General features: G+C 58.3%; 2 protein-coding genes and 1 long non-coding RNA gene across 8 annotated transcripts; 1 reads left to right on the forward strand and 2 right to left on the reverse strand.

Moving 5' to 3' along the window:
- Positions 1-52996: 52996 nt before the first annotated feature.
- Positions 52997-53275, reverse strand: LOC129493846 (reactive oxygen species modulator 1-like). Its single transcript, XM_055300431.1, has one exon. The coding sequence runs from the start codon at positions 53249-53251 to the stop codon at positions 53012-53014; it is 240 nt and encodes a 79-aa protein (XP_055156406.1). The 5' UTR covers positions 53252-53275; the 3' UTR covers positions 52997-53011.
- A 125257-nt stretch (positions 53276-178532) lies between these two features.
- On the forward strand, positions 178533-455122 carry HDAC4 (histone deacetylase 4). 6 transcript variants are annotated; one of them, XM_055300503.1, is made up of 27 exons: positions 178533-178553; positions 212021-212261; positions 315121-315192; positions 349334-349578; positions 365032-365182; positions 374782-374902; positions 380109-380230; positions 391026-391157; positions 394193-394305; positions 399082-399198; positions 399283-399481; positions 405171-405391; positions 407953-408210; positions 410156-410342; positions 411473-411606; positions 415020-415140; positions 421580-421626; positions 425277-425384; positions 427377-427432; positions 429263-429350; positions 431108-431227; positions 432376-432473; positions 440675-440793; positions 442325-442458; positions 449179-449263; positions 449731-449872; positions 450659-455122. In XM_055300503.1, the coding sequence occupies exons 2-27, from the start codon at positions 212240-212242 to the stop codon at positions 450696-450698; spliced, it is 3252 nt and encodes a 1083-aa protein (XP_055156478.1). In that variant the 5' UTR covers positions 178533-178553; positions 212021-212239; the 3' UTR covers positions 450699-455122. The 6 variants fall into 6 exon arrangements, with proteins under 6 accessions (XP_055156478.1, XP_055156474.1, XP_055156480.1 ...); XM_055300499.1 differs by lacking the exon at positions 178533-178553 and adding an exon at positions 179136-179228; XM_055300505.1 differs by lacking the exon at positions 178533-178553 and adding an exon at positions 179136-179228 and having other exon boundaries at positions 415020-415125.
- LOC129493867 (uncharacterized) lies at positions 240059-244915 on the reverse strand. The gene is made up of 4 exons (XR_008661221.1): positions 244630-244915; positions 243261-243661; positions 240406-240533; positions 240059-240316 (listed from the first exon to the last, which is right to left on the reverse strand). It is a non-coding gene; the product is annotated as an uncharacterized LOC129493867 (long non-coding RNA).
- Positions 455123-550047: the final 94925 nt, after the last annotated feature.

Genomic DNA, 550047 nt, shown 5'->3' on the forward strand with positions numbered 1-550047 from the left:
TGCTTCTGAGATGCAGGGTGGGGAGGGCAGGGCCGGGATGGAAGAGCCAAGTGCCCCTTGCTCAGCTGCACCTGGAGGAAGCCCTGTGTGCACATGCTCACTTGGTGCTGGATTGGAGCAGCGCAGGGGTTCCCAAAACAGTTTGCTGCTACCGAGATGCTCTTTGGCCAGAGCAACACACTGCTCTCAAAGCCTTTTTTTGTCTGTGTCTGCTGTCAGTTTAGGGCTGGAGGCAACAAGGAAGCCCAGGGACTCCCTGCGAGTCCGTTCTCCTGAGTGAGTCCTGAGTGCCCCTGGCCGCCCACCTCCTTCCCTCACATTCCCTTCTTCCTGTGCCCGTGTGTTGTGTGCATCAGAGATTTTTGCTGTAAGGGAGGGAGGAATGAGGCTACTTCATGTGGGTGGAACAGGAGGTCTCTACTGTTTGGATTTTGAAAGCCACTCTACAAAATTCAATATCCATTCTGGCTTCAAGTGCTTAATAAAAATAAGAGAGATGCTTGGATAATTCCTTAGAAGCATCAGAATATTTATCTCAAAGAAAAAGCCAGAATCACTCTTAAGAGTAAGAGAAAAATAAATGCCCTCTTGAATGTTGAGAGCAAGCAAGGCTATCCCAAAGTACTGCATCACTTTTCTAGAAGTGCTTTCAACACAATAGAAAATGCGATTAAATGAGAAAAGAAACAGTGTCTGATTATTTACTTTCCACTTCCAAACTGTGCTGAAAATGTAATGGAAAATAGTGAGAAACTTTGAACACGCAGCACAGTGCTGGTCCCAAAATTAATATACCCAGCTCTTACACAAATAATAATCTGTTAAAAAAAATGAAGGAAAAAAAGACCAAAAAAAGGGGGGGGGGACACCCAGGAACAAATTTGACAAGAAATTTGCAAAACTGTATTAAGAAAAGCTTAACATCCTACTGAGGTACAAGAAAAAAAAAAAGACTCAAATACATGGTGAGGTAGATCTTAACATCCCACAATTCTTGGGCAAGAACTCAATTTTCAGAAGAATTGGTGCATTAGTGACTTTCACAAACCTTAATGGGATCCTAATAAAATACCAGCAGGAACTTGACAAGCTAATTCTAGAGTTTATTTGGAAAAATAAACAGGATGACAGCCACGGAGGGTCGTGGAGCACAGGGCCAAGAAGGGTTAACTGCCCTTCCCACCGCCCGGGGGTAGCAGGTTCATCCTCCCGACCTCACTAACCACCTGGACAAAGTGTGTGAAACGGTACTGGTAGGTTAGGCAGGTGAGCGCTCCCTGGGGGCAGAGGCCAAGGGGGTGATCCCGGCAGGACAGAGTGCAGAGGGGGACGCTGCACACAGAGAACATTCTGGAGAATATGCAAACATGCAGAGCTCCCCCCCCCTCCGAGCTGTGAGCTAAGAAACCACAAAGGCATGTGCACCTGCTGCACAGAGCGGGAGGGAGGGTTCCGTTCCCACCAGCTGGGTGCAGCCCCTCCTCGTTCCTGGGCACCCAGTAGAATCCTGGCCACGGTTTGCCCGAGATTAGATGCTGCACAGACCCCACCCTACCCCCCGGACCCAGACCTGAAGGACCAGACTTGCCTCATAGCTCACCTGCACCCCAGAAAAGAGCTCAGGAGAGGCCGTAATGGTCACACGACCCCAGTCATCCGGTAGTGCTTGTGGAATCAGGCCCCTTTCGGTATGATCATTTTTAAGTTAAAAAAAATAGAGTATATGCTGCGTTTCCATTATGGACATTTCCAGAAAACAAAGTGGATAGTGAAGGCACAGCAGAGGGCTCCCAAGGGGCACCAGGAAAATCCGGGCTTGATCCTGGTGACGGGTTCAAGTGTGTGCACACGTGTGTGGACCTGCATGTGCCCAATGCATCAAAGTGTACTCTTCAAACTGTGCAAACTGTGCGTGTCTCTGCGGTAAAGCTGTTAACGTCGTCCCAGACGGGTGGCCCTCCCGGCCTGTTATAGAGCCGCGGGCCCGCAGGGCGGTGAGGAGACACTCGGCGGGACGGCAGCTTCCCTGTGCTCCGAGGCCCCTCGGCTGAGGGCGCAGAGCTGGGCACGGGCCTGAGAACGGGACCTGCCCCACCGACGTGCACACCCCCGCCACGCGCCACACCGCCACCACGTGCATGACACACACAACACCTACGCACCACACGTGTGCACCACACCACAGCACACTGCACACTCGCGCACACCACGTACTCCCCCCACGCGACGTCAGCACCCTTATCGCTGCCCGTGTCGCCCAGCGGGCCTCGCCTTGCCTCCCAGACACAGGCCCCGGGACAGGGTGCAGGGCTCCCCCCGCCCAGCAGGGCCAGGGTGCTGCCTGGGTGCTGGGGGAGGGAAGAGCCCGAGAGCGACATGGGGAGGATGGGGAGGATGGGAGGACGAGGGCTGTAGGCCTGCGGCTCCCAGGGCAGTGGTGGTGGGAGGCCAGGGCCACTCGGGCGGGTCGAGGCCCCCGGGGCCGCCTGTCCTGCGGGGGGGACCCAGAGCCCTCCGCCACCCGCGCCCGGGCACATCGATATCCCGACGATCCTTTTAAACAAACAAACAAAAATGAACGAGACTCGTATTTTACGTGGCAAACCCGGCTCCGGCGAGGGTCTGAAGTGTTTGTTTTCCTGCTTCTGTTGAGCGGGGAGGTGAGAGTACCCTCCTCTAATTGACTCCTCACTGGAGAGCCGTTAACCTCGGAACCGTCTACCCGGGGAGCCGCAGCATCTCTTGCATATCATAATTTGAAGGATGGGTGTATGTTAGATTAAAAATCTTTCTGAGTTTGCTATTACCCTCTCTAAACACAGGAAGGCCCTATATTGAGGATCTCAGATTTGGTATAATTAACTTTTAAGGGCTTGAACCTGTCTGGATGTGTAATTTCTTCCCAGAACATTTGGGAGCTATTATGTAGCCCATGATATCATTAACATAATTATTGTCAGCATTTCACGGTGCAGTTTCTTCCGCGGATAGCCGAAGTTGCATGCATAATCATTCTCTCCTCTGCTGGCCACTCCCTGTACCCTGTTCTGCAGAAACTGCACGGCTCCCCACCTCCTGCACACGGGGCCGCTCTGGGGCGTGCAGGGCGCTCCGGCCACTCGGGGCATCGGGCCCCACGCCCCCACCTCCGAGACATGGCGTGTCCACGATCCGCGCTCTGGCTGACGCTGCACCTCACGGCTGAGTTGCAAGGTCCCCTCCACCCCCTGCCTGCATAAAGTCCTCCGGGGTCCCCACACCATGGTTCACACACGAAAGGAGGGCTAGAACACGGCCGCCCTGACCCCAGATTCCTGCACGTTCCCAGCGGAGCATCAGGATGACGGTTGTGTCTGGCCTGCGAAGAGCCGGGTTAAAGCCCAAGGTCAAAGTTCTGCAGGGTCTGGTTGTCCGTCTCCAGGAAAGGGAAGGGCCCTGTTGGCCAGGAAGGGCTGGACCCAGCTCCCACTTCCTCGGGGTCGTGGTTGGTGCCCAGACCACAAGCTCCTGAAACGAGCACCAGGCTCCACGGTCATGTTGGGAATCAGTCAGAGGAATGCGCTTGCAAAACTGGCAAAGGGGACAGAGCTGGGGGCCTATTTGCCAGGTGTTGTGCTAGGAATCGAGCTTATGTTTGGCCCTATTTGTGGATAGAAAATAAAAATCAGGGCAGCTCGGGTGGCTCAGCGGCTTAGCGCCGCCTTCGGCCCAAGGTCTGATCCTGGGGACCCAGGATCGAGTCCTGCGTCAGGTTGCACACATGGAGCCTGCTTCTCCCTCTGCCTGTGTCTCTGCCTCTCTCTCTCTCTGTGTCTCTCATGAATAAATAAATAAAATCTTTAAAAAAAGAAAAGAAAAGAAAAATCATGTGATTACTTGCTCTTTGGAACATTTTCTATGACCCACTAGTCTTTCTCCAATTTGCAGTTTTGGAGATTCCTCCCCAGCAGGAAGGAAAAGCTGCTGTTAAGTACCCTGGAGGGTGTCTGGGAGTGTTGGGTGACAAACACTTATAAGGTAAATGAGGGGCACACAGGAGGAAGACGGACCACGTGGACAAAACATTGCAGCCCAGAGTGAAATCCAGGGCAACAGGTGCTATGGGTTTGCCACCAACATGCCCCATCCCCCATTTGCTGGCTTGGGGGCACCTGCCTGGACTCCTGGCTGCACCCAGGCCCTGGGCAGTGCCTGTCTGGGTGCTTACACAGTGGTCAGCCCATGACTGCCTGGGGTGGGGTTACAGAGTCCCGACTCTGAGGACTCCCTCGGGTACAGTCACCCTCCAGACCCCCTGCAGGATCGACGCAGGCTGGGCCTCCACCTGAAAACCCCGCTTGCCCCCCACTCCCTGCCCTGCCCCACAAGTTACGGGCTTCTCTAGAAAGCATTTGCTTAGTAAACCCCATGTTCATATGCTGCATCTCAGGGTCTGCTTCTACAGATCTCAGCCTGGGTGTCCTGAAGCCTGCAGGGAACTTCCAGAACCAGGCATGAAGCCCAGAGTGGAGCAGCGGGAGAGGAGGTGCCCGTGACTCTCCATTTCCTGGAACGGGTCTGGGCCCACTTACATTCTGAAGTGGGAGTTATAAGCGGGGAAGTGGCGCTGTGACCAGTTGGAAGCCCGGCACCTGGAGTCTGCGGCCCAGGCCTCCCCTAAGGCCTCTGCTCCCAGGACCCGGTCACCCCGTGTCATCAGCCTCATGCTGCTCGGCTGCACTTTGACCCACAGCCCCCGAGAGGATAGAAGACCACAGTGAAAGTAGACATACCTCCTGCGTAAGGCATTGCAAAATAACAAATTACGACATTTCAGGTGACTACCCTGAGGAGAATGTTTCGGGCTTTATAATTAGGTCTTCAATTTGAGGGAGAGGGAATGGGCCGTGGGTGAGGCATAGGGCGCTCTGCTCGCAGGAGTGGTACCCCCAGGTGCCAGGCTCCCGCGGGCCATGCCGCAGAGGCCGGGACCCTAGCTGCATAGCCAGCCCCCCGCCCCCCGTCCCCCGTCCCTCTATAGGCAGCGGCTCGACCACATCACGCGGTGGCGCAGTGGTGGAAGCTCGAGCTGAGCCGGGGGCACTCCCCCTGCGTGCCGGGTTGTCCGCACCTGTACCAGGCTGAGGGTCTTTTCTTGATAGGGCCTGGGGGTGCACACCTGAGCGCGGAACCATTGTTGCAACGTGGGCAGGGGCCCCCCTCTCTACTGATGGGACAGCCGGGCAAGGGCGCCAACACCTGCCCATGCCCCATGCCTTGCGCTGCGTGTCCTGGCGGCCACAGAGGCAGCGTGACCTGCCAACGCTTCCTGCTTATATTTCAGGTCATTCGGAGTGGCTTGGCCAGCAATCCAGGCAGACAAACATCTCCTCATTTAGCTTTCCCACCCTCTCTCCATGGAGAAAACATTTCGGTTTCCTTTGGGTTGAGCACATTCTAGCGACAGCCTTTCCCACCAGACATTCAGCAATTTTTTCCCAAGGACCGACACTGCTGAGACAGAGGCTCTGAACCGTCCCACTTGCAGTCACTGGTTGGCTGTTGGCTCCTTTGTTTAATGTCCTTAATTTCTGGCTCTACTTCTTTTGTCTTCTTGTTATACCTTGTAATCATGTTTGATTATAGCTCTCGTACCAACTTTTTATATAAGCTCGTCTCTAACGTTTACAGGCAATCTGGTTACTTCCATTGCTTAAAACATGTCATTGCCTCATCCGGCTGCTGGAGGCCCCTCCAGCTCGTGTTCTGGGCATTTAACTTCCAGGAAGGAGGGTGTGGGGCCCCCTGGGATCCCCGAGGGGACAGAGCCATGTTCTTCCTGTCAGCCCTTGTCCTCATCCATTTGGACTTGCTGGCGTCGGCGGCAGAGAAGAGAGCATCCATCTGGGCCCACGAGAGCTGTGAAGCCAGAGCCAGCCAGAGAGCAAGTGGTATTGACCCCGGTCACCTTGCCCCTTACCAGGGCTACCACCTGTCTGCCCCTCCCTGAGCACCCAGATTTCCCTTGAAGGGTCTCAGGCTTCATTCCCACCCCCTAGAAGTGGACCATTCCTCTCCCCGGCAGGCTGCAGATATGCAGGAGGAGGCAGCTCACCGGGCAGGTCCTGAGTGGGTCATTCCTATCTCCCAGGCAATGTCCTAAGCCCTAACTCTCAGATCACTCTTCCCCAAGCCCACAGAGACGGCAGCACTTTTGTGCACATTGTGCAGAGAGGAAAATAAGGCTTCAGAGATGTAGCTGGGGGGCGGGTGTTGGTGCTGCCAGGAAAGAGACAGGCTGTAGGACACGACCCGTGGACCATGACTGTGTTCCTTTATCACTGGGGCCGTGCATCAGTGACCAACTGTGGCCTAGCATATTTCTTGAAAACCGAGCAGGTCGAAACAGCAAATACTTATTACCTCACAGAGTTTCCGTGGGTCAGAAGTCTCGGAGCTGCTGAGCTGGGTGGTTCTGGGTCAGAGGCTCTCATGGGGTTTCAATCAGGCTGCCAGCTGGAGCCGCCGTCTCATCCGAAGGCTCAGCCAAGCCTGACGCTCCCACTGCTGAGCTCATGCTCACGGTCGTCCACAGGGGGGCTCGCTGCCTTGTCCTGCCGGCTTCCTCAGAGCAACAGATCCAAGGAGGTGAGAGAGAACAGAATCGGAACGGAAGCCCCAGTGCCTTAACATCTGACCTTAGAAGTGACGTGCCACCACAGCCAGGCACTCGGACCCACTCTGGTACACGGAGGAGGTGACTGTAGGGGAGGGGGCGAGCACGCAGGGGGCCCTGGGGGAGGCAGACAGCCACAGGCCACCTCCTGCTCAGTTTGGAAAGGGTGGGAATCTCCGAATTCAAAGTATAGCTAAAGATGATCACGTACGGGGCATCGCATCACCTCGCCTGTGGCACGGGCATGGGTCATGCTGACTGCTCGTCCCCCCAGCGAAGTGAAGTGGGCCTCACATTCTACGAGAAGGGCCAGTGTGGTCCAGTGACTCGCCCCCCAGGGAGCCCCGCGTGGCTCAGGATTCTCCGTGACAATCGCAGGCACCTCCCCGTCAGGCAGGCTGTAAACTGGAGGATGGGGCCCCAGCCCAGGTGAGAGGCTGCGCTGGGTGGAGCCTGAGTGGTGACCACGCTCCAGGCCTCTGCATCCTCCTGGCTTCACATGTGGGCTGAGGTCTCGGCGCAGGCATGGGAGTTGCTGTGCCTGAGAAAGAGAAGGACCAGGGTCCCACGCCAGAGGAAATACGCCCAGCCTTGGTGGGATCCCCAAAGAGAAGCTCCCATCCCAGACCCCAGGAGCACATGGCTTCAGGGGCTGACTGGTTCCCAGGAAGGCCCCTGGGTGAGGAAGAGGGCTGCCGCCGCCGGCCTCCCCGGAATTACAGATCCGTAGGTGTTTGTGGGCAGGGATCTCCCCGTCAGGCTGCCCAGCCCTCCATCAACAGATAAAGAGGCCGTGCTCCAGAAGTTTGAGGAGATGCTCTGGCCCCATGAACGGTGAGGACAGATCTTCGTGAAGACCAGGCAAAGGTAAGGGGGCCGTGGCTGACCTCACGCCCTTGCACGCGGCGTCCACTCATCCCCGGAGCCTCTAGGATGGGCACTGACATCGCCTGCATTCCACGTTGTGGGAACTCAGTCTCAGAGGTGAGCAAATTGCCTTCAGCCTGCGCAGCCCTACACCACCCGCCCCCGGAGGGTTTTCCCACATCCCAGCTCCATCTCCCAGGCTGGCTCTCTCAGAGGAGAAATCTGCTCTGCCAACGTGACCAGTAGAGATTCTTTCCCTGGGTTTATTTTCCCTTGACCTACAGCGTCAATGAAGCGCATTTTGAAAATTGCCAGCCTGTTTCCACTGGATTCACAGGAAAGAGAGGCCCTGGGAGAGAGCGTTAGGGGGCCAGGGGGTCCCATCCATCGTGCGGGAGACTCACCTGCATCTTGGGTACCGAAGTCGTGGGGAGGTGAGGCCCACCTTGGCCGAGGCTGGGAGGGTCTTCACTGCCCTCCTGGACTGAGGACAAGGAGAGGACGGGCCCCTGAATCGGTTTGGACAAGCTGCAGGACAAGGGAGCATCAGGAGCGGGGGCCCGAGGGCCTTCCAGGCAGGAGTGGGCTCCCCAGGCTACACAGAGGATGGTCCACGACGGGGGCAAAGAAGAGGTTAGAAACTCCTTTAGATGTGAGCTCATGGTTTCCATTCTCCCTCTGTGTCCTGACAACATCACGGTGCACACCGTACGGATTCACCAATTAAAATTAAGATGAAGCATATTTTAAAACTATTTTCTATGGGACGCTGGGGTGGCTCAGTGGTTGAGCATCTGTCTTCGGCTCAGGGCGTGATCCCGGAGTCCTGGGAGCCTGCTTCTCCCTCTGCCTGTGTCCCTGCCTCTCTCTGTGTGTCTCTCGTGAATAAAGAAATAAATTTTTTTTAAAAAAAAACCCTATTTTTTATAAAAATGCAACAGTTTGGAGATCATTTTAGGACCAACCCTGGCCCAGAAGGAGACTGTCATATCTGGCTCTTTACTTCCATTTTAGAGGTGCTCTGAACTTACATTCAGGACAAAGGAAAGCAGCTGGGAAGGTCCAAGATCAGGGTACAAACATTTAAACACTGTCCGGGGGCCGGGCACACTGCCAGGTGCACCCATCTGTCTGCTCACTGACAAAGTGGGTAGTATCATTGCCTCTATTCCGCCCATCAGAAAACTGAGTAACTCTTTCAAGAGACATGGCTCAGTGCTACTAGGGGTGCTGGGTACTTCTAGGGAGTGCTGGGTGCTGCTGGGCATTCTGGGTGCTGCTGCTAAGGGTGCTGGGGTTCTGGGTGCTACTGGAGGGGGTCTGATCACTGGGATCACTCCCAGCATTCAGCTGCACTGAGCAGCTCCCTGAGAAGGATGTTGGGTACTTTGAGGGAGTGCTGGAAGTTTCTGGGTGCTTCTGGAGGATTCTGGGTGCTGCTCAGAGTGGTGCCAGGTGCTGCTGGGCAGTTCTGGGTGCTGCTGAGAGGTAATGCATGCTCCTGGGAGTTCTAGGTGGCATTAGGGATTCTGGGTGCTACTGAAGAGTTCTAAGAGGGGTGCTGGCTACTTCTAGGGAGTGCTAGGTGCTGCTGGAGGTTCTGGGTGTTGCTGGGGGGTTCTGGGTGCTGCTGCAGGATTTTGGGTGCTGCTGGAAGGTTCTGGGTGCTGCTGGCGGTTCTAGGTACTCCTGGAAGGTACTAAGTATTGCTAAGAGGGATGCTGGGTACTTCTAGGGGGTGCTGGGTGCTGCTGGGGGGTTCTGGGTGCTGCTGGAGGGTTCTAGGTGCTGTTGATAGGGGTTCTGGGTACTTCTAGGGAGTGCTGGGTGCTGCTGGAGGGTGCTGGGTGCTGATGGGGGTGCTGCTGGGGGGTTCTCGGTGCTGCTGGAGGGTTCTGGGTGCTGCTGGAAGGTGTGGATCCTGCTGGGGGCTTCTAGGTGCTGCTGGGGTGCTGGGTGCTGCTGGGGGGTGCTGCATGCTGCCTGGCTCCGCGTGTCAGATTTTCTTAGTTTTCAGCCCCGAGGTCTTTGCCAATCCCTGGGGGAGCCACAGAAGGACCGCAGGAGGGAGGGAGGGCAGCACAGAAGGAGGGTCTCCTGGCCTCAGGACTGAGGGGATCAAGTGCAGCCCTCGCCGTCCGGTCCATTCCAGATGAAGCAAGGTGCACAGCACTGATTTCCTGTTTGACTGAAGCGAACCCTCACCTGGACGGCCTGTCTTTTATCTGGCGCCCCTACGGCACCCACAGGTGGGGTGATACCCCAAAGTCAGCGGCGGTGCCCCCGTGTTCCCTCAGAGCCTCGTCCCACGGCCCCTGTGAACCCGACTGCTGCGGACAAACTCCTGGGCCTCCGCCTCGCCAGCTCTGTCCAGTTCAGTGCCCGTGGGAAGCGTCTCCACGTGGCCCAGACGGCGGGGATCACGGACGGACAGGCATGGGGTGGAAATGCACAGCCCCTCAGTTCCTGGTCGGGGCACCTCTGGGTCCCAGGACTCACCACGGGCTTCGGTCCTGTTGCCCCCTGGGCCTTGTGACCCCCCGGAGGGCTGCTGCCCAAGTCCCCGCACCCGCTGGAGGAGCCACCCGCAGCTTTCCCCACTGGGCCCTCCTGGGGGCACCCAGCTAGGCCACGCCCCCCCCCACAGGCAGCCGAGTGCACTCACAGGCATGTCACCTGGGGGCTGGAGGCCTCACAGGTGGGGCAGGGCCGTGCGCCCGTGAGCACGCGTGAGGTGCCAAGCGAGAGCCCCATGACCCAGGCGGTGGGCTTGGCTGTGGGCTCTGCGTGGCTGCCTCCCACCGCTGTTCCCTCCCCGGCTCGCTGCTTCCCTGTTTCGCGGTCACCCGCTGTCACTCCCCCACCCCCCACTCCCCTGAACACTGTGCGGGGGACGCCGCAGGTGACGGGCCTGGTGCTCCTGAGGGTGGCCACTCGGGGTCTCCTGAAACAAATGATTCACACACCTGGTACTTAGACGTCCTTGGCCTTGAAATGGACGGACACTCGTGACCCACCAGCGTCCTGAGCCCGCAGAGGGAGGATGCGGTGTGCCCTGAGCCTCCCTCGTGGCCCTGCATCGGGTCCCCGTGCTGCCGAGGTCGCGGCTCAGGCGGGATGGCAGCCCCTTACAAGTTTAATAGAGCAACTTTAAGGACAGAGGCTCTTCTCCAGGGGTCGCAGCCCGCCAGCCGAGGGGCGGCGCACAGGGACACGAGGACCGCGCGGCCGCGGCGGTGATTGATGTTGCCCTCTGCGGTGCGCGGCGTTGTTGAGCTAATAGGAGAATTACAGCTCTCTACGTCTCCATAACAGGTCTCATTAAACCTAAGCAAACATTTGGTACTTAGGAGCTCCGCATCACAAATCTAATTAAGACTCCATAAAATAAAATAACTCAAGTCTGCATTCAACCATTCCATTATCTCGCACGGTATATGATTGCTGCTTTATTAAACAACAACAAAGAGAGACAAGTTCCAAATGGATCTGTCCGTGTGTTTGGGAGCTGGCGAAACAATGGGGAGCTCAATCACGCCTCACAATGGGCCCCGTCTTCCCGGGGTTCTCAGCTGCTGTGAGCCTTGCGCTCACCACGCGCATCCCACGGGCCGAGGCTGGATTCCGGGTGGGCGCTGGGCTGGGTGGGCTGGGCCGCGGGAATTCCCGGCCCCAAAGGGCTTCACGGATGGGGGAGCAGGGTCATGTGTCCTGCAGAGAGCGCAGGGTGGGGGCCCCGGGAGGACGCCCGAGCACCCTGGAGCGCCGGGGGCCTCAAAGCAGTCACAGGTCATCCAGAGCCCCGGAGGCACCTGAGCGCAAGTCCTTCCTGCCCTCCGCGGGGACGCGGGATGCGTGGAGGCTGCCTGGGCTCCTGCCCCCAGGGCCGGCCTGGCTCACCGCTGCCTCCCCGGCTCCAGGCACCGCTAGCAGGTATTCACTAGGTTCACAAAACAAAATGCGTGAAACCTGAAATCCACTTCACACACGTCTTCACCCGATCCAAGCTGCCCCCCCCCCACCGCTGGCTCCTGCCGCCGGGGCCACGTAAGCTGAGGCCCGTGGCTGGGTGCCCAGCTGTTCCCACGGGGAGTGCGGCCCCGCATGCCGCTGGCTCCGGGTCCTGAAGCACCTGCAGGGAGGGGGCCTCTCCTCGCCGACCCCGTGGGGGACCCCAGCTCTCCTGGGGGAGGGGTGTGACTACACAGGTGGGCTGCGGGGAGAGAGCCGGCGGCGTTCTTTACCGTGAGGACGCACAACCAGGAGCGCCGGTTCCCTCTCCTGGGCTCACGTCCTCACCAGGGGACAGCAAGACAGGTTATGGTGCCTCCGCCAGGCGCCCTGAGGACAAGGCTTTACACCCACCTGCGCCCCTTCCCCACCTCGGGAAGACGGAGGAGCTGTCCCGCAGAAACGGCGTTTTACAAATAAAAGTTTACATTAGGTGGGAAGTGCTTTTCTGTGAAAAGGCAGAATGAAGCCTTAAATGGATAAACAATCGACCAGGAGCTGGGAAGACAGGGGCTCTAACAGCCCGGGCTGGCCCTACCGTCAGCTCAACACAGAGCCATGTTCCCGGAGTTAGGGACTTGATGGGATGAGCACTGGGTGCTACACTAATCTGTTGACAAATTGTATTTAAGGCTTTTTAAAAAATGTAAAGAAAGTAATAAATAAAAACTCACAATTGAGCAAAAAAAATAAAATAAAATAAAATAAAATAAAATAAAATAAAATAAGGCAGCAAGCACGCAGTTTGGTACAGAAAACATCTGCTGATGCCGTGTAGCTGCCTGCGTCAGCCCAGGGGTTCCCTCGTCTGAAAACACAAGGTGAGTCCCGTTTTGAGGGGCTGTGGTTGAGATTAGCAAAGCGGCCAGATTTACCATAGTTCTTTCAGTCGCAGCCCCCGGTGTCCACTCCGGCTGGTTCGAATAAGGTGTCACACTCGGGGAAGCCTGAAATGGAAGGACCCGTTGTACCAGCAGGTCCTGGAGGAGGGAGGAGGGGGCCACAGGGGAGGAGCACCGGGGAGCAGGCTCAGTGGGAGACGGGGACCCCAGAGAGCCCGGGGATGTGGGTGGCCAGTGCCTCCTCAGGGTCAGCGGGGAGGAGGGGGAAGCCCTGGGACATCTCAGGGTGCACTGGAATGTCCCCCGGTCACGGTTAGGGGCTGGGGTGGAGAAGCGGGGAGGCCTTCCACCCTGGCGTGCCTGGCCACTCGGGCGGGGAGCTCACAGCACGTCAGTGGGGAGGGTTGAGGCAGCAGAAAAATATGAAGTCTCAAAAACATGCAATGCAGAAGGAAAATCTGAACTCTGAGCCTCTAGAAGAGGACAGACTTACCTGCCATTCACCGATGTAGCCGCCAGATGTGCAGTCAGTGCCCGTGGTGTTCCAGGAGGGATTGCAAACGCTGGGGGCACGGTACGGATAAAATGAGCAAGATCCTTGGAAAGGATCGTAAAACAGGTGATGGCAAGCTGGGTAGGTAGATAGGCTGATAGGTAGGAAGGCAGGTAGTGATGGATGGATGGATGCATGCACATATACATAGCAGATAGACAGGAGACGGATAGATGGATACGTACATGCCACTTACAGCGTTGGTAGATGGATGGTAGGTGGTAGGTGATGGGCAGGTAGATGACAGATCGGTCGATCGATAGGCGCCTAGAAGAGAGAAGGAGAAGCAGGGGAGAGGTCTGTGAGGAAGCAGCAAGATCGGATAATGCAAATATCGTAGTTCTGCTTAGCTATCGGAGAAAAGATCCGGATAAAACCTCTGGCGAAACAACGGGTGCACCCAGATCTGAGTGATGATGGGAACAGGGCACGCAAAGAGGAAACAGGAGCATCCTGGACGGGGGCTGAGTTAATGCAAAGACCCTGAGGTGGAGAGAAGCAACTCGCGTTCCTAACTCAATACGTAAGACGGCCCTTCCTGCCCAGACCGGCCGGGCCGCAGGGCCAGTGGACACGGAGGGGCCAGCGGACAGGCAGGACCTGAGAAGAGACCCCAGACCCATGGGAGATGTTCCCAGGAAGGCGTCACAGTTCCTGGCGGGGGGGGGGGGCACTGAACATCAGCCTGGAATCAAACCAAATCGTGTCCGTCTTTTACTGCCTGTGGCGGCCTGCTCCCCGGGCGCCGCGGCACAGACACGCTCGTCTCCTCGTAACGTGGTTTCAAGGCCCGCTGGCTCAACGTGGACACAAGACAAGAAGCCCGGCCCTGAGCCGCCTGACCGGGGGCTTCGCCACCGCCGGCGCTCGCAGAAACCCAGCAGACAGTGAAGCCACTCGCCAGCTTGAGTCGTGATCGAAGGATTTTCAGACATTTCGGTAAATGTCACCATTTCCGAGTTAGTTTTCTGTGCCAGGAATGCCCAGTGCCAACATGGGCAGTTCCAAACAGCACAGCCATCTCGGCATTCTTGGGGTGTGCAGTCTCCTCGTGGAAGTGAGCACGAGTGCCCTCCTCACCCACCAGGACCCACCGCTGTGGATTTCCGCAGGCCACGTGACGTGGGTCTGGAGGGCAGAGGCCGGAGCAGGATCTTGAGTTTTCACTCACTGATGGGCACTGGGGCCTCGGCCTGCCTCGCGGGGAAGGCAGCACGTCGGGCTGGGGAGTGAATGGCGTGGATGTCCGTGAGTTGGACAAGCGTCCAAGCAAAGCGCTACGGCAATGCCAGTCTCCGTGGACTCCAGTTTCGGAGCACTGGGGCTGCCCCACTTTGGTGGGAACTAGCCAAGAGTTGCGGGAAGCTTCCTGAACCCAAGAACGACGCACAACGTCCTGACTGGCACCCGGACTATGGCCCAACCACGTAATACCACTCGCCCTCCCCCAAAACCGTGTGCCGTACCAGCCTTCATGTAGACTGCCCATCCCTGCTCTCTCCACCTGCACCCTCTAGGGCCACCCATCATGGTCCTCCCTCAGGCCCTGTCTCCCGGGGGTTGCCCTCTGCCGTGCTGTCTTCCTCAGTTTAAGAGCTTTAAGATGCAGACATCATCACGCAGTGAGCCGCGCAGAGCCCGCTCATACCGGGGCCCAGACCTCATCCTGGGCATGGCCACCGGGCTCCTAGAGCGGGCCCTGGCATGCTGGCTGGCTGTCCACCTCTCTATAAATATCGGCGGTTGACCCCGTTGTCCATCACCGCAGCGTCTCCCAGAGAGCCTCCTTCACGGTGGTTTGCGTTGTCGGCTCCGTAGAAGACTCTGCGGTGGAAACCACAGCCCACTGGGGTCATTTCCTTGAACGTGGACAGGCTGGACAACAGGTCCTTCCTTCTACAAACCGCATGTTGGAAATTCAGAGATGAAGTTCGCTTGAGACTTTTCTCTGCTTCTACTCCGTTGGAGCTGCAGATGCTTCCAGCTGGCAGAGCGCGGCTTGAGGCTCATTCAGCGCGTCCGGGCTGCTGCAACAGGATGGCCCTGGCTGGCGGGCTAAATGGACTTTTAGCTCTCTTCCTAGTTCTCGAGTCTTGGAAATCCACAATCAAGGGGCCAGCATGGTCGGGTTCTGGGAGCCGATGCCTTCCACTGTGCCCTCACACGGTGCAAGGGGCCTGGGATCTCTCCTCTCTGTGACCCTAATCCCTCTCAGGGGGCTCCACCCTCACGCCCCACCCCCCAGCACCAACACCATCACCACCACTCTGGGGACTAGGAGCCAACATATGAATTTGGGAGGACACACTCAGATTACAGCAGGGGCCATGTCGAGAATGTCATCTGGGGACGGCGAGGCCAGGGCGAGACTCTAGACCCAGTGTCCACTGTGTGTGGGTGTGGCTGGTCCCTGGTCTATGGGAACATGAAGACCACCATCACACTAGCACCCCTTCCTATTGGCGACTGTAGGAAGCTGCTGGCTCCCTGCACGTGACCCAGACAACCTTGGCCTTGTCCAACGTTCTGTGCCAGAAAGACAGGAAGTGAGGGAAGGGAAGCTCTGTGTTACATAGCAGGTCCTGGGGAAATAGCTCCAACGCCCAAAAGTGATTCACTTGGAGAATGGGTTAGCTTGTGCCCCAGCCATTGGGGTGTCCTGAGGAAGTGTCCCTCTGTGATGTGAGGGGTCATACACTAATACTTGAGCTACGTGTCACTCTTGACCTGTTGTAGGACTGTGGTTTTGAAGCACAGCCAAGGATCAGTGAGCCAAAGGGTGGCAGGCTGGACCATCTGGCACCTCTGCCCAGGCTGGGGATGCAGGGAGGGAGAAAGGGAGGACAGAGGCCACCTGCAGGGCCTCCCCCACCCCAGGCACAGGTGAACACACACATGCACACACATCCATCCTTGGGGGGCCAGGGGAGACCCAGGCATCAATGCAGTCCCAGGCTATTGCCCAACCCCACCAAAGACTGTGGCCAGTAACTTGGGAAGCCCTTGTACCCATCGGGGAGGGGGCAGGTGAGTTTTTCTTCACACACGGGGTGGGGGGCCCGACTTGCCTGTACTTTAATCCTTGGTTTTGGAGAAAAGCAAGGTGTCCTGAAATAACTGAATTCCTGCCTACCAGCCAAAGCATGGGAGACCCTGAGTGGGGGTGGAGGTGGGCCTGCCAGCCGTCTTGGGGAAATGAGCCAATGTCCCACCTGAACACACACCCTCCTTCTCGTGCAAAGAATCTAGCACTGGGCACACTCTGGTCCTAGAGTGATATTCTTTGGGACCCTGTATTCCTATCATCAAAGTGAGCATAATAATGATAGTTCTCCAAATGCTTATTATAAGAACTGGGCAGACAATTTATATCCCAGAGCTGTGAAAACTATCGAGGACAAATAGCGGTTGTGGTTCACCCCAGAAATTCAATCAATGTTGAGAGGTCATTTATCAAAACACCGGGGAAAACAGCGTGCAGTTGGAGTTTGCCAGGTACCAAGTTCTGGGGAGAGTTAGAGGCATCAGCAGGAGAGTCTCTTCCCTCCAGGAGGGTCTGCACACACCAGAAGTTCTGCACACACCAGGAGAATCTTCACATCCTAGGAGGGTCTGCACACCCCAGAGGGAGGTTTGCACACCCCAGGAAAGTCTCCACATACCAGTAGGATCTTGGGAAGATCTCCATACCCCCAAGAAGGTCTACATACACCAGGAGGGTCTGCACACACTAGAAAGTTGTGCACACTCCAGGAGGGGCTGCACGCACTGGGAAGGTTTCCACACCCCAAGAGGGTCTCCACATACCAGTAGGTTCTGCACACACCAGGCACTGGATTGGAAGAGACCTCAGAGGTCCTGGGTGTTCTTTACTCCTTGATTCAACAGAGATTGCTAAGTGCGTCCACCTGTGTTTGGCAAACAGAGCTGCTAAGACAGGACTCTCTCCCCAGGGATTGTCTCTGTCCCCTGAGGCTACTGTAGCAAGTACCACACACTGGGTGGCTCCAACAACAGAAATTTAGTTTGGTCAGTTCTGGAGGCCAGACGTTGGGGTGCTGACAGGGTTGGTTCCATCTGAAGGTGTCAGAATCTGCTCCAGGCGCCTCTCCTTGACTTGGAGACAGCCATCTTCTCCCAGTGTCCTCACTGCCTCTTCCCATAAGGACACCAGTCGTGTCGGATAGGAACCCACCCCAGTGTCCTCGCTTTAACTGGATTACCTTTGCAAATAATTATCTCCAAATAAGGTCACACTCTGAGGTGTTGGGGGTTAAGACGCCAACATATGGATTGGGGGAGACACAATTCAGCCCATGACAGGGATGCCAAGCCAAGTGTGGAAGACAGAGCCAGGCAGAGGGAAGCCAGGAACTGTGGGGACTCAGAGCGGCTGAGGACAGGCTGGCATCCCCAGAGGAGATGGTCTTTGAGCTGATGGCAAAGAGAAGGTGGACATGGTTACTGGGAAGGAGTACCTGGCAGGGGGAAAGTGTTTGTGTGTGTGTGAGTCCCAGAGACACAAAACGGATGAAATACGGAGAATCAGCCATGCAGACAGGGGTGGAGGGGACCCAGCTCTCTCCCACCACACTCCCCTGCCTGCTCCAAACAAACTCTGACAACTCCTGGGATTCACATACATGAAGGATATACCGTCCAGGCACTGAATGAACCAATACCCAGCAGGTAGGAGGTGGGAACAGATGCCAAGGATTTAAGGGTTGATACACAAGGTCTGGTTCAGAAATGTTTGGAGAGGGTGGTAAGAAAGAGGACCAAGAATGACTCCCATGTTGGAAAGATGTAATGTGAGGTTCAGGAGGGAGTGAAAATGGTGACCACAGTTGAGCCAGGTTGAAGGCATCTGGGGAGTCATATCAGGCTGACACAGAGCAAGGTCAGTTGCACAATGTAGAAAGTGTGTCACCAGCATTTAAAAGCCACTGAAAATCTGAGCTTGGTGAGAGCACCAGGAGATTTGTTTTGTCGTCCACTCATTCCTTGTTCACGCGGTTACTATTCAAAGAGAATCTGTTGCATAGAGAAGTTGGGGAGACCTTGCCTGCCCTCACATGGCATGGAGCTGGTGGGAGAGCCTGGGTTTGACGATGGCCCTTGGAAGGTGTTTTGGTGTCAGAGCTGGCCACTGTAGGTGTGAGGGGAAGAAGCCTCCGCCAGCTATCCCCCAAGACCAAAACATCCAGAATAATGTAAATGTCCCCCCAGTAGAGAAGAGATAAGTTACCTGCGATGAGCTCAAACATCAGAATGCTACCTCGCAGCGCTAATTCCAACTAAACTCACCAATGTGGATGGATCACCAACAAATTGTGGGAAGTCAGAAAGCATATATTCGGTGTGGTTCTATTTATATGAAGTTTTAGAATGCACAAAACTAAACACATGCTGTCCAGGGGCATATAAATAATGTAGTAAAACAAAATGAAACACATAGGGGATTATACGGAATTCAGGGTGACAGTCACCTCTGGGATGGGGGAAGAAAGAGCCCTGCACCTGCACATGGAGGGGCTCCAGGACTTAATCTGGGGGTGGTTCACAGATGTACAACATATTATAATTATTTCTTGCACATAGATGTTAAATATTCTTTCATATCAATTCAATATTAAAACTGAAAAACAAATTGATAAATATTCCCACAAATGCCTACCTAATGACACAGCACGATGGGAGCTACAAAGGAAAAGAATAGGATGTAAGAGAATGACAAGTTGCCATTTTTCCATCCGGGAACAGGAAAGGCTGCTAAGGAGTCACATGGAGCCCAAGAGTTGAAGGAGGAAAGGCACTGACCTTGAGAAAGGCAAAGGAAGGCGCATACCAGGGAGAGGGGACAGTACAGGTCCAATCCTTGGAGTGGAGAATCTGGGGAGCTAGGGCATCATGAAGAGATTGTGGAGATGACACTGGGAAAGGAGGCCATGCCAAGACCCTGAGATTTTATTCTAGGATATGGGGAGCCATTGGCAGATTTTAAATAGGAGGAGGCATGACCCCAACTCATAATTCTGCAAGGTGTAAGCAGTCAGCTGTAGAGGCAAAACAAACTGGTTCCACCATAGAAAACCTAAATATGAGCAAAGAATTGCTTTTGACTGGTCCCAGGAACGTGTATGTTAGCATCCCATATCCAAATGCTAGTATACGACAAAGTGGTGGGGAAATCCTCTCTACCATGTATTCAACAAGAGTGGAACACTTTGGTTATGCAAACATTAAATTGTAATCACATTGCCAATACTTGTCAGGGTGGATGCCAAATCGGGGTGGACACATGCTCTAGCCTTGAGCCAAGAACAGTAAGCCTCGAAAGATCACTTGCTCATGTCCAATGCCTGCATCAAATCAACAATCCCTTTGAGCAGATCCCTCTGCAATGGCTAAGCCAAGATAAAACTAGAATAGAGTGGGTCAAGAAAGTACACCTCAGATACACTAATTCTCCTCCTCACCTTATAGAAGGGGAAACTGAGGCCTACAGAGGCAGTGAGATCTTTCCAGTGTTGCCTGGGGAGATGGCAAGGTGGTGAATTGCAGATTTTAATAGTGAGGAACAAGTACCATAGATGGGAAGCTTTACCTGCTAAGTATAGACATGCAAATAAAACTCATCATTAAACCAAAGGTATCAATGGCGTGAATCTCAGGGGCAGGGATGTTCTGGGTGTCTCCACTGTAAAGTCTCTTTTCATGTCATCTCGCCCCTGGACAGTAAAATATCATATGCTCTGGAGTTGACAAAAAGATAAATGTGCTTTGGGAACAACTGATATTGGTTTTAACAATTTCTTAAGCCAAAAAAACACAGGCCAGCACAGGAAATGTGAATTCAAAAGCCAACTTCTGGCTGTGACAGAGCTGATTTCAGTCTAACCATCCTGATTCATGGAGGCCAACACCTGCCTGAAAGCTGCTATTGGAAGTTCCTGGAGAACAACCAAGGCAGTCAGGGCATCAGGGGTCAAGGTCCTGGAAGGAAGGGAAGTTCATGGAGGTGAGCCCATGGTGAAGCCCCTTCCCTCTCAGGTATGTTTGCTGGGTGGCAGCACAGGCCATGCAGAGGGAAGTGTGGGCTGGAACTTGCAGCAGTTTAGAAATTGAACTGGAGTTTGAGACAACCAAAACAATCACAGCATGAGCACAAGATCCAGAGGAAAAAGAATCACACAGAAGTGAGCTCAGAACGCTGCAATTTTCCTTGAGACCTTTTCCAAAACCCAAGATGCATGACTCAGGTTGAAACCTCAAGAAACCAGTCAGAGAAAGAAAGAAAGAAAGAAAGAAAGAAAGAAAGAAAGAAAGAAAGAAAGAAAGAAAGAAAGAAAGCCAGTCAGAGAGCAGCTTCTATGAGGTTAAAGGATTGAGCTGGGATTATAGAAGTCTCATGGAGCTGAGATGATAAAAATTGTTCAGGTCCACCAGAGGGGAGGGGCTTCAGCAACAACCTAGGCCCTCAGTTGAGGCACTAGAAATAAGGGCAAATTGCAAATAGAGGAGTCTTACGTAGGTAATGGTGATCCTCCTAAACTCATCTGTCTGGAAGAAGAAGAAGAAGAAGAAGAAGAAGAAGAAGAAGAAGAAGAAGAAGAAGAAGAAGAAGGAGGAGGAGGAGGAGGAGGAGGAGGAGGAGGAGGAGGAGGAGGAGAGGAAGAAGAGAAGGAGGAGGAGGGGGATGAGAGGGAGGAGGAGGGGGAGGAGGAAAATAATTTATGGAAAACAATAACATCATTCAATAATTCAATAATGAGTTTATAATTTTTCACAAATAATATTTCACATTCAATCAAAAATTACAAGCATGCCAGGAAATAGGCCCAAATGAGAGAAAAGTAAGGAAAAAATATAGTTCACAGAAACAATGTCACAGATGATCCAGGCATTTGACTTATCTAGAACAGAATTTAAATAAATATGATTAAGATATTCAAGGAAGGGAATCCCTGGGTGGCTCAGTGGTTTAGCGCCTGCCTTTGGCCCAGGGTGTGATCCTGGAGTCCCGGGTTTGAGTCCCATGTCAGGCTCCCTGCCTGGAGCCTGCTTCTCCCTCTGCCTGTGTCTCTGCCTCTCTCTGTGTCTTTCATGAATAAATAAATAAAATGTTTTAAAAAAAGATATTCAAGAAAACGGGTGAAAAAATAATTTCATCAGAGAACTTGAATCAATAAAAAAATACTCAATTGGAAATCTTAGAACTGAAAAAATAATAACATAATAACTGAAATTGAAATTTCATAGATTAATTTAAAAGCAAATTAGATGTAGCAGAAGAGAAGATTAGTAAAATGGAATAGATGCTACTGGAAGATATTTCAGATTGAAGCATAGAAAAAAGAGTGGTTGGAAATGTGAAGGGAGAAAATGAGTCATATGGAACATGGCAGAAAAGTCTACCATACATGTAATTGGATTTCCAGGAGGACCTATGACATGGATATTGGAGCAAGAGAAATATTTGAAGATATACCTACTGAGAATTTTATAAAGTGATAAATAACTCTAAACAGGAAAAAAAACATACAAAAATAAACCTACACACATCATAGTAAAACTGCACAGAAACAAAAACAAAAGAGGAAAAACACTGAGAAAAAAAGATATATTACTGTCATAGAAAGAATAAGACTGGGCAATAAGAATGTCCATAGACATTATTGAAACCAGAATGTGATAGAACAACATCTTTAAAATGCAAAAAGAGGGTCACCTAGGTGGCTAAGCGGTTGGGCATCCGCCTTCGGCTCAGGGCATGATCCCGGCATCCTGGGATCGAGTTCGCATTGGGCTCTCTGCAGGGAGCCTGCTTCTCCCTCTGCCTGTCTCTGCCTCTCTCTGTGTGTCTCTCATAAATAAATAATAAAATCTTTTTAAAAAGATTTTTAATAAAGAAATAAAATGCTAGAAGAAAATTGCTGCCAACAAAAATTCTGTATCTATGGCAAACATCCCTCAAAAAAAAAAGAGGATATATTAAAAACTTTTCAGACAGGCAAAAACAGAGAATTTATTGCCAGTAGACCCTCAAATAAACACTGTAGGAAGTTGTCAAGCAGAAGGACAATAATGCCAGGTGGAAATATGGCAATGCCAGAAGAAACTAGAAAGTGCTTATATTTAGATTAAACCTAAAGGATCATTGGGTATTTAAAACACTAATAGAAATGACCTGTAGGGTTTAAGAATAAGTGTTTAATTAAAGCTCCTTATAACCATAGTGCCAAAGTTGAGAGGAATAAGCAGGATTAAAGTGTTGCAGAGTCTTCACATTGTCCACAAAATGATAAACCTTCTAATTTAAGGTTGAATCTAATAATGATATGTCAAGGATGCATGCTGTAATCTCTAAGGAAACCACTGAAGAAAAATAAAAAGTGTAAGTTACTAAAAAGTTAATTAAGTCAAAAACTAGAATGATAAAAATGATACATCAATTCAAAAGAAGGTAACAAAGAAAAAATGATAAAGAACAAATTGCATTAATAACATTCCAATAGCAAGATGGTAGATTTTTTAAAAAGATGTATTTATTTATCTGAGAAAGAGAAAGCACAGAGTGAGAGAGAGACAGAGAGCCCAAGCTAGAGGGAGAGGCAGAGGGAGAGGGAGAAGCAGACTCCCTGCTGCTTGAGCAAGGAGCCCAGTGCCAGGCTCCATCACAGGACCCTGAGATCATGACTTGAGCTGAAGGCAGAAACTTAACCAGCTGAGCCACCCAGACGCCCCAAAAGATGGTAGATGTAAACCTAACATAGCTGCAGTGACATTAAATGTAAATGGACTATATTCTCTATTTAAAATTCTTTTGTTTTGTTTTTATTTTAATTCCAGCATAGTTAACATCCAGTGCTATACTAGTTCCAGGTTTACAATATAATGATTCAGCACTTCCATAATATACCCAGTGCTCATCGCAACAGGTGCACTCCTTCATCCCCATCCCCTATTTAACCCATCCCCACACCCACCTCCCCTCTGGTAACCATCAGTTTGTTCTCTGAGAGTCTGAAGACGTCAGTTCTTTCCAATAAATCTACAGAGTCCAGGCAATACTCATAAAAATCCCAGCAACCTTTCTTAGTAAAACTTGATAAGCTAATTCTAATATTTACAATAAAATGTGAAGTGTCAAGAAAAGGCAAGATCTTGAAGAAGATTAAAAGTGGATGACCCAGTTCTCTACTGTGGTTCAAAAAACTGATCCCAAATGCAGGGGTTGGAAACAACAATTATTTATTTGGGGACAAGGCCTGATGGGAATCACATACTCTTGTTCCAGTGTCAGGAACCCCATCTGGGATGACTTGAACAGCTGAAGGATAGAGCGGTGGGGACTCATTGTTAGTCTCGGGGCCTCTGAATGTGTCCCTTCTCATGTCCCTCAGGCATGTGGCTTCATTGTAGTTGGACTAATCGTGTGGCTCAGAGTTCAAAAAGCAAAGGACACAAAGACAAGAAGTTGGAGCTAACAGTTTTGAAGGCCTGGGCCTGGAAATCAGCCTGGAATCCCTGCAGCCACTTTGGTCCAGAAGTCGCTGAGCCCACCAGGACTGATGAGAGAAATGTCAGAGCACCTGTGGCACTGCAGCCCCGCCACAGTGAAGACACATGCTATCTGGTAAAAGAATTCATTTTAAGTGTAAATAAATCTAAAAGTTGAAGAAAGGATAGACAAATAGCCAGAATAACAGAATAGAAAGCCCAGAAAAAGATCCACGTGGTTTTGTTTTTTTTTTTTTAGATTTTATTTATTTATTCATGATAGGTATATATATATATAGAGAGAGAGGCAGAGACACAGGCAGAGGGAGAAATAGGCTCCATGCCAGGAGCCCAACGCGGGACTCAATCCCTGGACTCCAGGACTGCGCCCTGGGCCAAAGGCAGGCGCTAAACCGCTGAGCCACTGAGGCATCCCCCTCCACGTGGTTTTTGACAAAGATTCCTGCAATGTAGTAGAGAAAAGCAGCCATTTCAGCACATGGTGGTGTTCTTGACTGATATTCAATATAATAAGAATAAACTTTGATTCCTACCTCACACCATATACAGAATTCAATTCCAGAAACTACAAGTCTTTAAGTGAAAAGTAAAAATAAAATAAAAAACCAAGAAGAAAGTTCCTAAGAAAAAAAAATAAAATATTTTCATGATCTTGGTCTCAGTAAGAATCGCTTAAATAAGACATAAAAGTACCAAGCTAAGAGGAAAAATTTTACTAATTTTGTTTCATTAGGGTGAATAACACTCATTAATCAAAATACACAAAAGCAGAAATGAAGTCGGGCTGTAATGAGGGAGAGGATGTTTGCAATATACCCAACACAGAACTTGTATCCAGAACATGAAAAGAACTTTATCAAGTCAATATAATGATCGCACAAAAAAACTAGAAAAATATTAAAGTTTTTCATAGAAAAAAAAAGTATACACAAAGAGCAATAAACATGTGAACAGTGCACAGTGTAATTAGTTATCAGGGAAATTGAAACCACAGTGAAGGGACACCTGGGGGGCTCAGTGGCTGAGTGTCTCCTTCAGCTTAGGGCATGATCCCGGGATCCTGGGATTGAGTCCTGAATCGGGCTCCCTGCAGGGAGTCTGCTTCTCCCTCTGCCTGTGTCTCCGCCTCTCTCTCCGTGTCTCTCATGAATAAATAAAAATAAAATCTAATAATAAAATAAATAAATAAGTAAATAAATAAATAAATAAATAAATCCACACGGAAGTTCCAGTACACATTCACCAAAATGTCTAAAAGCTCAACTATATATACAGGCTAAGCGTTGGAGAGAACGTGGGGACAAATGGAAGCATGACACTCTGCTATATGAGTGTAAATCGGCACAACCACTTTGGAAAGCCATTTGGCAGTATTTATAAAACCTAAGCATGCACACACTCTATAATCCATGATTTCCTCATGAGCGTGTCCCCGGGGGATAGACAGGTGTGTGTGCCCCAAAGTATTCACAGCAACGGTGTCGTAACAGCCGAGCACTGAAAGCAGCCCAGTGTCCTTCAACAACGGGTTGAACAAATAAACGAGAGCGAACTTCTACAGCGCAATAGTGCACCACGAGTAGAGGAACAAGCCTCTGCTACGTGCAGCAAACGGGCGAATCTCAGAGACACAAATACTATAGAGCAAAAGAGTCGAGATGTAAGGGATCCATACCGTATTGTTCTTTTTTTTTTTTAAATAAAATTCAAAAATGGGCAAATGAATGGATGGTGACGGAAGTCACAATAACGGTTGCCTGTCGAGGGGGCAATGACTGGAATGGGTTCACTGGTTTTAGAAAGTTCTAGATCTCGACTGGGCAGATTTTACATGCGTGTGTTCCCCTGATGAAAACACATCGAGCGGTACATTGAAGATGTGTGCGTGCAGATATGCACATTACATTTCAATTCAAGAAACATCATAAAATCCGATTTTTAAAAAAGCCTGAGCTCTCTTCTCACCAGCCGTGTTGCCTGGTCCTCTGAGAAAGACGGGTGAGCCTGCAGGTATTGAGGGCCAGCACCCGAGGGGGGAGTGCCGCACAGGTGCCGTGAGCCCGCGGAGCCATCCAACCCTGTGCAGGGCCGACCCCAGGGGAGGGAAGGAGTGAGGAAGATTGTCTGCAAGAAGTTAGGCTCGGTTCTAGCAAATTCTAAGGTCGTCCCAAGGAAGGTCAGCAAGGCCCAGACAGCCCAGGTCACCCACCAGAGGAGCCGACGCCCTAGGACAGGCCTGCCTTGCACCCTGTGGGCTCAGCCATCTATGAGGGGCAGCCCCTGGGACACACGGCCTTGGGGTTTCGAGCCAGGTAGCTGGAGGCTCACGGTTGTCCCCGAAGTCAGAGTTTCAAGGACCATGTGGCTGTGGCGGGCAGCGTACCTGCTGCCCCGTATGGATCTTCCCTCGCTGGTGCAGCCGAGGAGAGCACAGCCCATGGACCCGACGGCAGCCCGGTTCACTGTGGCGACATGGGGGCCACAGCACCCCCTGTCCTTCCTCAACCTCCTTCCCGAACCCCCTTCATCCACAGCTCTCCCCAGCAGGTGATGTGGTGTGACTTGGGTCACCCTCTTTCTTGAAAGGTCTGAGCCTTTGGTTGTTGAACCTGCTCGGCCCAGCAGGGCAGCACCGGGGGAGGATGAGGAGCACCCGTTGGTTGTTTCCCCCCCGCTGCTGCAGCCCGAGCTCGCGGGTGTCAGGGGGTTCAACCTTGCAGGGACAGCAGCTCCTCTCTGGCCTCCTGGCCCCGGGGCACAAAGACTCCAAAGAGTTCTGGCTGCAGCCCTAGGTTGTACCCTGGTGGGGTCCTGGGTGTCTCCCCGGGCAAGAGTGCACCCCTACAGCGCCCGGGACCTCCAATCCCATGATTCCAGAGCTGGAGGATGGGAGGCACAAAATGTCCCAGGGAGTCATCAGCGGTGGCAGTCCCCGGGGTTCCTCTGCTCCACTCAGGGCCCAGGGCCCCCCCAGGCTGTGAGCCTCACACAACACACCTGCCCTGGCTGAGCAAGCAAAGCTGTGCCTGCACCCCCGTGCTGAGGTCTGCAGCTGCTGCCGAGCTGAGTCGGCTCTCCCACCACCGGGGACGAGGGCTGCTTGCTCCCAGGCATGGCCACTAGCTCTTACCAGTGGCCCTCCGTCCCCCGTTCCCTGTCTATGGGCCCAGCACCCTCAGGTACACCTGTCAGCTTTGCTCACTGCAGCTTTGTTCACCCCGTCTTGGTTCAGACGCTTACGTCACTGCACCTGCCAGGGCACCTGAGGGACTCCCAGCCCTACACGCGGTGCCGGGGCCTGCCCAGGGCCCACGGAGCACGCCAGTGCCTGCCGAGTAACACATGAGCGGGCCCCAAACCTCCATCTGACCATGTTTTCTCTGCACCACTTGTGTTCATTTGTGTCCTCGGAGAAGCAGCCACCCAGAGGGGAAGGGATGCTGCAGGACAGTGCCCGCGAGAGGGACGGGCCGCCAGACGGGGAGGCGGGCTGATCCCAGCCCGTGAGAGGGAACAGGAGAAGGCGGGAGAAGCATCGCAGCCTCCGTGCATCCCAAGAGGTCAGCAAGGTGGGTGGGAATCCGGCACTGGCAGGGTCGCCCGCCTGCCCGGTCAGCGGGGTAGCCGAGGGCCCGGGGAGCGCAGCGCGGGCGGCATGAGGGGCTGCAGGGCGCAGCCAGGGAGCTCAGGGAAGCACCCCACCCCCGAGGCCTAGGTGGTACCCCATCTGTCTCCGATGTGGGGAGGTCACCTCTGTGGACACGGGCCTGGCCCGTCCCCATCTCCCGGCGTAGATCTCTGTAGCCCGTGGCCGCTCACGTGCTTGTTGCCGTCCATTTATCCTTTTCCACAAAAAAGAGATCCAGCATCTTCCGCACTTAGCCAGTATGGCCTGGCTACGGCCGGGCCCTCCTCCCTGCCCCGGCTGGGAGTCCTAGCTCAGCCAGGGTGTCCAGGCCATCGCACCCCCACCGAAGCACAGAGGGTGAAGCATGAAGCTCTTCTAGCTGAGGCTCGACCACACCCCCGGCGTGAGCCCAGCCTGGACCCCGACAGGTAATTAAACACTCACTACCCCTCAGAGCTCCCAGCCCAGGTGCCCCTGATGGACGGAGTGTCTAGAGACCCGCGGAGCCATCACGACGGACGTCATGTGTGTGCCAATTGCTCTCTCCGAGAGCTTCTGGTCCACACTCGCCGTCTCCCGGTGTTACACGCACATGCGTGACAGGGATCAAGCCGAGCTACCTGAACACCCAGTGGACGGGCGTCACCGAACACAAGAAATCTGAAGTTTTCCCGTCCAGGGAAACTGGAGTCGCGGGCTGGCTCCAGCACCTGCGCGTGGCTCCACGGCGGCAGGACGATCAGGGCCGCTGGCCTACATCGGGGCTCAGGTCAGAGCGAAGTGGGGGTGCTCTTGCCTGGGCAGAGGCTGAGGTGGCTGGTTCTGGGTGTGACAATCTAGGGTGCATGCGATGCCTGGAGGTGCGGTCGGGCCCACGGCCCCTGCTGGGAGGCCCCTGGGAGGGGGACGAGCAGAGCTGGGCTCCGACCCCTGGGCCCTCCTGCAGCTCCTGCTCTCGGCTCCCCTCCCACCGCGCCGCTGCTCCGGGCATCCTGCCTTCCCTCGCCGGGCTTCCAGCCGCACTCCCACCGGGGTGACGCCGGGGCGGGCCCTGGAGCCGTGGCCGTCTCCTCAGACGGACTGCTCGGCTTCCTCTCGTGCCCCCAGTGCCCCGGCGTGGACCCCGAGTCCTGCACAGTGGCCTGGTGGGCGGTAACCGCTCAGTGGCCCGGAGCCCGCAAGTCTCTGAGCTTCTTCGCCAACTACCAGCGCGGTGGGTGAGTGTCAGGTTCAGGTGTGAGAAGCGGGGTGGACGGTGTAGACGGTGTCCTGGCGGGGTGACCCCTGCTGGCCGCTCAGCCAGGCTCTTGCCTCCGCTGGGGGGGGGGGTGCACAGGCCTGCCAGATGCCGCCAACCGGGAGGCCCTGCCCGGAGCCCCAGGCCACCCCCAGGCCTCGGCCGGCCTCTCCGGCTCCCGGAGCCTCCTCTTCCAGGCTGGCCTCATCTCCGGGGTAACGAACGGAGCCTCATCTCGGCTTCGCGGCCCATTTATCACCTCCGCTGATGTATAATTAATATTTCTCCCTCGGCCTATCGGAGCTCTCTGATGCGGCCCGCACATCTCAACACTCCCAACGCTTTTAAATTTCTGATTAAATATAAATGAGGAAATAAAGACTCAAAGGGCAGTTTTTACGGGGCCTGTTTTATTGCGTCCCAAATAACGGGCAGGTGGAAATCTTGCGTATCGGATTTCTAAGGTCATTTTCAAAGAGATGAGGTAGGTAAATTCTCAAATACACATATTTTCATAAGTAATCACTATCTCCCTGTTACCCTCGCTGTTAACATTTACACATTAGCTTGTGTTGTTACTTAATAGCAGAAGCCTTATTAATAGTGACTCATTCATTGCCAGGAGCCATGATGTGAAAACACCATCTGCTGAACTTTGGGGAAAGACACAAAGAGGGGAGGGGAGTGAAGAGGTGGGGGGAGGGGAGAGGGAAGGGGAGAGGGAGGGAAGGGGAGGGGAGTGAAGAGGTGGGGGGAGGGGAGAGGGAAGGGGAGAGGGAGGGAAGGGGAGGGGAGTGAAGAGGTGGGGGGAGGGGAGAGGGAAGGGGAGGGGGAGGGGAGGGGAGTGAAGAGGTGGGGGAGGGGAGAGGGAAGAGGAGGGGGAGGGAAGGGGAGGGGAGTGAAGAGGTGGGGGAGGGGAGAGGGAAGGGGAGGGGGAGGGAAGGGGAGGGGAGTGAAGAGGTGGGGGAGGGGAGAGGGAAGGGGAGGGGGAGGGAAGGGGAGGAGGAGGGAGGGCGAGGGGAGGAGGGTGGCACAGACACACACACACACACACACACACAGGAGCAGCGCCGCCCTGCACAGGAGCTCTGCGGTCTGCAGGCCGTCTCTGCTGCTGACCCTGCGGCCCTCCCATGACCTGGAGGGACACCACCTCCAGGACCCTGAGCTCATCCCTGCCACACACGCCCTGCTCCGTCACAGATTCCCAGCACCTCATTTTCCCTGGTCCCCTCCTGACCCACCTCTGCCCCCTGCCCCCATGCTGACCAGACTCATCCTGGTCTCACTGAGGCAGAGTCCAGGGAGACAGCCACCTTCTCTGTGCCCTCCGCCCTCCGTCCTTCCTCTCTGCCCCAATTACATGTCATGATTCCCCGATCCAGTTCTGACCCCACCGTCCTTCCCACACACCCCCAGAACACCCCCCTCACCCCTACAACATCCCTTCCCCTCACCCCTACAACACCTCTCCCTCACCCCTACAGCACCCCTCACCCTCACCCTTACAGCACCCCTCCCCTCCCCCCTCCAACACCCCTCCCACACCCCTAGACCAGCTCTGTCCAAATACCCCTGCTACATGCAAGCCTGTGTTCATGGGACCCCCCACCGACCAGGTACCGGCCTGGTACCGTGTGCAGTGGCGTCCACGCAGGGTGCTGTGTGGCTGCCGCAGGTACAGTGGCCGCAGGACGACATGTAGTAGTTCAGGGTTAGTTGATCCGTGGTACCCAGAGGTATGTAAAAAAATCTGAGAAAGTATGAGTACGTAATTATTGTTATAATCTGTTGCTTTTACAATTGCTTTAAGTTTTAGTTAGGCCTTTTTTACGATTTTACCCTTTCACACTATTCATACGCTAAATCAGGGAAGTAAAATCTGTGTTATTTTTAACTCTGCCGTAGTGATTGCACAAAGGTACGCTCTTTTGAAATGCAGCAGAAGTGGCGGCCTGAGCGACCCTGAGTGACCCACCGGAGCCGAGTGTTGCCACAAGAATGACATGAGGGCGTGGAGCCCTTTCCCCAGAGCTCGGACCCGCGGACACGGAGCTCGGGTCTCGCAGCCCAGCTGATGGGGAAGGGCCGACACCACCTGCAGTGTTTGTGAAGATGTAGCAAGAGCTAAGGGAGCCATGCAACTGTCAACGTATAAGCAGGGTTTATGTACAAAACATAAAGAATCTGAAAACACCAAAAATGTATTCTTTGAAAGAATAAGTATTGCATTAAAAAGCTGAGAGATGGGCAGCCCCGGTGGCCCAGCAGTTTAGCGCCACCTTCAGCCCAGGGCGTGATCCTGGAGACCCGGGATCGAGTCCCACGTCGGGCTCCCTGCAAGGAGCCTGCTTCTCCCTCTGCCTGTGTCTCTGCCTCTCTCTCTGTGTGTGTCTCTCATGGATAAATAAATAAAATCTTAAAAAAAAAAAAGCTAAGAGAAGGGTGTGCCTGGATGGCTCAGTTGGTGAAGCATCTGCCTTGGGTTCAGGGCGTGATCCCAGGGTCCTGGGATCGAGTCCCGCATCCAGCTCCCTGCTCAGCGAGGAGTCTGCATCTCCCTCTCCCTCTGCTTGTGCTCTCTCTCTCTCCCTTTCTGTCAAATAAATGAATAAAATCCCTTAAATTAAATAAAATAAAAAATAAAAAGTTAAGAGAAGCAGAAGCTCGATATTCTACACAGACCTTAACGTGTCGTGATTTCCTGCAGAGCTGTGCCTGGGGGCTGCTAACCCAGACCGGGTCACGGTGGGGCTGCGGGGCCACTCACCCACCCACTGATGTTTGGGTGGGAACGATGGCAGAGGCCGCGGGGAGGAAGGTAGCAGGTCCCACTCCCCGGTGACACCATAGCTCCATATATTTGGAAACTGGCTTGTGATAGGGAAGACCAACCCTGCAGAACAAAAAAGGCCAAGAAGGTAATTTTTCACTAAGGGTTTACAAAAACACAGATATTTGAGCGCACTTGTGATTCGAACATGATGCAAAGAAAGAAGTCTGTTCGTCTCCACTCCAGGGCACACGACCAGCTCTGAACTGTGTAAAACCGGGAGGGACTGTGTTGTGAACAAACCGGGAGCCGGGACTGAATTTAGGGGCTCACACCAGGATGCAAACTCACCACTTCCTTCATCAATGAAGTCTTGCTTTGGAGAAAAAAAAAAAAAAACTCAAACCAAAAAGCTGAGCATCTGGACCAGATGGTGCTGCGTGGAAGAGCAAACATGAAGCACTTTGTAGCAGGTGGGCCTGCCCGGCCGGCCTGCAGCAGGAGGGATTTCCAAGCAGGTGAGCTGGCTCTGCGATCGGAGGAGGCGGGTCACCAACACCTGTTGGGGCGTCAGCCACCGAAGGGGGAGCCCTGCCCGGAGTGTGGTATGCCTGGGGAGCTCTCCCACTGCCCTGGGGGATAAGAAAGCAGCTTGGTCCCGGCACCTCTAAAGACCAGGTTTGCACAGACTAACTGGTTTACTCCTGCGATGTCCCTGCAAGAGGGGTGCAAGAGGGAAGCGCCCCTGGCCGCAGCGGTCTGCCCTCCACGTGTGGCCGGGAGGGTCCCTGCGGAGCGTTGGCCACACCAAGCTGCGCTCTCTCCATAGCCCGTCTGTCCTGCAACATGGAGCAACGTCCCTACCAGTCTCTGGGGCCTCCTGGGCCCCGTGGCCCGGCCCTGGGTCCAAAGCCTCCCGTCCCTCTCCCCACCGTCCCTCCCCTTCAGCCGCGCTGCCTCTCGTCAAGTTCTGTGGCCCTTGCCACACAGGCATGTCCCTGCCGCATGCGGGGCCTTGGCACCTGCTGTGTCCGAGGCCCAGACAGACCTTCCCAGAGCTCTGGGCGGTTCACGCTGTCACCTCCTTCTGCGGGGGGTGCCCCTTCCCGTCAGCACGTCCGTCGTGCTGCTGTGTGTGAACGAGGGCTCTCGAGCTTGTCATCTCCCCATCTCCATGTTGCTCCGTGTGACCTGAACTGTGCCCCTTTGCCACGTGTATGAAGTTTAGGGGTGTTGTGAGCTGTTGTGCCCCAGGGCCTAGAGCAGGACTGGGGGCTTGGCAGGCGTCCCGTGGACACTTCAGGGTGAAGGAGGGAAGGAAGGATGAGTGAGTCTCTGTGACGGCTTCTTGGGAGGCCCGTCACCCAGACAGCCATCGGGCGGCCACCGAACATGCTGGGCTCCCGCTGAAGGGCATGTGTGTGTGCAAGGTGTGCAAGGTGACCGGCAGCGGGAAGCAGAGGCGGAGTCAACACGCTAATTTAGGAAACAATTCAGGAAGAGTCTCGGGACCTGGGACGGGTAGGCGGAGGGGCCAGCGTCACCGAGCTCGTGGGTGGCCCACCCGTTTTCTCGTCTTCATCTTTCAAACACCCTGGAAAGAGCAGAGAGCGGTCAGGACTCTCCGTCCCCCCCCCCCCCCCCCGCCGGCTGGTTCATCACTCAGCTGGTGTGAGTGGGCGAGCGCCTGAGCATCAGCCCTGGGGAAGCAGCAGCCCACCAGGAAGAGGAAGCATCACGGGGGGGGCGCATGGCCCGGGCACACGGCATGCTGCGGGCAGCCCGGGCCCCACACCCGACCTCGGGGACTCGGGGACGGGCCTCAGAGCCGGGCGTGGAGGAGGGAGCAGTGTCGGGAGGGGGCATCTGCACAGCAGAGTCTCGGGGGCCCGGCCAAGCGGGAGTACTTGGCTTGAAGCAGGAGGCCCCGCTGTCCTGGGCCTCGGACACAGCAAGTGGGGGAGGATGTCGACCGGTCTCGGCGAACCCCGTTGAACCTTTTGGCCGAAGCCCTTGGAAAGACCTGGGTCGACGCAACTGTGCTTGTTTTCTCAGCTGACCCTCAGCAAGGGGGGCTCGAGGCGTCTGGATCCTCCCCAGGATGATCGCCCAAGGGGACCCCGGGACCATGAGAGGAGGCCGGGCAGCTCGTGGGGGCTGGGGGCTCCGATCAGGTGGGGTAACATGGGCTCACCCCGGTCCGTGGGGGCCTCGCTCCCCGGGTCCTGCGTCCGAGCCCGCCCAGCCTTTCCCATCAGCCTCGCAGGGCCCACAGCAGCGGGGGCACCGGACTCGCCTCCAGCTCCTCGAGCAACAGCCTGCTGCGGTCCTGCGCCTCCCCACACCCACAGGCCGGCTCAGGTTTGTCTCCTCAAGGCCTCAGCTTTCCTAAACTTTCTACAGAGCGTAGCAGCCTTCAGTCCGCGAGGGAGAAGCACCGCCACGTAAGGGCTGCCGCCCGCGAGCCTCGGCCACGGGGCAGGACGAGGCGGGAGCTTTGGGGTGAAGCCATCCGTCCGGTCTGGCCCCCTCACCTGCCGGGCAGGGGCTTCCCGGGGCCCCACCTCGAGCCTGCGCCCCGGCCCGGAAGCCCAGCCGGGAAGCAGCTCTGGGAGCGCTGGCGTGGGCTGCTCCCCTCCCGCTCCCGCGGGCTGAGCCCCCATCCTTCCAGCTGAGCCACAGCGCAGGAGATGCCAGGGACGCCCAAGGGGTCACGGCGAAGACCTCCCTGGGCAGAGGCTGGCTCTCCCGAGATCTGGGAGGTCTTCTCCGACGGCCACCTCACTCTCCCCTCCGGGGCCCCTCTAAGGCGGGACCACAGCGGGCGAGCTCGGGCCTGCCGGAACAGAAGGCTCCTACAAGCCGAGCTGCAAGCGCCGCACACAGGACAGGTGCCCAGTACACACTCGCTGACGGATGAATGAATTTCCAGTTCCCAGATGAAGCGAGGCAGAAGGAAGGTGGAGGGGCCGTCCAAGGTCACACGGCGAGTGTCCGAGTCTGTTCAGGACCGGGGGGTTCAAATTACAGACCCTGATGTCTCAAGGTCCCGTGACTGAAGTCCAAGACCGAGGCCCCAGCAGAGGCGGCGTCCGGGGATGCCCGGCCTCCCGAGTGCCCCCGGGGTGGGCGGGGCGGGGGCTCCGTGCCATCTCTTCCGTGCTGATCCCGTCCAGGGGGCTCCACTCCCCTGACCTGCAAGCCCCGAAGGCCCCTCCCAATACCATCACGGGGCCTGGGGATTCCAGTCCGGGAGCTGAGAGGCCCATCCAGTACCTGCGGTGAGTGAGGGGTGGGCCTGTGCTCCCTCCCGGACCCATCGCAGCGTCCTCTGTGTGACCAGGCCTCCAGGCCAGGCGGCCTTGACCCTCAGCGTGTGCCCTTGGCTCTCGTCTCCTCATGTGCACCTGGGCGGGCCTTGCCTTCGGGTACCATGAGGAAGGAATAAACACACACATCCGTAAATAATTCACTCCCTGATACGTGCTATGAATAAAACACGCGGAAATAGCCATAGAAGGGAAATCCACGTGGTGGTCAAGGTGGTGTGCTGAGCTGGGGGGGGGCAGATCTCAGGGCAGATGCCGCAGCCTGTGTGAAGTGTGAGGCCAAAAGCAGCTTGGCTCAAGTGAGGGGTACATGTGTGCATGCGTGTGTACGTGCATACGTGTGCCTACGTATATCTGCATGCGTGTCTGCATGGGTATTATATGTACACACGTGCACAATGTGTGTCTGCATGTGTGTAAGTGTGTGTGCATGCATGTGCACGTGTGTATTGGATGCCGTGTGTATGCATAACGTGTGTGCCTGCAAGTGTGAATGTGGGCATACATATGCTAATGTGTATGTGAGTATGGCTGCATCTGTGTGCATATACATGCACATGAGTGCCTTTGTGTGCATGGCGTATGCTTATGTGTGCACGCACATGCTAATGTGTGCATTCATGTGTGTACGGTTGCATCTCTGTGTGCCTACGTGTGCACGTGTGCCTTCGTGCGTACAGTCATGCTTATGTGTGCACACACATGCTAATGTGTGTATGGCTGCATCTCTGTGTGCATACATGTGCACGTGTGTGCCTTCATGTGCACACTGCATTGCATGTAGGTGTGTGCATACATGTGCATAATCTGCATGCCTGCATGTGTGTATCCTCAGGTGCGCTTATGCTTCTGCACGTGCTTGTGTGCAAGTGTGTGCATACATCTGCATGTGTGTATGCACGTGTGTCTGCAGCATGTCACCAGGCAGTCGCTCCCAGATGAGCGTGGTGTGCTTGGAAGAACCCAGAACAGAGTCAGACCAACCGGACCCAACGTCCAGTCCTCCTGGGGGCTTTGCCTCCGAGTCCCAGCATCCGCGTCTGCCAACAGTGCAACGATGCCATGTTTCCGTCGTCGCCAGGCCACCGTGAGGGCCACGAGAGATGACACACACTCCAGCACTCAGGGCTCAGAGGGAGGCAGACACGCTCAGTCACCCGCCGGCCCACCAGGTAGGACCTGGTGGCGTTCAGGCAGCAGAGAGCCCGGCGGCACGCTCCTGGCCCGGCCTCCACCACCACCATGGGGCTGGCGTTGTGGCGCAGCCTCAGCCCACAGGTCAGCCCTCAGCCTCCCGCCCGCTGACGCCGCCCCTCCTGCCCCTGGTCCCCCCTGCCCTGGGGCGCTGGGTAGCTGCCCCCTCAGGACTGGGTGGGAGGTGGAGAGAGCGCCTACCTGTTGGCGCCTCTGACGCCAAGCTTCCCGGTACCTGTGGCCAACCAGCTCCCGTGGTCCGGGGGTGACCCGCGTGGCTTTCTACAGCGTGTCCTGGGCCTGCGCCTCTCCTGGGAGCATCAGGGCAGGCCTCTCCTCTGCAGCTACACGTGGCCATCACAGCATGGCGCCGAGGACCCCACGGTCAGAAGCCCCCTCACGCCAGCGCCAAACAGAGCCCCCGCGCAGCCTTCCTAGGGTTCAGGGCCACCCAGTCCCCCAGGGTGCAGGCAGTTCCCGCTCAGCCCTGGCTTGGGGCTGCCAGACTCTGGCTACGGTGGGCTCCGCAGGGCTGGGTGCTTGCAGGGGAGGCCCGGGCGGGAGACCTTGTGGCCACGTCCTGGCCCAGGCCTGGGAGCCGCTGCGCCAGGGTGACCTTTGAGACACGTGGCACTCCTGAGGCGCCGCTGAGATGTGATGACTGGGCCTGCCCCGCGGCCGGGGGCGCCCTGCCCGTGCTGCTCAAGGGGGGCTGGAGCGCACAGCCGTGGGGACCCGGCCCCGTCAGCCCCGCGCCTGGGCTGCCGTGGCCACTGCTGCATCGGCCTGGAGAGCGAGGGGCCCCCCTGCCGACTGGCTGCAAGCGGCCGCGCCCCGGGAGGATGCACCAGAGCAGACGGGAACCACCAGGGTGGGGGCCCCACTGCCCTCCGTCTGGGGGGGATGCAGAGATGGGGCGAAACAGGAGGACGGAGACGTTATCACCCCGCGCCTCCTCCTGGGGCTTCCCAGCGCCCGCCTGGATTGCAGCAGGAGCCCGCTGCTGGCTCCCGAGCACACCCACGCGGGTCACCGCAGCCCGGGCACAGCAGACGGCCCCCGGCCCCTCCCGGGCTCTCGCATGCGGTGGCGACTCTGCCTCCCAAGGAAGCGCGGTCACATTTTCCCAGGAAATTCTGGTGTTTGGAGAAATGTGGTTGTTTCTTTTCTAAAAGTGCCCGGGACCTAATTACGGCCCGGGGCGCGCGGCGGGGTCAGTTCCCTGGATGTTATGAAGAAGCTAAATGAACGGCAGGTTTCTTCTCATGGAAAGGAACGGAGCACGTTGCCAGAAAGCGGCGGGGGTGGGTCAGAACACGGGAGAAAAGCCGCGGCCGCCCTGGCCACAGGAGCAGCAGAGAAAGTGCTGGAAAGGGCAGTGGCCACGCCCCTCTGTCCGTGGTCCTGGGGGCCCTGCAGGCTCCAGGCATCAGCCCCACCCCCGAGCACCAGCCTCCGAGCCCAGGGTCCCCTTCGCTCCTCCTGCGGCACCTGCGTGGAGACCCCGGGGCAGGGACGACTCGCTCCCCTGAGCCCCCCCCCCCCCCAGCCGCCCAGAGGGGCCCTTCTAGCCCTTTCTTCACTGGCTCCTTCTCTGGCTGCCCCCAAACCTGCTGTGACCTGGGCCCTGCCCGTGGCACCCACTCCCTGACCCCATGCAGACCCACATTTCACACAGCTCCCCGTCCAGTCCAGCGGGCCCCGAGCCCCCCTCCTGCCTCCCCCAACCCCCTTCTCACGCACCCCATGCCGGTCCCGATGCCCGACTCCCCACCCGGAGCCCCGGGGCCCGCTGCTCAGACAAGGAGCAGGATGGCTCCTGCCGCCCAGCCCCAGCAGAGCGCAGACCGAGGTCCCTCCCCAGGCTCCTGGCCCCGTGACCCGTCCCCAGACTCTGACCTCACCTCTTCCCCTCTCGGCCCCACAGCCTGTGCTGGCGGCCCCCCACCCTCTCTCGCTGCGCGGTCGCGAGGGGCTCTTGCAGCTCCAGGACTGTGTGGCGTCTCCCCAGACACGAGTCCTAAAAGCTGTGCCCTCCGGGGTGTAGGGGTGTAGGAGGAGGCAGCAGGAGTCCCCAAAGACCTGGAGACCCCCTCAGATGTCCAGCAAGACAGGCAGACAGCAAAGAAGGCCACGAAGGGACACCATCGCCCGCTCGGCGGGGTCACACAGCAGGACGCACGTCATCCGGGGCCGACCTCAGCCCGGGTGGACACTGAAGCCCCGGGGCCAGGGGGCCGCGTATAGGACTCGCGTGTTCTCTGCAGTCGTCCTGATGCCCAGGCCCTGGGTGAGACGGAACAAGCTCCCGGGCGTCCCTGGGCTCGGCAGAGGGTCAGGTGGGGCGACACCGAGCCTGCTCCCGAGGGCAGGGCGCCCCGCACCCGCCCAGCCTTCCACCGGAGTGAGACAGGTCAGAGAAATTGGGATCTGGGTGCTTGTGGGAAGTGGGAGCGTTACTAAGGCTTTCCCTTCCGAGAGCTTGGGAAGGCTCTTGTCCTTGTCCTGTTGGATATTTGAAGCCCTGAGACAGGATCAACCGTGTTCAGTTTAGAAATACAGGTTTAAATGTTTACGCGAGGGATGCCTGGGTGGCTCAGGGGTTGAGCGTCTGCCCTCGGCTCAGTCTCGGGGTCCTGGGATCGAATCCCGCGTCGGGCTCCCCGCATGGAGCCTGCTTCTCCCTCTGCCTGCGTCTCCGCCTCTCTCTGTGTCTCTCATGAATAAATATATAAAATCTTTAAAAAAAATGTCCAAGTGAGCTACGTTTGTAAATAAACCCGAGGATTGGACTTGTCCAGCGTGAATTAACCCAACAGTGAGCTTCGTAGACGTGCTCACACCTCGGTGACCTTCGCTGCGCCGATAGCAGGATAAGGCGGGTTTCTAGTCATGCAGCTTCATTACATCAAGGACTCGCGTGAGTTTGACCACAGTGAACCGGTTCTCCCGGCTGGGAAGCTGCCGGAGGCACGGGACTCCCACTCGCCGGACAGCTCAAGGGCTGGTCTCGTGTCCGGGACTTGAGTCGTCCAGCCGGAGGCGGCTGTCACAGTTGTGATCGCAGTGAAAGCCGAACACCCGTGAAGACATAACAAGGTCTCCCCCCCAGGACCCCCCAGACTATGGAAAAACCCCCCAAAGTTCCTGCAGGAGTGGCACAAGCTCCCTCCTGACACGGGGCACCCAAAGGGCTCCTGTCACACCTCGCACCTTGGTTGCACCCCAGCCGCCCTGCTGACCGCGGGTCCCGGGCCCCCCCAGGCCGCTCGCCCCTGCCCCGCGTCAGTCGGCTCCTCCCCGCGGAGACGGACCTCCGCCTGGGCCTCGCCTTCCACGGGCGCCTGCAGCTTGGCGGAAACGTGGCTTGCGCCCTGGCCTGGCTCCGGCGGCGGCGGTGCTGACGGGCCATCACCGTGAGCACAGGGGACCTGGGTCCTTCTCAGGGACCAGCAGGTTCACCTCCTCTGCACTCCAGGGGCCCCACGGGGCCGTTTTCAGTTGGCATCTTAGGGGGCGAGGCGCCCAGGAGAGAGGCTTGCACGGCTGCACGGAACTCGCAGCATCCTGGTTGGTCCCCCTGCTGGTGACCGTCCGAGACGCATTCCCTGAAGTCACAAGTGCACACTCACACAAAGGCACACACACCGCCTCAGGCACGTGGACGCACACGCACACCGGGCTCTCCGTCGCCCCGCCCAGCAGGCCCGGCGAGGAGCCTGCCATGGCTCCGTGGGACCTTGGCTCTCACGCACCCTCCGCTTCACCCAGGAGCCCTTCCTGGTTCCAGAGGAGCTCACACAGCAGCCCGGGGCCTGGGCGCTCACCCGGGTGACTGTCTGGGCACGTGGAGAAGCCCCATTACCAGTCCCACGTCTGGCCCGGCGGGGTCTGCCGAGCTCTGGGGGGGCTCACCGGCCTGCCCTGGGGCCTTGGGTCCCCCAGAGCCACCCCGTGTGCACCGCTGTGCAGCCCACGAGAGCTGGCCCTGGCGCCTCTGCACACCTGCCGCGTGCCAGACCCAGTGCACGCAGGCCCCGTCTCGCCTGCCTGCACGCCGCTCCTCCCACGGGGTCCTTGACGTCACCTCCTTGTCCCCTGCGGCACTATTGCAACACGCCAGGGAACCACAGGAGGCGGATGTGCCCAGACGTGAAGGCCCCCGTCCCAGGAACCTGACCTGACTCACCGCGGTCCGGGGAAGGCACAGACAGGGACTCGGAATCAGCCGCCCAAGGACACCTTCACAGTGACGCTGGTTACTTGGAAAGATCTAGAACAAGCTCAGCTGTCCACTTAGTGCAACGAAATTGCTCCCAGAACTGCTAGGCCACCGGCGCCCCGGGGGTAAGAGGGCCCCACGCGTGCACCTGGGACGTTATTTCCGGAAGATCCCGTGTGAAGAATCCGAGAGGCAAACCGGGGTCCGTGCACCTGGGGTCCATAACACAGGAGCAGCGAACGTGGCTTAGCGGTCCGTCCACCCGGGAGCGCTAAGCCCGTGTGGCGTCCACGGGAACCCACAGACCCCTGTTATGTGGTGTTTTTTTATTCAAATTTTTTAGAGAAGGACAGAGAAAGGGGCAGGGGAGGGACAGAGGGAGAGAGAATCCCAAGCAGGCTCCACGCCCAGCGCGGGGCTCGACCTCACGACCCCGAGCTCATGACCGGAGCCGAAACTGAGAGTCGGACGCTGAGCTCAGCCCCCCCGGGCGCCTCTGCCGTGCGATACTGAAAGGAAGTTTCCGGTGAGGTGGGAAAACCTGCCTGGAGTATTAAAAAAGAAGCTGAAGACCAAGAACCAAATGGCATTTGTATCACGAGCTCAACCGGGGAGAGGAACAGGCTCCCTTATGCCGAGAAAAGGCACAGAAAGGGAAGTATTTTGTGCTAAGGGCGCTTCCGGCCGAAGTCAGGCAGGGGACGATATTTTCCCCGATTTCCCTGATTTTTTTTTTTTCTGGTCAATCTGATCTCGGGGCTGAGATCCCTCGGAGAAGAGTCCGGAGGCAGAGGGCAGCTGTGAACAAGACGGCTTCGGAGGGCGGCACGTGCCCAGCTGGCCCCGCGTCCCCGAGACCCGGAGCAGGGCGCCCCCCCAAGTCTAACCCAGGGCCGGCGAGCCTCCTCGTCATCGGGACAGCAAAGCAGCAGGGGAGTCGTGGGAGCAGCCCCCGGGGAAGCCCGGGACCCTGAGGAGGCCGAGGCTGGCGGGAAGTCACCCGCAGGAACGGTGCCCCGCAGCCCGCGCCTCCAGCCAGGCCGTGGTGCCGGTGGGAGCGGAGCGTCCCGACCCCGACGCGGCCAAGGTGCAGGGAAGGGGAGGGCCCGCCACGCCCCCCACGGGGGCGCCCCACGCCCACGTCCCAGGGCACAGAGAAGACGGTGCCCCGGGTCGCAGGGGCTGGCGGACCCCGTACTGGCCGTGCATCGACCAACCGGTTCTCCTTCAAACCCACCTGATTGTCTCTGATGGCCTCCACTGCTTTCTCTTTTAGTGATTGTGGTTCATTTTATTCTATTTTCTTATTTTAAAGATTTTTATCTATTTATTCACGAGACACAGAGAGAGAGGCAGAGACACAGGCAAAGGGAGAAGCAGGCTCCCTGCGGGGAACCCGATGCGGGATTCGATCCCAGGACCCCGGGGTCACACCCTGAGCTGAAGGCAGACGGTCACCCACTGAGCCACCCAGCGTCCCAGTCGTGGTTCATTTTTAAGGCGTGTGGTGCGTACTTGTGTCAGCCTCCGTCTCTGATCAGGCCAGTTTCTCCAGCCCGTGATGGAACAAACTATTGGCTTTTTGGTTGCTTCCGTTTCTCCCCTACCGACTGCAGCCCCCGTTCGGTCATATCTTTGCGCACCTCCTGGCTGTAGTGACTAGCAGACCCCGATGGAGTGGATCCGTGGGGACCCAGGGCCTAACGGGAGGCTTGTCTCTGGGGGCTCAGCGCCGGGCTGCTGCGTGGACACGTGCCCAGGGCGCCCTCCGCTCCTGCTGCTGCACCGTCCACCCTTCCCGTCTCAGCTCACGGTTGTTTCTTCCCCTTCCCTTACACGCTCGTTTGCTTCCCTGCAATCCCAGCCGTGTTTAAAAAGCATTTATGGGCACTGAGGGGGGCCCTTGACGGGATGAGCACTGGGTGTTATTCTGTATATTGGCAGATTGAACACCAATAAAAAATACATTTATTATTAAAAAAATTTAAAAAAAATAAAAATAAAAATAAAAATAAAAATAAATAAAAAGCATTTAGTGTTGCCAGGACCTCGGGCACTGTCACGGGGCAGCGGGGCAGCCGCACGCCATGTGTTCCTGGGCGTCCGCCCCCACCACGGATGAGGCGCTCCTCACACCCCTGTGATCGGGGGCTCCAACCTCCAGTGGGGCTTGCGCAGCTCAGTCCGGGGTGAACCGCGACCTTCTGGCTGGGGCTCACCCGCAGCCTGGGGACAAGGCTCGAAGGGACCATGGGACTTGAAGGCTGCTCTATCCGCGGCTCCCCACAGGCCTTGGGAGCCCGGGGCTAATTCTGGGCAGTGGCCCCCATGCTGCCTCCGCAGCCCCAGTGCTGAGGCTTTGCTGCAGCCACACCTCCTTGGAAAGAGACCCCTGTGGGTCAGGGAGGCTGCGGGTCGGGGAGGCTGTAGGGGTTGGGGAGGCTGCGGGTCAGGGAGGCTGCCGGTTGGGGAGGCTGTGGGGGGTCAGGGAGGCTGTGGGTTGGGGAGCCTGCGGGGGTCGGGTTGGGGAGATTGAGGACCGGGGAGGCTGCAGGTTGAGGAGGCTCCGGGACTTCGGAGGCCAGCGCAGCCTCCCCCAAGCCCAGCACAGCCGGCCTCCCCCTGCAGAGGCGGGCACGTTGCTGGGTGCCGTCCGGCCCATGGGCCCCACGCACCCGGCTGTGCGCTCCTGCGGGTGAGGTCGAGGCCATTAAGGTCCTCAGGGCCAGGGTCCGCCCGGCCTCAGCTCCAGGCCTCTGCGCAGCTGCGGGGGACCGCGTGTCGCCTCAGAAGCCTAGCAGAGCCTGAAGACGTGCCGTAGTTTGTAACCGGAGGCCGAAGCTGCACATCCGCAGTCTGCCCCTGGGTCACGGGGACGATGGGAGACGCCAGCACCCGGCCCCGGGGCAGGACGGGGGTGTCCTGGGCACAGGGGCCGGTGTCCCCTCGCTGAGCCCGTGACGGAGCCGTAGGCGACATTCCCTGCCCCTCCCATGATTGCGGCCCCCGACCCCCGACTGCGCGACAGCGGCGGTGGGGACGGGGCCCGGAGAGTGAGCGCTTCGCGGTGTGAGCACCCACGGCCACGGCGCGGCGGCAGGCACCCCGAGGGCTGGAGCCCCCGTTCCCGGCTGCGGCTCCGACCTAGGAGTGCCCGGGGAGCCGCACGCTGGCAACCCCGGGAGGCCGGGGGGGACCTGGACACGCTCAGGGGACTCGGCTCTGCGCTCGCAGACACGCACGCAGCGGCGTGCAGGCGGATCCGCTCCTCTGCTGGTGGAGCTGGGGGCCGCTGGGCCGCACCCCTCCTCTGGGGGCCTCGGTGCCGACTGCAGGACGCCCCCCGACACTGGGGTCGCACAGTGGCAGCAGCAATGCGTTCACACTGTCAGCTGACCACAGCCCCAGGTCCGCTCAGCTCACCTCCCAGGGGCATCGAGCGGCCGGTCGTCGGTCACCCGGGTGTGCCTCTCCCGGGGTCCTCGGAGCCTTGCCAGCTATACCATGTCACCTGTGGCCCCAGCCCACCTGGATGTTTCTCCTCCACCACCATGGCCTCTCAGAAGGGGGCTGGGGGCTCCCTCAGTCTCCAGCTCCAAGAGGCCGGGTGCCCCCTAGACATCCTGCTGCTCGGGGTTGGGCCCCTGCACCTCCCTCCTGCTTCCAGCTCTGACGTGGAGGTCTGCACCCTACCTCCACCCCACCACCGTTTGTCTGAGCGTCGCCCCTGGGAGCCCCAGCCCCGCCACCCTGACGTGTGCACCCAGCACCTCTCCCCACCCCGCGGCCCTAACTCACCATTCCTGCTCCAGAGCAGAGCTCGGGCAGGCGGCACAGAACCCCAGGGCCTCCCCAGCCGAGCCCCCTGTCTGTTTTGCAACGTCCAGCTGACGGCTGTGCAGCCAGATGTTGACCAGAGCACCAAGGACACTTCGATGTTTCTTTGTGCATCCCTGGGGAGTCCACAGCGCCCGCTTCCCCGGGAGATAGGAGCTGCACAGGGTCCCCTGGGTCTGCAGAGAAGATGGTGGGTGGGCTTCGCTGTGCCCGCTGCCACCCGCCAGGATGACACAGGGCGGTGGGACATGCAGGATGGGGTGCAGGCTGGAGACGGGGAGGGGGCGGCGTGGGCAGACTGAAGGTGTGCGCCCAGCGGAGGGGTCGAGACCCTGTCCCAGCAGGCCTCTCCTCCATGACCCCACGTGCTCTTGGCACCACCCTGCAGGGATGCGGGAGGGAGCAGGGGTCCAGAGGACCCTGGGGTGCAGATCCCCGAGCTTCCTGGGGCGTTGTTCCTGCCGCTCTCTGGGCTTGCCCAGGATTACCCTAAGGGGGGCGTCCTTGGGTGGTGCTCTGGGCTCCTGGATGCTCCCCGTGCAGGACCCGGCCCTCACCCCTGCTCTCAGCCCGGCAGGCCCCGCTCCCTCGGGGCACCATCGATGCACCTGCACCGGCCCCTCTGCGGCCGTGGGGAGATCCCCTTTCTCACCATCGTGGGGCCGTACAGAAGGGGGGACTCGGCTTGATGCCATAAGCCTCGGTGAGGGTGGGACAGTGTCCAGGTGACACCGCGGTGCGTCCCCAGCTCTGCAGCCCGACTTGGTCATCCAGCTGCCCCATGTCACAGTCGAGAAAGGGGAAGCCGGGTGCACATGAGCTGCTCAGGCTGACTGACCGAGCCTGGGCCTGCGCTCTCCGCCTCCGTCCCCCGAGGGGCAGCTCTCCGCAGATGGTGGGGCCGGGGGCTCCCGGGGACACAGACACCACGGCTTTCCCCTCCCTGCACCCCGTCCTGCCTTGGGGTCCCAGGGCGACGTAGCCAGGGCCGGAGGTCCGAGTGCATCCCGCAGTGAGACCCAGACCTGACGCACGGTCCCCAGACGCCTTGGGAACCAAGCGAGCTGCCTCGATGGAAATTTCAGATTTCTCAAAATACAAGCCAGGGCAGAGAAACCTCCTTTGCCTAAAAAAATACCTCACTTTGGGGTGCCAACCGTGTCCCGTTTTCTATATGAATACTCCCTTCCCAGCGTGTTAAGTCTATAAAAGTCAGGAGCTACACACTTCTATTATCTGCGCTTTTCTGTATTAAATTAGATTTCAATAAAAACACTTAAAAAAAAAAACTACATTTCAAGGCAATTTTCCCTAGAAAGGCCTTCCCAGCAACTGCTTCTGAGCCAATTCAACTCCTTCCTGGAGGCTTCAGGCAGCTAGAGCCTTGGTCCTCATTTACATCAGAAACACAGTATTTAAAGAATAATTTTTCTTTAAAATGATTTCTAAATAACGGGGCGCTATGACAAAGAACGTGACAGCTCTTTATGAACCGACGTAAACAAGTCTTCAAAACACGCTGTTAGGGTGCGGACTCCGGCGTGCCATCGGGGGCCCTGCGTGTTATTTGAGGAAACAAAGGGAAAAAAAGACGTTCGTTGGTGCCTGTGCCTGCATAGATGTGCCCAGGACGCAGAGGCCGATGACCCCGACGCCCCCGGGGAGGGGGACTTCTGGACCGGGAGGGCAGCGCCGGGAGAAAGGGGCTTCTTTCCCTTCTGTCCCATTTATACTTCTGATTTTTGTTCCAACTGAATCACATCACTCACTAAAAATTAATTTCAGTTTAAGAAGGTTATCATCACTTTTTTTAAATATTAAATTTATTTTTTATTGGTGTTCAATTTGCCAACATAGAGCATAACACCCAGTGCTCATTCCGTCAAGTGTCCCCCTCAGTGCCCGTCACCCGTTCACCCCCACCCCCCGCCCTCCTCCCCTTCCACCACCCCTAGTTTGTTTCCCAGAGTTAGGAGTCTTCATGTTCTGTCTCCCTTTCTGACATTTCCTACCCATTTCTTCTCCCTTCCCTTATATTCCCTTTCAATATTATAAGTCATCATCACTTAAACAAAGAGAAGGCCGCGTTGTCATCACCCGTTCGCAAATCCCCTTCTTTTTCATGGGCTTCTCTTCCCTCAAAGGAAGAGTTCAGAAATGATTCCCACCATGGCAAACACCATGACCTCGAGAGGCCAGGCCTTGCTTTTCGATAGCAAATATATATATATAATTATTATTGCATTAAAAATACACAGGGATGCACACACTTAGCGCTCATGCCGATCAAAATTCCCCAAGTGACATCCAATCAGTGTTCCTGCTCCCAGTTTTAAAAAGCATATTTGGGACGCCCGGGGGGGCTCAGTGGTTGAGCATCTTCCTTCAGCTCAGGGCGTGACCCCGAGGTCCCGGGATCAAGTCCCACATCGGGCTCCCCGCAGGGAGCCTGCGTCTCCCTCTGCCTGTGTCTGTGCCTCTCTCTCTGTGTCTCTCATGGGTAAATACATAAAATATTTTAAAAAATAAAATAAATAGAATAAAAAGCGTATTTAAGCTGTGGAAAACAGTATGAAAATCTCTCCAAAAAAATAAACTTTGGAGCCCGCAATTCCACTTCTGGGTATATGTCCAAAAAAAAAACAAAAAAAAAAAACAAAAAAAAAAAGAAAAAAAAACGAAAGCAGAGCATCGAAGGGAGATTTGCACACCCATGTTCAGAGCAGCAGTATTCGCCATAATGAAAACACAGGAACAATCCAGTGCAATCCAGTGTCCACCGATGGATGAACGGACAAGAAAACGTGGTCTGTTCGTACCAGAAAGATGATTCAGCCTTAAAAAGGGAGGAAATTCTGATGTGGATGCGCCTTGAAGACGTGTACACTGAACAAGCCCCATATAAAAGGATGAACACGGGCAGCCCGGGTGGATCAGCGGGTTTAGCACCTGCCTTCAGCCCAGGCCGTGACCCCGGGGTCCCGGGATCGAGTCCCATGTCGGGCTCCCCACAGGGAGCCTGCTTCTCCCTCTTCCTGGGTCTCTGCCTCTCTCTCTCTCTCTCTCTCTCTGTCTCATGAATAAATAAATAAAATCTTTAATAAAAATAAAAGGACGATCACTGTGGGATTCCACTGAACGAGTCCCTAGACCATCAAAGTCACGGAGACAGATGCCGAAAGGCGGGATGGGAGTCGGTGTTCCTCGAGCTCCGGGGCTCAGCTGGGGCAGACAAGGAAGCCCCAGAGGTGGGCGGTGGGGATGCTGCGCGGCCCGTGAACGTGCCTGGTGCTACCAAGCTGTGCACAGAAACGACGACGTGCGGCGCCACCCGTCACCCCGGAGCGCTGGGGCTTGCCAGCACCCGGCCGCAGGAAAACCGCGGGTGGACAACATGTGAGGTGGGTGCGGGGTGACCCATACAACAGCTGTGGAAACTGAGGTCCAGGGATGCAAAGTGGCAGGCAGAGCAGACTCAGAAACGGAATCCGGGGAGGACAGACCGGGGTGCGTTCCCACTCGGTGGCCTTCCCACCGCCCCAGCCACCAGTGGCCCGGAATGAGGGGTCCGCCCGGACATGGAGACCCACCGCTGTGGACGCCCTGGGCCGCCGCCACTGCCAGGAGCCCGGAAGGTCCCACGAGCATTGAGCACCTGCTGTATGCCCCATGCGGTCGCTGGTTCCTAGCGGGAGTGCAGTTACTTCGTGCCCTCTAGAAGAGAAGACAAACTTGAAAACGGAGAAGGTGGAAAAGTCTGGCGGTGTCTTGAGATTTGTCTGGTGCAGGAGGGAACAACCCAAGGGATTAGCAGACAGAGTAGGAAGGGGACATTTCAGAGACTGGGGTCAGCTCGGCCACGGAGCAGCAACATGGGACAGAGCACTGGGGAGCACGACATGTTAGAGGTGTGGGATTTTATTGTTTTGGGCAAAGAACGAGGAAAGGTTTGGCCTGGGAAAGAAACCTGTGGAGAGCCCCGTGTGTCGTGCTGGGTGCATCGGTCAGCTACCACCTTGGGAGAAACATCCCCAAGCCTCGGTGCGTAAACAGCAGCTATTTATCATTTTTTCTTCTTATATTTTTTAAGATTTTATTTATTTATTTGAAAGACAGAGAGAGAGAGAGAGACCATGAGCAGAGGGGGAGAGAGAGGGAGAAGCAGGCTCCCCGCAGAGCAGGGAGCTGGATGCGGGACTCGATGCCAGGACCCCGGGATCATGCCCTGAGCCCGAGGCCAAGGGAGCCCCCTCCTCCCAGGCGCCTGCTCTTTATCATTTCTGACACGTCTGCAGGCCCAGTGGACAGACACCCTGTGCTCTGGGCCTGGGCCTGTCATGGGCACCAGGCTCCCCCCGGGGCCTGCTGGGGGTCTGGCGGTGGTGGGCTGGCTCGGGTGGCTCCACCCCATGCAGGCGGTCCCCCACGCCCCAGGGCTTATTATCATGGTAGAGGCCGAGGCATGCAGAGAGGGGGCTGCAAGGCTCTGGGGCCTCCCTGCGTCCGGCACAACCCCCCTTGCCCTGCGCTCTGCAGGCCCGGGCAACCCCAGGGTCTGCCCCGGGTCAGGGATGGGCACCAGCACCACCCCCTCGTGGCAGAAGCCAGAGGTCACCCTGCAAGCAGGGGTGGGGAACCTCAACCTTGTTCCACACACCCTGCTGCAGAGTTCAGCACCTCCGACGGGGAGAGCCATCGGGGGCCTGTGTTGGTGCAGGACGACATCGGATTCGTTCTCGGGGAAAGAAACCAGCCGGTTGACTTGCATCCCCGGTGTATAGGGGCAACAGCCCTGACCTACTGCGCCGTGTTCCGTCTCGCCCCGGGGCCCGTCACCCGCTCCGTCAGGCAGAGGCCGGACCCGATGAGCCGGGCCGCCTTCTCCTCCAGACGGGGCGGGGGCTGCTCCAGAGCCAGACGTCCCCACGGGAAGGCCGGACAGGATGCTGCGGCCTGGTGGTCTGGGAGACATCAAGAAACTGAAATTCCGGTTGCGGCCTACATTGACCCAATCCGGGGGGTTGGGGCATAGATGCTACAAGAGGAGGAAAAAAAAAATTAAAAAGAAGGAAACTCCTGGATAGAAACTTTTCTAATAAAGCACTCACAGCTTGATACGCAGACACCGCTACCTTGCGCGGAGCGGCCGCCGCCGTCTCCCAGGCCGCTGGTGCGTGTAAACAATGTAATATAGTGATTCAATTTTCTAAGAATCCGTTAGCAATTAAACCGAGAATGTTTGGGAAGAGATATCAAATTCTAAAGAGAATTGCCATTTAAACTTTCACTTTTCTGAGCAACAAAGGGATAATGGGGAACAGCTAGGAAGTTTCTCGTGAATTTCAGTGAGGAAATTATAAAAATTGAGGTCAAATGCCCTTTGGGATTCTTTAAATGAATCCGTGACCTTGATACGCCGGCAGAAAGCGTCAAGGGCATTAGGCCTGCCTTACGGGGCGCGCATCGGCTCTTGTCCCGATTACCGGAGCCGAGGACATCCAGGAATCCGTGGCACGTTGGTGAGGGGTCAGCGGGAGCGCCGTGTGGTCTAGGCAGATGGTTTCAGAAATGCGGACCACGCACCGCAGGGAACTACGCACGAGCATCCGCACCCGGCGATGCCCCGTGTGCCTCATGGTGTGTCTCACACGGGGCGCGTCCGAGGCCCCAGGGAAAGGCGGCGAGCACTGTGTCTGGAGTCACCCGCCAGGTTCAGAATCTTCCAGAAACTGCAACCAGGAGCTACAGGAACATAGTCTCAGGCTCACGGTGGTTGTTGGAGAAGCCCGGGGCCTCTCCCAGCCCGCGTGCACCTTGCCCCGAGTGCCGCACCGTCGGGCTCCGGACCCGAAGCCAGTGTCGGCCTCGCCAGCCCCAGGATTGCCCGCGGTGCCTCAGACCTCAGAACGCCCAGCCCAGCTCGAGCTCCAGGAGCTTCCATAAACCCCTGGGTGCCCTCTCCTTCCGCCAAACCGGCCTGACCGGCTCGTCCAGTTTTTCCAGGTTTTGTGCGCCCATAAACACGATGGGCATCTTGTCAGGCAAGTGCTCCAGAATGTAATTAAGTGCGGTGGAAATTTGCTATTTGAGTGACTGTCAATGACTTAAGCTTGCACACGCCAGAGGTCAACAATTTATTCCGAACCGGGTTGATTGAGGTCAATTCATGGAGCCTTGTGTGTGTGTGTGTGTGTGTGTGTGTGTGTGTGTGTGTGGCCCCCCGCAGGGAGGGCCGTGGCATTGCTAGAAATTCCAGCTGAAGGAGGAAGGCGGACAACATACATTTCTATCAGGAAAAAAAAATTTAATCCGAACATTTAAAATGCTAATAAAAAATTAAAATAAAGAAAAAGGAATAGAGGAAAGTGCAAAGAACAGCTGAGAGGGCCTCGTGGAGAGCGTCTCGGGGTGGACGGCACAGATCGGCGGGGTCCGCTCACACCCCGGCGGCCTGGCAGGAACACGGGGAGCCTGGGGCCGGGGGGCACCCCTGCTTCCAGGCCGCGGGCACAGGCTCCCCCCGGGGAAATGCAATAGCCTCTTGCGGCTTCCCAGGGAAACCCGCTGTTCGCCCCGCGCTCACCCCCGGGCTCTGAGTACGCTCCGTGCTCCCCTCGCAGACCTCTAGGAAGATTCTCCCCGTGTGCTTCCCCCTCCCCTCCTCCTCCTTGCTCCTCAGGGCGGCTCCCCTGACCGCCCAGCAGCCCCCTCACACCTTCCAGCCCCGGGATTCACGCCTTCCTCCTGGAAGCACTCACCTGCCTTCTGTGCCAGGGCCACACAGGAACCAAGCCCCCTCCCCTCTGGCCGCTCCTCGGTCCTCCCCACAAAGCTCCTCCTCCTCCTGCACATGGTGGCCAGCGTCCCCGCGTCGTAGCTCCTCGAAGGTGGGCCCTGCACCCCCTCCTCCCTGCCAAGCAAGCCCCTCCGTCCCGGGGCCTTCGGTCACCACCTACACGCGTGGGATGCGCAGATGTGTACGTCCAGCCAGACGCTCCTCTGCTCTCTGCCCTGCAGCCCCCTCGATCTCGAAACCCGAGTCCGCAAGGCCAGCTTTCCCGCCGCTCCTCACGTGACGGACGGGAGCCTGCCTGACCCGTCCACGGGCTCCGAGGGGTCTCCAGCTGCCCACCCTCCGTTCCGACCCCGTGGCCCTTCTTTGCGTGCCTTCTACAAGCTTCCACACGCCTCTGCCTTCCCAGCCCCGCTGCCACTTGACCTCCCACGGGGGCCTGATCCACGGCGTGCCCACACGTCCTGCGCACGTCCTTCCCTGTGGGCCTGGCCAAGCCCACGGCCTCCTGCGAGCTCTCCCGGCACCGCGCACCCTGTCTTCATCCCCGTCCACCCATTCTCCACCCACAGCCACTGAAGAAGGAGAACCGGACCGGGTCCTCTCTGGTTTAACCCTGGCCCCTGGACCCTGACCTCTACGCAGAAACAGATCCGCGCTGGAGGCTGCCCACGATGCCTCCCCGGCTCCTCCCCAACGTCCCCATGCTTCGGAGCCCTCGCACACCCTGGAACACCAGCTTCAATGTGTAACGAGGGCTGTGCACTTGGGGCTCCGAGCTGGGCCACAGTCCCCAGAGCTCACCCACCTGGCAGCCTGCACACCTGTAACTGAGGACGCCCCCCATTCCTCCTGCCCCCAGCACCCCGGAACCACTGTTTCCTCTGGGTTTCTCCCACTTTGATGATTCTGGGTCCCTCGCGTGGGTAAAACCATACAGCATCTGTCCTCCTGTGACCGGCTTGTTTCGCCCTGCATGGCGTCCTCAAGGGTCATCCGTTCTGTCGCCTACCACAGATCCTCTTTTTTCAAGAGGCCGAATCACGTTGCATAGTGTGTCCACACCGCACCGTCTTCTACGCTGCACTCGGGTTGCCTTCACGTGGCGGCTACGTGAGTGCCGTGGCCGTGCAGCCAGGGTGCACGTTATGTTCCGGAGATCAGGGTTTCAGTTCTCTTCGATGACCACCCAGAAGCAGGACTGCTAGATCATACGGCGATTCTGTTTTTAATTTTCTGAGACGCCTCTGTCGCGTTTTCCATCGAGAAGATGCACCATTTGCATTCCCACCAACAGGGCACGAGGGTCCCGGGAGCTCCGCATCCCCGTCAACACTCATCATCATCAGGTGTTCGAGAAAAGGCATCCTAACAGGTGTGCGCTGTTATCCCGTTTGCATTTTCCAGATGCTCAGTGACGTGGAGCATCTTTTCGTGTACCTGGTGCCTATTTGTACGTCTTCTTGGGCAATATGCCTATTCAAGTTCTTTTAATTGAATTCTCTAGGTTTGTTTTTTTTTTTTTTTTTTGCTATTAAATTGTATGAATTCCCTATGTATTTTGGACATGAACCCTTTATCAGATACACGGTTTGCAAATATCTTCTCCCACTCCGTAGGTGGCCTTCTCACGCTGGTGATGGGTCCCTTTGCCGTGCAGAAGCTTTATAGTTTGATGGAGTCCCATTTACCTATTGCCGCTTTTGGTCTCATATCCAGGAAATCGCGGCCGGAACCAACGACAAAACTTTCCCTTTATGCTTTCTTCCAGGATTTTTACAGTTTCTTTTTTTTTTAATAATTTTTTTAAAATTTTTATTTACTTATGATAGTCACAGAGAGAGAGAGAGAGGGAGGCAGAGACACAGGCAGAGGGAGAAGCAGGCTCCATGCACCGGGAGCCCGATGTGGGATTTGATCCCGGGTCTCCAGGATCGCGCCCTGGGCCAAAGGCAGGCGCTAAACTGCTGCGCCACCCAGGGATCCCAGGATTTTTACAGTTTCAAGTCTTCCACTTCTTAAGTCTCTAGCTCATTTTGAGTTGATTTTCGTGTCTGGTGTAAGGTAGGATCCAACCTCGCTCTTCTGCGAGCGGCCGTCCAGCAGCTTTCCCCGACACCACTTGTTGGAGAGACTGTCCTTTCTCGACTGTGTGTTCCTGGCACCCTTGTCAAAGACCGGGTGGCCTCAGGTGCTTGGGTGCCTCCCTGGATTCTGTTCCGTTCCATCCGTCTCCGTGTCTGTGCTCACACGCTAGCATCACGCTGTTTCAATTACCAGGGCTGCAGGGTTGTGATATATCTTGAAATCAGAAAGCGTGATGCCTCCAGCCTTGTCTTTCTCGAGGTGGTTGCGCTGCTCGTGGCCTTTTGTGCTTCCATACAAATTTTAGGGGGGTTTTCTATTTCCATATAAAAGGCGGTTGGGATTTTGCCTTTGTTTTGTTTTGTTTTATTTTGTTTTGTTTTTCAAAGAATTTTGTTTTATTATAGTACATGAGCTGGACTGATGGGAAAGGGTAGGTGTATGGGCAACCACTGCCCGGATTAGCATCGGATGCCCATCCCGATGGCCATGAATGTGCCAAATGTGCCGCCACCCTGCATCATGGTTTTCCCGATGCCGCCCATCAGCTCCCGACCCCGCATTCCGATCCTGAGACAGGAAAAGGTGCCGAAGAGCGCCCCGGCCGCCATGCCCACTGCGCAACCCATCACAAAGCCCATCTTCACGCGGTCAAAGCAGCTCGGCTGGGACTGTCCGTAGGGCCCCACGGCCACCGGCATCTCGTTCGCGGCTTCGGTCGCTCAGTTCTCGCGGTTGGGATTTTGAAAGGGATCACGTTGAATCTGGAAGACCAGGTTTCAACAACACCAGGTTTTCCAGTCCCGCGAACACAAGATGTGTTTCCGTTTACTTGTTTCTTCTTAAATTTCTCTCACCGGCGTTTTGTGATTCTCAGTGTAGAAGTTTAACCTCCTCAGTTAAGTTTATTCCTGAGTATTTTGTTGTTTTTGTTGCTCCTGCGAATGGGCTTGCCCTCATTGTTGTCTTCTCAGATGGTCCGGGGCCGGTGGACGGAAACAGCAGGTTGTGTTTTTATTTTGTGTCCTGCAACTTTACCGGATTCATTTATTAGCTCTAGCAGGTGCTTGCCCACAGATGACGTCACGCCACCAGCACCAGAGGTGGTTTAATTTCGTCCTTTCCAATTTGGATGCCTTCTACTTCCTTTTCCTCTCCTAACTGCCTCTTCTACATCCTCACCAGAGGGTCACAGTGTCCCTCCCCTGGCCATCCTGCCTGTGGCCTGCCGTCATGCAGCATTCCGTCGTTCCGTAGCACCTGTCCCAGTTAAGCATAATGGCCCTTCAGAGATGTCCACAGCCGCATCCCCAGAGCCTGTAACTGTGTCCTGTTACCGAGCTAGGGAGGATTCCCTACGACAGGGACAGTGTCCTGGGTCACCCAGCGTGGCCTGTGTAATCACAGCATCCTTATAGAGGAGCAGGAGGCAGGAGGGGAGAGCCCAGGGAAATGTGGCTGTGGACGCAGGGCCAGAGGGATGCCGTGCTGCTGGCTTTGCAGACGGAGCAGGGACCCCAGGCCAAGGAGCGCAGGTGCCTGTAGATGCTGGGAAAGGCAGGAAGCGGCCCCAGGGCCTCCGAGGGAAGCATCCCCGCCAGTGCCAGGGCATCAGCCCCAGGATGCCCACCTCAGCCCTCTGACCTCCAGAGCTGTGCCATCGTTAATTCACGCTGTGCAAGCCAGCATGTGTGGCCACTTGTTGTACTGGGAGCAAAAAACACACACCTGTGTGTTCCCTTGCCCTCTCATGGGCAAGCTCTGGGGGGTCAGAACGCCGCCACGTGCCACTGCCCTCACGGAGTCCAGCAGGGTGCCTGGAACTCAACAGGTGCTCAGTCAATGTTGAAAGAATAAATGAATGAAGAATTCCAAAACGACAATTGCTAAGATTAAAAATATATACAAGTGCACGTAGGGATGGCGAAAAAGCATAGGCACTCCAGATTAAAAAAAAAAAAAGAATCAAACTTCTCTTTAAAATGCTTTGTGTATGGGGCACCTTGGTGGCTTGGTGGATTGAGCATCTGCCTTCGGCTCAGGTCATGGTCCCAGGGTCCTGGGCTCGAGCCCCATGTCGGGCTCCTGGAGCTCAGTGGTGCGTCTGTTTCTCCCTCTTCCTCTGCTCCTTCCCCTGCTCATGCTTTCTCTCTCTCTCAAATAAATAAAATCTTTAAAAATAATAAAATAAAATAAAATAAAATAAAATAAAATAAAATAAAATAAAATAAAATAAAATGCTCTGTGTCAGTGAGGTCATTCCCCTTTGTCCCCGGCCCCCATGGCACCTCCTAGGAACGTGGGGCCTCTGAGCCACCCTCTCCACACTCTTCTTCACAAGGGGAACTTCTCGTTCCCACAGAAACAGGCTCACAGGTGCTTTTGTTACTGTGCAAACTGAGCCCCAGCTGCAAGCAGCACCGTGAGCAGGTGTGAGGCAAAGGGAGCCCGCGGCCCGGGAACAGGACGTGCACGATGTGAGCTTGGTGCTATTTTGTCTCTGGCTTCCTCACACGGACAGAAAATCCCAGTGAGGCGTGAGGCGGTGGTTCCTGAACCAGAGACCCCACAGGACTGAGCGGCCCACCGGGAGGAGGCCTTGGGGCCAGGGACAGCTCTGTCCCGGTGCTTCCCCCGCTCACGCCCCTGCTCTCTCCCTCCGTCACCTCCCTCTCTGCCTGCAGGAGACACACACCCCAGGTCCTCGGGGACGACTGGCAAACGCCCTTTGCACAGCCACCGATAGGTGTTTGGCGAACCGTGTAATCAAAAGGCAAGTGCGTAGAAAGTCAGGGGCTGATGGAAAAGCAAAGGAAGTGCAAAAGGGAGACACTTTCAATCCTAAACTCCAGGAAACTCAAGTTAGATGTGTGACTAGATGGACATGACAGAGAAGATTAGACACTGATCTGCTGTGAGGAGCGGGAGAGGGGACACCATGGTGTTTCCAAGGAAACTGGGTGGGGGCCCCGCAGAGACTGCAGGCAGTGGGGGCCCAGGGTGGGCCCTGGGGAAGTGGCGGTTCTGCTGACCTTCAGGATCCCGGGTGACACCTGCCCCAGCTCTCGGGGTGACAAACGGTGACCAAGGGGACATGACAGTCTGTGGACGCTCAGTGCTGTCCCAGGGCAGGGAACAAGGGGCACAGAACAAGGGAGGAAAGATGGTCCCTCGGCGGCCAAAAGGAGGGGGAGACGGACTGCAACATGGACGTGATGCAGCCTTTTGTGGCCGGAGCCAGGCCCGGAGGCCTGTCTAGATGGTGACGGGCTATATGGCCGTCACAGCCCTGGGCTGACCGTTCCCACCTGGGCACTGGCCCTGACGTGTCAGCAGCTTGTGGGAGAGGGACCGGGGCAGGTGCCAGATCGTGACTGCATCTCCTCTCCATGGGTGACACCCCCACCCACCCCCAGACCTTGGGCAAGGCGCCGGGGGAACAGAAGGCCAGGTGCCCGCAGCCCCTCCCCGGCATCCTCAGGCAGCCGTGCACCCCCCCTCCAATGGGGTCGTCATTCTCTGCGGGGCCGTGCAAGCCCGGCCTGGGTTCTGGAGAAGGGGGGTAGAGAGACAGCCCTTGAGAGTACCGTCTCCTTTCACCGGGGAGTCCCCAGGGGTGAAGGGAAGCAAAGCCCAGCCAGCAAATGGTGTCTGGGCGCTCAGCCTGCACCGAGCAGCTCTCAGAAACCGGCAGCGGGTGCGCAGGTGAGGCCGGAGCTCCGAGGCGCTCCCATCCCTCGGCACCTGCTTTCACCCTCGTTGCTTCTCACCTCTGTCGTTAGGTCAAGGCCAACACAGCGGGACAGCGTGGACAGGGCGTGGACCGACGGGGGACATGCGGGGAGGGGCGGGCGAGGGGAAGAATGACCTATGGCCTTGGCATTGGGGAGGGCCATCCTGGATGTTCACAGCCCCGACGGCCACGTGTGCGTCGCAGTAGAGCTGACCTCTTCCATCCTAAGCTCTGGATCTGCCTGCGGGCTGAGTGGGGTGGGACGCGCTTAGTTCTAAAGCCTTCCATCCACCATCCCCCTTCACCCTCTTGTCCCCACCCTCTGGATCCCCCAGCTTCTCCTTAAATGCTGCAGAATTTCCTTAAAATTAGGATTTTCATGTACAGGGCACGACTGTGTTTCTCTGCACTGGATCTAATTCCAGCGCCCACAGACCCTTCGCCAGCCAGCACGGGTCAAGAGCATGTGCCACAAAAAACGCGAGATGGAACGAGGGGCGCCCGGAGCCATCAGCTCCGCCATCAGCTCCGCCATCGTGCAGAATTTGCTCGGTCGGAGCAAGAGGCAGCGAGGCGCCGCACACATCCCGTTACCGTATATGGACAAATCCGCGCTCACTGGGCGAGAGGGCGCTGCTCTCGTTGGAGGAAAGTCTAGAAGAGCACTCAGAGCGCGGGGAGGATGTACAATAAGTAGACCATAATGGGTTGTCCTAATGCTTCAAGGAAATTATTTCAGAGACAACAAGGCTGTAATTTCCAACACAAATCAATGCTCCTTGGGTCAGTCTTAAACACAGTACGCGTGTATAATCTGTCCGAGTGTGGTTTAAAGAAAGACTCTCCCAAAAATAAATGTGTCAGAGATTTATTTAACTCCTTAATGAGAGAACCGCCAAGATGGCTAAGCTGGTACAGAGAGCATTTCGGGAAATGGATGTGTATAAGCAACGGGGAAAGAGTGTTGACACCAGGTTGCCAGGTCAGCGATAAAACTGAAGTGTCCTGCAGGGCAGCGGCACCGTGGGGTTTGCAGTGCCCGTTTCTAAGACTCGGGGGTCACTCGCATCCCCACTGAACAAAAATCTACAAGTTCACGGGAAATTTTGCAAAGTCTTGGCACCGCCCAGCAAATAATGTGTCAAATGTGGATGCGTTCCCTAAAGAATCAGAGAGTCCTCAGTTGGGCCCATTAGGTACTGCTCAAGGATGACGTCAGAAGGACCGTAAGCCGCCTTCGGCTTCATTTACGAGGTTTTCCACAATGAGTTTTCTTAGCAGAATACTGGAAAAGGGAAATAAAGTTACCATTATTTGCAGATGGTATCATTTGCATGTACACAAATCAAGGGAGCCGCAGAGAAACCTTTAGAGCCTGTTGTGGCCTAATTGGTCCCCCTACATTCATCGGTTGACGCTGTGAGCCCCAGTACCTCAGAGAATTGCTGCAAAGAAGTGAGTTGCATGAGGTTGAGTGGGCGGCCACTGATCCATTATGACTGGTGTCCCTGGAGGAGGAGATTAGGACACAGACACAGAGGGACGACCAGGGAGTAGGTGGCCGTCTACACGCCAAAGAGAGGGGCCTCGGGAGGAACCAGCCCTGTCCACACCTTGTGTCCCCAGGATCAAGGGGGCCCCTCACTGCCCTCCCTGGGCTAGTGGCTACGTCCCCCGGGGCCAGCGCCTTCTGCTTTATCCACATAGAGGAGCCGTGCAGGCCCCGGATCAAGGCACCCAGAACGCACACCCCGCTCGGGCACCCCACTAACAAATGCAGAATGCCACAGAGGAGAAGCTGTGCTTATATTTGGAAGGAAAGCCATAAAATATTTGGCAACACGTTTAACAAGAAACATGCACAGTCCTCGTAACAAAAATGATAAAACTTTCCTGACGGACATGGGGGTTTGCTTAAATAAAGATACATCTTGTTTCCGGATGCGAGACGTGCTGGGTAAAGATGTGAAATCTCCCAGGCTAATTATGAAATTCAGCTCAACTCAAATGAACGTGGTAAAGGAATTTTTTTTTTTACTAGAAAAGTGGATTCTAAAATTCTGCTGGAAGTGTACGTCAATATGTAAAAACTGCCAAGAAATTCATGAAAATTAAGACTATCATGGGAGACGTTCCCTGTCTAATAAATCAAACTGTAGAGCGATATTAATCAGAACAATTAGATACTGGTGCAGAAATATAGAAACAGATCAATGGGATGGACAGGCCGCTCAATACACACTCCACAATGGCCGTTTACCATATTATAATATTATATAAAATACAGGTGCACTTCAACTCAATATGGAAACTTCTCGTTTCACAGGGTTGGAAATGCGTTTCCCATCTCAAAACCAGATCTTATTTCTGTTCACCTTGTAGTCAGGCCCAGATTCCTGACAAATAAGATCTCCAAATATTTTTAACTATGAAAGCAAGCAGAAGAAAATATAGGGAAATGCGTGTTTATAATCCTGGGGTAAAGAAGGTCTTCAAAATCAGGCTATGAGATCCAGAATCATAAAGGAACACACAGACAGATTTGGCACCACGTGTGGTTTAAACTCCTGAAAAGTCATCAGAAGGGAAACGACAGATGAGGATGAATGTCACTAACAGTCGTGACAGGGAGGGGTCAATGTCTTTAAACCCCAACTCCTCTCCTGGAAGGCTTGTGCAACTTCAAATTTCTGATTCTGAAATCCTACTCGAAGTAGAAGTATCTAAAAAAAAAAAATGCCAAGAAGATTTTATATCTCAATTTTAAGAAAATTAGAGTCTGTTGGGGAAAGTGCAACATGGGAGATCCACCTGAGGCACTGGAAATACCCTAAGTCAGGTCGGCCGCCCAGGCACCCTCACCCAGGCCACAGATGAGTCAACCCCAGGCAGGGCCGGCCTCGGAGGACAGTCTCCATCGCTTCTCCTGCTGCAGGACGACCTGCCGCTGGGGCTGGAGCCACAGGCCAGGCAGGAACACAGGAGACCAGTCCTCAGCCTGAGCAACCGGACCGCCCAGCTGGGCCGCCTCATGGGGAGGCAGTGCTCCTGGGCCAGCCCCACGGGGACGCCGCAGAGATGACCTAGAGCAGCTCTAGGAGCTCCGGCTGGCTCGGATCCACAAGGCGTTTGGTGGCGGTGATATCACTCCGTGTTGCGTCTCAACTTGTTTTGGACTTTTCTCCATGTGGTTTGGGGCAAGGAGATGTGGCCTGGCCTTTCTCATCTGTAAAATAAAATGACTTCATGTTTCATTGACGCAGAAGCTGTGGGTATCCGATGAACAAGAGACAGAACCCAAGCGAGATGGACAGCCCACGGTGGGGTTCAGCCAACGTGGAAAGTGTTCCCGCCAGAAACTTGTGAACATCATCAAAAACCAAGACTCTAAAATGTGAGATTCTTGCCCAAGAAACACGCAGCAAGTGGAAGATCTGGATGCAAGTAAGGGCTGCTCTGGGCTACTGGGGCCCATATAAGGGGTGGCACCGGAAGTCTCTGGGGAAAAGCCTATTGTGGGGAGGGAGAGTCCAGCTGCCCCTGCACCTGCTGGCCTCCACAGCTGGACCCACCCGAGGGTCGGAGCCATCAGTGCCTTCCCTGGACGCCCCTCGGCCATCCTCAAGGTGGGGCTCCCGGGTGGCTTCCAGGCCACGGTCTCACGGGGTCTCGCAAGATCCCAGCATGGACCAGCCCCAGAGCCCCCCAGGAAGGCACGGGGGCGGGGGGCAGGCGTTATGTCTGCCCGATTTGTGCCTCAGACCCAGGATGCCGGAGCAGCACTCGAAGCCCTGGGGGACTCAGTGCAACATTCTCCTCAAGACACATTGAAATGAATTTCCATGTTTATAAAACCATGAATTATTGAAAAGCACTCAGGAATTTTGTGTTCCATTTATGGGAATCAATGAACAGAGAGCTACATTCAACCTCTGCTTTGCTGCTTATGGCTTATAAAGACAGTGCAAACCAACGATAGCAAATATATACGGAGAGCAATCCTGGTCACAGTTGCAATAAATAAAAAGAACAGGCTTCAAAAGGAAGATGAAGGGCCCATATGAAGCAAATGACGAGGTGAGTAGGCAGGCAGATTTGTTTTTAATTTTCGCAGATAGTCTCAAAGATTCACAAGAGCAGAGAGGACAGGATGGCGAGTTCTCGGGAGCCCATCCCCCAGCGTCCGTACACATCGTTTTGCGCTTCCTCCCGTCCCTAACTGCTCCGCTCTTCTTAAAGCCACAACATATTAAGAAAAATGAACTGAAGACATGAGAAAATGCACACACGTCCTGCAAACGTACATAGATAGAAATGTGCATGTTATAAAAGTGACGATAAGATCTTAAATAAGATCTACTGCGATCTCAGTTGAAAATTCCAAAGGAAATTTTGTTTTTACATTGTCAGAATAGTTCTAGAGTTCAGACAGAAAAAAAAGAAATACATCAAAATTGCCAAAAAGCATTTGAAAAGACGGCAAGCTTGATCAATTGCATATTAAACAATAAAGCCATAAAAAGCACCCTGAGAGAAAGTCGACCAGTGTAAACTATCATAATCCGTAACTGAATTTGGTATAATTGCCTCATATAAAATCAGGATGCAAAGGTCAACTGTATTTCCATGTGAGTAACGCACACAGAATATGAAATTCACAAAAGACAGTATTTATCTGGGGGGAAAAAATTTAACAATAGATGTACAGAAACTTTACACAGAGGCTCCCGGTGGCTCAGTTGATTAAGCATCTGCCTTTGGCTCAGGTCATGATCCCAGGGTCCTGGGATCAAGCCCTGCATTGGGTTCCCTGCTCAACGACAATTCTGCTTCTCTCCCTCCCTCTGTGATCTCTCTCACTCTCATTTTCTCTCAAATGAACAAACAAATTTTTTTTAAAAAAATTAAAAATTAAATATTAAAAAAAACTTTACACAGAAATCCACAAAACATGACTGAGAGAAACGGAAGAAAACTGAAAAAATTCTGTGTAAAGATAGATCCAACCGGGGCTGTACAGAACCTCTCCTCTAGTCACCGAGAGAAATTTGAAGTTTTAAATAAATGGAAAGCTTTGCTTTGATGAGGACAATTCTCCCCAAACTCCTCGATACATTCAAGGGATCGCCAGGGACAATCCTGGCAGATATTTGCAGAAGTTCATAAGCTGACTCAAATGCTCGCAAGCATCCAAGGTAATCTTGAAAAACAAGCATGAGACATTAAGAGCATTAAGATGTTACGATTTATTATAAAGTGCAACGGCTGAGTGGCTCAGCAGTTGAGCATCTGCCTTCGGCCCAGGGCACGGTCCTGGAGTCCCAGGATCCCCAGTCATCGGGCCCCCCACAGGGAGCCTGCTTCTCCCTCTGCCTGTGTTTCTGCCTCTCTGTGTGTCACTCATGAATAAATAAATAAAATCTTAAAAAAAGATTTATTATAAAGGGGTAGTTAGTAACTAAGCAAATGTGATGTTGGCCCAGGGAGGGACGAACTGACCAATGGTACATACGGAGTAGGGTAAGGAAATAGACACATACATACACCATCAATGTGGTGGAGAAAGGACTTTTCATAATCGGAGTTGGGTCCATACCTAAGCAGGCATTTAAAGATGTCGTGTGCATTTGAGGAAACTGCCTCTGAGAAAAGCTGTACAAACGTGTAACTCTCCAGTAGGGGCGAGAGCCTATCACGTTCCTGATCACCAGCCTGTAGGGTCAGTGTTTAAATCTTTCCTAATTTGCCAGCCAATAACGTTTCCATGCTTTGTGAGGCCAAACTGCGCTTTCACCTCTTTGTGGTTACGTTCGTATTGCTTCTTTGATGAATTGCCTGTTCGTGTCTGTTGCCCATTTTTCTCCCGGGATGCCCATGGTTTCTCTTAGTAATTTGTCATGTATTTTTCAATCTTGCCAAGTATCACACGTTTATTTCTTTATCTGGCACGTTTGAAAACGTGGTGTTGGCTAATACTAATGGCGGTGGCAGGTGGCAGGTGCTCTGGGGCTGCCTGGGCCCCTCCTGGCTGAAGCACTGCCGATGGAGAGCCCCCTGCCCCCGCCATGGTGGGCCCTCAGCTGGCATTGCCTCAGTGGCCAGAGACTATCTCTTCCAGGAGGCCCTCCCCTCTTCCTGGCTCATCGGATGACAAGAGCATTTGGAGGGTGGGGGTGGGGATAGGTAGCCCAGCCCCAGCCCCAATGCAGGGTGCTTCTGAAGGGCCACCTGCTTCTGACATCTCTGGGGGCTCCACTGTGGGCTCCACTGAGACTGCATTGGCCTCACCTTCTCCCACTGCCCAGTCCTGCTTCTCTCCCCTCCCTTTCCTGATGTGGAGCCCTCCCAGGTACACCTGCTGCCTGCTTGTCTCCCGCTGGGACGCCCCCGCCCCCGGGCGTCTGCCCCGCAAGCACTTCAGGTATCACAAAAACCTATATGTGGTCAAATCTGTCAGTCTCCTGCTTTATGTCTGCTGAATCCTTAGAAAGTTTTCCCACACTCCTGAGATTATGTGACTGTTAAATATTGAGACTGAGAGAACAAACACACTTGGAATATATGTGGCGTAAAATATAAAGGAAAGTCTCAAACTTCATTTTTCTCCCCAAAGGCCTAGGCAGAGGGTGCAGTAGCACTTACCAAGCAATCAATCCTTGTGCCACTGGCTTGAAATATATCTTTAATAACAGAGTAAATTATTAAGGACACTTGGATTTGTTTCTGGGCTTCCTAGTCTATTAATCCTGCCTGTCGGTCTGTTTCTGGGCCAGCCCCCTGGATTTTAATTCTACAGCTGCCTGCCTGGCCCTGACAGGGGGGCCCCCCGCCGCTCTTGTGTCGCTGTTTTGCCAGCCTGACATGGCCCCACCAGACTTACCTCTCGTCTCTGGGCAGCCCGCCCTGCACAAACTGTGCCCACATGGCTCTCAGCCCTGCCGCGTCCCCCGAGCAAACCCCTGACATCCATCTACTGAGACATGACACAGGGGTGGCTCAGGACACGAGCTCGGCCTCCCAGCAGCCACCCAGGCCAGGGTGCATTGCAGAGAAACCTTCTTCTCTCTGTCCACAAGCGCAGACTTGTCCCCGCTCTGCAGCCTACCTGGAGCGGCCCGGTTCATAATTTCTGAGATCTCAGATTCAAATGTGCATCTCAGGAGGCTCCTCGAGGGCTCACCCGTGACCGCTTCTTACGAGTGTCTTGTCCTGGGGGCCTGTCTCTCCCTCTCTCTCACTTCCTCATGATGCAGAAGAGGGAGGAGACGGGGAGGTGAGCTCCCATGGGGCTGGGAGACCCAGCGCCACCCCACACGTCTCCAGCCTGGTGGATGCCATTGGCTCCGGGGTCCCCTTCACCTGTAGGAATCTAGAGTTTTCTTTTTCCCGCTGTTGCTCAGGCTTCCGTGGACGGCATTGTTTCTCCCTGCTACTGTTGAGTAGTGTGGACGGGCAGGCTTCTATGGCCCTAATCTCGGGAGCTGGGGGGGGGCGGTGGGATGCGCCCCAGAGGGGACTGGCGGCAACCAGGAGAGAAAGGTGCAAGCTCCACAGGCTCTTCAAGGTTAAGGTTCCTCTGCTTCCAATCCCATGAGACCCTCACACCTGACAGGCAGTCACCCGCCTCGCCCCCCGTCAGCAGGACTGAAAGTGGGACAAGTGGGGGCTGTGTTCCTGCACCTGGCATGGGACCTCAGAGACCGTACGACGGGCCAAGAGCCCCAGGATAGCTGGTGACACCCGGGCTTGTCCTGCTCACCTGTTCACCGGAAGCCTCCGCGACCGACACCCCCAGCTCGGCAGTGGGGTCAAGGCGCTGGGGGACCGAGGCAGCAGCTGAAGGTCCTCCCCCTGCTTTGTGGGATGGGCCAGGGCACAAAGGTGGGAGGAGGTTTGGGGGTTTACTGGGATGAGCCGCACTGGTGCAAGTGCTCGCCTGGCTCCGTGGCTGGGAAACCTCCGACACCGGGACGCCCCCAGCACCCGAGAGCCCACGCGCCCTTAGCTCCCCTGGAGGCCACCCTGACTGGTGGGCGCACCTGCCGCCTCCTGGATCTGTGGCCCTGGGCAAGTTGCCTGACTTCCAACGGCAGCTTCCCACGTGCAGAAGCACATCCGTGTGTAAATCCGCTTCCCCAGCTGAGGTAGATGGGGTGACCGATTCCACCAACGTGCCACCCTGAGTCCTTACCACACGCGTCCCCGGGCCCCGCGGCCGGCCCTCCGGTGGCAAAGTGGGGTGGACCGACTGGACAGCTGCCCGCGTGCCCCTCCCATCCTGCCGAGGAGCTGCCAGGCAGAGGAGGGACCCTGGGTGAACCCTGCCACCCCCACCTGGATGCCCTGAGCCACAGTCGCTCCTGGGGCCTCCAGAGGACCGTGTGCAGCCCGGACCGCTCGGCTGCTCCATCCCCTACCTGCTTGTCCCCTCACCGTCACTGCCCGTGGGGCCACTCGCCCTCTGAGGTGACAGCGATTCCACATCCCCGGGGCTGTTTTCCGGGACTGCGCCGGAGCGTGAAGTCGGTGAGGTTAAGCACTGGCCGCTGGGGACGTCCTGGTGGCCCCAAGGGGACGCGCTCTCCTACGGGAAAGGGGAGCCGGGCAGAGGGCGCGTCCCTCCAGCTGGCCCGCCGCCCGCCCGATGGTCCTGCCTCCCGTGGCTCCTGTTTACATGGATGGAGACGCATCCGATGGTGGGGGCGGGGGAGGGACCCTGCAGGAACCCTCGCTCCACTGAGCGCTGCTTGGAGGCAGGTCTCAGGGGGTCCCCGGGGGACGTTGCTGCATGAGGACACCCCAAGGTGATGTTCAGCCTTCCTCCTCTCTGCCGCTGGCCGCTCTCCCCTCAAGGCCAAATCCAAAAGAACCAGGGATGAGAAGGTCGTCCACAGGCAGCAGTTCCCCGGCTGCCCCTTCAGGGGCCTGGGCTGGCAGGCGGCGAGCCCCGAGGAGCTTCGCGGGGTGCTCTGCATGGCCTCCCGGAGGGTCACCCCGGGGCAGCGGGGGCTCCCCGGCCGTTCTCCGTGCCATCAGCTTGCTCCCCGAGGAAGTTGTTAAGCTCTGTGTTGCATAAGGCGTGGGCCAGGCAGAGAGTCACAAAAACAACAATAACAACAGGAATCATAAATAACAGGTGACAGAGGGCTGGAGGCGCCCACGGTCCCACAGCCGGAGTCTCACCTCTGCGGGCTCAGGTGGCCGCTGTGACCCCCGCCCCCACCGAGGAGCGAGGCCCAGCGCCTCCCGGGGCACATGGGTTGGCAGGTGGCGGGTTCCCACTCACGGGATCCCACGTTCCCCTCACGCTAACCTGCCTGGAGGCCTGTTCCCACAGGCAAGGGAGGGTCACATGAGAACTTCCCTTTGTGTCCTAAGTATCAATAACGTGACTTGTTTTTTTAATCTTTCTACCTTGAAATAATTTTAGACTTCCAGAGAGGTTGCGAGGGACGTCTGGGAGGCTCAGTGGTTGAGCATCTGCCTCCAGCTCAGGTCGTGATCCCGGGGTCCCGGGATCAAGTCCCGCGTCGGGCTCCCTGCGTGGAGCCTGCTTCTCCCTCTGCCTGTGTCTCTGCCTCTCTCTGTGTGTCTCTCATGAATAAATAAATAAAATCTAAAAAAAAGAAAGACAGAAAGAAAGAAAAGTCGCAAGCAATGCCCAAAGTTCCCAGACGCCGTCCACCCACTTCCCCCAGCGAGGACGCCCTGCTCGCCCTTGAGAATCAGCACCAGGACGCTAGCACTAGCGTCAGTTAAATTACAGACCTTATTTGGGTTTCATCTGTTTTCCACAAATGTCCTTTTTCTGTTCCAGGATCTCACATTGCATTTAGCTGCTATGCATGACTTCCTCTAGAAAGCCTCCAAGAACTTATTTATTTTTTCGTGGTGTCTCGTTGGGACCTCACACCACCTCTGAGCAAGAAGCGTGGGTGTGGGCGTCATTAGGGGACAGCCAGCTGCACCCTGTGGCAAACGTCCCTGCCTGGTGGAGGCCAAGGGGTGTCCCATCCAGCTTTTGTAAAACAGCTAAGTGGAGCCTGACCAGCACAGGGTGGCCTCGGGTCACTGGCGTCCGTGGGGACAGAGCCAAGTGCCCACTGTCCCTCCTGGCCCGTGCAGATGGCCGACCGCTCAGCCGCAGGTCACACAGCACAGTCATCTGGAAAGGGCCCTCAACCTGCCCTGGGCTCACAAACAAATAGAATCTGGAGCCATTGGGGTACAGAGACACATCGAAGGGCACGTTGGACTCTGCCCCGCGCATCACCAGGATACGCCACCTGCCGCAGGGGCTCAGGGGGCCCTGGAGTCGCCCTGGCATCCAGGGGTGCCACGGAGAGCCCCGGAATCAGGGTCTCCGTGTGAAGCCTCAGAGCAGAAGCCAGCCCCGTGGTGGTCGGCCTCAGCGTGGGGCCGGGTGTCGGCCGAGTGCAGGTGGAGAACTTAGCACTCCAAGGACGCAAAGGGCAGAGCCCCGGTCCCAGAGCCGTGGCCCCAAGGAGGCCATGGGGGCGAGGCAGCCGGTACTCCTGCACAAGCTGCTGCATGAACCCCCAGGGACTCAGCCCCTCCAAGCCGAGAGACCAGGACGGGGCGGCGAGACGAGGCCCAGCTCCCGGCTCCCCGGGCTGCGCACGGCCCTCGGCAGCTGTCCCCTCCTCCGGGGCAGCGAGCTTCCCCGCCTCGGACCTCCTGGCCTGCCGACTCCCAGCCCCAATGTCCTTGCCCATCTCTGCTGCCTCAACAACCCTTCCCATCCTCCCGGGCCCAGAACCCATCAGTCCCGCACAAACGGGGACCCCTCGTGGCTCTGTGCCAGGCCTCCCCAAAGCTCCTCTTGCATTTCACTGAGATTCTGTGTCACCTGTGGGCCTCCCCATGCAACTGGGATTCCAGGCAGGGCCCTGGCCCAGCTCCCGCTCCACGTTCGCGTTCCCAACCCTGGGCACAGCCGGGGATGGAGTGGGTGTCCCCCCCCCCCCCGAAGCTGGTTGGAGGAAGAGAAGGGGGGCGGGGAGGGATGAGGGATGGAGCTGTCTCCCCATGGTAGGAGGTGGCGCGAGGTTGCAGGGCCGCCCACAGCAGACCACAGCCTCTTTGGTAGGACAGCCCAGCCCCCTGCACTCAGGGACCCCCACTGAGGGACCTCAGAAGCTTCTAGAGCAGCTGCCCTGTTGTCAGGTGAGAAAGTGGAGCCCAGAAGTACGCGCTGCACCTGCAGAGGCCTCTCTTCAACAGTGAGGGCCAGGCTCCCCGGAGGTGCCTCCACCCCCTGGGCCTCACCTTGCCTCCAGCACCAACCCCGCGCTCAGGCTCCGTACTGGCCCGACCCTGGGAGCAGGAGGCAGCTCTGCGACATCTCGGCTCAGAAGGAGCCGTCAGCAAGCAGGACAAGCAAGGGCCGAGGAGGAGGGGGCCAGGCCCCAGGGGGGCCATGAGAGGCTGGGTGGCAGCAGGGGAGCTGTCGGCCTCTGCACAGAACAGGGGGCGGGCGGGGAGAGGCCCTGGAGTGTGGGGCCGTGGCTGGAGGGTCGGGGGCCACCACGGCCTCCGCGGAGGCTGGAGGAGAGGCTGTCAGGGCGGAGCTCCTGAGAATCAAGAGGGCACAGCTCCAAGGACGGAGGGAGGTGCGGTTGTCAGGGGCAAGGCTCTGCTGCCCGGACGAGAGTGAAGCTGGCTGGCAGGGCTGTGCATCTGGGAGAGGGGGCATGAGGAGCTTCTGGAAGCTTCCAGGTCCTCTGTGAAAGAGGAGGTGAGTCCCTCTGAAACCGAGGGAGGGGACAGTGTGGGGAGGAAGGAGACAGTATGGAGAGGCAGCCCACAGGTAGAGGGCGAGCAGCAGGGCTCCAGGGCCCGTCTGAGGTTGGCGGTCTGAGCCGCACCCAGCGAAGGGAAGCCTCGGGCTCCCGGGGTTTCAACAGGACTGAGAGCAGGCGAAGCGGGGCTGCGCGCTCGGAGGGGCTGCGACCGGGGCCCACGACCACAGCGGGGCGGCGGCCAGCCCGGGCAACCCGGACCCCCCACGCCCCTACACCCGTGTCCGTGGTGCCGCACAGGGAGGGCGGGAGGCCTCGGGGTGCACACCTGTCCCAGCGCTCGCCACCCGCCCTGGCCGCTCTGCCCTGAGGCCCACCCCTCGCCACCCTGGCCCCCCCGAGCCCATCCGCAGCTACACTGACCTTGCCGGGCTGCAGGCCGGGCCCGCGGAGCAACACCTGCACGGCGACGGTCGCGCGGGTCCCCCCAGCCTTCCCCAAGGAGAGACGGACTGCAGCTGGCAGGGCCGCTGCGAGGTCCGCCGACCGCCAGCTCTGTGCTGATTCGTAATGATGTGTTTAATAGAAATTTCAAGGTCCATTACGGGATGTGGATTAATTAAATTGAGAGGGGAGATAATGAAAGATATTCCCACTGGACGCGTAGCGGAGCAGGCCTGCGGTGGCGGGGGCGGGGGGGTGTGAACCTGTGGACATTCCAGAACCCTCCTCTGAGTTTGCCCACATGCCCGGGAGCTGGCTGCGTCCTCTGAGGCGAAGGTGGTGGCAGAGGCCGCGGGCCGCAGGTCTCCATGGGGAGCCCGGCCTCCTCCGCGTCTCCGTCTCCGCCCGCCCCACATCACTGGCTGCTGGCCCCTTGGGGCGGCCGCTGGCTGCTGCTCCCTGCTTGTTCCTTCCCACGGTTCTGGGGGGCAGGAGGGCGCCGTGGCCGAGCAGCTCAGAGAAGGAGCGGCTGTGGCTCGAGGCTCTGCTGGCCCAGGAGTCCCGAGGATACCCCCCGAGTCTCCCAGGGGTGCTGGGAAAACTGCTGTCGGCCTCCAGACGCACAAGGAGCTGACAGCGAATCCTAGTCTCCGTGGGATCCAGGACTGGGGGTTCGTGCACGCCCGTGGCCATGAGAACAGCAGTGCCGCTCCCTGTGTTTGTGCGCCGCCCCTCCCAGCATGCACACCCGACCTAATCTGACACTCTCGAGAGGCCCCGGGGGACATTGCACCCATTCTACAGAGGTCGCTGAGGGCAAACTACCGCTACACAGGACAGGAATAAATCTCATCAACAAGGTGCTCGGCGAGAAGCACCCACGTTGAGGGAACGCACGCCTGAGGTCACGTACACAAACCCAGAGGAAGTGGGTACGTTTGAGGAGGCCGGACGGGCGGGACTGGGAAGGGGCGCGAGGACCTCGGGGCGCCCAGCCGTGATGTAGACCCTCGTGTGCGCCGAGGCTCGGCAGGGGATCCTGCGGGGAGCTGACACCCGCGGCCCAGCCCTCTCCCTGCAGCTATGAGCACCTGTTGTAAACGGAGTCCAGCGTCCAGGAAGCTGTCCTGCAGACGCCGGTTCATCTACCCTCGCTACCGTTTATCCTTCCCGGTCACCCCAAAACAGGACACTAATGTACCACGAGATAAATGCATTTCCATTGCAAAGTGTTCACAAGTGGATCCAGCCTCGAGAGTGAGTGCCTGGAGCAGGGCCGGCGTGGGTCTCAAATCCAGGTCTCTAGCGGCACGTCCAGGGCCCTTTGCCCCAGAATGAAGCCCTGTGCTCCTAACGTTGGTGCAGGGGGTGCGGGTAGCTGTGGCTGGGCACCCGCTCCCCCAAGAGCTATTCTGAGAGCCGCACTTCTTGTAGCTCAGGAGAACCTCTGAGCAGTCACCGAAATCACAGACACTTGGCCCCAGAGAGTCCCGATAAGGCCAGGGAACACCTCAGTGCTTGACTTCTGGCCCATCGCTGACCGAGCGACTTCCCACGCACCCAACTATCTCTCAGTTCGCCCTCGTCCTCCTGAATCAGCGGGATTCGCCGGGAGGCATAAAGGAGGTGAAAATCCTCTTCCTTATGCAGCAATTATTCACACCAGCCAAACCTCATTCATCACAGTTGAACTTCTTATCCAGTTTATATTCAGTAACTCAACCCTCTTTAAGTAAGAGCAAACGGTAGCGGGCTTCCGGGGGAGGCACTTGCCGTCCTACGGACTCGAACAACCCGAGCCGCTCTTTCATTTTGTACCTGCGTCGTATTTTCTGAAGTCTGCAAGAAGGACAAGGGTGATGGGAACCAGGGTCCAGATCCCGCCGTGGTCTTTCCAACCTGCAAGGAGATGAGGCTTGAGCTCAGGGGGAGGCACAGCCGTGCAGGCCCACAGAGCCCGCTGAGCACCTGTCACCAGCTGCCGGGAGCCCCCCACCTTCCCCCAGGATGGGGTCCAGGGTGACCTGCTTCTTCCTCCTGAAGAGGCCGGTAAGCTCTGCAGGGGAATAGAAATGGAAGGGAGCCCAGAAACCACCAGCGCGCCTCTTCCCTGGACCAGTGAGGCAGGAAGCCTGCAGGATGCACCCTCAGGCACCGGGAGCGGGAAAGGCAAGGCCGGACGTGAGCCCGGGCCCCAGGAGTGTGCCCAGGATGAATGCCCAGAGCTAGTCAGGGAGACCCGGGGGCGAGGCCGACAGCAGGGTGGACACAGTAAGACACCAAGAGGGAAGATCTCAGCTGAGCGCCCTGGGCAGTGGATGTGTGGGATGACCCGACAACAGGCTCTGTGTGCAGCCCCAGGCCCATCACTCAGGGAGGGCAGAGACCGGTACCCAGTGGCCTCCCCGCTGGATGGTCGAGCCCATCTGGAGAATTTGAGGGAAAGAAGACCCATTCATGGTGCATTTAATTGACACTTAGACCATCCTCAGGGGGACAGTCTTTGGGAAGAACATATTGAGTCTCTGCAACTCATCCCGGGGCTCATCACACTACATCACACACCCTGAGCACTAGGATTCATAGGATGCACAGGAGCCGTCTCTCGCAGCCCCATCCCTAGGGGAGCTGCAGGGGAAGTTTTCCGGGGGAAAACAGTCCCAGAACAAAAGTCTCAAGGGACAAAAAAAAAAAAAAAAGAAAAGAAAAACAAGTGAGCAAAGACTGAAAATGCAGATAAATCTAAACAAACACTGACATAGAAATTACAATAATAAATTCCAATTCGGTGAAAGAAAGAAATAAAACCCTAACGGCAATATTACTATTGGCAAGAGGACTAAATTTACGACTGCCTGTAAATCTACAATTATCTCAAAAGTAAGTAACTTTTAAGAAGAAACCGAGTATAGTGTCAAGTCAGAGACAGAGGGGGGCGCAGAGCAATGTTCACCCGCCCGGCAGCCAGCTACGGGGATCGTATTAGTTTCTGGAGCTGCTATAACAAGTGACCGCACGTTTGGAGGCTGAAAACCACAGAAATTCGTCATCGTGTAGTTGGGGAGGCCCGAAGTCTGAGATCTAGGAGACCTAGCGAGCTGCCCTCGCTCCGGGGAGAGTCTGCAGGCACAGAGTCCGACCCGGCCTGTGCGGCCCCCCGCTTCCTCCTCTTCCCCACCTTCTCCCCTCTTCTGCCCTCTTGCCCTCCCACCCCCACCTCGCTTGTCTTATATAAGGACCCGTGTCCTTGGACTGAGGGCTCAGCTGGATAATCCGGGCTGAGCTCATCTCAAGATCCTCGACTTAACTACATCTGCAAAGATCCTTTTCCCAAATAAGATAACATTTACAGGCTCCTGGAACTCGGATGGGAACCTGTCTTCTGCGGGGGGAGCCACCGTTCAACCTGCTGCGTGGTGGAAGCAATCCGTGCCTTTGGTTTGGAGGGTCCCAGGTACAGCAGGGCCCCTGATGTGCAAAACAATCTGTGGGACCGTAGATAAAAGTCCAGACCCGCACCCCACGCCACCCCACCCTGTGTGTTCAGTGCCAGGTCCTCGAGGAGAAGCTAGCGGACAGTGGGCTGTGGGGGCCTGGGCCTGCCTCTCGCCGAATGAGACGGTGCCCCTCTAGATCTTCCAGGAAATCTTGGGAAGGTCCTTGGGGTCCTGTCGCCAGGTCTACGGGGGCAGGAAGATGAAAATCACCTGGCCTTGGGTTGAGGATTCCTCCGATAACCTTCAGCAGGAGGGAACCCGGATCCCGCCTGCCTGCACCCACCCACCTGCTCCCTGCAGGCATTCGTGGATAGAGCCCCCCTGGAACCGCTCTCTACACCGAACGTAGACCCCAAATGAGGAAATTGCAACCATTTGGGATAGTTCAAGTTTTTAATTACTCCAGGAAAAGTTAATTACAACTCAGTGGCTGCTTACTCTGCAGTTTTCTGAGAGCAAACAGACGCTCAGCCGCCAGATGGGGAGCCGGGATCTTCCTGTGTTGGGGCCGCGCTGGAACCCAGGGCGCCCAGGTGCCAGCCGGGCTCGGCCCCCGCTGCCGGGTGACCGGCCCCTTCTCCCCACTGCGGTCAGTTTTCTTTACCTGCTGACGGGCGTGTGGGAGCTGACCACAAGGCTTTCCTGCTCTGTGGCGCTCGTCCGTGGCCCCGTTCCCCTCACATGCACTGAACCGCTCGTGGCTCTCGAACACGCCGCTCCTTGCATTTGCGTGGGGGACGGCAGGCTTGGCGATCGGCCTGCCGGGATTCGAATGCTGAGTCTGCCCCTTAATCTGTGCGGCCCTGGGCAAGCTTCCTAACCCGCCCGGGTCTAGGTGTCCGCATCTGTGGAATGGGAATGGCGACACCATCCTCCTCGTGCGGTTGTCGAAGGGTAGGTGAGATGGCGATGTGGCCCCTAGGATGACGTCCCGGTGGTGATGACGATGGTGAGGTGTGTCCTCATTTGAGGCTGTGGCCCAAATACTACTCTTGGGGCCCTTCTGATGCCCACCCCCTGTCCATCCCCACCTGCTGTCCGATGACCCCATCTTAGTAAGAGAACACGGGAATCCGTCACGTGAAACCAGAAAGGGGCCCGGTCAGCACAGCCGGCTCAGGAAGATGGAAAAGGCACAGCCCTTCCCTCTGCCTCTGCGGCCTGGCTGGACACCAGCCTGCCCCCGACCCCGCCCAGCCTGCACCCCCCGCCCAGCGAACAGGCCACAGTCGGATGGGCCAGGACACGTGCGTGTGGCCACATCGCTTTCTGCAGGTGAGCTGAACCCACCTGCCCCCGTGCTGCTTCCCCCTGGAAACCTCTCTGGGAGGCCAGCTTCCTCTCTGCACCCCGACAGTGGCAGGTTCCGGGGGACCCCCCAAGTCTTCCCTGAAAGTCAAGGCTTATGATCAAGAGTGAGAGTCAAGCTGAATCGGGAAGGCGGGTCACACTGTGGGCATGTGCTTGTGCTCAGGGCAGCGCGGGGGAGCTCGCGAGGCCTTGAACACACCCTCGTCTCTGAGGAAGGGGAGACCAGAGGCACAGGAGCCCGAGGCAGCCCCGCGGTGCAAGATGGAAACCAAGTCAGGGTTAGGACTGAAGTCCCCGGGCGCCCCAGGAGCATTCGGCCTCACGCTCGGCAATGGGCAGGTGCTCAGGGCAGGTGCCCCCGGCACGTAGTGGGGTCACGATGCCCATGTGTGGGCCCTGGAGCACCACCCAGGGGTCCGGCCTGCCCAGGGAAGTCCTCCCCTCCCACATCCCGGCGGCAGGTGCCCCTGAAGGCAGCCTGGGCATCTGCATTTCCGGAGCAGCCCAGAATGGGCCACTCTGGGGCACCAGGAAGGGCTTCTCTGAGTGCCTTTTGGTCTAAAGAGCAAAGGACCTGGCCCAGGGAAAGGGAAACAGGAGCCTCGCGGGGAAGGGCGCAGAGACACAAAAGGGGGAGGGCGGGACCCTCGTTCCTGCTGCCCCGAGCCTGGCGCGTGTCGGTGCCCGGCGGACCCAGGGATGGGTGCCGAGGTGTCCACGGGAGCAGGGAACGACCCTACAGGCAGAGGTCCACGGGGCGCGGGAGCACGGTGCGGGTGGGGGCTGGCGCGGCCCTCAGCGCCTGAGAGGCGCTTCCTCCAGCCGGTGGGGCCAGCAGGCAGGGAGGAGTGACGGGAAACTGAGGCTGGGTTTGTCTGTTTGCAAAATGAGCCGCCTCGTTTCTTCAGCTTACACTTGGCGCGGGTGGTGCTCCCCGGCTACCGGAGGACTCCCTGCCCAGCGGCTCTGTCACGGAGTCGGCGTGTGGGGGCAGCCGCCTCTGCAACGCCGGGCCCGGGGTCCCCTCCTCCAGGCTCTCCCCAGCCAGCTCAGCCCAGCAGGTGCGACCTGGAGCCAGTGTCCCGGACACAGGAAATGGGGCGGCCCTTTCCCACACCTGCGCCCAGAACTGGCCCAGGATCTCCTTACTGGGCAGGTAGAGGCAGGAGGGGGACCCCATCTCTCCCCATCTCTCCCCAGCAGAAGTGCCCGAGAATCTTGGGGCCAAGTGATTCTGGGCCAATCCGTTAACATGTGTATACCCCATTTTGCCATCACTGTTCAAACAATCAGGTTAATACCAGCCAACACGTCCATGTTTATTCCCAGCTGGGTCAGCTGTTGGTTTTTTTTAAAAGATTTTATTTATTTATTCATGAGAGGCACAGAGAGAGAGGGGCAGAGACACAGGCAGAGGGAGAGGCAGGCTCCATGCAGGGAGCCCGATGCGGGACTCGATCCCGGGACCCCGGGGTCATGCCCTGAGCCCAAGGCAGATGCTCAACCGCTGAGCCCCCCGGCATCCCTGGGTCGGTTTAGAAACCTGTATGCACACTCCTGATCCTCACGGCAGCCCTACAAGGCCCTCACACTCGTCACTCAAGAAAACTGAGCCTAAGACATAGGGTCGCCCGCCCGCTGCCGTGCAGCTGCCGTGGGGTCTGAAGCCAGGCAGTGGGGCTCTGGGCTCAAGCTCTGCACACCCCCAGGCTGCTTCTCCTCCCTGTGCACGGAGCTCAGGAATTGTCACCCACCTAACTGGGGCCGACCACACGGTCGGGTGGTTGGATGGGTGAACAATGAACCTACCAGTGCCCAGAGATGAGCAAGGCCGGGGTGAGCTCCACCCAACGAGCCCTTCTACCTGGGGTGGTAAAGAGGTGCAGCCAGAAAGTGGGCGCAGAGCCCTTGGGCAGGAAGGTGAGCAGTCATGGAACCCAGCCCGACAGGAACAGGGCGTCCCCGGGCGTGCATGCTCCTCTGTCCTGCAGGAATAGTCACCAGGGCACGTCCACCACCAGGAGGACCCTGCAGTGTGGCACCCGCGCCTCCACAGTCACCGAGCCTTGGCCCACCATACCGGGTGCCGTGGAGAGGGATGGGACTGGGTGCCCGCAGGCGAGGAGAGGCCTGCTGCAGGAGGACGGGGCGGAGCCACCTGCACGGACTTAGGTGCTGCTGGGGCCGAGGGAGCACGGGTGGAGCCATGTGCCAAGCAAGATGCGAGGCCACATGGCTCACCAGGGAGCGGGAAACATCGCCCCGGGGCCAGAGGCCAGAGGGAAAGGCAGGCAGGGCCCCCCCACAGGACCCCCTGAGCTCACCCATGGAGCCCCAGCACCACCCCCCCCATGCTCCTTCAGGATCTGGGCTGGACCTGGGCTCGCCCGCCGGGAAGCAGCGGCTGAGATCGTGCACCCGCCGGTCTGCACCCTCCCCACGCCCTCCCTGCGCCCTCCTGTGCCCTCCCTGCCTTCCCGCCCCCTCCCCGCCCTCCCTGCACCCTCCCTGCGCCCACCCGTGCCCACCCAGCTCACCAAGAGCACCATTTTCAAGACACGATTTCCCGTACTTCAAAGCGTGTCTGGTACATAGAAGCAGGGGTCAACCCTTCTGTACCTCGGATTCTTCAAGCAGGTCCGTTGGTTGGAAAACCTGAGTAACGTAGCGTAGTCGTGCCGGGGACACAGGCTCGGGGACACAGGCTCGCCGTGCGAGCCGGGAGGGTGACGCGCTGTGGGGGGGACACGAGCACAGCACGCCGGAGGGGAGAACGGAGCGGGGCCTCGGAGAACACGGGCGAGTTTCCCGGGCGGGATGGGGGAGGGTGCTCCAGGCAAAGGCCCTGGGGCCTGTCGCCGGGACACGGTGCCCAGCTTCCAAGTGATGATGCAGCCAGACCTGGATCCCCTGTGGCCCCGGGAATGGAGTTGCAGAGTGAAGGAAACTCCTCAACCCTCCGTGGGTAGGTAAGGGGCTGCTGGGTCAGCTTGATCCAACTGTCCTGATCCCCGTCTCATACCGGACAGGGTCTCGCCTCAGTGCCCGCCACACCACCGCCCCTGCCAGGAGCCAGTGGAAAGAGCCTTACCCTCCAGACACAACCCTGCACGGCTCCCTTCCCGGAAGGGGGGGGCGGCCTGCTGTTTGGGAAGAGCTCCTCGCCCGCCGCAGGGTGGCCCCCGCCCCTCCCAGCCCGCCCCCAGGACGCTGAGCCCCCATGACTGTGGGGACCGTGCGCTCCGCCGTTGGGGGGCCTGTGAAGTGAGATGCTGAGACCAGATCAAGGGGTCCCCAGCCGTCCCCCGGAGATGCCCCAGAGGCCGGGAGTGAGCAGGGCGCAGGCGGCGGCTGCGGCCCCTGAGGAACCCCCGACCGGCCTGGCTCATCGGGGCAGCGCACGGGCGCACATGCACACGGGGACGCAAGAGGGGGTCGCTGCTGGGCCCCCGCTCCCCGCACCCCTCCGGCCTGCTGCTCCGCCCTGCGAGGCGCCCTTCCCATCAGCGAGCCACAGCCCCGCACGAACTGCAGGCAAAAGCGGTTTGGAAAGGTCAATACGAAATGCATAATTCAGGGGGTGCGCCTCCCGGAGGGACCGCTGATGGAGGAGATGTGGTGAGAACAGGAAGTGGGTTCCCACCGCAGGAGACGCCGGGCCTTCCTGCCGCCCTGCACGCTGGCGGGGGCCGGGGGCGCGGCCACGCTCCGTCACCTCTCAGCTCGCGGGCTGGTGGGGCCCGTGGACGGGACGCTGGTGTCGGGGGGCGGACCAGGCTGGCTCCTGCCTCTGGCTGTGCGCCCCGCTGTTGCCTGGCCACCGGAGATGGAGAGACGGGGACGGGATCCGATGGGCATTTGCTTTATTCTGGGTAATGAACCAGCTTAAAAGTCACTGGTGTTGCCTGCATGGGTCAGCCGCGGCTCCCGGGCGCCGCCACCTGCCCTGCGCTGGACCCCAGGGCGCTCTGGGTCCCGGCTGAGCTGGCACAGTGCGTAGGGGCCACAGAGCCCTGTGGGGAGGAGGGGACGCTGGCTGTCACCTCTCGGGAGCCCCGTGGCGCCATCCAGCCGCAGACACGCGGACCGAGACTTTTACCAGTGGGTCGCGCTCCACGTTTTCTCTACAACTTGTGCTCTTCGCTAACAGCAGGCCTCGTGGGTCACTCCGGGGCAGTGTGTGTGTCGAGCTCCATTTCTACAGCCCTGGGCTATCTCAGAGCAGAGACATCACTAAATTCACTCTTATTCTTTGCAGTTCAACCCCCGGAAGGCCTCCTAGGGAGGGTCAGCAGTATGGGGGCACAGCCTCTCCCCGGGGGGGGTCCACACGTCCTCGGGGCCTGAGCCTGTCCTGCTCCGTTGGCTCAGGCCCCGGCTGCACACACTCGGGCTGCTGCATGCGCTCCCTGCACCCTGTGTACCCTCCTTCTGGCCTTTGGGGGAGATGTACCCATGCCTGTGCCACCTGTACCAGCCTCCTCCGGCCCCAGTGGTGGAAATGTGGCCCAGGTGGCACCTGTGTCTTCAGGACACAAGGACATCAGTGGAAAGGCAGGTGGGGTGGCTCCTGCCCTCGCCCACCCTTGCCCACCCAGCAGCCTGCCCCAGAACCAGGCCTCGGAGGTGAAAATAGAAGGAAGGGGAGACACTCCCTAAGTGGCTTCTTTTTTACTTCAATGGAAAATGCCCCCAAGTGAAGTTTGAAAAGAGTCCCCAGGCCTGCATCCAGGGGAGCAGCCCCCTGCAGCCCTGAGCTGGGAAACGTGTGGTCTCGTGCTAGTGGGGCCGTGCAGCTTCCAGCTCCATGAGGCCACAGGCAGGCGCTCCCACTCCTGCCATCTCACCATCTCTCACCATCTCTCACCATCTCTCTCGTGAGCTCAGAGAAGCCCCAGGAAAGCTCTCAGGTGCCCGCATACCCCCGGCCCCCGCCCCACCAGGTCTGCCCATGTGGCCTGCGCAGCACCCTGACCCCACTGGGCGGGCGGGCCACCTCAGTCTTCATCCCCGGAGCACGATGGCCTGGGTCCAGCCCCGCATCAGTGAGGCCCTGGGACCTGCAAGTCAGGAGCCCGCTGCACCCCCCAGTGGGCACGGTCCGTCCATGTGTCCGCTGGTACCTTCGCAGATGTTGACCAGCAACACCCTCGCTGGAGCAGACAGTGAATGCTCGTATCCCTGCATCCTCTCTGCCAGGAGCAAACAGGCTGACCCCCCCCCCCCCGGTGTTCCTGTCTTGCAGCCTCACCGTCCCTCGGACACCAGACCCCACAGAGTAGGTCTGCCCGCAGGACAGGAAGAGGGGACAGGACACTCGCCCTGGTGACGGTGCATCAGAACCAGCTTCCCGCGGCCTCTCCTTTCTGGGCACCCAGCTGTGTGCCGGGGATGCTCCTCCCCTCCCGCATGGACACAGGCCTGGGGCTGATGGCCCAGAGCTGGCCGGAACCCCACTGAGCGTGTTTCAGAGCCGTGCTGACCCAGGGCCCCCCGTGCCGCCCCGAGCTCCTGGGCATGCTCGGCTCCACTCCACCGGGCGAAGCCGTGGAGGATGTGCCATCAGAACGTGCTGTGTCTGGAGGGGGCCCCAGTTTGGCCAGGCCGACCCCTAATTTCACAAGGTGCAGAAATGGAAGCGAGAGAAATGCCCGGATGCTACCACACAACGACACTCGGTGTGTCCATGCTCGGAGGCCCTTGGGTTGCCAGCGGTTGTGTCTCCATCAGGAACGTTCCAGAAGGTCTTCCTGGAAATCCAGAAGTGAAATTCCCGAAGGCCCCAGTGAGATGTCTGTTCTGATAGTCCCTGGGAAAGCACAGCTCCTCGGACTCAGGGAGGTTGTGGGCAGCTCTTCCCGTTCATCCCAACCCCAGACTCTACATTTGAATTTTCCTCCGTGTAGTTCACATTCGTGCATATGAAGGGAAGCAGAGCATGAGACTCGCCCCCTTCCTGTATGCAGACCCCTTTCCGTGGGGCGTGGGGGCTCCACCCGCAGGACACAGCACCCAGCGCCCACTTGCCCGACCCTGCAGCCGGGAGCCCTGCCCCCTGGAGAGGCCCTGCTGCTCCTGACCCGCCAGCGAGGCCCCGGCGCCCAGAGCTGCAGGGAGCCGAGACTCGGAACAGGTGCACGCTGTTTGAAGCCAGGTAGCAGAGCAGCGCGGAGGAAGGCGGGGAAGCCCCGCGCGGCCTGTCCTGAGCGGGATGGCCGGCCGCAGCCCCGTGGGCCAGGCCGTGTGGACTTCTTCACCCCGCGCACAGCGGCCTCAGCCCGGCCAGGCTCGGACTGTCTCCCCGGACCAACAGGAGCGAAGTCAGGCTGCAGCCAGAAGCTGGAGAGGCCCGGGGCTCCCGGCCAGGGGCACACAGCAGCGTACCCCTGAGGGCTGCCCCTCCGGGCACCCCGAGCCCCTTCCCCACATCTCTGCAGAGAGGTCTCTGGAGGGGGCTGCCTCTTGTGGGATCCCATCCAGACCAGGTGCCCCGTGTGGACGCATCAGCTGTGGACGGGGCCGCACCACCCACTCTAGCAGACGATGCCTCTGCTCGGCGCCCCCGAGGACGAGCGCAGGATGGGCTGCAGAGAGCCCCGCCGGGCCAGTCGCCCTCTAGAGCGCCCTCCCAGCCCCAGCCCCACGCTCCTGTGCATGGTCCACGCACAGGTGCCCTGCACTGGGGGGGGGTGCGGAGGTCTGCACAGCTTCGCTGGGAGCTCCTCCCACAGAACCCCCACACTCCCCCCCAGGCTGCCTGTGCACGGCCCCCGTCAGGTGAGTGGGTGACAGGCTTCAGACGGACGGCACGAGGCTGCGTGAAGCCCGCTTGCACCTAGTAAAGGTCCTGAGGCAGGCTCACCCCCACGGAGGTGACGGCAGGGCACACGTGGTGGGACAGTCGGGCCAGCCTCCCACATAGCAGCCCCCAGCGTTCCCTGCGGGAAGACATACGGGCCACCTGCCCCTCCCGGGACGCCAGGCCTGGCATGAGTTACACCAAACCGCTAAAGAAGGGTGCGGTGGTGCCGGACGGCGTGGGAGATGGGTGCACGCAGCCACGGGCCGGGGCTCTGAAGACTCCGGCGCTCCTCTCCCCGGAGCCACGTCCACGCGGCTCCCACGGCACAGGAAGGAGGCCGCCCCGCGCCCCGGAGCACAGCACAGATGTAGGGGCTCAGACCGCAGCCCCCAGTGCAGGGGATGCCAACAGGAGCAGCCTGGGGACCCGCAGCACAGGCCCCAGAGTCCATCTGAGCAGGACAGAGGCAACGTGGGCCTTTTCCAGACCAGGGCTGCCAGCCGGGTCTGCCCCAGGACTGCAGGGTGGACGGAGGCTAGCCCCATCACACCTGTCACTCCCCGGATCCCCATGGCAACTCCGTGAAGGAGGCACCATCATCGCGCCCATTTCACAGACCGGGAAACTGAGGGGCCACAGGGCTGAGCTCACACAGGTCTGCGCAGGAAGTGGTGGAACCGGCGGCCAGGAGGGTCTTGGGCCAGCGCCGGGGCCCGACCAGCCCTGGGAAACAGCTCATGCAGCCACGTGTCGCTCCTGTCTGGCCGGTGGGCAGTCCAGGGCCACCCGGCCTACTGGACACCCTCCGGGGGACAGCAGAGGCCAGGAAGGGCCTGGAGGGACAGAGATGCTGCAGGGAGCAGACAAAATGTCACATCTCAAAAATCCTCAGAAAAATAAAAGATGCCGCACTCCTGGAGCTAAAACGACGGCTGTAAAAAAAAAGACAAATGTGCGGGGAGCAAACTAGACTCGGGGAGTCAGAAAATAGAGCTGGACCGAGAAAGGCTCGACGGAAGGGCTGAAAGAGGAAGCTGAGCTAGGATTGCCGAACGTGGGCTGGGGGACGGGAAGTAGGAGAGAAAAGATGAGGAAACGAGAGAACGTGTTAAAACAGCGGAATCACGGATCAGAGGAAGGGGAAAGAGAACGTGGAGGCGACAGGTTATCAGGGTTTTCGCCCAGGAAGCCTTCCCAAAGCCGAAGGTCCGCGGCGCCTGATGGACAGGCCCCCGAGCCCTGCGACGGGTGCAGGTCGGGACAGAAGAACCCGGGAAACCAGGGGAAACCCGCCCGGGCCCCACGGACAGCATGCAGGGGGCGAGGCTCCGAGCATCCCCCCCCCCCCCCGGGGTAGAGCTGGGAGGCCCCCGAGCGCCCCGGCAGCTCAGTTAAAATAGCCCGTGACGTGCAACCCCACGCTCAGCTTCTGCAAAATCAGACGCAGGAGGAAAACGATCCAGACACAGAAGGTCCCAAGAAGCTAGAATGTTCCCCAAGGCAGAGCCCTAGAGAGGAAGAGGCGGGGTCCAGGGAAGAGGTGCCCCCATGGAGGCTGGCTGTGACGGCTGCGCCAGGCCACCCCAAGGACGAAGGGCCCGGGCCGGGGAGGCCGTCGCGGGAGCTCGCGGGTGGACCGCCGTCCAGGTGGAGCTGGGGAGACGTTACATAGGAACGTGGAAACCCAAGTACATGGGGCAGCGGGGGCCGGGGGTGCAGGGAGGCGCTCATTCGTCAAGGGGGCGGTGCAGGTGCCGGGGAGCGAATGTCACCGCTGGGGCCCGCGCACCGCTCCGCGTTCTGTGAACACTTGTTGTTTAGGATTGTCACATATCTGCGTTCAGAGGACGGCAGGTGACTCCTCCACGACGGGAGCCACGGATAGGGTTTCGCGGCGGAGGCTCACCACTGTCCCCCTGTCTGCTGCAGACGCGCTATGGTTCCCGGCCTCCCTGCACCGAGGCTGGGCACTGCGCGGCTCCAGCCGGCGGGATGGGACGTGCTCCCTGCACTGCGTCCCTCAGTCTTCCAGGCACGTTCTGAGCTGGAAAATGCTGTCGTGCCCACGGCAGAGGAGCAGCAGGAGCACCAGGGCTCCTGGCGGCCCAGCCCCGGTTCTGAGCCTGGCAGTCACAGCCCACGGCGGCTTGGTCACCAGGCACCTTCCCCTGAAGCTCCTCAGGGACCTGGAGGGGGTCTGAGCGCCAGGGGCCGACGGCGTGCCTGTTCCCATCCTGCCCAGGGAGGGGAACGGGGCTCCCTGGGGGCCTGCCGGGCGGGCCTCTGACGCCAGGCGCAGCGGTCGTCCCCAGGGACAAGTGCGGAGTCACAGGGCCCAGAGTGATGCTTTGTCCAGATCTTTCTGGCCTCCGACATCGCCGGTAGCCAGCCGCTAGGGCTGGGATGCCCACGCACGGGAGCCCCTCTGCCTCCGCCCGTCGTCCGGGCCCGACCCCGCAGCCCTCGTTTCAGTTTGAACCACTTGACTTTCAACAAAAGCAAGTAAATAGGGTGAGCTGGCTCCCCCGACTCAGAAGACCCAGAAAGAGCCTCTCCGGGTTTAGGACCTGCCAGGTTAACAGGTTTGTGACTCCCACCGTTGACGGAATGACGCTGAAACCCATGACCCTGTGGCAGGAAATACTAAACCTCCCCGCCCAGATTAGGATGCGGGGCCGTCCTACAGGCAGGTAAACCGTGCTGCCCATTCAAGCACACCTCGACTGCGGGCGGCTGGCGGGGCCGCAGGCTGATTCTCTACGTGCCTACACCCGGGGCTGTGCGTGAGAGTGATGATGCGGGCAGCGCTGGGCGGCCGGCCCCGCGTGGTGGGCAGCAAGCTTCCCATTCCAGGCTGGCCCTCCCGCCTCCTCACGCACGTCCCGCTCACTCTAGCTCTGGAGCAGGACACGGGGTTTGGGAGTCAGGTAGGCAGACGGGGTGGGAAGCACCAGCCACCCACCCAGAATAAAGCACCAGGGTGCCCAGAGCCTCTCTGAACCGCAGGGTCCCGCCAATCAACCAATTACTTGAGGTGGCGAATGAGGGGGTGAGTGGTGTGCGCTGTGCTCAGAGGAGTCCCCAGGCGCGTGCTGTTTCTTGACTGATGCCTGATGGAGGGACGGATGGATTCCCCTCGCTCAATTCACAAAATGATTTAAAGCAGCTTATAAGTTGGAGGTGTGGAAGCAATGGACCAAATCTCCCCAGTCCCCCCCACCCCCACCCCTTGCTGGGGGCAACCCCTGCTCCAGTCTCTGGTTCGATGAGTGGGACTCTTGTAAATTCCCCAAAGAGTGAGATCGTGCAAGGATTTCCTCCTTTGTGGCTAAATAATGCTCCATGGTCCACACAGACCACATCTTCTCCATCCATCCATTATCCGTCCATCTCAGTCCATCCATCCATCCATCCGTCCATCTGTCCATCCATCTGTCCATCCATCCATCCATTCAACCGTCTGTCCATCCATCCGTCCATCCGTCCATCCATCCATCCATCCGTCCGTCCATCCATCCATCCATCCATCCATCTGTCCATCCATCCGTCCATCTGTCCATCCATCCGTCCATCTGTCCATCCATCATCCGTCCATCCATCCGTCCATCCATCCATCCATCCATTCGTCCGTCCATTCATCCATCATCTGTCCATCCATCCATCCATCCATCCGTCCGTCCATCCATCCATCCGTCTGTCCATCCATACGTCCATCCGTGCATCCATCCATCCATCCATCCATCTGTCCGTCCATCCATCCATCTGTCCATCTGTCCATCCAATTGTCCATCCATCCATCCGTCCGTCCGTCCATCCATCCGTCCATCCGTCCATCCAATCGTCCATCCATCCATCCACCCACCCATCAGCAGGCACTCAGGTTGCTTCCACGTCTGGGCTGCTGTGGATAATGCTGCAGTGAACGCCAGGGGTGCACATATCCCTTCAAGGTACCGATGTCATTTTTCTGTGGGATGAACGCCCAGAGTGGGATGCCTGGATCTATTTTTAATTTTTTGAGGACCTTCATGGCGGCTACACCATTTTGCATCCCCCCCCCCCCCGCACAGGGTGCTGGGCAAAGGGTACAAATTTCCCTCGTGCAGGATGAATGCATTCTGGAGATCTCACGCGTGCAGCGTGCTGCCTGTCATAAACAGCACCGTCCCGTACTCTGGAAACTTGCTGGAAAGTAGATCTCAGTGCGTCCACCATACACAAAGATCAATCAGTGGGGCGTGAATTAATGGAGATGTTATCGGCTTGACTGTGGTGATCATCCCACTGCGGGCACATATATGGAAACACCACGTCCTACATCTTAAACAGACACAATTTTATTTTATTTTATTTTTTAGGAGGCAGACCAAGTCTGGATAAAGAGGAAAGAGGAGCAGCCCCAGATGGTGGCCAGAGACAGTGGGCGGCTCGGTTCTGAATTCCACGGCCACCAAGCAAAGCAGGCACAAGTCTGGGGCAGGGGTGACAGGAGGATTACAAAGGAGTGACCTGGACACTCGCAACCTTGATGACTCCGGCCTCCACGCTTGTCCACAGGGTGGGACCCTCGAGTGCCTGGACCCTGGGATTTGGGGTTTCCATTCTCCCTGTGACCCTAGGCCTCCCAGATGGCCAGGCTCACCTCTACAGTTGCAAAGGGCACTGTGACCACCATGAGGCAGGTGACAGAGACGTAGGGGACAGTGGTGGTGGAGGCCTGAGCCCGGTGGCCTCAAGCCACAGCTGCAAAGTGTGGGGCCCACGGGAAGAGGGTGGGACCCTCCGGCAGCACAGACGGAGCCCCGGAGCCCCCCCAGGCCCGGCTCTCCAGCTGGAAGCCAAGGCTAGCTGCCCGCAGAGGCCCTCCCAGATGTGCTAATGCACCTGGCCCTCCTGAGCCCTGGCAGCTCCGTTCAGAAGTGACTGTGGGGCAGGGCACACAGTCGGGAGCTGGTAAGGAAGGAGTCCGGACGTCACAGATGCCTCCTGATCTGCAAGCTCATGTCTCTTTCCTTGTCCCCCCATCGTACAACAAGGTCTGAATCCTTCCAGGATGACTGCGGGACAACCCAGAACCTTCCTGCAGCCCGGACGGCACCAGGGCAACTTGCAGGGGGCTGCAAGGGCTCCGGGGTCCGCGTGGCCCGTGTGAACGCTGGAGGCTCGGCGGCGGCAGCAGGGAGGGCCCAGCAGGACGGCAGGCAGGGGCGCATCCACCTCCGGCAGCGCCCACACCCACAGCCCTCTCTGGCCTCCGCCACCGGCAAGGCCCACTGTGCACACGGAAGGAAGCACGTCGGGCGCCCCGTTCTCCCCGCCGCTGCCCCGGGCCTGCGCCTTCTCTCCTGAGGGGGAGCCGAGGAGGACGCTCGCCGCATACTTTACAGTCAGGAGCTATTAAAGATTGAGCAGAGCCCAGACAGCGGCCATCTCTGGGGGAAGCAGCATCTTAAGTAAAACCATCGTAGATCTTCCCTGTTGACAAGAAGACGGGCAGCGTGGGGCAGAGCAGAATCGATATCTCCTCCCGCTCAGATGGAGCCTGATTCTTATTCCCTTAAAAGATGTCAGATCCCGAACGACAAGATGCACCCCGGACGTGGTCGCCTGAGGGTGTTTGAAGCCGGTTGCAGATGGAGGGAAGTCGGGGTGACAAGAGGGCCCGTGGTTAGCGGGGCTGCACCAGCAGTCGAGCGGGGCTGCCTTTCTGGTTTTCACTTTGTGTGTGTGGGGGCCGCACTGCCCCCCGGTCCTGCACGGTTCCAGGGGTCCCACCTGCCTACACCTGGTGTGGTAACGCACATGATGCAGCTCACGGCTACACTCTGGCCAGGGGACACCTGAGAGTGACTTGGGGATGCATCCGACATCCATCCGACAGGTGACCTGGGCACCTGGGCAGACCACTGAAGTGAGGTCCTGGGTGCACACCCCCAGGTGCACCGGCGGCCACGCTCCCCACTCGCCCCTGCAGGCCTGCCCTGGGGCTCTCCTGGTGGCTATTCCTGGAGCCAGGGGCCATCGCAGGGGGCATCCTGCAGGTGCGTTCTTGGCGGACTCTGGCCCCAGGCCTGGGAGGCATCTCACTCTGCCCCTTGCTGGGAAGAGGTCCTGCTGCCAGGCCAGTGAGCCTCCCGGAGCCAGGCCCCCGCCTGGAGCCGCCTCCCACTCCTAGGCGCTCACCCAAGTTCTCCACTGCGTCGTGCGGCTGCAGCTCGGGGGTCTGTGTCGAACCCCTGACGCTCAGCGTGAGTCGAGAGAGGGCGGTGCCAGCGGGGAGGCCCCAGCCCCTCCGGCCTGGGCCCCAGGGACAACAGCAGGGATCGTCCCCGTCACGGGGCGATTCACGCGGAGTTTCGCTCCACACCCTCAGCGCACACCGCAGACACTTTAAATTCCCAAACTTCCAAGAGGAGGACCAAGTTGAGGACTGACAGCCAGGGTCTGGGGTGCGGGGCGGGGAGCGGGGGGAGCATCTCTGGCCGCATCCCAGATGAGGGCTGTTCCACGGGAGGCCGGCCCCGCGGGAGCCTCCCCACCACTCAGCCGAGCCAAGCAGTCCAGCCCGAAGGAAGAGTCTCGTTCCAAAGGTGGCGGCACCGAGGGGAAAGTTTTGTTAATCCACAACAATTTTAAGAGCTGAAGTAACAGTTTCTCCAGTTTCAAGGCGTCCACCCACTGCCCTAAATGCGAAACAGGAATCCTGAGCTTTGTAAGTTCCTGAGGGTTCGGATGACGGAGCCGGCACCCTGTGATCCCACCCCCGGGCCCAGAGCGTCCAGCAGAGCTGTTGGGCTGAGAGGGCGGGCTCCGGCGGCACCACGCCAGAGAGAAGAGTCTGTGGAAGTTTCCAGAACCGGCTGCCTCCTCCTCTGCCCATCTCCGTGACTGCCTCTGGCGCTGCCTAGTTGGCAGCAGGGTCCTGAGCATCCCACCGAGCACCTCACTGCCCTGCCCGTGCTGTGGGGGCCTCGTGCCGGAAAGGTGGGGAGACGGGCGCCCACTAGAGAGGCCTTCCTATTCCAGCAGGATGTTTGCCCCCAGCACAGCCGTGGGCTCCCCGAGCGCCCCAGGAGGCCAGCACACACCATACCCTTGGCTGGTGAGCCCCTTGCTCCCTTCTTGGAAAAATCGGCCGCACTGATGGGGAGGGTCACTGTCTAAACCCCATTAATCCCTGTGGTGGTTGATCTGATGTGTCAACTTGGCCAAGACATGATGCCCAGTTGTTTGGTCAACCAACCATCTGTCTAGATGTTGCTGAGGTTATTTATTTTTTTTTAAGATGAGATTAACATTTATAATCAGCCGGCCTTACGTAAAGCAGATTTCCCTCCATAATGTGGCTGAGCATCATGCAATCGGCTGGAGATCTTAAAAAAAAAGACTGGACTCTTGCTCCCACGCTGCAAGGGCCACTCTCACCCCGTCTCCCCTGCCGGCCAGCCCCGCGGATTCCGGACTTCCCAGACCTCCAAGCTCAGCATGTCTGTGTGTGTCCTCTGGGTCCCGTTTCTCCAGAGGACGCTGGCTGAGGCAGCCCGTAGGGGAGAAGATGGAGGTGAAGGCATAGATGTGCCGACCCCAGTGCAAGTCGTCTTAGGATTCTCTCTTTTTACTGAAGAGCCTGGGGCGGCCCAGGTGAGAAGGACTCAGAGACCCACCCGTCAGATCTTCCTGGGAAGTTGCCCTGAGGCCCCAGTGACCCTGCTATGGAGGCAGGAGGAGGCCGGGGCGGGGGGCTCTGTGTCGGAGTCGGGGGGCCACAAGGTGCTTTCTCCCTTGAGAGGCTTGGAGCCTCCTGTCCCCGTGCCGGTTAGCAACACCCGGGCAGCCGCCCCCCCCCAGCACCTCAGCGCTCCTATCAGGGATGACACCTGTTCTAGACTGAACAGGTGCCCCCACAAGTTCACGTTGAGGCCCCATCCCCCGGTGGGATGCTGGTCGGAGGCGGGCCTTTGGGAATTATCGCGGTTGGATGAGGTCATGAGAGTGGGGCCCGGGACGAGAGCCCTCGTAAGAAAGGACAGCAGAGAGCTTCCTTTCTCCCCATCGCGTGCGGACATGAAGGGCGGCCGTGCGCAAGCCAGGGAGAGCCTCGCAGGAACCGAGTCTGGGGGCACCTGACCGTGGGCTTCCAGCCTCCAGACTGTGAGGGACGAATGCCTGTTGTGTAGACCAGCGGATCCAGGCCACGTGTCTCAGGGCAGCTGAGAGCAAGCAAAGGGACGAAGACCAGACTCCAGGGTCCCCTGGCTGGTGGCCTCAAGCGAAGAGCACCTTCTCTGGCCCCCCGTCTGCAACTGAACAGAATGAGGCCAGGGCCACCTGTCCCGTAGCCGTTTGTGGATCAGAAGAGGGGAAATGCTGTGTAAACCGTGCTGCACAGATGTTCTTCCCAAGCACTGCCTGGGGCCCAGAATTGACTCTCAAAGGCATAGAGTTTCGTCTACGAGGAAGCCACAAGGAGGCAGATCCTGCTCATCACCAAGGACCACCCTGCGATGAGTGGAGCCCCACCCCACCCCCACTCCCAGCCGTGGGAAAGCTGCCTGGGGGGAGGAGGGCTCGAAAGGGGCATGTCCACTCCGAGGCCAGCATCCTCCCCGCAGGCGTCCTTGCTTCCTGGGGGCTCATGGTGGACCCTGGCCCAAGAAATGGGCCTGCCATGTGATGCCCAGGGCTGTACTGACCAGGGGGCGACTGAGGGACCACCTGACCGAGGCTGCTCTCCGAAAGAAGAAGCCCGGGGATCCCTGGGTGGCGCAGCGGTTTGGCGCCTGCCTTTGGCCCAGGGCGCGATCCTGGAGACCCGGGATCGAATCCCACGTCGGGCTCCCGGTGCATGGAGCCTGCTTCTCCCTCTGCCTGTGTCTCTGCCTCTCTCTCTCTCTCTCTGTGACTATCATAAATAAATAAAAATTAAAAAAAAAAAAAAACGAAAGAAGAAGCCCGGAGGTCATCTCTGGAGCTCATCAGCTCCCCCATTGCCGCCCACCAGCCCCAAGTGCCCCAAGACGCAGGGAAGGCTGGCGGAGCGCGGCCTGGCCCCCCTGCAGCAGGCATGGGCGTAGTTTACTGGAAATGCATGTGCCCTTGGGGGCAGCTGGGTGCAGACATCACAGAGTCAGGCCCCCCAGCCCCTCGTAACTTCAAGCCCACGAGACCTCGCGCCTGTGACCTCACCGCTCATCCTTGTTCATCCAACCTGTCAGGCCGAAGGATCACCAACGCCCTAGGGTCCAACCACTCCGCAAATGCGCCAGCAAAACTCTGACTGCCACGGGGGAGCGGGGGAGTGCAGATTTAAACAATCAGAGCAAGCGTCACCCATACTCATCTCAACCAAACACGGGTATTTGCAAACCAACCACTAAATAAATAAATAATGAATAAGTCTGGGGCAACACTGTGTCATTCGACAAACATTTCTGAGCATCAGAAAGCGTGCGCCAGGCTTACATTCCAAGAAGCTCTAAGAAGATCAAGAAACTCTGAGATGTCCCTGAGCCCTCCGGGGGCCGGGAAGCAGGGGTGCGGAAGGGAGATGTAGAGGGGGCACCGGGGCCACAGGATGGGCACCTCTGAGGAAGTGGAGGGCGGTCCCTTTGGCTTTAGGACACGCGGTCACCAGCCAGGGAGCCAGGAGGGGCAGCCGCCTCTCAGGGCCACCCTGGGTTGAGATCCAGCAAAGAGAATCACGCATCGTCCGCCTTCAGGCCCTGGAGCGGATTCCATAAAGGGCCCTTTCACCGCATCGAGGGGAGTCAAAAAGCTGCCGCCAGCCTCCCGGTATTCCCGCCCGATGCTCCACAAGGGACAGGCCACCCCTGGGGCCCCAGCTGTGCCGCTGCCCGCGCTGGGTGGGACGTCCTAGGAACCACAGGTCTGCTCTGGAGAGAAAGAAAATGTTCTATTTGGATCTAGTAGCATGGCCTCGGGCTGAGAGACCACAACCTTCGGGATAAATCCAAACTCGTAACGTGGCCAGTAAGACTTCGGTTCCGGCCCTGCCTAGACAACTGGAAAAACCAGACTATAGAAACAAGCGTTTTCAAGATACTGGGCATCAGGGTCCAAAGGACAGTGATCCTGGAAAACGGCTTGGGATGGGGGGCCGTGGCGGGCTCCAGGCCATGGGCACAGAGCGGCAGACTTGGCGGATGAGCCCCGGGGGAGCCCCCGTCCCTCCTGCAAAGACGGCCCCTTCTGCAGACGCGCAGAGGCCCCTCCAGTGCCCTGCTGGGCACCAGTAAGGGCAAGCATGTGGAGAAACCACCCAGACGGGAGAGAGAACCCCCTGGGAGAGCCGGAGGGGTCGGCGCCCAGCACCCACACCCACCCAGTCCCGGGGCGTCGGGTGGGGCGCTCAGGGGCTCGGCTCGGCAGGCCGCGCCGCTCAGGCACCAGCAGACTCGAAGGGTCCCAGCGTTTCCTGTAGCTTCACAGCCTCCCGGGGCGGAGCGTGCAGCAGCGTCCCTGGGGGAACAGGGTGCCAGCACCCGCAGGCCCAAGCTGAACAGCACCTGCTTCCGGTCCAAACTCCTCAGACTTGCAGAGAAACAGGAAAATATGACCTGGAATGAGGAGAAAAATCATTTGAGACCAACCCAGAAGTAGCGCAGATGATACAATCGGTTGGAACAGGCAGGGGACAGAGCCTCGGGGGTGTGAGGATACCGGGGAAGCGCGGAGGCCGTGCAGCGGGGAGACGCTCAAGGACCAGCTCTGCCCTGGCCCCTGGGCACCCCCGCACCCATCCTCCCTGGCCCCTGGGCACTCCCGCGCCCATCTGCCTTGGCCCCTGGACACCCCTTGCGCCCATCCATCCTGGCCCCTGGGCACCCCCCGCGCCCATCCCTCCCGGCTCCTGGGCACCTCTTGCGCCCATCCATCCCAGCCCCTGGGCACCCCCGCGTCCATCTGCTCCAGCCCCTGGCCAGCAAACAGGGAGCCAAGAAGCATCTGCAGACCAGGGCAGCTGGGCCAAAGCCGGGAGGGCGTCTCCCCACCTCCCACCCCACTCCCCGAGCTGCAGTCCCGCTGCACACACCTGCACACATCGTGCGTGCCCGCGTCCACATCCACCCACGCAACAGACATGCCCGTGTGCACACGTGCACCCACACCCACCCACCCATGCCCACACTTACACTCACACATACCACACGCGTCCCTCTTGCGCGGGCCAAGTGAAACCCCCGGGAAAGGTCAGAGAGGCTGCTCCAGATGACTAGTCCCCAGTTAACCTGCTCACGCGTGGGTCACACCCACCTCTGGAGGACCCTCTCGCGGTCCGTTGGCCAAGGCCACAAACACCACCCCCCGCCCCGGGTCTGGGCACCTGCTGCGTGGAGCAGCCTGCGAGGTCTGGGAGTCCAGACAGGACCCCGGGCCCGCTTTGGCCCAGGACGTGGAAGACGGGGTTCTGCTGCTGCGCGGGGCGAGGGGCACTGCCGGCCTCCCCGGGCGTCCCTGTCCCTGAGGGAGCAGGTGGGGGGTGCAGCCGGAGCCCCAAGGAGCCACACACGCAGGTCCCGCGCTCCGAGAGCCCCTGGGCCGGGGCACCCCCGCGGGAGGGGAGCCGAGGGAGCGGAGGGGCCGCTGCGATTTCATCTCGGGGAGGAAGGCGGCTGGGGCCGCACTTCCTACCACGAGAGGTGCCGCGCGGCTCCCCGGGAGCGCTGCTCTCAATCATACTTAACACTGTGCCCCGAGACAAAAATAGAATTCATTTCAAATCTCATTTCAAGAGAAACACACAATGTAAATAAAGAGAAAGAAATGAATTGCTAATTAAATCCTCTTTAAATTTAGTGTAAGATTAAACAGAAACTTATAGAATCTGCAAGTTGGCACGCGGTAAATTTTTTTCCCCCGAAAACTGCTAATTTAGAAGTGATGTGCTTATTTAGCCACGACTTGATATTGCTATTCTGAATAACGCGCCCGGGGGGATCCCGAGCGGGCCCCGGGGTGAGTTTTATTCCTGGCACACGTCTGCCTCTCCGGAGGGAACAGGATGCTCGGAGGGCGCCCGGGACCACCTGAAGATCAGGGAGAAGCCCTCTGGGCCCCCGACACAGCTTCCGGAAATATAGCGGAGGGAATGAACCAGGAGGGCAGGCGGCTTCGGCTCCGCGGGGAGGGGGGTTACGGGGGTGCTGGCGGGCCAGGGCATCTGCACCCCAGAACACCCCGCAGCTCTGCGCCCATCCCAAAGGGGGAGCCGGGCACTACCTTACTGCAGCCCATCTCTTAAGGGTTCTGAACACAGAGGCGGAATCACCCCGGGCCCCTTCCCTGGCTTCCCAGCCATCCGCTCCCCTGCTGTCCGGATGCCCCTGCTCTGGGCCCTGCACCCTCCAGCTCCAACCCAGCCCTGCATGGACCCCACCACCACGCCAGGCCCTGCACCCTCCGGCTCTGACCCAGCCCTGCCCAGACCCCCCCTCATCCCAGGCCCTGCACCCTCCGGCTCTGACCCAGCCCTGCCCAGACACCCCCTCATCCCAGGCCCTGCACCCTCCAGCTCTGACCCAGCCCTGCCCACATCCCCCCCCACTCCACCCACCCATCTCAGGCCCTGCACCCTCCAGCTCTGACCCAGTCCTTCCTGGACTTCCCCTACCCCGGGGCCTGCACCCTCCAGCTCTGACCCAGCCCTGCCCATACCTCCCCACCACCCCAGGCCCTGCACCTTCCAGCTCTCACCCAGCCCTGCCCACACCCCCCCACCACCCCCAGCCCTGCACCCTCCAGGTCTGACCCAGCCCTGCCCACACACCACCACCACCCCAGGGCCTGCACCCTCCAGGTCTGACCCAACCCTGCCCAGACTCCCCTCCACCCCGGGCCCTGCACCCTCCAGGTCTGACCCAGCCCTGCCCAGACTCCCCTCCACCCCGGGCCCTGCACCCTCCAGCTCTGACCCAGCCCCGCCCAGACTCCCCTCCACCCCGGGCCCTGTGCCCTCCAGCTCTGTCCCAGTCCTGCCCAGACCCCCCCTCACCCCAAGCCCTGCATCCTCAGGCTCTGACCCATCCTTGCCCAGACCCCCACCCCCACCCCAGGACCTGCACCCTCCAGCTCAGACCCAGCCCTGCCTGGACTCCCTCTCACCCCAGGCCCTGCACCCTCCAGCTCTGACCCACCTCTGCACACAGGCCCCAACCTTTGCCTCCTCCCCTTCACTCCCTCCTCAGACCTGATTCTGCTCCACAGCCATCACGCTCAAGGCTGGCGGAGACACACATGCGTGCACACACACGGCTGTGAGTCTGTGCGTGCATGTGGGTGACCGTGTGTGTCTTGCCTGCACATGTGCCTGCGTGTCCACGGGTCCTGGGCCTGTGCCCGAGTGGCCGCACGCGCACATACACAGACGTACGCACACACATTTTATCAACGGTTTTAATCAAATATGTAAATTAAAGACAAAGATCTTTTAACCTAAAATTCAAAATTATTTATTAAAATCCATGGTAATAAAATAAAATAAATAAAATTGATGGCAAATTCAACCTACAAAATAATACAGAATTTTTTTTTCCTTTTTTAATTGAGGTATGAGGAACCTGCGTTAGTTATGAGTTAGCTTCAGACGAACAGCGTAGTGACTCAACAGGTGTACGCATCACTGGGCTCACGGCAAGGGTTGTCCCCATCCCCGTATCTCTGTCACCTGTCCCCGACCTCCCCTCCGGAGGTGCTCCCCCTGTTTACCTGCCTGTTTTTGTGTTTGTCTCTTTTTCTCTTGTCCGTTTGTTCTGTTTCTTAGCTTCTACCTCCGGGTGAGGTGGCAGGGTGTCTCCCTCTGACCTATTTCACTTAGCCTGACACCCTGGAGCTCCACCCAGGGTGTTGCTAAAGGCAAGATCTCATCCTTCCCAAGGCTGAGCTCCACTCCATTGTGTGTAAACGCCGCCTCTTCTTTGTCTGCTTCCAAATCTGGGAGTAAATAATGCAGCGGCAAACCCGGGGCGGGCGGGTACCTCTCTGAACCAGTGTTTTTCAATATTGAAATTTTAAGTGAAAGTTATGTCAACGATGCTGAACTGTGGTTTAATTTTTTGAAAATTAGATCACCTCTTGGAAACGACACTTTGTTTTGCGGAGATGGCGTCCCCTCGCGCTCCCTGGGAAGGAAGATGGGAGCAGCCGGGTCATCTGTCTCATTTTACCTTTGCACCTGGGCCGCCAGGTCCTCCCTGAGCCCACGGGCAGCAGCTCTCAAACCACACAGCCCTGACCACAGAGCAAAAAACGTGGGGACGTGTCCCTCTAGGGCCCGGATCCCAGGTGCGCTTTGGTGCATTGTGCGTGCACTCGAGTGTGCAAGCATGTGTGCGCGTGCGTGTGTCACACAGCATCTCCACGGTTGTGCGGGGCCCAGGGCAGTGGTCCTGGGGGCTGAGTGTAAGGACCACAACCTGGGTGTGCACCGGACACGGACACACGTGTGAGGACATGGGTGCTTACATACATGCGTGCACAGGGGTGGGTGCACTATGTGCGTGGTGCACACACACGTGAGGGCATGCACGCGTGCACACACATGTCCATGGGCATGTGGATTGTGTACGTAGTGCTTATGTGTTTGTGAGCATGTGTGTGTGCACGCACACGAGCGTGCATGGTGTAGACACGAAGGGGACAGACGCGGAGCCCGCAGGGCCACCCCTAGGTGCACAGGTCTCTCCAGCTGAGGACTTGCGCCCCCAGAGCGTCCCCTTTATCCTGCCATTTCCATCGGCCCTCGAGGGTCCTGGGCCCTCTGACCTGGAAGATGTGGCCCTGACTCCCGCTGCCCGCTGCACGGCGGGGGCAGGCCCGGCAGGCGGGGTGAGCCCCCCACCCCCACCCCCACCCCCAGGGGCGGGGGGGGGGGGGCTGTCTCCAGCCTGGGACCATCCTTCTCCCATATTGGTAATTTCAGCCTCAGGGGATGCTGTGTTTTCTGTTTGGCTTTGTTTTTTAGCTCTCAGTAGTCGTTATTAATGGTTTTCATTTCCTCAAAAATTACAGCTGTTGTGATGTTAATGGAGTTAATTGTTACTATTCAGCAGCTGGAGTGGCAATTTAGCACCTGCTAATAAAGACGCTCCTTGGAAGTTGGGAGAAAATGACCAGATTATCCAGTGTTATCTTGTCACTCGGTGACAAGTGGGAATTATAAAGGCAGAGCGCGGGGTGGGTGTTGGTGTCTGAGAACCCGCGGGGCGTGTGTGGCGCGGCCGCACCGCCATCTGCGTCGCACGGGCAGGACAGGTCTGGTGCAGAGTTAACTACCTTTCGCTGCGACGTTTTCGACGAGTTTCAGTCGGACACGCTGGGGAGTTTCTCTGCGTGTCAAGGGACAGAAATGAAGCCCGATGGCGGAGAGAACCGTGCGTGGGCCTGCTGGGCGGGCAGGGACCCCGGACCCAGGGGCCAGGTCGCCCCGACATCCCAGGCTGGCACCGACGACCTGTCCACGCTGTTGTCTGGGCCGGCGGAGTGGCTGGCAGGTGCAGCACCCCCTGCGGCCCCGGGCCGGCCTCCCCCTCCAGGCCTCCCTGCGGGCTCAGCATCCACCTGCTGGCCTTCCCCTCCTCCTCCTGAGCCTCCAACCTGACTTTTCAGGGAAACAGAGGATTGAAACTCTCTTCTTTGTGTGTGGGTGTCCCCCAAGGCCCCCCCTTGCTCTCCTCCTGCAGAGCCCTGCAGGCTCCGCCTGGACTCACAGGGGCGCTGCGCAAGGAGCCGGCCCCCAGCACGCCCCGCACCTCCTCCCTCACCTCGCGGGGGCAGCAGCGGATGCCGGGGGGCCACGGAGTCCTCCTGGGGCAGAGCTTGTGTGGGAACCTGAATTCGCGCTAAGGAACGACCACAAACAGGGTGGCTTAGACGGATGGGGATTTATTGTCTCACAGGTCTTGAGGCCAGGAGCCGGAGGTCCAGACGCCTCCAGGGTGGTTCCTTATAGAGACTCGGTTCCGTGCCTCTCTCGTGGCTTGTGGGGTCCGTCAGCAACCGCTGGCGTTCCTGGACACTTGTCCCTGGACTTAATGCCCAGTGCGTAATCCAGGTGATCGCATCTAGAAATCCTTCATTACACCTGCAAGCACATCACAGGTCCCAGGTGGACCTTCTCTTCTGTGGCTCCAGCACTCAGCTCCCAACAGAACCCCAAAGATTAGCTGCTGTGGGGTGTGGGTCAGGCCGTGGACCCTCCCAGGCCATGGGACAGAGCAGGAGCCGAACCAGGAGCCAGGACCAGCCCGAGAACAGGGCTTCGCAGGGTGCCGGGAGCTCCGAGCGGGCCTGCACCGTACCTCGGGGAAGCTCTGATCCAGGCCTGCGTCCGGCCATGACCGAGCAAGGATCAGGGATCCAGGGCCAGGGAGGGTCTGGCAGGGGCAGAACCCCAAGGGGCCCAGAGGCAGGCCAGGGAGGAAGGACCGGCCGTTTAGGATGAACGGCCACGGAGAAGTCACTAATGTAAACCTAAACCACATCCACGCCACACTTGGGCCAAGAGATCAGACTTTTTTAGAACAAACTTATGTGTAAGTGCATCTGAACACAAAGCGCTCCGTGCTCTGGGTCCCGGTGCCAAGGGCGCTCATGGCTTCCGGTGCCGTCTGCAGCAGCAGCTGCTGGCCAAGGCTAGGCTTCGGTGACCCGCCATCTGACCTGTGCACGCACACCCGGCCCCACGGGGACAGCCTGCCCTGATCAGAGCCTCTCCCGGGGCTGTGTGCTGGCCTCGTCCTCCTTCCCATGGCAGGCGCGACTCCCACTGGGGCCGGCGCACGTGGCGCGTGAGCACCTGCTACCAGCCTGGGCTCGGCCCCGGGAGCACGGCGGGCGCTTCCCCCAAGCCGGCGGGTGCCCGGCACAAGGCACACGACATCTCTGAGCCTCACTGCTGTCACCTGTGAGACGGGCACATCAAGGACCCAGTTCACAGGCTGGCCTGAGGAGGACTAGTGGCCGCCCGATCCCCGACCTTCTTCCAGCAGCTTCTCACTACAGCGGCCTCCTGAGATCGGAGGTGCTGACCTCGGACCTTACTAACCGCGGCCACTCTGAGGCCTCACGGAGCCTCTTCTGCGGCTGCGCGGCCTCCAGGGCAGGGGCAGGGCATGCTGGCTGAGGTCCTGCACCTCCCCCTACACCCATCGCCTTGGCGCAAGGCCCCCGATGGGAGTGAGCCCTGCACCTGCCCATGTGTCTACTTCCCGTTCGGCATCGGGATGGCTCCCGGGTGAACCACGGAGCCCCTTCCCCTGCTCCAGCCTCTTGCTCACGGTCTCGGTCCCCGCCCGGAGCCACCAGCCACACTGCAGCCCCCCACCCCACCCCACCCCGCCTCCCGGACAGAGGAGGGGAATCCACCATCCAGACCAAATCATCAGCACCCCTGAGCAGACACCCAAGAACTAGGAGAAGAAAAGGAAAAGAAACAGCAGCGCACGGACTCAGCTGCTTTGTTCTCCCTGGGAACCGGGGGCCTTGCCCTGGGGGGCTCGGGGCAGGGGTCCGGGGTCCAGGCCGGGGGGGTGTGCGGTACTGAAGCGCCGGCTGGAGAGCAGCCACGGAGCGAGTCTACACCCCAGGAGCGGGCACAGGCTTTGTGAAGAGCACGAGGCCTGCCCCTCGTGGACGGCGGAGTGTCCACCCACCGGGGCCCTTCTGCGCAGGTGCCTTCCCTGCGGCCGAGGCTGTGGCCTCCCGCTGACTCAAGAGGCAGGAGCAGAACTGGAGGTTTCCGGGAAAACAAAGCCGAACAGGAAAGTCAGCGCGTCAGAGTAGGACATGATCCTCCCCGCAGGGTCGACAAGCGCTGCCCTCGCGTGATCAAGTGCCGAGCGAGCGCTCGAGCTTTCTGGCAGCTTTCTGGACGACCCCTGGCCCCCAAAGTCAGCAGCACTGCGACCCTCAGGACTGGAGTTTCTGTCGCCAGCACGGTTTTTTGAACAATAAAATCTTTGTTTTAAAAAGTTAGAAGAGGGGATCCCTGGGTGGCGCAGCGGTTTGGCGCCTGCCTTTGGCCCAGCACGCGATCCTGGGGTCCCAGGATCGAGTCCCACGTCGGGCTCCCTGCATGGAGCCTGCTTCTCCCTCTGCCTGTGTCTCTGCCTCTCCCTCTCTCTCTCTATGTCCATCATAAATAAATAAAAATAAATCTTTAAAAAAAACAGTCAGAAGATGGGGGCACCTGGGTGGCCTAGCGGCCTTGGGCTCAGGGTGTGACCCCGGGATCCTGGGATCGAGTCCTGCATCGGGCCCTGGCGGGGAGCCTGCTTCTCCCTCTGCCTGGGTCTCTGCCTCTATGTGTGTGTGTCTCATGGATAAATACATAAAATCTTTTTTAAAAAGTTATAAGAGGGAAGGTCTACTTTTAAGGGCCTATGTAATGTATCACCTGTTAAATGCTTTCCATTATTTGCTCCTTGAGGGGGTAAAGATTTAAGACACAGCTCGACAGCCACCGTCTGAGCAGGAGCTGCCGTGTCTGCCAGGGGCGTGCGCCCTGGGTCCACGAGGCATCGCTGCATCCGATCTCCGGGAGCCCGCGTGCAGCGCCGCGGCCGAGAGCAGACCCGGCCGTGTGGTTGAGCCGGGCCGGGCCGGGCTGCTCCCGGGTCCAGCACTGGGCACACCTTGTTTCCGGAGGATAACCCCGCGGCGCTGCACCTTGGCCCCGGGAGAGGCTGCCGGGAGTGGCTTCCTAAGGCAATCGAGGCACGAAAGGCCGGGGAGGAAACTGAACCCACCTGGGCCGAAGCTCAGGCCGGTCCTGGATTTTCTGGGTGCATCAGATCGCTTAGCTCTCCGGGGACACCCCGAAGTGCCCAGCAAGAAACCTAAGCTTTTCAGACACAGAAAATCCCCGCGCTTTGAGGCTCGTGCATGTCAGGGAGTTCCTGAGGGAGACACGATCCCTCCTGCCTGCCTGAGCCTTTCTCCCGCCTGTGACCTCCAGCCCAAACATCCGGGCTTCCTAAGCCTTGAGCCTGCAGCCTCGGGCCTGGGGCTCACATCACGGGCCCTCCCGGGTCTCCAGCTCGCTGACGGCGGGCCTGGGGACTTGTCGGCCTCCGTCATCATGTGAGACCATTCCTTGTAAAAAGTTCCATCTGTCTTCTTAGACACACTCTCCGAGGCAAGGGAAACAAAAGCAAAAATGAACTATTGGGACTTCATCGGGATACAAAGCTTCTGCAGAGAAGGAGACAATCAACAAAACGAATGGGCGGCCTGCGGAATGGGGCCAGGTATTTGCAAATGACACGTCTGACGAAGGGTTCGTATCTGGAATCCGTACAGAACTCACCGAACCCAATGCCCCAAAAGCACGTAATCCAGTTAAGAAATGGGCAGAAAGGGACGCCCGGGTGGCTCAGCGGTTGGGCGCCTGCCTTCAGCTCAGGGCGTGATCCTGGGATCCAGGATCCGGGATCGAGTCCCGCATCGGGCTCCTCCCTCTGCCTGTGTCTCTGCCCCCCCCCCCCCCGCTCAGTCTGTGTCTCTCATGAATAAATAAATAAATCTTTTAAGGAAAAAAAAAAGAAATTGGCAGAAGACATGAATACATACCTTTCCTAAAGGCTTCCAGATGGCCAGTACACCCATGAAAGGATGCTCAGCATCACTGGGCATCAGGAAAGAGAAATCCAAACTACAGTGAGACACCACCTCGCACCAGTGACAATGGCCAAAATTAACAACACAGGAAACAACATATTGGTGAGGACGCGGAGAAAGGGGAACCTTCTTACGCTGTTGGTGGGAATGCAAACTGGTGCATCCCCTCTGAACAGTGTGGAGGTTCCTCAGAAAGTTAAAAATAGAGCCACCCTACGACCAGCAATTGCATTGCTAGGTATTTACCCCCAGATACAAATATAATGATCCCAAGGGGCACCTGCACCCCAATGTTCACAGCAGCAACACCCACAAGAGCCAAACTGTGGAAAGAGCCCAGAGGTCCACTGACAGATGACGGATAAAGACGTGGTCTATACACAGTATGACTCAGCCCCCGGAAAGGACGGGATCCTGGCATCTGCAACGACGTGGATGGAACTAGAGGGTATTAGGCTAAGTGACATAAGTCAGAGAAAGATAAATGTTATATGCTCTCACTCATATATAGAATTTAGGAAACAAAACAGGCGAACATAGGCAAAGGCGGGGAAAGAAGAAAAGGAGAGAGGGAGGAAAACCATTAAAAACATTTCTTAACAGGGGATCCCTGGGTGGCTCAGCGGTTTAGCGCCTGCCTTTGGCCCAGGGCGTGATCCTGGAGTCCCGGGATCGAGTCCCACGTCGGGCTCCCTGCATGGGGCCTGCTTCTCCCTCCTCCTGTGTCTCTGCCTCTCTCTCTCTCTCTCACTATGTCTATCATAAAATAAATAAGTCTTAAAAAAAAAAAAGTCCTAACAGAACAAACGGAGGGTCGATGGAGGGAGATGGGGGGTGGGTTAGCCTGGAGAGGGGGACTGAGGGGGGCACCTGCTGTGAGGAGCACTGGGTGTGGCATGTAAGTGATGAACCGCGGGCTTCTGCTCCAGAAACCAATACTGCACTATGTTAACTCGCAAAATAATGACAATAAATAACTTCCCAGGCACCGACAGCACATGCTATATGCAGGTACACCGTGTATACGGTAGATCTCGCACACAGAGTCCGCGTCTCTGAGAACGCTCACGGACACAGGTGCCCGGTGCCCAGATGTCCCCGCTCACGGGCCCACCACCCCCTGCCTTCCCACGTGGGTGCCCCACTCGGTCCCACCTGCCTCTAGCCCCGCTCCTGCCCCCTCCGGGTGGTGGACCCCTGCCCCTCCCAGGGCCTCCCACAGCTCCTGACCACAGTAGCTGCTGCACAGACACCCAGCCTGGCTGCACCCCCACCCCCCAATGCAGACCCCACCAACTTCCCATGGGCAGGCGCCGGGCCCCCTCCTCAGGGCTGGCCTCCACCCTGGGCGGCATTCCAGCGGCCACATCATCGCCCAGGGCCGGTCCTGCCTGGGATGGGTTGGGGTGACTTCAGAGCCCCCCGCTGGGGATGCACCCATCCCATCCCCCACACCCTGCCCGACACAGGGCCGCAGAAGAACACACTCCCGCCTCCAGGAGGACATGCCTCCCCTAGCATGGGGGAGCGACCACCGGGGTCCCGGCTCTGCCTTCCTGCCCCCAGGGGGCACGTGCCCCAAGGTCCTGCGGGAAATCAGGGTCCTGTCCGTAGATGCCGGTAAGCGTGAACCTTGTGTGCACTTGGAGCTCACCTCGCACGTGGGTCAGGCACACAGACGGGGCACGTGGACCAACCCGGGCGCCCCCTAGGAGCCAGCCCCCAGGCGTCCTAACCTCCCTGGGAAGGTGACTAGTGCAGGTCACACCAGGGCTGCTCCTGCAGTCGCAGAGGACGGGCGAAGACCGTGGCTTCTGTCCCGGGTTAACCGGATCGCCTGAATCCTGGGAAACGTCCCTTGGCTGTGGGCAAGGCCTGGCGGCGTCCTGCGGGCAGCTCTGGGGGCCGGCGGCCCGGACGGAGAAGCACCCACCACCAGGTCCAGGGCTGGGACTACAGAGACCCCTCTCCTCCCGGCTGGAGGGCAAGGGGAGGCTGGCGGGGGGCCGTGGGCCGGGGCACAGTCAGGGCAGGACGACCCACAAAGGACCAGTGTCCTGACAGCTTTCGGCCCGGGAGGAGCGGAGGCCCACCCTACATGAGCCTCCCATCCTCTGTCCCCTCGGGCCTCCGCCCGCCTCTCCCGAAGCCAGTTCCCCTTCCAACCAACACGTGTTGATTAGGATTTGCAGGAACTCCTTCATCCCATTACTCCACAGCACCGCTGCTGCTGGAGTGAGTGAGCTGCCCGTCTAGGGGAGTGTTCAAGCAGCAAGGGGGGGGGATTTCGGCCGGACTGCTCGGCATGGGTCAGGACGGGCGGCCCACTGGCCTGGAAGGGAAATCCAGCTAGGCCGCCTGCGCGCCAGATGAGGACGCTGGCTGGGGGGGCTGCGGAGCCAGTCCACGGGGGCCGCGGCGGCTGAGCCCTGCGTGGGACCTCAGCGGCACCTGCACACCCCTCCCTACTGAGCACAGCGCCCCCTCCCCACCCCTGCGGAGTCCCTCCGCCCCCGGTCCTCAGCTCAGCTGGAAGAGATCTCCACCCAAAAGGGAAATCCAGCAAGGAATCCCCTCTTTCCAGTGCCTTCTCCACCCGAACCCCCCCCCAGAGGTAGGTCTGCTGTCAGGGGCAGGGCAGGGGGCGGCAGTGGACTGCGAGCCCAAGTGCACCCCGCTCGGTCCCGCCTCCTCCCTGCAACGTAGGATTACGAGGAGCTCCTTTTTAAAGAGGTTGAGCAATTTGCCCAAAGTGACCCCAGCAGCCGCAGGGCAGGGGGGGCGCCCGTGCCCACCCACTCACCCTTGCCGAGTCATCACGGGGCTCCGGCCCCACCCTCACCGCTGACCGTTGGGCGAAGTTTCCTCATCCTTGCGCAGGAAGGCTCGAGAGGGAAGTTGAAAGTGCTCCCAGACAGCTCAACGGGTGTGGGTTTTCCTCCGGGGCCACGAAGACGTTCGGGAACCCCACAGAGGCGGCGGCTGCGCATTTCACGCGTGTGCTAAACGCCTGCCGCAATACGCACGTTCTCGGTTGTGTGAACTTCACCTCGGATTTTAAAAAGAGGGGGAAGTGGCTCCAAGTGAAACACTGGTGGGCCTCGCAGCAGGCTGGCGGCCACGTAGGCAGCCACGGATGGGCAGGCCCCGTGTGCCGCATCGCCCCACGCGCACGAGCTGAGCCAACCGTGGGCCCCCCGAGAGCCAGGGCCTGCGGTGGCCCCGGCCACACCTGGGGAAATGGGGTCCAGAGACCCCTGAGGTCAAGTGTCACCCCACCTCCATCCAGCAGTGGCCCAGACCCGGACTCCCGGGAGAGCAGGGACCTCACGAGTCGTCCTCCAGGGGCTGAGGACACGGGCCCCAGTGCTGTGTCTCTTGTGAGGGTCCCCGCACCCCGTGACAGCCGGAGGCGGGAGCACTTGAGTAAATCCACCTGCTTCCTCTTCCTCTCTCATCTCCCCGGGGGCCCCATGGCGAGAGCAGCGCCGTCCCGGCCGGGGGCCCACCTCGGCGCTGATGCCCTGGCCCTGGGAGGGGACAGCGAGGGCCTCAGCATCCAGACAACAGGCGAGACTGAAATACGAAAATTCCTCTCGGTCCAGAATTCTGTGCTGAAGAAATGACTCATTACAAACAGCAGAGCCTTCAAGTTAGACAGATGGGGAAAAACTCTCTGAAATGTGCTTGTCTGCCTAATTTAGAATAATTGCAATCCACTACATTAGGGCATCAGGTTTTCAGCATCTAGCGAGATGCTTGGGGTGAGAAGGGGCGCGCTTTTTGGCAAATTAAGACGGAGCTGAAAAGGCCAGGGTGCTGGCTGGTACCCAGCGCCTGCCACTCTCCCTCCGGCTCCGTGCGGCTGTCTCCGGCTTCTCCTCATACAGCCCGTCGGTCAGAGACAAACTGCCAGGAAATCGAGGACTGGAACCCAGGAAGGACAGAGGAGGGGAGCTGCGGGCGGCCCGGGGCCTGTGGATGCGGGGTGGGGGGCGAGCCCCGCTGCCCGGCGCCCCTCTGCGCCCCTGCGCCCGCGCCTGACCCGGTGCCCCCCTTACGGGCGCTCGGGAGCCCGTCCTGCGTCCCCCTGCAGGCCTCGGCTCGGCCGGCTCTGCTGCACCAGTGTCGTGCAGCCCGAGAGTCACGGGAGGAGAAGGTCGTGGCTGGGACAGAACCTGCGTGCCCCGATGCCGGCAGACGGGGGAGCGGGGCGCCCGCTTCTCCGGGGGAAGGAAGCGGAGTCGAGGCCGCCGGATTCCGGCCGAGCCAGGCTGGCTCCTTGACGCCTCGCTGCCGAGCTCGGCTCTGTGAGCGTCCAGCGGGACCGGGGGCTCCAGTCCCAACCATTCCTTGGTCCCATTTCATTTGTGCAGGTTCCCACCAAACCCCTAGCCACTACACCGGTGCTGCAGAGATAAAACCGACATGGCCCATCAAGCCAGTGGTCGTTCGGGGAGGCCCCGAGCCCTTCCCACACCTAGGGACGCGGGGGCGCTCCCTGAAGGCCCCAAACGAGGAAGTCCCAGCTGTGTCCCCGCAGGGTCGATGCAGGGCCCTGGCCGTTGGCTGGGACACCGACACGGGCAGCTCAGCCCACAGGAGGCGCAGACCACACGGAAGGACAGTCACGGTGTCACTCGGGCCACACTGTGCCGCATCCCGGCGCGTCGGGTGGGAGTTCCGCGGCCCGTGTGCTGGGCACGGAGGCGTGGGCAACGCGGGAGTGAGCAAGGCATTCCTCACGCCCGAACGTCTGTGTTTCTTCAAACCTTGCTCCTAATGACTGGGCAGTCCGGTCCACACGGTCTCAGAACCCCGAGTGGGCACACGCACCACGGGTGTGTTCCGTAAACGCACGCCGGCCTGGACAGCGCCTTCGATGCCTTTATAATCACCGTCCACTCAAATCACCGAGGGGCCCCCTCGAGTCTCATGGTCCCGGTTCCACCAGGAGTAAGCCGAGGCTGCACGGACGTGGTGGGCCCTGCGCGGGGCCGGGCAGGCTGGCTCCGCCCGCAGCCGGTTCTTGGCAAGCTCCGCCACCCTGCAGGCTGTGCCTCCCTGTGCCCCCCTCACAGGTCCCCGCGGGCACGTGGCACTTCAGCCACTGGGCGTGCGTGGGGCCGATCGCTGATCCCAAGGGCTCTGCACGCTCCCCGGCAGACCCTCACCCTGAATTCAGGATGCAGGTGGGGTATCCCCTGGGATGGCTGAGGACCCTGCCAGGGAGGAGGTGCTGGGAGCAGGAGGCTGGGGAGGGGGTGTGAGGCTCAGGTCAGTGGCTCTGGGACTCATTGGCCAGTGATCAAGATGAGAGACCTGTGGAAGGTGACAGGTGAGTAGAGGCCAGTCCGGGGGCCACCGAGGCCTTGCGAGGGGGCCAGGCTCGCAGGAGGTCTGCTGGGATGCCGGACATCTGGCCGCTTCCTGGACTTCAGTCCCAGCGAGACTCCAGTGGGTCACTGTGGCGCCCAGGCCAGGCAACGCCAGCTCTGGTGGTGACAGCATGGACCTGGTCTGGCTTCCCTGGGCCATTCTCCTGGCCGCTTACCGGGCTGAGCCTGGGCCGCGGGCCCTGGGAGCTGGGCCGGCAGGCGCTTCGCACTGTGAACACCAGGAATATCCGTGCATAAGGGGTGAGGGGTTTGCTTTTGGTTCGGGCCTTTATAGCCTGTTCTTTATCATCTGTACTTTATCCCTTGGCCTTATTCGATGAAATTAAAATGTCTGACCTGGTGGATTTCTTTATAAAGCAGGTGCTCAGGAACGTGCTGTCACCACCCTCTCTGGAAGCCATGGGTGCTGGGAAGCAGGAGCTGTCCCTGAGCCCGGCCAGCAGGACGAAGGGCAGGGCCAGGCCCCACATCCTGTCCATGCTGGTCAGAGCTGGTCTCCCTCAGCCCTCAGTCCTCAGGCACACCCTCTGCTCTGGCCATGGGCCTGGGGGCTTCACCTGAGAGCTAGCCCACCTGAGCACCAGCCCACCTGAGCACCAGCCCCATCTGAGCAGCAGCCCATCTGAGCACCAGCCCCATCTGAGCACCAACCCTCCTGAGCACCAGCCCACCCGAGCACCAGCCCACCTGAGCACCAGCCCCCCTGGGTGCCTGCCCCACCTGAGTACCAGCCCCACCTGAGCACCAGCCCACCTGAGCACCAGCCCCACCTGAGCACCAGCCCACCTGAGCACCAGCCCACCTGAGCACCAGCCCCACCTGAGCACCAGCCCACCTGAGTACCAGCCCCACCTGAGCACCAGCCCCACCCCAGTACCAGCCCACCTGAGTGCCAGCCCCACCTGAGCACCAGCCCACCTGAGCACCAGCCCCACCCCAGTACCAGCCCACCTGAGCACCAGCCCACCTGAGTGCCTGCCCCACCTGAGCACCAGCCCCACCTGAGCACCAGCCCCACCTGAGCACCAGCCCACCTGAGTGCCTGCCCCACCTGAGTACCAGCCCACCTGAGCACCAGCCCACCTGGGTGCTGGGCCCCATGGCAAAGCCTGACCTGCCACCTGTGAGGAGGCCTCAGGTGGTGAAGCCAGCGCGTGGCACAGACGCGGTGGGAGGGCCCCTCAGGGTCACAAGGAACACCTGAAGGAAGCAAGGGCGAGCAGGTGACCTCCCTGAAGCTGAGAGCCTGGGTAGGGGCAGCCGGGAGCAGGATGGCCCTCACCTGTGGCATCTCACTTACCTAAGTGACACTGTTCTCCTGGGTTAGGACAGCAGAGCTCGGCTGTTCTGATTGGCCGGCTACCTAGGAGTGGGTGTTCCTGATTGGCGGGCTGGCTAAGAGCTCGGCTGTTCTGATTGGCCGGCTTTTAGAAGGATGGGTCTCTCGCTGATTGGCTGGATGTCAGAAGTCCGGGCCTGTCATTGGCTGCTTGCAGAAAGGTGGCGCTGTCACTGATTGGCTTTCAGAAGCGAGTGTACCAGGGTCAAGTTGTGCATCAACTAGGTTCCCTTGAAATACAGCCTGATGGTTAGTGCTTTATTTTGGCCAAAATACCACAAGGCTTTCCCTGGAGGACAGTCGCTTCTCACACACAGCCCTCCTGCAGGAGCATCCTAAACCGGCTCCCTGGACCAGTAACACGACTGTGTGCCGTCTTGACCCCAACCCTGAGGGTCACGGCAGCCTAGTGCATGACCTGGGTCATTGCTCACCGTGGCCAGGATCAGTTTTCCTTATTGTTGTGGCTGAACACACATGGGCTCTGGGGGGGTTAAAACCTCCCATGAGCTCCAGCCTCCTCCATTGAATCTCGGGAGCTGGGGGTCACGGGTCTGCAGGTGGCTCCCTACTAGGACAGTTACGAGGACCCGATAAGACCACAGGCGTGAGGACTTGGTGGAGGAAGCCAGAGGGAGGCCAGGCACCAAAGTTCGTGTCTCCGGGGAGATGTCCTCACCAAAGAAGCAGATATCCTGGGTCTGGTGGGCCCCATCTGTCAGATGCAAGGGTGCATGGAGGGAATCCTACAGAATCCCAACCGGCTGGCCCTGAGCAGCCATTCTCCCTACAGGACATGCCTAGGAGAGGCGTTGTGTCCCTTTTCGTGGGTGCGCTGGGAAGACTTGTAGCCCTGGAGGGTGATGTGCATGCCAGGGCTCTCCTCCCGACAAAGAGGTCCCCTTGCTTCCCACAAGGCCACCTCTGAATTCCGTGTTTGTGTTGGACGATAAGTAAGGCCGATCACGTTTTGTACCTAACATGGAGTGACATCTTTTGAATCTCTGCATATTGCTGTTTTCACTAAGCCACATGTAACACTTCAGAGTGCCAAATGCTTTTTAAAAAATAGATCTGGCTCCGAGTGAGTGCTACAGAATAACGCGGATGGAATATGGCTTTTATGAAAACACAAAATGTTACCCAAAGAATAAGAATTGAAAGGATTCTTTGGAAAGAGGTGTTGTGCAGAGGCATTTGTTCTGGGTGCATGTTTCAGGGGAGAATGCCCCTGGAGGGGACTCATTCACTTTTCTTCTGCTTCTTTAAAAGCCCCAGAGCTCGGTTCCCCCGACTGAGAGAAACGCAGACCAAACCTCACTTTCCCCAAGATGGGGGCCCCTGATTCTTGTGCGTTGTCCAGATGTGGTCAGGATTAGTGAAAGGAGACGCGACCTCAGAGACCTCACAAGCGGCCCCGCTCCCGGCATCTTGCTCGCTGGAAGCCCCTGACGGACCTCACCTTCCCGCCACCACAGACAGCCGTGACCCCTTTACCCTGTCCTCCTGCCACACCAGCCCAGCAGCCCTGACCCTGCATTTTGGGGGATTTGGTCACTTACAAAGCATGGTCACTGGCCTCATGTGCTCCTTGCCACCCACCTGCTCCCTCTCCCTTCCCTCCCCACCTCCAGTCCCACAGCTGCCATGCAGGAGGCCCCACCTGCTACGCCCCTCGCCCACCAGGACAAAGGGTTCCCTCCTCCATCGCAGGCACACCCACCTCTCCAGGCTCCCCAGGGCCTTGCTCTGCGAGCAGGCCCTGTGCCATGTCTCCTGGCATCCCCACTCTTCTCTCTGGGCACCCCACCCACCGCGATTCCACACACACGATGCATTCTCCCAACCGGGAAAACAAACCAGGCCCGACCACAGAGATGGTGCAAAGACCAGTGGTTTCAGGGCTCAGGGGAGAGGAGGCCGAGTAGGAGGCACACAGGGCATTTGTAGGGATGCAGGCATGTAATGGCAATTGTCAAGACCACAGAACTTTAGGACACAGAGAGGACCCTAAAGTAGAGGACGGACTTCAGTTCATAATAGCGTATCAGTCTGGGTTCATCAGTTGCAACAAACCCACCACACTAATGCCTGATGTCAACAATGGCAGCTGGGGGGGGGGGGCAAGGGAGGGCGTAAGAAAACTGTACTTTCTGTGCAATTTTTCCGAAAACCTATAAATGCTCTAAAAAATAAAATCTATTAAAAAAAAAAAATCCGGGCAGCCCGGGTGGCTCAGCGGTTTAGCGCCGCCTCCAGCCCAGGGCATGATCCTGGGGTCCCGGGATCGAGTTCCACGTTGGACTCCCTGCATGGAGCCTGCTTCTCCCTCTGTCCGTGTCTCTGCCTCTCTCTGTGTCTCTCATGAATAAATAAATAAAATCTTAAAAAAAAAAAAAAACCCTTGCCTTGCTGACTTTCAAGTAAATGGCACGGTAAGAATAGACGCCTAGCTCACAAAGCCCGGCGGCAATGCTAAAGCCGGGGAAGCCGGTGCCCACGGGAAACGAATGCCACCCTCACGGTGGAATTCCCGCGCAGGTGCGGGTAGGGCCCACCCCAGGCCTCCCCTGGACAGCAGCGTGGTTCTGAGCAGCCCGCTGGCCTTGCCCCACGGACAGCCCCGGCCCCAGAGGCACGGGACGGGCGAGGAGGGGCAGCACAGGGCAGAAGGGGCCCGTGACCACCGGGGGCCCGCTCGCCGCTCGGCCAAGGGAGACACCGTGGAGGTGAGAGCGGGCCGTCGAGGCTCTGGCTCTACAGCCTCTGCTGCTGAACTGAAGGAAAGGAAGGGATCCTCACGCGCCCCAAGGACACCCTCAGACACGCCAGCTGTCCCCCAGTACACCCCTGAGATCCTTCCCCAGAAGACTCTTCCCAAGGGACGCCTGGGGGCTCAGTGGCTGAGTGTCCGCCTTCTACTCAGGGTGTGACCCCAGGGTCCCGGGATCGAGTCCTGCGTCGGGCTCCCTGCATGGGGCCTGCTTCTCCCTCTGCCTGTGTCTCTGCCTCTCTCCCTCTCTCTCATGAATAAATAAATAAAAATTTAAAAAGAGGGACAGTCCAACAAGAGGCTGTAACAACAGTAAATATTCATGTACCCAACACGGGAGCACCCAGATATTAAACAATTAGCAACAAAATATGTGGGCCAGCCCTTACCCCTGGAACCTATGAAGCTTCTTGGCCAAGGCTTTGCCGGTGGACTTGCAGGTCCCAAGATGAAGTCACAGGGGCTGAGCTAGGTGACTGCACCTGGTCTATAAGAGACAGAAGAGGGGCCCCAGGAAGACAGGCGCAGAGACCAGAGGTGCCAGAGCCCAGGAACGTCTGCAGCCCCAGAAGCTGGAGGAGGCAGGAAGAGCCTTGCCCAGAGCCTCCGGAGGGGGCTCAGCCCTGCCCACGCCTGCATGGAGGGCCCCCAGCCCCCAGCACTGGGAGAGAGGCGCTTTCTGTTACTGTGAGCGTCCCCGATTGTGGTCATTCATTAGGGCAGCCACAGAACTGACACCACGGGGCTCTGGAACAGGTGAGGGTCCAAGGCTTGATTGTTGGTGTTTCTATCCTGGCAGGTCCCTCCCTGCCCCTCAGACCCTCAAACTCCCACAGAACCGATGGCTTCCTTCTGTCTTGGACGTTTGCCACCGCGGTCGGCTCTCTGGGAAGGTCCTAGGGCGACGCCAAGGCTGCTCTCACCCACACGCAGGGTCCATGTGGGGTCTGTGGGCCATGGGGTCAGTGGCCCTGGGAGCACCAGAAAGGCTTCGTGCACCCCACAAACGCGCTCATGCAGGCTGCCCCCAACTCAACACCAGCTCCTCCTCCGAGGGTGGCCTGCTCATCGCCATTCAGGTGCCTCGGGAGGGACACCCTTGAGCTGTCCGACATGCCCTCTGCTGCTCCTCCCCAGCTGGAGGGGGCTCCGAGCCCACATGGGCAGCTCCAGACGCCCACGGGTGGTGCTCTCAAATCCCCCAGCCATGCCCTGTCCCACCCTGCCCCGCCAGAGGACCCTCACTCTCTGCCAGGCCTTCGGAGGACATGTCTAGCTTCAGTCTTACTATTGACCAACAGGAACACCTGCAACGGGCATACTACTTCACTCATCATGAAACCGACCTCGGGGTGGGGGCAAAGGACAGATGAGTCAAAGTCCCCAGATGATGCTGGGGAAAATTGGCTTACATCTTTGGGGAAAAAAGGAGGTAGACCCAGAGACAACAAAATAAATCCAGACAGAGAGTTTAACACTCAACATGAGATCACACACGAAGCATATAGCACGTAGGTGGATATCGGCCTGTGTGATTGATCTGGGTGAGGGAAAAGCCTTTCTAGTCCCAAAGCCCAAAAAGGAAAACACTACAAACCTGGCTACATGGTAACAAAAAACACTGTTATTTCAAAGGAAACTAAATACAGGGCACCTGGGTGGTTCAGTCGGCGAAGCGTCTGCCTTCGGCTCAGGTCACGATCTTGGGGTCCTGGGATCCAGCCCCACATTGGGCTTCCTGCTCGGTGAAGGGTCGGCTCCTCCTTCTCCCCCCTCCCTGCCTTGCTTGTGCTCTCTCTCTCTCTCTCAAATAAATAAATAAATTTTTTAAAAAAGTAAATTAAAAAGGGAAAGAAAAATTTATCTTCTGTAAACATAACAAATACAGATTTAATATCATTAATTTTGATAGAAATTTCGCACATGAGTCACGTGGTCAGCAGTGTGTAGATGGCACAGGTGACCCCCATCTCCAGGGGTCCACGTCCTCCTGTGATCTCCTCCCCCTGAGTGTGGGCAGGTCCTGCGACCTACTTCTAACCATGACAATACAACAAATGGACGGATGTCACTCCTGTGATTACATTTCATAAGCCTGCAACTCTCCACTTGCTCGCACCCTCTACTTGTCAGCTTGCATGTTTCTTGAAGCAGGTGCCCCATCAGGGCTCACGGAACTGGGGCAGCCTCGGGCCAACGGTCCACAAAGCTGCCAACAAGCTCGTGAGTGGGGAAGCAGATCCGTCCCCAGAGGAGCCCGCAGATGAGACCGCGGCCCAGACCCACACCTCAATCGTAGCTTCATGAGGCCGTGAGCAGAGGACCCACCTGAGCCATGCCCTGGACCCTGACCCACAGAAACAAATGCGTGCTCTTCAAGCCACTCCACCTGTGGTGATTGGTTGCACAGCCATCGATAACTAATACAAATAATAAAAAAGACACATCTAACTAGAGCTGGACCATCTCGTACTTCCAACCAGGATTTCTCCAGTGCTTTGCAAGCAACCTCTCTCCTTTAAGGGAGGGTCCCACAAACCTTGCTTTCCAGAAGCATCTGTGCCCAGCAGGAAAGAGCCTCAGCAGGTCAGGGACCTCTCACCACCACCTCCCATCACGATTATGCTAGAACCACAAGCACCGAAGCGTTGAAAGAGCAAACACGGCCTTTGCAGTGTGGGCTGACCCTCCTCAAACGCATTTTTTTAAACATGTGCTTGGATTGAGATTCTTCTCTAACAGAGGTGGAGCACAGGAGAAAGGTGAGCCCCGGAGAGATCTTGGCCACACCATTAACACCGACATCAACACCAACATTAACATCGAGAAAAGTAATGTCACATTTGAGTGTAATGAGGGCCCCCTAAGTGTCCAATAAAACGGAGTTCATATTTTAGGGGCGCCTGGGTGCCTCAGTCAGGTACAGCATCCCACTCTTAGTTTTGGCTCGGGTCGGGATCTCAGGGTCTTGAGATCGAGGCCCCAGGTAGGGCTCCACGCTCAGTGGGGAGTCTGCTTGAGATTCTCTTCCTCTCTCTGCCCCTCCCCACCACCCTCTCTCCCTTTCTCTAAAAATAAATAAATAAATAAATCTTTTTAAAATTTTTTTAATAGATCTTTTTTTAAAGGCAATTAACATTTCCTATCACATAGTTGTCCCTGATCTTAACAACAAAAAAAAGAAATCCTACTTTGCGTTTGAAATTGTGAAGAGAGATTAATGGTTGACCATCCTACCCACATTTTGAGGGTATAAATCCACTGTCTAGGGAGGAAAGTTTGGGTGGGCGGACGGATGCACAGACAGAGGTTGGGTGGACAGGTCGATCCGCTGACGGTGACGCGCCTTCCTGCACGTTTTGTCTGGACCCCAGCAGGCAGAGTCCCCGGGGCAGGCGGGCCGTGGGCCGCCGTCGGCCTGGAGCAGAGCTGCAGGAGGCTTGAGAAGGGCAGGCTGGAGAGGACGCAGGTCAGACACGGTGAGGAGTGGACACCCAGCTGACGATGGCTCCGGCCCCCGGGGACTCACAGAGAGGGCCTCAGGCCGCAGCTAAACCCCAAAGGGGCGACTTCCCTCGCTCCTCGGTAAGCTGGCCCCAGAGGCACTTCCCAGCGGGGCAGCCCCCTGGCTCCCTGGCCCCGTCCCAGCAGTTGGGCATCACCCAGAGCCACAGGGCCTCAGGGACCTCCCCACCTGCCAGCAGGGCCGGGGCACGTCCCCAGAGCGCATGGCACAGAGGCTCAGGGCAGCATGGCCCGGGCACGTGGGAGAAGGTGTGGGAGCGCCAGGAGCCCGCACGGCCGGGCTGGTGGGCCCGGGGCCCTGCCTCTGCTGCACCCTCCAGCTGCTCCCGTTCTCCTGACCGCCCCGCTCCGATGTTCCACGGTCCCCAGGACCGCGTGGGCCCCTGTCAGCTGGGGCGGGGCTGGACCACAGACACTGGGCGTCCACACGGCGTAGCGCTGGGGGAGGCGGCGAGGGCATGAAATCTGAGCTCATCTTTGCGGGATCTCAGGGTGGAAACACATAATCTTTTAATTAAAATTTTACTGAATTTTAACTTGAATTTCCCCATCTGCTGCCTTAATTATGCCTAACCCTAAACCTAACTCTAAGCCATCTGTGTTCTTCCCTCATTAGGTGGAGTGGCTGCTGCGTCTGTCCGATTCCACGCACAGGAGCCGAGCCGGGCACTTTCTGGGGCTACAGAGGCCCCTGCACGCCTGTCGCACCGGGGGCCTCAGAAAGCCTGTAGGGCTGGATCGGCAGTGAGGGGACAGGGGCACAGAGGCCTGGATCAGAAGCAGCAGTGCCGGGGCCTCACACTCGGAGCCGATGTCCTGCTCCGTGGGGACCGAGCCCCGAGGGGTCGCTGGGCGGCCGGGGGACGCCGACAGGCCGCGGGGTCAGCTGAGCTGGGTGCCCTTATACTTAGACATGTGACACCCACGTGTGCCACTGTGGCCAGGCCTGGGCCGGAGCCCCCTTCCTGCCACCAGATTGACGCCCCCGCAGCGGCTCAGCACCCTCAGAGCGCGCTCCCACACCGGAGGTGCTCCCTGGACGCTCCCCGCGCCCGGCCTGCAGCTGTGGGCTCAAACCCCGGAGCCCGCTCCTCCCCCTCCAGGACGGACGGCACCTGCGGCCTCCGCGCCAGCCTGGGGGGGGAGCGGCAGGGCCCAGCCCCGGGGGCCCTGGGGACCAGGCGCCTTAGGACAGCAGGCAAAGCTCACAGGACGCGCTCAGGGCCGAACCGAGAAGAGCGCGTGTGCTTGCACACAACTGGGCGTCTGACTGGAGCGGAGGGCCATCGGAGACAAGCGCGCACCCTCGGGTGTTGTGACAAGTCGCTCTTGGAAAATAAAAATGCCAGCTAAGAACAGGGAGACATTTCTGGAGATTCTGGAGGGATTGCGAGGGGGCATGGCTTGATTCCAGACAGCAGCAGAGCTCAAGGCTGACGTGTCTACCCGGAGCCGCTGGAGCGTGGGCAGGCGGAGGAAGGGAAGGCGCAGGCGCTCCCCTGTAGCCTCCTCCCCGCGCTGGGGGACGGCGGGGTCCCTGCCTCCACCTCCCCTGGGGCCACGGGATTAGGCACCGGGCAGAAAGCAGTGGCCCTTGTCAGGTGCTCCCCTGCGCCCGGGGCCAGGTGCCAGCGCACACGCGTGACACACGTGCACCTGTGCTGCATGCGGCACTCACCTCGTGTCAGGCCACACAGAGACACAAGCGCGTGTCCTCCTTTCAGGCCGGCCACGCAGGCTCCCCTCGGCTGAGGCCGGCCACGGGCTCGGTGGTGGGCGTGTAGTCCCCCCCAGTCCAAGTCGAAATCCAGCATCCCCCCCGGCTCCCCTCCTGCCCAACTCCCTCTCTCCCCACCCCCCACCATGCACATGAGGACACGCACATGCATGCTGTGAATCCAGAAAACTGACCCAGAACTCTGGGGAGGGGGCAAGAAATCTAGAAATGACTGTTCTTTTTTTTTTTTTAATTTTATTTATTTATTTATTTATGATAGTCACAGAGAGAGAGAGAGAGAGGCAGAGACACAGGCAGAGGGAGATGCAGGCTCCATGCACTGGGAGCCCGACATGGGACTCGATCCTGGGTCTCCAGGATCGCGCCCTGAGCCAAAGGCAGGCGCCAAACCGCTGCGCCACCCAGGGATCCCGAAATGACTGTTCTTAAGTCACAAATGTCCATCAAAATAAAGGGGAAAGGAGAAGAAATGAGTGGGAAATATCAGGGAGGGAGACAGAACATGAAGACTCCTAACTCTGGGAAACGAACTAGGGGTGGTGGAAGGGGAGGGGGGGTGGGGGTGAGTGGGTGACGGGCACTGAGGGGGCACTTGACGGGATGAGCACTGGGTGTTATGCTCTATGTTGGCAAATTGAACACCAATAAAAAATAAATTTATAAAAAAAATGCCCATCAATCCATTAAAAAAGGGTTTACCTCCCTCCAACCCCCCAAAAAGGTAGGAAGCCACCACCCAAGAATAAAGGTCAGAGCTTTAACGTCAACCCTCTTTCTTTTCACTCCGCTCCTTCCAATGTCCTACCTGCCTCCCCCCGCTGCCGGCTCGGGGGGACTCTCGGGGAGGACAGAGGTGGCTGAGGCTCCAGACGGGGCAGCGGCAGGTCAGAGCGCCTAGGAGGTGGCCCTGGACAGGTGGTCGGAGCAAGTGGGGACTGGCCAGCTGGGGGGCGGGGGGGCGGCCAGGGACAGACGGGGTCGGAGAGCCTGCCCTTGCACATGGAGCCCTGGCGAGAGTGGGTTCTGGGGACCAGGGCCGTGGCCAGGGTGGGGATCCTGTGCCCCGAGGCAGGCCTGTGCCCGACCCCCACCCCCACCCCACGGTGGCCCTCGTCAGCCCCGGAGGACACTCAGATCAGAGGCCACGAGGCCCTAAGCCTCGGGCAGATCCCAGTCCTGTGCCATGGCGCCCCTGAGAAACCAAAAGTAATTTCAGGCTTTGGCTGAAGGAAAGCTCACTAATTACGGAAGAGGGAAGACGGCTTCTGCTCTCGGTAGGAGGCATATTTACTTCTTTGCATGAAGGTATTTCTAAACACAGGTAATTATAAAAATCATTACCCCTCGAACCAGCGTGGGAAACCATATGGTTGGTAATACATTCATAAATAATTACCCCGTGCAAGTTCCCTGGGATAATATTTCCTATTTGTCTTACACCTCCTGCAAAAGATAAATCTTCCAGCGTCCCCCCATTTGCAGAACAGGTTGGCAGCGACTCTTCTCTTTATCAGTAGAGAAGGGAAGGAATAGAGTTGGGCCTGGGGTCCACCCACCACACCTGGAGGAGGAGCTATAAGGGGCCCAGGCGGGGAGCCAGAGCCGCAGGCTGCCCCCGAGGACCTGGGGTCCCTTCCCTCCGCCCCGCAGGGGTTAGGGCTGATTAGAGCCTCCGCAGGACCAGCCTGGAGGAGGCTCAGCCCTTCTGCCATCTCAGCAAGGTGCCCTGTCAGTTGTCCTGCGGACGATGATGGTTTTACCCCACAAAGAACCTCGGGCCCAGACCAGCACAGGCCCCCGTGCAGCTGGGCCGCCCCCGCGGTGACAGGGACCCGTCTGAGCATGAGGGAGACGGCCCTGCAGGCTGGCCAGGTCGGGCACAGGTGAGGCTTTGGCCACCACCCCCGCCTCCCGCCCCCTAACCTCCCTGCTTCCTGGAGACCCCTCCACAGGGCAGGGGCCCACTTGGGCTTTCTGGGATCCGTGCTGCACCCTGTCCTGCTTCTCCCTTCCCTTTGTTTTTCCAGGATTTCAACGTCTCCTTTTTTTTTTTTTTGCTCAGACTTAGAGAACAAATCTAATTGCAGCTCTGGGGGTCAGGACTCCGAAGCATTATGCAAACTTTGTTTTTATGACTTTTACGAGTCTTCCAAAGATTTGTTGAGACTTGTTTTGTGGCCTAATGCATGATCTATTCTGGAGAATGTTCCGTGTGCGTTGAAAAGAATGTGTGTTCTGCTGTTTTAGGGTGGCATGTTCCGAATACGTCGGCTAGATCCATCTGGCCGAGTGCGTCATTCAAAGCCACGGTTTCCTTGCTGATTTTCTGATGGACGATCCGCCCCTTGATGTACGCGGGGTGTCAGAGTCCCCTGCTATTACACTGTTATTGATTACTTCCTTTATTTTTGTTGTTAATTGTTTAATATCTGGGTGCTCCTGTGCTGGGTGCATGAATATTTACAGTTGCTGCAGCCTCTTGTTGGACCGTCCCCTCCCTTTTTAAAAATTTATTTATTTGTTCATAAGAGACACAGAGAGAGGCAGAGACACAGGCAGAGGGAGAAGCAGGCTCCCTGGAGGGAGCCCGATGTGGGACTCGATCCCAGGACCCCGGGGTCATACCCTGAGCCCAAGGCAGACGCTCAACCACGGAGCCACCCACGCGTCCCATTTTGTGTGTTTTTTTTTTTTTCCTATAGATTTTCTCTTCTGATCCTTTTTCTCTTGCTCTTTCATGGTTTGTTGGCTCTCTTTAGTGGCCTATCTGCAAACTTTCTTAATTCTCTCTGTAGATAGAGTTTTCTAAGTTAATAAAATCGCCTCCACCTGCTGCTCAGGGGCAACACGTCTGCACCTTTGAGGTCCTCCTGTGCCCCTCGACACCGGCTCCCGGCTTCCCTGCTTTCGCTGGGGCCTCCGTTGGGTTTGGGGTTTTGCTGTTTGTCCAGGGCGGTTGACATCTGCCCGTCGCCTCATCAATGGCAGTGCCCGCTCAGGGATCTGGAGCTCGCCCTCAGAAGAAAGGGACGCGGCGGGTGAGCCCGGGGCCTGGTGGCCACCCTGCCTTTGCATTTGGGCAACGCCCTCCCGGGGCAGAGACCCTCTGGCTCCACACCCTCGCACCGACTTCTGCTCCTGCCTACAGACCTTTCTGATGGGTTCAGTCTTCACCCACAGATATGTGTCGGGTGGTGGGCCGGGCCAGGGGACCCCGCAGGGCCCTGTTCATCACCCCTGGCTTCTGGAAGATTCTCTGTGACGTTAAATGTTTAACAAGGATGCATCCCATCCTGTCAGCTGCTCCTGCCACAGTACGTCAGGGATTCCATGAGCCCTCGTTTTCCAACCTTAAAATTTTCCAATTCCAAAAAAAGTCCCTGAACAGTGGCACCATGATTTCCCAGCTGTCTGTTGTGCGTCTTTTGCAGGCGCTGCTCTTATTTTTGCAGGTTGGCTCTCTGGGTGCCAGTCTCAGAGCACCTCCGAACCCTGCTCCTTTATTTAAATCCATTCTTTTTTTTTTAATTTTTATTTATTGGAGTTCAATTTGCCAACATGTAGCATGACACCCAGTGCTCATCCCGTCAAGTGCCCCCCTCAGTGCCCGTCACCCAGTCACCCCCAACCCCCGCCCACCTCCCCTTCCACCACCCCTAGTTCGTTTCCGAGAGTTAGGGGTCTCTCATGTTTTAAATCCATTCTTATGCCTTTTTGTCCTGGACCCACTTCCGTCTCCATCGCTGACACGTGGTGCTGGCGAGTCTAATGCCGGGCGTGGCGGCTGCAGTTGCTCCGACGAGCCGCCTTCCCACCCCCAACACCCTCCGCTGCTGAGCAGGTGCGAGGCATGCTTACATTTAAGATAAACTCTGCCCATCCTCTGAGAGACTCAGGCCGGAGAAACATCTGAGATTAGGGTTACTGGTTCCAGGTTCCAAGTAACTGCTTTCCTTCTTCCTTAAAATCTAGGGAAAATGTTTTATCCAAAATCCAAAACTCTCTCTCTCTCTCTCTGTTTATTGACACCTCCTCGTGGTTTCCTTATTGATTCGCATCATGGCTCAATGATTTCGGAGACAGGTAGAACACGCAGCACCGTGCCTGATCCGCATTGAGCGCACAGCAGGTGTGAGTGCTAATCACGACGCTGAAGTCGTCACAGAGCGGGTATCGGGCGCTCTAAGGTAAGCGAAGGCCAAGCTCATTCCGCCATCCCCGGGGACCCCGGGCTGACCAGCTAAAATCCGACTCCGAGAAGGCTGTCATGTGCATCCCTGAACTCTGGGCTTCTCTGGACTCGAGGGCCTCAGCTGAAGGTGCTGGAGAGAAGGGGGCCCAGGTGGCTTGGTGCTTGGCCACCCACCCCGGAGCCCCAGGGGCAGACCCCACAGAGGCCACTATTGGACCAGAATCCCGCAATGCCTCCGACTGTCCAGAAGAGCACATAGCACCTGGACCTCGGGACACCGTCCTCTGATGTGCCCGGTTCTAGCAACGGCTCCAGGGCCCGTGGGTCACAGCCTCACCACAGCCGCGCGATGCGGACGCCGTGGCATTGGGACTTTCAGATTTCTGATGCCGCGTGTTTTCTGGGGGACACGCGGCGAGTCTAGCAGAGTGTTGACGCGGGCTCGATGTCGGCGTGCTCTATGTTTCACTGTCCCCTCTCTGCCCTGGTTGCTTCCTGGCAGGCTCGTCTCAGTGTTGAAACTTATGACCAACAAGGGCGTCCACGGCCACGTCCAGAGGCCATGGGCAGCGTCAGTCCACCTGTGGGCCACCTGGAGCATCGTCGCCCAGGCCTTACCTGTGCTTGCCTGCTCCTGCCACGGCCGGCCCTTCCTTCCGGGGGGCCTCTGATGGCGAGATCGAGCGACGCTACTGTTGCTAAGAATATGACTCAGGCCCGTGAAAATGGGGGTCGAAACAGTGCTCATGAGCTATTTTTAATGCCGAATGAACGCAGCGTCTGCCGACACAGAGATTGTCAGGGAAACAGATTTACTTAAAATGCTGCCTAAACTCGCCATAGCTACGACTTGGCACAAATATTAAGTGTTTTCTATCAGTGGGACAAAGGTCAAATAATCACTGTCAGTGTGCATTTGACTGAGACACGTCCACGGAGAATTACCAGACCGATAAAGCAGGTCAGGGGGACTCATTTTCCCCAGAGCGTAGGGATCTAATCGATTCAGAAACTCTCCCTAGAACTGCTTTAGTTCATCCGAGCTCTCTTCCTGCGAACCGGAGGTGACATGACGGATGAAGGCGCGTGTACTGGACGTGTGCGCCGTGAGGCTCGATGCGTGTGCCCACGAGATCCGGCCTGGCCGCTGCGACCAAGCTAATGCCCGTGTCCGTCCCGTCACGCCCTGAACAAGTTATTTTTCTGTCCAAGACGCCTTGTTTTGTGGTGAGGACACCTGCGGCAAATGCCACGTACGCGATCCAGGGCTGTGGCCGCCCGCCAGCATGCTGCACGGTGCCGCCCGGCACCTGGCCCTGGTGACTGTGACTTCTGCGAGGTCAGATCCCGTAGGTCACGGGACAGTCGCAAGGTTTGTCTTGCTGTGCCTGGCTTACTTCACTTAGCAGAACGGCCTCAGGGGCATCCCCTCTGTCGCAATGACAGGAGCTCCTAAAGCTCACGACGTTGCCACCCGCCTGGCGGCTAAAGGACCCTCCGGTGGCTCCCGCGTCCTGGCTGTCGTGGGTAAGGCCCCAGTGAACATGGGTGTGCCCGAGGCTCTTGGAGACCCGCCTTTCACTTCCCTTGGAGAAAGATCCAGAAGCGGGACTGCCGATGGCACGGCACAGATGCGTGCTCTGCTTCCAGGGGCTGCGCCAGCCTGCATCCCGGCACGAGGGTTGTCTTTCCCCCAGGCCCCCGCCGCCCCCGTGAACCTTCTGACCTCCCGACAGTAGCCAGTCGGACAGGTGTGCGGTTCTGATCTCGCTTCCTGAGCAATGTCGAGCACCTTCTCCCGTGTCTGTTGGCCACGCGTGTGTCTTCTTTTGAGAAATGTCTATTCAGGTCCTTTGTCCACGTTTCACTCAGGGTATTTATGGGGATTTTTTTAATTTAATTTAATTTTTTTTTTTTTTTTTTGCTATTTTGCTAATTGAGTTGTAGGAGCTCCTTATCGTTTCGGGGTAGCAACCCCTCATCACATACACAGTTTGCAACTACACTCGCTCACGGCGGCGCTGCATTGCTAACAAGCTCCCGGGTGCTGATGCTGCGGGTCAGGGACCCCACTTGGAGAACCGCTGTGCCGGTACTTACGCTGGGTGCTGGGCTCCCAGGGGCTCAGGTCACCGTTAGGCTTCGCCGTCTGCGTGTTAAGGACACTCTGTGATACGTATTCCCTATTGCAGGTTTTTTTCTTTTTAAATTTCAAGTAGACGGGTGCAGAAGCCGGTCCCCCGAGGGCCCCAAGAGAGGCTGGTGGAGCCGTACAACCCCGCCTGGGAAGCTCCCTCACGGGTGCAGCCTTGTTCCTCTGTCGCCAGCAAAGGGGACAACAGATGCCCTCAACAGCTCTGTGTCCGTCCTGCGTGGTGGGGTGGGACCTGAGTACAGAGCCCCCAGGGACACAGGCCCCCCAGCACCATGTGCACCCCGCTCAGGCCCCACGCTGAAGGTGGAGGGGGATCGGTCTGGCCCCGGGGCTGACTGTGTCCTGAGGGGCAGCAGGGCAGAGGTGGGGGGTGAGGGGGGCAGGGGAGGGGACACGCAGAGCCTGTAGGGGACCCTGTGGTGGCTCAGAACCGGCCAGCGGTCATTAGGACCCCTGCCCACAGCCTCTCCAGCACTGACCCCACAGTCCCGGGGCCCCATGACACCACCAGGTGCCCCAAGCCTGTCCCCGGGGCCCCCACCTCTCCCCTTTCCAAAAGCCCTCAAGGAGCCACGGTTCTAAGCTGGGGTTTGGGTGTTGTGGTTTGTATGGGGTTGGTTTTGGTTTTTTGTAATCGAAGTATAAGTCACACAATGTGAAATTCACCATTTTGTTTGTTTATTTATTTATTTATTTTATTTAAATTCAAGTTAGTTCACATACAACAGATCAGTGGTTTCAGGAGCAGAATCCTGTGATCTGTCACCCGATGCAACACCCAGGGCTGGTCCCACCTGTGCCCATCTCCCTGTTCCCCCTCGGCCTTCCACTGAGGCCCCCTCCTCTCCACCGTGCAACCCAGGGTCTCCCCCACATTCCCTCCACTACTGGGTACCCTCCCTTCTGCCCCTCCAAACCCCAGCCCTAACCCCACTCCAGCACCCGGTCTCTGCAGGGTCCCTCTTCCCAGCACCCACCCACCCAGAGCCCGGCCGTGTGGACCGTCTCCCTGCTGACCCAGGGGCCTCTCCCCTCTGACCCGGGGCCATGAGTCTTGTTTTCTCCAGGCTCCTTTGATCCCATGGCTCAGGCTCACCCTTCTGAGCCCCTAAACCTGCACCCTCGGGGGAACAGTGTGTTTGGGGGACACCTCAGCTCACCGCACCCCTGACCACTGAGCGCGGCACACGGTATTCCGTGAGTCAGTGGCCGTCCTGACCCCGTTGGGTCCACGCAGCGCCCTCCAGTCTCCGTGTCCACGGGGGCCAGTGCCCCAGGTGCGCTGCTCACGGCCGAGGTGGTGCCGTTGCACCCTGAGCACCCTGTCGGCCGTGCCCGCCTCCCGCCCCGTCTTCAGCCCCATCTCCGGAAAAATCCCAGGCCCATCCTGCAGGAGCCCTGGCTGGCCACAAGTCCCATCCAGAGCGTGGGGAGCCGGACCTGCTGTCCAGAGCCTCCCGCCGCTCCTCTGAACACGGGCCGCGGGACGGCGGTGCTTCAGCGGGCTGCGGCCCAGCAGTCCCCCGGGCCTCTCCTCGGTCCACCGCGAGGCCTGCAGGCTCGCCCGCCACTCGGCCGCCGTGTGCCCGGGCCCCAGGGCCGACAGGGGAGCAAGTATGCTGTGCATCCCGTCCAGGGCACAAGCCAAGCAGCCACCAAACAGTCGTGTAGGACTGTGAGCAAGGGAAGGACCTGGTTATAAGAGGCACCCGACGAAGGAACCTGACCCAAACAGGAAGCTTTGTGACGGTCCTCCAAGAAACGAGGCCCGAGCTAAGATCTAGAAGAGGAAGAAGAGTTAAACAGAAGAACTTGAGAGGAAGGAAGAGCAGTCCCTGGAGGGCAGCCTGTGCAAAGGCCCTGAGGTCATGGGCAACACGGTGTGGCCCGGGAAATGAGGAGCTGGGGTGCCCGGAAGAAGGGGGCTGTGCTGGGAGATGGGACGGACGGACGGGTCGTGCACGGCCTTGTGGATCAGGTCAATTAACAGTGTCAACGATTTAAGAGGGAGCCCACAAAGAGAACTAGAAGAACCTTTCTGAACCCCATGGGGAGAGGTCGCATAGGCAGGAAGCTCGGGGAGTGGAAGCCCAGGACCGATACCTGAGCAGGAGCGTGCCGTGCAGGTGGGCAGAGGGCTCGGAAGAGCCGACCCACAGAGACCCTGCCTGGGGCAAGGGAAAGATGCCGCCCGAGCCAGGCCAGACTCCGGCACCCGGCTGTGGGACAGGGGACGGGCCCCCGGGCACACAGAGACGGGGGGCCCAGCTCTCTCCTGCTGGCTGCCACCTGCACCCCCCACGGGGACCCCGCTGCCCCAGGCTCCTTCTGTGGCCCCCACACCAGCCAGAGTCACCCTTGGAAACTGTGGCCCCTCCTTAAAATCCATCCAAAACTCCCCACTGCAGGTGTGATCGCGTCCCAGGTGCTGTACCCTGGTCCCCACGCCCCGAGGGAGCGGCCCCGTGCCGTGCGCCCCTTGCTCTCCGGGTGCCCTGGCCCGGGGGACGGGACGGCGCCTCCGGAGCGCAGTGGAGGTGGCTCCCCCGCCAGCCAGGCCCCCCGGCCGCCTCCCCAGCAGGGCTTTGATGTCGCCCCCTCTCCACGCGGCAGCCCCCGCGTTTGCTTACTGGATCCACGTCACATTCGTCCTTGGTAATTACAGGCCGTGCCTCTGTCTCCCCGCATCTGGAAGGTCCAAAAGCGATTACGGTGCAGCCTCCCCGCGCTCGGAAGACGGCAGCAATCAGGGCTAATGACACGGCACTTACCGTGCGCTCGCCCTGCCGCTGCACCGTAATCACCATGTAATTAAGTGGTCACCAGTTGCCATGTAAACACGGCTCACACTGGACGTGTCTGTGGCTTAAACAGCCCCACACACTCATCTTAATTGCAAAGTGTTGAATGGAGAGCGGCGGCTGGCACACACGGAAGGTCCCGGGTCGGGAAAGCGGGAGGGCCCTCGGGAGGAGGTGGGAGCTGTCGGGGCGCCGGCTTCGCAGGTGTGGGGCCCACCCCAGGCCCGAGGACGCGGCGGGTGACCCGCGGAGCAGGCCGGGCGCCACTTGCGGGCCCTTTGTCAGCCGAGGGTGCCAGCCGCGCACGGGCTGGTCCCGCTGGGCCGTCGGCTTCAAAGAGAACACGCCCCCGACCGTCCAACAAACCGTCCTGAGAGGGGCCCCCGCTTTCCCGAGCTGGGCCGCTCGCGGTCTCCATTCGACATCTCGGGTGTCAGGGCCACAGAACCGCCGAGAAGGGGGGACGTTCTTTCTCCCATCGCAGTGAGGACAGTGGGTACTCCAAGGACAGTGCCCGGGGCGCGGACACTCCTGCCCCGCCACCCTGGGGGCCAGGGTTCTCACCCACTCACCAGGAAGGGGGGATGCGGGATGGAAGCCCTCGCCCCTGCCCAGCCCCAGGGAGTCCTCCAGGCGGAACAGAGCCTCGTTCTCCTCCTGAGACTTCCACACCCCCGTGCGCATCAGAAACTGGGGGGCCTCCTCCGAGGACCTCGAAACGGCAGAGACCAGAAGGGACCCGGGGTGTGGGGGGGCTCAGGTCCTTCACATCCGGCAGGACGTCCTGGGGCCGTGGCAGAAACCAGCCCTGCCCGGTGGTGGGTGAGGCCAAGGTGCAGGTGCCAGTCCTGCCCCTTGCTCCCCCTCCCCTGGGGGTCGCTGGCGACGGCCATCACACGTCCCCCGAGGCTTCCCAGACGCGAGCGCGCCAGAGGGTGGGAGAAGCCCCCGACAGGGATGGGGCCCAGCGACAGGAGCCGGCTCTGAGGCTCAGCGGCCAGGGCGGTGCGGCGACACGCCCACCCAAGTGCACCTCACAGGTCTCGTGGGAAGGAGGCCGCCCCGTCGCCCCCTGGGGTGCCCGCCACCCACTGTCACGGCTGGGCCATCACGCAGGACACGAGGGCTTCCCCCGGGCAAACTGAGGCTGTGCGGTGCAGAGGTCCGGTCCCCGAGCAGCGGCGGCCCACGGTGCCAGCGGCAGGGACAGGAGCCGCCCTCCCCGGGTAATCACCCTGGGTCCTCGGGGGGCAGATGGGGGGACAACAGGGGCGCTGCTCTCACACTTGCAGGCAGGAGATCGCGCGATGCCCGGCGGCGGCTCTGGCTCTTCCCGCCCAACGGCAGATGTCGAGGGCCACCCCCCCAGTCCCCCCACCCACCCCCGGGCCCCAGCCTCCCGGCTCTGCTGCCTCTCGGGCCCACGCGGGGATGCTCGCCCCGGCCCGGCCCTCCCGCTGTCCCCTCCCCCGGGATGCAGAGCCGTCCAGCCGCTCGCCACCACCACCCGCCTCCTTCCCAGGCCTCCCGCTCACGCCCACGCACGCTCACACTCACGCGCTCACACACACACACGCGCCCACCCGCGCTCACTCACACGTACACCACGTGCATCCGTGCACACACCACACTGACTCATACAGGCTCACACGTGCACTCACACCCACACCCTCACACAGTCCCGCACACTCACACCATGACCACATGGCACACACACTCACGCATGCACACCACATTCATATTCACACCACACTCGCACCCACGCAGCCTGTTCCTCCCAGAGCAGCCCGAGTGCACACGTTGGCCCCGAGATCAGGTGCTGGGAACCCTCTGCTGACCCCCCCACCCCCGCGGCCCGTCACCCCTGCAGGAACCCCTGGCCCCTCCCGCCCTTGGGGGACCCTCGCCGCGGGTGACCCGCACCGCCTTCCTCACCCACCTCCTTCCGGGATGGGGACACCCAGGCCGCCCAGGCCTCGGCCGCGAGGCCCGGCTGCGTGCAAACTTGGTGCATACTCACGGCCTTCCTCAGTCAGGCCCCAGGCCCAGCGTCACCACCCCAGAGGCCCCCCCCCCCCCCCCCGCTAACAACACCCCCCACCACCACCGACAACCCTCAGCTCCTGGGGCGCTCTTTTAGTGAATCGGAGACGCAGGCATTTCACACTTCCCCCCCCCCCCCCCCCCCCACCCAGGCAGGCCCCACAGCACCAGCTACGCTAATCGTCGGTGACACCAGGGGATTGTTTTCCCTTTTCTGGCTCACGCCTTGGTACCCAGCTGATCCCTGCTACACATAATTAGCACCTTGACGTTTCCAAGAGAGGGAGAAGTGATCAGTGACACGGGTCCACCCAGAGGCCGCCTGCCCCCAGATCGGGGATGACGCTGGCGGTGGGAGGGACGGGGACCAGAGTCAGGAAGACGGCCACGCCTGCCAGTGCACGTTCCGAAATGAAAACCACACCCACCAGTGGCTCAGGGCCCAGCTCCCCCCCGACCCCCCGCCAGCATCCTTTTAATTAGCTGCTCCCCCCGATTACAGGATCTATAACTGAACAGGACCAAGGAGCCAGGTGGGGAAGAGGCCCGAGAGCCTACGGGACCAAGAGGAAATCGGCCGTGAAAGATTAATTAAAGGGCCACAGGCATTCCGACGCATCACCCTGTGTGGGCTTTCACGAACCTTTGCGAGGAGGCCCAACCCCGAGAGCTGTGGTCCTAATGGGCCCCACGTGGCTTATGCAGCACATAGACTCAAGAACTGTTTGCCTGTCCAGCTCCCCGGCAGTGAAGAGTACTGGGGTGCTCTGGGCGGGGGTCGAGGGGCCAGTGAGATCGGCAGACAGGCCAACCAGGTGCCCAAATGATGCCCAACAGGTGCCCCTCGGCTACACACCACATGCCTGCTAGATGCTCACCAGGTAGGTGCCCGCCAGCTGCCCGCCAGGGCTCTGGGCACAACCTGGCCGAGCTCTTCTGTTCCCAGAACCTGTTACCTCCCCTGCCCCAGGACACAGAGGTGCAGTCCAGAGTCTTCTACCCCAAATGTGGTTCTCGATGACCAGCAGCATCGGTGCCACCTGGGAGCACGTTCAAAATGCCACCTCTCAGGGCATCCTCTCTGGGTGGCTCAGTCGGTTAAGCCTCCAACTCTTGATTTCGGCTCAGGTCATGGTCTCGGGGTCATGAGATGGGGCCCATGTCGGGCTCAGAGCTGGGTGTGGAGCCTGCTTGGGATTCTCTCTTCCTCTCCCTCTGGCCCTCCCTCCTCCCTGCTTGGGAGCTCCCTCCCTCCCCCACCAAAAAAAGAAGAAGAAAGAAAGAAAGGCAGGAAGGCAGGAAGGCAGGCAGGCAGGCAGGCAGGCAGGCTACCTCTACACCTCTACATCCCCCATCTTCCTCCGGCCCCCAGGCTGCTGCTGCGTGGGCTTCTCCCGGCCGCTCAAGGCTGTGTCCAGCTGACCTGGGCCTCAGCCTCAGCTGCGACCTCCCAGCATGGACAACCGCACCAGCCCCTCCGCGGAGGACACTGGACAGCCCTGCAGGGGGGCCCACAGCACCCATGGAGGTGTCCGCCTCCCACACACCTGCTCCTTCTCCAGCCTCCTTCCTCACTAAGGGACAAGTTTAGAGCCCACGCCCAAGCACCAGCCAGGGCAGTCCCCTTGCCGCCCCCTCCACTCCTGGCTCCCCCTGCTGTCACCCCCAGTTATGCTCAGAGCTCCCCACTACCCCCCGTTGCAGGTACTGACCGGGCTCCTCAGGGACCTCAGGAGCAAGGACCCCCAGAGCAGACTGACCTTCTGTCTCTGCGGACATGGCAAATGGGTTTCCGCTTGTCTGCCAATTCTGATTCATTGACCTAGGCGGTTCCTAGGTCATTGTGTTGAGAAGGATTCTGAGGGGGCGTCTGCTAGAGTGGCCATCCTCAGCCTGGGATGGAGAGAGAGGCCTGGGGCTGCCCTGGGATCCAAGCCGTCAAGCTCTTGCAGCCCTAGTGGCCACAGGGCATTCTCACGGTCACGGGCCCCTCGAGGGCCCCTCTCCTGCCTCTCTGTCCAGCCGACCCCCCAGGTGTGTAGCCAGGTGGCCAGGAGGGACCAAGGAGCCACCCCCGCGAGCTCATCCAGCCAGAGCGGTGGCACCAGCCTAAGACCCCAGCTCAGCGTCCACACTGTATCCCAGAAGTCAGGGGCAGGGGTATCCCCTGTAGCCCTGGGAGACAGTCTTTCCTCCGGGGTGGTCTGTGCGCCCCGGGAAACGAGCCACACCATCTCCAAGGAGTGGGTGGGCATCCGTCCTGGCCAGGCAGGTGGGCTCAGGCCCAGAACTGCGGGTCCCAGGCCGGCCCCCTGCACCCAGGACGCGCCTGGACCAGCCCTGCCTCTCCCTGGGAGGTCACTGCCTCTCGGCCTACCCACCCACCTCACTCCGGGCCTCCCTGCCTGCCTGGGACCACAAGCATTTGTTTAAAGGGCACTTCTGAGACACTCAGCACAAACCCCTCATTTTACAAACAGCAAGGGGGAGCCGTGGCGGGCGCAGGTCCCGGGAGCAGAGGCCCCAGAGGCCCGGAGCGTCCCCCCCCGCCCCCGTGCCCAGCTCCCTCCTGGGCCACAGCCCCATCCCCCGAGGGGAGCACGCACCTCAGGCGGGGGTCCCCGGCCGATGCCCTCCGGAACCCACCTCACGCTGCAAACGGCCTCCCCGTGTTCCGTGTTGATAGCCGCGAGCGCCAGCCTGGTGTCAAAGAGCCTATTTAGAACGATGACCTATTTTTAGCTGAATCTTCTGCTGGTTGCTAAATATCTGTTTAAATACATGAATTAACACATCTGTCAACAGTACTTAGAGTGGGAATAAAACACGCTCTCACGGAGGAAGGTAATTTAACACAAAACACGAGGCATAATGAGCAGCTTGGGGCCGAGGCCCCGGGTGAGGCCCCCACATCCACCCCCGGTTCTGCGCTCCTGGGGGCTGTGCCCATGGCAACCCGGGCAGGCCCCCTGCAGACAGGGCCGGGCGCCACCCGGGAGCAGTGGGCCCGTGTCACCCGGGGCCGGGGCCGCGCTGAAGGCAGCCAGTGGCCGTGTGCGGCGGCGGCTGCGGGCTCAGGCTCAGCCTGGCAGCGGGCACGGGGATGGCCTGGAGCCCGCTGTCCGGGGACCCGACAGGAGCCCGCGGGGGGACGGGCCGAGCACTTTCCCAGGACGGGGATTCCCAAAGGAGGGACCCCGGCTCGTGGGGTCTTGTCCTGCTCTGGGTGGGGGTTTCTCCAAGTGCTTCAGAGAACCTGACCTCGCCCAGATGCACACAACCTCCGGAAAGGCACTCGCTCACCGGCTGCCTCAGTTGCCCCCACAGGCCATTCATTGCATTGATCAGAAGCGCACGGGATAGATCCAAGGTCCTGGAGTGGGCAAGCTGGGGCAATGTCAGCGTCCTCCTAACCAGATGTGACGAAGCCACTTCCCCACCCACTTCCCCCAGTGGATTTGGGGGCTGGGGATGCAAAACAGAGGACAACGTCCTTGCCGGGTGAGCGGTTGTCAGAGGAATGCCTGGGCCCTGGTGAAAGATAGAAAATCCCAGAAACCCAGTAAGTGTGTTCTCCGTGGGGGATGGGATTCTGGGCCAGTTCCGGACAGATGAACAGCCGCTCCGGGCCCGAGGCAGCCCCCACCCCCGGCAGCCCGCAGACCCTCCAGGCCGGGCTTGGGTCTGCTCCCGTGGCCCCTGCACTGCGCACCCTCTCCCCTCATCCCTCTCCCTTCATCTCCGGCCAGGACCACAGAGGTGCCTCCCGGTCCTCCGGTGATGACCTGCAGGAGCCGCTGAGCAGGATGGAAGCGCGCACGGCCTCTGCGGACTCCCGGGGATGGCGGCACAGTGACCAGTCACCTGGGTGGGGCCCCCATGTGGCCCTGCGACACCCTCAGAGGCAGCCTCTCCCAGGACTCTGTCCGCGGCGCGGCCCGAGCCTCACGGTGACCCTCTGCTGGGCGGGAAGCCCGTAAATGGCTTTGGGCAATGACCTCCTGCAACAGCAAAAATGATGTGGAGAAGGGGCGCTGGGGAAGAGCGCCAGGAGGATTCATATCAGCCAGGAAATGGGGGGAAGCTCCTGCTGTCAGTGAGTCCCCCGCCCTCCCAACCGCCAAGGCCACTCGATTGGAATGACTGAGCCCTGACCCCTGCCGCAGCAGCGAAACGCCAAGCAGGGCAAGCACGCTCCCCGGTTAGCTCGGGAAGCACAGATGCAAGGCTCCTCGCAGCCTTCTGCCTGCTAGGATTAAAAGCAGCCTATAAATTCCAGGAACAGGAATGGATCAATACTCCCCAGTTCCTCCCTAAGCTTTGGGGATCATAATCTCGTGATTATTATCTTCAGTTAATGGGACAGGAGTGATCCCTGAGGCCACCAGGGGCCCGGGCTAGGTGTGGTCTATCGTTTTACAATTACCTACTGTTATTTCTGAAGAGGAGGAGTGATTTCCAAAATTACAAAGGTGTTTGGTCATCACGCCAATATCGGTGACACTGACAGGAAAAATCTTAGCTATGTACAGCTTTGAGAATCCAGAGGTAATAAAATCCATGTACAGGTTTGTCATCTGGAAAACGAGAATGATATAAAGGCATGAGACTGGTTTTGAACAAATATACCAAATCTGATGGGTCTGCGTGATCACGAGAAGAGTCAGGATCACCCTGGGGAATCGCTGGTCTTCACAGAGCTCTACCAAGCGATGAATGGGCTCCCCGTGGCCCCCAAACCGGCAGCACCAGCATCACCTGGGAGCTTGTTAGAAAGGCAGATCTTCAAGCCACATCCTGGCCACAACCCGGACCCACTGAATCAGAACCTATACTTTTTGATGAGATCTCTAAGATATTTGTGTACACACGTGAGTTTGAGAAAAACCAAAGTAGAGGACTCCACTATGTCTTAACCAGAGTTAACACCTAACCAGGTGGCCTGGAGCTGGCCAGGTCTGGTTTCCGAGACCCAGTGTTTTGTGTAATCTTCTCCCTCCTTCTCACACCTTCCTCTAATTAATAGAGTTGTGTGTGGACAGATTTTCTTGACCTGAGGTCTGTTCACCTACTTCCATTCCTCATTGCTATTGATGCCCAGAATTCCTGTGGCCTTCAGGGCTGATCTTCAGAGCTTCAAAGGGATGGCTATCTGGGCTGTAGACAGAGGCAGATATGGTCTGAGCCGACTACTCCCTGCTGGACTTCCCCACTTTCTTTTTATGACATTCTGTGTCCGATTTTCCCCGTTTCCCATTAAATACCTCCCTGGAAGTAGCAGCTAGGATTGAAAACCAGCCTGTCTGGGGTTTGCCTTTAAACAATTATTTTCTCCTTCTGTATATCTCTACAGGGAGAGAGACAGGTAAACTGAGGCTCCAGGGAGGGATGTGGGAAGGCCCTAGGTGTTCAGACAGGACTCCCAGCCTGTCTCTCCATTCAGAGTCAAATGGTGTGTTGACATGCTACCTCTCAGCTCTTGTTTGGTAATTGGGGGTTTGTCCATTTGTTGTTTGTTTTTCTGAAAAAAAAAAATCCTAGACCTCAAACATCTTGTGCCCATGTGCATGCTTCCAGTTTCTGAAAACTCCCTGAAACAATCAAATAAAGGTAAAATAAAGCATAATCTGCAATAACACCTGGAAATGGAGGAGTGTCAGTGAAACACACTTAGAAATCCTGGGATACAGGACATAGGTGGGGTTGGCTGAGCACAAAGTGGGTTGGAGGAATCTGACCTGTAATGAGCCCGGGGCCCAGAGGAGTGCACTGGGAAGGAACTATAGGAAGACTCCTCAGCCTGGAGCAGGCAGTCCCAGGAGCCAGGCTGGGCTGGAGACAGACTGAGAGATTCACGTGGACAGACTCTGTGAGCCGTGCCAGGCAGCAGGGATGGTGGTTAGTGGCTCCTGCTTTCCCAGGCAAAGCCTCCTGGTGAGTGAAAACATGGAAGAAGCATGGCCACCAGAGCAAACCCTGGGAAAACAAAAGGGCCTCCCTAATGCCCTCAGCCACCGGTCCTCTCCTCCCTCCCACATTTCTGCAAATACACCTCATGTAGAAGCTTCTGAGTTTGCACCAGCTAAGGAAGAGGCATGGAGGAGGAATCTGGAAGCAGTTACTATGGAGCAAAGGTAGGACGTGGGAATTCCACCAATGACCCATATCCAGAGAAGCTGGTCAGGACACTCACACCAGGATTCACTGGGAATGGACAGCACGGTGAGTGAAGGGGGGTCTTTGCTATAGGAGCCTCCACAATATCCCAGTCTGTTGGTGAACTATTCCTGGCCATGCAGGTAGAGGGACTCCTCCAGCAAGCTCACCCACCACCCACTGACTGCACCTGGACACAGCCCAGCTGTGCAGCCCACGGTGCTGGGGGAAGGGAGAGAGACAGCTCGATGGGAAATGCAGTAGAGCTCACCCTGGCTGGTCACATGGGCAGACATTACAAACTCAACAGAAGGACATGTGCAGGCAGCAGCAGGGCAACAAAAGGGTAGGTGGGCAACAATAGCAGTGACTCCAGTGACACAAGCCCAGCGTGTAAAACGGGACAGAACATTACAAAGCCAAATTCATGGTCACTGAGGCATTTGAGAGGATAAACTAATTCTGAAAGCATGTCTATTAACTTTTGCCTTATATGTTTTGAGAATTATAAGGAATTTTGGCAAGATTTATACCAAGTCTTCAATATATCTTTCTTGATTATTAACAGGCTAATAAGATTAAAGTTAATAAGTGTATAGACTATTGGAATGTAATCATAAAATATCTGACTTATTTTTTTTAAAGATTTCATTTATTTATTTGAGAGAGAGAGAGAGAGAGAGAGAGATCACAAGCAGGGCAGAAGGGCAGAGGGGGAAGCAGACTCCCCACTGAGCAGGGAACCTGATGTCGGGTTTGATCTCAGGACCCTGAATCATGACCTGAGCCAAAGGCAGACAATTAACCTCCTGGGCCATCCAGGTACCCCAAAATGCCTGATTTATAAAGCACATGTAGAAATCCATCCTTAAGAATTAGAGAAGAAAAAAAAAGAATTAGAGAAGAGAGGGGTGCCTGGGGGGCTCAGTCAGTTAAGCATCCAATTTAATCTTGGCTCAGGTCTTGATTTCATGGTCATGAGTTTAAGCCCTGTGGTAGGCTCCATGCCTAGCAAATACACCTCATTTCAGATGTAGAAGCTTCTGAGATTGCACCAACTAAGGAAGAGGCATGGAGGAGGAATCTGGAAGCAGTTACTGGGGGGCAAAGATAGGGCATGGGAATTCCACCAGTGACTCATATCCAGAGAAACTGGTCAGTGCACTCACACCAGGATTCACTGGGAATGGACAGCATGGTGAGTGAAGGGGGGGGGGTGTCTTCGCTATAGGAGACTCTACAACATCGCAGCCTGTTGGTGAACTATTTCAATTGGCTCTTATTTCTTTTGGGTTTTGTTCGTATTTCCTTATCTTCTGTGCCTGCTTATATCTTTAATTTTGTGCTAGGCATTGTGCTTGAAAAGTTGTCATAGAACTAATTAGAAAGCTAGCATGGCTAGCATGGAGCCTACCTAAAAAAAAAAAATAGAGAAGAGACGCCTGGGTGGCCCAGCAATTAAGTGCCTGCCTTCCAGCTCAAAGCATGATCCTGGAGTCCCGGGATCAAGTGCCACAGCAGGCTCCCTACATGGAGCCTGCTTCTCCCTCTGCCTATGTCTGTCTCTGTGTGTGTGTGTCTCTCATGAATAAATAAATAAAATATTTTTAAAAAGAAATATTCAATTAAAAAAATAGAGAAGACACATTTTTCCCAAGTACAGATGAAGTACTTATGTAAAAATTGACCATGAACCAGGCCATAAGGCAGTCTCGCCAAATTTTTAAAACCCATGTAGATCATGTTTCTTAGAACAAAGCTATTAAATTAGAAGTCATTAACCAAAGGATGTATGTGTTTAATGATACAATAGCCTACAATGCCAAGAATGGTAAACTAAGTGATTCTGGAAAATCCTCCACTCTGAGGACAAACAGAGAAGCTGAATAACATTTAAGAAAAACATCTGCTTAGAGATGTTAGCAAGATAATGAATGCGAGATAATACACATAAGAATACAAGGTAATGAAACATTATCAGACTATGATCTGGAGAAAGAAAGAATTCCACAGGAGTGAGCCCCACATTTGAATCCACTTTCATGCTTTTGACAGCCTCAGTCATTAGGGATACAGAAATTAGAGACCAGGCCCACTGAGAGTGGAGGTACTGTTAAGCTCCTCAACATTTAGGACAGGAATAAAAATGCTGTATCTGAAGGTGAGGGTGAATGAGAAGTGAGAGAGGTCTTGGACAAACTGCAGGTGTTTCTGAAGATCATCTGGATCACTCAGAAAATCTGAAGTGAGCCCCACATTGTTAGTATCTTCAGGCACAACCAGACACAAAAATATTTTTTTAACAATCTAACATCATTCTAACTCTCTTATTACTTCTATGACAACTTTTCAATCACAATGCCTAGCACAAAATCAAAGATAAGCAGGCACAGGAGATAAGAAAATATGAACAAAACCCAGCAGAAATAAGAGCCAATTGAAAAAGACAAGCATGTGTTCTAAAGACTGAGATGAAGAAAGGCTCTGGAAGAGTTATGTTCAAGAAGGTTAAAGACAATATTGAAAACTCTGGCAGAGAATTGGAAAATATTTGTTAAAGACTTCAGAATCATAAAAAGTACTGAAAAATCAAACAACTATTTTTTTCACAAAAATACTAAATTGGATGAGTTTCACAACAATTTTGAAAGAATAGCTGAAGAAAAAATGGTGAGCTAGAAGACAGACAGAAAGGAAGTATCCAAAATAAAGTATGAAGTACAGGTAAGAAAAATAAACCAGATAAGACATATGAAGAATTGAGCAGGAAAATTTAACATGCGTCAAGTTTACAAGCAAAAGAAAAACACAAGAGAAAAGGAGTGGGCAGAGGAAATATTTGAAGAGATAATGACAAGAATTTTCCCCAATGAAAGGGATCAATTTAAAGATGATTCACACAGGTTAGTGAACTCCAAACTAGGTAAATAAAAATAAATCATACCTCAACACTTCACAAAGAAAATACAGAAGGTGACAAAAATAATTATCTTTAAAGCAACAAGGGGCAGGGAAGATATCTGCAAAAGGGCAAGTATTCAATGGACAACTGACTTCTTGGCAGAAATACTGAAAGTGAGAAGAGGATGGATCGGTATCTTCCAGGTATTAAGAGAATGTAACTATCACCCTGACATCATATTCTCAGTGAAAAAAAAATCCTTTAAGAATAAAGTAAAATAACAACCAGATACTCTCTGACAAAAACTGAGAGAATTAATCACCAGCAGACTATTACTGAAGAAAACTGCATAGTTTTCCTTAAGAGGAAAGAAAATGATTTCAGAGAGAAAGCTGAAAATACATACAGGAATTAAGAACAGCAAAATTAGTAGGTATGTAGATAAATCTGAACAACATTGACTTTAAAATTAACAAGGAGTGAATGAGGTTTTAAACGGAGGAAGAATTAAACAGAACAAGGATGTACAAGATGAGAGGGGAGAAAGTGGGGTGGGGGAGTGAGAGTGATCCTCCCTGGGGGAGTGTGACTGGAGACTCCCATCCTTCACATCCTTCACATTTGTAGTCGGGACTACAAAGGATTATATCCTCCTGGGTATGGAAAAACCAGAAGGCACTGGGGAGAGAACCACACTGCTCCTGATCAAAGCAGAGGAAACACAGTCCCTGAGAAATGGTAGCCATACCAGCCTCCTGTAGAATTAGCAGCCAAGTTCACATCACATGTGTGGTTCAACAAAACCTCATGGTTTAAATTTAAAGTATTCCTATACTAAAACCTTCCCTAAAAACTGGACAGAAATGGATGCACATTCTCTCTCTGGAGGAGTACATCTTCATCTTAGGCCTCAAAGAATATCCACCCATATTTTTAAGAAAAGAGTGCTTCCCGGAAATACTAATTGGGACACAACAAAACAAGTCACCTTCAGTGAGACACATAGAAAAAACAAATTGCAAAATCAGACTTGAAAAGCTCCAGATCTTGTCATTTCTGGTCGCGTATTTAAAAACAAGTCTATATACTGTGTTTAAAGAAAAAAGTAGAAATTTGAGAATCTCTGTAGTATGTAGACAACTTTACTATGTGACTTAGCAAACTTGAAAAAGATTCAGAGAGAACTTATAGAAATTGAAAATACAATAATCAGTATGACAAATACACGACACAAAATTAATACATTATTAGGGGTGCCTGGGTGGCTCAGTGGTTGAGCATCTGCCTTTAGCTCTGGTCATGCCCCTGGGGTCCTGGGATCAAGTCCCACATTAGGCTTACTGCAGTAAGCCTGCTTCTCCCTCTGCCTGTGTCTCTGCCTCTCTCCATGTCTCTCATGAATAAATAAATAAAATATTTTTTTAAAAAAGTTAACACATTATTGAATACAGCTGAGGAAAGGATTAGTAAACTGGAAAACTCAGAAGAAATTATGCAGAATGTACCACAGAGAAACAGATAGAAAATATAATAGAAAGACTGATACAGGGTACATAAAGCACTAACACAGGACACACTGTAAAGAGACTACATTTCACTTGAGACAAAGGAAAAATCTGTAAGGGAAAAGAAAAACAGGCTAGTTTATCCAAAGGAACACAAGTTAGCTAACTTAGTAACAACAAATTCGAGCCAGATAATAGGGGAATGAAATCTTTGATGTCTTGAAGGGGAAATGGCAATCTGGAATTCTAGAACTCCACGGTCAGAAAATATATCTTTCAAGAATGAGGAAAAAATAAAGACATTTCAGATAAACAAACAAGACGCAACAGAAAATTTCCCACCAGTAGACCCCCACTGAAGGAAACTTTAAGAGGAAAAGAAAATAATCTCAGATAAAAGTTTGAAACCTCAAGGAGTAAAGAATGTAGACGTGGATGGGGTAAAAAAACAGACCAAATTATTTTGACAATGTACTGTGGGTTTAAAAATATAGAAATAATACACAAGACAACAGAATGTCACCTGTGTATGTACCTCGTAATGTAATGTCAAAACACACAAAGACAATTTTAATAGAGCCTCAGTGAAACAAATACATACTCATGGTGGGAGATTCTAAGACACTTCTTTCAGTAACAGGTAAATAGAGCAGACCACACTGAGAAGGATACAGGTTTGTACAACAAAATTAACAAACTTAATGAACATATATAGAGCATACTGCCTACAAACAGCAGAATATCCATTTTTTATCAACTACATATGAAACAATTCTCCCCCAAAACGACCATACGCTGGGCCATGAAGCAAGGACTGAATCACAGAGGGCAAGTTCTCTCACTACAATTAAGCTATAAATAACCAAAGGTGATTGGAAATCCCCATATCTGTGGAAATTAATACACTTCTGAATAACCCATGGGTTCTAAACATCACAAAAGAAATCAGAAATTATTTCTACTGAGCAATAACAAATATTACATACAAAAACTTTGAGATGCAGATAATGCAATGTTTAGAGGAAAAAATATCACCTTATATGTCTATGTTAGAAGAAAAGCTAAAAATATATGAGCTAATCATTTGTCTCAGTACATTGAGAAAAGCACATAAAATAAGTTCAACAAAAAAAATCAAGAAAAAATAGTATGAATAGACCACAGATTAATAAAAGAAAAAAAGAAACATTTATTAGAACAGGTAAACACATTGGTTATTTGAAAAAAACTAATATTATTGTCAACACTCTGGCGAGGATCATTAAAATAAAGGCAGAGGCATATACAGACAGTATCAAAACTGAGAATTGGAGCATCACTACAGATCCTACAGATATGGAAAAGGTAATAAGAGGATATTATATAAAAATTCCAGTAATTTTTACAAATGAATTTGAAAATCCTAAAAACTTATCAAAACATAAGAAGAAATAGCAAGCCTATAATCATTAAAGGAATTGAATCATTAATGAGATTTTTTTTTTCCTTCAAGAAAGTCGTGACCCTGGGGTACTTGGATCAAGTCCTGCATCGGGCTTCCTCCATGGAGCCTGCTTCTCCCTCTGCCTGTGTCTCTGCCTCTCTCTCTGTGTCTCTCATGAATAAATAAATAAAATCTTTTTTAAAAAGAAAAGAGAGAGAGGGCAGCCCCAGTGGCTCAGCGGTTTAATGCCGCCTTCAGCCCAAGACCTGATCCTGGGGTCCCGGGATCAAGTCCAACACCAGGCTCCTAGCATGGAGCCTGCTTCTCCTTCTGCCTGTGTCTCTGTCACTATCTCTCTCTCTCTCTCTCTCTCTCTCTCTCTCTCTCTCTCTGTCTCTCATTAATAAATAAATTAAATATTTTTTAAAATACAAAATAATAATAATAAAATAAAAAATAAAAAAAAAAGAGAGAGAAAGAAAACTCCAGGTCTAGATAGCTTCCCTGGAAAAGTTAAATGAACCAGGAACGGGTAAATAGATTGCATAGATGTCAACACCAAAATACCCTCCAACAATAAAAAGGACCCAACAAAATATGAATCAAAACCACACTGAGGTATCACCTCACACCAGTGAGAATGGCTAAAATTAACAATTCATGATGCAACAGATGTTGGCAAGGATGCGGAAAAAGGGGAACCCTCGTGCACTGTTGGTGGGAATGCAAACTGGTGCAGCCACTCTGAACAGTATGGAGGTTCCTCAGAAAGTTAAAAATAGAGCCACCCTATGACCCAGCAATTGCACTGCTGGTATTTCACCAAAGATATGAATGTAGTGGTGAGAAGGGGCACCTGCCCCCCAGTGTTCACAGCAGCAACGTCCTCAAGAGCCAAACTACGGAAAGAGCCCAGAGGTCCACTGACAGATGATGGATAAAGACGTGGTCTATACACAGTATGACTCAGCCCCTGGAAAGGACGGGATCTTACCATTTACACTAACATGGATGGAACTAGAGGGTATTATCCTAAGCGAAGTGAGTCAGTCCGAGAAAGACAAACACCCTATGATCTCACTCCTCTGTGGAATCTAAGATACAAAACAGAGAAGCATAGGGGAAGGGAGGGAAAAGGAAAACAAGATGAAATCAGAGAGGGAGACCAACCATGAGAGGCTCTTAACTCTAGGAAAGAAACTGAGGGTTGCTGGAGGGGGTTAGAGATGGGCTCACTGGGCGACGGGCACGAAGGAGGGCATGTGATGGGATGAGCCCTGGGTGTTATATAAGACTGATGATTCACCGACCTCTGCCTCTGAAACTAAGAATACCCTATATGTTAGTTAATTGAATTTAAATAAAATTTATAAGACTCAACAATAGCCGCCCTTGAATGCGACTCACTAATATAATTTTGAGGGAAAGAAGAACAAATGTATACGGGCACTAAGATTGCATTGGTTTCAAATTCACAACTCTCCGGTGATGGACCAGAGACACCTGCTTTCCGAGCAGGAGGGCAGATGGCTCTCCTGTGCCCCGGGGGGCGGCGAGAAGCTTCTCCTCCCTCGGGATGGAACCGCGCGATTAACTTCTGGACCGAGGCCTCCTGGACACTGCGCTGTGCACGACGTCGTGAGTTCAGACCCTTCCTCCTTCGATCCTCACCCTGTAGTCACAGCCTGGTACACGGTAGGCACTCGCCTTTTACGAAAACCTCCCATTTGCCATTCCCGACAAAGTCCCTCTTCGTAACCTCCCGTTAGTGAAAGAAAAGAAGGTCTCTGCCATCAGTGACGGAAACCTCAGGGCCCGTCTGTCCGTCGGCGCCCGTCACCCGCATCAGCGTGCATTAGAGACACAGAGTGCTGGGGCGGCACTCATGAGCAGACTTTCTGATTATAAATCGGGCTTTTCTCTACTCGGTTATCTAATGGGGAAGTCCCACATTCTTAGCAGATTTTTTAGAAAAAAAAAAAAAAGCACTCTGTTGCCAAGAAGTTTTCAAAAGTTGCTATTTTTGTAGGGCCTATAAAAATGCAGCAATATTCACTCTCTCTGCTGACTCTGCAGAAGCATTTAACTCCCGGTCCCTATTTCCAGAGCCTGGTTGCCATCTGGGCCTTGCACAGATGTTTTGGCAGGACAAGAACCCTCCAAACACAAGTTTTTGTTCATTGTATTAAACAAAAGCGGCCCTGTTAATCTCGGTTTCATTCAGGACCGACTTTGGAGGAAGGGGGGGGGGCCCGAGAATCAATATTTGCTAAGAGGGGAAGAACAAATTCAGTAGGGGGAAAACAATTATTTGCTGGCTTTTCAGAGAATATTACAAATAATGATGGTTCAAAACCATAAAAAAACTGTTCAAAGAATTGCCTGACATGAGCCCTTTAATCTGTGGTTCAGTTTACCCTCTGGTTCATTCTTTCTATGAACAACTTGAATCCATGAAAATTTTTGTAGGAATACAAACTAATTGCTATGCAAATACCAACCTCTGGTGCAGAATGCTTTCAGCTGGAAGGGCTCCCACAGCTCATTGCAACATGCTCGGATTGGCAAGAGGGCAGAGATGTTTGCCACACACAATAGGCAGAGCTTGGGTGCCTCCCGGCCGGGCAGCCAGGGCACGGCTCACGGTGCCCGACGTCAGGCATTCTGGAAAACGGGCCAGTCCCAGCAGGCGCCTCCACGGCCAGCCCAGGAAAACGTGTCCTTCCCTTCTAGGCCCTGCCAGGTGCTTCCTCCACGGTGGTCGGGGTGTAGGCAACGGCGGAAGGGACGGCTCGGCTAGGCAGACGCAGCCGTTTCTGGACAGGTCATCATCCTCCCTCCGCAACGAGGGGGTCGCTAGACCCAAACGCCAGTCAGTCACTTTATTAACCCGGGGACTCGGGTTGGACTTCACAAAGCTGGAGAGGACGGCGCGCGTGCAAGCACCAGCCCTCCGAGGGGATGGGGATCAGGGGCTCCCCGAGCCACGAGGGGCCCCCTCCTGAGGTGAGCTTCCATCTAAACGCCTCTCCTTGGATTTCAGCCGAGGGCTCCCCCCTCCGCCCCGTCCCAAACAGAACTGTTGGTGACAGGTCCCGGCTCCCACACCACGGATTTGTCCCACGTGAAGCCATCTGCCCCACGCAACCGAGGGTGGAGAGGGCTGCGTAGCGGGAGCCCCTGACCCCCCTGGACAGATGGGGAGACAAAGGCAGCGCACACCAGACGCGGCCAGAGAGAGCTTTACTGACACAGCACAGCCAGGGAAGCCCTCAAACCCCTCCGCCCCCCAGTTCTCATCCTTTAAAGACCGTCCCCTGTGGCTCCTGGGGCTGAGCTTTGCTCCATCTCTCCACCTGGGTGGTTCGCTCCAGGTAACTCATGAATCTGCACGTTGACGTCTTGGGCATCTCTTCCTAAGCGTGTCTTTTTTTTTTCCCCCACAATGGGTGGGGTTTAAACACACAGCTTATAGGTGCAGGAGCGAGGCCGGGACCCAGTCCATGCAGCCCGCAGGCGGCGTCTGAGCTTCCACGGATGGGACCCGCCAGCCAGCAGTCCCCAGACCATGAGCCAGCAGGGAGCAGACCTGCATTTCCTGCCTGCTTGGTCGCCAGGCCACCTGAGCTCGCAGCAAACCGGGATAGCCGCCACCGGCCTGGGTGACGATGGGGTTATCCAGCTCCAGGAGCATCCAGGAGCATCTCGACCCCATCTCGTCAAAGGGAGACGTGGAACCCCGGCCCCCTGTCTACTCCGGGCTGCACCGTGGGGCTGCTGTGGGCTATGGACTCAGTGACACGGGGTGGGGGGGTGGCGGTGGGAGGGAGCGGCCCTGGCTGTGTCAGCCCAGCAGTCAGATGGTGCCCTGGCCTTGAAGGATGTAGAAGAGCGGCCCCCGGACCAAGAGGGCAGCCCCGGACGGAGAGCACTCAGGGGAAGAGCAGTGGGACAGCGGGAGAAGCAGCAGAACCAGCAAAGTCAGGCGAAGGGCATCAGTGACGGGGACTGGGACCCACCAGCAGGCCACGTGGGAGCAGGCCACGGGGCGAGGGGTGCACAGCAGCACAGAAGGGTGTGGGGCTGTTATCACCGACGATTCTGAAAGCTGTCTTTCACTGCAATAAAATCAACTTTGTAGGGATTTATAACAACCTTCCGGGTTATCGGGGCCCGTAAAGGAATGCATTTAGGTTCAGGAAGGATACGTGCTGGTTCCCCTAGAGACGCCTTCTCTCCGACCCCCAGGCCCTGTTTATGAATGATGGCGCTCTCGATGGCAAGCGCTGGGAGCCCAGGCGCCTGGCTGCAACTGGAAACGTCACGCTGGAGGAAAGAAAATTTAGGGCGGGTGAGAGCTACCGCCAGACACCGGACGCCTTTCCCCACGATAGAGGAGACGCATTTGGTGGAGCTGTGGACGGCAAAGCAGCGGTGGAGGGAAGCAGGTGGAGACACGTGGTCTTCGGCTCAGTGAGGACTTTCTCCGGTGAATCCGAGTGCCCGCAGCACCAGGGCTCCCCTGCAAGGCCCGGAGCTGGAGGCCCGCCTCCCAAGAGTGTCCTGCTTTGACCGAGAGACTGAACAAATTGGCCTCTGCGCTCCCTCTGTCCATCCCACGGAAAGTCCTGGTGCCGCTGTGGCGAGGCCTTGGGTGGGAGACGCTGGTCCCGTCTCTGCACACATCTGACAAGCAACACAAGACGTGCCCATGCAGCGGCGTGCTGGAGCCCCCGCTCCCGAGACGGGCAGCGCCCCATGGACTTTACCCCCATGCCCCTGTCCCTGGTGGCCGGTGCCTGTGCCGCGTCCCCGGGCAGCTCCGACTCTAGTGAATCTTCCCAGCTCTGTCTGCTCTTGGCGATACCACATCAGCAGCTCGACGTCGGCCGCAATGGGAGCGTGTGCGCCAGAGACGCCAGCAGATGCCACACGTCAGGGCTTTTTCCTTTCCTTTCCGGAGAGCCGGGGGTTAAGCGCCCACCAGCACGCCTGCGATCCAGGGCCAGACCCCAGGCTCGCTTCTCCTCGACCTCCCGTCTAGCGCTCTCGGCACCTCCCTGCCTGGCGTCTGGGCTCGTGCGCGGCCTTGGCTTCCGTGTCCTCTGCATCCTGCCGCTGCCTTCCCAGCCACGCACACGATCTCGCAGTTGCACGCGACACGGGGCATCCGCCGAGCACGTACCGTGCATCAGAGCTGGGGGGAGCCCATGTGGGAGCTCACGGCACCTCCAGGGCTCCCTGAGGAGGAGGCACCCTCCTAGCGCTGCCCAACACGCTGCCACCACGGGGGAGCAGGAGGCTCTCAGAGGAGACATGCCCAGGCCCACCACAAAGGACACAAAACCTGGATAATCCAAAATAATGGTTAATCCAAGTTGGCTTGGCCTTCGGAGGGTGGAGCCCACCGCTCGGTCTCTGCGGGCAGATTTGGTGTCCTGCCCACCTGCACCTCCTCCACGTCTCAGAGGAGAGCGTCCCCTCCTCCGGGCCAGCGGGGCAGGAGAACCCACGGTCACAAGCCGAAGACAAGCAACACAAGGATCCCTGTGATGTGGATCCCCATGTCCAGCTCCTGCCCGGGAGGAAGAGTGAAGCTCCCTCAGACGCTGTCCGTCGTGCACACGGGTGCCTCTTTGCCTCCGAGGCCTAATTTGATGGGTAGAAGGAGCGGGTTTCACAGCCCCGGGCTCCGCTTGTTCACGCGTGAGGTGGTCCCTCCAGGACCACGGGAGAACCAGGAGAAAGACGCACGCCCTCCCTAAACATTATTCTGAGGAACCCTCGGAAGCTGCCGCGAGGGGAACTGGGATGACAGCTCATGGAAGGCCGGGGAACCTTCCGGGACTTCCAAACAGAAGCACAGTGATCAAGGGCTGCTCTGGATGTCACCGTGGACACTCATCCAGAGGCCCCGATCAGCTTTGTCCAACTTCCGACGGCGTCTCTCCTTCGAGTGTGGGTCGGCGTCAGGAATCTCACGGCTCACGGCCACGCGGCTGCACTCGACGTGTAGACAAATGCGGAAGGAAGTGCGGGCCGGTGCGGCCTAGGGTCACCGCAGGACCCCGGGGGGAGGGCAGGCTCTGCAAGGACAGCACGTATGCCATCCGTCACCGTTAGTGCGCTCCCTGCTCCCAGGGGACACTGACCCCGCAAGTATTTTCACAGCTGCAAGGCTTTTCCACGTGAGTCTTTAAAAATAGGTTGTGGCCTCCCCTGGGAGGAGCGATCCAAGTAAAGCGCACACCCGCCTCTTCCTCACGGGCTCCTTCGGCTGGTCGGTGCCTCATTGGCCACCAGAGCGAGTGAAGTCCCCGTCACACCCAAGGGCCTGTCGGGGTGTCTCGGGGTCCGAGGGGGCAGGGGTCCGGCACGCGTGCCAGAGGGGGAGGGCGAGGCCCCTGCTGGTCTGGCCTTCAGAGCTCGGCCTCGGGGGTCGCCCTCCTCCCTGTGCCGGCGGAGGTCCCACGGCTGCCAAGAGTCAGTTGCAGGGATGGCGCAGCCCGTGGACCCACGGAGGCCGCTGCCCCCCAGAGCTGTGCCCCCCACCCGCCCCAAGGCCAGAGTCCATCTCGCTGGGGACCCCCGGCTAACTCGCGCTCCATCCTGCAGTGCGCATTTGCAAACACACCCGACAACCGTGTGCAAAATAACCCTGCCGCCCGTGGTGACCAGAAACCAGAGACACGTGGCCCCAGGCCAGCCCCGTGGGTCCCGGCAGCAGCAGCCTCGGCTCTGCGAGGTCACCCACACGCACCCTCCCCTGGGCCTTCTCCCAAAGGCGGCCCACCCGTGGGCACCGAGGCGAGATGTGTGAGGACGCATTGTGCAGACGCATTCGCTCCGCGGTTCAGTAGTCTCCCGGAGCAGCCACATCGGGACCTGGGCCGTTCCCCGGGACGTGCTTCTGCAGCCTGTCATCTGCCCAGGAAGCCTGACCGCCGGCTCCTTGGGGTGGCCGGGATCTCGCAGGAAGAGGCCTAGTTGACCGTCTGGGGAGGATGGCACCTGCCAGCCCTGCCTGGGAGCCGGGGCGCACGCTGGAGAGGGCTGGCCAGCTGCGCCCATGAGCCCCGGCCGAGGGCCCGAGGGGGGACAGCCGTGCTGCGGTGCGGCCCAGGGGATGACAGCGCTCTGGGTCCTATGACGCAGCACATGGCACCAACACATGTCCAACAGCCTTGTGCCAGCATCCACGGGCACTGTTCCCATCACACTGTAGAAGCCCGGGTGCCAACAGCCGAGCGTGTCCCATGGGCCACAACTGTCCACTCCGATGGGCGCCACTGCCACTGCGAGGGAAGACACGGCCACCCCGATCTGAGGGAGGTGGAGACAGATGCTCTGGGAGGCCGGTAATTGTGCCAAAGTCTAGCTGGCTGGAAACAGTGGAGCGGGGGCCACACCTCAGCCCTGAGTCTAGGCCCTTCCAGCACATGCTGGAGGCCGGGGCGACCTGGACCCAGAACTGCCCCTCGAGGATGCTGAGCTGTCCAGGGCATTTGGGGCATCCTTGGGGGCTGTTGTCTCTACCTCATGTGCACGTGAGTCTGAGTGTGTGTGTGCTTGGTTAACAGTCAGGGCTGGAGAGTAACTGGGATCCGAGACCTGGCCTATCAGGTCCTCTGTTGTTCTCAGCTCGAGGCTAGGTGATGGGATGCCCGGGGGTCAGGGGTTGAGCGTCTGCCTTCAGCTCAGGGCATGACCTCAGGGTCCAGGGATCGAGTCCCACATCGGGCTCCCTACAGGGAGCCTGCTTCTCCCTCTGCCTGTGTCTCTGCCTCTCTCTCTGTGTCTCTCATTTAAAAATAAATAACAAAGACCCTTGACATTTCAGCAGCCTATACAAAGGTTGCTTTCTTGCTCCTTCTACATGGCCATCAAGGGTCAGCTGACACGTCAGCTCTGATCTGTGTCATCGATTTCCCTGCAGGACCCAGGTGATCAGCAGCCATTATCCGGGATGGTTCTAGTAACTCTGGAAGAACCAGGAGAGAACTCCGGCTGGCTTGCCATTAATAATTGAATGCTCAACCTATAAGTGACATACCTCACCTGTGCTCCTAGCTCGTTGACAAGAGTTGGTCATGGTTCCTAACCAGCCACAAGGGCTCCAGGAGGTGCAATGCTAACGTGTGCCCAGAAAAGAAAAAACTGGAATAAATGGCTAACAGCAGTCACGACTACCACAGCTTGAGCAGCTAATTCTGTTGACGACAAATCTGACGGCCGAGAGTATTTCACCCCCGCGCTTCACGCGTCACTTGTTGGTAAACCCACAAGGCCCTGGGAGGGACGGCAACGGCTCCTCCTGTTCACACTTTTTCACTGGCTGCATGACAATAAAACTTTATTAACAAAAGCAGATGAAAGACAAGGGGGCTGGATTTGGCCCATGACCTGAAGCTTGCCGACCCCTGTTACAGGAAAAACCAGATCGTCAGAAGTTGGCTGTTGTTGAAGGCGGGTGATGAGCGCATGGCACATAGAGGTTCACTATGCTCTTGCCTCTGTGTATATATACTCACCCGTGTGTGCACACATCTTCTCAAATGCACATCTATATGTTCTAAAGGTTTTTTACTTATTTTAGAGAGAGAGAGAGAGCATGGGAGGGCTTGATGGAGGGAGGGGCAGAGAGAGAGACTCTCCAGCAGACCCCCCCCCCCCGCCGAGCAAGGAGTCCGCCCCATGAGATCACGACCTGAGACAAAACCAAGAGGCAGATACTTAACCGACTGTGACATCCAGGTGCCCCCATGTCTGCATATTCCAAAAATTTAAAGTTAGGGGCTCCCAGCTGACTCAGTTGGTGGAAAGTGCAACTCTTCATCACCCAGCCCCATGTTGGGTGTAGAGATTGTTTAAAAGTAAAATATTTAATTATAAGAAGGGGGAAATTACCATTTGCTTCAACGTGGATGGAACTGGAGGGTACGATGCTGAGTGAAATAAGTCAATCGGAGAAGGACAAACAGTGTATGTTCTCATTCATTTGGGGAATATGAATAATAGTGAAAGGGAATATAAGGGAAGGGAGAAGAAATGTGTGGGAAATATCAGAAAGGGAGACAGAACATGAAGACTCCTAACTCTGGGAAATGAACTAGGGGTGGTGGAAGGGGAGGAGGGCGGGGGGTGGGGTGAATGGGTGACGGGCACTGAGGCGGGCACTTGACGGGATGAGCACTGGGTGTTATTCTGTATGTTGGCAAATTGAACACCAATAAAAAATAAATTTATTATTAAAAATAAAATAAAATACATTTTAAAAGGGGGAAATTGAATTGATAGTTAAAATGTAAATTAAAATCATAGGTTTAGCCATAAGTATGTTCACTGCAATGTTACTTATCATTCAAAAAACTTTGAGGAATAACCTAATGTCCAATAACAGGGAATTGACTAAGTTATGGTGTAGACCCGCAGGATGGGGTACGATGCAGCCACTACTAATTATAGGGCAGAAAAGTGTGAATACCATGAAAACAGCACCTCAGTTCGAGTCTAGCAGGGAAGAGGATGTGATATATGTACCTTCCTTAGTGCAGAGTATGGGTGGGATGGACAACCCAGCAGGTACACACAGGTGGTGGGGGGGGAGGGATGGGGCGCAGGGAGGGACAGGGATGGGGCGAGGAGGGACAGTGGGATCAGGGGCAAGGGGAGGGAGGAAGGGAAGGAAGGTTTTCTGTCTCAGGGCAGTAAAATTATGGGTTATTAGAGGTTTATTCCTCTTGCTAATCTATTGTATACAGTTTCCCAGGAAGCTTGTACTGCTTTTGTTATAAAAGAAAAACAAGTTATTTTGAAGAGAGACACTGCAGCTCGCCCATCTGCCCTTCCCTCTGCGCCCCTGTGCATCTGTGCAGCCGCCCCTCTCCCCCACCCTCCCCGGGTCTGGGTCGCCCTGGCCGGTTGTCCCCACCACCTCCCCTGCCTCCACCAACTGGCCCAGCCTGACCAGCGCATCTGTGGTTTTGTGCTGAGCATCAGGACGGGGAGGGGGACGGGGCAGAGAGGGACCCGGGGGCCAGCCTGGGCTGGGGATGCCTTCCGGGAGATCTAGAAGGGACAGGAAGGGGAGGGCACTGAGAGATCAGTGCCCAGGAGAGAAAAATCGGTTGGAATCAGTATTTCCCTGCAAGTGGGTCCTCCTCATGCCTTGCGTCTGGGTGAGGGGTTCTGGGTAGCCAACCGTGGTCCTCGGGGGGCACGCAGTTCTCCGACGGGAGCACCTGGGGCCCGAGCCCCCAACCCGCACCCCCAGGCTCCACATAGATGTTTGAGGAAGCACCGTCTCCCAGAGGAGGCCTCGTGGGTGCCCCGCGGTCCCTCCCCAGGGCTTTGGAGCACCTCCAGCATCTGCTGCGCGGCCGTGGAAAGGAGGTGAGTCCTGCTAGGACCTGCCCGTGAGCTCCAGAAAGGAGGGGACTGGGCCCTGGTCTGCTGCCGGGGTTCGGGTCCTGGCTTCCATGAGCCAGGCCCACCTGGATGGGGGGGTGTGGGGAGGATGAGTGCCACCTGCACAGACAGCCCCCCACCTGGTGCACAGGCGCCACCTCCTTCCTTTCCTACCTGTGGACCTTCCCTCCTGCCAGCCACTCCGGGGAGTGGGGCCTCTTTCTCCTTCGGGGCCACCAAACTCACTCTGCCTCGTCCCCTCCCGTGTCCCGGAGGCCAAGGGGCCACCGTGCTGGGCCTGCTGGAGGTTTCCATCAGGGCGCAGAGGCGGGGGGGGGGGTCCTGCCGCCCAGGTCAGCACCTGCCCCCGAGATCTGCAGGCCGGGCCTCGGGCCACACCCATGACGCCGCCCCCTCCAGCCCATGCTCGGAAGGTTCTAGAATCGGAGGCTGCCCCCCGGGCATCTCCCACGCCGTCCTCCCAGGATCACCCACACATCAAAGCTCCAAAAAGAGAGACGGGCAGCAGAGCAATTTTGTGCACATGCAGTGGGTCGCCTTCTAAAGCGTCTGGATTGTGGCGGCTCAGCATTCCACGTCGCGCAGCTGTAAATTAAAAGCAGCAGAAATGTGTATTGACTGAAACGTCTCCGAGATTGCCTGAGATTTCGGCGAGAGTTTTCCTCTCTTTCCCTTGCTCCTTTTCACTTGCCTTTTCTCACTTTTAAAAAAACACAGTCATTAAAGGAGGTCCCCACGGAAATGAAACACAGAACACTGTGTTAAGATATCATAGAAGTTCTGACTTTCAATACCCAATTCCCCAGAAAATTTTGAATTAAGCCAGTTAGTTCCACATTTACAGAAACACTGGAAATTTTCTGGGGAAATTATTCAGAATGAAATGAGTAGCTGATCGAGTCTGTCTCCCTGCTCCCAATCTGCCCAAAGCTACTCTTTCGCTTATGAAATCTTTATGAATGAACATACCAAGACTACCAAGAGAGCGGGGGTGCCGGCAGCCACAGCCGGGTCTCCGGCGGGACGGGGCTGTGACACGTGCGCCGTGGGGACACTGCCGGGGTCGTGCAAGCTTCGGTCAGACTCGAGCTGCGGGACGTGCCTGGACATCTTGGGGATGCTCAGAAGACGGATGTGGCTCTGTGCCGTAACGAAGGACCTCGTAAAGCTCACCTCGTTATGTAAGTTCATTAATTTCCAAAATCACAAACCCCTGACCCACCTCCGATCAAAACGGCAGGTATGATTGTTGCTGCTTCAATAGCGAACGCTCTCGATGATTACCCACAACAGGAAATTCGGATACCTACGTATATTTGAAAATAGCCTAAGATGATGTAATACCTGGACTCAGTGAAATGTCTTAGCTCGATTGAAATATAATTATTGGAATTTACTGCATAATTGCATTGCATAATTGTGCAATAGGAGACGGTGATCATTTCAATAATTCTTTCTGCTTCGTAATTCCCCAGGAAGAATAATCCCCGTCACACCGAAATAAGATGTTCATTATAACCAGGGTATTTTTCCATAAGGCATAGTCGTACAAGCCGAAAAAGATATTACCTGAGAGCATTCTGTTACTTCATCCTTGTTTGATTATGTGAAATATATTTTTGATTTTCCAATTAGCATGAAGGAAAATTGACTAAGGATTTTAAAACATCTATGGAAAAGGAATCCTTTGCACAATTTAGATCCTCATCTTGCATCTGTCAAACATGGATATGACAAATACATTCTAAAATACTGCCTTTACCTAAGGCTCACAGGAAGAGATGGAATCTTTATGATATTCTAAGGACAGCCAAGACGACAAAGGGAAGTGGAGAAAAGCTGGGAAGTGTATTCTGGATCTTTACCTACAAACAGAGGGAGGTCATGAGACGATCTCTTTTATTTTTTTTATTTTTTATTTTTTATAAATTAATTTTTATTGGTGTTCAATTTACCAACATACAGAATAACACCCAGTGCTCATCCCGTCAAGTGTCCCCCTCTGTGCCCGTCACCCATTCACCCCCACCCCCCGCCCTCCTCCCCTTCCACCACCCCTAGTTCATTTCCCAGAGTTAGAAGTCTTTATGTTCTGTGTCCCTTTCTGATATCTCCCACACATTTCTTCTCCCTTCCCTTATATTCCCCTTCACTATTATTCATATTCCCCAAATGAGTGAGAACATACACTGTTTGTCCTTCTTTTATTATCATTGTACCCGTCAAGTCTGTTCAAAACCCGTTGTGGGTTCATCAGCATTACAAAAACGTATCTGTGTGCTGTCTCTGTTAGGCATGATTCCTTGAAGTAAATGAAAATAAATAGGAAAAGCCAAAAATCTAAGACAATTTTTGACAAGTCCAGAATGAGCCATCTTTTACACAAATTAATGCTCAATCGTGAATCCTTCGTGGCTATGAATGGTGTCAAGTTTGAGGACAGTGATGACCTGGTGCGAATGGTGAAGTCGTAACTTCCCGTCTAAAACACGACCTCCAGGGGATTCCTGGGTGTCTCAGTAGTTTGGCACCTGTCTTAGGCCCAGGGCGTGATCCTGGAGACCCCGGATCAAGTCCTGCATCGGGCTCCCTATAGGGAGCCTGCCTCTCCCTCTGCCCCTGTCTCTGCCTCTCTCTCTCTCTCTCTGTCTCATGAATAAATGAATAAAATCTTTTAAAAAAATAAAACAAGACCTTCTTATTCTTCTGAGACTAATTCCAGGAGATTTAAAAAATTTTTTTTATCAGATTGCCTAACGTCACTTCAAGGGAAAAGGGGACCAGGACTCATGTGTGCCTAATGAGACAGAGGGAGTATAATTCTCTTGGCAGCTGGACTCAGAACTGTGTTTAGGGCCGAATGCACCTTTATCGCAGACTTTCCTGCAGAAGGTGAGTCTTGATGGGGACTCAGAAGCTCCCGGAAGCCAGCCAGGGAAGGAAGGTGCCAGCCCCGAGGTGTCGGACGCTGAGCTGCACAGCCTGGAGGGGAGCCTTCTCGCAGCCCCATCAGTGTGTGGCAGAAACCCGTCATCTCTTCCAGTGCTTTTGAGGAAACCCAGGAATCTAAGTGTTTATGTGAGAGCTCTCATTTTTAAAATGTTTATGCAAAAAAAAATTTTAAGTGTTTTTTTTTAAAAGTTTCTACTACAGACCCCCCAGTCTTCATTTTGCCAAAAGAAGAAAACCTAACCTGCCCAGAGGACCCAGTGTGCTCCCGGGGAGAGCAGGGGATGGGAGTGGGGAGATATTCCCAGTCTCCTCAGGCCCTTCAAATTGAGTCACTCACCCCAGTCCCCTGTCTCCCCAGGAGCCTCCACTGGAGAGAATGGAAACTCATCATTCAACCTCCCAACTTTCCCTGAAGGTCAGGGTTGCCCTGTGGCACCTGAGCAGCACCTGCTGTCCTTGAACAATGAGGGAAACTTTACAGGATACAGCATGTTTTTACCACTTCTCCTTCCCCTTTCTCCCTTCCTGAAATGTGAATACATGATGGAGAGGCAACATCCCTATCATGACCTGAGGAAAGAGCCACAAGTTACAAGAGGTGAACAGAAAGGTGGAAGGGATCTGGGTCCTTGAGGTCACACGTGAGCAGCTTCACTGTCCCTAGACTGGGTAACCCTAGACTTCTTGCTAAGTGAGAAAAACTAATGCTCTTCCTTATTCAAGGCTGCTTAGAAAACAGAGCTTGAGGCAAGGGTTAAGTGCTGGTACTTAGTTTGCAAGAGTGAGAAGATGCAATAGACCACAGCACAATGAGAAGGGGGCAAAGTTGTGACACACTGACACACTGTCCATGGCCTCACCCAGGGACACTGAGGCTGCTTGGCAGGTGCTTCCAACTGTACATGTGGGATGTCTCTGGGCAGGCTAAACAGATAAATGTGCTAGAACAGTCGGTTGGAGGAAGAAGGAAAATGAATCTACCTGCCCAACTCCCTCTCATCTCTTATTTCTGATTGTTCAGTAATTTCCCCACAATGTGTTAAGTCTATCTGATTCCAGGTGGCATCCTCAGACCCCTTTGGTGGCTGTTCGGGATGCTCGATCACATGCCCTATGAAAGGTCAGGGAAACCCCAGGACATGGCTGGCCACTCTGCACAGACAGGAAGCTGGGGGGCAGGGGGTGTGCCTGGCTCTCCCCAGGGAAAGAAGTAGTCAGTCCCACTGGCAAGTACTTGAAGGTGAAGAAGAGCCAGTGGTTCCCAGGGGTGCTGAAGGCAGAACAGAACAAAAGTCTGAGGGCCAGAGGGTGGTGGTGCCAGAGGGATGCAGGGAAGCCCGAGAGGCCAGTCTAAGAAACTCCGCCTGCTGAGACTGGTAACATTCTATCATGCTCACCCGAATGCTAAATTTTTAGCAAAAGTTTAATAAATCACAAAATGCTTAGACAAATAAGATTTCTTTGGGAATTTGTGTGTGTGTGTGTGTGTGTGTGTGTGTGTACGCATGCAAGAGATTTTTCATAAAGCTAGCTATATTAATTTTAATTTTTAAACATCCATTTTTTTAAAGATTTTATTTATTTATCCACGAGAGACACAGAGACAGGCAGAGATACAGGCAGAGGGAAAAGCAGGCTCCATGCAGGGAGCCCGATGCAGGACTGGATCCCGGGTCTCCAGGATCACGCCTTGGGCCGAAGGTGGCACTAAACCACTGAGCCACCCAGGCTGCCCCCATCCATTTGTTTTTAAATAATATTGCTTCTCCTTTATCAGTTTTACGACGTCCTTTATTTGGTGACATGTTGATGATGGTAGATGGTCAAAGTGCATTCACGTATTCATGCATTCCTTGTTAAATAAATAAAAGACCTTTCCTTCCCTATGTTTTGGCATTCGTGGGTTGTTTCTTGTGAGTTCTGTTTTTCTGTTCCATTTATCTACTTTTCTAAGTCAAAAATAGAAATAAAAAGAAACTGAATAAAATATAAACACGAGGGAGGAAATATTTGCAAATCATACATCCAACAAAGGACTTGTAGCCAGAATATATAGAGAACATGCAAAATTCAAGTGAGAAAATAAACAGTCCAACTTTAAAATAGGCAAAGGAATTGAACAGACACTTTATTGGAGAGGATAGACAAATGGAAAATAAGTACACGGAAAGGTCCTCAACATTGCAAGGAGTTATGGAAATACAAATGAAAATTATGCTTAGATTCCACTATACTCTTACTGAAATGACTAAAATAAAAATAGAATACATATATGCATACATAAGCAAGTAAATAAATAAGTAGAATCTGACAGCATCCAGAACTGGCAAGGGTGCAGAGCAACTGACCCTGCCATGCATGCTAATGGAGACGCAAAATGGTTCAACCACTCTGGAGGACAGTTTGGAGTTCCTTACAAATTTGAAAATACAGATAACACATGAGCAGCAATCTCACTGTGTTTGTCCTAGAGAAATTAAAATGCATGCCACCCAAAAACCTATACATAAATGTTTATAGCGGCTCTATTTATAATTGCCCAAACTGGGAAATAGCCCAAATGAGACCAACATGTAGGGTTGCTTCTGCATGGATGGACTTTAACTCATGGGGAAGATGAGATTAAGAGTCTGATTTGTGCATTTAACAGCCTTGCCAGGCTTGAAGGATAATTATTGGGGGCTGGGCCTGCCAAGGCAGGGAGCCTATAAACAACCCCACACTTTAGGTAGAGACCCCAAAGAACTGAATTCTAGTAGTAATCAAATGGTAATAAATTTTTAACAGTTGGATTCCAATACAAAAAGCCCTGATTTATTTCTCTTTTCTAATTTCCATGGTGTAAATACTCCCAGCAGAGCCAATTTCAAGCTACCAATATAACCTCACTGAACACATAGTTGGGAAAAAATGGGCAGAATCAGCTCTTATGAGCCAGTGCTAGCTGGCTCCAGCACGCCTCTTCCTAGAAGTCAGGATGCACTTGAGTAAGCGACTTCTTGTATCCAGCTCTGAATCATCATGGTGCAGAAAGTCTCTCAAACCCTGAACTTGGATGAAGGTGATCAGTGGATTGCCAGTGACTCACACAGGCTTCACACATGACTCACAGGAAAGAAGAATAAAGCACAACACAGTTCCCAATTTTCTTCTTCTTCTTCTTCTAAAAAAAAAAAAGCACTGATCACCAAACCAGCGGAGATAACCAGGCAGATAAGTAAACAAGACTTCATGAATGAGAACCGGCACAAACAACAGACTAAAGACTCTGGCAACTGACAGCATGGAAGGACCAGGAAAGAAGCCAGATATCAAGTCAAATACACCGCATGGTGGATTCCATTTATGTAAAGGTCAAAATGGTAACATGAAATTATAGTGTTTGGAGGCATAGAGTTAGGTTGAAAAGTATAAAGAGAATAGGAAGTGAGTACAATAAAAATTGGGATTGCGGCTGGTTTTAGGGGCACAAAGGGGCAAGTGGGTGGGGTGGTTCTATTCACCCAGATGGTGAGGACTCTGGTGCCCAATGCATAGTAATTTATTAAACTGGAAATGTATGTTTTATGCATTTTTCTCCTTGTATGTTAAAAAGTTAAAAATAATACATCATGCCCAAGTTCTCTTTACCCAAGTAATCCAGAGGTGATTCAACATTCAAAAAATGTGTCAGTAGGACTCTCTAGAATAATAGAGTAATGGAGAAGAGCCTCTTAGTTTTTATTTTTGACAAATAAAACGGCCATGAGTAATTAAAACTACATGTGCATGATTGAAAACAAGACTCTAAGAAAACCAAAAATAAAGGAAAACTCCTTTACTTGATAAAAAGCATCTATCAGAAATCTACAGCAATGCCCACAGTTAGTGGTGAGATAGCAGACACATTTTTCATGGAAGTTGGAAAAAAGGAAAACATACTCATTATCCTCACTGCCGTGTTGCATTTTGCGAGTGGTTTGCACTGATACAACAGTAAGAAGTAGGAATGCAGAGAATAACAACTCAAAAAGAAGAGAAAAAACATAAAAACATGTGTTATTCTTTGCAGATAGGCGATTATTGACAGAAAACCCAAGAGAACGAAGCCGTCCAGCCCAGGCACTCACCTCTCCAGCTGCCGCTAACGCAGGGTGCAGTGTGTGGGAGGCTCTCAGCAACCAGCAAGTCCTCGTTCCCAGTATCAACCCAAGTGATAAAACACCTAGGAAGAAATCCATCCAAAAGGATGGGTGCCTTGTCAGTGTAAAGAAAATGATAAGACCGCAGGAAGGGTTTTGGCTTGTTTATTTAAGCTCATCTTAAGAAAGTAGAGGAAAAAAATCACATTCATCGACTAGAAGACTCCAATCACAGAGACACTAACTCTCCCTTAAATTAATCTAAAGACACAATGAAATTCTAACCCAAATCCCAACAATCTTTCATCTGAACCCTGAAAAATTGTTCCTAAAACTCATGTGTAAGTATAAGGTGCATGAAGGGTTAGGATGAGTTAGGAAGAGGGCCGTATGGGACCCTTGCCGGCCAGATATCACAAAGCCATCATGGGTGATGCAGAAGGGACTCAGCCATGACTGACCCATTGGTCCCGATCCCATTCCTGGGGACCCGTGGCCGTGCCGGGTTCTGCATCCCCACCCTCCGACCCTGGCGGATACGGGAGTGGCCCCATACAACAGGCTGAGTCACCGGCAGGAGCTGCCGAGGTTCCCATGTCTTCAAGGCCACAGGTGTGCCCAGAAATCTCATGGAGGAGTCTGACTTTACCAGAGCATGGAACTGGGGAGTGGGGAAATGGGGTTCTTCAGCTGTCAGCTAACATGGGAACCTCACTGTGTATCTGCTGTTAGGAGGGAGGTCACGTGAGACAGATAATTTATGAATAATCACATGGGCTTTATTCTTCACCACTAAGAATTTTCTGAAATTTGTTTCCCAAATACTTGTTTCAATTTTTAAATTGTATCTATTTTAAAAACATGTTTTATTGTAGTAAAGCATTCTTTTTAAAAAGGTTTTTATTTATTTATTCACGAGAGACACACAGAGAGAGGAAGAGAAGCAGGCAAAGGGAGAAGCAGGCTCCCGATGTGGGACTCAATCCCAGGACCCCAGAATCATGCCCTGAGCTAAAGGCAGGTGCTCAACCACTGAGCCATCCAGGCCTCCCTGTAGTAAAATGTTCTTATAAAATTTGCCATTTTAATCGACCTTAAGTGTACAGTTCCGTGGTATTGCGTAGACTCATATTGCTGTGCATGTGGTTATCACCCCTACGCATTTTCAGTACCTGTCAACATCCCAAACCAAAACTCTGCCTCCATCCAACACTGGCTTCCCAGCCCCCTCCCCAGGCCCCTCCCCAGCCCCTGGCACCCTCCATTCTACATTCTGTCCCTGTGAATTTCACTCCTCGAAGGACCTCATCTAAGTGGAATTATACAGCGTTTGTCCTGTTCATGGCTGGCTTGTTTCGCTCAGCATCGTGTCCTCCAGGTTCACCCGTGTTGTGACAGGTGTCAGGGCGTCCTTCCTATTGAAGACTGAATAATATTCCATGGGGTGGATGGACCACGTTTTGGTTTCCCCCTCCTCCATTTGTGGACGCCTGTTTTGCTTCCACCTTTTAGCTGTTGTGAACAATGCTGCTATGAACTTGGGTGGACAAATATCTTGGAGTCTCTGTTTTCAATTCTTTTGGGTGTATGCCCAGAGGTAGGGCTGATAGATCATACGGTAGGTAATTCTTTAATTTTTTTTTTAAGGAATATTTCAATTTTTACAAGCCTTGTCTGGGTGTCTGGGCGGCTCAGTCCGTTAAGCATCTGACTCTTGATTTTGGCTCTAGTCATGATCTCAGGGTCAGGGGATTGTGGCCCCACGTGGGCTGCGTGCTCAGCATGAAGTCTGCTTGATTCTCCCTCTACCTTGGTGCCTCTCCTTGTTTGCACTCTCTCTCTCTCTCTAAATAAACAAATAAATAAAATCTTTTTAAAAATAAAATAAAGGGATCCCTGGGTGGCTCAGCGGTTTAGCGCCTGCCTTTGGCCCAGGGCGCGATCCTAGAGACTCAGGATCGAGTCCCAAGTCGGGCTCCCGGTGCACAGAGCCTGCTTCTCCCTCTGCCTGTGTCTCTGCCTCTCTCTCTCTCTGTGTGTGTGACTATCATAAATAAATAAAAATTAAAAATATAATAAAAAAATAAAATTAAAAAAGTGCTTTAAAAAAATAAAAATAAAAATAAAATAAAAAAATAACAAGAGCATTGTTAATCTACCAGAATGTGTCAGTTCTATCCAAAGTATCCATGTGCTTGTTTATTGTCATTTAGAAAGAATCCCAGATTCGGGGATGATTGGGGAAAGGAACATTTTTTTCTTCCCTTTTTTTTCTTTTTTAAGGAACAATTTTTCCAGCTGTAAGTAAGGCATAATGTAGCATTTGTTGAGCAAACAAGACATTCAGGGATCTCACGGCTTCATGATCTCTTTTTCAGCCTATCTTTCATTCTTCAGGAAGCTGACAACTGCACCTGGTGGACGAACTAAACGACAGGGGGACAGCAGCCAAGGGCCACCCCCTCCCTGCCCGCTGGTGGCTTGAGGAGCTGCGTGGCCTCAGAGCCTGGCTCTGGCCATCTGCAGGTGTCCCCTTTGAGGGTCGCCTGGTCCCCACCCCCATCCTGTCCGTGCTTGGCCGTGTCCACTGGTGCAGGAGGAAAGAAGGTGGCTCCAACCATCCTCCCCCATCTGCACCCGATGCAGGGAGGAGCTCACTTTGGCCCTCGTTTTCCATTGAACCCACTGTACGGATCGTGAGTCAAGAGTTAAGGGAAATTTTTAAAATTAAATCTGAAACCACAGGATATGTACAAGAGGGTGATGATTATGCCTGGGAGTTTTTATCAGTCACAGCTGTTCTATTATGTTTGTTTACTTTAGGGTAGAAATGGTCCTTTGAAATACACGACCAAAATAAACACACTGGCAGCTGTAGTTGGCATGGGCGAGCGAGCCAGCAGAACCAGCCCAGGGAGGCCACCGGCTCGCAGTCGCCGTGTCAACGGCAAAATAAATAGCCCTGTGCTTTCATCCCGACGATGCCCAGGAACAGAAATCTTCTATGAAAAATTCTATTGGAATCCAAGAATTATGAAATTTTGTGGAATGTTGCAATTCGAGCAAAACCCATAAGTTTATTTTTTTAAAAAAATACTGAATACGGAGTTCAATGTGAAATGTGGCGTTACAAAGAAGCCACCATGATGGTAGAATACATTTCTACCGTAAAATAATCGTTACGTACTGATATTTATTGAGCACTTATTATGCGCTAGGCATTCTCTACTTTGTGCTGGGCACTCGGCGGTGGGATGTCAAAACTCCCCTCTCACAGAAAAAATAAAATCAGTGAGAAAAGTCAGTGACAACATAATTCTGAGGAATGATTAATGCTGTCAAAAGTTTTGACAATAATTAATTTAAATTATTAAACCTGGTCGATTACATGTGAATAAATACATGTTAATTGAATTAGGACAAAAAGTTTATATTTTATAAACCCCGAATCATCTCTAACCACAAGTCAATAGAGGAAAATAAAAGCAAAGAAAGTCCTAAGGGACTTCTGTTCTCCTCATACACATCTGAAAATGTGCACGGTTTATGAAATCACAGTATTTCACCTCCTTTACATAACTTTTTTTTTTTTTAGACCGTTAAGAAGTTTACAGAAACGAACACTTCATTTTGTGGAAAAATGCTGAGAAACTAAATTTGAAGAGTTGGCATTCGTGCCTCATTCTGAGATCCTGAAATTACAGTTTCTGACAGTGTATTTTCTTTTTATTGTAATTGAAACCACTCTGTGAGTAAGGAACTACGCACAAGAGCTTGTCGTGTGGAAGTGTCTGTTTCCAAGACCGAGGGGGTCTCAGTGGCACAACTGTGCTCGGAGGTAATGACCCAAAGTAAAAGTGATTTGTGTTTGTTTTCATTCCCTTAACGCGAAATGCATCAGAGAAGATGGAGCCTGTCGGGCAGCGACATGGGGAAACTGCAGGGACCTCCCAGGATCGTTTGCCCTGATTCTGGTTCGGATTTTGCTGGAAGATGACAGACCGGAGGCAGAGCTCGGATTGCAAGACGGAAGGAGGAGCTGGGGGCTAGCAGACGTGTGCGCGTCCTTAGGGTCACCAGGAACAAAGCTGAATCCCTCGTCTTGCGTATCCGGCTAAGCCCCGCTGTCTTCCAGGGGATTCGAGGATCGTTAACCACGCACGCACCTGAACGCTGACGTCACTCTCCGTAAAGGTCTGTTCTTCGGCACCCGGACCTCGCACCTTGGGGATGCTGATCCTCGGTCCTCCGGGTCGCATCTGCATCTGTTTCCATCTGAGACACAGACTTGTGCGCTGATGAATGGACAACTACGAGGTGTTTGCTATTCTAGATAAAAATGTGAGCAATTCAGCAGGACGTTTTCTAGAGTCCTACTGAGGGCTAAGTCATGTTCATCATGGCCCTCTTACCTCTGAATATACGCGCGAACACTTTGTGATTCCTACCACTGCGGAACGGTGTGAGCTCCCGAAGCAAGTCGCCCAGGCTCAGCAGCTTAAATTCATGATGCACAGGAAGTCTGGAGGCGGGCGGCCCAGGGCTCCTCCTCAGTGCCGTCCAGGAACACACGCTCCTCCTAACCTGCTGCAGCGTCCTTAGTGAATCGATGTTCACCTGCGCGCTGTGCCCGACGACCGCAGGCTGCTGCGTGGCCAGCATCACATCCCTGTTCAGGTGAAAAGAATTAGTCAAGAGCAGAAGGCAACGGGGGTGGTATCCGAGTCCGCTCCTTGTCGCCTGGAAGGCCAGACATCCCTGGTGATCGGCCCAGCTCGTTAGCACTGGGACTCCTCCGGTGGGTCCCGGACCAACCACCTGACAAGAGAGATGAGACGCCAGCAAGGGGCCAAATCAATCAGGACAAAGCCTCAGGCTGAGGCGGGAGGAACATCCCCGAGACGCATACGTCACAACCCGGATCTGGACAAAATGGCATTCTGCAGTCAGGGAAGAAGGGGACACGGGTGCTGGGGCAACAGCCCCTGTCCTCGTGTTCTCACCGGCCACGCCGGGTGTCCCGTCCCCCTGAGTCAGCTCTGAGCCATTGCTCCAAAGGGGACGGAGGAGACGACTCGTGTGCCGATGGCGTGAAGATGTGAGTGACACCAAGGAAAGGCAGGTGGCATCGACCAGAACCTGGGTGCTGTGGGCGCTGGGAGGGGCTTCCGTGGGGCACGTGGTCGCCGAGCAGGACCAGAAACCACGGAGGGCTCCCGTGGGGAGGCAGTACCGAGGCCGTCCTCTTGCACTGGCCCCCTCAACCCTCGGCTGCAGTGTAGCTGGGATGTGGGTGTGGGAGCCACGACTCAGCGGGGAGGCCCTTGCAGAGGGTGGCGCCAAGGTCGCAGGCCAATAACTGCACAGCTCGCGGCTCAGGTGCAGCTGCCACTCGGGCCTTTGTGCACTGCCCCTCGAGGGGGCGAGGACCAGGCACCAGTGGAGCTGCACAGCCCTGGGCCTCTCCCCCAGCCCCCTGGGTCTCCTGTGGAGACTGCTCACAAGATGCCTGAGCTCGAGCTGGCGAGGGAGGAGGAATGGAACCCAAAGCCTGAAGAATGGGGAGGGGAGGGTGAGGAGAGCGCACAGACGCTGTCTGGACGCTTTGGATCTAAGGTCCCGGGATGAGAGCACCCGTTACATCGACGTGCGGGCGGAGTTCCCGACGCCTTGGCCTTCCTGCTTCCTTCCCCACCGTGACTCTCCATGTCCAAAAGATGTTGCTGGCACCACGGACTCTGAGCGTCTCGTGCCTGCTTCTCAGGGGCTTGGGATCCCTGGGGAAGAGATGCCAGGACTGCCCGGGCATCCGGGGGTCGGTGAGCCCGGGAAGCAAGAAGCCTGGTGGGACAACGGGAGCCACCTGGTGCCGGGCGCCGCGGGCCAGGGACGCAGGGCGCGTTGGGCCGAGGCTGTGGGTGCCCGGGGACCAGAACCTTCCGGACTCCAGGCTTCGGTGCAAACTGCGACTCCTCCTGGGGCAGGTAGGGGCTGCGCCAGCCTCGCCCGGGGATGCTGGCTCGGTGGCCGTGTGTCCTCCCAGGAGACTGGCGGTTACAGGGAGGGCTCCGGGCCCGTGGCCCGAGCACAGCGCATTTCCCCCTGGGGCTCTGTGTGCGGAGGGTCAGCTGCTTGCAGGCAATGCAGCCCCGCGGACCCGGGACTGGAGTGGGCTGCCCCCTGGAACCACTGTCTCCTCAAGGCCCTTGTGCGGCGGAGAAGTAGCCTGTGCCCTGAAAGCCCAGCAAGGACACAGCCGACCCCAACCGGCCACCTCTCCCGTCTCTCTCTGCGCCCACCACCATGAGAGCAGGAGCGCCTGGCTCCCACGGCGCCCTGCAGGCCTTGGGGTCACCCTCCCACTCCCCGCTTCTCTCCTCGGAGCCCCAGCCGGGCCCACAGGCTCCCCGTGCAGTAATGTCTCTGACAAAACCCTCATTTGCAGTAGCAGGGAGACCTTAGTGTCCTCAAAGCCCCCCCCCCCCCCCCCGCTTTCTCTAAAATCACCCTTGGACCTACACTTTTTCTCCCTCGAGACCTTAGTCTTTGTCTTAGTCTCACAAATGCTGTTTCTGGATCTTCTTCACTCTTTTTAAAAAACACTTAAGAAAAGTTAACTCCCACCCAACCAGACCACTGTCCCCGATGGGCACCCGGGGGGTCCTGTCCTGCAGCCCCCGATGGGCACCCGGGCGGCCGTGGGTCCCTCTGTTGGCCCCCAGGCTGGGCTCTCCGGGGCCAGCTGGTGCCGGGCGCTCAGTCTCCGATGGGGCCCCTCATGTCCCAGCAGGGGCTGTAGGGTGGGGCCCTGGGCCCTGTGGGGGGAAAGCCTGCGTGGAGCCCCTGAGGTCTGTGAGTTGCTTCTTGCTCACTGGGAGAGCATCCCCCGAAGGGCTGCTGTCTGGAGGGGAAGAGGCCGGCCCTCCCGAGCTCTCCACATCGGCGACCGTGGTCAAGGCCGCTCTTGACGAGGCCTCTGAAGGAAGTGGCTCCAGGCGGTGGAGACCACACACTCGTCCTGACCCTCTGCCCGTTCAGGAGGACTGTCCCCTCCTGCTGCTTGACTACCATTCTGCTTGTTGCATCCCCAAGGATTACGTTCTCCTCAAAGTACTGGGAGCCTTTTTAGGTGACTGCTTTTGTTTCCTTGGTTGGCTTTGCCTCGTTCTTGTTGCCTGACGGTGGGAGGGCCAGGCCAGCAGGCGCAGTCACGGCGGACGACGTGTCCCGTCTCGGTCGCCGACTCCGGTAAGTGTACCCGAGGGCCGTTTGCCGAAACCAACATCCTTACAAAGATAGCAAATCAGATTCCGAATTTCCCAGTTAGATTTTGGATTCACCGTGACACCTCCACTGGGAAAAAAACAACCAAAAAAAAAAAAAAAGAAAAGAAAAGAAAAAATAAAGAAAAGAAAAATGAAAAAAGAAGGAAAAAGAAAAGGAAAAAAACAATAAACCCTTCAATAATTAAGAGAGTCTCTGGTAAATCCAAAAGTCCATTGTTAATACAGAAAATCCTCTCTGACTTGGGGTGCAGGTGTCCATGTGCCCAGATTCGGGCTACAGCCCCGGGGCCATGTTTTGCAGGCTCCGGTAGCTGTTGGAAGGCAGTGTGGGGTGCGGGGAAATGCCCTCGGGACTTGGCTGAGAGAAGGCCCATCCCTCCTCTCACCTCGTCACTGTGGGACTTTGGGAAGCTGCTTGGAGTCTCTGAGTAGGAATGAGTGGGAACCCTATGAAATGGCCATGAAGGGGGCTGGGAATCAGAAGTGAGGGGGCCCGGGGTGGGGGAGCGCCCCAGGACCCGAGTGCTCCTGGCAGCAGGCTGAGCCGCACCCCCTCCCCTGGGGCTGCAAACCCAGTGCTGCTCCAAAGGGCTGCCGCCCTGCCAAGCCGGGTCCAGACGCTGTCCTCTGCACGGGCCCTGCACTCTCCGCCCGGCCCAGCCCTCGGAGGCCTCCTCTCCCGGGGAAGTGCTTGGGCCACACCCATCCACTAAAGCCCAGTTCTGATCCTATTTCCTGAGTCTTCCTGGCACTTTGCAGGAACCCCAGGGGATTTCCTTACTCGCAGGTCACCTAGCACAGCTCTTTGCGATCTTTGATGCCCATTAGACTCCTCGGTGAGCTTCCCACAGTGCTCTTGTCCAGGCCTCGCTCCCAGAGGTACGTGGTGGGTGTGTGCTGTTGGGAGGGGCCTTGAGGGAGGGGAAGACGGATGACACCCGTTGGACCCACAGACATTTAGTCTGAGAGCCATAACGCGTGCATGCAAATAAGCGTTACACAAGATGGGAATTGTTGGGCGTGAAAGAAATAATGGTACATTCCCAAAAAAGCTCAGACAAAAGATTTCTTCTGGTTGAGGGAGCAAGAAGGCTTTATCAGAGAGAAGGCATTTAAAGTCGCCTTTACACATAAGAACTGGGCGGGGGGACAACGTGTCTTGTCATCTCCTCGGGGTACAGGCACACAACTCTACGTTTTTTTTATGAGTATCTTGAGCGTTTTGAGTTGGCATCGAAATAAGTTCTTGTAGATGGAAGACAGATCGTAGAAACCTTACTCCTCAAGACTACAGGGTAACCTACCCATTGCTACTCACCTAAAAAAAAAACCAGCCCAGCATCCACTAATGGCATTTATGTAAGAAGTGATTTGGTGAGAACAGAAACTCTGTGTAAAAGGGGAAGGCAAGGGAATCCCTGGGTGGCGCAGTGGTTTGGCGCCTGCCTTTGGCCCAGGGTGCGATCCTGGAGACCCGGAATCGAATCCCACGTCGGGCTCCCTGCATGGAGCCTGCTTCTCCCTCTGCCTATGTCTCTGCCTCTCTCTCTCTGTCTCTCTGTGTGTGACTATCATAGATAAATAAAAATTAAAAAAAAGACTTATTAAAAAAAAAAAGGGAAAGGCAAATCGGGCCCACTGTCTTCCCAACCCACTACTGGAAGACCTTCAGTGCCCAGGTGCACGGCTGTGGGCTTGCTCCCAGCCACTCGTGGGCGCAACCTTGTGAGGCCAACGGATCCATGCACGGCTGGTGGCCCTGACCTGACCGCCTGGTGGTCTGAGTGTTCTGGGGTCTGGCACTGAGGCTCCATGTATCGTTGGCTGTTTGTGCTTCACCTGCTGTCCCAAATGGCCCCGTCTCAGCCAGAGCGCTGACATCAATTGCGCCATATCTTTATGTGCCTTCCCTCCTGATCCAGACATGGCCCTTGGAAAGTACTAGGACCGTTGGCTTGCATTTGTAAGCAGTAATTGGCTATCAAATCGCTTGTGAGTCTGTTTTGAGAATAAAAGAACTAAAAGAACTCAAGGATCATTCCGGGAGCTGGCAACCTTTGTCTTCCCTCCTGCCCCATGTTTTGGAGAGCACTCCAGGCCCCATTGTGCTCTGCAGGGATGACTTGTTATCAAGAGGGCACGTGCGCGCGGCCCAGGCCCTCCAAGGGCAACAGACGGAACGTACAGTCTTTCAGGCTGAGAGCGAGGATTTATAGGCAAAATGTAGCTATTCTGAGACTCCCCAGTAAAGATCTACAACCTGGACAAAAGGTAAGTATTTCACTCAGTCTGTGAAAGCCTGTGAAATTTATTTTTTGCAAGCTTTTACAGTCCGCGGCCCTTCCCATTCAATCTTGAATAATAGCATTGAATTGAGCTGTAAAAGCTTCCGAAGTTTGAAGCCTTTTGACAAGTTAATTTAGCAGTATGGTAAAAAGTTTTTCCCCAAGATAGAATAAAGCCATCATATCATGAATGTAGCAGTCATCCAGAGGAAAGAAAACACCATTAGGATTAGAAATGATGTGCTTTATGGAGATAGTTTGTGGTTTCGTGTAATCTACTATCAATATTTCAGGAGAAAGATGTTCTACTCATCAGTCAGCTGGAAGTCAATATCTCCACTTAAAACCAACACCCAGGGGCCAGATCACATCTATCTTTTATTGGAAAAATAACATTCTCTCTGCAGTTTTCTTTTCTACAGTTCTTTAGATTCTATTTGTGGGTGGCTTGTGTGTGTATATATATATATGAAACAAAGAGTGTTTTTTTTTCCTAGAAAAACGCAAGGAAAAGACAGAAGCAATACTTTCTCTGTCCCACCTCCATCTCCTACCCCCCCACCCCCCAACCCCCCTACCCCGCTGGCTGCTGGAAGTTGTTTCTCTTGACCATTCAAAGTGACACAGGAGGAATTCAAGTCACTTTCCTTCGATAAGATGGAAGCCAACCACGGGTTTTTTTTTGGTTGTTTGTCTGTTGTTTTATTATTATTATTTTTAAATCCAAGTCAGTAACTCAAAATTCCTGCTTCAGTTTGTTTCTCCAGTTTATGATATGAAGACAGGAGAGGAAACAGACCCGTTCTCTCCCCGCCAGCAGCTCGATGGCTGTTGCTGAGAATCTTCGGGGAAGAGAAATATTCACCTATAAATAGGATGAATGGTACAGATCTGGCTTTGTCATGATGGAGGAAAAAAAAAAGCCAAGAAAAATTAATTATATGTAACAAAGAAAGGCTTCAGACGCCATTTGGTCTTGTGCCCTGAATATAAATCTCCAAATGTTTCTCACTTGAATATTTTAGTGGGGAAAAAATAAAATTAAAATTAAAAATCAGATGCCCTATTGTTGAGTTTCTATAGTAGTGCAGGGCGGCTGTGAAGCGCGCTCAGTGGTGGCAAGGAGCTTGTTGCTCGAGTCTCGGGCTGGAGGGTGTCTCGTGTAAGGACTGGAGGCTCCGTGCCAACCCCCTGAGAACAGGCTCCCAGCTGTGCATAAGCAGAAGGGGAAGCTGTTTCTAAACAATTCCTACCTTTGGCTTATGGAGCAGAGTGATTTTTCACTTTAATGAAGGAAAGATTATTTAATTATTCCTATTCTACTAGAACATTTTAGGAAGAAAATGCCCAAAGGGTCAGGATTGAAGAAAGAGAAACCAGACTTACGGTGCTTATAAAAAACTTTAAAAGAGTGAATGCTTGGAACCAGCTAGACCTGAGTCCAGTCTCTACCTCCATCTCTTAAGAGGTGTTTCTCGAATTAGTCACACCCAGCAGGTGCTGAGGGCCTACTACGCGCTGCGCCACAGCAGTGAACTTAGGATGGATTGTCTCCTCGGCCTTCCCCTCCCCGCACAGAATTCCCAGGCTAGACGTGTGTCCTCAGGCAGGTTCTCTTGTCCCAGGTGGCCTGGCCCTCACCTGTATGATGAATAGGAAGGAGCACCTGCAGGGTAAGGTTGTGGCAGGGATTCAATGAGGGAAGCACTGCCTGTGTGCTCTCTCCGTAGGAACTGTGTAGACTTTTAAATTCGGATCAGGCGGGTCTGCCAATCAGCCTAAGTTATAAGCGATGGCAATATTTTGGGGATCAAATGTTAACAAGATTCACGGAATAATAAAAGACTGTTTTCACTTAAAAGGGAAATCATGATAAAGCACTATTTCTCATGCTAGTGAGAAGTTCCTTCCTTCTAAACAAAAATAACTCAACACATCATGGTCACTTGAAGAGCAAATTAACTGCCCACAATTATATATTCATCTGAATTATCGTTATATTTTGGAGTTTTTTTTCTGTGTCTGAAAATTAGAAACTGCTTGTTAGTGAAAATGTAATCTGATTTTCATATAGAGATAACTGACTTCCGTGGAGCCCATAGAATTTAACTCTTAAGACCGATAGGAATGAGAGGGAAAGTCGAGACTTTAGTGGTACAACTGATAATGCTCCTAAATATTATCTTATAATAATACACAATTCTTGACTTCTCTGGATCCCAGAAATGATGTTGTTCATTGAACCCACATTTGTGGAGGGCCAGAGCTGGGCAAAGTGGGAAAAGCATGGCAATGGGACAGAAGACCTGGTTCTAGAGGGCTTCTTGTCTAATGTGGAAGACAAGCATTGAATAAATAACCGCCCTGTGTTTAAATACCAATAAAATCTTGAAAGAGAAAGATTCCGTTCTTTCAAGCATCTTCCATAATTCGATTAGTTGTGTACATATGCATTCTATTTTGTGTGCCACTGTTAAACACCTCAAACTTACAGGAAACTGGAAAGAATAATGCATGAGCACACATGTACGTATCCACAATAGCTTACCCCACTTTGTTGTCGTGCAGGATGCCACCGTACGCGTGTACCAGGGTTTTGCTTGTTCGTTCAATTGTTGGCAATTGAATTGTTGGCAAATTGTGGGTTGTCTCCAGTTTTTGGCTATCAGGAATGGAGTTGCTGTGAACTTTTATGTGTCGGATTTTCGTGTGCGTGTACATTTTCATTTCTGGAGGGTGAAGACCTGGGACTAGGATTACAAGTTATATGATAAGTATGTGGATTACCTTTGGGAACAAAAGTTGTAAAGTCGAGTTTTGGAGTGGCTGTTCCATTTTGCGTTCCCTCAAACCACATGTGAGAGCTACAATTGCTCTGTGTCCCCACCAGGGCTTATTGGTTTCGCTGTTTTCACATCAGCCACTGAAACAGGTGTGAAGTGGTATCTCACCGTGGGCTAACGTGCATTTCCCTAAATGGCTGATGCTGTTGCACGATGATGCCAAATTTGTTAATGTTTTCCTTCATGGTTTCTACCTTTTATGCTTTATGTAAGAAATTTTTAAAAGAAGTTCTTCCATGGATCATAAAACTATCCATCCCACATGTGCCTCTAAAACTTTAAAGTTTTGGTTTTCACAAGTAGAGATATATATATATATATATATTTGGCAAGTTTATGTGTTTAATGTGAGATAGGAATTGTATTGTTTTTTTTTTCAGTGTGGTTAACCATTTGTCCAAACATCAATTATTCAGTAGCACCTCGCCCCTGCTCTGTAATGTAATCTCTCTGTCCCAGATCACGTTTCTTTACACATGTGTGTCTCTGTCTGACTCTATACTGTTACACTGCTCTATCCCTGAACCAAGGCCACATGGTCAAATTCCTAAAGCTTCCAAGAGATCCTGACATCTGGTAAATACACCTTCCCCCACCACCATGTACTTATCAAAATTGTCTTGACTCTCCTGGGCTCTTTGCTTTTCAATGATTTTCAGAAGCAATTTGCCCCCCCCCCCAACGCTTTGAAGTTATAAAATTCATTGTGGAGAAGAGCCAATTTTATAGTTTCGAGTCTCCCCATCCATGGACATGGTATTCATTTATCGAATACAAGGTGCCATTGAGCAAAAGATGCACCATTATTTCATGGGCTACAAAGAAGGAAAAAGTGCTACCATTTGATCAATGGCCTATGACACAAAGCATCCTCGATTTTTAGATATATCCAATTTGAGATGCTAATGTAAAAAATGCATATTTTTATTTTTATTTTTTTAATGCATATTTTTAAAATGAAATTTTGTGTGCCCTTCTGGTTAATTGGGTGCCTTCTTAGGATCTTTCAATAAAATTCCATAGTTGTCCCCATAAGTATCTCTACAACTTTTGTTTTGTGAGGTTTGTGAGGTTTGTGAGGTTTTTGCATTGGCAGTCATATCTTTATGATTCTGAGTGTTTCCAGCTGGCCTTAGGGATACAATGGATTTTGAAATATGCTTATACCCAGCAGTCTTGCTGGGCTCTCTTATTAGTTCCAATAGTATGCCTATGGATGTTCTTGGAGTTATCTTTTTGTAACAGGTTTTAACTCAATCACATTTTGGTAAAAGAAGGTCATCTGTTTGGTATTGATTCTTTGGAATGCACTGAGATTTGCTTTGTGCCCTAGAAATTGGCTGTGGCCGGCATTTGCAAATGTTCTGTAGGGAACGTGTTTGCTAGTTTCAGAGTGCAGAATTCTTTCGGTATGTGGAACATTAGTTTATAAACTTGTTAATTTTGTGATTCAAATCTTGTATAGCAGTTACTGAAACTCTAGTGTTTTCTGCTACGGTGGGTTTACTTCTCCAGGGAACTTTTCAGATTTTTGCTTTATATGGTTTTGAGTCCAAGTTGAAGATGCAAAAGTTCAAATCGATACATCTCCCTGATGGGTTGTCCCTCTTGCCATTATGTAGTGACTGCTTTGTCTCTAATGCATTGTTTCCTTACAGTCAATTTTAACTGATATTATAATAACAGGGACTTCCTTGGATTAGTGTTGACCTAGAACATTGTGGGGTTTTTTTGCCCTTGCAGACTATCAGCCTTTCATGTTTGCGGCTATCATTTATAAACAGTAGGAAGAAAGATTGCACTTTTAAACCCGAAAGTGACAATCTGTTTTTAACTGGAAAATTTAGTCTGTTTATATTCATTGTGATAATTGGTCTATTTAGATTTGGTTCCCAGTGTTATTCTGGGTTTTCTGTTTAACATGCTCTTTCCGTGCTTCTTTTAATCTTCTTCCCTACATGTTATTAGAATGATGGTTCCCCCCTCCCCCATCTTTCCTTCCTTTCTTCTCCTGGGCCCCTCGCTGCCATGGAAGTTGTCCATTCTATTTCAGGTCATTCATTGCCTTCTTTAAAATTTGTAACAAGTGCTTTTTGCTTAACAAAAGCTAAAGTCAAACTCCCAGACAATACAAGGATCTTAAAATGCTCAACCTCCAATGTCCCCTGCTGCCTTACCAGATCCACTTAGTTATTATACACCAGAGAGCATCTATCATTTTATTTTATACCATCATTTGCTAGGGCTCACACTTAGCATGAGCTTAGATTTACTTGGACATTTACAATTTCTCTGCTCAGCATTTTCTTTCGGCTGACTTTTTACCTTGGCCAGGGCAGGGGGGTTGTGTTGCAAGGCTTTCCTCTTGGCCTTTCCCACCGTAACTGTTATTCCACAGGCGAGGGAATGAAAGCAGGGGGCTCTGGTGTCTGCTAAGTACATCCATCCCAAGCTGAAACTAACGTTCACATGTTGAAAGAATTCCGAAACTCTTAAATTAGCAAACATATTTTTTTTCCAGGCATATATGAAACATTTATGACCACTGGCCGTGGCCACATTCTAGGCCACAAAACAAATGTTAATGCGTACCATGAATTAATACCATCCGTGCTTGGGGACTGGGGGAATGACCACAGGGTGGGTCTGCAAACCGCTCCGACCCACTGTGAGACAGATGTGCTACAGGAGGAAGAACTTCTATGTGGCTCCTCCATTCTCTCCTCCTGAAATGCCTTTAGATCAGATGCTACAGGACCAGAGCTGGAGGTGAGGATTTTTGTCCAAATTGTTTGCTGTGGGCTTGCTCTCAGGAGGAGGGGGGGTCAGCAGGACAGAGCAGGGAGGAGCCAAGCAAGTTAGAGTTAGACTCTGGTCTTGGTTCAGGCCTGTCTTGTGAGGGCTCAGAAGCATGCCTGGTAGCTTGGAGACTGGTCTTGTCAGTCAGACATCCCTTTGTGTGTGAGTGGGGCGGGCGGGGGGGATCTCTGGGCGGCGAAGGGTACCCTCCCAAGTCTTTCCAGGTGAGCGGACTCCCTTTGATCAAGGACAGCTCTCCGGACAAGGATGCAGCTGTGAGCCATTGGCAGGCAACTCTTGCAGCAGCGGGGTTGGGGCCCCCTCGGGTGGAGGTGGAGGACTCAGGGCACCGCGCAGCGGTCACCCTCCTGTCGAACCTTAGCTTCCACCTCCTCATTTTTCTGGTCTTCATTTGCCTAATTTCCTCAGATCTGTCTTCCAGTTTGCGAAGAACGTTTTCTTGTACCCCTAATATGCGTTTATCTTTCTCACTGTTGCATTTTTAAGTTTAATGGCTACATTCTTCATGTCTAGAGATTTTTTTTTTAACTCATCTTTTCTGAGGCTTGTAGGTGGCTCAGTCAGTTAAGCGTTTGACTTCCGCTCAGGTCATGATCTCAGGGGCCCGGAATCGAGCCCTGCTGGTCGGGGGGTGGGGGTGGGGGTGGGTCTGTGCTCAGCGGGGTGTCTGCTTCTCCCTTGCCTGCTCCCCCTGCTTGTACTCTCTCACACTTGCTCTCTTAAATGAATAAAATCTTAAAAAAAACCCTCTTTTCTTTTCCCTAGAGCCTTATTCTTTTGTTACATATTCAATCCCTCCTTAACTACCTTAGATCTTTCTAGCACATGTACATTAAACTCTTGTATATTATCTCAGTTTCTTGGGGCAAGGGGAGATGTGATCCTGCTTTTTGCATATCTGCTGACTCTTGCCCATGGTGAACTACTTCCTTCGGGTTTTATAATTTTAGTTGTGAGCTCATTTTGAGTGAGGCATTATCTATGGGTTGAGGGTGTTTCCCTTGTTAGAGTTGTTTGCTTCTGCCAAGATGCCCCATGAGTGTATCTCATACCTGGATCACTTTTGATGTGACCTTGTTGGCTTGAGGGTACCCGGACCCTGCAGGTTTCAGGAACTAAAATCCACCAAGGGGCAGCCCTGCAGCCTTGCATCATCCAACCGTATGGGTTGTTTGCACCTGGGCTTCTGAGCACTACCAGAAAAAACAGACCACGTGCCTTGGTGCCATTACAGAGGCACTGCCTCTGACTCGGGCTGGGTCCTCTGGGGTCATCAGCAGCCGTTTTTACACCCCTGCTCGGCTCCCAGCCCACCAGCGCCATTTCCCACATGCAGGGCTCATAGCAGGTACATTCTGGGCTGCTTGCTGCTGTTTTTCGTAGCCTGTCCTGGCTCTTGCGCCTCAGCCGGGAGCATCTCTATCATAAAATGAAGGTGCCGCCTTCACCACATGTCCCCACACCTAGAAACGTGTCTGTATCTGAGCGCACATGCTCCTCCTTATCTTTTAGTCTTCTTCTGGTTCAGGTTTCTGCTGCTTGGGCTTTTTAGCACCTGCCTTAGAGCTGAGCAAGGGGACCCCTGGCCTGGGCTCATGCTCTCCAGCACCTACCCGCTCCCCTAGCATGCCCTTCTCCCACATGAGAAGTCTGTGGGGGCCCAGGCTCCCTGTTCTGGGTTCTGCTCCATGTAACTGGGGCCCATGAGTCCCTGTCCAAATGGCCGGAACCCATTGTGCAAACCCATGCAAGGCGTCTCTTCCTCAGCTCATCCTTCCAAAGGTGGCTGGTGCCATGGGCTGCCACCCTCAGGGCTGAGGGAGGCCAAGTGTGTGGATGAGGGAAGAGCTCGGTACAGCGAGCTGGGGTGTCCAGAGTGCAGAAGTAAAGCACCTCTGCTGTGCAGGGACCTGGGCTAAGGCGCTTTGCAATTAAATTCCTCAAAACACAAGCATGCTCAAACTCATTTTCTCATCTCTCATTCACTCCGTGGGCTGCTTCCCTGAGCGCTTTCCTGCTGGCCTGGCCTGGCCTCCGCCGCTTTCCACAGCTCCCCTCCTGCTCACACCGGCGCCCCTCCCCGGCCTCATCGACTCCAGGACTTCAGTTCCGACCCATAAGCCAATGACCTCAACATTTTATCTCAAAAAACATAACAGATGAAAACAAAACGAGCAAGACTGTCACCTTTGATAGCTTTCGGCTGTCTGCCCGGTCAAGGCCAGCTCCCGCTCAGCAAGGCTCCAAGCCCGGAATCTGGGGGGCAGGAGTCCGGGGGCTTCACACTGGCTGCTCCCCTGCTCCTTCCCTGACCCATCTTTGCTGCCTCCGCCTGAAGCCTGGCAGCAAAGCTCTTGGCACCTGGCCCCCCCGCCCCGCGCTCCGGGACCGGCCAGTTGACCCCCTCAGCTACGGGCCCTGCAGCATCCTTAGCTAACTTCGTATCCTTTTAGAGATTTCCCTTTTGTACAAAAGTAATCCATGTTCACTGGGGAGTTGAGAAAGCTGGACGGGCAAGAAGAGCACAGTGACGTCTCCTCCCCTGCACACTCAGAAGGAAGCACTGGGAACATCCTGATGGGCGTCTTCCCGTCCTCTCCTCGTCTATAAATGTTTTCATTTATAAAGACTGTGCCGTGCTGTCATGATGTTCAATAGTCTTCCTTTTCACTGAAAACTTTACTGTGGGTTTCTTTCCATGACAGTCACTCTCCTATTTTTGGAAACTTGGAGACAGACAGACACTCTTGTCTGTACGGATAGGTCCGCAAATTGACGCATCTTCTCATTGCTGCGGCTGTGAATCTTTTTTTTTTAATTTTTTTAAAATTTATTTATGATAGTCACACACACACACACACACACACAGAGGCAGAGACATAGGCAGAGGGAGAAGCAGGCTCCATGCACCGGGAGCCCGACGTGGGATTCGATCCCGGGTCTCCAGGATCGCGCCCTGGGCCAAAGGCAGGCGCCAAACCACTGCGCCACCCAGGGATCCCGGCTGTGAATCTTTTAGCTGAATCTTCATCGACACTGATGGTTTAATTCATTGGAGGGATGTTCTAGGCCGAAGTCAGTAGGTGAAAGGGCATGCGAGACGCTCAGGTTTTCCGTACGTGTCTGCTTAAGCAGCTGTCTCCGTTTGCACAAGTTGACGCTCACTGTTCGTGTGTAATCGTGTTTATTTCTCCACATACGCTTTCACCAAGTAAACTGTTGTTTTTTCCTTTATTATTAGGGGAGAGGACATTTAGTTACGTTTCCTGGGCATTTCTTTTGTGTTTGCTGTTCATGTCTCCGCTTCTGTGATGTTCGCTGTGCCTCAGCTTGAAGGCAAAGCCCTCTCACTGTGCAGAGTAAGCCTTTATGCAACACGCTGCAAACGCTCCTTTTGTCTTTTACGTCAATGTTTTGGATGAACCAGAAGGTTCCACCCCTGCCCACCCGCCCAAATTGGGGCAGCTACTGCCGCCGCCATTTCTTTCCCTTGAGGTCAAATTTCCCCAAGAAAGGCACAGCTCTTAAATTCAACAGGTCCTGACACCTGTTTACTCCCGTGGGCTTTCTACCCCAACAGAGACGTGCATCGGCTCCTCAGCCCTAAGACGTCTCCTCCGCCGGGCGTTCCCCATGTGGCCCTCGGAGCGCAGCCCTTTAGCCTGGCGCTGGACTTGAGTATCGATGGACTCCTATAGCGGATAGTCTTTTGCATGGGGCTTTTATGGTATTTTCGGTGTCCATTCACCTTTCATCGTCGGGCAACACTCCGTGTACGAACACGTGGAAACTACCTGGCTCCTTGCTGACTACACCTCAGGCCTTAACTGTCACGTGGTCACGTTTGCCAGGATTTCCCTGAACCGCTGTCGGCGGCCTTCCTTCTAGTCCCCGGTCCTATGACGTGCCCACCAACGATCTGGCTCACACTGTCACCGCTCTTCTCGCTCAGTCTCCATCTGACGAGGTGGGAATCCCAGGTTTATGCTCTCTCCTCCAGATGATAGCGAGCGTCCTCACCACGCTGCCTTCTCGCGGATTCGAAAGGCGGCCTTTAGACGTGTGAAGCCCCCGCAGGGATGACGGTCCAGATACCGGCCAGGGGCTTTGCCGCAGCGCTGGGCAGCCTGGAGGCTGCGCCCCGACGAGGAGTGCGGACGGACAGACCTCGTGCGGGCCGACAGATCTCAGCCGTGCTTGGGGCCACTTCCTTACTTCCTACGGCTTTCCGTCCACCGCGGCCAGCCCCCCCCCTGTTGTTTTCATCGCGGAGCCTCGGTAATAGGTTCTGCTCTCGGGAGCGCTTCCCTTCGTTACTCTTCTTGTCGACTGTTCTCAAATGTTCATTCTTCCAGGTGAACGACTCAACCGTTTGTCAAGTCCCGGTCCCGTGAAGTTCCACCGGGGTTTAATGTTATGTGTTGATATTTAAAATGTTCTTTTGCTAATGTGATTGGAGATTTTCCATCATGTTTTTCTCATGCATACAAAGTGCTAACCACAGTGCCTGCCACAGAGCAAAACTCGATAAGTAGTAGCATTTATAATTATTGATTGAATGTATATCTAAAAGCTACTGAGTTTCTATTCTTTTTTTTTTTAATATATTCATACTTGGTCACTCTATTGAGCTTCTGGATTTTCTTCTTTTCTTTTTTGAGTCCTTGGGGCTGTTTTTATTTTTGATTGAAGGATTTGCTTCCTTCACTTAACGTTGGGATTCATTCTCTTTCTGAGACAAACCCCTCTGAGTTTGGGACTCTGGAAAATGCCTTTGTACGAAGCTCCACGTGGAGGCTGCCTGGTGTTGGGGCTGTTACCCCACCAACCCCCTTGGCTTCAGCGTTAGAGACCTTTCTTCCGCTGTGCACACCTCTACCGTCCCAATCCTTCGTACTGGCTGTGAACGGTCTCCTTCAGCCAGACATTCCCTCGGAGACCAAGAGCAGACACGGCTGCTCAGGCTCCTACGTTCTTCCCCAGAAGAGGCGAGTGGGGTTCTTGCCCTCTCCGGAGGTGTGCTCGGGCCTGCAGGTGAGGCTCACGGGCACACAGTGTGACTGCACCCCCCCCCCCAAGTGCAATTCTACTCCTTAATGAATCCCTCCTCGGAGTAGATCCCAGACCTCTTCCATGTGACTGTTTCTCCAGGCATGCGTCTCTTATTTTGTGCTTGTAAAATTAATCTTTTTTTAAAAAGATTTATTTATTTATGATAGAGAGAGAGAAAGAGAGAGAGAGAGAGAGAGGCAGAGACACAGGAGGAGGGAGAAGCAGGCTCCATGCTGGGAGCCCAACGCGGGACCCGATCCCGGGACTCCAGGATTGCACCCTGGGCCAAAGGCAGGTGCTAAACTGCTGAGCCACTCAGGGATCCCTATAAAATTAATCTTACTAGACGTGTATGGGTTTCCCGATTATTGTATACCTTTTAATAATCTGTGAAATGACTCTATAACTTAACTTTTATCACCTGAATGTTATCCTGTCAGGGATTCTGTTTCACCTTTCACGAACATTCGATAAGTGTACCCCTTTGGTCATCAGTCAGGCCACCAGTGGTAATTTTCTTTAGCTAGATCTTTTGTTTTAAAATTCTGCAATTCACTATTCATTTGCTTCAAAGTTAAGCTGTCTTAGGACAGTCATTTCTACTTAGAATGCCCAAGGCTTTCTAATCATTACTTATTTCAATACATTCAAAATACTGTAAAATTGTGCATTTTCACTTTTGAAAATTCAGTTTTTCCTGACATAGCTGCATTTTTTTCCTCTGGGCATCAATGATCAAGAACAACATTAAAAACCAACCTCTGCTCATTTCTAAAAGGAAAGGCCCTCAAAATAAGCACCCACACACCTCTGCCAGCACCCCACACGCCGGCTTGGTCGCAGAGACCCCATCAGTTCTCAGCTCTGTCTCCAGGATTACTCTGCAATAGATAATCAAACAGACTTGTTTTCCGATTTTAAGTTCTGGAGGGTTGATAGAACACCCCCCTGCTCCTGATGAAATAATACAAGGCAGAGATTTTTTCATTACAACAGAAATCCTACTTTTCTCCCCTGAAAAAGCAACTGGGCCCTAAAACATGGAGCCAGGCTCAGGTTTCAGTGGGATGAAGGTGAGCGTGGCCTCTGTTAGAGGATGACAGGCAGGAGGGAGCCGGAGGGCAGCACGGGCCTGCCCTGGCCTCCTCTCCCATGGCAGGTAAGCTCCCAGGACCTAATAATCATCGCTGCCCACTTCTCCATGGATTTTCTCTGTCCTGACCACGGTCTCGAGCTGGGCCATGTTCCCGCTGCACGTGCACTTCGGTATAAGGCCAGGGTCCAGGTTCACGTTAGCAGGACCGGACCAGTAAGGGCATTTTGGCGCTTGAGGGGAAAAAACAGAACCCAATCAAACCCTTGGATTGGGTTAAATGACCCCTCTGGATTCTGCTTTCTAGGAAAGGCGGCGCTTTACTGATGAGACAGTGGATTAAACGAACTTTGACTATTAAGCTCTCAAGCTTTTTGAGCCACCGGTTTGGGTCCCGAAACACCTGCCAGGCACAAAGTTTTATTTGTGCACCCACTGCAGAGCCCTTTATGGAAAGCGACAAATGCCCCCGTGCACATGCCCCCGGGGAGGTGTGTTAGGGACAGAGTGGTTAGTCCATCCCAGGCCAAGGCCAGCACACAGGTGTGCATGCTCTGCCTGCTGGGGGCCCCGTGCACGTGCCCCGGAGGAGGTGCGTTAGGGACACTCAGTCCAAGGTGGAGGCCAGCAAGCAGGTTTGCACACCCTGCCCGCTGGGGGCCCCGAAGGAGGCGCGTTAGGGACCCAGTGGTCCGGCCAAGGGAGGCCGAGGCCAGCTCGCAGGTGTGCACGACCCGCCCACTGGGGGGGCCCGTGCACGTGCCCTGGAGGAGGCGCATTAGGGACAGAGCAGTCAGTGCATCCGAGGCCGAGGCCAGCCCGCAGGTGTGCACGCCCCACACACGTGCCCCCGGAGGAAGCTCCTTAGGGACCTAGTGGTCTGGCCAAGGGAGGCCGAGGCCAGCAAGCAGGTGTGCACGCTCTGCCCGCTGGGGGCCCCGTGCACGTGCCCTGGAGGAGGTGCGTTAGGGACACTCAGTCCGAGGCCAGCACGCAGGTGTGCACGCCCCGCCCGCTGGGGGCCCCCCGTGCACGTGCCCCGGAGGAAGTGCATTAGGGACACTCAGCCCGAGGCCGAGGCCAGCCCGCAGGTGTGCACGCCCCGCCCGCTGGGGGCCCCGGAGGAGGCGCGTTAGGGACCCAGTGGTCCTGCCAAGGGAGGCCGAGGCCAGCTCGCAGGTGTGCGCGCCCAGCCAGGTGACCCGGCCCGGCCCGCGGCGCCCCCGCCGTCCCCCACTGCACACGGGCCGCAGGTGCTCCTTCCCGCGGGGGACACACGGGGGGGTCCGGGAGCCGGGGGCGCGCCGAGGCCGGGGGGCGGGGGGTCTCCAAGGACGCTCCGCGCCCGACCGCCAGCGCGCGGGGTCTCCAGGGCCGGCGGGGCTCTGGGGGGCCACTGGACCCGGCCCAGAGCACCCGGCCCGCGCAACCTTCCGCGCTGTGCGTTCGGCGCCGACCGGCGCAGCAGGCCCCCCGCGGGCCCCACGACTCCCGCCCGCGGCGCAGGCGCGGCGGCCCCACCTCCGCGGGGAGACCCGCCGGCCGGCGCCCCGCGTCCCGGAGGCCGCGTTCCCGCCGCGGGGCAGGGCGGGGCCCGCTGCGCCTGCGCACTCGGCCTCCGCGCCGCCCGTGCGTCTCGGGGAGCACGCCGCACCACGTGACCGCCGCCAGTACCCAAGATGGAGGCCGCGGCGAGGCCCGGTCGGAGCCCTGCCTCCGCCTGCGCCCGGGAGTGCGCCCGCTAGGCGCTGCGGCGCTCGGTCCCGACAGCCGGGCCGGCGCGGAGCAGCCCTTCGCGGCTGCCGAGTGGAGCTCACCGGGGCGAGCGCCCACGTTGACACTCACGACCCACCCGGCTCCCGGCGCTTTCTCAACCGCGAAGGGTCCGGCGGCTGGCGCCTGGAGCGTCCTCCGGCGGCCCCGCCCCCGAGGATCGGCATCTCGGGCAGCCAATGGGGTCCGGGATGTGCGCGGGAAGGCGGGCAGAGGTGGAGCGTCCCTGCCGTTTGTAGGGCTTGCGGCCCGGCGATTGGCCGCCGCGGGACGGGGGGCGGGAGCGCGCGGGGCGGTACCCGGCGCCCCAGCGGGCCAATGGGAGGGCGGCCGGGCGGCCGGGGAGGGCGGGGCCGAGCCGTAATTGACGAGCCCTTCGTTAGAAGTCGGGCAGGAGGGCGGGGCGGTGATGCGAGGCCGGCGCGGCCAATGGCCGCAGGGCCGCCGGCGGGGGGGCGGGGCCGCGGCGGCTGACGGGCGGCGGGCGCGGCCTATCAGCGCGCGGCTCCGTGCTGGAGGGGGGAGCGGCATCATGGTTCAACGTGGGTCAATTTTTTGTGAATGAGGAGGGGAGGTTGTGGGGCCGCCGCCGCGGAGCACCGTCCCCGCCGCCGCCGCCGCCGCCGCCGCGCCCGAGCCCGAGCCCGAGCCCGCGCGCCCGCCCGCCCGCCCGCCCGCGCCGCCGCCGCCGCCGCCTCAGCAGCAGCCTGGGCCCGGCGCGCCGCGGCCGCGTCCCCGCTGTCCCCGCCCGCCCGCCCGCCCGCCCGCCGCCGGCGCTGGTGGCGGTGGTGGTGGCGGTGGTGGCGGCGCTGGAGGCGCAGGCGGACGAGATGCGGCTCGGAGCGCCCGCGCGGGGCTAGAGCGCCCGCCCGCCCGCCGCCGCCGCCGCGGTAAGCGCAGCCCGGGCCATTGTCCGCCCCGCCCCCGCCCCCGCCCCGGCCCCGGCCCCGGCAGGTGGACGCGCCCCCCCCCCCCCGCCCCGGGCGCCGCGACCTGCCTGGGCCCCGGCCGCCCGCAGGGGAGGGAGGGGCGGGAGGGGCGGGGAGGGGCCCGCAGGTGGGCGGGGGGCGCGGGCGGCCGCCGTTTATGTAACTTTGTCCAGGGCTGTGAGTTTGCAGAAAACCGTGCGTCCGCGGGGCTCGCGGCGGCGGGAGGGCCCGGGTCGTGCCCCGGGGCGCGGGGGTGGGGGGGTGGGGGTGGGGCGGGCGCCCCGCGTGCAGATGCGGCCCGCGCCGGGGCGGGGGGGCGGGGGGGCCGAGACCCGCGGGCGCTCGGGGCGGCGGGCGGAGCGGCGCTTGCTTCCTCGCGCGCCGTCGGTGCTGACCTGCCGTGACACAGTTTTCCGACCAAAGCGTCGCAGAGACGGAACTTCGGTTATTTTTAAGAGCCGGAGACTTTCTCAACTAAACCTTAATTGCACTGCTGTAGGGAGCTGCCGGATTGCACGCCCGGAGCAGCGCCGCCTGCCCTGGGTGAGCCAGCGAGGGCGGGCGGGCGGGAGGGAGGGAGGGAGGGAGGGCCTGGGCGGTCACTTTGCTTCCTCTGCCTCCTCTGCTCAGCCTCTTCTGTTTATTCCCACAGGCCGCCTCAGCGTGCGAGGCCTGGGAGTGGACCTGTGCACAGCCCTCACCCAGCGCCGGGCGCCCAGCAAGATGCGGGGAAGGCTGGGCTGCTCGCTGGTGCAGGGCTGGGGGGGTGCTTGCACCTTGGCCTGGTTTCACTTTTTCTTTTGTGACATGACCGTGGCCTCCCGGAGCCTTAATTGCCTCCGATGATTGCACGCGCGTTGCATGGCACTGGGGGGACTAGTGCGGGGGGGACCGTCCCCCTGTCCTCCTGCAGAAACCGATGTGCCGGGGAAGGCGGGCGGCCGGTGGCGGTGGCGGTGGCGGTGGCGGTGGCGGTGGCGGTGGCGGTGGCGGTGGCAGTGGCAGGCCACCCTGCGATGGCCCGGGTTAGAGGCAAAGGAGAGGCGCCGAATCGGGAATCCGGAGAAAACTCAGCTGCTCGTACACGAATATATACACTCCAGCAATTACAAAGCAACAAAAGTTATTGCAGAATTTTGCAGTCACTATGGCAACACGATTACTCTATTATAATTGGAAATGCAGAAATGCCACCCTGTTAGAAGTTTCATCAGAATGGAGTTTTGGATGTATCAAAAATAGGCGAGATTTGAATTTTTCCCTTTTTTTTTTTTTCTCCTTTTTTCTTTTTTTTTTTTTTCCTTTCAGGTAGCTCCTGAGAATTCTAAAAAATCTGTGTTCAATTATCTATTTTTAAGACCGATCAAGCTTTCCCAGATATTCTACTCCCTTGGATCTGTGGCATCTTTCCCCAGAATTCACATTCGTGTGGGAGGGAAGTATTTTCCTGCCTTAAAACCACACACCCTGACACATTGTAAGACTTGTATAGCTTTCTGTGTTTCTGGGCTTTTATTTTAAAGATCAAATACCCTCCTGACAAGAGCGGTAATCAATCAGGAGAGAAACGGGGTTTATACGGCAGGCAGATGTAACACTGCCCTCTTTAGGGTTAGTTCATTCTCCTGCAAGCTGGCAGCCTGAGTGCCTCTGGGGGAGCCCTGGGGCTGGGCCGGGGGTGGGGTGGGGGGGCCGAGGCTGTGTGTGTGTATGTGTGTGCAGGGCGGGCGGATGACTGTGGACTCCTGGAGGCCTGGACGGCCTAGAGACCAAGGACAGATGTGGCCTAGGCAGCCCCGAGCCAGAATGTTCTGTGGTCAGCAGCTTCACAGCCGTGCAAAGTCAGACTGCCCAAATGCCGCGTTCTCCGAGGCCTTGGGGGGCTGCTCCTGTAGCAAGGTGGACAGAGCAGCGTGGCAGGCCTGGCCACGTGCACCTGGGGTGACCCGATCTGGACTTTCGGCGACCAGAAACCTGCTTTACAAGGACGCCCCTCTTGGTGTTTACCAGGGGCACTCTAGTTCTGGAAGTTTCCACACGTTGTGGGGTTGCTGCAGTTTAATTTCGTTATAACTCTTTCCTTTTAACTACTGCATATTTATGCCCAGTAATCGACTTCCATTTCCCAGCTTCATTGTGAGGTTTCAATGCAGCATGAATGGCTTTGAATTTCTCATCCTTTGATGTTGGGGGTGGCACCAGAGGAAAGGCGACTTTGTGCCGTCTTAATTGCCGGAGCAGAAGAAACATTTCATCACTCCTGTAGAATCCGTCCATACCGTTCTCTATTGAAAACGGCTGGGCTTTCATGGCTCCGAAGCTGCCCCGAGTAATAGATTAATACCTGATGTAGGGAGCGGGGGAGACGCCGAGAACGGGAGACAACTGCTGTGCCGCGAGGCCGCGGGCGACAGGCTGTGGCCGGGCTTGCGTTCCTGGACCAGAATCGATGACTGCAGCTGGGGATATGGGCTGGCCCAGCCCCCCCCCCGTGTGTGTGTGTGTGTGTGTGCGCGCGCGTGTGAGCGTGTGAGCGTGTGAGCGAGCGAGCGAGCTTCGGATTCTGTCCTCGCTCTGCAGCCGGTGAAGCCTGGCCTGAGCCCCTGCTCTTCTCGCCAGGCTTCCAGTCCTCGCCCCGCTTGGGTGCAGCCTCTCATGGCTCCTGGGGTGGGGGTGGGGGGCAGGCAGCAAGCTGGGGGGCAGTTTTTGTTTCCGTCTCAGACGGTCCGCATGTGCGGGGCTGTGCGGTGGGCTCAGGGCCGTTGGTCTTGACCTCAGAGGACGGTGTCGCGTCTGTCGGTTAAGTCAGATGAGGGTTCCCTGGCAAAACTGATGCCGCGTTTTAACAGGCCTTCGCGGCATATGTTTACAGAGTGTTCCTTTTGGGGAAAAAGAAACGTCTGGAAGTAAGATCTGTGAGTTCTCCTCCTAGGATCGGGTTTCTCTTCCTGGGGTCTGTTCAGGGGTGCGGGGTGGGCTGTGGCATCTGTGGCCGCGGCATGCCTTTTCTAACATGCCTCCTCCTCAGTCTCCTGGAAGGAAGCGCCAGGGCCCTGCCCGGGTTGCCGCTTCTGCGGTCCTCCCCGCGGCACCGGGACAGATCACCATCTGCATCGGTCAGCGTGGAAACCAGACCGTCTTGGCTGGCGAGGAGATCGTAACGCTAGTGGTTGTGAGAGACCGGTAGCTGACGTTTAATGAGCACCTGCTTGGGGCCGCGTGTTGTCGTGAGCACTTGCCGTCCAGATCCCGTTTCTCTCTCCCACAGCCTTATGAAGTGGCTGCTTCTCTGCCCATTTTGCAGAGGAGGAACCCGAGAGAGAAGTGGAAATGGAGCATCTGGTACTCCTTGCTCTGTCAAGTCCCAGATGCCGATTCCTTCTCCTCCGTGCCTCTGCTGCCAGGCCACCGAGGGATGGTCTTGCAACGTTCAGTGTTGTTAAGGGCCTCGGGAGAGCGTAGCCTCTTTGCGAAGGTGGCCGTTTGGAATATCTTCTGGGTTCAGTAGGGTTTGGGACGTCGTTCAGATTTTCTCCACTGTCACGTGTGTGGCATTATAGGACATTATAGGAGGGAAGGGATCTTTTTTTTTTTTGATTTTTATTTATTTATTTATGATGGTCACAGAGAGAGAGAGAGAGAGAGAGAGGGAGGCAGAGACACAGGCAGAGGGAGAAGCAGGCTCCATGCACCGGGAGCCCGATGTGGGATTCGATCCCGGGTCTCCAGGATCGCGCCCTGGGCCAAAGGCAGGCGCCAAACCGCTGCGCCACCCAGGGATCCCGAGGGAAGGGATCTTAACGGTTCCTGTCGACTCGTGGTTGTTGGATCCTGTGCTCGGATCTCCCCGTGAGCCTGCCTGGGGGTTGGCGAGGATGGAGCACCTTGTGCTCCACGTCCATTTCAACCAATGCATTTTGGCCTTAACTATTCTGTCTGCAGGATTGCCTTGGAAATTTTTATTGGAAGAAAGCATTCTAAGGACCAAAAACTTTGAAAAACCACCAATTCAGTCTATTCTTACTGTAACACCAAGCCAGAAACCTTAAAGATGAAACACATAGGTTTAACAGCATAAGAATTAAAGTAAATTCTTTCCGGCTAAAGGTTCCATGAGTGAGGTTAAGAGACAATAAGAGAAAGAATATATAACAAGATGTGCCTGTATGAGCTTAATAGCCAATATGTAAAGAGCTTTTGCAAACCAATAAGAAAAGGATGAACATTCCTATTGTAAGATGAGCAAAGCCTATAAATAATACAAGTCACAGTAGCTAATGTAAACATCTTAGCTTTATTAATAGAGAATTTCAGATGAAAGATTCCATTTATGCCCATCACATCAGCAAAGGTTGTTTGATGGCACCCGTTGGTTGGATAACAGTTCCTTTATGGTTTCTGTCAAATGGAAATCCACTGTGTGGAAGTGCTTAGAATCGGGCCTGGCACATAGTAAGCACAATGTAAGTGTTGACTGTTACTATTATTTGCTCCCTGGAGAGCAAAGCCTAATTACTTTATTACCCTCCAGAAAAGTTTTACGAGTCAAAAATGTAATTGGTCATTTCTCAGATCCTGGCGGTTCTGCTTGTTGGGACTATTTATTCTTAAGAAAGAATACGATAAGTGCTTGGATATCCAGATCCGTGCGGGAGGTTATCACTGCATTATTTATGAAGGCGATACTTAATAAATACACTTCAGTATTTTCATCCCGTGGAATACAGATGGGCAGGCTCACGGATCAGAAGTGTGCAGTGTGATGAGAAAGTAGGGCCAGGGCAGTAGTACCCAGGGGATCCCTTTATTTTATTTTATTTTATTTTATTTTATTTTATTTTATTTTATTTATTTATTTCTAACTACGTGGGTCTCTGAAGTGATAATGGTGGCCCTCTGGGGTGTCAGGGAAATGGAGTGCGAGGGGCTCTGTGGACTTCTCATAAATGTTACTAGTGTAGGTTTTTGCCCTGGGTGTGTGTTGTTACTTTTTAATAGTAATGCTTTTTTTTTTTTTAAAGCCTGCTATGATCACTGGGGAAAAAACACTCTTCGACTTCGTTGTTTATAAAGGAGAAAAACCAAGTCCTTGGGAAGTTGATAAATATGCTTAGCATTAGAAGAATTTAGGGGATTTGTTGCCGTGACTCGCCGGTAAGCTCTCCTCGCGGGGAGCTGGCCTCCCGGGTCTGGGCAGCTGTGGTGCAATCCGTGCTGCAAGTGGCCGCCTCAGGGGCCTCCCCCAGCAGCAGATCCGTACCCCTCACTCCCTTGCTGGACACCCTGTCGCGGCTTCCCGATGTTCTGCGACCCTCTGTGGGACCAGCCTCCCGCGATGGCGCCTGTCCTCTTCCGCTGCCTTTGCCTTGCAAGCCGCCTGTCCGCCCAGAGCGTGGACGCGCTGTGTCTGTCTGTCAGCACTACCTTTCCCGTCCCCTCCCCCCATCCCTGCGGACCCTTAGGTCCCCGTTCGCACCAGGCCGGCTTCCTGACGGGCTCCAGTCGTGCAATTTCAGTCGCTCTTTGGGGCGTTGGTAGGTGAGCGCCCCCGGCCATGGCTGGGCTCCGTGGGGCTGCGGGGCACGCGGGCGCGCCCTGCGGAGGGTGCAGGTGCGGGGCCTGGAGAGCCGGCGGCCACGTGTCCGGGCCTCCCCGCGCCTGCCCCTGCGGCGCTCTGGAACTCGGCGTCTCCTCCCCGCCTCGGTCCGGGCTGCTCGGTCCTGGTTCTGCAGACGACGACGTGCGTTAAGGAGGCGCCGTGAATCCAGGTGAAGGGGGCTCGGGGATGGGGGAGGCGCAGCTGGCCCTCCGCCGGGTCGCCCGGGGCTCCGGGGTAGCCGCGCCTGGGGCGAACGACATTTGTCCGTTTGCTTCACGTCGGGCGGGATTCGTGACGTGGCGCGGTCACTCTTACCTCGCCTCGGAGTCTCACAGGATACCCGGGGATGGGGTGCACGTGAGCGCTTTGTGGTCCGCTCCGTTCCAAGGCGCGGAGGCCTGGCCGTGTTGTTTACCGTCGTCGATGAAGCGCTCCGACGTGCGTCAAGTGCTTCGGTTGGACGGAAGTCGGAGCCTGAAACAATAAATCAGTTCTTAGGGCCTGAAGGCCTGGCCGGGCCTCCCGATGGGGCTGCGGCTCGCACGGGACGGAGCTGAGCGGTCCCGCAGGAGCGTGGGGCTGGGGGGCTGTTCGCTGGAGCCCGTCTTTTTCAGACCAGGGTTCTGGGTGCCCCCACCGGGTCCTCTGGTGGGAGAGTGGGGGTGGTGGCTGTGGCTGGGAGCGAGCGTCCTAAAAGTTTCTAAGGGCGCAGTTACTATGTTCATCCTCAGCCGCCCCCAGCCCAAGTACAGGTGTCACGGCGGAGGGGTGGCACTGTGCAGGGCAGGCTCCCTGCGTTGGGAGGACTCTTGGGAGGACTCAGCAGCAGATGCAGAGGTTCCCCCCACCTTGACCTGGAAGCCCTGGCCTCTGCCGTGCAGCGTAGACGTTGGTGGGAACAGGAGGAAGAGGGGGTGAGCTCGCACAGGTGCACCAGGTCGTGGGAAGCTGGGGGGGCTGGGGGACCGTGGCCGTGGAGCCGCCCGGATGAGTGGGGGGTTTTAGCCAGAGTTGTGGGGCCGTGGCTGTGAGGCTCCCAGGCCCACGTGTGAGGAAGGCTGAGCAGGACCCACCGGGGGGCTGCCCGGGGCGCGGTCTTCCACCCTTGCTCACCCGTGCAGTCTGCTCTTGCTTTGTTGAGGTTTCTGTCTTTTCTGCTTCCTGCGAGGCACTGGGCACCTGGCTTCTCTGGGTCCAGCCTGGAGGAGGCAGCATGGGTGGGGACGTGGGTGTGTACCCCCTCCTGTGAGGCCCCGGGTGGCCCCCCTCTGGGGCACGCCTGGCCTGGGCCTCTGGCGCAGAGAGCTCTGGGCGAGAAGTGAGGGCCCACGCCGGGGGGCTACGGGGGTCCTTCCCTCATTCAGCCCGTGTTACTGAGAGCCCTCTTCTGGGCCCAGGACTCCTTAGAGCAGCTGGGAGAGCCCGAGCTCTGTAGGAGTCAGCATAGGACATTCTGGAAGGGACCCGAGCCAGCCTCTAACCCAGCTGTTGGTTTTATATGTGGGAGTCAAGGCTAAGTCTGAGCACCGCTTGGCCCCCTACAAGGGCTCTCTGGGCACAGGGACCGTGTCCTTGGGGTATCTGGGTGGAAAGCAGGGCCCCAGCAGGTGGGCAGATCACGGCGGGGGTCAGGCCCTGCCAGGTTGACACCCGGCTCTCTCTCTTAGACTTGCTGTTCCACTCACTTTTCTGGGCTGATGGGACCGTTGACCTTTTGGGACGGGGGTCAGCAAACAACAGTGTAAAGTGCATCCCCAGCTCTGTCCCCGAATAAGGACGGTCTTTCTGTGTCAGATTGGATAACGTTCATCCACATGTGTTGCATTTTGAGGAAACTGTTATTTTTAAGATTCTTTTTTTTTGTGGGGGGTGCAGCGGGGAGGGAGAGAGCAACGCTCCAGCGGGCTCCGTGCTACAGAGGGAGCTCACAACCCTGGGGTCGTGACCCGAGCCGAAATCAGGAGTAGGATGCTGAACCGACTGAGCCACCCGGCGCCCCGTGAATTGTTTTGATTAAGTAGCAGACGGAGCTGAGCAATGGCACGCAGTGGACTGTGCTCTGGGGTCGGCAACCTGGGTGGATTCGTCGTGGGTGTGGGGGGGTGTGACTTGTCGGATGTGCTAGTTCTGTTTCCGGGGTGCTGAGTGCCCTGTGGTGCACCGGAGGGGCTTCCACAGATGGGGACGCTCTGCTTTCCTCGGCTTCGGGTGCTGAGGACAGACGCGGCTGTGGAGGCGGACCCGGGTTGAGATCCCGGCTTCCCTGGTGCAACCTCGTTGCGGGGCTGGTGCTGCCCTGTCTGTGCAAGTCAGGTGTCCTGCCTGGAGGAGGGGAGGCCAGACGGGCTGCTGCAGGGCACGGGCCTGTCCCCAGGGCTCAGGGGTCTGTGCCCAGGGCTTGGCGCTTCTCCTCCGCCTCTCCCCGGGCAGGTCTCAGGAAGGTGGTGGTGTGCAAGGGGAGTGTTGGTGACCTCGGTGTCCCTGACGTAACTTGAGGGCTCCCTGAGGTCCCTGTGCCCACGCAGGGCGTCTTGGCCCGTGTCTGCCGAGGTCACCGCAGGGTGAACCCGTCCCCGGAGGCCCCTGGGCACGTTGTGGAAGCCCGTGTCTGTCTCCGTCGGGCCGGGGGCTGTTTGTTAGCTTGCAGAGGCCCCGATCTCGGGCGCTCAGCAGCACCCGGCCCCCCGCACGCCGGCAGGGCAGCCCCAGGGCGCGGCAGGGCCCGGAGGCCAGTCTGCGGCCCGCACTCAGGGCTCGGGCCTGGGCCTCGACCTCCATGCGACCGGTCGCCAGGCTGGCGGTGCCGAGGTCTGCGGCCCTGAGGGGGATCGTGAACACGAGCGGCGGACGTTGCGTGCTGGGCTGTCGCCATCCGTGAGGCTTCCCCGGTGTTCTGGAAGAGGGAGCAGCCCCTGAGCGTGCTGCTGCCCGGGGGGTGCCCGTTCCGCTTCTCCCTGCTGTCATTTGTGCCCCGCCAGCAGGGGCACCAGCTGGGGCACCGGGACCGACGGTCCACCTGCTGCCGCCGCGCTGCGGTTTCCAGTAGCTGTCCGTCACAGCTCTCCATGGCGGATTCACAGAGCACCGTGTGCTGCAGGGAACTGACTGACTTGCTTTCCCTGAAAGTCAGGTGAAAGAAGAGTTCAGGCACGGCTTGATCCAGCTCCGTGACGGTGTCTTCAGGATGGGCTTATTTCTGTTCCCTGCTTGGGAGAGTCACCTTCCTGCCTAAGAGGGTCCTGCCAGCTGTCCTCGGGGCTGCGTGTACACTGGTTCATGCCACTAGGAAAGAAAGCATATTTGTCCCAGCAAAAGTCCTATGAGATTTACTCTGCTTGGTATGGCTGAGGTCACTTGCCCCCTCTGAACTGTCGCTGGCCACGGGTGTGGACTGTGCTGAGTGGCTCAGCCTCTCCCAGAAGCTGGTTGAGGAGCCAGCTTCCCTTGTGTGGTAGGAGGGATGGGTGCTGAGGAGGGACCCAGTGCACAGTGCTCTCCGTGGAGCACCCCGCTCTCCGTGGCCCCCGCAGCAGGTCCAGCACAGCCCTCCTGGGGGTCACCGTGCGCGATGCTGTACCGATCACAGATGTCATGCCAGGGAGTCCTGTAGGGGCCCTCTGTGCGGGTCCCAGGGGAAGGGCTCAGCAGGGTCCAGGTGCTGGGGCACACTGGCCTGCCTCGTGCCCTTCTTCCTGGGTTGCTCTGGGCCCTGGATGCCTGCGGCGTGCGGCTGGAGCTGGCCAGCTGGCAAGGTGGATGGGGTGATAGAGCCCATCAGGGAGGTTCCTCCGTGCTCTCCCTCCACCAGCTGGCCTGGGTGCCCACACCCCTGGGAGGGGCCCTGGGAGTGGGGACGGTGGAGCTGAGACGGCAGGGCCCCTGACTGATGCCCCTGCCTCAGCGGCCCAGGAGGGAGGGCTGCGTCCACGTTAGCTCTCCGCCCAGCAGAGGTGGGCACGTGCCGGGGGTGCCCTCAGAGGGCCGGGGGCAGGTCTTGCCCGCTGAAGCGCACTCAGGCCTGGTGGCTCCGAAAGGCCTGCCTGCAGGCAGGGGGTGTGGTGCAGAGAGCGCGCCTTGAGGTCAGGTTGAGATCAGGTGGTGGTGGCAGGACAACCTCCACTCACAACCCTCCACTGTGCAAATGGTCAGATACTCAGCTGCAAAGTGGGCCTGCGAGTCTCCAGTGGCAGGATTGCTGTCATGATGACGCGAGACACGGGGTCAGCGGCCCCGGCCCCATGCCTGCCAGGGAGAGGTGCTCTGGCCCGTCTGGAGTTTCCTGTGCCCCCCCGGCGGGGGGGGGCCCTACCCGGCTGCATTCTGGATCCTTCTCTGGGGCCGGGCACCGTGGTGGGACTGAGTGCTGTCTCTTCGTCCCCTCCATCTTCTTAGTCTCCGCCGGTGCGAGAGCAGGCCAGCCCCCGAAGCAGGGTGGTGGGCTGGGGGGGGGGGTGGTCTGAGCCACCGGGAGGGAACGGGACCGTGGCCCTGCAGGGAACGCGCGTGCCACTGTCCGCCCCGAGGGTCAGGGCGCCTTGTGCAGTGCGCGTGTGGGCCAGGAAGGCAGGTAGTGAGGGGCTCAGCATTTCAGAGAGGGGTCCGGGTGTGCACCCCTGCGCGGCCACGTACAGGCTGCAGAGTGGCTTCTCCCTGCCGGGTCCAGGCCTGTTTGTGCAGAATGAGAACACGATGCTGCTGGGCTGGCCGAGCTGGGGACGCAGTGTGCTGCCCCTGCGGGCTGGGGCACAGGCCTGGTGGTCTCCCAGGGAAGGGCCCGGCCAGAGGCAGAGCGCCTCAGCCCTGCGCCCCTCCCCCAGGGGCTCTCACCGAGGTCCGGGTGGAGGAGGCCGTCCTGGGCTCTGTGTTGGTGTGCGTGGTGGGCGGCAGGTGCACAGCTGCACCGCGTATGGTGGGGCCGCGGCAGTGCAGGCCTCATCTGGGCGGCTGCAAGACGTTCCCGCCCCACCCCAGCCCCTGCTTGTGGCCACCCTGGTGCCCGGGGGCGGGGCAGCTGCTCCGGCGGGGGACCTCGTGGTGGCCACGTCTACCCGTCCTCCCTTCTTTAGCTCACGATTAAGGTCTGGGATGTATGGACGTGGTGAGTGACAGGCACGCACACACGTGTACACATGTGGACACACGCACACACGTGCACACATGCCCAGATGCGTGCGTGTCAGCACGAGCACACGTGGAACACGTGTACACTATGAGAGGCTGGCTCCTCTCCCTGCTTCCTGCGGCCTGACGTCAACTGCTCGCCTTGGGCCACCTACCACTTAACGAGGAATGGCAGTTTCTGGAACGAGGTGCCCTGGTGACGGTTGGGTGATGAAATTCTCCCTCCACGGCGTGCAATTCTCACCCACTTCCCCATCCTCATGCGCCCGGCTCGCTCAGGTCCGGGCCGCGGGCCGGCTGCCGTAGCTCTGCACGGAGGCGGGTTGATGTCTGTCCCATCGGGCCCGCGGTCCCGTTGGGCCGCGGCTGAGGCCAGCCTTGCCCGTGGGCCTCTGGGACAGGCTTCTCTCTGTCCTGGACTGGAGAGGGGGTTCCTTGAGGCCCAGGGGCACCCCTGGAGCTGGCGTGCTCGTGGCATCAGGCACGGACGTGGTCAGTGACCCTCGCAGCTTCTCCAGAGGGCTCCTGCCTGTCACTCAGAGGGTCCCCCTGGCTCCTGAGGGTTCCAGCTGCCCCGGGCACCCACGGGACCTGCCCCCTGGGGCCACGCTCCTCCTGAACCTTTCCAGTGGAGGGTGCTCCTTGGTCCACATCAGCTCACTGGCCCACGAGACCTCGAGGGGGACATTGGGCCCGGGCCCCGTATTCCTCTTGGAGCTAGGGCGCCTGCCTGGCTCTGGCGGTGGCCCTCCCGTGGTCCCCACTCCTCTCATTGCTGTGCCCCTGGCTCCCTGTTCACATGGCATCTGGCTCTCTGTGCCACTGGCCTTGACCTCCACCCCCAAGCGTGCTCCCTGGGAGCCCCCTTAGTCCCCCATCTTTCGCCTGCATTCTGACTTCGGCCTTTCTCGTCTCCCAGGCCTGGTGCACCTACCCTGATGTTTGCGGCTTCTCATTGCCTGGGATAAACCTCGGGTCCTCTGCCCCACCTGTGGAGCTCTAGGGTGCATCCAGCTTCCCTTCCCCGCATTCTCCCGTGCGTGCCCTCTGCCTGGCCGCATGGAGCTGCCTCCACCCCGTTCTCCGGGCTTTCCCGTCCTGGGCCTCCATGAGCACCAGCGCCAGGGGCTTGCTCAGGTGTCCAGGACAGTGCTGCGAGGCCGCCGCTTTGGATGGTGGGTGGCTTCCTTTCGATTCACTGGTGGCGGGTGTAGTCGTGATGCCCTTGCAGTCGCAGAGCCCGACCATCGTTTCTCCTGGACTCTGTCCCCTTCCTGCCTTGTGAGGAGGAACAGAGGAGGCCGCTGTTTAGGGGCTGTGAGCCGTGCTGTTGTCACACTGTCCCTTGGAAGTCCCGGGGCCTGAAATCTGTAGTGCCAGGCCAGGCATGTGCATTGGTACTTCCTGCCGCTGAGGCTTGGCTCCGCTGCCGAGCTGTGCTGCCGCCGAGCTGTGCTGCCGCCGAGTTGCAGCCTCCTTCCCATAGGCCTGGGTGAGACGTAAGGAAGCAGACGGTGTGTGTGGCCACCCAGTCTCGCCGCCCACCTCTGCCGTCCAGCGCCTCCCACTGTGGGGCTGGGCTGGGGTGCCGAGGTGCCTGCTGATGAGGGAGAGTCGGGAAGAGGCTCTTCCCATAGATGGCCCGCCTGACGGGCTCCCACGTTCCCATGTCTGTACCTGGGCTCACCCGGGAGCTGTGCTCGGGGTGGACGAGCAGGAGCTGGGAGCGTCTCCAGGCCTTCTTGCTCCCTGACCCGCGGGCTGATGTCCTGGGGAGTTTGTGTAAGCCTGAGAATGCTGGGAGGGTGTGCAGCGAGGCCCCGCTGGGCTCTGCCTCCGGGGTGTTCGTGCCCCCACCCACCCACCCCCCGCTCTGGAAGGTGAAAGTGTGCCGCGCTCCGCTACACGCAGCGGATGCTCAGACTACCCTGCCTTCGTCTTGCGCGGCCTTTTCAGTCGCGGTCCCGTTCCCTCCCGTGTGGCGTTTCTGTGCTTGTTGGCCTGTGCTGCTCACCGGAGAGGGCCGTCCTCTACACCTGCAGGCATCCCGGGCCCCCCGCCCTGGCCCGTCTTGCAGGGGGGTGCTACAGCCGGATCGGGGTACGGGGGGGAGCACGGCAGCAGATATCGGAACCGGGGGGCCCCGTCCTTGCGGTGCTAGACTTGGGACTTGGGAGAGAAAGGAAGATGTTGTGGTTGCCGGAGAAACTTCCAGCATGTGGGATCTGGAAACGAAAACTTTCCTTTGCTGCTTCACCGTGGGCCGCATCCTTGGTGTGGATGTGTCTGGGTTCTCCGAGGAGCCGGGTGTGGAGGTACCTGTTCTGGCTGGAGTGGTGAAGAAACCGGCCCGGCCTCTGTTCCTGGCCCTGCCCTGCCCTGCCCGGCCCCGCCCGGCCCCGCCCCGCCCAGTGCCACCAGGCCTGTTCAAGCCTGGCTCGCTCTCCCAGCAGCCAGTGTTGTTCTCCTCCTTTCGGGTTCCAAACTCGGAGACGTCCAAGTTGAAGTGTGAAGGACGGGGCCACTCTGTGACCGTGACCTTCGCCGGCAGAAGCAGTGCGGGGCCGCCCGTCTGGCGAGGGCAGTGAGGGCACCGCAGGGAGGTGGGCACGGGGCACGGGGACACCGGAGCCACGGAGGGGCCGCAGGACCTGGGTGTGTCCCCTGGGCCCCGAAGCCTGGCGTGAAGGGAATGAAGCCAGTGGACGGTAAGGTACGATGGGTGTCGCAGTAAAACAAGCGTAGAACGTGGTGGTTATGGGGCCGAGTGGACATGTCACCCGAGTGTTTGGATAAAGTGTGAGCTGTCGCAGAAACTCCCACTGGGGGTGTCCTGGGCCTCCCGTGGGAACCGCGGTGCTCCCCATAGTGGGGCCTCGGGGAGGACTCTGGGAGGCCCCCTGCCCATGCCCCTCTGGGCGAAAGCCCCTCTCGGACGCGTGGAGCTGAGAGCCCTGTGGCCACCCCTGGATGACTGGCACAGGCCACTACGGGTGGTCCTGCAGCTACAGGTCAGAAAGGTGTGGAAGGGGAAGTATTTCTCTGGGATGGCCTGAGAGTGTTGCTTATTAAAGCATCTGCAGTGTCACTAACGTTAAGGAACTGAGTTGGGAGAGGAGATCCGCGATACAAATAAGCGGTTGCTGTAATTGGGGAAAGTACTAATGATTTAATGTGCATGTGTGGCAGAAGCATGTTTGATGGGTGCCTTGATAGGAAGAGACAGGCTGGGTATCACAAAGGCAGGCAAATAAAAAAAAATCCGTTAATTCTTCTATTCATTTAAAAAAATGGTATTTCCGGCTTTTACAGTGACAGTTTAATAATTAGGGTGCCTAATTTTAATCTGTTAACGTGGGTGCGTGCCCTGCCTCGCTTGGGAAACCAGCTAGTGTTGGTGTGATTCTGTGCCGCGGCTGATTGCCACGAGGAGCGCAGAGATCCGGGGACCTCAGGTGACATCGCAGTCTGTCGCCCCGCGGGGCCCTGTGAGCTTCGCGTCACTCGGGTCCGCCCCGGAGGCCTGCGCTGCCTGGGGAGCTGCCGCGCCCGTGAGCCTGTGCCACGGGGAGCCGGGTGGTGGCCTGGTGACGCCCCGTCAGCCAGCGCCCTGCCTGCGGGAGGCCACTCGAGGGCTCCTCTCCCAGGGCTCTCGTCATCCAGAGCTGAGTTGTTTCAGCACCGAGGAAGTGACACGCCTCTGGACCGAGATGGGCTGGCGCCCACCGCACTTAGGACTCACATCGTAATTCTGAAACCGCCGGGGACAGTTTCCTTATGTCATTTACCGGGTCAGGGTGAAGAAAGGAAATCAGCTTTCGTTTACGTTTTCTGCACGCGAATAAAATGCACCTTGTTTTCTCTTTCTCTTTCTTTTCATTTGCCTTTCACATTTGAAAAATGGGTTTCCATTCCCCAGAACTTACATTTTCCTGGCTCGAGTGTGTTTTGCATGCAGATGTAGTCGGAGACAACAAAGAGGCATGTTTTTGTGGTGGTGACTGCATCAGAAGAGAGGGTCTTGCTGAGCGCTAAACCCCACGTTCAGAACATGCTAGCACCAAGTGCCCACTGCTGGCTCCAGCCCTGCAGTCCCCTGCCCCGTTGACCCCAGCCCTGCTGTCCCCGGCCCCGCTGTCCCCGGCCCCGCAGTCCCCGGCCCCGCTGACCCCGGCCCCGCTGTCCCTGGCCCCGCAGTCCCTGGCCCCACTGACCCCGGCCCCGCTGACCCTGGCCCCGCAGACCCTGGCCCGACTGTCACTGGACCCTCTGGCCCTGGCCCCACAGACCCTGGCCCGACTGTCACTGGACCCTCTGGCCCCGGCCCCACTGACCCTGGCCCTGCAGTCCCCGGCCCCGCAGTCCCTGGCCCCACTCACCCCGGCCCCGCTGACCCTGGCCCCGCAGACCCTGGCCCGACTGTCACTGGACCCTCTGGCCCCGGCCCCACTGACCCTGGCCCTGCAGTCCCCGGCCCCGCTGTCCCCGGCCCTGCTGTCCCTGGCCCCACAGTCCCTGGCCCCGCTGACCCTGGCCCCGCTGTCCCCGGCCCCGTTGTCCCCGGCCCTGCTGTCCCCGGCCCCGCTGGCCGGTGGTACCTTGTTGTAGGAGTGGAGAGCGTGTCTGTCCTCGGAGTGCGGCGTGTTAGCCCCATGTCTGGTGACAGCTCACTCACCTGGAGTACACATCACCTGTCCCGGGGGGTGGGGGTGGGGGTGGGGTGGGGGCTTGGTGTGGCCCCTTCCAGTCATTGTCTTAGGTGACCAGACACTGTGGTGACCTGGAGGCGCTGCCCACCCGGGGCCACCGTTCCACAGTCAGGGCCCTGTGTGCTCCGGGGAGGGTAGCCCATGCACGTCCGTGTTTCTCGGACAGGTTGCGGGGCCAGGGGGACAGCGACACTCCCTCCGCATCTGCTTCTGTGAAGTTGAGGACGAGGAAGGGAAATACACCGTCTGGGCCGCTCTCTGAGTTTGTGTGTGTGTAGGTCTAGCTTTCATAAAAAAAAAAAAAAAAAACCTTCATTTTTAATCGTGGTAAGCAGCGCATGACGTAAAATTCGCCTTCCTAGCCGTTGTGGGTGCATAGCTCAGTGGTGCTGAGTGCGTACACGAGGTCGCATAACCCGACTCCAGGACTTCTCCGTCTTGTAAAACCTAATCTCTGTACCCATTAGACATAAATTCTGTTGGATTCTTTGAAGATCGGTGGCTCTTACTGTTCTGCATTTACCAACTGTGACGGGAAAGATGGGAAGAGGCAGAGATTTGTGTATACGGTGATTAGACGTGTATGCAGATTAATAAAATACGTGTGCGCATACAGGTGCCGTGTGCTACTATCACACCGCAGATAGTAAGTAGACGTAACCCGCCGCGTACTGCGTGATAACGTGACGTTACACAGCACGTCAAGCGGACACACGCGGGTGTGTCTGCACACGCTAACTTCCAGGGAGCCCCTGGAGATGTCACCGAGCGGGTTGCAGCAGAGGTCTGGCCTTCTGCAGCCCATTCCATCCCATTCCTGTGCTCCGTGTCCCCAAGCCTGACCGTGTCATTCCCTTTCCCTAAATGACATGGCTCGTGGGCTGTACATTTGGCCTGTCCCACCTCGCCGGCCCCATGTGCCTCTCCCGTTTCATAGCTGGCCTCCCTGGCACCTGCCAGACGGGAGCCTTTGGTCTGAACTCCTCTCCCACGGCAGGCAGGCCCAGGACAGGGCTTAGCTGAGTCCCCCCCCCCTGCCCCCCGCCCCTCAACGCTCAGCGCCTTGGTTCAGCTGCTGAACTTTGCTCATGGGCATGATCCTGCCCTCCCTCCTCCCTTGAGACCTACGCCGAGGCAGCACTGTGTCAGAGGTCAGAGGCGCAGAGGGACCTGCCATCTGCAGTGCAAGGGGCGACTGGGTGGCCCTGCAGCGGAGGGGAGCCCTGGGGAAGGCGACACCCAGCCTGGGGGCTCAGCACGGCCACGTGGACTCCCGGCCAGGCCTGGGGGCCTGGGTGAAGGCAGGAAAGTGTCGTGGACGGTGAAGAAGCCGAGCGGAGTCGGGGTGGCCTGACAGCTGGTGGGCACTGGGCTGGCTCAGGCTGTCTCCCGGGGGCCGCAGGGCCCAGGGCACTGGGGTGCAGAGGGGTGCAGGGATGAGCCGACACTGAAGTGTAGGGACTGCATGGAGGCAGCCTGGGCTCTGGGTGGGCCGGTCTGGGACTGCATGGGGACCTGCTGAGGTGCAAAGTGTTTGAGGACTTGTCTGTTGATAATTGCCAATATATCCGATGCCACCACATTTTCTGTTTTTCTCTGGATGTGGCCTGCTTGCATCTCTCGGGGCTCCCACACCTGCAGTGGGCCCCAGGACTTGCGGGGGTGCCTCCTTCCCGGCCGGGCCAAGCCCCGTTTGCCCCAGTGGTCGGGGCGTCGGGGTCTGTGGGGCTAGTCCTCTGGCACTAGGGCACGTGAACACAGCCCTGCAATTAGCCGGTGCGTTAACCCGTGCCGACGGGACAGACGCAGGCAAAGCAGAGCTGTCTTGGTGACGTTTTCCTGGGCTGGCACAGTCTGTGCCAAAGGCGACTGCTTTCAGAGGCGAGACCAGAGGCGGGGGGATAAGGGCACACTTGGAAGAAGGATCCCTAGCCGCCGAGGCTGCCGTCACCTCGGCTGTGGTTGAGTGGCCCCGACGCAGTGTGGCCCAGGCTGTCCTTAGGAGGTGGCGCCGTGGGCTGCAGCTCTGCAGGCCGGGCACGTCCCTTGGCCTTGTGAGTGCTCGTGGGAATAGGGTCAGGTCTGGTGGCCGAGCCTGGCCGTTTAGGGCTGTCCCAGAGGAGCTAGCTGACTGGGAGTACCTTGCCTTCTCTGTAAGGCCACTGGTCCCCGAGGCGCTGGCGCTTTCTGATTGTCAGCACGGTGCAGCCGTGCTTTGTCCTGCCGGGCACATTCTGCCTTGGGCTTGCTCGTGGATGCGGTTCCCCGGGGTTCCCCCCAGCCAGCCCACGTCTGCACCGTCACGGTTTGTGGCAGCAGCGTATACCCCTTTGCTCTCTGCTGGGGCTCCCAGCTTTATGGAGGCACCACCGACAGATAGGGCCGTATGTATTCGAAGCGTGCAGCGTGCTGGTGTGACACAGGTTGTGAGACTCCCGCGGTGAGCTTGGCCCCTGCAGACACCCCTGCCGCCACCAGCACTTAGGACCTGCTCTCAGCCATTTCCAGGGCACACCATAGGGTTACTACGCACCATCCCCGTGCCGTGCGTCACGTCCTCAGAGCTTGTCCATCCCACGACGGGGAGCTTGTGCCTTTGACCAACACCGCCAGTGCCCCCCACCCCAGCCCCTGCTGTATTTTTAACTGTCATCCACATGTGGTCACTCGGGCTGTATTCAGGGACGCTTGGTGGGGCTAACAAGCATCAGAGATGGACGGCAGACGAGTGGCACCTGCTCTCTGGTCCATGGCTGATGGGTGTTAACCCTCTTCTCCTGGTCCGTCGGGTGCCGTGGCTTCTGGTGGCAGGTCCGAGGTGTGGCAGGTGTCTGCACAGGAGAGTGGCCGATGCGCCACATGTCTAGGGCCGGGCTGTCACCAGAGCACCCCTCCTGTCTCGCGGCGTGGTGATGGGCCAGGGTGCTCTCTAGAGGGCCTGCCAAGGGGTTTGGGACCAGACAGTGCCTTCCTTAGGGGCTGCGGGGTAGAGTACCGTTGCCCAGAATTTGCCTACCCTGTTTTAGGGCCATTGAAGTATGTGCCGAAGCTTTGGGGCAGCACAATGGGAGTCGAGGCGGGGTCCCCGCTGTGAAGAGGACCGTGCCGTGGTAACACCCGCATTCGCGTGAGGGCGACCACCGGGCGCACATCGTCTTCTCTGACACTTTGTCCACAAGGGTCGGGGCTGGGTCTGGGCTGGACAAGCGTGCCCACAGTCCAGGTGGGTAGTACCTGGGAGAGGTGGAGCCTCACATCCCTCTGGCCTCCTGGATGCCACCGAGGAAGCGCTGGCGTGGAACGCCTGGCAGTGCTTGGGGCCAGTGCACAGCGCCCGCCCCCGTGTAATCTTCCAGATGACACTCCTCCTTGGTCCTGCCGTGTGGATCCTTGTGTTGACACGAGTGGAACGTCTGGGAGCACCCGAGGGTGGGTTAGGGTAGAGAGTGCCCTGCCGGGTGCTGTTGGTGGGAGGTGAGGCCGTGTGTGGAGCGCGCCACGCTGTGCAAGGCGGTGAGGTCAGGTGCTCCGTCTGGTCCTGAGGCAGCTCTCCCGTCTGTCCCCCAGGCAGTGGCGTGTGGCTCACCGTGGGCCGCAGGATGCCCAGGCCCGGCCATTAGGACAAGCGGTGAGTGGTCTGCACCCGCCACCCCGGCCTTCCTGTCGCTCGTGCCCTGCCCACTGCGGCCTGCTTCCCCGTGCCCCCAGCCTCCCTGGCCACCTCCTGCGTGGCTGCTCTGTCCTTGCCGTGGGCTGGCCGCTCTGCCACACTGGTGTTGCTCACACCTGCACGTCCTCGGCTGATCCTCAGCTCTCCAAGGTGCCCTTACTGCCCGGGGGACCCACCAGTCGGGGTGTAGCTCTCGGTGCTCCCTCGGCTCTAGTCCCGCATCTTCAGCTGTGTCCCCTCGGGTTCCCGCAGACACCGCACACTTACCGTCTTCATGTCCGGGCCCTCGCCCCTTCCTGCCCTTCCTCCCGCCATCCTTAGGGACTCATCCCCTGCCTTCATCCATACCTCGGTTTGGTACAGAATTCTTGTCTCAGAGTGGTTTTCCTTCAGGACTCGGAAGCCAGGTGTGGAAGTCCGCCGCTCACTCTCATCCACGCACAGGTGCTTGTGGAGCGAGCACATGCCGAAGCCTCCCCCCCCCCCTTTGGGGTTTATACCTGTTTTCTCCCTTGACCCTCACTTAATGAGACACGGGAGGGGGTGGTCCTAGGAGCCCAGCGCACCAGCGTGATGCGCAGCGCTCCAGGCCTTGCTGCTGTGGCAGCGTGGGGCTCTCTGTCCCCGGGGACGTGGGAAGTCCTCGTGGGGACACAGATGGCCCTCGGAGCGCTCGTGCCCTCTCTCCACCGTGACGCCTTCTTTCCGGTTCATCTCTTGGGTGATTTTCTATCCGAGGGTGACCGTGGCCCCCTGTGTGTTCCGTGGAAGCAGCCACGGGCCCACGGGGGAGGGGCAGGTGCTCTCCCGAGCGCGGGCCCGTACGGGGGACGCCCGGAGCAGGGCGGAGGTTGGCCGTTGTTCTGGGTCTTGATTGTCTGCAGCACTTTTCCTGTACTTTTAAAATAAAAATAGCTCTGTTTTTCTCATAACAAAAATACTCCCTGTCAACAGCTTCGACGAGAAGTCAGTTTGGGAAGTGGGCCTCGGCAGCCCCCTCTGCGCCGACAGTCACATTCTGGGGACGAAGCTGGCCGGAGACGCCCCCGCGGCCACCACCTGCCGCCCCGCCTGGCTGTGCTCTTCCTCCGGCTCTGACCTGCACGTTCTGGGATCGGCGCCAGTACACGCGGGTCTGGACCAGAGTTTTTAGCCCAGAGCTTGCCGGGGCTGCAGCGTCCGCGGGGCTCCCGCTTCCCTCTACCTCCGGCCCGGGCTCCCGATGCCGCCCGGGGACGCACCGGTGCGGGTGCCCGGGTGCCTGGGTGATCCACGGCTTCTGGGTGCCACTCGATAGGTCGGCCGGCGGTGCTGACCCCGGGGGTTGGGGTGGCGTTGGGGGAACATCCAGGGCGACTGGACCCCCTCCCCTTTCCGACAGTCATGCCTGACTCAGCGGGTTCAGTTGCCTGGAGTTCAGAGAAATTGGGGTCTGGGAAGGCCCGCTCCAGGTGCAGATGCCCCATCTGTGGAAATAGGAAGTGCTGCCTGCCCAGGACCCGGTCTCGGGCCTCGTGGGGACCTGTTCACAGTCCCGAGCCGGGAGGAATGTGCACCACGAGGTAGTGAGAGGTAGTAAAGGAGAGGCCAGCCTTTTGGGGACAGGTAGGGGGACTGTGTCCCTCTTTGCTCAGGTGCCAGTGGCCCTGCCCCTTCCCCTGCTCTCATCTGGGGGACCCTACTCTCTGCCCGAGCCTGTGCGGACCCGGCAAGCAGGCCAGTCTGCTCTGCGGGGCCACGTCCATGGAGCGGAGGGGGAACACCCATGGGGGCTGGCTTCTGCCCTGGGCCGTCCGTCCACGATGCCCTCCATGCCCTCTATCACTGTTCCCCGAATTCCTCCCAGCCGAGCGCCTTCGCCTCTCCCAGGCCCTGTCTCTCGCATCTACACCCAGACGCACGGACTCTGTCTGTTCTAAGGGGCCTGTTGGGGATACATCTGCGTGGCAGCGGTTCTCAAACTGTGGTCTCCCCATCTCTCTACATTCTTGCAAACGAGTGGGGACCCCAGAGAGCTGTTGCTTAAATGGCTTATGTCTACGGATACTTACTACATTAGAAACTAAATATCCATTTAAAACCAAATCCATTACATAGTAATACGACAATGTTTTTTTTTTTATGAAAAATGTTTATTATGTTAAACAAAGAATGTAGTGAGAAGAGAGGCATCATTTAGCATTTTTGCCCGTTTCTGTAATGTCTGGCTTGGTAGAGGACAGCTGGATTCTCATATCCGCCTCTAACATTTAATCTGTTGTGATTTCTGGAAGACTCTGCCGTACGCCTGTGAGGGAACGAGAGTGAGAAAGGCAAACAGCATCTCAGTGTTACTGTGAAAACAGCTTGGGCTCCTCGGACCCCCTGTGCAGGTCCTGGGGACCCCCAGGGACCTCGTCCCACTCTTTGACAAGCACTTTTGGAAACCGTGCTTTCCTTGTGGTTGAGAGCAGGGCAAGGAAGAGGTTTAACCTTTATTAATGGGAGTTGACCAGTCATTTGGCTCACGGAGTCATGGTCACCGAGCTATTTCTCATTCTCACGTGACCGTCAGTGAGGGCAGGTTCCTGGCTTCTCGCTGCTGAAGTGCTGGGTACTTGCGTTTGTGGTGGGAGCTGTGGAAGGTTTACGGGGCTGCGTGTCGCCTGCCCCGGGGCGACCTCTGTCCCCGCCTCCGAGTCCTGTGTTCCTTCAGGGGATTGCAACCCTCTGCCTGGGATGCCCCTGGCCAGAGCCGTCCCGTGTGTGCGCTCACAGCCCTTTGATGCCAAATGATCTGTCGAGTTTTACTTGGGGCTCCCTGCCTGCCTTTCAGAATCTTTTTTTCTAAAATTATTTTATTTAGCAGATAAGGGAAACAAGTGTATTGTTTTATCTGGACGCTTTATCCATTTGAACTCTTAGTCTAACGAGTTTATTTTGTCAAGCAGTTTATACATGTTAAAACTAAGATACGGTTATTTATCAGTAAATAGACGTAGTCACCTCAGAAAAGGATCCAGAGGGCTGGGAGGCTGGTTGTTTTTTTAATTTTAGACAGAATCAATGTTAGGCTGTTCCTGACAGGTTGTTGTTCTATATGTGCTTGTGTGTGCAAGTGTGTGTGTGCATGCATCTGTGTGCATGCATGTGTGCTGTGTGCAAGTGTGTGTGCATGCGTCTGTGCATACATGTGTGCTTGTATGCAAGTGTGTGTGCATGCATCTGTGTGCATGCAGGTGTGCTGCGTGCAAGTGTGTGTTTGTGTGCATGCGTCTGTGTGCAAACATGTGTCCTGTGTGCAAGTGTGTGTGTGGATGTGTCTGTGCTTGCATGTGTGCTGTGTGTGCAAGCGTGTGTTTGTATGCATGCATCTGTGTGCTTGTGTGTGCAAGTGTATGTGCATGCATCTGTGTGCATGCATGTGTGCTTGTGTGTGCAAGTGTGTGTCTGTGTGCATGAGCCTGTGCTTATACCTGTGTGCTTATGTGCCCAAGTGTGTGCTTGTGAGTGCAGGTGTGTTGGTGTGTGTGTGAGCGTGTGCTTGTGTGCCTCAGTGTGTGTTTGGGTGAGAGCACCTGGCTGTGCGGGTGTCTTTATCCCTTTACCCTTCCGCCGTCTGCCTGTGGGCCCTCCTGAGCAGGTGGAGGGATCTGGGCTGTGCTCAGTGGAGCCTGCATTACTCAGATTTCATGAGATGCTTCATATGCTACTCCTGTTAGAATACACTGAAATAGTGTTTTATTACTTTCAAGTGTAGAGCCTGTTCTGAATCTAAAAAATAAATCTGTCCCAACAAATTGTGGGAAAAAAATCTTTAGTCTTCTGCTGCGTGACCATCTATCAAAAAATGACGCTCTTATAGAACATAATTGCTCGACTTTACAGCCCATATTTCATTAAGGATATGTGCTGAAGAAGATAATCCTTGTTAATAAAACTCACCCTGTAAATAAGACTTAGGAAAATGACTCCATCAAGAGTTTGTTTTTTTGATTAAAATTTATTAAATTTTAAATTCATTTTAATTATGCTCACATGACGTGTTTAATTCGAAATATTTAAATAAAAAAAATCACTTCATGGGTATTTTTTTCTGTCCGATACCTTGACCTGGGGCCTCGTTGGGACTTCCACATATTCCGTCAGTTTGAATTGGCCATCCCATGTTTGTGTCCTCATGGACTCCGGTTGGTGCTGTCCTATTTCTGAGAGGTGTGATTGTCTCAGGAGGGGTAATTTGGCAAATACTTGCTGTCTATGTGCTCGTTGTAAGAGTATAGTAGCAAGAACCGTAAAATAATTATCCGCTGGCTGGGAGATGTAGGTGCGATAGTGTAAGTGGAATGGACCCACCAGGTAGGTATTATTTTGGATCTTTCTTTGATGCAAGATGGTCTTTGAGTAGCTGATTCTCCTTCTGTCCCCAGGCCGGAAGGGTTCAGGTGGGTGAATTTCCAGCGTCAACTTTCTCGCTGGTCTTCACTTGGATCAGGAAACGGAACGTGACCAGCACCCCGCAAACCCTTTTTTCTCCTTCCACTTCCTCCCGGGGGCAGGTGTCGTGTCTCCCAGCAGCACAGAGTAGTTCCACCTGCTTCCACAGTGTATACGCACGGAGCACAGGTGTGTCCCCGGTCTGGCCGCTCTTTGCCCGGCGTCGATTGTGGGATACGACCGTGCTGTGCGAGCAGGTATAGTTTGTTTGCCCTGGTCTAACTGTTCTGTTCCGCGATAGGGCTCTGCCAAGATTTATTTATCCACTCTGCTGTCGATGGACATTTGGGAGGTTTCCAGGCTCCGGCTATCCAGATAAGGCTGCTGTGTCGTCGCCGTGTGCATTTCTGTTGTGTGCATACCCAGGAGTGGCTTTGCTGGGGAACAGGTTGGCGAGTGCCCGGTCCGTATTCCCACGGTGGTCCACCGTGGAATCCACACCCTCATGGCCGAGTGCGAGAGTTCCCGTCCTTTCGCATCCTTGCCAACGCTTGGCTCTGCTAGTGTGCCCTTGTGGGTTTTTTTTTTTAATTTTTATTTATTTATGATAGTCACAGAGAGAGAGAGAGAGAGGCAGAGACATAGGCAGAGGGAGAAGCAGGCTCCATGCACCGGGAGCCCGACGTGGGATTCGATCCCGGGTCTCCAGGATCGCGCCCTGGGCCAAAGGCAGGCGCCAAACCGCTGCGCCACCCGGGGATCCCTGCCCTTGTGGTTTTAATGTGCATTTATTTGCCTGTGATTACAGATGCCGAGCGAGCGCTTCCTCATGGGGGGATTGACCGCTTGGAATCCTCTTTGGTCGAAGTATCTGTTCACATCTCTTGCCCGTTTTTTATTTGGGTTGTCTGCCTTTCTCTTAACGATTTATACAAATTATTTCTATATTGTGGACACCAGCCCTATGTTGGGGGTGTGTTGGGCAGAGTCTCTTCTGCTCCCTGGGCTGCCTTTTCCCTCCTCCGCTGCTCTTTGGATACATGGACGTTCTTAATTTTGGTGCAGTAAAATGTATCCTTTTCTTTCCTTTATTGTCAGTCTTTAAAAAAATGTTTTTAAATCAATTTGATACCGCTTTGTCTCCCTGCAGATATTTTTCTCTGTTGCCTTTTAGGCTCATCCTCGTTGTCCGGCCTTGAGTCTGTGCTCGGGTCTCGTGCTAATTTCCGTAGCGAGGTGCTGCCCGGGTCCTGGCTCCTTTCCGTTTCTGTGTAGGTTCCAGTAGCCCAAGTACTGGTCCCTGAAAGACCCCCTTTCCCCGTGGATCGCACTCATGTTACTGTATTTGTGTTGGTCTCATTCTAGAAGGTCTTGTTCCTTATTTCGCCCATTCTTACACCAGCCTCTTAATTACGTAGGTTTGTAACAAATCTTGGTATTGAGTAGTGGGAGTGTTCCGTGTCTGTTTTTCCTCAAGGTTGCTGTTCCAGGTCATTCGTTCCTCGATGTGCAGTTTAAAATACACTTGTCAGTTTTCAGGCCGATTCTGGTGGGATCGTGGCCGAGACTGAACCGAGGACCGCTTAGTCTGGGCACCTGGTGTGCGCTCCCGTCCGTGCAGATCTTGCATCCTCCCTTCACAGTCAACGTTCTCACGAGTCCTTGGGCCCATCGAGGCCTGGATTCTTGCCTGGATGCTGCTGTAAATGGCATCTTTTTTCAAAGCTGCTTCTCTCTCCCCCCACCCCCCCCCCCTTGGAGCACGTATGTAAAAATACAGATTTTTGTACATCGACCTTGTACCCAGGGATCTTGTCGAATAAGTTCACATAGGGATGTTGATAGTGACTGGCGCACCGTTTGGGGTTTTGTGTGTACGCAGGATACTGTCCGTAAATAACGCACGATCTTTGTCCTTTCTGGTCCTCCTGCCCGTCGCCACTTCTCGCCGTGCTGTCCTGGCTAACGTCTCCGGTATGGCGTTGAGTGGACGTGGTGAGAGGGGTGTCTTGGCATCGTTCCGGACCCGAGCACCGGCTCCCTGTCGCCTGCAGCTGACGGTCTGCGGCGCCCATCCTGCGCCGGGGTGCGGTCGGCTGCTGCGCTCCTGTGGCTCCTGGCGCTGGCTTGGCTCTCGCCAGCAGCTTGCTCTTCTCCCACCAGCCGGGCAGGCTGAGGCCGTGGTGGGGAGGAGCTCGGACTTTGAGCCGTGGTCATCGTTTGCCCGTGTGACGGGGTGCAGGGGATTGTGGCGAGCGGGGAGACGTGTCCTCTCTGCCCTGCCACATTTCTTTGTGGTCACTTGATACGATTTTTAAAAGAATGTTCCCTTAAGGATTTATAGTTTCTAAGACTTTTACCCTTTGGAAGGTTTGTGGCTTATTCTGTGAAATTAGGTCAACGAAACATGTTAAGGGCAGCTGCAGGAGCGAACTATAGGTAATCCTAGAGCCAGACGTTTGGTTGAAGGAAATATCAGCACACAATTAAGCCGTAGTGACGCACTTACTTTCATTTATTCTGTATGGGGCAGAAATAAAAATAAAGCGAGAGGTGTCTTTGTATAAATACGTGCTCTGTGTCAGAGACTGCCCAGCCCGGAGAGCGCCCGTGCCTGTCTCCCTAGAGGTGCCGTGAGTCAGAATTCCAGATTCTTCTCCTGCTCACCCTTCCAAATGTGGCCTCTTAATTCAGGTCATAAATCCGGGAAGAACGCACTCGTAAAAGCAGCGGTGGCTCAGGTCGGGATGCGCTCAGCGTTTGTTTGATTTTATCAGGAGTGTGTACTCCAGCCGGGGACGGACGCGTTCCGGCTGGCGCTGCCCGTCGTGAGTAGCTTCCAGAAACCTCGGGCTCCCGTTGCTGTTGAGGTCTCGGTACCAGGTGCTACGTGTTTTCTTAGAAAAGCAATGATCTGCTGGTGAGTGCAGTGTCATTCGTGAGACGTTCACCTCGAGACAGAAGGGACCGCAGTGGGCCTGCGCTTTATTTCCTTTAAACGGTAAATTCCTGGTATGTTTCCGCAGGTTGTGAGTGTTGCGTTGGGTCGTGCGGGAGACGCCGCCTGAGGAGATGCCCGCGCGGAGGGCGAGGCGCGAGGGCCGCACCAGGCCACGGCCTCGCCCGCCGGGGCTGCGCTCACCGTGGGTGGGGCGGTCGCTCCTTAACCCCTTGGTCTCGCCTGGCGTCCCCGCTGAGGCTCCCCGGGCTGGGTGCCCCGGGTGCCCCGGGTGGCCCGACGCCCCGCCTTCGCCGCCCAGCCTCGCGCCCGCCCTCGGGTGCCAGCCCCGGGCTCTGGGGCTCAGACGCGGCCCTGACGTCCCCGGGGCCGTGAGGGCAGAGCGCGCCTGCCCCTGGCGGGGCCTCAGCCCTTTCGAGGTGGCTTCTGACGTGGCCCGAGGACGGCTTGGGCACGCTGGGTCGCACGGCCGCCATGGGCCGGGCCGCTTGGCTGTCGCGGGCTTACAGCGGCCCGGGGTGGCGGGGCTGCGGGGACACGTCGGCAGCGGGGAGCCCGCGACGGGAAGGCGCAGCTGCGTCCCTCCGGCTCTCCCCGGCTCTCGGGCCGCGGCCGGGCCGCCCGCCTGCCCTTCCCGGGCCCTGGAGTCCCCGTGTCGCCGTGTCCCGCCCAGCAGCCGGGCGCCCCGGGACCGGGGCCTCAGACGGGGTCCTCCTGGCGCTGCCGTCCTGCCCGCGCCCGTCCCCTCTGCGCGCCCCCCGCCTGCCGGGAGGGCCAGCTCCGCCTCCGGGGCTCCCCCAGGGCTCCGCGGCCGTGCGGGTGCCCTCTTCGGGGCTCTCCCCCCCTCGGGTCCCTTTCGGGGTTCATGTATTTCATCAACCGTCACACTTGCTGGCACGAGGCCGCTTCCCATATGCTCTTAGTGTCCCCTTAGTACCTGTTTGGCCCGTGGTTAATCGCCTCACGCTGGTTTGATATTATTAACTTGTGTTTTCTTTCTCGCTTTACTTTTTCTGTCAGTTCAGCTTGAGGTTCGTCGATTTTATGGTCTCGGAGAATCAATTTTTAGTTTTAAACAATGATTTTTAATTCATTGGTTTTTTTTCCCCCCTATTTCACTGGTTTCTGCTGTTTGTTATTTTTTTTTGTTTTGCTTATTTGGTTGTGATTTATTCTTCTTTTTATAGTTTCTTAAGGTGAAACCTGAGGTGATGGAGTTGACAGCTCCCTTTTTAACGCGGGGATTTGATGCTACAGACCTCCCCGAGTGCTGCAGGTTTTCATAGGGCAGGGAGGCTTCCGATTTCCTCTCTGACCATGAAGTCTATTATTTGGTTTCCAGTTGTTTGGAGTTTCCCAGCTATCTTTCTGTTTTCTTTTTTTTAATTTTATTTTTATTTTATTTTTTTTCCTTTTTTTAAAATTTTTTTTATCTTTCTGTTTTCGATATCTAATTTCAATTTAGTCAGAGAACATGGTTTGATTTTTTTGTTTTCATTTTTTTTTTTTAAGATTTTATTTCTTTGGTCTGTCTCAGCAGGTTTTCTGTGTTCACTTTTAAGAAACCACGTGAGGGAAAAAAACAACAAAAAACCACGTAAGGAACGAGATGAGTGTTGTGTTGTTGATGGTGTTGGGTCAACGCTGTTGCGGTCTAGTCTTCTCTCTTCTTACTGATTTCCCGTCTATTTGTTCTCACGGTTACTGAGAGCAGAGTCGAAATTTCCAACTATAATAGATTTGTCCATTTCTTCTTACCTTTTTATTAATTTTTGCTTCGTGTATGGAGCTCTGCTACTGGTGCATGAATGTTGTGGTTACGTCCTCTCTATTGGGGTGAAAACCCCCATGATGGTCCTTCTTTAGAATGTACTTTGTCTGATACTACTGTAGCTGTCACAGCTTGCTTTTGAGTAGTATTTCCATGATTTATCTTTTTCCGTCTTTTAACTTTAACCTATTAGTATTTTTTTAAATTTTTATTTATTTATGATAGTCACAGAGAGAGAGAGAGGCAGAGACACAGGCAGAGGGAGAAGCAGGCTCCATGCACCGGGAGCCCGATGTGGGGTTCGATCCCGGGTCTCCAGGATCACGCCCTGGGCCAAAGGCAGGCGCCAAACCGCTGCGCCACCCAGGGATCCCAACCTATTAGTATTTTTACAGTTAAAGTGGATTCCTTGTAGGCAGCCTGTAGTGGATCCGTAGTGCTTGCGGAAGATGTGTTGTACAATTTAGAGTGCATGACGTCCTCTCTCCAAGCCATGTCCAGTCCTGCCTCGAGGACGCTGCTGTTTGCCCATCTGCATTCCCCTTCCCGTGGGTCAGCACATGGGACACGGGGAGGTCAAGTACCTCGCTCGAGGTCCTGTGCTAAAATAGCGATGTGAGGTTCAGACCCCGGGCCTGGGGCAGTTTTGGTTCTCATCCCTGTGCTCTTAGCCATTCTGCTGTCCTGCGAAGAGCTGGCTGGACGTTTCTGGTGAGGCCTCTTTGGTTTCACTTAATGACCCAGGGCACAGCGTCTGCTGATAGCCTCAGCGTGGCTGAAGCCGGAGAACCCAGGCTGAGTGATACAGTCGGTGGCTCACCTGAGAGCACAAAGGGAACCCTCCTTCCCCACCGTCTCCTGGGATTTATAGAGTCACCCTGTGAACCCAGCAGGACACTGAGCACCTGTCCCTGTGCCACATGGAGCTGCCTGGCAAGCCCCGTGGCTCTGTGCTCCTCACAGAGGTGTGGTGTGTTCCTCATTGATACTGATAGGCTCCAGAAAGAGTTGGTCTGCGTAGAACGTGGTCTGGGCCTGATGAGAGGGCTGTAAACGAGGAGGCAGTGGGGGAGGCGGCTACAGGAGCAGCCAGGAAGAGCCCACGGTGCAGAGCACACCGGGCGGGGGGGGGTCGAATCGTGTCTTTGTGTTCTCCCTCCCCAAGAAGATACACTGCAGGCCTGGCCCCCAGGACCTCGGAATGTGACCTTCTTTGGACGTGGGGTTCTTGCAGCTGTCATTATTAGTTAAGATGACGTCATACCGGGTGGGTTGAACCCCCTCATCCAATACGACTGGTGTTCTTAGAAGAACATGGCCGTGTGAAGGCAGGGACACGGGGAGAAGCCATGTGGTGGCAAAGGCAGCGCGCCAAGGAGTGTCAGAGATTGCCAGCAACCACCAGAAGCTGGGAAGAGGCAGGAAGGATTTCCCTACGGTTTTCCGGGGGTGGATGTCCTTGCCGATACCTTGATTGCAGACTTAGCGAAACTTTCCTCCTCCAGAACTGTGAACAATAAAATTCCTGTTGTTTTAAGCCACCTGGTCTGTGGTGTGGTGTTATGGCAGCCCTCGGAAATGAGTCCACTTCATACAGTCTGTCCTGTAACAAAGCCTGCTTTCATAACACGGAGCGGCTCGTGTGCTGCCGGTTTATGGGAAAGGGTGTCTGCAGGGTGGAAGTTGAGCTGGGTCATACCTGATTTTTTTCTATACGTGGATGATTTCTATTATCAGGGAACAGGATTTGAACTCGAAGGACTGCCCCGCTGAGCGTGGTAATCCACGGAGGAGTGTCCTGCTGCTCGTGCGTGCGTGTGTTCCCACCCCAGCTCTGCCTCCTGCCTGCCCCTTTTGGCCACGTGCTCTGCCGCACGGTTTTTCTCCATCGTAACGTTTTGTCCCCGATTCCATAACTCAGAGGCTTCAATTCTTCCTTTTATGCTCCCTCATAAAACTGTTGCCACAGTAAAATTCTACATTTGCAGGACTTTCTATTTATTAGGAATTTTACATGTCTTTTTACAAACCCTATGGTCGTGTTTTTATTAGTGTTGTTATTGATTTCTGTGGTGTCCTGGTTATTAAATTGCAGTTTCGAATGGTCCACTCCAACCTTATTATTTATTTATTTTCATAAGCCTTGGTATTTTTAGTAGAGTTTTGCAGAGGGCGAGGATCATCCACAACATGTACGTTGTAGCCTAGCAGAAATTTCTGTTTTGTGTTTAATCCGCTGTTGGGAAGAGAGTCCATCTCAGTCTGGCAAGAGGCACTGGGTTGGAGCCTGCTGGGCACTGGGCTGGGGACTGCGCATTTCAGCTGCCAGAGGTGTAGCTCTGAGCAGCAGATTTTGGCCAGCGTTACAGTGGACACAGGATGGGGTAGGAGCAAGTACACGTGGCCTTTTGGCAAAACTCAAGTCTTGTCTGGAGCTATTCTTATTTGAGGATGAATGAACAGAAAATCCCCACATGGGGTCTCCCAGAATGTGGTGAAAAAGGAAATACCTGGAAATGCAGAAGACGAGTACGCCTCTGAAAGCGGTTCACAGTCAGAATCAGAAAACAGAAATTTCAAAAGACTCTGGTGGTGAGAAGCCATGGCTCTATGGACGGGCGAGGCAGAGGGGGTGCGTGAGCGGAGGAGAGAAAGGAATGGCTTGTGCAGGGAAATGGTTGTAAACGGGGAGTCTGGGGTTTAGTTCAAGTCTGTAGTAGAGGCCGTAAGGAATCAAACTGATGCCGTGGAAAATAGCAGCCGTGCTGCGGGGAGCGTAGTTGAGAAGATGCCCAGGAATGCCGGGTAAACAGCAATGGGCCAGTGGCAGGAGAGGATGAGGGGGGGGGGTGCCAGCCAGATCAGGGCGGGTCACCGAGGAAGCCAGAACAAGTTTCCCCAAAATAGTAATCCCAGTCCTGTTGAAGAGCATTCTCTGGAGCAGAAAAGAGACCTGTATGTGTTGAAAGATTCATGTTTGGAGCAAAATAAATGAGAATGGGATCTTGTACCCTCTGACAACATTTATGGATTTCAAGAGGAAAGAGGAAGATTCTCGTAGAATCCAGGCAGAAGAAGATGGCGGCAGCAGCAGCAGCATCCAAGCTCAGTCCCCCGGGGTCAGCTAGGCAAGAGATGTCCTCAAGCTGGATGTGGGGTTTCGTGCCGTGCCGAGGGCGGGGCCGGGTCTGAAGGTTTCCAGGGAGAAGTTGCTTGTGTCCTCAGACTTTTATACCCAGCCAAGCTGTGACCCACAGGAGCCATCTGCGATTTGCAAAAGGAGCAGCTTACCTTGTCTTCAAGACAGTGGTCTTTCTTTCTGCTCAAGAGACAGAATGAAAAGTTCGAACGTGAGATAAAATGTCACTGTGTTTCCCGAGGAAACAACCAGATGCAGGACAACAGTTGTGAGGACATCGCTCATGGCGTTATGGATGACGTGTCATGGAAACCACTGAGATGGCTAGTCTCTGCAGGGCAGTCCTTCTCCTGACGCACTGGTTAGGGTTCTCTGAGTTTAAGCAACAGGCAAAGGAAGGATCCTTGAATGATTTAATGAAGACCAGGAATCTATCACATCATGACAGAGGCCTCAGCAGGGAGGGGTAGGGGGTCAGGGTCAGTAGATTTTCCATAGTTACAGCGTGCTTGGTTTGTTTCTACTTTGTGATGGTGGAGTCATGGGCGAGTGGGTAAGAGCTCATCCATGACGCCTCCATACACACACAGGCCGACACGAGCCGGTTAGGGGTTCTCATACATGTCTCTGGGCGGCCGTGTTCTACAGCGGATGGCAGTCTCGGGGAGAGGATTTGATGAGCTTGGCTTGCATCCCGTGCACCCTAGTTCTGAGGACGGTGCCACCTGAGGTGGGGAGGCAGCCCCTGGGAGGCGGGAGGCAGGCGGGCAGCCTCTGCTGCCCGTGGAATAGGAAGCAGCCTTGGACATGGTGGTACCGGGAGTTGCCGGTGACATCGGAACATTCCCGGCTCTAACACCCGCCCAGAGAACAGGGTACACGGCTGTAGAGCTGGTGCTTCGTGTGGGAAAGGCAGAGAGAAACAGCACGGACACAGGTCCGAACGGGACTGAGTGTTGGCCCCGGTCACGGCGTCCTGGCGGACTCGAAACACTTAGCGGTGATGAGCACAGATGCTTTTATAGTGAGGAACGGGGAGCACACCGGGAGGCTGGTAACCATGGAGCAGGAGCCCGGCGCGGTGGGGGAAGCCGAGTGGAGGCCGTGGCCGCGGGGGTGCGGACGTCTGGACCTTGGGCCGGGCGGGGGCGGGCGGGCTGACAGCCGCGGCTCCGTATCGTGTCTTCACACCTGCTTGCTAGCAAACCCCCCAAGTGGTTTGTGTCGGCAGAACCGATCCCACACGGGCCCGTTTGCACACCCGTGATAAGATCAGCGGGCACGACCGCGTTGTTTCCGTGGTTAGAGTCGCTGTCCCCGAGAGCCGTCCCCCGTCACTGACACCGCTCTTCCTTCTCTCACCACGCAGGTCACCTCGTGAGAGCCGCGGAGGAGCCCTGCCCGCCTCTTGGATGCCTCGGCCTGCGCCGCGTGGTCGGCAAGACTGGGGGTTCCCGAGGCTGCGCGCCAACACTCCCTGCCGCTGCCCTTGTATGTGTCCGTGGAACTTGGGGGCTCTTTGGAGCTGTCGTTTACGTGGAAGTTGTGAGCCGCTTTGAGCCGCTTAAAGGAGTAGACGCTGCTAGCAATGAGCTCCCAAAGCCATCCAGGTAAGGCGAGGCCCGCGCTTCTCTTGGCGGCCGGCACCGCTCTCCTCTAGAAGATGCAATCGTGGGACCGCTCTGGCTCGCCGCGTGGCCACTATTGGTTTATGACCACTGAGTGTAGATTAGACTGTGGGTTCTTCATCCCGGTGGTTTAGGGTCATGTCTTTGGCTTCAATTTGCGTGCGGCCCAAATGGTGTGTGGTCTCCATTGATGCCAGGGGAGGAGACTTGTACTTACGAGCAAGGTGACGTTTGGGGCCGTCTCTGATTTGGAGAGTTATTTCCTCATTCAGTTTCTTTGTCCTTGAGGGAGCCTGTGGGGTGGAGTGTTTCTGTGATGGGGCCTCTGGGTCGAGTCTAAGAGGCAGCCTCCGATCTGCGTCTGCCTCGATGGCCACGGGAGTCGCCCCTGGTGTTGTGCTTTGTGTTAGGCACTGCACAGGGCGTGTGGCCTGCGTGGAGCCTTCAGGGTGCCCTGCAAATCTCAGGCCTGGAGGAGGAAGTGACTGGTCTATGGTCAACAGACCTAGTAAGTGGCCAAATGGATTAGAAACCATGTCTGTGGGGCTCTGAGCCTCAGAAAGGTGTCCCGGGCACACGCATTCGTACCCTTGCAGAGCCACAGTGCGTGTACCTGGTTAAGGCCTGGAGGGCTGCCTGGCGGGCCTGGCCTCCTGCGGAACCAGTGCCGTCTGCCGCCCAGTGCAGCGTGGCCTTTAAGGGCCCTTAGCTGTTGGGTCTGCCCTGCATCCATGTGAGGGAGAGGCGGTGGCTGGCCCGGACAGATGCTAGGTGTCCCAGTGGCACCGCATCTCCGTTAGTGTGCCGGGGGCCTGGCCCAGTGCCGTTGGGCAGAGGTGTAGGGTCTAGGTGTCTGCCTTTGGGACTGCTCCAGAACATTCTCATACCTTCCTTTGGCTCTGATCAGAGCTGTCAGAAGCTCCAGAGAGCAGGATTCCCGGTTATATTTAGATATGAAAGCTTTATTGATTTAAATTGTTCACGTATTGATTGATACAAAGCATAAAGCAAAATTAAGCAGTCTGGATCGAAGTGTGTAAAGTAGACCCTGAGTGGTGGCCAGCTCTCCTCCCGCTCAGAGCGCGCGGCCGCCGTCGAGTTGGGGGTGTGTGCCTTGTTCCTGTGTGTAAACACGGGGGGGCGTGGGTGCAAACATTTGAATAGAGTGTAATCATTCCATATGTGGGGTTCTGTGTTCTCTCTCTCTGCTTTTTTTTTTTTTTTTCATTTTAATGTATCATGAGTGTCTTTTGATGCCGGTATGTATATAAATTTAACTTATTTTTGATAGCTTACTGATGGATGGTTCTGTGGTTGCAGCACTGTTTGTAGCAGCCCCAAGTTGGCATCAGACAATTAGCGTGGGTGTGTTTTGCACATACACTCCTGCAAGTGTCTCCATCCACTTCTCCCGCCAAGAAGTAGAGTCGCTGGGTTGGGGAGCGTGATCGGCGGGTCCGCTCTCACGTGGCTCCAGGCCTCCAGGCTCAGCGGTCCCAGGTTCCCTTGTCGGTTACAGCTTATGACGTACGTTTGCCCCAGCGCTGGGTGGGTGCGGTCCGTCCCGCTGCTGTCAGCGTGCTGGAGGACGGTGGCTGGGTCTACATCACCGTGCAGGATTCTGCAGACACGTGGCCAGATCTGGTCCACGCCACCCACGCATCTGGAGAGAAAGAGCGCTCTTTTGTTCTTGTGTCTGTGTCGGAAGACGTCTGCGTGTGCCGTAAGTTTCCTCACTCACACGTAGTGTGTACTGACACGCGTGTGTGCTCGGTGTGCTGTTTACGCGCACACGCTAACTTCACCCGCTGATGGAGCTCCGCACAGCTTTACTCTTTCCTTGGTGCTGTTTCCACAAAAATGTGCAATATTCTTTGCATTCCTGGCCATTTTCTGCTTTATGTATTTCAGCGTGTTTTCCTGCCTTTCCATTAAAAATTAACGACTGTATGTCTTGGTGGTTCAGTTCTCTTAACAAAATACGTGGTATTTTTCTTCATTTAATGCGTCTTTGCCCAGAAGTTTATTATGTCTCCTAAGAGCAGTCGTGCCCGTGGCTTCTTCAGCTGACCAGCATGTGTCTGCACACTCGCCTCCGCCTCCCAGGTTCTCCTTCCGAGAGCCTTTGCCGTTTACGTGGAGAATTTGCCCGCTGGTGTTCGCTGCCATCGCTGCCCCGTCTGATGGTGTGTGTCGTGCCGTGGGGCCGCCGTGGGCAGGGCTGCCGGGTGAGCCCGAGCCTCGCCCCTCCTGGTCGGTGTGGACGTGCATCGAGGGGTGGGGTGGGCCTGTGCCCTGCGCCCCCTGGCCCCGTACCTGGCAGCGTGGCGGGCCATGAGTCGGGCTGAGCCGTGGCTCTCTCTGCTTCTCCAGCCTGCCGCCTGCCCGGGACGGGGGCTGCTCGCCATCCTTTTCCCATCACTGCGATCCCACAGGATTTGTATTTTTCTGGGAGGTTCCCCCTCCAAGTTTCTTGTGTGTCGGTGCTGCTGTTTTGCCATGGTCTGGCTTTGCTACAAACCCTTTTGTCTTTTTATTTATGTCGGTTTTAGTGGATTTATGGGAAGAAGGGAAATAACAGTTCGGACTGCTGCTTCGAATGGGAAACTTCTAGGTGTTCGGTGTCACTTTTCCTGCACCCGAGGGGCCGAGCGCGTCCTGTTTCTGTGCCTGTGTCTGCTGCTAAGAGGCACAGCACTGAGACTCCCCGGCTGGGTGTCCGCCTCTCCGTGCTCCCCTGGGGCCCGCTGCTCGCCCCGCCAGGCCAGGGACAGCCCGGCTGCGTTTGGTCCCTCGCTGTGAGCTGGCTTTGCCCTGATGATAAAATGACCTTTTTGTTTGATGTGTGTGATTTTTTTCTTCCCTGTTTTTCTTTAAAACTCCCTCTGGTGTTGGGTGAGGTATGCATTATGATTTTATTGCTGTTCTTTCTGAACTTTGCCAGAGCCAGGCCCTGGTTCTCTGACGTAAAACTGTTAGCTGTTGGGCTTTTATTGCTCTGAATAACTATTCCTAATGATGTGAGCAGCCTGCGGAAAGGCCTGGGTAATCCGGCCTGCAGGAACTCCTCTTTGATAGTGAGGAGCTTGAGAGCAGGTACTGAGATATTAGGCGTCTTGCTTAACTCGGCGCGCTCAAGCGTTCCCCGTGGGGGATGTGCCGAGACAGGTCAGGATGGGCTCCCCGGGACATGCGGCGTCTGCGTGGGAGGCGAGTCCCTGGTACGAGACCCATGGAGGATGGACTCGCGTGGGGGCCCCCTGTCCATCCCTGGGAGCCCGCCGTGGAGTTGCGAGGACTTGTGTGTGGTCTTCCAAACCACGCTCTTGCTAGAAAACCGGTTGAGCCGGACCGGAGTGGAGTAACCCAAGTGTCCTATCTCTCCCTGTATCTTTGTGAGAGGGTGTGCACTATTTAGTTAAAAAGCGGGAGAACTATTCTGAGGAAGACTTGGGTATTTAAGATCAGTGTTTCAATTTGGACCACTCTTGGATTTCTTAGTATTTGGTTCAGTGTGAAATCCCCCATTCCCGTAAAAGCAGCTAAAAAGTCCGTGTTAACAATAATTTAGTGATTAGTGAGTTTCGACAGTCTGATTTCCTCAAACTGTCGTAGAGTTGGAATCCTGAAAGTCTCCCGGGACGAGGCTGTGCCTCCCGCCCGTCTGAGCTGGGGCTCTGGGATTCCTTCATCTGCACACTCTGCTCTTCCTCTGTTTGATCCTAAATCTCTTTGTTTCAGCCAGTTTGGCTGCCAAGGTTGTTATGCTTTAATACAGAAATTATCTCAGAAGGGAACATTTATTTGTATGTCATTTAAATCATGCTTTGCAATGATTGAATGTCTCAGGGATATTACAAAGTTTTGAGGGGAGGAAATGAATTTTGAGGACATGTAATTAACGCAGGGAAGACACTGATCTGGAGCTGCTGGTGACAGACGGGCCGTGGACCCGGAGCAGCAAGGCCAGGCCGCATGAGGCGGGTGGCAGGAGCCGGGAGTGGCCTCGCAGGGGGCCTGGGCAGGCCCTGGCGCAGGCTTTCGGGAGGGTCCTGTGTAGGCAGCAGGTGCAGCGGGCCAGTGGGAGCCCTGCAGCTCAGGGCAGGGGGCAGGGCCAGAGGATGGGAGCAGCCAGTGACGGGGAGGAGAGCTCCTCGGGACCTGGGAAGGCGGGAGAGCCCCCAGTGGCTGATGCATTGGGCCGAGGGCTGAGGTGTGGAGGCCTGGGCAGGGGCAGCAAGACGGGCCCCTGGGACATGTGGTCGGGGTGGGGGGAGTCGTAGACGGGTTCCCAACGCCAGGCCGAATGCAGGTATGAGGGGGTGGGGGCAGGAGTTGCCTCAGTGGCTCCAGCTGGCATTCGGATGGGAGATCCTAGCGCCTCCTGTACTTGCCTGCTTTCCGAGGGCCCCGGTCTGTCTCCCGGCAGCGGCGTGTGCCCACCGGGCCTTCCTGGAGCGCCCGGCACGAGAACATTTGCAGCTCTTGAACCGCCACCATCCCCGGTCCCCCATGCTATCATTATCCGGGATCTCAATCAGTCAAGGTTTGTTCTGGAAATGATGGAGACATAACGACTTCTTTTTCAACCTACTTTTTCCCCCTTTTTTTTTTTTAAATCCTCAAATTGTGTTTTGTCTTTTAAAAATCACGAATACTTAGTCCTTATGAAGAGCTCAGAAAATTCACTGTCAATGGAGCATTGATGGTTTGTTTTGGCAATTCTCTGAAAATTCTTATACAGTATGTGGAACATTTGCATTTATGTCCTTTTTTTCAAAGCCGCCATTGTAGAAATGCAAATTTCGGAGTTCTGAGATGTTGAATGTTGGATGATTAATGATATTGAAATTTAAGAATGAACTCGCGGTATGTATTTGACATAGAAAACCCAGTGCGAGAATGATTAGGAGCCATTGAGCGCAGCGCGCAGTGGAACAGAAAGGGCGTCATTGAAGCGCTCGGCGGCGGGAGCAGGTCCGGTGCGGACACGTGTGCAGGTGTGCGGCCACCTCCAGACGCCCGGCTGCGCGGGGCCACGGATCTGGCTCTGGTGGACCGTAGACGTTTAAAACTTAACAGTAGTGACAAATCCATGTTGGGTTCCTTGCGAGCCTCATGTCAAGACATGTCATGCTTTTAGGATGCTGGAGGGAACAGCGTGGTCGTTTTGAGTCGTGCTTTTTGCACCTGTTCCGTTTGAGTTGCACGGTGACCCTGTGAGGTGAGCTAGCACCCCGTGATTCCTGTATTGTAGACGAGGAGACCGGCATTTACTGCTGACTTCATGTCAGGCAGCTAACAGGAGGCCAAGCTGGAACCGGAATTGGTCGTCTGCCCCTGGGGGACGGGCGCCCTTGTGCAGCAGACGTGGCTGCCCTGGACCCGGTCAGGAGTTGATCCTCCGACTTGCATGAGCTCCCAGGCCGGGTAGTACGGTTCATGTGGTGAGAGGAGGTGGGCTGGGGCACGGAGACCCCGAAGGGATGGGTGAGGTCAGGACAGGGGAGCCGGGTCAGAAGGCAGGGCCCGAGCTCACCTGCCCAGGCGGGCACAGGTGGGCTGGGCCGAGGGGCCTGGAGGGGAGAGCTTGGAGTGGCGGAGAGAGGAGACTGGGAGCAGAGAGAGGGGTGTGGGCTATGGGCTCTGGGGCAGGAGGGGTGACGTGGTCCTAATAACCTTGGTTCCGGGACCCTGCGGGTGCCGAGAAGGGGTTGTGTGCCCTCTCCTGGGACACATGCTTTGTGTTCTGTTGGTTTAAATGAGTGTGGTTTTGCCGCAATTGAACTTGGCTTTGGTGTCCCTTGTGATGTGTCTCAAGTGTATTTCTGGACTTTTTCTGAGCTTCTCTTTGCCGGTCCTCGGAGACCGGGACCGGAAGGCTGCCTGGGTGACTGGCGGACCTGGTTAATTTGGGAGATTTGGGTTGGAACTTTTCATTTTACTTCCACTTAAGAGACTTATTTGCTTATTCCATGATAAAAAGTAGTCACTTCTAGGAAAATAACAATTCAGAGAAATTTACTTCTAACAGGCAAACTTTGAGGAGAGTATCTGGCTTTGTGCTTTTAAATTGGTTTGCTCTTAGCCACTTAATCAGTAAGATGTTGGGCATATTGCCCTTTAAGGAGCGATAAGCCGTGTGTGATGAAGAGCAGCCTTATGTTAGCTCGCACCCGCCCCTCCCTTCATTCCCTTTCTAGAACACAAACAGAAAAGATAAGTTCTGTCTCTCGCGGTCGCGGATTGAGGGCGCCGGCGGATGGGAGCCGGTCGGGGGGCGGGGAGCCGGGCAGGTGCTCCCCAGGAGGACAGCCACGGGTTCGCGGCTCCGGTCATCTCTTAGGGTCGTAAACCCAGAGGTTCGAGGGTGACCTTTGTCCTGTTGGACTTCAGGCTCCCTGTCACCCTGGGTCCTTATCACCCCCTCCTCCGCCCTGTGTTCCTGCTGCTGTCCCTTGAATGCCAGGATCCCGACTTGGGGCTGGAACATTCCATGCTGAAATGCAACTTCAGAGCTTTGGGGATTTTCACCTGAGAAACAACGTGCTGCCGCGTTACCACCATTTCCTCACTTGCACCAATACCGCTCCCTCCTGAGAGGGGGTAGGCGAGGCTGCTTGAGAAGTGATAGGATTTTTAAAACAAAATTCATAGTCGTCTTATATCTAATTCTTCCATTTCAACTAACGTTTGTAAAGAAGTATGTAGGATTGGTTTAAGCATCTTGATGTTGAGTGTTGAGAGGTCTCTAACGGAGGAGTGTGTTTTCTGCACGAAGCAACCTTCCACGGCCCAAAGGAGCTCCTTCTCTCCCTGCCCACCTTCCGTGGGGAGGATTACTTGTCCTTGATGAGCCATTCCTCGGGAACTTCTTGGTTGGTGGCAGTTTGTTCACTTAATTTTTTTATTTTTTAAGATTCCATGTACTCATTCATGGGAGACAGAGAGGCCAAGACACAGGCAGAGGGAGAAGCAGGCTCCCTGCAGGGAGCCTGATGGGTGACTCGATCCCAGGACCCCGGGGTCACGCCCTCATCCCTGAGCTGAAGGCAGATGCTCGACCGCTGAGCCCCCCAGCTGCCCCACTCTTAAAAACTTTAAACTCTGGGCCATGTTTTCCAGAAGGCCCCTCCTTCAGACCCGGTTGTTGAGGGCTAAAGCCAAGAGGAAACCTTACATTTTAAGAGCTGAAGATTATTCTGTTGTGGTTTGTTTTTACTTGTGGCCAAAGTTTATTCCTTTCAAAATGTATATGAAATTTCGAAATCCTTCGTAGGAATTGGACTTACCATAACCGTGTTTCTCATCGACTGGTCAGTTCAGTGGGATTTGTGAAATGCTGTTGGAGTTCCAGAGAATTCCATGGGGTCCGCGGACAGCTCAACGAGGTTACAGGGCGGGTGCAGGTAGTGGAACCCTCCCTTCGGCTCGGAACAGCACGTGCAGGGCTCTTGACGCTCCTCGCGGTCCGTTCATGTTGATCTAATCCAGATCGGGGGCCGACGGGCGGATTCTTCAGGCCACATCTCCGCGTCCCCCCCGGGGCTGGCGTCCAGAACGCAAAGCTGCTGGCCGTTCTTCGGTGCTCGGAGGGCTGTGTGGCCCGGTGCCGTCTCGGCCTGCACACCCGCAGTGCCCCGTGGCCGTGCCAGGGCACAGGCGCTCGTCGTCCCGGGGGCCTGCGTGCGCTCCCACGGCGCCGGCTGCCTCCGTTTAGTCTCAAGACAGGACCAGGGAAGGGGAGGAAGGTGGTGTTCACCGATGTCTTTGCCGGGCACTAGTAGACAGAGGAGGTTTTAGGAAGTTTGAGGAGGCGCTGGGGAACTGGAGAGCTGGGAAGCCAACATTTTCATTGGGAACAGTCACGCCGTCCGCCCGCCCTTGCGTCTCTCTCTGGTTTGCTGCCTTCCTTTCCTCCCCCTCCTCGGGAGCGTTTTGCGCAGCACAGTTCCTCTTAGGGGTGTGGTAAGGTAGGTGGGCCCGCGTCCACACGCGCAGGTCAGCCTCTCCGTGGCCGGCACGGCCCTGGCTCTCAGAAGGGCTGGGGGCGTCCTGGACGTGAGGGAGCGGTGACGAGCCACAGCCCGGAGCCGGGGGACCGCGTGTCCTGGACGGCCGCCGAGCCTGTCCCAGCGCAGCTGTGTCGGAGAGGAAGACGCTGGGCCGGGATGGGGGGCTTCCGCTCTTGCTTGTTCCCTGGTAGGGTTGCCAGCCTCTTCGTGCCCCATCCAGATACACCCACGCCCAGTGGCCAGTGCCTCTGTTGAGGTCACACTCATGCAGCCTGGGGGCCCTGGCTGGATGGCGACGTTGACTTTCTTTGCTCTTGGTCGGGCTTTCCTTGAACTCTCCAAGGGGCCACAAGACGTGATGTTTGAGGACCACAGGGTAGGATGTTTGTGTTTGTGGGTGTTCTTACATCTACTGGTTGTACATGGATCCTGTTATGTGTGGATTTGGTAGACCGGTTGGCGTGGGTGCAGCGTTAATTGTAGCTCGCAAGGAGGTGGCATTTGTAATCCTTTCCTAGTAGGTTTTGGGGGACTCTGGGCCGTGTGTGTGTGTGTGTGTGCGCGCGCGCGCGCGTGCGTGTGGTGCTGTGGGATGAGTCTGCTTTGGCTGCGGGATATTGTTTCAAACATCAGTACCATCTATGAGAAGAAAAGAACAATTTGTGTCTTTCTTGTCTTGCTTAAATTGCCTGAAAGAACATCATTTTAGCATTTCACAATAGTTTCCAGTTCTGAGCTCTTTGGGCGTCCACTGGGGGATGGGCAGGGGGAGGGGCAGGGTGAGCACCGTGTAGAGGCAGCTCTGTGTCCATTGGCAGCTGGTGCCAACTATGCCACCTACGCCTGAGGAATGTCTGTGGGATTTGTTGGCCTGGCCTGGTTGTTCGCTCATGGTGGGGCCGCGTTGCCTCGTACCAGGCCCTGGCCCTTCAGAAGGGCACCTGGCTTTGGTTTTTGCCTCCAACGCCTGCATTGTGGTTTCATGGTTTCGTAGACGGTGGCAAAATGGCAGGTAGGTAGGTGATCTTGTTCTTCCTCCCTCGAGAGGCCCGCGCTGCGGCACTGGGGTGTAGGGTTCCAAGTAGGGCAGTCGTGTATTTAGTTAAAACCAGGCCCTTTTACAATAGAAAGGGGATGGACATTCATGATAACCTGGGCCTGGCCTGCCACACCTGGGTGGGTGGCCATCCTCATTCTTACCTGGAGGAGTTGGATCCAAGAGGGCAGCCAGTCTTCACCTGGACAGGAGGAGGCAGGTGGCTCAGTGCATGAGTTTCCTATATTCATTTTGAGACATTTCTTGAAATCGCTAACCGAGATAACATCTTTACCATTGTTTCCTACAAAGCCAGGTTCTGTATTTTCTGGTTTTACGTAAACTAAAAACATAGTTTTCACAAGTTTTTGTTAAATACAGGTTTCCTGTGCCTTCACAATATTTTTTGGAAACGTTTCAAGTCGATGCTACACACTTGTTCTTGTTGGAAACAAAACTGTCGCAGAGAAGCTGAAACCAAGCTTGGGCAGACTCTCCATGTGGGAGGATGAGCTGGGAGGCTCAGGCCATGTCTCGCGTGGCCCAAGAATCCTGCTCCAGAACCTTCTGGCTGTGGGTTTTGAAATGTTCCCCATGGCTGCATTTCACTTTTGCCTTGGATGCTTATGGAATCTTCTGGATCCACTAAGCTGAGAATCTCCTTGAACACAGTGGTCTCTGTCGGTTGGGAAGTCCATACAAATCCCATGGCAACCCCCGCAGATTTAGAAAACTGCCCAAGAGAAAGGATAGGAGTTCACTTGCTCCTATTTTTATATAGTGGTAGGTGAATCTTGAATATCCGCTTCTAGTTCTGGATTTAGAAGACAACCATGAATAGACTTTGGGTGTGACGGTTACTCAGCAGCATTAGAAAATCCGGGCTGTCGGACATTTGCGTTTGGGGAGCTGACGGTCAGGCCCGGGAATCACAGTGTGCTCGGCCCGGGTTGGAAAAGGCATCACAGAGCAAGGGTTTCTGGAGCTTCGTGAGCGAAGTGAAGCGGGGGCCCAGGTCAGGCTCGGGTCAGGGGAGGGTGATGGGAGGAGGCCGCCTGGCCGGGCAGAGGGAGGTGAGGGTGGTGGGGAGGAGACGCAGCAGGCCTGGGGATGCATCAGCTTTGGGCTGCAAGGGAGGCGCCCTGGAGGGTCGCAGATGAACTCCCTGGGGGCGGAGCTGGGGACAGAGGGGGACAGATGCGGCCAGTGGCGTGGACCAGCTGGGAGCAGAAGGAAATCTCTGCTGTTTCTGGAATCGCCTCTTCTCTGTGAGCAGCCTGGCGCCGGCCGGTGCACGCACCTTCCTCCAAGGCCGTCCCTGCGCTCAGGCCTCTGCTCAGACCCATTTCTGGTTCTGTTCTCAAAGCAGCCCCTGGGATTATAAGTCTGAGGGGTTCCCTCCCCTTTGTCACCCCCGCCCCCCCAGGAATAGCGGTGCACCTAACCAAGCCAGCGTTCCTGGTTCTCCGTGGTCACTTGTCCCGAGCGCCCGGGCCCAGGCGGGGACGAGCCCCAGGGCCCGAGGGGTGGTTCCTGGAAAGCTCGCTGGCGCGCAGCCGGCCGGGCCCTGCAGCCTGGCTCCCCGTCGCCCTTGATTCGTCCTCCTTCCCCAGACCAGTTGGGAGCTCGGAGGAGGGGAGGGAGCGGCAGGCCCGGCAGCGGCCATCTGACGGCTGCTCTGCTCGTCCCACAACGCGTAATTAAGGTGGAAGCCTTGGCTCCCTCCCGGGCCTGCCCACCTGGGCCTCCCTTTGTTTACTCGCCCGCGCTCGCAGCCCGATTTCTTTCCGTTAGGCGGGAGGTAGCCGGGAGGTAGCCGGCGTCAGTGGGGTTTTCTGTCCCCAGAGCGGCTTCTGGCCGCCGAGGCGGGCGCCGTGGGGCCGGGACGCCCAGGCCTGGCGGGGTGGGAGCGTGTGCCCCGCTGGGGCGTGGGTGCGCGGGTACGTGGGTGCACGGGTGCCTGTGAGCGGGGTCTCCGGGCCGCACCCGAGCGCCAGGGGGCGGCAGCGGCAGCAAGAGGCGCCCGTGGGACCCCTGCCCTGGCCCTGCGACTGTCGGGCTGTCACCCACGAGCGGTGTGTCGCGGCCCAGAGGAGCCCGGGGGCCGCGTGTGTCCCTGGTCGGGCTCCTGGGGCGGAGGGAGGCCCGGGGAGGCCGAGGCCCTGAGGGCAGCCCTGAGTGAGCTGCTGCTCGAGGCCGGCGGGCCTGGGTGGCCGTGTCCGGAGCCGCCGGCGGGTCCCCCTCGGAGTCGGGCTGAGCGCAGCCCCTGTCTCGCTCCCCCGTCCGCGGCCGCTGGTGTGCTGGACGCGCCTGGGCCTTTGCACCCTTCCTTCGGGGGTGATTGTAAATCAGCAGGGGACCAGTGTCCTTGTTCTTCTTCCCGGGCTATCGGCGGATCTAGTGTGGGTCCCTTGGCGGGTCGCTGTTGGCAGCTTGGCTGCTGCGTGCGGCGCTGCCCCCGGGGCGCCCGGCCCGAGTGAGCTCCCCGCTGAGGTGTCCCGGGCGACCTGGGTGCTTGCCTCGATGGCATCACAGGAGGAGGAAACTTGTAACTGCCACCCAGCACCCCGGAAGCCCTGCTGTACCCCTCTTGGTCAGGGTGCCCCCCGCCCCCCCGGGAGTCGCCTGCTGAGCTCCTGACACCTTGGATTAGTGTTTCCTGTTTTTAGACTTTATGTTAACGCGGTCATAAGGCGTTTACTCTGTGTGGCTTCTTTCACTCACCAGTGTGTTTGTGACATGTCCTGCGGTTGGGGCTGAGAACTGCTTGCTCATTTCTGTGGGTGTGTAATGTTCCCTTGTATGCACGTGCCACAGTGCGTGCGTTCAGTTGGGGATGCCTGCTGCGCGGTTTCCAGTTTGGGGCTCTTCTGGAATGTTCCTGCAGCATTCTCGGGTACAGCTGTTGGTCCCCAGAAGCGTGTATTTCTTTTGATAAGGTGCGTGCGTACGTGCTTGCACTCAGGCCCACCGGGGCCCGCCCTCCACGATGCTTGCTATTGTCGTTCTTTGTGCCACCGTGAGCACCGCTCCTGTGTGCACCAGACAGCTGGATGCCCTCTCCGGGGAAGCGCCTGGTCGGGTCTTTTGCTCATTTTAAAAACTGGGTGGTCTTTATTGTTCTGACTGGTTTGTAGGGGTTATTTATATAGATGAGAAATGAGTTCTTTGCTAGTTATTTAGTTATTTATTTTTTTGCTATTTTCTCCCTTAATGATTTTTTTTTTTTTTTGATGAACAGATGTTCTTAATTTTAGCATAGTGCATTTTTTTGATGGTTTTCTCTATGCCTACTTGAAGGTCATGGAGATCCTCTGTATTATTTTCTAGAAGCTTCCTTGTTTTACCACTCACAAGTACTCTTATGGTCCACCTGGAATAGGTTTTTAAAAAGAACAATGATGTGAGGTAGAAACTGAAGGTTACTTTTCCCATTCGGATTTTCATTTGGCCCAAAAGATTGATTTAAAAGATTCATCCTTTCTCCACTTCCCCGCAGCACCACCTGGTCCGCAGTCAGGTATCTGGATACGCCCAGGTCTGTGTCTGGAGTTTGTTCTGGTCCGTTGGTCTGTTTGTCCATATGTGTGCTGGCCAGCACTGTCTTACTAACCGTAGCTTTGCAATTAGGCCTCGTGTCTGGTCATGTGGCTCTTCCATCTTCTGACCAGTTGGAAGCTTGTCTTGGTTCTTCTGAACCCTCTGCATTTCCTTATGACCTAAAATCAGCTTTTCAATGTCAGCAGAATACCTGCTGGGATCTCCTTTGGGATAATATTGATTGGCCTTAAGAGCAGTTTGTTTTGAATCTTCTAGTCCTTGAAGCTGATGTATCTTTCCATCTATTTGGGTCGTCTTTAATATCTTTGGTCCCATTTTGTAGTTTCCAGCATAGAGGTCTTTCGTTTCTTTAGTTAGATTTATTTCTACTTTTTTTTTTTTTTTGATGCTGCTTTGTTTTTCAAATTTTGTTTGTGGATTTGTATTTAGAAATGTAATTTTTGTAAGCCACCTGTCTGTAGACCGCTTGCAAGCTTTGCTTTGTATTGAACTGGGTTATCTGAAGGTTCTTTTGGGCTTTTATGTCTACTGTCTATAGATACTGAACGTTTCATTCTTTGCTCATTTTTAAGCATTTTGTCTTTCTTTCGTGTCATTGCACTGTCTAGGGCCTTCAGGCAAATGTTAAACGAATTGGTGATAGTGCACATGTCTGTCTTAAAAAATCAAGGGAAGAGTTCTCAGCATTTCATCACTTTGTACGAAATTTGCTGTAAGTTTGTGTAAACGGGCTTTCTCATATAATGCATTTCTCTTCTGTTCTCAGGATTGCCAAGTTTTTCTCAGAAGTAGGCGTTAAAATATCAGGTTGGACCATATTACGTTGCAGATATTTGACCTTTTTTGCCTACAGAATGACACTTTGATTTGATTTAGGGCAATATATTAGACTTTTTTTTTTTGCATCTATTAAGCATGTAATTTTTCTCCTTTCTTTGACTCTTGTAATGAATTTTCTGTTGATTTTTTGAATGCTAAGACTCACATGTCTTAATAAATCCAGCTTGATTTTTTTAGTAATTACTCTTCTTATGTACTACTGGATTTGTCTTGCTTACATCTGGCGTAATTTCTTTCATCCAGATTTGTAAATAGATTGACCTGTGATTTTTCTTTTTCTTGAGGTAGCCTTGTCAGGTGTTGACATCCAGGTAGTGCTGCCACTTAAAGCGTGGGGAGCTTGTTCCTCTTTGCCTAATCCCAGGGTGGACAGCGTTTTCCTTTAAAGAGTCAGGTGGCAAATATTTTAGGCTTTGTGGACCATATATACGGCTTCTGTTGCATTTTTTTTTTCTCTTTAAATTTTGTTTAAACAGCCATTTAATAATGTAAAAACCAGTCCTTCTTAGCAGATGGTACAAAATCAGGCCACAGATTGTATTTGCCTGCAGGCCATAGCTTGCTGACCGCTGTCGAATTCTCTGGAAGAGTGTATATAAGGTTGATGTTACTTCTTTCTTAGATATTTGGAAGAATTTGATAGTTTCTCTGACCGGGAACCTGTTTCCTTTGTAAGTTGCACCCTCAGCAGTTGCAGGACTATTCAGATACTCTGTTTTTTCTTGTGTCAGTTTATTTTTTTAAAAAAGGTTTTTATTTGTTTTAGAGAGAGAGAGAGAGAAAGAGTGTATTGGTTGGGGGAGGGGCAGAGAGAGAAGAGCATATTAAGCAGATCCCCCTACTGAGCAGGGAGCTTGACATGGGGCCCAATCCCAGGACCCTGAGATCACAACCCCTCTTGTGTCAGTTTTAATGTGTTTGGTTTTCCTTGGAATTTTTTTCATTCCATCTAAATTTTCAAGTGTATTGATATAAAATTATTCAAATACCTTTGTATCATCTTTGCAACGTTTGTAGGATTTGAGGTGACATCTCCTTTTTTGTTCTTTATATTGTTTACTTGTTCTCTTTTTTTCTTCACTGCATTTGCTTAGGATGCTAATATTTTTCAGCTGCCATGTTTAGTTTTCTTGATTACCTCTATTGGATTAAAAAACTCAATTTCTGCTCTTGCTGTTGCTTCATTTGATTCTTTGGATTTACTTTGCGCCCCCCCCCCCCCTTTTTAAGACGAAGTGAAATATTTAGGTCATCGAATTCTTTTTCTCAGACATTCTTCATTTGTACTACCTAGACCTAAAGCTATAATTTTAACCTATGTATGGCTTTAGTCTGATTGCACAAGTGTGTCATTTTTCATTGTAATTCATCTTAGGATAATATCTCATTTCCTTTTGGATTTCTTCTGTGACCCAGGGGTTATTTCAGAAAATATTTCTTCATTTCACCTGTTTGCGAATTTTGTTATTGATTCCTAGTTTAATTTCACTTTGGTTGCTGGATTTCCTGTATATAATTTCAGTTTTCAAAAGTTCCTTGAGTTCTGCTTTGCCACCATATGGTTGATTTTGTGCGCATTAACATACATGGGCAGCGAGTGCGCCAGGTAAGACTTGTCCTCCCGATGGCATCGGCCGCGTCAAGCTCCCTGTTTCTGGTGTCGGCCCCCAGCTCCACTGGTGTGCGGCCTCCTTTTCCTGCCAGTTGCTGGGAGTGGTACTTAAACCCCTGCTGTAATCACAGGTTAGTATTCTTCCTTCTGTTCTGTCCCTTGCTTTTAAATCTTTTGAAGCTATTTTAAGTCTGTTCAGATTTAGAATTTTACACTTTCTTGTTGGAATAACCAAATACAGTTTTTATGAAATGTCTGATTTCGGTGCCGGTGAGGGCCAGCCTGGTGCTCCTTCCTTTGATGTGCAAGCGCCCCAGCTGTGACCTCAGGTGTCCACAGGAACCCCTCCACCTGGCAGGCTCTGACCCCATCTCCTTCCCCGTGGTCTGTTCGTATGTCAGCACTCGCCTCTGGGGGGACGCGGGCTCACATTGGCCCTCCCATCACTCTTTCCCTCTCACATCTTGGCCCCTCTGGTCCTCGCTGCCTCAGCAGCTCTCTAACTGAAGCCGCCGTGGTGCGTGCCTGCATCCTGTATGTCAGCCAGGCCTCCTAGGCCTTGGCCGAGGGTTAGTGTGATAGCAGCTGGTCTGTGCCAGGGCAGAGGTGAGGTTTACCTGTCCATGCCGGTAGCACGCTCCCAGTGTTGTGATCAGTGGTTTGCCCTAATCCACGTTCATTCTTAAGTTTCCAGGTGAATGTGGGCTTGTATTGATCTTTATGTTGCAGTGATACAACTACTGGGCATATTTTAAAGTGACTGAAATTTATCTGCAGCCTTGAGCTGCTCTTATAGCATTTTTATTTAGGTATTTTATGAGGTGATTTATGTCACACCTTATAAATGGTAAAATCTCCCAGGTCTGAGTGCGGGGTGCACTTGTGGAGTACTTCCTGCCAGCCTGCCCTCCCTGGCTCCTCCCTACCTGGGTTTTACCAAGTTGTTTTTTTCCCCCAGTATAAACGAAGAATTCATTCTGGATTTGGGTTGAGAAATAATCTGTAGGACTTTACTCTTCGTGCCTTTAATGTCACGACTATGCCAGCATCAGGTTTCCCTCTGGGCAGGGCAGAGCTCGAAGGTGCCACTTGGTCTCTCTTGGCCTTGTTTTCACCATGGGTTGAGCCAGCAGGCTGTATTAAATGATATCTTCGTTCCTTCCCCCTCTGAGATTCTGTGATCCTCACGTTCAAGTGGAAGCCAAGGCCAGAACGTTTGGAAGTAAGCCACAGGCCGGCACATTTTTATCCTTGGGGGTAGGAGTGTAAGACAGCACCTCTTTTTTAAAGATTTTATTTTTGATGGGGTGGGGGGTGTACGCTGTGGAGGGGGATTTTTTCCACATTAAAATTTACCTTTTCTGTTTTGTGACTCATGCATTTCATATAATGTGATTAGGTTGTAAATACCTTGTTTGGTCTGTTGCATTTGGAAGTACATTTCATTCATGAGTGCTAATTTAAACGATTTACAAATAAATAAAATTTTATTTACAAATTGAATTACAGATTGATAACTTTTAAGGAGGCCAGTTCCCCACCCCCCACCCCCACGCCCCTGCAGGAGGTGAGGCCTTATGACCAGAAGACCATCTGAGCATTGCAGTAAGATAGTTTTCTGGAATCTGCGTCCTCCTTAGAGATAACAAAACAAACACAGTGTGAAGGCTGGCTGACTTGTAAACACTCGCCACTCCCCAGGGTTAATGGCGGTCTGTTTCCCCTTGGTGATGGAGAGTAGATGTTGGAGCCGGGGGAGGGGATGGTGGTCACGGAGGGTGGCACTCAGGCGCTCCTGCTTGGCTGCACTACTCACTGTGGCCTTCTGCAGCTCCGGATGCTCGAGCTGGGCCCTGAGGCCTGTTTCCAGGCAGCCGGCCGCGCTCACCCGTAGTCCTCGTTCAGGCCTTTGAAACGAGGCAGGCCACACAGCTGTCACTTGCTGCAGGTGATCAGCCACAGTGTCTCCTCTCCAGACTCAGGGTGCCCTTTGGAGCATGGGCTGTGGACCCCCTCGTCGTGCTTGGGGTATCTCCGTCCAGGCAACAGGAACCCCTAGAGCTGAGCTCCCACCTGTGGTCTGGGAGGTGCCGCAGCCAGAGGCGGTCCCACCTCCCTCACTCCATTGTCAGTGTTCAGGTGGCCGGGGCAGCCCTCATGACATCATGACATGGGAGCTTCTCTGGAGTAGCTAGGAGTCAGTGGGTCGTTAGCCACAGTGGGGACAGTGCCCCCTGACCGCAGTGCTGCGGATGTGCATACCCATAGCTGTGCACATTCTCTCTGAGTGCGAGGGTGATGCTCCAGTGAACCTTGGCATGGCAGGAGCTCCTGTTCCGTAGCTGCCACTGCCCCCCTTCTCCACCCCCTCCCCCGCATCCTCCTAGATGGAAGGCATGCTGGGTGACAGGTGGGGATGCAAGATCAGGAAAGCCTGCAGTCGGGCCACCCAGGGCCACTCACAGTGCCCTGTCTCTGTTTCTCCCCTGTGCTCTCCACGTATCGCCTCTGCAAGAGCACTGCCTGGCCCCAGCCCCTAGCCCCCAGCCCCTGCCCTGCAGGTGAGCAGAGACCCTCCCTCTGTGCTTGGTTTCCTTCTCTGGAAGACGAGGGCACGGGAGGCTTCATCTACGAAGATTGTTGTGGGGATTACATGAGGCAGGCGTGTCGCCCAGGGCCCGGTTGTGCCCAGGATGTCAGCCGCTGGCATCATCACAGGAGTCCAGACGCATCCAAAGCCTAGAACCGGTCCCAGAGTGTCTGGCAAGTTTCAGCATCATCAACATCGTCAGACTCATGCTCTTTTTGACAGATACAAACACCTGTGTCCTTCCACTTTGAAATTTCAGAACGACTGTGACATCGTTTCTGACAGCAGAGTTGAGTGGGGCTGTTCGTGCACATCAGCCACCCCTTCCCCACTGATAACCACCCAGGGATGGTCTCTACCTGCAGCAGCTGCCCCGGGGCCACAGGTGGCACAGACAGCCAGCATGGGCAGGGGAGCCCTGGGCGTGGAAAGGTGTGCAGGACCAGGCGGGAGCTCCTCTGCCGTCTGGGTATGTAGCTGGCCCCGGGGCAGCCCTGCTGCACCGACCCGAGGGACCGGGCTCAGACCTGTATGTTTTAACTTTTTGCTCTTTGGTGATTAGTGATTGTAAACTCTTAAGAGAGGGGTTTTAGCCACAGATGAGAGAGATTGGAGGCGCCCAGTCCTCCAGTAGGAAAACCTCCTCAGGGTCCACACAGCTGGCAGTGGTCCACTTTGACCGTGAGAATGAGGCCTTCCAGCGTGGCCTGGGCCCGGAGAGGGCAGGTGCACGCCCCTTCTGTTCAGCGAGGTTCAGGGTGTGGGGGGCAGGCTCTGCTGCAAGACTTCCTCTCCCCGGTCCTGGGGTCCCGGGGTCCCGGGGTCCTGGGGTCCCGGGGCCCCGGATTTCCCTGCCGGCCTGCTCTGCCAGCCTGACCCTGTGGCCCGGGTCCCGCGTGGGTGTGCTGCTGCTCCCTGGCGGCCCGGCCCTGGAGGAAGAGCTCAGCTTACACTCAAGCCTTTCAGGCAGGGCAGTGGCCGCCAAGTGGTTTCTTAAAAAGAATTCCTCTTCCCCTGATTAATTCCTGGCATGCGGGTTGGGAGCTCTTGCGTCAGTGAGTCGTCACCAGCGCTCCGCCGCCTGCAGCAGACATAAACAGCGAGCAGGCCCCCGGCTCCTGACGCTGGCCCGGCGAGCTGCAGGCCCGGCGGCCCGAGATCAAGGCGCCCAGCGCCGGTGCAGGGGCCCCCGAGTCCGAGGCGGGGGGCGGGCCTGGTGCACGGCCTGTCGGCGGCCCGGAGGACGGCGCCCGCAGGTGGCATTCATTTACCCACACGGCTGTGTCGCTTCCTCCCGTTACCTGCGTCGCTGAGCCGTGTGTTCTTCGTGGGGAGTATTTGCCTTCTTGCGGCGGGTCTCTGTCACCTTTGGAAAGGTTATTTCCGAAGGTTATTTCAGCCTCTGGGAGCCCGGGGGCTGTGCGGCCTGGCCCCGCCGTCTGGGCGCTCGGGTGGCACGGGACAGCGTCGGGGGGCTGCTGGGCAGCGTGCGGCCCCGGCCGTTTCTGTGGGAGCCTCTTCAGCTGAGGCAGCCTCCCCGGCTCTGCCAGGCTCATAGAAGAGGCCAGAAACGAGCGACTGCTGCCCCCGCTGGCCTCAGTTTACTAGTTACGTGCTCTGGCCGAAACAGACATCCCTGCGCCAGGGCTGCTCCGGGCCAGCGAGAAGGGTTTTCTCACGGGCAGTTTAGGCACTTGGCCGTGGTGCCGGGGCCCTGCTGCAGGTGACGAGGCCAACGTCGTGGCTTCCAGGGTGTCTTCAAGGGGCTCGCATTCCCAGTGGGCACGCGAGAGGACGGCCCCGGGAGGCCGCAGCGGGCTGCTGCTGAGGGGTGCGTGGTGGACGGGGCCTGGGATGGACCTGCACTGACCTCCAGGAGGGGAGATGACGGCCATCGGGCCCTGGGGTGGTCGCTGTGCCGGCTAGGCCCTAACCGGGCGGTGCACAGCTGTCTGGGGCTGCTCGCTAGCAGAAGCAGGACGGGTCAGGACCTGGGTGGGACTTGGCCGGTGGGTCTCCTGCAGGGCAGGGGGCACACTTCGGGGAGTTGTGTCCAGGGCCCGTAGAACAGCGGCCCTCGACCAAGTCCGTGTCCGGCCAAGATTGCTGAGCCGACTGTCTGATGTCAGGATCTTTGGTTTCTTCTTGTGTGTAGCCTGCGCACAGAAGCTGTGGTAAGGATCCTAATTTTAAGGAAGAATCATAAATGATAAGCAGATCCGGGGTGTTGATAATATTAACTTTTGTGTAAAATCGAGAAGAGCCTGCCCTATTCTGGTTGAGCAGCCAAGGGCCGAGCCTTGCTCCCTGAGCACCTGGGCCCGGGAGAGCAGACCAGAGAGCAGGTGTCCTGAACCCACTGCATATTCTACTGTGTGCAGGACGGCAGGGCCACACCTCTTCTCCGCTGTATCCCCTGGGCCCTCTGGAAGGAGAGGATGCTCATGAGGCCAAACGTGCCTCACGCCATTAGCTCATGTAAGTGGGACACGTGCTACTGCTGTTACGGACGGGGACAGTGAGGCTGAGCCATGTGCTTGAAGAAATGGGCTCACGTCTGAGCGCAGGCTCCTGTGGCTTCCTTGGGGTTCTGCACATCACAGGTTCTGAAACATTTGTTCGGGAAGGCCGTTAGGTTAGTTAATCGTTACAGAGTGTGGTGTTTTCCAGAAACAGGTGCAGATCGCTAGGGACCCTCGGTGAGTGATGTGGTCGCCCCTGTCCTTTGTATCTGCGCTCGAACCCACAGGGCCTGTGAGGTGGAGTCTGGGGGTTGGCCTTGCGCTTCTCTTCAGGAACATGACCGGGGTGTCTTCTGTGTGATCAGCGCCGGCGTGTGGAGCGCTCACCTGCCCCACGTCGCCGTTGGGAGGGCGGGCCCCCAGGGGTTGTGCGGTGGCCCTGCGGGGAGGGAGAGCCAGCAAGCTGCTGCTTCGCCGGGATGCTCCACGGAAAGGCCCAGGAGCTCCTGGGTAAGTCATCCAGGTCTCAGAAAACACTGCCATCTGTTGCTTTTTCTCAACCCTTTGCGCTTTTCATTTGTTACTTCCTGAAGATCATTCTGTATCCCTTAATAAAGCGGTCCCTTATTCTCTTGATGCTTGGGTATCACTGTAGTCTGTTTACCAACAGACAGCCCAACTTCTTTGCTCACAATGCTTCTTTGTTGTTGTCGTGAGATATAAATAACGTAAAACCGACCATTTTAGCTATTCCTCAAGTGGACGGTTCTGTGGCATTTAAGTACATTCACACTGTTGTGCAGCCACCAGCACCGTCCATCTCCCGAGCTTCCTCGTCTTCCCAGATGGAAACTCTGCGCCCGCTGAACACGGAGTCCCTACCCGCCCCCCAGCCCCAGCCCCGAGAAACCTCTGCTTCCATCCCGAGTCTGCACATTTGTCTTTTCTAGGGGCTCTCGCAGGTGGAGTCAGAGGATGTGTGCTTCGTGTCTGGCTTCGCTCATCTGGCACAGTGTTGTCAGGGTTTGTCCCTGATGTGGCACGCGTCGGAATCCTCTCCTTCTTAAGGCTGAATGATATTCCGCCGCGTGGATGGACCGCGTTTTGCTTATCCATTCCCCCGTGGATGGACCTGTGGGTGGTTTGCAGTTTTTGGCTCTTTTGACTCATGCCGCCGAGAACATGGATGTGCCGGCGCGTGTGTGGGGCCTCTGCTCTCAGATCTCGGGGTGTATATCTAGGGATAGAATTGCAGGATGGTCATTCTAGGTTTAACTTTGGGAGAACCACTCCGTTGTTTTCCACGGCGACTGCACCGTTATTCTCCCCCAGCGGCACGGGACGGCTTCATTTTCTCCCTACCTGCTTTAGCTTTTTCTCTTTAACGCTCGCCCTTCCGATGACGCGGAGTGTATCTGATTGTGGTTTTGACCTTCGTTTTCCCTGATGTCCGATGAATCGAGCGTCTTTTCATGTGCCTGTTGGGCATGTGCACAGCTTCTCTGAAGGAATGTCTGTTCAAGTCTTTTGTGCATTTTGCGATTGTTATTTTGTTGCTGAGTTGTGGGATATATTTGTACTCTGGAGATTTGCTTTGCAAATATTTCCTCCCATTCTGGGGGCTCTTTTCACTCTGCAATGCCTCTTCCTGAACACAGTGTTTTCGGTCTTGATGAGGTCCCCTTTGTCCGTTTCTCTCCTGTTGCTCGTGTGTTTTGGTATCACATCTGCGCATGTTTTGCCAAATCCAAGGTCATGAGTTTCTCCCATTTTATGATTTTAGTTCTTGTATTTAGCTCATCAGTGTACCCCGAGTTAATATTTGCTTGCGGTGAGAGGGAGTGGAGGTCCGACTTCACACTTTGCCTGTGGATCCGGTGGTCCCAGCTCCACTGTTGAGGAGGACCTGGCTGGCTTTTAAAGTTCTGGAGGCTTTTTTGTTTTCCGTGGAAGCATGCTGAGCTGCACCCAGGCCCGTGTCCGTGCAGATCTGTCACCCACGTTTACAGCCCCTCCCCGTCCAGCTCCGGTCCCTGCCGCCGTATCCACACCCCTCCCGGTGTTGACCACCTCTGCAGGGCTGGAGATTTGAGGGGGGCCTCCGTGGCTTGCTACGGAAGGCAGGAGGAGTTCAGCGCAGGCTCCCTGGTGATGCCAGCCGTTGGCCATTGCCCTGTGTGCGGTGGCCTCCGCAGACCACTCTCTCCGCTTGCCTGCACGGGCCCTGATGGGTAGGGCTCTTCCCGGAGACCCAGGGCACAGTGGCCACTGTACAGTCACAGGTGAGCTGCTGCCTTGGGGGAGCCCTGCTGGCATGTCACAGACACCTGGGTTGGGCCCAGCACCTGCCAGGGCAAATCCCGAGGGCCGTGGGCTGCACAGGGAACTTCACTATTACGGGATTTATTCATTTTATTTAAATATCGCTGTTCTCGTACTTAAATAAGACCCAGGCTGCTATTGTGCTAGCAGCTTCTCTGTCTCTGGAGCGCAGGGTGTGGGCCGCCCTGTTGGGCCCGCAGTGCTGAGTGGTGGGGAGGTGCTTTTCTGGCGGGACGCCTCTGGCCGGGTCTCTCGGCCTCGCGTGGCTCGGGGGGTGGGGAGGTGACCACGCCAGGATCGGCCCAGGGCTTTGTGTTTGCTCAGATACCCTGATGCCTGTGGTTGTGTTTCCCCGTAGCTGCCAGTGTCGCACCTTCATCCACGTTGATCCTTAGCACTTTAGAAGTCACAGCGGCCTTTGTCACGGCTTCGAAGCTGCCCGCGCGGTGTGCGTGTCCTCCTCCAGACGCGCTTCTTGTAGCTTACGTGACAGGGAAGCTACGGAGCCTGTATTTCATGGTGAAAACTGCACTATTTCTCGTAAGTTGAACGTTTCAGTAGCTTTGTAGAAACCGAGGGCTTGGTGATCCTTGTGCCCGCGCGGGAGGCGGGCATCTCTCGGCCGCAGAGGCCCGTGGGTGTGGGGCCCGCTGTCCCCACGCGGCGTGCCTGTGGCTGCGGTCCTGGCTCGGGGCGGGTGGGGGGGACCCGACACAGAGGTGACGCAGCCCCTGGACGCGGCTCCTCACGGAGCAGGCTCGCGTAGGGTCGCCAGCTTCATTGACTGTGTTCCTGAGAGCAGTTTATTTATTTATTTATTTATTTATTTATTTATTTATTTATTTTTATTTTTATTTTTATTTTTATTTATGATAGGCACACACAGAGAGAGAGAGAGAGAGAGAGAGAGAGAGAGGCAGAGACACAGGCAGAGGGAGAAGCAGGCTCCATGCACCGGGAGCCTGACGTGGGATTCGATCCCGGGTCTCCAGGATCGCGCCCTGGGCCAAAGGCAGGCGCCAAACCGCTGCGCCACCCAGGGATCCCGAGAGCAGTTTATTTAATCAACAGGAAGATACTTTCCTATCCCTGGTTTTATCTTATTTTTTATTTTTTATTATTATTATTTTTTTATTTACGATAGTCACACAGAGAGAGTGAGAGAGGCAGAGACACAGGCAGAGGGAGAAGCAGGCTCCATGCACCGGGAGCCCGATGTGGGATTCGATCCCGGGTCTCCAGGATCGCGCCGTGCGCCAAAGGCAGGCGCCAAACCGCTGCGCCACCCAGGGATCCCCCCTCTCCTTGGTTTTAAAAGCTCAGGTCGTCGTCTCAAATTCGCACAGTTGTGAAAGACTTGGGAAAGGAAAGAAAACACCCTCGTGTCCGCAGCGGCTCGCAGGCGGCTGAGGGACGCATTGTGGGGAGACTCACACGTTCCGCCTCGCACGGATTCTGGGCATCGGTGCGCACACGTGTGTCTGCACCTGTCGTGCGCCCCGTAGAACCAGGGGTGCTCGTGGTCGCCGCGTACTCCTTCCGCCCCTAAAGGTCCTCTTCTGGTGGGACTTCAGGGTTTTATTCTCTAGTAAATGACACTTCCGTGGGACATTCTTAGATCTATGTCTTTGAATTTGGGGCTGATTGCTTTTATTCTCGTTTTCTCAGGCAAACGGCCTAGAAATAGCATTGCTGGGATGGGGGGGCACACGCAGGGGGACCGTGGCACCAGGCTGGCCCTCAGCTGGTGGAGCCGTGCAGCCACGGCCGGTTGTGAGGACGCCGCTCCAATGCCCAGCGGCAGCCGGTCTGCAGGGCGCCTTCACCGGCGGATGGGAGGCGAGGCCCGCGGCGGCGACAGCTCCCGGCCCCGGCCATCCTGCGTGTCCAGAGACCGGCCCGGTGCCGAGTGGCCGTGCAGCAGGCAGACGGAAATTCCGCAAATGTCCCAGAGCTTCCCTGTGCCGCTGTCCCACCTCACTCACGGCATCGAGGGGCGCTGATCGAGCCTGTCCCCTGTGCCAGGCTGCTCTAAGCGTCGGGATCTCCAGTGTCCCTCAGTGCTCCTGGGGCATCACGCAGTAGACAAGTAAATTACTATATAATAGTAAAAATGGCTAACATTGGGTGAGCCTATGATGTAACTGGCACTTTTTCTAAGTGCTTTCTATGTAATTGCAGATTTAATTCTTGCAAGAGCCTAGGAGTAGGTTTATGATCCCGCGGGCATCCCCATGTAGAGATGAGAAAGCAGAGGCCTAGAGGAAGGAGGTCACTTGCCCAGGGGGTCCTGGTAGGCACTTCGTGCTCCCCTGCCTCAGAACTTAGCACATCCAGGGTGGTTTCAGGTGACGCTGGTCCCAGTGAGCAGGGTGGGGCCCAGAGGGTGTACTGGGGAAGTGCATGACCCGTCCAGCAGTGTGGTTGATTCTGGGTTTGAGGATGGCTTTGAGGGATTTTGCCCAGGGTAGTGACACCTAAGTGTTCATGATCAGGCTCTTGGGTGCCCACCTCCAGGATTCCAGGTGAGAAGCGGATGGGTTGGGCTGGGGGTGGGGCTGGTGGGCTGCAGGTGGACAGGAGAGGGGCGCGTGTCCTGAGCGGCTGCAAGCTGGGCCGGTGGGGCCTGGAGGCGGTGGGGGCTTCTTCCCACAGATGGCAGAGAGGCCGGGGGGCGCGTCCTGCAGCAGGACCCAGAGCTGGGCTCTGCCACAGACCGTGTGCAGTGACTTGGCTGAAGAACTGTGGAAAAGGAGATCCGCTGGCTCTTGACTCAGTACCCGCGTGGGCGGTAGTGGGTGCAAAACCCCATTTCCTCATAAGCAGATTCTTCTACTTTAGCAAGTGTGAGCTGCTTTTAGCCTCATCCCGAGACTCCTAGTGTTTCCTTTCGGAGTGTGTGTTCTGCTTCACTGGGCTTTTCCCCTGATGCCTGTGCTGGGGTGTGGCTGCAAGGCCCCGGCGCCCCCACGGCCCCCGTGGTCTGCGAGGTCAAGGCTGTACTGATGAGAGTATGAGATGCGGCTGACATTTCTCCCGGTGGGTGGGTGTGCGATGGGCAAAGCTGCTGGTGCCCCGGCGGGCGTGGGGCCCCTGCTCGTCAGGTTCGTCACTGCCCGGCGTGGGCACGGAGGGAGCGGTTTCACTTAGGATGTTCTTGGTGAGGCAGGACAGTCTTCACTTTTAGGGAGCACGTAGGCCTCTGCCCGGGAGGTGCAGGTCTGTTTGGTGCCCTCTGTGACGAGGCAGGCCCTTGTGCCACTGGCTGGTGTGGCGGCGCCCCCGGGAGAGCCGTGTGGTGGCCGGGTGGCCCCCCGAACGGGCCCTTCTTCCGTGGGACACCATCTGTACTTGAGAGGATAACTGATGGGTAAACTGTGGGTGTTCAGGCTTGGCCACCTGCCAGATAATTTCTTAAAAATGAAGCTCGGCTGTCACTTTAAGGAAAACAGCTGACAGTGTGTGTTGCCAGCGATGACATTTCAGCTCGCAAGTGGGAACAGGGATTTGGGAGCCGTGCACCCCCCTTCCACCCATAGCATCTAATGGCACGCGTCAGCCTCCGGGAGAGCTCGCTGCTTTCCATGCCACCAGGTCCCGATGTCGTGGGCCCGGGCAGGGTCAGGAACCCTCGCAGGGTGGCCCCTGATGCAGCCAGGTCCACGGAGCTCGTTGGGGTGGGGGTCACGGCCACGCTCCCACGTGCCGCCAAACCAGGAAGCCTGCAGGCCCTGCTGGCTGGGACCACGCCCGCCCTCCAGCCCCGACTCTGTGAAGTGGGCTGCCTTTGTCCCTTCCACCCGAACCCCCCCCCGTCCCAACAGACGATGCTCCGAAGCCCATGTGACAGTCCCGCTGACTTCCCCCAAGCCAGATCCCACAGAGGCTTGCAAACCATGCCACTCTGCTCACTACTTGTTTAGTGTTTTGGAAAAGACACCTATTTTTTTTCATAAAAATAGATAATTTCTGTTAATGTTCAGTGACACGGTCATTTTCAAATGAATTAAATGAACATTGAAAAAAAATCTCGTGTTTTTGTTTTTTTTGTTTTTTTTTTTTTTAAATCTCGGTTTTAACTTGTAATGTGGCAAATATCGATATGTATAGCCACATAAACAAGAGCCCTTTGGGGTACTCATAATTTTAAAGAGGGTGGAGGGGCTCTGAGCCTAAAAACTATGAGAACTGCTGTTCTAAGCCAGCTGGTGTTGATCGGCTTATATTTTTTAAAAACACTTAAAATTACTTTGTCCTTGGTGTTCTGACCCTGAGGTCTGAGGAGGCGAGGAGGAGCAATGTGCTGGCAAGGGCAAGTGTTGCTCCTGTGTGGGTGTGTATGGGGGGGGTTGTGCACCTGCGTGGGGCGGTGCTCCGGACCTAGAGGTCTGGGCCTCTCTGTGGTCCCACCTGGTGCTCAGGCGGGCCTCAGGGATGACAGATGCAATCACCCTGCCTCGGGCCCATGAGCACCGCTGGGCAGGAGTTACAGCTATTCAAAGTGATTGACTGTCCTATGTCCCTGTATTATTGATCTTTTTTTTTTTTTTAAAGATTTATTTATTTATTTTATGATAGACATAGTGAGAGAGAGAGAGAGGCAGAGACACAGGAGGAGGGAGAAGCAGGCTCCATGCACCGGGAGCCTGATGGGGACTCAATCCGGGACTCCAGGATCACGCCCTGGGCCAAAGGCAGGTGCCAAACCGCTGAGCCACCCAGGGATCCCCCCCCCTGTATTATTTATCTTACATTTAGTTATATATTGTTAAGGTTTATTACGTAGATACATATGTAGCTGATGATGAAGGAATTTACTAGGATTTTTGTTCCCCTTTAATGTTTGTCAATTTGCACAAAGGCAGACTTCAGGAAAGACCGTAGTGAGTGTGGCTCTTTCAAATGCTTCTTCTGAACCCAAACTGCCCAATAAACACGGTCACATGGAGAATAAATGATGACAGCGTTAGGAGTGCCGAGTAGTAGGGATCCCTGGGTGGCGCAGCGGTTTGGCACCTGCCTTTGGCCCAGGGCGCGATCCTGGAGACCCGGGATCGAATCCCACGTCGGGCTCCCGGTGCATGGAGCCTGCTTCTCCCTCTGCCTGTGTCTCTGCCTCTCTCTCTCTCTCTCTCTCTCTCTCTCTCTCTCTCATGTGACTATCATAAATAAATAAAAATTTAAAAAAATTAAAAAAAAAAGAAGTGCCGAGTAGTAAAGCAACAAATAGAAGAGCCAAGAGAGGTCTAAGAGCAAAGAAGAAAACACGTCCAATAGGAAGTTGAGGTAGAAACTTTCTCGATAAATGAACACTTTTATTTTTGCCACAAAGGCACCCACACTGTTGCCGCCCTGCACCGCGCACACCCAGATGAAGGGGTCCTGGGGCCTGCAGCGCCATCAGCCGGGAGGGACCTGTGCACAGTGCACACAGGTGGGCCTCCGCACGACTAGGATGGGGAGTGACCTAGAAGGAGGACACCCAGAAGGAAGGGTCTCGGCGCTTAGCCGCAGTCAGCTGGCCGCCGTCAGCCGTGCGCCAGAGCACGCGGCGTATCCAACGTCTACACCCGCGCAGATGAGAAGCATCCTTTCCCTGCTAAGAAGCAACATGAGCCGGTTGTCAGTAAGAGAAACTTGTATGGACCTGGGACTTGTTGGTCCCAGCTGAATGTTTCCTAGAATTACCTGCTCCCTAAGGGACCGCTCCGAATCTTCTCAAAGTTCACCCGGTGTCGGCTCTCTTGGAGATGGCTTCTGAGCTTCTGCAAGTGTCACCCTTTTTTTATGTGATGGAAGTGCCCTAATTCTAGAGCCTGTTGGAAACAACAAGAAAACAAAGGTTATAAGTAATTTTTACTTCTGAACGGGTCTGTAGGCCCCGTGCAGAACGGTGGGGGAGAGAAGGCGAGACCGCAGTATATGGCTGACACCGAGGGTTATGGCGCAGGTGTCCCTGCAGGGAAACTACAGAGTTCACGTGGGTACAGGAGAATGCTTAGGAAGAATACCAGATTAATAAGTCCTCCACTGTTCATAATTTTAAAAAAATCCCCCAAATGGGAGGAAGTACGTAGTTTTTTTCTGAATAGGTTAGAGATTAGAGAAAGTGGAAGTCAGCTTTCCACGGCTGGGAAGCTCTGGAGGCCTCGTGCTCACGTGGACAGGGGACCCGGCACCTCCCCGGGCGTCGCTTGCCATGCCGGCCGTGTCCGTAGGGTGTGCAAAGCCAAAATGGGTTCACTCTGGCCGAAAGGACTCCCTGACGACAATCCACCTGTTTCACATTTGCCGCTAATTATTAGAAAAGCCCAAGAACCGGTAGATGGTTTTGGTGATAGGAACCTCCAGACGTGCGATGACAGAAGCGTCGCCGACGACCCCTTCCTTCTGCGCACGTGGGGACCCGGCCGTGTCGCCGGCAGAGGCTGCTGGTGGCTGCTCTGCCCACGATCAGTGTTTGTGGTTGGTTTGTCATTCTCTTTGGATGTTTCCCCGCACGGTTAATTTTCACTGTGATCCTGAAGCATTTTACCCCGCCACCATTAGGCCCTGTGGGCCCCCTTTTAGGAAGGAGAGTAGAGGGGGCACAGGGTCCCCGCGACCCCCAGAGGCAGGTGTGCTCAGAGCCCTGACATGCTCACTCATCCTTCCCCAGCCTTTAACACATACACGCGAACGCGTTCCTCGCACTACGATTCTAGTTTTGCGAGGTCGTGGACCACACATGGAGGAGGGCATCCCGTGTGTTGGGCTCCTCCGTGTGCGTGTAGCTGTTGATGACTGTTGTCAATAATCCGCGTTCTGAACAGTGAGTTCATTTTCCCGTGGAAGCTTGTTTGCAGCCGCCGTCACACGTGGCGGGTGAGCATCCCGCGTGCGTCCTCGGGCCGCCTCGCCCTGCCCCAGCGGGGAGGGGGCTCAGGGTCGGGGCGAGCGGCGTGGGCTCTGCGTGGCCGTGCCGGTGTGTCCCAGGCGGCTGCTCCGGTGTGTACTCCGCTCAGCGTGTGCACGGCCGATCCTTTCCCTTCCTGGTTTTCCTCTTCACTTCCACTTGTGCTGTGATCTCGGACTTACAGGAAAGTTGCAGGAATAGAGCAAAGATTTGCTATAGATGTTTATTTATACAAATAACTTTTTTGGGAACCGTTTGGAAGTTGGTCTGGGTGCTCTCTGCCCCATGTCATCCAGTACGTATGACCCCGAAACAAGGACAGTCTCTCGGCAGCTCTGCGGCGCAGCGATCAGAATCCGAAAACCACCAACGGTGCAGCAGCGTCTTAAAATCCTAGGCTTTCGTCCGATTTTGCCAACTGTCCTCATAAAGCCTTACATCTGGAGAAAACCTTGGCCCCTCGGCTCCTCCGGACCAGCCTCTTGTCTTCTGTGTGTTTCATGACATGAACATTCTGGAAGATGCAGACAGCCGTGCTGTAGCGAGCGTGGGACGTTGCAGTGTCCATGATCGGAGTGCGGTGACGCCCCCAGGGCTGGAGCCACCACAGCCCACAGCGATGCTCTGTTCTCTGTGCGTCCTGTGCCGGGTTCCAGGTGGCCGGCGTCCCGGTCCTGGGGATGCTGACCCGACCACTGGGGTAAGGTGCTGCTGCCGGGCTTCTCCCTGGAAGGTTAGTCTTTCCTTTTTCATCGATAAGAATCTTGTGGCAGATGCTGTGGGAGGTGCAGATGCCGTGTTGCTCCCCAAGCCCTGACCTCTGGCTTCAGCGCCCTGGGTGACGGCGGTGGCCCCGGGTTCAGCAGCCACGGGTGCTGGTGGCGACGGTGGTGGCGACGGTGTGGTGGCGACGGTGGCCGAGTTGTCACCACGTGCAGCGGTTGGCTTTCTCCTACTGAGAACTTCCCTCTCTTCTTCATTTATTTCTTATCTGTTTATTTATCTAAAGTAGTTTGGAGCCATGGATTCTTATTTTATTAGCCGGGTTCTGATTCTTCCTTAACGTGATTTGTTCTGCTGCCCACAGGGTCCAAGCTTGCCTGATGGCGGCCCCTTCATGCCGGCCCCTCCCGCGGGTCCCCGTGCACTGGCGCCCCGCTCAGCTCTCCACGATGCAGGACAGTAGTCGGGTCTCCCGTGGGCCTTCCCTGCCCTCCCCTGGGTCTTTGTCAAGTTCTGTTCTCAGCACCAGCATTTGGAAAGCCAGCTCTGCCCGCAGGCTGTGCCGACCTCGTCCCAGGCTGTGAGCAGGCCACGCTGGCAGGGACACCCACGCATGGCCTCCCACCTAGGTGGGTCCCCGTGACCCGCAGAGCCCACACCCATGCACATCCTCTCCCTAGGTGGTTCCCTGTGACCCGCAGAGCCCATGCACACACACATACCCTCCCACCCATGTGGGTCCCCATGACCCATGGAGCCCATGCACACCCTCCCACCCAGGTGGGTCCCCGTGACCTGCAGAGCCAAGGCCACCACTTCTACCTCCAGTGTGGCTCCACAAGGCCCGGTGACCCCCTCTTTCCCGTAGTGTCACCCCTCCTCCCACAGTGAGAACCCTCCCTCCCTGTTTCCCTAATCTCCGTACTTGCTGATTTAATCCCAGAATAGGCTCCGAAAGAATTCCTCAATCTGTGCCTCCAGGGGAGAGCAAGCCGCTCACCGGGTCGGGTGTTTGTTCAGCGCGTGCCGTGAAATACGGCCCGAGCCCTGCGCCTCAGAGCTGCGTGGGTCGCTCGTCGCGCCCCGTCCTGGCCTCCGCGGTTGTGTTACTCACTTCAGATGTGGTTTGGTTCATTTGTTTGTTTGCATTTCAGTTTTTCCCTCTCTTCATACGTTTTTATTTTATTTGTTTTCACTTTCTGAGTGTGTGAGACGGGAGTGCCGTGCTGTCCCTGCAGCCAGTGGTGGGTGAGAAACGGGACTGAGAGGCGTGGGGCCCCCCGCGTGGCCCGGCTTCCCCCGGGGCCGCCTGCCCCCAGCTCCGCCCTGAAGGAGAGAAGAGCAAACACACGTACTTTATGTTGGATTCCGTGTTGCACCCGAGGAGCATCACAGGTAGCGCTCTTGCACGCGCTGTCGCACACCGGAGCGGCCCCGGAGCCCTGCCGCCCCCCCACGGAGCCCCCGGCCTGCACTGCCCGGGAACGAGCGTGTGCGCACGTGCTGCCTCCGCTGGACCTGCACCTTCAGGCTGCCCCTGCGGGCGGATGAGCTGCCCCTTCTACAGAAGATGAGCAGACGCATCCTTGGGCTCGATTTTGCACAACGTGCCCGTAGGAAGCCTGCACCGGTTTGCGGTCCCGTGCCCCCGCCCGCCGCGCCGCGCCTCTTCCCACACGGTTTGCAGAGCAGAGGGTGTTACTTCTTGCCAATCTGACAGATAAGGAACGGAATGTCCGTGTGAAGGCCTCTTTCTCTCCTGACGCCTTTGGCCTGTTTTTCTATCTGGATTCTGGTCATCGTTCCCACAATTTTTAAGCACTTTTAATACATGAGGAATTTTAGACTTTATCTGGGAGGTAGATTGGAAATACTTTCCCCTAATCTGTCCACTGGATTTTGAAATCTTTGTGGTGCTCCTTTGCCATGTAAAAGCACGTCCCCGACCCCACCCCGGCACGGTTCACGTTTACCAATTTCTTTTTCTCCCTCTCCCTCTCCCTCTCCCTCTCCCTCTCCCTCTCCCTCTCCCTCTCCCTCTCCCTCTCCCTCTCCCTCTCCTCTCCCTCTCCCTTTCCCCTCCCCTTCCCCTTCCCCTTCCCCTTCCCCTTCCCCTTCCCTTCCTCCTCTCTGCTTCCGGCTCTTGAGTTGCAATGGGAAAGCTTTCCTCTGTTCCCTGCATAGGAGGAACCCCCACATCTTGTTCTGGGGTTTGTGTTATTAGTTCACTTTTTATGGCAGGTCCCTGGACCGAGAGGCCTTTATACGCGCGTGCGTGTGAGGTGTGGACCTACTTGTATCTCTTCCCGGTGGCTCCCCAGGGGGCCCAGCACCATCGGTTAAACAGCGAGCGGTCCAGACGCCACCTGTGCCGCGCTGGCCGGTCTGCCTGTCTGTGTGTCCGTCCTCCGCTGCCTCAAGCACGGCAGCTCCCGGGCTGTTTTACGGTCTGGCTGGAAGCGTCAGTGGCCCTCCCACACCTGGTGCACGTCTGTCCCGTCGCGGCCCTCGGGCTGGCGCGGGTCAGTGTGCCTCCGCCTGCCCTGCGGTCCCCAGCCGTGCGTACCTCTCCCTCGTGTCTTTGTGTCCCCCTCCTGGTTATCTCCTCCGCGCTATTTTACGGTTCTCCAGTTCTCTCTCTGGCCATGGCCGTTGGATTACTCAGCTTACTCATTTAGTTTTTATTTTTAATCATTAACAGTTTTTTCCTTACAAGCTGTATTTGGGTCATTTTCCGACGTGCCTGACCGTTTTCGATGTCAGTGAGGACAGGTGGCACGCAGTCTCCGTCTCCCCCTGCGCGCCCCTCCGGCGGAGCTTCGGGCTCTTACGGCCCCTCTTTGGCAGGTGGAGACCGCGGCAGAGAGAGAGAGGTTACGGGATCCGGGGCTGCGCAGCTGCTGAGTGACAGTCCCCGACAGCCACTCGCTCCCTGGATGACCCTGTTTGTTTCTTCACGCCTGGTGTTGAGATGCAGTTTGTGGTCAGATCAGATTTTCCTGTAATTGGAGTCTGCCCCGGCCTGACCTCCACTCCCTGGGCCATTCCCCTGCGTTTGATTTTAGATTGTGACTTTATGCCTCATACTGTTGTACCGACGTTCTTGGGGGTTGGGAACACGCCCATCCAGGGGCGATGCGTGTCTGTGTCTGCCTGGTGTGGAGCGGCGCAGGCCTGGGCAGCGTCACCTGGGATGCACTTCCAGATGCATCTGCCCCGGTGTCTGTGTCAGGTGTCGGAGGTTGTCGGATTCTCCCCCAAAGCCCTGCCAGGTGTCTGTGTCGTGGACCCCGGGGTAGTCGTGTCTCTTGATTTGCCCGTCCCCGCGGTGTCAGGGCTCCTGGGTGCGTCCCTTCGGCGGGGAGGTTTCCCAGCCTCCCTGGGGTCCATGGCCCCGTCCCTTCCGGCGCAGCCCCCGGCTTGGTCTCCTGGTCTTTAGCGGGGGCCCGAGTCTGGTGGCAGCCTCAGGATGGGGTGAGGTCCTGCCCGCCGAGGGTTCCTCACTCCCGTGACAGCTCGGCTGTGGTTGGAGAAGGATCTAAACACTTGATGCCGCGTTGCCAGACTCACAGGCTTCTCTGGGCCGCTCGGCTTTCTTCTGAGGACGCTTATTTTCACGAGGAGCGAACCTCGTCTCCCATGACGTCAGGCGCTGGCCTGGGGATGCGGAGGCCTGCCCAGTCACATCTGCTAAGTGACGAGGAAGACCTTGATGGTTCCTGACTGCGCTGCCCAACGTGAAGAGCGGGCCGGGGTCTGTGCCCGTCCTTCGGCCTCCAGAGGACGCTCCTGGAGCACGGCCGGCTCTTGGGCTCTGCTCTGAGCCCTCGCTTCCACACTGCTGAGGTGACTCCCTGCCGGTCCTGTGTCGCTGGTCCCGTCGAGGACTGCTGGTACTGCCCATCAAGAGTATGTTTAAAACTATGACGTGAGTGCGAGCAGAAGCCAGACCGTGCTGCCGAGCACCCCTGGGTGCCGGTTGGAGGAGGAGCTGGGGAGCGGGTGGGGAGCCTGTGGCGTGTCCGGCCTCCCTCCCCTCGCCTTCCCGGGCCCACGGACTGAGGTCGGGCCTGGCGAGGGAGCTTCGTACACCGGCTTCTGCCTCAGCCCGTGGGCACCTGGCGTGTGCTGGGCGAGGCCACCCGAGTTGTCTTCTCGAGATGTGCCCTCCTCGGCTCCTTGCCCCGCAGCCCCACCGACCAGGAACGCGTGCCCTGGCCAGTGCGAGGACACAGAGATGCAGAGACACTTGCCAGCCGTGATTGCAATTGTCCTGGCAGGACCAGGAGACTTCATCGTGTAGACGAGGCCCGAAAGGAGGGCGCTTTGCCTCAGGCCACCTGCCCGTGCCGGCCCTGGGCCTCGGACCGGGGCCCTGCCTTCTGCCGAAGCTCTCTGTCCATTTTGCCGGCCGCGTCCGTGGGGCCAGCGTGGACAGGCAGGCCACAGATTCCCGTCGTCTGTGCTGCGGTGCCGGGTGCCGGGTGAGCTCCCCGAAGGACGGTTGCAGAGAGATGAGTGGCACTTCCCTGGGCCGCGCTGGCAACAGCGCCGAGGTCCTTGTTCCAGCGACTGTGCTCATTTTTATGGAAGGCAGATATGAGAGTTTTAATTTAGTTGGACACGCAAGGAAAAGCCTGAATTTGGCTTCCTCTGTAGCAGTGCAATGGTTCATTTTTCTGAACAAAACTGTAAATAACAGTCGAGTGTTTGCTTTAGAATGGAGGGCGATAGGGAAGACTTTTTATTATCTGGCCTTGGCCTTCTTTCAAATAACGGAGGAAGGAAGGGGAGAATGTAAAATCGTGTGTGCATGTGTGTGGGTGCGCACGTGTGTGCCCGTGTGTGTGTGCACCTGCACACTGACCCCTCGGCGGCCGCAGGTGGAGGTGCTCACGCGGGGCCGTGTTCCTCGCAGGTTATGCGCCGTCGGGAGCGGGGCTCGCGGGGCTCCTCACCGGCTGTGCGGGGCAGGGATGGTGGCGTCTCTCGTTGGCCCTCGTGGACCTGGAGCGCAGGGCAGAGCGCAGGGCAGGGCTGCGGTGGCTTAGGTAGGTAGCGTCCCCGCCGCCCCCCAGGCCACTGCCCCAGCCCAGGGTGGCGACCCATCCCCGCCCTTGGAGGTCCAGGAGTGAGCATCCATTGCGTCCGGTGCCTTTCCATTGACTGATGATGATGACTTAACCCTCCTGTTGGGATCCCTCAAGTCTAAACTGAGACCGTCTGGTTGTGATTTTTGTGACTTTGGGTTTTTCGTGGAGACTTCTTTTGAGCAGTATTCTCTCTCCCCAGCTCATGATGTTACTGCCAGAGGGGACCACGGGATCTCTGCTCTTGGGGAGCGTGTCAAGTGATCCTTCCCGAGCTCCTTAGTCCCGGGAGGGGCCTTGGGATCGGGTGGGCCTTGCCCGCAGGTCCCCCTGCTGCGTCACCCTGGGGACAAGCTGCTGTGGAGTTGTTAGAGCCGAGCATGGGAACTGCGTGTGAAATGCAGCTTAAAATATACATTTAATGTTTAAAACAGAAACATGAACTAGTAGTGCTTCTGTGGCCGTGTGTGACTGGGGAGGGGCCGCGCTGCCCCCACGCTGCCCCCTGCCCTTCACCTGGCAGAGGGTCCCGGAGCCCGTCCCTGGCCACACGGCGCGGGGCTTCCTTCCAACAGAGTCCTCGGTATTCAGCGTCCTTTCATTTCTCGAATCTGTCATTTCCATCCTGCTGGCAGCACTCGGGCTCCTCCACTTCCCGGACGCGCAGAACGAGATGCTCGGTGTTGTGTGTCGGTGGATGGAGACAGCTGACGCTGGCTTAAGGGTGCTTCATCCTGCTATTTGTGTGGCATGTGGCACAACAGTCCGCACCGGCCCGGCTGGCTGCTTTGCCAGGGCCGAACGTTGCGACATGGAGCAGAACAAGTGTGCCGATGCCTCCGGTCGTCAGCTCACGTGCCGTGAAGGCTGCTGAGCGCGAGGATGGGCACCCGCCGCTGAGGAGCGCAGGGAGCCCCGGTGGGGCCAGGCGCTGGGACCTCTGGGAGCTTCGTTTTCTTCTTTGTGAGATAGAACGAAGGCTGCTCGTCCTGGCAGAAAGCACGATGGGCCAGGCAGCCATCCCATGCCTGCGAGCTCCTCTGTACGTGTAGGCAAACACCATTGGCATCGGATGCAGAGAGGATTATGGGATTGGCTTGTAACGGGACCTGACGGACTCATTCCCTTAGTGGCTGGTTAAGGAAAAACGGAGGGGAATACCAGTGATTGTCGCCTTTGTCCTGAGTTCCCAGGCCCTGCCGGGCGGCCCTGCTCAGGCTCAGCCCCCGGAGTGGCCATGGCAGCTTTTCCTGGGGACCTGGCCCGTGGGCTCAGGCCAGCTCCCTGTCTCGTGTTCTCAAGGCAGGCTCGGCGGCTGCACAGCCTCTAGTGGGTACTGGCTGCTTCTCTCTTTAGTTAAAAAAAAAAAAAAAAAAATTTCCCTCTATTTTTATAGGCAATGTAGCTCCCAACCCCAAGGAAAGTGTGGTCTTAGGTGGGAATACCAGCGGCAGCGCCCTTCTCTGGGAGTCTTTCAGATTGGAGCTGGGGCAGGAGGCCCCTTGGTGTCTGGTGGCTGAACGGGGGACATGGGCCTGGGAGCTGCTGTGTTCAGTTTGCAGCGCCAAACGGGAAGAGAGAGGTGGGCAGGCCGGCGGGGCTGCAGTCCACGACCTTGGACCGTCGGTGGCACTGGTCCCCGAGGCTCCGGGGCTGCCTGGCACCCGACTTTCTTGAGAGGGCCAGGGTTTCTCTGGTTTCTGGGAGCTGCCCCAGGGGCTTTCCGCCCAGTCTTCTTTACTGCTCACGCAGGTACAGGTATGGCCTTCATCCTTTGCCACCAGAGGAGCCCAGACTTTACTGAATCAGATGACGGATCTGAACCTGAAGTAGGCGACAGTGGAGGGGAGGAACGTGTCTGTGGCCATGGCACCTGCTAACATGCAGATCCTGCCTTGCCTGCTCAGCAGGGAGGGGCCCCCGCAGGACAGAAGGGGAAGCAGAGGCAGGTGGGGAGCCTGGGAGCGGGGGCCGGATGGGAAGCAGGCTGTGCTGCTCTGGCCCATCATCGCTCCCACACTGTGGCTCTAGTTTTGAGGGAAGTGGGAGGTGGTTGAAAAGACCTCCCTGTGTCCGACAGCTCTGGGAACCCACTGGGTGCTCGCTCGTAGGCCTTTCTTAGCGTATGGCAGCTCGTTGGCCCAGGAACGCGGCGCAGGCAGGTTAAAGGCAGGGTGTTCTTGACTGTCCAGCGGCCATGGCCTGGCAGTGGCTTTGGACATGGCTCCCCTGCAGCGGGGCAGCAGTGATTCAGGGGTCCCACCAAAGCAGTTTGCCCGTGTCTCTGTTTTGGGGAAAGGTGTGTTTCAGGGGCTTCCGCTTTGTGCATAGTGACCCAGGCCTGGCCTCTCTCGCTGGCGTGAATGGGCTCTTCTCTGTTCCCTTTGACCCTGTGTAACCAGATCCAGGTCACAAGAGAGACAGCCCCGCTGTGCACTAGGTGGGACCCCCACCCCCCTCGCCCCCACGTTAGGAAAACAACAACGTATTCCCAGGGCTTCCTCCAGGAGACCCTCCCAGGTAGCCGGGGGTGTGGCCGTCACCACGCAGGCCTCCAGGATGTCCTCTGCAGCCTCTGTGCTCTGCTCTGCACTCCTGACGCTCGTGCACGTGGTCTGGTCTGCTCCGTGACATCAGGGGCTAAGGCCCTGCTTTTTGCCTGGGGCCCATGTTTGCTTCTCCCCTTTGGAGGCAGTACCTTTCCAAACTGGGGGTGGGGTGGGGTGGGGTGGGGTGGGGGGCAGAGTCGGCCCTGCCTGGCACGGGGCGGGTGCTGCCCTGTGCTGTTTTTTTCCTGCCTGAAGTTCTGAGCCTGTTTTCCTCCGGGGCTCAAGGAACCTGCCTTGGCGTCGCCAGGCCTTCCCGCGGCAGCAGCCTCGGGTCCTCCGTGACATTGCACGCCCTTGGGGCCGAACTGTGCCGCTTGCCAGTTAAGTGTTGCGCTTGAAATAGCTCTCCCCCAGCAGGTGTCTGCTGCCCCTGGTGCAGCGAGGAGGGCAGGATCTGGAGGCCGTTGGACGCCACTGCCGTCCTTCCAAGTTCGCACGCTGCTCCCTGCGGGGCGCTGGACCAGGCCCGGGCCAGATGGCAGACACGGGGTAGTGCTGGGGGCTTCTGCCCACGGCTGGGCAGTCCAGACCGCCGGGGCCGGGGCCCACTGCAGTTCTCGCCAGTCAAATCAGCCTCAGCCGCTTCTGTGTATTCATAAGAGAAAATTTTAAATTCTCACTTCCCCTTGTGCAGAATGGTTTACCAGGAGGCCAGTGATCGCCCTGGGCCGCTCAGCCGAGGACGCTTCTGCGGCTTGGTGGTTAGAGCTCGTGCAGGGTGGTTCACCTGGAGGCGGGTGGTTGCCCTGACCACTCAGCCGAGGAGACTCCCTGCGGCTTGGTGGTGAGATGTCTGCCCTGCACGAAGCCCCCTAGATGCCCGACCGCCAGATGGGGGCCTCTGCCGTGGGGACTCCTCCTTCTTGCCCAAAGCGGATGAGCTACTCCAGGCGACCGTGGGAAACTCTGTGCCCCTGGCACCCTTGTACTTGACGCTGGCCCGCCTGTCGGCTCGGGTGGGTTCAGATGGCAGATGGCAGCCCTGGGGGGCCGCTGTGGAGCAGGCTCCTGAGAGGGGCGCCTCCCTCGCCTGCCGCCGTCACAGCCTCGGCCGCCGGGGTGCGCGTGGTGCGCGTGGTGCGTTTCCTTAATAAGAACCGCTGCTGCTTTCCAAGCTCGCGGGGGGGGGGGGTGGTGTGCAGGAGCATAGAATCCGGGGGGCTCCGGAGCCCTGGCACCCTTGCTCTGAGGCCGTCCCTCAGCGTGCCTGACGTGCGTCTCCGTCCAGGGCCCCGCGCCACCCTCGCTGCTGGGGCTCCTGGCCCTCTCTCGCTGGGACCCTCCGGAGCCTCCGTCCTCTGCCTCTCCGGGGCTGAGGTCTGGGAGGTCGACCCCGGGCCGCAGAGAACACCCGCCTTCCTCGCAGTTGCACGTGGAACGGGAAGAAGGAGTTGGGAGCGGAGCTGAGCGGGGTCAGAGGCGGGAGCTGTTGGCGTCTGGGTCTTCCCTCGGGGGCGTTCGCTGTGAGGCCCCCCCCCCCCCATCAAGCGCCACTGCCCCCGGCCTGTCGCCGCCTGTCGCCGCCCCCGGGCCCGCATCCTGGCCATTCCCTGGGAGTCGGGAGCCTTGAGGCTGCGGTGACCCCGCGCAGCATCTGCTTGTTATGTAATGTGACAACACGGGGATGAAATAGAAACCAGATGTCGGGGCGGGGCCACGCAGTCCTCATCAGTGGGCGCCGGCAGGGCCCGGCTCCACTCTCCTCCGTTCCAGGCCCACGGCCCTGGGACGACGGGCTCCGGGGGGGCGCCGGGACCGCAACCAGAGCCTTGGCTGACGGTGAGGCCCCGATCCAGTGCCATCCGCTCTCCTGAGAAACTGCGCGGGATTTTCCGCACCCTGTTACGTAAGTGCGGAGGTGGCTCTGCGTGGCCTAGTGACCTGCTAGCCGGGGTCCGTCTGCCGCCTCCTCCCCGACCTCCGTGCTCTGCGTGTGGGGTGTAAGGGGGTCCGCGGTGCGCCAGGCAAGGGGCTGGGGTGCGTGCGCCGCCCGCAGATAGCGCCGGGGGAACCGGGACCCCCCGCCAGCCCCTGTGCCCAGCACGGGGCGCCGCCGACCTCTCCTGGGACGCGGGAGTCCCCGTCACCTGTGCTCTCTGCCCGGGTGCCACGAGCGACGGTCTTTGCCCTGACACAGAGTGCCTCCCTCTCGGGCAGCGACAGCCGTCAGGACGGTGGGTGCATGTTTCACTTTTGTCTAAAAACCGAAAATCCCTCCTTTACCATTATTTTCCATTCGTAGGCTGATCTTCCAGAGAGATCTGTAGGTTCGGCACTTTGCTAAGAAGACCCTCTGGAAACAAAACCTAGAATCTTGGCTAGCGTCTGTCCCCCCTGGGTTGCTTTAAAGCCTCGCGGAATTAAGTTCTTGTCAGGAACGGCTGTGCTGAGGGTCATCCCGACATCCTGGGTTCCAGGGACCCAGCTCAGGGAGCCAGAGCCAGGTCTGTGGTTCCTTCTAGTCCCCAGCGTGAACCTTCCCGCTGGGTTCTCGCTTTCTCATCTCTGAAACGATGGCCGGTATTCATGGAGTGCTCCCTGGATGCTAGGCCAGTGCTAAGCGTGTGAGTGAAATCTCCTACGTAATCCTTAAAGCACACCTGTGAAAGTAGGTGCTTTTATGACCCCATTTCACTGTGAGGAAACAGCCCAGGGGGGTGGATGCTGCGCCCGGGGTCAGTTGGGCAGGGCCTCAGAGACAGACGTCTCCGGCTCTTTCCAGCTCTTGGCTGTGGCCTTTTCTTCCGGGGGGACGCGGGGCCTTCGCCGCCTGATGCTCCTGGGCCTCGGTCTTCAGTTTGTGCGGGAACGTCAGAGGCCGGGGCAGACCCTCACCCTGACAGTGAGGTTGTGTGCCGTTCCTAAACCCCTGGTCCTAGGAGAAAGTGTAAAACACTCCAGTGGCTTTATTCTGTTATGATTGTCCAAAAAGAGAACTCAAAAAAAAAAAAACAAAAAACCCACCCAGTGGCATTTGGAAGACTAAGCATGGTTGCCAGAAAGTTATCCAAGTAAGTAGAACTTTTCCTAAAATCATTTTCTCAAACAGGAGTTGTCCTTTGACCATTTAGAAAGCCGTGTTTAGGATCCACGGTGGGCCGTGAGAGCCGGTGACGCGGTGGGCCCCCGTTTTCCAGGCAGGTGCGGGGCTGCTGGCACCATGCAGAGCCCCAGGGCCCCTGGCTGGTCCGGCTGCCAGCCTTTACGTCCCACCGGGTCCCAGCAGGGGCCGTGGGGCATCACAGGGAGGCCGCAGTCACGTCTCGTCTCACGCTCTGAGGTGCTTTGTTTCTAGATGTAAACCCTTCTTCGTGGTTCTACAAACAGCCCATGTTTGTCTAAGGGTCTCGGGCTCGGACCCCACCCGCACAGATGGCTGCTGGGGCACGGAGCCTACTCCGGGTACCAGGCTGTGTGCCCAGGGCTCTTGTCCTCCCTCGTGTCAGGTTTCCAGACCCTTCCGGGCACCTGATGCCATAAGAAGGCAAAGCATGCATGGACACGGCCTGAGAAGGATCTTGCTGGCAGCGCGGCCCCTGGAGGGTGTGAGGCCAGAAGATGAGCTTGAGGAGCACAGCCGGTTCTGCTCCCGTGGGCCCTGCGGCAACCTGTCCTGCCGGGCGGGGGGTGCATAGCTCCCTAGGGCGGCGGAGCAGGAGGGGGCACGGGGTTCAGGCCCTCCTCGTGCACCCCCAAACGTCCCGTGCATCTCAGAAGCACTTTCCAGAAGGTTCTCTTTGAATAGTCCCTGCATGGTGTGGGACTGGGTGGGAAACAAGATGAGGGTCAGCGGCCAGTGTCTGGGGTACCCGGACCACCGGTACCGTCCCCGCACCGCATCCCCCGGTCACCGTGCAAGCCAGGTGGGTGCTGGGGCCAGGCAGTGTCCGTGCTTGAGGGCCTAGGTCCTGCCCTCTGGCGGGCTGTGCTGGGGACCCTGCCCCAGGTGGCCAGCCCTGTCGTTGAGCAGATGTCCGATGGCTTGTTTTAAATGAAGAGCATCTTGTCCTCCTTACATGTGTTTGTTTTTGCGTGGGGACCGAGGCCGGGAGGCGGAGTGTGCTCAGGGCACTGCCGGTCCGGCTGCGTGAGGGGCACAGACCGGTGTTCGCCCAGGACCACTTGGCCCGGGAGCAGGCGTCCGCCGCCTCAGCCAGTGACTCCGAGGGCCTCCTTGTCCTCGGTCCCAATCACTGACCTTTGGCCTCGGGTCAGCGGCCTGCATCCGACCGTCGGGCCCCGAGAGTCCTGCGGGGCTGAGCCTTGCCTGCCTTTTAAGTGTAGGAAGAGATAGATGGGAAGTGTCAGGAAAACAGCAGACATTGGGGATTTCTTCAGAGAACGGACTCCCGGGGAAGAGCCCGGTACCTGTGAACCCAGATCCATCATCACTTTCCAGAAGCAAGGCTGGTGCTGATGGGGGCGTTCTCGAGATCTTGAACCCTCCGCTGATTGTTTAAGTGTGATGATTCTGTCCTGCGGGCGGTCTGGAGGAGCAAGGGTAATTCCTTCTGTGGGGAAATGACCGTGCCTCCGCCTTTACCCGCAGTGCACAGTTCTCCATCATCTCAAAGACCCGGAACCCGATACTTGTCTGTGTTTGCTGCCTGCCTGGTCATCCTGGATGTCGTTCAGATTCATGGCCTGTGAGGGCAGCGACAGCTGTGTTCCCAAATGTGTTTAGGTAATGGGGCTTCGGAAAAGTGTTTGTTAGGGACTTGTCTGTGCAGATTAACTGGCGTGTGCACTTTGTGTGTGTGTGTCTGTGTATAAATACATTTAAATTTGAAATGCAAGTTTCATTGGTCCATTAGCCTAGGGATGGCTGGAATTTAGTGACTAAATGAAACTAAGCTGCACATATGCAAATAATTTGAGCATGATTGAAAACCAAACTGAGTTCTTATTTATCCTGCCTACAAATCTGGAAACTTGTAGGACTTATTTTGGCTTTCTCTTTGAAAACAATTCATGCAGAAATAGCGTTATATATGCAAAAGTACAAAAAAGGACGAAGAAAAAACAAGCCCTTTGCCCCTCTCCGGGCTCTCTCGCAGAGTGGCTTCCACAAACGACGGGGCAGGAGTGGGCTGTCCTGCCATCAGCTTTTAGGGCCTGGGGAGGACGCCCGTGGCACGGCCTTCAGGGAGCCCCGGGCTCCCCAGGAAAGGGGGTGCAGACCCCCAGCGCTCACTGAACCAGGCTTCTCAAAGCTGCAGGAGGGAGCGGGGTCCCTGTCACCGTCCAGAGAATGCACTGAGCATAGAGGCTTGCCACACGGACTCCTCACATCAGCTGCCGGTGCACCTGCCGCCTCGTTGAGGAACCCGTGGGCCACCAGCGTGCGTGAAAGCTTACCGCTGGGTCACTGTCCCTGTAGCTGGGGAGCACCGCAAAATAAACATAAAACAAGTAGGATGAATGTGGCTGTATTTGTGCTATTCTAATTGATTTCTCACCTATACTTGGGTTAGAGAAACACCCCCTGAGCCTTCGGGGACCCAGAAAGTGCTAGACTCCCTGAGTGACCCAGGAAAGGGTGCCGTCCAGACTGTGTGCACCTCACCGATGCCTTTGGCTGGGCCCTGTGTGTCACCGTGAAGACCTGGGCCCCAAATCATTTTCCTTCCCTTCCCTCTCCCTTCCCTTTCCCCTCCCTCTCCCCTCCCTTTCCCTTCCCTTCCTTCCCTTCCCTTCCCTTCCCTTCCCTTCCCTTCCCTTCCCTTCCCTTCCCTTCCCTTCCCTTCCCTTCCCTTCCCTTCCCTTCCCTTTCCCCTCCCTCTCCCCTCCCTTTCCCTTCCCTCTCCTTCCCTTCCCTTCCCTTCCCTTCCCTTCCCTTCCCTTCCCTTTCCCTTTCCCTTTCCCTTTCCCTTTCCCTTTCCCTTTCCCTTTCCCTTTCCCTTTCCCTTTCCCTTTCCCTTCCCTTCCCTTTCCCTTCCCTTCCCTTCCCTTCCCTTCCCTTCCCTTCCCTTCCCTCTCCCTTCCCTTTCCCCTCCCTCTCCCTTCCCTCCTTCCCTTCCCTCTCCCTCCCTTCCCTTCCCTTCCCTCTCTCTCCCTCCCCTTTCCCTCCCTCTCCCTTCCCCTCCCTTCCCTTCCTCTCCCTCCCTCTCCCTTCCCTCTCCCTCTCCCTTCCCTTCCCTTCCCTTCCCTTCCCTCCCCCCCCCCCCCCCCCGCTAGCTCTAGAAGACCATAGGCAGAATCCTGTTTTTCCACTTGAAAATAGGTGTCGTTTGTACAGCGTCATTCCTAATCCCCACTGAACAGGCTGGGGAACGGGGACGAGCAGCGTCTGCAGGCGCGAGGGGACAGCCTGGCTACTGGGCTCCTGCCCCCCGGGGCTCTTAGCGGAAGGCAGTGGTGTTTTCGGAGGGGGCACAGGGGAACATCGCCGTCTGTGCGAATCTTTCCCTCAGGCCCGGATCTCCTTTTGCAACAGCACGTCTTTTGAAGGAGCAAGAAGTTTAAACAGACTTAAACTATTTATTTTGACACAGTGAGTGTTTAGGACGTTTTGACGTACGCTGCGATGTGCCTTCCGCCGTAACTCCCAGAAGCCTTGGGAGTTCGGCTGGGCCTGGCGTGCGAGTGTGCTTTACACGTTACTAATAACGGAAGAACACCGTGCCACCACCTAGCGTCCCTCCCTCACCATCCGCCCGGTGACTGCACGGTGCACCCCACTCGACCCTCAGGCAGGTAGTGAGCCCTCTTGCACCAGGCACGGGCCTGTCCATGCCCACCCAGGGCCTCGGATCGAGGGCTTCCTGGCTCCACCTTGCACATTTGCGGCGTTCGTTTCATGGATGTGTGAGGGTTGAGCACCTGAGGTCGGCGGGCCTCGGTGGGGAGGCTGGGGTGGAGATGCAGGCCCCTGATGTGGGAGCTGGGCTGCGAGCCAGGGGACCCGGGGAGGGGGTGGCGCGGAGGACCTGAGGGGGCCACTGGTCACAGAGGGGGGCATCCTTAGTCGGTGCTCGACGGGGTGGGAGCTGGGGACCTCGAGGCTGAACGCTGACAGGGACCCCAGGGAGGGGACCTCGGGCATCGCAGGGGTTCCAGAGCCCCCCACCAAAGGTCCTGGGCCCGGACCTGCCCAGGGGCTGTGGGTGAGCGCAGCACCCCGCTGTCTGTGCAGAAAACACAGCTGCCGAAGCTTCTTTCTAAGAACGAGGAGCGGGGCTCCGGTTGCTGCAGGACGCAGCTCACCAATGAGCTGTTTTTTTCCGGCGTTCAGGAGCGACTTAAAGTCGTCGCTTGACGAGCAGACCATGGAGGCAGCAGCTCGACTGGTTGGTTGGTTTCCTCAACTGTGAGTCAAAGAGAAGCACTGAGAATGTTATGACCACAGGGTTTCAGGAGGAGAACGAAGCCAAACAGCTGCAGCGAGCAGATCCCTGGGGGAGCAGTTGGGCCGTGCCGTGGCCAGCGACCGCCTCCCTGCAGGGCGCAGGTCTCCTCCCGCCCCCAGAGGTGCGGGGTCACAGCCAGGGACGAAACCGGCCCCCTTTGTCTAGACGCCAGGTCTGGGCGACCAGGGGAAGCAGAAGCTCACCCAGGTGCTAGAGGAAGACAAAAGTAAAGCAAGAAGCAGTTATTTCTAGTTGTCACGTCCTGGTGGCTTCCCTGAGCCCCGTCCTTCCAGCCGCCTCGTGCCTGCCCTTGCCCTGGCTGGTCATGAGGCCCGGGCGCCGCTCAGGACAGCGGGGTGACCGTCTCTTGGGCCCCCTCTTGGGAATACGAATCCTCGTGTCCCACACGCTCCGCAAGGACTCTGATGGGAAGAATTCAACCTGAGAGCCACTTTTGGGGAAGGGGAGAGAGGTGACTTGCTTTCTTGGGAGCAATTATCAGATGACTTCTTCCACTGACAGCTTTGCCCACAGCGGGTGCTCGTTTAAAACACTTCCCGTCCACCTGGCACTGCCACCCTCAGGCCAAGAGGTGGGTGCTGTCTTCCTGGGGGGCCGGCCAGCGATGCCGAATGTCGCTGGGCGTCGTGGTTCCTTCCACGCTGCAGCTGGAAGAGGTACTGGTTGAGGTGTTTGGGGCCCGTGGGCTAACGCAGCACGTGGAGGCCCCTCCCACGAGGAAGCGCTTCTCCCTGGTCCTGCCGGGCAGGCCTGCGCGTTGCCTCGAGGGCTTCGGCGAGTTTCCCGCAGACCTGGATTCCACGCAGGGGCCCGACTCCCCACTCCCGTCCCAGCTCGGCAGCTTTAGACCTGGGCCCGCGTGACCCACAGGCCAATTTGCTGGCGCTGGGCTTGCCCTGACTCAGAAGCGGGCCCACCCGGAGGTCCCTGGAAGCGGCCTCCCGACAGCTCCTTCGGCCACCGCCTGCCGATCCCCTGAAGGGTCCACGCGCTCCTGTGCAGAAAATGTGCTCCAACTAGAGCAGAGCCCTCTAACGGTGTGAGCCCCGCGGGGTCCCGGCTGTGGCTCTACCGGGGTGTGCCGGTCACTACAGTGAGCCGTCGGCTCACAGCGTCAGTGATTGCCCGAGCCCCCTTTCCACGGCTGCAGCCGTAGGGGCTGCGGGGCCCTTCGCCCGGGAGCGGAGGGAGGGGACAGCAGCACACGCGGGGAGCGGGCTTCCGCAGGGCGCACACGGGAGGGCCGGACCCGGCCCGTGAGCCCGGATGGCCCGGAGGGAAGGCCGCGCGGGCGCTCACAGGCCGTGGTGAGGACGGCTCCCCCGTGCTGCGGCAGCCACACGGGTTTATGTGGACAGACGCGTGAAGTGAGTCATGGGCTTTTTGCTCTCTCCTCCCTCGTTCAGGCGATGTGCGATCATGGAAAAGGAGAAAAGCAAGAAGAGAGGCCTGGAAAAAGTCTGTAAGAACTGGTGAGGGGAAAACTGGGCGTTTTCACAGCTGCCCGGGCCTCGCGGGGAGTCGGAGGTGTGCTCTTTCCACTCGTGTGTTCTCATTCCCGTCCGCAGGACGCTCGGGCCGCTTCCCCCACGTTCCTGGAGCACAGGCGGCGGCCGCTGCGAGGCTGTTTTTTCCTGCTCACTTGGAGGAAGAGGAAAAGACACCACGACACAAAGATGGCTTTGTGAACGAGGGACCTCCCGGGTCCTCTGATCCAGAACTTTCCGCGATGGTGGAAGTGGCCTGTAGCTGCTGTGCCAGACACGGTCGCCCCTGGCCTTGGGTGGCGATGGGGCGCTCAGATGTGGCCGGGGGGACCGGGGAGCAGAACTTTACATTTAATTTAATGTGAATTAATTTTAATTTAAGTAGCCACCTGTGGCTAGTGGCCACTTAGAGTCCACACCAAGGAAGGCTCTGGAAGGAGGACTTGAGGCTCTGTCCTTTATTCAGTTACTTGAAAATAGAAGGCTTAATCCGTTTGAATTTCCTGGTTGGATTAAAAAAGAGGGTTGCTTGTGCTGGGAATACTTTCACAGTGAGTGGCCTGGGCGGTGTCGGCACAGTGCAGGATTTACGGCTCTTCTCCAGGCTGCTTGGGAGATGGCACGAGAGAGATCCTGTGTCACAGACGGGCACACCGACGGTTCCAGGCGGGGCTCATGTGGTCACGAGGGGCACACGTGCCCTCAGTGGTGCGTACAAGGGGGCCATCGAGGGGGTTCAGCCGAGGAGGTCCTCAGGCCGTATCACCCCCGCCCCGTCCCCCACCCCTCCCACCCCCGCCCCCCTCCCCTTCCCATCTGCTCTGTCCTCAGCTGTGTCCCTCTCATGTTACACACCCCGGGAGCAGCCAGCTCGAGCGGGCGGGGCAGCAGGACACACGGGCAAACGGACATCCAGATGGACTTTACACAGTCTGGAGGCTCTGAAGTCACTGGGAACCAGCCAGTGTAGACAGACCTCACTCCACGATCCCACCCTTGACCCTTCCTCTCACTCGGGGAATCGACTCTCGTTGACGTGTGTGCTGCGGGACGGGCCTCAGCCAGTAAGTAAGCGCGGCCCCTCGCCCGCCGGACGTCACGTGACCGTGTGTCGCGGCTCGTCCTTGCCCCGCTCGTGAAGGGCGGCCTCTGCCTCTGGACCGGGCTCCCCTCGTCGGGTTTATGCGGCCCGGTGAGCATGTGAGCCGCCAGGCAAAGCTTGGGGTCGCAGCCGGCTCTCTGCTGCTCCAAGAAGGAATTTCGATCCCTGATGTGCTGACTTCTGGGGACTGTTGGTGGTGACAGACGCCCCCTCCGTCCCAATTTGTAAATATTTGATGAAGAAGGGGTGTCTCCCGACCCATTACGTGTTGGGGGAGGAAATAAGGTCATCCGCCGTGTGACGCAGTCCGCCTCCTTCATGCGAGGTTCCCGGTAATGGGATGGAAATGATTCCGTGAAGGGAGACGCCACATGCAGCCCTGGCGGTGGAGTGAGGGTTTCCATCCTGCTGGGTTCCGGGCACGTGCGCTCTGACGGGGCACCCGGGGCTTGGTGAGATGCAGCCAGTGTTCCTGTGACGTGGATCATCGCGTGCTGCTCGTCGGGGTCGAGATAAAGCAGAGCTTGGAACGAGGGCGGTGGATGGTGGACGGGGCTGACCGCCCCCGAGGGTCATCGAGAGGTAGATGGGCTTCTCCCACGAGGTGCTCGGCGCTCGGGAGTCACGAGTTGTGGTGCCTGTGCCGGACAGGGGTGGTGACGGCGAGGCGGCTGGCCAGGGTGTTGGCGGTGTTCGCGCTCCGGCCTCAGGTGCCCTGGAGGCTCCCCCGAGTGAGGGGCTGTTGCACAGATGGGCCCCCACCGTGAGTCAGGTTCCCCGTGACCCTCCGGGGCTGTGCCGGCCTGTGCGAGGCCACAGCCTGTCCAGGGGCCCGGCCCGATGGCCCGGGGAGCCGGGCTCGCATCCCAGGCTCGTCTGCTGCCAGGACGCCCAGACATCCCCCGACCTGCCCTGAGCTCGCGCCACGCTTTCGGGGGGAGGGTTATGTGGTTTGGTGCTTTTTGTGCTTCGGCCATTGATTATGTCATCGTGTGACCATATCGTGGGCACGTTCGCCCGTCGCGGTTGCGTCACACTGACCGACCCATGATGCCTGGGCCTCTCCCACATTTTACTTCCATCCCTGCCTTTTCCTGGCCCCTCGCCGCCTGCTTCGGTGACAGCGGTGATGGGGCCGGGCGCACGCTGCCACCACGGGGGTGGGCTCCGGGCAGCTGTGGGCCGGACCTACTGCTCCTGGTCGGAAGAACACCAGGGACTTATGTTGTGAAAATCCGCCGTCGCTCACTAGGCCTCCGTTTTCTCCGAGCTCTGGAGAGCCGAACGCCGTCTTGCTGAGCGTGTCTCCTCGGCTTTGGGTCCCCGAGGCGCCGCGGCCTGAGCAGGCCGGGCCCCAGCCTGTGTCTGGTGGGCTTCGAGCTGTCCGGGCGAGGCCTGGGCCGCAGCGGCTGGCGTCTCCGTGGCGCAGCGCGTTCCTGCGGGAAGGTCCGCGTGCCGTCCGTGTGGCCTGCGGCCTGGGAGCCCCGTGAGCCAGTAGCAAGTGGGGCTGACCGTGAACGGATGTGCACGCAAGGTGGCACTGTCCCGTGAGCCCGTCCTCTCAGGTGAGCTTCCCTTACAGGTGGGGAAGCTGCAGCAGGGCAGGGGACCACCGTCTCGTGGCCACTCACACTGGCTGCTGAGTCCGGGCCTCAGCTCCAGAGCTCTCTGTTCAGCGAAGGTGTCTGCAAAGACCGGGTGGGAGAAAACACCCGCAGGCCTGGCTGCCCCCTGGGTGCCTCCTCCATGGAGTCGTCCAGGGCACCTGTGCATGCCCTGGGGTATGCGCCCGCCCCTCGGGGTAGCCTGGGCTCCGGAGGAGATGCGAGAAACCGTCGTGCACAGGCACAGGCGCTGGCCCGCTGGCCCGCCTCGAGCAGCGGGACCCGGGAGCGGGCCCTGGGGACAGCCCTGGGGACGGGGTGGCCTCACTCGGGCAGTGCCACCTGACGTCTCTCCGAAGCGCTCCTGTGCCGTGGAGTGGCCGTTTCTGGTTATTAACTCTAATGAGGATGTAGGAAACTTTAAACAAAAATGTGAATTAAAAAGAAAATTGGGGCCAGGTCCTAGGCTGACGAAGCTGGCGTGGGGCTGCAGAGAGCCGCGGAAAGCAGCCCCTGCTGAACGAGATGCCCGTGATGCTGGCATGTCCGGAGGTTGCCGTTGTCACGCTGTGTGTACATGGGAGCTGCTTTTAAATAAGCCTCGGGAAGAGCTTTGCTCCTGCTTCTCCTGGGATGCTTCAGAGAGAGGTGTCCTGGCAGGTGCATTTGCCAAAGCCTGTCCCTCCAGGCCGCTGGTCCCTGTGCCTGTGGCTCCTGAGCTGGACGTGCATCCCGCGGAGCACAGAGGGGACCGGTGGACTGTCCCCCAGTGACAGCGTGGGCACCAGGAGGAGAGCGGCCTTCTCTAGTGGGCAGAGTTGCTGTTGCTCCTGAAGTGCGACCGTGACCCGCAGACCGCCCGTGGGCAGCTCCGCCTGCCGCCCTCACCTGTGCTGATGTGCAGACTGCTTTTCTGTTGTGCTTTGTTTTGAAGTTTGCTCTGGACTCTGGTCAGACCCTGGTCACTTACCTGGAGGCTTCCGATTAGGAAGCAAATGAGGACAGCTTCTTGACCATCGCGTGGCTACCGGAGGCAACAATGGGATTGCCTGTGGTTTGAACTTGTCGGTGGATGGTGTCCATCTCCTGCAGGAGGCTGGGCAGTGTGCAGCTCCAGCCCCGGGCAGTGTGGGGTCCCTCGGGGAGTGTGGGGCTCCCCCCTGGGCAGTGTGGGGGCCCCCCAGGCAGTGTGGCCATGGCAACTGCCTCAGCCTCTGGGGCAGGTGTGCTGGGTAGCCCGGAGCAGCAGGTGAAGGCAGGGCTATAGGGGCTGCCCTCCCGTGAGGAAAACCTAACATCACGAAAGAAAGAAGACACCATGGAGTCCTTTAGGGCTGGTGCCGAGCTCTGGGTCAGCTGAGCATCTTGCGGCAGGTCAGCAGCAAAGGGAACGCAACGCTCCTGGGATGGCAGGACAGCGCACGACAGCGGGGTTGCACCCTCTGAGCGTTCATGGAGCTGCAGGACCCCTCACCCCCACTTTGGAGGTTTAGTTGCCTACCCATGGGAATTTTGAGGGTATGGGTGCACCGCTGGTCACGTGTCCTGCACCTTGCATCCAGCAGAGTGACACAGAGCCTCTTGGTCAGGCCTCCCAGGCAGAGAGGGGACCCAGGCCCAGATGACTGTCGTGCCCCCATCCTGGCCTCTGGGGGCCTTCCTGGGTCCCTGACAGGGACGGGGTGGGGGGGCAGCCCAGTCTTTACATTGATAGTAGCATAAAGATCATTCTTTTTTTACATATAAAAATACACAGAAATGAAAGTTTTGTTATTTTTTTCCTGTGCCCCAGGGAACATCTTTTGGAAGCCTTCTAGATCACTGTTCCGTTCTTTGGCAAGAATAATCAAATATTGAATGTCAAGGGAAATGAGAGCAAATAGTTCCAAGATCCTCCGATTTAGACAGGCCTGGCGAGCAGCGTCTCTGAGTTTATCTGCTCCAAGAATCTTCCGGGCTCAGGTAGACAAACTGATTCTTGTTTCCCACCTGCGACCCCGGGGAAGCCCCAGGCCACCGGGAAGGACCACAGAGGTTTGTCATTTAATGACCGTGTTCCCGAGGAAGAGCCAGAAATGATCAGATAAATGCTAAGGCCTGCAACAAAGCTCCCAAGGCTTCTGTTAAATGCCAGCCAGAGTTGTGACCCTGATCCCAGGAAGCCCCGACAGGCCTCTGAGGCTGCGGGAAATGTCGCGACCTTTAGAATCTAAGCGTCAGCACTTAGTTGGTCGCCTCCGTTTAAGAAAGAGACAATACCCACTGAAAGGGAAAGACGGAGGGAGCCCCGCAGTGGCGCTCCGGGGCGGGGACCCTGTCCCAGGTGGTAGTGAGGCCCCCGGGAGCCAGCAACAGCGTCCGTCCCCGAGGCACGCGCACCTGCGCTGTGAGTGTGACCTGGTGCCTGCAGAGGCGCACTCTGGCTGTGCGGGACCTTAAGGTCCTTTCCCGCCCAAGGGCCATGAGTCGCCCTGGAGCCTCTGTGCCTCCGTGTCCCCACCTTAGAGTGGGGACATCGGGGACGCTGGTGCCCTCGGTTCTGTGGTGTGTGAAGGTGCGGTCAGCTCCCGGGGGAGCCTAGTGCTCGTGGAGCGCGGAGGCCAAGGCCTGTGGACCCCGAAGCCGCTCAGCCCGGCTGGCAGGAGGCGGCCGCGGCCCCTCCCGGTGGGCGCATGCAGAAACCCTTTGGTAGTGGCGCGTCTGTTCTGTGGGTTTTGATGAGGATGTTTTGTTTTATTTTATTTTGTTTTATTTTATTTTATTTTTTTTTTATTTTATTATTTTATTTTATTTTATTATCTTATTTTATTATTTTATTTTATTTTTATCTTATTTTATGTATTTATTTTTTAGGACGTTTTATTGAGGAAGTAAAATGACGCCCCCCCCCCCCCCCCCCGCGGGAGCAGTCAGCTGGACCCAGAGCAAAAGCTTTAGGGAGGGGCGCACACGGAAGCCACATGACAGGAGCCTTCTCTTTGAACAGCAGTGATGCTTTTGCTTCTTTTCTATTTAATCATCGAAGTAGGAACTACTAGTTTTAGGAAAATCTTAAAGAATGAGCATATTTGCAGATGGGGAAAAAAATCCGTCCTGATCCTCTTGTCCCCTGTCACTGTGGACAGCGCCGTGACCACAGGAGCCTGTTCCTGTCCTGTCCCCTCTTGTGTTCTTCTGTGCCCTGTTGCTTTCCCTACAACTGGGCTCTTGATGACTAGAAGATTTTGCTCGTTGGCATCTCACACTCACCATCTTATTTTAACCATCTTTCCACCTTGTAAGGAGACCCTCTTTGAGGGGCCGGTGGCCGTGAAGTCGTATTGCTTGGGTGTCGTCCCTCAGGTGACCTGGGCGCTTCCCCCGTTGGACGCGTCGTGTTTGAGGCTCCTTGGTGACGATGCTCACCTCTTGAGGAAGAACAGGAGCCGAGCTTTTCTGGCCCTTGGCCCGGTATTGACCACCCAGCGCTCCCATCGTCCTCGAGGGAGCAGGCCGCCTGGAGGTCTTCGGGCTCACCCCGGCCTGTCCTCTCGTGCTCCCAGGCAGGTTGCCCTGTGCTCCCTCTTCCGTGCCCTCTTGTCCGAGCCTTGCCCACAGTGGACTTCGGGGCACCTGCGCACACTGCTCCGTGGCCTGCTGGCTGCCACTCTTCCTCTCTCCAGGAGGAGACAGCCTCACTCACCCAGAACCCCGGACCAACCAGGCCTGCTCTTTGCCATCACCCTCAGTGTCTCGGTGCTGGGTGTGCACAGACGTGAACAGAGGGAGCTGACGGGGGTGGGGGGCAGCGGCGAGGGCACGTCCAGTGGCGCCCTGTGTGCAGCCTGGCCTCTTCAGGAGGGGGACGTGGCTGTCCCTTTGCAGGAACTTGGTGGTGGCTCCAGGCTCCTCGATGGGCTTGTGTCCTGGCTTTCGACCCACGGCCCCTTTGCCCGGTCCCCCTGGGCCTTTGCTCTCACTGGTCCCTTCCCTGCCCAGCTCTCTAACTGCCCTGTGACCATAGAGGGTTGGGCTGGCCAGCTGGGGACCCTGCCCTCTGGGAGCTCCCGTTGGGGGTTCACATCCACCGGGAAGGTGCTGAGCAGCTCTGCTAACATGGGTTTTCTGGAACCCCAGGGCCTTGCAGGATGTTTCCAAATTAACCCGAAAAGCTGGGGCGGGGAGGCCCCCGAGGGCTAAGAACCAGGGGGGCTATTCTAAGAGAGGCCTTTCCAGTGCATTACTTCAGGGAGTCCTTGGCCTGTGGGGTCCCCTTGGGAAGAGCAGTCGTGAGGCTTGACCGAGGGAGCAACAGCTGGGAAAGCAGCCTTTTCCCGGGCGGACTGGTGGTGGCCCCGGGCCAGTCACGTTTCCCAGGGAGCAGGGGACCCCGCACCACCAGGGAGCTGCTGCTGGCCCCACACCCCAACCCGCAGGCCAGGGGGGCGGTTCCGTTTTAGTTCTCGAAGGATGTGCAGCTTCTTTTCAATTAAAAAAAAAAAAATCAAGACTGTATCTGTTAGAGTTTCCCACTTGCTGTTTGGGTGGTAACTGAAGTTGAAGCTGTGAGCTTCCTGCCCGAATCGGCTGGCTTTAGAGGGGACCGTCCACCCCAAACCCCCATTGAACAGCCTCGTTGGCTCCCGAGGGTTTGCCTCGGTCCCGCCCCCATTCCAAAGAAGGAGGAAAAAAGAAAGACACAGAACACACCCCACACTTCGTTGTGCTTCCGGAACCGCACGCTTCCCTTGGCTTCTCTCGGCTTTGATGTTCAGCCGGCGCGGGGTCCTGGCCCTGAAGCCCTGAAGATGTGCATTTTAACTGACACGGGAGAGGCCTGTGCTGCTGTGACCCCGAGGCCGCTCTGGGCCTGGCCGGGCCTGGCCTGGGCCCTGGGTTCCTTGGCTCGGCGCCCTGCTCCGACCGGGTTTACCCTCCGCTGCCATTCTCCTCGCAGACGCTCTCGCAGGCCTTTGCGTCACGCCTCGAACAAACAACAAATGCTGAAAGGGTTTGTGTTCTCACCGCCCAAGAGCTGCCAGGGCACTTGGTTTACTTGGAGGCCAGGCCTGGGGGGGCCTCTGCGCCTCCCTGGGACCGTGTGCATGGAGCAGGGGGTGGCCTGGCAGGTGTTCCGGGAAGGCTGCCGCGGCCGAGCTCCTGCACCACCTGGGCTCTGCCTGGGGGGCACCTCTGCAGCCCCGCAGGTCCAGGGCCCCAGCCCCCTGGGGGGGCCTGTCCTGCCAGTGGGAGGGCACCCCTGCCTGGGGACCCCACAGGGAGGCCACAGACAAAGGAGGGGGGGTAGGAACTGCACAACAAAGGTTCTATTTTCATGCAAATGCAGCCAGCGCTTCCAGGAGCGCTGCCAGTGGAGTTCAGCTGTACCAGGCTCTCTGGAGCGCAGGCCCTTTTTCTAGAAGGTGCTGCTGGACGTTTTCAGTCTTTACGTTATGTGGAACGTGTGGACTTGGAACGCCTTACAAAGCACCCACATAGACACTTCCAGTGCTGCACCCCCCACCTGCCAGCCCGCGCTACGAAGTAGAAATTAACCTAAATTAGGAAGATAATTGTCCCCGTGTTAATTGTAGGTTGTCCTTTAGAGCTGTTTTCCTTTGCGAGGCCTCAGCAGCAGGCTGGCTGCGGGCCCTGCTGGGGCTTCCTGCTCGCCGGCGCCCCTTAGAGCCTGAGCTCCAGGAAGAGCCTTCCCGGGTGCCCTCCTGCGCCCTCCTCCCGGAGCCCCCGTGTGTGCCCCCAGCCCCTCCCCCCCCAGGGCCGTGGCATGCACCCAGCCCGGCTGTTCTCAGTGAGCCGGTGCACCGTCACGGCTGTCCCCTGTCCCACATGCCCGCAGCCTCCCCTCCCAGCCTCTGCGCCTGTCCTGGCCCCGTGGGCCCCCAGCGCCCCACACCCCTGGGGCCGCCCCCCCCCCCAGCTGCCCCCTGCCTCTTGTGGCTGCCTGCCCGCTCGCTCTGTCGTCAGCTGGATGAAACTTTGGAAGTAAAAACCGCTGCCGCCGTCCTCCCCAGGCTGTGCACGGTCACTGCATGAGTGGCGTAAACCCCAGCGGTGGTGCCGACAGTGTGGCAGCGGGATGTAGTCCTGTGTGTGATCCTTGTGTGATGTGTGTGTGTGTGTGTGTGTGTCATGGGTATGACGTGTGTATGTGACGTGTGTGATGCGTGTGTGAGGCGTGTGACACCTGTGTGATGTGTATGTGACGGGTGTGATGGGCGTGATGCGTGTGTGATGCGTGTGTGAGGTGTGGGTGATGTCCCGTGGTGTCCCCCCAGCCCCCTCTCAGCGATAGCGCAGGCTCCCGAGGTCGTCAGTCTTACCACCTTCCTGCCTTTCGCACACGGAGAGGCGTCCTTCAACAGTGTAAAGGGGGCCGCTCGCTGCTGCTCGGTGGCCCCACGATGGGGGCCCTGTGTCCCACATCACTGCTGCAGGGGGCCCCCACATTCTGACACGATGGTTGGGGAGGAATTAACTCAGAAGATGGAGTAAAGTCTCATAATATGGAAAATGTGAGCACATATTCAGAAAAGAAATAATGAATTGAATTTAGTAAAAATTGTTGAGATGTTTGGGTTTTTTAATTAAGAGACTTACTGTGGATAAAACCCATTTTTGGGATCTGAATCCGTGTTAACTCTTGAAAGCTTTGTTCTGTTTGGAAGTTCCAACTGGAAAGCAACGCGTATTCCCTGTAGCTGACGGCCTCATTTATGTTTTTCTCTCACTTGATTTATCTAAAGCCAAAGTGATGAGTGAAGATTATGACACTTTGTAAAAAATAAGCCACGGTGGTGACTCCCGGAGGATGGGGTCAGCTCAGCGGGACTGCAGAAGTTACGGCAGGTGTGTGCGCCCCTGTCTGGGGCTGGGGGGCCCCGTGTCAGGAGCGGGCTGTGCTCTAGGCCCTGGGGGCGCAGAATCCTGGGTGACCTTGGGAAGTCCTTGGGCTCAGGTCCCCGAGCATATGGAGAAGGGTCTGCTGCTTATTCCTCCCCCACTGCTGCCCCGTCTCCTGGGCTGGAGAGAGTCGTCTGTCCCTTTCCGACAGCACAGTGTGGGGCACACATGCCTCTGGACTTCAGTGGAGGCTTTGGGACTGAAGGAACATTCGCTTCCACTTCCGTTGTTGGAAACACAAAGGTTACCTGTGAAAGTGGTCCCCCTAAATGACACCTGGCCTGAGCTGGCACGGCCTTTCCTTTTGTGGTTGGGGCTTTACTGCAAACAGCAACAGCAGAAACCTCTTGTGCCTCCAGGCCCCGAAGGTCACGTGTGTATTCCCTCCTCTGACCCCTCAAGCTTCCTCTCCAATTCAAGCCTTCGATTTTTGAGTGTATGGTGTGAGGTAGGGGTTTTCTTTTCTTCTTCTTTTTTTTTTTTTTTTAAAGATTTTATTTATTTATTAGAGACACACACACAGAGAGAGAGAGAGAGGCAGAGACACAGGCAGAGGGAGAAGCAGGCTCCGTGCAGGGAGCCTGATGTGGGACTCAATCCTGGGTCTCCAGGATCACGCCCTGGGCCAAAGGCGGCGCTAAACTGCTGAGCTACCCGGGCTGTCCGGGGTTTTCTTTTCCCATTTTGATAACATTTGTAGGAAACCCCAGGATGGGGACGCTGCCTGCCGGCTGAGGCGGAGATCAGGTTCCCTCTGTTCCTCCGTCCTCTGCCCTCACTCCTGCCTGAGTCCTGGGGCCTCTGGGCATGACGACTCCCACACCTTAGCACCCAGACACGTTCCTTTGAAAAACCAGTGCTGGGGAGGCGCCTCAGTGCCTCAGTCGGTTCAGCATCCAACTCAGGTCATGATCTCAGGGTCGTGAGATCGAGCCTCGTGTGGGGCTCCACGCTTGGTAGGCGTCTCTGTGGGGTTCTCTGCACCTCCCCCCTTCCCTACGTACTTGTTCGCTCTTTCTCTCTCTGTCAAATAAATACATCTTTAAAAAAAAAAAACAAGTGGTAATTTGAGTAGAATTGCACTGACTATATGGGTGAATTTGGGGAGAATTGGCATCTGCACGGTATCGAGTCTTCCCATCCGCCACGTGCTTGTCATCTGTTGGTTGGCACGTCTAATAATGTCTTCCAACAGATTTTTATAATTTCCTTCAACTCAGGCCTTGCGTGTGTTACATTACATTTATTCCTTGTTGGGTTCTAGGGTCGTTTTTCTTGTTGTAGACGATATCTTTTTTTTTTTTTTTAATTAAGTTTTCTACTGCTGGTCTATGGAAACACAGTTGATTTTTGCATTTTATTTTTATATCCAATCACTTTCTCAAAGTCTTAGCATTTCTGAAAGTTTTTCCTGTAGATCTTTGGGGTTTCGGAGACAAAGAACATTAACTGTAACCATGACAGATTTGCTAATTACTGTGTTTATTTTCCTTGTCTCACTGTGCTGGCTGAGAATCCCAGTTCCGCTTGGAGGAGGAGCGGGAAACGGGGCTTCCTTCTGGCGTCCCTGACACTCAAGGGAAGGCCTCTGACACGTCCCCGCTTCGGAGGGGTGGTCGCCAGAGGTTAGCGTAGATTCCCCCGCAGTGAAGCTCACAGATGCGTGTGTTTGGGGAGCTGGGTGCTCTCACAGCACCCACGACAGGATCATGTGGTTTCCCTTTAATCTCTTCAAGCGTTGGATTATCCCTCCTTTTTTTTTTTTTCGTTGTAGACCCACCTTGCTTGTGATAAATACAGGGTTTTTATATCTGACCCGATTAGGCTTGGCAGTGCTGTAGGATTGTTCTTTCTTAAGAGTTGCTTTTGCTCCTGATTTTCCCTCTTCAGTGTCAAATTGTTTGATCCTCTGGAAGTGTTTGCATAAGGTTAGATCGGTCTTGCAAGATTGGAATAATTCTTAGATTGTTTGGGGTTCATGTTTTCTTGGTGGGTTGATTTTTAACTGTTGGGTAATATCTCTAGTAGCTACTGATAGTCTGAGTTTCTAACTCTTGGGGTATTGAAGGTCATTTTTAGGAATTGGCCTGTTTCATCAGAATTTTTTTTTATTATTTTATTGTATTGTATTTTATTTTTATTTCAGAATTTTTATTTTTATGGCCGTGGACATGTTCATGGTATTTTCTTACCTTTTGAAATCTCTGCTGAATTTGTAGCGTGTGTCGTTTTCAGTGTCAACCACTATTTATTCTTCTTTTTCGGTCAGTCTTTGTTTTATTAAATTTCTTGAGAGTTAACTCTTGACACTGTTGATGTGTGAGTCTGCTTTCTAGGTTTTCCTTTTGCTCTTGGGTTCCTCCCACCTGCCAGAGGGTGTAGTGGGTTGTCCTTTCCCTCTGGAGGCCCTGTGGGCAGCTCATGGGCTCGCAGCTGGTGTAAACTACACATTTCCCTCAGGTTTCGTGTGCGGTGCATCCCGTAGGCTCGACACCCAGCATTGTTATCTTCATTTTGGTTGTTCAAAGTCACGTTGACAGCGGGCCCCTTTCGCAGGGTATAAGGAGAATGGCACTTGGTCCCTCTGGTCTTCTTTCTAAAGACACACACTCCAGTGTAGTCACGACAAAAACACCCCACAAGTCCCAATTAAGGAAAATTCGACAAAATATCTGGCCTGTATTCTTCAAAACGGTCAAGGTCATCGAAAACAAGGCAAGTCCGTGGAATAGTCCCAGCTGAAGGGAGGCGAAGGAGCCGTGACCGCGGAATGTCATGTGGGCCCCGCATAGGATCTGGGACATAAAGAGGGTATTAGGGAGACACTAAGGACATCCGAGTGAAGTGTGGGCTTCCGTTCATGGTCAGATGTTGGCTCCTACCTGAACAAACGCACCATCCCAGTGAGACTTTGGCTCCACCCAGCCCTCCTCCACGACGCTCCATCCCGAGCCCCGAGGCCGGGCCCGTCTCAGCTCGGTGCCCCAGGTCCAGCTGTCCACACCCTCCTGTGCCCCGGGCCAGCCGTCCACGCCTTAGCTCAGCACCTTGGGTCCAGCCGTCCTGTGTCCCGGGCCTCCCCCAGGCCGGGTCACTGCCTCCCTCCCTGCGCCCAGCCCTCAGGGGCGCCCCGGCAGCTCTGGTGGGGAGCAGGTGTGTATGGGTTACCTGGGAATGTTTGACTTGCCCTCATTCTGGAAGGATCGTTTTACAGGATCTTAAGATGATCCTCTTTTATCCCTTCGTGCCCGTCAGGTGACCCTTCCTCTGGCCTCTGGCTGCTGCTTCCTTGGCGGCTTTTCTGACTGGCTGCTGGTGGCGCCCTCGTGTCCCGTGTCACGGCTGTGTGACCGTGTGTCTGGGGTGCAGACACAGTTATTCCCTTGGTGTATGTACCCCTGTGCCCGTGTGTTGTGTCTTTCATCAGCCCTAGAAATCCTGAGCCTGCAGCCCTCAGACCTGGCCCCGCCAGCCCCGCCCCCAGTCCTGAACGTGGGTGCTGCCCCCACCCCCTTCCTCCCGCCCCAGCTCTCCCTGAGTTCTCACTCCCAGTTTTGCCTCTTTTTTGTCGACTATTTTCTTCATCGCTGTCTTCTAATTCAGTTTGTTTTCTTGTTGAGTTGTCACGGTTTCCACCGCTTCAACTACCCATTGAGATTTAAAAAAAAAAAAAAATCATCGTTTAAATGATTTTAAATCCATCATCAGTTCACTTAAATTATTTTTGAAAGTCTGTGTTGTTCTTTTCCTAAAATGATTGATTTTGACAGTTTTGTCACATTCTTTTCTTATTTCTTGACTTTGAGAAATATCTTAGTGAACTTTATATTAACTCAAAACATCTACACAGAAGAATGCGCTTGAGTGGATGACACATTAGTGGGAGTATTTCCTTCAAAGTTCCAGGAATAGTAGCGTGTGTCCTGTTCCCATCAGTACTTGTGTCTCAGGTGTGTGTGACCCTGGCCGCCGACACCCCCTGCCCTCCCGTCATTCTCATGTGCTTGCTTGTCTTTGCTCGGAGCCCAGGTGCTCTTGGCCTCCCTGCGTGAACAAGGGCCAGGATGGATGAGGCCTTCTTCAGGAGCTCCGTGGGCTTCCCAGGTAGTCCAGAGTTGGTGTCCGGCTGGGAATGCCGCGCCCACGGGGTGGGGGCTCCCTAACTGGCACCCCGCCTCTGAGCCCAGACCAGTGCCCCCTGCTTCGGCTTTTATCTCTCCGCTGTTTCTGGCTCCTTGGGGGTCCCTTCCCCGCCGGTGAGCCCAGCAACACCACTTTACTCAGAATCTGGGTTTTCAGTGGGAGAGCTAGGGGACCTGTCCACCTGCCGTGTCCTTGAAGAGCGTGTCCCCATGAGCCTGGCCTGGGGCCCGAGCACGCTCAGACCCTTGGGCCCTTCTTCGTTTTTCTCTATTGAAGCTGAGATGCCAGGAGCGGCCGTGTCCCCCTCATGGGCGTCCGTGCCTGCACCTCACCTCATTGTGCTCTCCTGCCCCATGTGGCCCCCCCCTTAAATCTGCTGTGTCCACAACCCCTCCTCCCCAGGACGGCACAGGCTGCAGGAGCCAACATCCCCTTTTGCTTCCTGGTTTCCCCCAGACTTTGTACCCCAACCCCGGGGGCTCTCTGCGTCCCCCTCCCTCCCTTCTCTGCCCTCCCTGCTCTCGGACTTTGAGCCAGGCCTGTGCAGGCGCCCAGCCAGCGGCCTTGTCAGGACGGATGGTGGGCGTGTTCTGCTCAGCGGATTGTCAGGTTGATGGGTACGTCATACACGTCATGTGTTGACTCCCATCCCGCCCTTGATCCCAGTCTCTCTTTTCCCCAGGAATACCTCTTCCTTTTCTTGAATTTCAGGCATTTGTCTCTGGCTTGCTTTCTGAGGAAGCTGAGCCTCTAAATACACTCTACTTGCTTATCTTAAAAACACAGCAGTGTCACCTTCCCCGCCCCCGTGCCCCCCCCCCCCCGCTTGTCACTTCCCGCGTGACCCCAGGTGTTGGCAGATGTGCTTATAGGTAATGTCCCATGAGGACGCTCTGCAGTGTGAAAATGCAGACCGGGATGTGTGGCTGCCACGTGTCTGGTGCTGCTTTGTACCCCGGTGAGTCCCTCGGCCTCAGCTCCCACCTGCCCCTGGGGTGTCACCTGTGGTGTGTGCAGCCCAGAGTCACACAGGTGCCAGCACAGCCTCATCTCCTTGGCCTCTTGCCTCTGCTTCTCTTGCCATGGACACCCAGGGACACTTGATGGGCGGTCATGCATGCCACCCGGCCCAGGTGGCAGCTACCCGACAGGGTCACCCTTGAGGCCTGAGGGGTGGGAGCCAGTGGGGGAGTGCTTGCCCCACTCTCCCCCCAGAGACACAGTCCTGACGTGTTCACCTGAGGCTTGTAGCTGGGTCTGCTTGAGTGGGCCAAGCAGCCGCTATGTGGGCACGCGTCCCATCCTGGTCCACCCTCCCCTACCCTGCTTCACCACCTGCCCCTCACCCCGGCTCCTCTTCCCCTCCTGCCTGGAGGTGGACTCGGGTCCAGAGAAACTGGGATGCTCGGGCCACATGGAGGAGAGTGCAGCCCACGCCGGCAGGTGTGTCCCCATCTCCGGTTTGCTGCCAGCGCCCTGGAGTCCAGCAGGGCCCCGCTCCCCTGGCCGCAGCAGCCCATCCTGGGGATCCTTCCAGTGCTTCTCAGTGTCTCCGTGGCTCGTGACGAGGAGGGAAGAGTGGACCTGGCACGCCGTTGGCAGCAGTTGGACATTTTGCACCGTTTTTGCAGAGGCGCTGGTGTGCACCACCCCTGGCTGGGGGGCCCTGCCACGTGCCCCCAGGTGTTGGCCTCCTCCGCCGCGGGGGCGGCCGTGTGGGCCAGCCGTCCAGCTCCGTGTCTGGGGCAGCTCCGTCTCACACCGCTGACACACGCAGCTCTCCGTGTCCCTGCAGGCCCGTCCTCCAGTCCAGGCGCTCGGCCGAGGCGTCCAGGAGCGGGTTCCCGTTTTCTCCTTCACCAGCCTGGACGTGCAGTTGGTCACCCCTTCTGATGGCTCCTCCTCCAGGACGCCGGTCTCTCAGGCGGGCAGCTGGGCGGCCACTGCCCCTGCCAGCTCATTGCCCAGCGCGGCCACTGCAGTGAAGGACGTGGATTGATGGCTAAGTCAGACCGGAGCCAGAGGTCCCGAGGACGGAGGCCGTACCGCCTCTGCATTGTTTGCCCGTATCGCGCCCTGATCTGGCTGGGCTCTTCCGTGCCTTCGCGGAGGAAGGGCCAAGTGTGCTCAGGTGCCCGCTTGCCCAGCCGGTGGGCCCTTCCAGACGGCCCCCGAGGCCCGGGCTCCGGCCTGCGTGCAGGCTGCCCCGCTGTCCTGCACCCCTGCCCCCCGGCCTCTCCCTCTGCCTGGAATCTTTCTCTTCCTGATTTTAGGGACTCCTCAGTGCCCACCTGGTTCAGGTGTTAGCTCTAATCCCTCCTTTGCGGGAAGCCCTCCCAGCTGCACTCCTGCACCCCTGTGCGGCCGCTGCCCACGCTTCTTGACTAGCGCACTCGGTAGTTCATCGTCAGACCTCCCGAGTGCTGCAGGGAGCCAGCCGCCGGGCTTACTCCGTGTCCTCGGCTGTGGATGGATGCACGGCCTGCGTGGACGCTGCCAGTGGGTGAAAGTCCTAGAAGGACTGCACCGTTTAAGATGGCACACCGCCTGCTTTGGGACACTTGGAAGACTTGGAGTCGGCTGTCAACAGTGGACGCTGGGGACCAGTGACACATTTCCTGGGGCAGGACAGCAGTGCCCCCGTGTCCCTCGGCAGGAGGGTCTCCCAGGCACTCCCAGGAAGGTTCGGTTTCCTTCGCCGTCCTCCCAGGTGGCTCTGAGGCCTCAGTGTTTGGAGCCCGAGGAGGGCGAGCAGCCTGTTGCATGGGTCGTGTGTCCTGTGCCCTGGCTTGGCCCCTGGAGGGACCCCGGGGCTCGGGGTCGTGTGTACCAGGAGCGCCGAGTACCAGGCAGCCGACGCCCGGAAGCCGCTGCGCGGTCACCCACATTCTCGGTGGAGGTTAGCACGAGGCCGCTGGGGACGAAGAGTTGAGGGTCCGGGGCTGGCTGGCTGTGGTTGAGCCTTGCAGGAGCGCGAGGCATGTCACTTTTGTCCTCGTCTCGTGGGTTGTTGGCATAATTACAAAAGAGAGAATGTAGAATGTAAATTTCCAGATGGCGTGTTTGTTTGTTTTTTGACCAACATGTTTTCCATGGTTGACAAAACAGAGCCAGCGTGTGTCTCAGGTGAAAGAAGGAGCTTCCGTCAACACGTGCGCCGGCCCTCAGCTGACAAGCTGGAACCCCAGCGCCCCTGGCCCTGGAGAGCGGGATCCCGGGGCCTGTCCTCCCAGGTTCGCGGAGCCAGACGGCCCTGGGAGGGGATGCACGCTCCCCATGGACCCAGGTTATTGAGTCTGGAAGGTGGGGGCGTCGGGCGGGTGGGGGGACATCGGAAGTGTGGCGTTCGGGGCTCCTTCTGACATTCCTGAACATCCTGCAGGAGGCCGGGCGGAGGCCCACCGGGGGGGCCCGGCAGTGGTGGTTTTTCCCACAATGATTACCTCTAGTTAGATACGCACCTGGCTGGCACCCCCCGTGTCCCTTCTGCCCAGGGTGTGGGCACACGCAAACCCGCCGTCTGCGTCTGCCCGTGGCCCTGCCGGCGGGGCCCAGCCTGGGTCCGCTCGTCGCCCACTCGCGGGAGACCGTCCTCTGTGTCGGTCGCGCTGGGCGTGGCTGGAGGCCCGCTGCTCCGCCGCCGCTCACTGGTGTCATTTTCCACCACACTGCGCCCCCCGCCCCCCCAGGGGCCCTCCCTCTGCCCTGGATCTTGGAGGGAGGACAGTGAAGAAGGCAAACCGGGAAGTCAGCAAACCGGGTCAGAACCCCGGCCCTGCGGCCTAGATGCTAAGTGATGGGAACATCGCTTAGTGTCCCGGAGCCTTGGTTTTTCCCATCGGGAGATGGGTAGAGGGGCACCTCGTGCACGTGCTGTGTGCCGAGGGGGTTGGGGATCGGCTTGTGGCCCGCTCGTGGACTCCTTGAATAATCATCTCTTCAGTCGTGGTTCTCAGCTCCTGGAAGTGAGCGTCCCCTGCCAGAGGCGAGCCCCCCGGGGACTGCAGGTCACGGCTTTGCTTTTCCAAGTAAGAGCTGTTCTTAAATTTGAGTTGAAGGTGCTCTGAGGCCGGCATTCGGAGACGGGAGGGAGTGGGGGGTAGGCGTGTGTGCGCCGCGCCGCGCTGCGCTGCCGTCTCCTGACTCCCCTGCCTGGGGACCTGTGGCCACACCTGCCCTGCCCTTCTCCGCGTCCACACCCTGGATCCTACTGTTCACTGTTCCGGGAGAGGCGAGCTGCATAAGTGCTTACGGGCAGGGGAGCGATTTTTGAGGCAGGCTCCAGAACCTTCCTGGAAGGTAAGTTAAAGCAGGCCAAAACTTGGGGCAAGTACTTTGACGGATGCAAAGATGTCTTCGTGCTCAAAATTTTTTTTTTTTTTTTTTTGCAAATTGGATTGTCAAGTATTTTTAAAACCGGTGTAGTACTCCAGATAGCCCTGTAGAGATCCCGGTGGGCAGAGGCACCTCTCGGCGGAGCGGCCCCCTCGGAGCTTGACCGAGCCCCGTCCTTCTCACCCACCTGGCTCGACGCTGTCCTGTGATGTGTTTTCTCGCCCTTCCGTCCCTGGTGGAGGGCTTTGAAGACTCGAACGGTCTGAGCCCGCGGTGAACGCACGCTGCTTTCCCAGAACCCCGGCCTCCAGGTGGCCGTGGCCGGTGGGCGCTGCGTGGGAGGTCGGCCCGGCGGGAGAGCAGAGTTCCCTAACTTATTTATTTCGTCTCCTCCCTCCCTGAGAAGCTGAGTGCTGGCCGTGGTGGAGGCCAGAGGCTGCTGCCCGGGTCTGGGGTGGGGGGTCTCGGCTGCCCGCCGAGCTGGCTGAGCCATCTGCGCCCCCTCCGTGGTGTGGGCGGGCTCTGACCTGGCTGGCCCACAGAGACGCCCCCAGAAACCCGGTCCCTGCTGTGGAGGCAGAGGTGTCGGGAAATTCTCGCTGGGCCATGGGATGCCAGCGTAGAGGGTCACAGTGTGCCGCGGCGGCGACACTGTGGGGACCCCTGGGGTGCTCTATCCTGCCCACCCCACCGCGCCTCTGGGAGGTGTGGCCTCAAGTCACCCCTGGGCCCAGGGCCCAAGGCCTGCCTCCCCTCCTGCCATCGGCCTCGACCCCTGTTGTGGGGGGGGATGGGGGGGGCAGCTGGAGAGCCAACGAGCTGCTCGGCCCTCATCCGCCCGGAGCGTGGCTGTCCTGCGGTGGGGATCCTGCGTGGGTTCTCTTCCTTCAGTGCCCGGGGCAGCCCCAGGACTCCCAGGCCAGGTGGACAGCTGCGGCTTTCAGGGCCCGGAACAGTTTCGAGGACAGTCCCCGCGCTGCCTGCAGATGCATGTGAGGTCCGGGGGCAGGCGAGCTTCCCGGGGCCTCAGGAGCGAGGGGAGGCTCCCCAGAGCCGGCTCCTGAGCGGTGTCCCCCCGATGCCACAGCACTGCGTGCACCTATGTGTGTGTGAGTGTGTGTGGGTGTTCGGTCGGGGCCCGGGTTCTGTGGGGTGTGCAGGTAGGCACGGTGCACACGGCCCTCAGGCCTGCCCTGGTCCTGGTGTCACCCCCCCCCCCAGCTGCTGTCGGGTTCTGCCCCGAGGCTCAGTTCTGCAGGGGGCCGTGTCCAGGGAGCCCGCAGGCCGCGCAGAGCCTCACCTCCAGCCGGGAGGGAGGCCTTGTCTCTCCATGGCTGATGAGCGTGTTTTGGGGAAGGCCCCCGTGGCCGCGTGGGGACATTCCTCACCGGCTGGGGGGTGGTCAGGACCTCCGTGACTGTAGCACAGCTCGCCAGGCAGCACTCTTGGGCTCCCTTTCCACACTGCCAGCTGCCCAGAGGCCCGGGGCCCAGCAGCCCGCCCCAGGGAGGGAGAGGAAGGGGCTGAAAGCAGGCTGGAGAGTGAACCCTTCCGTTGTCAGTGCGGGCCGGGCCGGGCCGGGCCGGGCCACGCCTTCCTTAGTGGACCAGCACGCCGGGGCTGGCCTGCATCCCTGGGGCTCCCGTGCTGTCCCCGCCCGGCCTGATGCTCCCGTGGCCCTCCCCACCCCCACCTCCGGGGAGTGCATCTGGCCCCCGTGACTGCACACGCTCCTCCGGCCTCATCTGCTGGTCCCGTGCTCCGTGGGGCTCAGCACCCCTGCACCGCGCGCTCTCTGAGCCAGCTGTGCCCACCCGCCACCTCGTCCGTCCCCCTTGGTGTCCAAGGCCTCACCCCCTCGGGGACTCTTGCTCCCCCCCCGAGGCAGGTGGCGGTGGCACCCGGCACCCACACCCCCACGCACCCCCGCCCGGGAGCGCCCCACACACCGACGGCGCAGGTACGGGCCGCCCGCCACCCTGCCCAGCCGTGGTCTGCCGCAGGCCTAGGGTCTGGGTGTTTCTTTGTCTGGTAACGCGCCCGCCGTCACGGTCTTAGGAGCCCGTCTGTGTGCGTGTACGTGAAAGTTCAAACGGGCCAGGCCTCCTGGAACCCGGGGCTGCTTCTTGGTGACTCAGCAGTCTTGAGCTCCTGCCATTTCTGTGCGAGCCCTGTGCTGGGACGATTATGAATCATCCGCTTGCCTCTTGATTTGCGTCAATCAAACCACATGTGAAGAAAGCAGCAGTGAGCAAGGCTGTGCCGGCAGCTTGGCGTCCAGCGTGGGGGACACTGGCCAGGGACAGCCTCAGAAGGCCGGCCCGCCGCTCGCCCCGGTGGTCTGGGCTGCGGGCCTGGGATGGCTTCCGGCCCGGGCCCTCCGCCCCCTCGCTTCCCCTCCCGAAACCGCTGTTAGCCACGCAGGAGATGGGCGCAGTGGTAATTATGGCTCTTTCTGCTCTTTACTGGTTTCCTATGTGTAATCCTGTGGCCAGCGGGACACATTTACAGTTATGGGAATGTTTACTGGTTCGGGCACAGCCGCTGGTCTTTTCTTCCCTGTCGCAAAATCATTTTAGGACATGGCCCTTTGAAAAGATTCCTTGTAAGCAGGACTTGATTAAGCCGGGGTGCCAGCCGGGCCCCGCCCCCGCGGCGCTGGCGGGGGGTCGCTCCCCAGTGGGCAGGGCCCGGTCCCGCGGGGCGCCCCGGGAGGCCACGTGGGGCGGCCGTGACTTTGACCCCGTGCGGCCCCGGGTTGAGGTGCGCACTGGCGGTGGGCACGGAGGCAGCCCTGCCCGGTGGCCGCCGAGGGAGCCCCGCGGCCCAGGGCACCCCCGGTCTCGTGGCTCGCTGGTCTGTGTAGTTTCGTAGGAAGTAGGCAAAGTGCGTTGTCATTTTTACCGTAAAGTTGGCTGTTGTTAGGATCGTAGTTTGGATCGTGGCTGATGCTCTGGCTGATCCCAGCTGGAGCAGCGCTGTAGGAGGACACCCCGCGCCCGCCGTCCCACCACCGCCTCTCCGAGAGCCTGCGCCTCTGCCCTCCTGGCAAGGGGGCCTCCGGGCACGGGGAGCTGCCCTGGGTCTTGCCCCCTCCCGGCCGTTGACGGCAACATGCCGACGTTGGGCTGCTCCAGGGAATTAGGGCAACCGAAGTGCTCGCAGGTGCTCTGTTTCCGGAAGCTTCTCTCCGGACGGGCTTCGAGAGTGCAGCCTCCCGTGCCCGTGAGCCCAATAGACACACACAGCGGCCAGGACACAGGACAGACGCACGCCTGAGTCCAAATCCAGCCCTTTCTTGGGTCTCTTTGTGTTTTTGATTATGTAAAAATGTGCTACATTCGTGAAAGTGGAAGACAGAACCTGAAGGACCAGGTGGCCTTCCCCGGGCTTCGGCAGCAGCATCCAGGGCCGGTCCTGCCCCGGGTCCCTCCCCGGGCCGCCCGGATGCGATTCTTGCAGCGATACGGACGCTAAACGGCCGGGACTCTCTCCAACGTGGAGTCGTCTTGGGGCTGCAGAGGGATGCTGGGGCGCGCGGCCCCTCCTCATGCATCGGGTGGGAGATGAGCGGAGGAGGGTTCAGGCAGGAGAGGCCTCCACGGACCCACTTTCAGAGCGACGAGCTCGTTCCCTCATGTTCTCTCCAGGGGACTAACGAGTTTTATCAACTTCTTTCTGAGCGCAGTGGTGAACTCACGGATTCGGGGACGTTCCTGTGTTTTCATCCTTACTGACCTTCAGCTTGCCCCAACTTTGGCCAGTGGGAGCCCGTGGGTTGGCCCTTCAGTGGGTCGATAGGACCCTTGTCATCCTTTTTTTTTTTTTTTAAGATTTTATTTATTTATGACACAAAGAGAGTGAGGCAGAGACACAGAGAGAGAGAGAAGCAGGCTCCATGCAGGGAGCCTGACGTGGGACTCGATCCCAGGTCTCCAGGATCACACCCCAGGCCGAAGGCGGTGCCAAACCACTGGGTCACTGGGGCTGCCCGGACCCTTGTCATCTTGAGAGCTTCCTTGCTGTGGTGCGACCAGGCGTCCCCGGCTCATCAGCCTGCAGTCAGCCTCGTACCCCGAGGCCTTGGATTTCATCACATGTCCAAGTGCCTTCCGCTATCCAGGGTCACCTGTTTTCAGGTCCTGGGGAGGATGTGGACGTCCGTGGGGGGCATGCCTAGCCTGCAGCCTCCGACGGTGCTGGCTACCTGGAGGGGCTTCTGTGCAGGTCAGCGGGTGGGGAGGAAGCCGTTCCAGGAACGTAGGTGCAGCTCAGGACGAGAGGGCACAGCAGCGAGCACCAGGCCCAGCGCCAGTCTGAGCCCTGGGGCACCGTAGCAAGCCCTCCTGCAGCCGCCCAGCCGCACTACCTGAGCTCAGCTGCGTGGGGCAGGTGTGCCCAGGGGTGGGGCAGCCGTGCCCGGCGGTGGGGCAGCTGTGCTCGGGGATGGGGCAGGTGTGCCTGGGGGTGGGGCCGGGGCAGGCGGGGGCTCGTGTGGCGCTGGAGCGCTGGTGGTGACGGTGGTCGTAGTGGGGTGCGGGTCAGTGCTGCTATCCGGGGCCTGCCCCAAGCGCCCTGTGGCCCTGTGTCCTGCGCTGCCCGCGTTCCCCAAGGATGCTCGAGCGGTGCTGTGCTTGGAGAAGACGGCTTTCCCATTGCTCCGTCCTCACCCACGCCTTAGCATCAGCGCAGCCGTCTGGACAGTGAGGACTTGCCCCCGCGCCCCGCCGGCTGCTCTGTGCCCCCGGCCCCTCCCGCCAGCGGGCGTGGGTGCCAGCGGGGGGCTCCCGTCTGCCGGGGACAGGAGGGGCGGCGTGCTGGCGCTCAGGACCAGATGGTGTTGCTTCCCCGCGTTCCATCAGGACTTGACCGGAGTGTCCTTGGAAGCCCGGCTTTCCTCCCCGGTTAGCGCTGAGCTCGTGCGCCACCTGCGCGTGCCTCATGCCAGCTTCCTGAGGGGTCTGGGTGGCAGCCACAGGGTCGCAGCTGAAAGCCGCTGCTCCAGTCGTGCTCCCGGCTCGGAGGAGGGACGACGGCGGGGAGCCGGCATGAGGTTTCTGTTCACACCCGGCCAGCCTTGGCGCATCCTGGCCCTGGCGCTGTGCGAGGGCACGGGAGCTTGGGAGTGGTGCCCGCATAGGCAGTATGATCCCAGAGGCGGGGGGGCGGTGCCCAGAGGAGCCGGAGAGGACTGCACACCCCTGGCTCCTGCTGGACAGGCCTCCGTGCATCCTGAGGCTGCAGGGGATCGATAGGAGGGGCGCTGTCGCGGGTCAGCGGGGGGCTTGGCAGCGGGGACAGCGTGTACCGGGTGCCCTGTGCTCAGCCTTCTCCTCTGTCCGAGCTCTAGGCGGGGCGGGCCTCCTCACGCGGGGACCCCCACCCGGGGCCAGAGTGGCTGACCGTGTTCCTGGCCTCAAAAGGAAGGGGCTTCGGGATCCCTGGGTGGCGCAGCGGTTTGGCGCCTGCCTTTGGCCCAGGGCGTGATCCTGGAGACCCAGGATCGAATCCCGCGTCGGGCTCCCGGTGCATGGAGCCTGCTTCTCCCTCTGCCTGTGTCTCTGCCTCTCTCTCTCTCTCTCTCTATCATAAAAAAAAAAAAAAAAAAAAAAAGGAAGGGGCTTCTGGGCCGAGAGAGAAAGGACAAAGAGGCCGAGACTGCTACTCGCGCGCTCACTTGGCCGCTGGCTCCCCGAGCTGAGCTCAGTGCCGTGGGACGCCTCCCGCCGCAGGTACACCGTCCCCAGGTGGCGGCGCGCCCACAGGGCCAGCCCGTCCCCCGTGGGGCCTGCGCGGCCACCGGCCCGCCTCCCTCGCCCGGGCGGCTCCAGTCCTTCTGCCTCTCGGGGTTTGGCTCCCCTGAGCCCTTCATTTAGCGGAGCGACGCCTGCGATCTGCCGGAGCGGCCTCTGCCGAACGCGTTTTGCGGGCTCGCCCTGCTGGGGCGCGACTCAGGACTCCCCTCTCGTGCTGAGGGGCTCCCCCTCGTGTGGAGAGGCCGCTTCCGCTCCCTCCTCATCCGCCCGTGGACGTGTGTTCCTCCTCGTGGCTACGGTGAACGGCGTGTCCGCGGCCGTCCCCTACGGGCTTTCTCGAGGATGCGCGTTTCGTTGGGCCGGTGCCTGGGGGTGCAATTGCCGGATCGCGCGTGTTGACTTCGCGCGTAACTGTTGGCGGCAGCGCCGGCCCGTCTCCGTCTCCGTCTCCGTCTCCGCAGCAGCTGCGTGGCGGTGCGCTCCGCCGGCGGGGGCCGTCCCGCTGCCTCCAGGTGCGCCAGCCCTCGCTCTTACCTGCCCCCGCGCCCCCGGCCGACCTCGAGGTGCGGCCTGCTGCCTCGCTGTGGCGTCAGCCGGAGACTCCCCGGTGACTGACGACGTTGGGCACCTGTTCGTGGGCTTATTGGCCGTTGGCGTATCCTCTTTGGAGAAGTGTCCCTCACATCCTTCGCCCAGTCTCTTAATTAGGTTATTTGCCTTCTTACTGCTGCGTTGTAAGGGTTCCTTGTATGTTCTAGATACAGCTCCCTTATCAGATAGGATTTGCAAATACTCTGTGGTTTGCTTTTTCATTTTCTGGACCGTGTCTTCCTTTGAAGCACTTTTTTTTTTTTTTAAGTTTGATGAAATGCATTTTTTTTTTTCTTTTGTTGCCTGTGTTTTTGATGTCAGAGGTATTTATTGAAGTCAGATTGGTTTGGAAGTGATGATGTGGACCTCCTCCTAGGGCTCCTGGCTTTCTGCTCGTGTCGGAGGTAAATGCTAAAAGGCTCCTCGGGCTGTTCCTTCATTGCCTTGCTAGGTTCTGCAGGGCTCCAACTATAATTCGCTTTTCCCACAGTTGGTTTTAATTGAATGTCCGTGGGAAAATGGCCAAGCAAATTGAAGGCTTCACAGAGAGAACTGAGTTTCTTTGTTGATTTTTTTTTTTTGACCGTGGTTTTTCATCTTTATTGTGTGCACTTTGTTGGAATTTGGCATCACGTTGTGAATTTTCATTGAGACTGGTCTTGCTGAATATCCCAGCAGTGGAGAGAGGTTCTCCCACTCTCAACAGAAATCGCGCAGCGTTCCGTAGGCCCCGGTAGCGTGCAGATGGGCCTTCCCGGGGTTGGTGGGTTGGCTGCGGGGCACAGAACCACCAGAACGCCATGCGTGGAGATGCCCGTCCTGAGACGCAGGGGAAGAGCAGGGGCTCTGCAGCTGGTCTGGGGGTGCAGGCTAGTCCCCCCCGCCCCGTCACCTGCCTTCTGTCCCCGGGCCTGGCCTCCAGGCCTCCTGCCCGTGCCTGTGCCCGAGCGCCAGGAGGATTCCCGGTCAGTGGGCAGGAGCCCCCCAGAGGACGCCTGTCCTCACTGCCAACAGTCACCCTAAGGAGGAGGCGCTCCATCAGCGGTGGTCCAGCCCCATGAGCGCTCCCGGCGATGCCGCAGGTGACAACGTGTGGAACTGGGGGTGCAGCTCGTGGAACTGGGGTAGCTTTAGGGGAGGCTGCTGCCGTCTCTGGCCGTTTAAAAACAGAACACGCCCCACGCACGCCAGCCTTCGTACTAATTTTAACTCTGAGGACTTCGTTTCCCTCAGCGGACAAAGGGCAGAGGTCTGTGTCTTTGTCGAAGAAACTTAGTCCTTTGCTTCACAAGTATGTTTTGAGCTATACAACGAATTGGGGTATGTTTAGTATTAATCCAAAAGCTCACTGTCAGTGAGGAAGGGTCGCTTTGCGTTTTCTCGCCCAAAGCTAGCCTGCCAGCCTAGAGATCAGTCTGGTTTCTCCGAGGTCCGGGTACGTCCCGGTCTGAGCGAAGGCTCCTTACATCCACCTGTGCTGACCCCGCCAGAGTCACCTGCACAGCAGGCAGCTGGCTGGCTCATTCCTTCTCCTTCAGTGACTGGTTTAGTGACTTAAAAAATACAGACAGTTCCCTGTTTGTGTAATGAATTTAAAAAATGCTGAGTATAGTGGAACTTCTTTGGGACGGGGACAGTGGTTCAGTCCGCAGGAGCCTGAGAAGTGTCCTCAGACCCCCAACTGGGGTACAGATGTTTACTTTCTCAGCCCCCCCCCGACATCTGGCACTTCTCGATTCTCATTTTTGACGTCTCCTCCTTTTCTTTATGGGTTTGCTCTGTTGCATGGCCGACTTTCCTGGTTCCCTGCACGCTGTCAGCTTTGCTCTCCCCTTTCCAGGGGGTTGCCCGGGGACAACTAAGCAGGGCCCCAGAGGCTGCAGACCTGCCCCTGTCTCCGCTGTGATGCCGTCAGCATCAGTGTGTTCCTGTTTTCATTACTGGTTAATTTTCACACGTACTGATGCAGGCCAGGCAGCAAAGCTTTCCCATGGTCGCCCTGGCGTGGCTGCGGGACAGCTGATGGCACTGCCTCCAGGCCCAGGACCCTCATCCGGGCCCTGGGGATGACGGGGCCCCAGAAGGCGGCGTGGCTCGGTGAGCTCCAGGGCCACCTGCACGGAGCTGTGGCCCGTCTGCGTGTTGTGTCGGGACATCGGTCAAGGGGACGGCACAGCAGCTGTGCCGCTGGAGGAGCAGGTGCCCAGGAGGCCTGGTCAGGCCCCGATGTGTGATCAGTGAAGCGGGACAGGACAGGATGCAGGAGCTGAGTCACCCTGACTGGCCTTGTGTGCGCATGGTGTGCCCTCTCGGTGGTAGCGCCCTGGGAGCACTCGCGGTGTCCTGTACATTTAAGTTGTTCAAGTCACCCTGGATACGAACCTCCCTCCAGGAACCTGGCTTCGGAGCCTGCAGTGGGTTGTGGGGACCGAGCAGGGCGGTCATAGCCGCCGCCCCGGGGGGAGGATCTGGCGGGAGGGGCATCGTCCTGCTTCTTCGGTCGGGAATCCTGAGCAGAGGGACCGGCCCGGCTGCGGCTCCCCCGGGCTGGGGCCCCGGACCCTGCGGTGTTCGCCACCCGCCTGCGCGTGTTTGTACGTGCAGCTGAGCAACGAGGGAGCGTGGGGAGCGTGGGGAGCGTGGGGGCTTCTTCCGTCTCTAGAAAAGTACCTGTTGATACGCAGATCAGGAGTGTTTTCTGATTGAAATTCCCCACCCGCAGCAGCTTAGAAGGCAGGTGCACTGGCCGTCGCCGCGCCCTCCAGGGCTCACGGGCAACCGAGTTCTGTCCTGCTACCCAGCTGTTTCCCCTCCCTTTCCTTTTTGGGGGCTGGGGTGCCCTTAGGGCTCTGATCGAGGGGGGCCTTACCCCAGCTGCTCCCTGGGTCCCCCGCCTTGCAGGGCCCCGTGCCCTGGGCCCTCCACGAGCCTCTGCGTAAATGCCGCGGCTTGTTTCCCCTCCGAGCCTCTCGCTTCTGCTCTTCCATCCTGTTCTCGGTTGCCAGGGGATGAAAAGGCTAAAAGGATCCTTTCTCCTACCCTGGCTTGTGCGGTTTCCTGGGACACCTCGTTCCGTTTGCTCTCTGCCGGGAGGCTGGCGGTCAGCTGGTCACCCCGTCCCCCCCGGCACCCCCTTCCCTCCCGGGGCCTGCAGGTGCTTCGTCCTGGTCGGGGAGGGCCCTGGCTTTCCAGGGTGCTCTGAGATAAAGTGTGTTTGTGGAAATGCGTGGTGAAAGCAAGCACGTCTCAAGTATTTTGATTTCTTTTTGTGATAACTCAGTTCGGGGAGGGCATTTTGTTCACTTTCCTGATGAATATCGTCCCGGAGCTGTGGCTCGTGTACGCAGCATCATTTCAGAATCGTGCTCCCCCCGACCCCCCTGAGAAATTCTGAACCTTCTTCTCGTCCCCGGGATCTCGGTACTGCCCCACTCTCCGTCCTGGGGGCTCTGCGGGCAGTTGGGCCCGACCCTGGGCCGCTAGCATGGGTTTGCCTTCTTCCCATGCCATTTGCTCCTGGTGAGGAAAAGGAGCTCGGGAGGGAATGAATGGAGAAGCAGCAGATAAAAAAAATAATCGAGTGACTATGTCCCGATTCTTTGATAAACCTCTGATTTAATTCAGACAGGTGTTACGGAAAATTCTGATGGGTGCATGGAATTCAAGTATAGCTCCTTGTTTGGGGTGCAGTTTTTGAAAAATGCTCCGTAATCTTTGTCTTTTTAGGAAAACGCCTTCATTCTGAGATGGCATGTCAAAGACTGTGTGTTAGCAACACGAGGAATTCCTGTCTGAAAAATCCAGAAGCTAGAAACGAGGAGAAACAGTAAAGATTGACGTGTTGAAGATGGCCCCAGCCAACCTGAGTGGTCTCTGGTCCTGGGCAGGGGGAGCCTGGTGAGGGCGATGCATCTGGGGCAGGTGCCCAGCGAGGGCTCCTCCCCGTCACTGCGCCCTGAACGCGTGGAGGCGGAGGGCTGCTCGTGCGCAGGCCCTCTCATGCGAGAGCCCCCGTGGTCTGCTTGGCCCCTCACGCCCTCCTGGAGCTCCTCCCCCGGAAGTGCTGCGGGGCCGTGGTTTGACATCCGGCCTGCGGCTGTCATGTGTGGGGCCCTCCCCGGACCAGCCGTGGATTTATGCTGCCCAGGATTTATGCATCCTGACGGGCTCGGGAAGCCTTCGCTGCACCCGTGTGGTGGAACCCCGGGTGGTGGCCAGGCTGTGACGTGGCCCTTGTGTCCCTGGCAGGTGCATCTCAGGTGTGATCAGTTTTGCGCGAGGCCTTGGCTCCGACCTGGAGGGAGTCTGGGTGCCGGCGACCGCGAGACGGCTCACCCCAGTTAGTACAGAGTGGGGCCCCACTCGCCTTTCACCCGCCCCCCTGGGGCTGCCCTCGCTGTGCCCCCGAGGTCCCTGGGGACAGCCAAGAGCTCAGCTCTGTGGCTTTGAGCTGTGCCACCCGGGGGTGGCAGACCGCGGGGTTTTCTTTGTTTTTAGAAGGCCCGTGAGGCCTTGGCCTCTTGGGAGGAGGGCCTGTTTTTGAACCCACACCCATTGACAGTGTCCGTGATTTCCTGATAAGAAAGTCTGTTGCCACATTTGCTGAGAAGTCACAAGTTTGTACAGGAAGCATTTCACGGTTCTGGGGCGTTGTGAGAAGCCGTGATTTTCCCGACTGGCGTGCTTGGCCGTGGAGGTTGGCACCTGTGTGTGGGTAGGGCCTCTTGTCACCGGGGTCAGGCGGCTGTGTGCAGGGCCTGGGCCTGGTGCTCGGGCTGACCCGGGCCAGTGGGGGTCTTCTCTTGGGTGACGCCAGGTGGGGGGTGAGCCCACGGCAGCCCCGGGAGGCAGGTGGGTCCTAGGGCTCATGCCCGGCCCTTGGCTTCAGCAGGGCCTCCTTGGGCTGGGCCCCAAGTCCCTGCCTGCCTCTGCGGCCTGTGCCCTGGTGCCCGCGGCCTCTGGCCTGCTGGGCAGTGGGAGGAGAGTCTGGCGGGGGGGTTCTCTGAGCCTGGAAAGTTCTGAGGCAGCTTCCAGCATGTGGATGGAGGCAGACAAGTCGCCCTGCTACAGTCAGCGGTGGGGGGGGGGGCCCGATCAGTGTCCCATCTGGTAGGAAGTGAGGAGGGGAGGTATTGCCCCAGCCCCCACGTGCAGTCCCAGGGCCCCCACGCGGGCGTTGACAGTGTGGACGGCGAGGTGCAGCCTTAGTACAGAGACGCCACCAGGCCTGGCATCTGTGCCCCTCTCTTCCGGGGATGGTTGGGGACAGAGGCGCTCCCGAGGGGCTTCGGGTTACCTGGAGGAACGCTGGGTTGGCCATACACCGGCCCCGGCGCCAGCCCTGCCCTGCACACGTGCGGGTGTGGGAGGTGTGTAAGGCGGGGTTGTTCGGAGCCCTTTGTTGACCGCAGACAGGAGAAGACTCTAATTCACCCGCAGGCCGTCTCTCCTGTGCCGTCACGTGTGGCCGGCCGGCCCGTCTGTGCCACGGGGTGACCACATTTCTGTGTCCAAGATAAACCATCGCATCTGCTGGGTGACCTTCACGCGGAATCTTGCATTAGCACATTCTTAACAGACATTTAAAAACCAGCCCAACAAAACCCATTTCCTGCCCCCGCGCTCTCGGCTCGCTCACAAACGCGAGCTGCCTTTGGAAGTGCCTGCGCTGGAATTTGCAAACCGAAGCCTAATTTAACCTTCAGTGATGCTCCAGCGTCTTGGCGCAGGGCGGGCTGAAGGGATGGAGGCGAAGCGTGGGCGTCTCGGGGAGCCCTGCTTTCCCTCTCCGGAGTTCCAGCAGCATTCGGGGGTGCTCCCGTGGTGCCCGGGCTTTGGGATTGCCGGGCACCCAGAGGGGACCCCGGGTCGGCCTGGCTGGGGCCCCTGCGAGCCTCCCCATTCGAGTGAGATCAGGGGGCTGCCTTCCTTGCCAGGACCGTGGACCTTTGTCATCTCTCCCCGGGGTCCCCGGGCAGCCCTGGGAGGCGGGTGGCCAGGAGGTGACAGGCGGCCGAGCACTGGTAGCCCAGGCCATCCCATCCCAGCCACAGCAGCAGGTGCAGCGGTACCTCCTCTGCCCCTCGGGCCCTCGAGACTCTTTCAGACGTGGCCGAGGCCCCCGAAGCCCTCCCGGTCACCCCGACCCGATTTGTTCCCGGTCCTGTGCGCTTCTAGGACAGCCCCTCAGGCCTGCCTTCTTCCGTTGCTCCCACCGCCGGCTCCCCCATTCTCTGACCGTGGCCGCGGGCGGGCGTCCATCAGGCCCAGCAGTGCTCCTCGGATGTCGGTGCCCGGAGGCTGCCGGGCCCTGCTCCCAGGGGTGCGCATATTATCCCACTTCTGAGGAGGGAGTGTGAGCTGGGCGCTCCGGCATCAGGGCGGCCGTTCAGGGGCCCCCGAGTCACTAGAACGACTCTGATGTCCAGGTGCAGAGGCTGGCACTGGACAGTAACCAGACACTAAGGACGTGTCGTGTTTTTATTCTTTGCGTATGAAGCCGTGACTGGCAGTGTGACGGCCACAGGACCTGTGAATGGAGGGAGGCCCAGTCCTCAGTCCATCAGCGACTAATGTCTCCACCCATCCATGGAACGGGCCCCTCCCAGGTCCTGGGGGTTTAGCTGTGGCCTTCCGTGGAACGCAGAGGCTTCTAGACCATCGCAGGTGCACTGACCTGCCAGTGACACAGCTGCCCCGCTAGCCCTGCTCACCTGGGGCCCCGGCTCATCGAAGGCGGGCTGCTGGGTTCCAGAAACGGGCTGTCCAGTTTCCCTAGTGCGTCAGGCCAGGCCTCAGAGCCCGGCCCCCGTGCCCGTGGCATGGGTGAGGCCGAGCGCTCTGACGCTGGCACAGAGGGCCTGGGACAAGCCGCGTCGCTCCAAGCTCCGGACGCCGCGGGGCGGGGCAGAGAGGGGCCTCCTGGTGCCGCCATCACCTCCTCCCTGATTGGGTCAAGCACCAAAAGGGCCATGAGAAGAGATCCTAATCTGTTTCTAATTCGATTTTAATCTCTTTGACAAAAGCTTTTCTCTCTCTTCTTCCTCCCTAATTCTTTTTAAGATCTCAAGGAAGAACGCCACCCTTCGGTTTATAATTCCACGGAGAACCAAATTGCTCCTCTGTCTCCGAAGTGTGTTATTGTGGCCGCTGGTACTAAGCCAGGGGTTTTGTAATCCCACTAAAATTCTGTCTCGCATCACGGAAGTTCAGGATCCCCCCACGGAGACCCCAGAGCAGGAAATGGTCGCTGCTAAACAGCCACGTGCAGCCCTGCCGGCGGTGCAGCTGGGCAGGGTCCCCTCCCGGCTGTTTGGTGCCGACCCTGTGGAGGGACCGGCCATCAGGCTGTGTCCCTACGGGGCTCCCGGGTGACTCCACGCACCTGCAGACTTGCCTCGAGCCTCTGTGTTTGACACCTTCAAGGGGAAGTCGAGGGACGGTCCCCACAGCGCTCTCAGGGCTCCCAGATGTCCCAGGTTTGGGCCCCTCTGGACACGCTTTCTTGGAGTCCTTGGTTGCCGTGGGCCCTGGTGGTAGAGTTTGCTGCCGGGTTGTGGGGAGCCCACCCCTGTGATCAAGGCAGAGGGGGCGGTTCTGGTGCCGGCTGGCTTGGAGGCGGTCACCCACTTGCGAGTGGCCACCAGCACGTTCTGACCCCTTCTGCCCCTGGAGCAGCAGCTGCTGTCTCGGCCTTCTTAGGAAGCCCCTCCTGGGTCTCTCCGGCCTCCCGTGCTCTCGAAGGAGGGAGAGGTGTGCCCATGGGCCTCATCCTCTTGGAAGCCTCCGGTTGAGAAAGGAGCCGCAGGCCCCCCCGTGGACCTGGTTTTCCGTGGAGGGGCTGCAGTGGGCGAGTTAGCAAGCTGTCGGGCTTTGGTCGTAGTTGGTGTTTCGTCCCATCCTGTCGGGATGTTCTCCACCAGCAGTCTGCGAGCTGCGCTTGGCTTCCAGGAACCCACACGCACTTGAGGGAGTGTATCAGGGCTGCCGGTCTCCAAGCCGGGCTTCTGGATCGTGAGTCTTCTTCCCATTTCTGGTCTGAAGACCTTCCCCCGCCGCTCCCTGTTCTGGTCTCTAGCATCTTCTGTGGGTCCTGAGTCTGCTCAGGAGTGAGTCAAGTTTCTGAGATGAATTCTGAGCTCACAGGGGACCGTCTCAGGTGCACTTTTCGTGCTTTCTGTACCTCTTGCAGGTGGGCTAAGTGACATTGCTCTGATAGTAACCCCTCCTCCTCCCCAGGACACACGCACAGGAGCAGAGGACGGAATGTCCACGTGGAGACCCCGGGCTGACCCTGACTCCGTCCCGGCGGGCCAGCCCCTCAGGCCTCTGGCTTCTCTGTGGCTGCTGCTCAGAGTGACCCTGCCTCCCAGGCTCAGGGCCAGAGTCCCCACCCAGGAAGGCCAGACCCATTAGCACGGTGCCGTGAAGGCTGCCTTCCAGGGGAGGGTGAGGCACGGCTGAGGCCCCAGGGTGGCGGCGTGTAAGCAGGAGGCCTGCGTGAGACCGCCGTGGGCAGGGGAGCCCTGGCACTCTGAGCGGGCCGCGGAGGAGCCTCTGCTGTCCAGCGGGGACTTCAGACCAGATCCCCCAGGTGCTAGGGACCCACTGAAGGCTTTTGCTCCCAAGAACAATGTGCTGTGCCATGAGTTTCCTGGAGGTGCTTCCGGCCTTGGGTTGGGATTGTGGGAGGAAGAGCCCTGTGGTCAGTGGGCCAGTTTGGGGCCTTCAGTGCTCGGTCAAAAGATGTTGGAAGCTCAGTCCATTTATCAGACACTGAGCAGACCCTATTCCGGACGTCGTATCCGTAATGACTTGATGCGTCCTCACGGGAGGCCGTGAGATCCGGGTGTTGTCCTCGCCGTCTTACAGGGAGAAGCGGGGGCACTAAGGAATGTGGCTGCAGGGACAGCTGCCAGGCGGGGGGCCTGGTGTGAACCCGTGTCCGCCTTGAGTCCATGCTCTCACGGGAGGCCTTGCACACCTTGTTAGGTGGGATGCCGCCATGAGTGGGCGTGTCCCCGGCACTCGCAGGCGGGCCTGGGCACGAGACCTGCCGAGGGACCCGTTGCACGGACCCCCCTTGCTGTCTTCCAGCCGAGCCGCCCTGACTCGCGTTCCTCGGCCTCCGGAGGCAGTGCCCTGGGAGGGGTTGGGGTGTGGGAGTCCACAGCATGGCAGGCGCAAGAGACAGGTGCTGCGGGTTGGTGCCCCGAGTCCCAGCTTCCTTCCTGGGGGCCTCTACCTTGCCAGCTGTCCTTCTCATAGGTCACCAGATGTGCTGGCGGCTCTAAAGGGCAGCCAGGTCACATCTTCCTTCCCTGGACCCCTTCCTCTCCCCAAGGCCACATTTCCTGCTTGCAGGCTGAGGTCTGGGGCACACGCTGTCCCACCCGCCCGGGCTGAGCAGAAGCTGCTGGGCACCCAGAGTGGGCTTCAGGAAGTCCCTGCAGCGTGTACCCCGCGCTCCGAGATCTCTGTCCCCTCTGGCCTCCCTGGGGCCCAGAGGAGTGGGCAGTTTGGCCAGTACTCTGTACAGAAGGTGCTGGGTACTCTCAGGACGCCTGCCCGTCCCCACCCACTCCCTGGGCTGCTGCTCCTCAGCAGAGGCTCGGAGTAGGTATGTGTGTCCTTTGTGCCCCGAGCCACTGGGGATCCTAGGACGTTACACTGCCACCGTGTCCCCAGCTGGAACTTTGCCCGGCGCGGGTCTCAGGCAGCTGCCCGTCCGTGCACACGGCTCACATGTCTCAGACCCCTGGTCCCTGTTTGAACTTTCCTTGTCCTCAGTGGGTGCTCGCCATCTGTAATACTCCCCGGAAACGGGACTTTGCACACCGTGACGGGGAGTGTGGTACAAGTGACGTGTCATACGTGCAGCTCACTGCGGTTAAGGGCCCAGAAGAATAGATTCTATAAGAGGGAGAAAAGGCAGAGGCCCTTGAGAGGGCGAGGGGAGGGCATGGCGGGGCCCACTCCGGAGAGCCGGCCTGGAGCTGGCCTGGAGGGCCGCCGGGCTTTGAAAGCGCAGGCACAGGAGCCAGGTGCTGGGGGAGAGGAGAGCATGGTCCCAGGCTGGGCGGCAGGGGCCACACCCCTTCATGGCACTGAAGCCCGCTGAGTGGGTCTCGACAGCTCCAAAGTAAACGGAGCAGAACCCGTAACATGGCCCCTGAGAAGGAGTCGGTGCTCCTCCGACGGCGCGTCCTGGGGCCCAGAAGTGTGCGCACCGCCGGTCGTGGCCAGTGGCCTCCAAGGGCTACGGGTTTAGAAGCGTCACCAGGGCAAGAGTGTTTTAAGGGAGTCCGGAGGAGGGAAGGACGGGATGGGGAGGTGGGACATCCCCTGGCAGCTGACCCCGTTCCCTGAGGTCTTCCGCTTCCCACATCATTTCCTCGTTCTGTGCGGAGACGGCTTCCACCTCTTCTGTGAGGTTTACTCCCAGGTATTGGGTATTTTGTGATGCTGCTGTATTGGTTATCTCCTGGCAGTTTTTATTTTGTGTTTGTTGCTGGTATTCAGCAATACCACAGATTTTTGTGTATTGACCTTTGACTGACCTTGCTGAATCCTAGTACTGTCTGGGAAATCTTCTGGGTTTTCGACGTGCTGGCCACAAACAATGGCAGTTTTATTTGTCCTTTCCATTTCTTGTATTTCTTTTTCCTGACTTAGTGCCTTAGCTGGGGGCACTGGTGTGGCTTGAAGAGTGGGCGTTCTTGTCTGGTTCTTGATCTCTGCACCACCGTGGACTGGCATCTGCTGGAGGTCTTCCCTTTGTTGCTTTTATAAGTGCTCTCTAGGGATCAAGGCTTCCTATTCCCAGCCGCCTCCCAGGCTTCCCCCCCAGGCTCCCCCGCCGGGGCTCTGTGGAATCCTGTCAGGTGTTTCTTTTGTCTCTATTGAGATGATCTAAATTCTCTTATTTTGTTAATGTGGTTAAATTACACCGAGTTCTTTTGAATAGTAAACTAACCTTTCATTTCTCAACTGAAACCATATTGACCAAAAAAAAAAAAAAAAGTAATATTCTTTCTATATGTCGTTGGATTCAGTTTGCTAATATTTTATGATTGCTGCTTTTGTGTTAAAGAATAGGTTTGACACTTAACTTTTTTTTTTTTTTGTAATTATCTTGTCATTTTCGGTGTCACAGGAATGCTGTCTCATGAAAAAAGTTGGGGAGTGTTTTCTCTTTTTATATTCTTGATGATTTTGTGTAAGAATTATCTCTTATTTGAATGTCTTGATGGAACTTTCCTGTGAAGTCGTCTATGTCTGGAGGTGTCTTTGGGGGGAGGTTTCTTTCTTTTTCTAAATTAGATTATATTTCTAATATAAAAATATTATATTTCTATAAGATAATATAAGATAATATAAAATATTATATTTCTATAAGATAATAATAAAAAAAATAAAATAAAAATATCATAAATTTAATATCAAAATATTAAATTTCATATTAATATTTAATAAAAATAAAATAAAAATATAAATTTAATATTAGAATATTAAATTTAATATTAAAATAAAAATATTAATTTAATATTAAAAATAAAAATATTATATTTCTATAAGATAATATACGATAATATAAAGATATTTCTATAAGAAAATATTATATTTTCTATAAGAAAATTTTATATTTCTAATATAAAAATATTCTTCTAAATTAGATTATATTTCTTTAAAAGCTATTGGACTATTTGGGTCTTCTATTTCTTCTGATGTTACTTTTGGTAAGTTGTATTTTTTTTTTTTTAGCAGCTTTTCTGTTTTATCAATACAGTTGATCATGAGGGTTTGGGAAGCTGCCCCTTCTGCAGCGGAAAGTCACATAGAACCTTTGATTCCCGGGAACTTAGCTATGAATAGCCGTCTCTTGAGCAGAAACCTTACTGAAACATAAACCATTGATTAACACACAGTTTGTATACATATTATATACAGAAGAGATTGTTATTAAAAAAATCAAAAGTAGAAAATACAATTTCAAGCACTGGCCTGTTTGAAAAAAAAATCTGTATGTAAGTGGACCTGTACAGATCAGGCCAGTGTGTTGAAGGTCACCTCTTTGCATAAAGATTCTTATAAGATTCTCCTGATTGTCATTGTAATTCCTGTGGGACCTATAGCAGGGCTCCTTCACCTTGTCACTATTGCTATTTTGGGCCACTTAGTCCTGGGTTTTGAGGTGCTGTCTTATGTGTTAGGGCATGTTTGGCAGCATGTCTGGAATCAACCCACGGGATGGAAGCAGGATCCCCTTCCCAGGTGTGACCATCAGAATCTTTTTTTTTTTGTTTTGTTTTGTTTTTATAAGAGATCTTTCCATTTTGTTGATCTTTTGCAAGAACCAACTTTTGGTTTTGTTAACCCTAACTATTTATGTCTTTTTTCTATTTTGTAATTTGTGCACTTCATTATTTCTTTGCTTTCGTTGAGCTTAGTTTGCTGTTCTTTTCCCAGGCCTGGAAACAGAGCCCTACTATGTGCACTTCAGGCCACGTTTCCGCAGCACAGCTTTAGCTTATCTAGCTCCCTGTCATGGGACAAGGCCAATGACCCAGCTCCTCCTTATCTTCCATTTGTGTTTTCTGAAGAAGTCATCCATCAGATATTGATGTTCGGAGTGCATTTTATCAAAAACTAAATCCTCCCTGTATGAGTTACAGGAAGAAAGGAATAGCATGAGTCGCGGTGTATCTGGGGAAATCAGTGTGCTAACTAGTCTGAAACTAAGAGCTAAGTTTAGTCTGTTATTTACCCAAAGAATAATTTCTCCGAATAGCTATTTTGTAGTTTTAATGGCAAATTTATGTGTGAGTGGATATTTATTTTGAGGGACATCTGAAACTATCTAGGTTACTCTTTCTTCAGAGCGCATTCCGTGAAGACACTTGGTCTGCTGGGTCTGAATGGTGATATATTTGGATTCCATACAAATGGGATGGTAGACTTAGTACTATTAAGGCATTGAGGTCAGACAGTTTCCAGTATTCTTTTTTTTTTAAATAAAGATTTATTTATTTATCTATTTATTTATTTATTTATTTATTTATTTATTTATTGAGAGAGAGAGAGAGAGAGAGAGAGAGAGAGAGAGAGAGGTGGGAAGGGGCAGAGGGTTAATCTTAAGCAGACTCTCCACTTGGGCACGGAGCCCAGTGCAGGGCTTAAGATCATGACCTGAGCCAAAATCAAGAGTCAAATGCTAACCCACTGAGCCACCCAGGTGCCCCTGTTTCCAGTATTTTCAATTGGGTAGAGATTTGGGAGTTGAATGTATTTGACATTTGAAGGACCTCAGGTCATTTCTTGTCATATCTGTTTCCCCTTTTGCAGTATGATTTACCCACCTACCCACCCACGCACCCACCCTCCATCCATCCATCCACCCATCCACCCATCCAGTCTCTATTTTTATTGAACTAGTCATTGTTTTAGGGTCATGGACACAAAAACTAATGAGATTTTTTTCGCTGTTAGCAGCTCTCAAGCTAGTGGCAGAGGCAGAAAAGTATTAGTCCTGTGGCTTTAGGATGTCTGTGTTGGCAGGGAACCTTCTGGATCACCACTCTCACCTTCTTCTGGGGTGAGATTGCAGCTTTCTGAGAGGAGCAGTTTTGGTTCTGGGTTGGGTGCTCTAAGCGAAGCCTGATACCACCCAGTTTTTCCTTTCCAACATGTGTTGTTCTTTTGAGTATATTTTCTTAGCAAAGGAATTTATAAAAAGCAATCCTATTTTTTTTCCTTATTCAAAACTATTAAAAAAGAAAAATCCCCCACACAAAGACAAACCTCTCCAGAAGTAAATTCCAGAATTCATTCTTGGATTTGTTGCTCTCTTGCCTTAAGAGGGAAAAAGCCTCCCCAGGAACCCCCCACCACACTTGCTTGCTTGCTCTTCTCTTCTGTGAACTTTTTGTGACTCTGGCTCTCTGGAAATCCGTTTCAAACTCTAAAAAAGCAGCTGGAACACACTTGAGCCGCTCAGCACAAACTACAAAGTGATGGCATTGCCTGTGCAAAACAGATGCTGTTTGCATTCAAATAAAAGACAAACATAATATTTGCATTAATAAAGAGCCTTTGCAAAAGTATTTGCATAAAGTGGTTTATCCTTTTCCAAGAGCTGGTTACTTTTAACTAATTTCTGAGTGTAGCAAAGGATAAGCAATCTTTTGCTGATTATTTTTCACAAAGAGTTGCTTTTGCACAAGTGTAGCTGATTTCAGAGAAGGGCTCTCCACATGCAAATGTGGTGTCAGGTGGAACCCTGCACTGATTGCTGTCAGTCATATTCTTGGTAGATTTTTGTGTTTAAAAGTGGGATTGATGAGCTATTCCCCTCTTCTTGGTGGCACTAAACTTTGCTTCTGCAAAGAATTTTGCAGAGTTTCTCAAACTGGGCCACATTTCAGTGCTTGCCTCCGTTTTATAATGAAAAGAAGCCAGACGGTTGGTTTGGTATGTGAAGTGGTGCGATTTAAAAGACAGCTATATTTAATTCTTATTTCGTTAATGAGGGCTGTGGAAGAGTCAAGGTAAGGAAACCAGAGCAGAGGAAAAGTCACGGTCCGTCAAGAAGTAGAGCCCAGAAAGAACATGTCGTAAGTCCTGCATGATTCTTCAAACACCAACTACCAGTTTGCTCATGAGTCTCCTAGCTGTCAAAGCTAAGAGAGAACCTTGTTTGTTTTTAGGATTTACGTTGTTCTTTTTTTTTTTTTTTTTAAGATTTTATTTATTTATTCATGAGAGACAGAGAGAGAGAGAGAGGCAGAGGGAGAAGCAGGCTCCATGCAGGGAGCCCAATGTGGGACTTGATCCCAGGTCTCCAGGATCACGCCCTGGGCCGAAGGAAGCGCTAAACCGCTGCGCCACCCGGGCTGCCCGGATTTATGTTGTTCTTAAGAGGAACCCAGCTCGGTGTTTTAGACAGTGACTTTGAAGCCCACACACCTGAAACAAGCCTGGGGAAACCGCATTGCACAGAATGGAAGTAGTCCTCTGCAAGCCTGCGGGACCCTGTGTTAACCTCTTGTTTGCCAACGGTGCACCTCGCAGCTGCTCCCAGCGTCTTTCTGTCTCCTTTTGGATATGAGCTGCTTCTTTTTGAAATAACCCTTTAGTTGTTAATTCAGCAGTGGTTTCCGAGGGGTAAACACCCTCACTTTTTGTTTATCAGAGAAGTGTCTCTTGTCCCCTCTTCCCTGAGTGATAGTTTAGCTGGGCGTAGAACTCTAGGAGACACGGACCACACTCAGCGCTTCTCTGAAGATGTATTTTGTGTCCCCGTCAGAAAGTTAGGCCTCAGTCCAGTGGTTGATTCTTCCTGGGTGCTCTGCCTTTCTGTCCTGGGGCCTTTATGATCCTGGTCAGGATGGATGGATGTGCTGATATTTTGTTAGCGTGTGTCTAAGTGTGGGTTCCCGCCTCCTTACCCTGCTTTGGTTTTAGCGTGCTTTTTAAATCTAAGGGTTCTTGCATGTCTGCGATTCTGGAATAGTCTCATTATTTGACAGTTATCTCTTGTGCATTTTCTCCTTTCTTCACTTTAAGAACTCGCACATCTCGTTCTTTTATCCATACCTATATTTTTGCCTTTTTAAAAAAAATTTTTTTTTGTTGTTCTGTATTCAGGTCACTTATGTAGATCTGTCGTCCGGCTCATTATTCCTGTCTTTTGCTATATCTAACCTGCTCTTTTCAATTTTAGGAAATTATTTTTATTCTTTTAAAAAAACTTTCTATTTTTCCAGGGTTTCTTTCTTTCTTTCTTTCATTATATTCTTTCCCTCACTGAATGCCTTACTTTAAAAAAAAAAGAGCATGTTTTGTAGTCTTTTCCATATTGTTTTAATATTTGTGGATATTTTACTGTCGTTTCTCTGTTATGTTGGCTAAGTCTGGCATAGAGGCTTGTACCCATGCATCATTTGTGATTTTCAGTTTTCATTGTAAACTTATTTATTTGGAAGGGTTTTCCCCTCTTACCCTGCCCCCCTCCCCTCCACCCCCCTCTTCCATCTTTGGGTGTCTCATAAGAGACATTTTTCTTTGCTTTCCTGGGGCTATAGGCTTTTGCAATTCTGGACAGTTTTTTTTTTTTTTAAGATTTTGTTTATTTATTCATGAGAGACACACACAGAGAGAGGCACAGACACAGGCAGAGCAAGAAGCAGGCTCCCCATAGGGAGCCCAATGGGAGACTCCATCCCAGGACCCTGGGATCATGACCTGAGCCAAAGGCAGACACCCAACCACTGAGCCACCCAGGTGCTCCATGGGTTTTGTTTTGTTTTGTTTTGTAAATATCCAGTAGGGCAATTCCTGGATCATAAGGTAATTCTATTTTTAATTTTTTGAGGAACCTCCATATTGTTTTCCACAGTGGCCACACCAATTTGCATTCCCACCAGCAGTGCAAGAGGATTCCTTTTTCCTTCTCCCCACGAGAGAAGCAGGCTCCCCATGGGCACCCCGATGTGGGACTTGATCCCAGGACCCCGGGATCATGACCTGAGCCAGAGACAGATGCTCAACCACCGAGCCCCCCAGGCACCCCTCTGGACTAACCTTTCATCCTAATTTGTAGACCTGGGATTCCAGAGTTGTGTAAGTGATGAGACTTGGGAGAGGTCACAGCCACGTGTGTTTGAGGGTCTTGCCTGAGACCTCCCAGCAGCCCTGCTCTGCCTCTGTGGCGAGGGCCTGGAGCAGGATGGGGAGGGTGGGTTGTCCAGCCCCGTTTTCTTAGCTCTTCTGGCTTCATGCAGGGTCTCGGTCCAGGGTGCTGGGCCAGTTCTCCTGACTCTTTGGCCCCAGGGTCAGGCAGCTGGGTCTTCGTGCATTTGCCAGTTACCCTTATTTTGTTTCTCCCTCCTGGTAACTGGGGTCTTCTCTTTCTTTTGAGCTCAAATCTGTATGTGGAATTGGGATTTTATTCTGTCTTATGGTCACCATTTCAATATTCTTGTGGTGGGGGGTGAGGGGTCCTTACTCTAGGAGGGTTCAGGAAGGTAAAATTCTAAGGAACTTTGGATGCTCACGGGATCTGTGTTTTCTGAACTGTGACATGGTTTACGCCACAGGCGTCCCTACTCGTGCGGAACAGCAGCCAAGCAGCACGGACCCAACCTCAACTGTCGTCCGCTTCCTCGAGTTTTGTAGTCAGGTTTGCCCTCTGTTCTTACTGTGTGTGGTTAAATGCTGGATCATTCATAGCCAAGTGCCCACCTAAGGGTGCTCATATGATCGATTGATTATCTCCTCCCGCTCCCCTCCAGGCGCTCATTGTTAGTACAGGTTCCCTTCGTGCCCACGTAGTTGGACATAATCTGTCTCTGTAGGTGTAAAAACCAAAGGAACTGGTTGGAGATGAAAGGCTGCTTTTTTTGTTTTGTTTTGGTGTAATTTCTACCAATTTCCTTTGTCCCCTGATTTTTGCACTGTCACAGATTGATGTGGGTGACACGTGATTCTTCGTCTTGGTTAAAGGTTGAACGAACGATATGAAACGAATCTGTTCCTAGAAGTATTGCGATGTCTTATGAAATGAAGGTACCGAAGAGAGTCTTCATTTCCACGTGATCTGTAAAGTGGGTGAAGTCTTGGGGTGGGAGCGTGTACAGGCTCCCGCTCCGCCTGCACAGTGCCGGGCACAGCAGGTGGACGCGCCCTGGGGGGGCGAGGTGCCGGCGGCTCACCTGGTGGGGCCTCCAGCCGCCCGGGCCAGCAGCCCCTCCCGAGCCCTACCTGTTGGCTTCCTCGCAGAGAAGGGGAGGACAGTGAGGGTCCCATGGTCTGCACAGGTGTGTGGGAGGAGGGAGGAGAGAAATGATTTTGTTTCTGCATTTTTCGTATTTCAAACATCTCTCTGTTTTAAAACACAGAAGATAAGGGAGTATAGTCTAAAAATGTGGATGTGATTTCTGTTCTTCAGACAATGAAACTTTCAAAGTTTGGGAAGGTTGTTTTAAAAAAGCCACATTTAACTTCCTGGCTGTTAGGAAATGGTGTGCTGCTCTCTAGCGGGGCGCGGGGTGCGGGGCAGGAGGGTGCTGGGCGCACGGCCGAGGGCCCGTCCTCCAGAGGGGCCCCCACAGCCTCCGAGCTCTGGCGGGCAAGGCTGCCTTCTTCCGCGCCTTCCCTTGAGCCTCTTAACGCCCCTCCTTGCTTACCGCCGGCACGGGGGGGGGGCGGGGGGGGAGCCAGCCTTCTGGTGGCAGCGAAGGCCGCAGCCTTGGCTTCCCCAGGGAGCCTCAGTATCCTCTTGGTCCCGTGCAGCGAAGAGTGTCCGTGCGCCCATTTTACGGATGCGGACGGTGGGGCCGCCCGCCCTGGCCAGCCGGTTTCTGTGGCCGGGCGACGGGGCCGGGCGCCCGCGCCTCCTGCTCGCGGCCAGAACCGGGGTGCCGCCTGCCGTCATGCACAAACCACAGGCCGAAAAGTGCAAAACGGACAAGCGTCCGTGCCGTGTCACCGGCGTGAGCAGAGTGCACGCCGATCGGCAACGGCTGCTCCTCCCGGGAGCGGGAGCGCTATTTTTTAGAAGATTAAAATAGAACCCGATACGGTGTAATCACTGGATTTTTAGAAACTAAAGTTTGTGTTGTATGAAAACCGTTATAAAAGGAGTAATGATGAGGTTACCCCGTCTCGATCGGGGAGGCTGGGACCCGCGGAGGGAGTCCCGTCGTGAGTACCACCGGCCGGCCCGGTCCCTCCAGCCCGCAGTCCGGCCTTCCGGGGGCCTCGGGAGCGACAGCTGTGCTGCGGGGCCTGGAACCACCAGGAGCGGCGGGACTATCCTGGAACCAGGCACAGACCCGGCGGCCAGCGGCGGGCGGCGGCTGCGGGAGGCTCGTGTCTGGTGGTGCGGGGGGTGGCGCTGCGGTGGCCACGGTGTCACCTGGGGCCTGGGGCTCTCCGCACGGCGGCCAGGGTGCTGAGTGCCGACAGCCGGGCATCTGGGGGCTGCGATTGTGTGACCCCATTATGAACTTGTGTCTAAAAAAGTTTAGAAGAGAGGATTTTTACCACAGTGTGCTCTGTATCAGGTGCTAGAGAAATTGTAGAAAATAAGACTTCTGCAGTGGTTTAAGCTTATGACACCGAAACTACTCCTGTTGAAGCACCTTCTTTCAGCCCTCCAGCTCCCCAACCCCCAGGCCTCTAGCCTTCTAACCCCTCAGCCCCCAGTCCCCCAGCCCTCTAGCCCCCCAGTCCTCCAACCCTCCAACCCCTCAGCCCCCCAACCCTCCAACCCCTCAGCTCCCCAGTCCCCCAGCCCTCCAACCCCTCAGCCTCCAGCCTTCCAACCCCTCAGCTCCCCAGTCCCCCAGCCCTCTAGCCCCCCAGTCCTCCAACCCTCCAACCCCTCAGCCCCCCAACCCTCCAACCCCTCAGCTCCCCAGTCCCCCAGCCCTCCAACCCCTCAGCCCCCAGCCTTCCAACCCCTCAGCTCCCAGTCCTTCAGCCTTCCCAACCCTCCAACCCTCCAACTCCTCAGCCCTCCAACCCCCGAGCCCCCGCCAGCCCTCCAGCCCTCCAACCTCTCAGTCCCCCAGCCCTCCCAGCCCCCCAGCCCCTCAGGCCCCCAGCCCCCCAGCCTCACTGCTGGCACCCTGAGCTCAGGCTCTGGAGGACCAGGTGCCTGTCATATGACGGCTACATGTAGGTCAGCACAGACTGTAGATGAAATGTGGGGCACACAGTGGGGCTGTGGGGCAGGGGGTACCACCCCCGTGGAGGACGGCCTCTCCCAGCCCCGCGTCCTGGCATCATTCACGACACACCCTCCGTCGTGCCCCTTCTGCTGGCACCTCTGGCAGCGTCAGGCTCCTGATCACCGGCCTTCCCATCCAGGTTGCCGTGCCCGCTTCTGGGGGGAAAAGGTGGAGATGTCCGAGAGCCGGATGTGACATGTCGCGGCTGATACGGGGGACTTCTGGATGCTTCCACAGCCCTGGCCTGCAGTTTGGCACAGCATTCTGATTCTGTACCCACTGCCCCAAATGAACTGCCGGACGGAGGCTGGAGCCCGCGGCGGCCCCCAGGATGAGCTCGGGTGGCCAGGTGCGCGGAGCGGCCCTCACGGAGCTGCCGGGGAGGGCGGGGGCTGTGCGGGTCACACTGACCAGTTTCTTGTCACGTTGGCACTGGCTGCAATGCCCGGTCACCCCTGCTGCTTCCAGGGGTTGGTGGTCTGGGTCCCCCGGTGCGTGTCCACGGCTGGAGGTGTGGGTCAGGGGCGAGGACGTGCCGGGTCCCCAGCACCTGATGCCTGGCCTGACACTGGCCGACACACTTGGCCCCTGACCGTGTTTGCCACAGAGAATGAATGAGATGGAGCCAGGGCGTTTGGTGGAACCAGAGGACGTCTCTGCATCACAACGGGAAACGTGGCAACTGGCGAGCGTGACAGGTGCCCCCAGCACGGCTGCCGTGAGGACAGACTAACTTGGCATTGGGGGGGCACGAACCCCGGTATGAAGCAGTCAGCCAGGAAGCCGAAACCTGTTTTCACCCCTCAAATGTCCTTTATGCCCTTTCGTTCCTGACACGAGATTCCCACGTGGAGCGAGTGTCACCTCCTCCGAAGCTCCCTCAGTGGAGGAGAGGAGCCCGTATCCCAGAAGACGCCCCCCCCCCCCAAGATGCTGGGTGTCTGGGCGGCAGCAGTCGGTGGCGAGCGGGGCTGGGGCCCGTCAGCTGGCTCCCCGAGCTCTGGAGGGAGGCTAGACTGAAACATAAAGTTGCCTTTTGAAGCACAGACGCAAATCTTGAAAGTGGATTTTAGAATCCCCGCCCCGGAAGTCACAGCTGACGGTCAGAGGTGGTTAGAAGTTGTGTTTGCTCCCGGGGATGAGCAGTCGGTCTCCCGTCAGTCTGTGCCTGGAGCTGCCCCAGCGGGCTGGGGCCACCCGCCCGCCCTCCTCTCTGTGTCCCAATCCCCGGGGAGTGCTTTGTCCTGCAACACCCGCACCTGGCCCGTGGAAGGTCCTGTGGATTCACCTGCGAATAGGTCTCAGGTCAGACCCCTTGTTCTGCTGCGTGCCCACCAGCCTCTCCAGCCCTGGATCGGGAAACACCTCCGGGGCTCTTCCTCCTGCCTCCGTCTCCCTCCTCTGGCCCCTGGGGCTGGTTACTATTCCACACGGCGGCTGAAATGAGCCTTTAGGACAGAAGTGAGGACTTGTGTCTCGAGGTGACCTTCAGGACCTGTGGCCTGGCCCTGGTGCCCTCCCCGGCCCTGTCTCTTCTCACCTCGCGCCTTCTGAGTGGAACCCACCCAGCCTGTTCTACCTCAGGGCCTTTGCTCTTGCTGTTCCCTTGCCTCGGATGAGGTCGTTGCCATGGATCCTTCTTGCATATCACTCAGTTGTCACCACATCACAAGGGCCCTCTTTGATCACTTTATCTAAAGAAATGATCCCCCGTCGCATTCTTCCCAAGTGCGTTTTGTTTCCAGCGCATGATACCGCGCCATGTGCTTGTGCGTGCCGTTTCTTCCTCATTGGTGGAAGGTTGGGGTACGGGGACTTGGTGTTGTCCAAGGCCGTGTCCCCAGACGTGGGACGGTTGCACAGTAACCAGCTCAGCGCCGTCTGCTCAACAAGTGAATGAGGGTGAGTGAGGCGAGGCCGGCTGCAGAGCTGCTCTGTTGTCGTTGTCATCGTCACCCGGGTCCTTCCTCACTCTCTCCTGGCTGCTGTTACCATGGGGACCAAGTGGTGTTCCTGCTGTTTGCCTGCTGAGGACCCAGCAGGGTAACGGACCCCAGCCGGCCCCCGGTGCCACGGCCGAGTGCCCGGTCCCAGGGAGCCCCGGTTTCTGGTCAGGGGCGCAGGCTCCACAGTTGGTGTCGTGCGTTCCAGCGAGGTCTGGCAGGGACGGAACTGGAGGGGCGAGATACACTCCTGAGGAACTGAAGCAGATGCTGCCCGACGCGGCGCTCAGGGAGGAAGCCTTCCCCACGCACCTGCTGGCCGCCCTTGGTGCGCTGGCCCTGCAGGGGTTCTCTGGGTGAGGCCCGGGGCCCAGCGCCCCTCCAGCAGTGTGGGGGTCAGCCCCGTGGCCAGTTCCCCAACCCCAGGGCCAGCGCCCCTCAGGCAGTGTGGGGGTCTGCCCTGCAGCCGGCCCCCCAACTCCAGGGCCCAGCACCCCGCGGGCAGTGCTGGGGGTCAGCCCTGCAGCCAGCCCCCCCACCCTGGGTCCAGTGCCCCTCGGGCAGTGTGGGGGTCAGCCCCATGGCCAGCCCCCCAACCCCAGGCCCAGCGCCCCTCGGGCAGTGTGGGGGTCAGCCCTGCGGCCAGTCCCCCCCACCCAGGCCTGGTGCGTTGAGCGAGCGCTGCTGGCGTCTGCCGTGTGCTCCGTTGCTGCTGAAGCGTTGCCTGGGAGGAAGGAGGGCAGAGGACCCTTTTCTGTGCAAAGAACCGAGAGGCTTTTAGAAGCCAGCGTGGCTGGGGAAGGGCGAGCAGGGCCCGTGGCTCCCTTTCCCATGTCGCCTGGGTCTCCCGGCCTGGTCCCCGGTGTCCCTGCCTGAGCCGACTTTCTCCAAACGGCCGTTGTCGGTTCCTTGTTAGGAGCCCGTGAGTCACTCCTCGGGAGCTGCTTCTGGGTATGTACGTATTTCCCGCTTCCTGTCACCTAACCACGAACACCTTCCAGCGAGGTTTCAAGGCTCGGCCGTGTGCAGAGCGCCCTGGGAGGACGGCCTAGCCACCCAGTGGTCTGAGTTGCTGACTCACATGTTCAGGAGACGCTTTTGCCCCAATCGGGTGCCTGGGCAGGGGCTGGAACGCGCATCCTGCGTGCACACGGGCCGTGTTCGCGTCACAGCAGGCAGCTGGAGCGCCCCGTCCTCCACACCTGCTGTTTTATTTACTTCCTGTATCAGTGTGCAGATGGGGAAACCGAGTCCGAGGTTAACTAACAGGATTGCTGACGAGGCCTCCAAGCCTGTCTGACCCTGAATCCCGTGGGGCCCCGTGGCCGGCCCGGGGGCCCCGGCCTCCTGTTAGTTCAGAAAATAGGACGCCTGCAGGAAAGCCCCCGCGGCGGCTTAACTAGACAAGGCCCGTCCTCGGGGCCCCACACACGTGCGGCCGCGCCGCGGGCAGGTCGCGGGGCTCGTCTGCCAGCAACCGCGTGGCCCTGTGTCCTCCTGGTTTAGTTAGTAAGGGACCCCGTCTACAAGGCGCTTCCGGGACGATCGCGGCTTCGCGTGTCCTTTGTGACGCCCCTGCTCGCGGTGGCTTCAGTGTTCCCTCCCGTGCGACTCCGGGAAGCTGCACGCTCAGACGTGGTGACTGCCCTCCGCCCCCGGCGCTCCGCGCAACAGCGTCCGAGGGACCCACCGCTTATGTCCCCCACAGGGCGACAGAGGTCCTCGCGGGAGCCGGGACTGATCTGCTCTCAAGGGCGGGCGAGGACGCTTACTCCTGATTTCCTAAGTTGCTTCTCGCCGCTCCAGCGGGGCTGGGCCGTGGGGTGGGGGTGGCTCACAGCTGTCGGGGGGCGGGCAGGGGCCAGACCAGTCCCCAGGGGCTGGCCCCAGGCTCACTGAGAACGTCCCTCCGCGAAGTGTGGCCCCCGCCCGGGAAGGACAGCGGGCCTGGCCTGGCCTACCGGAGCACGGTGGCCTGGATGCCGCGGCCTGCACTTGGCCCGGCCCTCGGGCGCTCCTGCCCTGTCCCACCCTGTTCCGCCCTGTCCCGCTCTGTCCCGTGCTCCGTCAGTGTTGTCCAACTCATGTCTGGAGCCGGGACCCGCGGGGTTGGGGACGTGGGCACAGGACAGACCCCACTCTGCAGCTCCCGGCAGGTGCAGACATGCTGCCTCCCTCCGCTCCCTTTCTCGCCCCCGCAGCCTGTGGTCAGAGCTCCCCAGGCACTCTTTCCCGGTTCCAGAACTTTCTGGCTGGTGGACCCTGTCTCCGAAGGGCCTGCAAGGCAGTGTGTTTCCACTTCTGAATTTTCCCAAATTAAACTTGTGAGTAGCAGGCTGATGCTTCCCTCGGTGGCTCGTCCCGTTCACGTCGCTTCGACCTTTCTGCGAGCTGACCGAGCAGCCAGGCCCAAGCAGTGGGGACGTTTGGCCCTGACTCAGCCCCCCGTGTCGGGGAGGGCGCCCGGCTGGGTGTGTAGGGAAGCAGAGCGTGTGTCTGGGGGAGGCCGTGGCCTGCGCCTCACAGACCCCGCTCTTGGGGCAGGTGAGGCCGTCCCCACAAGGGCGTGTGTCCCGGACCCTGGGCTCCACGTCGCGCATCCCGTCGGTCGGTCGCCACGTCTCAGATGCCCACGGGCCGTGTGTTGGCTTGCGTGTGAGCCAGGAGGGTTTGCTGGCTCTTGTTTGCACAGCTCAGGGTTGGTAATACTGAAGATTGTCAGGAAGCTGGTTAGGTGATGACCTAGCAGGAGTTAAGCGAGGACAAACGCTATTAAATACAAAGTGATGGTTTATTTTTATTCTTGGCATCTCTTGAAAATACAGTGAAAAATTTCATTTACAGAAGAAGGAGAGACCTTACAAGGTACAGGGAGCCCCGGTGCCCGTCTGCAAACTTCAAAACCCTGTGGTTTGGATCAGAGCCTCCCGATCAGCCCCCTCCCCAAGCTTTATTTCCTGGAGAATTGAAAACAAATCCCAGATGCCACAGCATTTTCCCATAAATACCGCGGCACGTATTTCTAACAGATGCAATCCCCTCCTCACGCTCAACAAAACGAAGAATTCCCAAGCATCACGTCGTAGCTGAGCACCCACCGCTCAGGTTTCACCGGTGGTCCCAGAAAAAAGTGTCTTTTCGCAGGTGCGTGTGCAGATCCGGATGCTGGGATTGGGGCCGTGTCTGGGGTTGAGCCCGCGGCCGCCGGGCCCCTGGGAGGAGCTGGTCAGCGGCCTGGGCGGCTTCCCGTTCCACACCTGACGGTCTCAGCCTCCTGCTGTCTCTTCACCACGTCCCTCTAAGCTCGTATTTCCTGTAAACTGGGAGCTAGAGCTAGTTTCGATTTTAGGTGAAGCAGAAGAATACTTCATAGGTCAGCCTGGACTTTGGGAAAGCGAAAATATTCCCGAAGGAAGAAATATTGCTGAGAAACACTGTGTCTTCCATCTCCACCGTTTTCTGATAAATACACAGAAGCGAACGCGGGTCTTGCCTCAGGAACCCACAACACGTAGCGCATTGGGGATGGGTTCTCGTGAGCGGGCAGGTTCAGGCCACGCAGACCTCGCCTGGTGTCCCGGAACGGGCGCCGTGGGGGCGGGGGGGATCTCCGCCGGGAGTGCCTGTTGGGCCGCCCTGAGCTCGTGGGGCGTCCGAGGGGTGCCGGCCGCCCTGGGCTCGGGCACCGCTGCATGTGGTCCGCGGAGGGCGGGTCCCTGAGCAGAGGAGGCGGGAGGCTGGCCCACCGAGTCCTCCTGGGGTGGAGGTCGGACACCCCACTGGGTGTTCAGGTCAGGGGCGGGCCTGGGGGCCCTTTGAGTACTTTGCTGACCTGATGAATCATTTCTACCCCTGAGCCGGGACGTTTCAATATAGCGAACCCCTTTTATGATTTAAATAAACGAGGGGGTCCGGTGTCCAGTGTGTAATTGTGTAGCTCGCTTGGGTTCGGTGCAGGGAGACGCAGCGACATCGTAGGAAGGCGTGTTGGCCCCTGCATCCTGACCTGGTGATCCACGTCCTGACACAGTACGTGCAGGCTGGTGCAGAGGCGTGCACCCCGCCACGCCCGCGGGAGGTGGGGGGCAGCGTTCGTGCGGCGATTCTCTCCTGCGGGGCTTTTGTGCAGACACCTGCTGTGTGCGGGGGGCCAGAGGCTGTCTTCCTGCTGCCGGGCCTGCAGCACGCGGGGCTTTCTTGCCGTGCTCACGCGGGTAAAAGACAAGTCCTTTCACCAGGCGGGAGAACCGAGGTCCCTCATACAAAGGCCTACGTGTTTCTTCTAGCCTTTTGCCTGCGTTGAGCTTCCTACCAGCACACGCCCCAACACAAGTGTCCCCACTGCAGGGATGTGACTTTTCTCATTATGTTCATTTTTATGGAAACCCGGGCTTCTCTTGTTCAGCATCAGGCCCCGGGCGTTGGTTCAGTGCTGTCAACCCGAAGCCAGGCACCTTGACCCCCACGGCACCGGTCTCTGCTAGGGGCGCACATGCGTCCAGAGTTGGAAGGGCAGGGGGAGGACCAGATGCCTCCTCGGCCTGCGGCCCTCGTTCCGAGCACAGTGTGTGGCGGCCGCCCCAGCTCGAGCCTCCCCCCCCCCTCCCGGCCGAGTGCCCACCTGCACCCAGGAACCCGAGCTGCCTCGCCCCCCAGACCCTCCCACTCATCACAGCGTGCGCAGGAGCGATAGCGGATCCAGTGCAGAGAGAAAGCCAAAACCCCAACTGGAGCTCGGGCATTTATGGGGAAGAATCCCTTCCTGGCATACATTCTAGCATGTTCCCTGTGAGAGCTGACATCACACCGGATTAGATGATGGGGAGGGGGCGGGGGACACTGTCATTCTTTCTGCTAGAAAATCTGCTGGCTGCTCACCAGGCCCAGGGTCGCCCCTGAGATGCAGAATTAATTCTCAGCACATCTTCAGCGGGGCCTGTTGCTCTCCCTGCCTCGGAGACGCGCCCGAGCCTGAGGAGTGAGGTGGAGAAGCCCGGGGTCCCACCTTGGGTGCAGGCAGGCGGGGGGGGGGGCTCTGAGCCAAGCTGGTGGCAGTGAATGCCGGCCCGAGCGCCCGCAGCAGCCCCGGTGTGCCCCACCGGCCCTGCCCTCTGCACCCTGCCCCTGCCTCCTCCTTCGGGACCCAGAGGCCAGGCGGCCGTCCAAGCCTGGTGTTCCTCGCTGTGTCCCCGGGAGCCTGTCCCTCACGCTGATCCTGGGCAGTGGATGCAGAAGGGCAGCCGATACCGTTCTCAGCAGCGCGGGCGACGGAGAGGGGCTTTATGTCAGAGAACATTCTAGGGACGGGGAATCAAGTGCCTTTATAGCAGGGAGTCCTGACCGACCCACGCTGCCCAGGGGACCGAGGCCGCTGACTGACCCGGGTGAGGTGTCACGTTGGTAGCACGTGATGTCACATGATGGGAACCGTCAGCAGAATGCATGACCCGTACTCCTGCACATGGTCACCGTCATCAAAAACAAGGGCAGTCGGAGGAGCCTAAGGAGCCGTGACAGCTCGGGGTCGTGTGGGATCCTGGGTGGGAGGCTGGCGGGGAAAGCCCAGGAACCCGAGTCCGCGTGGGGCTTCAGGTCACTGGAGCTCAGACACGCCATCGTCGTGGGGGAAGCGGGTGTGTGAGAACGCTGTCTGCTCTTTGATTTTTCTGTGAATCCGCAACTGTTCTAAAATAAAAAGTTCGTATGACAAAATAAAAACGGGTAGGAAAATTGGCTGGAATGAAGACATTGCATGATTTCTGCTGCCAGAGCCCTCGGACCCCATGACTATGTGTGTGACCACCAGCTGCTCAGGGGGGTGAGGGGCACTTGCCCCCGGGGGTGCGGGTGGCACGTTCCCACCTACACCAGACAAGCCCCTCTTAGCACAGCCGAGGAGAGTAATGTATCCGGTTCTTCTGCATTCATGAGAGCTTGCTGGCATCCCCACTTGTGTTGCTGAGAGCCCTCGGTTTGGGGAGGTTCGGGAAATGCAAGGAGGAGGAAGGGGTGAGATCAGAAACAGCGAGAGTGTTTCTCAGTATTTCTGTGCAGATGTAGCATCGCTCCCGGCCAACAGGATAAGGCAAGAAAAAGAAAAAAAAGGGAAACCAAACTGTCACTGTCGTAGGCACATGATCCTGCACGTGGAAAATCACGTTTACTGCAGATAAAGGATCGACAGGGATGAGAGGAGCGAGATGCTGGGATCTAAAACCAACATGTGGTGGTTTATTGCCCGTCTGCCGACCAACGAGTAGAAATTTAAATTCATAGTGCTGTGTAGAATATTTTACTTGAAACAGCAAACACCTAGGAATAAATCTAAAGATTTTCAGTTCCTCTGCACTCAGGACTCTAAAACGTCTTTGACAGAAATGAAGTGAAGTGATATCCCATGTTCACAGATGAGAAGATGTAATTTGCTGAGATTCTGTTCTTCCCAATCTCTAGGTACTGTGTGGTCGCAGGCAGAGCGAGTTAGTCCCATCCCAACCCCTTCCCACCTCTCCCCTTCTCCTTTTTTTTTTTTTCTTCTTTTTTTGCCTGTCTTTTGGAAGAAAAGCTGATGCTAAAATTTATGTGGCAAAGGGCCCACCCACATCAACCCAGGGTGGGTCTGAAGAAGAGAGTAAGGACTCTTGCCGGATGTTAGGAGTTAACGGTGTGATTATTGGCACAGGTATAAGCAGATTGGCCAATAGGACAGACATTGGGTGTCTGATAGAACCAGTGTGCTGATGAGCCGGGAAAGTAAGGCGTCTTAATAGTCGGTGAGACATTTGGCTGTTTTCATTGAAAAAAAACAAAAAAACAAAGAAAAACAAAACCCAAACCAAAGAACCCTTCCTTACTCGGTGTATAGAAGTCAAGACCAGAGAGATGTGAGGCACGCGTGAGAGGGAGCGCCACGGGACGTGCAGGTGACGGGATGGTACAATGCCTTTGCAGCCTCCAGGTAGGGAAGCATACGCCGTAGAAGGATCGATGCATGTGACCGTAAAGAAAGGCCGACTCCGAGACGATGTCTGCGGCATGTAACTGCCCGAGAATTCACGGTCAGGATTTGTAAAGCGTTCCCCTGAATCAGTGAGGAAAAAAGACAACCCAGTGTTTTTGTTTTTGTTTTTGTTTTTTAGAAAGGGCACAAGGCATGATTTGAGAGCATCCAGGAGGCGCGTGGAAAGATGTTCAGTGTCCTGGGCCCACCGGGAAGGGCAGATGACCTTAGTGGGACCCTCGCTGGTCCCCCACCACGCAGGCGTGTGGTGTGTGTCCCGGTCCTGTGTGCAGGCCCTTCCCCTCCCTTCCTCTCCTCTCCTCTCCACTTCCCTTCTCTCCCCTGCCCTCTCTTCCTCTCCCCTCCCCCCTCCCTGCCCCCACTCCTGCCCTCACCTCTTACCTCTCCTCCCCACCTCTCATTAGGTAACCTGTAGGTGGATTTTTCATGTATCTTTATTGGTGCAAAAAAATACGAATTTTTGCGCAGCATCAAAGTACGGATCCGCTTTAATTATGTGCATCAGGGAAGGGGTTGGACTTTTTTTATTCAGTGAAGTTTTTCTGTGTTTTGTGTGTTGAAGATGATGTAGCAATTGTCATAGAAATTGCTTCAGGATCCACATTGTGCAAGCGCGGGCTGGGCGGGCTCCTTGCGGGGGGCGGCGTGGGGGCTCCCTGTGGCGGGCGGCCTGCTTCTCCTGGCACGTGTTTCTGGCACCTGCTCGGCCTTCTCAGTGGGTTCCAGAGCAGACCCTATGGACTCAAGGGGAAGAAGGTGATGAAAACCTATCACAGCCATAGGCCGTGCCCTCCTCCACTCTCCGGGTCCCGGGGCCCAGCCTTTCTAGACAGCAGGACAAGAGCATGCCCAGGTCAGACGGCACCGCGTGCTGGTGGGCCAGCTGGCACATGCATGTGATTGGTTTCTAGCCGGCAGCTCAGCGGGACATGCCCCATCCAGCGTCCAGAAACTCAGGATGAGCCGACTCAGCGAAGCCGTACCTTGATTTAAGACACCCGGGCGATACTTTGGGATACGCTAATAACCACATATCTTTTAACTTACACTCTGAATTGATTGCGTTGAGATTTGATGCATCTCCTCCGCACAGTGTGGATAAAAGTAACCTGTTATTATGCATCATTTATGCATCTGGCTTTGGAGTAATTCGACCTTTGGGGCTTGGGGCAGACATAAACAGCTTGATTCTAAATTCAAGGAAAGGTCTTTATATAAGGCGGGATGCTGGCCTGGTGCTGCTACTAATTGCTCCTACAATTTGGAGTCTCCTCGTTGTACGAGCGCTGGCTTTGTGGTTTCTAAACTGTTTCTGGTTCTGGAGCCTTCGCTCAGCTGGGAGCTGAGGTCCTCCTCTGAACCTACTTGCAGAGTCCTGAATGGGCTGGTTTTCCCAGCACCTTGCTCCTGACCCTCACCTGTTGGAGACTTGCAGCTGGATTAGGATTTTTAGAGGGGCCTTCTGGTGTTTTTGAAAGTATTTACAGTGGAACTCAAATTTTTAAAAAACATATATATATATCTATATATATATAGATATATATATATACTTCTATGAATTTTGCATTTTTAAAAATGAAGTTTTCACTGTATTCATAAACAAAATAAATTTCAGTAATTTATTTTCAGAAAAAAAGATTCCCATCAGGTCTCACAGCCTGCCTGTGAATGGCAGTGAAGGCGGTCGTAGGTCATAGCATTAGGCATGCAGGTCAGCACCTGGGCTGTCAGGGGTGGCCCTGGTCCGTGAGAGAAGCCCTCGTGCAAGTAGCTGGGGTTGAGCGTTGGGGCCTGGGAGCCTGCACTGTCTCCGCCCCACGGTGCCTGGTGACTGCCGGTAACTGTTCCGATACGTCTCTGGAGTCAGGGAGGGGTTGCTGGTCTGGGGAGAGAAGTCCCAGGCGCCCCATGGTGGGCTCTCCCTACTGCGGGGTGCGGAGGGCCCCTTAGAAGGCCTCCCACGCCTTTCCCTCGCTTCCTTGGCGGAGCGGTGGGGGACGGTCTTCAGATCTCAAGAGCACACTTTTGGATCTCCTCGGGGTTGTTATTTTCGTCCTTGGATTTTGAACATTTTCAGAGACACATGGGGGTTGTGTAACTAAATGTGCAGGGTGTGCAAGGTGTTATCCATTTTGGGTAAAAAGCGAGGTTTTCGTACAGTCGGTGGATCCGATGTCATTTGCCTTGTCGTGATTTGAAAGTCTGCCTCGGGGAGCTCCTGGCTGCTCCGTGAGACCAGCCTTCTCCTCTCGCCCGTAGCGGGAGCGCAGAGTGACCGCCACGTCAGCGTCTATAATGACGTGCCTGTCACTGCAGGCCGGTTTACACCACTTGTCAGGAGCTAATTTTAAACCAAAAGTGTGATTCCTGGAAGTTTTGCCAGAGTTTTCTTTCTTTTCTATCTGAGAGAATATGGAAAATCTCAGGCAGTCTAAAAGCAGCCTGCTCTGGGTTTAGGTGGTGGCCGGCTTCCAGCTCCGTCTTTGCACTCAGCCTGGGGAGATAGAAGCCGTCCCTGAATCCGGTCGGAAAGTGGGTTTAAAGACACGAGTCTTTAGATTGTGGGTTCCCGGCCAAGCGTTTGTCGGAGAGTGAGTTCGGGTGTCCTCGGTTCCTTGAGCACCGCCCGCCCCCGCCCCGAGCACCCCCGCAGCTGATTTCGGCCGGGCCTCAAGGCCCGGGTTGCTGTTAGCACCTCCGGCCTGTGTCAGCGTCTGGGAGGAAGGGGAGGGGCTCCCGTGTGCGTCCTTGTCACCTCCTGCTCGGGCCCCCGCAGGAGAGCCGTTCGGGTCCACGCGAGTGGGGGCAACGTGGCTGCCGCACGGCCAGGCGGGACGGAGGTCCGCAGGCCCCGAGCTCTCGTCGGCCCATCCTTCCCCCCAGGGGGCCGTTCTGGTCATTCCGAGAAGGGTTCTTCATGTTTTCTGATTCAGCAAATAAAAATAAGGTGTGATGGAATCAAACCTGTCCTCCTTTTCAAAGTAAGAAGGACACACGCGTTTCCATTGTTTGCGAGGAGTCTCCTTGCAGACTCGGAGTGTAAAGTGTTTTCGTTGAAATGAGAGCAGTTTCTGAAGCCAAATGCTTTCTCTGTCCTCCAGATGGACTTTCTGGCCGAGACCAGCCCGTGGAGCTGCTAAACCCTGCCCGCGTGAACCACATGCCCAGCACGGGTAAGTCAGCACGCCCAGCCTGGCGGGCGCGGGCTCCCCCCTCGGGGCGTGCGGAGGCCCCACCGCACGGGGGTCTGCGGGGAGCAGGGTGGGCCGTCGGATCCGCGGGCTCCTGGGGTAAGAGAGGCCGTGCGTCGTGGAAGCGAAGCGGGCATCATCGGCTTGATGCTATTTAAGTGGCAGAGAATGCGGATCTTCTCTGTCTTGGGCTCGGAAGGGTGTGTTCCTCCCAGAGGTGCCAACTGCTTGTTTGAGGTGTAACCCCAGACCCGGTCCGCAGGAGGATCTGTGGGAAAGAGCTCTGGGCTTGAGCGGGGGCCAGAGCTTCCCTGCCTGGCGCGGTCGGGCTGCTGGCAGCCACAGGACGGTGGCAGGCCGCGCCTTGCCCTCGGCCCGGGCCTCTCGCTGCTGGAGCCGGCCGGTGACATGGTCTCGGAAGCGCCTTTTGCTGTTTTTTTTTTTTTTTTTCTTTTCCCATCAACAAAAGAACAGCAGCCATGATTATGTCTTTCGTTCCATGTGTATCATCTTTCTAAATATCGTGCTTTAAGCAACGTTTTCCAAATCTGGGTGGCCGTGGAAACATTCTTTTTCTGTAAAAGCCCTCCCGCCCCGGCCCCATCTAGTGTCCTCCAGGATTTCAGCCCAGGAGCTGGGCACCGTTTGTCCTGTGCAGGCCGCTCGGCCTCATTGAGAGCAGAGCACCTCCTGGAGGCCTGGGTGTGAGGGTGCTCTGCACTCCCCAGCCGGCATCTCAAGAGCCCCCTGCAGGACCCTTGCCTTCGCACGTGCCCAGGCCTCGGTCTTGGCGGTCCTGGCTTGGCAGCACCCCCTGGGCCCCAGCCTTCCTGGGTGCCACCCTGATCTCCCACTCTGTGGGCAGCGGCGGCCGGGGTGGGGAGGTGGCGGGCCCCGGGCTCTGCCCCGGCCCCCATCAAACCTCCCCATTGCCCCTTAAGTGGAGGCTGGACCTGTCGAAGAGGGGATGTCCCTGTTTGCACGGTGATTCTCCGTGGTCTGCCGAGGGCCGTTCCTGGCATCTCCCTGTACACAAAGCTCCTGTCGCTGCTCTGCCGGTGGCCCTGGACGGTGCCCTGGCGCCCTGTGTCCCCGGGGCCAGCGCTCACCTGGGCACCCGCCGCGATGCCCCCAGCCCACTCCGTCTTCTGGTTCCTGACCTCTCCCCTCGCCTTTACTTTTGACCCAGCTCCCAGGAGGGAGGCTTCAAAACAGCAGGAGATGCTCAGGTTTTGATTTCAGCCCGTGCAGAGTGAACTGGGCTGTCACTGGCTCCGGGTTCCGCTTGCCCGTGTTCCTGGTGCTGAAACACGGAGCCCTTGTGTGGTCGCGGGTCTTAAGGCAGGTTCCTAGGGCTCCCCCAGGTGTGGGGCAGAGGAAGAGGCTTTGGGGACGGTCCGCTGGGCTGGGAAGGCGGTAAGGACGTGTTGTTTCCACGTGGACCAGAAAGAGGTGCGCTCCAGGTGAATTTCTGGGTTGGGGAGGGCACCCTGCCCGTTGAGACCTGCTGTGCGACTCCTCTGGCTTAGTGTGACACAGCCCGTGGGCTTCGGATTCGTCCTGAGGGGACCTGGGGACCTGCTGACCCACTGGCCATGACCTCAGGCTGATCACTCATTCCGGACTTGGGGATAATGATGCAGGATTCTTAGAAGGATCAAAAATATGTCTGATTTTTGGTAGCTCCTGCGGGGATGTCATCTCTTCACGTCCCGTTGACAGAGGCTGAGGACGGCGTGTGACATAGCTGTGAGGGTCCCGGACAGTCCCCACGGGCCCTCTCACCTCTTCTCCTTTGCGGGGGCCCACCCAGCCTGAGGAGTGGTGTCGTGGGGAGCGTGCCCCCGTGAAATTCAAGCAGGTCCCTTAACTTCCTGGTAGCCAGCTTCCATTAGCCAGAGTCGGATGTGCTGTGTTTTCAGCTGTTGCGCTGTGGTTCTTTGCGTCACTGGTGGTCGGTGTTTGCAGCGTAGACGCCGTGCCCACGGGCAGCCTGCGAGGGCGGAGGCGCGTGACGCCGCTCGCCCAGCTTGCACGCCGAGGTGTGCTTCCGAAGCTGCTGAAGCGAAGGGCCTTCCTTCTTCGCCCCTCCGTGCTCGGCATTCCAACCCCCGCCAACTACGTTCCGCCGGAAAGTAGGATCTGGAAGTTAATATGAAGACTTCTTGACAGCCATGTTGTCACGGCCCAGGAGCAGAGACATTCTCCCATGACGTCCCTGTCAACCCCAGTTGACCCTGGCGGATTTCCTAACCATCGAGCTTAATCTGAAGCACCCTTGTGCCGCTCGGCAGCGTGAAAACAAACCGACACACGTCTGTCATCTGCAGGGATGACTCCGCGGCCCGCGTGGGGGCCTGTGCTCCTCGGGGACTGGCTCAGACGGCGCTCCCCGCTGCTGGGAATGGCGGCGTCCTCGGCCCGGTGCTCCCTCGTCCTGGCTGCCTTTAGATGCCCCGACCCCTTCTAGAGTCTCACTTCCGATAGAGGAGCACTGTTCCTGTCTTTCGTTTCTGTGCCATCTGGGATTGAGGCGTGGAGTAATTCAGGCACGAATGACCTCTCACGCTCGAAGAGTCCATTGTAGAAGGAAAAAGCCAAAATGCTATTTACTTTGGGTTGATTCTGGTTTCTTCACTTCCCCCCCGCCCCCCAACATCACTTCTTCTATGTAAACAAGCCTTTCCCTCTTTTTGTTTCCTTTCTCTTGATTTAAAATCCGTAATTGTGAAATAGTTGCATCACGAAAGAGAGACCGTACAGCCGCCTGCCCGCCTGCCCGCCTGCCCGCCGTGCCACTCGGGTACGACAGGTCTCCTTACTGTTACTGCAGGTCCAGCATCCCGTTCCGGGGAGTAGCTCGGTCATGGACGCGGCTGCACCTGTTCCCCTCCCCGGGTGGGGACTTGAGGCGCAGGCCCAGTGGCCGGGCGGGAGTCCTGCGGAAGCCACGGCATCAGCCCAGTGAGCGGGGGAGAGGCGAGCATCTCGGGGAGCGAGAAATGCCCCGGGATCACACACCCACCTGAGCAGGTGCCTGGGTTACAGGGGACGTGGAAGACTCATAAGACACGCACTTGTGAATCGTTGTCATTTATTTGGAGTAATAGACGTTTCTCTCTGATTCTAAAAACGATGCGTGTTTATTGCGGAAGAGAGACGTCGTACCGAACGTGTTGGGTGTTAGCTTCTAGAGCTGGAGGGGGGCTCCCTCAGCACCGCACAGCGTAGACGCTCAGCAGCCTTGACTGGGAGAAGGGCTTGGAGAATAACGCCTCCGTCATCCGGGCGCAAAGTGGGGAAAGCGGGGCTTGAATGAGGACAGGACGCGCGTATTCAGCGCTGTGAACCGCGTGGGCTGCAGCAGGGGGGCTGCCGCCCGTCACGCGTGTACCCGGCACAGCGGCCGAGTGCCCTTGCCGCCCCGAGCACGTCCGCCTCACGAGGAGGGACGGGGGTCCTCGAGGCTCGAGCGCCCTCAGGACCCCCAGCTTGTAAATTATGGGCCAAGACCCCCCTCTGCTCTGTGCTGCTGGGAAGAGCCTGCATCAGTGACCCAAAGGGGACAGGGCGCCCACCCCAAGGCTGGGAGCTGCGGCCCGGGAGGCTCCGGCATGTTCCTCGGTACAAGGTGCAGGCACCATGGATCACCCTGCCGGCCTGTGCCCCTAACACACGTGTTGGTCAGTTAGGCTGGAGGGTGTGTTTTGAGGCTCTGTAACAAAGGTGCAGTTTTTAAAAGAAAATTCTGGACCCTTGAAGAAACTGCCAAAACTCTAGAGAACTAAGACAGAAAGTGAGGTGTGGCGCTCGCCGTGGATTTCCACATCTTAGAGGGTGCCTGGCCGCTGCGCTATCTTGAATTTTGGAGCAGGAGCTGCTTGAGGCTAGCTGGTGCCAGAAGCTTCTCTGCCCCCCAGGCATGTTTCGTGTCCTGTTGTTTGGTTTCGATGAGAGAAAATGCATCTGGGGAGGTAAATGCAAATATGAGGCATAGGAGAGCCCCCTGAGTGACCCTGGGAAAGCGCCCGAAAGTCTCCCTTACTGGCACCGAGGTGATAGATACCTTACCCAGCAGGTCCCCCTGGGAACCACGGCCTCGTGGTAATACTTCACACTTGCTGCCCCGCGTGTGCATGAGCGTGTGTGTGTGTGTGTGTGTGTGTGTGAGGCTGGGGCCTCTGGGCTCGCCATGGGACAGTCAAGGATCCTGCTGAAGTGCCAGTCGGGGATGGCCGGACACAGACCACCCTCCTCTGGTGCCGTCGTCACCTGGACTCGCCCAGCCTGGCTCAGGCGGGAGGCGGTGCTGCAGGATCGGCCCCATCCGGCCGCAGACGCAGGGGGGCGCGGGCACGGGGGGGCACCATGCACATCTGCCGTGCTGGATGCGCGTGTGCCCCAGCGGCACGGGGGGCCTGCTGTGCTCTTCTGCTTGCTTGTTTGCTTTCAATTTTGGAGGAAAACTGAAATCTAGAACAGAAAGATACAAAGCAAAATCCTGCAGTTTGAAAAACGGAGAGAAGAATTCCCACGGTTTGATTATCTCAGTCTAAATAAATGTTGCGAGTTTTTCCCCGGCCCTGCCTCCACCCGGTTCACCTGAGAGCCTGCGTGAGCAGAGCCCCGGGGTCATTGCAGCTGCGTCCGCGGACCGGAGCCGTGCATGCGTGCGGTGCGTGTGAGGAGCGTGCTCGGGGCCTCGGCGGCACTTCCGGGAGGCGGTTCTGGACACAAGCCGCTGCCCTGCGCCAGCCTGCGCGCTCCCTGTCCGCCCTCCCCACCCGGGGGCGGCCTGCAAACATCCGCCCAGGCCTGCCCCCCACCCCGGCCCCCCCAGCCCTTGCCCCCGCCCTCCTGGGGGCCGTCCGGGTGTGGGGACGCGCACCCAGCACCTCACCTGTCCGGGGACCGAGCCCCCGGCTTCTCCAGCTGTGCGGGCTGCTGCTGCCAACCGCGGAGTCCCCGCCGTTGGTGGGGTTTGGTTTATGCACCTCGTGAGGCAGGCACCCTCTTCACCTGTGCTCTCTCTGACTTTGACACCTTTGTTCTCTCTCCTATTTGCGTTTTGTCTGCATTTGTGCTGGTGATTTTTTTAAGCCATCCGTACAGTTTTACTGGGCCCTGGGGGGCAGGATAAACGGTGGTGCTCCTGCCTCCCCCAGGCGCACCCCCACTGCCGCGGCCGAGGCCCACTCCGCTGGCGGCAGCCCCTCCGGGTTCCTTCCGTGTCCTCTGTGCTCCTCCCTGGGTGGAGGTTAGCGTGTCGTTCCAGCCCGTTAAACTCTGTATTGTTGCTGTTGCCGTCGGCCTGCGGGACGACGAAGAGCTGACCGTGGCCTGGAGCAGGGAATAGGGCGGTGGGAAAGCCAGGGTGCGCTGGCCGTGGCCCCGCGGGGCCTTTGGGGCGTCGGAGAAATGTCCCCCAAGCCCGAGCGCCCGGAACCAGCCGGACGCGGTGATGGCGGCAGTGACCCCGCGGGCTGTGTGGACGGCACCCCTAACCGCCCCTGGGGATGTCGGGAGGTGGTGACTAGGTGGCAGGAAGGGGGCGGGGTGTGACAGGAGGTGTCCCCCATCGCAGACACACACCCAGGACAGACCGGGGGCGTCTTTCCTCACTGGCTTTGCGTCCCCGCACGTCCGGGCAGCACAGCGGGAGGGCAATGGGCCCAGAGCGTCCGTGGACCCTTCACGGGTCTCCAGGTGCCTCCAGCTGGGGCCGGGGAGGGGCTGTGCCCACGTCCTGCTGGGACTGTCTGGTCGGGACAGGGTTTGGCATCCAGCAGTCGGTCTACTGCGCGTTTCAGCCACACGGCAGCCGCCCCATGTGAAGGAGTCCCCGTGTCTGGAGCCTCAGAGCAGTGCCGACCGCCTGGCGTGCTGTGCACCCAAACCCGACCCTCTGCACCCCCAGGCCTCCCGAGTGGCCCAGAGCGGGCGGGAGGCAGCAGGTGGCCGCTGGCTGCTGTTGTCTGGAGCCGTCGGGGAAGGGGTTGGCGATCCCAGGTCCCCTGTGCGCGGCCGGGCTCAGGGCAGGACCACGAGGGGACCCAGGGACCCGCTCCCGGGCCAGCCCCACGGCACGGGCACCCTGGGGGTGGCAGGAGCCTGGACGTTTGCACGAGAATCCTGGGGGACGGGTGGGTCTGGGGCGTTGGGGCCGAGGGCGCTGTGTCGCGGCGTCAGCTCTGCGTGCTCAGTGTCCTTCAGAGACCGGCCTGTGCCTCTGGAGTCTCTGGTGCACGGTACCTCCTGTCCCATCGCCTCCTGCTCTTTGGGGGCGTCAATCACATATTTGTGCTCTAAACCTGTAGGTTGAACGTTGGGCACATTAATTTTTAACCTTTCTTCCTTTTGATGGCCGCACACTGGGTTACACGCGTCTCTGAGGGCACAGGCGCTTTTGGTGAGTTCTAATTTGAAGTGTTTAATTTGTAGCCTCTTTATTTTTTTTTTATTTATTTTTTAATTTATTTATGATAGTCACAGAGAGAGAGAGAGAGAGAGAGAGAGAGAGAGAGAGAGAGAGGCAGAGACACAGGCAGAGGGAGAAGCAGGCTCCAAGCACCGGGAGCCCGACGCGGGACTCGATCCCGGGTCTCCAGGATCGCGCCCTGGGCCAACGGCAGGCGCCAAACCGCTGCGCCACCCAGGGATCCCAATTTGTAGCCTCTTTAAATTTTGCCTGATGGTCCTGTGTTCTCGGTATAACTGCGGTATTTAGAAGCATCCTTCGTCTGAAGGTATGCAGTCTGGTTACTGATTCTCACCTGGTGTCTCGGGGTGAGAGACGAGCGGGCCGTGAGGTTCGTGGAGTCTTGCTCTCTGGTCGGGGTCCGCGAGTCTTCAGTACGTGCCCGAGGACGTTGTGTTCTGTGCGGGGGGCGCAGGGTTCCCCGTGTGCTTGCCGACTCCAGCTCGCTGGGGCGTCGGGGGCTCGGAGGTGCTGTGGGGGACAAGCGTGCAGCACAGACGGGCGTCCTCGTGGCGTGGTGTCCACCGTCGTCAGCCAAGTGGCCGGGGAAGGCCTCGCTGCGGAGGCGCTGGGCTCGCCCACTCACTCCCTCGTGCCATCCTCCGGGGGACTCCAGGCGCCAGGCTCTGCCCCAGGCCCTCGGGTTACGCGTACTTGCCAATGAAACAGAGACCCCTCCTCGTTGCTGAGCTCGGGTCACCCCGGGGAGACGGTGGCCAGCGCCACAGCGAGTGAACCGTGTCACCAGGAAGCAGGGTCGGGAGTCAGGGATGCGGGACTTGGCCTGGTGGAGGTGCCACGACAGTAGCCAACCCCCTGCACAGGAGGAGCGGGTTAGGCCTTGCTGGCAGTGAGCGGCTGGAGGGGGCCCCGGCCAGCCCGGAGGCGGGCGGGCGAGGAGGAGCGTCCCTGGCTGGGGCTGGGGCTGTTGCGGGTCACCCAGGGCTTGCAGCCACCCTGCTTGGCCCTCCAAGGAGTGGAGAGCTCTGGGGGCTCTGAGCGGAGGAGTGACACCTGACACCCCGCAGCTCGTGCTGCACACACTGGCGGTGGTGGACCCTCGGGGCAGGGCGAGGGACAGGGAGCCTGGACCTGGGCAAGCAGGGGAGACGGTGCGCATGGCAAGCCTGGTTCAGATTCTGGAAGCACTGGAAGGAGGTGGGACAAACCGGGGGTGCAGGCGTGACCGCAGGGTTTGGGCTCTGGCCCATGGACGGTGGGGTTGCCGTGAGTTTAGGGGGGACCCGGACGCAGCCCCCATGGGGGAAGGTGAGGTCTGGTCCTGGACGTGTGGACTGGAGATGTGGAGAGGGCGGCTGTGAGCGTCACCCCCGACGTGGGGCGCAGCAGAGGCCAGGCCTGGACGGCACGAGTCGCCGTGTCTATAGGGCAGACGTTGTCCGGGAGCTTTATGTAGACGCTGTTTGCTTGCGGTTACTGGTGCATTTTCACCACGTCGTACTTCGTGGTGTCACCGCCTCCCCGGGGCCCTCGATCTGCGGTGACAGCCAGGGCGCGTCCCCACGCTGGCAGCAGGCCTGCACCACGGCACCGGGTCGCCAGCGGTCGTGGGGATAACGGCGGCAGTAGGGCGCCTGCCTGTCCCCTGCCTTCATGCTGCACCTCGCGCGGCTGGGCCTCGTCCTCCCCATGAGAATGGCCCCGGGTTACACTCCAGTAAGGGGCTGGATGTCGGCAGAGTCTAGACGGCGGAGTCCGAACCCCCACCCCTGCCCGCCCCGCCCCACCCCCACACACACTGAAGCCCCACGTCTTAGCCTCCTACTGGGCGGCCCCCTGCCTGGGACCCCCCCCCCACCCCGGGAAGCTGCCACGTTCCCTGTCAGGTGTGTGGGGTGGGGCACCTGGGGTCAGGTGGGGTGCACGGTGCTGCCGGGGGCTCCTGCTGGAGGGGCCCAGCGCCCCGGGAAGTGCAGCCCCGCCTCCCGCGGCCTCGCCGCTGCCCTCGGCTCCTTCTGCCAAGTGGGAGAAACACCTTCTATTTTTAAATATTTCAACTGTCGGTGTTGGGTAATCCTGGCCTGCCGGTCCCGCTGTCCGGGGAACGCGTGCGCGGCCGCTCACAGGTGCGGCGAGGGAAGGGGGGGCGTTCTCCGTGCTCCGCGACCGTGACCTCTGGGATCGGCCGCTGCTGTCCTCGTGCCCTGCGACCTTCCTCCACCAGGACGACCACTTGCCTCTTGGAAATGCTGGGTTTTTATCCGCCGAATTTAGGGTAGTCCAGTGGCTTTCTTTCTTTTTTTTTTTTTTGAATATTTTATTTATTTATTCATGATAGACAGAGAGAGAGAGAGAGAGGCAGAGACACAGGCAGGAGGAAAAGCAGGCTCCATGCTGGGAGCCCGACGTGGGACTCGATCCTGGGACTCCAGGATCGCACCTTGGGCCAAAGGCAGGCGCTAAACCGCTGAGCCACCCAGGGATCCCGTACAGTGGCTTTCTGAGAAGTCGTGGTGTGTGCCGGTGTGAGCGCGGCCGAGCCCTGGGCTGTGGGGCGGGTGAGGGAGGCAGCGCGGCGGGGGGCGGGGGGCAGCCTGTGTGCCTGGGGACACAGGGATCCCGTGTGTGCACACCGGCCGGCTGGGTCACCTGGGCAGCCGCCAGCACCTGTGCAGGAGCGCGCTCCGTCCCGGGCCTCGGGGGGCAGGGGCCCTGGGGAGGAGGGCGGGGGTCTCCGGCATGGCCATGGGAGGTGCGCTATGCTCTTGCCTCGTGCGCGCGTGATCCCGGAGCGCTCGCCCGGTGACACCTTGCCAGGACGCTGTGACCGCCGCCGTCAGGTGCGTCGCTGCAGCCGTGACTCCCTCCGGGAAGCCCTGTTTGCTTTAACAGGCGCGTTTGTCTCCGAGGATGTAGGGACATTTCACCATCTTTTGCCCGGGGCGAGGCCTGGGTCTATTTATAGCTTCCCGGAAGTACATTTGTGCACTTCTTGGAAGCCAAGTCCCCAACTGTACGCCAGGTTTTTATTTACAGCTCTTGCTCAATTTGAGCTTGCAAATATTTCCAAAAAGCAGTTTTTCTTCCTGCAGGATACAGAAAAATTAGAAACATCAAAAGGGTTTTCTAAAGAGCTTTAAGGATAGTTCTGGAATAGGGAGTGGGGGAGAACCTAACACTTGCTTCATCGTTAACTCGCAGAGCCGAAGAGTCCAGATGGTTTTGCTCCCTCCAGATAGAGCCCTCGCCGGTACAGCCAGCGCACGGGGACTTATGCACACGAGATGCCATTAAAATAACATCACGGGCTGTCGCGAAGACCCGGAAAACCAAAGTGAGAGGCCGCGAGCGTTCGCGCACGAGGATTCCTGGTGGCAAGGTGGTGTCCCTCCAAGGCCCTGCGAGGAGGGGTCCCGGGGCCCCCCGACGGCAGCCTGTGCTGAAGTAATTGGGTTTTCCGTAGAGTCAGATTTGGAACGCGTGTTGCCGCAAGGCTTTCTGCGTGGCGGACGCAGCTACTCCTCTGAGGGAAACACCACCCGGGCCATCTGTTACGGGAGGGGTCGGTTCTTGGGGATCCGCGGTGACTTCAGGGCTTCGAGCTTGTCACTCCCTGGGACGTTTTTGAGAAGATGCTCAGCAGTAGAGACCCGAGCCAGGCTGCACGGGCCCAGTACACACGGCTCCCCGCCATGCGGGGTCGGGCCCGAAAACGACACTCGGACGTTCCTCACGCGTTCCCAGCGACCCTTGACGGTACCGACAGATGTGGAAGTACCGTCCTTCCGCGTGAGGTTTTCACGCCGCCGGCAGCCGAGGGCGGGCTCGGCCGAGGGGGACGTGGGACGTGGCCGCGCTGTCTTTGCAACGTCGCTGAATGTCATTGTTCTTAAAACTCATAATCCAGACTTTTTCAAAATACGTGCCTCGACCGTTTTTCCATCTTTTGCCCGTTTAAAGTTATTTTATTCCGTGGAATTACAGGGGAAAGCTGCATCTTAGTAGATGAAACACGACGGCAAATGTTGATCCTTGTTGAAGCTGGGTGTGTGGATGTCGACCGCATTCCTCCGTGGCTCTGCGCACCATTGAAGATTCCCAGAACAAGAGCGCTGTTTGTTTTGTTTTGTTTTGCCGAAATGCTGGGACCAGCTCCTGAAGCGTTGCTCAGCGGCACCGCGCTGCGCCCCCTCCCCTGAGAGCACCGGGTCTGTGCGCCCCGCTCACTGCCCCCCACGCGCCACTCTCCTCCGTTCTCCCGAGTTTCTGTGCCCCGAATCAGTAACTCCTTTAACTTCAGTAATCTGCATGATCTTCCTCCTTGAACAGCATATGGCTTAATTTTCCGGTTCTTTTTCTAACTTTTTGAGTCCACTGCCTAATTTATTTGTTTCGATTCCTTTTTTTTTTTTTTAATTACTTAATCGCGTAAGACTATGAATTACTTTCTGAGCTCGACTTCAGGCAGCCCCTGGAATTCTCGATCCACGATGTTGTTCATTTTCCCTTTTTTTACACATTTTCGTCGTCTTCATGTTGAGTTTTTTGAATATTTACAAGAAAAGGGCTTAGTATTCCTATAGTTTTTGTTTTCTGTTTCTGCGTGCTTTGTTAATTGTCCGTTCCGGGGCAGTGCGCTCAGGGATTATTGTCTGTACCCTGTGGGTTTTTTTTTTTTTTTTTTTTTTTGCGTGTGTTTGGAAATGTTCCGTGTTCTCCTTGTGGCACTGATTTCTGTGACTGTCCCGTGGGGGCTTGAGCAGAAAGCATACGTTCTTTCATGATGCAGAGTTTGAAGCGAATCGTGCCGAAGCGTTAGTTGTCTTACCCAGGCCCCCGTGTGCTTGCGTTTCCTGTCGCGGGTGTCCTCCGTGTGCGGGAGCGAGCCCACACCCCCCGCCAGGACTGTCTTTGTGTCCACGTCTGCGCGGGTTTCCGTGTGTCCCCTGCTCACACACATCCCCACGGTGGCCGTGTTCTCGTGGTAAATCCTACACCTTATTAGACTTACAAAATGGGCCTCCACCTTACTTCTCATCTGCTTTGGATTAAATCTTCCAATACCAGTGTTTTCACCTTCGATTTCTTTCTCTTACTCTTCACCTGTCATGCATTTTTTGGGGGGAGAGGGGGTTCAGATTGAGTCTTGTACCTCTGGCTGCCTTCTGTGTACACAATATACTGTTTTTTACCCAATCTGATCAATTTTGAGGAAGTATATCCCATTTACATTTGGTGGCACAATGAATGTGTTTGGCTTTGTGTTTTTCCATCCATTTTTATGTTCTGTTTTCTGAATTGAATGCTTCGATTCTTGCGGCTTCGCGTACATGGGCTTTCTGTGGCTGCCTCTGTGGTTCACTGTGTGTAGTTGTGTTGTCCTTCTGGCCGTGTGTAAGGCTGTGTCCTCTCTTTAGATCTTCTTATGGGACCATTTGTAAGTTCATATATTTAAATAAACAGCTGTTTCTTGGCGCGGCAGCTTTAAGCAGTATTTGTTGATGCCATGACAGATTAATCCGCACACTGCGCCGCCTCCGACCCCTTCCCTTCTCTCTGTGGTTTCGTTAGTGGTGGTGTCATTTTTAGTTCTGGTAATTCCCTTCATACCATGTAAGTAACACATTCATCACTACCATTTATTGACTTACTCCCCTTGGAACGGTATTGGTTTATTGCTGAGAAAGGTGCGAAAATGAATGTGTTGCGTTTCTTCCCCATCGTTTGTTGGATTACCCTTTCCTTTTTTCTTTTTAATAATAAATGTATTTTTTATTGGTGTTCAATTTGCCAACATACAGAATAACACCCAGTGCTCATCCCGTCAAGTGCCCCCCTCAGTGCCCGTCACCCAGTCACCCCCACCCCCGCCCTCCTCCCCTTCCACCACCCCTAGTTCGTTTCCCAGAGTTAGGAGTCTTCATGTTCTGTCTCCCTTTCTGATATTTCCCACACATTTCTTCTCCCTTCCCTTCTATTCCCTTTCACTATTATTTATATTTCCCAAATGAATGAGAACATACACTGTTTGTCCTTCTCCCATTGACTTATTTCACTCAGTATAATACCCTCCAGTCCTTTTCTTTTCAAATCCAAGGAATTTTAAATTGACCTAAAGCTTCCCAAAAGTTGGGTCTAGAGACCCAGTCAGTGTGGCCATCATTACAAGGAGAAGAGGCACTATGCTCATCAGGCTTCTGGAAACCTCCTCGTGCCTCTGGGGCCCCATGGAGCTGGTTGGAACCAGGGTCTCACTTCAAGGTCCGGGGACCCTCGCTGAGGATGCCCTGGTCTCTGCTGCTGCCCCAGGCCGTAGAGTATCTCGTGGTTGCGCCGATATTCTGTCCTTGGGGCTGCTGGGGGGGGGGGGTCTGGTTTTCATGAGGAGGGCTTTCTAATGAACCACTTTTGGAGATCCTGTGCTAGCAGGAGGGAGGAATGTCGTGAAATGGAATACTTGTTTAAACATACCTTCTGCTGCTTTCTTCTGGTCTGCCAAACCAGGGATTGGGGCATTTAGAAATTCTTGAGAATGTGGGGTGCCCAGAAAGAGCCTTCTTCATGTGTAGGTCGGCGCCTGTTGGGAAGGCCTGCGAGTAAGGCAGGTGGGGGGCAGAGAGCCACCTTTCTTACTGGTGGGAACAACATGAGATGATGCTGCTTACCTGCGGGACAGTGCTGCCCAGGACTGAACCCGCGTGTGGGACGGTCACCCCGCAGGGTATAGTGCTGGACCACTGCACGCCCCTTCCTGTGTGGGGGCCGTGACAGGGCAGCCCTCCCTGATCTGGTCCTGGTGGGAGCAAGTCACCCCAAGGGGGAGGAAGTTTAAGGGCAGAGGGAGGGCGGGTGTCACGCTAGTAGGGAGAGCGGCATTGCACCAAGGAGCCCCTCAGACGCTGTGCTTCGGAGGGTACTGCTCAAAGACAGGCCGCCGAGCACTCACCCCAGGACGGTCACCACAACATAGCATTAGCTAGACGGAGCAAGCCTTCACTTCCTCAGGTCGATTGGCTGTGGTCCAGGGCACAGCAGGTGTGGGTGTCAGAGCACCTCGTACAGCTCTCGAGGCACCTAGCGCAGCAGCCTGGGGTGCTCCCCACGTGGCAGGATCATTGAAGGGTCATTGGCGTGGCCTGCTTGTTCATGCCATTCCTTTTTTTTTTTTTAAGATTTTATTTATTTGAGAGAGAGAGAGAGCGCACAAGCAGGGAGGAGAGGGAGAAGCAGACCCCCCACTGAGCAGAGAGCCCGATGTGGGGCTCGATCCCAGGACCCCGAGATCATGACCTGAGCTGAGACAGTTGCTTCACAGACTAAGCCACCCAGGGGCCCCATGTCACTCCTATTCTTGACTGGAATGTTCAGTGTGAGTGTATGTGCGTGTATGTCCATAAACATATGTGATGTAGAAATCACTCACTGCGATTACTAGCAGGGAAGCTGTGCCTACCGTGGTCCTAACTAAAATGCATAAACTGCATGACCTATGAGCCTACGTATAGATGTCAGTACTTAAGACCATATGTTTTACTTGTTAAGCAAATTAGGCTTTAACGTATTAAAAATAAATTTTAAAAATTGAGTGCATGATATGGACACGGCACAGCTTCTATGAGTTGGGTCAAGGGAGTAGGTATCAGTCCATCGGGGGCTTCAGTTCTCCCTCTCCAGCTGCCATCCAGAGAGGCTCGTGTGGGTTCATGGTGGTTTCTGACAAACCCAGATGGTGCTGAGCTGGTGCAGCCCGCAGTGTGGCTGCCTTCACCAGCACCTCGTGCCAGGGCATTGGTCCAGCCAGGTGGCCGGTCTGCACTGTCTTGCCGCTGCTGGTCGGAGGGTTGGTTTGGAGCTCTTGTTCCTGGTTCTGTGTTGGTTGGTGGGAGTGGGGTGGAGATCTGGACAGAGTTCCAACGTTTGTGCTGGGAGGGGGGTCTTCCAGTGTCGCTGCCCTTGGTGGTGTTGACCTAGAAAGATGGGGTTGAGGGGATGGGTACTTGTCTTCCTGCCTCTTGAGCCCTTACCCGCTTCTGATCCCGAGGAGGCATTGGTCTTCGATGCTGCCTGTTGTTCATCTGTAGGCAAGACAAGCTTGTGTGATTTGGCTGTGCCTGCCCCCCTGTGCCCCTGCCACCTGGGGGGTGGGGGGGCTGTAGCATCTCACAGATAATCCATTTTTCCCCTGGTTCCCAGCACAGGGTCCGTATATTCATTGATGACTTTTTGCCAAATCCCAGGATGCCATGTTCTAGCCCTCATCTTGCGTGGCCTTTCCCCAGTATTGACTCAGTCCACCAACCCCTTCTAGAAGTACCTTGTCCCAGAACCACACGCTCCGGTTACCTGTCCACTGCCCTGGCCCCTCATCCTTTAACTCCTGGGCAGATATTATCTCATCTCCCCTATACCTCAGCATTGAGGTGTCCCCAGGGCTGGGCCTTTGGATGCCTTCTCATTCTTGTTGACTCCCGTGGTGATCTCAGTGGCCCCATCTCATCCATTCACAATCCAGAACACCATCTTGGTTCTGCTCCCATTCAGATTTCTAGCTCTAGCCTAGATCTTGCCTGATTCCACATTCAAGAGCCAGCTGCTTGTTTTGGGTCCTTGCCTGGGTGTTTAGTAGGCACCTCAGACTTGAGTGTCTGAAACTGGACTCTTGGTTGCCCATACCAACCCAGACTCAGTGCTTCCACCATCCTCTGAAGCCCCGATTCGCCCTTGAAATCCTGTCTCCATGGCCCATTCTCCCAACTAGCAAATGCCATCAGCTGCCCGGCAAAGCATGCGCAGAAGGAGGAGTCCCTTAGTGGTGAAAACGTTCTAACATGGGTTCAAGGTGACGCTTGCACATCTTGGTAAATTTACTAGAAATTCACTGACTTGTGCATTTCTGAAGGGTAAAAGGCGGTGTGCTCAGTAAAGTTAGTTATTAAGTATGTGTAGAGCTTGGCTACTCCCCTCTCCGTCAGTGACGACGGCAGCCCAGCCACCACTGGCTCGCACCTAGAACCCGCAGGCACCTCCCCACCTGGTCCTTGCTTCTGTTGTAGCCCCCTGTTCCAGCTCAGCCCAGAAGCCAGAGTCTGGTTCATAGGTAGTGTCCCCCAACACCCAAAGGTCCACACCTTAATTCAGAATCTGTGAGTATGTGACCTAACGTGGCCAAAGGGACCTTGTAGGTGTGATTAAGGATCTTGAGATGGATGATGATCTTGAATTATCCAGGTGGGTCCAGTGGAATCATAAGGGTCCTTCAGATGGGGAGGCAGGAGGGTCAGAGTGGAAGAAGGAGTCGTGAGGACAGCTGCAGTGACTGATGGCTTTGAAGACAGGGGGACCTGGCGGCTGGGAAAGGCCGGGAGCAGATTCTCCCCTGGAGCCTCCAGAACCGTGGGATAAATCTGTGTTGTTTGGAGCCACTAAGTGTGTAGGAAGAGCCACAGGAGATGAATGCACGTGATGACCTTGTGGCGCTCCTGGGGCCCGGGCTCAGCTTTTCTGCTTCCTATCACTGTGACCTGGGCAGATTGCTCTGCTTCCCCACCTGTCCGTTTTGCACATTGGTTAAATGGGGATTAGCAGGCGGTTAGCAGTGTCCGTGTGTCCCGCTTGCTGCGTGGTTCACGCACTCGTTTCCTTTGTGGTCGCCTCCCCTCCAGGCTGTGCGCTCCGTGGAGGGCGGGTCTGGGGGCTTGTTGTGCCTGTCCCCTGCGGACTGTCTGGAGAGGCTCCAGAAGGCTGGGCGTCAGCCAGCACTCATGTGCTCAGTGCGTGAGCCTGTGGGCTGTCCCTGGGCTGGTTTTCCAGGGTGAGCACGTCCAATGTCGCCGGAGCTGGCAAAATGGCTCTGGCCACGTTCAGAGCTGAAGAAACGCCTGGTGTGACTACGTGGCCCACAGAGTGGGTGGGTCCCCAGGACCCTGGAGCATGCAGGTGCCCCCGCGGGCTTGCTGGAGGTGAGCCCAGGCTGCGGGACTTCCTCCTCGAGGGCCTGGGCCCGAGGGGGGCACATCTCAGTAGCTGGCTGCAGGCGGCGGGCAGGAGGCCCAGCTCAGGCGCGCCTGGCAGTGGTGGGGGACTTGGGTTTCGTTCGGGTGGAGTGTGTTCTTTATCAGCTCCCACCGAGGAGGAGTCCACGGCACTTGCGCCCAGTGAGCAGCGTCTGTCCCCTTGGCTGTGGGTGCTTAGGACCCTCGTCTGCCCCTGGGCCGCACTTCGAAGGATGTTCTCGGGTGGGTTGGGGGCTGGTGAGCGGTGCTAGGCCCTGCCTCCCTCCTCCTCCCTCAGCATCGGGGCCACCTTCATGTTCCCCGCACTTTTCTGGGTTCGGGGCCGGGGGCATAGGGAGCAGCTGGGCCACCCAGCCACCTCCCAGCCCTTGCATTTTTGGGGCGGGGGGTGAGGGGCGGCAGACAGTGCACTTCTGCGGGCTGGGCAGGGGGCACTTTTTTGTTTTTCACGATAGAGGCTTTCCTCAGTGTTCGGCCCGTATCCAAGGGTGAGTCTCCACGAAGCTGGGCGGGTGTGTTGGTGGGACCCGTCCTCTGGCCGGTCGCTGGGCAGGGGCCTGGCTCTTCCTCGGGCCCCGGTGCCATGACCTGGCCCTTCCCTCCCGGGCTCTCGGCTCCTCCCTGGGGCGCAGGCCCGGCCCCCGCACTCCGGCCTGCAGTGTATCAGCTGTCACCGCTCCCGTCTCGGGCCAGCACCCAGCTCCCGCCCTCCGCTCGGCGCTGCTCTGGGAGTCCCTGCGTGCGGGGGGCGGGCGGGCCATGGGGTCAAAGGCTGCCCGTAGCGCGGCCTCCCCGGCCCCGAGGTCCCTGGCCGTCCTGGCTTCCGGGCCGGGGCCTTCTTCACTCTGCATCGCCGGGCCCCTTCCCAGCTCCCAGAATCCTGCGGCTCTTGTCTCCTCGCACGATCTGCTTCTGGGAAGGATTTCGGTCATTTGGCTGTCCCCAGAGTGGAGTCTTCGGAGGGGAGGGTAAGTGCCGGCAGCCCGTGTTCCTCACAAGCCGTTCTTCAAGAATCAAGAACGAACCCTCCTCGGCTCAGCCAGGCGGCGACTGGGTGGAAAGGCCTCTTAACCTTGTGTTTTCACAATCTAAGTTAAAGATTAATTGGACTCCTAATAATCCTGCAGGAATTCTCGACGTCTCAGTTCGCATTCCCTTTCATCCATTTCTTCCTAAGAAAGCCCTGTCGCCGGACTTCAGAATTGAAATCTGCGTGGAGCAGATAACTGTCCGCCCCACGCCTTCCGTGGTCACTTTAGGAACCGGCAGAGGCTTCACGAGCGGTTTTCAGCCGCCGAGGAGATTATTTTCGAAATGACCCTGCAGTCCGTGAAATGACTTCTTTGAAACAGGAGGCTGAGGAGGACGGGCTGCCTGTACTCAGGTCGGGGTGCGAGCTCGGCGTCCCCAGGGTGCCCACCCGCTCCCTGCCGGGTTCTCACCGGCGCCCGGCGCCACCGCCTTGTTTGCTCGTCTTCCCAAGCGGTGGCGGGAGCAGCTGGCTGTACAGGTCGGGGGGGGGGGGTAACGTGCTGGATCCTGGGGACTGGGTGTGGCCAGTGTCTGCCGGGGCGCAAAGCGTTTTTTGCAGCCCTAGCTGCCGGGTCACTGGGTCAGGGCCCACAGCCCCCACGGAGGCCCCGCACGGGTGCCCTGCGCTGGCCGGCAGCCCCCTCGCTCAGGTTACGCAGCGTGACTGGACACGTTTTGAAGGCAGGTGTCCCCGAAGGTACTGTCCAGGAAGGGAAAGCTCTGAGCTGTCGACCTCCTCATCCACATGCGGGGCCGGCCCGGGGGGCGGGGGGCGCGCTGGCCCATCCCGGGGGACCGTCGCACTCCCGGAGAAGCGGCCACACCGGGCCCTAGGGAGGGCAGAGCATTCCGTCCTCCTGGCTTTCCGGAAGCTGGATTTTGTACCGGAGGGCAGCAGATCTGTGCTGATCCTACGAAACGAAGGAAGACAGAAGAAACATGTTTATTTCCCCCTGTCAGAAATTTTCATTTAAAACTGATTCGTACAGGTCAGTTTAAACGGAGTTTAAGACGAGGTTTCCCGTGAGGAAGTGACGGCGGCCGAGTCGAGCTGGGTGAGTGGGTCGGGCCATCGCGCTTCCTCTTCCGGGCTCTGTAGCCCCAGGAGTCCTTCATCCCTCCCCTCAAGAAATAGGTCTTAGCAAGCCAACGCCTGCGCCCCTTGGGGTGACATTTTACCATAGGAAGGGGCCCCGCATTTGTGGAGTGAGGCTGAGAGGCTGGGCCCAGGCTGGGGACGCCTGCAGGGGGCAGGGGTCCAGCACGGTCCCCCGGGGAGGGCCTCGCCCGTGCCCTGCCTCCCCGCCACCTGCACCCCACCCGGGCCGCGTGTGAACCTATTTGACGCGTGAAGTGCCCTCTGTCCCTGAGAAGGCTGGGAGGTAGGATTTGGGAATGCCGTTCCATCCTCCGTGGCCAGGAGACCCGAGAGCCCCGGGCGCGTCCCTCCAGGTGCAAAGTGGAGTGAGACACGGCCCGGGCGGGTTTCTGCACGGCTCACCTGCCCCCGGGTCCCGGGCCTCTTGCCCAGAGGCCAGTAGGGGATGCGGGGAGTCGCGTCGGCCCGCACCCTGTGCACCCCGTCCTCACTTTAGTGGTTGTCCCTGACTGACTTTCTTTGAGAAACTAGGTGGGCCACAGGCGTGCGCTGCCTGGAGCCGTGCTGTCGCACCGGGACGGGCACCGGCGGCCTGTCGTCCTCTTGCTCCGGGGCGTGTGTCCGGCTGAGCAGACTCACCCTGCCCATCCCCGCACTGCTCTGCCGGTGGCCCCTTGGACGGCTGCGGCTGGCCCTGCTCTGGCCCACGCGCAGGCATTTCCCATGTATGGAGACCACACTCGGGCCTGCAGTTCCTGGGTCCCAGGACCCAGATTCGGCCTCCCGAGGGCAAGCCTGTGACCCCCGAAGGCCCTCCTCGTCATGCCGCCAGCGGCTCCCGCGCCCCCGGGGGCTGGTGGTGTCCTGCGGGCTCGCCTGGGTCACGCAGGTGCCGCGGCCGTCAGGAGCACTGGAGCGCTCCTTCCTGAGAAGCCTTCCACCTTATTTCACTTTCCCCATTCTCCGCCTGAGGTCTGGAGCGTCTCCTCGGCCGGCGGAGACCGAGGCCTCGGCGCCGCCGCACAGGCCGCGCCAGCGTCGCCAGGGCTCAGCCTCGCCGGTAACGGTGTCCCACAGCAGCCGTTCTGCCTGTAAATGTCGCCCGGCGGATCCGCGTCGTCCGGGCGTCGGCGCTTCTGGCCTCTTGAGTTGTTCTCGAGCTTCGTCTTACACGTTTGAGCCTGAATTCCTGCGGAATTCACTTTGGCCTGCGGTGAGCGGGGGCGGCTTCCGTCCCGTTGACGCCCGCGCTCGGCAGTGTCCGGGGTCGCCGCGCGCGGGGACGGGACGGGCTGCGCGGCCTGCGGGCAGGAGCACCTGCTCTGCTCCGGGGTCCCTCCTGCCCCGTCCTTAATCCCGGGCCCGCCCCGGGGGCCCGTGCGCCGCGCCCACAGCTCAGCCTGCAGAGCGTGCGCGTCCCCACGACAGTAAGTCTTCTCGTCCCTAACTTGCTCCATCTCTCCGCGTCCTCCGCCTGTGGAAAATATTTCTGAACGGCCTTTATAATGTTCAGCCATAACATTTTTGGTACTTTGTGTTCCTTTAGCTATTAGGCCTTCTTTCTTTGTTGGATGATATTGAAATGCAGCCGGTTTCCCGGGTTGATCTTGCCTCGCACCTCGTGTCAGTAAGCGAGCTTGTAAGTTCTGCTGGCTTCGCTGTGATTCATTTGTGGGGCCGAGGGCCGGGGGGCCCCGCACGGGCAGCCCTGAGTGCGGATCGTGATGGTTTTGCCCCATACTTTTCCGTGCGTGGTGTTATTGCCTGTGCTTTCTCTGGCTGGAGCCGTGTCTTGTTCAAGGTTCGTCATTAAAAGCAGTATTTGCTGTGGTTTCTCTACAGATACCCTTTTTCAGATTAAAGAAATTCCCTTTTCTTCTTACTTTGCCGAGAGCCTTTATAATGTGAGCAGTTGCTGGATTTTATAAATGTGCTTATCTCCATTATTAAGATGATCAAGGTGATCGTTACTAGTGTAGTGAATCGCATTGATAGATGTTCTGTACAGATGTTGCATTTCTCATTTTAAATTCCACTTTTCATCTTTTATCTGTTTTTATAGGCTGCTGGATTAAGCTTGCTAATAATTTATTTGGGGTATTTGTGGCTGTGTTCATGACGGAGACCATAACTTTTTATGTTGTCTCTGCCTGGTTTCCATGACAAGGTCCTTACTAGCCTCATAGCAGGAGCTCAGGGGTGATCTTTATTTTTCTGTTTCCTTGGAAGTTTTCTTTAAAACTGAATGATCAGTTATTCGAAAGGTGGGCAATAGGGTCTCTAATATGATCCTTGTGGGAAGATTGTAAAGTATCAATTCAATGTAGTCTGTGATCATACAGTTACTCTATTTTTTGTTTTTTGTCAATTTGGGAAAGTCTTATTTTTCTAGAAATGTGTCTGCTTTATGGCCTGAAAGTTGTTTGTTGTATTTTGTCATATTTTCAGTGTCTGCCATCCCCACAGTTAATTTGTGGCTTTCTCTCATTTTCTTAACCACTCTCACCAGAAGTTTGTCTGTTTTATTGGCCTTTTTAAAGAACCACTTTTGTATTATGTTGGAACACGTGAATGTATGTAATGGTTGTTTTCCATTTCATTTATAGACTTATGATCTCCTTCCGTCTGTTTTCCTTGTATTTATTCTTGTGCTGTTTTTTCTAACATCTTAGAGATAAATCAAGCCTATTAGTTTGCATGCTACTGATTGTCACATGTGACTATGTGAAGCTGTCGATTTTTTCTTAGTACAATAAGGGGAGAAGCTCGTAATTTATTACAGGTACTTTTTCATTTTCTTTCCATGTTAACGATTTTTAATTTTTTAAAAAAGATTAATGATTCACGAGAGACACAGAGACACAGGCAGAGGGAGAAGCAGGCTCCCTGCAGGGACCCTGATGCAGGACTCGATCCCAGGACCCCAGGGTCATGCCCTGAGCCTAAGGCAGATGCTCAACCCCTGAGCCATCCAGGCGTCCCCATGTTAATTATTTTTAAATGGCTGTTATGATCTCTTCTTTGACCCATGTTCAGGGATGTAATTTTTAAAAATTTACTTTGTATCAGAAAATTTTAGATACATTCGAAAAGTGCAGAAAATGCTAGAAGGAGCCATTGCCATCAGTCATCCTGGGCGTGTGGCCGTGTTCTATCTGTGCCTTCACTTACTTGCCACCTCTGCCCTCCTGATTGATTTGAATTCAGTCCCCGTCACCGTGTCGCCTCATTTGCAGCCACGCCAGCGCCTGGCTCTCTGAAAGACAGGGACTCCGCATTAAGCGGACATATGATGCCGTTTTCCCATCTAGACAAGACTGACAATTAAGATATTCACCTAGTGTTTCTATGTCTGTGACCGTATGTACAATATATATGTATTTTTAGAGTATCGTTTGCCTCCGGGTCCAGTTAGCACTCACACCTGGTGATGGGTGTGTCTCCTACAGTCTCCGGCTGAATCCACAGCTTCTCCTCTCCGCCTGTTGTGTCTGTTTTGTTCTGACCTTTGCAGTTCATCTTTGAAGATACGAAGTGGCTTGTCTTGTGCAGTTTTCCCATGTTTTAAATTTTCCTTGATTTCATCCATCTCCTGTCTTGTCATTTTAAATAGACCTCTGTCACCTGTGTTCCCTGTAAATTAGTAGTTAGAGCCAGAGGTTTGATCAGATTCAGGTGTGATTATTTTTAAATTTTTTTTTAATTTATTTATGATAGTCATACAGAGAGAGAGAGAGAGAGGCAGAGACACAGGCAGAGGGAGAAGCAGGCTCCATGCACCGGGAGCCCGACGTGGGATTCGATCCCGGGTCTCCAGGATCGCGCCCTGGGCCAAAGGCAGGCGCCAAACCGCTGCGCCACCCAGGGATCCCAGGTGTGATTATTTTTGGCAAAGACTTTCTAGATGCAGTGCTCTTCCCTCGGGAGTTACCCAGCTGTCCGTGTGTGCATGCGCGGGGTGTGTGCCTGCGGAGTGTGTGGTGAATGGCCACATTTCTTTTTTTTTTCTCCCTAAAATTGTTTTTGATTGATTTCGGGCCCCCGCTGCTCTGGAAGGCATCAGGGTTTCTAGCCTGCTCAGCCATGGAAGTAACTAGAACACTAACAACTCTCGCCAGCCCCCCTCCCTGCCCCTTACCCGGTACTTCGTTGTCGTCGAGTCTGATGCCACAGCTAGGTGCTGTGTTCGTTCCCGTCTCGCACAGTGTTTATTGGGGATTCGTCTTCATCGTCGTCTTCGTGTTTGATTCTCAAACCGTCCTCATTTCTAACTGGATGTACGTCTGCATGCGTCCCGAGCTTGTTCTTGGAAGACAGTTCCTGTAAGCACATCGCTCTGGACGGTAAGCACAGCTGGACAGTTGTCTCTCTTCGCCCTTAGGGGTGGGTCACCACCTCTTGGTCACCACCTCATCCCTTTGTAGGACACCTGCTCTTCTATTTCAGGGTGTTTGGAACATTTTCTTTGGTATCTGCAGTCCCACTTTGAAATTATCTTGATTTATTTTTGTTTTGTTTTGTTTTGTTTTCCCCTGCTTTGGTTGTGCTGTGTCTGCAGATTCATGTCTCCCATCAATTCTGGAAAATTCTCAGCCAGCTGTGTTCAAATATTGGGTCTGCAGAGCTCTGGCCTAAGTGGAGGCTCGCAGTTAGGAGCGCGCTCTGCAACAGGACTTCTGGGACCGCAGCTCTGTGGCCCTACCTGGCCGGGAGGCGGGAAGCCCAGGCAGCAGGACTGCTGGCCCCGGGTCATCGGTGACCCGTGTCTGGGAGAGGGGTCTGGAGTGGGCAGTCTGCGCAGTCAGTGGGGTTGGTGGCAGGGGCGAGGAAGGGAGCGGCAGCATCACTGGACTTCAGATTTGTACCGAGATGTTAAGAGGACTGAGTTCTGCTCCGTTCTCTTCATTGTCTTCCACCCCTGCCCCCGTCTCACGGGAGCCTTATGTTTCTTCCCCAGAGGAGGAGGGGGACTGGGCTGCAGGGAGCGAGGTCTGCCCTAACCCGGGGCCGCTGTTGCAGGGCCAGCACCCAGCTCTGAGGACATGCAGGAGGCTGAATTCCTTTCTCCCTCTGCCTTAGAAAGTCTGTGCATCTCATCTGTGTGGGGCCCCGACAAGCTCCAGTGTTCCTGGCTCCTGTTCCTGTCACCCTGTGGTTCTGGGTGTGTGGGTACCCGCGACCCCTCACCTGTGCAGCCGTGAGCACAGCAGGTGTGCAGAGCAGGAGGCCTGGCCTGGGCAGGGGCAGGGCCTGCTGTGGGAGGTGGCCTTGGCCGGGACTGGGCTGTCCCACTCTGGATGTGTGTGCACTCCTGGACTTCAGGTGACACGCAGTTTCGGGTAGTGCAAGGATGGGCTGGTGTGTCTCCCCCCATGCACCTAGGCCTCTGTCCCCCACGCTGTGCCTACACCAGTTTTAAAGAAGGTGGTCCCGGGATGGCCACTCCAGTCTATTTGTTTCTAAACCCCCACGTCTGTTTTGCTAACAAGGCTTCCAGCTGAAAAAACGAGCAACTTGTACTGATTCATAAATCTAGGAGAAGCAAAGACGCCACCGTAGTCCCTTCTTTGGGATCCTGGAAGCGTAATCCATCTTGGTGATGCTTTCCAGTCACACTTCTTCACTGCTGGTTAAAGTACAGAATGGAATGTCCCAGAATCTGTGCACGATCAACAAGTTTTGATCCTTTACAGTTGAGTTTGCTAGAAAGAACTTGATTATAAAAAGTGAAGTCCCCACTCACATGAAGAGAGTCGTCCCCCTAGGGTGTCCCTGTCCCACTCGCCGGCCACTGGACGCTCCAGGACAGTGCTTGCCAGCCCGAGGTTTGCAGCATGGCTGGTGCCGAGGAGCAGAGGAGAACAGGCCTGCGTGCAGAATCCCGGAGCCTGGGTTGTGGGGGCCTCACCCCTGCCCAGCCGGCTGCGGGCCACCCCGTGCCTCGTGCTTCTCCACAGACTCCCTTTGGCTGTGCTGGTCGGACAGGCACACCCCTGGGGCTGTGCTGGCCCCCTCCTGGGCCTTGCTCCTGGCCTGCTGACCACCCCATTTTATCACGCTGCAAAAAGTCACCTTCTGGGCCCAGGTTTTGGGGAGCAGCCTCAGGAGCACGTGAGGCAGGGCGGGCCCAGCTGCGCACACCTCTCCCGGGTGCCCTTCCCGCTTTGGCTGCCAGCCTCAGCTGCACGGCCTCCATGGTGGGTGACTGGCTTGGGGGCGTCCGGCTCTGGCGTAGGCAGCACCAGCCGCGTGCCAGCACTGCTCACACTGGCCCGCGTTGCCCTGCAGGGAGCAACTGTCCTGTCACTACCGGGGCCTCCTCCCAGGACACCGGGCCCCAGAGTCCACGCGGTCACCACGGCTCCCGACTGCGCATGCTGGCCTTGTGTCTGCAGACTCTGACCTGCCTGTGGACACCTGGAGAGCCCAGGTGTCCCCACTGGGTGTCCTGTGAGCTGACATCCCAGCGGCCCTGGGTAGATGTCTCTCTGAGCTTCCTTGGAAGTGGCGCCCCGCTGCTGAGGCTGCAGACCACAGAGCTGGCTCCCAGAAGCAGCCTCCCTCCCGCGCCGATGTCTCCCACTGTGGTTTGCTGGGATGTGGCTGGGAAGGCAGTGTTTGCAGGGCGAACCCTTCCTCCAGCTCCACCGGCTTGCCTTCCCTGCCGGAACAGTCTCCCTGGGGCCAGCAGACAGCAGAGAGGCCGCATGGGGGCTGGCCCGAGGGAGCCAGGCCACGGGGAGCCCCTTGCCAGCTGTGGGGATGGGGACGCCCCCTGCAGGGTGGCAGAGGCTGTGACCCAGAGTCTGTGCTGTGTGGGGGCACACAGTCCGGGGAGGCCGAGAGCCGGCAGGAAGCCGAAGTAGGGGGATAAAGAGACCGTGGACGGGAACACACCCCGCTGTCAACTGTAGCTTTTGTCTTTCGTGATGAAGATAGCGTCCCAGAGGTTTCCCGAGTCATCCCTGTGCCCGGCAGGCGATGTGTGGCTCTGCTGCACTTTTTTTTTTTTTAATTTTTTTTTTTTTTTTTATTTATGACAGTCACACACACACACACAGAGAGAGAGAGAGAGAGAGAGAGAGAGGGAGGCAGAGACACAGGCAGAGGGAGAAGCAGGCTCCATGCACCGGGAGCCCGACGTGGGATTTGATCCCGGGTCTCCAGGATCGCGCCCTGGGCCAAAGGCAGGCGCTAAACCGCTGCGCCACCCAGGGATCCCTCTGCTGCACTTTTTAACGTGTCCTCCCAGCGCCGGGCAGGGGCTGCGGCCCTGTGTCAGCCTCAAGCGGCGCCTTGCGGGGCAGCCCCCGACGGCCCCGGCCCGGGAGCTTCTCAGGAGCAGGAGTTGTTCACGGAGAGCACTGAGCAAGCTAGTAGTTACAGGGAAGACCTCTCTGGGTCGTGAGCCAGGTGAGCAAGGCCCAGGCCGGAGGCACAGGGGCGGTGGGAGGCGTGGTCGGGGGCGCTGACCCACAGCCCGGGCTTCTCGGGTGAGCTGTGCGCCCATCCCTGAGCCGCCGGCCCCGAGCCTGACGGCTGCCCAGGGTGCCCTGCAGCCCGCTGGCCCCACGTCCGCTGTTCACTTAGGCCGCGTGGACTCAGGGCCCCCGGCCGCCCGACGGGGGCAGCATCCCGGGGAGTGGCTTGTCCAACCTCGGGCCAGGCTCAGCCCACGGGGCCTGTGATCACCTGCTGGTGCAGGAGGAGGGGGACGCTCGCCCTGCCCCGGGATGTCCTGTGCCGCCTGCACGTGGGGCGGTCACCGTATTTCTCATTGACTTGGAAGAGTTCTCAACCTCCTCCTTGGCCGGAAGGCAGAAGCAGGGGGTACAGCAGGGCCTACGAGTGTCCGCTTGATTTCTAGAGCCCTGCAAGGAAATCACATGCACAGAAAACACCATTTCAAAGGGTGGCCTCAATGTGACCTGCGTGCCGTGCTCTCTCCCTGCCCCACACCAGATTAAAAACCGTCCCGTATGTATACATCTGTCACGACCCATCAATGCCTCCCTGTATTATATTTCCTTCTTTACATGTCGATGTCAATTGGAAACGAAACAATATAGAACAAAATTGCCTTTTCTCGTGCCACAATCATTTTATTTTTATGTTTCAGGCATACTTGAGCGTACAGTAAATTGTTAACAGAAGTTTCTTTCTTTGGCGTCGCACGCATACATCGCAGTGAGGCACAGAGAAATAACCTATGTGCCTAGTTATATACGGAGCCGAGGTAGGAGCTTACGTTATATGCATTCCCTCCAGAATATTTTTAAATCCTCACATTTAAAATCTTGACTTCCACACCTCATCTCCCCTTTACACACACACACACACACACACCCCCACAGCACAGCGTTAAATAGAAGAGTTGTCATCCAGTTACGAACACTTTGGGGGAAGTGACAATCCGTATAAATCAGTATTTTGAATGGAACTTGATCATGTAGGTGCAGTCCTTTTGAATGGTATTTTTAATAGGTTATGCATTCTGAGGTTCCACGGCGAGATGGCAGGTTGAGCGCATGTGACAAATTTTTTTTTTTTTTTTTTTTGTGAAATTCACAAAAACCTCAGGAGAGACACAGATGGGTCCCAAGCAGAGCTCGCCCGGACAGGACACGTGGGCAGCGCGAGGCTGTGGTCTCTAAACACCACTTCCCACTAAAGGGACCCACTTCTCCTTGGACAAACAGCTGATCCCAAAACATGTGAGGATTTCCGGCACGTCTCGTCACAGCAGAACAGAGGGCTGCGGCCGGCTTCGGAGCGGCTCGTGGGCCGTGCCGGGGCCCTCGTCGGTCAGGGAGGAGGGACGTTAGAGCATCGTCCATGCGGAAGTGCAGTGGGCCCTGTTCTTGGATCTTGAAAAACAGAACCCTTCCCATCGCCCACATCTGGAGGATGCTGCAAACTGCTCATTATTTTTGAAAATTGGCGAATAAAGGAAGAGAATCAGGCAGTGTCCCCGCCTTCCTTCTAAAAACTGTTTGTCAGGGTAAGAAGATAGTTGGCTCGGGGTCCTTCCTGATGACAGAAATAAGGTGGCGAATCCAGAGGCCAGGGTGGCCCTGGGCAAGCCCACCTCGCACCTCCGATGACCTCGCCGGGGCAGCGGTCAGAGCCCAAGAGCCGTGGAGATGCAGCAGCTCCTGGAGCACCTGGGGAACCGTGCGCGGAGGTGGTCTTGAGTCTGACGGCGCCTCCAGACCCCACGTCCAGGTCACGGGCGCGCAGGCCGGGGGGCCACGTTAGCCTGCAGCCCAGGCGCGGCCCGCCAGGTCCAGAGCAGGGCAGACTCCACGGGGCGGACGATCGGTGTCCGTAGCCCGTGAGCTGGAGGGGGTGCCGGCGGGAGAAGGAGCAGACCTTTAGCGGAGAAGGCATTGAAGGCGTGCGTCAGCCAGCACAGCGTGCGGGCCTTATGTGGGTCTTGATTTGATCGAAGTTCACAAAACGTGTGTGAGCTCGCTGCAACGTGGAAATGCTCTGTGGCTGTTTGATGATATCATGGATAGTTGTTCACTTCTCTGGGCGTATTACGGTATCTGATCGTGGTTTCTAATAGAGTTGGTTCAGAGATACGTTCCGAAGCGTTACAGAGAACACGCCTCGATGGCTGGTCTGCCCCAGCGTATCCCAGACCAGGGTCACGGGCCCCAAGCACCGGCCAAGAGAAGCAGTTGGAGAGCAGCAGGTGGGTCAGTCACGGGCGCTGGGGTGGACCAGGGAAAGCCAGACCCGCGCCTGCCCCCTGGGGTGTGAATGAGAGAGGGGGCGTCACAGCTGTGTGAGACTCCTGGGCATCGTCCTCGCACGTGCCCCGGTGGGGGGTGGCCAGTGGGAGGTTCTTTCCCTCTGGAGGACGTAATCCAGAGGCCCTGGCCTGGGGCCACGCGCGAGTTGAGGTCGGCCGTGGACTTCTAGGGCAGGCTCTCAGGGAACAAGGTGGCCCTGGGAGCCGTCTGCTAAAAATGTCCCAGCAGAAACCACGGGAAACCCACGGAAAGGTTAGTGTCCCTCCAAGGGAGTGTCGTAGAGTTGAGCACAAGGTGAGGAGGAGGCAGGTGGGAGGAAACGGAAGAGGAAGCTGGAGGGTCGTTCGAGCAGGTTCCCCAAGCATGAGGTTTCAGAAGCGGAGAGTGGAGACGAACAGAGTAGGTCAAGGCAGTCGGCGGGCGGTGCAAGGACAGCCCCAGACCGCCCGCGGCCATGTGACTGTGGACCTTGAGGACCCTGGGGACGAGGAGACCTCACCAGCAGCCGGAGGGAGGAACCGCTCACAGCCAAGGGCCCAGGTCCGATGGCGTCCCGGCTTCCAGGGACGATTCTGGGGATAAGGCGAGGGAGCAGGGCTGCCACCTGCTCCCCGAAGGGGTGACTCTCACGCTGGGGTTCTGAACGCAGCCGAAGCAGCGGAGCGTGGAGGGCAGGACGAGCGCGAGTGCCTTCTCCTCAGGACTCGCTTGGAGCGCAGAGGGAAGCTGGCTGGCGCGGGGACCGAGGAGTCCCTGCCGGATGGGAGGCCGAGCCTGCTGGCGGCTGCGCAGGAGACCCCGGGCCGCCCGGCCGACGCGAACCCCCCGGCTCGGCCCCTCGCGCTGCGGCCCCCAGCCCGTGAGCCGCCCCCGACTCCCGTCTGCCGCCGACCCGTCCTTCTCACCCCGGCCCCGCCGCCCGGGGAGGCCTGGAGGCCGCCCATGGTGGACGCAGGGGCAGGAACTGGGGGTGGGGGTGGCGCTGGGCTTCCCGGGGGTCACCCAGGACCTCGCCCCAGACGGAGCCCTTTCTCGCCAGTGGTCCCCGGCGCCGCAGGCAGACTGGACTCGAGACGTCCTGTCTTCCTGGGAGCCTTCCTCACTCTTGTCGCCACCGCCAGCGAAAGAAGAGCGCCTGGGGCACCCGGGTGGAGGGTGTGAGCATAACGAAGAGGGTGCTGGGCCGAGCCAGCATGCGGCTGGGGGGGCAGGCATGTGATTTGGGGGCGATTGTCTGCTGCTCCCTGCGGTGGGGACGTGGGGTGTCCAGCTCATCGCCCTTGCTCTCCCCAGGGGACGTGTTCTTCCGCACGTGTGACGGGGCCTCGGTCAACGCATTCCCAACGCCCCCTCCCTCTGCGCTCCCCCCACCCCACACCCCCGCCCCCGTCCCACGGACAGAATGTCAGCGAGAGGCGATCCTAGTCACAGAGTTGGAATAGCCGCCCTCCCCCTCGATGTGAATGAGTCATTCTTTACTCGGGCAGACCCGAAACTTCTGGAGAATAGTGCCGGCCTTTATTCCCTATCGATACGGCGGCATGAAGCGGCGCTAGGGAAGGAGGATCTAACCCCGTCATGGAAACGACAGTGTCCTTTCTGACGATCGTTTATTCGAAAACAGAGAGACTAACAGATTTTCCCTGTTTCTGATTGAGAACTTGGAGTTCTCGGCCCGGGCCTGCCGTTTCGCCCTGAAACCCTGAATATGGTCTTTGTGCTTTTACTAACGTCACGAGTCTGATTGTATTAATATGTTTCTCAAGGCCCAACCTATAAAAGCAATTTTCTACTCCACATAAAATATTCATGAGAATACAGGCTTTTTTGTTCTGATGCTGCATTCTTTAAGCAGAGAAGGTTGTATTGTTTCCTCCGGGGCGCTTTGGGTCAGGAGCCCTTGCAGCTTCTGCTGAGAACTCACGGCATTTCAAGTAGTTTTTGATACAGAAATAGTACGGGTCCTGTTTGACGCACCCGCCAGCGACCGGGATGAATGGGGATTGTGGCCGCGGTGCCCCCCGGCCCGCGGGGGGGCTGGGGACGGGGCCCGGGACGGCTGTGCTCCGGCCGCCTGCCTGCCTGCCTGCCCGCGCGGAGGAGCGGGGCGGGGGCGCCCTTCCCAGGAGGCCTCTCGAGCGTCTCCTTGTCCCGCGTCGCTCCCAGCGTTGGCCGTCGTGCCTACCCGTGAGCCCGGCATTGTTTTCCGACGGGAGGAAACGGCAGGAGCCGGCCCTGGTGCAGCCGACGTGGGTCACGATAAGCCGTCCGTTCTCTTTGCTCCGCGTTTAACTCTCTTTGGCAGAAGAAGGGAGTTTTAGTTGAGACTTCAGAGTGGTAAACTGAGGCAGTACAGCCTCCCGTTCTGAGACCTGGGGAATACAGCGGAAACGACACAGTGAGGACCACGTGCCCTCCTGGTGACATGAGCAGAGCCCAGCTCCTCGCCCCCTGAGCCCTGCGTACACCCCTCCCCATCATCTGTGGCCCCTCCCCGCCCCAGCATCCCCCCACCCCCGGGAAGGGCTGGAGGGGGCTGCCAGGGGGTGCTTCCCTGGAAGATCCCCCATGATTCCAGACTCAGATAACCTGGGAAGAGTTTGAGGGAACTGGGTGAACCTCGGCTTGCGTGTGGAGGGTATGCACAGCCTGCGCATCCCCCCGCCCCAGGCCCATGTCCACCCGCAGCATCTCTCCGCGGCCCGTCTGCGTCGGAGGCCCGGCCTGTCTGGCTCGGCGCCCCCAGCCCTGCCCTGATTGGCTCATCCTGTGTCCCCAGGACCCTCCACTTACGCCCTGACCTCTGGGCCCTTGCTCACGCCGTGCCTGCTGGGCCAGGGAGCCGCGGCCCCCGAGTGGCCCCTTCCCCGCGTGTGCCGTCGGCCCGCGGCCCTCTCTCCGGTGCTTCCTCACCGCGGGCCTGGGAGCGGCCCCTCGCCCGGCAGCGGCCCCGGCGCCGGCTCCTCCGGAGGACCTGTCCGTAGAGAAGCTCTGCCTGTCGTGGTTCTGATTAACACGAAGGATCGCTTGAACGGACTTTTATGTTGAGCGTCTGAAGAGGTTAACCCCGAGACGTCTCTGGTGGTCCCCTGACCGCCTTTGCGTACAGTAGAATCAGGAGAAGGGAAGCCCAAGAGGACAGCAGAGGGGCTTCTGGCCTGCATCTCGGGGCGCCCGTGGCCCCTTACGGCGGGGGCGCCCCTGACCTGCCCTCCACGGGCAGGTGAAGCCATGCAGCTTACGGGGGGGGGGGCTGTGCTCATTTCTGGACTCCTCCGTGGTTCGTCCTTGGGCTGAAACCTGCAGCTCAGCCAGGCCAGCGGAGTGGGACACACGGGGGGCCGCTCTTGCCCGGGCAGGTGGCGTGTTCTCGCTCCAGCGGTCGCAGGCCGCGTGGCCCGGTGCCCGTGTGGGTGTGCGTCACCCGGAAACACAGCCGGGCTTGTCCCCAGAGAGCGGAGGCGGGCTGGGGGCGGGGGAGGCCTGCCCTGTCCCTGCGTGTGCGGGGCGGGTCCTGGGAGCCGCCTCCTGACCACCCACCACACCGGGGGCGCAGGGCGGAGCCCGCAGCGGCCACGGTCATCCGCCCGACACGCTTGTGAACGAGGAAGAAGAGCATGTGCCGGGTTCTGGGGGAAGCCCAGTCCTGCTCCCCTTTCCGTCCGATGGTCGCTGCCCGGTCCTCCCTGCCCTCGTGTCTATTCCTTTATAGAAAGTCTGGAGCAAGTGGGGGAAGTAGTGAGGTTTCATAAAGCTGGTGCTATTCATATGGTTTTCCTTTTTTTTTTTTTGATATTTCATACTAAAAGTGCTCAAGAAAAGAAAGGACATTGATAAAATCCAGTCTTTCCCAGCTCGCGCTGGTGGGTGTGGGAGGGATGCTGCTGCTCCCTGTTCGTGAAAACAGTATATTTGTGTAGATTTATTTCCCGTAAATACCACACAAAACCCTCTTGATACGTGAAGCCCGAGACTCAGTTGGAAATATGTGCACACGGCCGGGGGTCGCGTTTCACCGATGGGGAGAAGAAACGGAAGATAAGCAGCCCCTGACCCCTTCCCTGGCCGTCGGGGCCCAGGGACCGGAGAGTCGGATACTTCGTTAAGACGGTCGGATCCCGCGTACTTCCCGACCACCCTCGGGGCGGCTCCGTCTCTTCCCTCCGTTCCCTGTGGTCGGGGTGAGGCGCGACGCAGAGTAGAGCTGGTCCCGGCCTCGGGGGCTCCAGGCCAGGGGAGCAGCGGGAGCGGCCTCGGGTCCTGGGGGAGGGAGACACCAAGCTTCTGTCTGGGGGCCTGCGGGGCCCACGCCCCGTCCCCGACGGCGTCCAGGTCTCTGCCCTTGCGCTGTGCCTCGTGGGCTCCTTGACCCCGTGTCCATCCAGGGCGCTGGGGTCAGGGGGCCAGGTGACTAGGACCGGAGGTTTCCCTGCCCTGCCTCATCACAACAGCCAGTGTGGCACCTGCTACCTGGGCCGTGACCACAGAAATGCTCTGTCCTGGGGGGGCGGGTCCCCTCGGGCCGTTTAACCAGGAAGTCTGGGCTTCGTGAGGCTGCAGAACCCGGGCTTCCGAGGAACCAGGTGATGGCTGGGACCGGAGGGCCGCGTGGTCCCAGGGCCCGCGGGTGGGCTGTCCCGGACACACTGGAGCAAGGTCAGGTGCACGGCGCGGCCTGACCCTTAGAGGGAGCTGGTCCTTGGTGGCCCGTGTCTGCTGCGTGTGTCTCTCACCCGAGGGCTGAGCTCCCTGGAGGGGAGGCCGCAGTCTCCTGCCCCCGGCTCTGGGGTCTGGTCCATGTCCTCTGAGGAAGTGGGCCCCGAGCAGGCTGTGGGGGACTTTCTGGAACGCCGGGGAGCTCGGGGGCCCGTGTGCGGCCGTGTGCTGCAGGAGCAGGTGGCTGGGCTGCCCCTGGAACTCAGGGGGGTTATGTGGGCAGAGCCCGGGGGCTGTTCATTGCACGTGTGAGAAAGGCCACAGCGTGTCCCTGGCGGCGCCCCTGGCCGGGCCTCTGCGCCCCTGTGCACTGCAGACGTGACCCTGCCGGGAAGGGAGCGCCGTGTGGGCCGGTGACGTGGTGGCCGCCGCTGAAAACTGGCTGCGTGCTTTTCCTCACTGTGCTCTGGTATTGATGTGCAGCCACCAAGGCTGATTTAGCTTCTGGTTCTAATCAAAATCACTTGAGCTTTTTTCGGGGTACGTTGGTCCGGGAGGAAAACCCCTTCTGTGCGAGGCGCGGAAGCTCAGGGCCTGCTGAGGCTGGGGCGGGCGGCCGGCGCGCCCCTGGCGGGGAAGCCTGGTGGCCGAGGGCGCCCGCCTCTCCGTGGAAACGCTGGCCGCCGTCTGTCCGGACCCCGCGGGCCGCACACAGAGCCCAGCAGCTCCGAGCGCCCGAGCACAGGCCGGCCGGCCTCTCCCCTCGCTGGCGCACTCTCTTCAGAGCCCCTTCCGTTCTTCTCCCTCCCTTGACTTGCAGGGATGACGTCAGGAGGGCCTCGGGCGCATCGGGGCCTCCCGGGCGGGGGGGCGGCCGTGCCAGCGGGTGTCCTGGGCTACCTGCCACCCGCTTCTGCAATCTTGCACTTGAGGAACGGAAGCCCTCGAGGCCTCCCGAGTCCCGCATGTTGAGCCTGTTGGGGGAGAGGGGGAAGAGGCAGCCCGAGAGTTCCGTGCGCCCTAGCGCCCGGGCACCCCTCGCAGTGGTGTCGGGGAGGGAGGGGCCGGGGGTCGCCGTGCCGCTGCAGTGACCGGCGCTTCTGTGCTGTGCTCTCTCCCGCAGTGGATGTGGCCTCCGCGCTGCCTCTGCAGGTCGCCCCCCCGGCGGTGCCCATGGACCTCCGCCTGGACCACCAGTTCGCGCTGCCCGTGGCGGAGCCCACCCTCCGGGAGCAGCAGCTGCAGCAGGAGCTGCTGGCCCTCAAGCAGAAGCAGCAGCTCCAGAGGCAGATCCTCATCGCCGAGTTCCAGAGGCAGCACGAGCAGCTCTCCCGGCAGCACGAGGCCCAGCTGCACGAGCACATAAAAGTAAGTCGCTTGGCCGGGCCCCTGCGCCCCCGCGGGAGCCTTCCGTGCGCCGGGTCCTGGCGGTGTCCCCGTGCTGCTGCCAAGGCGTGCTCCGGGCGTGCTCCGGGCCGCGACGCCACAGTGGCACACGGGCTGCCCCCCACTGTGCCGAGACCAGGCCACCCGGCAGCCACACGCTGCTTGGATAGATTGTGGCACCTGCGGCACCTTGTGGGAAAGTCACGGCGCAGGAGCGGGACTTGAGGGGGGGACGTGCTCGTCACCTGCTTTCATCCAAAAATACAAGCTGTGCCCCCAAACAGAAAAATTAGCTGTGAGCACGAGCACCAGCATAGTAGCAGCGACCACCCCGGGGTGGTGTATTTATAAAGCACTGTGATTTTTTTTTTCTTGCCTTAGTTTCTCTCATTGGTCTTTATAATTGAGAAAATTACTAATATTCTTTTTGCTTTTACATTTAATCTAAATTTAAATTTAGAACCAAGTAGAGGCACCCCATCCCTTAGATTCAGGCAGGACAGATTAAAAGTATGAAGGCGATCTTACGTTGTCCAGTAGCCACCCTACAACAATGCAGGAAAGCCCAGGTTGTGTAAGTAACCGGTTGCTATGTAACAAAATACCCCAAACTTAGCCATTTAACACAGAAACAGGCATTATCTCGTAGTTTCTGGGGTCAGAACGAGGGGCTCCCTAGCTGCTGGCCGTGACCCGGGACCCCTCGTGAGGCCGTGGTCAGGGCTGCGGGACCACATCCAGGCCTGCAAACATGGTTGTGGGCAGGAGGCTCAGGCCTCAGGACCAACGAAGCCCCCACCGTGTAGCCCGAGTGTCTCCCGTGGCCTGGGTGGAAGGGACGGACCCCTGCCCTGCGTCACTGTACTGGTCGTGCAGCCCAACCCTGGCACATCCTGGATACCAGGAGACAGGGAGCCTGGCTACCGAAAAGGTAAAGTCAATCTCGATATATCTCATTTAACCTCACATTTCCGAGATATTTCAACGTGTAGTCGGTACTAGAAGCTTCATTGGCCCTGAGTCTTGGAAACTGCTGTGGGCCGTACGTGTGGAGCGCATCTCCCCCTGGGCCAGCTGAGTTTCAGGCACAATGTGGCCACGTGTGCTCAGTGGCTTGTGTGATACGGCACAACTGTGAGGGTTAAGAGCCCGCTCGCTGTGCCACCGGATGCTTCTAAGACGGCCTTTCGATGGAGCCCCACGCGGCCCCCGGGCAGACGCCCTCTGCTGAGCCCTGGCTTCTTCAGGCCTTCGCCGGGCGCTGCAGAATCTGGTGCACCTGTGTCTGCGTCCAGCCAGGAGCTCCTCCCATCGCAGGGTCTCCCCCTTCCTGGTCTGTAGCTTAACGATCAAAGGATTTGTGTCATGCTCTCCATTGCAGACGGGAGGGAGAGGTCGGCGTGCCAGGGCTGGGGGGTCGGTTCCGTGCGTGGGCTTGCCGGCACCACCCCTGGGCGAGGCCTCCAGCCTTGTCACCTGGCTCCATGGGCTGCGTCCCAGGCCCCGTATGCCCCTGAGCCGGCCTGGCGCCAGCTCCCAGTCCCCACTGTGGACGCTGAGCCACGTGTTCACACTTTGAAAGGCACATTTCCAGAGTCTGTCCTCGGGCCTCAGGGGAGCGGCGTGTGTGGGGAAGCTGCAGGGAAGCTGCATGGCCCGCCCTGGGCCTTGGGAGCTCTGACTGCTGCTTTGGGTTTTGGGGGTTCAGCTTTGCGTTGCTGCCTCTGCTGCTGTCGCCCTGACTTGGCGGCCTCCTCGGGTGGGCGCAGGACAAGCCAGGGTGGGGATGGGTCCCTGAGCTGCGGCAAGTCCAGGCCCTGTGGTTCCGACTGGAGTTCAGGCAGCCCGGGGTCCTGTGTAACACATGTTGCCAGCGCCAGCCTCTGGGCACACCGGCCCCCAGCAGCCATCGTCATGCCTTGCTCTTACACAAGTGCTCTTGGGTTTGGGGTGGAGCAGTTGGGAGCCCACGGGAGCAGGTGCCATGCCCTGCATTTGCCCCACACGTGGGCCTCCGGGGGCTGCTGTCCGGCTGTGGGCCGTCCCACACGCTTGGCCGGTGTCCGGGCCGGGGAGAGCAGTGTGTCCGGGACCGGCCTCGGGAGATGCTCGCTCGCCAGCCGGAAGTCCCGGGTGTTGGCGTTCTTCCCAGTGACCACCTGCAGCCCATCGAGCGGCCTCGCCCCAGGCTTCTTGGTACGTGGCAGAGGGCTGCCCGCTGCATTCTGTCCTGGGGCCGCCCTGCAAGCAGACCCGTGGCTCTCCTGTACCCAGCCCAGGTCACCCTTCTCAGGCCAGGGCACCGTGTGCCCCCAAAGCCCTTTATCCCGGTGTGTCCCTGGCACACGGCCCCTCATCTGGCCTAGGTGGGCCGAGAACTCGGGCGCCGCCACCTGCCCTGCGTGGGTACGGCTGCAAGACTGTGCCCTAACTGGCGGCCGTGGCCGTCTGGTATTTGAGGAAGACGTACGTGTCCGCTGAATTTGTAGCTTTTACTAGAAAATGGGAAATTGAGAAATAAACAAGGCCCCGGTGTGAGAGGGGTCGTCGGGTCGACCAGGAAGCAGGAAACTGGAAACCCTTGAGAGGGGTGGGTGCTGCTGCCCCAGGACGAGGCCGGGCTTCCCACCTGCCGGGGCCTCTGCGGGCCGGGTCTGGCCTCCCCGACCCCTGGCCCCACGTGGCGCTTCATGGCTTTATGTCCCTGGAAGAGTCTCTCTCCTGAGTCCTCACATCAGCACCTGCAAGCTCCAGAGCAGGTGCCACAGGGCATGTGCGGGGAGCATCTGGCTGTCGGGGTGCACCTCACCAGGAGTCCCCCAGGAGCACCCCTCACCCACAGGGCCAGGTGCTCTAAGAGGTGTGGGGAGCCCCACAAACAGCTCTCACAGACACGGCCCCCTACACATGGTCTCACGACCTGGACGAGGCCCCTGGAGATGAGGCTCTGACCCCACAGGTGAGGCCCCTCCCCTAGAGATGAGGCCCTGCCCCCACAGATGTGGCTTCTCCCCCGCAGATGAGGCCCCCACAGGTGAGGCCCCGCCCCTACAGTTGAGTGTCCCCCCCCCCCCCCCCGCAGGTGAGGGCCCACAGGTGTAGCTCTAGGCCTGGCTCTCAAAATCACAGGGAGAATCCCAAGTCTACATGTTCTCTGCATCTCAGTCATTTGTTTCATTTTTTTCGCGTAAAATGGAGGTCGTGAGGCCGTCTGACCTCTGATGGTGCCGATACGTCGGTTGGCTTCCGTTTGGATATTGAAACGCTCTTCATGAGGCTTCACATCGTGGGTGACATTTGGCAGTGGTGTTTGTCAGGCTTCCTGAACGCACAGTCTGATTGTGTCATTGAATCATCAGTGACTTTGCATAGGATTTTATAATTAAGGGAATAGTCTTGAAAATACGACTTAAGTTGCTAACTTGGGGTAAGTACGATCTTGCCTAAGGTCCCCGTGTGCTCCGTGTGGCACTTGCACGTGACGCAGACCCTGCTGGTTGTGGCTGACCCGGGCACGTGTCCCCTCCGTCCTGGACGTCACTCAGTTGTCCACCAGAGGGTCCCAGGCGAGCGGCATCGCTGGGGCAGAGGGGAGCGTGCGCGTGGGGGCCGCGCGTGTTTGTGCCCGGAAAACCACTGACTGTTTCATCAACCGGAATTGCCTACGTGCTTAGAAGACTGTTAGCTAGACTTGCCCCTTTGGGAGTTAGTGGTGCTGTTTTTAATTTTTTTCTTAATTTTATCAAAGCAATACACGTTTCTAATGTTTCAAATCAAAAAGCGCAGCGTTAACAGAGCCCGCCCGTCCCTGCCTCCCACTGGCATCCGGGGCCTGACGTCTGTCCCGGCCTGTGCTCCTGTCTCTACACGGCCGGCCTTGCCCTTCCAGTAAAGACCCCGTGTGGCGATGTCGCCCTCGCAGGAGCGTGAGTCTCTTCCCCTGCACCCTCAGGCCCCCGCAGACACGCTGCTTTGGGCGCCCCAGGTCCTCAGGCCACTCTGACCAGAGACCTGTGCGGGGCCCCGTTCTCGCGTCCGTGGAGCGTATTGCTGCACACACCAAGTGACCGCGTGCCCTTTGGTTCAGCTCTTGGCTCTTTCCCTTCCCATCGGCTTGGTTCCGTGTCCCGAGGAAATCCCGTCCTGCAGCCTGGGAGCCTGTAAGTGCTTCTCACTGTGGGCAGAGGCTGGTCACACTCGGGGCTCCCGGTCCTGTGGTTCTTGGGCTGCGCGTGATTTTTAAGGGTAACGATGCGATAACATGCTTTTTATGTCTTACGGTACCTGAAATCTGACGGTGGTGCCTCTGCAGGTCAGGATCGGTGATTTCAGCATTCATTTATGCACAGAGGACAAGAGTTGCCCCTGTAAGCCGGCAGGAGGCCCTTCCTGCTTGAGGGGTGACAGCCGCCATTTCCAAGGGTCTGAAGACTGCCCTGTAGTGTCTTCGTTAGCTGCTGCTGCGTAACAAACACCCAGGCTCGACACTTAGCACGGCCGTCCTTTGGTTTGCTGAGGGGTGTTTGAGCCGTCCGGCGGGGGTGGGCTCTCTCTCATGCTGCCGTGGCCAGCGTTGGCCTGCCGCCGGCTGGCTCCCCGGGAATGGCCTCACCCTCTGGGCTGGTGGCTGCAGGCCGTTAGGGGCCGGTGGAGTATCTGCTGGTTTCAGAGTTCCACGCTCACCGGAGGGCAAGTATGTCTTAAGCAGCAGCCCAAATCCCAGAGGCTGTTGCCCGCTGGCCGAGGCAAGTCTGGAGGCCAAAGTGATGGTTGATGTGGACCCAAGGCCATGGACACTGGGGGGCACGCCGTAAACGGGGCCCAGCAGTACAGCCGCCTTCTCCAGGAGCACCCTCTCCCCCAGCCAGGTTCACGGGGTTCCGCGCCCCGGGGCAGCACTCACTCGCTGAGTCGGGAGCACCGTGGGGGGAGAAGGGGACAGGGCTGCGGGCCTGGACACTGGAAGCCCCAGCGCCGGCCAGAGTCCCTGTCCCGGCCGCGGTTCTGGGATCAGGTGTGCATCCCTTCACCTCCATCCATGGGCAGGGATACTCTCATCGGTGTTTGTTTGTTTGTTTGTTTGTTTGTTTTCATTTTTGGCCAATATGTCTTTGTATCGGGAGCCCATCAGCATTCGGCCTCATGACGGGCATCGCGAGCCCTCGGGGAGTGTGGGTTGACCCTGTAAGGGGCGCCGCCAGAGCCAGAGCGCCTGCATCTGGGGCTCCCGGCGGCAGCCACGGCCTATGCGTCGGGCCCTTCCCTCACCCGTGCAGCCTACAGACTCCCCGCTGGAGACCTGCCGCCAGCCCTTGGCGCAGCCTCGTCCTTGTGGATTTGTATCTCTTCCCAGAAATACTCTTTTCTGTTCCTGCTTGGTCTTCAGAGGGGAGCAGGGCAAATGCCACATTTTCCGGGCGCCGCACAGAGGTGTCCCCACAGACCCTTCCGGGCGCTGCCGTGTTCACAAGGAACGTCGGCGCGTAAAGAACCTCTCTCTGATCGTCTAAGTTGTTACTGTTAATTATTGAATAACTGGAGCTGGGGAAGCTCTTATGTTTGAAGTGTGTCCCTGTCGTCTCCTAGTGTGTAAGCCGTGTGCGTGCGTGCGCGTGCGTGTGTGTGTGTGTGTGTGTACTTCCACGGGATTGTATTTACCATATTGTTGACATTTCTCTCTGTCATTGCTTATGCCTCAAACATAGGATTTTCACGTTTATTGGAGTCTCCCAATGAACCATAATGAATTTTGACAACCAAAAATACTTGACCTTTAAGGTCATTTCTGGTTTTTCACATGTTGCATGTTTCATGCACTCGTCCAGACAGAGAGAGATGGAACTGCCGACCCGGGGTGGGGGGTTCCTCACCTACCACCCTGTTTTCCCCCACAGCCTGTGCCCGTCCTGAGCGGGCGTGTGTCCATCTGTAGCTCTGTCTTGCACACCCCCAGCCCCCGAACACCCCATGCTTATGCCACGGGCAGGATAGTAGTGCAGCAGGGACCGGGATGGGCGGCACCAGCACCCGGGCTCCCCCCAGTCCTCCCTCCCCCACCAACGGGGGCCGTGCAGGAGCGCGGGGTTACCACCCACCCCCAGCGGTCTCACGCACTGCTGGCACCTCTTCACACTGCGTCCATTCTGTCTCACGTCATGTGCGCGCTTCCTGGATTGTGGGTAGCATCATTTCTATATGTTAATATTAACTTTTCAAATTTTTTTCTACTAATTGTCATTTTCTTTGCTCCTTTTTTTCTCTTGCATGCTCTTTCTTTTCGGTAGAGGGGTATTTATAAGGAAAGGGCGCTATCTGGGCGTCGATCACATGGGATTGTAAAATTCACGTAACACGAAATTTATCGATTATCTTCTTAAAGTGTACACTTTAGTACATGTCCAGTATTACACAACCATGAGCACGCGGGAATGTGAAAATATTTTCATTGCCCCGAGAAGAAACCCCGCGTTCATTAAGCAGGCACTGCCCGTGGCCCTGGGGCCGGCCACACCGAGGTCCTTCCTGCGTCTGAGCTCGCGTGCTCCGGACGGGCCGTGTGCACACAGTCACGCAGCGCACGGCTCTTTCTGTCTGGCTTCTTCCACTCAGCATAAGACTCTCGAGGCTCATCCACGTGGCAGCTGCGTCGGGGCGTCCTTCCTTTTTAAGGCCAGATATATCCCACTGTGTGGCTGTTCCTCGGTCGGTGCCTCCATCCGACAGGTGCCGGACAGTTGGGCACCTTTCTGGTGGCTGCGAGTCGTGCTGCCGAGAGCGTCGGCATGTGCGCTTCTGTTGGAGTATCTGCGTTGAGTTCCGGGGGGAGGCCTGGTTTGGGGGTCGCCGCCTTACATGGCAGCTCCCTTTAATTCAGGGGAACCTCTAAACCTGACTCACTTGTGTATTACAGAGAAATAGCATAAAACGTACCATTTTATCCGCCTCTGAGTTGAAGTTCAGTGGCGTTACGTGCGCTCACGTTGTCGTGCAGCCGTCAGCACCGTCCATCCCCAGAACGTTCTCATCTCCCCAAACAGAGACACTGTCCCCATGAAACACGGACCCCCGACCCCGGCCCGGGAGCCACCCTTCTAGCCCATGGATTGGACTCTTCCAGGCACCTCGTGTCAGTAGCGCCGTATAATACTGTCTGGGATGGATGATAAAAGTTGAGTGTTTGGGTGTCCAAGGTTGAGTGCTGCTGGCAAATACCTAAAGTAGACAGTGTTCCCCGGCAGGCGAGGCCACTGCCACGTGGGTCTGTTTGAAGACCTGTGCGTGCACACCTGGGGTGCTTCATAGCGGGCACCCCGGCGCAGGTGTGGGCGCCCCTGCCACCGTCTGTTCCTGTGGCCAGCCCCACGCTTACCCGGGGGGCCCCCAAACTCAGGCTGTTTTGCTCAGTTACTTTGCTGATTTTGCTTATATACACAAAGTGCTCAAAGGAACAAAAACCAGTTGAATGGAAAACAGTCAAGACCACCACGTCTTTGTAAAAACATTACGTATCCCATGTTGGCTGATACCGTTAAGGTGGAGAAATGAAATGAGCTCTACTTAATTCCCTAATGTTTGCGAGTGTTCGGGCGAGTGAGCAGCCGGCTGTCCTTGGGCTTTTCTAAGAATATGGACCTTTGGGGATGGATCTTGGTAAGTAACCTGGTAGTTAAATATGAACCCAGAAGTAGCTGACCTCCGATTGAACCATCAGTCATTCTGTTGCGTTTCTAATAAGAAAGGCAGAGTGACCTGGAGCAGTGAGGTGCGACCAAGCCTCCACCAGACGGGGCGGGGCGGGGCGGGGCGGCCGCGAGCACTGTGGGGGGTGCAGACCCCGTCCCCAGCCAACGAGGGCCTGGGTTACAGACGGAAGGCGGTGTGGGCCGGGACCCCTCTATCCCCGGGGAGGCCTGTTTCTGCTTTCCGAGGGATCTGGGTTCCCGGGAGCCCAGGGCCGACTTGTGGCAGGTCGTGGAAGTGGGCGGCTGCCGGGGCACTCTGTGCTTCTGGGAGCTTCTCTCCTGCATTTTGGCTCAAAGCCTCTGGGAAGGGTACAAAGAGGGACCATACAAACACGTGTGTGGAGAGGGTCTAGTGAGTATTAGCCAGGGCAGGCGTGGGGAGGCCCCCACCCCGTGGAGGACTGACCCTCCCAGCACACCCCTGGGACACGCTGGCCCCTCCCTGGTACGTGCCTGTAGGATGACAACTCCGTGAGCCAAATGCCATACAGCAAAGAAACGATCACTACTAAGTTACATGGGAACTTTTTTGAGTGTTCCCAGATCCAAAAAATCACCTCTCTTGGGCTTTTCTGATTCTTAGGGCACAACTTGCTCACGGACGCACAGAGTCCATTGAGCTGACGCCCAGATGCTCACGGACACAGCTCCGAGCTCTGGCGGCCGGACACCGCGGTGCCCAGAGGGGTCCCGGGAAGGAGCGCAGCGGGCCCCTCCTGCCCCGCAGTGACGGCTCGCTGCGGGACCAACGCTCTTCACATATTTGCTCTTTCCGCCTTTTCTCATAAAGGTGAAAGTCCTCTTCAGGTTTCTCTTGAAAATAGGTCCTAACGCAGGTCTTTCGTAAAAGCAAAGTGACAAGTGACGTAACGCGAACTTTTAAAAAGGAAGGGACGCCCGTGCTCCCACTCGATTCCCAGCCTCGAAGGGCGCTTCCAGCCCGACAGGTGAAAGAGAAAAGTCCTCCCACACGGCTTGAATTTGCAGCCCGTTCCACGAGCGGGGCCCAACTTGTCCGCGCGTGTGTATGTGGGCAGGAAATCTGGTCGTGTGACCCGAGCGGGTTCCAAGGCAGGACAGAGCCCCAAGAGCCGCTCGTTCCGTTGAGAGCGCGAGTCTCCTCGCAGGGAGGGGGTGAAGTCGAAAGGAAACCTGGTTTTACGGCCCTGGGAGCCCCGCCGCGATGTTTACCCTCCTTATTACCTGTCCCAGGTGGCTGACGAGACATGGCCCCAGGCCCCCGGGGTTCCAGGTCACCCGAGGCAACGGTTAATGAGCCAGCAGGACGCAGGGGGGTGTTGCAAGCCGGGTTCCTGGGAAAGCGCGCCCTGTGCCACCCAGAGTCCTGCGTCATCCCCGAACCTGCCTGCACCCGGCTGGTGTGGCGACAGAAGGAGCCGCTTGGAAACCAGCCGCCTCGGTTTCCAGGCGGTCATGAAGGCAGGTGGACGGCCTCGCTTGACCCGCTGCCCGCCGGCTGTTGACGACACTGGCTCCACGCTGGGCCCCGCTTTTCCTTTGCGGGTAGGCGTTGGGGGCGCAGCACGCTGCCGTGCGTTAGAAAGCACCACCCTTCACTGTGCCCTCTAGAGTGTGGCTGCTGTGATTTGTGGAAGAGCACAGCTTTCTGTGTGTTTCCAGAGGTGGCCGCTCTAGGAGTTGACGTGCCGCAGAGAAAACCTTGTCCCGGGTTGTGCAGAGCAGATGTAGCTCCTCGCCTCTCCGGCCCTTGCTCCTCGAGCCGCTGCCTTGGGTCTGGCCCGTCACCCTCCCGGGCTCCCTCGCCCGCTGCGGCCTCGGAGGGCCAGTCAGCAGCGGCAAAGGGGGAAGGGGTGAGACGCACGTGGAGGCTGTCCCCAGCCCGCCGCCCTCGTGGGAAGTGTCTCTGGGTGGACGCCGTGGACCGGAAGGAGCCAGGATTGCCACCAGTGGGACCGGGCGCAGGTCTCACGATGAGGTCCTTCTGAGGCCGAGCCCCGACCGAGAGCCCAGAGTTCCAGCAGTGGGGACCCGGTGGGTGAGGACGGAAGGCGAGCAGGCCAGCCAGGCTTGCACCGGCCCTGCCCTCACTGCCCCGCTCCACCCCTGCACCGCCTTCTCCTCACTGCTCCCCCCACGGCCTCTGGAGCCGCCACAGTGGGCCTGGCCCGTGCCCCGTGCTGGGCGTCTGTGACGCAGACCTTCCCACGGGGACTGTCATGCTGCAGGCCGGTGCTGTTTGTCACTGTGACGTTTGAGCGTCCAGTTGTGGGGAGCTTTGGACCAGGAAGCAAGAGGGGAGGATGGTGCTGAACCTCCTGAGCACGCCCTTCTGATTTGGACCGGGATACCCGGGGAGCTAGAGATGGAAATGGCCCCATTTCTGAGGACCCCATGGGGAGCAACACTGGCGTCCCAGAGGCTCCGTGGGACCCACAGCCGAACAGCACGTGTCCCCGGATGTCAGCAGCAGCCCCTGCCTCGAGAGGAGGCTCTCTGTTTGTGTCGTTCTCCATCAAACCTTGTGTTGTGGCAGGTGAGGGTCACTGGGCCTGCCCTGTGCTCACCCAGTAGTGAGCGGGTGATGTCAGAAGCCGCCGGAGCGCCTGGAACAAAGTTACGCACCATGCGCACTGGGCTCTAGCGTGCAGAGCCCCCGGGTCTGGTTCGGGGTGGACGTGGGCCCCCGTCCTGGGGTCTGGCTCCTCCTAGCGAGCCCCTCTGTGGGCACTGACCACGCCAGGCTCTTACAGTGTTGAAGGATCCACCTAAGCCACCCAGGGAAGCAGGTGGTAGTTACTCGTGCCCGACTGTCCGTCCTTCTGTTTAGTGAGGCAGACACCAGGCCCTGGGGGCAGGCGGGGGCCCTGGGGAGAGGCAGCTCGCAGGCCTGCACCCTCGCCTGCCCCCTTCCTTTCCAACGCAGCGCGAGGAAGGCCCGTGGGACCTGCTTCGGTAGCAGAGCAGGCCCGCGCTGGCCTTGCGCATGGCGGGGACGTGGGCGTGTGGGTCCGGCCCCGGGCACCAGCCATCCATCTGTGAAGCCTGCCGCCCCTCCTTCCTCCCTCCTGGCCTGATGTCCTGTGTCTAGGTGTGGCACCCCGCCGGCCCGGGCCCCCGGCAAAGGAGGACGTGAAGCGGAGGGGGACGCAGCCATCGTGTGCGGTCAGGGGCCGAGCTGGGAGCAGGGGCGCCGCAGAGGCTGGCTGGTGGGTCCCCACATGCCCCCTTCACGCGGTCCCCGGGACGCATCCTCCGCGGCCTAGTGTAGCAGTAGGGCGGCCGGGCACGGAGCAGGTCGGAGCTAGTGGTTAGTCCACCTGAGGGATATTCCTGCTGAGGCCACTTAGCGTCAGGGAGATGGGACAGTGCTCACGGCTGGTTTTGCGTGAGGCCAACATGGAGGCGTGTGACTGGGCTGCGGGGGCCCCGGGTGTCCGGTCCGTACCTTCCGAGAGGCGGGGTCGGGGCGGCTGCCCTGGTCGTGCTCACTTGCACATCGGCTGCAGGAGGCCGCGTGTATGCTTAAGACCAGGCAGGTACCCTCGACTTCAGAAAGAAGCCCACTGTTCATTCCTGGGGCCCTTGGCCCTGGGGGTCCTCGTGCGTGTGGCCTTGTGACCTCCTTGGGCGTCCCCCCACCCGGTGCACATGTGGCCTCGGGTCACCCCGATGTGCTATGAGGCCGCCACAGCGCACCTGCTCCCGGGCGGGCCCCCGGCAGCTGGGCTCCTCGAGCCCCCGTGGTGTCAGCGTTACCATTTCTCAGGACCCCGGGCCAGCGAGGCCGGTTCAGCAGCGCTGTGAGCAGCCCGTGGGGACGACGCGGGTGGCAGTCACGCGCTTTCACGGGCCCCGGCTTGCTAGGCGTGTGCCCCTCGTCCTCCGTGGCCGCGAGGACTGGGGCAGGGCCCCGAGCGGGTCAGGAGCTGGCTCGCGGGGCTCCATCTCAGCGGATCCCTGCGAGTGAAGATCCATCCGCTGGGGTTTCCGCGTCAGCGTTGGCCGGGAGACGCCCGGGTCGGATCGGAGAAACTGCATTCCCGGGATCTGATTTTTTATCCTGAGCTCAGCGTCGTCGCCTTAAACAAAAAAATTCAGCACTAAACCCTGGTTGGAGTCACGGTGCCCGTCGTGACTGGTGCGCATCGTACTTTGAATCACTCGCACGCGTTTGAATCTGCGAGAGAACCGTTTCCGAAGACTCCTCCGCCCGCACGGTGTGACGTCCACCCCTGTGGCCGAGGCAGCAGCTGTGAGTGACCACGTGGACTTTGCCTGAGGGCTGGCCCCGGGGGCACGTTTGTCCCTCCCTCGGGGCCTCGCCGCGAGTGCCGGACGTGAGCGGCGTCCCTCACCTTGTGCCTCTGCCTCATCTTCCAGAAGCTGGGAGCACAGAGGACGGCTTTGTCGCGAGATGCAGAGACGGGCCCGACGTGCGTGGTGACACCGGGGGTGACGAGTGCCACCTCCAGGCTCGCGCCAGGGCCCCGGTGTGGGGGTGTCCCTGCCCCGGCCTCCGCCCCCTCCACCAGATGCCGCAGGGCAGCTCTGGGGCACTTGGGCGAGTCACGTCCTCGTTCTTAGCTGCCACATCCATGAAGACTCCAGGGCCGTATCGTCTCTGGGAGTTTGATCATCCTGTGAATTCTAATCGCCAGTATCTGGTGGGGGATGTTACGGCCTTTTTGTGACGATAATTGAAAGATCTCACTTTCCTTCTGGGTTCTGGCTGGAAAGTAAATATTTTGAGACTCTATTAAGTGAATTTCCACCTGCCCCTCATTTGCACATCAGACGAACACCAAGCAGTTGAAAGGGAACCCGGGGCGGCGTGAGGGCAGCTCGGGGCGTGGGGAGGCCGGGGAAGGGGGCACCTGATTGTAGGAGCTCCCGTTCAGCATCCCGCCGAGTTGGCTGCCGCGCGGGCCTGCCCTCCGGGCTGTGCGCCTCTGGAGGTCCCGAGGATGCAGCGGAGCCCCGACGACGACGCAGGCCCGGGCCGGCCGCAGCCCGGGGTGTGTCTGACCCGCCACACACAGCCCTGCGGCCCTGAGGATCCGCAGAGGTGCCCTCAGCCGGGGCCGCCCTGCCCACCGCCCTGCCTGGCACCACCTGCCCCTCCTCTGCCAGCAACGCCAGGAATCGGCTCCCTGCCTCCCGTTCATGTCAGGGGCCCTTTGGAATGGGATTTCTGTTCCTAGGACAGGTCTGAAAAGGACTGTCGGTGTCCCTGGGCCCCTTCCTCCTGGCCCTCCCCGTCACACCTGCGGCCCACCAGCCGTCCCGGAGCAGCCCGTCCCACGGGAAGGGCACGCCGTTGCCGGGGGTCCGGACACACGCTCCCATCCTGGATGCATCTCCCCTTCCTCCTCCTCCCCCTGCGCTGGTCTTGGGTCCCGCAGCACGTCCCTCCCGCTGCTCTATCCCTGTGTCCCTGGCTGGAAAGGAGCCTCCTCCCGTTGCAGAAGGTGGGAGGCGGCTGAGTCCACGGAGGGTTCGTGGGTCCCCTGCAGTGAGAGTTGCTGGGGCGCTGCTGTGTGAGAGCAGCCTGGCCCTGAGTCCTGTGGGCCACTCAGGCCACTGTCCCCGCAGCAGGGCCCAGGCGGGAGGCTGAGGGCCAGGGCGGTGCGCGGGGTCGGCCTGGAGGCCGGGCGGGGAGCCTCCTGCAGCCTGCCTGCCCGTGCCCCGGGGCGTCCCGCACGCGCGGCCCCCGCTTACACGTTGGCGGTTCGTTCCCTTTGCTCACTAACTGTTATTACCGCCTTCGTCTGAGGTTTTGGTGGACGTCCCTTTTATTGGCTGGCACACGTGCTCCCACTCCTGGGGTGTAGGCTCTGTTTGGAGAAGGAGAGTGCTCATTTTTTAGATCTCTGTAATGATGTTCTTTTTCTTTCAACGTTTTCCGTGTGATGTGATTGGAACCTCGCAGAAGTCTCAGGCATGGTGGGTGATGTACCGCGTCTCCGCAGAAGAGAGCTCTAAGCAATCTGAAATCCGGTTCATTTACGCGATGCGCCGGTCGGGAACAGAAACTGGGTGATTTCTACACTGTGGCGATGGCATCATGGGAACGGGGCCCAGGAGGCCAGGCGGGGCCCCGGGGAGGCACCTCTCCCCCATTCCCTGCGGCCTCTGGGGGGAGGCGGGGCCCGCGCCCTCTCTGCTGCCTGGACCTGCCCCCCCGCAGCAGGGGCTCCCGGTGCTGAGCCCCCAGAGCTGGCCGGTGCCGGTGCAGCAGGCATCGGAGCACGAGCTGGCTGGTGAGGGGCCGGCAGGAATCCCGTGTCCCGGGACGCACTCCCCAGGGCAGCAGACGTCCCCGTGAGGGCTCCGTCACGCGCCCACGCTCACACCCGGGGCTTGTTCACACGTCTCCCTGTTGACGACTCTTGCTGGGCGCAGGGACGGTTGCGCAGAACGCTGGGTGGCCTCCCTGCTCCCCCGCCCCGAGACCCTCCAGCACATCACGGGGGCCTGGGCAGCGGTGCTGGGGACAGAGCCCTGTAGGCCTCACTCCGTCCTGGCCGCCCCGCTGGGACCCCAACCCCTCAACTTTGCCCCCTCTTGCCAGCCTGTCCCTTCCGTCGTAACCTGCTGACCTGAGAGCACAATGCCTTCCTTACGGGACCGCGGGAGATGCGAGGGTGCCGGTCCTGCCCTGCACAGCCACCGCCCGGTCCCGCTCACTCCATGTTCCCCTTCCCCTGCCTTTCCGACACCAGGCCTCGTGCTCCAGGCCCGGCCCACTGGCCCCCGCGGGCCTCGATGTCCCCGGCCGGTCACTAGGTAGGCACCGTAGTCCCCGTGAGCCGCCAGACGCATGTGCCGCTGTCCCCATCTAGACATTTGATGGCTCGGATTTAGGAGGACACCTGTGTTAGATTTCCTCACTAGAAAGTTCTGGGCTGCTGGGGCTGCCAGTGTCGCCCTCGTCCCGCACAGGGAACCCGACAGCCGCCCGCCCAGAGGGGCCGTGGAACCAGGACCCACAACAAGGAGAAGGGGTACGAGCTCACGGTGTTCAGGCGGGGCACAGACGCAGCCCGTGGCTTTGCCGCCGGGTCCCCGGACGTCCCTGCCACAACCTCACCTACGGGGGACCTTTGAGGGCGACTCTTTTCCCCACAAGCCCATCGGCACCATCAGCCTGGGTGTTTTGTGCATCCCCAGCCCGTCCGTGTTATCAGGGATCTCCCGTTGCTGGTGGCTTTCCAGCAAATGGGCGCACAGTTGGCCCGGGTCCACGGCGCGTCCAGCCCGGCCCGTCGTGAGCAAGCCGCCCGTGTGCAGATGTGTCCACGCGGCCCCGGGCGAGTCTGAGGGCAGGGCTGCTGGGTCCTGGGGCGGAGGCGCATCTACCTGGATGAGCAGCTTTTCCCAGTTTTGCAAGGCAGCCGTGTTGCTCCCCACGCACCATGCCCACCCAGGGAGAGCACCCGGATCTTCATGGGTGTTTTCTTCTAGCAGCTCGCTGGTTTTTATGTTTGTTTGTAACACTTACCAAGCCAGCAGCCGTGCGTGCAGGGCTTCGAGCCCCCGTACTCCGTGTGTCCGAGGTGCTGGCTGTGCAAGGACAGCCTCGTGCCGGGGCGACGCCTGCGTGGAGACGCGTGGCCCTCTGCTGATCGTGGGTGTGCGTGTGCGTGTGCGCGTGCGGTCCTGTCTGGGGTGAGTCCCTGACCGTCTTTGTCTCCTCCTTCCCTGCTCGCAGCAACAGCAGGAGCTGCTGGCCATGAAGCATCAGCAGGAGCTGCTCGAGCACCAGCGGAAGCTGGAGAGGCATCGCCAGGAGCAGGAGCTGGAGAAGCAGCACCGGGAGCAGAAGCTTCAGCAGCTCAAGAACAAGGAGAAAGGCAAAGAGAGTGAGTGTGCGGGGCGGGCCCCGGGGGGCGGGGGACAGCGCTGGGGCCTCGCAGGGCGGCTCTTCCCCCGACTGTCGTGTTCCCGGCCCCCGAAAGCTGCAGCCTGGTGGTGGGGAGGGAGCCACCCCCCATCGGCGCTCGTGGTGTCACCCCCAGCTTTGGGCGACGGCGTCCAACCCCTGCCTTCACCTGGGGGTGCGCAGCATCCGCGGCAGGTGCACAGTGGGCCTCACCCGCGACTCGGTCCTACACGTTTCAGAGTTCCCCTCTCTCGCGAGCGTGTTGTGAGCACCGGAGAACCCGGCCTGGCTCAGGGATAGCCCTGGGGTGAGCGGGGACCACACTGCCTCACCCCACACCGGCGCTCCTGACCCTGACGTCTGCTTTTCACACGGGTTGTGCTTGTGTGTCTGAAGAGCCGCGTGGTCTGTTATCTTCCAGGAGAGGAGCTGGTTCTGTGTGCTGTTCCCCCTTTGGAAGATTGGGGGGGTTCCCGTGTCCCTTGGGGAGGAGCCACAGCCCCGCTGCCTGCCAGCAGCTGTGCAGAGAGCGCCTCCGGTGGGCGCAGCAAGGCCCAGTGTCCATGGGCCGCGGTGTCCTCCACACGGGCGGCCCCAGGCCCCGGCTGAAGGCACACGAGTCTCAGGCGCGTCTGCACCTCTTCCTTCGGGCAGCCTGTTTCCAGTGACACACCCAGGACCCGGGCAGCGGAGTGAGAGGGCGTCGCGTCCCCAGGCCCGGGTCGTGTGCACCGGAGACGTTGGTGCTCAGCTGCACTCGTTAGCTCCCTGCTAAAATCCATCACGTCCAGCTACTGAGGGTGGTAGGCCACGGAGACCAACCATCTTAACAGCCTGGCGTTTAGATTCTAATCCATGTACGCACAGCAGCACGAGGTGTTGTAAAGTGTCCCTGTCAAGTCCGTTATTTGAAATTATTTGGGAACCTTCCATGTTGGTGTACGGTGCACATCAGGGCACACCCTTCAGCGTGCAGGGAACAGTTCACGGGCTGGCCTCCCGGTAAAGCCCCGGACCAGGACGGGGGCAGCATCCGGCCCCGGGCCCTCCAGGCCCTGCCCCCTCCTTCCCAAACTACCTGTCGTCCCCCCCCCCCCCCAAACCTAACAGCTGCTTTTGAAGTTTATATGGACGGACTTGCCAATATGTAGGATTTCGTGCTTCTCTCACTCGACATCCCGCTCGTGCCTCGTGTCCTTGTGTCCCGTGTGGCGGGTCTGCTGATGGTTGCTGCTCCATCCCCGCTCGTGGCACACCCCGAAGTTCAAGGTTCTTCGTCCTGCGGCTGCTGGGGATTTGCCCGGTTCCTAACCTCCTAACCGGAGCGTCGGGGACGGTGCCGTCTCCTGGTGTGGAGGCAGGTGTGAGGGGGCGTGGCCCAACCTGAGGGATGGCACTTGCCCCTTTCAGAGGTGAGGCCGGGCAGTCCCCAGGCGCCGTCCCATCCTGCAGGGCAGCGCCCGTGTCCCGCGTCCCCAGCAGCACCCGTGGCCGTCAGCCGGTTCTGCTGGGAGCGCCGACCCCGGGGGCCTTAGCCACCGAGGCTCAGCCTGTTTCATGTCTCCTGTCAAGTTCCTGCTGCTCGTCTGTCTCCCCCTCGTCTTCGCGGCGGGGTGTCGCCCTCTTCTCAGGGTGGGGAGCGCTGTTCAGTTCACGCTCTGGCCCCGAGCCCTCTGCCGGAGACGCGCGTCGCTCCGTTTCCCCGCCGGGTGGCACCTGCCTGACAGCGCGGGGTCCCGCTCGTCGTGCCGCCCGACCCACCCGTCTCCTCTGGACCCGGGTCAGGACGCAGCCCGCCCGTGTGTCGTGCCGCGGATCGGGCACGTGTGTGTACGCATTCTCTTGCAGAAAGGCTGTTCTTTTTTCCCCGAAACACACAGCCGGTGTGTTCTTTCCGTGTTCAGTTGTGTCTCCGCTTACCTACTTGTAAGTTTTTAGTGATTGGTTTGATACCTTTTATGATCATTAGTTGCTACGGCGTATCTTACCGTTGAAACGATATACTTCAAATGTACTTTTATTTTAATGGTTTGGTAGACTTCCAAGGTAGGAAGCAAATCAGGAGAGTTTTTACTCCGCGTGAGATCTAATTTTTCATAGATACTTGAAAGTAATTACTAGGTCTGAGCAGCGGACCCCGTGCCATCGCCCCTGCGGGATGAGGTGGCGGCCCGCGGGCTGTGCTTGCCCTCAGGCGAGACTCCACGCACGAGGACAAAAGGCCATCAGGGGAAACTAAATTGCAGGTTTGGGTTGGCACCCTGCACGCTCGGGCTGCAGATGGGGCGGGTGGGGGTCACAGGGGTCACCCCGCTGCCCAGCCCGCTGGCGCGATGACGCTCCCTGGGCACAGAGCCCCTGCCGGCCCAGCCACTGCCTGGGTGTGGGGTGTGCGGACTCCTCCGTGTCAAGGGACCTTCCTGGCTGGCGCGTGGCGTCCGTCCCCCGGGTGCCCCATGCGCTGCTCAGCAGTGGAGGGTGGGCTCTAGCACCGTCACGTCTGGAGCTCCCTGCCGCCTCCTGGTGCGCGGCCCAGGAGAGTCCTCTCGCTCCGTGTTGGGAGTCCGACTACCAGCGGGCTCGGCCGCCGGCCTTGGGGGCTGCCTCCTGTTCTGCAGACCCGTCCCCGTAGATGACAGCACCTGGGCCTCGTAGGAGCCCTGCGAGAGGGGCTGCTCCTGGGGGCCAGAGCCGCGGCGGGGCTGCACACAGCGCGGCCTCTGCCTTGGGTCCTGCTCCCTGTCCAGCTCCTGTGCTTTGGGCCTCACCGCGCACCCTCCTTAGTGTGTTTTGCTTTGGAGTAAGGAAGCCGCTGTTTACCTAAGGATGGAAGTTAAAACTCTAAGTATCAGCTGGTTGCAGCGTGCCGCAAGTAACCAGCAAATAACCAGGTTTTCAGGTTGCTAAAAAGCAGCTTGGGCTAAATTAGTTCCTCGTAGTTTACCAGAATCTTCCAATAAAAATAACATCTTAAGCCTCACAAAATGTGAAAAGATTGGAGTTCAGAAAACCTTTCAGATCTGTTTACACGTCAAAAACAATTTCTGCACCACCTACCAAGCATCCTCCCCGCCCCAAGTGGAGCGTTGGAATGTTCTCCGCTTCCCTCCACGCTCGTCACTAGCAGCAACCCTGGTGGTTTTCAGTTTGTGGATTTGGGTGGTCAGGTTTTATTATTAATAATAAACTGTGTACAGTTTGGGTATCTGGCACGCTCGTGTAGGCTTTGCAGCCCTGAGTGTGGTCTTGTGAGGAGGCAGGCCTGGCAGGCCGCTGTGGTGGACGCCACTCGGGGGCTCTTATGTGAGCGGGGCCGCGGGCGGGCTGGGCCCTATGAACGAGAGCCTTGTGTGCCCCAGCAAAAGGGCGTTTGTGGGGGAATGCAAATGGCCCGGGGCGTCTCCCAGTTGTGAGCATTTGCAAATGCAGTGCAAGGCATCTGTGTCGTTTCTTGGGGTTTTTTAGAAAGGGAATTTCCTATTGAGTATTTAATTAAAGTTTTGTTACATTCGTAAACATTTACAGTATTTCTGATTTTAAATAATCCCGCAGTTTTCCGTTGCTGATTGATACCAGTTAATGCTATTTCGCTCGAAAGAACAGTGAATTCTTAGAACTGGTGCCATTCCGTCTCACGCAGCACGGACACGTGATCTTTAGTCAGGTCAGTTCTACGTAGACGAACTACATTTAGGAATCTAAGACACTCGGGTTCCAAGGAGAATCCTGCAGAAGGCGAGTCTTTGTTCTGGGAGCAGCCTGGGGCGGACGCGGCGACCTGCCTGCTCGCTGCTGTTTACAAGCGCGGCCCAATCATTCACTTTGTTTTTTTTTTTTTTTTAAAAAAAAAAGGTCCAAGAGGCTGGAGTGAAAAGATCCAACACCTGATGACCAGAAAGTCATTCTATGTCGCATCAGTGATGTCGGGCCTGCTTGCTGCTGTTTACAAGCGCGGCCCAATCATTCACTTTGTTTTAAAAAAAAAAAGAAACAAAAACCAAAAGGCTGGAGTGAAAGTGAAAAGATCCAACACCTGGTCCAGAAAGTCATTCTATGTCGCATCAGTGACATCGGGCCTTCCTCTGAGGCCGGGAGGCTGGACGGGAGGTGGGCACAAGAAAAGTGGGTGAATCCCGATGGGTGGCGTGCAGACCCCGTCCCCTCCTGAGCCCCGGAGGTCCCGCTCCGCCCGCCTGCACGGCCCCTCCTGCCACCCGACCGGGTCAGACCCCGGCAGCTCCGTCCTGATAAGCAGCAGGAATTATTATTATTTTTTTTATTATTTAAAAAAAATTTTTTTTACCAGGAATTATTATTATTGTTTTTTAAGAAAAACTTAGAGATGTTTGGATATCTGTGTGTGGCATGTGTTCCGTGGACTCTGTGACTTGGATTTAAGGTGGGGGGACCCTGGGTGAGCGCTGGGGGTGTGAGGAAGTGTGGAGCCACTGCTCGGGGCCCTGGGAGCTAACGCGGCACCCTGGATGCTCACCGGGATGAAAATGCAAACTTACAAGAAAAAAAAAAAAGGAGAGGAGAAAACTGTTCTCAATCAGTGTTCCCGGAAGTGTCAGAAGAGCGGCTCCGCGAGGCCTACTGGGTTAGAATTAAGAGCGCGGGGATTCCGTGCACGCGGGCAGATGGACAGTAGCCGCAGGAAGGACACGAAGTGCGGGAGCCCCGGAGATGAGGACCCGGCTACGGGGGTGATGCTCTTTCTGGAATCCCCTCCTGTGAAGCTCGGAGAAGGAGGGGCCTCCGTGGTGCCCCGAGTGGAGCTGCCCTGGCCCTGTGTCCTTGGGGTTGCGGCCACACCTGTTGCAGGTGGGGGGACATGCTGCTCTCCAGTCCCCCCCCCATGCCATCGTCCCTGGGAGGAGGGGCCGGGAGGGCCCTGAGGGGTCCCACCCTTGTGACCATGTCTCCATCTGCCGTCTCTGGTAGAGAGGACTTGGCCTGACATGTCAGGGACGTCGGAAGGAACCTTCCTGAGTTTGGGGAGGTGGGCTTTTCTTTCTTTTTAAAATTTTTTTTAAGAATTTATATATTTATTCATGAGAGACACACAGAGAGAGGCAGAGACGCAGGCAGAGGGAGAAGCAGGCTCCATGCAGGGAGCCCGATGCGGAACTCGATCCCGGGACCCCGAGGTCACACCCTGAGCCATGGCAGATGCTCAACCGCTGAGCCCCCCAGGTGCCCAAGGTGGGCTTTTCTGGATTTGGTCCCGAGAGAGCCTGGTAAGGTGCCTGCCCCACCCTGAGCCGTCGTCATGCGGCACAGCTCAGGGGACAAGTCCTGGCCCATGCTGAGGAGGCACCAGCCCCAGGCGGTGACAGGGTCGGTGTCCCCTCCGGGGGTCAGCTGCCCCCGGCCACATCTTGCCTGTCACTGGGGTTTATCTCATGCCCTGCCTGCTGGGATGGGGTTTATCCTTTGCCCCCTGAGTTCCAGGGCCCGTGCTGCCAGCGGGGAGAGGGTCAGAGGCTCCCGGACAGGGTCCTTGGGCTCGGCCTGTCCCGCAAGTGCTACGGGAATCCCAGGCATCCCTCCTGTGGAGACGGGTTCCCTGAGAAGCTGAGGGCGGTGTTGCTGGGGACACTGGGGGCTGCGAGCTCTCCTTGTCCTGCTTTGCGCTGTGCACTCGCCCAGAACAGCAGCTTTGAAGGCCGGGGGGCATCTTCTCCTCCGCTGGGTCCTCCCCCTGTCCCCTTCTTCCCGGGCGGTCTGATCCCTTCCCGCGGCAGCAGCGCCCAAAGAGGGGGAACCCGGGCTCCCCGTTATGCGTGATTCTCTGAGCGGCTTACCCTCAGCTCACACACGGATCAGCAAGTTTGTGCTTCCCCGTTGGGGTGCCGCGCGCCGCGCCCTGCTCCTGCGTCCCCCCACCGCCCTGAGTCACCTCTCGCTCCCGGTGTCCCCGGGCACATCGTGTCCCCACATGGCTAACCCTTGGCATGGTTTCTCGGCCGTGCGCCTGGTGCCGCTGCGCCGTCAGGAGCGCCAGGTGACCGCGTCTCCAGGTGTGTTATAAGCAGACCCTCCGAGTCTGTGCGATTCCTGAGTCCACTGCAGGCAGGAAACATGGGCCCCGGGTGTCCCGATCTGTGTCGGCCCGACGCTCGCTGCATTCGGAGGGCGCTGAGCAGCGATGCTCAGAAGCAGATGTGACGGGGGGGCCTTTGGGCACCTCCCTCGGCCTGGCCGTGTCCATCCTGTGTGCCCTCCGCCCGCCGGGTGCTCGGCTCACACGGGGCCCTGGGGAGCCTCTCTCCTCATGCGCTGATGGGGTCATTTCCTCGGACCCTGGGAAGGCCCCAGACAAAAGCCCATGTGTTGTGATGGGAGCTTCTGAAGGTGCTTTGCAGTCGGTTTAGTGAACTTTCTTTGTGTTCCCCTTGGATGAGCTCATTCAGGCCGCGCTGCAGCTGCGGAGGACCCGTCCCCCGGGGTTGGGGCCGTCCACCGCGGCCCACGACACACAGAAGGGCCTCTGTGACGCCACTGCGGGGTGCGCTGCCTCGGGGAACGCAGACACACCTACAGCCAGACGAAGTCAGTTTGTGAATGAGACGCATCCTCGGGGCGGTAACAGTGGCAAGAAAGGCTGTTTGGCAGGGACGTTGACAACCTATGAGCAATTTGTCAAAGTATCCGCCGAGTCTCCTACACCAAAGCCCATTTCCCGTGTATCAGAGAGAAACGTGGAAAACCAGCAACAGCAAGCAGCTGGATGAATGCACCGGCAGCACCAGAGAAACACGAGTGAAACAAAACGGATCGTGTATCCGACCAGCGAAAGGATCAGCCTCCAAGCTCCCAGGAAATGGAAAAGATCCCGGCGGGAACGCTGGGGCAGGCTACGCGAAAACACGCACGTGGATGTCAGATGGGGGGAAATCCCAGTGCCCCTTCCTTTGCTGGGGGAGGTCCCGTTCTTTCCTGCTGTGCTTGTCCTTTACTTGCGCACCGAGTCACGCTGTCCTGAAAGCCGCACTTGCACAGTCCTCCCTCCCAGCGGGGCCTCGCCACCCGAGGCGGTCCTCCAGGCCAGCCAGTTCCGACTCTGCCCACCTGGGGTGTCAGACCCCCACGGGGAGCGTCCCGTCCTGAGTCGGCCCCCTGCTCTGGACGCCAGGTGCCAGTCCGGGTTGTCCACTGTGCTTCCGACCAACCGGCTGTGGGTCACACGAGTCCACACCCCCCCTCCTTGGCTTCGTTTAATTCGTTAGAACAGCTCTCAGGACTCAGGGAGGTTCCTACTTCGGTTTACTAGGTTCTTAAAGGATGTGACAAAGGACACAGAGGGGCGGCCAGGTGAAGTGTACACAGGCCGAGGTCCGGGCAGGTCCCGAGCGCCAGAGTTCCTGTCCCTGGGCAGTTGGGGTCACCTTGTCAGGACGTGGACGTGTCTGCCAACATGGAGAGCTCTCGAACCCCATCTGCTGGGACCGTATGGAGGCTTCCTCATGACCGGTCGTTAACTCCATTTCCAGTCCCCATTTCCCCTCCCCCCCCCCACACACACACAATGGGGCTGAAGGTTCCCAGCTTCTAATCCTGGCTTGGTCTTTGGGGACCCGCCCTGTCCAGGAGCCACCTGAGAGTCCAGCCGCCACGTTAGATCAAGAGGTGTCCTTAGTGTTCTTATCATTTAGGAACGTACAAGGGCTTTAGGAGCTCAGTGCCAGGGGCGGGGGGCCAGGTATATAGGTGCATGTGTTTATATTCATAAGCACACATGTGTACGCTCACGTGCACGTACGTAGCGTCTCACACATTCAGGATATCATCCACGTTTTAAAAGGAAACGAGAGCAGGGCAGAGGCCTGCCCACAGAAGTAGAGGAGTAGGAGTCAGAGCCGGGGCCCTGGAACCAGCGGCGTCGTTAGACCCTGCCGCCCCGAGGCGCCCCGACCCTCCATGCCCCCCCAGACCGCTCCAGGGTGAGGATGCCCACTTACAGTGTTAATGGGAATTTTAAATGTGTGAGACCTGCCGTGTAGTAGGCTCATGGTAGATTTATTGCCATAAAACATACAGCTCAAGTGGATAAACATTTATACACTTGACACAGACCCACACACAGACCCACAGCACCGCCACCAAACAAACCACGCGAATTCTCTGAAAGAAAAATAAACCGAGGACATAAAGGTGTATCACGAGAGGGAAAGGTGACTGCTTGCCCGGATACTTATCAGGGACATGGTGAATGTCAGTTACCCTTCCCATTAGCAGCAAGTGACAGTCCCCAGGACGGATGAAGACAGTCACATGGTGATCCCGACACTGTTGGACAGAGATGTGGGTTCACGTGGCGATCCCAAATACTGATAGAGGCGCAGGGCTGTATAGGGATCCCAAAGAGTGAGGGCCGGAGACACGGGGTCACGTGGCGATCCCAAATACTGATAGAGGCGCAGGGCTGTATAGGGATCCCAAAGAGTGAGGGCCGGAGACACGGGGTCACGTGGTGATCCCAAATACTGATAGAGGCGCAGGGCTGTATAGGGATCCCAAAGAGTGAGGGACGGAGATACGGGGTCACGTGGTGATCCCAAATACTGATAGAGGCGCAGGGCTGTATAGGGATCCCAAAGAGTGAGGGCCGGAGACACGGGGTCACGTGGTGATCCCGAACCCTCAGGAAGACGCGGGGTGCCCGCCCGTGAGTGGCACATGACGGTCAGTACAGGAAGGCGATGTGGAAAGGGATCAGAGGGTGCTTCGAGGGCTATAACGTTACTTCTGTCAGCTGTATCGATTGTGTTGATCTTTCCCAAGCAAATCCTAAATACGAACAATGTCCGCTCGTAAGTGTTCACGGCAGCACGAACAGAGACGGAGGATCTGCAAATGCTTTGCCGTCAGAAAACGGTCCTGTGGAATGTGAACTGTGCTTTGCTCACCTCCTGAAGTGTTTTTCCACCATTAGGGATCCTGGCTGGACTCTGCACAACAACAGGAAACACTTAGCCGCTCACACGCGGGAGGGCGGATGCAGGGCCGCTGCGGCGCCGAGGGCAGAGCCTGGGGTGTGGGGGCGCGCTGGCTGGGGCTCTGAGGCGCGCGGGGCCGCCTGGCACGGCCCTAAGGGTAGGCCTGGCGCGGGGAGGGACGGCAGCCCCCCTGCCACGAGCGGAAACCAAGTCAGAGTGCGTGCGCGGGAGCGGCCGTGGGTGTGCACGCAGCCTTCTCCCCAGACTCTGCTGCCGCGGCTCCAGTGAGAGCAGGCACCGTGCTGCCAGCGCTTAATTCAGGATGTTCTTTTATGTGACATTATTAACTTCCCCAGCGCCGTTCTGTGTTAGGTAACAGTACGTCTTTATGCTGATTACTTCTGCGTCTTAGGCGGAGTGCAATCATGTAAAACCTTCACGGGAGGGAGGCCTCCTATTAGAACTTCTGTCCTTGTCCTTCCTTGGAGAGGCCGTCAAGGCGTCAGCAGCATCCCGAGTTAGACTGCCTGGCCCGTCTCCGGGCCTCCGCGCCCGTCCCGGGTGCACGGCCCCGTGTCCCCCTCCGCCTGCCCGGCCCGGAGCCCCAGTCACCTGTGTGTACTTTCTCCTGTGCCAGGTGCGGTGGCCAGCACGGAAGTGAAGATGAAGCTGCAGGAGTTTGTCCTCAATAAAAAGAAGGCGCTGGCCCACCGGAACCTGAACCACTGCATCTCCAGCGACCCTCGCTACTGGTACGGGTAAGTGGGGGTGTGCAAGGGCCCTGGGGCCTCCTCTCTGGGGCCGAGTGGCCCCCAGTTTTTCACCCCGTGAGGTGGGGGGGGTGTGGACTGATCGGCTGTCTAAGCACCGTACCAACCACGGGTCCCGGGGACCTGATGCATCCCGGCGGTTCATGCACACGGCGGCCATCCAGGCGGAGAGGCGCCCGTCTTTAAATGAACCGACGGAGGCACGTGGGGCCAGCTGGCTGTCACTCTTCTCACTATATATTTTGGCCACGAAAGGGTCCACTTAAGCTGCAGCCTGGTCTCCAGTGTCCTACTGGAGACCTACTGAATGTCAACCCTGTGTTTTAGTGACTGCCGGGTAAGTCCGCAGCATCCATGGCATGTTTTATTTTTACGCTGGGAACCTTTTCCCAGAGCGGGCATAATGGACGGAGGCCACCAGAGAGCCTTGTTCACGCCAACAGCTGAAGAGGGCTGCCCGGCCTTGCAAGAGGTCAGTGACGGTGCCCGCGGGCCGCGGGATGGCCTCAGCACGAGCTCGCTGCAGAGGGGCTGGCCACGGCCCGGGCCCCGGAACCGAGGGGCGAGTGCCTGTGGCTTGACACAACGCGCAAAGGTGCTTCGTAGGTTTTGCTTGGAAATACTGTCCCACCCCCCCCCCCCCGCCCCTTTGCAAGGGTAATTTCACTTCTCACAGAAAACCCATAGGGTCGTTTTCATGAATCAAAATATGCTTATCCTTCATTTTATTGGGGAAAAATATCATCTATACCTGAGCTCCCACGTGGGCAACTGTTTGTACTAAGTCAAGCACCACCAGTGTCACCGGGATGACCCCACGTGTCCCGGTACATAGAGGCGCCTCCGTTCCAAGGCACAGACCGCTGGCCTTCTGCCCTGCGCACCCACTACACGCCGCGGTCACGCCTGCACGTGCTGTTGGCGCGCACACGGCTCAGCCAGTGACACGATCCCCACGCAGAGCGGGGGCAGCGGCGTCCGTGGAAAGCCGTGCAGGACTCCCTAGAAACGCTGTGAGCGGGCCGGCTGGGGGATGAACCCCGAGGAGAGCAGGTTGGGTAACTGCTGAGATTGTCTCCGTGGGGTTTGCGCTGAAGACCGCAGGAAGACGAGCGGGGGACGGGGCCTCCGACTGGGACGCACTGGGGGGACCAGGGACCACAGGCCTGCGAAGGCGGCAAGAGGGTGGAGGTGCGGACCTGCTGGGGCAGAGCGGTTAGTAGCAGCCAGGGTCGGGGTCGGCAGGCGGGGAGGCACAGGAGCCCTTTGGAAGAGGGTCGTTGCAGGGAGGTGGGGTGGTGGACGCTGGGGGACGGTCAGCCTGGGGGAGGCCGTGTGCTGACAAGTGGGAGTCATGGGGTGACCACCTCGAAGTTCTCGGCTGGTGGAGGGACATTGGTGCCAGGCTCCCTGGTGAGTGGGTGGGAAGGAGGCTGGGGCGGGGGACCCCTGGCTGGAGAGGAGCCCCTCTCTGGGTTGATGGGGCTCAGAGGTGACAGACGCAGCCCAGGGCTGGGACAGCGCATCACCTCCTGCCCCGGCAGCAAGGGAGCATTGCAGGGAGAGGCTGGAATGGAGGGAGGAGCTCCTGGGAGCAGGGAAGGGGGAGATGGGGAGGGTGGGTGCTTTCAGGCTGGGCTGGGGGGTCCCAGGAGGGCCTGACCCAGCTGCTCCCCGGTGAGCAGGGCTCGTGCCCTCGGGCCTGCCCTGGGTTCAGCTCCCTCAGAGGCATGTGGGGCACGCAGGCCGGACGTGGGGAAGTCAGCCAGGGGCCAGGTCTGTTTGCACCGACTTTGGCAGCTGCCTTGTTTTGTCACCCTATACCCAGCCTCACGGAAAGGCTGTCACATCCCCTTGCCCTGGCACAAGCTCGGCCAGGACACTGGGCCTTGGCGGGGAACGGAACTTTGACCCCAGCTTCACTGCGCCCACAGTCATCAGCACAACCGTCAGCCCCAACACGAAAGCTAAAACCCCTGGAAGCAAACATAGAAGTTCTCACACCCTGGGGGTGGAGGGGGACAGAGTTCTGAGGACACCGCAGTCACCCAGTGTAAGCCAAGAACTCCAGCCGTGCACCTCGTCACAACTAAAAACTGCTCTTTCAGAGGCACCGTTAAGAAAATAATAAGGCAAACCACAGACTGGAAGAAGGTATTCACGATGCCTGTGCCCGACAGAGTGCTGGTATCCAAAATATATAAAGAGCTCCTACAACTCAATAAGAAGACAAGTGATCTACTGAGAAAAACACAAGTGGAAGGTTTGAACTTCTACTTCAGAAAATAAGATAGACACAGAGCCAGTCTGTGAAAAGATCGCTGGCCAGCAGGGACATGCAGACCAGAGCCTCACGCCCACTGGGACGGCGGAAGTTTAGCAAACCAGGCGTCGGTGAAGGTGTGGAGCCCGTGGACTCGCACGCAGGCAGCTGAAAACGCTCGAGCGGTTCTCATGAAGGCGAACGTCCCCCTACCCCTTCGTTCTCGTGCTAGTGCTGTGCACGTGGACTCGTGTTCTCGTGGTCACAGCCGCCGTAGGCGTCAGCGCCGAAGGACCAGAGCAGCAGGTGAACGCGGGAGACGTGACGCTCAGAGAGGAGCCACGCGGAGCCCTGCTCTGGGACGAAGCTCGGGAGTCGGCACGACTGAGCCGGAGACACGGCCGGCCGGCGGCTGGGCTGGGGGCGCGGAGCCTGCCCACTGAATGGCAGAGGCTGTGTCCGTGGGGACACCCTGCTCCGTGTCCTTACTGCCATGGCGGCCCCACCACGTGTGTCTGAGCACGGAGACGGGGACGCTCGGACCAGGTGCCCCGCAGGTGCCAGACCCCTGCCTGCCGAGCCTCGGCACGGGGGAAAGACCGTGAAGCATTTCAGGAGCAACGTTTAGCTTGATGGCTGCGGGGTGATGGCTGCGGGGTGTGTGGGGCACGGAGCTTACTGACCGCAGCGTGGCTGTTTTTATTCACTGTGACGTGGCCGCTTACCGTTGAAGTCGCTCGTGTGACTCACATCGCCCTGGGTTGGGCGGGGCTGGTTAAGCGAGTCCACGTTCTGTTTGTCACTTGCGTGAATCTGTCACTTGTGGAAACCTGTGAATTTCCCCCCATGAAAAGAGGAAAGGCCAATCAATGACGGAGTCTCCGTGGCTGGACGCGTGTTGGGCTTTATTCCGTGTTACGGCCTACGCAGGGCTGAGCAGGAAAACGGAGCAGCACTGGTTTCCCGCTTCAGTAAGCGCGGCCTTGAAGACCAGGCGTCGCCGTCCTCCCGGTCCCGGCACAGGTGCCGCCCGCTGCCTCCTGCCAGGCCCTGGGGAGGGGCTGGGAGCCGCCCCGGTTTGTGGGCAGGGGTGTGGGTGTGAGGGTCTGTGAGTGAGAGCGTGAGTGTGTCAGCGTGTGTATGGGGTGGGGTGCGCTGAGTGTGTCAGTGTGTGAGGCTGTGAGCGTGAGAGCCTGTGAGTGTGGGGTGCACATGCGGCCAGCGACAGGACTTCACTTTGGCTCACCCTCGGGTCCCCGTTCCTGGGGTGCACGCACTCGTCCGGGTGGAACAGCAGCCCTGCTGGGGGGGTGGGGGCAGGTGCCTGGGGATGACTCTGGCCCTGGGGTCTGCTGTGGTGACGGGCGTCACTCCCTCACAGTCTCTGGATGTGGCCGTAGCACGGCAGTGGGGTGAGTGCAGCAGCCGCAGGTGCCCTGGCTCAGACCCTCCCCCGGGGCGATGCAGGGGTGCCTCGAGCCCGGGCCAGGGCTCCTGCTGCAGCTCTGAAGGCCCCCCGAGAGCAGGGGGGTCTTCACACCGACAGCATCTCCAGAGATCAAACTGGAAGAGAAGACCTCTTAGCTCCTGAACAAATACAGCTTCTCCAGCTCGCAGCTTCATCGTAAACGGTGTACGATGTAAGCCCAAGAGGAGCAGTTGTTATTTATGATGACGTTCTACCCATAACCACCGCTCGTACTTTGGGCTCCCATAGCGCACGCACAGATCTTCCCCCATTGCTCGCCAAAGAGAAGGCACCTTCTCTCCCAGACGGTGACTTGGCACCGAGACGTGTGCGGCTGGCCAAGGCCACGTCCCCCCGAGGACACCTCGGAGGATGGGACTTGGTAGCGAGACCGTGTTGCCCTCAGAGCGTTAATGAGATTGTCGGGGAATGTCCTCGAGGCGGGGAGCCACAGTGACGGGAGGGCTTCCTGCCTGCGGAGGTGACCCCGTGGCGCGGGTGCAGGCGCGTGGGTGCACCTGTCCCGGGAGCGGGAGCTCCTTCCTGCTACGCAGCCTGGCCGGCCCCGCAGCCCAGATGTCGGGCCGGGCTCGTTGGCTGGGCCTCTGATCAGCACATTCTCCGCACGAGTTTGCTCTCAAATATTTAAATACCCACCTGTAAGCGTTTAAGAGCTCACAGTCTCAATTCAAATAACACCAGGTGCATGGCTACGGAGCACTGTGTATTCAAATAAATAGTCTAACAAATTCCAAATAAGTAAGTTGGCAAATTTGTTTCAAGTCATTAAGCAGATTACACAGTTTAAAGACTCAACAGAATCCATTACACCTCGGGTGGGTGCTTCCAGGAAGGCGCGGATGGTCGGTCCTCCCGGGGCCAGCAGCGCCCCGTGCCCCAGCCTCCTCCCGGCAGATCCGGTCTCGCCATTTTAAGGACGTTGAGGGGTGCCTGCTGGTGGGGGGGTCGCACGTCCAGGCACAAGAGGTTGGTGACTGCCACCGACCCCCCAGGGAGGCGGGGTGAGGAGGGGCGTTTGTTCCTCTGAGGGTGCATACAAACCCTGGGTCTTTCCTGCTGAACGGAGGTCCCCTTGGGGACCCCAGACTTACCTACTGCTTGTTCCCGGTGCGCCCCACATGTCTGCACCTTTGGTCCTGTACGCAGCGGCCTCGTCTGCCCCAGGATGGGCCCTTCTGTGGCTGGCTGCGGCCTGAGGGCCAGGGGACAGCCGTGCCACGGCCCCAAGAGGAGCCGGTGACAGGTGACCGCCGGGCGTTGCACGGGCCCCTGCTCCCGTGTCTCCGGGCTCGGCCTCGTTTCCCACGTTCAGCGGTGGTCTTGGTCGCATCTGAGCCTCGCCCCAGAGAGGAGGCGGCGGAGCTGATGGGGCGATGTGTCCGCCGGGCGTCCGCAGTCCACCCCTGCCTAACTCACCGTCTGTCTTGGCCTCTTCTCTCCAGGAAAACACAGCACAGTTCGCTCGACCAGAGCTCCCCGCCCCAGAGCGGGGTGTCGGCCTCCTACAACCACCCGGTCCTGGGAATGTACGACACCAAAGATGACTTCCCGCTCAGAAAAACAGGTCAGTGCCATGGCGAGGTCAGCGAGGAGCACTCGGGGCGGGGCTCTCGGCAGGACCCCCCACACCCCCCAGGTGCCTGGGGCTCTGCTCCTGCACTTAGAGGGAATCCCTGCTTATGGTTAAGTATTTGCTTTTTTTTATTAGAACATCACTTTTAAATGGTGTCCTTAAGCTTTCCCTATGATTCATACCAACAGCAATGAACCTCACGTACGTACACCTACGTTCTGAAACGCAGACTCCTCTTTAAACAGCACGGAACACCCAGCTCTTCTCTGGGTGGTGTGCAGCACTAGGCACAGCCCAGAGCATCCCCGGGGGGCTCAGGGACGGGGGGGCCTCGCGGGGGCAGGCCAGCCAGCGTGTGCCCTCGGCGCTGGCTCTGGGCAGGGCCTGGGCAGCGGGGGTGGCTGGGGGGGGGGTCCCAGAGCGGGAGGAAGTCTGCTCAAGAAAGAAACCCATTGTGTCCTGCAAGGACATCTCAGGAGGACGCCTCGGGGTTGCGCGGCCCTGCCGCAGCAGAAGAAGAAGGGTATTCACGCTCCAACGGGCTCTCTTGGACTTTCTCCAGCGGTGATGGTGTAAGTGGGCAGTGGCTTTTCAGAAAGATCAGAGTGGCCGTGGCCGGTGCACGAGGGTGGCCGGAAGGGCAGGGGCCCGAGGAGGGGCGTCTTGCAGAGGCCTTGCTCCCACGAGGACAGGGCAGGCTGTGGAGGAAGGGGCACCTGGCCGCAGACAAGCCTGTGGAGCCTGTGGCTGCAGGGCATCCTGGGGAATTCAGGCACCGCGTGCAGTGGAAGTGAGGCCTGTGTGCTGTAGCTCTTTCTTGGGAAACACAATTTTTGTTCTATCCAGAGGATTTGGGTTGATCTTGGACAGACATGCTTGAAGGCAATCGCACAGCAGCGTCTTCCCCCGAGTGATGAGGCACTGGGGGACGGGGCTGGGGTTTCATCTGCCCCCGTGACCTAGAGACAGAAGACGTGGGGGGGCCTCTCGACAGGCAGGGCTGTGCCCCGAGCACGCGGTGCGGCACGCGGGGAGCAGAGCCCGAGTCCAGAGCCAGGAATGGCAGAGCGGCCGCCGAGTAGCGCCTGGTGCTAGACTGACACGTGACGTGGAGAGGCGCCGCGAGGACTGCCACGGGCAAGGACCCCAGAGTCCTTGGGGACTGGGAGAGGATGGCAGAGGGGTCGGCGGAGCCCCTCCGAGTCAGGCGAGGACCCCGCAGGCACGGGCCGGAGACCCTCCCCGGCGCGAGCGGCGCCCGCTGTCCTCTCCTCAGCGTGAGCGTGTGGTTCTCACTCGTCCACCGAGGACGGTGGTGGTTTCACTGGAGGGGAAGGTCTCTGTGAGGAGCGGGGGCTCGGTCCTTCCAAGGTGGCCCCGTGCCCCGTTCTGGAACCTCGTGCTGTATTTAACCAAACTCCGATCAGCACGACGGGAGGTCGCGGGGAGCAGCGGCCACCGTGCCGGGAGAGGGGCCCTGGGGTGCAGAGAGGAAGGCGGTGCCTGCCCCGGGTGCCCTGGCCCTGGAGGAGAGCGAGCAGCGGGGGGTCTCCCTCAGCCTAAGGGCATGAGGAGGGGCCAGGTCTCCACGAGCTTTGTAGCTCTCAGTACCCAGTGGTGGATTCCCTAGGTTCCCCTGGCCTCAGTTTCTCATCAGTAGAATGGGGCTCTGCACACCCACATCCACATCCACCCCTTGGTGGCTACAGCGAGCAGGAAGGCAGCGCCTCCTCCTGCCCTGGGGGTGGCTAGGGTGGCCCCCAGGGTCCCAGTGGAGGAAGCAGAAGGCTGAGCTCCTGGCCACCAAGCGGAGCCACCTACCTCCTGCCGAGGGCCTTGCCCCCGAGGTCCCAGGAAAGGACAATGCACAACACCTGCCACCGTGGCCCTGACGTGGCTCCCTGGCATGAGCTCACACCACCCCCCAGTCAACACAGAAGTGGGGGTGCCATCGGGGACGTTTGCTCTGGTTCTTCCAGCCAGACAAGCCCGGCACCACCTGGACGCTGGCTCCTGTTACAGGACACGGACCCCTGATGACCGCTTGTAGCGAGGGGCTCTGCCAGGCCCCGGATGCGGGGCAGCAAAGTCCTCGGAATGAGGGCTCCTCGTCACACTCGGGGCAGCGCCCGTGAGCGTGCAGTGCTCCAGAGCTTAATTGAGATTTGATCGCATTATCAATTTTTCAAAAAGGCATCACCGGGACATTAATAATATTTATCACATAAAGATTTCAGAGGAAATGTTTAAACCACTTAAGGGAGCAGAGCGTAGGTAGGTGCCCTGTGTCATCCCAAAAGCGTCCACTTTCAAACACTTGACGTCACTATTTGTAAATAATTGATATCTGTGCATTTCTATGAGAATCGGTCGCAGGAACGGCTGCAAATGTGAAGTTTTAGCTACAGAATGCCTGGAATGAATTAAAATTAGAATCTTTCATAAGTGTGACATACACTTAAAGAATCCCACGGTTTGGGTTTGGCACTGGATTATGGGGATCGTGCACAGCACCCGCCCGCCCCTCAGTCCCCAAAGGGCAGCTGCACCCGGGAAGTGCAGAGCTACTCTTGGGGCTCCAGGCACACACCATCCCCGCTCTGCCCCTGCCCCTGCACGGTCAGGGAGTGACTTCACGCCGGCCGCAGGGCCGTGGCCTGGGTGTAGATCCTGCTGCTTCACTTCCTGCCTTGTGACTCGGGGACGCCTTCTGTGCCTCCCTGTTTTGCCATCTGTAAACACCCACCTCCTCGGCCGGGAGGAGAAGTTGCAGAGCGCTGGGGGGGGGGGGCTGGCTGGGGGGGGCTCTGCTGTCATTTCCCCAAGCTGTCGGGGTGCCCTCGAGCCTCGCCCCACCCAACAGCCCGTTCACGCCAGACTCGCTCCCCTAGACCCTCCCTCAATGCCCCCCATTTGGCCAGGAACTGCTGGACTCCCCCCGAGGCAAGACCACACGGAAATCCGTGCCTTCCCTTGCGGGAAAGGGTGACTTGCCCTGCGGGGGGTTCAGGCCCACGTCCCGGCTCCTGGTTCCCCTTCAGCACCTGAGGGCCCTGATGGGAGACCCCGCCCCCTTCCCTCCCACCTGCCACCTGCCACCTGCCGGGCTGGGTCATCCCCGAGGTGCGGAGCAGGTGAGGTGCGGAGCACCCGGACTGAATTTCCGAGCTTCTCTAAATCTAGTAACTAAAGGTTCACTGCAAACTGTCCCACACCCCGCCCCGGCGCCCGTCAGCGGGTGCTCCCTGGGGTCTGTGGGCATCGAGCCGCTCAGCCAGGATTGCTGGCTAAGCAAAGCATTCCACGCTCACACTGAAGAAAGGATGCTTTTCCACTCAAAGCAAGCCCTGCTTTGTCACATTGATGATGTGTAGAGATCGTATTTTTTTCTGGTAGCTTCTTCGACTTTGTATTTTTGAAGATGTTGAGCTGCCGTCAGTTTTCTTATGATGCCTCTTAAATTGTCCTCTGTGATTTCTGACTCCTGAAACAAGCCCAGGGCGGAACGAAACAAAGCTGCCCGTCGTTGCCCATCTCCAGCCGCTCCCATCGTGACCGTGACCCCTGGGACCGCAGCTCTGAGCGCAGTGCGCCGCTCACCCCCCTTGCCCAGGACGCTGACCATCCGTTTCAGGAAGCAGACCCCGGACTGGGGCTCAGGGAGGAGCGCCCATGTCAGCCCCGTTGAGAGCGGTTGTGCTGCCCGCAGGCCCGTCCTCGGCCCCGGATGAAGTGGCGGGAGGCTGGGAGGTGCAGGTCACAGCTCCCCACGGTGCCTGCACCAGCCTGGGCTCCTGTGGCTCTTCCTTCTAGAAGGTTCTCGTAGCTCATCACCTCGCGGGTTTGCGGCAGTCTGTAGGAAATGGGAGCTGATTTCCAAGTTGTGGGAAACGGCGGGTTTCCCCAGTCTGTGGGTGAAGCTGCCCCACTCGGCAGAGGGAGCTCGCAGGCAGCCTGGCCCACCCTGGCCCACGGGCTGGGACTTCCTGGGGGCTGCTGGGTCGATCCTGTGCTGCAGGCGGCAGGGCCACAGGGGTGGGGCAGGAGGGCTGCAGCACGGTCCCCTGGGCCACCCACACAGCTGCCTGAGCAGCCCAGGCGGTTGAGGGGAGACAAGGCAGGCCCAGCACCAGCTCCCCGCCCTCGCCTGCCCGGCTTTCCTTATCAGGTGTCCTGTGCTGCCGTCACAGGAGCGTGGGTCACCCTGCATCCCCCCACATACTGCACCCAGTCACTGAAACAACCCCCCCCCCCATGACTGCTGTTCCCCTGTTGCGTCCCGGGGCGCCCTGACACCCAGGGGACAGAGTCCCTGCCCTTGGGGACCATGCATGTTCCCTAGTGACGCTTCCAGGCCGGCAGTGACCTTTGCGGGGGGACTCTTCAATCCTAACATCTAAGTGCCTTGCCCGGTCACCTCGCAGTTAGCTTGGCATCCAGACTCCGTTGCCCACACTTCCCCAGGAGGGCCCGGCCGGGGCTTCTGACCCGGGTGTGCCAGCACCAAGGCAGTGTGCTGTGCCCGCGCCGGGGCAGCATCCGCTCTGCCACCCATTTCTGTCTGGTGGTGGTTTCGTGAGCGGCTGCCTCGAGCGCCCGGGGTGGCGGGCTCGGCGCTGCTCCGTGGGCGGGGGACCGCAGGCCATGGGGGGGACCCAGGCACGTGAAGGGCAAAGACTGCAGGTCCAGGCCCCCGTGCAGTCTCCACAGCAGCCCTGCCCCGCTGTGCGGCCTCTGGGCGCCAGGGTCCCATTCCGTAGCCCATGGAGACCCGGGTGGGTTACCTGCAATCTCCGCAGCCACGAGACCTAGCAAGTCGGCGGATCCCCCCGGACCCCGGCGACTCGGTGACATCCTCACGGTTGGGTTCAGGTCAGCGTGGGGAGCGGCTGACGCTCCGGGCATCAGGACGGGGCGGTTCATAGACGCGGCCTCTGCCATCAGAGGGGGCGGGGGGCTGCGAGCACCGCGCCGTCCAGGTCCCGCTCGGGGCCAGCTTTGGAGCCCTGGGGCGGGAGGGGACGACTCCCACACCCCGCAGTTCAGCCGCAAGGCGTCTTGTGTGCTCAGCTGCAGTGTGATACGTGGCCCTCGGGCTCTTGCCGGGGCCCGTGGACTGTTCCCTTCCGCGCTCCGCGAGCGGGCAGTGGGACGGTCGCTGCAGCCCCGGGCACGGCTGCCCCGCTGGGCTCCCTCGGGCCTCGCGGGCTTTGTGCGGGGCTGGCTTCCATCGACTTTGTGCTCTTAAAAAATGTGTCGGAGCGCGTTCCGAGGGTTCTTCGAAAGGCCTTATTGTGCTTTCCCAGGAGACTTCCAGACACGATCTGCACGGCCAAGTGCTAGGCAGCTTCTCCGTGAGGCAGGTGGGCTCACACGTTCCGTGCCCCGTCCTGTACACCTGGACGTCCCTCAGACCCGACCTCCCCCTCCTACGAAAAGGACCCGACGGGCTCTCCAAGTAACCCTTCCAGTTCACACGCCTCGCGGTTCAGTGGGCAACGGGGGAAGCTGCGGAGACGCGGGCTGGGGCGGAGACACACCACCCACGGCAGCGTGTGGTTCTTTTCTCTTTATGAAGGGATCACATGCCGTGCGGAGATAACAAAACAAATCGCACACGCGTCCCGACCCTTACGTCCCAGAGACGAGCTGCCGTGATGAGTCTGGTGTCTGTCTGTCTGTCCGGATATTTTCTTAGCTCGCGTGCAGGACGGTGTATCTGTGTGCGCAGAGCGTGTGCGGCTGCCCTTTTGTTCTCAAGAACACTTGCTTCGTGTCTTGCCCCGTGAGTTTATTTGTCAGCTACTATTCTGCTGCGTACGCCCTGCCATCTGAGTGTGGCACCGTCGGAGCCTTTTTCTATATTTTTCTTATACTCGTCCATGAAGTCCTAAGTCCTTTCCAGTGTCACTACCTCTGCTCCCTTGTGCTAGCCTGTCTGTAGGGTAGATGCCGGGGAGCAGGGCCGCCAGCTCCAGGGGCTTGCACGCCCTGAGACGCTGAGCACATCCCACCACACCAGAGCCCCGGGGAGCCCATTATCTCCGCTTCACTAAGGCGCCACCGCGTTCACCCGAGCCCACGCGACGGATGAGTGGGTCCCGCTCCCTGCGATGCGTTCAGCAGCAATCCCGTCACCGTTAGTAAAGCTCAAGGATCTTTATGTGTATCTTACGTCTTTCCCGCTAAAACGTCTGCCTTTTGCAGTGCAGCAGGGATCTGGGTGGCTGTGACCCGACTCCTGGGTCATGTTCCCGGCCAGGCGTGTGGCCCGTGAGCCGCGCAGAGCTCGGAGAGCCAGCAGGCCCAGGCTTGTCCACCGCCGTGCGCGGCGTCCAGAACCACGGGACACTCAGGCAGGTCCCCAGGCGTCCGGTGGACGGAAGTCTGCTGGCCAGTCTCCCATCCAGTTCTGTTTGGGGTGTTTCTTCTTGTAGGTTTGTAGGAGCCCTTGATGTGTTAAGATCAGTCCTACATCCGACACGTGTGCTGCAGAAGTCACATTCCCGCGTGTCCTTTGGCTTTCCAGAGTTTTTTTGTTTGTTTGTCTTAACCGCCTTCAAAGTAAATAAATGTACATAAACCGGAGCGCCCCACAAGGCTGAGGACGTGCCCCTCCCTGTGACAGGTGACAGACAGAAAGTACACACCAATGCAGGGTGACCTCGCCTGTGCTTCTCTGTTTGCACAACTCGTGTTTTTCTGAAGTTGATCACTTTTACCGTTTTCTTAGTTTTCTGTGTGCGTGTGGTTAACTCACGTGGAGGAGCCCCCGCACAGCAGGAGACCCAGAGGCTCCCCTGGGGCCTGGGACACGGCTGCAGGCACACGCCCGCCCCAGGCCCCACCTGCCCCTCCCCACCCCGTCGCATCCCCCTGGACTCCTGAGTGGCCCCTCCCTCACCTCGGGCGGGTGCAGCTGCCCTCCAAGGAGCTGCACGGGCCGTGGACCCGAGTCCGCGCGGGGTGGCCGTGTCTGCTCTGGCTCACGTCTGGCTGATATGATAACCTGGTTGGTACAGAAGCCGCCGCCCTGCAGGATTGTCGGGTCTTCATCGTGCCTCCAAGTGGCTGTTGCAGAATCCGACGCCGCTGCCAAGGCCCGGCCCCCGGGCCGCAGGGCTCCAGGACTCTGCAGGGTGGGCCTGCGAGGGGCCGCCGTCACGGGGAGCGCCGTGCAGCCCCGACCTCCCCCAACCTCCCCGCTCTGCCCGGACCTCTCCGGGCTTTGCTAGTAACATGACGTTGCACCTCTTCCCTCCCGTGTTCCAAGTCTCTCCCCTTTCTCTCCCGGTGTCTCCTTCCCCCGCCGGCACTTCCGTCCTGTGTCGGCTCCCGTCCTCCGTGGGCAGGGGCTCGGGAGGGGAGCGGCTCCGGCACCTGCTCTGCACGCCCTGCCCGCTCAGCCCCTGCCCCCAGAGCGGTACCTGCCTGCAGACGAGCCGACCCCTGTGCACAAGCCACGGGCCCTGAGGTCCCCTCTGCCCCACTGACCGGTACACGGTACCGGTACCTGTTGTGCTGTGACTGACCCTCCGGGAAGGCCAGGGCTGGCTGGAATCGGTGTAGGTGCCGGGGCTCCTGAAGGGCAGGCTCTCCTCACCCGCAGGTGCTTCCTGCCCAAGGAGGCGCAGGTGCTGGGGACGGTGTGGGGTTTTTTTTTTTTTTTTTTTTTTTTTTTTTTTTTTTTTTTAAATTTTTTTATTTATTTATGATAGTCACAGAGAGAGAGAGAGAGAGAGAGAGAGAGATCGGCAGAGACACAGGCAGAGGGAGAAGCAGACTCCATGCACCGGGAGCCCGATGTGGGATTCGATCCCGGGTCTCCAGGATCGCGCCCTGGGCCAAAGGCAGGCGCCAAACCGCTGCGCCACCCAGGGATCCCCCCGGTGTGGGGTTTTAAGGTAAGAGTAGGAAGGTTTAGCCTGGCCTAATGTGCCACGTACCCGACTGCCTTTGAGGACAGACCTCCCCGGTGACCCACCTCCCCTGGGAGGAGCAGGGGCTGAGTTCGGGGACCCAGCGTTTTCCGTTTTGTTAGCGCTCGGCTGCTGGGAGCCACTTTGCCAGAACATGTCTTCCTCACGCTCTGGCCCCCAGCCTACCTGCGGCCCCATTCAAAGGAACAAAATACAGTTCTAGTTACCCCAGCTGGCCACGTAGGGAGCTGCGTGCGTTTCGAGGTCGTTGGGTGCGTGGGGAGCTGCCCCGTGGAGCCCGTGGGGGGTGCGTGGCCCTGCGCGGGGCAGGTGCCATCTAGCAGGTCTGCAGGTCCCCTGGGCGGGCTGCGGCGTGCTCGTATTCTCCGCTCTGGCTGCCGAGCAGAGCTGTTGGGGTTGCAGGCGTTTTGCACGTTTCAAGAAATTTGCTTACGAGTATCTGGGCCGCGGGTCACTGTGTCTTCTCCGTGGAGCCTGCAAACCCCACATTTCAGCTTGCTCAGCACCCGGACCAGCGGCTGCCAGAAAATGAGCCTTCTCCAGAGAAAAGGAGGGGTAGTGGGGCCTTCGCTCTACCTCAGGGCCCTTCCCAGCACAGCCATGGTCCTCGGGGCGGGTCCCGGTCCGCCTGCCTGCTGCCCACCCCTTGCCCCTGGCCCTGCACCCAGAGGCTCCATGGGAGGTGGTCCTGGGGAGGCCCAGAGGGACGGGGAAGGGCCCAGCCCCGAGCCCCCCTGTTGCCTTACGCTGGGCTGCAGGCAGGTCCCGCCTCGCTCAGCTCGGTGCTCTGCTCTCGTCCCGAGACACTCGGGATCTTCAGCACGTGTCCCGACCCTATGTCAGGTGCAGCCCTCAGAGGGGTGGCGCCGGGAGGGGTGGGGAGCCCTGTGTCGGGTCTGCCTTTGCAAAGAGCATCACTAGGCTCACCTGGAATCAGGGAGGCTGCACAGATCCCTCAGGTGTCAGACTTCTCACGATCAACTGTGGGGCAGGGGGAGTCATCTCGGGTGGTGCCGGTGGGGGTGTGAGCCGTGGTCAGGAGAGGGTGGGGTGGGGCCTGAGGACCAGCCCAGCGGCTGTGGGAGATGGGAAGGGGCTCGGGGCCTGCCCGGTCCCATCGGTGAGTCACACCAGGGGTCTGGGTACCTCGGACGGGACGTGGCTGCCCGAGTGATGACCTGCCGGTGCCATCACTCGACCAGGTGTGTTGAACATAGAGGGTGGCCTGCAAGGCCTGGGGGGGTCGGGGTGCTGGACCCAGTACCATGGCCGGCCTGCCGCTGGCCCAGGGTGACCCGTCCACCCGACGCCGTCTCCCGACGGGCTCTCTCGCCAGGGGCCCGTGCCGCCCTGCAGTCTCAGAGCAGCGTCCGACCCCAGCTCGGCCCCCAGGTCGTTGGGACGCTTGGTGCTGGGAGGAGGGCTGTGATTTTCTTGCCTGTTGGCAAGATGGGGTTGTGGCTTTTTCCTCGTGTTAAATAACGGTCAGAAACTCAGCATAAAAGTAGAAGTGAATGAAACATGTAAACCTGCAGTCTCCTCCGTACATACGAGAATACCTGTCGTATTCCGCGCGTGAGTCCTCCCCCTTTCCTCCGCCAAGTCCTACAGGTGAACGGCCTCGCCCCACACCAGGCGCTGCAAGGTGGGGAGGGCCCGCCCCCTGCGTTCACGCCGTCGGTCCGCAGCAGGTGGGGCATCCTGAGAGGTCTGGCAGCGCCGCGAGGCACCTCTTCGATTCCTCCGGGGAGCCCAGTGGAGCTGGCCCGCTGCCCCTTCCCGTCGTGGGGCCCTCGGCTGCCCTTTGGCTCCCAGAGCCCTTCGGTCAGCAGCACCCCACCGCCCTCTCCCCGGGGGACCGAGTCACCGTGCCCGAGGAATGCGCGCGCGCCCCGCCGCTTCAAACAAACCCAAACCATCTTAGCTCTGATTCCAGAGGGAAATTCGGTGATATTGCTTGGTGCTCTGGAGAGCAGTGAACTTCCTGTTCCAGAAAGATTAAAAACAGCAGGGTTCCTGATGAAAAACAAACAAAAAGGTAAAAACGAGCTCACATGGAAGTGGTAGGAACTTGAAACTAGTCCAGTGGAATCTCAGAACTCGCACGTCGCGGCGGTGGTCATCTGCCCCTGTCCGGCCCGGAGAGCGGATGCCCCTGGGAGTTGCAGATATTCCTGCCCAGGTGTGCGGCCGGGGGCACCTCGGGGTGTAGTGAGGCAGCCGCGCTCCCGGGGCGGCCTCACCCTGCAGTGCCTCTGCCTCCCAGCAGTGTGGCCGCACGGGTCTGCGGGGGCCCCGGGCTCCGGGCGCAGGGGCTCGGGAACCACTGATCCTAAACACGCGGGTTTGCAAAGCACGAGCAGAGCCGATGACGCACCAATCCAGGCGGAAAGGGCTGCATCCTGTGGTCAGGTGGCCTGTGAGGGAGACGGGGGCTGGCTGACCCCCAGGCAGGTGTGGCCGGGAGGATGGCCATAGCACCCCGGGCAGCCGGAGCCCAGCAGGCGGCTCGTCTCCGGGTTGCTGGACGCTGAGGGGTGTCTGCGAGGCAGGTGAACGAGGAAGCGTATGATCTAGAAGCGGTGGGCACGCTGGTGGGCCAACGCCCCGGATGACCAGCGCGGATGCCTAACCCTGTCCGAAGAAGCTTAGCCGAAGGCGTCGGGCAGGCTCTGTGGACCACAAACCCCGCCCCGGCCTGAGGAGCGCTGCCTTCGCTCTGCCCCCCGCAGCACATCCGTGGTACCCGAGTGTTTCCCCAGCGCGCCGAGCTCCTCACCGCCAGGGAGAGCAACTGGACCCCAGTCGTGACCGTCTGACTATAACCGTGTCTCCTTTTCTCGCAGCTTCTGAACCCAATCTGAAGTTACGGTCCAGGCTAAAGCAGAAGGTGGCCGAGAGACGGAGCAGCCCCCTGCTACGCAGAAAAGATGGGCCAGTGGTCACCGCTCTGAAAAAGCGTCCGCTGGACGTCACAGGTAGGTCAGGCGGGCTGTGGGAGCTGTGCCCCCCAGGCCCCGGCCTGGCCCATCCTTCCCCGCGAGGCTCTCCCGGACCCCCTCAGAGACCCGCACCTCTGCACCGGCTCTCGGCCCTTGGGGCTGGCGGTGCGCGTCAAGAGGCGCCGCGAGGGCCCGGGCAGGGGTCTCCAGGAGCACAGGCGCCTGCCCCGGCCCCCGGGCCCCGGCTCTTCGACATTGCACAGGGTGTTTACGGGAACTTGCAGTTGAGGTTTCTGCGGAGGTTTAACCGGTCCTGCCCTGTTAGTGGTGAATCACATGGCTGCGATCTGCTCCACTGCCCATCCCGTCCGGCTGCGGAGCATGGGAGTCGCCCTGGCGGGAGTCCCGCAGGTGGGAAGGGGAGGAGGAGCGCGGTCCTGGGGGCTCGGAGCGAGCGCTGCTCTCGGCCCCCACCTAGTGGTGGACCTGCCGACGTGCGCCAGGCACAGCCAGACCTGGGGGCGCCCTCCTGCCCGAGGCTGCTCCCCCTTCCCCAGACGCACCCGCAAGGGTGCAGCCCACCTCGAAGTACGCCCACCCCCACCCTGAGGCGATAGCCCATCTCGGGGTGCGTCCCACGTCGCACATCACACTCCTGGAGTCAGCACCGGATAAGGGGGAGGAGGAAACGTAGTTGCACAGGGCACAGCCACCCATTAGAAAACCCGGGCTCTTGGTGGCCGCCTGCCTGTCGGCGTGAGGTTCTCGGTGCTGTCGTCCTGTGCCGGCGACCCGCCCCGCACACCCCGACTGAGCCCCAGCACCCTTGTGTGAGGGGGAGGCTTCGAGGGCCCCCCCTCCCGGCCCATCCCACTGAGCCTCCTCCAAGCCCCTGCCCCGGAGGGTTGTGTGCAAGGGCCCGAGCCCTTCGTGGTTTCCACGTGGGGTTCAGTGCTGGGCTGGTTCCAGTGTAGACAGGCCTGGTCGGAAGACAGGGAGTGTCGTCACCGCGTCTCGCCCGCCGGGGATTCCATTCAGAGTCGTGAGTTAAAGCCCCGTCTCAGCACAGATGCAGCTCTGTTTGCTTTGAGGAGCGCCTGGCCGTGGGCCGGCAGCTCCGATGGGCAGGACGGCCGCGTGTCTATTCCTAGCCCCGCAGTCGGGGAGACGGAACCATCCACAGGCTTCTTCCCGTGTTCACGTCGTCAGCCTGGGGCCGTTTAATGCCGCTGAGTCAGCAGCGGGCTGCGCGCAGAAATAGGGACACGGGTCCTCGCCGCCCAGGAGCTCAGCATCTCATTTGAGAGACCCGAGCATCACGTGGGGCCCACCCAACACACCGTGCCCGCCACACCCGGTGCTGGGCCGTGGCACGTGCAGAGTGCACGCCTAGGAGGCCCGGGCAGGAGAGGCTGCGGAATGCGAGGCGGATGAGTGCGGCTGGCACAGGGGCGAGGCGAGACGGGCTTCGGGCCCTCGCGGAGCCCAGGCCGCCGGGGCAGGACGCAGCGCTGCCTTTCCAGGAGAAGGGAAAACACGGAGATCAGGGAAGCCGGTCCCCACAGAGCCAGGGGAGCCCCTCTGCCGCCCCGGGAGGTGGTGTCTCCTGGGGAAGAGCACAGCGGCTGGCCTGCGGGCAGGGGGTGGGAGGGGCGGGCATGGGGCCAGCTGGCAGGAGACCGGCCACGGGATGGGCCAGGTTCACAGCTGCTTCTCCCCCTTGCTCACGAAGGCCGCGCGTGCCACAGGAGCCGATGGTAAATGAGCCGCCCGTGCGCACACGCGTCTGAGCCGTTGGAGCTCCCAGCAGGGCACACTTCCTTCCAGTCTTTCTTCCGTGCGTCTCTCCCACCGCCAAGCTCATGCCACGTGTGCGCCCACCCGCACTCACTCGATACTGCTCACGGGCACTTTTGCGCACCCCGAATGGTGCCCCAGTTGCACTGACCAGTGTTGACCTGGTCACCGTGCTGGGGGGCACACATTGCAGGGCGTTGTGGTGGAACCCTGTGTGCAGCTTGGGATAGGGTCGCGGAGAAGGTGGCCCGCGGGGGCCACGGGGACGGCACCCAAGGGCAAGGCGGTGGCCTCCGTCCATCAGGGAGGACGCACATCTGTCTTCATGCAGGAAGTCTAGCAGCGGCTCGGCCCGGGGTCGGGGGTGCTTCTCAGGGGCTCCCGGTTAGTGACGAACAAGTAACCGTGGTTTCCCAGGGAGAGGAGTGAGCCCTGGACTGGAGTGTAGGGTGGGGCGGGGGGCCTGGTCTGAGCTCACGGTCCATGTCTGGGACGGCCGGTGGCCCACTGGCGAGCCTGTGCTGACGACTGCCTGGTCAGAGGACCGGGGACCACAGAGCTCCCCATCCATGGTGATGCCATCGTCAAAATGCCATGAACCCAAAGGAGGAGGACACGGGGAGGCCGGCCTGTGGACGTGGAGCGTCAGCACCGTGGCCAGGCTGGCGTGGCAGGGAGGCGCGGGGGGCAAACATGCCTCAGGCGCGGCCAGTTGCAGAGGGGCCTGGTCCCGTTGGCAGGGCCAGGCCACCGCCCCCCGTAAAGTTACCTGGGGGACAACTCGGCGAGTGATTTCAGGTGACGCTGACCCATCACAGACGCCGCCACTAGCAGGCCTTCCCCTGGGTGTTTGATGTCGCGTAGGAAACACGAGAGCGGTTAATTCAAAGGGAAGGGAGCCCCGCGGCCGGCCGGCGGCCCTGGCAGTGAGCGCAGCAGCTGACCCCTCCCTGTCCGGGGTCCTGCGCCTTCTGCACTTCCCGGTCTTTGTCGTCAGGTTGTTGGTGAGCGTTTCAGACCACCTTGGAGCTCAGGAGGACGACGTGGGTAGCGCACGCAGCTTACAAGGCTCCGCGGGGGCCTCTCGGGAGCTGAGCGTTTGCAGAGCTCACGGGGAAGTAAAACCAAAAGTAGGGAAGTAGCCTCCCAGCCCCCGTTTGGGAGCCGAGGGCACGTCCTTTCGTGATGTGATTTCCGCCGGTCAGCGAGCCGGGAGCGCAGGTGCCCGGGCCCCCCGCACGGCGCGCGGCTCACGGATGTCTCTCCGCCCACAGACTCGGCGTGCAGCAGCGCCCCCGGCTCCGCTCCCAGCTCCCCCAACAACAGCTCCGGGAACGTCAGTGCGGAGAACGGGATCACACCTGCCGTGGCGAGCATCCCGGCCGAGGTCAGTGTGCGCTTTCCGTTCGGGCCTTTCCCTGCGTCGGCCCAGCTGGCCTCCCGGCCTCCCTGAGGTGCCGCGCTTTGCGGCTGCCCCCGGCCTTGGCCGACCAGGTCGGGGGGCTCCCTGCACGGGGCCCCTTCCTGCCACGGGCGCTGCGCCTCCTTGACGGGGGCACGGCTTTAAACACAGCCTGTCGTCCCGGCCTCTTTCCGAGCGTATTTATTTAGGCCGATTCAGAGCACACACCGCGTGCCAGTGGGGCCTCGGATGCCCCGCTCCCGAGTGTCCCTGGGGCTCTGCACGGTGGCCGGGCGCGGGAACAACACAGAATCACGTAGGAACCGGTGTTGGATGGGAACGGAGGGACTCGCTGTGCCTTAGGAACGCTCAGCCAACAAATACGCATCCGTGTGTCCGGGGGGAGCAGAGCGACACGGGGCGTGTGCTGAGGGCGTCTGGCTGTTAGCAACGCCAGGGGTGGCATTTCGGAGATGCCAGGCTGACCTCCAGCCTCAGGCCGCAGGGCCAGTCACCCTCACCCTGCCCGTCAGACCCCAGGTGTGCTGCAGGTTGAGAGGGACGTGGGCGCGGAGAGGGTTGTGGACTCACTTGGCAGAGGGTGGGAGGGCACCCTGGGGAGACGAGGTGGAGGGGCCCGGGCTGCCTGCTGGGGCTGCCTTGGGCCAGACCTGGGCCAGGGTGACTTTCTGGGCAGTAGTTTCCAGGACCTGCCTGTGTGTTCATTGCACAAGCGTCCCTGGAGCTCCTGCCGCGGGGCAGCCCCGTGCTGGGCCCCGGGGACCGAGGGCCAGGGGGCAGCCAGCAGCGGCTCCTGTGCAGGTGCTGACCGGTACGCAGGAGGAGCGAGAGGACGTCAGGCTCGCCGAGCGAGGCCAGGGGCCTGGGGTGACCGCGGGGGGAGCCACCCGGCTCCAGGTCTTCCAGCGAACTTGGCCCGAAACGCCGTCCGCGTCCTGCCGCAGACGGTCCCCCCGAGTGGGAGGCTCTCCTGAGTCCTTCCTGCCTTCCTGCTAAGTCGCGGGAGGCTACAGTTCATTAGATAGGGTTCCTTACGTCGCTCCCAAATGCCTAGAGAGGAGTCCTGCCCTCGCCAAGGGTTGACAGACCTTAGTTGGGATACGCAGGCGCCAGCGCTGAGCGTTTTCACAGGTTTGTGGACCGTGACGCGAGGACGCGGCAGCCGAGGTCGTACTGTGCCTCCTCGCACCTCGCGTCCCGCCACATCCCGTCCTTCCGTCCCGTCTCCCCAGCGCCCCGTGTAAGCACCTATTAGGTTCTTACAGGGCTTTGACACCCTGCGCTGAACCCCGAGGTCATGGCTGCCATGGCCTGGAGCCCGCGTCCTGGGTCGTTCGCCCCGGCGGTCCCCCCTGCTGTCTGACCCGGGCACTTAGGAACCGGCGGCTCCTCCTGTGCGGTGCCTGGCGGACGGGGGTCTGCGCTGTTCCGGTTTAAATTACGTGCTAATTTCTGCACGTCCTGCGTTCGTAGGACTTAAGCTGCCACAAAGTAGTAGAAGTGAAGGGATTGACAAGGAGAGTGAAAAGGGCCCTTGGTCGTGTTTGCGTCCGAGGGTCCCTGTGGCCGGCAGGGTGGTCTCTGACGTCCTCTCCTGTGACCTCCGCGGGCTCGGGGTCTGAGAGCATCCGAGCACTCCCGAGACCACCGTGCAGGACCCGGCGGCCCCCCCGGCCTGCAGCCCCGTCACCGCTGCCCCGCGAGGGCCCCCGTACACAGAGGAAGCCGGCGGCTCCCCCGGCTCAGAACCCCGGGCGCCAGGCGGGGTGCGGCCCGCAGCCCCGACCCGGTGTGCAGCGCCGGAGCTGACGCGCAGGGCAGAGCGAGGCCGCCAACGGCGCATGCGGGCGATCAGCATCCAAGTCATTCTCAGAAGGCTGCGCTTTTTCTAAAAATAAATTAGGTAAAAAAAAAAAAAAAAAAAGCGATTATAAAGAGGAAATTATAACTTTGCAGACATTAGGATGTCTGCTTGTTTTGTTCTCGGATAATTACCATCCAGTGGGGCCGGGCCTTCCTCGGCAGTCTCCACCGTTCTTCCTGAAGCGTCGCTTGTTGATATTTCTCTTACTTGTGACAAAAAGAATGTTTCTGTCAAGGGAAAATACTTTCCTCGGGGCTTGTCGGTGAGGCCTGCGCGGCTTCCCGGTGAGCAGAGCGAGGCAGCTCCGTGATTGCTCCAGGACAACGTGCACCAAGCGCCCGGCGCCAACAACCCTTTCCTCCCTGCTCTGCCCTCGCGGCCTCGAAACAGAGTGTGAGGTGTTTCCACGCGACCCTGAAACGGGACCACGCTCCGCAGCAGCCTCGGGAATCCCGCAGGGTCTGGGGCATCCGCCCGCGCCTTTGGGTGGTCCAGGCACACGCCCCTTTATCACGCTTTGGAGATGTTGCTTTTTTTTTTTTCTTTTTTTTGTTTAACAAGCCAAAGGTTCAAGCTTCCACGGGGAAGTCACTGCAGATGAGCTGGAAACGGCAGGGGAACCGGGTTCCAAGCGGAGCCTGAAGTCGGGCCCGGGTCGCACCCTCCCTTGGGACAGCGTGACGGGGAGCAGCTGCTTCCCACGGACGAGCCGGGAAGGTGGTTTCCCGAGACGGAATCCGTCCGGGTGACGCCTCCAGGAAGGCCACTGCAGTGACGGCGGAGGACCGAGCGGTTCCCTGCGCTCCGGGGACAGAGCGGCGGTCGCAGAGCCGGGCTCCAGGCCCGGAGGACGTTCTCCTGCAGGTGCAGCGCCGTCCAGCAGCGCCACACGCGCCAGGGAGGCCGCGAGGGGAAGTCAAGCCACGTGGCAAATTGTCGTCTGAGTTCAGGAAGCCGCCACACGCCCCGGCCTGGGCCCCACTCGGACCCTCGGCAGCTGTGACATCGAGGCGGGACCTGCTCCGGCGCAGGACGGCGGCTCACTGGGTGCTCCGACAGGGCCAGCATTTTATAGCAGCGAGGTGGCTTTCAGTTACGGCACAGACATTGTGTTTTTATTTTTATTTATTTATTTTTTTTATTTTTTTAAAGATTTTTTATTTATTTATTCATGAGAGACACAGAGAGAGAGGGGGGCAGAGACACAGGCAGAGGGAGAAGCAGGCTCCATGCAGGGAGCCCTATTTGGGACTCGATCCTGGGACTCCAGGGTCACGCCCTGGGCCAAAGGCAGACGCTCAACCGCTGCGCCACCCAGGGATCCCCGACATTGTGTTTTTAGACCTAGTTCTGTTGCGCACCCGACAGGCTGCAGCATTGTGTAAGCGTGACTTTCACGAGCACTGGGAACCCGGGATATTCCGGGGACTGGCTTCATGGCGGCTGCGACCAGGCCCGCGGCACCCCCGCGGTGAGCCGGGCGGCAGTTGGTCCACCCTGTTGTCTACAGGACGTGGTGATTGTTCCCTTGGGCCTGAGGTCTGAAGGCACCGAGTGTTTCTCCTCTTGGTCACGTACCGCAGGCGAGAGGAGCTCCAAGGACGGGGTCGACGCCCATCACTCCCGCGATTTTCTGTCCTGGGGACTCTGCAGAGCCTCAGCCGGCGCCGGCGACGCCGTGTGTTCCTTCCCTCCGCCCCTCGGCTCATGACGGCCACCGAGGATCTACTCCGGGGGATGCTGCGGTGTAAACGGCGTCCTTGCAGCAAAGAACCTCATCCTCGAAGCAAAAAGATGTTGAGTGGGTGACACGCTGAGATCCTCAGAGGGCGCTCCCGCTGATGACCCCTTCCCGTCTGTCCCCAGTCCTCCCTGTCTCTCTGCTTTTGAGAAAACGGCCCGTTCTACAACTCGGTTTCCTGACTCAACAACCCAACATCAATGAGATTCCAACCAGTCGAGGAAGTTTTTTCCCCGCCCCCCCCTCCCGAGAGCCCCGTGTCCCTTCGTCTCTTCAGCCTTGGACACGCTGCGGGACACGCAGCCCTCTGCTTCTGTGGGCGCCGCGGCCGTGACCCTCCTGGGGCCTCCCCGCACCGACATCGTGTCGTAGGCGTCCGTCCTATGAGTGGAGTTTTAGGATCAAAAGTCAGATAAATTTTCAAGGCTTGTGACGTGGATTGCTCAATTTCCTGCACAAAGAAAAAGCACCAGCTCTTACCCACCCGGCAGCGTGCTTCTCTGTTCCTGGGGCCAACAGCCTATGCTCAGTTGTAAAAGTCTTGGCCAACTCGATAGGTTTTAAGACATATTTCTAGATTTACTGATGATGTTGAGTTTTTGTTCCGTGAGCTTATTCTCCCTTAATAATCAGCGCCTCATCATTTGCCTTTCTATGTGCTTTTCTCCTTGTTAATAATTATTTGATTCATGAGCTCTTTACATATTCAGGTTTCTCTGCCCGACACAGGGCCAACATTGCTGCGACCGTTATTTGCCTTTTCTGGGAGGGATCTATTTTAATGCCCGTTTTCTTTGGTTTCTGCCTCTGATGTCATGTGCGAAAAGACCTTCCCAACCAAGAATATATTTTAAGATATATGAATCCCATAGATTTCCTCGGGAGTTTAGTGAATTAGCAATCCGAAAAAGAGCAAACGAGCCTGATGGATTGTGAATCGACGTTTCGGTGGCCCGCTCTGAGGTGTTCTGCTCGCCCGTGTGCTGAGCGTGTTGACGTACGTCTGTACTGTGGCGTCTCAGGGTTCAGCAGGGCCCCCCAGAGCCTTTCCTGCCGTCATTTCTCGTGGTGTGCGCTGGCCACGCTCGACAGAGACCCGACCGCGTGTGACGGCCGTCGTGTGTTCTGTCTCCAGACCGGCTTGGCGCACAGACTCGTGACTCGAGAAGGCTCCGTGGCCCCGCTCCCCCTGTACACGTCACCGTCCCTGCCCAACATCACGCTGGGACTGCCCGCCACCGGCCCTTCCGCGGTGAGTAGGCGTCGGCGGGTGTGCGTGGAGGGGGGCGGCCGGCCCCGGCCCTCGGCCCCCCGCGTCACGGTTGTGCCTCTGCAGGGGGCGGCCGGCCAGCAGGACGCCGAGAGACTCGCTCTCCCGGCCCTCCAGCAGCGGATCCCCCTCTTCCCCGGCACCCACCTCACTCCCTACCTGAGCACGGCGCCCCTGGAGCGGGACGGCGGGGCTGCGCACAACCCCCTCCTGCAGCACATGGTCTTACTGGAGCAGACGCCTGCGCAGACGCCCCTCGTCACAGGTGAGCACGGGGGGCTGGGGCGGGCCCGCGGGGAGGCCCCTCTCCACCCCCTCCCACGTCGGGCGTGGGATCTCCTAAACCAGGGCTCGCTTGCAAGACGAGGTAGACGGTGCAAAACTGGGCATCGGGCGTCCCTGCCGTGCAGCCTCGAGAGAGAGACGGTTTTCCCGTCTGCACTTGCCTCTGGACCGAGGGGAACGTGTGATGGAAGCCCGCAGGTGACTCTAGGCGCTGGTCCGTTTCTGTTCGCAGGAAACCCATTTGAATGTGCTCCGTCTACGCAATGCTTATGTTTAGGGGAAAAAATAGGAAATTAGATATTTGCCTGGCAACAACCCTGGTAGCGTCAGCGGTGACGAATGTGTGGATTTGCTGTAAGACGAGGACGTGCCCAGCTGCACGACGTCCCTCACGTCTGCATCGTCCCCGGCTTCGTGCTCGGCTTCCCAGAGGAGCCGTGTTCATTTGTTCGGGATTAAAATCTAAACTAAGCTCGGAGCCGCCCCCTTTCACACCCCCTGACACTTGGGTGGAAAACAAGGTGCTCAGTGGGTCATGGAGTCCCGACCCATGGGCACAGGGGGCCGCGTCCTGCCCTCCTGTGTGTCTGTGTGTCCGCGGAGATGGCGAGCTCCGTCGTCCATCAGTGCCCCTTCCTTCCGTGTGTCCGTCTGGTCCCCCCGATGCTTGCAGTGGGGTCACCATCCTCAGAGCTGAGGGGTCCTCGGCGACCCGGGGCAGCTGTGCGTCTCCCCGACCTCTGGGCAGTGGGTCATGAGCACAGGGTCTCGAGGGTTTTATCTGAAATTGCATCTGAGTCCGTGACACTGAGCCGTGAGGGGCACCCGGATCCCCCTCGCGTGTCCTTCATCAGCACGTCAGCTACACCGGACCCTCCTCGTGATCCCAGGCCCCTGCTCGCTCACGTCATCGGGCGCGTGTCTGCGTGTCACCCTCTTCCCCTCCGCATGCCGCTGTCACCCACCATGAAAGAGCATTCTTTTTTTTCTTTTTTTTAAAGAAGTTATTTACCTATTTGAGAGAGAAGGAAAGCGGGAGAGAGCACCAGCGCAGGGAGGAGCACAGGGAGCAGCAGCCTGCCCGCTGAGCGGGGAGCTCGCTGCGGGGCTCGGTCCCGGGACCCTGGGGTCATGACACACGGCCGGCCGAGCCCCCGGTGCCCCTCACAGAGCGCCCTTAATGCCGCGTCCCCCAGCTCGCTGGGAAGCAGCCTTCCCCACAGGACGCGAGGGACAGTCCTACACCAACCTCAGCCCCGCAGCTCCCTCGCTGGCCTGACCCCCTGTGGTTGGCCACGTTGCTGCCCCGCGCTCCGCGGGCGGTCTCCCGGCCCCATCTGTGGCAGCAGCCCGGCCTGCGCTCGCCCCGCCTCTGGCCCCCTTGCCCAGCACCTGTGAGCACCTGTGTGCCGGCCCCCCCACCCGGCCCCCAAACCCACAGGCCCCCTCCTGGTCCCTGGGCACCCAGCTGGAGGCAAGGCCATGCCCGAGAACACGACGCCTTCATCTCTGCTCTGTCCCAGCTCCCTGACCTTGGGACTTCTCCCTGGTGCCGTGACTCAGTTTCCCCACAAGTGAAGCAGGTAATCTGCCTGCTGAGTTTTATGAGGGTTAAACGAGGTGCGTGTTAACACAGTGGTGTCCCGTTAGACGTCAGCCGTGGTCGTGGTGGTTGCTTTTGGGTTGAGAACTTTAACCCTTCAACCTCGCTGTCGCCCTCACGTCCCCCAGGCCGCCCCGTCCGTCCTTGCCCACCCCCTGCCTGCAAGCAGGGTCTCTGTGGGAGCACGCACGCCCCTGACAGGGCTTCCTGCCCCTGCAGGCCCGAAGGCAGAGCCGTCCGGGCAGGAGCCCTGGCCTCATGTGGCCACTAAAGCTGAAGACGGGAGTTAAGACCCGAAAGCAAAGTGCACGTTTGGCTTCTCAGCCCATGTGGGGCTTAGTGGGTGCCCGTGTGGCCGTGGCTGCCCACCACGTGAATGTGGCGCGTTCATGCTGGGCGGCGGCGGGTGGGGGGGTGGCGTGAAGGCCTGGCTCTCGGCGGCACAGGAGCAAGCCCCCTGCTGCCCGCGTGGCACACGGGGTGTGGGCTCGCCCTTCAGCCAGGGCTGCCCTTCTCGCCCCCTCGGCCGGCTCACGGGCTGGCTGTGCCCCAGGCCCTGTCCCTGCCCCCGCCCCGTGTGACCTTCCTCCCGTGTGCTCTGCCCTCGTCTGCTGAAACTCCTGCCTCCTGCTCACCAGACCTTGGGTGGGCGGCTCAGGGGAGCAAGAAGGAGCAGGTGTTGTACCTGGTGGACGTGGCGTTGTGCTCGGGGCCCACGCCGGGGCTGAGGGGAGCAGACAGGCAGCTTGCCCTGGTTGCACCTCTGAGCATCGGGCTCTGCTGGTTCCTGCAGCAGTGGTCACGTGAGTCCCGGGAGGGGCTTGAGCACGACTGGCCGTGGGTGCTTCTCTATCTGGGGCCTAGCCCGGACTGTTAGCCGTGGCCGGGCCTCCAGACCGACTGGTCCACGCAGGCCCCTCCATGCCCGGACGTCCTTGCGGTGCTCGGGTCTGCTCGCATGCAGCCTGGATTGCAAGCCGCGGTTTCGACCCAAGTCTTGCCCGGCCTACTGTCTTTTGAAGGGTCGTTAAGGCTTTCCCCGTGGCCGGTAGGGCTGTGCAGTGCACGAAATGGATTTCTAAGGACGTAGGCCAAGAGGGTTCCTCCAGTGTGAATTCACCTCCTTAACCAGAACCCCACAGCGCGAAGGCCAGCGCCTCAGAACGGCCCAGATCACCAGGGCAGCCTGAGTCTGCACCTTCCTTGCCTCTTGGCCCCCACGTCTGGTGGGGCGCGTCTAAGTGGGGCCTTCGTTTGCAAACTCACCAGTTAGAGCTGAGTGTAGCACATCCTGAGAGGTGTTGTCCATGTCCTGGACCCCAGAGGGACTTGTGCCAGGGCGGTGGGCGGGAAGAGCAGACCCTCGGGTGAGCTCCCAGCCGGCCGGGTGCTCGGGGAAAGAGGCCCCACGCGGCCTGCTGTCCGGAGCAGGGCCCAGGAGCCGCAGGTCAGCATCTGCCCCCACACCGCGCCCACTGGACACCCCAGGCCCCTGCAGGTAGCGGTCACCTAGGACAGAATTCAATCCCACCTTAGTGTGGTTTTATACATAAAAGTCTTTTACGATAGATACCAGGAACTACATGGTGGTCTGTCGTCAGAGATCCCTGTTCATGACCTAAGGGGTCAGTGGGAAGGAACCTGGCCAGTAAGGGCTTTGCTACTCACAGGTTAGGACGTTCAGTTTCCTCTAATGCGACCAGGCCCCAAGGGCGACGGCCCCCTGCACTTTACACCCCACGAGGCCCATAGTGAAATTGGGGGTGGGTGAGGTGGACCAGAGCAGGGTCCTCCCGGCATCTGCCCTCGTCTCCACGGGGATGGCGGCCTGTGTCTTCAGGGCACGTCCACCCCGCGGAAGGCAGCCCTCTGCTTGGGGGGAGCCTCTCGTTGTAGGGGAGGCAGCAGGCGCCACCAGACCCAGGCTCACGGTCACGCGGGGCCATCGGAGCCGCCTGTTCCTGCTCCGTTACCAGCCCTGGAAGCGGAAAGCGGGACCTCTGTGGAGTCGGGTTGTGCCCTGGAGCCCAGAGAAGCTTCTCTGTGGAACATGGGGCCGTCCAGCTTACCCGGCGCGGCTCTGCTGCTCCGTCACGTGCTTTACTTCCTTCCCGGTGCCCACTGAGGCCGGAGAAACATCCACCACCAAGCCGCGGCCCCTCTGGTTCCGTAAACGCAGCTTCGCGTGGCGGGCTTCCGCGCGTTCACCCTCGGGACACCTAGGTCAACGGCGAGAATTCCAAAACCCCTTCTTAGGGATGTGCTTTGTGTTTTGCTTTTTTAAATATTTTAGGAGACCTGATCGGGAATGAGCCAATCTTCTGTGTTACTGACCTTAATCTAGTAGCCAAGCAGAGTTAAGATGATTTCTGTTTGCAGACAACAGTGGGCTGGACGGGTGTGGGCAGTTCAGGGACAGAGGTGACCGACTTGTCAGAAGGCTAGTGAGGGAGTTTCATAAGGCTTGGATCTCGTCTGTGTGTGTGCTCTTGCTGCCTGCGTGCAAAATTTAGAACTCAGCACCCGTGAAGGTACAAGGGACAGATTGAGACCACAGGGCTCCCCGGGGGGACACGGGCAGGGGCACCTGCCCATCGGGGCCTCTTCCGGCAGCTCCGGGGGCCGTGCTCTCGGGTCACGTGCTCGTTGTCCCAGGCAGACGTGACCTGGGTCGTCCTCCCCCTGAGCCTTGTCCGTGTGTGTCCATCCACCTGAGGCCGCCAGGGCAGCAGGCACTCGGGAGCAGGTTTTAGTCGACCCTTTCGTCCATAAAACCACAGGAAGACGATAAACTGCCTAAACCCACAGTTTGCAAAAGTAAAACTGCAGATGGATGAAAAGCTTGTAGGAGAAAAGATGTTGGACATCCCGAGTCTCTGAAGAGGTTGCATTTTAAAATAAGATTCGGATCACATTAAAACAGGACCACGTATCCATACAGATTCCTAAACCTTCAGTCCAGGCACAGGTGCTTGAGGCAGCTGGTGGGCAGGTAGGCGGGCAGGTAGGTAGGAAGCTGGCAGGCAGGTAGGCATGGGCAGGTAGGCGGACAGCTAGCAGGCAGCTAGGTGGGCAGCTGGCAGGCAGGTAGGCAGGGGCAGGTAGGTGGGCAGGTAGGCAGCTGGCGGGCAGGTAGGTGGGCAGCTGACAGGCAGGTAGGCACGGGCAGGTAGGTGGGCAGCTGACAGGCAGGTAGGCGTGGGCAGGTAGATGGGCAGGTAGGCAGGCAGGTAGGTGGGCAGGTAGGCAGGCAGGTAGGTGGGCAGCTGGCAGGCAGGTAGGTGGGCAGCTGGCAGGCGGGTAGGCACGGGCAGGTAGGTGGGCAGGTAGGCAGGCAGGTAGGTGGGCAGCTGGCAGGCGGGTAGGCACGGGCAGGTAGGTGGGCAGGTAGGCAGCTGGCAGGCAGGTAGGTGGGCAGCTGACAGGCAGGTAGGCACAGGCAGGTAGGTGAGCAGCTGACAGGCAGGTAGGCGTGGGCAGGTAGGTGGGCAGGTCGGTAGGCAGCTGGCGGGCAGGTAGGTGTGGGCAGAACCTTTACAGGAACCAGTAGAAGGTCTTGACGAGACGCCTCAGGATTTTCACACGCGTTGATGCCGTCTTTGTTTGTGACGTCACCGCTTGAAAAGACCCTTAAAAGATCTGATCCTGAGGCCGTTTTGTTCCCTCACAACGTGGTTTCCGGCTCAGCAGGGAAGGGCCATCTCCAGGGCCTTCCGGGACACACTCCGGCCGCCTGTGGTACTGCTCAGGCCAAAACAAGCCCTGGAAGTGCATCTCTAGGGCCCGGGGTGTCTGGGGGTGACATGGGGCCCCCGGTGGGTGGGCGGTGGCTCGGAGCACGTCACTTGGAAGTGCCCGGTGCTGGCAGGGGCCTGGGTGTCGGGAGAGCCGCCTGCACACGGCGGCCCTGCTCCCCGAAGCCCGTGCTCACAGCTCAGGCTCACAGCTCGTGACGGTGGGCGCCGGGGCTGTGGGGAGGGGCAGGGGCACGGCAGCTCTCGGGGGCCCCCGACAGCCCCGCCCCCGCCGTCTGCCCCCGTGTTACCCTCAGCCCGCTGTCTTTCAGGCCTGGGCGCGCTGCCCCTGCACGCGCAGCCTCTGGTGGGTGCGGACCGCGTGTCCCCGTCCATGCACAAGCTGCGGCAGCACCGCCCGCTGGGGCGCACCCAGTCGGCGCCGCTGCCCCAGAACGCGCCGGCCCTGCAGCACCTGGTGATCCAGCAGCAGCACCAGCAGTTCCTGGAGAAGCACAAGCAGCACTTCCAGCAGCAGCTGCACATGAACAAGGTGGGTGTGCGGGTGCGGCGGCCGCTGGCGGAGCTCCAGGGAGCCCGGGGCCGGGAGAGGAGCCATGGAGCCCAGGCTGCGGCACGCGTGGTGGGACGGGGAACGGCGCGTGCAGCCGGAACATAGGCCAGGGGCTGGGGGTGGGCGTCTCGGCGTGTGGGGCCTCCTCGGGCCCTGGGGTACTCACTCCTGTGAGCAAGCCCGAGAGCCCCCTACGATGACACGGAGCCCCGAGGGCACCTTCTGCATGCCCCTGGTACCTGCACGTACCCGCCCGGTGGCCAACAGTGCTGAGGACTGTGCGCACCCGCGCCATCCTGAGAGCCACCCACAGAGCTGTTTGGAGCAGGAAAGAGCAGCCGTGCGTAGTGCCTTGACGATGGTGGCTGGCGGCGGCCCGAGCGAGCCTAGGGTGGTGCCCCCACTGCAGGGTGGCGGGGGACACGCGGCAGGAGCGAGGCCCCAGCACAGGCCCGGCCAAGGCCCCCATGGAGCCGGGCTGCCCCCCCGGCCCCCCACCCTCACCTGGACAGCAAAGGCACGTGCTCCCCGGGGGCGAACGGGGACCCCCAGTCTGTTCACTCCCAGTGTCGGAGGCCCCGCGCATCCACCCTCCCGGCACCGACTGTGGCTCCCTCGTTTCCGTGTGTCACTCTCCGACTGAGAGGGTGGGAGGCATCAGGAAGACGGGAAGCACCTGTTCGTTCCTGGCGTGTTCTTGCAAAGGAGGATTTAGAAACTGGGTCATCTCTCGGGATCCTGTTACATGATTGATGGCGAGACTGAACGACAGCTGATGGAAGTGTTTCCGCGACGTGCTGCGGGGATCTCGGGGAGCCCACGACGTTACCTAGTGCCGTCTGGCACCAGTGCTTCCGCCCTTCGTTGGGGGAACGAGTTCCCAACGGGCTCACCACCCGACGGCAGGGCGCCCAGCCCTGGGTACCTCTGAGGCCGCCCACCCGGCCACCCTGCTCGGGGCGCGCTGGGCATCGCAGCCATTCCCTGCACGGTGTGCGGCTGGTCCTCCCCCGGCCTCCTGGCACGGCCGCGGCCCCGACGTGCCCTTAGGCAGAGCAGCCCCGCGCGGCCGCTTCGGGTTGCCCAAGGTCCCTAGCCAAGGGACCCCCAGCCCGGGCCCAGGAGTCTCTGTGAGCAGGAGGGACAGACGCAGGCCTGGCTGTGCTCTCCGGCTGTGGCCCGAGCTGGAGCAACCCCCAGTGCTCCATGGGTCGTCTGTGCCCCGAGCCTCACGTGCAGCAGTGTTTGGTGAGGCTTTGCCAGGCGGGGGAGCTTTCTGGAGGATGGGTGCCACCAGACGGTGGCTTTGCTTGGGGCGCAGTCCTGCCCGCCGCTGACCCCACACAGTGCTCCAGCCCCGAGGCGCCCAGGCTCGGCCGTGTACCCCAGCCTTCTCAGTGTTGAACCCGAGACCTTGGGGTGGTCTGACCACGAGCCCGGCCAGTGGTCTCTGTTCTGGCCCCAGCTGCAGGCTGGCCTTCAGGGAATGCGTTTTTCCGAATACAGGCCTCACTGAAGCCATAAAAGGGCACCGGAGGTCCTAAGGGCGTTGGAGGACGGAGAGCCGGGCTGCTCGTCGGGTTGGCAGCTGCACTTGCCCGCGGGAGCCTCGCCCCGAGCCAGCGCCGTGGTGCGGCCAGCCCACGGCACAAGTGCGTTTCCGAGGCAGCGACAGGCCTCTGCACGGCCCAATAGCCTGAGCCCACGGGCGTCTGGTCACCACTGAGCCACAGCCCCGCAGCTGTGCGCCCTGCATCACGGGGAGGCCGCTGCTGTGGCCACGGCCGCCCCGACTCCCTCTGTACCGCGGCCTGGAGGCTGAGCTCCAGGGAGATGGTGGCAGCTCAGGTGCCCCTGCCCCTGCCCAGAGCTCCCAGGACAGCAGGGCCAGGAATCCTTCCTGACCGGCCGCCCTCGTGGAAGCCCCGAGTGTCCTGAGTCCCTAGAGGGGCCTGGAGGCCTCTAGGCAGACGCCCTCCTCCCAGGCGGCTGGGAAGGCCAGAGAGGGAGCCTGGCAGGTCCCTGTTCCGCCAGCCCTGCCCCCCTGCCCCTGGGCTCTCGCCATCCCGTGGCGCCCGCTGAGGGTCAGGCCTCCGGGGGGACCTGCACTCCCAGCCCGGGCCGATGCACAAGAGGAAGGAGAGGGCGCCACCGGGCGCTACGCAGAATGTGGCGGGAGACCATTCTCCATGGCCCTGCGGCTCCTCCACGGAGACCCACGTCCGGGCTCTGGAGAGGGTCGCATTTGCTCAAAGCCACAGGCCACTCCCCAGGTGCAGCCCCAGCTCCACACCTGTGACCTCCATGCGCTGGGCACACGGTGCCCAACAGATGCGCTCCCCACGCCGGTCCATCGCCGTCCTGGGCAGATGGTGCCCTGTGCCCAGGTTGTGGGCTCGTGAACGGCGCCCGCAGGCCTTAGCTCGGGATATCCAGCATCCCTCGGGGTACTGCGCCCTTGCTCGGAGCTGTGCAGCTCGTGACGCCCCTTCTCTGTCCCGTCGTGTCCGTCACCCTCACCCCTCACCTCTGCCTTGTAGATTATCCCCAAGCAGAACGAGCCAGCCCGGCAGCCCGAGAGCCACCCCGAGGAGACGGAGGAGGAGCTTCGCGAGCACCAGGCCCTCCTGGAGGAGCCCTACCTGGACCGGCTGTCGGGGCAGAAGGAGGCGCACGCCCTGGCCGGGGTGCAGGTGAAGCAGGAGCCCATCGAGAGCGACGACGAGGAGGCGGAGCCCCCGCGGGAGGTGGAGCCGGGCCAGCGCCAGCCCACGGAGCAGGAGCTGCTCTTCAGACAGGTGACTGGGCTGCCCGGGGCGGCCGGGGGAGAGGCCAGGAGGCCGGGCCTTGGTCCCACGGGCCCCCAGGGGCAGCGTCCTGGGGCTGGCAGGCATGGGCTCCGAGCGGCCTCTTCCCTTCCTGTCCGGCCTGGACCCGGGTGGGCTGTGACGTCTAGTCCTGGCCCTCGCCCGCCGTGGGCATCTGTGCGCCCGTATTCCAGCCGGACGCCCGCCCGCCCGCCCGCCCGAGTCCCTACAGATAACGGTCTCAGGCGTGCGCGCCGTGAGCTGACGTAAATGCAGGCGCTACCCAGTGTCAGTAGGACTGGGCGGCGGCGTGAAGGGTAGGAGGAGGCACGTCGATGTCTTCGTTGATCAGGAAGGCAGGCAGGGCCTTTACGGCCCCAGAGGCCGTGGTGACCGATGTCATAAAAGAGCCGGAAGAACCGTGACACGCGGACCCAGTCCCAGACACTGACACGTGTTAACCAAACTCACAGGTGACGCGTGAATAAATCTGATGACTTATCAATTTATAATGAAAAGGAAAACCGCCGTGTCCGCGAGACACCAGCACGGCCAGCCCGGGAGTCGGAGGCCCCGTGTTGGAGGCCGCAGGGAGGCTGCTTGCTCCTGACGGCAGGCCGGGGGCGGGGTGCTGCGGGCGGCCGGTGCTTGCCGACTCCTGTTCCTCGCCCGAGCCGCTCCGGCTCTGACGTGTGGGCCGCGGTCCGGCCCGCCGGGCGCCCGCCTCTGCTCCCCCGAGGACCGGAGCGCGGGAGCTCGTGTCGGGGGAAGCGCTGCCGTTGCTGGGTGCACATCGCGCCCCGGCGGGCCTGGCCGTCCCGGACCGCTGTGGGGCCACGGCCTCGGCAGCGGAGCGCGACCGGGAAGCCTGCGGGGGAGCGGAGCGTGCTCCCCGCAGCGTTCAGGGCTGGGGTCTCGCGGGTGATGGAGCGCTCGGCCTTTATTTAGAAAACGATCCTTACCCTGCTCAGACCCAGGACGTTCGTTAGGGACGCTTGTTCTCTGCATCCAGGAATACTAGTGAGCAGAGCGGCCTCGGGGCCCCTGGTGGCTCGTGTGGCAGCTGGCGCCAGTCGAGGCCTCCAGCGTTCCGTGACCGGCGTCGGGGACCGGACTCTCGGGGCTCCAGGCGCCTGGATCCAGGCCCGTGGGGGCTCGGGCACCTGTCGGGTTCTCTCCCTCCCTGCCCCTTCCCGCTGCACCGTTGAGGCAGGGAAGTCGGGCGGGTGGGCAGGGAGGCCCCATGTCCCTCGGGGGCCGCACGGCCGCTGCGCACCTGCTTCCCTGCAGGGCCCCGCATGTGAGATCCGTCCCTGAAGCCTCGGCCTGGCTCGTGGCCCGGTGCTGGTCAGAGGGCGCGCAGGCCTGCGTGGGGCAGCGGCTGTCCCCGCCCGGACGCGCCGGAGCTCCCTTAGTTGCTAAACTGCCTGTTTGGGGTCCTGGCGGTGTCGCGCTCTTACCAAAACCAACTCTTGTCATAGAAACACACGTTCTGTGAAAAGGAGTTTTTCGCGAAGTTGCATCCTTTTTTGCTCTGCTGATTTCTGTTGAGGTGGCGGAGGTCCTGGGGACCGTCCATCTGGGTCCCCCTCAGAGAGGCGCGGCCGGCCGACCCCGGGTGGCTGGAACCCGACCAGACGTGTGTTGCTCACTCAGCCAGCGTCTTGCTGCCCTCGGGTGGGGGCGTGGGGGGAGAGGCGGGGACCCAGCCGTGGAGTCCGAGTTCCCACTCCGGGATGTGCTCCCACGCACGTGTCTGGCACGTGGAGCAGCTCCTCCTGGGCGGGGCCGGCCGGGGGTGCCTGCAGGCGGGGGCTCCGTGGGCTGCCGAGCCCGGGGCTGCGCGCCCGCGAGAGCCAACGGTCAGGCACGTGGGTTGCTGGACGCGAGCCGCGGTTTCCTGGCAGCACCCAAACCCCGCGTCTCCCCTCCCCAGCAAGCCCTCCTTCTGGAACAGCAGCGGATCCACCAGCTGAGAAACTACCAGGCGTCCATGGAGGCCGCTGGCATCCCCGTGTCCTTTGGCGGCCACCGGCCTCTGTCGCGGGCGCAGTCCTCCCCGGCGTCTGCCACCTTCCCCATGTCCGTGCAGGAGCCGCCCACCAAACCGAGGTTCACCACAGGTATGCGCAGGGGCTGGGGGGCTGGGGGTGGGGTGCAGCCCCCAAACAGGGTTCACCACAGGTATGCCCAGGGGCTGGGGGGCTGGGGGTCCGGCGCTGAGCACCTGTGGCCCACACCTGGCCTGGGCCCGGCCAGGGGACCAGATGCGTCGGTCACTGAGGCCCCCTTCCCACCTCCCGCTTCTTGATGCCGCCGTCTCCCTTGGCCCAGAGCCCACCTTGCCTTTGCCGGAGAATGTTCCCTCCGGAGACAAGCCGGCGGGCTGGGCCGCTGCCTGTCCGTGGGCCGCAGGGACAGTGAGCTCGTCCTTCCTCATCGGCCCTTCGTGTGGGGCCCACACGGCCCGGGGGGCTCGAGGGTCTCAGGCCCCAGGGTGTGAGGCCGGCCCAGGCTCTCGCCTTCGGGGTGGGGCTGTCCTCGCTGCCTCACCCCTGCAGGAGCCTCCCCGTTCCCCCTGCCGCAGAGCCCGGGCTGGGTGACCCTCTCTGGGGGCAGCCCCGTTGCCTCGGGTCCCTGGTCCCGATCCCCCCCCGCCAGGCCCGCTGCAGACGGGGACTTAGCACAGGTTCTGGACTCGGTTACGTCCCTTTGAACACCCTGGTGTTGGCCTGTTCGTGCGTGTGTCACGCAGGTGTCCCGACTGCCCTGGAAGTTTCTAAGGTTCCAGGGTCTCTCTTGGTTGTGACCCCAGAACCTCACAGGGGACTCAGATCAGCAGCAGCGCTGCTTCGTGGGTTCCGCTCCCTGACAGGATGGACTTGGATTTGGGGCTAAAGCTCTTAATTTGGGAAGACAGCACAGCCCTGCCACGTGGGGGCCACACAGCTTGGGGAGTGGGGGCGGTGGCTTCCCGGGTCGTTCTCCTTGCCTTGCTCCCCCGGCCAGGGACCCCCGGCACCTGCCGTGAGCAGGACGCCTGCCTCGGCCTCCATCTCTTCGCCGCCCTTGGCCTCTGGGGAACGTGGATCTGTCTGACACATCGTCCTGGTGGACGGGACGCCGTTGGCCACTGTCCCCTGCCAGGACGCAGTGGTGGGCCCCAGCCAGGCAGCGTCCCGGGTGGGTGGTGGGCAGCTGCCGGGGACCCCCGACAGCCCCCTGACCGTGGCTGGGCCCCCCCGTTGTCCAGGCCTCGTGTACGACACCCTGATGCTGAAGCACCAGTGTACCTGCGGGAACACCAACAGCCACCCCGAGCACGCCGGCAGGATCCAGAGCATCTGGTCTCGGCTGCAGGAGACGGGGCTCCGGGGCAAGTGTGAGGTAAGCGGGGCCCAGGCCGGGGGCGGGGGGCTGTGAGCAGTTCCACCAGGGGCATCCGCCCAGGGGGCTGCTTTCCCTACACCCAGGTCCTCCCTTCGGGGAAGCTCACCTCTGTCCTGTCCCTGCGTCCTCCTGCTCCCCTCCATCCTGTCCCCCATCCTGCCCCCCATCCTTCTGCCCCCCTGTCTTCCTGCCCCACTCCGTCTTGTCCCCCATCCTCCATCCTCCTGTCCTTCTGCCCCCATCCTGCTCCCCTGTCCTACCCCCCTCCCATCCTGTCCCCCATCCTCCTGCCCCCGTCCTGTCCCCCTGGTCCCCCCATTACGTGCTGTCCCCACCCTCGCCCACCACTTGCTGAACTCCACGGCTGCTTGTTTTCCTTCTGGTCGAGTCCCTGGAGAAGCCCCTCTAGGCCATGCTGCCCGTTGGCACCAGGGCCGCGCGGCCAGCCCGTCCTCCGGCCTCAGTCCCCAGGGCACCTTCTGGAGGCCACGAAGGAAATCTGCCCTGTTGGCTTTTTGTTAAAAGTTCTCTTACTTGAGTATTTCCAAAAGCTGCTTGGAGGGTGCAGGGGGCCTTGGGGCTTGGAGGGCTCCCCCAGGAGTGGCGTTGCTGCAGGGCGGCAGCAGGGACCGTGGGACGCAGAGTCCGGTTGGGCTCGGCCCGCACCCTGCACCCGCCCGTCCAGTGAGAAGGTTCTGGCCGGCCGGCCATCTCCCTGCTGCCCGGGGGTGCTGGTGCCCCGTTGTTCTCAGACGAGGGCCGAGCCCCTGCCCCCTGCCCCTGCTGCCCCTGTCCCGGGGCCTGGAACTCACTCTCGGCTGCAGCAGAGCCCCGGCCCCAGGGACGGGAGGTCCCACTGAGGCACCTCCTGAGCTTCCTGTGTCCTTGCGGGCGGGGGCCGCGTTTCCCCGGAGCAGCCCGACTGCCCTTTGCCCGGGTGTGCGGCCACCACAAGGACCCTTGCGCTCTGGGCTCTGTGGGGGGGGGGGGCGCGACGGCAGCCCCACCTGCCCCACAGGCAAACTGGGCCACCACGGGGGCGGGGATGGGTGTGGGGTGACCTGGGAAAGCCAGCGCCCCGCAGGTGAGGACTGCTCATTCCCGCCTGTCCCAGCCCCGGGCCCACCTCGCCAGGCCCTGCGCAGGCACATCCGGGGCGGTGGGGGCCGCAGAGCCCCCCGTGCGTCCACCTGCTCCAGAAGTGGGATGTTTGGGAATTTAGGTCACTTGGTTCAGGCGAGCCCCTTCACTGGTTGTACAGTGACGGGTGATTTCGAAGGGGCGGGGCACCGAAGCTGGTCCTGCCTCCTGCCCCCGGGGCCCTCCTGGAGGACAGGACACCCCCCCCCCCCTGTGGAGGAGGAGTGCAGGACAAGGCCTGTTTGGGGGCCTGACCTGAGGCTGCACCACTGGGGGGCAGCATTGCCCTGGCGGACACCCCAAGGAGGAGGTCTCCCCGCCCTCCTGCCTCCCCCCCCCCCCCCGGGACCTCGCCCCGTGACAGGCTCTACTTTCCTGAGGCCTCTCCTCAGTCCAGGGGCCTCTCAGGGAGCTTCTCAGGAGGCCGGATAATGACCTTAGGATCGAGACAGTGGAGCAGACACCTGGGGAGTGACCGGGCACACCTGGGAGTGACCCCGGGCCCTCTGAACACCTGGGGAGTGAGACCCCCCCCCGACCCCCCCTCTGAACACCTGGGGAGTGAGATCCCCCCGACCCCTCTGAACACCTGGGGAATGAGGACCCCACACCTGAAACCCCCTCTGAACACCTGGGGAGTGAGACCCCCCACCAGACCCCTCTGAACACCTGGGGAGTGAGACCCCCCCGACCCCTCTGAACACCTGGGGAGTGAGACCCCCCGACCCCTCTGAACACCTGGGAGTGAGACCCCCGACCCCTCTGAACACCTGGGGAGTGAGATCCCCCCGACCCCTCTGAACACCTGGGGAATGGGACCCCCAACCCCTCTGAACACCTGGGGAGTGAGACCCCTGACCCTCTGAACACCTGGGGAGTGAGACCCCCGACCCCTCTGAACACCTGGGGAGTGAGACCCCCCCGACCCCTCTGAACACCTGGGGAGTAAGATCCCCCTGACCCCTCTGAACACCTGGGAGAGTGAGATCCCCTCGACCCCTCTGAACACCTGGGGAGTAAGATCCCCCCGACCCCTCTGAACACCTGGAGAGTGAGATCCCCCCGACCCCTCTGAACACCTGGGAGAGTGAGATCCCCCCGACCCCTCTGAACACCTGGGGAGTAAGATCCCCCCGACCCCTCTGAACACCTGGGGAGTAAGATCCCCCCGACCCCTCTGAACATCTGGGAGAGTGGGACCCCCCCGACCCCTCTGGGGAGTGAGATCCTGGACCTCTCTGAACACCTGGGGAGAGTGGGACCCCCAGTCCCTCTGCCCCACTTTGGCCCTGAAGCAGGAAGTGCCACCACTCCTGAGCCAGAGGACCCAGGAGATCCAAGGAGGCGAGGGGTCTGCTGGTCGTGGGGTCAGACCTGAGTTGGCAGGACAGTTGGGAAGAGGCCTGGGTGAAGCACGCAGCTTCCACGTGGTGACGTCAGGAGCGCAGAGCCGGGTGTCCTCGAGGTGCAGGGGCGCTGACCTCGGGCGTCCTTGGGAAGCTGTCACCGTGAGCCGTTGTGGCCCAGGTGGCGGGGGCGAGAGCAGCCCCTGGGCCACCAGCACCACGGCCTCCAGGGTCCGTAGACGCCCGGCGTGGGGCTGCGGCCCTCAGGGCCACGGTGGCATGAGACACTGGCTTTCCCCTCGCTCCGTAAAGCACCTTCCCCTTTAGAGGTTAAATAAGCAGAGCCCAGCTAAAGGATGGACCTCATGTTAGTTCCTGGGGAAATGCGAAAAGAACCTGCCGCTTCCACGGGAGGAGTCTCCAGAGCAAAGGAAACTGGGCGGACGCGGACGCGGAGCTGGAGCAGCTGACTTCAGGCCCAGCGCGGATCCCCGCGAGGGGCTGATGCGGGGGGCTCGGCGGCCTGCGGGGCTGGGTGTGCGCGGGGGGCCGCCCTGCACGGCTCCCACCGGGTGCAGCCCCCACCGAAGCACAGACCCCGGCAGCTGGAAGGCAAAGTAGCAATTTGATGCCAAATCATTTGGGTGACGGAAGGTTAAAGCGTTGAAGGCTGGAATTTTCTGTCTAAATCTGTTCTTCAAAGTTATCATTAAAGCGTGAACCCTCCAAAACATTTTTTAAATATTTCTGAACGCGTTGGGTGCTGTTTACTTTCTGTTTTGCAGGAACCAGATAATTTTGTGCCCGTGTAGATACAAAATTCATCGGTTTCCTTTGGGGGGCTGCTGTGCTAGGAATGATTTCTGGGGCAGGCCGGCCCTCCGGCCCGGGGAGACGTGACCCCCTCTTCCTCTGTCCCCACAGTGCATCCGCGGACGGAAGGCCACGCTGGAGGAGCTGCAGACCGTGCATTCGGAGGCGCACACCCTGCTCTACGGCACAAACCCCCTCAACAGGCAGAAACTGGACAGTAAGAAACTTCTAGGTATTTCAAGGCCTTCTTTACCTTTACCGCCCTGCGCCCGCTGGTCCCGCCCCTTGGCCCCGGCCCTGCGGTGGTGGCAGCAGCGGTGGCGGCAGGGACAGCCCTGTGCGCGGCGCCTGCACCAGGTACCGAGCTGGGGGCTGGGGGGGCGGCTGGCTCCATGTCTGTGTCGGGCACGTGGTGTAGAAAGTGTGACAACCACTGGATTTGCGGAATGTTCTAGAATGGCATCCATACCAGAGGCCAGTGGGTGGGGGTACTCATGCACCTGCCCTGAGCCTGCTGTCGGGGGCGGGGGGGCAGCCTGGGCAGGGTCTGGGCCTCTGCGCTGGCGGACACTCGGGCATCTGCAGCCGAGGTGGGGGGGCTCCGGGCACCAGCCCCACCCTGCTTGCGGCCCTCCCAGGGCACTTCTCACCCCAGCCTCCCGGCCACTGGCACAGACACGGCAGGTGGCTTCTCCGGTGTCACCAGAGGTGGTGCTCGTGCCGTCCTGGGCGGATCGCACTGCAGGGCGCCCCGTTCGTCCACGTGTGTGTGCACTCGCTCCTCCACGCGCTCACGCCCTCACCCCGAAGGAGCGCATCTTCTGTGCGGGAAATCCTGGAGGCACCGGCCACCGGACGGGGTTGATGTGGCCTTTGTCTGGAGAGCAGGGAGCAGACAGCTGGGAGGAAACCCATGTGTCCCGCCCGGGGTGGCAGCCTTGCTGCTTCCTGAGCCCCCCGCCCCCGCCCTGTGGTAACCAGGCTTTCAGAAGACGTGAAAACTGGCTGTGGGAGATGGGAGAGGGCCCCGCGGCAGGAGAGCCTGGAGGCCGGAGAGCAGGGGTGCGGCAGGTGCCAGGAAGTGTCCTCCAGCGCTGGGGACAGAGACCACTGACTGTGGGGTCGGCCACCACGGAGACCCTGGGCCTGGGGCGGACGGTGTGGAGTGGTCAGAACAGGGGCTGGGCCCGAGGCCCAAGACGCCCGCCAACCCCCGGGCCTGCAGAGGGCACAGGGCTCCCTGGCTGGGATGAACGTCGGGAGCAGAACGGGCGCGGCGCCTGCCTGCCTCCCGCCTCCCTGCGTGCTGACCCTGCCCCGTGCAGACGTGAGACCCCTCCTGTGAGGTGACCAGCCCCAAGGAAGCCGACACGAGGACACCAGGCAGGGAGCCCACAGTTCATAGCCCACCGTGTGCGGGATCTCCCCGTGCCCTTAGGGCCTCCGTCTGAGAACAGGTGACCCAGGATTACCTGCACCTGGGAAGCGAGCACTTCACGGGGAGATTGAGTGTGAAACAGGGCAGCTCGGGGGACAGGCTTCTGGGAGAGGTGGGGACACGAAGGAAAACCAGAGTGCCCTCAGTGCCCTTAAAGAGGACGTAGCACGTCCGTGTCGTGTGGACCAGAGCAGCAAGGAAGGAAGAGCCCGGAACGCTGGAGACGAAAGTCACACCAGACAGTCGCGGAGGAAGAGTAAGGGCTCCAGGGAGCGGGCTGGCTGCGGGGGCTCCGGGGGCTCGCAAGAGGGGAGCAGGAGGGCGTCTTGGAGCAATCGTGAGCCAGCCCCGGAACCACGGGCGCCGTGGCTGCCCAGACCCTCTGGGGAGCAGCAGGGACAGTCATGGAACGGGGCGGGGGAGGTGCCACACTCGGGGGCCAACGCCCCATGACGACAGTGCCGCCTCGCCAGTTCTGGGCACAGACTTGTCCCAGCCCGAGGCCTTGACCCGGCCAGCAAGGGTGACCAGGAGCAGGAGCAGAGGCACCTGCACACATCCCCCTCCAGGCCGTCGGGGTGGACGCTGGGCCACGGGCAGGAGAGCCAGGCCTGCCCCGTCTGTTCCGGCTGCAGTGACCGTCCACGGCTCACAGTCCTGGAAGGCCGGAGGGCTGGGGTCTGGGGCCACACAGCGGGCAACGGCTCTTCAGACTACAGGCCCCGCTGTGTCCTCCCTGGGGGCCGAGGGCAGGGAGCCTGGTGGGGTCACCTTTGTAAGGCGCTGACCCATCACGAGGGTGCCACCCCCATGACCTGACTGCCTCCGAGCCCACCTAGTTACACCGTCACACCAGGTGTCTGGATGTCACGCATGAGTCTTGCCCAGCCTGCCCCTTGGGGTGGAGGGGCGGGCCCAGGAGCTGGCCGTGTTCCCCACATAGAAGCATCCAGAACAGCCTGGAGCAGTGTGGCCGAGAACCCACCAATGGGCCGGGGCCAGGGTCCCCTGGGGCTTCCTCTTACCCCGTCCAGGCCCTGCCGCCTGCACTGGTGGGGGGCTCGTTTCTGCCACCCAAGATATCCATCCCCGGACGTGGGGCTGCGACCTAGTGGGCTCAGAAGGACTCCAGAGCCACCCCCCCCCCCACCGGCCACATGTGGGTCTGGTCCGTAGCCCGTCCAGGGTGTGACCCGGAGACCCTCTCCAGCCTGCCCGTCATGGGACCCATCACCTCACCGAGGCTCTTCTGTCCTCTGCTTACACGGCAAGATTTGTTCTTGCTCCTGGGTTTTTCAAAGCCCAGCCCTTGTAGGGGGAATGTCGGGGGTGAAACCATAGGGAGAAGCATGGGGACCGCGGGCCCGGGGCAGGGGACCCGTCCCAGCTCCCCATGGAGAAGCGCGTGCTGGTGCACTCTGTCCCTCGAGTCACGGGGTGTTTACGGTGTGGACTGCGGAATGTCCCCTGAAAGGCAGCTGTAAGGGCGTCAGGGGGACACCCAAAGGCCTCACCCTGGTGGTCACGGAGCAGGACGTGTGCAGAGGGCGGGAGATCTGAGCCGCCAGCTCCCAGGACGGGGCCATGGGAACCCAGCAGCAAATGTCCAGGAACGAGATGGGTGCCAGCTGCGCCCAGAGGGCAGGGCCTCGGCTGGGGCCAGCCAGAGGTTCAGAAAGGAACCTCCGAGGACGCGGACAGCGGGAGGAGCTGAGCAGGAGGCCGCGTGTAGGCCAGCAGGTGTGATGGGCAGGTCGGCCCGGTCCCCAGGGTCCTGCGGGATCCCCGGGAAACACCGCTCCTCCCAGGGTGGCACCTCGGCGGCCTGAGTGCTGTCCTCCAGCGCGGGAGCAGAACCTGCGGGCCCCATGTGTCGTCAGGGCTGCCAAGGTCCAGAAGCCGCAACCCCCTGGCCTCAGGGGTCACCGGGAGCTGGCCAGACGGCCTCAGTCAGCAGCACCGGCCGTCACAGAGGCTCCGGCGTGGGCTGTGCTCCAGCAGGCTGTGCGGCATCCGTGGCCGCCCCACGGCCATCACCACCAGGCCTTTGGCACCTGCGTGCCCTGAACTGGAGACGATGGACAGGGAGAGGGTGATCTGCGCCCGAGCCGGGGTAGAGGGCTGGAGCGCACCAGCAGGCGGCTGCACTAGGTCCCTGAGCTGGTTTCAGAGTCGGGGGACAGATGACAAGAAGGGAGGGACGAGGCACATGTGGGGCCTTTGGGCGAAAGAGGGGCGGGCGTCGCCAGCAGGGCCTGGAGCCTTCCCCGCACGGACCCTTCCTCGGCTGCTCCTGGGCCCCGGTCACCGGTGGGGCTGCCCCCCCTCGGGTCGGGCCCTCATCACCGGTGCCCCCAGGCCCCCTGTGCTCTCCGGCCTCTGCTGAAATGTGCCTCGCTGTCCTCACACCTGCCTCTCCCCCGCCCGGACGCGCCCTGATGCAGTCCTCTGACTATTTCGTGTTCACTTTTGTGTTGCCAGGCGCACGTCGGGAGTGCGTGTAGCGTGCAGCGGTGATAGCCTAAGTCGTCCTGTTTCCTTCTTGTTTTCTGCTAAACACTGTTTTAAGACCCATTCTCATGGCTACGAGGACACCTACCCGGTTACCCTCTCTCCCCTTGAGACCGGTTTTTAAACTTGCGATAATTGTCCGAGCCAGGAGTCCCGACGACAGTCAGACTGGTCCAGACGTAGTCAAGTTGCGGTGACCTCAGGCGTCGCTCACGTAACCCTGACTGGGCACCTGAGCACTACGGTGTGAGCTCCCGCCCTCTGTGTATGGAATCCCCCAATTCCTAAGGCGTGTGCGGGAAGCCCCGTGTGGTCACCGAGGTAGCAGCGCCCTGCAGACGGGGCCGCGGACGCTGGAGGTGTGCGCCGCAGCCCTCGACGTTCCCCGAGGTCCCAGTGCCTCCCGAGGGCGGCAGCTGGAAGGGGAGCCTGGCAGGGCTCGGGAAGGGCCGAGAGAGGAGCGGCGGTCGCGCCGGAGGAACGCCAGGCCTGCCCCACGCCCGCGGGCCTCCCAGGGCCTCTCTCCACAGCCGCCGTGACGGGAAAATGGGGCCCTCCACCAGCCGCCACCTCCGCCTGGACGGCTGTGGCCTCGCCTAGGGGATGGCGGCCCCAAACCACAGCGGCCAGAGGGGGCCACGGGCGAGCAGAGGCTCGGTCCGGGCGGAATGAGCTGCACCGAGTGGCCGTGCGCCTGAGCAACAGCTTCTAGAAGAGCCTCCCTGCGCAGAGCCTCACCGCCCACCCGGGACGCTCGCGAGCCATCTCGATCTCGGATGGCTGGATAATGAGCCGAGTCAGAACACGTCGGGGAGTTGTGTTTTCGGCATAGACAGGATTGACTCTTGTTTCAAAAACAGAAATCCGGTGTCTAGAGGCCCCGGGCACACACGTGTGAACAGTCACACGCACAGGCCCGTGAGTTACCTGGGAGAAAGCCCTTCCACGGCCCAGCACCACGTTCCTGCTTGGAAGCGGCCGTGGTGGGAGAAGCCGTCGCGAGGCCGCTCCAGCCCCAGGGGCCGCCCAGGGCCACGGGCATCTTGAAGGCTGGGCCGCCACTGCCCCCGCCGGGATCCGCTCCATGGCCTGGGCCGTTAGGCGGGGGGACACGCGGCAAAGCAGGCCCGCAACGGGCTTGCGTCTCCGCCTCTCCTGCCCCGGCCGGCTCCCCCCCTCACCTGGTGGCCCTGCAGAGGGTCACGGTTCAGGCCGAGCAAGCCCTCGGGAGCCACCCTCCCGGGCATCCCGCCTCCTCCTGGCAGGCCCGGCCCCCACCCACTCACAGGTCTGCCTGTTGCCGGCCGTGGGCTAGCAGTGAGCACGGGGAGGGCAGACCGGCCCCCACCTCACGGGGCCCGTCGGGAAGGCGACAAGGCAGCAGGGCCGCGGATCCAGGCAGTGGCCCTGAGCGAGACATGGCACTGGGGGTCTTGGTGGGGGCACAGGGAGAAGCAGGTCTGGGGCGGGACCTGCATCCAGGCCTTACAGGGGCAGCGGGGGAGGGCTGACCCTGGTGGGCGCCGTGGCCCGAGGTGAGCGTGAGCATCCCGGGAGCAACAGGAGGGTGCGGGCGGCCAGAGCCTGGGGCCTGAAAGGCCCTGGGTGGCTGGGTGCCCGGTGTGGTCCACACTGGGAGTCAGGGTGAGGTGGGCACAGGCCGGGTCCCTGACCTGACCCCTGTTCTCGTCCGTGGTGCCAGTCATGTGATCCCTGAGCATCGCGCAGGAGCTGCTGTTCTGAGTCGGGCGGGAGGTGTCGGGAGTGGGCCTACCCTCCGTGGGCACAGCTCGGCCAGGCCTGGAGGGTGGAGTCTGAAGCTGGAACCTGCTGAGAAGGGCAGGGGGGCCGGGGGCCTGGGTGTAAGGGGGGACGGGCAGCAGACAGAGGCTGTCCTGGGGTCAGCTCCTGGAGGGACGGCACCCGTGGAGCCGGGTCAGCTCCTGCAGGGATGGCACCACGTGGATCCGAGGCCTTACACCTGGAGGGGTGCCTCTCCCTTGGAACACATGAGTCTTATGCTGGTGGCCAGCCAGCCCTGGGTCACACTGAGGAAGAGGACAGTCGCTGCTTTGTCACGGGGTCCTGAGCCCGTGGGGGAGGGCGCTCGCCCGTGTCGGGCCGGGGAAGGCCTTCGAAGGCCAGCTCCCACAGGGTTTCTTAGCTGCGGGCCGTCCACCTGGACCGGGGCCATCTATAAATGGGGAGGGGGCTGTCGCTGTTCACGTCCCCACGAGATCCCTCCGCGTCTAAAGGGCGCACCGCAGGTGTTGAATTCGGGGCCTATCGCCGTTTCCCACGGGGGAGGGCGGCCAGAGCCCCAGAACCTGGGAGCCTGAGGGCCGCAGGGAAGCTCACTGAGAAGCGGGTCGGGCTGTCAACAGCGAGATTAGCTCAGGACACAGCCCCTGTGGTTGTGGTCGTGTGTGATGCCCGTGAGCTCAGGCTGGAAGGAGCCCCCCTCCCGGGTGCCCCCCACACCCCAGAGCACTGGCTGCTCCTGCAGACGTCCGCATCACTCCACGGGAGCTGTCCCCACGCAGCCTGGGCCACACGGTGACCCGTTGTGGAACCACTTTGCTCCTTGGTGCATGGATATGGTGTGTGTCCCCCGAGTGCCGGGCACCGCTCGCACCCTGTGCCCAGGCCCCCGTCCTGGGCTCCGTGCAGGCGGGGCGCCCGTGACCTTGCCCCCTGACCTCCGCTGTCCTTCTCCCCGCAGGCTCGCTAACGTCGGTGTTTGTCAGGCTGCCCTGCGGTGGTGTCGGGGTAAGTACTGCTTTAATGTGTAAATAATGTCCTGTTTGTTCTCGGTCCCGGTGGCCGCAGACATCGCTGCCCTGTTTTCCGCCGAGGGGATAATTGCTGCCAGGTGTTTTCCATAAACGGGGCCCGACGGGCGGGGCTGCCCGCGCAGCACGTGTGGTTCAGAGGCCCAGGGGCCAGGCTGGGGCCGCCTCCTCCAGGAGGGCTGTCGGGCGCCCGCCTCGGGGAACCCTCTGGTGTGCGGGTCGCTGGCCCCTCCTCACCTGCGGGGAAGAGCCCGCTCCACTCGGGCTGTGCCTCCGTCACGCGGTAGAGCAAGTGCCCTCTGCCGGCCCGAACCCCCAGGTGAGGCCGAGGACGGGGAGCGCGGTGTTCACCGGCCACGTGCAGCGTGCAAAGCCGCCAGCCCGGGGTGGGGGGGGGGGGGTTCGCTGCTCTTCCAGGAGCAACAGCGCCCGGTAGACACGAGGAGAGGCGGCCCACCCGGCCCCTGGGGGGATGCTGAGCCGGGAAGGACCCCGCGGTCTGGCCGGCCACCGTCAGGTGTCCGCAGCCCGAGCTCCCCGGCTCCTGTCGCCTGGGATGGGGGCGGGGTGCGGCGAGAGCAGGCCCCGGGCCCCGAAGGCAAGTCCCTGCGTCGTCCCGGGGACCTGCGGCCTCGGGGTTCCAGGCCCCGGCGCTAGCGAGGCCGGACAGACACGTGGACCACAAAGCCGCCCGGCCCGGAGCTGCGCGGCGGCAGAGTGTGTGCCTAATTACAGATCGCAGGGTGAAGCTCGAGGTCTGGATTCTGTTATGGAAATGAAACAAAATTGTTTTCTTCCTGAGTCTTTACAAAACTCGCTGCTTTGAAAATTATCCCATCAGAAAGAGAATAAACGGCATTTACTCATACCACCACCAAGCCCCCTAGAGTTATTTTATTTTGTATTGTAAGTAGGCTGCAATCTCTTAATTCGGGGCAAATTTTTGGCCAGACTTGAAAAGGCTTGGATTGGGCTGCCCTGCAGCCAGCGTGCTGTGCGAGGCAGGATTTAAGATTTGCAAATGAAAGCTGCAGTCGGGCCCGGGGCCTGGAGCCAGGCAGCCCCCCCCCCCCGCCCCACCCGAGTGTGCGTCCAGATCCGAGCCCCCGCAGGCTGGCCAGCACCCACCTTCACGTCCAGGCACGCAGGCCTCCAGAGCGGGGAGCCGTGCAAAATCCCACCAGGTCGAAGTGGGGGCGAGAGGGAGCGTGAGCCGTGGCGGGTTCCGGGGTGGTTCTCTCTGGATGCTGTGCCAGGATCACCTCTCTCCCGGGAGGGCGGAGGCGCACGTTGCTCCTGTGGGCTCCATGTCACCCGTGCAGGGGCCACCCCTCGGGGGTCAGGAATGCAAAGGAGACCTCAGGAGCCAGAGTGTGGGTGGGAGCGTGGGCGCTGTGGCGATGACGCAGGCAGGAGGCTGCTGCGCCTCTCCTGAAAGTCCGACTTAACATTCAGGGTGTGTGATGGTGTGTTAAGGTCACGCGCCAGCTCCTGTCTCCTTAACTGTGCTCAGGAGAGGCTTGGAGCCCCCGTAACCTTTGTTCAAAGCGACTTGTGCTTTGCTCACCTCCTGATGATCCCATTTCCCCTCGAGGGGACCTGGTGTGGGCTGGATCCCCCTCCACCCCTCGCTGGCCCTCAGTGCCCTTGGTGCCCTAGGGCTGTGCCCCCAGCTGCATGGCTCCCCGGGGCCGTGATGTGCCCACAACTGGCCACCCCTTCCCCAGCACAAGCCTTGAATCCCTGCAGGAAGCGTCCTCCACGTCTTCCTCGGCTCGTTCCTGTAAGAAAGCAGAGCAGGCCTTCTGCTGTCTGCTGTGGCTGCCACTCCTGCCTCAGTGAATGTCCTACCACCTGCCCCTCGGCAGGGCCCGGGGATCCTGGAACCATCCCAGGCTGGTCTGGTCCCCGTGGGGCGCTGGAGGACTCAGGCCCCGAAGCAGCGGGAGGTTGCGTTGGGCTCTCTGAGCACAGTGGCAGCCGCACACCCTGTCCCTCAGTCTGGGCAGGACATCACGGGGCCTCTTGTGCCCACACAGAGACCTGGCGAAGCGTCCGGAGCGCCGTCCATCCTCCCTCCCGGCCCTGGTTCAGGCACAAGACCCAAATCCGCACCTCCTAGGGAGAACTAATCCGAGCGGTCCTCAGGGGAGCGGCCTCTGGCGCACCTGCCCCGGACATCCTCACCCTCGCGGAAGGCGCAGGAGCTGCCGGGCTCCGTCCGCCACTCTCGCTCGGGGACTGTCCCCTTCGATTTTCGGGAGTGGGCTCTGCGGCGAAGGAGCCGGCCCAGGACCGTGCCGTTTGAACGGCCGCTTCCGCGAAGAGCAGCACAGTATTATTTACAACAGCAGCCGGCCTTTGAACGTTGAATATTAATGCCGCGGAGAGTCGGCAAAGCGCACAGCGCTCTCTGGACATTTGGAAGCTATTTAAAGAACACAGAGGTTTGGTCATTGGAAAGAACAGCCCTCACAGAGCAACACTCCTCCGGAAACGGCTTGAACCCCTCGTAAATGTATTTTCAATCATCTTGCTTTGAAGATGAAGCTTCAAGAGTTCACTGCAGGAAATCCATCCGCCCCACGTAATGATCGGCGTCTCCGTCAGGTGGGCAGGGGCCTGGGTGGGCACCTCCGCGTGCCGCTGCCCGGCCTCCGTCCCTGGACTCCCAAAGCATTCAGCGCTCGGAGGAGGTTGATACGGGAAGCAGCGGCTCTCACGTACGCTTGGCCGACGCTGCGCTACAGGTGACCGGGCTGCAGATGCCCAGCGCCTCAGAACCTTCGCTAGGCTGCGTGCACCCCCACCGAGGGCAGGGCGGGCGCGTGAGCGTGATGGTGCCCAGATGCCCTGGCCTGGCACCGGGGGCTGCGTGCTCCATCTGGTCCCTCCGATGCCGTTCCAGCTGACCTGCAGAGCTGGCTGCCGAAATTTCTTGGTCTTCTCTAATGCCCACATTGGCCAGAGCTATAGGAAAAAAAAAAAAAAAAAAAAAGATCTAAGGTGCCTACGTAACCAGATAAACCAGCACACAAGCAGAAGTTACCCGAACGTGTTCGTGCCACACACATTTTCCTGTTTGAGGTGGAACAGAGACCCGGGCAGAGCGGTGCGTGGCCCCGAGGGAGGGCTCCCCGCTCCCACGCTGCACAAAGGCAAGTCGTCCTGTGGAGAGACCTCTGATTCCCACCCTTAGGCCTCATCCTGCGGCCGTTACTGTCGCTCCCCTGGGCTCGCGGTGAAACCTAACCAGCAAGGAGCCTGGTGACGGTGACACGGTCGCCCTGAGCCTGAGCACATCCGAGCAGCGGAGGAAAGCAGTGGCACCTCGGGAGGGGCTGACGTCGCACACGCCTCCTCCCTGCTGCATCTACGGTTCTTTCCCTATTTAGAAATCGTTGGCGTATCTTAAAAACAAACAAACAAACAAAAACGCCCGAATGTGAGTTGTGTGTGTCGTATCATTAGTAAAAGAGGCGAGGGGCTCCGGGCTGGGATTTCGGAGGCAGAGCCCACAGGCCTCGCAGACCCCCCGACCCCCGCACGGCCCCCGCAGGTGTGGGGCGCAGGGGTGACGCCCCCGAGACATCGCCTCAGCCTCACGCAGGGCCCCTGTCTCCACAGGTGGACAGCGACACCATATGGAACGAGGTGCACTCGTCGGGGGCGGCGCGCCTGGCCGTGGGCTGCGTGGTGGAGCTGGTCTTCAAGGTGGCCACCGGGGAGCTGAAGGTCGGTGGGGACCCTGCAGAAACGGGGCTCTCCTGGGGGCGCGGGTGGGGCTCAGCGCCCTGGGGCCCCTCTGCACCAGGGGACGGTGCCTGGGGAGAGTCCCTGCTGATCCACGGCAGCGTCGCCGGCGCTGGTAACACACGCGGTGGTGCAGGGGCCCCCAGGGTTGGTTGTCCCCACGGTTGGACGGCCCAGGAGCTCTCGTGTGCGAGGGTGTCCTCCCCACGGGCCACGCTGGAGATGAAGACCAGACCCAGGTTCTTAAAAACACACTCGTTAACGTGGACGTAATAGCGGCGTCCAGGTCTTAGTAGACGAGCCGCCGACCCCGACCCGCTGCTGCCTCCGTCTCTGGCGACCCTTTGGTAGAAGCGCGTAGAGGGACCCGGCCTGACACCGGATCTAGAACTGGGCAAAGGGCGTGCGTGTGCGCAGCTTTCTCGGGTAATTGTGGGGATTCTGCTCTGAGGCTCCACCGCAGTCCCACGCGTGCGGCTTCTCGAAGGTTAGTGGCCGCGTGGACCCCGAATCCGCGGCAGGGAGCCCTTCCTTCTCTCACGGAAGCCCGCTGGCGTGGCAGGCTGAGCGGGGCCTCTCCACAACTGGCTTCTGCAACACAGGGTGCTCCTCGTTTGGGAACTCGGGCTCCTTGAATCGTGTAGATCTTCCAGCATCTCCACCGAGTCTGGAACGCGCTATCTAGGGCATCGCTGATTTTTGAGACCGTTAATACCGGCGCGCACCTCACCAGGAAGGCCCTCCGAGTGCGGGGGGAGCTCAGGGTGCGCGTCCGCCGAACTTCTCGTCCTCACCCGAAGGCTCAAGTCTTGCCCCTGACCACACCGCCCGTGGGCTGGCCCCACGTGCACTTGCCCGTCCCTCCCCTTTGCTCACACGAGCTGTTAGGAGGCGCGCGTTCAGGGCCAGGGATCTAGGGAGAGCCATAAATGTTACTGCATCGTCACACGTTCTTGGGAGCCTGTCCGCTGCACATGTGTGGCGGGGACGCCCACCGAGCGCCCTTTTCCTGGCACTGCCGACCTCTCCCCGGCACGGGCAGGCACCGCACCGCCCTGCACCGTGGTACGGCTGTCAGCACAGCGAGAAACGCGAAGCGAGTGTTAGGATTAGGAGAACAGGCCCCCTGGGCACGGGGACCCCAGGGGTCGCAGCCTGCCCTCCCGGGCCCGCTGTGCGGGGACAGGCTGGTCCTGCGGCATCGAGAGTGCCAGGGGTAGGGGCCCCCATCAGTGTGCCCATCACCCTGTCCGTCCGGAGCTGTCCCTGCAGCAGGCTGAGCTCCGCCGCCCCAGCCCCGTCATCACTGCCGGCCCACCAGCCCTGGGGCGCTGTTCCCAGCCGTGACCCCACAGCTTCCCGCAGGCCAGACGCGAGCTGCCCATTTAAGTCCTTTTTTGTTTCTGAGGCTACAGAGCGGTTTACAGACGGCTCGTCCAAGCCTAAGTGACTCAGGGGCGGGGCTGCTGCTTCCAAGTAGTGGGTGGCTCATTTCTGCGATGCCCACCCCCCCCACCCCTGGGAGCTGAGATGCTTCCATTAAGGCCGGACCCAGGCTGGAGCCCCTGGGGTGAGCCTCTTGCACCTCTCTGCACCCAGGGTACCCGTCAGGTGGCTTCCTGGGGACACTGGTGTTGAGCAGAGGGGGCCCAGGGAGCCCGTCCTCTCCTGCCAGGTCCCTGAGCTAAGCAGCTCCAGCAAAGATAAACCATCAGGGACAAATTCGCGTCTTACCCAGTAACCGTGAGCGCCAGAGGACCTCTTCAAAGCAGGGCCCCAGGCGTCGCTGAGGTGCCGACAGCCAGCCCTAGGGCCCGTCCCGTGTCCGTGACCCAGATGTGCGGGTCTGTGCCCTCGCGGGCAGCCGGAGCCCGCCGGCGGTGCGGGCGGTGCTCACGTTCTCACTGACGTGAACCCTCTTCCTCTCTTCCTCCCTGTTTCTCCGCCCCCTCCCCTGTCCGGCGTCGTGCGCAGAACGGCTTTGCCGTGGTCCGCCCTCCAGGACATCACGCGGAGGAGAGCACGCCCATGTGAGTAGACACGCGGCCGCGACGGGCGGGCTGTGGCGCTCTCTGATCCCTGTTCTGGAAGGGCTGGGCTGCACCCGAGCGCAGACACGGCCCCAGGTAGCTGGTGCAGCCCCGAGCCACGCGGGTGACCTTGCAGACGGGCTGCGGCCAGGTGATGGATCGAACCGTGGGCCGAGGGAAAGGAACCCGCAGACGTCAGTCCAGAGGTTCTCGTCCCTCGCTCTGCTGTAAGCAGTTGGGTGGGGACTTACATTGCACCAGACGGAGTTCACGGAGCACTTCACTGTTCTAGAACATTCTGACCAAATGCCTCAGGTCACCTCACATGTGGCCCTTCAGCTGACCTGCTTATGGTTTGGTACGGATGAGGCCGACATCTCAAGGTTGTGACCCCAGGGACCAGCCGTCTGGACCCCGTTTGGGGCTTTGGGTACCCCTGACCATGCACACATCCGAGGAGCTGGCCGAGCTAGCAAGTGTGGCTCGCAGATTGCCAGGGAATGACTGTGGGCCTGGGTGCCTGGGGGTGGGTTGCACGTGCCTTCTCTGTTTTTTTTTTTTTTAATTTTATGTATTTATTTATGAGAGACACAGAGAGAGAGGCAGAGACAGAGGCAGGAGGACTCAATCCCAGGACCTCGGGGTCATGCCCTGGGCCAAAGGCAGGCGCTCAACCTCTGAGCCACCCCGGTGCCTCTAGACGTGCCTTCTCGTGGGACCTGGGAAACCAGTCAGGCAGCAGGACGGGCACCGTGGGAGAGCAGGTGTCCTGAGCTCTGGGGACAGGAAGGGCCGTTGCTGCTGCTGGTAGAGGTAGGAGAGGTGACATCTGGGCTGTCCCAAGGACCGTGCGGACGGAGCACGGCTGGGAAGCCAGGAAGTGCAGGGAGGTGACAGCGGAGCCTGTGCAGGAGCAGCTAGGACCAGGCCGGGGAACCACAGGCTGAGCCTGCGCTCCCGAGGGAGCCTGGGCTGTGGCTCACAGGCGAGCAGGAGCCCTCTGTCCCCTAAAGCCCGGCGTGAGGGCGTCAGACCGCGGCTTGAGACAGGAACGTCGTGCCCGGGGAGGGGGCAGTGGCTGCAAGCTCCCGACAGCAGCCTCCGTTAGACGGTGGCCCCGTTCCCCAGAAACCGCCGGGCTCGGGGACGCCACGACCCACAACCCTCCATGCTGTCAGGAGCAGGATCCCGCGTGGTTCCTTCCCCTGAAGGCACTTTTCCACTTGGAACCTAAGCCGTTGGCCGTCCTGGGGCGTGAACCCAAACGGGCCACGATGGAGCACAGAGGCTGTTGGGGGCGTTTGGATGCGTGTGCGCTCGCCGCTCCGGGTGCCGGCTCCCCAGCCCGTGCCTCCCGCCGTCGGGGGGCTTGCAGGTTGCTCGCCCGCATTCCCGACACAAAGCCGCCCAGATTTCCCTGTTTTTGTGGTAATTCAGGCAAAGGGGACGTCAGTTAGAGGACTTTTGGTTACACGTGAATCACGTTGTTAGCGGGCTTCTGCGCCTCTTGAAGGAGACTCTGGGGGGCGAGTGTGCATGACTGTCACACGTCTGAGCGTGGACAGATGAGCAGTAGCAGGTCACACAGGTGACCTCGTGCGCAGGGAGCACGGCCCCGGGAGGCAGGGCAGTGTGCGGCTGCCGGGCGCTCCGGGAACGGATGTCTCGCCTCGGGGCACGGCGGCGGCCGTGGGGGGCCTGTCTGTGGGTCGGTGGCGTCGGTCGGTCGAGGCAGCCGTGCATTCTCCGCCCCGAACCCCACGGGGCTGCAGGCGCTTCCGTGTGAGGACCGGTGGGAACCGTGTTTTCCCCTCTCTCCTCTCACTGCAGGGGCTTCTGCTACTTTAATTCTGTGGCCATCGCAGCCAAGCTTCTCCAGCAGCGGCTGGACGTGAGCAAGACCCTCATAGTGGACTGGGTAAGTGGGGCCGTCCCCGGGGGGGCTGGGGGCCCACGCGCGCCCCGAGCGGGCCGCGTCCCGTGTGCAGAGCAGGGCGGGCACAACGCCTCCACTGACGTTGGATTCGGGCACCCGACCTTTCTGGAAACTACCTCAAACCAGAAGATAAAAGCTCACACCTGTCACGAGCTGCCGTCAGCCGGGTCCCTGAAACGTCCAGAAGTGTGGTTCAGGGCAGCAGTCGGAGGAGGGTCCTCAGACCTCGTCAGAGGCGGGTTGGGGGGCAGCCTCGACCTCCCGCGTCCACCGGCGGGCATGGGCGGCTCCCCCACAGCCCACGTGGCGCCGCCTGTCTCAGGCCCCCCCTGGCAAAACGCCTTCCCGCTTGGGCCTGCGACACCCCGTGCCGGCGGAGCCTCCCTCCCACACTCCCACGCGGTGTCGCTTCTCACGGCCCCAGGAGGGTGACCTCAGGTTCAGAAATGCTACGTGTGGGGTCTGAACTCCAAAACCAGTCACGCAGCTTCTTCCTCCCTTTTCCACTTGGTGCTGATGATTTATTTAATAACTGCTCCCCGGGGAAGGAGGAGCAGATGCCCCGGGAGGGTTACCGTGTGTACCGCGGGGCCCTTCTCCATTTGGGAAAGGAACCCGCAGACACAGCCCAGCCACCCAGTAGGCTCCCCGTGCTGCACGCCGGTCCCGGGGCCTGACGGCTGAGGCCTGGGGGCACCAGGGAAAACCGCCCAGGGTCGGCCCGCAGCGCGCCCGTGCCTCTGTCCCCAGGAGCCGGGCTTCAGCTCCTCCCGAGGGAGCACCTAGCCGTGCTGTCGAGGCGTCCCGCGTGGCTCAGTTCATGGCCACGTGACTCACAGCTCCTGAGTCCACCCCCCGGGGGCAGCCAGAGCACCCAGAGAGAGTCGGCGGTCACAGGGCCACTTACCCCGGGCTCCCCGCGCCCCTCTAAACGGCACAGGCGCATGCGGGGCTGCCTCGGTCACGGAGAGCACGCGTCCCGAGAGTCGCGGGGTGTGTCTCCCCAGCCGTGGAGGCTTCCTGGTTGGTGGGATCGGGTGTCTGTCCTTGCACCTCCTTGTTTATAGCTGGCCTGCCACGTCGTCTCCAATGAGCGTAGATGACTTTTACAAATGACCCAGGTACCGAGCAGTTCCCAGGGTGTGAAGATCACTACCTTGCACGCAGCCCCCGTGCGCCCGCTGTGTGAGGCGGGCTGCCTGTCCCGGGGGCCCGCTCCTGCCCCGGCCCGGGCCGTGCGTGGCCTCGCGCCTCGTGGAAGCCCCGCTGCCCCACTGTGGGGCCTTTAACGTGTGGGCACGGTCATTAGGATGAGCAGTTTGTCGTTGGAGCCTGGGGCCTGGAACCCCGTGCCGTGTGCGCACCTGTCGCCCCAGCCCGAGCGACGGTCTCCCGCCACACCGCAGGGTCGGGCGCAGAGCTGGCACCTCCCGTGTGCTCGACAACGGGCAGCTGTGGCCGGCTCGCTTCTCACAGACGTGGCAGGGGCAAGAAGGTGGTCAGATGGTTTTGTCTGGAACGGTCGTGGCCTCGGGGTAGGGCTCAAACGCCAGCCCCTTCCTCTGCCGGGAGCGGCCGTGGCCGTGGGGCCGATGGCGAGGAAGCCGCCTGGGACGCACCCGGGCCTCTTCTCTCTGCCCCCTCGGCCCTGCCCTCCCCTGGCCCTGCTGGGGGCGCGTGGCTAGGCAGGGAGCCCCGAGGGCCTGCCGGTGCTGACCCGGCTGTCCCTGCTCTCCCAGGACGTGCACCACGGAAATGGGACCCAGCAGGCCTTCTACAACGACCCGAACGTCCTGTACATCTCCCTTCACCGCTACGACGACGGCAACTTCTTCCCGGGCAGCGGGGCACCGGACGAGGTGAGCGGGCCGTCGCAGGGGCCGAGCGGGGTGCTCTGGGGTAGAGCGCGGCGGTGCATGGGTGCTCCCCTTCACCCCGGATGATTCCAGGCCGTCGTCAGGCCGTATCCTGTCAAGTGTGTACACACGGGCTTTCTTTTCTCTGAAGTTCAAACAAAAAACCGGACTTGATTTCTGGTTCTAATCCAGGCAGCCTGTGAGGACGCCTGGGGTGCCCCCTCCTGCAGGCCTGCTTTGCACGATCGGAACACCTCCAGGCCACTCCTGTGGTCGGTCCCTTGGGCGCTTGTGCTGTCCTGTCACCTGTCATGACACATGGGACAGGGATTGGCGGCTCAGAGCCTCCTTCGTGACACCCGGTGCCCCAGCAGAGCCGGCCCTCACTCGGAACAAAGGGGCCCCAACACCCAGGGGAAAAGGTCCATCAGCCTCTGGGTCTTGTTTCTTGGAAGAGGGTGGGGAAGGACAGTCACAGACCTTTCTGGCTGCCCGCTCTTGGTGTCTGCAGTGCAGAGCTGCCCGTCTGCACACACCGCTGGGCTGCTCCTGCGGCCACCCCACGAGTAGCCGTGAGCCCCCGCGTTCTGTGACAGCGCTCCGCTGTGAATGTCGGCAAGTGAGGGGCGATGGGGGCACGTGCTGGAGACCATAGCACTCGGGCTCTGCTGTGGGACCTAACTGGACTCCCACTTTGTGCCACCGGGGTCAGGTGCTCCCATCGGTCTCCGGGTGAGGGCCCGGGAGCCACCGGGGTCAGGTGCTCCCATCGGTCTCCGGGTGAGGGCCCGGGACCCACCGGGGTCAGGTGCTCCCATCGGTCTCCGGGTGAGGGCCCGGGACCCACCGGGGTCAGGTGCTCCCATCGGTCTCCGGGTGAGGGCCCGGGACCCACCGGGGTCAGGTGCTCCCATCGGTCTCCGGGTGAGGGCCCGGGACCCACCGGGGTCAGGTGCTCCCATCGGTCTCCGGGTGAGGGCCCGGGATCCACCGGGGTCAGGTGCTCCCATCGGTCTCCGGGTGAGGGCCCGGGATCCACCGGGGTCAGGTGCTCCCATCGGTCTCCGGGTGAGGGCCCGGGAGCCACCGGGGTCAGGTGCTCCCATCGGTCTCCGGGTGAGGGCCTCTGATAGGAGTGTCTCTCTTCACAGGTGGGCACAGGGCCAGGTGTGGGCTTCAACGTCAACATGGCTTTCACTGGTGGCCTTGACCCCCCCATGGGAGACGCGGAGTACCTGGCGGCCTTCAGGTGAGAGTCCCGGCTTCCTGTGCCCCAGGGGCATGTATACAGCTGTCGGCAGCTCCACTCCCACATCCCCAGCTCTTGCTAGTTTAGTGATGTTCTTGCCTGGCTCCTCCTTCCCGCACACACCCAGGCGCATCTGGGGTGGCCCCTCCGGCCTCCCTCACGGCACCTCGTAGAGACGCGCGTTTGCGTAGCTGAGATTTGAAGACCCGGGGCCCTGGGCTCCTGTGCTCCCCCCCCCCGCCCCACATTGGTTCTTCGGGCTGGGGGGGTGGGGGTCTCCGGCACTGTCCCCTCACCTCATGCTGGCAGCTGGCGTCTTGGGCTTCACGAGAACCAGGAACGCCCTGGGGGCTTGATGGTAAGAGCGGCTGAGGCCCTGGAGAGCAGCTCCGGGCTGGGCTCAGAAACGTGGTGTCGACGGAGAGCGGCCGCTCGGTCCTGAAACATCGGCTCGCCTCCCGTTTTCCTCCCCACAAACCCTCTCTGAGAGGCCGAGCGACAGCGACCACCTTCCTCCCTGATGGCCGCGGTCCTGAGGCCACTGCCCCGCGTCCACCCGCTTGCGCAGCTCCGTTGCGTGATTTTCCGTAAGCGCGCTGTTTGCCTTTGTCATCAAATGGTGATTTTGACCTTGATCTGGGCCAGACTGAAGTAATTCCCACGACCCAACGTGGACGGCGCGCAGCGCGGGCTTCCTGCCTCGTTTTAAGTGGCGGCCTCCGCCGTCTCCCGCCGTCTCGCCAGAACGCGGGCCCCGGGGAGAAGGGTGTTCGGCGGCAGAGCCTGACGGACTCTTTCTTGGCCGTTGTCAGAAAACCGCGTCCGAACAGTAGGGATCGGAGCCCGTGAGGTTTCCAGTGAACTTTCCTCTCCGCCTCTTCCTTGACCTCTGTGCTTTTATCCCTGCTTGATCTAAACACAAAGCACACGTGTGCAGGTGTGTGTATGTGTGATGCATGTGTCTCCGTGGACATATGTGAGTGTGTGCGTGTGGCTGCGTGCGTGGAGGCGTGGAACCCTGTGCCGTGTGCACGTGCTGCGTGCGTGGGGGCGTGCAGCTGTGTCTGTGTGTGCGCGTCTCCCGTGGGTGCGACTCCTTAGGCGGACTCGTCCGTAAGCCTTCTGCTGTAGACGCCGCCGCCCACGCCGTGGGCACCCTGCACGGGCCACGGGACCCCTCGGGACCCCTCACAGCGTCTCCTTGCCCGTCTCCACACTCAGAGCGGCCGTTGGGTCTGGCGGCACGTGCGGCTCTGTGGACGGGAGTTCCCTCCCCCAGCTGCTCGGTGGTTCGTAGAAATTACGGCCCAGATTTGATTACGTCGGGGCAGGGCCAGCCTCTCGGGCAGTGGGCTGGTCTGTACGAGTCGGAGCCCAACACCTCCATATGGGATTTCTCTGCGCGCCTTTCCCCCAAATCGGATCCCATCTGATCTCGTGGGTTTAATTTCGATGTGTCTTCCTGCTCCTGATCAGATGTGAGGTAACCCCAACAACTGCCCGCCTAATTTAAGGGAGAGGGACGCCCCCAGGCAGATACAACATGTGCAGGTTTGCTGGTGTACACGGTCGACTCTCAGCTTCTCGAAATCCGAACCGTGCAGCACCAGCAGCGGGATCCTCCATGCGGTCCGTGGAGCACCCCGCGGCCAGCACCACGTTGCCCTCCCACCGCCTGAGAACCGGCCGCCCTAGGGGGCTGCGTGGAAAATAAAATGTCTGGGCGGCTGCCGTGAGAGGAGGAAGCCCTGCCGGGCGGAGGAACTGGGCGCGCCGTGGCCAGTTCTGGCTGGGCAGAGGGTGGCCCGTGCTGGACTGGTGGGCGGGGGACGCTGCAGCCAGGCTTCCACGGGACCGTGTCCCCCAGGTGTGCTGGTTCTGGGATGGAGATGCCCAGCACGCGGGGGTCAGACTCCACCCTGGGGACTGCCCCTTGGTCCCGTGGGACCCCACACTGGTCCCCAGTCCCTTGCCCCTGGTCCCCAGCCCAGTCCCCAACCCCCACCCCTCCCTGGCCCCCCAGCACCCCTGCCCTCCCCGCCCACCCTAGTCCCCCGACCCTTGGCCCCCTCCCTGGTCCCCAGTCCCCTGCCCCTGGTCCCCAGCCCAGTCCCCAACCCCCGCCCCTGGTCCCCAGCCCAGTCCCCCGCCCCTCCCTGCCCCCCAGCCCCCCTGCCCTCCCCGCCCACCCTAGTCCCCCGACCCTTGGCCCCCTCCCTGGTCCCCAGTCCCCTGCCCCTGGTCCCCAGCCCAGTCCCCAACCCCCGCCCCTGGTCCCCAGCCCAGTCCCCCGCCCCTCCCTGGCCCCCCAGCCCCCCTGCCCTCCCCGCCCACCCTAGTCCCCCGGCCCCTGGTCCCGCCCCGGGCCAGCCTTTAAGATGAACCCTTCCTCTGAGTTGCTGTTGACGTTCTGTTTTCATCCTCTGCCAAGTGTATACACGATGATACCTTATCAAATGAACTTTGCAGAGCTTAAATAGCTCCTTTGAAAGGGAAAATTGTTTCAGGGTTGGGTTGCTTTTTATTTTTTTATTTTTTTATTGATTTTAATGTAAAATAGTGCTTTGAAGTTTACAATGTATGGCTCCCTGGGCATCGATCGCTGGGGGAAGAAGGGTCAGGATCCGCTTTCCCCTTCCTTCTGCGCTTCTCCCCCCTTGCCGGGGGGGCCCCGGGACAGTGTGCGCCTCGGGGGCAGCACCTTGTTCCCCAGGCCCGTTGCCTGCCACGTTGCATTTCAGGAGATCAAGCCTGAGATGAAGAAGAGATAAGAAAGGTGGCCCTAATGAAATCCAGAAGGAGCGGCACTTTCTCCCCGGGCTCGGACTGCGGAGACACGGCGACCCTAATTCAAACCAGCGCGCCGCCAGACGGGCTTTGAAGTCTGCTGAGCGGAGGCGAGGCCCTGGGCGGACGGACACCGCGATGCGCTGCTGCCTGCGCCGGCCTGCCGTCTGGGGCCCGCGGGTCGCCGTGCAGGCAGGAAATGAGCCCGGGATTACGTGTGCGTCGAAACCGTAACCTCGGTTTGAATGCGATTTGGTGAAGTTTATCAGAGATGTCAGAGAAACTGGGTATTTTGAAGTGGTAACTTTAATCTTTTAATGAATTGAGATTTGCCTTTAAATTGAGCGGCTGGGCAGATCATCTCACGTCCCCGAGCCTTTCGAGCGTGACGTGAAGATCGAAGGTCTTTGAACTTCTGTTCCTTCCGTAAGGACTTCTGCGGGGGTCTTTCTTTGCTTTTTTTTTTTTTTTTTAACAAAAATTCTTAGGTTTTCATTGTCGTGGTGAAACGCCCAGAAGGCCTCCTGTCGCAGCCGCGTGGCTTGTGCAGCTCGGCGGCGCCCTCCGTGCCCACAGCGCCGTGTCGGGCGAGAGCCTCTGCCTCTGTCGGGGACTCGCTGTCGCGAAGACACTTGATGCAAACCCCAGGGCATTTCTTACCGACGGCAGTGCCGTCTCTCGAGGGGCAGCCCCCTTCCCCTAGGCGGACGTCTTGGCGGGGGCGTCCCACAGTGGGGCCGCCGCGGAGTGCGGAAGCTCGGGTTTGCCAGCCCTCCCGCAGGACGGCAGCAGTGAGTGACGCGGTGCTCGGGCACCTGCCCGCGGAGGGGCAGCAGCTTCCTGGCTGAGTCCTGGAGGGACGCGGACCCGCAGACGCCAACCTGCCGGCGTGCAGGGCCGCCTCTGGGGACCAGGACCGTGGCCTGTCGTGGAGGAGCCTGTCAGGGGCTGTCCCCAGGTGACCTACGTGGCAGATCTGGATGTTCGACGGCTGTCTGGTGGGAGCCTTGAGGGGACACAGGTCGGGAGGGGCCGTCTCGTAAACACTTGTTGCTCAGGTTGAGCGCCCAGGGCAAGTTGAGTCCTGCCAAGAGTGGGGCAGGGACCCAGGTGAGAGCATGGGGACACCGAGGCAGAGACCAAGCACAAGAGGGGAGCAGCTGGGAGAGGCCTGGGCCGCGGCGCCGGGCCGAGTGCAGACCTGCTCCTCTAGCCAGCCGGGGTCTGAGGGCCGCCCTGGGGAGGCTGCGCTGCCCCTGCCGTGTGCTCCTGGTGCTGCAGAGGGGCGGGGGGCACTGCGAGATGGGTGGGCTGGCGGCCAAGAGTGCCAGGCCCTAGACAGGCCTGAGGATGGTGACGGGACAGAGGTGGGGGCACCTGGGGGCAGGGCAGCTGCGGTGAGCCCAAGCCCGGTGGGGCCCACGGTGACAGTGGGGAGGGGGCACCACGTGGATGGGGCCCTGGGTGCAGGGGTGCGCCCATCCAGCAGCACCAGGTGCCCACCTCCTGCGAGGGACAGCCAGACAGGAGCAGCAGGGAGGGGCGGGGGTCGCCAGAAGGCGCCCTGGCCCCTGCCGCCGAGGAGGGGTGTCCTCACCTCACCAGGGCAAGGTCTGGGTGAGCAGAGCACGGAGAGCCAGGAAGCATGTGAGGCTGGGGGCTGCGGGTGTGCAGGGCGGGGGCATCGAGGAGACGGGACGGACGGTCGAGGGCCTGGCCTGTGGGGCGGACGGAGCAGGACGGGGCGGCGGATGGCACAGGCGGGGCACCGGAGCACAGTGTTGCTTCCCAGCTCTCGCTGTGTTCCGACGCCGACTCAGCAGCGACGGGATGCTTGGTGGGCCAGGACCGGCCTCTCCCAACCGACGGAGCCCTCAGGCCGGGCCCACCCCGTGCAGGGGTGCAGCGGGTGCAGATGGCAGGGCGGGTGCACCAGCCCCTCCTGCCCTCGAGTGAGGGTGTGCACAGCGGACAGGAGGGGTTGGCGCTCACCGGAGCCGAGGTGGTTGAAACCAAGTCCCCAGCCTCCGGGGGCACCAGGCTGTCCGTCTGGAAGCGGCGACCGTCCATCCGGCAGCTCCGCCTCCCGAGCCCTCTGGCTGCAGACGTGTCACCGCAAGCCTGACCGACAGTACGCGACCGCGACAGGGCAGACGGCCCGGGCGCCTCGTGAAAGGAGATGTTGAAGGCAGGCGGCGTGGACCGTGCTTCTGGGGCACTCGGACGCCCTGGCTGCCCCCAAGCTCCCGAGCGTCCCCTGGCGTGAGTGGGCACAGACCGCACCACGGCCTGAGGCCTGCGAGGAGCACGGGTTTGGGGCCTTCCATGTGGGAGATGAGCCCGCCCTGCCTGCAAGCGGACAGTGGGTGGTCGCAGCCTCGGGAAGCCCCTGCCCACCCCTCGGCCCTCACGCTGCCCTGCAGCAGGTCAGGGCAGCCCCACAGAAACTCACCCTAAGGTGACGGTCGGAGAGAGGGTCTGCAGTAAACGTTTCCATCTGTCATCAGACAACAGGTCGTTGGTTAAAATTTCATTCTAGAACTAAAACGCGAGGCCAGATGCCCGTTTTCTTCACGGCGTCTGTGAAGGGGGGGGGTCCCGCCTGGGGTGAAGATGTGGGCGGCCGTGCACCCCCTCCTCGTAGGTGAGGAAGCAGAGTCCGTCGAGGGGAGGCGATGTCTCAGCGGCGTTGCAGACCCCCTCGGCCCCGGAGGCCCCCGGACCAGGATAGAGCGAGCGTGCGTGCCCCTAGCCGGCGGCCCAGGCTCGTGCGCGGCTGATGGGCCGGGTCCCGCTCGCACACGCACACCGACAGGGTTCACGATTTGTTTTGATCGGCTTCGCAGCGATGCCACGCGGCAAGTGCAGACGCCAGCGACTCTCTAGGGACGATGATGATCCCAACAGCGCTGTCGTTTGTTTTTCATTTTGTCGGGGGGGCGGGGGTGAGAACGAAGCAGCTCAGCAGTGCTTCAAGGCAGAGAACTGGGCCCACCGTACGCACTTGGTTCAAAACGGCCCCAAAGCGCTTTGCGAATGAGCCGCTGTCGACGCGGAGTGTCTGTGGTTTTCCCTGAAGACAGGCTCGGCTGTAACATCTGTACCGAACACGTGGCTCAAACTTCTTCTGCCTAAAGACAAAGTTTATGCAACAGGAACTTCATTAGAATAATTTAAAAACCGTCTCTCTGGAACCGCTACACCCCACGGGCCGTCGGGGGCCACCCAGGGAAACCCGCGGGGAGGCAGCCGGCGTCTCTGGCCACGAGGTGAAGGCGGGGGATGTGGCCCAGGCTGAAGGCACTGCCCCGTCCTGCCCGCCCGCACCCAGGACTTGTCACCTCCGGCCGCCGCAACGGGACAGGTATCCCGGGCCCCGGCACCTGCTCTGAAGCGCACAGTCTGCTGAGAAGCCTCTGGTTTGCACTTTGCGTTTTCAGAATCGGGAGAGCTTCTGTTGCAGCCTCCTCGTGGCCACGGGGGTGGGCAGGTGCCCCGCGCTGAGGATCGTAAGCGGAGTCGTCCCGACCGGGGTCAGAGTGTACCTGACATCCCGCCTCCTGCTTTAGTGGAACACACCTCGCACAGTGTTCAGGGGCGAGTGTGGCCGCTCTCGCACAATGGGCCCCGGGACCCAAAGGCGACGCTGGCGGGGAAGTCTGCTGGCGCCTGGTCGGGGGTCCCAGGTGGGGTCCCTGCAGCCCCTGACGGACGGTCCCCAGGGCACAGACCTGCCTCCTCTGAGGCCGCCTGCACGGCCTGTGGCAGAGGCAGCGCGGGGGCAGCCGCGCGCAGTGGGCGCCGCCTGGGAGGGAAGCCGCGAGCAGTTCAGAGGAGCCGAGCCCCGGCCCGTGCCCGGGCGTGAGCTTGTGGCCTGTCTGCGGCGGAGGTCGCGGTGCCCGGCGCGGTCAGAGGAAAGCGGAGGCCGCTCCCGCGTCACGGACGTTCTCCGAGGGCTCGCTCCCCGGGTCCTTGGGCATCGGGCCGTGGGTGCCCCATGCCACCTGCAGGGACGGGCGGCGAGGTCCTAACCCTGTGTGTCGTCCTCTGGAGTCTCCGTCACTGGCCCCTCTGAAACCAGAGGGATTTCTCAAGAGGATCACCGTCCAGACTCGTTCCTGAGCGGAACGTTCTGTTGGTCCCAGGTGGTGCTTCACGGAGTTGGCCCGGCGGACTTCAAGGGCAAATGTCATGACGAGTTTTACTTTGTAACACTCACGCCAGCCTGCGGCCCTGTGGCCCCAGGGGCCCCACCGACCTAGGTGGGAAGGGACCAGCGGCGGGGCCGGGTGCGTGGGGCCGCTCGCCGAGGGGGCCTCTGGGCCGCCGTGCGCCCGACGTGACCGTCATTGATGAGCCGCAGGGCCTGCGCGCCGGTGGAGGCCCGGGAGCGGGAGGCCGCCCTCTGGAGCCGTAGAAACTCGGTCCAGCCTGCGGCAGCCGGGGAGACCCAGACTCCCCACGGCCGTGAGCCGGTGCTGCGTCCCGCCGAGGTGCAGGGGTGTGGGTGATGGGGGCCGGCACCTGCGGTGAGCCCGCCGCGCCCAGGGGGACCAGGGAGACGGGAAGTCTGCGGGGAGGGACTCAGAATCCAATAAAGCAAGTTTAACTGACACATGGCGTCGTCCAGCCTCTCACTGCGCGCCCGGTTCTGGCTCAGAGCGTGTTCACGGGACGCTGGTACAGTGAGACCGCGTGCTCGCGGGCGGCTGCTTCCTCCTAAGCGTTTCTTCTCCTTTTCAAGTGAGCGGTTTTCCTTGTTTCCCTAATATCCCTAAACCACTGAACTTCTCCGTGGCATCTGTACTTTTAACCTGTCTGTGCTCTTAAATTTGATCGTCAGCTGTCCCTTGAAGGATCCCAGGTCCCCAGATGAACCCGGCAAGGGCGTGCAGGTGGCTCATCCGGGCGTCTGTGGCCCCGGGGGTGGATGGGGTGGGAGGAGGGCACCGGGGGCCCCCTGCGGGCCAGGGCTGCCCGGGGCTCGGGGTCCTTGCTGCTGGGCCGGGAGGTGGCTGTGCCTTTCTTGAAACGTGACGCAAGTGTAGGGCTGAGCAGAGCCGCCCCCCTACAGGGGCGAGACAGGCCGGGCAGGGCGCAGGGGTGAGGGGTGGGGAGCATCTTCCGCAGCCCGGGCAGCTGGTGCGTGGGGGTTACAGGCCACCTCCAACATATCACGGAGGCTCGAGACCCGCTGTGCCGTGGCCGCACTGGGCCTCGATGTTGGGGTCCTTGGTCTGGACATTTGAGGTATCAGCAAATGGAGCCGTGAGCACGCGGGGCGGGTCTCCTGAGTGTGGGCCCCCAGGTGCCGCTGGCCTCGAGGGCAGACGGGGCAGGCTCTGTCAGCGGCCGTCGGCCTCTTCCGTGGCCGTGACCTCCGCTGACCCGGTGTCCCCTTCCTCCCTCTGCAGGACCGTGGTCATGCCCATCGCGAACGAGTTTGCCCCAGACGTGGTGCTCGTGTCATCAGGCTTTGACGCTGTGGAGGGCCACCCCACACCCCTCGGCGGCTACAACCTCTCCGCCAAATGTAAGTCGGGTCTGCAGATGGCGCGGGAACACGGTCTGGATTCTGCTGTTGTTAGGATCAGGCGCCCTCTGTGTGCCGAGCCTCCCCTTCAACAGGAGGAAACCCTCCTCCTCGCGTCTTAGCAAAAACACGACGGGTGCCGGCTGCCCCAGAGCGCACAGGGCGCACAGCAGGACCGCACGGCGTGGGCCAGGACACGCAGGGACGCTCTTGGGGTGGCCGTGCTCCCGCACTGACCTCAGAGCCCTCCTGACCTGGGTGCGGGGTCCAGAGGGAGCCCTGTGCCCAGCAGCCCCCGCGTGCGGCCAGACTGTGCTGTGGGTGCTCCGAGCCCCCTCGTTTACCGGCTCAGCTCGGCCAGAGTTCAGGCCCAGCTCCCCCATAAAGCAGATGCCGCAACACGGCAAAGCCGGAGAATCAGGGGTTTCCCAGCGCAGGTAACAGTTGCATTTGCAGGACATCGAGGTCTGCCAGGTGTGGGGTAGCATCATGTCTGCAAACCAGTGTCCGCAGCGTAATCAAAGGTCACGCTGTTGCAGAGATGTGCGACCCATCGTGAGTCTGAGGGGAGTTGTGATCGCTGATCACCCTAACGTAGTGATAATAACGAGCAAGTTTGAAATATTGTGAGAATTAGCAAAATGTGACGGAGGCAGAGTGCGCAGATGCTGAGGGAGAAGGCGGCACCCGACTTGCTGGACTCTGCGCTGCCGCCCGCCTTCCCGCTGTGAACGGCGCGGTCCGGGCGTCGCGGCGGCCTTGGGGGCCCCGTCACAGTTTCCATCGGAGACGCAGCCACGTCACTGCTGCCTTCAGGAGGTTTGGGCCTCACGGGGCCTGCAGCCGCCAGGACGCGCCGCCAGCCCTGGGCCCCGGGTGCTGCTGCGGCTGCGACGGGGCCGCTGATCGGGGCGGCTCTAGTCCACGTCGGTCGGTCCCAGCGAGGATGGTCATCACCGTTAGCCGCCAGGTGCTTTCTGCGGGTGGGGGGGACGTGGCGCAGGGGGCGCGCTGCAGTTGTTGGTGAAAGCCAGACACGCCGGTCACGGGGCGTGAGAGTCCAGGAGGGGCCCACACAGCGGTGCGTGTGCCCACGAACGGACACGCACACACGTGTGCCCGGCACACCGCTGACCAGACCCCCGGGCCTCTGGTCCCCAGGCCGTGAGGGCGCAGCTGCAGGGCCGCACCCTCGCTCCCCCCGCTCCCCCCTCCGTGGTCCCAGCGTGCAGCCGTGGGGCTCCTCCCGGGGTCCCTTCCTTCCCCCAAACGAGATGATTTGCGGCATTATACAATCAAAGCATCAAAACCGTAATTCCTACTCTCAAACAGATCAAAAAGAATCCCAAACTGAGGTTCTTCAATGAATTTATTACAATCAGACCTGGCTTCTATTATGTGTTTCGGAGCGCCGGCCCCCTGGGTCTCTGTAATGTGATGTAACGCGTTTCTGGGCGCTTTGATCGGCGGCCAGGCCTCCGCCCCGCGCCCGCCCGCGGCCCCCGCCTGCATCTCCCGTTTCCTCTTGCAGGTTTCGGGTACCTGACGAAGCAGCTGATGGGCTTGGCTGGCGGCCGGATCGTTCTGGCCCTGGAGGGGGGCCACGACCTCACGGCCATCTGCGACGCCTCGGAAGCATGTGTTTCTGCTTTGCTGGGCAATGAGGTAGGAGGAGCCGGGTCCCAGGGCTGCTTGGTGCGCGGGCCCAGGGTCCAGACCCCAGGCCCCAGGCCCCAAGCCCCAAGCCCGTGGGCTGCTGCATCTGTGCTCATCACCCGTAGTAGGACCGCTACCCGCTTGGGAGGCCATCCGATGAGGGACAAGGCCGGGAGCCCTTTTCTCTGTAGGGTGGTTCAGGGGCCTGTTCTGCAGGTGCTCCCCTGCCCATGGGTTAGGTGGAGAATATTCTAATCCAGCTTCTTTCTCTGCAGGCGGGCGGTTCTAAGGTAAGTTCTGGGGGCCGCGTCACTGCAGGTCTCACAGGCTGGGGCACGGAGCCCCGGTTCCCTGCTCCGAACCCACAGCTGATGCCCAGGCTTGGAGCCCCCGCGCCCTGTCCCCAGTGAGGCTGCGGGACCAAGTCAGGGAGCTGCTGGCTTGCACGGCTGAGCTCAGGCGGTCCGGCCGGGAGAGGGAGTGGAGGGCTCAAGGGAGACGGTCCTGGGGGTGTCCCATTCCGGAATGACACCAGCCCAGGGCCCCTGCCTCCCGGCTGTGCTCCCAGTGGGCAGAGCTGCCCGGCCGTGGGTGGACGGACGGACGGGTGTCGGGAGGGGAGGTGCCGCCCGACGTGTGCTCCGCAGCTCACCGAGCGGCTAAAGTTCGTGACACAAAACTTACCGTAGCTTCCACTTTGATTTTCGGAAACCTGCTCTTCCTACAATTTCAAATCCATCCACAGGCCCCTGGACATGGGGTCACACACCCACCTCCCGATCCCCCGAAGGAGCGTGAGGCGGGTCCCGGCCCCTCACAGCACAGCTTGCCCGTGTTGCTGTGGCATTCCGTGCGGGTCCTTGGGGCAAGCCAGCTGCTGCCCGGGGTGGGGTGCGGTCAGAGCGCCCTGGGTCCTGGCTCGCCCTGCAGCAGCAGGTGCCTGCAGCCCACGTGGGGGACACCCGGAGGCAGCCCACGAGCTCTGCTCCATGCTGTCCCAGGTTTATAGGTCCACAGTGTGCGAGGACACTCTCCCTAGGGCAGGTTCCCTGGGTGTCCAGTGGGGTGCAGCTGTCCCTGTGCTGGCCACCCTCCTGCCAGTCCCCACCAAGATTCAGGGCAGCCCAAGTGACGAGGCCCCGACGGAGGGTGGAGGACACACACCCCAGGAGGACTGACCACACCAGGACCCCATATGGCGGGGGCAGTGCTAGGAGCCCGAGTGACCCCTGACCCCATATGGCAGGGACCGCTTGTGGGGTGTCCTGGTGTCCAGTCCACAAGAAGGTTGGGAGAGCAGAGTGGCCCGGAGGATGGGTGCTGGGGAGGCCACGGGGGAGGGCACCCCTCCCACTCGCTGCACTAACCCCTGTCGGGAGACGCCAAGACCAGAAGGCCCAGAAGCCCCGGGAAAGGGAGAGGTGGTGAGGGTACCAGCCGGTTCCCATGAGCAGGGCGGCCCCTGCTGACGCCCCTCACCCACCATAGACGCGTCCGTGGGGCTGCGTCCCTGCACTGTCTCAGCCGGGAAGCTTGAGCCGCAGCTCGGGTTCCTCCAAGAGACACGTCCCCGAGAGCAGGTGCAGGCTCACCCCAAGGCTGCCCTCCTAGACCCCCCTCGGGGGCAAGCAGCCCACGGCAGAGCCCACAAGGCATTTGAGGGGGGCTCGGTTTGGGAGATGCAAAGGGGGTTCAAGCAGGCCCTCGGAGGCACAGATTAAATGTGCATCCAACAGGACAGGGTGGGATGATGCCGCGTAGACAGGTCTCCAGGGACGGGATGGAGGGCTCTGTCCTCGAGCCATTTGCAGTCGGTGGTGTTCCCTTTTGTCTTGGGTCAAAGCAGCAGCAGGATGGGGTGCATGGCCCGTGCCCCTCTGGGCGCAGGGTGGACAGAGCTGACAACACGGCATTTGGGGGCAGACGGGAGGTCCGAACCCAAGTCCTGGCATCAGCCGTGCTTTAAGCTAAGTCACAAGCAGACCCGAGGGCCCACGCGTGTCTCCCTCCCGGCCAGGTGGTCGGCAGCGCGCCAGACTCTCCTAGAATCGAACACCAGCGAGCGTCTTAAAGCGTCCACGCCTCACGCACCCTTCCTGCACATCAGGCAGCCTTTTCCTCCTTTTTTTTTTGTTGGAGCTTAAAGGCAGTTGAGTAACGTGTTCCACGCGGCCTGGAGCTTTCCGAGCAGTCCAGCTACTTATTTTAAAATGACAATAAAGACCTTAGCTCTCGGCTCAGGCCTGCTCCTGCTTCCTGGGTGTTTGCTCTCCTAACAGGAAGATGTTCTTGGGCTCAGCACATCAAAGAGCAGGAAGCACTAGTTTTATCAAGGTCTCTTAACACCTTCCTAATGCAGGAGAGTTGGGCCGGCCCCTCCTCGGCCCTGCAGGCTTTGAGGGCTGCACCAGTCTGCACACACTCGCTGCGGCCAGGCCAGGAAGGAGGAGGTGGACCCCCCCCCCACCCCCCCTGCACCCCTGCACCAACTCAGCCTGACGGCCACTCGTCTGAGCCCGTCGGGTCTGCCCGACTGCACACGCGCCCCCACCCGCGCTCGCGCTCCCAGCCAGGCTCGGCTCAGGCCAGCGGTGACCGTTTGGGTGACATGAGCCATGACTGACTCCCCGAAACCTCCGCAGGGGGTGGTGGGCCTGGGCCGTGTCCCCCTGGGCGCCACCGTGAGCGGCCGCGGACGCCGCAGGTCGTTTGTGCCTCGGTGGCTTCCTCGCCGTCCTGCTGACCTTGCCCATTGCAGCCGTTTCAGAAACTCCACGTCCAGCTGCGGCGTCCTTTCTCTTTTCCAAACTTGGCTTCTGCTCCTTCCCCGTGTATTTTCTTTACGTCTTTCTCCGGATCCGCTCTCCTCTCTTGCTCACGGAGCGCCTCCTCGTTCTGGGGGCATCTGAGGCTGCGCGGGGCCCGCCCGTGTGCGGCGTTCTCATTGCTCTTTGTCTCCGAGCATCCCTGGTTTCCGCGGTCACCCCGCTGCCCCACGATCGGTCACTCGTTCAGTTTCCAACCTCAAGGCCGCGGCCCTCCTCTGGTCCCAGCTTCTGACAGGCGGCGCTGAGCTAAGAACAGCGGGTGCAGTGGCATCGTGTCCTGCCCCCCCCCCCCCCGCCGCGGCCAGACCACTGTTCGCCCAGGCCCGTCCGCGGTGCCGCTCACGCTTGGGATCTCCGCCGACTTCTGTGTGTGCCTGGGAAAGATGTGCCAGCCTGTCCTGCCGTGGCGCGACTGTCCACCCCGTGCTCTGGCCGCGTCACCGCCCGCACATCAAGCAACTTTACCGAACGTGCAGACTTCAAGTCGTCCTATCCTTCCGATGAACTGAAACCTTTATCCCCCGTGGCGGCCTCCTGTACCAGCAGCTCCGGCTGCCCGCTGACGGGCGTCGTGCGGGGGTGCCCACAGCGTGCTGCCCTCCAGCCTCCCCGCTCCGAGACGCTTCCTGCGTGAACGGCACGAGGCTGGACGTCGTGCTGTTTCGCCGCCAGGCCACGGTCTGCCCTTTAGGTGGAGACTCTGGGCCTCACAGTTGCTCTGGTTGCTCCTTGTTCTCTGCTGCTTTGCTTTTCTCAGACGCTTTCCACGTCCGAGTCTCTGCCGCGTGGGCCCCCTTCCGCCCACGTGGAGGGCCCCTGCGCCATCCCTTCCTGCCGAGTGGGAAGACACGTGGCTCGTTGCTGCTTCCCGGCGGCGATCCTTGCAGGTGTTCACATGCACCCGTGACGTGGCCAGTGCCCCGTGGCCACCCAGACCCGGGGTGGGGGTGCAGACCAAACCCTGCACGCTCGTTGGACGTGGGACACGGAGAAGCCACCCGCTTGCCCCCACTGACCGGTGCTGGCCCGAGTCCTGTGTGTCCATTCGCTCCGGCCCTCCTGGGGGTGTGCAGCCCCTGACCAGCCCCTCCGCCCTCTTTCCTTGTTTCTCCGTTTAAATGCACCGATTCGACACCATTCCTGTTGTTTCACGTGGTCCCCGTTCGTGCGGCCTCTCCTGCTTCTCGCTTCCCGCCGCTCAGACCACCGCCCGGGATCATTGTGCCTTCAGCACACCCCACACGTTTCCCGGGACGGGACGCGGGTGTCCGCTTCCCCACGTCACGATTTTATCCTCGTTCTTTTTTTTTTTCTTTTAAAGAAGACTCCACCCCCAGCCCAGAGCCCAGCGTGGGGGTGAACTCTCGACTCTGAGATCTTGACCTGAGCTGAGATCAAGGGTCAGACGAGCCCCCGGCCGCCCCGCCTTCGGTGTTGACTGACCGGCTCACCGTCCTGGGCTGACAGCCCTTGCCTCTGGGGCTTTGACGGCCACGCCCGTCCTGTCCTGTCCTTGGCCGTCCCCCCGTCCCCTGCTCTGCGGCTGCGCCCTGACGGACCCGGGCGGGCGGACGCTTCTTGTGACTCTTCCTGCCCGGGTCCCGTCCCCTCTCCCCCTGCCCCGGGACACCGAGCAGACGGACCCAACCCGCTCGCTCCCCTCGTCCCCGGCGCATTCAGGGTCATTGCTGCCGCAGCTGTGATTCCATTCGCAGACGTTCTCCTGGGCCGGCTTTAAATCGTCCGCTTCGGTTCAGTAATCCTGCGTCCGTGTCTTACTTCTAATACTCACTAATCATTTACCTTATAGTTTAAAACTGATCATTTCAGTAACTGTGGTCTTTGAGGGTCTAAACCTGCAGTTTTTTTTACTAGACTTCTAACTCCGGGCAGCGCTGGCTGCGGAGGACAGCGGCAGCGCGGACTCGGATGCTTTGCCTCGGTGCCGCGTGACCGCGTGGGCCTGGGTCCCAGCCTGGGTCGCTCGCGTGAGAACGTCCCCAGGTCCACTCGCCCTCCCACGGCCGCCCTTGCCGTGTCGGGGCCCCGCCCAGGACCCCACTGTGCGTCCAACCTTTCCGTGCCCGCGCCCTCTCAGGCTGCCCTGGGTTGTCATTTTTGGAGTATTGACAGTTGTCAGCAATCAGGCACGGCTCGCGGCTATGCTGTAGAAGAGCCCTCGTGCTGGTCCTCTTTTCCCTTGTGCTGGAAGCGGGGCAGGGGACCCGGGCGCAGTGCCCTCCTCTGTCCGGGCCCATGCCGGGCGCGCGGCTTCTCTCTGGGGACATGAACCGCGAGCACTTGCGTAGAGCAGCGTCGGCCGCCTTCCCCGTCGAGCCGGCTTCTCCCCCCTTCCATGCGGCCCATTGCAGGGAGGCCGGGGCCGCGGCTCGGCTCCTGCCCGAGGAGACAGAGGATGGAGGTCGGAAGGTGCTAGGCGACAGCTGTCGCGGAGGGGCTGGGTACCCGAGGCATCTCAGATGCTTCTCGAGGAACGCGTGTCTCCTCCCGGTACGTGTTCGGGCACTGACTTCCCCCCGCACGGCTGCTGGCCCCTCCAGCCCGAGTCTCGGCCCCGCTGCGTGGCCGTCCCCCGCCTGGGAAGCCGCACTTGCCCCGGAGCCTGGGTCCTCTGCCGGAGACCCCGCTTGTCTCTCCTGAGCCCCGCCCGCGCCGGCCGACTCCCGTGCTTCATGATGTGTGCGGCCGGGGACTCAGCCCTTGGAACCCACTGGCCACACTGGCAGGCGCCTCCCGAGAGGGTGCACGGCTGCTCCGCACATCGCGGCCCTCCGCTGACGGCGGAACCTGCGCATTCCCAGGGAGACCCTGGCCCGTCCCTGCCCACAGAGCCCAGGCTCAGAACAGACCCCCCCACCGGTTGTCCCTGTGGGCACCTCGTCTGCGTGAGCCTGGCTCAGCTCGGGGCACGTGGGGGGCCGTGGCCGTTGTCGTGCAGGCCTGTCCCGGGATGCGTGACCGCCCTGAGCAGCTTCCAGCTTCCTTCCGGAACCCAGCAGATCTCCCCCAGTTTTGTAGGCTTGTCTAATAATTTAAAGATCTTTAAAATTACTTTTGTGTTTTCATGATGTATCTCCATGAGCGTGCTTAGGTGTCGTGTGGAGGACGCCCGGTGTCCCCTGCGGCTTCCGTCCCGTCCTCTGCCGTCCACACCGACCAGAAAACCGGGAGCACAGGCCCCCCTCAGAGATTCCCCTCGCTTTCTTCTTTCTTTTACCTTTTCCCCCATTTTTGGAAGAAAACCATCGACAGGATGTCCAAGCATTCTTACGTGTAAGACTAGGGATGTGAAAGTGGTATTTCCAGAGAGCAGTCATTGTTTCCCTAGTGTCACGGGGTGGTGTAGACGGTGTCTCAGTGGGTTTCCAAGCAGACGTCCTTGCCCGCCGGCCCGCTCCTGGATGCGGTGTCCGCTCAGCCGGGAGCTCACGAGCACACCTGACGGTCTCCCGAGAAGAATACCTCAAAGAAAATAAATCTACTTCCGTTTTTTAAAAAATTGTACAGGGGATGCCCGGGTGGCTCAGCAGCTTAGCGCCACCTTCAGCCGAGGGCGTGACCCCGGGGTCCCGGGATCGAGTCCCACATCGGGCTCCCTGCATGGGGCCTGCTTCTCCCTCTGCCTGTGTCACTCTCTCTCTCTCTGTATGTGTCTCTCGCAAATAAATAAATAAAATCTTTAAAAAATAATGATAATAAAATAAAAAAAATAAAAAAAGTCTACAGTAAATAGCAAAGCCACATTTGGCTGCTGCTGCTTTTCTGCCCGTAAACACACTCAAGAAAGCGACGCTGACTTCAAACCTCCCTGAACAGAACACGTGCAGGGATTATGTCGACATCCGTCACGTTTACTGTGTATTTGTATATTTTTTTCTAGCTTGATCCTCTCCCAGAAAAGGTTTTACAGCAGAGACCCAACGCTAACGCTGTCCGGTCCATGGAGAAAGTCATTGAGATCCACAGTGAGTTGTGTGGGCCACGTGCTCGGCGGGGAGCCCCAGGGATGAGGGATGACCCAGGTTACTGAGGCCGCGGTGTAGGCGGGTCGCCCGGTGCTCCCCAGACGCGGGTCCCCGCCAGCCGCCCCGCTGACGAGCCCCCGTGTGTGCGAGCAAACACCGAGCGGCCGGCCCCCACACGCTCCCCTGGCGCTGCGGCCCCCTCGTCTCCTCCCCCTCGCACCGGGCCGTCCTGTGCTCCGCTCTCTGGAGTCGGGGGCAGCCCCGCTCTCACGGCCCCCCTGCCCCCCACCAGTGCCCTGCTCGGGGAGGACTCGACTCCAGGAGCCCTGCCCTTGCGAGCCCGTAGCCTGGGTGCTGCCTGGCTTCCTCTCCTGCAACAGGTGCTTTTAAAGGCGCCATTGAGGAGTCAGGCTTGAGCCCGGGGAGGCCCAGTAACCCAGCCCCCCCCCCCCCCCCGCCTCCCGCAGGCCAGTACTGGCGATCCCTGCCGCGCCTCTGCTCCACGGTGGGGCACTCTCTGGTAGAGGCCCAGAAGTGCGAGAACGAGGAAGCCGAGACTGTCACCGCCATGGCCTCGCTGTCCGTGGGCGTGAAGCCCGCCGAGAAGAGGTGAGCGCCTCCGCCCCCACTCCCGGCGGGCCCTTCTGCCAGCGGGACCACCCTCTGCGGGCACCCGGGCCTCTGCTGTCCTGTGGGCACGTGCCTTCTCTACTGGGCCCTGCCTCCTGCTTGGGCATCCCAGGGAGGGATGGTCGGGTGTGGGGTAGGGATGGGGGGATGGACGGGAGAGGGATGCAGGGATGGAGGGGGAAGGATGGAGGGATGCAGGGGGGAGGGATGCAGGAATGGAGGGGGAAGGGTTATGGGGATGGAGGGGGAAGGATGGAGGGATGCAGGGGGGGAGGGATGGAGATGGGGAAGGATGCAGGGGGGAATGAGGGGAGAGGGTGGAGGGGGAAGAGATGGAAGGATAGAGGGGGAAGGATGCAGGGATGGAAGGGGAAGGATGGAGGGATGCAGGGGGGAGGAATGGAGACGGGGAAGGATGCAGGGGGAATGAGGGGAGAGGGTGGAGGGGGAAGAGATGGAAGGATAGAGGGGGAAGGATGCAGGGTGGAGTGCAGGGGGATGCAGGGGGAGGGCTGCAGGGATGGAGGGGGAGAGATACGGGGGCGGGGGATGGCGGGTTGGCAGGCAGGTGCCGGCCCCACGGTGGACGCGGGCTGCAGGGCTCCCTCTTTCCAGGGTGAAAGGCCCGTGGGAACCCTCGAAGAGCCTTCGCTCTGGGGTGGGGGCGGGGGGTGCAGAGGGGCAGGGTGCAGGGGCGGGCGGCCCTCCGGGTGGCCCTGGCCTCACGCCGCGGCCCCCTCTGTCTCTCGCCCGGCGCCGCCGCAGACCCGACGAGGAGCCCATGGAAGAGGAGCCGCCCCTGTAGCCGCCCGCCGAGCTGCGGGTCTCTTGTTTGTTTGTCCCCGTCTTGAAGCTCCGCCAAGAGCGGCTCCTGTTTGTGTGCGGCCCACCCGCATCCGCGAGCGCGGCTGGAGCAGCAGCGGGAGGCCTCTGCCCGACGGGGCGGCCCAGCGCGGACCGGGACCCACGCCGGCCGAGCAGACGCACAGACACACGCGAGGCCGGGCTCTCGGCTCCCTCGACGGAGGCCGCGGAGGAAGGAAGCCTGTGGCGGCTCGCGGCAGAGCTGCCCACTTCGTGGCCACGAGGGAAGGAAAACGAGAAATCAAAGATCTAATAATACAAAACGGACTCGATGAAAACTGGTGCTCACAGTTGATTATTACCCACAATTCCACAGTCTCCGTGTAAACCACTCGACTCATCCTGTAGCTTCTTTTTTTTGTTCGAGAGAACGTTTTCTGGGCCCCGGCCGCGACCGGGCGCCACAGCGGCGCGGCGGGGCCCACGGGGCCGCGGGGTCCGCGACGGGCGGGGGCCGGAGCTGGGCGCGCGTGCAAGGGGAAGACGGGACACACGCAGAAACGTGAGCCTGCGGGAACTGGCTTTGGTTTCTCGAAGCCATCGGAAGATGCGAGTTTGTGCCTTTTTTTTATTGCTCTGATGGATTTTTGTGGCTGGGTTTTCTGACGTCTGAGGAACAATGCCTTAAGAAAAAATAAACAGCAGGAATTGGTGGGACAGTTTCCTGTGGCTGCGCGCTGGCCCGGGGCGGGGGCGGGGGCGGGCTTGCTCCAGTGCTGTCTAAGAGGAACGGAGGTAGTTCCAGCAAAGTGGCAGATACTGTTGGGGGTTTTGAAGTCCAACAAATTTTAAACGAATCCAAAGTGTTCTTTTTCTCGTACATCCTATAACAATTGAGCATCTCCATTTGGTCGTGAAGCATGTCCTAGGCACACTTCCAGTGTTATGATCGGAATGCTTTTTATTAAAAGCAAGTAGCATGAAGTATTGCTTAAATTTTAGGTATAAATAAATATATATATATGTATAATATATATTCCAATGTATTCCAAGCTAAGAAACTTGATTCTTATGAAATCTTGATAAAATATTTATAATGCATTTATAGAAAAAAAAAAAAGAAGTATATATATATATATATATAATAAATACAGATCGTAAAGGTCCCTGGCGAATGAATGACTTGTGAATCAGACATCAAGGTGCTTACGGAAAGGGATCTCGTTTGAAACTCACGTATTTTTGAACTCCGGATTGGATAGCTTTCAGATCGCCAACACGTTCGCCACTGGGCAACTACCTGGCAGGTGTGTGCTCTCCTTCTGCTCCTTTCGGACAGGACCCCCCCCCCCCCGCTCCGAGCCTCCATGCACATATGTACCTAATGAGTTTTTATAGCAAAGGATATAAATTTGCTGTTGATTTTTGTATGAATTTTTCACAAGGAGATCCTGAATAAGCATTGTTTTGTGAACTTTTACACTTCTTTTTTTTTCTCTCGCCATTTAGCAGTTTCCTGAATGGTAATAATGTCTAAAACTTCTTTCTTTCTAAATTCTTGCTTGTACATTTTTAAAAAAAAAAAAACACACAACTTTTAAAGGGTTTTTTATTATTATTATTATTATTATTATTATCATTGTTGTTGTTTTCATTTTCGTTTATTTTTGTACAGCGAGCAGCGTTCTGCGGCGCACGGGACGGCCGTCAGCCTGTTTCCAGAAAGTTGAGCTCGCGCGGGAAGGGGGCCGAGCGGTCACGGCGGCTGCGTCCAGAGCAGGGGCTTTCCTTGGAGTATTAGGAGGAGGCGGTGGGGAGGATCGCAGGGCGCCCGCCTGACACCCGGGGCTCCGGCACCTGCGGGACTCCCGTCTAAACTTCCCTGACCACGTGGTCAGGATACGCGTTTTCAATTGTTTTCCAAAGACCTTTTACAGCATGTCCGCACTGCATGGGGCCCGAGCCAGGCCCACCCGTGCGCAGGGTTTTCCTGCCACGGCCGCACGGCCGGGAGCTGCACCCCCCCGGGTTTTTGGGCCTGAGCCCGCGGGGAGCCGGGGCCCTTGCCGCCTGGCGAGCTGCAGGGCCAGCCCCGGGTCCTGCCCGGCCAGCCGGTCTTCGTTCCTGCCCGCCCTGACGGTAACCGCCCGCCACTTTGTACTTGAAGCCACCAGTTTCATTCCAAAGGGTGCCCAGGCCCGGTGCCCCCGCGGGAGCCAGCCCCGGCCCAGGTCCCCGATCGGTCGCGTACCCAGGGTAGCTTCCGGAGGAGACCGATGCGGCCGGGCTGTGGGCCAAACGAATCCAGATCCTTGGATCGGCTGGGTCGGCGGCGGCTGGCGGTCAGGCCCAGGGCGGGAGCCCGAGAGCAGGCCGGCAAGGGTCTTGGGGCGCCTGGGGCCTCCTCCTCCCCCGTCCTCCCTCTTTGCTCCGCGGCCCACGTTGGCGGGAGCTGGGGTGCGGGGAGCCAGCTCGGCTGCCGGGGGGGTGCAGAGCGGCGGCAGGCCAGCCCCGGCCCCGACCCCGCAGCCCGTGGCTCTTAGGGAGGAAGCGGTCACGTCACGCTTTTCACCATAGGCGGGCCGAGGGGTGGTCGGTGGGGGCGACCCCCGGCCGGGACGCTGGCGGCACGTGGATTTGTCCGCGCACTCCAGCGCCACAGACGCGCTCGAAGCATTACCGTGTAGCCTTTTCTTTTCTTTGACGACACACTCAGCCCTTCCCGGGGGCCGCCAGGGCCCACGGCGGTGTCGCGCCCCAGGGTCCGCCCGGCCCGCGTGGCGAGGGCACCTCCCGCCTCCCCTCTCCGGCCCCGGCACCTTTAGCCTTTTTCTTCTTTTGCAAAGGCCTCGGGGGCACCGGCCAGGGGTCAGCGAGCGAGCACTTTACGTCCCTTCGCGGGGAACCCCACGATGCCGCCGGGCCGCGCGGCGCCCGCCCTTTCGGCTCCCGCCACGCCGTGCCCGAGCCCCACCAGCAGGCGGCCGCCCCCCACCCCCACCCCGGCTCCAAGGGCCTGGTCAGAGTGTTTCGGTTTTTCTCCACTTGTTTTAAAAGTCTGTTTCCAGAGGAAGGACCGTCGGGCGTGGCTCGGACACGAAGGCCACGCCGCCGGCGGAGTTTGTTGGTTTTACTTTTCGATCAGAACATTCCTTCTTTACTGGTCACAGCCATGTGCTCATTCCATTCTTTTTGTAGACTTTCGGGCCCGTGCGTTTTATGGGCATTGATACATATATAAATATATATATATAAACATATATGAATATATTTTTTTAAGTTCCTACACCTGGAGGTTGCATGGACTGTACGACCGGCATGTCTTTATATTGTACACAGATTTTTGCACGCCAGACTCGGCAGCTTTGGGGAAGAAGAAAAAAAAAAATGCCTTTTTTTGCCCCCCCCCCACGACATTTGCAGACACAAAAGATGGAGATTTTTCTGTAAAACGACACGAAACCTTGAAGGAGAGTGGGGAAGGGGGGAAACGTTTGCGTCTTACCGAACTCATTCTTAAGAAATTGTACTTTTTATTGTAAGAGAACTAAAAAGGACTACTTACACCTTTGTCATATTAAGGAGAAAAGTTTATCTAGCACTTGTGACATACCAATAATAGAGTTTATTGTATTTATGTGGAAACAGTGTTTTAGGGAAACGACACAGAATTCGAAGCGAACTGCCTGTCTCTCTTCACTGACTCGGAGGCATCTGTCTTGTTCCGTTTTCGTTTATTCCCCTCGGTCTCGCACAGGGCGCGGCGGCCGGCGGCCCCCCTACCCCCGACGTGAGCCCGGCCGGCGGCCCCCCGGGAGCGCCCCCACGCACCGCCGCGCGGACTCTCGTGGCCCTTGGGTGCCGTGTGGCCAAGACTTGACCTCCCGCTGCGCAGCCGTGGACCGCGCGAGCCCCGCTCCGCCTCGACCGGAGGCCGCCCCTTCCCTGCGGCGGCGCGGCCCACCCGACGCGGAGCCTCCCGCGGGCAAGACAGAGGAGGCGGACGGTTTCTGTTTGTCCGGGTTCCGGGGGGGTGTGCTCCATAGTGGAGGCGCTATTTTCCAGTTTCTGAGACATATATATAATATATACAAGGGGGCGCTGACCCCGTTCACCCAAGAGCTTCTCACGGGCGGGTCGCGACGCCGCGGCCACGCGGGGACGGCCGCCTGTTTCTTCTGTAACGTAACCCGTTCCCTTTGGTCGTCTGGACCTTCCAGCGGTTCTTTCTTTTGCTCCGCGGAGTTGGAGATTTCGTTCTCGGTTTTCTCATTTCTCGTTCTGTTCTGTGTGGGCGGGTCTCCCCCGACGACGGTGTCCTCCTCCGACGGCCGACTCCGCTCCACTTCACCCGGAGTCCAGCGTTTTGTACCTCATCTGACAGCTTGTTGCTCTTGTGGTGTAAATAAAACAGCATCTCTGGTTCCTGCCGTGTGCTCGCGTCCTTGCTGCCTCGCGCGGGGGCCCCGCGGGCGGTGGCGGGTCGGGAGTCACGGGGACCCACGCACCTGGGCCCCTGGCACCCTTTGCCTGCATGACCAGGTGCCGTGGGCAGGTCCTCACCGCACCGTCCTTGCACCATCTTCTTCCCCAAAACACCCTGGGGCGCCCCCGCGGGGGCGGGTCTGCAAACCCCACCTCGGCCACCCAGCAGCCCACTGCCACCCCCAGGGACCGCCCTGCACTCCCCCAGCCAAGGCCACACCCCTCTGGGCCCCCACGTTCAGTGACGGCCGGTTGGGAGGGCGGGCGGGTGGAGGCCGGCCTCCTGGCCCCACCGTGGACATCGGGGTCCCCCCCCTTGGTGGTGGGTTCCCGCTTCACAGCCAGGCTTCTCCCTCCGCCGGGCCGACTCCTCCAGGGACACAATGTGGGGTCTGACGGGCACCAGCCCGGTCACTGTGGGCAGGGCCCCGGGGGGCGGCTCGAGGTCCTTCCCGGATGCCGGTCAGGCCGTCTGCGGCCTCATGTGGGGGCCCCACTCCCCGGCACGCTCCCCCAGGTGTTGGCAGACCTCCTCCACCATGTAGGCCACTGCCCGGGAGGCGGCCCCACGCCAGGCCCCCCGCTGCCCCCGTGGTGTGTCGAGGCACAGGAGCCAGGCTGACCCCGCCGAGGCCAGGCCTCACCCACTACAACATGAGCTCTGAGCCTGCGAGGGTCACCCCACGTCCCCGAGATGCCGACCTGTACCGGCAGCTCGGCAGGTACGACAGAAGCCCCCGGGCCCCGTCCTCTTGGCCCGCTCGCCATGGGTCCTCGGAGTCGGGAAGCCTGTGTCGGGGCCGTCCCTCCGCGGCGGGTCCCAAGTCTTAGTATCTTGGGCTTCCTCCCCCTCCACTGCCGGTCGCAGCCGCTAAGAGAGGTGCTTGGTGGAGTGCCGCGGGCCACCTGCCCCCCCCCGGGGATGCCCCCAGCACACTGGCTCGGAGGCGGCTCATGCTTCAGGAGGTGGCCCCAAAGGCCCAGCCTTGGTCCTCAAACGTGACCTAACCGGGCATCCGGACTCAGAAATGGGCAGGTCCCTGCAGCAGAGGGCCCGCCACACCGGGGCCGTGTCCCCGCTTCTGCAGTGGCGCCCCTCGGCATCCACGCCAGGGCCTGCACGGGGCCCACGCTCTCAACCTGCTGATGCCTGTGCTCTTGGGCAGGTGTAGGATGCGGTGCCACCCGGTGCCTCATGGGCACAGCCGGCGGGCCTGCCCGTCCCCTGGGAGCGTGATGCGGCTCGGGTGGTGCCAGTAGCCAGCCAGGGGCTCGGCTGTATCCGCGGGGAGGTCCCCAAGTGATGCCAGACCCCGGGATGGGGACTGGAATGCCCCACGAGACCACGCAGGGTCAGGCCGGCCTGAAACACAAGGTCTGCTCGTGGGGAGCAGCGATGCCCGGGGGGAAACAGAGGCTGACTCGTTACAGAAACACAGAAAGGCCCTTCAGAGAGACACCAGGCCCGGGTCCAGGGTGTGTCTCAGGAATGAAGTGAAAGGGGCACCCGGGTGGCTCAGCAGTTGAGGGTCCACCTTCAGCCCAGGCCGTGACCCCGGGGTCCTGGGATCGAGTCCCACCTCGGGCTCCCTGCATGGAGCCTGCTTCTCCCTCTGCCTGTGTCTCTCCTCTCTCTGTGTCTCTCATGAATAAATAAATAAAATCTTTAAAAAAAAAAGAAAAAGAAATGAAGGAAAGACCACATAAGGGATGAGAGGGCTCGGGGTGAGGAGCGGCCGCTGAGGCCTCGTGCAGGGCCGCGGACCCACCTCACAGCCCGGAGCCCTTCCGAGGGCCCGAGCCGCGCGTCCTGGCCCCGGCTGCCCAGCGAGCAGGAGCACCATGCGCGGGAGGGGCGGCCGGCAAAGCAGCCGCAGAGGCAGGGCGGCTCCTGAGGAAGAGACAGGAACTGGAGCCCGGCCCTCGGCCTTACTCACTCCTGCCCCGTTCACACTCTGCGTCTTTACCATCAAACCGAGTCTTGGTCGGAGCCGAGCTGGGAGGAAGGAAGGAGGAGGAAGGAGGAAGCAGGAGGCGTCTCCCCAGTGCTGAGGGTCCCGGTGGCTCCAGGGCCCATGGTCCACAGCCGGGACACGCTCTGACGGAGGCGACTCGCAGGGGCCGAGTCCGCACGCCCGAGTCTAGGCTCGGTGGCCGCCGACGGTGCTCCCCGGCTCCCCTCGCACCCGGGGCTGCCCGCAGAGCAGCCGGGGTCAGGTCACCGGGGGATCCGCCCCAACAGCAACTTTCTGCCCTGGGGGGACGCGTTCCCGGTGAGGATGCGGCGACCCACCGTGAAAGCACAGGGCAGGCCCAGCTCCGTGGGCGGCGCCCCTGCAGGTGCTTGCGTGACCTCCCAGGGCCTGTCCTGCTGCAGCCCGGGCCACCCAGGAGGCTGTGCGGGGAAGCCCAGATTCCAAATCGATGGAATGAGGACACTGAGGCGTCACCCCTCCTAAGGGAGGACACACAGCACAGGCCCCAGGCAGCCAGGAGCTCCGCGGGCAGCTCCACCCACTGCGTCCACACCCACGGGCGTCCGCCGTGGGGTGTCCTCGCACCTGCTCCCACTGCAAGAAGCTCAAAGCCCAGATGCTTGGCCTCAGCTCTCCTGGCCGGGGTCAGGCCCGAGGAGGACCTGAACTCAGGGCTGCCCGGACGCCGCCTGCGAATTCATCCCTGGTGTCCGTGCCCGCCCACACCGGGACCCACGGACCACAGCCGCCTGCCAGCACCATGCACACAGGTGTCTGCACTGCGGGGGGCGCCCAGCTTGGCCTCGGGGGGTCCCTCCCCCAGAGAGCCTGGAGCGGTGCTCCCAGGCTCCACCCACCCAATGCCGGGGCTCCCTGCCCACCCACGGGGAACGGAGGGTGCCTGAGGGCCCCTGCCCACCCCCTGCCCCCGATGTCCCCAGTAAAATCAGGTCAGGAAGCGGGTCCTCTGGGATCCAGCGCCCTGGGCTCCGCCTCTTGGCTCCCTCCCGGGACCAGGCGCCTCTGAGCCACAGCCTCTGGGGACGGGGGTCTTGCCCCCTCTTGCCGGCCCGGTTCACCCCCAGACAAGCCCCACGCGGGTTCACGTAGCCCCAGCGGGAGGCCAGTTCTTTTTTTTTTTTTTAAAGATGTTATTTATTTATTCATGAGAGACACAGAGACACAGGCAGGGGGAGAAGCAGGCTCCATGCGGGGAACCGACGCGGGACTCGATCCCAGGACCTGGGGTCACACCTGGAGCTGAAGGCAGACGCTCCACCACTGAGTCCCCAGGGGCCCCAAGGGAGGCCAGTTCTGGCCCCAGGTGGCCAGGGGCTGCTGCCGTGGGCAGAGCGGTCAGTGGCTGGCCTGGGGATGGTGGGCAGGGGTTGGGGGTGCTGAGCCCGATGTTCCCGCAGCCAGGCGCGTCCTAGAGCCAGCTGCGGCCCCGGCTGGGCAGAGCTGAGGACAGCCAGCCCCTTCCACGGGGACCGCAGGGCGGGCAAAGTGGCCACAACGGCTACCCCACATACGTACCTGTGAGCGTGACCTTATTTAGAAAAAGGGTCCCTAGGGGCGCCCGGGGGGCTCAGTCGGTGAAGCGTCTGCCTTCAGTCAGGCCACGGTCTCGGGGTCCCAGGATCGAGCCCTGCATCGGGCTCCCTGCAGGGAGTCTGCTTCTCCCTCTGTTCATGCTCTCTCTCTCTCTCAAGTAAAAATATATTATTTAAAAAAAAAAAAGGATAAAAGGGGTCCCTGTAGGTGTAACAAGACAAGGATCCCCCGATGAGATCACCCTGGATTCACCAGCTGGCGATGAACCCATGACAAGTCTCCTGAGAGACAGGAGAGCAGAGACACGGGGGCCACGGTGCGAGGCCGTCGACGCGGAGCGACGGGAGCAGAAGCCCAGGAAGCGCCGGAGCCCGAGGCTGGGAGAGGTGATGGGGACCCCCCAGTGCCACCCACGGAGCCGCGGGCACTGTCATGGCCCCGTTGACACGATGGGTGCGGGCGGCCAGTGGGAGTCAGGGCATGGGGGGCCGCCCCCAGAGCCCCAGGCCTGCCTGTGCCCCGGCCCCGCCGGCCACGCTGCGGGTGGCCCAGGAGCGCCCTGTCCCACAGCCACCGTGCTGCCGGGCACCGAGCGGGCACCTGGCGGCCGACCGGGCATGTCCGCCAAGGGACGCCGGCCACAATCCTGCCGCCCCAGTGACCGGGGCCCCGACACCTGCCGGGGGGCCTCCTGAGGACGCGGCCAACCCAGTGCATTCAGGGCCGTCGGGGAAACGCGCGGCCGCCCCTCTTTCTGAAGTTGCCAGGCCCTTGGCAGAGGCGCGGGCACGCAGCCTGGCACACGTGTGTCCCTGTGACAGCCCGGCCTCCGCCCTCTGCCACCCCTCCCGGGCCCGGGCATCGCGGCGCCTGCCAACCCCAATTCCTCCCGGCCCCCCTGGAAACGCTGGCTTGGGGCACAGAGCTGCCTTTGCGGCCTCGGGGCACAGAGATGAAGGCCATCGGCTCCGGGCAGCTTTCGGTCCCCTCGACCACGTGTGAAGGTCACTTTCACGCATGGTCCCTTCTCCCGGAGGGATCCGCAGAAGTCCTGCCAGGAGCGGGTGTGGGGGCTGCCTTCCCCGCAGCCATCCCCCCTCTGCCCCCCGGGGCTGGGGCCTGGGACCTCCCCTCCCTGCCCAGGGCAAGGGGGCAGCAGAGGGACCGGGTGGACGCGCCCTGAGGTCCGGCGACACTTCGTCCTCGGAGACCCCAGGGCAGAGGAGGTCACAGGGTCTGGGGTTGGGGGGCAGCGGCCTGCTGGGCGCCCCCCACCCGCCCGGGCCCTGCTGGGGAGGCCTGTGCTGCCCCAGTGCCACCTGGTGGTGCTGCCCGGAACTGCAGCCACGTCCGCAGGCCCGCCCTGGGTCCCCCAGCCCTGGCCCCCGGCTCCCAACACCAGGTATCCGATTCCCCAAAATTGGGGCAGAGATGGGGGGAAGTGACAGCTGTAGGAGGAGATGCCTCACCATCGCGGGGCTGCTGACAGCCCCGGGTGGAGCTCTCCTCGGTCCGCCGCTCACCCAGGGACCCCAGGCACCCACCACCCCACGGGGCAACCCTTCCTTCCCAGGCAGGGAGGCCCCCCGAGGTGGCTCTGCTCCTGATGGCTCCACGGCGAGGCGCCAACTCCCCTGCACTCCGCGCCAGCGTGTGCCAGGTTCTCGATGGGTGAACGGACGTCGGTGGAGGGGCTCACGTTCCGGCGGGGATGGGAAGGCACACACCACAGAACAGGAAAGGAACTTGTCTTGTGCGCTGGAAGGTGAGGCATGCCGGGTGGAGAAAACGCAGAGCCAAGTGGGGGCAACGAGGGTCAGGCCGTGGGACAGGCTCCCAGAGCTCGGGCCGGTGCAGTAGCACAAGGGCAAGGGCAAGGGGCTGAGGTGGGGATCCCGGGGAGGGCGCTGTAGGCTGCGGGAGGCGGGCTGGGGGGGTAGGTCGGGAGGGCAGCCGGGTGGGCGAAGGTCCCAATCTCACCCGTGGAACGGAGCTCCACCCGGAGTGCCTGTGAGAAGAGAGGTGCCTGACTGGTAGTTAGGGGTGCGCCGTGTGTTCTGTACTGAGAGCGGTGTGGACAGGGCAGGGTGGGGTGCAGTCAGAGGACCAGGGATGGGGCTGCCCCGGGGCAGGTGCACGAGGAGGCAATGATGCACGGTCGGGAGATACTTGGGAACCACGGGAAGAAGCCCCAAGTGGAAAGCCCTTCCTGTTGGCTGTTACTGCAGACCCGCTTCTCCCACCTGGCAGAGCCAGATGAGGCCCAGGGGACAAGCTGGACTTAGAGACACACCCCAGCTGCACCCTGTTGATGCAGAAATGAGCAGAGGCTCCAACCCCCCCCCCATTGCCTGCCAGCATCAACAACCAGGAGGAGGTGCTTTTCTCTTCCTCATTAGCATATTGGGGCCTGGCAGGAACCCCTGGGGGGAACCCTGGGGGGAATCCTGGTGAGGGGCTCCCTGTATAAGCAGGGCCTCTATGCAGGAGGCCAGCCTCACCACTCCAGTGGGCGCTGTGTCCCCTTCAGCTGTAGCCCCAGGAAAGCCCGGCCTGTGTCTTTGACTTTCGGGTCTTGCCTCGTGTCTATCGCTGTCCGCCCAAGAGCCCAACTGCGGTCACAGTCAGATGCTGGATACATCTGGAAAGCTGTGGGGTGGGGGCGCCTGGGTGGTGCAGTTGGTTGAGCGTCATGTCCAACTCTTGGTTTCAGCTCAGATCATGGTCTCAGCATCGTGGGATGGAGCCCAGCACCTGGCTCTACACTCAGCGCAGAGTCTGCTTGAGATTCTCTCTGCCTCTCCCTCCAGCTCGTGCTCTCTCTCTCTCAAAATAAATGTAAAAAAAGAAAGAAAGAAAGAAAGAAAGAAAGAAAGAAAGAAAGAAAGAAAGAAAGAAAGAAAGAAGAAAAAGCACTGGGGTGGGCTTCCTGGTGACTTCCGTGAGGGGCAGGTAAGGGGTTCAGGGTGGGGTGGCCATCCCTGAGTGAGCACAGGGGGAGAGCCCCACTTCCAATGAGCTGAGCTTGCCCTACCTGTGGGGTTTCCAGTTGGACATGGTGACAGACAGACACCCAGATACTCAAGTCTAGAGCTCGAGAGGAACCCAGCAAGGCAACACGTCACCACACTTACAGCCCCACCCTGGATGAGATCATGAGGGGCCGAGGGTGACGGGAGCTGAGAGGGAGCAGCTGGAAAGACGACAGGACCAGACAGAGGCAGGGGACCTCAGGACACCATGTCACCACTAACATGTTTCCAACCACAGGTCCTGTTGTCAGACCTTACAGTGTGTTAAATAGTCGCCAACACAAAGACACGCCCACGTTCTCTTCCCTGGAAACTGGGTGTGATGTTGTATAGAGAAAGGGTCTTTGTCAATGTCGTGAAGTAAGATCTTGAGGTGAGATCATGCTGGGTTGGCTGGGTGGACCCTAAATCCAGTGACAAGTGTCCTTATCGGAGACACCTGGGGAGGCATATGGCAGAGAGAAGAGATGGTGATGTGGAGAGGAGACGGAGACAGAGACTGGGGTCGTGAGCCGAGGGGACCGCAGCCCCACCAAACCTTAATTTAGGACTTCTGATCTCCAGGATCAGGAGAGAGAATAAACTTCCATGGTTGGAAGCGCCGAGTTTGTAGGACTTGGTTGTGGCGGCCCCAGGGCACCGACATACCCGTCCTTTTCACCATTAGGAAACTGAGCCCACAAGGGCCTGCTTGCCTGCCCAGGTCCACCAGCAGTTGGTGGAGGGAGAGCCAGGAACTCTCATGGGCAGGGTGTGACCCGCCCCTGGGACATCTCAGCTCTGTAGCTGCGGGTGTCCGTTCCAGCCTGTCAGGATCTTTTGGGATCACATTCCATTCTCCCACTACTACTGTATTTGGGGCCATATGCACCCAGTTAAAGGACTGTATTTCCCACCCTCCCTTCCAGGTGGCTGTGGCCATGTAGCGAGGTCCTACCAAGGATATGCAAGGATATTCTTCACGAGGGGGATGTGTCAACCACAGTTCATAGAAATTGTTTCAGGTGTAAAAAGCAGAACAGGATTTAGCAGATGCAATGAAATTTAAGTCGCTGAGGCCTAGGAGGTGGGGTGACCATCAGGACTCCACTTTCACTGTTGGTTTAGGCACCTCACCAGAAGCCAAGACCGAGACCAGGAACCGGTTGTTGCTAACACCCCTACCTCGGCCATGTTTGCCTTTCACTTCCAAGCTGATGTCCAGACACTGAGATGTGGATTCTGGCCACCAGGACATACATTCTTGCTACCCCTGCCTGCCGTGGCCACAGCAGCTCTCCTCGGCCTTCCAAATCTCATCTGAGTCCTTACAAGTAGGCTCAGCCTAGGTTGCATCCAGAACAGCAGGTGTGAGGGAACCTGGGGGGGTACAGTTTCCCAGGGTACGGTGGTAAATCTATGATAAATGCAGTCTGGTCTTTTTATGAAATAGAGGCTTAGTTCCCTGGGAGGGTAACTCACAAAGGAGGGGAAGAAGTCTGCCCAAGGGAGGGCATGACTGTAACCACTGCAGGCAATAATGGGTCAGCCCTGTCAGGGCATCACTACAGGTGGGCAGTGAATGCCACCTTCCACATCCGGAGAAGCAGAAAGCTTGTTGGATGTGAAGACAGCTGCCCCCACCCCCACTGGCAGTCAAAAGGAGGGAAGCCAGTAGGACTGGGGTAGGGTTCCTCAGATCCAGCTGCATGAGCAAGGCAAGGGGTGTCACTTTCCTTGAATCGCTCCCTTCCCTCTTTTCACCACGCTTCCTGCCTCCCTGCTTAGTATGGTTTGGAAAACCCTTGTTTCATTTCTCTCTTAAATTTCCCCATATTTTCATTCTGTCCATCTTTTCTTCTATTTTATTTAATATAGTTATACTAAAGCCCCTGTCTAAGTTCTACCTTGATGTTAGATTATCCAAGGGTCTGCTTCTATTGGCTGTTGTTTCTCTTGAATGCGAGTGCCATTGGCCTGTTTATCTCTTTTGTAAGTTTTGATTGTGTATGGGCCATCGTACATAAAAGAACCACAGAGTCTGAGGTCGTGTTATTTTTCTCTGGAGAAGGCGCTTCTTTTTCTCCATTCACCACATCCATTTAAGAAGCAGGCTGGGGGCAGCCCGGGTGGCTCAGTGGTTTAGTGCTGCCTTCAGTCCAGGGCCTGATCCTCGAGACCCGGGATTGAGTCCCACATCGGGCTCCCTGTATGGAGCCTGCTTCTCCCTCCGCCTGTGTCTCTGCCTCTCTCTCTCTCTCTCTCTCTCTCTCTGTCTCTGTGTCTCTCATGAATAAATAAATAAAATCTTAAAAAAAAAAGAAGCAAGCTGGAGCAGAGCTCGCCTGTAGCTCTGCTTAGTTTTGGCTTACCTCCTGTTGCAGCATTTTGAGGGGAGACATGTCTGAGCTTTGGATTATAGATTATAGGAATAACAGATTTCTGTCTCCATATCCAGAGAGACTTGGGGTGGAGATGGACTTATTCTTACCACTTGGAGGTTTTGCTACAATCTCTTGTCCCACTGCTTCTAAAATCAGACAAACGTCTTGAGGAGCAGACCAGCCATATGTTTAAAACAAGAATCCTTCCTTAAGCAGAGCTTATTTCCACATACTTCAAAACATAGGGATTTCCAGTCTGCCTTTCACCATTCCTTAGCCTTCCACACAGTCTCTGGACTCAGCTAGTTAGCCAGGTGGGAAAATACCTCGTCTTTAGGGTTCCGGGCATCTTAACTTATTGCACGACTCTGTGCAACCTCTGAAGATTGTTCTGGATTCTCTTCCCTTGGTAATACTACTCAGCACTATTGGTATATCTGGTATGCATGTAATTTGGGTGATTCCCATAAATGTGTTTGTATTATTTTCTATTCAGTTCATTTGACTCAAACATTATTTTGTATACTCATTTTTATTTATAATGTAATTGGCATATTGCTGGTATTAATATCTCTCCTGGTTTTTACTGGAAACAAATATAAATATATAGTAACAGCTGAATATTCTGCTTGCTGTATTTATTAACATTTATAATTTTCCGAAAACCCCACTCATACTACAAATATTATAACATTAAATAAATTATTAAAAAGTTAAAATTGAGTGAATAGGTCTATAACAAGTAAAAAAAAAGAATTAGTAATTACAGATCTTCCCACAAAAACTCTTCACTGGTGAATCTTATCAAATATTTAACAAAGAAGTGTATTAATCTCTCATAAACACTTTCAGGAAATAAAGGAAAGGGCAGTCCTTATTGTATGAGGTCAGTAGTACTCTCATACAAAAGTCAGAAAAGATGTCACAAGAAAACTACAGACTGATATTCATGAACATAAACTCCAAGACCTTTGATACCAACAAATGCAACCTAATGACATATGAAAAGGATTATATGACCAATTAGGATTTATTCCAGGAATGCAAAGTTGGTTTAACACTTGAAAATCCATCAGCATAATCGTGAAATAAGAAATATGGATATTGGTCTCTGCTCTCAGTTCCTGCAAATATTTGATCTTTGACCCTGACTCCTGACACAGAGCTTCCAGAAACCTTGTCATTTCTTGAATAATAGGAATATCTGCCAAGAGCTCTTAGAGCCCTTGGAATTTCCTAGATGACAGGAGCATCTTTTGTTCTAATGAGTCAACTCTTGGTCAAGGAGCCCTGAATGGGGGCTGATCCCCAGAAACATCAAGCTATGATTAGAAGCTTGGAACTTTCAGGCCCACCTCCATTCTTTGCAGAGCGGAGCAGGCTTCAAATTGAGTTAACAATCCATTATCACATATGTGTTGAAGCCTCCATAAAAATCCTGAAAGTGTGGCATTTGTAGAGTTTCCAAGTTGCTGAACACATGAAGATACTGGAAAGGTGGCACACCCTGTAGAGAGCGTGGAAGCCCACACCCCCTCCACCATACCTCTCCCTATGCATCTCTTCTTTTGGATCCTTTATAACATCCTTTTATAGTAAACATAAGTATTTCCCTGAGTTTTGTGAGCTATTCTAGCAAACTACCAAACCTGAGGAGGAAACCAATCAGGAGCACAAGTGACAACTTGGACTTGTGATTGGCATCTGAAGAGGAGGGGTCTGTCTCATGGGACTGAGTCCTTAACCTGTGGGGTCTGTATGGACTCATTAGTGTCAAAATTTAATTGAATTGTAGATCACCCAGCTGGTGTCACAGAATTTCTTGAGGTGGGGAAAACCAACACGTCTAGTCATGAAAGTGTTCTGTGTGAGTGTGTAAAGGAAAGCAGCGAGTCTTTCCAAGGCCCTAATACAGCACATTAATAGAATAAAGAGAAAAAAAAAACATGATCATCTCAATACACACACACAAAACACATCAATAAAAATAGAATACGTGTTCTTGATTTTAAAAAATCTCAGCAAATTAGGAATAGAATGGAACTTTTTTATTCCTATAAAGGGCACTAAAAATCCTATAGCTAAGATCATACTCAATGGTGACAGATTGGACACTTTCCATAGAGGATTGGGAACAAGGAAAGGATGGCCATTCTCTCCTTGTTTATTTAACATTGACTAGAGGTTCTAACTAATGAGATAAAGCTAGAAAAGCTAAAAGCATTACACTGGGACACAAAAAGTAAAACTATTATTGCCATTATTCAAACTGACATAGTAGAAAATCCGAAGGAATACACAGAAACTGATAAATCTAATAAATGAGTTCAGCAAGGTTACTGGATACAAGATCAACATGGAAAAGTCATTTGTATTTCTATATACTAACAGCAACCTATCAGAAAATGGAACTAAAACAATCCCATTCACAATTGCCTCAAAAAAAGAATAAAAACACTTAAGAATAAATCCAACAAAGGAAATGCAAAGACTTGTACCTTAAAAACTATAAAACATTGCTGAGAGAAATTAAAGAAGATTTAGATAATTGGAAAAACATTCCCTGTATATGGATCGGAAAACTCGATATCCTCAAGATCATAATTCTCCCTAAATTGATTTATAGAGTCAATGAAATCCTATAAAGATCCCAGCAGGATTTTTTTTTTTAGAAATTGGCAAACTGACTGTAAAATTTATTTGAAAATGCAAAGGACTCAGAATGACTAAAACGGTTCTGAAAAAGAACAAAGCTAGAAGGACTTACGCCACTCCTCTAATGCTACACTAATCATGACTATACGGCTATTGGCCCAGGGTTAGACGTATAGATAGTGAAATAAAAATGAAGAGTTTATAAATAAATGCTTACATTTATGCTCACTTGATTTTTTCAACAAAGATGCCAAGGAAATGCAATAGAGTGAAGAGAGTTTTCAACCAACGGGGCTAGGGCCGTTGGATATCTAAGGCCCCACATCACGCATGTGAAGTTGGACCTCACATCATGCCCAAAAATTGACTCAAGGTCGATCGTAGACCTAACTTAAAACTGAGAAGAAAACACAGAAGAAAATCTTTGGGAGCTTGACTGAGGCAAAGCATTCCTCGTTTTTTTGTTTGTTTTTTTAAGATTTAATTAATTTATTTATGATAGACAATGAGAGGCAGAGACACAGGCAGAGGGAGAAGCAGGCTCCATGCACCGGGAGCCCCACGCGGGACTCGATCCCGGGACTCCAGGATCGCGCCCTGGGTCAAAGGCAGGCGCCAAACCGCTGAGCCACCCAGGGATCCCCGCATTCCTCGTTTTGACACCAAACGCGTGACCCATACAAATAAAAATGTGATAAATGGCTTCACCAAGTCGAAAAACGTTTCCCTATCACAGGACACCATTAAGAAAATGAAAAGACAAGGCACCGACCGGGACGATTTATTTATACAAATGATGTATCTGGTAAAGGACTTGAATCCGGTTTATCTAAAGAGCTTTTATGACTCAATACAAAGATCATTCAACTTAAAATGGGCAAAAGATATAAATGGGGGCTCCTGGGTGGCTCAGTGGTTGGGCCTTTGGCTCAGGGAGTGATCCCGGGGTCCTGGGATCAAATCCCGCATTGGGGTCCCCGCAGGGAGCCTGCTTCTCCCTCTGCCTGTGTCTCTGCCTCTCTGTGTTTCTCATAAATCAATAAAATCTTTTTTAAAAAGCTATAAACAGCTATTTCACCAAAGAAGATGCACAAAACGGCTAATAAGAACGAGACGGTGCTCAAGATCACTGACCATTAAGGTCAACACAATCAAAACCACCGTGAGGAAACGCGTCCACTCACATGGCTCTCGCCCAAGAGACGGGCAACCACACGCGATGAGGAGAAGGTGGAGAAATGGGGACCCTCATTCTTCACCCTCGGGAATGTTGCTTGGGATGGCCCCGTCCCCGGTGAGAGTGGAAAATGGTGCGGCCACTTTGGGAAATGGTTTGGCGGGTCTCTACGACGTTAGGGATGGCATTGCCCGGTGGCCCAGCTGCTCCGCTCCTAGGTACCTGCCTGCTGTGGTCTGGGTGTTGAGCTCCTGACTCCGAGGGGACCGTGTCAGGGGGCAGGGCCTGTGCTGCGGGGTCGCCATGGGGAGCCCTCCGGGATGGGGTCAGGGCTCCTGTGAGTGCTCTTGTGAAGGGGCCTTGGGCGCCCCATCTCCCCTCCGACACGGGAGGCCGCGGCCAGAAGACTGTCGCCTGTGGACCGGGAGCCACCAGCACCCTGATCTCAGACTCCTGGCCTCCAGGACTTTGAGAAATAAATGCTTGTTGTTGATGAGCCACTTGGTCTGTGCAAAGTTTGTTGTGGGAGCCCGATCGGGCTGGCACGACACCCAAGAGATGAACACACACGTCTCGCAGGGACGGCTCCGGGGGCTTTTCCACCGGAGACTGAGAACAACCCAGGTGTCCACTCCCTGGGGCCTGGACAAGCCTGGGGTGGGACGCCGTGGAGGGGTACCAGCCGGGGTCAAGGGGACGGAGTCCGGCCGCACACTCGGCACCCCCAAGCGTCAGCACCGTCACACCTGGCGCAACAGCCTTGCAAGACTTCGTGGTGCACGACCCCATCCAGTCAAACGTGCAGGACAGCAGCCGCATCCGTGGCTGCAGAAAGCGTGTGGCTGGCTGCTCTGGGCCATGCGTGCAGGGCGGCCATGGGCTGCCAGTGGGGCACGGGGGGGGGCTCTGTGGCTTCGGGGTGATGAAGACGCTTGGGAAATAATTGGAAACTGGAGTGTGGAGGTGACTGCAGAGGTCTACACCTGTGCTGGGAATCATGGAATCATACCCTCGCACTGGGGGACGGCCACGGCACATCAGTCGTGCCCCAGTGTAAACTGTGTTGTAAGAGAAAACTTCTCCGTGGGGTGCCCGGGTCCCTCAGTCCGTGGAATGTGTGACTCCTGACTTCGGCTCAGGTCGGGATCTCAGGGCCGTGAGATCCAGCCCCGCGTGGGGCCCCAGGCTCCGCGGAGTCTGCTTGGGATTGTCTCCCTCTCCCCCTGCACCCCCCGCCCCGCTCCCATTCACATGCATACCCTCCGACTCTCTCTCTCTCTCTGTCTCAAATAAATAAATGAATCTTTCAAAAGAAAAAAGGCAACTTCTCCGCGAGATGGACACGCGGGCAAAGCCACCACTCCGTTTTTCTAGGCTCTGTCACGGTCTGAGTGCGGGCGTCAGTAGTCGGTCAGCGGTTCCGACCCCATTTCTGCCGAGGAGGCCGTTGGGGTTCCAGGCGGGAAACCGCAGCCGTCCGAGGCCTGGAGAGGCAGGAACCCGAGCGAGGAAGGAGGTGCTGACGGTGCTGCTGGGAGGGCTCGGCTGCGGGTGCCCAGCTGCACCCCCTGCCCAGGCCTCCCAAGCCAGCCCACGGGGCGCAGTTCCCGAAGCCGCTGCAGCCAGAGGACACAGGGCAGGACGCCCAGTGGCCGGGGATGCTTCCAGACCCAGGTGCCCCCACAAGCCCTCGGCGCTGCAGCCTCTACTTGCCTCGAGAGTCACGTCCCAAGCCCAAGCTGCAAGGGGCAGGGTGGCCTTTAGCTCGTTGACCTTTCCCGATGGGGCCGACCCCCGGGAGCCGCTGCCTACGGAGAAAAATGCCCTCCATCACGCGTGGGAGCCGCCCCTGTGCCTTTGCTGTCGGCCCAGCACTGCCCCACAGAGGGAACGTGCACGGAGAGCGGGCCACGGAGGCAGGCTCCACGGACCTGCTGGGGCGCCCGCCCGGAGGAGGGGCAGGTCACCACCCCCATTTCACAGATGGGCTCTGCGGGCGTGACCTCTCCATGGGAACCTCTGTGCACGGAACCTCCTCAGCGGTGGGGAACCGGCATGAGCGTGTTGATGAGGCCCTTTTATTTGGGGAAAAGGACTTCGAGGAAACGCCAGCAGCGGGCTTATTTTTTTTTTAATATTTTATTTATTTATTCATGAGAATACACAGAGAGAGAGGCAGAGGCGCAGGCAGAGGGAGAAGCAGGCTCCATGTAGGGAGCCTAACGCAGGACTCGATCCCGGGACCCTGGGGTCACGCCCTGGGCCGAAGGCAGGTGCCCAACCGCTGAGCCCCGCCAGGGATCCCTGCAACGGGCTTATTGATTCATTAACAAAATGCTTCCCTGCATGGAATGGTGTCTCTGCCGCCTGCACCCCGTCCCCTCCATTCCAGATCCCTCGGGATTTGTCCTCCGATGACCTGGCCAGGGCCTGAGAGGTCAGCTCCAGCTCCTGTCCATTGAGTGGGCCTCCAGGAAGAGGCTCACCCACATGCGCCTCTTAACGGGGGAGCCTAACGTGCAGACTTAGGTTTTCAAATCCTCGGTGTCTAGTGCCTCCTTAGGGCAGCTAGGAGCTCGGGTCCTTAACCGCTGCCCGGGACGTTCTCATGTTTGGGTGACGCCTGGTCCCTTATGGATGCGTCGCCTCCATCAATCGTCTATCGACGCCTGGCATTCTCCGCCAGCAGGTCTCAATTTCCTTCGCGCATCTGACGGGGCGTTCACAAATTTTAAATCCCACGTTGAAACACATCTCGATTCTGACCTTTTTGTGGCATTTTCTGTGGGTCCCCCAGGGCCTGCTCTGGGGCGCACGGCGTACACCGGCCACACGCGGCCATTTCGATTCAACCCAAAGTAACCGGGGGTTGGACGGAACTGATGACTCTTGGAACGGTACGTCTGAGACGAAGTACGCGCTCTGTGCTGGCTGATGGGCACTGGGGGGGGGGCACCTGACGGGATGAGCACTGGGTGTTATTCTGTATGTTGGTAAATTGAACACCAATAAAAAATAAATTTATTTAAAAAATTTAAAAAAAATAAAAAATAAATAAAAATAAAATCATAGTAAATAATTTTCTCCCTTTAGTTACTATAAAGAATCTAATCATGTCTTATTCCATTAATTTCATGGTATCAGGTCACTTGGGCAGCTCAGTGGTTGAGCATCTGACTTTGGCTCTAGTCGTGATCCTGGGGTCCTGGGATGAAGTAGTGCATCAGGCTCCTTGCAGGGAGCCTGCTTCTCCCCCTGCCTGTGTCTCTGCCTCTCTCTGTGTGTCTTTCATGAATAAATAAATAAATAAAATCTTAAAAAAAAAAAAAAAAGAAAAAGAAAGGGGATGAAATGAAAGACGCAGCCCCTCGGTCACACTAGCCACGCTCTCACGCACAACGGCCACGTGTGGCCCGCAGCGGCCGCACCAGGCACCAACCCAGAGGCAGGACATTTGCACCAGCACCCAGGGGTCCGTCGTGCACCTGCTGGGGGCCCGCTGGCTCCGTGCTCATGCGGTGCCCGCACACAGGCTTCCCTCGGGCGGGAGCGACCTTCCCCAGGGAGGGGAGGGCGCCTTACCTCCAGAGGGTGCGCAGCAGGTGCCCGGCTGTGATACCCGAGGAAGGACGCCCCGGCTCGAGGGGGCTGCTCGGGGTGGGGGGAGGTTGTTGCGAGTGTGCAATGCAGATGGGAGGGCTCTGTGCACTGGCGCCGAGCTGCCGTGTCCTGGTGAACGCTGGAGACGGATGGACAGACGGACAAGCAGAGGGGGCTCAGGCTGAGGGGACTGGCTCACCTGCCATTTGTGAGGCCCGCCTGCCCTGTCCCGGGGAGCCTCTGCCCGAGGACAGCCCTCCCGGGCCCGGGCCAGCACCCCTGACCCTGTGACCCACGGCCCGGCTCCCAGCGGCGTGCTGCAGTGGGATCTGGCTACTGGACGCCCGGGAGCCGACTCGGCCGCCGGGAAAGCTCCGCTGAGAGGTCGCGAGGCCGCCCTGGAGCCGGGAGGCTTGCGGGTGAGGCGACGAGGAGGGCGGCGGTGGGAAGCCAGGAGAAGGAGCCTGAGCGCGGCATCCCCAGCCCCCCATCCTGAAGGCTGCGCCCCCCGAGCCACCGAGTGCGGCCCTGCCCGGCCCTTCCCCTCTGCGGAGAAACATCTGGTTCTGATATAAAGGCTCTCTGGGGTCGAGGGGGGGGGCTTCTCGGCCTCCCCACCATCCCCCCACCCGGGGAGCAGGGCTTCCAGGGCTGCTGAGGGCCACCCCCGCCCCCGGGTGGTGGCCACGCGGGAGGAGTCGTGGGCCGGCGCTTGAGCCCGAGAGATTGAGAAACGCCAGCTCGCACTGGAAACCGAGAGCAGATACGGGTGCTGGCACGTTCGACGGTGGCCGAGGGCTGGGCCGGCACCTCCCGCGGACCCAGGGGCCTGGCGACGCGCCTGCACCAGCTCTGTTAGCTCCGGGGCGGGGGGGTGGGGGCATCCTCTTCTCCCCTTGCCGAGGGCATCCTGAGCATGGTGAGGCCTCGGGGGCAGGCGGCCCCACTGGCGTGGGCACCCTGGGGTGTGCACGGAACCTGGGCAGGGGGAGCGCAGCAGCCCTCCCGTCCACAGGGAAAGACGCTCCTCCCGGGGAGCCCAGGCCACTTCTCTCTTTTCCTCCATTCTTTGTTGTCAAAGCTCTTTGTTGTTGTCGTTGTTTTTTCCCTTGATTTTTCCCAGCGTCGAGCAAATCCTGCCAGTATTCGACAACACCCCACCTTGACTCAGAGCCCGGCTCCCTCCAAGGCTCCCGCCCTGCGGAGCTGTGTGTCCCGGGGCAGGAGGGATGGAAAGGGCCGGGTGCCCTGGCTGGAGCTGGCCTCCCTGGGCATCCCGCCCCGGAGGGCACCCGGACCTTTACGGGGACCTCTAGGGACCCCCCGTCGTGTGGAGAAGCTCTGGAGACCAGGTCCTTGGTCTCACCCCGAGTCTCCTTCGCCGGAGACCCTAACCCACCCTGCGGCCCAAGCCCTGGGCATCTGCTAGCTGCCCCTGGGGAGTAGCCTCACCGGGGGACTCAGCAGGCCTGTGGAGAGGCCCTGGGAGCTCCGGGGAGGTGGGGCTGCCCCCCCCGCCCCCCGGACAGCCGCGGGCCTCCTGTGGGGCTCGCACACTTTTATTTATGAGGCTTCCCCAGGCTTGCCAGAGCGGGAGGCGCCCCCAGGGTCTGACCCCTGCCCGGCTCTGAGCGCGCTGGAGGGACGGACGGGGCCGCAGCTGCAGCCACCCACGGAGGAGGCCACGTCCAAACGCCGGGGGAGGCGAGCGTGGTAAAGCGGAACGCATACTTCTGTCCTAAAATAGATTTTATCTGAAAAAGAAAACAGATGGAGATGATGTGTGTGTGTGTGTGTGTGTGTGTGTATGTGTGTTTCTCTTTCATGAAAAGCACAGGAAGCTGCGTAAGGCGGCGCCCCTGGCCTCCCCCCTCCCCCCCAGCGAGCTTCGAATCTGAATCTGCAGGCCCGACCTGGAGGGCGCTGCGGGCCTGGCTGCTCTCCTGGGGGAGCGGGGCAGCCGGCCAGCCCGTCCCTTCCTGCAGGTGGCAGGGCCGGGCTGTCCCCTGGCGAGGGGCCCTCCGTGGCAGGCGGCGCCGGCCGGGCCGAGGCCGCAGCAGGTGGAAGCTCTCTGGGCGACGGCTTCCTTCAGCCAAGCGCCTCCTGCCTCCATTTGTCATCGCGTGACTCGCGGTGCGGCCGTCGAAGGAGAAGAGTCCCGGCTCCACCTCTGCGCAAGACCCGCGTGTTTATCTGGGACGATTCCGAGTGGGCATCATGAACATGCATCGCCCTAAGCTCTTACGCGGTGCAATCAACGCACCACGCGGGTTTCCTTGTCTTCGGCAGGTCATAGATCCAAGTGGGCGTCCGGGACACGTTTCCTCGGGGCAGCAGGCCCCGGCGTGGGCATGGGCCCTGCAGCCGTCGTAGGCGCGTCTGCAGCACACGCATGCACCAGGGCTTAGGGTGATCTCGGGAAATTCACGGTCGCAGAGCAAGCGTGGCCTCAGGCCAGAGAAAGTCGAGCCCAAACAGGACACCATGAAGCTTCGGGGAACGCGCCTCACACTCTTGTCTCAGCTGCTGGGCCCGCGGGACGGCCCGTGTGCCCGGGACAGGTGTACGCGGCGGCATCGCCGTTCGGAAGGACCCGCAGGACCGGCTGTGGTTCCACCCAAGCAGAGTTTACGGACGCTGGACGCCCTGGCCCTGGGATTGGACCCCGGGTGTTGGGGGGCGGGGGGAGCCCGGGCAGCCGCAGGGTCCTGACCGCAGCCCACCTCCCGCCCGGCCTCTCCTGCACCCTCCGCCGTGCGTGAAATGACGAGGACCAGACTCGCAGTAGAATCCAAGACGCAGCCCGCGTGGCCCCGCTCATGGCTCGGGACGGGGGAGGCTCGGGGCGTCCCAGCAGTCACAGCAAAGGGGCAAACTAGCTTCTGCCGGTTTCCCCACAGCCTCCGGGGTGATCCACAGGACCTTGGGGGTCTTGGCTTGTGGGTCTCAGGTTTGGGGTTCGAAAGAAGGAACCGGAAAAGAAAAGAAAGCCCTGAACTCGGCACAAGGCTAACTCGCCTGGGAAAACGAGGACACGCTGTGACCTGCACCTGCAGGGCCAAGGCACATGCCGGGCTGAGCCATCGACGCCTCTGGAAGCGCGTCTCTCCGTCTCCTCCGTCACGTCCTCACCCGACAAGGGGGTCTTGTCGTCCGCTCGTGCCCCCTCTGCCCTCCCCGGGGACCCGGCTTCCCCGGGCGGCCCAGGCCCCCCTGCGAGTCCGAGCTCACGCACCCCGGCCCGCGGTGCCCGCCCCCTCCCAAGACAGCGGCCTGCGCCTACTAACGCGGCGTGTTTCTCGCCTCTTACCTCCGCCGGCACGTAACCTCCTCGGGGCAAGATCTGGTCGCTGCTGCCTCCCCGGCTCCCATCGGCAGCGCACAGGCTCTGGGTCCCTTCACTGACCACCGATTTGCTGATTGGTTGAGGAGTGACCCCTTTACCCTAAACTGCCACAGCTATTCGGGGGGTGGGGGGACGGCACGGGCGGCAGGTGCACCCCGGGTAGGGACGACCCTCGACCTCCAGCGCGCAGGAGCCAGACCCTCCTCCCGGGCTCTGATGTCCCGATTATTGTCTCTGCCTTTGAAATGTAAAAATCTGTTATTCGGCAAGTGTCTACTTGGTCTTCACAATGATCGCAAAAACCAGCAGAGGGGCCTCAAGCAGCTGCGAATTAATAAACACGCGCAGGGCGACGTTCCCGGGAGGCTCCGTCAGCGAGAAGTGATGGGGACAGATGTCTTCACCGGCTCGCTCCCCCCGGGTAGGTGTCCATGCTGGGCGGCAGCGCGGGGCACGCGGTTTTACCCCCCCCCCCCCCGGGGTTGATTTTACTGTTATTTCCCGCGTTTCAGCCAGGTGTTCCCCAAACGGTCTGCGAGGAAGGACCAGCGTTTTCAAACGTCTGATGCTCGTGGGCCGACCCTTCCCCCGGAGCCAGCAGCCGTGTCATGGCCGAGTCCAAGGCGGACGGACGTCTCCACAACTTGCTCCTGGTGTCGTCCGACCCCGCGCCGGCGGCTCCCACAGTCTCCTCCCGCGGTGCTCCGGGGAGTGGGGTTCTCAGCTCTGGGGGCAGAGCGGGGCTGGGGGGGGCTGACCCAATCCCCGCCCCCGCCCCCCGTGAGCGCCATCCTGGCGGATGTGGGGTTTGTGTCTCCTGACCCCCTGGCCTCCCCGGGGCAGGCGCGGGCACACTCGGGCATTGCACGGTGACCTGGTCTACACAGTCCGCGGGGTGGCCGGGCGGTGCAGACGCTCCACAGACGGTGCTCGGGGCGAAGTCTGCAGTGAAGACGTCAAACCAGAACCAGGAATGGGAGGATTTCCGACTCGGCCCCTCCCGGGCGGCCCGGCTCTCCGTCCTGGTGACACGTGCCCCCGAAGGCAGAAACATCTTTCTGAGCCATCGATGTCTCTGGAAGCGCGTCTCTCCGTCTCCTCCATCTATTTCCCAGCTGGAGAGAGCACACGGGCCGCGGGGGCAACCCCGAGAACCCACGGGCAGCCCCCCAGCCCTGGGGGAGGGCGCAGGGCCGGCTCGCGGGCTCCCCTCCCAGCTGGCCCCGCTCGGTCCCCGAGGCAGGCAGGAAGCTGTCACCTCTGCGACGAGCCCGAGTCCGGGTGGTCCGAGGCTGCTGTGTGAGTCACTTGGCCAGGGAGTGAGCCAAGCTGGCTCCTCGACACCCACAGGCCCCGCAGCCGAGTGTTTTCTGTACATCTTTGTATTCGTAAGCGATTCTAGGGAACTTTTATAACCTTGTAAAAAACACAGCCGTCCGCTGCGGAGATGCACGCCTAGGTGGAAAGGCTGCGTGGGGGCCTGGGCGGCTGGGCCCCGACGGAGCCAGGACGGGGGTCCCCAGACCGAGGCAGGAGGAGGGGTCCCCAGGTTGATGCAGGAGGGGGGGTCCCCGGATTGAGGCAGAAGGAGGGGTCCCTGGACCGAAGGAGGAGGAGGGGTCCCCTGGACTGAGGCAGGAGGGGGGTGTCCCTGGATTGAGGCAGGAAGAGGGTCCCCAGGTTGATGCAGGAGGACAGGTCCCTGAAACGAGGCAGGAGGAGGGGTGTCCCCAGATTGAGGCAAGAGGGGTGTCCCTATGAGGCAGGAGGGTGTCCCTAGGAAGTAGGAGGAAGGGTCCCAGGATTGAGGCAGGAGGAGGGTGTCCCCCAGATTGAGGCAGGAGGGGGTCCCTAGGAGGCAGTAGGAGGGGTCCCCGGACTGAAGCAGGAGGGGGTCCCCAGGAGGCAGGCCCTGGCAGGCACAGTTCTCCTTCCTGTTTGGGGGCTCCCAGGTCTCTGGGGTCCTTCCCCCCCAGCTTCAGGCCCTGGGGTGCACACGGGCCCCACACCCACCCTGCCTCCCTCAGCACCCGGCTCCCTCTGTGTGGCCTAACGCACGTGGCCGGGCGCCCACCTCAGCCCCGCATCCTCCATTCCCAGGCGGCCTCCTCGGGTGCGGGGCTTCTGGGGGCTCCCGGAGCTCCCGAGGAAGCTGCTTCCAGGCCCCCTTGGCTGGCCAACTTCTGTGGATTCTCTTCCAAGTTGGCATCATATAGTCTTGCTTCTAGAAACTCCTCGGGCTCCCTGGGGTGGGAGGTTTCTCCAGCCTCCCCGGGGCCAGGATGCCAGCCGCCTCTCTGGCATCTCCGTGGGGCTTGGGGTCAGGACAGGGGCCTCGCGGGCCCAGCCCCCCTGTGGCCGCCCGCAGGGCTGTGCCCGTCTGACTCCCGGCCGCCCAGCGGGGCCTCAGCAGGCCGTGCACCGTGGAAACGCGGCTCTCCTGGGCCTCGAGGGAAGGACGGGAGAGCAGCCCTCCCACCCGGCGGGTGTTGCAGTCCCGCTGCGTGCAGGGGTGCTGGGGAGCCGGTCTGCTCCGCCCCCACCCGCACCGGGAAGGGGCCCGGAGACCCCGCGATTCCGACACCTGATGGGATTCCAGGGGATGCCCGGGGACAACACTTCTACTATTAGTGCACTTGTCAGCTGCTTGTTTCTAAGTGTAAAAAAAATAGGGCAGCAGGTTAAGTGCCCATCAGGAGATTTATCTGCATTTATGCAGAATGACCGAGTTGAGGGCTGGGCCCTGTAGCCGGTGGTTTGTGCTTGGACGAGGCCTGGAGGTTTGCTCATCACGGTGCTCCCAGTGCTCCCCGGCGTCCGCACACACCCCGGCGTCTCCGTCTTCACTTGTCAAATGGTGCTTCTTGAATTCTGGACGACACGCGCATGTGGCTCTTTAATAAGGAAGAGTCGTTAGTTAACGCACAGCCAGTGCTACGACGCCGGACTGGCCCCGGCCGCTCCCTGACGCCGTCACTCGCAGCGTCCAGCCAGCCTGCGGCCCGGGGGCTCAGCTCTCCGGCTCCACGTCTGCGGACGCTCCTCGGAAAGTGTCCCCTCGGGAAGGTGGGCAGCGCTCGCCGAGGCCCCTGGGTGCCAGACCCCATGGGGTCCAGGGGAGACCCTGGTGGGGAGACGACTCAGAGGTGCCCTCCTGGCGCTCCAGTCGGGGGGCGCAGAGCCCGGGCAGGCTGCCCGGCAGAGGACGCAGGCCCCAGGGGCCTCGCGAGGTCAGGGCCACACCAGCCTGTCCATGCTCATGCCCGGAGTGCAGCCGGGGCTGACCCACGTGAGCTCGCCGGGTGACCCGCGGGCAGACTCGGTGCGCCCGGCACGAGGGCACGGAGGCCGCAGCTTGGAGATGCAGGGGGGCCGCCAGATGGGGCGCACCCACCGCCCACGCTCAACTCCCTGGGACCCCCTGGCTTCTGTCTCCCCCGGAAGGGACGCCCCGGACCCGCCTTGGGGCTTGGCAGGGGACTGGGAAAACGAAGCTCACAGTGCAAAGGGGAAGCATCTGACCCAACCTTGAACTTTCCTGGCAAGGAAGTGAAATCCATGAGGAAACACGGGGAGTCTGGGCTTCTTCATGCTCTGCAGGGAACCGTCCCGGGGGCGGTAAATCAGTGTGGGAAGGAGGCAGGAGGTGGGGAGGCCCGGGGGGCTGTGTGGGGGCTCCGACTGGAGGAGGCTTGCTTCCTGAGAACCGTGATGTTCTGAAGGCTGTGTTGTGCGCATGTCACATATGTGGTTGTGTGCACACGTGTGTGCACAAGTGACGGTGCCCGTGTGTGCACATGTGATGGGGCCTGTGCATACATGTGTGCACACGTGATGTGGTCTGTGGGTGTGCACGTGAAGGTGCCTGTATGTGCACATGTAACAGGGCTCTGTGTGCACACGTGACGGTGCCTGTGTGTGCACATGTGATGTGGCCTGTGGGTGCGCACGTGACAGTGCCTGTGTGTGCACATGTAACAAGGACTGTGTGTGCACACATGATGCCTGTGTGCACACATGATGGTGCCTGTGCATACATGTGTGCACATGAGATGGTGCCTGTGTGTGCACATGTGACAGGGCCTGTGTGTGCACACGTGTGGTGGTGTGTGCATCTGTGCGTGCATGTGCACGTATGTGACTGTCCATGTGTGTGCGTGTGCACTCATGACGTCCCCTGCAGGAGAAGCGTGTTCGCCTCAGAGCCCTGGAGCTGGGAGTGTGGGACATCTCCCAATGGGCTGCTCGGCTCCCCTGAGCAGGGGTGAGCTCTCCCTTCACCCCTTAGCCACAGGATGGCCCCCCACATTTCTCACCCCATCCAGGCCCTTTGCAGATAGACTGTGCACAGAGAGGGTTTGTGTGGGGTCCCCATGGAGGAGAGCCCTGTGCCCAGGGACAGGTGGTTCTGAGTGTCCCCCCCCAGCCTCTCTATTTCTCCCCACCTGCACCCTCACCTGCACCCCGATCCCCCTGCGCCCACCCCACCTGGGGTCAGGAATCCCGGCTGAGGGCAGAGAGGGGAGGCATCCCTGGGTCAGTGGTTTCTTTGGGCCTTGGTTTCTCCTCAGGGTGGACTGCAGGTGCCCTTAGGACAAGGCAGGACTCAGAAAGCCCTGACGGACACTTGGAGGTGCCACCTGATGTGCTCCCTACCCCGTCCCATGTGGCTTGCGGGCAGACCAGGCCTGGCTTCACATCTGGTCTCTGCTCCCCTTCCGGGGACACTCGGGCCTCCCCCCGGGGATCTTGGCGACAATCACCGTGAGCAGGTCCCTAGAGCGCCTGGTGTCAGCTCCGTGCGTGAGGGCCCCGTGGGCATGTGTGAGGGCAGCCTGGTCACCCTGCCAGGTGGGTGGAGAGGTCCAGGCCCGGGCCCACCGCCCACCGCCCAGGGGGCAGCACCCTGCACTGCGCCTGCCGCGGGGTTGTGCAGAGCCGTCCAGGGACCCTCCGCAGAGCCATAGCCTTAGCAGTGGAAAAAGACCTTCCCTGGGGGCCTTGGTGATGCCCCGAAGTGCTTCCGGGCTCAACACTGGGGAGCATCAGACTCGCGGGCAGCCGGCCAGCTGATGCCTCAAGCCCAACAGCCCCCGCACCCCCGCGCCCCGGGAGAGAGGGCGGCCCAGCTGTCTGGGCACATCAGAATCCTGCACGGTTGGATCCTTAGCCGAGGGTCTGCGGGGGGTGGGGATGCTCAAGCAGACGCCGTGGGCCGGGGTCCCTCTGCCTGGGCCTTGGGTCTAGGAGCTGTGGGCGCCCCGACAGACGGCTCGCCGGCGCCCGGCCCCGTGCATGAAGCCAGATGTTCCCATGCGATGGAATGCCGGCGTGGGCAGGGGCAGGGGCAGGGGCAGGGGACGAGGGCGGCTGCCGGGACCTCCGGCCAGATTGCTGGCCTCCCTGCAGAAACCCCATTGTCAAGACAAAGGCCAAGTCTCGTCTTCGGGGAGAGAGGGTGGGGGAGGAGCGAGGGGGCCGGGGAGCACTGCGGGGCCACGGGCCAGGGTGCGCTGGGCCCTCGGCGTGGCTGTCCGGGGGCTGCGGGGCTCGGCCGCGCGCCTGGACGCTGTCGCTGTGAGGACGGGGGTGGGGGGAAGTGCATGGGAACGAGGTGGGTGTAAAGAGACCGAAGGGGAGTTGTAAAAATCCTCGTCCGCCTGGGAGTGTGCCGGCGCGGCCTGCCGGGGGGAGGGGTGAGCACGGGGCCCCACGCAGGCCGGCGAGCCAGGAACGGGACGGGGAGGCCAGCGCCCCACCTCCACGCCCGCCTGCGGAGCCCTGTGGTGTGTGCCCCCCGCCCCGGGCGCCGCCCTCTGACGAAGGGACAGCGCGGCACTGACGTGCACGGCACACGTGGCAGGTGCTGTGCCCACGGCACCCGGACCGCCGGTCCCTCCACGGCCCAGCTGGGGGGGTAGGGGGCTCCCACGGTTGCCACAGGAACACGGCCCGTGAGCCAGAGGGACAGAGTCCCTGCCGTGCACATGGTTCCTCTTCCTGTTGAACCCCTGAGTCCACACCTCAGGCGCCAGCAGGTGTCGACTGCACCTCGCCCCGGGCTGTCCGCTCTGTCTTGAGGTGACCCCCCCCCCACGTCCCTTACATGGTTACCAGGTGACGGAGTCCCGGGTCCTCCCCCAGCCTCTTCCGTGGTTGCAGCCTGGCCCTACCCGTGCGACCCCTGACCGCCACGCCACGGGGAAGCGGAGGCTGCACAGGCAGGGACGGGCCACGGTCCCAAGTTGGGGCTCGGGGCTGCCCGCCCCCCCGGCCGGTCCCCATGACCAGTGTCCCTCCAGGAAGAACTGTTCCCGAAGGAGGAGCCCGATCAGGTCCACGTGCACACGCTGCTGAGGGCGGCGCGGCCGGCAGCCGGGCCTGGTCGTCCCCAGGTGCTCCCGTGGGCCCGCGCGGGTCCAGGATCCTGCGGGGGAAGCTTGTGGGCTGGGCCGCTGTGCACGTGTGTTACCGCGACGTCACCTCGCCCTCGCCGTCTCTGGTTCTGTAAAACACGCTCATGGTTTCTCGGGGCCGCGGGGTGTTTCATTGCACAGAGACCCCGGGGTGGGTACCCCTGTGTCGTTAGGGCTGAGAATTCGGGTTGTTTCCAGTTTCCCATTTTGAGGGAGAATTTTTCACCAAAGCTTTATGTACATACAAGCTTCTCATTTTTATTTTTTTTTTTAAAGAGACTTTAAAAACAGCCAAATAAATGTCTGTTCTTCAGGAATAAATGGAAGGAAGCTTGAGGTCGCATAGAATCCTCCTCCATCCCCAATGTTAGCAGGAAACTTATGTATGTCTGGATTTCCCCCATAAGTCAAGTGCTTAATGCGCAGCCCCCTTTGTGGAGGGAGCCTCTGCCTGTCTTGTGCGTCATCCAAATCCCGAAGGTGGAAGTGCTTTGCTGAGCAGATTACGACGGATCCGGATTCCCCTGGGATGAGCTGCTCCCCGGTGGACGCGAGGTCAGGGAGTCACTTCAGAGCTCGCCCGCAGCGGACCCACCGGGTCCCCGGAAGCGGCAGGGCGGCCTGATGGACGACGCACGGACCTGCGCCCTGGTCCCGGGCTGCTCCCCGGGGACGGCTCCCACGGGCCCCCCTCTGCTCCAGAAACCTTTCCTCCGCTGAGCCTCACCGGGACGGCGGGCCCAGGTGTCAGGGGCGTCTGTGACGAGCACCAGGGCTCCAGGGCACCGGCCACCTGCCCCGTGCGGGACCTGAGCTGCGTCCCACGGAAGCGCTGGCCCAGGGAGGTGGCAGGGCCGCGCCCCGGGCCCCCTGCTCGTCAGCGGCTCCGCAGGCCCTGAGTCTCGGCGACCATGGCGCCGGCCTCCTCTCCAGCCGCAACCCCCCGACCCCCAGCAGGACCCGCTGCCCCCTCGGGCTTGGCCTGTTCCCTATGCCAGGACGGCCGCCTGCAAAGCCACAACCCAGCCTGGCCAAGGCCACCTCGACCTCAGGGCTCACCTGGGCCTCCTCCCTCCGGCCTCCCCGGACGTCCTCCATGGCGCATCGCTGCGGTCAGCACGTCACTGTCCTGGGTGCCGCCGGTGCCCTGATCTCGGGCTCCCAGGTGGGCCGGGGGTGGTGGGTCTGGGGAGCAGGTGTGAGCTGATGCCGGCGTCTGAAAATGCTCAGACTGTTGAACTTTACCAGAGGAAGAAGAGAAATGGAGAGACGCTCTCTAGGTAGGTGAGACCGCAGGGGTGAGGGTGGCCCGTGTGCGTCGGGGGCAGGAAGGCGGAGGACACTGCTGGAGGCACACGGACGCTCAGAGCATCACTAAAACTTCCCGGGTGGCAGGTGTCTGTGCCTGCATCCTGCCTGTGTTCACAGCGCTGTCTTCTCTCTCTGTCTCCGTGTGTCTCGGTCTCTCTGTCTCTGTCTCTGTCTCTCTGCTTCTCTATCTCCCTCTGTCTCTGTCTCTCTGTCTCTGTCTATGTCTCTGTCTCTGTCTCTCTGTCTCTCTATCTCCCTCTGTCTCTGTCTCTACCTCTCTCTGCTTCTCTATCTCCCTCTCCCTCTGTCTCTGTCTCTATGTCTCTGTCTCTGTCTCTCTATCTCCCTCTGTCTCTGTCTCTACCTCTTTCTGCTTCTCTATCTCCCTCTCCCTCTGTCTCTGTCTCTCTCTCTCTGTCTCTGTGTCTCTGTCTCCATCTCCGTCTCCCTCCATCTCCACCTCCGTCTGTCTCTGTCTCTGTCTCTCCCTCCTCACCTCTCTTGCAAGGACCCTGTGAGAGAAAGGCGGCGAGGGGATCTCCGCCGAGGTCGTGCGCCAGCCTCAGGGAAGGTGCTGTCACGCTCTGACGCGGTGCCCCATGCCCGTGACGTGAGTCCTCGCGGCAGGGCCCGGCCTCCTGCGGACGCCCAATGTGGGGGCTCCCCGAGGAGAGTGGGTGACCCGAGCCAAGTTTCCCCCCAGGGGGCGGGGGTCCATGGATCGTGGCCCGGCCTGGTTAGCAGCTGGGTTCTCGCCACGCGGAGGGTCAGGTGGCTGGTGGCAGCTTCTCAGTCTGCGGTGCCGGTGGCGAGCCCGGGAGCCTCCAGGACCAGGCCCTGGACAAGGTGTCCCCGGAACTGGCCCCCTGCCGCCCTCCCTGCCCTGGGTAGTACCCCCGCCATCTCCCGGGCCAGCGTGGAGCAGAGTGGCCCACACACGTGTTCAGGGTGCAGGCGTGTCACAGTGAGGAGAGCGGCAGCCAGGGGCTCGAGCCCGACGCCTGCAAGGGCAGGTCCCAGCCTGGCAGACGCCACCTCTGTCGGACCAAGCTTGACACCTGGCCAGTGCTGCCTTTAAATCACCACAATCTGGCAGCACCTGGGAGTACCCGGCAGTACCGTACCCAGCACCCAGCAGCATCCAGAAGCACCCAGCAGCACCCAGCAGCATCCAGAAGCACCCAGCAGCACCCCACACACCCCACAGTACCCATTAACACCCAGCAGTACTCCACAGCATGGGGTAGTACCTGGAAGTACCCAGAAGTACCCAGTACTACCCAGCAGTACCTGGAAGTACCCATCAGAACCTGGAAGTACCCTAGCACTAGGTAGTAGCTGATACCACCCCACAGCACCCAGCTCACATGGTTAGTTGGTTAATGGTAACTGGTCTCCATATTTCTGCTCTTTTCCATAGATGGGAGGAGGGAGGCTCTGATCAGCCCAGAGCCCAGCATGAGGCCTTCAGGGGTTACAGGTGATCCCAGTGCAGTCCTTGCAGGGATTCGTGGCTCACTGGGGGCCTCTCCACTCTGGCGGTTCCCCAAGCCCTGGAGGATGCATGCTTGGCTCTCAGAGACCTGGCACCTGGGGCCTGGAATGGTGAGCAGCCTGTCCCTTTGGCCCTGGGTCCTGGCCGCCCAGGTGCAGGTTTGCCCGCACCCATCCACTCTTCCCAGGTGCAGGCCGGCCAGGTCTGCCCCACCCCCGCCAGGTCCCTCTGAAGGCACTTGCAGGCCAGAGCAGCCCGGGCCGGCCACGCGCCGTCTGTGACGGCTCCGTCCCCTGCACCACCCTCGCAGGCCCTCACCCTCCCTGCTAAGGCTCCAGAGAAGGAGAGTCCAGGGGAAGAGGTGGGAGGAGCAGGGCTGGAGGGATGTTCGGAAACAAGCATGTTCCTGGCCTGAAGCTAAAGCAATAAGGGCCGGTTTAAAGGGACACCAGAGAGAGTCCAGCCACACTCTGACCAAACCACACACGCACAGCAAGAAATCGTGAGGAAAGCAGCCAGCACAAGCCAAGCCAGCGCACGTCACCCGTCCAGGCCCACGTCAGCCCTCACCCTGGTCAGGAGACAGCAGTGCAGAGTGGTTTACCGGAAGGACTCACTGTCCCGTAGCAGGGCAGACACCGAGGGGCAGGCCGGACCCCGAAGAGTCAGGGAACCGCAGACACCCCGCTTCCTGGGGGGCTCGGGACCTGCCCGGGAAGCCGCGCCCTAGGGCCCTGCCCCGCTCACCGGAGAGCCGCCAGGTGTCTGCAGGGCTCCCGGGAGGCCAGCCGGCGGTGGGGCCCAGCTCCAGCATCACCAGCCCGGCCGAGAAGGGCAGATTGGGAGCCGAGAGGATAAAGCCAAACCCAGCAAGTGCACATCTTCCTCTGCTTCTTTATCTCGTGTGCGTACTCCTGCCCCGCTGTGTAATGTGCTTGAGGAGCACCGAACACAGAGACGTGGGCTTCCGTGTGGGCTGTGGGGCCGGCCGCGCCTGACCTAGCCGTCCGCGACACAGCGACGCCGAGATCCAGGTCTAACTTACAAGCCACGTGGGTACAAACCGAAGGATGCGTTTACGGGCTGCACTTAGGGGCTCAGGCGTTCAGTTTTCTTTTTTTCTTTTTTAATTTATTTTTTTAAGGCGTTCAGTTTTCAATCCCATCCACTAATCGTGCAAAGATTTTGGTTAAAAATTTTCCTCCTCAATGGTTGTCTTCACTGATGTTAATGATTCTCCCCTGCAAGTTGGGAGGAGTTGTGTTTCAGACTTTTTTAACCAATGGACCTGAAGTTCTCTAGATCTTATCATTTGGAAGATTTTCAACTCAGTCAGAAAATTCTGTTCTTAGGTTTTTAAAATGTCCAGATAGAATTTTTGTAGATGACAAATATTGTTTTAAGTCACAAGATGACATAACAGTGAAAAAATGTACAAACACCAGTGTTCAAACTGCAGTCTCCAGAGATTCATTTTCTTAGAAGAAGGAGGATGAGGATTTGGTGGAAGGTGGTGGTGGTGGAGGAGAAGGAGGATGAGGAGGAGGGTGGGGGAGTATGAGGAGGAGTAAGATGAGGAGGAGGGTGGAGAGGTAGAGGGTGGGGGAAGCAGAGGGCAGAAGAGGAGAAGACGGAGGAGAAGAAGGAGGAGGATGAGGAGGAGGGTGGAGGAGTATGAGGAGGAGTAAGATGAGGAGGAGATTGGGGGAGGAGGAGGGTCGAGGATGAGGAGGAGGAGGAGGGTGGAGTAGGAGGAGGGTGGGGGAAGCAGAGGGTAGAAGAGAAGACAGAGGAGAAGGAGGAGGAGGACGAGGAGGAGGGTGGGGAAGAGGAGGCGAGGTTGGGGAAGCAGCTCTTCTCTCATCCTTTGTTAAAATGTCAACTTTGCCTTGAAGGTCAGATTGTGTCTAGTTTTCCAAACAATATCTGCAAATATTGTTGGCCACTGGTCATCTAGAAAAGCTCAGCAGAGACAGAACACATGAATTTTATGCAAGAAAAGAACGTGTCAACTCACCCCCGAGGGGAAGAGGAGGACTAGGAGGCTGCTCGGGGCACTGAGGCCTGAACTGGGCCCTGTCCCCATCCAGGACCTCTGCAGAGCGCAGGGACCGCTGGGCCCGGGGAAGTGGGGTGGACACGCTCCCCTCTGCGAGCCGGGGGTCAGCACTAGCAGAGTCAGAACCCAGGGGTAAACTGAGGACCTGCGGGAAGCCGGGAGAGGCTGTGCAGCCCCTGCAGCTACGTCCAGGGGAGGCTGTAGGGAGACCGCCTCCGGGGGCTTGGGTGAGGCCAAGGGCCCTGCGGAGGGAGACGCCTGGGTCTTTCCTGTCCATCGGATCCTCAAGCTATTCCAGCAACAGACCTGAGCCCCCAATTTCTGACAAAGGGGAAGGAAAGAACTGCCCCCCCGGGATGCGGTGTGGCCCAGAGACCCTCGCCATCCAGGGGAGAATGTCGGCGTGAACCATCCGAAAATGTGGCAAGTGAAACAGCAGGGGGGCGGGTCAGACAGTCCCGAGCTAGAGGTCTATACCTCTTTCCCGATGGGCGCAGAAGACCACCCAGATTCCAGCACTGGAAGGAATCCCCAAAGCTCACGAACGTAACGTGACTCGGCAGGTGATGATTAGGTAAGAGACGGCCACGCGGACCCTGATTCGCGTCCCTGAAGAGGAAGCAGAAGAGTTTCCACGGACAAAGGCGGGAAGGGGAGGCAGCGGTGGCATCACAGGAAAACACGAAGGCTTGGAAGACAGACCCGAAATCCAGAGTTGAGAATGATGCAGGGGGAAAAAGTAACGGATAGAGAAAGGGGAATAATTAAATACTGGAAGCAACGCCCGCCGTGCAGATGAAGGTCTGGAGACGGCACTCGGGGCTCAAGGTTGGACGTCGAGGAAAGACCCAGCGGGCGCTCTATTGCAGCGAGGGTCACGGGCTCTGCAGACACTCTGTTACGGCATTTACATGAAATTTCTAGAAGCAACAAGTCGAATCTATAGAGATAAAAACCAGACCCGTCATTGTCAGGGCCGGGAGATGGACTGGGAATGTCAACGAATACGAGATGTACAGATTTGTCAAAGCCCACCCGAACGAGCAATCTAAATACATCCACTTTCTTGTATGCAAACTTTAAATAAGTTGAATAAAACTTTACAGACTCTGATTTCGCTGCAGAAAGGAACGATAATCCAACAAATTTCCAATGTTACTTAAAAAAAAGGCAAAACAATGGGAATAGCAGCAGACTTCGTGTCCACAACACAGGGCTCTGGAAACAGATACACGCTGCATCAGGTCACGCTGGACCCTGCTTGGCCCTGGCAGGACACGGAGAGCAGCCGAGGGCCGTGGAGGGATGCCCAGGCAGTGGGCACAGGCGGGATGGAGAAGGAAGACCCAGAGAACCCGGGGACCCTGGGGACCGAAGGCACAACCAAGCAAGCGGCAACGTCTCTGGCTTCGGTAGAGCTGCAGAGACGTCCTCCCAGGGCTCCTGCCAGCCTCTGCTGCGGTCAGGAGCAGTGTGACCCTTGTGGAGTCACGAAGAACTGTTCCTCACCTTGAAAATGCAAAGAGCGAGTGCAGGTTATTCACATGGACGATGAACGTCTCCGTCTGTCCCCCTCCCACCCCAATATGACAGGCTAGCAGGTCCTCCACGAGTGGATTGCACGTCCAGTTGGAAAAAGGATGTGGCCCGTGAAACACGGGAGGAAAGGCCGGCAAGGACAAAGGCTGTCGTGGGCCAGAGGGAGGAAGTCGGGTGGTTCTGCAACTAGAGGGGGTGTCTCTGCGGCCCAGGGCTCTCGCGTCCCTGATATGTAGGTGATCTTCCAGAGTGGGGCTGTTCCCACGCAGAGCACCTGTTTGCTGATGCAGCGGTCAGCGGAGCCCGGGCTCCACAGTACGGAGTCCTTTCCCGATTGGAGTATGTTGGCTGCCCTGCCCTGTGCCTACATTGAATCTATCCTGGGCCTCAAGGCAGCAAGAGCCCGTCTGGAAACCATTCGAGACAGAAGACGGCCCTCAGCAGACCCCATGGGAAACATCATGACCCCTCCGCCATCACCCCACCATCGGGCAAGGGCAACAAGCTCTGTGCAAGCCGGTGTGCAAGCCAGGGGACCAGGGGCTGGGGGACGGAGAGGGAGGTCAGGGACCAGGAGGAAACACTGGAGGAGAAAGAACAGACGCCTCCGTTCTCGGGGGTTTGCCTACAGGTGCAGACAGACCAGGCCCAGCGAACGGCAGCACATCCGCCCCGATGTGCAGGACCGGGGGGTTCCATAGGTTCAGCCCGAGCCCCGGGTCACCTACTGATTCAAGCCCTGACTGCTGAGGCTCACCGCGGGCGCTGCCGGCCATCCTCATACTCACTAGAAATGGAATCCTTCGCAGCCACATGCGGGGCTGGGATGAAGCCACACTCCGGCCCCGGGCAGCACGTGTGGCCACACACCGGGGACCAGCCAGGGCGGTGCTGCGTGCAACTTCCGAGAAGCGTCCTCGAGGGAGCTGGCTGCGTCGCTGTGGCTCAGCTCTTCCCATCCTGTTGTCTGCCCCTGGGACACACCGGCCGGAACTTGGAGGCCGCCTTAGCGCAGGAGGGCTGCCCAGCCACAGTGGAGCGGAGGGAGAATGGAGCCTGGATCCTGGGTGACGGCATGGAGCAGAGTCACCCAGACAGCACGGGGTGCTCCCTGGAGAGCCCAAACTGTGCGTGGTTAAACCCAGACTTCCTTGGGGGTCTCGGTCACTTGCAGCCACACCTGATCTTGATGGATTTAAGTACCTACTGTGTGCCAGGACCCCACGGGGGGTGGGGCTGTATGAACGCATAGGACAGAGATAGTCCCCGCTCTCAGGGAGCTTGCGGTCTAGTGACAGAGGACAAAAGACCAGGTCACAAACCCGCCAGCACTTCCTTGAATGCTGGTTGACCCCGCAAAGTGAGCAAATAGCCCACGGAGCTAGACGGGGATGATCAATGGGGGCAGAGGCCGGTTTTAGGGAAATCAGACAAGAGCTGAACAGGGCGTCTGTTGTAAGGAATTGTCTCCTGATATTAATCTTGGTCAAAATCCAGATGGGAAAGGGCAGGCGGATGGTGGCCTTTCCCGAAGGGATGAGCGCCCACCCGGAGGCGGGGAGGCTGAGGCGCTCTGGAGTCTGGGCACATGGTCCTTCCTGGGCGTGACCCACTCGTCATCGGCTTGGTCAGGGGGTGTCCAGCTCAGGGAACACCTAGGCACTAGGTACCCCGGGTGACACAACCACTCTCTGTGAGAAGGGCGCATTCCTGGCCCCCCCCGCCGGAGATTTCTGGTTTCATGACCGAGGGTTAGCCGGACGGCGGCTAATCGCCCAAGGAATGTAGGGCTTTCAGAAACTCAGATCCAGAGGCGTCGGGGTGGCGTGGTCCCTCTCTGGCGGAGGGCCCTCCCTTCCCGCAGGGCAGCTGCCGGGCGTGGGGACCAGCGCCCTGTCCCCCCTTGGAAGCGCTCTTCCAGGGGGCTGCAATCGGAGTCTTGTTCTGGTGCCTCCTCTGGAACTACCGAACGGAAGATTAACGTCTTTTCCAAATGAGAAGCCTTGAGCTACGGAGGTCGCTTAGGAACTGCCAGCTCCTCTTCTCCTGGCCTCGGAGTATCCTCGGAGCCCGCAGCCCTTCCTTCTGCGCGCTGCCTTGGCAGGAGCAGATTCCTGGCACAGCGTCTTCAAAAGGGCGGGCCCTCTCGTCCAGGCCAGCTCGGGATCGAGATCCGACGGGAGTGACGAGGGTGGTGGAGATTGCACGGTCCTGTTTGCCGGCCTGGCCTGCGGCCTTGTGAGAACCCTCCACCTCCTCTATGGCTTGTCCGCGTGTGCCACAAACCGGGCCTCTCACAACAATGGAGTCTCACACTCCCACAGGTGTGGAGTCTACTTGAGGTCTTTTTTTTTTTTTTAAGATTTTATTTATTTATTCATGAGAGACACAGAGAGAGAGAGGCAGAGACACAGGCAGAGGGAGAAGCAGGGAGCCCGATGCAGGACTTGATCCCAGGACCCCAGGATCACCCCCTGAGCTGAAGGCAGATGCTCAACCGCTGAGCCACTCATAGGCCCCAAGATCTGCATCTTTAACTACATTTACAAAGGCCCAGCCCAGGTCACGTTGCAGCGTTCCCGGTGGACACAGCTCTTGGAGGTGACACCGTGCACCCCACTAGACCTTTGTACCTTACGGACAGATGCGGTCAAGTAGAGAAGGGCACAGGCTCGCCAGGCGCCCCCAGGACATTGGCCAGGAAACCGCACAAGGACGCTGTAAGGCGGTGACCCCTCCCGGATCCAGCCTTGCCGCGAGATGTGGTGTCTCCGTGAGCTTTCCAGATCATTGGCGCTTACCTCTTCAGGAGACACGCTTATAGATAAAAAAAGGAAACTGCTGCTTTGCGGGTAAGCATCCTGAACCACGCAAACGCACCCCCCCAGCCTCCTACCCAGACTACAGTTTCAAGGCCGGTCGCTGTCTCGTGATCTCGTTGGTGACCGGATGGCGTCGCCGGGAGCTGCAAGCGATGCCTCGGGTCCGACTGCCTTGGGTGGGATGTGGCCCTGGCACAGAATGTCCCCCCACGTTCCTGGGCTTCTGGAATTCTGAGCGGTGACTGTCAGCTTCCCCCCGAGGGTTGTCAGTGCTCAGAACGGCAGCTCATTCATTCATCCACCAGCTCTCACAGGACGTGTGACGGGATAATTTGGGGAGACGGATTATTAATCCTTACTGTGCTTTCTGCATTTCTCTCCCTCATCCAATTCCAAGTGGATCACCAGGCTCTTGGTAAACTTTTTTCCCTTTTCTTTTCTTCTTTTTTGCCTCAGGGATCTTTTTTTTTTTTCCAGGCAGAACGCCAAAGCCGCTTGTAGCCAACGGCTCTTTCTGTCTTTTGTAAAAACCTAAACCCATTTCATAAAACCCTAAAGCCAAGGAATGGGGAGGAAGGAAGAGAGAGTGTGATTCCCCGGGATGGTGGAGAGGAGACGGAGGTCCCAGAGGGCCCCGGATCTGAGAAGCGCCCGGCAGCAGAGTCCAGGAGGGAGGGAGCCCCGTGGGTGACCACGCTGTGCTCCCCGGGACGCCAACCCAGGCACCACGGTCCCTGTCTTTGGGGAGGATTCCTGAGCACCAGGAATGATGCAGGAACAGCAGCGGCCCTGAGGGCCGAGGAAGGAGGTGGGGAGCAGCCACTGCGGGGAGCGGCGGGGGGCCGGGGGCTCAAGGCCCGCCAGGCTGTCTGGGCACCACGGAAGCTTCTTGATTCTGCAGCGGCTCTGGCGGGGAGGGGATTGCATTTTCCACCAGCCCCACAGGGTGGGGCTCCAAAGTTGGATTTAAACTGAATTAAGGAAATCAAGAAAGGAACCCTCTGGATCTCTGGACAACATGGCACTGTAGCTTCGTGCTTTGAGGCCTCTCCTCTGGCTCGGGCACTAGCAAACAAAAGATAAAGCATATTGTCAGAAGTCGTAGTCACACGACAAAACAACACCGACATCTCGGAGACAGACACACAGGCAGGGCACCATGTGGGGTGTCAGCTGGGCTCCAGGTCTGGAACCGACGGCACGGCAGGAACGGTGGCTCGGAGAGCCAATAGGGCCCCCACCCAGAAGAGGCCATGGAAAGAAAGTTCTAGTGGGGTCTTCCTGTGGCTTCGGCTTCAACAGAGTTGAGGGCCCCGGGGAGGTGTGGGGAGCAGCCCCCCACGAGGACCCTCAGTAAGCACCACCGGCTCAGCGGCTGCATCTGGGACGTGCCAGGTGCTCTGTGGGACCAGAGCTCTGGAACCGGCCATAGGAGGGGTCCTGCAGAGGCTGGGCGGAGGCAGGGAAACCTCCGTTGACAGGGTGGAGGGTGGGGGTGTGGATGGCAGAGAAGGAGGGAGTGTGCGGAGAGGAGGTGGGGGGAGGAAGAGGAGAGAGAGGGAGAGAGAGAACCACCTTCTACCCAGGATGCATCTAGAAACCTAAACCCACAGATCCGTTGGGGTGACTGACAGCAGAGAGACAACATGTAGTTAAATAAAAAGACCCACAGAGTCATTCGTTCCCTGTTCAGTGAAAACACTAGGGCAACCCCAAGGTAAGATTTTAGCATCTCAAACAGAAACAGGCGAGTAGTAGCCCAAAAGGAGCTCCAGGCTGCAGCAGAAATTCGTAGGCGAAGCATCGGAATGGATAGAAGTGGCAGCATCTACGCGGAGACCTGAAAATGAAAGAAACGGTCACTGGAGCAGGAGGGAAGGCGAGAGACGGTAGGTGACCCGGAGGCTGGGCGTCAGGAGTGGCCCAGGACGCGGCCCGAGGCCCGAGGCTGGAGGGGAAGGCCGGGCGCGGGAGCCCAGGGGCTGGGGGCTGGCGGCAGCTGCAGCCCGCACAGAGGGGCTGGAGGGGCTGAGGGGACGGCCGCCGGAAGCAACGTGGGACCCGACACCCGGGGCTGGGAACGACCCAGCACCACCCCAGGGACGGCGGCTCCGCGGGCACCCCGACCCCCCGGCCCAGGCCAGCCACTGACGCCTGCACGCCGGCAGCTCACAGCAAGCTCCCGGGCCTGCGTCCTGCTGGGGGACCCACGGTGGGACCCAGGCCCACAGAGTGGCCTCCACTGGGGCAGCGCTGGCCCCGAAGCATCTCGCATCGCTTTGCTTGCATCTCAGGGGCTGGAGCACGTTCCTGGGCCAGTAGGGGGGTGGATGGTCTCCCCTCGGGGCGGGGAGCCGACCGCTGTGCATAGCGACAAAGGGCAGGCCTTGGGGACTGCTGCACGGCCAGGCTCGCGTGCAGCCGAGAAACGAGGATTTCTCGCACAGATGCTCAGCGTGGGCTCAGCACTGCCACTGGCCGCGGGGGGTCACCATCAGGGGGAGTGAGGGGACCCACTTTTTTCCTTTCCGGGTGCCCACCCCTGTCCCAAGCTTCCTCCCGAGGGCGTTGACCCTGTGACCCTGTCATGTGGGCCGTAGCCCCTACACCGGGGACAGGAAGTCATCCCAAGGCCGTAGACTCCCTGATGATCTGGGACCTGCCCTGGCCTGAGAGCACTGCTCAGCGGGAATCTCCCACAGGGGATGATGACAAAGAGGCGGGTGAGTCCTTTCTAGGGGCACCGAGGGCATCGAGACACAGAGGCCAGGAGCAGGCGGAACCACGTACGTGGGACAGAAGGTGAGCTGCACCGCCCAGGCCTGGGAGGGGGTCCCCGGAGCAGGTGCCCCATCCTTGGGGGGCTGCTCTGAGCTGGAGCCCACATCTGTCCTCCGGGCTCGCCGTGCCTCCAGCCCTCACCTTGTGTCACTCTCAGCTGACTCCGACACCTGAGCGCGTCTTTGCTCCTGGAGACAGGAGCCACGGCCACGCAGCAAGCCCGCGACATGTGCCACCAACGCTGCGGTGAGGGTGGCCCCAGGATCCCAGGTGGAGCTGCCTCACGGGCAGGTGCTTCTACGGCCGCTCAGGGGATGTAACGAGTTTCTCCCCACTTCACGGTTGTGTTGCCGGTGGTCGGGATTTCAGCAAGGCAGAGCCCCACGGCAGGGAGAGCCCGCTGGAGTGGGACAGTTCTGGGTTTTTATTCCCGGCTCCTGCGGCCTTCAGCCGTGACCTTGACCGTGATTTAGAGGGTCCGACGTCATCTCCTTGCACAGCGAGGCGCCCCCTGCCCACTCGAGAGCTCAGACGCAGGTGCATCCGCGGCGCTGGCTTGTCCACCAGGAGGCCCGTGCTCGGGGCTGCCGCCGGCTCATTTCCTTTCTCCCTCCCCAGGGCTTCCTCCGCCGCGGGCTCCGCTTCTCAGAACTTGCGTGCAACCTGGGGAGGGATTGTCCTTGCCCCAGATTTGTTTTTTTTTTTTTATGATAGTCACACAGAGAGAGAGAGAGGGGCAGAGACACAGGCAGAGGGAGAAGCAGGCTCCATGCACCGAGAGCCCAACGTGGGATTCGATCCCAGGTCTCCAGGATCGCGCCCTGGGCCAAAGGCAGGCGCCAAACCGCTGCGCCACCCAGGGATCCCTTGCCCCAGATTTGAACAACGACTATGCTTAAAAGACGTGTAGTGCTTAGATGAGCCAATATTTATTAATATTTTTTAAAAAGATTTTATTTATTCATGAGAGAGGCAGAGACACAGGCAGAGGGAGAAGCAGGCTCCCTGTGAGGAGCCCGAGGCAGGACTCGATGCCAGGACCCTGGGATCATGCCCTGAGCCAAAGGCAGACACCCAACCACTGAGCTACCCAGGCGCCCCTAGATGATCCAATATTTAAAGGTATCTATCTAAAAAGCATAAATCCAAAGCTTTTCCAAGTGTGGCTAGGCCCCAGAGGGGGTTCCAGGGGTGGGTTGTGCCTTCTTGGGTGGGGATCAGGCAGATGTGTACAGAGGGGCTGGCTCCTTCGAGGGGACATGCCACCAGCACAGCTGGGGTCTGGTCTCCCCGGCGGGTGGCTGGGTCCGGATCTGGAGAACTGGAAGCGTCTGGCCCGGATGCGCGTCCTGCACACAGACGGGGCCTGGGTCCTCTGACCTCCTCCCTTGACCTTCCTTCTGGGGCTCCTGCGTCATGGGCGGCTTTGCCCTTTAGTTACTCAAAGTGTACGAAATGTTTGCAGCCTTTGGTGGCCGTGCGTGGGGAGTCGCAGCGGGCACAGCCTCAGGAGCGCGGTCACAGGCCACTCTGCAGGGCTGGGGTGGGTGGGGTGCCGCGGCCCTCGTAAAGGGCCCTCCCCGCCTCATTAAACCGGCTGTTGTTTTCCTAAGTCTCCGGCCCTACATTAATTACTCTTACTTTGCTGTTCTGCAGCCAAGAGCAACAGTTTCGGGTCCAGGGTGGGATTAAAAGTTTTAATCTTTTTGGTGTTGCTAGAGGATATGGGAAAGGCTCTGAGCGTGGACGGGGAGAGCGCCTCCCCCGCGTCCTCTCCAGGGCTGAGAGGGGCTGCCGCGACGGTCACCGCGGCCCTCGCCGCGTGCCAGGCCTCACCGCCGGTCCCTGGCAGGGAGGTGGGCCGGGTTTCAAGGTTGGAAGGGAAAGGTAATATTTTAAAGAAAGTTCGAGCTTTATGTCTGTTGATTTTAGGTCGTAGAGAGGTCACGTAAGCCCTTTCCAAAACAATAAAAACATTATGAAATCTCTCTGCTGCACATGCCGACCACAACGGCGAGTTTGGAGGGTGGCCCTCGGACGATGTTTTGAGAGTTCAGGAAGTTTTACTACTAAATGTCGTGGAGCTGCGCGCCTCTGGGCCCCGGCGAGCCTGCCAAGCGGCTGGTACGGTTTTTACAAGGCAGCCCGCAGGGAGCTGAGGACCCAGGGAGGCGCTGTCCCCGAACTGTTGATTTAAACATGCTGTAGCGGAGCCCCAGGGCCAGGGAGGAACCTGCACGCCGAGGTATTCAGACGGTGCCTCGGATGGTGTGCAACCGGTGCCGAGCCTCCCGAGGTGACGGACGGAGCAGGGAGGCCAGGGGAGGCAGCCCTCTGACCCCGAGGGGACCAGGGCCCCCAGAGAGGGGGTTAAGCAGGCTCAGGACAAGTGACGGCTTTCCCAGAAGGGTGGTGTTTCTGGGAAAAGAAAACTGGGAGTGTGCCCTGCTTCCCTTGGAACCCGGACCACCCGCCTCCCCTTCTGTGGGAACACGCAGGCCCCCAGGAGGAGCCCACAGGGGCCCTCGTCGAAATTCAAACCACCTGGTGATCCCCAGAGAGGCTGGCATTGGTCGGCCAGGCAGGAAGCCGGGTCTCATGCAGCCCAACCCTGCTGGACTCCTCTCCCCAGGCTACCTCCTCTCCACCTCTGCTCTCAGGGAGTGACCCCATGTCTCTGCTCAGGAGCCACTTGTGGCCTGGTGGGATGAGAGGGTGGGGGGGAGCAGGGGAACAGGTGTCTGCCATTTTAGAGACTGGCTCCAGCGTGAGCTCCACCACGAGCTGGGCGGCTGTCTCAGCCTTGGGTAGACCCATCCTCAGAAATCCAGCCTCGCTGCTCATGTTTCCCCCCGGGGATCGTGAAGACTTTGTTGAGTTCAGGGCCGTGAATCTCTAAACAGACACACAGGGTGCTCACAAGCATTGGGAGGAGCAGAGGTTTGCAGGGTCTCCCTAAAGCTGCGGCACCACACACCTCCCAGTGGCTGCAGAGAGCTGGGTGGGACCCCTCGGTTTGTGTCCGCCATTTGGCTGCTGCGAATGATGCCACTGTGGCATGGCTGTGTCCCGTGTCGCTTGTGACAAGGACATTTTGAAGAGTACAGGTCGTCGTTTTGTAGAATGTCCTTCCGCTTGAGTTTGTCTGATGGTTTCTTTAGGATCCGATGTACGTTGTGCATTCTTGGCAAAGATATGACACAATTGATGGGTCCTCAGTGCATCACTTCACAAGGCATGTTGAGTCCCTTCACCCCGTGGCTGGTGATGTGTTTTGACCACTTGGCTAGGAGTGTTGCCAGATTTCTATACCATAAAAAATACTCTTCCTCTTAGTAGTTAAGAAATAGTCTGTGGGGGGTACATCGAAACTATGGAAATAAACTGTTTCCTAAGACTTGTTGGTTTCATTTTATTTTTTAAGATTTTTATTTATTTATTCATGAGACACACACACACACACAGAGAGAGAGAGAGAGAGAGAGAGAGAGAAGGAGAGATACAGGCAGAGGGAGAAGCAGGCTCCAAGCAAGGAGCCCAACGCAGGACTCGATCCCAGGACCCCAGGATCATGCCCTGGGCTGAAGGCAGTCACCCAACTTCTGAGCCACCCAGGGATCCCCTACTCGTTGGTTTTAGCATCCATTGGTGATTCCTGCAGGAATCGTTCATCACCATGCTGCTTGCAAAATTACCATTTCCTAACTCTTGTCATTCTTTCAACATTTATTAGTTGATATTCTACTGTAAGGAAGAAACTTCCCTTCCGTTTGCTTTCTAGCACCAGCACGAAACATGGTCTTTTTCTTGCTCACCCTCTTGAAAAAGTGTGACACCCGTTCTGGTCCCTTGCTGTCATGATTCATTTTCATGCTCCATTTGCCTCGGGTGTGACCGGCGGCAGCCCCTCCCTTGCAATATGCTTTCCTCCTGTTTTGAGGGCTTTCTTACTTTCTGGCAGAATAAGACGTTCTAGGCTCGTCTTGCTTGTTTCATTCCTGGAATCGACCCTTTCTCCTGGGAACCCTGGTTGCTTTTAGTGGAAAGTGGGTGGTATCTAGGGACATGGCTGGCCACTGGTGCCTCCTCACTGATGGGCGCCACTGTCCCTGGGTCCTTTCAGTGGACAGAGACAAGATGCTCCATAAGTGGGGACACACACAGCCCCGCAGCACATCTCCTGTTGGTCCAGCGCCACTGGGTCCCTCCTCGCCTTCTGCTACTCCACATTTGTTTCTCCTTTTTCCCCCCAAAAAATCAGTGTAATTACTCATGTACACAATCGTGGAATACACACAAGTAGTTTCACAAAAAAACAGGCTAATGTTCAAGATTTATACCCAGCAAAAATATCTTTTTCCTCTTTAGACTGAGGTTACCTTTTAAAGTTACTTAAATAAGTTATTTTTTTCTATGTGGTTTTGTTCTGAGTATCTGATGCTGTGTGACAGACCACCCAAAAATTGAGGCTTAACAATTTTTATTACTATCTATGACAGTGCTGCGGGCTGATGGTGCTCAGATGAGTGATTCTCGCTCAAGATGCCTCCTACGGATACAGATGTGGTTGAAGCCATCTGAAGACTCACCAGGAATGTCTGTCCAAAATGGTGCCAGTGATTTTGCTGGATGCGTATGTGTCCTCTGCTGGCCTCTGTCTCTGGCAGAGGAGCCTGGGCTTCTTACATGGAGGCTCTGGGCTCTGAGAGGAGAATGGAGGCATACTCCCAGGGCTGGCCCAGTATCACTCCCTGATGCAGGCGGAAGGCCATATAGACGCCACCTCTTGACAGGGGGCATGTCAAGGCCATCCCAGAGGAATTTGTGGAATAAGGGATAAGGTCACAGTCATCTTCAGAAAATACAATTTGCCACAATTATGTCAGCCACTTATAGATGGGTTCAATTGTTTCTGTTTGTGTACAATTTTGGTTTTTTTCCTTCCTTCTTCATGGACTTAATGTTTTGAATATGTAAAAAAATATATTAACTTGATTCCAAAAGTCAAAAGCTAAGCAAAAGGCACATGGTATACTCAGAGAAGTATCAACGCCTCCTGATCCTGCCCTCTCAATGCCATTCCCACCTCCACCTCCAACCACCCCTTAGGGAATTGATTTCATCAGTTTCTGGTTTATCTTGGTTTCTTTTTGCACAATAAATATACACATTGTTTTTCTTATTTCCTTTCGTTCCTTATACAAAAGTTAGCACACTGTGTTTACTTATTTATACTTTGGGTTTATCGCTTAACATATCTCGACATTTACTCCACATGAGTACATAACAACCTTCCTCATTCTTTCCATAGCTGCATGCTACTATGTTGTACAGGTGTTTCTTCAAAATATTTCCTATGTGTGAGCATTTAGGTTGTTTCCAATATTTTGTAATTACAAAAAAAAACCCCACCCACCCTGCAATATTAAATAATTTCATATAAATGTATATGGGTATAGTTGAAGTATCTTCCTGATAAATTCTTGGGATAAGAATTGCTGGGTCAAAGGACAAATAGGTACACCATTTTGTTAGATTATCACCATATTCCCCTTTAGAAAGATCTGGATTTGGGGGCACCTGAGTGGCTCAGTCGGTTGAGCAGCCCACTCTTGTTTTCAGGTCAGATCATGATCTCAGGGTCCTGGGATTCAGCCCCACATCAGACTCCATGCTGCAGGGAGTCTGCTGGAGGATTCTCTCTCTCCCTCTTCTTCTACCTCTCCCCCGACTTCTGCTCTATTTCTCTCTCTTTGAAATAAATACATAAATCTTAAAAAAAAAAGAAGGATGCGTGTTTTGAATTCCCATCAACAATGTGCAAATGTCTGCTTCCCCAGGGTCACACCAATAGTGTGCATTATCAAGCTTTCCACTCTTCTTCTTTGCCAATCTGACAGACGAGAAATGGTAACTAGTCTCATTTTAATGATTGCTTTAATTCTTGTGAGTGAGCTAAACATCTCATATGATTCAGGGCCACTTATTATATTTTGAAGTATCTCTTCATGGCTTTACCCATCATTCCACCAGACCTGTGGGTCTTCTTTCCCTTGGATTTTTTTATGAGCTCTTTACATATCAAGGATATTTGTCCATTATCTGTGATAAATGTTGCAAATATCTTCCCTCAGCTTGCCATTAATCTTTTCAACTTTTCCTTAATTGCATCTGGATTTTGGTGATGGCTAGAAAGGCTTTCCCCACCCACAGTTATAAAGGAAGCCACATGGACTTTTTTCCTAGGACATTTAGATCTTTGCTGACTTCACTCCCTTTCCGAACCCCACCACTACCACCAACCAGGGTGAAGAAGGAGGTTTGAAAACACCATCCCCCCCGGAAACCTCCTCGAGAAATAGAAAAGACCCTTGAAGAGGTGTAACGCAGTCCACGCAGCAAAAGCCCACCCCTCCTTGGGCAGAGCCTGTGGCCCGGGCTTTGTGTGAGATGCTAGCAAGCGTGCATCTCTGGACTGACCACTCCTCGTGCAGAAGCAGCCAGTTGGAAAGGAATGTGCTGGAATCAGCAACAAGTGACATCTGGCCATCCTGACACCCAGGGGAGGGGTCTTACTCAGACGAGTGGGCTCTGCACCCGTGGGAGGCCTCCGCGGGACCAGCCAGCAGTTTCCAGCTCCCGTGGGGCCGTGACTCTGCAGCTGCACCTCCTGAACATGCAGACCCTGAATTTCCAACCAAGGCGACAGCAAATCGCCCTTTGGTTTCTGGTTACTTTGAAATTTGGCAGTTTTAGGATATGCCTCTGATTGGAGCTGATGCTCTTATGTCTTCTTTGAACCTTAGGACTTGCTGGGCTGACTGAGCCAGCAGAGCGTCCTTAAATCACAAAAGGGGGGCCGCAGAGGAAAGGAGGAGACGGGGGACCCGAAGCAGCTCTCCTGTTGAACGCCTGCGCCCTGGGGACCCTGTGGGCCCGACAAGGCCCGAGACGCCCACGGGTGCTGCCCCCGGGAGAGCAGGCTCGCCTCACTGCTTCTTGCATTTTGCTTGATGACAGACCTCAGAGAATTTCTGGAGCGGAGGAAAAGGAGCATAATCAGCTTAATTTTGGAATTGCGAAGGTTATTATTATAATCATTTCCCTCTGAAGAACTGTAAATAATTCATTTGCAAAACCCCAGTTGAGGTCTCTAATTAGACCCGCGCTGGGCACTAGCAAAGCTGCTTCTTCCTCCAGTTGAGAAGCGTATTTGGTTTGGGGTTTTTTGTTTAGTGTTGACCCTCTCTCCACTCCACAGGCTACGAAATCAGCCTCACATTGTTTTTCATGTTTGCAAATTATGTTTCAATAGGGCGCTGCCTCTCCCACCACTCGGTGCTCCCCGGGGTGGGGCCACACTGGGTGGTGGGAGAGTCCTTCCTTGTCCTCCCAGCTTTGTGCTCTTCTCACATTTAAAAAGCAGACATAGGGACGCTTGGGGGGCTCAGCAGCTGAGCATCTGCCTTCGGCCCAGGGCATGATTCCAGGTCCTGGGATCAAGTCCCGCATCGGGGTCCCTGCATGGAGCCTGCTTCTCCCTCTGCTTGTGTCTCTGCCTCTCTCTCTCTCTCTCTCTCTCTCTCTGTCTCTCATGAATAAATAAATAAATAAAATCTTAAAAAATAAATAAAAAGCAGACATAATTGCATGGGGTCAGGGGTCGTGAAGAACCTCGGAGGCCAGCTGGCCCTGGATGCCACCTGCCCTCTGCCCTGAAAATCGGGCAGATGAGGGGTGGTTCTCTCTGGGGCATGTGCAGAGCTCCTCACGGTGGCTGCAGGCACGGCCTCTGAAGTCGGGCGGGGGCCGAAGCAGGATGCACAGGCCTCTGATTACACCTAAAGGGGCCTTTGTGTCGGTCCTGCCCAGGTGGCCGTCCCCAGACACACTCAGAGAACGAGGCAGGTGCCACGCAGGTGATGCTCCACAACGGGAAGGAGAGAGCGCATCAGGGTGGTGCCCACCCCCCCAGCTCCAGCTCCAAACCTCACACCTGCACCTGGGGCTGCGGGTGTTGAAGACGGAGGCCACAGACAGCAGGTGCGGCTTCCAACCAAAAACAGGACAAATGTAGAAGGGGTCCTGTTGACCCCAAGGCACAGGAATCCCAAAGGGGCTCTTGGAGGGCCCTCTAGGGACACTACCCATGCTGTGGGGCCAGGCGTCCCCAGTGTCACCTCTGCCTTGCCCCACACCCTGCACCAGGCACCCTCTGGCCCCAGCCCTGCCCCTCCCCTCCCCTGCGCTCACCCAGCCTTCCAGAACCGAGCCTGGAGCCCTCAGCCCAGGGGCACCATCAGGTGAAAGTGAGCCTTTCTCTCTAAATTGCCTGGGATTGTTTTTAATTTTGGGCGGTTTGGATGATAACCTGAAAGAAGGTAAGCTGAGCACCTCCTGGTTTGCTGAGGTGGGAACCCACTACCCTCACGCTTACCTGGGGTGTCTGGACCAGTGCACCACCCAGTGCACCTGCCCAGGTGGGGCCAGGCAGCTCCGCTGGGCTGCTCGTCCTAGGCAAGGCCTGGCTTACCCCTGGTTGCTGGGCCCAGCTGACGCCCCCTCCCTCCCAGGCCGGTGCCCTCAGGTGAGTTGATGCAATGACCCCAGCTCCCTGCACCTCCCAGCGACTGGGCCGGGGGCCCACGCCATCCTGGTGGTCCCTCACTGCCACACGGATCCTGGCTCCTGTTTGGATGGGAGACGGGGCAGTGGGGGCAAGGGCAGGCGGCAGGGGCAGACCACAGGCCAGGGGGGAGGAGGGAGTAGGGTCCTCACCAGGGGCCTTCGGTTCCCCAGGGGGAAGGCTGGGAGGGGTAGTAGCAGGAGGGCTGTGGGGAAGACTGGCGTTCCCACTCCCAGCCGGGCTACGGACTGTGTCCCGTGTCCTAGAAGCATCTCGGGAACACTGTCGCGAAGGCCCCCTTGGGCCAGAGTGCAGTAAGACGCTGTGGCAGGTGCCTTCCAGCACGGGGAGGGGCGTCCTGCCTCCCTGGGGCCTGCTCACCTGGGGATCCCGCAGGTGTACTAGCAACAGCTTATGGGCTCCCACTGCTGACGCTGCACGGAGCTTGCCCGTGTGCAAGGGAGGGCCCGGCCCGGTGCTGCTCTCATCATGGGGGACGAGCCATCATCCCGGGCCCCAGGCCTGGGGGCGACACAGCTGCTTCACACGATCACCACGGGACAGCCACGGGGCCACCCCTAGCTTCCCAACACACACAGGAGGCAGGTGGACCTAGGGTGCTAACATTTGGTGGAAGTGGCAGGAGAGAGGGTTGAAGAGGAAAATCCAGGTGCAGTCCCTTGAAGGGACATTCAGTGACACGAGCTTGTTTGTGGGGTAGCAGCGTGTCCTAGAGCCTGGCCCTGGGTGGGCCCTGGGTGGGCTCTGGGTGGGCCCTTGGGGACAGGCTCAGGGTCCCTCTGTGCGGAGGGTGTGGTGGAGGAGCCGGTGACGTGGCAGGGGTGGAGAGGTCCCGCCTCTGAGCCGAGGGGCGAGACCCCCACCAGAGTAACGTGTGGGCCCCAGCTCCGGGGCAGGCCGGGCACCCAAAGGCCAGGGGCAGGCTGCTCCGTGTCCAGGTGCACACCCCTCCCGGTGTATTTCCCACGGGGCCTACCCTGGGAGCCGCCCCCTTCCCCTGCGTGTGAAGATAGCGGGCTTGCGAGGTGGTAAACGTGCACACTTGCCTTAGAAACCCTGATCGCCAAATGTGGGGTCACGTCTGTGTCCGTACATCTGCGTGAACTCACACACAGGGAAGCAACCCCCCGGCGGCTGCCGCTCAGGGAAAGGAAAGCGTGTTCGTTTGCGGCGAGGAGGGATGAAGGTGCCCTGTCTGGAAGTTTCTCTGGGCGTCCCCCGCTCTCTAATTACGCCGACCCCTGATTACTGCTCTGGAGGCACCTCGGAGGAGCCCTGGTGGGGGCTTCTCTGGGCCCCTGAACTCCAGGAAATTTCGATGAAAGCTAACCTGAATGAACTCAAGCTAAATTTGTAGAAAAGTGTTCCGCGATGTTTAGAAAAAAAAAAAAAAGCAGAAGATGAAAGCTGTTTGCACAAATCAAAATATGTATCTTTTAAATGACGGGTAAGTACATCCTCATTTACTTGGACTGAACCAGGCTCAGGGTCCCTGCACTTCTGTTCTTAGGAAAACCAGACTTTTATGTGTTCGTGCCGTGATGTGAACATGCTTATTTCAGACGCGCGAGACACCTTCCGGACCTGGTTCCCTCAAATTTTGATCGCCACTGTTTTAAAATACTTTTTTGCCCCTAAGCAAACAAAGCTCCACTCTTCAAGTCACGCGGACCCCTTCTTGGAAGCCCCGGGAAAGCCACTGAGACAAATCTGGGTCACTTAGGGGTTACCTGCCCCAGCCCCATCTCTGAGTCGGACGCCGGGTCCTGACTCACCTCTGCAGCTCAAAACAGAGAAGCCAGGTGGGCCTCGGGCTTTCTTCCGTTCCCTGCTGCGGCTCTGGGGACTGAACATGCGAAGGGCCAGCGGCCAGGACCCGGACCCACACCCCGCAGAGGCCGTGCAGGAGGCTGGCGCCCGCGTGCAGTGACCAGCCCGGGAAGCCGCCTGCTGTCGGCAATCAGACTCGTGTCATCGCAGAGGCCAGACCTCCACGCCCACAGCAATCCAGGAGGTGACACAGTCCCCCTGGAACAGGTGGCCCCAAATGACCAGGACTCGGTTCACCACCAACAGCTTCCCTAAGGCCCGTCCCTGTGTCCAACTTAGGACCCAGCTGAGAGCACCGAATATACACCCCCACCCCAACCACGGGGGTGCCCCGCTACCCTCGGCTGCCTCCAGCCTCCCCGAGGCGCAGCCCCCATGCAGGGACACAGGAGCCTCCGTTGGGGCCACCGTGCCGTCTCTCTGGTCCTCTGCGGGCCGTTGAGTCTCCGCAGGCCCCACCCGATGGTGGCTGCTGACCCCCCTGCCAGAGCGAGCTCCCAGGAACCACTGCCCTGCCCTCCTTGGTGGTGGTGGGGGGGTCTCTGTTGATTTCTGCAGGAAAAGGTGCTCTGAGGGAAGAGGGGGACAGATCGGCTACAAATAGCAGCTTCGTTTGGCTCGTCTAAGAGCGGAGTTGACAGGTGAGCGAGGAGTTGTGGTAAACTTGCCTGCCCCGTGTTTGGTGTTTGATTTTATGTCCCCAGGTGCCCAGATGCTTGATCAGACGTTATTCTGAGTGTTTCTGGGGGGAGTGCTCTGGGTGAGATGATATTTATACTGGTAGACTGAAATCAAGCGGCTGCCCTCCCTCGTGTGGGTGGGCCTCACCCGGTCAGTCGAAGGTCTGAAGAGAAAAAGAGGCTTGACTCCCTCCCAAGGAAGACGGGGACTCCCTTTGACTGACTCCCCCATGTCTTTGGAGCCGCACGGAATTGCTGGCTCTTCCTGGGCCCCGCACCTTCTGGCCTTCAGACTGGAACACGCGCCACCACCGGCTCCCCTGGGGTTCCAGCTGGCTGACCCGTCCCGCAGGTCTCAGGACTCGCCAGCCTCCAAACCCGTGTGGGCCAGTTCCTTATCGTGAGTCTCTTTATACACAAACTCACGCATCCTATCGGTTGTTTCTCTGGAGAACGCTGGCAGGCGAACCAGGTGTTTGTTGGAGAGCATCCTCAGGTAGGCTGAGGCGGTCACGGGGAGAGACCCGGGCAGAGACACCACCGAGGCCTGCACAGTTTCAGGAGGCGTCACTCTTCTGAAATGGGAATACCAAGGTGGGATTATCTCAAGAAGGTAAAGCTGCATTAACATAGAGGTTTAATCAGCAGTTTAAAGGAGCAAAATGACCACATCACAGACCAGAGAGCAGTTGTGGTAAAATCCAACATCCCCTTAAAACCCTTAGCAAACTACGAATGGGAGGGAAATGAATTTAATGTGAGAGCAAAGTGACCTACATTTAAACATCATTCTTAATGGTGAAAAAAAGGAAAGCTTTTTCCTTAAAATCAAGAAGAGGGCAAACGTGCTCTCTGTCCTCCTGGCGAGGAGGCCCAGACGGTGCGGAGAGGCCAGGAGTGGACGGGAGGGCAGGAAGACAGGCCGAGAACCCTGAGGACCCAGGGATGTTAGCACTGTGCCTAAGAGCCCATGAAACAACGTACGGTGAACCTATTAGAATCAATGAGACTCGAATAAATTTGGGTATAAACATCAACATGCCTAGTTCGTTTCCCAGAGTTAGGAGTCTTCATGTTCTGTCTCCCTTTCTGATATTTCCTACCCATTTCTTCTCCCTTCCCTTCTATTCCCTTTCACTATTATTTATATTCCCCAAATGAATGAGAGGAGGGCGGGGGGTGGGGGTGAATGGGTGACGGGCACTGACGGGGGCACTTGACGGGATGAGCACTGGGTGTTATTCTGTATGTTGGCAAATCGAACACCAATAAAAAATAAATTTATTATTAAAAAAATAAAATTAAAATTAAAAAATCAACATGCAAAAAATATCAACATGCAAAAATCAACTATATTTCTACACATATATACGTCTAGGAAAATAAAAGCATATATTTTAATGTGACATTTTAAACATGGTGCTCGGAGAAACCAGCTAAAACACAATACATAACAACTCTATAGAAGGGAAAATAGAAACTTATAAAGAAAATATAATTTAATATAATATTTTTAAAATGACGCTCCAAGAGACAAGTGGAAAACAAAATGCATAAGAATTCTATGGAGGGAAAATACAAATTTTTATAAAGACATTTTTTGAAAAGACGTAAATAAATGGATATACATTACGTTCGAGGATCCGAACTACCTAATATGTAAAAAATGCAAATTCTTTCCAAATAGGTATATAGATTTCATGTAATCCCAATCAGGCGGTCCACATTTGTTTTTCTGGGGGGAGAAGGGGGTGGAATTTGACACCAAATGACACTAAAATGTATGTGAAAGTGTGAAGAGCCAAGAAGAATAAAGACGTTTTCGAAAAGCAAACCCACAGCGGCTCCGTAACACCCGGACTTCCTGTCACGCTGTAATGATTAAGACAGAGGGATCCTGGCCTAGGGATGGAAACGCAGGACAACAGAACAGAGCACACCGTCTCCGAACAGAGCCCCCACCTAGAGGTGCTGCACGTGTGCGAAAAGTCACTTTCGAGGTCGTCGAATAAAGGATGAACTTTCCCTAAACGGTCCTGAGAACGTTGGCTCTGCCTACGGGAAACGGCCTCGGGTGCCATAGAGGCTTGTCTTTTTCCAGGACAGCTGCACCTACGTGTCTCCCATCTCCATCCATCCTCCAGGGTGACACGGGCACCCCCGGGGGGTCTGCGTTCTCCTCCCCGGGGGCCTGGGCCCACCTGTGTGAGTACCGCCCTGCCCAGCAGCACGTGCGGGAGCACCTCGGGGCGGCTGCCGAGGCCAGGTCACAAAAGGCAGCGCAACGGCCACCTGCCTGTCGCTCTCACTGCCAGAGGGCTCGCCCCCGAGACCCAGCCACCGAGCCCACAGGAAGCCACGGGAAGGGACACAGACCTCCGCCTGACAGGCGGCACCAGAGGCCAGGTGTGTGAGTGAACGAGCCTGCCGACGGTGCGCTCAGCTTTCCAGGGTTCCTCAGGACCCACACGCTGCAGGACATCAGACGGACAGACGGACCACACCAGAAACCCTTCCTGCCGGGTTTCAACATTCCCTTTATGAATCCCTCACCCACAAGGTCCGGGACCGCGCTGGAGGACTGCTGTAGGCCTTGGCGTTTTGGGGACGATGTCACAGCCCTGATAACGGGATAGACTCCGACCTCACATCACACACAAAAATCAGTTCTGGGCAGATCAGAAGCTAAAATCGAAAGTCAGACTATATAGTGGTGTCAGGTTGTTTGGGAGATTACCTTTACGACCTACGAGCAGGAAGTCATTTCTTAAATAAGACGCAGAGAGAGCTAACCATTAAGGAAAAGGTAGTTACATGACTCTCCAACAAGCGTAGGACCGGAAGCTCGTCACAAGCTATCACGGAGGGAGGGAAGACACAAGCCTCCGCGTGAAGGACGGTATTTGCCACCAAGGCGTGTTACAAAGGACTCGTGTCTAGGACATACCAAAGAACTCCTACAGAGTCATGATCACAAAAAACCAGAGAACCCAGGCTTCAGAGGCACTTGGGGAAGGAAGACACTCAAATGGCCAATCGTGAGCGTGCAAAGGGAGCTGCAGGGAGACACCGCCACACACCCGCCCGACTGGCAAGCACGAGAAAGCGTGACAGCACTAAATGGTGCACAGCCCGGGGAGCACAGATTGTTCCAGGCACTTGGGAGACAGTGGCATCTCCCAGGAAGGCTGAGGACCTGCACCTCCGCGAGCCGGCGGCCCGTGGGCACAGGAGGGCCAGGCCCATCTTCCCGCAGCGCTCCTCACCATCCCCGCACCGAGCACTCCGTGCCTGGTGCTTTCTCTGTGGTCTATTTTTATTCAACAGATAAAGGATTTATCCAAGTATAGTCGCAGAGAGAGAGAGAGGGACTCACAAACACGACGAGCGGGAGACCAAGACCCAGCAGGTACACACAGTACAGCTCCACTAATACACCCTTCAAAGCCAGGTTGCAGGGGCGGCTGGGGGGCTCGGGGTGTGATCCTGGAGTCCCGGGATCCAGTCCCCCTTTGGGGTCCCCTCAGGGAGCCTGCTTCTCCCTCTACCTGTGTCTCTGCCTCCGTCTGTGTGTCTGTCATGAATAAATAAATAAAATCTTTTAAAAAAGAAAAAAAAAACAGGTTACACAGTACATATTTAGGGATAAACACATAATGCATTTGAATAAAGAAGGCAAAGGGTGGGGTCAGTACAAAAGTGAAGACAGTGGCCTCCCTCCAGGGTGGGTGGAAGACGGAAGTATATAACGAGGGAAGGCTTCTGGGGGCTGACCATGTCCTACTTCTTGGTTACATGGGAATCAGCTTTGCAATTTTTTTTTTGCAATTACATTTGTTTTTAATTAGAATAGGTCTTTTTTTTTGAAATATTTTTAGATTTAAAGGCATCAGCACCATCCAAAGTCATGAAGATTCACACCTATATTTTCTTCTAAATGCTTTATACTTCAGCTTTTACATTTAGGTTAATTTATTTTTTGGTTAAAATTTTTACATGGTGTGAGGTAGGGATACACCTTTATTCTTTTGCATGTGGCTGTCTGATTGTCTCAGAACCAGTTGTTGAAATGATTGTTCCTTCCCCATTGAATTGTACTCCTTTTGGTACCCTCTCCGTACTCTCCACACATCTTGCGTCTTTGTTTCTCTATTTCTGCCTTCTTCCATGTATTAAACAATTTCTAGTGTATCATTTTAGGGTTTTTTTGTCATTTCTTTTACTATATATTTTTGAAGATATCTTATTAGTGATTGCTCTGAGAATTATAATTAACATCTTAATGGATAGCCATCTAGTTCAGATTATTACAAAGTTTATTTTATTTTAAAGATTTTATTTATTTATTCATGAGAGACACACAGAGAGAGGCAGAGACCCAGGCAAAGGGAGAAACAGGCTCCATGCAGGGAGCCGGATGTGGGACTTGATCCCAGGAGCCCAGGATCATGACCTGAGCTGAAGGCAGACTCTCACCCGCTGAGCCACCCGGGAACCCCCACAAAATTAATTTTAAAAGTATATCAAACTTCTCTTAAATAGAAATATTACTTTCTCCCTCCTTTGTCCTATTATTGTCATATGAATTCTGCATTTATATATAAGCTCATTGACACAGATTTATAATTATTTTATGTAGTTTTTAAAAACCGATAGAAAACAAAAGAGTCACAAACAAGATACAGACACACTGTCTCTCGTCTTTCCCAATATAGTTATCTTTATGGGTGTTCTTTATTGTTTTATGTGGATTCCAGTGACTGTGTGTTGTCTTGACGTTTTAGCCCGAAGGGTTCCCTTTAGTGTTTCTGGCAGGGCAGGTTGGCTAGTGGCAAATTCTCTGAAGGTTTTCTGTCTAGAGATGTCTTTTTAAAATATATATATATATATATATATATATATATATATATATATATATATATTATTTATATATAATTATTTATTTCTTTGAGAGAGCAGGGAGCCCGAGGCAGGGGCTCCATCCCAGGACTCTGGGATCACACCCGGAGCCAAAGGCTAACGCTTCACCGGCTGAGCCACCGAGGTGTCCCTATCTTGAAATATCTTAATTTCTCCTCATTTTTGAAGGTTGTGTTTGTTGAATATAGAATTCTTGGTTGCCAGTCTTCTCCTTCCAGCACACGGAGTGTGTCATCCCGTGCCTGCTGGCCTCCGTGGTGTTTGATGAGAAGCCAGGCATTGCCTCTGTGGAAGATCCCACAAACTTGTGTTTGTGACAAGTTGATTCTTACTGTTTTCAAGATTCTTCTTTATCTTTGGCTTTTGACCGTTTGATCATGATGTGTCTAGGTGTGGATCTCTTCCCGTTTAATCTACTTGGAGTTCATTAAGGTTTTTAGATGTGTTGAGTAAAGGTTTTCATCAAGTTTAGCAGTTTTGCCCATTACTTTTCAAATATCCTCCCCCCTTGTGCTCACTCCTCCCCTCAGGGACTCCGACGGTGTAGATGCTGTTGTGCTGATGGCATCCCTTGGGGCTCCGAGGCTCTGTGCATTTTTTTTCCTTCTCTATCCCTTTTTTTCTGTCCCTCAGTCTGGAAAAACATCCCTGATGCATCTCCAAGCTTGGTGCTTCCTTCTGCTTCAAGCCCAACTGTGCTGTTGAGCCCCTTGGTGACGGTTTACTTCGGTTGCTATACTTCGCAACTACAGAATTTCTATGAGGTTCTTCTTTTTAAGTAATTTCTGTCTCCTTCTTGATCTCTTTATTTGGAGAAACAAAGTTCTCACACTTGTCTTTAGATCTTTAGACATGGTTTCCTCTAGTTCTTTAAACAAATTAAAAATAGCTGACTGAAATTCTTTGTCCAGTGAGTCTAACATCTGGGCTTCCCCAGGGGCCATTTTTATTGACTGTTTTTTTTTTTTAAGATTTTATTTATTCATGAGAGATACGGATAGAGAGAGAGGCGGAGACACAGGCAGAGGGAGAAGCAGGCCCCATGCAGGGAGCCCGATGTGGGACTCGATCCCGGGTCTCCAGGATCACACCCTGGGCCGAAGGCGGCGCTAAATTGCTGTGCCACCCAGGGATCCCCGATTGACTGCTTTTATTCCTTTCTATGGGTCATACTTGCATGTCTCTCTGCTGGTCTCATACTTTTTTGTTGGAAATCGAATATTTCAACTGATGTTATATGTCAACTCTGGGAACCAGATCCCACTCCTCTGGGAACCACATCCCAATCCCTCTGGCTTGTGTAGAGACTTTAATCAACCGATTCCACATTCTTGGTCACGGGTGACCCCCGAAGTCAGGGGTCAGTTAGTGGGCAGCTCCTGGCCGGACAGAGATTTTCTTAACTCCCTGGAAACAGCCCGTGTCCCAGCCTCTGCCAAGGCTCCCTCGGTGTTGGTGGCAATCCTTCAGCCGTCAGGCAGGGGGGTCACAGCTCTGCATGAGCCTCTGCTTCCTGCTCACGCAGAGCCTCAGTTCACCTGCTGCTGAGACCCAAGGCCTACCCAGGCTTCCCTGGGCACGCACAGGACCTTGAGCGTGCACACAGCCCTACACCAGCCCATGGTCTTCCCAATTCCCAGGAATATGCCAGAGCTTTTCAAAACCCCTTCTGGACATCTCTTCCTCTGGTTTTTCCTTTAAAGATTTTTGTTCATTGTTGTTTGCCCTGGTTGTCATTCCCATCTCAGGGTGCCGTGATGATAAACAACTGCCATTTTCCAGGGAACTGGGATGAGCGGGCCAAGTGATGACAGTTCTCCAGGAATGGGGCTTTGGAGGAGCTCCAACTCGATGTCGCTGCTCGCAGTGGCTCCGGGCTGCTGGTTTCCACCGCGATGGTGGGGCTGCTGACTTCCACGGCTGCTGCCGAGCTGGGGCGAGGGGGACCACGAGGCAGGGCCAGTGCAAGTGCCACGGTGCCCGCTGTGCTTACTGACATCCTGCTGTTGTTTTTTTTTTTTTTTTTTCTAGAATACACGCTCCCTGGACTGCTGCAAGCCTTTGGTTAATCTCCAGAGTTCCCAAAAAGTTGATTTTGACCGTTGTTGCCAGCGTTCTTGTTGCTTACACGGAGGTTTTCAGAGGTCTTTGCTCTGCCATTCCCACTGACATCACCCTGCAATTATTCTTAATTTTACGTATGGTTTATGTAGTCATCTGTATTTATAAAAAGAATAGAAACAAAATCAGCATCGTGTCCTCTTGTGCCAGCCACGATGACAAATGGTGTCTTCTTGTCTTCGGAGTGTTCAAAGGCGTCTGAAATGCCATACAGCAGTTGATCCAAGTTTCATCATCAGATATTTATGCCAATAAATTACCCAGACGGAGGAAAGGCTATCTGCACAAAGCTGTGCATTACGATACTGGTTATAAAGTAAAAGTTTCAGTCGATCTTCAACCTGAACTAGGGCAAGGGTGCTAGTGACCATGCACGCTCTTCCTGGAATGGTAGGTACGCAGCCGTTTTCTGAAATAATTGTGAAGGCGAAATAATACCACGAGGAATTTTTCAAGATGTGCTTATTGAAAAAAAAAGTGAAGCACAAATTTGTATTTGCACCATGGTTATGGCTCTGGAACAATCCTATGCAGGCATGTACAATAGCCAGAAGGGAAAGGAGAAAAATGAACATAATTTGTTAGGGTGGAGGGAATTGTGGGTGTTTTTAAATTAGATTTTTTTCCATCTTATTGTTATGCTACGAGTACAATAAATTGAATGTTTACAAAAATAGGTCAGCATGTCTAAAAGGAAACACGAATCCCCCATAGCCCTTGCGTGCTGGATGTGGCACAGGTCAGAGAGGTCCGTGGCAGCGGCTGTAAGAGCCCAGGGTGATTCTTTGGTGATGTCACCTGGGGACAGATCTCTGCCTCGTGAGTCACAGACATGGGCCCCAGGGACCTGGGGATGGGGATGGAATGTAGCTCCTTGCCAAGCTGCTTGGAGACAGGGAGGAGGAGGAGGAGGAGGGAGGGAGGAGGAGGAGAAGAAAGGCCCTCTTCCCTTCCCCTCCTAGTAGAGAAGATATTTTTCCAATAAATAACTGTGAAGTCTCAGTTGAAATATAAGCCTCATGAATTATTTGGCCCTTTTGGGATCCAGGAATCTTTCAGTGTCTGGACAGGGTCATGGAGGCTTCTGATGGATGCCCGCACCTCCCCCGGGGGGGGCACTCCCTTCCTGATGATAATGAAGTGACCACCCCGTTCCACCCCTACTCCCATTTCACTCCCTCCCCCTGAATTTGAAGGCTTTTAGCTTGGCTCCATGGTCCAGCAGCTCCCATCCTGAATTCTTTTCCTGTGGGGTTTTTTTTTTTCTCCCTCCTCTTTTAAGCAACTGAGAGAGGGAAGGAAGAAATAAGTGGAAGTGATTTATCAGAACAGTTTTCCCATAGTGGGTTCTGTGCAAGGTGACCCACCGTCCTGGCTTGTGTGGGGGCTGCAGTTTCCCAGGACGCAGAGCTTTCACTGCTAAAGCCAACAAAGTCCAGGCTGAGCCTTGGGTAAAACCCTGGGATGAGCTGGGCACTGTGGTCCCATGAATCTCTAGTTTAGTAGGAGAGGGATTATATGAAATGCTCGTATTATATGAAAATCGTTCTGTGATCACACGAGCTGAACACATTGATCGAATCCGTGAATCACACGGATGGAACAAAGTCGCCCGGATGGATGTGCTGCCGGACGTGTCGGAGCCTGAGCATCCTAACGTGGCAGGTGCCTGTACGTATAAGGCAAAGTGCTGATACAGGCACGTGCCCACACGTGCGCACGGCAAGGTGGCTCTGATGGGACAGAGCTCTCTCGCTCTCTCTCCCTCCCTCTCGCTCTCTAATTGTTTCTTTGAGAGAGAGAGAGTGTGAGCAAGGGGAGGGGCAAGGGAGAGCATCTCAAGCAGACTCCCTGCTGAGTGCGGAGCCTGATGCAAGGATGGATGTCGCGACCTTGAGATCATGTCCTGAGCTGCAATCAGGAGTCAGGGGCTTCCCGACTGAGCCCCCGCCGCCCCCACCCCTGTGTCTCAATCTCTCTCTTTCTCTCTCTCTTTCTCTAATCGAATCAGAAGACACTGATGTGATGTCTCAAAGGCTGAGCTGATCTGTGGATCCTGTGGGAGGGAGGGAGTCAGGGCCCCACTGCCGGGTCTGCAGGGGTCAGTCCTGGGGACCTGCCAGGTGGCCAGGATAGTCAAGGGGCTGCCCGGGGCAGGGGGTGGGTGGGAGGAACCTGGGGTGAGCTGTCGTGGGCCCATCCCACTTCTGCGCAGAGCTGGGTGTGCCGGGCTGCGGCTCCAGGCCTGTGTTGCCTGGAAGTGTGCCCGGACGACCCCCCTCAGGCCAGGCCCCCAGACACGGGGAGAGGGTGCGCTCCTGTCAGGGTGTCCCCGAGGGTGGCTTTCGGCGGTCACCACACCAGAGCCAGCGTGCTGGAACATCCCTACAGCGGTGTCCCCACGTGTATCTCCACTGTGGGGGCTGCTCAGGGTTGGGGGGCCCCTGGATGACCGCGTGTCCTCGCCCTAATTCTCTGCGCCTGTGCGTAGACAGCACAGTGACCCCTTCTCCGCCCGCGGCCAGGCAGGAGCCGGGGAGAAACCCCTGCCTCGGCCTCTGTTCCTGCACCTGCCGCCCACGTGGGGGACCGGGCCTGGGCGGGAACCTGTTTCAGCTTCCCAACACGGGGCTGGGGGAAGCCCCCCTGCCGCAGAGAGCTCAGCCTGCAAGGTTAAGGGATCCACACGGGTTCCTGGGCATCGCCGGGCTCCCCCCACCTGACCTCTCAGCCTTCTCGTCCTGCGTGAGGGGGTCCTGGAGACCTCTCTGCTTCAGCCTGGGGTTTGCTCGCTCCTCCACTGGACTCCAGAGGTGGGGACACAGGCCTAGGGGCCCCTAGCAGCCTCGCAGAAGGCTCGTGGTCCCTGATGAAGGAGCTGGGCACCCGCCTGGCCCGCAGGGACAAAGGACAGCTGTGAGAGACAGAGGCTCGCCACCAGGCTCCAGCACATGAGCTTCCGGCCTTCGCGACCTCCGGTTACGGGAGGGAGATTGGCTGGTGCCCTAACTCCGCAGGGCCCGCCCCTGTCCTGCTGGGAGGCCAGTGATGCCAGCCATCCTTAGGGGTGTGTGTGGGGGGGCTCCGGGAGGGCGAGGCTTGCGGGGTGCACGTTCACTGTCCCCAGTATGTGGGGGCTGCGGGGCCTCGAGGGGAGCACAGCGCACAGCCCGCGAGCCCCTGAAACACCCGAGCAGGTGTTAAGACCCCCGAGGGCTGCAACTGGAAATCTGTTCTCGAGACTCGATGGATCTTGGGGGACCAGTGTGATGGCGTCTGGGGGCTGAGATTTTTTTTTTAAGATTTTATTTATTTATTCATGAGGGACACAGAGAGAGAGGCAGAGACCCAGCCAGAGGGAGAAGCAGGCTCCCTGCAGGGAGCCCGACGCTGGCCTCGATCCCAGGACCCCTGGATCACGCCCTGGGCTCCAGGCAGCGCTAAACCTGCTGAGCCACCCGGGCTGCCCTGGGGGCTGAGATTTTTGAATGAAGATGAAGGGAAAGTCCCTGCCCTGCTTAGGGCCTTCCTGGGTGGACTGGGGGTCCCAGGGGTGCAAGCCCCATCAGGCCCCGGGGGGTGGTCCCAGTGACACGGGCTTAGGGTGTATATAGGTGAGGGCGCTTAGGACACCCCAGGACCTGGCCTCTGGTTTGCTCAGTGGGACACCCAGAGACACACAAGGGCACCGCGCGGGACGGGCAGCCCAGGGGCTGAGCAAGACGGTGGACAGAGCAAGGGGCGTCCTTTTGGGCCGACGGACAGACGACGGTTCACTTCCAGGACGAGAGGCCGCCTCCCCTGTCCAAAGCCAGGGCCGCACGGGGGAGCAACACAACCTGTGCTGGCAGCTAGCGAGCGGCTGGCAGGGCTGCGCAGGCTGGGGTGCGCAGAGAGCCCCGGGTCAGCCTGGGGGACCCCACGGTGGCTCCCAGGGTCACCCCACCCCGCCCAGCAGGGAGAGGCCCGCCGCAGTTGCGGATGGCAGCCACCAGGTGGCACAGGAGAGCGGGACACCCGCCAAGGCCCTGGGCCTCCTCAGGCAGGTGCCTTGGGAGGAGACGTGACAGGCACAGGTCACGGCCGAGGCAGGGGTGCGGCCCCCCATCCGGCTAGGCCAGGCCACCGTGCCCCGCATTGCAGGTGCTAAGGGCTGGCTCAGTGGGGAAGCGACCCCGGGGTTCCAGGGCACCTGAACCTCAGCCTGCTGAACTGTGGGGGTGCAGGGTCGGGAAGCCCTGCCTGGGGCCCCCCTCCCGACACGCCGGACCCACCTGCCTGCCAGCCCCATCCCAGGGGTCTCTACCCTCAGATCCTGCTCCCCAGCACCAGACCCACATGGACTCTGGTCACCCCGTGGCCCAGGCGCCTCTGGGGAGGGACCTACGCCGTGTGCCTGTCCCTGGAGTGTCACTCCTGCAGCACCCCAACCTCGCCCAAGCTCTTGCTGCCTTCCCTTTCCCGTCCTGCTCCTCCTGTGTGCCGACGCAGACAATGGGTCCACCCAGCGCATTGCACTGGAGGTGCCTGCGGACCCCAGGCCTGGGGCCAACGGAGGGGGCAGCAATCGGCCTTGAGATTTAGGAATCGTCAGTGTGCAGGGGGAGGTGAGTGTGCAGGCAGAGGTGAGTGTGCAGGGGGGAGGTGAATGTACAGGGAGAGGTCAGTGTGCAGGGGGAGGTCAGTGTGCAGGGAGAGGTGAGTGTGCATGGGAAGGTCAGTGTGCAGAGAGGTCAGTGTGCATGGGGGAGGTCACTGTGCGGAAGGAGGTGAGTGTGCAGGGGGGAGGTGAATGTGCAGGGGGAGGTGAGTGTGCAGGCAGAGGTGAGTGTGCAGGGGGGAGGTGAATGTGCAGGGGGAGGTGAGTGTGCAGGCAGAGGTGAGTGTGCAGGGGGGAGGTGAATGTACAGGGAGAGGTCAGTGTGCATGGGGAAGGTCAGTGTGCAGAGAGAGGTCAGTGTGCATGGGGGAGGTCACTGTGCAGAAGGAGGTGAGTGTGCAGGGGGGAGGTGAATGTGCAGGGAGAGGTGAGTGTGCAGGGGGAGGTCAGTGTGCAGAGAGAGGTCAGTGTGCATGGGGGAGGTCACTGTGCAGAAGGAGGTGAGTGTGCAGGGGGAGGTGAGTGCATGGGGGAGGTGAGTGTGCAGGGGGAGGTGAGTGCATGGGGGAGGTGAGTGTGCAGGGGGAGGTGAGTGTGCAGGGGGAGGCAGTTTCTAGTCGAGTGTGGCCACAGGCAACCAGTGAGTGTGCCTAGTACGTGTCAGGACGTAGTGGACAGCTAGTGTCATGTGTGAAGTGCTGGGCGTCCCCGTCTGAGGCCTCTGTCATCGTGTCACCGACACTGATGAGAACCAAGGAGGGAGCTGCTGTGTTGGCCTGTCCCAGGCGAGGAATGGGGGGCGGTGAGGGGCACACATGTCCACAGCCCGGGCACAAGTGAGGAGCCAGCAGGTGAGTCCAAGCTGCTGTGCAGGCACCTGAGCCCCCGCGCCAGTGCCACCTGCCACGAACAGGAGGGGGAACGTTGCCTGGTGCACAGGTGTTTGTCCCCAGCCTCTGTCTCCCTCCTGGTGACGATCACACCCGGGTCCCAGGCAGTGGGGACACCGTCCTTGGGGTCCAAGGTGGGAACCACGTTCCCGGGGGCTCGCGTGCACACAGCGGGGTGCAGACGTCTGTTCCCTGTGACAGTGACCTTCGACCTTTATTCGTTATGCCCTTTGCTGGGTCCGCACCCCCGGGCCCCACCCCCACACCCCTGGCCAGGCCCCGGGAAACCCCGTGAGCTCCGCGTGTGCCAGGGTGACCCTGAAGCCCTGCTCCGCACCCCCCACCCTGACACACCACAGACCACGCAGACCACACCACGCACTGCACACACGGACACGCTCACATGCACAGCACGAGACACCATCCTATATACCACAGACCATGCACACCACAGCCGCACACGCACGCAGACAGCGTGACACACACACGGACACACAACACAGACCAACCCCCCACATACAGACACACATACATCACATATACCACATGGACGCCACAGACACACGCCCCACACAGATTCCACATCAGGCACATACCAGACACACACAGACACTGCAGACCACACAGACACTACACGTACCAGACACCCCACACACCACACTGCACACTCACCACACAGACGCACACGCATCATCCCACCAGCACTACACACACACACACACACACACCCTGGATTAGGAGAGGCAGCAGGCATTGCTGATGCAACCGAGCTCAGGAGAAATCCCACGGTGTTTTGGAGGAACGTGGGTGTGGGTTTCCTTGTGAAAGGGCAGAGCGAGGCCCTGCAAACAGGGGGGCCGAGGTTGCCCTGATGTGACCCGGAGCCCGGACAGGTGCTACCCCCACCCCACCCCCGCTGCCTCGGGCTGACGTCCGGGCCCCCTACAGCGTCACTCCGAGGCTCAGGGTCCGTCCAGGATCCCCAGGGCCTGGGGCTCCGGACCCTAGTTCCGCCCCACCCCCGCCCCCACCCACCCCACCCCAAGGTCCGGGCACGGGGGGTGGTCTCCCAGGCACCTGTGTGCATTGTGGGGGCATCTGATCCACTCTGGCTGCTGACTTCCTGGGAACGGTGAGCACGAGGGTTCTGGAGGGACGGTGTGGGGATGCCGAGGCACCGAGGGGCTTGGGCCCCCCCACGTGGCACCGGAGGCCAAGAGACGCTTGGAAACCCCCATGGGGGAAGGCAGGGTGAAGCATGGGCTGCACCCTGGGGCCGCCCTTCCAGGTGTCGGGGTCCCGCCCCGTCTTCTGGGTGCTCGGCCGAACCCTGCGGGGGTTGGCCCATGCTTACAGCTTCACCAAAGCAGTGTGGCCCGGTGGGTACAGACTGTCAGCTCCATGAGCCACCATGGCTCGAGGCTGAAGATTCCCCCAGCGGGGGGCCCCCCCCAGGAGGAGGGGCCGGGCGGAGGGGCGGGAGGGAGGGGCAGGGAATGGCCCCTCGGCTCAGGGACTGCGGCTGGGCAGGCTGGTGCGCCCCGTGCCCCCTCGTCAGCGGGTCGCTGCTAAACAGACCCGCGGCCCCAGCCCTCTCCTGGACGGCCCGTCACATAAATTTTCATTTAGTGCCACCGCACTTGCATTCAAGGAGCTGTCAGGGGTATTTTGAGAAGGAACCGCGAGGTCAAGTGGTCACGCGTCAGCAGCGGCGCCGCCGGAGGCCCAGGGTGGGGTGCAGACTTGGGGGGCCAGAGGCCACCTGGACCTCAGGGCCCCGGTCTGTGGGGGCCAGACCTACACCCTGAGCTCCGGGCCGGGCCACCCTGGTGCACGCAGCCCTCGGCCCACTGCACCCCCATTGCACCCCACGGAGGGCTCGGCTGTCCCTGAAAGGCCCAGGCAGCCTTGGCGTGTCCTGAGTGTGCAAACACACTCGGCGGAGGGCTGCCTGGGGCTTGCAAACACCCCCCGTTTCTCCAAGGTCTGCACGTAAAAGCCCCAGGCAGGACGGCCCTCGTCTGTCCCAACGTCCCATGTTCAGAGCGTCTCCTCACACGGTGCCTTTGAGTCTCGCGACCACCTGTGAGTGAAGGGGGGGTGTCCCCTCTGTACAGACCGGGAGACCGAGGCCTCGCGGAGCTGGAGGGTCCCCGAGGTCACTGATGGAGAGCAGCTGGAAACTTCTAGCTGCCCCCGGGCCACGTGCCGAGCACCCCGCTGTAGGAAAGCCTCCTGAAGGCCTGGAGGCTGGGTCCCGGCCTGCAGGCGTCTGTCTTGGTCCCAGGCCCACGGCCTCCTCCCTAGGGCGGGAGGCTTCACCCAGCTGCCGCCGCGCCGGCTCCCCACTCCACCCACAGCCCCCGACGCTAGCGCTGCCCCTTGTTTGTTTGCATTTGAGGCTGGGCTCGGAGGAATTGCTCCAGAACGTGCCACCCAGGAGCCGCGAGGCCATTTGCCTTTCCCTGCGTGGACGGCCGCTCGCGGCTGCTTTCCCCGCCAACCAGGCAGTGACAGTCGGCGCCTCTTCCACGGGAGACGTTAAAATCACTGAGTCGGGGCAGCCTGGGGGGCGCAGTGGTTTAGCTCCACCTTCAGCCCAGGGCGTGATCCTGGGGCCCCGGGATCGAGTCCCATGTCAGGCTCCCTGCATGGAGCCTGCTCCTCCCTCTGCCTGTGTCTCGGCCTCTCTCTCTGTGTCTCTCGTGAATAAATAAATAAAGTCTTTTTAAAAAAATAAAAAATAAAATAAAATCACCGAGTCGGTGCAGAGTGAGTCCCATCAGGGCGGCACCTAAGGGCCCCACGTCTGCCCCGCAGGAACCCAGGAGGGTGTCCCGGAGGAGGCGTCCAGGAGCCGCGGGGGAGGCCGGCCGGGCGGGCTGAGCGCAGCGCGGAGAGTGGGCGCCGTGAGGAGCCGGGTTTTCCTTGGCAGCGCTGCTGCTCAAGCCATTTTCGGTCTGGGGGCCGCCTGATAGGAGAATGCAGGTCAGTGGGTTTAAGAAAACACTTCCCCGGACTCTGCGTGTGTGTGAGTGTGAAGACGGAGGCTAATTGGCCGCCTCAGAGGCCAGGAGTGTAGAGTTGTCTCTGGTTGGAAAGACTGGGAGCGCCCGGGCGTTTCGGTGGCCCGGGCGGGGGGGGGGGCGGGGGACAGATGAAAACAGAAAGGCCCCGGACACACGTCCTCGTGGGGAAGGCACAGGCTCGGCGCGCCCGTGACCCGCGCACCTACCCGGGATGCTCCGGAAGGAGGGAAGCAAGGACCGAAGGGCAGAGTCCTGGGCGTGTGGGGGACGCCGAGGCGGCGGGGCTGGGGGGCGAGCCCCGGCTGGGACGCCACAGGACCCGCCGGCCACACGCACAGAACCGCCTCCATGGGCAAGGCGCTGACACCTCGCTGCGGGCGAAGACAGACAAGACGTTTGAACGGCGACCGCAGTTGTGCTCTAAATGGAGAAATCGGGGCATCGGTCCAGTTCGGGTGAACTTTCTAGCCATGTCCCAGCTCTGGCTGTTGCTCTAGAAATGACCACCCAGAACCAAGGGTGCGACGCCGCTGGTGGCCTCAGGACAACCCCTGCCTGTCCAGGACACAAGGCCCAGGGGCCCTGGACGTTATGATCCCTGCAAAGTGGACTCACAGGTGTGCGGGTGCCCCAGCAGGCCCTGGGGGGGTGGGAGCAAAGGAGGACTGGCAGGGAGCCGGTCCCGGGGGGCCACCGGCCACGCAAGCCAGTCTCTGGCTCCTCACCTTACCTTGGGGTCAGCACGGTCCCCTCCCTCAGCCCCTAGAGGAGGACTCCACGGGGCCGTGCTCTGTGGGGCGGGCTCGGTGCTTTGTCCGCCTCCGGGACCCGAAGCCCCCCCCCCACCCGACGCGCGGCTCTGCCCTCCGTCCCCTGCCTTCCCTCTCAAAGGAATTTCTTGGCTACGGATGGGCGACGCCTTGGAGCAGGAGGACACCTCCCCAGCGCCGCCAGCAACCCGGCAGCCACACCCGGCGGTGGGAGAAGGTCAGGGGCGGAGGGCGGAGCGGAGCAGAGCGCTGGTGTTTGCCACAAAGAGCCCTCGGCCCCCACTCGCAGGTCAGCTGGCGTGGACGCGCTCCCCGCCCGCCCGGCGCGGTATTTCCTGAGAAAATATCACAGGCCTCTCCGTCCGCTGTTACACCTCGTCCCTGACACGGACCCACGCGGAGCGGGGACATTCGGCGGCAGGGCGGGCGCTGCTCACTGGGGGCGTCCGGCCCGTGGTTCCAGGAGCCTCCGTGGCTGCCTCCTTCTCGTCCCACGGGGCGGGGGCCGCAGCTCGGTGCACGCCTCGCTCACCCAGCCCACCCGCACCACAGCCCCGACCACGCGGCTGCCCCTCCACGCTCCCTCCCTCTCTCTCTCTCTCTCCCCACCCCCTCGGGCCCCTGGAGCACGAGCCTGATCTCTGCGCCCTCGAACTTCTCGTTCTTTCATTCACCAGTATTTACTGTGCACCTACCCGCGAGCGGGCCTTTGTTCCGGAAACAAAAACAGACCGAGGTCCCTGCTGCAATTTACGCTTGGGCGGAGGAAGGGGGTGGCCCATGAGCAAGAGGGTCAGTGAGCCGCAGGCTGGGCTGCCAGGGAGGGAGTGGACAGGGAGGCGGGGTGGGGCTCAAGGGAAGGTGAGCTTGAGAAGAGAAGGGTCTCCTTCCTGCGGGAGGGGAGCCCCCCGGGTCCCCCACTGTGTGTGGTTCTGCCCGGAGATGGGGGGAAGGCCAACCCGCCAGGGCCTGTGTGTCACCCTCCTGGGGTTGCTGTAACAAACCACCACAAACTGGGTGGCTTAGAACAACAGAAATGTATTTTCTCACAGTTCTGGAGGCCAGAAGTTCAAATCGAAGCATCGGCAGGGCCGTGACCCCTCCAGGTTCCCCAGGAAAGAGCACCGCCCCGTCTCTCTCCAGCTTCCGCTGCTGCGAGCGATCCTCATGGCCCCACGGCTGGGTCCCCGCCTGCGTCTGGCGGCCTCCCTCCCTGGACCTGTCCTCTATGGCTTCTCCTCTTGTAAAGACTCTTGTCCCTGGACTTAGGGCTGGTCCAGTTAGTTCAGGATGATTGAGATTCTTAACTTACATTTACAAAGGCCCCTTTTCCAAATACGGTCACACTCACACATTCCAGGGGTTGAGACGTGGACGCATCTTTCTGGGGCCACCATTCAGCACACAGGGCAAGTGTCTTTGGATGAACGGGTTTGGCGATCTGTGTGTCCTGGAGCTGCAGTGTGGAAGTCCTAGATTCTCAGACGGGGTGGGTCTGCGAGGGCTCTAGTCTGAAATGTTACAAGCCCACCCTCCTATGTGCAGCCCGAAGAGCCTCCCTGGCAGGTGGCCACCCACTGGGAAATTTGGGCCCTTTCCCAGGTCCAGCTTCCATACATAGTCATCCGACATCACACAGACCACTCTGACCAAATCTGGGTGGGGAATGGGTTGTAAGACGGTGGAGAATGGAGGTCACCAGAGGAGGAGGGTGATAGAAAGAACACCCAAGTCGCATCTCAAAGGATGCAGCAAAAGCCTCTGACAAAATTCAGCATCTATTTATTAGAGGAGCCTGCGGAGTCCTGCCGTGGGCTCTCCCTGCCTGCTGGACAGGTGTACTCAGGATATAGTGGCACCTGTGCCAGTCACCCACCATCCCCAGATACCCCCAGAGGCTTCTGCGCAGACAGATCTCTTTGCTCACGCGCTCAACAGACAGCAGCAATCACCACCACGTGTGGGCACTATGGCTCTAAGAGAGAGTGGATGAGCCCCTCCAGCAGGAGAGGTGAACCCACATTCCACCAAGGACTGTGACGGGGAGGGCTCGGAGCACAGAAGGGAGCGTGCTGAGCCCACAGAAGCTAGGTGGGGGGCTCAGCATAGCCTCACACCTAGGAGTCTAGGGGATGGAGCTGGGCCCTGTGTGGAGCATGGAGGTGAAGGTGGTGATGAGGCATGAGGCTGGGGGGTGCGAGCAGGGCTGGTTTCTGGGAGCCTGCCTGGAAGGGCTGGGCTTGGCCCTACCCTGGAGCCATGGATGGTCTCCAAGGGCGAGTAGTGAAGTGGTCAGGTGTGCTGCTCAAAAGTGGGGTCAGCAGAAAGGAGTGTGTAAGACACATTTCGGTCAAGGGCACCTGAGGTCCGTGGTCCCATCAGGATTTCAGCATCACAACACAGACGGCCTAAGCATTTTCCCACTGTGGAATGACTTTTCTTCCAAAGCCATGCTAGGAAATGGGGAGGTCTCCAGGCTTTTCAAGGGAAGTGGGGAAAGGAGAGGCATCAAAGAAAAAAAGAATTTTTTTTTTTCATTTTCTTGCCCAAATACTTGAGTGTTCTGATCACGGCCAGAATGTTGAAAGGTTGGAAGGCCCATCGCTGGTTGTGGCCAAGTTGCTGAGCAGAAAGCCGGGTCAGGAGACTGCCGGTGATGGCCTAGGGGCTGGAAAGGGGTGCCCGACACAAAGCCTGTCTTGGGCAAAGTGAAGATTTACTTCCTAAGCGAGAAAAGGAAAGATGAAGAAGAGAGAAAAGGAAAGTCTACAGGTTGCCAAGGAGCGCTGAGCAAAGAGCGTCTTCCCGTCCTCTTCCACGAAGCCAGGACAGAGGAGAGGAAGAGCTTCTCATCGTGTCCCTTTCTGCCAAGCCCTTTATAGCAGGTGGACAAACCTTATCCTTCCCACTTCCCGTGGGGGATCAGTTCAATTATTATTTCTACACTAGTCACTGTGTCAAGAGTTTAAGGATCCAAAATTCCCCTTAGATTTTCGAAATTTAGTGGGATGGATGTAATCAAATGAATGATTACAGTTAGGTACAAGGCACTCTGGGCATTCAGGTGAGGAAGCAATGAATTGCCTCCGGTGAGGCCAAGAAAAGGTTCTGTTGCACATTATTTAAAGAATAATGAGGTGGGAGCAGCACACAGAGTAATCTAGGCGTGTTGTACATGGAAACAAGCCAACTATGACCCTGAATCCTCAAACTCACTACTCACTGCTGGGGTCAAAGCTGCATACACAGGAAAATTCATAGACTTAAATACTTTATATATGAAATAAGATGGACACAATATGAGAAACAGAACATTGAAATAAAAGGAAAATCACACATACAAAAAAACGAAAAAAGAAAAATAAAACAATTTTTAAAAATTTCAAATAGGAAAAAAATAGAAATTCAAGAGCTGATTCTTTTAAATAAAACCAACGAAATGGACAGACTCGCTGACTAGAGAAAAAAAAAGAGAAAAAAACAAGAACAAAATAGGAATGAAGGAAACAACCAATTATAATAAAATGGTGGAAAATGTTATGTTAAAAGATATTACATCTTAACCAAATGGATGATTTTGAAGGAATATATGAAGTAAAACGTCCATTTCAGAAACTGTGAGATTCTAAACCCACAGCATTAAAATCTGAAAATGTTATGAAAGTGTTATCTCCGAATAGGTACCAAGTTTAGGTGCAAATTGTTTCAAATAGTAACAGGACACATATAATTCCCGTGTTATACACAGTGAAGCACAGGAAAAGACAAAACATTTCCTGATACATTTTTCAATCCCCTATAACGTTCATTCTCAAAATTGACAAGGAGAGTGCAAAAAAAGATTATGTCACTCGTGAAAGGAAGCCCAAGAATATGAAATCAAATACTTGCGAATCAACCTCTCGGTGTGTTCAATGAATATCCCACCCTCTGCAGGAAACGTATAGCCCAGAAATGCAGGATAATGTTATAGTAGAAAATCTGCCTGTTTCACTTCATTAAAAAAGTCAAGGAGGAAAAAAAAATGTCATAAAGAATCTGTTCACATTGGACAGAAAAAGACAATAAAAATAATAGGAAATGTGCGCAGCCCTTTGTGGATCTCAGTTCTTTATTGTGAGTTAAAGCACACCTGAAGGAATGAGAGTCACCCCACGTCCCTCAACTGGAAGACTCCATATCGAAAACATAAAAATTCCCCTAAATTAACTAACAGATTGTCTTCTCTTTGAATTTAGATCCCAGTGGGTTTGGGGAGAAAGAAAAGAGAAATTTGATAATGATTCTAAAGTTCATTCCTCAATTTTTTTTTCTTTCCCCCTAGAAAGGGCTCGCTGCACGTTAGGTGCTGAGGGATCTTGCGGAAGGAGTGCTGGGAGGGAGAAGGCAGGGCTGTGGGGGGGGGGCAGGCCACAGAGAGGGGGGCAGGTGGTGGGGGGACCAGGCTGCAGAGAGAGGGCAGGTGGCAGGGGGGCAGGCTGCAGAGAGGGGGCAAGTGGGAGGACAGGCTGCAGAGAGGGGGGCAGGTGGCAGGGGTCGCAGGCTGCAGGGGGGGGCAGGTGGCGCTGGGGAGCCCCGCAGTCTGCTCCGCAAGTGGCAGCAGTGCGGCTGCCTGGTCCTCCACCTGCCCCGGCACCCCATCTGCAGAGCCTGGGCCTCCCTGCTGGGCTGTGTCTGCGTCCCCGTTCCCACCGAGGCCTCGCTGATGCGGGTGACTGTGCTGACACCTGTGCCGAAGGCTCCTGGGATCAGCAAATCACCGGCAGGCAGGAAGGGACTCATTGCCCAGCGAAGGGACGCGCCTCCATCCCGAGGGCAGGCCAAGGGGTGTCAAAGGAGAGAAGTGACGCAGCAGAGGATGGGGAGGACGGAGGAGGGGCTCCCTGCTTCCACGGTCGCGCGCCATGGCCAAGGCTTCCAGCCAGGTGCAGCCTGTGGCCCAGGAGGTGGGGCTTTCAAAGGGACCACAGTCCAACCCACTGGGTGTTTCATCCTGGCCCCGGCCGGCAGGCTTTGGATTCGTGGTCCTCAAACATTTCCCTGAAAGAGTTTGGGAGAATTGTGTGTTCCTCATACAGTCTGAGTTTGCATCTAACAATTTTAATCGTGTGTTAAAAGGTTGCAAAGTCTAGGGGAGCCTCAGGGGCTCCGTCCGCTAGGCGTCCAACTCGTGGTTTTCGGCTCAGGTGGCGATCTCAGGGTGGTGACATTGAGCCCCACGTGGGCTCCCGGCTCAGTGCAGAGCCTGCTTAGGATTCTCTCTCCCCCTCTCTCCCTCTGCCCCTCTCCACTTCTCTCTTTCTCTCTCTCTAAAAAAGTAAATAAAAGGTTGCAAAGTCTATAATTTCAAGGATATTATCAATGATAGATTTAAAAGGGAACTGTTGCCTTCCTCTTTTAAATGTATTGATCAGGGATCCCTGGGTGGCTCAGCGGTTTGGCACCTGCCTTTGGCCCAGGGCGCGATCCTGGGGTCCCGGGATCGAGTCCCACGTCGGGCTCCCTGCATGGAGCCTGCTTCTCCCTCTGCCTGTGTCTCTGCCTCTCTCTCTCTATGTCTATCATAAATAAATAAATAAATATTTTTAAAAAATCTTTAAATGTATTGATCAGAACGTAATTGTCATGATGAATCCCGCCTGCTAATGTCACCTTAGGACATCCATCACCAGCTCCAGCCACCAGAGAGTTTGCATGCTTCCTCTTTCTTCTTCGACTCCTGATCCCATTCCAACCATTCCCCTCGCAGGTGTTTACCTTAACCTAGTGTATTTTCATGCTTGAAAGTCTCTTACGCATCACCCTATTATTATTTTTGTTTCCTGCCATTCCTATCAAAAAACAAATTGGCATTTATCAATACTTTGAAACTTGTTTATTTCCTATGACTGTGAAGCTCTAAATTTTAAAGCCCTTTTTCAGGGCACCTGGGTGGCTCAGCGGTTGAGCATCTGCCTTTGGCTCAGGTCGTGATCCCGGGGTCCTGGGATCAAGTCCTGCATCAGGCTCGCTGCAGGGAGCCTGCTTCTCCCTCTGCCTATGTCTCTGCCTCTTTTTGTGTCTCTCATGAATAAATAAATGAAATCTTGAAAAAAATAAGATAAAACCCCTTTTCTTCTGCATTAAAATATCATTGCATAATGAGTACACTTACCGTGATGAGCACTGAGTAATATATAGAATTGCTGAATCATTATATTGTACACCTGAAACTAATATAACACTATGTTAACTATACTGGAGTTAAAATAAGAAAAGTAACACAATTTAAAAATATCAGTGCAGTTACTATTAGTGACTAATGGTCAAAATTATGTGAGTATGTTGTAAATATTGATAATTATTAAGCATAAAAGGCAATACTTTAGTACAAATTATGCTCAAACTTTTTCCATGCATTTAATAAAGGAAAGGTCTATGTTGTCAAAATTAATTGGTTTGATGGCTGGTATCGTCTTTCATCTTTTTGTTAATGTAAAATAGGACATTTTAACGATTTTCTGAAACAGAACAAGATAAACTGAAGTCAGAATAAGTATGTTTTAATTATCTTGTCTAGGAACAAACACCCCATCTGAAAAAAAATCACAGTAAACATTTATCCGTAGGTGATTCCAATATCGTATCTGTCACCATTTGCTGAGAGGCCACATAATAGACCAATTCCGATGCCCGTGGCCAAGAGCGCTGTCATCCTTTGCTCATGTGCCATGTGGACTGGGTCTCTGCTCCATGTGTCTCTGGACCCTGGCTGGAGTCCCTTTCCAGGACATCCCATCCTCTTGGCTAAGGCCCCAGGCACAGGCAGGCTGGTGTGAGCTTGTTTGGTGTAGCACAGTCCATGCCCACTCATAGCCCATTGGTCAAAGCAAGTCACGCTTTGGGTCATGCTCAAGGTCGACGGTACCTACCCGTCCGCCAGGAAGAAGAGGTGAGCAGTCACAATCAAGAATGCCATCTGCCACGAATGTATCTGGAACCACTTGGTCACTGTGGGAAACGCTCCAGTAACATTGAAAAGAATCAGCAGGGCTCATCTGTACTCCATGGCTGTTTAAGGCTGCTCCTCCCCAGCTAATGATTTATCCTGGCAAACTGTTTTTGCTTAAATATTGAGATAAGAGCTCTTTTCAGTATCCAGTGTCCTTCGTGATAATCTCTTTGTTTGCACAGACTCTTTGTCAATAAGAATATATCATGTAGGACTGACTGGGGGATGGAAGAAGAAAGGCCGTAAACAGAAGTCATCATGATTCCCACCGGCTCATTCGTGAGACCCCCCAGTGAGCACATTTCTATCCATGCTTCCCCTTTCTGGCTAGAGAATGCTTGCTTAATGTCTTGGTTGATGGTTCCTGGCTTAATTATTAAAACAGGCTTCTTCTGGGGAGTTGGGCCTGAACATTTTCCACCTCTGGCGGGGGCAGTGTCTTGGTTTTATTTGTAAGTTGGGAAAACAGTTCGTGGGATCTCATGCAAGTTCCAGGTAAATCCCTTTCACTCCAGAGGCCTCTGCCTCAAGTCCCTCTGACCCCAAAGGGACATGGGGTTTCAGTCGTGAATTTGAGCCAGAGTCTCTGCCCATGGTCCTCCTGCCTAGGGTTTGTCTCCCAGGGAAGCCTCACTTGCCTCTGCAGCCTGGCCCTTGACTGGGACAGGTGCATCCTGAAGAGCCTTCCCTGGCAAGTGGCCACCCACTGGGAAATTTGGGCCCTCTCCCAGGTCCAGCTTCAATAGGTCAGACAGTTAATGACTAATGGTCAAAATTGTCCCACGTCACACAGACCACCCTGACCAAATCTGGAGAGGGAAGGCAGTTGTAAGATAGTGGAGAAGAGAGATCACCAGAGGAGGGTGACAAGAAGAACACCCAAGTCACATCTCAAAGGATGCAGCAAAAGCATTTGACAAAATTCAGCATCTATTTATGATGCTCCCAGAAGACTAGGAGTAACAGAAATTTTTAACTCAACGAGTTAGATTTACTAAACATCTATATTTAACATAATTTATTGTAAGAAAACTGAACGCTTTCCCTCTGTGAGCAGGAGTAAAGCTCTCACACTTCTATTTAACCTTGTGCTGGAGGCTCCAGCAGGGCAATAGGGCAACAACAGGAAATGAAACTCACACCAATTGGAAAGGAAGAAGAAAAGCTGTCTATATGGGTGACAAGATTGTCTATACAGTACATCCCAGAAGATGTTCAAAAAGCTACCAAAAGTAGTAAATAAGCTTGTCAACATTGCAGAACAGCAGATCCATATTCAAAAGTCAACTGCATTTCTATATGTTAATAAGAACCAAATGGAAATTTAAATTTTAAAAATTAATATCAGGGCAGCCCGGGTGGCTCAGCGGTTTAGCGCTGCCTTCGGCCCAGGGCCTGATCCTGGAGACCCGGGATCGGGTCCCACGTTGGGCTCCCTGCATGGGGCCTGCTTCTTCCTCTGCCTGTGTCTCTGCCTCTGTGTGTGTGTGTGTGTGTCTTATGAATGAATAAATAAAATCTTAAAAAAAATAAATATCATTTACAATGGCATAAAAATATAAAATAATGTGAATAAGTTTAACAAAAATGTGCAAGACTGTTGTGCTGAAAAGCACAAAATATTCAGAAATTAAAGGAGATCTACCTTAATGGAATGTTATGCCATGTTCATGAATCACAGGATTCAATACTGTTGAGATGTCCATTCTCCTCAAACCAACCTATCATATAATGCAATCTCAATAAAAATCCTAACAGCTTTTTTTGGAGTTGAAATCACAAAGCTGATTTTATAGTTGTATAAGAAGTATGAAGGCCCTACAATAGCCAAAATAATTTTGTAAAAAAGTAAAAAGAACAAAGTTGAAGGATTTATATTGCATGATTTCAAGGATTTCTATAAAACTATAGAAATAAAAACTGCAATGTTGGCATAAGGTAACCATGTAGATACAAAGAACAGAGTAGAGAATCCAGAAAAAGGCTTAAGCGGATAAGGTCACAATTTTCAACAGAGATACTAAGAGAATTCACTGGAAGAAAGAACAGTCTTTTAGCAATGGTGCTGGAAAAATTGCATATCTACATATTAAAAAATGAGATTTACCCTTACCTCACACCATATACAAAGTTTCTAGTGTGGCCAGCTGGTTTTTGTGATTGAGAATTCTTTTTTAAGATTTTATTTATTTATTCATGAGAGACACAGAGAGGGAGAGAGGCAGAGACACAGGCAGAGGGAGAAGCAGGCTCCAGGCAGGGAGCCCGATGTGGGACTCGATCCCGGGACTCCAGGACCACGCCCTGGGATGAAGGCAGATGCTCAATCACTGAACCACCCAGGTGCCTCAATTTTGAGAATTTTCATCCCCATTTTATTTTATTTTATCATTCCTATTTTTAGGGGAAGGAGGGGAAAGCCCTCCATCACGTTAACCCTGGATTTCACCTCTTGTCCTAGAGGAAGACACTGAAGGTCAGTGAGGTTAATGAACTGGTCCAAGGCAGGGAGCTCATCCATGGAGGAACCTGTTCAGTCTCCAGCTTTCAGCCTCCAAGGTCAGCAGACTTTCTGGTCGGTTATTATGCTTTCTTTCTGGGGCCCCTGCAGTTCAAAGATGACCTCAGGGGGTATTGATCCAGAGAAGCGAAGTGCAAGAGGTGTCAGTGAGAAATCTGCCTACCTAGGTGTGTCTCAGGGACCAGGAGGCCATGGAGCCTGGAACGCCGGAGGGGGAGTCTCCTCTGCTATCCCAGGCAGGGGTGTGCAGGGCACATTCTGAAACTTGGCCTTGGGTCCCCGGCTAGGAGATGACTGGTGGCACCTACAGCCTGGGACCCTTGTGTCAAACCCCTCTTTAAAAAAAAAAAAACATTTTATTTATTTATTTGAGAGACAGAGAGAGAAAGAGAGAGAGAGAGGGAGCACGCCCTGCTGAAGCTGGGCAGGCTGGGAGGGGACCCTGATCTCAGGGCCTCTGGGGCAAGGCCGTGACGCCACGGTGTGCATGCATGTTTCTCATCAGCAGTTCCTCTTGGAGGAGACATTTATCCAATGCAGAGGGAAAGATGAGAGTTGATAATGTTCCAGAAGGAGCTCAGGGCCTTCTCCCTGGTGGGAATTTAGGACTGATTCTTAATCTTGATTTTTTTTTTTTTTAAAGGAAGGTACTTTTTTATTGTGTTCTTTGAACATCTCGGTCAGCTGGGGGAAAAAAAGAAACAAAGCTTGTACTAAAAGCAGGAATGTCTTTTATGACAGGAAGAGGACCTGAGAGACGTGGCCCCCAGGATTTCTGCTTTGGGGCAGAGCTGAGGATCGGAGTCAAAGGAAAAACCAGGAGCCGGTCTGGTGGGGAGGCTGGAGAGGCAGGGCGCGTGCTGGAGGGGGAGACACGGCTCCTCGTTCCGCGCACGCGTGGAGGGTCCGGAGGAAGAGTGTCCCACAGGCAGGCCTGCAGCCCGCACCCCGCACCCGCCAGGGCCCTCGCTGTGGTCCCAACGCGGGGTACGCCTCCGGATCGCCAGCAAGAGTCACCCGGCCAGAGCGACAGCTGCCATTCCCGACGAGCCTCATGCTTTTCAGAGTCTCTACGTAGCCACACAGAGCTGGAAAGAAAGGGTTTCACGGCAGAGCTCGCCCCGGGCTGCCAGAGCGGGAAGGAAGGAGGGTGGGAGTGGGCTGGGCCACGGGAGGGACGAGGAAGCCGGCGGGAGTGACCCAGGAAGTTGCCACTGAGGAGCTGATGCTGAGTAATCTGGAAGGTTCTCTGGGGCAGTGCTGGCCTGGAAGTCGCTGTGTCCCTGCGTCAGGCTGGCAGAGAGACATGGCCTCCGGGGACCCTCCCTCCTTGGGCAGCTCTGCAGAGGGCCCTGCGGGTGCCGGGGCCCCAGAGTTAAACCTGCAGACATTTAGTTGGCAGCGAAGGGCACAGTCGAGAACTATCACAACCAGAGACGAGCATCTGTGTCCCGCTTCGATCCTAACAGGAGGCTTGTCACCCCATTGGGAGACGGTCTGAGTTGTGAGTGTCACCGAATGCAGGGCGTAAAGGGAACACTTTTCAACCCGGCTCAGCAAGTATCTGCGTTTGTACCGAGATGGAGAAAGTGGTATAACATCCAACCTTTCCTCGGGGGCCATGGTTTATGGGGGATGGACAGCCGGACGGTGGGGGCCTCATCAGTAACCGGTAATCTATTATTATTTTTTTTTTTTTGAGAGACATAGAGAGAGGCAGAGACACAGGCAGAGGGGGAAGGAGGCTCCCTGCAGGGAGCTTGATGCAGGACTCGATCCCAGGACCCCCGGGTCATGCCCTGGGCCGAAGGCAGATGCTCAACTACTGAGCCACCCAGGAGCCCAGGAGTAATCTTAAACTGCTGGTTTAAGAGGGACTAGGGAGGTTTTCTCCGTGGTTTGGTAGGGCTGAGGTCAGAGCTGGATTATGCAGGCAAAGAAGCAGGGAGGGCAGGCTGGGGAGGGCAGATACGGGAGGGCAAGTGTGGGAGGGCAGGCCTGGGAAGACAGGTCGGGGAGGGCAGGCCGGGGAGGGCAGGCCGGGGAGGGCGTACCTGCTGAGGTGCCAGAGAACGAGGCAGGAGGGGGCATTCCCAGAAGGGCCCCTGGAAAACCAGAGAGTCCCTGCCTCTGTCTCTCCCTACAAAGTCTTCAATAAAAGTGGATTTTGCACGAGTGTTTGGTGGGGAAGACTGCTTTTTCTAGAGAATTCTCTGGGACTTATGGTGATGAAGGTACAGGGCAAGAACAAATGTGCATGGAGGGAAAAGCCAAGCGGGGACATTCCTGCTCTTTCTCAAAAGGAGCCTGGGACCCAGGAGCAGGTGGACGCAGGTGCCTGCCTGCCGAGCAGTAGCCTCACAGTAACATCAAGATTTTTTTTATTAATAAATTTATTTTTATTGGTGTTCAATTTGCCAACATGCAGAATAACACCCAGTGCTCATCCCGTCATGTGTCCCCCTCTGTGCCCGTCACCCAGTCACCCCCACCCCCCGCCCTCCTCCCCTTCCACCACCCCCCTAGTTCATTTCCCAGAGTTAGGAGTCTTCATGTTCTGTCTCCCTTTCTGATATTTCCCACACATTTCTTCTCCCTTCCCTTCTATTCCCTTTCACTATTATTCATATTCCCCAAATGAGTGAGAACATACACTGTTTGTCCTTCTCCGATTGACTTACTTCACTCAGCATCATACCCTCCAGGTCCATGACACATCGAAGCAAATGGTGGGTATTTGTCGTTTCTAATGGCTGAGGAATATTCCATTGCATACATAGACCACAGCTTCTTTATCCATTCTTATGGAAGGAGCCTTTGGTCTCAGAGCCACCCCGGCGGGGACGTCTGTGGCCAGGATTCCGTGGGGCCCGTCCCTGTCCCAGGCTGCCCCACTGAGCACCGACTGTGACCCTGGCGACAACTGTACATGAGGGGCGGCAGCGGTCATGGTCGCCCCAGCGCCACGGCGAGGTCTGAGGTCCGTGCTGGCCCCGGGTGGCGCAGGCGGGCAGCGGTGGGGGAGGGGCGGCTATGTGGGATCGGCCTCCTCGCACGTCTGAGTGCTCAGGTTCACAGTCGGGAGCTTTCTCTGCTCTGGTACAGCGTACCCCCCGTCTCCATCACGTCTGCCGGGTGAGGGATGGGGACTTGTGTCGCGATTGCACGCTGGCTGCCCATCTGCCCCGTCCCCAGAGGTGCCCCGTCCCCGGAGGTGCCCCGTCCCCGGAGGCGCCCCCGCAGCTGGCGGGGGGCAGGCCACTCTCCACGCCGTCGTGGCCGCCTAGCTTCTGATGCTCCAGGGCGGCTCCCCCGCAGCTGTGGGGAGCCCAGGTGAGTAACAGTGTCCCCAGCACCCCCCCGGCCCCCAGGGGACGGCGGCCACCGAGCCTTCGGGAGGCTGGCCCCTCAGCGGCGCGAGCATGGGCGCAGCAAAGGCCTCCAGGGCGCGGCCTCGGGGCGGCTCCGACGCCCTTCCTCCCCCCCACCCCCAAGCCCTTCCCGCCCTCCTCAGAGCACCAGGATTTCTCCAGGCCTCTGGGAGGCCGCCCCCGGGTGCCCCCTGCCCGTGCATGGTCTCTTCGCACACCTCACCTTCCCCCATGACCTTCAGGGCCCTCCCTGCCCCTGCCAGGACACGTCGGCAGGTTCCTCGTCCCCATTCGGGTGACACCGTGACCTGACACTAGTTGTTGCACTAGTGGCAGGAGGAAGGTGGCCCTGGAAGGCATGCTGTCACACCCAGAGAAGCTCCTGTGTCCTCCTCAGGCAGGCAGACGGCTTTGGTGGCCACCGGGGCGGACGGGACCACTTGTGCAAGCCCAGCGTCTCCACGTTTCCTGGGGCATCAGCATGGCTGTCCCTGGCCACATCTCAGGGTCCCGGTGCTGTGCCCCAGCCAGGGCCCCGAGCTCGGTGGAGAGGAGGGAGGGCCTAGGCCTGGGCCAGTCGGACGGGGCCTCTGGCGTGTCCAGGGAGGGACATGGTCACCGCGGGGGCCTTGCAGCTGCTGGAGAGCGGAGCCACGGAGGGCACGGGCTGGGCTCTGGACCTCCGTCTCGTCTCTGCCCGGCGACATGCAGTCTCATGAAAGCTGAACTAAGGCCCCGCAGAGTGGAACCCGTGGACGGTTGAGGAGAAGGCTTGAGCACGGAGCCCCCAGGCCGACGGCAGGCGAGGTCGCTCCGGGCACCTGCAGGCAGGACGGCCGCAGCCCGCGGCGCTTCCTCGGGTCACAGGGCAGCGCAGGGTGCAGGAGTGACGAAAACGTGAACGCGGCGCCAGCCGCTTCGTGCCGAAACCCTGTAACAGGTGGGCGGAGGGGGAACCGCAGCCGAGAGCAGGACAATCTGAAGTCGGGAGACGGGCACGAAGAGCACGGAAGGGGGGAGGGTGATGCTGCGGCGCCGGGGGCACGTTCGGGACTTGAAACGCCTCCTTTATCGAAAACAGGATGAACACGCGGAGTCCACCATCTGCGATCTCCAGAAGGCCCGAGAGGCAGGAGGGAAAGGTAAGAAGAGTGCAAATAGGTCCCATTCATAGAAACAGACGTAGATCACATTTAATAGTGGGGGGGGGGATGCATTTAAATATGAAAAGAGCTGAAATCAGTCCCTGAAGCCAAGAGCCCATCCAAACAAAATAAATTAGAGGGATATTTGGAAGCCACCCAGAGCAGCGTTTCTCAGCCCCGGCGATGCTGACATTTTGAACCGGATCATTACTCGTGGTGGGGGCTGTCCTGCGCGTTTCAGGGTGTGTGTGGCCGCACCCCTGGCTCCGACTACTGGTCACACCCTCCCCCAGATGTGATCCCCAGAAAGGTCCCCAGATATCGCCAGACGTGCCCCGGGGAGAAACGGCCCCTGGCGGAGGACCAGTGCTCTGGGCGCAGCCCGGCCCCCTGGCATCCGACGGGTTAGTGGCTGATCTCAGCCTTTCAAGGAGCAAATCATTTCTACGGTACAGAGTTTGCTTCTGAGAATTCTTGGAGACTATCGTGTGAGAAGAGAAGCTGGACGAGTGTAGGGTACAAGGGTTTTTTTCTTTTTTATCTGGGGGCATGGCAGTCAGCAAGGCGCGGAGAGCGCGGAGGTCCGCTCGTGAAAGTCGCTCGTTTTCCAAGTCGGAAAGGACCCAAAGCTTTGGAATAAGGAAGCTGGAAAGAGAGGTTTCCCGTAGATGAGTAAGGACAATAGAACCTCTGATAACACAACATCTTCTAATTGATTACATTTTGGGGCGCCCGGGGGGCTCAGCGGTTGAGCATCTGCCTTGGTTGGGCTCAGGGCGTGACCCCGGGGTCCCGGCATCAAGTCCCGCATCGGGCTCCCCGCAGGGAGCCTGTGTCTCCCTCTGCCTGTGTCTCTGCCCCTCTCTGTGTCTCTCATGAATAAATAAATAAAATCTTTTAAAAAAATTGATTATATTTTGCAGGGAAAGGCTATAAAAATGTCACCCGAATGAGGCCAGGAGTGGGAACTCTCAGGCCCCGATGGAGCCGCGTTGTTTGCACGGGTGGCGCCAAGTTCCTGCACCCACCTACTCTCCAGGGAACCCGTGACTCGTGCGAGGGTGTGGACCCCCCTGTCTGGTCCAGGGGGCCGTGGGGCCCGTCTACCACCATTGTGGTCTCCCGCTCTGGCCCCTTCATTGCGGGGACCTCCTTCCCCGTGGCTGGGGGCACCCTCCGTTGCCAGGGCTTTGCTGGCAACGAGCAGAGCTTTGCTGCCTGTGTCCAGGGGGCTATAAATCCCCCGGGCCTCCAGGAAGCTGTCCCCGAGCCCAGTTGTGTTCTGCAGACATGGGGACAAAGATCTCCCCACCCAGCTGCAGCGGCTACAGGCTCCAGGGACCCGGGTTCCCTGTGCGTGGAGGTCCCCCCCGCCCAGAGAGCAAGGGGGCTCAGCATGTGACAGGCAGGCGAGGCCTCCTTCCACCCATGTGTCCTGCCCCATCCGCGCTGCCCCGGGACGGCACCACCAGCACACAGGCCCTGCTCAGGGACTCGGTCTTGCTTTCAAAGTCAAGTTTGTTTCCACCTCATCATTTAACTCCATGGCGGGGGGCTCACCATCAATGGGTAGGGGACCGTGACTTCAGCTTACGCCCTGTCCTGGGGTGCTCAACAGTGCCTTGCTTCGTTCCAAACGCCTGTGCCCACCCCTGCCACCTGTGTACATGCGTGTGTGTCACTGTGCTGCCCATCTGGCAAACATGACCCGTTTTAGCCCCAAATCATGCACATTTTGGGTAGAAATTCAAAGGACCCATGGAGTCCATTTAGCACCAAATCATGCACAGTTGAGGGACATTTGGGGCAGAAATTCAAACGACCCATGGAGTTGATCTTTCTGAAGAGAAGACATAGGAGGGGCAGGACCTCGGTGACTTCGGATCCTCAAGGGTTCCAGCCCCCGCGGCTCACTAGGGCCACTGCAAGAACACCTTGTCCTCCAATGTGCTACCTGCCTCCATCCTCTCCATCCGCCACCCCTGCCAGAGTTGTCTTGGCAAAGCAGATTGCATGGCGGCATGTCCCTGTGTCAAAGCTGCAGCGTCTCCCCTGGCGAGGCCAGCAAGGTCTGTGGTTCCACCCCCCGGGCACCGACGCCAGCAGCTGCTGCAGGCTTGGGATGGTCAATGAGATCCTTCCCGGGGAGGGCTCAGTACCGGCTCCGTGCCTCCATGCCGGGGTGGGCAGGGCTGCGGGGAGGCCCCCCGAGCTCGGGCAGGCCTTCTGGATGGAGGGCGAGAGCCACCTCCTGTCTTGGACAGTGCAGGGAGTGGCCGGGTGGGGAAGCCCCCAGGGAGGGGCAGGACGGAGCAAAAGCAGGTGAAAGCAGGGTGTGCGGGCGTGTGCACGGGAGGGGCCCTGTGGGGCGGGGGACTGGGACCCGGTGGCCACATGCACCGTTCAGGGGCTGTGAGAGGCCCGCACCACCTGAGAACTCAGGGGGAGCCTGAGTCCCCACTTTCTGGTCCCAGGCCACCAACTTAAGGTTTCCCTCAAAGCCCCAGATTAGCTTCCAAGAACATTCCAGACCGAGTTTGAGCGGCCCCCGGCATGCAGAGCCCTCCAGCCAGAGGCACAGCGCGGCTCCCGGAGGAGGCCGGGCACCACCGAGGAGCAGAGCCACACGTCCCTGAGGCCTGCCTGGCGCCGCACGTGTCCTGAGACGCGGGGCTCGCTCACACGTGATGCGTGTGGCCAGGTGCAAAGACACAGGAGACAGACAAGAGCTGGTGACTCAGTTTGCTGTGCAAGGGGTCGGCCACCGTCACTGTGGTTGGTTCTGAGGCTGGAGGTAGGGGAGCTGTCAGTGATTACTCCGGGCCTGGTCGCTGGGGCCCCATCGTCCCAGACAACGTCAGGCTCCCGGGGCTGTTACCAGGGTCGATGCTGTACTTCCCGCGCGTCTGGCTTCCGGCCGGTTTGCACAGGGTGTGGGTCGGGCTGCCGTTTGTGTACGCACGGTCTGGCCGTTGTCTGTTTGTATTTCTGTCTCCCAAGTGAATTGGGGGTGGTGGTGGTGGTGGTGGTGGCATTTTGGACATGACGATGCTCACCCTGGAGACAGCGCACCGAGCACCCCGTGTTCCAGCACCTGCGAGGCTGCAGGGGGGCAGGCCTAGCCCAGTGGCCGATGGAAACCTCCTCTGTCTTAGACACGGCGTGGCCACGTGTCAGGGCAGCACGGGGGCGCAAGGACCGTGCCAAGAGACGCATGTGCCCGGGGCCTCCTGGGCCCAGGTTCCGTGAGAACCATTTTATTGAGACAGATGGTATGCAGTGGATTGAGAAATTGCCACGGTTGGGAAAACAATATAAAAAAAAAAAAACCCTTCCAGAAGAAAATACTGAGGAGGAAAGTGCCAGATCGAGGGAGGAAGGCCAGTCTTGAGCATGTGGGAAATTGCAAACTAATTTAAAACAAGCTGAGCTGGGGAGGTGGGGGGGCTTGGCCTGTCCGGGTGCCAGTGCCGGGGGATTTGGCCGGATGGTGGTTCTGAGAGTGTTTCAAGTGCAAGATACACTTTGATTAATTTCTCTAGACTTCACCAGAGTTACACCAGCAACTCCCCGAACACTAATTAAGGCGAAGAGGCGGACAGTGACTCACGCTGGAAAGGGCCCAACTGACGAAACCCTCCCAGCCCTCGGAAAGCATCCGCGGTCCTCAAGGCGAGCACCGCCTTGATCAAGGCAGCTCTGGCGTGAGGTCAGGATGATAATGGAGACAGAGCTCTGATTAATGGGTGTGTGTGCGTGTGCGTGTGTGTGTGTGTGTGTGAGAGAGAGAGAGAGAGAGTGCACGCATGCATGTGCACACATGTGCACAGGCTCTGGGTGTGTGCTCCCAGGAAACGCTGGCAGGGCCGCCTGGCAGGCGCGCTTCCCCACGGGGTCACCCTGCAGGAGGCTGACGGGACCGCCCAGCGCTCAGGGTTCCGACTCCCAGGAAAGCAGTGGAAGCCAGGGACCCCACGTCGATGCTGGGCTCCCCGGCCCCACCATGGCCACCGCATCGCCCCTCCAGCTGGACCCCCAGGCCCTGCTGGCCACCCCAGCTCTTCTTGAGGCTCCTGTGCTACAAGACAGAGGCACCACCCCTGGAGCATGGTGACGACGTGGACAAGAAAGGATCCACGTCCTGGCACAGAGGTGGGGGCGTCGAAGAAGACGGGAAGGCACCCAAGCGTGCATTTTCCTTCCAGGGGCCTCAGGCTCTGCTGTGGCCAGATCGTGCGGCTGCAGAGCTGAGGGCCACCTGGCTGGGCCACCGAGAACCCACAGGGTGGGGATCCCCCACACTCCCTGTTCTCGGCGCGGGGCGGAAGGAGGCACCCGCGTGTGCGCAAGAACGCCCGGCCCTCGAGTGGGTTGTGTAAAGTGCACTACGCTTGCTTGGGGCAATTTGTCTTCGCCCCAGGTCCCTGTGCAACGGTTTGAGTGCAGATAAGAGCCAGTGTGCCGGTCGGAGGGAATATGCTTCTCCAAACCTGCGAAGGACCAAGGCGTGGATGCACTTTTCACAGCTGCAGGGTGTGTGTGTGTGTGTGTGTGTGTGTGTGTGTGTGTGTGTGTTCAACGCAGAGCCGGGGAGGTGGGAGGGTCAAGTGCAAGAGCCCTGACTCGCTCTCTGCCTGCCCTACAGCTCTGGGCTGGTAACCCTACCCGTGGGGGTGGCTGGGATCCTTCCCCGGAGGACAGAGGGGGGGGGGGACCTGCCCAGGGGCCACAGGAGCCGTGGCAGGGAGTGGGTGAGGGGACGGCCCATGGCGCCTGCTGCTCTGGCGGAGGGGGGACAGTGGAGGACAGCCGGGTCACATCATTCGGGGCATGAAAAGCCCCACGGGTGCATGTCCCAGACTCAAGAACCTTGTCCAATTTGCACCCAGAGCACCGACCCAGGAACAGAAAACACAATAAAAAAAAAAAAAAAAAAAAAAAAAAAAAAAAAACGCCAGCACCGTGACCAAGGCACCTTGGATTCTCCACCTATAAAGGAAGTTGGCCGTGGTTGATGTCGCATGTCAGCTTGGCCGGGTCAAGGGAAGCACAGCTAACTGGCAAAACAGGATTTCTGGGGGCTGTTTGGTGGCGTTTCTGAGGACATCAGCTCTGGAGTCCACAGACCACATAGGTGGCTTCAGCAGGGCAGGCGGGCGCCAGCCCATCCCTTAGGGCCACATAAACCCAGAAGGCAGAGGGAGGGTGAGCTCCGTCTCTGCATGCACCGGGACAGCCGTCCCCTCCCACCCTGGGACGCTGATGCGCCTCGATTCACACGGAGTGTCACCCCAGCCTTCTGGGGAGTCCAGTCTGCAGACGGCGGATCGTGGGACTTCGCGGCCCTCCGCATCCCGCGAGCCAATTCCTGTAACGATGTACCTGTGTGTACCCCGTCTGTCCTGTTTCTCCGGAGAAACACCCCCCCCCCAGAAACACTACAGTAAATGTAGGACTTTACCTTTAAAAGGGGGAGGCAGCTTGATGGGAAGGGCCTGGGAAATGCCGACCCCGCTGAGTCACCGGCCAGGGTGGAGAGCGCAGAGGAAGTGCTCCCGCGGACGGGACTTTGGGGTGCCAGGGCATGAGCTGCACCACCTGTTCCTCCAGGACCCCCGGGCCCGCACACCTGGTACTCAGCTCCTGCTTACTTGGGGTCAAACTCTAGCTCGCTGGGGCAGATGAGGGAGGAACCCATGGGCCTTTGCTGCATGTGTCATTTCCCCATTCACACCCGGGCAGGGGGGGGCAAGGCTGTTGGTGGAGGCACGGCAGGGCCGCACACCTGCCTGCCGCCCCCCCCCCCCCCCCCCGCCGCAGGCCATCAGCTCTCCTGGGAGGGGCCCTGGGAGGGGCTGCGCCCTTCACTTGGGGAGGCAGTGGGGGTCAGCACCCCCCACCAAGGCAGATGCGCCTGCAGCCAGCTGACTCCACACTGGATGAGCCGGTCCCAGGTGCCAGCCCTGTGCTGGGCCTGCGGCGGGAGCAACACACACCGGCCAGGCCTTCGGGCTTTCCCTGCGCCCGACACAGGCACGGAGGGAGAAGGGCAAGGGCAAGGTCCACCCCTGTCCCTTTGTGCCCTACCAGACAGCATAAGGACACACTGCTCTGATGTCACCAGCCCAGGCCCCGATGCGGAGGGACGCTGCTGGGACGTCACCAGCCCAGGCCTCCATATGGATGCTCTGGGACATCACCAGCACAGGCCCTGATGCGGGCGCTGCTGAGACATCCACAAGCACACGTACCTAAACTGTGCTTCCGGGATCCCTGGGTGGCGCAGCGGTTTAGCGCCTGCCTTTGGCCCAGAGCGCGATCCTGGAGACCCGGGATCGAGTCCCGCATTGGGCTCCCGGTGCATGGAGCCTGCTTCTCCCTCTGCCTGTGTCTCTGCCTCTCTCTCTCTCTCTCTCTCTGTGACTATCATAAAAAAAAAAAAAACAAAAAAAAAAAACAAAACTGTGCTTCCAACATGGAAGAAAAAAGAATTCAAAGGTTTCAGAGGCTTGGAAATCATGAGGTCTTGCATCTCTCCCATGGAAAGAGGGGACACCCCGGGCAGGGTGGTGACCAGCTGAAGGCCACTCCCTTTTGACGAGTGCCGCTGTGTTCACATGCACGGTGGTCAGCGTCCCTCCTGCTTCCCCAGGGCTCTATGCCGCCAGCCCCCCAGCCCCCAGCCCCCAGCCCCCGCTGCAGCTCCAGTTACACATCCTTTTGGCTTCAGCTCCCGCCCCGTGAGATCAATCTCTATGCACCCCGGTTCCCAAGAGGACTCTGCTCATCATCTTGACCAGGCCACCTGGGCCACCCAGGCCACGGTGGTCGTGGCAGCTCAGGAGTCGGCCGCGTCCAGTCGGGTCCAGCCTCCACCCTCTCGGGCCGGCGGGGGAGGGCGCTGAGGTGGGGGTGGCTGCGCAGAGATGAGGCTGTTTACTCAGCAGAGCCGTGGGCAGGGAGATAGTATCAACACAGGAGACATAAAAATGAAGGCAGGGAGATTTTCCTTTTGTTTCTTATGAATTCTTACAACTCCCCAAATGGACAGTGGGAGGACCTGGGTCTGCGGGGTCGGCAGGACCATCCAGCGAACAGAATGTGCAGCTTTTTCCAACTTGATTGGCTCTGAAGTTTTTTTGTTTTTAGTTTTTAATCTGTGAATTGTTGGGTCAATTCCAACATCATAAAGCGCCAGCTTTTGTTAATCTTGGCATTGAAATGATGTGTTTTCAAAATCTGAACCCAACCAAAGAAGTAACCAGTCAGCGGAGGAAGCCTAGAGAAGTAACACACCGTTTTCTGGGGAATCTGCTAAAAAAAAAAAAATAATAATACATCAATGGGGGAAAAGGCGGTCTGCTGTGTGCTGAGTGACCGTGTGACCCCACGCTGTGGGAGGGGCGAGGGCTTTGGTCCGAGCCGCGCAGGGGGGACGTGGGGGAGATGGATGCGTCACCCGAGGTCCTGGTCACACAAGCTCACCTCTGGACCGTGCGGCTCTCACCCTCCGGGCCGAGGGCGGCTGCGGGCAGCGTCACCCCCGGAGCGACAGGGGCGTGAGGACAGGCTGCCGGGGTCTTGACCCCGGGAGAGGGTTTATTTTCACTGTGTGGGTCAGAAACGCAAGCTGCCCACCCGTCAGGCTGCCGACCCCCGGTCACATGACCTCCACTGGGACCACACGTCTGTCCAGGGGCCTGGACGCCGGGGACTGAGCTGCTCTCACCTGACCTTGCTCCCGGTCTCTGGGTCCCAAAGAGGCAGCCCGTGGGCAGGTCCCCCAGGGGACAGCAGGAGTCTGGGCCACCCTCACGGCTGTGGGGGTGACTTGCTCCGCGGTCGACCCGGGACCCCGGCAGCTTCGGTGACTCCTTCCTCTTGGACGGGAGCAGAGGAAACAGGCCACGGGCTGGGGCTATTAGGTCGGATCAGAAAACGGGGTCTCTGCGTCAGGCTCCTGGCATGGAGCCTGCTTCTCCCTCCTCCTGTGTCTCTGCCTCTCTCTCTCTATGTCTATCATAAATAATAAATAAATAAATATTAAAAAAAAAAAAAAAAGAAAACAGGGTCTCTGTTCCTCTCCCTCTACGGTGGGAACAGGATCACAGTCAGGCCCTTCCAGCCTGGGCATGGAGCCGGTAACCCTCCTGCTCACCTGGACTCCCCCAGCCTTGCACCTGGTGGTCTCTACCCTCGTGTTCACCTGGACTCCCCCAGCCTTGCACCTGGTGGTCTCTACCCTCATGTTCACCTGGACTCCCTCAGCCTTGCACCTAGTGGTCTCTACCCTCGTGCTCACCTGGACTCCCCCAGCCTTGCACCTGGTGGTCTCTACCCTCGTGCTCACCTGGACTTCCAGAGCCTTGCACCTGGTTGTTTCTATTTTCCTCATAGTCATTGTAAAGGTTCCTACTTGGATGTGGATTATTCTGATGCTTATATGTCAAAACAGGTTTTCCTTTTCCCTCATAAAATTCTGCGCTCATGTGGATCGTTGGCAAGCAGTGATCTCATTTCTGTTTGTTGGACTCTCTTAGGACTTTTTACAGTCTAAACAGACAGGAAATCCAGTTCAAAGGGATGCAAATGACGGGGGGGGGGCAGCTGCCTTCAGGAGCTGCGTGATCCAGGATCTCTGTAATGCAAAAGGACAGGAGCCTCATCCCTGCTCCCCTCGTGGTTGGCCCCACCCCAGGCTGACTGTCCCCGCCCTGAAGGAAGGGAGTCATCTCCAGGGGGACACCTGAGGTTCCCTGAGCCACTTCTGTGTCTTCTTCACCGGAGCTACTTTCTTCAAGTGCCCCAGGGCCCCGGGTGACGGCTGTGGAGGGGGCCATGCACTGGGAGGCACTTGTCTGAAGGGCTCCCCGAGCGGTCCAAGGCTTAGCCCCATGGGTTGGGCTGGCTGAGAAGGGGGGTGCCTCCCACCGCCACTGCCCCTGGGTGTGGGGGGTCGGAGATGCTCAGGGGGTCCCCAGCAGGGACTCAGCAGCACCTCGAGGCCGGGCACTGCCCCCAAGCCCATGGCCTGCTGTCCCCCTCCTTGAGACGCTGGGCTTGCACCTGGCCGCTTGGCTGCCCCCCCTCTCCGTGGTCAGGCCCCCCACCTCTCCCCGCCTGCCTAGGACCCCCTGAGCTCCTCTGGTGCAGTAGTGGTTGGCAGAGGGCCCTCGTTCTCCTCCTGGCGGAGCTCTGTGCCCTCCCCTCCCCTTACTGTCTGTGTGTCTGTCCCCCTGGCCGCCTCTCCTGCACACACGCCGCAGCCCGGGGCTCCAGGCTCCCCCATCCCTGAGCACACAGGGCCTCCCTATGGCTCCCTGTCCCCAAGGCGCTCCCTCCTCCTGGAGTCAGGCCGCCCTGTGCCCTCCACATTCCAGCCGCTGGTGGGCTTTCCCCCGGGTCACAGGGCACCAGCCCCCCTCCCTCCATGCACCCTGCCCTGCAGCGTGGTGGCCGCTCCTCCGCACCTGTCGTCCTGCTCAGCATCACTGCACTGTCAGGTGCCTCGGCGACCTGGCCTGGCCCCACCACGCACCCCGCCCCCCCTCCGCCGGGAGCTGTACAGCCTCCCCCAACCCTTCATTCCAGGTTCTGGATCCAAACCCCAGTGCCTCCTGGACACTTCACAGGCGTGCCCCCTCCTGGACTCGAATGTCACCTGCCCTGGCTGGCTGCTCCTGCTGGGGGGCTCTTTCACCGTCCAGAGCAGGAGAGCCCCGGCCCCTGTGCACTTCTCTCCCACCTCCACGGAGCACTGCACCTCTGACTGGCCTCCCTGCTGCTCTAATCTCCCCCCCCCAGCACCTGCTGCTCTAATCTCCGGGCACTCAGCACCCGGTGAGGGAGGGTCCCGTCACTGCCCTCCCCTGAGCCCATTTCGTGTCCCAGCCACCACGAGGACCCGGCCCTCCCTGAGCACAGGGCAGTGTTGGAGTCGTTCTGCTGCAGCTCCTTGAGCTGGAGCTCCTCTGGGGCACCCCTGGGAAAGCCTGGGAGCATCGGATGACCCTCTTCCTAAGCACCTCCTTTGAGCACGGCCCCAATTTCCCCGCTCCTTAGACGGCTAAAGACACCCTCGGGGAGGCTTGCCGGGACGCTCCCCTGAATATGGGGGTGCCAGGAAAGTGGGGGGAGGCGGAGAGAGTGCCCTGGGGGGGGAGAGCCGAGGGGCGTGGGAGGCAGAGATGCCTCTGCTGGCCCTTCCCGTCCTCACCTGAAACCGCTGCCCCTTGGGGGCCGAGGACGTTTAGCTGAGCCTGGCTTCTGCGGACAGCGCGCTCACTGTTCCAAAGAGAAACCAAAGATCCTAGGGGGGTTGGGGTGTGTGCAGAGAAAGCACCGTCCCCACATCTCCCTGCTGAGTGGGTGGGTAGGCTTGCGAAGGGCGAACATGAGGCCTGGGGACTCCAAATTAGCCCTGAAGTCAACCGCAGGGATCACGTGTCCTCAGCACGTGTCTGAGCCCAGAGTGGCAGGTCACACCGTCCCTGCAGGCCGCCTGAAGGCTGCGTGAGGTCACCCCTTCCGTGGGCAGCTCGCCTGCCCAGGTGGCCCTACTATGAGAGGCCGCATAGAACCCCCGTAACGGGTCGAGTCACGGTGAGACTACCGGGAAAACGTGTCTGCGTAGACTGCTTATTGTCACGAAGCCCCTGAGGAAGGTCCGCCGGGAGTTGGACGTGAGGAGCGCAAGTCCGGCCTTAACGGGGCCTCTGTCCCGCTCATTCTGGGAACACGGCGTGACACATACCACAAATGACAGCTGCGGGGCGACTGAAAGAGCAGAAAGAAGCTGCTGGTGAAAGCAAAACTGAAACGAGCCGTGTTTCTTAGAGCCTAGGACTGGCAGCGTGGGGTGCAGCCGGTGGACATTTTGGAGGCTCGGGGGCGGGGGGGGGGAGGCCTCAGTGGGGGGGCCGGGCTGTCCTTGGGGGACGGTCACTGGTCCTACTTTATCCCCAGTCTCTCTGGCCGCTGCCGGGAAGTGTGACTCTGGGCCCTGGAGGGAGGCCTCAGATGCTCGGGACCCAGGCAGCCCGGCCTCCTGGCCCTGGCGGGCTGTGCCCGGATGGAAGCGCCGCGAGAGCTGCCTCCCTCCCCGGAGAGGCAGGAGGAGGGTCCCCCCGTGTCAGTCCCCCAGGGCCGCTCACGTGCCTGGTTCACCGCCCACACGGGCTGCGCGGTGGGGCCGCCTGGCCCAAGCACGTGGACTCGGGCCGACACCGAGCGGTGAGAAGCGTGGCCTGGAGCAGTTGGCCAGCGTCGTGCAGAGCTCCGGGTGCTGGCAGGCCCGTCCTCCCACCCGGGGGACACTGTGGCCGCGGCTGAGCCGAGCACCTGTGGGGGTAGAGCCCCTCCACCGGGCACCGAGGCCGGGCTGCGGGGGAGGAGGGCCCAGGGCGTGTGCAAGGAACAGCCGTGGGGGGACAACTAGCCCACCCCATTCTTCAGGGAACCCTGCTGACATGGGGGGGCCCAGCCAGGCCCTCTCGGAGGGGTTCCAGCCCACGCCGCCTGGGGCGCCATGCTGAGCCTCTTTTTCTGTGAATTATGTCTGGAGACCTCTTAAAACAGACCCCTAAATGGGGAGCGGCATCTGACGTCCCGTCCAGGAGGGCTCACGATGCTGACAATTCACCCCCCTTCCTTAGGAGGAGGAGCCGGCATGTTCTGGGGAGCGGCTGCGGAGAAAGTTCTCATACAAGGAAGACGGAAGATTACTGTCCAAGAGTGCAGGCTTCATGGGAGAGCTACTGTGGGCAGGTACTACGGCAGGTGCAGGCAGGTGCTACGTATGGGGCAGGTACTACAGAGCAGGTACTGTGGGGCAGGTACTATGTACAGGGCAGGCACTACAGGGAAGGTACTACATATGGGGCAGTACTGCAGGGCAGGTACTGTGGGGCAGGTGCTAGAGGGCAGGTGCTATGTGGCAGGTGCTACATTTGGGGCAGGTGCTACAGGGCAGGTGCAGATGGCGCCTCTCCCTCCCCTGAGGGGAGACCTCGGGATCGGGTCTGAACCCCCTTGATTCTGTTATTGCCTGAGGAGACGGCCCCAACTTGCCCGGTTCCGTCCGACTAGGAAGATCCTGAGTGCATAAAGGCCCGAGGGCGGGCGGCTGGGGTCCGGTGCCGCCCTTGGAGAAGCCCCCCCGCCCCCTCCCCCCCGACAGCTCCGGACGGGCAGCGTGGAGGTTCTACGAAGCCCGCGACACCAGACCCTGTCGTGCCGCCTGGAGGCCAGGAGATGTAATGGCCCCGACGGCCGAGGATGGACCTGGAGACAGGAGTCCCTCAGCGGCCCGGGACACCCAGCAGGTGAAGGCAGGGGCCCATTCTGCTCACCACCCCCGGAAAGGAGCTTCCGAACTGCGGTGAACTTTCCAGAAGACTTGAGAGATCGGGCCCTACTGGGCGGGGAAGGGGGGGACCCCGGCCCTCTGCCCCCCACCCCCGAGGTGCACTTTGAAGCGGAAGCCCTGCTTGTGAATGGTTCACGGCACAGCCGCCCTGTTCTAGCTTCGACGTGGGGGGGCGACCAGCCAGGCGGCCGCTCCCCCGCCTGGACACAACTTCCCAGGGGACCCAGACAGAGCGCCTCCCCTTGGGGCCGAATCCGGCAATGAGCCAGAGCCCCCTCTCCTTTCCAGCAAGAGGAGGGTGGGTGCCTGCGGGCAGAGTCCGAGGCGGGCTGCGAGGCCTCCCCGTCCTGCCCTCGGGGGGCGGGGACAGGAGCGGCCACTCTGCCTCGCGTCCACGGGGGACTTCGCTCCAGGGTCAGCACCACCGGGGGTGCCGGGAAACCACATTCCCCGTGTCCTCCGTTCCCGTGGCTGCCAAGCTGGGGCCCCCGTGGCCTCGACAGCACCCTGCCCTCCTTCCTCGGCCGGCAGTCAGGCCCGCCCCGCTGCTCTCGGGCATTTCTGCCCTCATTTCATTCGCCACCAAGCAGGCACGCGGGCAGGGCCTTGGTCTCGGGCCGCCCCAACAGCGCGCCACGCACACGCACGGGCGGCTGAGCAACAGATGCGCGCGCTCACTCGCTCTCTCTGCCCCAGTCCTGGAGGGGGCGGGCCGAGCCCAGGGCGCGGGCAGGGTTGCTCCTTCCAGGCCCGAGGGAGAACCTGTTGCTGCCCCCCCTTGGCTTCCCGGCGGCTGTTTTCTCCCTGTGTCTTCACGCAGCTCCCCCCTCCCAGATCCGTGTCCTCACCTCCTCTCCTTCCAAGCACACCTGTCACGTGGGACTGAGCTCACCCTAATGACCTCACTTTTACCTCTGCAAACACCCAGCTCCAGGTGAGGTCACCATCTTAAATATCAGGGCCTGAACTCCAACGTAGGAGAGAGGGGGACACAATTCAACCCATAACCCAACCTGCAGGGCTTTTCCAGGGCTCTAGGTCCACCACCGGGGTTTATGGGAGAAACTGAGGCAGGGAGCGGGAACATGGGCAGCAACAGCAGCTCCCATCCTGGGACGCTCCATTCTAGGCGCTCGCTGGGTGCCAGGAACTGCACTGCGTGTAGCTCGTGCGTGGCCCACCCAAGCCCGACGCCCACCCCGAGGCAGGTGCGTGAGCATCCGTGATGCTGATGAGGACGTCACCGGCCAGAAGGGCGGGGAGCAGAAACCAGTCCCTGGATGTGGGTGCTTAGCGCTTGCTCGTCCCCTCATTTAGTTGAGCTCCCTGTGGGGTGCTGGCTCCCTGAGGTCTTCTCTAGGGCCCAGCTTCTCCTTTGCTCCCCGGGGTCACCAGGTAGGTGTCTGTCGAGGCCCTGTGTGCCTCCAGCCGAGCGCCTGCCCACGGCCTGCAGGGTTTACCGGTGATAGGAGAGTTACCGCCTCATGTAGAGCCCCCCAGCCCCCCCAAGGCCAAAATAACCCCGATCGCCGGTGGAGTCCCAGGCGGCTGTGTCCGTCCTCCACCTGAGGCAAGAACCTTGACATTGCTCGGTCCCCGGCCACCTGCAGGGTTCTTGGCAGTGACCACCACTGCCGCCCCGAGCCCACGCCCCCTCCCTCACCTCTCCGTCTCCCCACCCGCCCTGCCATGAAGTCCAGACACCGACAACACCCAGGACATGTCCCAGGCAAGGCGACAGAGCCGTTCCATCGGTCTAAGCTTGGGGGGTAGGGGCGGGTCATGGAGTCAAGACGGCCTGAGTGCTCCGGACTGCAGGTCGGCCCTCCCGCCCACGCCCACGCCCACGCCCACGCCCAGGCTGGGGAGGAGGGGCTCCAGCAACGCTTCTGATCCTCCTGGGCCGCAGTTGGAGGGAGAGAGCGGGTCGGCCTGGGAGCGTGTAGGCAGTTGGACCCAGAGCGTGTGGGCAGCGACGAGAACGGGATGGAGCCAACGTGCCACCACCACGCTAGGTGCAGAAGTGGAGAGGTGACCGTGTTAGCCGGAGTGTAAATCCTTGGCCACGCTGTTCCTCAAATACTGATGATTAATATTAATATTGCCTCCTCCTCCTGCGTGGGGGCGCAGTGAGGCCAGCGGCTCCTGTGCCTGGGCGGGGGGCGGCGGAGCAGCTGGCGGGGAGGAGCCCGGTGCCCGGGGCCGCTCGTTCGTACAGGAATCCTGGAAACGTGAAGGCTCTGTTGGGCGCCCTTCCCAGGACGTGTGTCCCGTCCATCTCCCGAGACGGTAATCTCCCACGGACCCAGATGGGCTCTGTCGTGCCTTCTGGAAAATGTTTCCCATAATTTACGTGTTATGACCTTTTTCAGTGTAAACCTGTGGGGCTGCCGTTCCCGTTCTATTAGGAGCTAGCTGATTTGGTCAAGGAAGGGAGACGCGTACAGGTGAGGGGTGGGCTGAGATCTCGGGCTGGGGAGGACCGTCCTCTTCGTAAGGGCCAGGCCTGCAGGGGGAGAGAACCCCTCCCAGGGTGTTTGTGTCCAGTGGGGAATGGGATCCAGGGGCAGAGGGGGGTGTCCAGGTCCCAGGAGATGACCTCGGCTCTTTCCGTGGACTCTAGCTGGAGGCCCTGAGCTCAACCCCTGGCTCCCCGGGGCAGGCCGGGCATCTGGGAATTTTGCAATCTGGAAGCGAAGAAAGCAGCTCCCCATGGCCATGCACACTTTGTGTGCTGTCATCTCGTGTCATTTTTCTTTGGAATCGCCTCAAGGAGAGGTGCCGGCGTGACTAAAGGCCTCTGCAGGACCCCGCAGGACAGCACAGGGCAGACCTGACGCTGCCTGCTGGGCCACGG

Source organism: Nyctereutes procyonoides, unplaced genomic scaffold (assembly GCF_905146905.1).
Source record: "Nyctereutes procyonoides isolate TBG_1078 unplaced genomic scaffold, NYPRO_anot_genome, whole genome shotgun sequence".
Taxonomy (NCBI): Eukaryota; Metazoa; Chordata; class Mammalia; order Carnivora; family Canidae; genus Nyctereutes; species Nyctereutes procyonoides.

Bases quoted from the DNA above. Each gene is read 5' to 3' on its own strand.
- LOC129493846 (XM_055300431.1), bottom strand. From the start codon at position 53,251: ATGCCGGTGGCCGTGGGGCCCTACGGACAGTCCCAGCCGAGCTGCTTT.
- HDAC4 (XM_055300503.1), top strand. From the start codon at position 212,240: ATGAGCTCCCAAAGCCATCCAG. The intron at 425,385-427,376 runs GTCGGTGGGGAC...CGTCGTGCGCAG, and splicing joins TGGCCACCGGGGAGCTGAAG to AACGGCTTTGCCGTGGTCCG. The intron at 440,794-442,324 runs GTAAGTCGGGTC...TTCCTCTTGCAG, and splicing joins CTACAACCTCTCCGCCAAAT to GTTTCGGGTACCTGACGAAG.